The 530,262-nt window shown below is 43.6% G+C and overlaps 8 protein-coding genes, 1 long non-coding RNA gene and 4 pseudogenes across 25 annotated transcripts; 7 read left to right on the plus strand and 6 right to left on the minus strand.

Annotated features, from left to right (window-relative positions):
* Positions 1-260: 260 nt before the first annotated feature.
* LOC121491623 lies at positions 261-50,443 on the minus strand. The gene is made up of 3 exons (XR_005988013.1): positions 50,385-50,443; positions 40,569-40,695; positions 261-1,271 (listed from the first exon to the last, which is right to left on the minus strand). It is a non-coding gene; the product is annotated as an uncharacterized LOC121491623 (long non-coding RNA).
* On the plus strand, positions 19,551-19,812 carry LOC121491622 (annotated as a pseudogene).
* A 139,041-nt stretch (positions 50,444-189,484) lies between the features above and the next one.
* LOC121491989 lies at positions 189,485-189,863 on the plus strand (annotated as a pseudogene).
* A 2,823-nt stretch (positions 189,864-192,686) lies between these two features.
* CTTNBP2NL (CTTNBP2 N-terminal like) lies at positions 192,687-245,625 on the plus strand. The gene is made up of 6 exons (XM_041756480.1): positions 192,687-192,760; positions 205,222-205,355; positions 208,622-208,729; positions 236,205-236,435; positions 240,027-240,134; positions 241,528-245,625. Exons 3-6 carry the CDS (start codon positions 208,631-208,633, stop codon positions 243,007-243,009), a joined length of 1,920 nt encoding a protein of 639 aa, XP_041612414.1. The 5' UTR covers positions 192,687-192,760; positions 205,222-205,355; positions 208,622-208,630; the 3' UTR covers positions 243,010-245,625.
* Positions 245,626-261,678: 16,053 nt separating this feature from the next.
* On the minus strand, positions 261,679-375,688 carry ST7L (suppression of tumorigenicity 7 like). Of its 7 annotated transcripts, none has more exons than XM_041754681.1 (15): positions 375,389-375,684; positions 373,545-373,627; positions 369,528-369,690; positions 367,154-367,208; positions 363,298-363,413; positions 356,449-356,527; positions 347,472-347,626; positions 345,677-345,774; positions 345,318-345,432; positions 342,451-342,523; positions 341,236-341,338; positions 320,650-320,800; positions 315,738-315,830; positions 309,717-309,856; positions 261,679-261,711 (listed from the first exon to the last, which is right to left on the minus strand). In XM_041754681.1, exons 1-15 carry the CDS (start codon positions 375,594-375,596, stop codon positions 261,700-261,702), a joined length of 1,644 nt encoding a protein of 547 aa, XP_041610615.1. In that variant the 5' UTR covers positions 375,597-375,684; the 3' UTR covers positions 261,679-261,699. The 7 variants fall into 7 exon arrangements, with proteins under 7 accessions (XP_041610615.1, XP_041610613.1, XP_041610616.1 ...); XM_041754679.1 differs by lacking the exon at positions 261,679-261,711 and adding an exon at positions 290,738-290,985 and having other exon boundaries at positions 375,389-375,685; XM_041754682.1 differs by lacking the exons at positions 261,679-261,711; positions 369,528-369,690 and adding an exon at positions 290,738-290,985 and having other exon boundaries at positions 367,201-367,208; positions 375,389-375,688.
* Positions 270,958-293,224, plus strand: WNT2B (Wnt family member 2B). Of its 2 annotated transcripts, none has more exons than XM_041754688.1 (5): positions 270,958-271,047; positions 283,346-283,566; positions 284,585-284,862; positions 285,776-286,040; positions 289,003-293,224. In XM_041754688.1, the coding sequence occupies exons 2-5, from the start codon at positions 283,440-283,442 to the stop codon at positions 289,230-289,232; spliced, it is 900 nt and encodes a 299-aa protein (XP_041610622.1). In that variant the 5' UTR covers positions 270,958-271,047; positions 283,346-283,439; the 3' UTR covers positions 289,233-293,224. The 2 variants fall into 2 exon arrangements, with proteins under 2 accessions (XP_041610622.1, XP_041610621.1); XM_041754687.1 differs by lacking the exon at positions 270,958-271,047 and adding an exon at positions 276,852-277,683.
* LOC121490734 lies at positions 317,146-318,711 on the minus strand (annotated as a pseudogene).
* LOC121490736 lies at positions 352,578-353,006 on the minus strand (annotated as a pseudogene).
* CAPZA1 (capping actin protein of muscle Z-line subunit alpha 1) lies at positions 375,594-427,325 on the plus strand. 2 transcript variants are annotated; one of them, XM_041754689.1, is made up of 10 exons: positions 375,606-376,354; positions 401,219-401,282; positions 403,713-403,764; positions 406,962-407,025; positions 413,811-414,017; positions 416,864-416,943; positions 417,530-417,608; positions 423,157-423,228; positions 425,321-425,383; positions 425,758-427,325. In XM_041754689.1, the coding sequence occupies exons 1-10, from the start codon at positions 376,316-376,318 to the stop codon at positions 425,896-425,898; spliced, it is 861 nt and encodes a 286-aa protein (XP_041610623.1). In that variant the 5' UTR covers positions 375,606-376,315; the 3' UTR covers positions 425,899-427,325. The 2 variants fall into 2 exon arrangements, with proteins under 2 accessions (XP_041610624.1, XP_041610623.1); XM_041754690.1 differs by lacking the exons at positions 416,864-416,943; positions 417,530-417,608 and having other exon boundaries at positions 375,594-376,354.
* Positions 427,326-431,187: 3,862 nt separating this feature from the next.
* MOV10 (Mov10 RISC complex RNA helicase) lies at positions 431,188-455,115 on the plus strand. Of its 7 annotated transcripts, XM_041754676.1 has the most exons (23): positions 431,686-431,824; positions 442,878-443,022; positions 443,609-443,661; positions 444,123-444,338; positions 444,735-444,938; positions 445,124-445,359; positions 445,541-445,799; positions 446,973-447,107; positions 447,732-447,900; positions 448,610-448,764; positions 449,020-449,196; positions 449,310-449,457; positions 449,874-450,032; positions 450,280-450,383; positions 450,546-450,643; positions 450,743-450,959; positions 451,926-452,043; positions 452,229-452,420; positions 452,659-452,733; positions 453,552-453,677; positions 453,769-453,857; positions 454,143-454,264; positions 454,367-455,115. In XM_041754676.1, the coding sequence occupies exons 5-23, from the start codon at positions 444,766-444,768 to the stop codon at positions 454,795-454,797; spliced, it is 3,183 nt and encodes a 1,060-aa protein (XP_041610610.1). In that variant the 5' UTR covers positions 431,686-431,824; positions 442,878-443,022; positions 443,609-443,661; positions 444,123-444,338; positions 444,735-444,765; the 3' UTR covers positions 454,798-455,115. The 7 variants fall into 7 exon arrangements, with proteins under 7 accessions (XP_041610606.1, XP_041610605.1, XP_041610612.1 ...); XM_041754677.1 differs by lacking the exon at positions 444,123-444,338 and having other exon boundaries at positions 445,227-445,359; XM_041754673.1 differs by lacking the exon at positions 443,609-443,661.
* Positions 455,100-461,215, minus strand: RHOC (ras homolog family member C). 2 transcript variants are annotated; one of them, XM_041754692.1, is made up of 5 exons: positions 461,086-461,215; positions 457,862-458,025; positions 457,207-457,327; positions 456,740-456,870; positions 455,100-455,700 (listed from the first exon to the last, which is right to left on the minus strand). In XM_041754692.1, exons 2-5 carry the CDS (start codon positions 458,015-458,017, stop codon positions 455,527-455,529), a joined length of 582 nt encoding a protein of 193 aa, XP_041610626.1. In that variant the 5' UTR covers positions 458,018-458,025; positions 461,086-461,215; the 3' UTR covers positions 455,100-455,526. The 2 variants fall into 2 exon arrangements, with proteins under 2 accessions (XP_041610626.1, XP_041610625.1); XM_041754691.1 differs by lacking the exon at positions 461,086-461,215 and adding an exon at positions 460,779-461,079.
* A 115-nt stretch (positions 461,216-461,330) lies between these two features.
* Positions 461,331-468,881, minus strand: PPM1J (protein phosphatase, Mg2+/Mn2+ dependent 1J). 2 transcript variants are annotated; one of them, XR_005987671.1, is made up of 11 exons: positions 468,528-468,881; positions 467,086-467,200; positions 466,333-466,620; positions 465,939-466,051; positions 465,538-465,622; positions 464,845-464,963; positions 464,579-464,642; positions 464,319-464,426; positions 464,050-464,201; positions 463,233-463,368; positions 461,331-462,104 (listed from the first exon to the last, which is right to left on the minus strand). XR_005987671.1 is itself a non-coding variant. In XM_041754110.1 (10 exons), the coding sequence occupies exons 1-10, from the start codon at positions 468,851-468,853 to the stop codon at positions 463,757-463,759; spliced, it is 1,518 nt and encodes a 505-aa protein (XP_041610044.1). In that variant the 5' UTR covers positions 468,854-468,881; the 3' UTR covers positions 463,587-463,756. The 2 variants fall into 2 exon arrangements, 1 of the variants encoding a protein (XP_041610044.1); XM_041754110.1 differs by lacking the exons at positions 461,331-462,104; positions 463,233-463,368 and adding an exon at positions 463,587-463,904.
* Positions 468,882-472,619: 3,738 nt separating this feature from the next.
* TAFA3 (TAFA chemokine like family member 3) lies at positions 472,620-478,397 on the plus strand. The gene is made up of 5 exons (XM_041756325.1): positions 472,620-472,915; positions 475,385-475,486; positions 476,232-476,381; positions 477,207-477,330; positions 477,940-478,397. The coding sequence occupies exons 1-4, from the start codon at positions 472,774-472,776 to the stop codon at positions 477,317-477,319; spliced, it is 507 nt and encodes a 168-aa protein (XP_041612259.1). The 5' UTR covers positions 472,620-472,773; the 3' UTR covers positions 477,320-477,330; positions 477,940-478,397.
* Positions 478,398-530,262: the final 51,865 nt, after the last annotated feature.

A 530,262-nucleotide genomic window follows, 5' to 3' on the forward strand; every position in this document is an offset into this window, starting at 1 on the left:
GCTCCGACTATATTAGTCTTCTTCCCTCTCAGGTCTTTCCTTCGCTGGCTCTGTCTCTGGGAAGAAATAGACTGTATATGTTTCATACTCTCTTTTTCTCTGGTTTAAGGAGCTCAAGGGTATACAAATGCATGCATATACTCACACAGACACACACATCATGTTCCAACAGGTACAGTCACATGAGACCAATGGTCTCACAGACAGGCCCTTCTCCCTTTACCTGGTCACTTTGCATTGCAGTAGTATATCAAGGAACAGCAGCCTTCTCTCCACACAATGAGACAATACCACCAGGAATTCCCGTGCTGAAAATTCTACAATGGTGGTGCCAGTTGATTATTAAAATGCAGATACCACAAGGAAGAATTCTGCATCGGCTTCTCAATCACTCATACCTCAGGGTGAGGAGAGTGTAAGATCCTTTCCTGAGAGTAGGGAGTAGGAGACATGAAAATGTCAAGAGGGAAAGAGAGACACTAACTCCATGCAGAGACAAAGAATTCAGGCAAAGACATTCAGTTCAAAGCCCACCAACTATATTTTAGGCCAATGAATAAGACCCATATCCAGAGTAACTCACATCTTAGCAGCTGAGACCAAATAAGCAAACAAGTCATAAGTAAACAAAAAAGTAGTAAATGCTATCATTGAGGTAAAGATGCCCAGTGGAAAGGTACCTAAATCCAAGCTGAGAGGTTGAAATTAAGAAGAGCTTCTGGACATGGTGACACCAGACCTGGGTCTTCAAGCTTAGAACTAAGGGTTCACCCCACCAATGTTTTAAATAGAAATGGTCATGGCAGTTGAAATTTACAAGAATGGTCTCTAAGTATGGAAAATTTCCATTTCCTGGAAAGCAGGGTGATATAGCTAAAACACTGGATCTAGCCTTGTGTGCTCTGAGGTCATATACCAGCCTCAATGCTCTCCAGCCAGGTAACTTCAGGAGACGCACTTTGTTTCTCTCAGCCCCAGTGTCCTCACAGTGCTGTCTGCCCTGCTTGCCTCCTCAGGTTGTCCTGAAGACTTGGTGAGATAACAAGGCACAAGTGTTGTCAACTACATTACTGTATAGGTGAGTCACTGTTTGGCTCTATGTTGGCAGGTCCCTCCATCTCTGCCTCCCAGAGTGCAAGGATGAGTCTAACAAAGGGCCTTCTTTCCTGCCACACCAACTCCAGGCTTCCAGACATCTCCCTTGGGGGTGCAGTAAGGTCCCCAAGCATTTGTTTCCAGCTCCAGGTTCCAGACCCAGGAAGCAACAGTCTCTGTGGGAAGAAAAATAAAGTGGAAATTAGGAAATTAGTAGGAAATTAGTTGCCCAAGGTTTAGGTGTAATGAGCATATCAATCATGCAGTATTAATAACTGCACAATAGGGACGCCTAGGTGGCTCAGCAGTTAAGCGTCTGCCTTCAGCCCAGGGCATGATCCTGGAGACCAGGGATTGAGTCGGGCTCAATGCACGGAGCCTGCTTCTATCTCTGCCTCTGTCTATGTCTCTGCCTCTCTCTGTGTCTCTCATTAATAAATAAATTCTTAAAAAGAAAAATAACTGCACAATACAAACTCACATTGGTTTGGCTTAGTCCTCTCCCTGTAACTACCTAAGCATGTCTAAACAATAATCATAATAATAAATATTCCATATTTTACATAAAACAATAATACTTTTTCAACCTCTATAACTACTCATATTCCTTTTTTCTACTCTATTTATTCTCAAAATCTACTGACAAATGGAACATATATAGAAATTCAAAGATGGAAGGTCAAGACTAGGACAAGCTGAGCTGCCTTGATTTTGTCACTCACAGATCTGTCAATGTTCATGGCTTCAAGAGTCACAATCTCAGAAATATGATAGCATTTAATAGAAGAACTGAAGTTTTAAATCCCTGAAGGACTGGCCTTTGGAAGAGTGTGAAATAGGTGAGTTTTGCAGGGTGGCAAAAAGAACGCTTGAGTTCTGGCAGAGACCTGGTGACCTTCAGGGCATGAAAGTCTGAGAAGTTCAGTGTACTTGTTATAAAAGTAATCACTGTCTCAGCTCCCTCTTGAAGCCGTTATGAGGATAAAATGAAATAATGGAAGTAAAATTGATTTATGAATTATAAGTTATCATCATTGATGTCCATTATCTCATGGTTACCTCCTGTGTTGTTACCATTTTCTTTTTTGATCATAGTCTGCTGCCCAAGTATCATACTGGAGAATGCTCTTAAAGTCTGCCATTCTTTATCCATATTTATAAAAGGACAGTACCTCCTTCTATAAATATAACCCCAAATGCCTCATTTTCAAGAGTTATTACAAGGAACATGGCCATTTGCCTAGTAAACTAGTTTATTTTACACTGGTTTACTAGTTTATTAGGTAACTAATTCACATTAATTTACTAGTTTATGCTATACTAGCTTACTAGTTTATGCTAGGTTATTAGGTTACCCTAGCTAATTCAATAGTTTATGCTAGGTTACTATATTACTCTAAACTAGGTTACTAGTTTGTGCTATGTTACTAAGCCACCCTAAACTAGGTTACTAGTTTATGCTATGTTGCCAGGTTACACTAAACTAATTTACTATTTTACACTAGATTACATTAAACTAGGTTACTAGTTTACACAAGGTTACCTGTTTATGCTAAACTAGGTTACCAGTTTGCACTAGTTTAGTTTAAACTAAAGTGCAAATAAATACTTATGTTCAGGGGCTGTCCAACCCTCAGGACATGTTATTATGAATGTGTTCATCTCTAATGGGAAACTCGAGTTAAACTCTAATGGGCCAAAGGAAAGCATACAGGTGAATGGGACCTTTCCCATCTTCCTCAGATCAAACACTCTCAACCCAGTTGTAATAATCTCTGTGACCTGAAGCCTTTATTCAGAGCCCTTCATAATTTGACCCCAACATTTCTTTTCAACTTCCTCTTCCATTACCTCCATGAATTCTTCCCTTTAGTCAATGGAATCCCTTATTGTTCCATATTATATTAAATAGGCATGAATGACATGCAATAAGCTATACATATTTAATGTATACAACTGGATGAGCTTGGAGAAAAGCATAAACTCATGAAACTATCACCATGATCTATGCCATATACATATCCATCACCTTCAAAAGTTTCCTCCAGCCTTCTTTATTTATTTTGTGAAAAGAACATTTATTGTAAGATCTAACCTCTTACTAAATTTTTAAGAATATAGTGTTGTTACTGTAGGCACTGTACAATATGTCTCTAGAACTTATGAATCTGAATATTGGGTAACTGAACTTTGATACTATCTAATTAATACCTTCCCATTTCCCCCTCCTCCCATCCCCTGGTAACCACTATTCCAATCCCTGCTTCTATAAATTTGACTATTTAAGATTCCTTGAATGAGCAATATCATGTAGTATTTATCCTGCTTTGTCTTAGCATAATATCCCCCATTCATGTGGTCATAAATGGCAGGGTTTCCTTCATTTTTTAAGGCTGAATAATATTCTATTTTACATAACATTTTCTTTATTGATTCACCTGTTGATTTTTGTCAATAATCTGATCATCAAGATTTTGATTTCAAATTTTTTGTATATAAGCTAAGACTGAAAAGGACCTTTCTTTAGGTGAAATATTGCCTTTCCAGAAATTCCACTTTGGACACACACATATTCTTGAGAGTGAGTAGTTCAGTATGCTTCCAACACTGTCATAAATTAGTTTATCAGATGGTTTTCCTGGTGATAAGATAGGGAAGAAACACAGGGCCACTAGTATGTAAATGCTGGGTGTGTGGGTGAGTGATTCTTCCTTACATTTTTTACGCTAGGCACCATGCTTGCCTCATTGTACTCCTGGCCCCAGGATAGAGGATACAAAAAGGGACCAAAAAGCATCGAATATGGATAATGGAAAGAACAAAATCTTTTTTCACAATGATGTCAAGAACCAATCTTTAAAAAAAAAAAAAAAGAACCAATCTTTGATATGATCTATACTGCCTCTATTACCTTCTCTCTCCATTGCATTCCACAGTGGTGCAGAAAAAATTATTATACTGCCAAGCTAGCATCTAACTTCTTCTAGAGTGATCCAAAGCCTATAAGATTAAATGATCTGAAATCCCTTCCAATTTGAATGATGCCTGAAGTTGAAGGAGCTCAACTTTCCTATCTAACTCAGGCACAGCTTCCATGATGGGTTGGGTAATTACTTTCCCAACTCCAGCTCCTGTCCCATGCCCTATATTTGCCATAGCAATGCTATTTTGGGTGTTCATCATGGTAAATAATGCAGGGGAATAGCATGGAGACTAGAAGAAACTTTGGAAGGGAGTTTGTTTTCAATGTCTTTCAAATAGCTTTACTCTAGAATGAAGAGATACATTTTGGCATCTGTTCAAAGTGAAATGAAGTGAATTTATTTAAAATTTTTTTCCAACATCACTCCTGCTATGATTGAAATCTTAACTTCTTCAAATGACATCCAGTTTCTAAAACATTGATTAAAAGTGTCTCTGGGACTTAAGGGAAAAACAAATAAGACAGATGAAAGGCATTTTAGCTGTGTTGCTCCCAAAATGGCCCCAACCTGTCCTAATTCCTTCTAAGATACCATTTTATGGTGTCCTTAAAAATAGATGTAATCTGATAGGGTATTATAGGGCCTCAGAACTGGGTCATTTTATAAAACTCAGAGAAGAGACTAGGAGATGAAGTCCTGATTATTCTCATATATTAAACCTTCAACTGAGTCCACAGAAATCCCAAACTCTATTTTTGCAGAAATGCTACTAAGATGATTCATTCAATGTACCATATTAAGATACCTCTAAAACCAGACCACACTACAATGATGCCCACCTGCATAATTATTAATTTAAGAAGAAAAACATAATACTGCCTTAAGTTTCTAGAATACTTTACAGTTTATAAACCACAGCTGTACATACTATCTTTTCTTCTTTTCAGACTGTCCCACTATCTTCATCTACCATAAGAGATGCAGGGAGATAATATATTGAGAGCTCCCCATTCTCCCTACTCAAGATGGCTTAGAAAAGTTTCTGCTTCTTTTGTTTTCATGATTTCTATTCTACATGACTGTGACTCCCTGTGATTCCATCCAGAATCAGGAAATCAAGGAGGACAGTGGGGAGGGAAAATCAGAGACCAATCAAAATGTGATGGCCTCAACAAAGGGCTATAATATGACAGTGTTAATCTAAATAATGCCACAGGTTAGGTCTTATAATCAAAAGTAGTAAAACTCCACCTTTATATCAATGTTATGCAAATGTCTTTAGTATTCTCTTACTTCATATCAGTGAGATGTATTTGTGTGACTATGATGGCCTAGTTTGTCTTCAAGGAAACCCAGAAAGGCCTCAGGGCCCAGAAACATAGAACTGATAGCTAGAAGTCATAGTGTTGGGAGTTGTCATTTCCTATTGACTCAGCAGCTACCTCTATGTGTTCTCTAAAATTTTAAGGCAATGATCTAACACAGGCTATAAATTAGAATCACCTGTGTAAGTTTTAAATTTTTATTATTTTTTAAGTTGGCTCTAAGCCCAACATGGGGCTTGAACTCATGACCCTGAGATTGAGAGTTGCATGCTCTACTGACTGAGCCAACCAGGCACCCCACCTGTGGAAATTTTAAACACAGTAAAGCCTGAACATCATTCCCACAAAATCTGATTCAATTTTTGGAGGGTGGGAATGGGACCTGGCTTCAATATTTTACAAAGCTCCAGGTAATTCTAATGTGCAGCCAACTTTGAAAACCACTGGTCTAGATGCAGAGGTTCTGAAACTTTAGCAAGCACCAAAATTACCTGGAGGGTTTAAAACACAGATATTTGGGGCCCACTTCCAGAGTTTCTGGTTCAGTTGGTCTGGGGTAGGGACAGAGAATTTGCATTTATAGCTGGTTCCTAGGTAGTGTTGATGTCATTAATCCAGAGATCACACTTTAAGAATCATAAGAATCACTGTTCTAAAGTGTCACAAAGTGTCAGTTACATATCAAAATCAATTCAGCTAAACCCTTTAAATTTAGAGGAACGCTACTCACTGACTCTGATAATTCTGTTTACCTAGGTCTAATTATTTGCTTGACTCAGTGTGAAGCAACAAAGAAGCACCATGAAACACACTTTGGGGCTCTCACTCTCTTGTTCCCTCTCTCTTTCCTTTTCCTTCTTTGTATTGATGGAATAAGGAAAGCAGTTGATATTTTAGAAAGTGCAAGGAGGTTATTTCTGAAATTTTTCCCAGGAGCCCCAAATGTCTACCCAACAGTTAGGGTTGCTTCGTGCTGGGTCAGTCAGTACCTTGGAGAGCAGCCCCTGTGCCACACGCAGCCAGAGAACAAGACCATGTAACTGCAGTAATCATTCCCAGTGAAAAGGAAAGAATAAAAGATGCACCACAATTCCTCATCTGCAACAAATTCCTAAATCTTACTGGGCAAACACTGTGAAATCTCTTAATAGCACAAGTCCCTCAAAAACTTAGCAGGCTTCTCTGTTCTATTTGCTTCTAGTCCATTACTAGCCAGTTTTATGTGTCAATAATCACATGAAAAGTTTTCAACTCTGCGTTGCTTACTTACCTTCCTGCTCACATCCCTCTCTCTCCCTCCTTCCCTCTTCTTTTTCCTCCTGCCTACTGTCTCTCTCAACTTAATGATAGTTATCTTGAGTCTATCAGGCTCTGAGAAAACATATCCCTAGCATTAAGAATAGTACCTTGCACCTGGTAAGTGCTCAATAAATATTTATTGAATAAAGTATTTAAGAGGAAGTGTACCAATATCTCCAATTTATTTTGAAATGCATCAAAAAGTTTAAGTGGTTTTTAAATTTGAACAAGCATCAGAACCATCAGGTTTGTTACAATGTAGATTGTTGGGCCCACCTCTGGAGTTCCTGATTCACTTGGTCTGGGGGCTCGGGTAGGAACAAAAATGGTTTGATGAATAGATAGCAGAATGGAGAGATAGATAATTTGATGAGACAAGTATAGTACAGTGCTAAATATAGAATCTGAGCAGTGGATATATAGGTGTTCACTGTAAAATTCCTTCAATTTTAATTTATGTTTTAGATTTTCCATAATAAAATCATAAAATGTTGAAAAATATTATACTGTAACACCCAATGTTTGAATATTTTATTTTAAAGAGCACAAAGCAATTTATATTTCAGATATTTTCCCTCTCTCTCTCCCTCTCTCTCTCTCTCTCTCAACCACCAAGACAGGCTGAGGATTTTGAGTTTTGGACTTGCCATACTTTAACTAATCAATCATGCTGGGAGGAGTTCTCTGGCAGTCTGTCTTGCATAGGCCTGGAGAAGGTATAAGCTGCTTCATGGATGGAGAGGAACTCCAGAAACTGCCTTCCCCTGGGGCCAAATACTGGGGAGTTGATGCTCTAAAGGCAGGTGGGAAGGGAAGATTGGAAGGCAAGGAGTGGTCATTCTCTCCAGGAGGAGCCTTAGATTGAAAGAAAATACGTGAATGTCCTCAGCCACCAAGAGGCAGGATAACGTCTCCATGTCAGCTCTGAGGCCACACTCTCCCTGCCTCCAGATGTCCCAAAACAAGAACACAGGATCCAATACAGAGTTCTGCATTTATATGAGGTTGCAAAATAAACCATAAACTACTGTGAGACAAAGTCATATCAGGAATGGAGGATATTCTCAGGCTGGAGAAGCTCTCCAGAGTTGTTTCCAAGCAAGATCAATTAACATGATGCCATATATCTCATCCGTTCTTCCCCTCCAAGAGATCTATGGCCTTGAGCAACAAGAAGGATATGAACTAGATAGAAGAAAGACCTATCCGAATGCCCAGGTGCACACCATTCCTTGGTCAAGGAATCTATGCCATCCCCTTTTAGGAAGGTCCTGAAGCAGCAGCTCTACATGACCATGCTTCTCCAAAAGCACACCAGCAATTGAGACTGTAAGTTTTGTGGCTTACTAGGATATGGTGTGAAGAACGAGGAGGAGGAGGAGGAGGAGGAGGAGGAGTGTGGGGTTGTGGTGACTGCCATAGGGCCAGACAGTCTCGGCTTTAGCTCAGCTACTTGAGAAAGGTCTTCATTTCCCTTCCTGCTGCCTCTACACCACCCCTAACCTCTACCCTACAGTCACAGGACCAGAGGCAGCTCAGACAGGGAAAGGACAGCAGAGCCTGTGCATCCTCTGTGTCACTTAGGAAAGCCCAAGTGATTTTCTGTCATGCTTTTTCCCTTGTGCCTTTTTAATTAGCTTAATGAAGCCCTCCCATTTGTGGATACATAAACAAAGCAAAAGGGGGGGAAAAAACAAACAGAACATGAAGAACAAGCAGACAGAAGAAAATAATGTGAGACTGAACAACCCCTGTGACTCAAGCTTCAGGCATGGTCACCTTGTGTACCCCAGGAATGGGTGAGGGGCTGGTTCTAGAGAAGCAATACATCCTGGCCATCCTCTCACAAAGCCTCACCAAGGCAGCAGATGAAGGAGTGAGCTACACACCCCTGCTGTGCCAGTGCCCATGGCAGTGGGGTCTCTCTCAGAGCAAATCCAAGCCTGTCCCCTAAGAACAGTCCTGATATAGTGTCCAGTGTGCAACCTGACATACCACAGGAGTACAATAAATGCTGGATCCTTTTGTGTGTGAATGTATGACAGCCTCCACTTGTTCACTCTCTCCACTCATACCACTTGCCCCATCTGGAGGGTAGGGGCAAGCTCCTGCCAGGGAGATGGCATTAACATCAGTTCCTGAGTACTCAGTACTCTTGTCACGGAGCTGTCACACTGCCATCAACATGCTCTCCCTACAGAACAGACCCCACATAGACTTTTCTCCTCTGAATTCTCTGGGAAGATATATTGATCCAGTCCAAGTGACATCAATAGACCCAGGTAACCGAATAAAGCTTCTGGAGTTTGCTTTAAAATATGTATGATTTGGCTTCAAGATACCATCTGGTAGCTTCACCACCCTCCCCTCCCTGGCTCTATTCTATTGTGACTGTCAGACATCATCCTCATTTCAGCTCTGCCCTCCACCTCCCAACCGAAGCACTTCCGGTCCCAGGATGACATGAGGAAGCTGTGGGTAAACATTAAAGGTGAGGGTGACAGGAAATGAAGGAAACTTTGCAATTCCATCCCATATCCCAGAGCAGACATTGTCAACTCCCTGACACAAGGGTTTCCAGAGCTCTGACCATGACTGCTCAGTTTCTCAAAAGGAAATACCCAGAGACCTATTTCCTTCATAGGCTGAGGGGGTGCACTCTGCCCTCACCCCCTGAGAAGCATCTCTGCACCTATTCAGGAAGCATCTTCTTGGTTTCCTCCGGGAGCTGGAACTGATGATAGCAAAAGCTGAAGGGTGGTTTGTCTCTCCCCAGCTACTCTCCCATTTTGCTTCCTGAGGCACCCAGAGGATGTAGGTTCACACCAATTACTTTGCCTTCCATGAGTCCTGTGACCCAAAGCAGCATTCTATGCTACAGATCCCTCCCTGTAGAGTAGAAAGGATGATACCCACCTCATAGAAAGGTGCAATGATTAACTGAGCCAACATACATGACATGTTTAGCCTACTGCCTGGACCATAGGATTAGTAATAAAAATAATAGCTTCTCTCTGTGGAGCATTCATTTTGCATTAGGCAGTGCTTACATTAACCACCCCAATCCTGATAACCACCCTATGAGATAACTACAATTGTCAGAGTCATTTCACAGATGTGAAATCTGAGGTACATGCCCCAAACCCACAGCTAATAGTTGACAGAGCTGGAATTTGAACCCAGGTATGTTTGGCTCCAGGACTTATGTCCTGAACTACTATGCCAATGTCTCATCCAACAAATATCACTTCCCTTCTCCCTTCCTTCCCACCACTCCCCATCTATCATCTCACTGGAAAATTCTTTGTCAGAATATAAGACTTGAAGGACACCTGGGTGGCTCAGTGGTGGAACATCTGCCTTCAGCTCAGGTTGTGACCCCAGGGTCCCAGGATCAAGTCTCACATCGGGCTCCCTACAGGGAGCCTGCTTCTCCCTCTGTCTATGTCTCTGCCTCTCTCTCTCTTTTCTCTCATGAAGAAATAAATAAATTTAAAAAAAAAAAAAAAAAAACCTTGAAAGCAGACAGCAAATTTTTCTGTAAAAGGCAAAATCATAATTATTTTCCATTCTGCAGGCCATTCAGTCCTGGCCACTCCACCAGTGCAGTGTGAAAACAGGTATAAATAACAGGCAAATGAATGAGCATGACTGGATTTCAATAAAGCTTTATTAACAACATAGGTAGCTGGTTTAGGCCCAAGGGCTATAGTTTGCTAATCATGCTCTAGAGGAAAAAACAGCATAACCCTAGCAAAAGAAACTTATCGTGAAGAGTACTTGACAAATAATAGGTGCTCCTTAAGTAGTGTGGGTTAATTTCAAAGTCATCTCTTTGAATCCAGGCAATAACATGAATAAGTAAACAGTTCTCCAATTACAGTTTTGTAGGAAATATGATTCCACTCTTACCTGAATTGTCTGTTTTTATGTCTAATCTATGTCAGGAAGTTTCCCTCCTACCTTGGATCATCTGTGAATTGAGATTTTCTTTACCGAGAACTAACAGTTCATCTATTAACCCTAAACCTGCCTCCTCCCCCTCTCTGCACAACTTCACTCACCAAAGACTCTGCCACTGCATCTACGACTGAGGTTCTGTTCTAATGGAAATGAAAAGGATCTGCTACTTCCTTCCCAGGCAATTGAGCCACACGCTGCTGGAAGGGCAAACTCTACAACATTCTTGAGATAAGCCTAAGTCCCTGATATGGCAACAAAGACTGCAGCTTTCTGGCCTCCTCCCAGAAGTGAGAAAGCCACTTTGGGTGGAGGAGGTGCCTTCAAAAGAAGTGTCAGTGTAATTCAAGATGCCACTGTGTCAGGATCTTGGGGACAGCCAGTTGGGCAGCTGTGTGGGGGCCCCTTCACCTCCTCTGCAGCTGTTGCCACCAGGGCTCAGCCTGCAAGGGACAGAGAGAACATATTTTCAGCTGATTTGTTTTTATTTGTATTTATTGGTTTGTGGGCATGAGATGCCCATATGGTCCCCAATATAGATTACAGCAAAAAATCAAATCTTGGAGTTGAAATGAAGCCAGAATTAAACGGCTAGGTCTGTGAACCATGATATCTACAGTCTGAGAGCTTTGGGGAAGGCAGGAAGCAGAGAAAGCTTGGGTTCTAATGATGACGAGTCTAACCACTTGGGCCAACTCCTATTTACTTAGAGCTCCTTTGGCCCTCTCAATTCTTCTCTTTCTCCCTCATACTTCTTTCCAGATCCAGTCTCTGCTCCCCTATTGCCCCACAAGGGCTCTTCCCAAGGCCAGTGACTCCAGAGGGAGACCAAACCATTGCAACAATATGGCCTTTCCACCAGTTTTAAAAATAGAGAAAGGTGAGGCTGCAGATTACAGCTCAGCATCCATGATTTCCATTGCTTGGGGCATCTCTACCCCAGATCACACTCACCATTTGTGTATCTAACTCCATGACAAAGAGGATGTACCTATCCCTCCTACACTGACTGCCCCACCCCCTAATCCTCCACATTCTTTCTGAGTCTCACCACTTGGCACTTTGCTAGCCACCATCTTATATTCTCTAAATATTCTAGATGTTCCCTCAATAGTTATAAAGGAAACTCATTGAGGTAGGGATTGAGATTCAGATAATAACCATATCTAAAAATGTTGAGGACAAAACAATAATAAATCACTCTCATATTAGCAGTTCATAGTACTCTGTGAGTCATGTCGGATGGGGTTATGCTCAATCCTACTTTACAGCCTTTGCAAGCACATTCCCTTCTTCTGAAATACCTTCCCCCACCACCAACCTCTACATGACTGATACCTTCACATTAGAGGTCTTCAGAACCCGGCTTAAACACCATCTGCGGCAAGGTCTTTTCTTGTCACTCTGGCTAAAGTAATTTTAGAACTGTTCAATAAATATGTATTGTATGAATGAATGGTCTTCATTTTGCAGATGAAGAAACTAAAGCTCACTGTGATTAAAAATTATTCACCCAAGGTCAAAGAGCTGCTGAAAGGCACAAACTGAGGTCTGATGCTAGAATATCAGAATACTTATATATCCCCTGTACTATAAGTGCACTTACAAGTTATTTCTTATTCAATATCTATCTACTCTAAGCTTTATGAGGACAGGATCTATATCTGTCACTTTCATTTGTATAGCTCTGTTATCTAGTATAGGGTGTGGTACATCAATATAATTGTACTAATGATTATACAATAGACTAATCAATAAAATGCCATCTAGTTGGGTCTCAATAAATACTTGTTAATAGATTGAGCACAGGGGCACCTGGGTGGCTCAGTTGGTTAAGCATCTGCTTTTGGCTCAGGTCATGATGCCGGGGTTCTGGCATAGAGCCACACATGGGCTGAGCAGGGAGCCTGCTTCTCTCCCTCTCTCCTGCCACTCCCCCTGTTTGTTCTCCCTCTCTCAATCTCTGTTAAATAAATAAATAAAATATTTTTTTAAATAGACCAAGTGCAGTGTACCCAAGACATAGATGCAGATGATATGAGTTTTTAATTATTCCAATCTTCTTTCTTTGAATAGTAAAATAGCCTTTTCCTGGAATGTCCTCTGGATCCAGGAGCCACAAGGATACTAACGGAATTTCTTTGAAAACCTGGGGCAAGAGCAGGGAAAACAAATATCTAATATGAGCAGTTTTTGTGCCACGTTATAAATCTCAGCTAATTACAGGGCAGCTCTTCTCCTTTGGGGTCTTTCATCTAGCATGAATTTCCTTCACTCAGGAATCAAGGTTCATACAGCTCTCTTCCCCAACCCCTCCATTCTCAGGGTAGGCTTTGGTCTGGATCAGGGAAGTCAGGGGCTACTGGCTTTTCTCAAGATAGAGAGTTTCATGGCTGGGAGCAGAAACAGCAATAAAGGCAGAAATTATGAGCCTATAGCCAGCAGGGAAATAGAGTGGGAGGCTGCTAACACACCATATCCATCTCTAGAAATTTCATAAGATTTGATCCACTCTCATGTCATATACTAATCTACTTTTTTTCCTTCAGGTTAGATTCTCCTTCATTTTAGTCAACTACTTTTTTGCAAGATCAAGTGCATTTGTTCTCCTAGGCTCTTTCTCCCTCTCTCCATCTGTCCCTCCTCTGCCTTCCATCTAGTGTTTCTTTGTTTAAAAAGGTAGTATAGTAAGTACACACAGGCTTTGCAGTCACACCAATCTGGGTTTAAATCCTTACTCTATCAGTTATTTGTTATTTGTAAGGAAGTTACCTAAACCTCCTTGAGTCTCAGGGGTTTTTTTATCTGTAAAATGGAGATCATCCTTAAAGGGGTGGTTGTGAGGATTAAACAGTACAAATTGCCTGAAGGTCTTAGCATGTTGCATGACAAACAGTAAGACTTGAGTAAATAGTGGCCACTGTTATTCTCATTACCAGCTTCATTTCTCCCTACCCAGATCCATCTTTCCCTTCTTCTTTGCCTCTGTGTCTGCACACAAACACTGCCGGGCTTAAGGAAATACTGGTCATCTCATTTGGCCCAGTATCTCAAGTTGGTTAAGATGCTTAATTGGCAGCCCTGGTATTTGAGACTTTGTCTCTTTCTCCCTCTTTCATTTCCCCATATCCTTTTCTCATTAAGACACTTGACTTTCCCCAACTTTCCTGAAAATACCTGCTGAGACAGTGACCATCAGCATTGCCTTTCAGTCAGGAACCCCACCTGGATTCTGCTCAGAACAAGTGGCTAAGAGAGCAGGGATGTCTACCACTTAGAGTTTCTTTCACTTTGCCCACCATGTTTAATTCATGTGTGTTGCAGACCTTTTAAAGAGATTCAATGAGCTGTGAAGATCAAGATATGAGCCATACAGATTGTACATAATTGAATTAAGATACTAAATATGGAGCTTAAGTGATGTCAAGGAGGGAATAGTGAAAGTCTTAATGGTTTATAATGATGAAAATCAGGGTGGGTCAAGTCAGTAGCAAACTGAAAAGATGCATGATTTCAAGGAAAAGGCTATTTGTCATAGTAGAATCATCCTCAATTTCTCCCTCTCTCCCATCCGCAGTTCATCACTGAGACCTGTCACTTCTACCTCCAAATAAATCTTGTGCCCACTTCTCTTCATCCCTACTGCCATCACCCAAGGTCAAGCACCCATCTCTGCTTTAACTACTGCAATAGACTCACTTGTCTCTTTGGATCTATCTTTCCCTTCTCTAGTCCAATCTTCACTCTTTCTAAAATGTAAACCGAAGCATGCCACTCCTCTGTTTAAAAACTTCCAAAGGCTTCCTGTTGCTCTTATTATAAAATCTAAACCAATTATGGGTTTTGGAGCTCTTCGTGGCCAATCTTATTTCAGTCCATGCTCCTCCTTGCTAACTGTACTCTGGCCATCCTTGTCTCCCTTTCTGTCCCTTCAACATGCTAGGCCCATCCCCACCTTCAGGCTCTTGAATTTGCTGTTCCCTCTGTCTATGTTTTGCATGGCTAGTGCATTCTCAACACCCAGGCTTTGGTATAGAGCAGACTTTTTCAGCCACTTCTCAATGTAGTTTCCCTCATCATTCCTCAGCTCACCATCCTGCTTATGCTCTCAACAATCTTGCTCATTTTTGTTGACTTTTTTCTATCTGCTGCATTAGGGCAGAGACTGCTTCTATCTCATTCATGCTGTATGCTTGCACTTTTACAGTGCAAATCATATAGTACTTGATCAATAAACATTTGCTGCAAGATTAAACGAATGAAATTGTCACAGAAAGTTCCATTCAAGATCTGATCTTTCATTGAACAATGACAGACTAAAATCATTTCTCACACTCCTTCATTTTCTTGACTCTAGGCTGAAAATCCACAGTTACCAAGATTATTGAATGTAACATAAAGATACAGGCAGTTGGTCCTCAACAAAACAAAACAACAAAACTTCCACATTAGTAGAAATAAACCACTTGTTCATTCAATAAATATTCACTGAGTGCTTATGATGTGCCAGACACTGATCAAGCACCCATAATACACTGATGTTTATCACAGCCCAAGTGGAGTTTAGAGTCTGGGAAAGGCAAATGCCAAACATATAAATATATAATTATACCCTGGGTTAAGTGCTCTGAAGGAGAGGAAAAGCTTCATGTTGAGAATAATAATGGGGGAGGCAGGGTGGTCAGGAAATGTCTTTCTGAGAAGATAAAAACATTTAAGCTATAACCTGAAGGATGATGTGTGAATAATAAAAGGGATATGGTCCAAGGGAAAGCATTTGGCCATCTGGATGGCCTGTATCTTAAAGTGGCAGCAAGCAGCTTTGGTTAATACATCTTTGTGGATAAGGCAAAGTGAGGGGCCTTTACTCCAGGGACCAAGAGGACTCATGCATGGAGCTCTCTGCCACCCTCTCACACTCTTCTTTAGCCACAAGAGAAATAGATTTTTTAAAATCAATTCTTTTTTCTACAAAAATGACTTTTGCATCCCAAGTCTGGGCATTCTGAGCTCAGAAGGAGCCCGGATAAGTTCTTCCTTTGCCTCAACAGCTTTGATCTTTGTCTTCATTATGTGTCTTTGGCTCCTTGAAGGATTAGAGCTGATCTGACAAACTTCAGTACATCAATCTCTCCCTAGATGGCAAGGATTTGTCTCTCCCATCTCCAGAGAGGAAACCATTTACCTCTTCTGATTCTTCTGTGTGTGGCTGACTGATCTAAATTAGAGCAACACTTAGACATCTATGGCAAAAATTTTCTGGGCACACTTGTTTAGGAAAAACATCTAAATTATTTAATAGTCTATAATTCCTGTCATTATACAAACCTGGGCATGCAGACCAAGTAGGGAGGGAAGAAGAGATAAAAGATCAGTGACCTCTGTAGTTTTCTGGACAGGATCTTCAGTAAGCAACCATTCTATACCATTAGTCATGCCTACAATGAGGACATCCATGGCTTCTCCTCTTGAACCTGGAGGAATCTATAAGGGACATGGACAAAACACTGGACAAGGAGTCCATGTTCAGAGTTCTAGTTGTGCTTATTGCCTATAGAATTTGTCTCTACCTTGTCACGTGACTGTGAGCAAGTCTCTTTATTTTTCTGAATCTCAGGATCCTCTCTTCCTCTGGTAAAATGAAGTCATCAAACTAGATCAAATGTTTTTAATATTCTTTTAGCAGCATAACTCTTCCTTTAGAGGAAATCCTATGTGGAGGCCCAATATATAAAATGGGTAGAATCTACTTATATTTTGTCCCTGTAGAGGGGTCCCCAGAAGGTGCTATTTGAAATGTCTAGTTCTCCTTGAAATATAACTTGAAAATCACTGAATTAGAAGACTGCATGGTCTTTGATTCTAAAGGATGTGAGGGCTGATTTGCTCCATACTATGGACTGAATTATGTACCCCTAAAATTCATATTTTGAAGCCCTAAATTCCCAGTATGACTGTACTTGGAATTTGAACTTTTAGAAAGTACTTAAACTTAGATTAGGTTATATAGGGTCCTAGGATTGGCAGACTCTAAGAGAGACAGAGGTCTTTCTCCCTCCATGTACATGCACCAAGGAAAGACAGTATGAAGACACAGCAAGAAGTTGCTGTCTGCAAGCCAGGATGATCACCAGGAAGCAATCATTCAGCACCTTGATCTTGAACTTCCCAGCCTCCAGAATTGGGAGAAAGTAAGTTTCTGTTGTTTAAGCCACCCAGTTGGTGGTATTTTGTTATGGCAGCCTAAGCAGACTAATACAGCTGTGGAGTCCGTGCCCCTCAGTCTAAGGACAAGTGTGGCTATTGAACTTTGAGTTTGGTTCCTTTAATGTCAATGAATTACTGTCCCAGGTGGAAGGCAAAGGGATGTCCTACTTGCTCCACAAGGATTTCCCCATCCACTCTAACCATACAGGTATCTTTCTTCCCTGCACTCTTCCTGCCCCCGTGTTTTGTTTATCTTTTAGTTGAATAAGGAAAATCAACCTAACTTAAAATCACACAGCCAGTTAGGTCTTTCCAGTGCTCTCTCCTAATGCATATTTTATTATTCTGTCCAATAATCTTTGCTGACTCCCCATTAGGTATCAAATAAAGAACAAAATGAAAAAAAGGTCACACACCCCATCCTTGCCTTCCATAGCTTCCCTGCAGGTAAGGTAGGCTATAGACCACTCATGGATCTCATGACACACTTGTGTTTTTCTACTTCTGCATGTTATTTACTATATGTACAGTAAGTTTACTTCATCTGGGATGCCTCCTCTATCACCTTTGGTTATCTAATCCTGCCCATCTTTCAAGATCCAGCTCATATGCCACTTTCTCCATGAGAGATTTCTGGAAATCTTTAGTTGGAAGAATTATCTACCTTTTTTACACCTTTCTCAGTGGTGACTGACTATGCTGACCATGTGACAAAGCACGTATATTTCCACTATGACTATTGGGCAACTTCTTAAATCCTCTTCTAGGTGGCAAATGTCTTGAGGATAAGGACCATGTCTTATTCATCTTTCAATCTTATATACTAAAAAAAAAAAAAAAAAATCTTATATACTGCCTGGCATGATGCCTTGCAATTAGAAGGTGCTCAATAAATAATGGTTAAGTGTATGAATGGATGGATGGATATATGAATTTGAGAATAACTGTATCTGATTAGGTTGGGGATTATTTAAGTATAAATAGAGCTTTTAATATGCCCATAGATAAAAGAGGAAGCATGAACCTGGAATATGTGATGAGGTTAGGGGCAGATGTCAGAGATGAATGTATAGTAATTCATAACTCATTCAACAGCTACACATTTGTTAAGCACTAATGATATGCCAGGAACTATTATGCAGCTGTTGAGCAAAATAGACAAGATTCTTGCTTTCTTGAAACTTCTGATGTAGTGGAAGAAAGAGATATCAAATAAACACTTGAATATATATGAAATAATATAACTAGTGGCTTGGTATATAAAGGAAAAAAAGTTGCTCTAAGGAAGAATGAGAGAGAAACCTAATTGAGATTGAGGGGCTAGGAAAGGGCTCTCTAAGGAGGTAGCATCTCGGATAAAGATGAACTAGTTTAAGATCTGAAGGGTGATTTGGAGCCAGCCGGGCTTAAAGCCAGACAAAGGTCCTGAGGCAGAAAACTGATGCCTGGAATGAACTGCAAGGTGAGGAGGGTCAAACAGAACTGGTGGGGAATTGGTAAGAGAGGAAGAAAATGGGTAGCTGAGGGCCTGATAACACAGGACCCTCCAGGTGAGGAGTCTGATTTACTCTAAGTGTGGTGGAAAGTCACTGAAGGGTTTCAGCAATGGAAGGACATGGCCCTTCCTCACTTTGGCTGCTATACAGTAAAAAAGAATGGACCAGAACAGGCCTGGCAGACTATAGTCCTAACAGACTATAGTTAGGAAACTATTGCAAGCAAGAATCTAAAGTGGCTCAGGCTGAAGGGATGGTAGTGGATATGGAAAGAAGCAGCAGAACCAAAGAAACATTTTGGAAGTATAATATCTTAAGTCACTTATTGATACCTAATATGTCATATACCATACCCACTATATTCTCTTATTTATTGACCATGCCTCGCAACAACGTCTTATAAGTCCATGAGAGCAACAAGTCATCTTAAACATTGCTGAATCCCAATGCCCATAACACTGGTTGACATATAGTAAGTGCTGACTAAATATTTGGTGAGTAAACGTATAATGGAATGATTTATAAATAGAAGTAAAGTGAAAAATAAAGTGTAGAGAATGAATTCCAGGAGGACAGAGATGATATTTATTGAAAGGAGAAAAAAATGAGAAGCTGTTTGGGGGGAGATAAGATCAAAAATTTATTTTTTGACATGTGAAGTTTTATGGGTTTCTATGAGACATCCAAAGTGATATTGCAGTCTGGGGATAGAAATTTAGGCAATATCTACATAGCATTTGAAGCCATGGGATCATCTAGGACAGGATTTCTTGACCTAAAGTCCACAATGGCCAATGGGTTTGTGCATAAATACTCAGGGGATCCATGAACTTGTATGAGAAAAATATTATGTCTTCATTTTTTACTAAATTCTAACAAATTTAGCATTCAATTATGAATGTAGGCAACAAACTACAGCAGTATATACCTGTGAATTTGTCCATAATGAAGAGTACAGATGATTTCATACCACATTACAACTGTTAGAGACATCTTGCTATATAATTTGTGCTTAACACTACTTCAACGTTATGGAAGTCATTGGACTTACCATCAGATCTTATCATTTAACACACTGGCCAAAAAAGTACATATATTCCTACATCACAAATTTGGGTCTTTTATGTTTTGATAAATGTTTAAATGTTTTTCAAAATAATGGATTTCCTTTCTTGTTCTATGTATTTTGGTTAATACATTTAAAATCACTGGGGCTAGAGCTGGGGTTCCATCTAGCTGGGCTGATGGAATGGAACAGCATCAAGTACCTTCAGGAGAAACTTCAGTGGGACCTGGAGGCAGTATCCATGGAAGCAGAGGACACTACTCTCAACTGTTGCATGCCCCACTCCAAGTTCTGATGGTTCAGCCAAGTTCAAGGTGAAGACACTGCTTCAGAACCATGGGCTGGTGAACATGTGCTCAGCAGAAAGGCTCCTGCATATCCATGCCTTTGAGCAGAAAACCCTGACCCCAGAGCAGTGATCCTATAAGCAGCAGAAATAAGAGACCAAGACAAGCATGGCCATTAAATTATGAATCATAGCAAAAATTTAAAAAGTGAATAAAATAAAATAAAGTAGCATTACTGTGAGAAAGGATACATAGGCTTGACCAGCCCACCAGAGACTCTGTATCACAGAACAAGTTCAGAGGACCTGGAAGGGGCTAATGATCATGTCTAGGGAAGAAGTTCCTACTGAAAAGGCAGGGACTGACTGTCTGAGAAATGGGGATTGGAGGGGAAGCAGCCACGGGGTGAGGGAAGCTGACTAGAGAATCTAACTAGATCAAACTAAGGAGGACATGGTCAAGATCAAGAGAAGCAGGAAGCTATAGAAAGCTTACTAGTTGGAGAGCAGAGAAGAACAAGAGCTCCAGGAGCTGACCAGGGGACTTGACACCCAGAGGAGAGTAGAGAGAGAGAAGTCTGGAAATAAAATGCCAGGAAATACTAATACAGCCAGTGAAGGGCCTATCTTTAGCTGGAGACTATGGGACATGTCTTCCAGAAAGCAACTGGAGATTCTCAAGCTGGATGTGAGGATGCCTGGGGCAGGTGCATCAGTGAGAGGGTGACTGGGCTGGGAGGCCAGGGATCTAGGTCCTGTCTTTGACCAACTCTGTAACTTTGATCTAGTTGTTCCTTGGGTGGTACTGTTTCCCCCTAGCTGAGGGGGTTGAACTAGGAGATCTTTAAGATCAATACAGACAGTGCAGTATTCAAAACAGACAGTGCAGGATTTGGTCAATGCTCTGTTTTAGGCCTGCTGTGATACTGGCTAGCTGGTCACACTGAACAAATGCCTTTCTCCCTCTGGGCCTCCAACTCCTAAAATTGGGAGATTAACCAAATGTCTTCTTGGACCTTTCCAGCACTAATGACCTGTTATCAGGGGCTGTTTGTTAAACATAAACAAACAAACATAAAAGGCTGGGGAGCCTAGCCAAAACGGCCCTGCTTTTGACTGACAAAGTCAAAAGAGACTTTACCTGGGCTGCAGATGAACAAGAAAGGGGGAACCAGGAAGTGGACCCAGCCTCTCTGAGCCTCTCTCCTTCGTTCTCTCCTTGTCTACTTGTTGAGACTTCTTTCACAAACACCTCATGGTGCTTACCTGCTTCTAAATCTGTTGTTTCCCACCTTCTCCTCTAACTCATAAATTGTGAGCTCCTTAGACTAGGGATGTTGCCTTACGGATTCACTTTTTATCTCTACTGCCTGGCTTAATAAATATTTGCTGAATGAATGAACAATATAACAGTTTTGTGAATTAATGGCATAACAATTATATACCAAATTACTTTGAGAATAATTATTTGATTGGGGCAACAGTAAGTGAAATGCAAATAAAGGGTTTGATACAGCTATGTGCATACTACAAATGGGCTCAGGTTAATAGGTAGTGAGCATCAAATTTTATTAAGGGATTATGTTCCTCCACATTACCTACGAGTATGTCTCCACATCCTAAAGAAAAATAATTTTTATAAGTAATTCACTCTAATCATTCTATGGGAAGTAAGGTCTGCCAGCAGAAAATCAATTAAATGCTGATCTCACTGTCAGATTTTAAGCCTCTGGCTGATCCTCTCTTCTGCTTCCAGTTTCAGGAGTAGTAACTGAACCACTGCCTACTCAAGCTTGAAGACAGGTTGCAGATAGATTCTCCTTGAGCTGGAGCTTAAGCTTCAGGTTCCAATTGATTTTACCAAAAATTTCCTATGGTAAGGTATTAAGCCTTAGCCCAACCAATAACACAGGGGCTCATGGTTTTCCATTTGCTGTGTGTGCACAGCCACTTCATGAACATCAACAGAGATGTGGCTAAGGCTAGGAAGATTTGGATTTTCCTAGGTCTCCTGGGTCTTTGCCAGAGATATCTCCAGTCCTTTGGATGCTTGAAGAGAAGATACCCTGAATCAGATTACACCAGCTGTCATATAGAGGTCAGAGAGTTAAACTGAGGAAGTGAGAATGTTTTAGAAACTATTTATATATAAGGAACTGAAAGTCACTTCAGCTTACTTAAGAAAAGCATTTGTTGTGATGATACAGGGAAATTCAGAGAACCAAATTGTATCTTGGGGAAAGGAGAAGATAGATGGCACAGAGATATGGAGTTAGTGAAAAGGTTAAGGAAGTAGAGATAGCAACTGGATGGCTCTTTGAGAAAGTTCAGCAATAAAACAGAGAAATGAGTCAGTAACCCAAGGGAGTATTGGAGAAGAAAAGGTTCTTGGAATGTAAATTAAGAAATAACAGTCAGAAGAGGAGCAAATAGGGAACAGAGAGATGAGATAATTGATGCACAGTAGATGCTCAATAAATACATGCAAATTAATGGGAACCACCTGGGATAAAGAGCATTAAAGTTAAATCTGACTCAAGGGATGCTGAGCATATTTTCTACATTTTTATCCTCATGTTAGGTGACTACTCTCTGACTCTTTAAGCACTGCAGTGTGAGATTCAGGCATTACCCTAGAGGAAATTAATGGCCCTTCCAGAACTATAACCAGGGAGCAGGGAGACATTGCTGCATTCCTCAAAGCCATGGGCAATTCCTGATGCCAGCTGCCTTGTGAGACCAGACAAACATGAGGAGACCAGAACGTAAGCAGCAACAGCCACAGTCACATTTCCTAATTGACACCATGAATTATTATCAACCAGACACGAGTCCGAGTAGAAGCTGGTCTTTGTCTCACAAGGGACTCTTCCCAGCCAGTTTCTGAAGAAGGGGCCGGTAGTTCAGGCTAATTATTCCAGCCATCATACTGGAGTTAAAGAAGCTAAGTAAACCAGATGTGTTAGGGGCATTTTGGTTGCAAGAAAGAGACATTCATTTTAGCTAACTTGAATATATTGGAATTTATTTTAAGGACCCAGGGGAATATCACACAATAGAATTGTTTTTAAAAAATGACAATGGGCCTTATAGGAAATGGGGAGTTGATGTGTTCTCATTCTCCTTCTATCCTTTCTCCACCCCAAACCTCATGTCTCCCAAATCTTCCATGTTATTTTCTCCATCTTTCTCTCTATCCAGACCAGTTTCTGTACTCCTTCACCCCTTTTGCATGGTCTGTCCTGAATGCCCTGAAATGGTGGCCTTGTCCCACCACCACCACTAAGAGAAATCTTGCAGCTCGGCTCCCTTATATTAATGGTTCCATCTCTGTAGTCCATTCCATATTCCCTGCAAAGAGCTATTTATTAGCTCAGCTAGGGCCAGGTGACTACATTAGCACAACCAGATTATTATATATAGAGAGATACATGATAATTAGAGCCACCCTTTCCAGGCTGTGGATGGGCAGGTTTTCTGACAATAATATGGCATGGGGAGAAAATGACTGGCATATTTATATTCAGAGGTTCTGGCTGAATGCCACACTCTCAGCTAAACACAATTTGCCAGGTGCTTTGGGAAAAGTTGACTTAGTCTCTTACCTTTAAGGAAAACTTTTTGTTTCATTGGAAGCAAGGGGAGGAAAATGTTAGAGATTTGCCTATAGATTATAGCATCTCCCTATTGCTTCATGCCTTCACCTCAAGACAGGCTAGGGCCAACAACTTTTCCCTGTGGGGCTTTGCTTCTCTGAACACAATGATGAGTTCCTTAGTGCCTCCTGCCCACGCACAGAGACTGTTGGCTAGTTCACTTCTTGGGCAGGGTGAAGAACGTTCTCTGACCACAATGAGAATTAAAGTAGACATCAACAACAGAAAGATATGTGGAAAATAACCAAATATTTGGAAACTAAACAACTCACTTCTAAACAACCTATTAGCCAAAGAATAAATCACAAGGGAAATCAGAAAATACTTTCCCTGAGAAAAATGAAAACACAATATATCAAAATTTCTTTTTTTGAAACCAAAACAGGGCATGAAGGGTAATTCTTAGCATAGAAAACCTTGTATTAAAGAATAGGATGGTTTAAAATCAATGACCTAAGCTTCCACTTTAAGAAACTAGAAAAATAAAATCTAAAGTAAGCATTAAGAAATAAATAATAAAGATAACAGAAATCAATGAAATGCAAAACAGAAAAATATGAGAGAAAGGGGCACTTGGGTTGGTGCAGTTAGTTAAGTGTCCAACTCTTGGTTCTGCCTCAGGTCATGATCTTGGGGTCATAAGATTGAGCCCTATGATGGACTCTGCAGTCAGCACGGAGTCTGCTTAAGACTCTCTCTCCCTCTCCCTCTGCCCCTCCCTGCCTCAAATAAATAAATCTTCAAAAAAATGGAGAAAAACAACAAAACTAAAGGTTTATTTTAAAATATTAATAAAAGTGGGTGCCTGGGTGGCTCAGTCAGCTAAGCATCTGCCTTCAGTTCAGGTCATGATCCCAAGATCCTGGAATTTAGCCCCGTATCATGCTCTCTGCTCAGCAAGGAGTCTGCTTCTCCCTCTCCCTCTGCCCTCCCCCCACTCATACTCTTCCTCTCTCTCAAATAAATAAATAAAATATTTTTTAAGGATAAACATTTTTTAAAATATCAATAAAAGTGATAACCCAGGCAGACTGATGGGGGGAAGGGAAAGAGAGAACAAATTGCCCATATCAGGAATGAGAGAAGGGACATAACTACAGATCTTACAGACATTAAAAAGAAAATATTATGAAAAATTATGCCAATGACTACAACTTAGATAAAATGGGTAAATTCCTTTAAAGATACAGGTTATCAAAACTTGTTCAGGAATAAATAGCTTGAATAGTTCTGCCTATATGAAAGAAATTTGTTTGTAAAACCCTCTCCATAAAGAAAACTCTGGGCATGAATAATTTTACTGATGAAATCTTACAATAAATTTTTAAAAACTTATAATACCTATTTTGCATAAACTCTTGCACAAAATAAAAGTTGAGGGGACACTCTCAACTCATTCTGACTCCAGCATTACCCTCATCCCAAAACCAGTTAGTTATCCAAAGAAAACTAAAGTACAAACTACTTTCCAACATGAACATAAATGCAAAAATCCTTAACAAAATTTAAGCAAATTGAATCCAGCAATACATAAAAAGACCAATACATCATAACCAAGTGGAGTTTATCCCCAGAATTGTAAGATCAGTTTAGCATTAAAAATCAATCAGTTAAGAAAAAGAAAAACAATCAATCAGTAGGGGATCCCTGGTTGGCTAGCAGTTTAGCGTGTGATTGTGTCTCTCATGAATAAATAAACAAAATCTTGAAAAAATAAAAGAAATAAAAAAAATCAATCAGTATAATCACACCAACAGTCTATTTAAAAAATCATAGAATTATCTCAAAAGTTATAGAAACATCATTCGCCAAAATTTAAAATACCCCTTCATGATACAAAATTTATGTAAAATTAGAATAGAAGGGAACTTTCTCAGCCTCATAAAGAATGGGAATATATGGGAAGCCAAGAGCTAACATAATATTAAACATTGAAAAACTGAATGCTTTTCTCCTAAGATCAGGAACAAGGCCAGAATGTCTGCTCTCCTTACTCCTATTCAACATTGTACTGAAGCTAGTATCAAGGTGCAACTAGGAAAAATAAATAAGGGACGCCTGAGTGGCTCAGTGGTTGAGTATCTGCCTTCGGCCCAAGGCATAGCCCCAGAGTTCCAGGATCGAGTCCCACATCGGGCTCCCCTCGAGGAGCCTGCTTCTCCCTCTGCCTGTGTCTCTGCCTCTCTGTGTGTGTCTCTCATGAATAAATAAAATCATTTTTTAAAAAAGGAAAAATAAACAAAAAGGCATCCAGACTAGAAAGGAATAAATAAAACTATCCTAAAATTTACTTTCTCTAATTTCATAAGCTTATCATTCTGGCATGATGGAATTTGGAAAAGTCCCACTCATTTACTGTGTACTAGGTAATGCATCCTGTCCCTATGTCTACCATCCATCTTTTTAACACCAGAAGGAGGACTGCTTGGGACTGTACACAGTCAAGGACTTTCATTCTGATGTCATAGTCTAGGGTTCTGTTCAACCTTCTCTCTCTTCTCTTCTCTCTTCTGTTCTCTTTTCCTCCTCTTCCTCCTGCTCCTTTTCTCTCTCTCTCCACCCCCCACCCCAACCCTTCCTCCATCACCACCACTCTCTCTTCCCAGGAGACCAGATAGTTAAGGAGGTCAGTGCCAAGCTCTTGATTGAAAATGCTCATCCATTTCTCCCCTTTTTCCACACCCTCTCTCATTTCCAATAATCCCAGATTAATACATGGTCTCAGAATATACTTGGGCCTAAGAGTTCCCACATCCTGAAAGGGCAGAGGAGAAGAAAAGCTGTAAGCATGAGATGAATATCATATCAAGCTACTTTTTGCTGGCCAATATGCTCTCAATAAATTGATGGGGATATTTGAGTATGATTTCTGGAGGAAGAGTCTCAGAAGATCAATCTGCCTTTATTCTTGGTACTAAGCTACCTCCAGTCTAGGCAAAAGGAGTTGTCCATGTGACCAGAGGACCATACAGGGGTTTGGTACCAAAGCCTTGTAGTGATAAAACCGGGGTATTTGCTTAATTTTGCCCTCTCTATATCTTGCTTTCAGGAACACTGCAGAGTTATCAGTGGCTGGTACAGACGGTCAAGCATCCAAGACCCAGGTCCTTGTCATTTTTTGTTCAATATTCCCCTTCCCAAGTACTGTGATCACCCCACAGAGAATAAATATCCTTACACAAAATTCAGTTCTAGGTGTCAAGATGGATGATGCTATATACACACAGGCAAAAAGAATATAAAAAGTTTCATTGCTTACATAGTGAGACTCTCTGGGAAGACCAAGATAGCCTTCTAAAAGGCCAAAATGATTGAAAGAGAAAAATGAAGGACAAGGACAAGCAGGTTGGGGTTTTATGGTGATTATGAGATGGGACTGGGGTGAGGGCCCAGGCTTGAGGGGTTTTCTCATAAGCTTGTCCAGATATAGGACAGAAAGAGAAAGGGAAGCAGGCTTTAAGAAGTTGTCAGCAGTCAAGTATCAGAAATAAAGTCAGACTCTTTACTGCGATGGCACTATCCATAATTCTTCAAAGGGTTGCCTCTCAACATTCTGCTCCAGGGTGAGGAGCATCCACCAAGCCCTTATCCAGTAACATCTGTCTTTGGGAAGAACAGGTTGTCGGGTTGGGAGTATCACTCCCACACAAGGAGCAGCTGTATGTGTGGATGTGACAGGACCTAATGAGCTTGCTGAGAATATTTAAATTGCTAAACAGGATAGGATATTTACTACCGTGTTTATCCCTAAGCATTTGCAGTAAAAATCAAAGTGATGCCATTATGTGATCCCCTAGTGGCATGTACTTGGAAGCTCTTCTTTTTTAGCGAAAATTGATTTGGGGGTTGTATATAATTCTCCCTTTCAAACAACAATTGAAAATCTGAATGGTGGGGAATTAAGCCGAAAAATATGGACAAGCTTAAAGCTAGAGCAGGAAAGAATTTGCACAACTACCCCTGGGAGGTGGTTATGACAGCCTTATCCCTTTCTACTGTCCTATTGCAGGGACCATCCACAGCATGATATTGAGGAAAACACCTTGGCTTTGAAGCCAACTGACTCAAAATTTATCCCTGGCTGAATCATTTAACATGTGACCTTAGGAAATTAATTTTTTTACGACCTCACTTTCCCCTTCTGTACATTAGGGATAATAATACCTACCACAATAAGATTGTTATAAGGTAAAAAGGAGACAACAATTCATATAAGTTTCCAGCATAATGTATGCCACATATCCAATAGATACTCATTAGTTAGTATGTTTCTACCACTATTACCACCACCATTATCTGTTACCTACCACCATCAGGACTACTACCAGTATGAAAGAATTGTGAGTTTTAACATTTTTTATCTCTCCATTCTTCTGTCCATGGTACATAAATTGCTCTCCAAAATGACCAATTAAAGGATCATGTCTGTACTTTAAAACCTCCAGGGAACTTATCACCTCCTTGGCATACTCCATCTTATTGACATTCAAAAAGTTCCTCCTTAAACTGAACTAAAATCTAGCTTGCCAGAGCACAGCATCTGTCAACAGGAAAGTATTCTGGGGGATATTAGAAGTTGAGTAGGAAATAAAATGAAGACTCTGTTTTCTATTTATGGCAATATTTCAGATGAGATAACTTAAGGAACCATCAGCTACAAAGAAACCAAGAAGACTGTATGAAATATTTCTAAATATCTTTTTAAATGTATAATGCATAGCAGAAGTAGCATGACAATACAAAAAAAAATCCTCATAAGCCACAAAGGAGACAAAAACACCAACTCAGAGAGGTGAGTGTTAAGGAGCCACCTGCTCTGAGGACGCCTGGTTATCCCAGCTACCTGGAGCTTCCTTTATAATGAAGCTTCCCTGGAGAAAGATCTGGGCCTGCATAAAGTGTGAAGGTAAATCTGAGACCCTTGGATTAATTGGAGACCCTGACAAACTGATCCCCTCCTTGAAAAGTTAAACCAGGAAAAATAACCCCACAAAGGAAGACAAAAGGAAGTTTGCCTGTCAGAGTCTTGAGACTGACTAAAGAAAGAAATTCTTTTAAAAAGGTCTCCCTTGACACACCAACTCATGGAGAATAAGTGGAATTCACTCTATCTGAAAAGTCTTTTAAAAATCCAAAAATTTAAAGAGGTCTCTGATCAATCATAATCCCATATTGAGTATACCAAATGTAAATTCTCTCCAGAGTAATATGCATTAAACCTAGGCTCAGAGAACTTTCACAATTAAGCTCCAATGAGCATGATCTCACAATCTAACTACATAAATTAAACCTATAAAGAATTCAAATATTGGACAGAATATAAAATAACTGTTTATCAAAAATGAAAAAGAAAAAGAAAGCATGAAGTTACTAACATTGTACCTTGACAAAGTAAGGACACACATTATAATTTTAAGAATGATCATTCAGATAATAGAAGTAGAATGTATAATGTCCAAATTTGTGGAGATTGAAAATATAAAGTTTTTAAAAACCCAATCCAAAAGAAAGTAAAAAATGGAGAGAGAAAAAAACAATATTGGAGGAAAATAGGAAGCATAAAATAAATGGTAAGTTTGAATTAACATATGTCAGTAATAACATTAAGTGTAAATAAACTATATTGTCCAGTAAAAAGAGAAATATAAAGACTATTGGACTAGATGAAGAAATAAAATCTAATATGAGCACACAGAGAGATGGAAAGTGATGAAAACGACAACCAAAATAAAGCTGGCCGCTTTACTCTCCCGATCAAGATGGAGTAACAGGGACTAGATTTACCGTCTTACCAAAAACAACCCCAAAATGACAAACTGCAAGAAAAACAATGTTGCCAAGAGACTGCACATCATATAACAAAGGACAGGGACCTGAGACAAGGGAAACAAAGGAGACGAAGTCTACAATCACCTACGCTCACTGACTCGAGTTTCCATGCTGTATATAGCACAGGGAAAGAGCATCCAGGCCAACCCAAAGGATTAGCCCTGAGGTCAGAAGGTAAAGCTGGAAGGCCAAGCAGGTCAATGTAGATGGAATTAGTGGGACAGGGGACCAAAGAAGAGAATGCTACACAGAGAACTCCAGAGATCTACAGGCCTCCCTCTCTCCAGCATTCAAAAGAGCATCAGTATACACGGTGAGGAAGCTATCTAAAGCCAGGGAAAGAACCACCAGAAAGCTAGCTATTTCTGATGACACTGGAGAGCTTACACAAAGAAAATGATAAAGATTTAAATTTTCAGCATAAGCCATGGTCAGAGAACTAGAGAGTGTCTATGGCGGATCTAAAATTATCTCCTAATCCTTATAGCCACAGAGCAGATACGGCTGAAAATAAGATTCTAAATGTCATTGTGCCTGTTGCAGAATTACAATACAAGTTTAATTCATAGCTTTACCAGTTCTCCTATGTAAAAATCAGGACTTGACTATACAAAGGAGTAAAACCTGAGATTCTGAACAGAAACATTTTGGTGGGCTTGGAAGAATCTAAGAAATTAAACCACTTACATCCCCTGAGCCTCCCTTGCTTGCTTATTTCTTGCCCAAGGAGACCAGACAACCTTGCAATAACCTCACCTGAGACAGTTGCCTTTCAAGGGGTTCTTGTGCTCCTTAGAACTTACCCCACACATACTTCTTATTTCCAGATTCATAACTAGGAGTAGATCTCAATAAAAATTTCATGCAAGAGGTCATAGCTTATACACACCAGAGACTTGCATGTTTTGCTCATTTACAGGAAGCCGAGGAAATAATGTATGAGTGTGTATTCTGAGGACAGTATATGACTTTAAATAAGACAGAATTTATCAACACAAGCACGCTTAGCCGAGAATCTGTGTTTAATACATTTGCTTTAGTAGGTAGGAATGTCTCTAACAATTTGCTTGATTGACTGAAATCTGAACTCAACGACAGTTTATAATAAATGAATTTGATATGTCAAAATTTGCTGACATAAAATAGAGAAGAAATTGAGTTGTTGGAACTCCAGGGACAGCATTAGCTTTGCACATCCCTGGGCAGCAGTGGCCTGTGTAAACAGCAGTGATTCATAACCAGACAGGTCCTGTGGGGGTGAATCATTCTGTGCTTCCTACTGGTCTTTCCTGGCTTCTGGCCCTTTCCCTGAGCTTGGTCCTCCAGGCTTCCTGTATGAACTATGTTTGCTTTAATAGTCCACCCCCAAACTCCTTTTCCACTAAGTGGAATGTCTATAATGAAGAACTGTGAATTATATAATGTGTATCTTTACCTTTCAGTTACAAAGGCTATGTAATAACTCACAACACATGGACTTTAACCGTGATGGTACCTGTCTCCCAGGTCACGCGTGCATGTGAGAAGATTGGAATAGGGGGCATTTGAGTGGCAAATACAGGAAATGCAAATAAAACTAAAATAAGGTGTTTTACACCCACCAGATTGTAAACAAATAAAACTTCTGAAATACAAATGCTACTTAATATGTAAATAGCAGAGTGTAAATGGGTACAACCACTCTGGAAAAGAGTTTCTAGGAAAGTCAATGGCACACATTCCTCCTGTGACCTAGTAATACCCACCCTGAGGGACATATGCTAGAGAAACTTGCTCATACCCACAGGGGAAAGTAAGACAAAGGTCACAACAGTGTTGTTTTTAGTAACAAAAAAGAAAAAAAAATGGAAATACCCCCAAATGTTCTATGGAAATGGATACATAGCTTGTGAAATATTGCAGGACTATGAAAATGAATTAATTATAGAACACATCAGCATAGATTACAGAAGATTATAAAAAGAATGATTCCAAATTGGTGTGATATTTAAAACAGGTGAGACTAAAGGATATATTATTTGTGAATACATACAAAAGTGATCAAATTCTGGTTGGAGTTACTTCTGGATAAAGGAGAGGAAATATGAACCAGGAGGGGGACACGGCCATGCTTTAGAAGGATTGGTAATATTCTGTTTTGTAGGGTATTTTACCACTATTTTAAAGCCACCTGTATGCATTATATGCACTCTTTTAGAATTATAAGATAATCAGAATTTAAAAAAACAATTTTATGACTTAGCTGGCTGCTTCTAAATACTCATCAAATTGAAACAGGTAATTAAAAAGAGAAAAGAAAATGTCTTCTACATAGATTATCTTATTTATTTTCCTGCTAAACAGATTTTTGTTTTGTTTGTAATTATAGGACTCAGAACCTCTTTTTTTTTTTGAGCAGAGCAAAAATAATGTTATTTAATTTGCTAAGGTCTATAAAATGATACGGCACATCGTATAATGTACTAAAAGTGAAATGGTTAGATTTGTACCATTTCAGAAAATTTCAGATCATAGGGTGCTAGGATGGGGGGGGGGGGGCGCAACCATGGAAGGAGAGACACCCTTTGGCCACTCAGCTCAGAACCTTTAATATGGTAAAATGAATCATAAATCTCCAAAACAGAGATTTAGAATTCCATAATTCCCAAACTTTCTTAACCATGGACTATTTAGACTTGGAATACCTAGAATACAGATATGGTTTGAGAAAAAAAAATCTATCTGTCCTAGTTCCATGTCACACCTCCCACCCGCACCCCCAACCCAGAGCTATTCATTTCTGCACTCTTGGCTCAAACCTTCACTAAGTGTTGAGGACACTGCTTCTCTGTCTGCCGGTTTCTGAGTTCCTAGAGATCTTATAAGACCCACAAGCTTTGAAGAAAATATATTGTTGCTCCCACTCTGGCCTGAAGCAGGATCTTTCTGGGCCATCATCCTTAACATGGACTGGCTTTTCTGCAGCATCTATGTGGGCCTGTCTGCTTATCTCCTGCTGTCTCCTTAGCTCCAATGCAGCACACAGATGTGGTTCCTCATCACACCTCTCTTAGCCTTCTCTCTCCATGGCACTGGGCCAGATCATATGGTGTGACCTGAGAGAAGATCATGAGACTCAAAAATAATTTCCCTGGAGATGAGCAGACCTGGAGGGAAAAGAAGAAAAACCTAGGCTCCAGGATGAGATTGTCAATGGCACTTGACCATGAGGTCACCCCTGAGGGCATGGCCATTCCTGAGGTCCAAATTATAGCTCAGGACAGTAGCAGAAATAGCTAAATTTCCTCAAAGAGAAGAACCAGTCTGAATAGCTGCTTAGGGAACGTGGTTTGAGGAAGTCAGGCAGCTCAAAGACAGATGGGAATGGAAGGAAAAAGAATTGCAAGAGCCCCCAGAGGCCTCCAGGATAGACACAGAGGAGATGCAGGGCTGAGTGCCAGGCAGTGAGGAGCCTAGCATACATTGTGGAGGACCTTCTTGGAAGGAATGATTGGAGTTCTCCTACTACTGCACCTAAGGGTAGAACCAGGGAAACACTGGTACAATTTTATTTTCATGCCCTCCAACCCTCTTCCCCTCTCTCTCCCCCACTTATGTGGCCTGGGGAAGCAGAGGTAACAAATAACAGAAATTCAAATTAGTATGTTGCGAGGTACTAAGTAGCATTTAAGTCTTTAAGATAAAAATCCAATGGTGTAAGTTATGGTTCTTTGTTATAAGCAGTCTGGCTAATGTTAAGAGAAAATGAATTATTTTAAAAGAATATCATTACTCACAGAAGCAACAAAAGACTGGGGAACCAGGCTCCGTCAGATGTCCAGAACCCAGGATGGCCAGCAGAAATGACCCAGGTCACTCTGTAGACCTCTCCGGGCAGAACAGCATCTCTGCCACCACAGGCCACTGAAACCTAGGGATGCTCAAAACCAACATGGCTAAGTGCCAAATCTCAAAGTCTCTGCCAACACTATAACTAACGTCTGAACTGTTCCTAGATCCTTAGCATGGCTCCCTCAAGAGTAAACATGAAAGACAGTAGTACATAGCTGAGCCACTGAAGCAACATCATAGTCTGGCTCCCTGCCCATCCTTAGGCTGGGAAGGAGACAGTGGTCAGAGCCACTGAGTGGTCTGACCAGAGAAAGTGGTCTGCCAGTGGGGTGGGGGTGTGGGCTCTAAAACTGAAATGTGAGTATTGCTTGCTAAGCAGCCCAAAGAAATTGTAAATATCCACCACAACATGATAATACTGTGTGCTGTTTTAAATCTATATCTGTGGATAAAATGAGCATGAAATGAAGAAATTTTGTATGTATGTGAAGATTGCCAACTGTAAGCCAGGAAAAGCATTTCAGGAAATGGAAGGACACAGCTCCAGAGGCTAAAGTACAGAGGCCAGAGAAGCAGAACAAGCACAACATCACAGACCCTCAGGGAATCAGCTGAGGAAGAGACACCAGCTTCTTCTGGGCTGGGGCAGAGCTTGGACCAGAATGGTAAACCTCCCTTCCAACAGGTCCAGAGACGGCCAGAGCCACAGGGGCCTCCAGTAAAAGCCTGAATTTGACAGAGCAAGCAAGCCCCCACAAACAGAACTTTTGAAACTACAGCAGCAGGCTGACAATGTCATCTCTGGTGATGGGATTCACAAGAAGTGGTTATTTTATTTTATTTTATTTTTTTAGTTTCCATTGCATTTATTTTATTTATTTTTTTATTATTAGAGTTCAATTTGCCAACATATCACATAACACCCAATGCTCATCCTGCCAAGTGCCCACCTCAGTGCCCATCACCCAGTCACCCCAACCCCCGCCCACCTCCCTTTCCACTACTGCTTGTTCATTGCCCAGAGTTAGGAGTCTTTCATGTTTTGTCACCCTCACTGATATTTTCACTCATTCTCTCCTTTCCCTTTATTCCCTTTCACTAATTTTTATATTCCCCAAATGAATGAAACCATATAATCATTTAATCATTTTCCGATTGACTTATTTCACTCAGCATAATACCCTCCGGGTCCCTCCACATGGAAGCAAATGGTGGGTATTTGTCGTTTCTAATGGCTGAGGAATATTCCATTGTATACATAAACCACATCTTCTTTATCCATTCATCTTTCGATGGACACCGAGGCTCCTTCCACATTTTGGCTATTGTGGCCATTGCTGATAGAAACATCGGGGTGCAGGTGTCCCGGCGTTTCATTGCATCTGTATCTTTGGGGTAAATCCCCAGAAGTGCAATAGCTGGGTCCTAGGGCAGGTCTATTTTTAACTCTTTGAGGAACCTCCACACAGTTTTCCAGAGTGGCTGCACCAGTTCACATTCCCACCAACGTGCAAGAGGGTTCCCCTTTCTCCGCATCCTCTTCAACATTTGTGGTTTCCTGCCTTGTTGATTTTCCCCATTCTCACTGATGTGAGGTGGTATCTCATTGTGGTTTTGATTTGTATTTCCCTAATGGCCAGTGATGTGGAGCATTTTCTCATGTGCTTGTTGGCCATGTCTATGTCTTCCTCTGTGAGATTTCTGTTCATGTCTTTTGCCCATTTCATGATTGGATTGTTTGTTTCTTTGGTGTTGAGTTTAATAAGTTCTTTCTAGATCTTGGATACTAGCCCTTTATCTGATACGTCATTTGCAAATATCTTCTCCCATTCTGTAGGTTGTCTTTGAGTTTTGTTGACTGTTTCTTTTGCTGTGCAGAAGCTTCTTGAGTAAGTCCCAATAATTCATTTTTGCTTTTGTTTCTCTTGCCTCCGTGGATGTATCTTGCAAGAAGTTACTGTGGCCAAGTTCAAAAAGGGTGTTGCCTGTGTTCTCCTCTAGGATTTTGATGGAATCTTGTCTCCCATTTAGATCTTTCATCCATTTTGAGTATATCTTTGTGTCTGGTGCAAGGGAGTGGTCTAGTTTCATTCTACTGCATGTGGATGTCCAATTTCCCCAGCATCATTTATTGAAAAGACTGTCTTTCTTCCAGTGGATAGTCTTTCCTGCTTTGTCGAATATTAGTTGACCATAAAGTTGAGGGTCCACTTCTGGATTCTCTATTCTGTTCCATTGATCTATGTGTCTGTTTTTGTGCCAGTACCACACTGTCTTGATGACCACAGCTTTGTAGTACAACCTGAAATCTGGCATTGTGATGCCCCCAGCTATGGTTTTCTTTTTTAAAATTCCCCTGGCCATTCGGGGTCTTTTCTGATTCCACACAAATCTTAAGATGATTTGTTCCAACTCTCTGAAGAAAGTCCATGGTATTTTGATAGGGATTGCATTAAATGTGTAAATTGCCCTGGGTAACATTGACATTTTCACAATATTAATTCTGCGAATCCATGAGCATGGAATATTTTTCCATCTCTTTGTGTCTTCCTCAATTTCTTTCAGAAGTGTTCTATAGTTTTTAGGGTATAGATCCTTTACCTCTTTGGTTAGGTTTATTCCTAGATATCTTATGCTTTTGGGTGCAGTTGTAAGTGGGATTGACTCCTTAATTTCTCTTTCTTCAGTCTCGTTGTTAGTGTATAAAATGCCACTGATCTGGGGGCATTGATTTTGTATCCTGCCACATTGCGAATGGCTGTATGAGTTCTAGCAATCTTGGGATGGAGTCCTTTGGGTTTTCTAGGTACAGTATCATGTCATCTGCAGAGGGAGAGTTTGATTTCTTCTTTGCCAATTTGAATGCCTTTTATTTCTTTTTGTTGCCTGACTGCTGAGGCTAAGACTTCTAGTACTATGTTGGAATAGCAGTAGTGAGAGTGGACATCCCTGTCTTGTTCCTGATCTTAGGGGAAAGGCTCCCAGGGTTTCCCCATTGAGAATGATATTTGCTGTGGGCTTTTTGTAGATGGCTTTTAAGATGCTGTGGAATGTTCCCTCTATCCCTACACTCTGAAGACTTTTGATCAGGAATGGATGCTGTATTTTGTCAAATGCTTTCTCTGCATCTATTGAGAGGATCCTATGGTTCTTGGTTTTTCTCTTGCTGATATGATCAATCACATTGATTGCTTTACGAGTGTTGAATCAGCCTTGCATCCTGGGGATAAATCCCACTTGGTCATGGTGAATAATCTTAATGTATTGTTGGATCCTATTGGCTAGTAGCTTGTTGAGAATTTTTGCATCCATGTTCATCAGGGATATTGGTCTAGAATTCTCCTTTTTGATGGGGTCTTTGTCTGGTTTGGGAATTAAGGTGATGCTGGCCTCATAGAACGAGTTTGGAAGTACTCCATCTCTTTCTATCTTTCCAAACAGCTTTAGTAGAATAGGTATGGTTTCTTATTTAAACGTTTGATAGAATTCCCCTGGGAAGCCATCTGGCCCTGGACTTTTGTGTTTTGGGAGGTTTTTGATGACTGCTTCAGTTTCCTCCCTGGTTATTGGCCTGTTCAGGTTTTCTATTTCTTCCTGTTCCAGTTTTGGTAGTTTGTGGTTTTCCAGAAATGCGGCCATTTCTTATAGATTGCCTAATTTATTGGCGTATAGCTGCTCATAATAAGTTTTAAAAATCATTTGTATTTCCATGGTATTGGTGGTGATCTCTCCTTTCTCATTCATGATTTTATTAATTTGAGTCTTTTGTCTCTTCTTTTTAATAATGCTGGCTAATGGTTTATCTATCTTATTAAATCTTTCAAAAAACCAACTCCTGGTTTTGTTAATCTGTTCCACAGTTCTTCTGGTCTCTATTTCATTGAGTTCTGCTAGAATCTTTATTAATTCTTTTCTTCTGCTGGGTGTAGGATCTACATGCTGTTTTTCTCCAGCACCTTTAGGTGCAAGGTTAGCTTTTGTATTTGAGTTCTTTCCAGTGTTTGGATGGATGCTTGTATTGCGATGTATTCCCCCCTCAGGACTGCTTTTGCTGTATCCCAAAGATTTTGAATGGTTGTATCTTCATTCTCATTAGTTTCCATGAATCTTTTTAATTCTTCCTTAATTTCCTGGTTGACCCTTTCATCTTTTAGCAGGACGGTCCTTAACCTCCACATGTTTGAAATCCTTCCAAACTTCTTGTTGTGATTTAGTTCTAGTTTCAAAGCATTATGGTCTGAAAATATGCAGGGGACGATCCCAATCTTTTGGTATCAGTTAAGACCTGATTTGTGACCCAGTATGTGGTCTATTCTGCAGAAAGTTCCATGTGCACTTGAGAAGAATGTGTATTCAGTTGTGTTTGGACATAAAGCTCTGTAAGTACCTGTGAAATCCATCCGGTCCAGTGTATCATTTAAAGCTCTTGTTTCTTTGGAGATATTGTGCTTAGAAGACCTGTCAATTGTAGAAAGTGCTATATTCAGGTCACTAAGTATAAGTGTATTATTATCTAAGTATGTCTTAACTTTGGTTATTAATTGTTCGATACACTTGGCAGCTCCCACATTCAGGGCATAAATATTCATTATTGTTAGGTCCTCTTGTTGGATAGATCCTTTAAGTATGATATAGTGTCCCTCTTACTACAGTCTTTGGGATAAACTTTAATTTATCTGATATAAGGATGGCTACCCCTGCTTTCTTTTGAGGGCCATTTGAATGGTAAATGGTTCTCCAACCTTTTATTTTCAGTCTGTAGGTGTCCTTATGTCTAAAATGAGTCTCTTGTAAACAGCAAATAGATGGGTCTTGCTTTTTATCCAGTCTGAAACCCTGTGCCTTTTGATGGGGTCATTAAGCCCATTCACGTTCAGAGTTACTATTGAAAGATGAATTTAGTGTCATCATAATACCTATTCAGTCCCTGTTTTGTGGATTGTTTCCTTGGACTTCTTCTTTCTTTTACAGGGTCCCCCCTAATATTTCTTGCAGAGCCTGTTTGGTGGTCACATATTCTTTCAGTTTCTGACTATCTTGGAAGCTCTTTATCTCTCTTTCTATTTTGAATGAGAGCCTTGCTGGATAAAGTATTCTTGGCTGCAAGCTCTTCTCATTTAGGACCCTGAATATATCTTTCCAGCCCTTTCTGGCCTGCCAGGTCTCTGTGGAGAGGTCTGCTGTTATCCTTCTTCCCATAAAGGTTATGGATTTCTTGTCTCATGCTGCTTTAAGGATCTTCTCTTTATCTTTGGAATTTGCAAGTTTCACTATTAAATGTCGAGGTGTTTAGTGGTTTTTATTGATTTTAGGGGGAGATCTCTCTATATCCTGGATCTGAATGTCTGTTTCCCTCCCCAAGTTAGGGAAGTTCTCAGCTATGATTTGTTTAAATACACTTTCTGGACCTCTGTCCCTTTCGACGCCCTCGGAAACCCCAATTAAACGTAGATTTTTCCTTCTGAGGCTGTCATTTATTTCCCTTAACCTATCCTCATGATCTTTTCATTGTTTTTCTCTTTTTTCTCAGTTTCCTTCCTTGCCATCAACTTGTCTTCCATGTCACTCACTCATTCTTCTACCTCATTAACCCCTGTCATTAGGACATCCAGTTTGGATTGCATCTCATTTAATTGATTTTTAATTTCAGCCTGATTAGATCTAAATTCTGCAGTCATGAAGTCTCTTGAATCCTTTATGCTTTTTTCTAGAGCCACCAGTAGCTTTATAATTGTGCTTCTGAATTGGCTTTCTGACATTGAATTGTAATCAAACTTTTGTAACTCTGTGGGAGAGAGGACTTTTTCTGATTCTTTCTTTTGTGGTGAGTTTTCCTTCTAGTTATTTTGCTCAGCGCAGAGTGGCCAAAAACAAGTTGTACTGCAAAAAGGAATAAAAGAGAGAAAAAAAGGGGAGGGGGGGGAAGAGGTCGGGGAACAAACAGAAAACAAAAAACAAGGGGGAGCATCCTCTGAATCTATATACTGTAAATCCCTCGACTTCCCCTGGAACTTTCCAGTGCTGCTTGGTCAATAACTTCCTTTTCCCCTGTCCTTCTAGCTGGTCTTCTGGGGTAGGGACTTACTGTGCTGATTCTCAGGTGTGTGCACCTGGTGGAGCTGCCCAACCCCCTGCCAGGTGCAGGGCTCAGTGGGAGTTGTTTATCCTGTGAGGCCCCTGTTCATTCCCAGGTACAAGGTGACACAAGGAGGAACAACAGTGGCGGCAGCCAGCTCTCCAGCCCTGGAGTCAGCTCCCGCAGTAACTACTGCAGCTCCCAGTCTGCAGGGGCCTCCCTCCGGGGAGGGAGGTGCAGATCTGCACAGCTTGGGGCTGCCCGGCGGCAGGAGCGTCCTCGCTGCCCTTTGTCCTCCCGGCCTCCGCCTGTCCCGGGGGGAGCGCCGAATCCTTGGCTGTGTCCCCCAGCGCCCTGGGCTCCGGGGCATGCGCCTCTGGAATCCCACTCTCGGGCCGCGCAGCCCCCTCCGCGCGGAGCTGCTGCGGAGCTGCTCCCAGGCCCTGCAGGCCATCCGCTGAAGCCCTTTAGGGAGCTGGGCTGCGGGGTGTGGAGCGCTCTCCCCCGGGGCGCACCTCCCTCTGTTAGTGCCCCTGAGAGCCTGAGGGCATCCCCGCCCCTCCTGGGATCCTGCCCGAGCTCCCTGCGAGCGCCTCCGGGAAGGTTGGTGAAGCTCCTGCTTCTCCGGGCCTGGGCTTTCCTGTCCTGGGGGCTCTCGCCGCCCGGCTCCCCTTAGCCCAGCTCCTCGCGGGGGTCCCTCCCCACTGGATGCTTTTTTATTTCTTTATTTTTTTCTGTCTTCCTACCTTGATAGAAGCGCGAACTCTTCTCACCGTAGCATTCCAGCTGTTCTCTCTTTAAATCTCAGGCCGAATTCGTAGGTTTTCAGGATGATTTGAAAGTTATCTAGGTAAGTTGGTGGGGACTTACCCAAGGGTGACTTGGGGACCCTACTCTTCCGCCATCTTGTCCCACCTCGGAAGCGGTTATTTCTATCTGGAATATTCATTTCCTAAACTGTCTATAGTAAGCACATGTGGCTTTCATCACCAGGAAAGAAAGGGCCAAAGAAATAAAACAAAGGGACAGTGGAAGCTGTCCCTTCCTTTTTCTGTTCCTGCCAGAATAAAGGAACCATCTTGGGATAACAATTAGCAAGTGGGAACACATGTCCAGTAGGTAGGTAAAAGACAAAATTTAGAAAATTGCAAATCTGTGAGAAACCAGAACTTGATGCTCATGGATTGGTTTGGATTGGTTTGGGTTGGTTGTAAATGTAGTTGCTTCTAACTGGGCTCTCCCTTTGCAAACAAACAAAACAAAAACAAAGCAACAACTTCTTATTTCATGTGGCAAAGATCTCTCCCTTTAGGTTCCACATCCCTTCTCCAGCCTCCACTCCCTACCACACTGAGAGTTTTCTGGGGACCCCTCTGGTCCTCTCCAGAGAAGACCATTCAGCTCCCAGAGAATATACACAGATCATTCTACTGCTCTCAAGAAGGTCTCCTTGTAAAGTGTGGACACATCCCGAAGCAACGCCATCATGCAAAAGGTTGAGCACCATGAGGAACACACCTGCAGAAGGGTGGGCATCATGCACGACATGCAAGTCCCCACCTTGGGCAGAGTCCTTTCATGTTCCAGACATCAGGATGGGGTGGGGAGGAAATCCAATCCAAAGAAAGATGGTGGGTGGTGTGACCTGCGGAATGCAGAACAGGTCATTTCTAGGAAATCCATCTGAAACGTACCAAAGAAAAATCTCCAGGAAAGGGCCTAAGTGCCAAGGATCTAAGAGACCAAAATGGAGATGCACCTGGGCTCTGTTCTCAGGCACCACAAGTCCAGCCTGACCTGTCCTTCAAGGAGCTGTCCCCACACTGTCCACAGCCCACATATTCAGGACTTGTCTTCCTAAGCCATGCACCCAGCCCATTCCACACCTCACTCCGTGTTCCGGTCTCTCCATTTTCATTGTCCCTGCTTCCTTGGTACCATGCCAGCCCTGTAGACAAATGCCACTGCTGTATGGAGCACACCCGCCTTGCTAAAAGGGTGAGCCAGAGTAACTCATCACTTTTCTTTACCAGACACAGATCAGTGCTACTAGGTAGGAACAGAAGAGTTAACACCTTGGCAAGATTCTCTCCCTCTGCGGTCAGAGAAATTGAAAGAACACAGAGAACTCTAAAGCTAACCAGTGGCATACCAAAGAGGGGTATATGGTGGGACTGGTCCACCCCGGTGAGGAGGAGTACTTTATCACTGACATTACTTGGAATTGTCAGTGCATGGCAACCACAAAACTCAGATTAACTTCTCCTTGGTCTCGTTAATTGCCTTAAAATCCTCTGTAGACAATGTAGCTCCTTATTCCTCCCACCCAGGGAAGACCATTCCAACCTTCCTGGGCACCCCAGCTCTCTGAAACTCTCTGTTGTGAGCAAATTTGCACTTTTGTGGCCTATATTAATAGTCTCTCATTTCTCTATCCATAAAATGGCATCCTCAAGGGAGAGACCATTGAGAGTGGGGGAGGCTGAGATGTCATTCAACGTGACCCTCTCACTTCACAGTGAAGGAAACGGTGCAGAGATGATGTGACTCCCTAAGTTAGCAGCAGAGCTAGGTCTCCACCTCACGTGGTCTGGGCCTATGCCTCCAGGCTTGTATCTAGCACAAAAGGAAGCACAGCTAGTCAGGATGTTACAATTATTTATAGGTCCCTTTCTCAATTCAACCAAGAACTTTCTCTTAACTACTGAAGGTTCTAATGCAGTAATGTGCTCTCTGCCTGGGCCCCAAGGCAGCTTTCTCAGGGCAGGATCAAAACCCCTTCCTTTACAGCCACCTGAACATAGACTTGATGGCCCCCTGAATTCTACTCACAGAATACCTCTGCATTATCACAATACAAAGTGTGGAAAAAATCTCCCCTCCAGGTATGTGGTCTCAAGGTCAATGCTTCCTGTGTTGCTCTGACTTTTATAGCTTTTTCAATTGGCTGTTCCAGGCAGCTTGCAGCATTAATCACTTAGCACCCTCCCTTCCAAAGCCAGAGCTTTTCTAAGCTTCTCTCTGATCCAGCCATCCCAGCAATCTCAACCCCTGGAGGGACAGTGAACTCACTTCCACCCTTCCAGATCCCCATGGAGGTCCTAGCAATGAGGTAGTGGTGAACACCAGCATACGCAGGGCTCTATCTACTGTTAGCTAGAGGGAGTTTCTTCTCTCAGCCCCCTGTGATACTGAGACTGGCATAATGGCCACAGGTGCTCTCCAGAATGAGCAGATTTAACATAAGCCATCATAAGGGCTTTAAGGAATGAAGCAAATCAGCTGCTTCCCCCAGGGCAGCAAATCGTGACGTGGCGCCCTCCATAGCAGGCTGAGGTTCATGCTGTTGTCCATTATTTTTAGATCATCCATGCCATTTTTCTCCTCATTAGCCCAAGTCATTGAGAGTTCATGGTTGGTGTGGCTGAATCATTCCTGAAGTGACTCAGCCTCCTGATTAACAAGAGAACTAAGAGGCTTGTTAGGTCGCCCTTGCTTATAGAATGAAGTCTCAGCTCCCTAGCAGGGTGTTCAAGCACTTTTCATAAAGTGACCCCAACCAACCTTACCAGCTCTATCATCTGTTGTCATAAAGCCCATTTCTTTCTTCCCCACACCTCCACATTCCACGTCTGCCACATCCTCCAGGGCTCAGCAGTTCCCTTCTCTGAAAAGTCTTCCTTGACCTCTTCCAGGCCCCCCTCTGTTTCCATCCTAGACTCATCCTGCTTTGTAATCATGCCTCTTTGTTTCTTCTGCTGGACTGTAAGTGCCAGGAGCTCCACTGTGTGATAAATGTGTGGCCATGGACAAGTCCTTGAAACTCTCTCAGTTTCAATTTAATCATTTGTAAAGGAAATAAGAGTGGTGCCCACTCACACAACTGTTAGGAGGAATATGTAAGTTAATGCATAATAAGCATTCAAAAAATATCTGCTGTTATTATGATCAGTATTTGAGGCAAAGCTAACACTGATAATCTTGGTGCCCCCAATGTCTACCTGGCCCAGTGTTTGAAACAAAAAATATTCAATTATTACTTGTTGAATAAATTGATAAATGAATAGGTTCCACCTTAAACCTAGCTATTTGCATTTGCTAAACATTCCATGCTTTTGTAAGTCTTTGCCCCTCCCTATACATTGTTTGGAATTCCTGTTCCTCCCCACCCCACCCTACACCCATCTATTGTCTACCTGGCAAACTCCTAATTATACTTCAAGACCAAGATCAAATGTCATTCCCTCTTTTCTACCTTCCTAGGTTGCTTTGAAGAAAATTTATCTGAGCTTATGCAGAACTTTGTTCATACCGCTATTATCATACTCTTGACATTGTCTTACAATTGTTGGAATGTTTGTTCTTATGTCAGTTTCTCCCTCTTTACAGTGAGTGCCTGCAGAGCAATGGCTGATTTATATATCCCCCAGCCTGCAGTAGCATCATTCAGGCATATGGTAAGCACTTAATAGGCAAAGAAGAGGTTCTCCAACGAGTCCAGAGGTTGATTCCAGCATCACAGAGATGGTAAAAAAAAAAAAAAAAAAAAAAAAAAAAAAGCCTAAGGAACCCTCCCAGAGAGTCAGGGGATCTGGCTGTGTGCTTGGAGCAACATTGCCAATTTTTTTTGTTTCTGTCGCTTACTACAAGAAAAGATTCAAAAAGAAGCATCATCTACTATCCTATTAAACTAATACAGCAAGTGCTCTCATTTTTCTTTGGTGCCCTATGGTGCTTTATTTATATGCATGCATAATTCTACATAGTTCCACTTATAATGTAGACACAAGTTGGCATTCTGCTTTTTTTAACCGAATTGTCTCTCAGAGGCCTTTTTCTGGGTTACTATACTAGCTACAAAATCATTTATTCTGGCTGCATGATATTCCATTTGGTTGCTTCTATTAAATATAATACTATGCCAAATATTCTCTTCTAATTGGTGGTATTTTTCAAACATCTGCATATGACTTAAGAATTTTCTTTGGAAAAAAAAAAGAATTTTCTTTGGGGTTTGACAAAAGAGCTGACTTTAAGTCCCAGTAAACAAGAGTTAGTTAAAGTAGGAGCATAGAATTATAGTTCTTAACCTCCAGGTATGCTTTAGAATCCTCCAATGATCTTTCAAAACTACCCATGTCATAGGCACACCCTACACCAATTGAATCAGAATCTGGGAGTAGAGTAACAGAATGTCTTAAAAGGTCTCCAGACAATAGCAAAGCCAGAGAGAATCACAGATTCTACTAAGTCAGAGAAGTAGCCAAAGCATCATGGCAAACAGCTTGATGGGTCCTTGTTCTAAAGCAGAGACTCTGATGTCACCTGCTGGGGATGGTCTCTCTAGACCATGGAAAGTAGTGAGATCCAGAAGGCTATTAGAGGCTCATGGGAGAAACTTGATCAGTCTTACAGTCATCCACTCAACAGGCACTTATTGAGCACAAAACTGAACAAAACTGTACCCCTCACTGACCCTCATTATTCAGGTAAAAGCCAATAGTGTTCTTCGGTGGGTACCTACCACTCTCCCTGAAAGCTTCTCTTAACCTGCACATAGAGCAGGCCAGCTGCACTGGAATCATTGCCTCTGGGAACAGCTGTCAGCCAAGGCCAGTACCGCTGCTCCCTCTCCCTTTGGTGGGACAAGTCTGAGACATGTTCAAAACCATCTCCAACAGTCTCAGCGGACTGAGCCTGCTTGCCTACAGTGGTAACCTGCCCAATAACACCTGGCATCAGCTTCTTTCCTCTGTACCTGCCTGTGCTTCCCAGGCTCAGCACCCCTTAGTCTCACTGGCACTGACATTCTTGTCTCAGGATGCAGCCTAAGTTAGAAAAGAGTGCACCTGGTTCCCGGTGGCTCCTAAACTTTCACATGGAGGGTCTGCAGGAGCAATACACAAGGAGGGAGGCCTCTGCTGGGAGAAGCTATATGCCATGCGAGCTGTGGGCACAGGCAGTGAGGTGCTAAGCTGTCTAGGGGTGGCTTGTGACCCAGGTGTGTCACCCCACTACCCCCCTCACAATCAAGTGCAATATTCAAATCAGGTTGAAGTCCTGGAGGGAGAGGGTGAGGCACAGGCCTGGTGGTGAATTTACAGAAACATATTAACCTAATCTGCATACTAAGCAGCATGTAAATTATGTTATTTCAGCCCATAAGTTTAGACACGTCCATAGGAATAAAAATGTATGACAATGATAAGATATACGGTTGGCGTAAATAAGCTAGCCCAAGCAAAATATGCTAAAAGTGCTGTGGAAATTCTCCAAATTAAGTGAGTGATGTCAGCCCCAGCCTCTAGTTAGAAGGGGAAGCTGACTCCTGGCCCTTGAGGCACTTTTGCTGCCTCTGGTCTCTGCAGAAGAAGAGAGAGAATGGTCCTTGCTCACGTACAAGCATGGCAGCTACAAGCCTGGGGGGAGGGCCCTGCCTTTGGAGGGGGTCAACCTTAAAGATGAGAGGAGAAATCACTCCAGGATTCAGGCAAAATCTTTCCAAGAATAGCAAAATGCTAAATAATAATAATATAGCAGCTAATATTTCTGAAGACTTAGTATGTACCTAGAACTATATGTTCTACTCATTTAGTTCTTCACCCCATGAGGTAGGTACTATGATGATTCCCATTTTTGTTTTTATTTTTATTAAGATTTTATTTATTTATTTAGAGAGAGAGGGAGAGAGAGAGAGTGCACACCTGCACATACAAGCAGGGCGGGGAGGGGGGGCGTGGTAGAGATAGAAGGAAAGAGAATCTCAAGCAGACTCCAAGCTGAGTATGGAACCTGACACAGGGCTTGATCCCATGCCCTTGACACCATGACTTAAGCCAAAATCAAGAGTCCACCCAGGTATCCCTATTCCCATTTTAATGTGAGGCTCAGAGGTGAGGCATTACAGTAAGTAGAACTGAGTTCTACTAGTAAATAGAACTAATAAGTAGAACTCAGCTCTACTGACCTCAGGCAGTCTGACCCCAGAATCTGCATACTTAACCATAATGTTCTACTGCCCCCACTGAGGGTCATGCTGAAAGGAAATTTAAGAGGAATTTATTTCAACCTTCTCACTTTACAGATGGAAATGGAGGCCACAGGGACATGGAGACTTGCCCAAGGTAAATGGCAGAGCCAAGATTCTGGCCTAGGGTTTCAGATACCATGGTCAAAGCCATTTCAAGTGCCTAAGTCACCCCTTTCCTGATGCCACTTACAGTGATCTGAGGAGGTCTGGAATCAGGTGGGGACTACCAGTCTGAATCATCTTTCCCATATGGCCCTGAGTCCCAGGTAGACAAGGTCTGCTTCAGTAGGTCTGCAAGGGGCAGAGCAGGGGAAACACAACTCCTATGCTCAGATTTCTCTCCTAGTTGGAATACTGTGCCTTGCCTATCTGGCGGAGGGAACTCAGTAGAACAAACACCAGTATTCACCTCTATGACCAGCTCGCTATTCCACTTGGCCAAGTCAGCACAGTCCCCAGGAGCCAGACTTTCTTGTTCAGGGTTTGTTCTGTTGCAAATGATCAACCCTCTCTCAAACTAGCCAAGCCAAAGAGGAGGTTCCAGGGAACTGGGAAGCCCAGGCAGGAGTGGGCTGCATCTGGTGGAGACATGGCTGCATCCAAGGACTCAAATAGTGTCTTCAGGACTTGGTGTCTTCACCTCTGCCCTTTGTGCATGTGGGCCACACTCCCAGGGAGGTTCTCTCCACGTGGTGGGAGAGGGAACAGCACCAAGCCTGCATTCTAAGGGCCAACCATGCAGAGGGGGAGACACCCTCCTCCCAGGACCAATATATCAAGTCTATGTACTCATTTAACAGGGATTTTGTCAATGCCTATTACCATCAGGCTCAGGGGCATGGCCACAAACAAAACAAATGTAAATCTCATGCCCTTTGGAATAGATACTCTTTTGGAAGGAGGGTGGGGAGAAAAAAAAATGACAAGATAAGTAGGTGAAGTATATCGTTGTTATAGGGTGATAATTGCAGAGGAAATGGGAGGAGACTAGGAGCACCGGGTGGTATGTCATCAAGCTGGGAGGAGGGCCAGAGACGGCCTCACTGAGAATGTGGCCCTTGATCTGAAGGAGGCAGGACAGTGAGCAAGGCAAGTGCCTGAAGGGAGAGCATGTCAGCTGAGGTCCAGAGAAGAGGGGTGCATGGCACAGTGGAGAAACAGGAAAGGGGCCAGAATCACTAGGGCAGAGTGACAAAGGGGACAGTAGTGAGGCCTGGGTCCGATAAATAACAAGAGGAAGGGACATTTCATGGATGGCCTCGGAGAGAGAGAAATCGGTTGTCACTGAAGGGTTGGAGGGACACTTAATGTATGGCTTTATAGAGAGAAATAGGCTGTCACCGAAAGGCTTGGGACAGAGAAATGACAGTCTCTGACTTACACCTTAAAAGCCTAATTCTGGCTGCTGTGCTGAGGACTGGCTGCAGGAGGCGAGAGCTGCAACAAGCTACCAATGAGGAAACTGCGGTTAACACCGGGCAAGACCACAGGGGCTTGGGCTCGACTGGAGGCGCCGGTAGGACGTGGGATGTGTGTTGAAATGCCTTGGTGTATGTGGACTGACAGAGTGTCAAAAAGGACTCCAAAATCCCTTCTCCGAGCAGCCGGAAGGATGGAATTGTCACCGAAATGGAGAAAACTAAGGAGGGCAGGTTGGGGGGGGACCCACTGATCATCGTGGGGTTCCCGGCCCACCTGTAGACGAATCGCGGTGCGGGACGGATGGGGCGCCCCGATTGGTCAACCAAGGTCACTTGCCTGCAGGGAGGCGGGGCATCACCCCTGCCAGCTGCATTAGGAGCCGGTGGGCTGTGAAAGCCGTGACCCCTCAGAGGAAAGGTTGCTGGGTGTGCCTTCCACCCAGATAGAGAAATTTGAGGGAGACACGAGGTGGCTCGTCCACAGTAACAAGAGTTCCAGGAAATACGCCCCTCCCCCTATTTGTCCACATCACAAAATGTGGCAGGTGGCCAACGCGGCCCTCACCTGACAATGGAAGAGCTTGCCTGGAACGCACAGGACTGGAGCCAGGTGGGCAGACTGCACCATAGGTGCCAGCCAGCGACCCTGATGGTCACGAGCACTAGCCATCTCTGACTCCTAGCCCAGTGCCAGGCATGTAGCAGGGCCCCCGAAGAGCATTCACTGAATGAGCCAGAAGCAAGGCATTTGTGAGCCCGCTGAGCTGGCCGCAGGAGCGCAGGGGTCTTCTGCTCCCAGTCTGCTGTTAGGGCCGGGACCAGCCACACCAGCCTCAGGGCCACAGTCCTTACCCTGACTCCATCCTTAAAAAAATCTCGGAGCAAAGTGTAGACACACAGGACTGTCAGTTTCCCTGCTTCTCGCAGGGGACAGGCAGGGCCAGGATCCAGGGGGCAGGGCTGCACTGCTGGCTGCCTGCTTCCCAGAGAAGGTCTGGGGACTTGCTATGAGGGAATGGGAAACAAAGCCGCAGGGCCTGAGCGTGCAGTTACACTGCCTCCCTAGAGCGGCCTCCCACCTGGGCTCAGGGGCAGCCACTGGCTCTGGGCGGGCCTACCCAGCTGCTAAGGTTCTTCCAGCGGGAGGAAGGATGGAGTGGAGGGTGGGGAGGAGAAGGCAAGCAGTCCGGATGCCTAAAAGCAGCCAAGGACAAGTGGGGCCTCTACATGGAGAAAGAGAGAAAAGGAGTGAGATAGGAGAGGTGGAGGAAAGGAGGGGGAGCGAGCGGGAGCCAGAGCACAGTTGCGCCTCATCAGGTGCTTGGCTGTTCCTCCCACACAAGCATGTGGCTCCTGCAAGGGAGAAAGAAGCTAGTGGGCAGGGACAGGAAGGACCATGCTCTGCTCCACATGGTTTTCTGCTCTTCTGGGCCCCAGAAGGCTGGCCCCGGGACTGCAGACTGCATCGCCCAAGCTCCCTCTCTGCTCCCAGCAGGTGTGCCCATGGGAGGTGCTAGCGGACTTTGGAAGGAAAGAGGGAACTGAGAGCTGAGAGATGTGGGAGGCGTGTCCTCCCGGCTCCCTGCTGGCCTGAGGGCCGAGGGTCTAGCTCCAACCCCTGGCCTGACTGTGGCTCCACCAGGGTGGTCCCCTTCACACAGTTTCCCAGGGGGCACGGCTCCGTCCACCTGGTCTCTCCAGCCTTAGGCGGCCGCACCATTCTGTTTCTTCCCTTCGCCCTGCCCACACCTCTGTAAAATGTCCCCTTTAGAGCCACCTGGAATAAATTTGTTTTCTCTTGGGGACTCTCACTGACACAAGCCCCAGCCTCACTGAGAAATCCTGGACACCCCTCCCTGTAACCAGCACCAAACAATGGCCATGGTGCGGCTTTGCCCATCCAAACTGGAATTACTACTCTGCCCGGCGACAGATGCCAACCACATCTGGGCGAGCATTTCATAACGTATAGAATTGTCAAATCACCATGTTGTGCACTGAAACTAATGAAATATTATATGTCGATTGTACTCCAAATAAAGCTAAAAACCACCACCACCAAAATGCATTTCCTCAAGATCTACTTTGTGTCAGACACAAGGGGGGGAGCCAGAAATGATTTCGATTTGGAGCCCACCCTCTAGGAGCACAGTATCTGACCAGAGCTGGGGCTGTTTTCAGCAAAAGGCCTGAGGGTCATTATCTGGACTGTCCCACTGCTCTCCCCTTCCCACACCCCTTCTTGGCAGCCCTGGTGTGATGGCTTTTCCATCCAAGGCTTCTTGGAATCTTCAGTTGTCCTTGCCTCGTGGGTAAGGATGGAGTTGGGTGGAGGGTCGAACAGAGGGAGAGTTCCCCAGTGGGCTTTCTGTTGCTCCCACACTTCTCAGCACTTAGGCTGGTGCCAGCACAGAGTGTACAGCCAATATGCATTTATCAAATAAGCAAATGTTCCTCCTGAGTGGAGAAGCAAATATGCAAGATTCTTGCAAAATGCAGCACTGGGCCCCATGCAGCGAGAAGGAAAAACCAAGGCCTCCAGTGCTATGGAGCTCCATCAATGCATGAGCTGTCTCCGGGGAGAGACACTGAGGGCAGACCTCACATGACTCCTAGAGGCCCAGAGAACCAAGCAAGAGATCACAGCAGAAGTATCGCATGCAGCAGAGCACACTGCCAAAGGAAGAGTAAGGAATGTGTGCACTGAGCGATGCAAAACTGTGGAAGAGTCTATATGGGCATGATTAAAAGCAATTTCTGGAACCAGCCCTCCCAAGTTCAAATCCCACTTTTGCCTCTTACTTCCTGCATGTCCTTGAACAAGCTACCTGGCCACTCTGTGTTTGACATTCCTCATCTATAAAGTGGGGATGATATGCTTACCTCATATGCTTCTTGTAGAGGCCAAGTAAGCTCTGAAGCAAAGGCGCCTAGAAGAGTTCCTGACGCACTGTGAGTGCTACATGTGTTTGCTCTTATGATATTTGCTATTGTGAAAGAATAAGTCCCCATGGGCAGAAGGGCAGAGTGCCAACTGGGTAGATGTGCTAGTATTGAAGGTAATCTGCCAACTAACACCAAAACACTCTTTCTTCTTTGGATTTTCTAATTTGATGGAAGTTTTGAGATTTTTTTTTTTGTACTATCGCAAAACAATAGAACCATAACTCCACACTTCAAAGTCACATGGCCGATTTCATCTTCTTTTGAAGATGGTTCTGTAACATTTCTGATGTGATTTCCTTCCCTTCTAGGAAGCTAAGGGGCACCTGTGATGTGGGACTTCATGTGGAAGTCCAATTCAGGAAAGGAAGAATTCCAATTTTGCCTGGAGCTAGATCTAAAGGAAGCCCTTCCCTTCCAAATGGAGACCAAATGGCAGGTCTAAATAGCAAGTGGTAGCCCAGAATAAGTAAAAGAACACAGATTCTGGCACAGGGTCAGAGTTCCAATCCCTAGAAGATCACTTGTGAGTCATGCGGCCCCAGAAAAGTGGCAACCTCTGCACACCTCAGTCTCCCCACCTGTAAGACAGGTGTACCCTCTTCTGGTAATGTAACAGAGATACTTAAATCAGACCAGGTCCACAGAACACTGGCACCCAGCCTGCCTTGCAGGGTATGCCACTGTACCTCCCGCTTTCTTTTTTTCAATTGTTTCATGGTTTTAACTTTTTTATTATTGTGGTTGATAAACACTGTTACGTGATCTCCAGGTGTGCAGCATAGTGAATCATCTCTGTATGTTAGGCTGTGTTCACAAGTGTAGCTGCACACCTTCCACTGGTTGCAGCCGGCTGCAAGGGGGATGAGGAGACTGCAGCAGGCAGCCGTGCCCTCCCAGTGTGGTCTCCTGCCAGGGAGCTTGGCCCTGAGGACAAGCTATGGCTCCATCCCAGCTGCTCACAGGCCCCTTGGAGCTGGCCCCATTCCTAGGATTGGCTGAGGGCTTGTCAAAGAAGCAAAAGACCTCCAGCAGGGTGCAAGGAAGGCTCTCACAGAGTTTTGAAGCCCGCCATAATGCTGGGCCAGCTCCTCTCCGCGCCCCCTCCTTCAGGACGTCCTCTGAAGGGGAAGATCTGTGATGAGCAAATGACTGACAATGGAGAGCCCAGATTTGGATCAACAGCTTAATTCTCTACTTTCTTGTCAGCCCCCATGGCTGGCAGCTAGAATAATTTGAAACGAAGAATGTTTTTCAAGCAGGAGCAAGAGTCCTTCATCTGAAACTAATTTGTTGTCCAAAATTGTACTGCAGTAGTTGTTTGGAAGCTGCAGATTAAATTGTGCATAAAAATACAACCAACTCTTGATTATCCACACTCCTGGATAATCCAAAAACAACAGACACCTTGAATGATTTCTATTTGGTCTCATGATGCAGGATTCTTTTTCCTTCCACATTTTGAGTTCTCTGCACTTAATTGTCTTCAGGGGATCTGTAGCCAGAAAGCCAGGGGATCTGTAACCTTCTGCTCATTGCCAACCAAGATTCCAGCACCATGGCCTGCAATGCGGGAGCTGCCTGGGTGTTTCTTTCTTTTTTATTTTTAAGATTTTATTTATTTATTCATGAGATACAGAGAGAGCGAGGCAGAGACACAGGCAGAGGGAGAAGCAGGCTCCATGCAGGGAGCCCGACATGGGACTCAATCCCAGGTCTCCAGGATCATGCCCTGGGCTCAAGGCGGCGCTAAACTGCTGAGCCACCCGGGCTGCCCCTGCCTGGGTCTTTCTAAATAAAAATACAATGCGGGAGAATGGAGAAGAAAGTGGGAAAGAAGGAAAACCGTGTGTCCTTTCCACACACGGACCAGGGAGAGGCAGGGAAGAACCTAGGCTCTGGAGGCAGGCTGCCAGAATCCAAATCCTGGCTCTGGTTCCTCCTCAGTGTGACTTTGAGCGCTCTATTAACCTCCTACAGCCTTGGCTTTCTCATCTGCAAATTGGGATTCATAAGAGCAGTGACACTGTCAGGCTGTTGGGAGGACTAAATGTCATGTGCGTAGCGCAGACCCTGGTGCACAGGCAGCTGGTCTCCTGCAACCAGGGCTCCGTGACATCCAGCGGAATTACCTGAAGGCCCCGCCCAGGGGCTGTGGACGTTGCAGCCCATCCCAGAGTCTGGATGACCCAGGTGTCAGGGAAGGAGGCAGCTGAAGCTGTGGGTGGCACTGGGGGAGAGCCCGGGACAGCCACCAGCACCTCTGTGTATGCTGAGCAAACAGGCCCCCATCCAATCTTAATTATCCTGCCTAATGGGGTAAAGCGATTATGATTCATGGAAAATTAGCCATTAGCAGCTGGGTTTGGGAAAGCAAACAGCCTCTGATGGTGCAGTCCAAACACCAGGGCAGGAAAGAAGCCCTGGGTGTGGAGAGGGAAGCTCAAGGCCCAGGGACTCCATTCCTGGAGCTGCCCTTTGAGGCAAAGGCGGTCAGAAGACCTTTAGGCCTCTTAGGTAAGGGTCTGAGAAGAAGGGAAATGGAAGCAGCGGGGGCAGACACTGTCTACCATCTACTGGTAGATGGTGTGAGGACAGACACCAGCAGAGCTGTTCCGGAGCTTGAAACTGCAACATTCATGTTAGCCAATGCCCTGCCTCTGGAGGACCCCAACCAGGCCAGGAAATCTGGAGCAACTCAATCAGGTCAAGATGAAGTTTACGGATGACACCTGTCCTACAGTAAAGGTGAACTGGATTTTAGGCCTGGCTCTGACAGGAACTTTAATAGCCATAACAATGTAGTAGTAGTAGTAGTAACAGCAGCATGAACTAGGTGCTGTGCAAAGCTCCTTCTGTGGATGATCCCTTTAATCCTCACAGGCTTTATGAGGAAGATTTCTTTTGGCCCCCATTTAACAGAGGAAGAAAATGAGTCTCCAGCTTTAAGTCACTCTGCTAATAAGGAGATGATCTGGAATTTGCACCCAAGTCCATATTATTCCAAAGTTGCTCCTCTGGGCCAGCCATTCCAGCAGGACACATCCAGCTACTTGGCCTGTGAGGGGAGGAATTTCTAGCCAATGGTTTTGTGGGAAGCCCCTGAAAGAGAACTATCAGACATGGGGGCTGCTGTCTCTGCATCCTGCCTAATGAAGGCCAAGCTGGAAATGACAGCCATCAAGGTAGAAGGAATTATTTTTCTTTCTACATTTTTATAACAAGGACTCAAAAGTGTCTTGCTTTCTCACAGGAGCTCAGGGCCGTGCCCTCCCTTCCAGGTCCCGGGCAGAGAGAGCAGGCCTTCGGCTCATAGGCAGAGGCTTCAATGACACCGGGGTCCGGCGTCGCCTCCGACCCTCAGCCCCTCTCTGCCTTGGGCTGCCCGGCTGCTGTCACTCACTGGGCTGGGAGTCTGTGAGTCTGGAGCACACATGAAGGGAAAGACACTGAGATGGGTACTTCTGAAAGACTTTCTGGCTGCCCCCAGCCTCCTCCATCCTCAGCCCCTATGTGTGCCCAGGACCATGCGCTAAGCTGGCCAGGGTATTGGAGAACTGAGACTGGACTGCCAACTGGGCCTGGTTGTCTAGTTTGGGAGAAACCCAGCTGGGCTGAATCAGGCCCCCCACCACGGTCCTCGAAGCCCTCCACACTTCTCAGGAGCAGAGCCAGTGTTGCTTTGTCAGCAGACAAAGCTGTGCACCATCCTCCACCTGCCATCCATCATCCCTTCTGTGTCTAAACTACCTCCCTATGCTCCCTCTCCTCCTTTCCTCCCTGTATCCACCCTGCCTCTCACCCACCAGGCTGCACTTCATTGCCTCTCTTGCAACAGGGAGTCTGGGAGATGGGGGTGTAAGCTGGGGAGACCTTATAGATTGCATGGTCTGATTCCACAGGGGCTGAACTCAGGCCAGAGGGCTTGCTGCTCCAGTCACGGAGCTGGTGAGAGGTATAACTCTAGCCGGGCCCCTGTCAGGGTTCCTGACATCCTGGTCAGTGTTACTTCCTTCCAGGAGGAAGCTCATCAACACTTGGGAGAAAGCACCAGGCCCAGTGCCCAGAGCACAGCTGAGAATCTTGGAACCTCCGTGCAAGGGTGGCTAACCAGCAGGTGCTCCATCTTCCCACTTGACCTCACTCTGCCTGGCAGTAGGAAAATGGCCTAAGCCGTGACTGATGGCCTCCTTGAGCCCTGGGACCCAGTCATGTTTTCTGCTCAGCTTCCCCCAGTATGAAGAGAAGCTCCTGAGACTCAAGTGCAGATCAGGAGGTGGACTTTACAGCCAATGGAGAACTTCAGCCCAAAGAAACAGGTCATGTGTAACCCAGTAGCTGCCTGTCACTTCTACCCCTCCCAAGCCCCCAGCTCCCTGGCCTTGGCTTTCTGAGCCCTTGGATCTCTGAGTGAAGAAATTCCCTCATCAGAGAGTAATTGCCCCTGGCTCCCCTCACTTCTAATCAACAAGCCAAGGTATTAGTTCCTGGGAGCATGATTGATTTCCAGGGACTTGGAACTTAATTACATTTTTGCAAAGTCTGTTTGGAATCCTCAGAGAAGTGAGACACTTTCTGTTCTTTGAACTTACCATGTAGGAGGGCTTCCGGCATCTCAAAGATTCCATTCATACTTCCTCGGGCCAAGGGAGGGGCATCCTCTGCTGTCAGTTCTCATCTCTCCTTACCTAAGATGCCCAACCCCCGGAGTTTTACCAGAGGAACTCAGTTTCTCATGCAGAAGAATCCCTCACTCGGTCCTCTCCAGGCTAGCAGTCCCCGGATGATGCCCAGGGAAGCATGAGTCCTGCCTGGGATGTAGGTCCATGCACTCCATCCCTGCCACTGCAGGCCCCACAGCCGGCCTCACCCGTGGAGTCCAGCTGGACTAGGCCTCTGACTCCAAACTTCAACCTCAGGAGATATTCCTCTTACTGTAATCATCATCATCATCATCATGATTACTAAAAACTGCCACTTATGGGGCACTAACTATATGTCAAACGCTGTAAAATACTTTCCACACAAAAGCTCATTCCATCCTCACAGGAAATCTGAAGTAGACATGAATTTCCCCATTTGCCAAGGAGGGAAGGGCGGTTCCTAGAGGCTCAGCAGCTGACCCAGAATGACACAGCAGAAGTGGCCAAACTGGGCTTTATGCGGCCCAGTTCCTCTGGAAGATTGCCTCTGGGGCCACTTGAGCACATTTTCTGAGCTCTGTTGACTGGGTCTGTCCCCTATCTCTCCAGGGCCACCACACCTGTGGTTGCACGTCCTCTTAAGACTGGCACCCCTTCCCCAAGCTGGATGGCTACAGTGTTGCCTCCTGCTTTCAAAAGTACCTGATTGCAAAATAGAGCAAATGGGGCAAAAAGATAACAACTTTTCTGTAAGTGTGAAATTGTATCAAAATTAAGATTGCAGAAACGTAGAATTCTGGTTCGGCGTATCTATTTACAGGAGTTTTGCAGCCTTACTTTATATTGTTCATTTTACATCAATGATTGAAAGCTCAAGAATTATTTTAGTAGCATCCATACAATAAAGCCATATGAGATCGACTTTGAGATAAGAATATTATAAATAAATGCCATTAAAAAACAGTATGGAGAAAATGTACTTAATGACAACAGCACGCTTATCTGACCTCCAAGAATCACATGAGCTGGATTCCTTGCCTGACTGCTAAGCTCACCTGTCAGGATGCCCCTCATCAGACCTGCCTCCTCCCTGGTCCCATACTCTTACTCATGCTAACTGCTCCCTTGGGCCATGACTCCCTACTACTCAGGTACTTAGTCACAGCAACTCTTTCCTTCAGACCAGCCCTATCTGGTGGATAGGTCTAACCCAGGGTCTATCCAAGACTGAACTATTAAGAGTATCCCAGACCAAAGAGTGTCTGGGCCCAGTGGGATCCACTATTTTGCTCTATTGTAATCTGCCTTCCTTCATGGGCCCAGACAAGATGCAAGTTCATTGCAGGGTCTTGCTCACAGACTCAGATTTTTAATCCTGGATGGATTTTAGTTGAATTTCAAATTAAATTTTAGTGGAAGCTTCCTATGGGCCATGGCTCTAGTTAGATTAATACAAATTTTGAGGGCATGATGAAGAGAGGGGTCCAATATATTTAGAAATAGACTGATAACTTGGATCTTTCTAGAGTGGGATGGACTGACAGGTGAGTTCTCATCACTTGCTGAATATCTCTTGCAGTGAAATATGCAGCATTATAAAAAGACAAAGGATGTTAATGTATCTTGAGCAGCATGACATTGGGGGACTGTGGACACTGCCATGTAATGGGTCAGCCTGTGACTTACCACAACCATATCCATTGCCAATATAAATACAGCCCCAAACCTGACACCTCTGTCTTCAGTCATTCCCAGAGGACCAGTGCACCAGCTCCCTGGAACATGAGCCTTCAGCTTGCAAATATGTGGCTCCATCCAGCCCTTCAAGGGGCAACCCTGCCATTTCCCCTGACCCTGGCTGGCACCTGGGTCAAAACAATAGATCAGGGGTATCCTGGTTACTACATCTGTAGTAACCTGCAAGAGCACTGTCCAGAGCTCATAAGAAGCAAGTATCCTCCAGCTGCAGACATCCCTGAAGACAATTGATATTTTGAGAGCCACCCAGTCATTGCAGGAAGTAGAGGAGGAAAGAGGAAATGACTGTGAGAAAGGGAAGTTGAGGACCAAAATAGAAAAAGGAGAATTCATGTCTGCAGGAATCTCCAAGCCTTTCAGTGAGGGTGAGGAAATGGCCCTCTGTCTCCTCCCCACCTCCCCACCAGACATTTGCCACCCATATTTACACGGACCCATTCATTAAATGGCCTGAAAACGTCTGTAAGCAAACATATCCAATCTTCCCAGACAGTGGCGAAAGTCGGCCCTACTCAGAAGCAAAGATCAGCTCCAACCACCCCAGGAATAAAAGCAAAGAGGGGTATTGGGACAAAGGAGTGAGTCCTAAATCTGGGAGTCCTGCCCAGGAAATTGCATGAAGGGAGGGCAACCACTACCACCTTGAAGCCCCCAGTGTGAGAGAACAACAATGAGCCAGTGCCTGAGATCCTACAACGAGCCAGACACTAGGCAGGGCAAGTACTCTTGAAAATATTAGAGTATAAGGTAGATTTCTAATAAGGCATAAGTGAGGCGAATTCGTGACATGAGAAGCAGAACTGATTGGCACATGCTGGGGCTAGGGTGACATAGGGAGAAGAGGCTCTGATGTCAGGCCCAATGCTTCATGCTGGGCAGAAAGACAGGATACGACCAAGTTTTTATTTAAATTCCAGTATAGTTAAGATACAGCGTAATATCAGCTTCAGGTGTACAATTTAGTGATTCAGTACTTTTTTACATCACCTGGTGTGCATCACAGTAAGTGCCCTCCTTAATCTTCATCACCCATTTCACCCACCCCCCACCTACCACCCCTCTGGAAACCATCAGTTTATTCTCCATAGTTAAGAATCTGTTTCTTGGTTTGCCTCTCTCTATTTTTTTCTCCCTTTACTCATTTGGTTTGTTTATTAAATTCCACCATGAGTGAAATAATAGGTATTGGTCTTTTTACTAACTTGTTTCACTTAGCATTATACTCTCTAGTTCCATTCAAGTTGCTGCAGAGGGCAAGATTTCATTCTTTTTGATGGCTGAGTAATATTCCATTGAATATATACCACATCATCTTTACCCATTCACTGGTTGATGGACACTTGGGCTATTTCCATAATTGGCTAATGTTGATAATGAGGCTATAAACATCAGGTACATGCATCCCTTCAAATTAGTATTTTTGTATTCTTTGACTAAATACCTAGTAGTGCAATTGCTGGATTCAAGTTAACTGGAAAATACCATGTAGCATCCTAACTACTGCTCCCCCTCACTCCCTACCCCATACACACAGTAATTTCCAAAGGGTGGATCCTGGGCTTCTCCTTCCTTTTGATTAGATCAGCCCTTGCCCCTCACTTGCCATTGTTCACAGAGCTCATCTGTCCTCCCCCCTCTTCATCCCTGAGACCTTCTCCTTCTAACCTCTTTAGAGGGGTATCTCCCTGCATGTGGGAACTGGGAACACATAAGAGAGGAGCTGAGAGTGAAAACACAGGAAGAAATCTGTGGATTTGGGCTCAGAAGAGCCTTCCCTTCCCTTGAGAGGCCTAGGATGGCCAAGAGGACAGCCCAGCCCTAAAGCTGAGGGCCAGGCAAGGGACAAGTAAAAGGGAGTAGAGTAGGCCTGTGTAATAAAAATCTTTATAGGGCAGCCCCGGTGGCCCAGCAGTTTAGCACCGCCTTCCACCCAAGGTGTGATCCTGGAGACCTGGGATTGAGTCCCACGTCAGGCTCCCTGTATGGAGCCTGCTTCTCCCTCTGCCTGTGTCTCTGCCTCTGTGTGTGTGTGTGTCTGTCATGAATGAATAAATAAAAAATATTTTAAAAATTCTTTGTAGTCATAAATACTCTCAGTTGCGTATCTACTATGTGCCAAGCACATGGCTAAACTCCCCACCTCATTTAATCCTCAAGACAGCCTTTAGGCAGAAATTTTCTTCCTTTACAGGTAAGAAATCCAACTTTTAGATAGATTAAGTAATTTGCTTGAGGCCACAAAAACAAATGAGACCAAAATTCATTGAAATTCTGCTGTTGGTCCCAAGGAAAATATTCACTTCACTGCTCATCTTCTTCTCTCACTGGCAGGCAAGAGGAAGTACAGAGGATTGGGGGAGTTTAGCAGAAACCTCAGAGGGACCCCAGCCCCCCACTGTCACCAGCTGACATAAGGTGCCCTCAACAGTCTCGTGTCAAGAACCCAGTTTCTCACCTGATAGTACCTGAGACCACCCTGTATATATTTTTATCTTCTCCATAGACTCAGGTGACATCGAGGGCTGGGACTCAGGACCCCCAGCTCAACTTCGGGTTTTGCCCACTACCTCCAACTATGTCCTGGCCTCACTTTATTCACCATAAAGGAGCTGATGGTTACCTTTTAGTTCTACAGAAATACCTGGGGAAATATCAAAGATGAAAAAGGAAAAGATTGGTACATATAAGAGGAAAAATATTAGCCCTTGTTGATATTACCATTTTACCTGAACAACAGGAAGTTCCTAACCAGACCCACTGCCCCCTCAGTCATGGGAGCCATGGAGTAGCCTGAGAGTCAGTCAATAAGCTAAAAAAAAAAAAAAAAAAAAAGGAAAGTAAGCTAAGAAAGAGGGTCAGGTGCCCTGATAGTGTTTTTTTCCCTAGACCAGGCCAAGACCTCAAAGGTCTAGACATGGCTAGGTGCAGGGCAGAGGCCTTTCATTTGGCAGACAAAAATAAAGGATAAAATATGAAGGAGGAAGGGAGAAAAGATCCTGTTTTCTATATCTAGAAATTCACTCAAATGATCAAGCTATAAAAGCTGTCTGAGTTGTTCAAAACAGACAAGAGCTCTCCCTTGTCGTGTTGGGCTGGGCTGGGCTGAGAAGACACATTTATAAAACATCAAAAAATAAAAGATCCAATAGCTGCTCACAGTCCTCAGACTCAACTCCTCTAGGGACTTCTTTGCAAAGGGATATCTATGTTCTCATGCAGGGGAAAGCCAGGGCTGGAGATACAGTTAGTCAACCATTCCAGTCACTTCAATAATTGATAACTATCACCCCTGGGAGGAGGAGCAGGAGGTTGAGGCTTTCAGAGAACAGATGTTTTATTTATCTATCTATATGCTTTTGGACATATGCAATAATACACCCAATCTCTCAACTAATATTTATTGATGATTTTGTGCCAGATGTTGTGCTGTACTTGTGTGTGGATGGGCAATAATTAAGATTTTGCCCCTGTACCCCATGAATTATTGACTAATGGAAGAGACAGACATACAAACAACTTAACCACCAATACACATTATTATTTCAGGTGCAATAACGGAGATATGAAGAAAACGCTGGGGGCAGGGAACGGAGAGGTAGGATACAAGGTATCTTCACAAAAGATGTGACATTTCAGCTGGTTACCAAAGGAGCTGTAAGAATTCTCCAAGTAGAAAAGAGAGACAAGAACTCTTCAGGCAGAGGGAACAGCTCTAGCCAAGGCAAGATGATGTGAAAGAGCATGACTTATTTGGTTTGACTGGAATGGGGAATGCATGGAGCTTGGAACACTAACTGATGATTTAGCATCATAAACAACCATTTGCTGGTCAAAGAGGCACCAGGATGATGTATTTACATTTGACCTAAATGTCCCTAATCACAGTTAGCCCTTCTACAAAGCAGTAATTTTGGGAAAACTATTCAGTCTTTTACTAGATTCCTAAAAGAATCACTAGGATATTTTACCAAAGTTCTAGTTTCCTTCTTAAATTCATTCTAAAATCAGACATTTAACTAGAGTCTGAGTGAAATAGATCCTGGACTTTCCTTCCCCACACCTCAGTCCTGAGGCTGTGCTGGTACTACATCCATTTACCCATTTCTCACCCTTCCTCACCCTTCCTCCCCTCACCTTAGATTCATTCCTCACCCTTCTTTTGCTCTATTCTGTATAGGAAAGGAAAATTGGCCCCTTCAGGTTGCATCTTCTAAGCTTCTGGCTGGGTTCAGCCAATTGAGAGTGGAGGACAATAGGAAGGGAGAAGCCAAAGGATCTCTCCCTTCTCCTCTTTGCTTTCAGTAGTACCTCTGCCATAACTGTGACTCTTCCAGGACTCTAGCTCCCACTAGACACATCCACCCTGGTTCAAGCTCCTACTGAACATATTCACCATGGTTCCAGCTTCCTTCTAGTGTGACCCAATACCTGGGCTCTGGTAACATATCACACACCTTTTTCTCTCCAGCCTAGAACCAGTAGTATCTTCTAAGTGTTACTAATTTCTGTGTTGTCATACCATCTCCTGTTTGGCTTTTCCATTCTACTGTCATCAGTTTCTTATACTAAACTCTCTCTATTGTAAATATTTAAAGTGGTCTTTCTATTTTTCGGCTTGGACCCTAACTAATACAGAGACTGTATTTTATATGCCTTTGGGTCTCCCACAGCACCTGACACACTGATTTTCTGAGTGAGTACTGAGTATTTGTTGGATGGACAGAAGGATAGATGCCTGACTGGATAGATGAATGTTGGTATAACTTAATGAGGACTTTCTAATTTTGTGAAAATCAAGAAGTACATTTCGAGAAAACTACTTCCAAGAGACTCATAAGAATGACCAGGGGTTTAGAATAGCTGTATGGCCACAAGGCAAGCCAAAAAAGAACCAGCAGCTAGAAAAGCACACAAAGAGAGGGAGACTTTGTCAAGTTTATATCCGAATTAAGTCACCCATTCCTTCACTTTATTTTTAGATCTCTTCCTATATTAGCAGAGGTTAAGGGAAGAAGGTGTATTAGTAGAGATAGTCCTAATTTTCATCTGGCATGCATTTTCACCACATTTATTATGCCTGAGGCTCTGCAAAGTGAGGGAAATATAATGGAAGGGACCTCATCACCATTGATTCTCAGTCATGTATACTTGAAGAAGTAGCCTAATGGCTACAGTTCTGAACTGGAAAGAACCTGAGTGGCCAAACAACTATAGTGTGTGGGGTTCTTGGGGATTTTCAACAATTACATTCTCAGAATCCTGCGTCCTTCTGAGTATATTGCCTTGAATAATTAACAACACAGAGACAGAGTTCTTCCAAAGCCACTTTGTTCATCCCCCTGATAAGCAAGATTATACTGAAAGATGCTCAATAAGAGAGGTATTTCCATCTCAACTATTGACACTCTGGTGTAGGAGAGTACTGAGCATCCAAGTTCCTGGCTCCACCACTTAAGCATTGAGTGTCCACAGGAGAGTTGGCACCCTTCCATGAGCCTTAGATTCCTGGTCCTCTCCTGTCTTCTTCACAGATTTTTGTGAAAACCATGAAGCTCAATACCGCAATGTTATTTGTTTTATGGTCAATCAGTTGTCCACATCTGTAACCTAAAACCCTCTAACTGTACCCTAAACCTTGGTCATATTGCTGTAACATATGGGATGAACCTGCTTACTGACAAATCAGAATGCAATATGTCATATGAAGAGTAACAGAGTAACCAGAGTTCTCTTGAGGAAAGGGGGCTATCACTGACCTGGAATGATGAAAATTGCCAAAGTAGGGGCAGCCCTGGTGGCACAGAGGTTTAGCACCACCTGCGGCTCAGGGTGTGAGATCCTGGAGACCCGGGATTGAGTCCCACATCGGGCTTCCTGCATGGGGCCTGCTTCTCCCTCTGCCTGTGTCTCTGCCTCTCTCTCGCTCTTTCTGAATGAATAAATAAATAAATCTTAAAAAAAAAAAAAAGAAAATTGCCAAAGTAGATAGATGAAGCATCTCTTTAGTTCCTTCACCTCCTGGCACTCTTATCCTTATCCTCAAGAAAAAAAGAAATCCTCCTCTAAGATTTCCTCCAAAAACAAGTGCTCCAAGGCTACCAAATTTTGTCCATCCTTACCATTTCTCTGTATCAGCTTCATCCTCTTCTAATGTTGCTGATCTCACCTTATTGTCAGAATTTAAAAATTGGATCAATTCACACCAAGGTACAATATCACCTGGTAAGCCTCTAGTCATGAAGTGCTAACTTCCTAAAGCTGCACATTGGCCCTGCTGTTTTCAGATGTTATTTCAGGTGGAATAAAGGAAGAGCTATTTCCAGGGTGGAAATAGAAGTCTTCCTAAGTTATACTTCTAGGAATAAATTATTCAGACTCAAACTAAGGCCAAAATGCTCATGACAAGAGTCTTTCCTTCATTCTATTCTTCTTCCTCACAGCCCAATTCAAAGTTGGAGGCCAGAGGCAAATCTGCCTGGAGGATTTTTATCCCTTCATATCTCTGCAGGAGGAGGTGGAGGAGAGGGGAGGATACAGAAATAAGGTCTTTTTGTGGATAGCTCTTGGAATGGGAGAGATTCTCTCCCTATCCAGAGCCATTTTGCAGCCAACTCTCAGGTATTCTCAAGGACTTACCATTTTATAAAACTGCTCTGGCAAATGTTTCATACCAGGCTGGCCTCCCCTGCCACACTGACTGCTCTCTTGATTCTTCTCTGCACCATTTGTTGGTGAGTGTTCAGGGCATGAAATCTCCTTTTCAGATCAGCCTCAACAAAACATAAGGCAATGAGGAAGTCTGTTGGCACTGACTCATTGCAAAACCAATTTAAATGATCAAGTCAATCAATAGTTATTTATTGACCATCAACCAGCTTTGGTTATGCTCTGCTCAAAATACCCACCCCTCACTTCCTCCTCACAGCCTCTTTTCTGACCCCACTTACTGACCCCACCACCACCACCACCACCACCATCACTTTCACGAATAATCAAGTTGACAGCCACCCCCCAACAACCCGCCCCAGGGGAGCTGTCCAGAATTTCAGCACTACACGTCAAACCAAGGAGGCGGTTAACTGGCTTCCTTTTCCTCTCTTTGCCAGAAGCAGATGGGAAAGGTGGGAGGAAGGGGATTATTTATTTTCTAGTCTTGCCCAAAGCGATCTCTATTTTGAGGGTCAGTTCCCTCCACCCCCATCCCAAGCCCAACATTAGCTTGACTGACAGTGGCCCCCACCTCAGCCCAGCTCCAAGAGGCTCTAACTGACCCTGTTTACATTGCATGGGAGTGCCTCTGCACTGCAGAACTTTCAGTTACAGGATTTTGCACATTTTATGAGAATTTTCAGTGAATCTGATTTTTAGCTCCCCCTTTCCCCTCCAGCTAAAATCAGGATCTTTGATCCAGCTCTGATCTCAGAGGGACTTTTTTCTCAGCACTTGGGACATGATTAAATAAAAGGCACACGTGCACACAGCAGCCCCAAACCCTTTTATTTCCCAGATCTTTCTCCAGTAATGAAGCCTGAAGTGGAAAACTACTGTGCAGAGAAACTATAGCAGCCAGAGGAAGAGGAATAGACAATGTGCCAGCCTGGCTCCTTTTGGAGAGAGAGGTGAAGAAGTTTGCTCACGAAACAAGGGCAAACTAAATATATGTATCAAATGGACGCCTTTCCAAGAAGAACTTGGGAGGTTCAGTGGTTATCAGTTGAGGGTCCATTAGCTGTGGATAGAGGGGAGTCAGGAAACATCTAACTTTCTATATGCTCAAGAGAGCCTGAGAGGATAAAAAGGGGATTGGCTGCAAAGAGCATTCTTTTCTTCATCCAGTTGACATGATCATTAACTCTACCAATTTTGGCAATATAAAGAAATCATTAAAATGCAATTATTACAGCTGTATAAGTTTATAGCTGCATAACTACATCAAAAGGCTGCCTTTGTAGGTCTTTATGTGCTCCATAAACCTGAATAAATTGCAGTCAGAAAAAAAGATCACTTCACTATGAATCAAAAACAAATTTGAGATTTCTGTCCTACTCTATAGAGACAACAGCATGGAAAGGCCTGGGTCCTTCCACGACCCCTGGCCCGCTGGGTGTGTCAGCTAGAGCCTTCTCTTTTCTTTGGATGTGTATCCCCCATGGCCTGTCTTTGGTCAAATGGATGCATACCAATGAAATAAAAGCCAGCTAAGCAAGTTTAAAAAATGATCACAACCCCAACCATTTGTATAATGCCTCATGGTTCTTACATTCAACAGCCCTATGGCTAGGTAAGATAATTATCCTTATTTTACAAATTAAAAACTGAGAGTCAAAGAATCTTTAAGGGACTTATCTAAGGTTGCACGGTGGGCTGGATAGTGTCAGTTTGTTTCCCCACTCACCCCAGATCTACTCTTCACCTGGGGACTGCATCAGTAGGCTCCCTTGCCCTCTGGCTTTCTATTAGTTTGGGCCAATGAGAAGAAATGGTAAGAAAACAGAGGGTGGGAGAAGAAAGAAACTGGGATTTTATGAGCAAACCATATTCTGTTCATGGTTTGGCAGTGGCTATATTCCTCTGTCTTACAGCCATTGGCGCTACCCGGTAGCCCTCTCCCAGTAATAGTTACAGTCCTCTCCAGGTTCTGAGGCAGGTAGCAGTTTCCCTGCTGTTGCTGGCCTCGCAGTGCTTCATCCTCTCTGGTTGTTTTACCTTAAACCTGTACATACTCTTTCTTTAAACCTTGTTCATTGATTTTTGAATGTGCCTACTGTTTCTTGCCAGGACCCTGACTGAGACACACAACTAATGAGTTTGGGATCTGAACAAGAACCCAGATCATCAAAACCTTAGGAGTCCAGGCCTGAACAATTGAGAAAATTTAATTTGCTCCAGACAAAGACATGCTAATTGTCATCACCATCAAAGCTTTAAGTCCCATACTTCAGTTGGCACTGTGCTGGGCCACTTACAGAAAGAATTACAGGAATACAGGCTCTGCCTTCCAGGAACTTCCATGTTGCATCAAGCACACTGACATAAGCCACTCTGTGGAGTACATGCATCAGGCAGACATCCCAAACCAACACCTGGACAGACAATGGTGGGGGAAGGGTATCCTATAAGGCAAAAGTAAATGCATTTGGGAGTTGAGGGATGAACACCTAGAAAACCACATGCTCTATTTCCAAACTAAGTGGAGGAGAGGAATGGGTCAGATCATTCAAAATTGCTAATGATTCCAAAACATTTCTATTTGGCTTTGACATGCATGATTAGACAATACATCATTGTTTTGTTTGGGGATTTCTGCAGTAGATATGCCTCCCTAATTAATTTTCATTAGACTCCTAGAGAAGACTGAGAGTGTTCCTGGAGTTTATGCGTTCTTTTGCCACCTGGGAGGAAGAAACAGAAAAATCTGGCCTACAATGTTCCTGGCAATGAGTTGAAGAGCGAATTGGCCATACACAGCCCACCATAGTTCCTTACAGACTTTAGTCTAAGTCTAAATTTTCACTCTGTAAGATCTGAGATCATGGGTCTGTGTTTATGGAAAGTGATTAAGGTTCTCAGGATGCATCAGGCCCTTGCTGACCACTGTGGCAAGGAAGAGGATCCTTCCTTGGGGATCCAGATGTTTCAGAATTAGCAACATAGGTCTTAATGAATCAGAGACTGAGAGCAGCAGTAAAAACTAGATGTGGTTGAAGTCGGAAGACTCTGGTTCCAGTCCATCCAAGCTGAGTTTCCCTGAGAATATCCTTGAACCTCTCTGTATTTCAGTATTTCATGTTTGAAGATAGAGAACATAATAGTTATGTCAAGAATTAAAATGAGACACTGCTTGTTATATAAGGTTCTCTCAATGAATATTGGTGAAATCGAATCATGGATGAAGGAATACCGTGTAAATATTAAATTCTATATGTCTGCCTTGTTATTACAGACTTTTAGAGTTAGAAGAAGTCTCACCTCATGTGTAGATAAATTTTACTGAATTCCAAGCCATTGCAAAATAATATACATGTATATATGTTTTTTTTTTTCAAATAATGACAGTTAACATTTCCGTGGAACTTACTATGTACCGGACCATATTTCAGGTACTTGATCTAAATTAAGCCATTTAATCTTTGCAGTTATCCACAAAATAGGTATTAAAATTCTCTCCATTTTAGGTATGAAGGAATTGAGACTCAGAGAGTTGACATAAGTGGTAAGGAGCAAAGCTGGGATTCTATGCTCCTCACTTCCCTCCTGCCTCATGAATTGCTGAATGACAAGGTAAAAATGGACATGCCAGAAAGGAGGTATGAATAAAGTACTGTCAGAGTGTCGGGGTGGAAGAAGCTTACCAGAGGCAAGTGAAAGCTCTGACAATGGGTACCCCAGAATGGTAGGCTAAGCTGCGTGGATTTATTTTTCCCTGAAGGAAACGGGGAGCCACCATGAGTATTTGAGCAAGAGTTCAACAGGATCAGAACTGTGTCTGAGAAAGAGTTAATGAGACAGTTGTGCGTAGGATGGTGTGAGGGGGAGAAACTGCAGGCAAGGAGACCACATGTCCCAACCACCTAATAGGCAGCTCTGCACCCACTGAGATAAATAAAGACTTGTTGACTGACTGACTGACAGACTGGCTGATTGACACACTGCCTCCAAACCACAAACCCATCTCTATCCAAAGGCCCCTCCTTCAGAATTAACCACAATGGCAGCCCTGACTGAACGTGGGGACAAGCTCTGAGATGAACACGATGGGAAAGAGCCATAATCCTGTGTTTATAAATGGAGAAAGGCTGGAAAGTAGAAAGCCCCCTGCCACAAAAAGAACAAACCCCCAAGGGGGAGGATGCCAATGGAGAGAGAAACACCCTCTGTGAGCTGACTATACCCCCTATTCTTTTTTCCCTTTTTCTGAATCCCTCAATTGTGAAGGGAAAATGCATGGCAGCTGCATAAAAATGATGGTTTTATTTTCACATGTGAGGTTGTCAGGGAATTTGGCTATAACCTTTTATTAGACGTTAATAATTTAAAAAAGGGAGAAGCATTCCCCAGTCAAATCTAATCTCATACAAATAAATACTTTGCAGAGGAACGAGAGCATCACATTCATCCCAGGATGAACAGGCGATTATCAAGCCTTCACACGTCACTGGCATCCATCAGCTGGGCTATTCTCTCTGGTTAATGGCAATTACATTACTTTCCCTGGGTCTGTTTTCAGCAGTTAGACTCATAGCTCTGGGTGGTTCTCTCCTATACTGACTCTCCAGGGCTTCCCTCCATGTGTCTGTGAGGATCTATGTTCTCTCTTTGTGTTTGAGTGTGCACTGTAATAGCTATACATCGAAAATAGTCTGCAGTGCTTGATCTTAATGCCTGGTGTTAACTCAAGAGGCCCCCTATGACTTAATGTTCAGTTAAAGCCAAGACATTCACTTGAGGGTGCAGAAGTGACTTTCACCTCATGCTCATAAGGAGGGGCTTCATTCGGCTCAGGGAGTGGTCCTGGAGTCCTGGGATTGAGTCCTGCACTGGGCTCCCCACAAGGAGCCTGCTTCTGCCTCCGCCTCTCTCTGTGTGTCCCTCATGAATAAATAAATCTTTAAAAATAAAAAAAATAATAAATAAATAAAAAATAAAAATAAAAAAAAAAGGAGGGGCTTCAGCCAGCAAAAGGCCAGGCTGACCAGATGCGTTTGAGTATTTGCTCCATGCATTAGATATTTTCTTATTCTGGTTCACACTGATAACTGGACATGATTCAGCCCTTTGCAGCACTGTGCATGTTGGCAGGAGCTACACAGCTGTCAGCCTGCTGTTAAACAGTAGTCAAAACATGTTTAGACATATATATATTGGGGTTTGTGATTACAAAGCTACTCTTTGAGTTTGCAAAGAAAATGAGCATTAAGGAAGCAAAGATGTTAGTAAATTAGATAACCAAGAGAGGAATGTGCTGACTGCAAAGAATATGCAAACTAATTTTTTTTCACCGTGAAGAAACAAAGTCACTGAGATGCATTTGCCCACTGTCCTGGGTTCTGAACTAGATAAGAAACTCAGCCACAGCTCTGCCTCACTTGGCACAATGAAGTTTATTTTAATTTACTTTTCCTGACTGGATGACGGGCACTGATGAGGGCACTTGACAGGATGAGCACTGGGTGTCATACTATATGTTGGCAAATTGAACTTCCATAAAAATATATTAAAAAGCAAAAAAAAATTTTTAAAAGAAAAAAATTAATTCACTTTTCTGCTCCTCTTCTAATATCAGCCTCCCACCCCCAGGTGGAACAATTCTTCCCAACCAGATCAGAAATCTCTCCAGTCTGGCCAGAACCCTGGCAAAGCCAAAAGGATCTCACACAGCTGCCACCCTCCCTACAACGTGCCCCAAGCAAGGGTAACACAGTGGAGTGCCAGTAAACCAGTTCTCCCACAGAGGAGGAGGACCTACAACCCCAATTCATAGTGTCTGCCCATTTTGGAGGTGCAAATACTCCCACTGTGGCCAGTTTCAAGCAACCAACAATGTAACCAGCAGCTTGTAATATTCCTGGACATTTAACCATCCGCCAGTATGAGCAAACTTCGGCACAGCCCTGTAAGGTCCCCTTGACCCCAGCCACCCCAACAGCCTCCAGGCTTAGGCAACTGTTGGTGCCCTGACCCATGCACAGTCTTCACATTCACTGCTCAGCCTCTGGAGCTTGTGGAACAGTAAGAACCCAACGTGCTCCTTAATCAACATCTTGTTCAGAAAGTGTCACTTGCCATAAATACAGGCTTTTAACCTGTCTCCGTGGCAGCTACCTTTGGGAGTAGGGACAGGGAATTCATCATAAACTTCAGAGCTGGTGGATTTCAAGGGAGCAGGACAGGCTCTTGGTCCACAGGAGCTTTGGCGTGAGCACGTGTCTCGAGCCCCTTCGTAGAGGACTGGGCAACTATCCAGCTTCCTCCATGTCCACCACCATCTTGGGTACCCAGGCCAGGGAAAAACCAGCCTGGACTCTGTTTCCCTAAAGTACAGGAAGGAGGCTAAGAGAACATGAATCTCAGAGGTGTGGAGATTGGAGATGTGTTAGGGTTCAGAGTTGGAAACCCATCAGTAGTTATTAAGAGGATTACAGGAAATACTTTGTAGGCATTAAAGCTGCTGCCAGAGGCGAGAGAGGAAACAAACAAGACATGGAAACAGGGAGAAGGAAACTGTGACAGGGCAGAGACAGGTGGATGGAGATGGTACTGAACCAGGTTCCGCTAAGCCTAAAAGCCTGAAATGGTCATTATTTCTTTAGTGATTCCAAGCTCTTGGGTACAGTTCAAAATCCAGCCAGCCAATGTTCAACTACCCCATATCTCAAGTCACCATTTAATTTTTCGTGGTAGCTGACAACATACCCCCCAATTTGTTCAAGCTCACAGGCTCCAACAAGTGCTCTAACTTGACTCTGGCTTTGTCTAGGCCATTTCCTCTCATGAATGTTCTCCTCCCTTCTGGGTCACTTTCTCATTCTCCATAATCATTCCAGTCATCACCCCGCCCGGAAGGCATCCCTGGCTAACTGAGTTGGCTTGGAGCATTTTATTTCCATCTTGCTCCTGCAACTCCATCTGGAAATATGTTTATCTTGGTGATCTAATGATGATTCTGCAAGTACTCAGCAGTGTGACTGACCTTAGACAAAGTCATGGTCCTTCCCTGACCTTCATTTCTTCAACTCTACAAGGAGACCAGACTTTTCGTTTTCTTGCAGCTCTGACCCCCCATCGGTTCTGAGTGATGGTGGCCATGTAGAAAAAGATGAATGGATGGAGGAAAGCACTAAAGACAGAATGACAAATGGACGAACTGGCCAAATGCAGACTGAGAGCAATGGGTGATGACAGTGTAGCCACGATCCCTAGTTGTTCCAGTATCCCCTCTTCCATAGTGACAACTGGCTACGAAGAATAAAGGCTGTAGATACCAATGTATTTTGCACTTGACTGGATTCTGCCTAACAGACAGAAACAAAAGTGACATGTAGCAGCTTCGGGGAACCTCCCTTACAAGAGGGCTTGTAATCCTCCTTTGTTCCTCGTTCTTCTTTATTCTATCCTTCTCTATTCTACTCCTGCCTGGAATGCGGATGTGATGGCTGAAGCACTAACCTCCATCTTGGTCCACTGGAATGAGAACCACAGAGGGCTGGAAAGAACCCACATCACTGAGGACTTCATAGAAGAGAATCTCCCTACCAGACCTAAACTATATCCCTATGGACTCTTGCTAAGTAAGAAAGAAATAACTCATTTTTTAACCATAGTTATTTTGAATCTCTGCTACTTATAGCTAAACCTAATCCCAAATGAGACAAAGTTTTAAGGTTGAGGAGGAATTACCCTTAGGCCCAACAGTCTGATGGCAGAGGTGACTGATGGAGGGGAAAGGTGATAGAGGAAGAGTTGACAACAAGAGCATGCTTTCCTCAAGCCAACTCCCAAGTTGTTCACCACAGAACCGGCTTGGGACATCTCTGGGCAGTTTTTCAGGCCCATCCTTAAAACATGTCTTCTGGAAGCCTTCCCCTTTTTGACCAGCCCCACACATCCAGAATTTCCCTTTTCTCAAGTTTCTGGGGGCACTTCCTATTACTTACTTGGCCATGGTCAAAGTACCTGGTATTGTTTTTGGAAGTATTTCCATCTTCCCAATGTAATTGGACCAAATGCCCCTGGAGAAATAAAGGTTTTCCTCACTTTTCCCCCAAGATGCAATGACAACATCCCAGAATGTCTGGGACAAATCAGATTTCAAGCATTCTGTCCTGGTGACCCTTGAATTTTGAAAACTTTCATTTTTAAACTATATCAGCCGAACATCTTTTTCATGTGGGACCATAACAAAAAAAATCCCAATTTGGGATTCAGAAAATCTTATTCCCACACCCATAGAGCCTACCTAGGTGCCCAGTTAAAAAAAAAAAAAAAAACAATGTTTTTTCTTTTTTCTCTTTTCTTGATGGATTGGAAGTATCTTGACAAGGGCCCAAGGCCATTTAAGTGGAAAAAGTGACACAGAGGACTAGGGAAAATGATGAAGTACGACAAGTGGAAGGAAAGTGATTGATGGGGGCAGTATCAGGACGGGGAGAAGATGCTGGCCCTGGGACAGTGACCAATGGACCATCAAGACAGGGCCACGAGCAGCTCTTCTCTGCTAGCACGCAGCCTGCACCACACAACTGAAGCCTTGCCACCACAGGAAACTGAAAAGGTGTTTCTTTAAATTATAAAAGTAAATGGCCTGATTTTCCTGGCAAAAGTGGTAAACTGAGTGCACACATCTAATTTCACTTTCTCCCCACACCCCACTGAAAGTACCGCAACGGGATTGTTTACAGAGGCATAAACCCACAAGGGCAAGGCAGAATGGGAAAGGAGAAAACAACAATAAAATTTTGGAAGCGGCAAAGTGGATGGGCAAAGGATAATGAACTTGACAGACTCGAGACATCCAGTTTACACATCCTGTGTATCGTGAGGAAGCTGAAAACCAACCTGATTTATACCACAGGAGCTTCAAAATGCCCCAGAATCGGCAGTACTGGGGATTTGGGGGTGGCTAAAATAAGAGAGAAGGAAGACAGTGGTGTGAGTGGCCACAGCTTCTTTTTTTTTTTTCTTTTTTTAAGATTTTTTATTTATTTATTCATGAGAGACACAGAGACAGAGAGGCAGAAACAGGCAGAAGGAGAAGCAGGCTCCATGCAGGGGCTCCATGCAGGGTCTCCAGGATCAGGCCCTGGGCCAAAGGCAGCACTAAAGCGCTGAGCCACCCGGGCTGCCCGAGCAGCCACAGCTTCTGGAGCACCCCCACCCCGGGCACCTGGGTGGCGCCCATGCCCGCGCCGGCTGCCCCCAGGACACGCACTGCAGCAGGTACCCGCAATGGCACTTACACTCCTCCAAACCGGGGGGCCACCGCGGCCATCCCCGTCCCCATCCCTGTCTCTGTCCCCGGCACAGCAGACATCTGACAAGAGCCTTGGAAGAGCAAAACAGAGATTAAAAGCAAAAGACAAAAATTAACTACAAACAAACTGAAAGTGTGAAGGAAGAACATGTTATGACCCTGCTGGAAGGAGCCAGTTTTTCAGGCCCATGTCCTCGGCTCCCCAGAACCGTGGCTTGCCCGCCAGTGCCTAAGAAGGCCAGCTTCACAGCCCTAAACATCACAGGCCGTCACAGGCCGAGGAGGCTCACACAGTGTGTGCACAGAGGTTCTCCAGGCTGAGGAGCCCAGGCTTCCCCACCTGCAGGGGAAGAAAGGCAAAACAAAACAGCTCTGCTTCTTAAACTTGGGTTTGCTTGTTTTTCAAAAAAATTGTATTTATTTATTCATGAGAGACACAAAGAGAGAGACACAGGTAGAGGAGGGAGAAGCAGGCTCCATGCAGGGAGCCCCATGTGGGACTCCATCCCAGGACCTTAGGGTCACACCCTGGGCTGAAGGCAGACGCTCAACAGCTGAGCCACCCAGCTGCTCCCTTAAAGTTGTTTTTAAGACTGAGGTTCCTTATACAATTTTGTTTAAAAAGTAACTCATTCTCCCATTTTTTTAAAGATTTTATTTATTTATTTACTCATGAGAGGCAGAGAGAGAGAGAGAGAGAGGCAGAGACACAGGCAGAGGGAGAAGCAGGCTCCATGTAGGGAGCCCGACGCGAGACTCAATCCCGGGACTCCAGGATCACGCCCTGGGCCGAAGGCAGGCGCTAAACTCTCCCCTTTTTTTTTCTTTTTAAGGCTGCAGATCACAGATCATATCCACGCCCTTTTTCGGAGGCGAGGAATCCAGGAGCTTGTTTGCAGAGGGGCTCCCGCCCAGATCTGAGATGGCCATGCAGCAGCTCCAGCAGATGCTGCCATCCTCAGATTGCCAGGCAGGGGTCCCTGGGGTTCAGACAAGGGGTGCAGTCTCCCTGAAGACCCCTGACCTGTAGCCTTGCCACGCCAGTGGTCGCTCTGGGGTGGTCCCTCAGGCCCCACAGCCTGGCAGCTCCTGCTTCATCCCCTTGGCCTGAGACTCCCCCTGCCAGTCCCAAGCCACCTCATTGGGCTGCTGCTTGATGGTGAGGGGCTGGGCACACCGGCCCCCCTGAGAAGGTGGATGCGGGGAGCCAGACCCCGTAAGCCCACTTAGGGATGAGTCCTTTCTGACTCCATATCCGTGGCTCCATCAGCCTCCTCCCACCCCAGGGATAGGTGAAACCCCCTGCCCCCAGGCCCATCCTCCTGACCTCCCATCGTCTCCTCCCATTTCTGGGCAGCTTTCCCAGTCTGTCCCCTCAAGGCTGGGTGAGACTGGTCCCTGGCCCTCTCTAACAGATAAGGCAAATGCAGTCACCCTTATCCAGGAACTTGGTCTCAGAGCTCACTTGGCAGAGGATTCCACCTCTCTAATCCAACCAGAATCTTCCACATCTAGTGGGAACCTCAGACCAGAGAAAACAAATGCTAAAATAAAAAGGCTTCCCATTGCTCTGAAGGATCTGTCCCTGTCACACAGATAAAACACCCACACTCACATTTCCCTCCAGCCCTGGGTCCCCCTTTCCCTGTGACCTGCCAACACAGACAGGTGTAATTGCTCATGCTGCCTTCCAGCCTCATCCTCACCCAACTTCGAGTAGAGGAAAAAGTAGAGGTAAAGTGATAGACGGTTAGCAACATCCTCCAAGCCCGAGGCCACCCCTCGGAGAGGCAGGGGTGTCCAGTGATGAAGACTCCTATGTGTGGACACCCAGCGTGCAACCCCCTGCCTCACTCTCTGCCTCTGTTCAGCACAACTGTCTGGATCTGGCTGAAACTAGAACACAAGCACCTTGAGGGCAGATTCATGTGTATGTTGTTCAGGGCTATTCCCACATAGACAGAGCCCGTCCGAGGCATGTACTCAATAGAGAATGAGTAAACAAATGAACGCAGGACTGGTCGAGCCAGTCTTTCCCTCAGTCTGAACCTCCCAGCAAAAGCCTTGTCCACATGAGTCCTGGTCCCCTCTCAGAGCGAAATCCTCTTTGTGTCTCTCATGACGGAACAAGACAGGTCAAGGGCAAGAGAACCTGCATGAGGCGGAAGAGGCAAGGCGAGAAGAGCTCCCCGCAAGACCCTGCCAGGCTTCAGTGATTAATGGCTCCACCAAAGTGGCTCCCTTTAAGTCCCAGGACCATTTGCTCAAGGAGAAGGACAATCTGGTGATTTAGATATGAAATAAAATGACCAGAACCTTCCAGAGAGTCCAGAGGGAGTGGGAGTCAGGGAATTAAAGCCTCCCTCATAAAACATCCTCAACCTCAGACTGTGTGGCCTCAGAGCTGGAATCCGCCATGGTCCTGGCGGGTCACTGCCACCCTCAGCCACTTCCCCAGCATCCGCGGGTGGCGGGGTCCCTGGGGTACGCTGGTGGAGAGCACTCTGTGAGGATACACAGTCTCCAGCACTGGAGAGGACCGCTGGCTCTCCCCGGCCCTGTCATATGCTCAGCCACTCTGGCCAAACTCTTCGTGGGCCCACCTGAGGCCTCAGATCACCACTGCAGGGGAGACCACAGCATCCCGGGGGCACCCAGGGCAGTTCGGCTCACACAGGTGCCGCCGCTCTCACCATCTCACTTTCTGAACACAACCTCTCCTTCCCTTTCTTTGTTTTGTTTAAAAATGTAAAGAAGAGAGACTGGCTTAATTCTGCCAAATTCCCGGGATTTTGTCTTGCAGTAACAACAACAATAAAACACAATAACCCAACGAGGACAAAGAGTTTTCCTTCTACCCAATGATCCAGATCAGTTGGTGATTGGTAGGAATGGAGTTGAGATGGGGGAGGAAGCGGGGGCATAATACAGAGGGAGAGACAGCCAACCTAGACCGCCCTCTCCCAGGGGTGGCCTATGTCGTCCTTCCTACCTTCCATCTCTCTGTGCTTGGTTGAGCCAGTAGGTCACGCTTCCACCTACCCCCAATACACACACACACACACACACACACACACACACACTCCCTCAGCGTGAGGCTTGTGTACCTCATGAGTATGGATGACCCTGGAAAGAGCCTGGCCTCAAACCAGGAGCAGGGGGCAGCAAGGTTAGCCACTAACACACAGGCAGCAAGGTGTTCCGGGCAGGCATCTAAGTGTCCTTCCCTCCGGGGAGGACAAAGCTCTCATCGGAAGGGCAGGAGAGCACACAGAGGAGGGAGAGAAGGATCACAGGGATGAGCTGCCCCTCTCCAGAAGGCTAGCAGCAGTGGGAGCACCGCCGCCCTCCCTCACAGGACGCCACCACCGTTCGTCCATCTGACCTCCATGCGCACCTGCAAGTGTTTACGATGTCACCCTGCCGGGCATTATGGAGATGGAGATGTGGAGACCTGCCCATGGTCAAGGCTGGAGGGACAGGCTGGCTGGTACAATCGCTGAACCTCGAGAGGGAACGAAGGCAGTGCTGGGGCTGTGGAAGCACAGAAGGAAGTGGGGAATTTTTAATGAAGATTTGGGTGGGGGTGCTGGGTGGCTCAGCGGTGGAGCATCTGCCCTCAGCTAAGGTCACAATCCCGTGGTCCCGGGATCCAGTCCCGCATTGGGCTCCCCGCAGGGAGCCTGCTTCTCCCTCTGCATGTGTCTCTGCCTCTCTCTGTGTGTCTCTCATAAATAAATAAATAAATAAATAAATAAATAAATAAATAAATAAATGAATGAATGAATGAATGAATAAATAAATAAATAAATAAATAAATAAATGAAATTCAAAAAAAAAATTCAGGGAAGCTCACTAAGGATATGACATGGGAACTGAAACTGAGAGAGAAGAAAGTTTTGCGGGATATTATGCACCAAGGGCAAATGGCAAGGGACATTCAATAGGTTAAACATGGACTTCTTAGGGCCACCATCACAAATCACCTCCAACAAGGGGCTTAAAATAGCAGAAATTTCTTCACTCACAGTGTAGGAAGCCTGAGGTCCAAAAATCGAGATGCAAGCAGGTTTGGTTCCTCCTGGAGGCTTCAAAGGAGGACTGTTCTGTGCCTCTCTTTCAGATATGGATGGCTGCCAGCAATCCTTGACATCCCCTGACTTGCAGGCTCATCACTACAATCTCTGCTTCCAACTTGACACAGCCGTTTTCTGTCTCTTTGCGTCCCCCCTCTTCTAGTAAGGACACCAGTCACTGGATTTCACGCCCACCCTAACTCCAGCATGATTTCATCTGAAATGATTAGATACTTAATCCCTAATTATATCTGCGAAGATTCTATTTCCAAGTAAGGTCACATTATGAAGTTCTGGGTGAATATAAATTTTAGGAGCGGGTGGGGGTGGGGACATAGTTTAACTTACTAGAGGTGATAAACAGATGTAATGGGAAATGGTGTGGTTTCTGCTGTGGGGCCTCATATTCAATTATGCAGATCTCTGCCCCACGTGTTTAGGTGGCCCAGATGTGCATCTGCACCCCAGCTGGACATGGGCACGAAGGTGGTGGTCATTCAGTCCCTGTACCCCAGTGCCCAGCTTTTGGGAAGCGACTCATGGATTCCACCCTCAGGTGTAGGCTAGGCCAGAATCAAAGCTCCAGGCAATTAAAATTCCTCCTCAAGTCCTCAGGTTTCTGTTCACTCAAAGCTCAAACTTCAATTTCAACACTTCTCAGAGTTTGCTAAGAAAACAAGGGATGCTCTCTCAAGTCCCACACCCCCCCCAACTGGGTACAGCGCGTTCTGAACAGAGAGAAGCCTTCAGTGAGGTATGAAATGAAACAAATCCGCAGGCAAACAGCAAAGAACGCTGGTGTATTTTTAATATGCAGGCACCATTTCGGGGATTGTGGAGAAAGTTTTGCCTCTTCGTATTGAAAAATCAGTGCGCTGGAAAGGGAGCCAAAGGGAGGGGGTAGGAAATACACAGCACTCTGCCTTCACACAGCCACTTCTTAAAGAAGCAATTGATTAAAGAGAAAATGCAGGGAACCAACTGTTCACCCTTGCCAAATATTCCTAGAGGCTTCAAAATCACTCAAGGTAGTGGATTTTTTTCCTATACCATGTCTACAAAATCTGTCACCTCAACACCCAGTGTTCAAACAGGGCAGTGTCTTGAAAAATGACTTTGTTCCCTGGATCACTCACAGTACTGGCCTGACACTGCTTCTATTTTCTGCACCAGTGTAAACCTGCTGCAAACACAGCTGCAAGAGGGCTCAGCCTCACAGCTGCCAGGAGCCTGGGAGTGTGGCCTGTGGAGGCCAAGAAAAATCAAGGCCATTCCACCTCAAGTTTAGCATTAGCACAAGTATAGCCATCTTAAGATAGGCCCCTGTGAATAAGAACTGAACTTTATGGGAAAAACTGCAGAATGTCCTCAATGTCCTCGAGCAGGTAATCCCATATCAGAAAGACAACAGAGCCCACGCAGGTGGTATAAAGTCCCCTATTAGAATGAGAACAGAGCTCAATGCCCTTAAACCCCATATCAGAATGTAAACAGAACTTGAGAAATTCCTCCACCCCTTCTGAAAATCCCCTAGACCAGCCTATAAAAAAACCCAGCTGTAACCCACTTCGGGATCCAAGTCCCTGCTCCGCTGTGTCCAATACTTGGACCCAAACTCGAGCTTGCATCGGTGTTGGCTCCTTGATGGTTTCTCGGATTCGCAATCTTGGGCACAACATGGCCTTCACTTCCTCAGACAGCCTGTCTCAAGCCAACAACCCTCTGTCCCCACCCCCTCCCACCTGTGACTAGAGTAGTACAAGGACTCCTTGCCTTTCACTGGAACAGTCTGATCTGGGATTGCCTACTCCACAGAGGACAAAGGGGAATGTCCACGCCACAGAATGATAGATCCCGGAGCAACCTTTAGGACCATCTATGCCAAATCCTTTCTTCTACAGATGAAGAAACTGACACACACAGAAAGGAGTGACTCAGTGGGAGCTAAATGACATTTACCATTTGCTCGGGCTGTTTAGCAATCCAGTTCCTTCTTTTATTGGGGGAATTTCTGGCCCTCAGAGTCTAGGCAGGGTGTAGAGCCCATCTCCCACTATAGAAGTTAAAATGCCAGATAATTACTCCCTATGCTTCTTTTGTAGCCAAGGGCATAGGCACTTGACCTAATCTTTTGCCAACCAGACTCTCCTGCTCCATATCATGATATAATGATTGTGGGATAGTGATTCAATGGAAAGGGGACAGAAAAAGATTTTAGCCCTAAAGACATGATCTTGGACGTTGTTATAAAACTCCTGATTCAGTGAACTATCCAATATCCTTTTCATCAACCTTTTTTTTCCTCCCTGACTTATCCATGGTCTCTTTCTGTTGTTTGCAAGTAAAAACCTTGGCTAATGTCAAAAATGGTACCAAGAGTTGGGTAGAAACACACCCTTCAGAAATTAGCAGGAATCAGGGATGGTCTGGGGCATGCTCAGGATTGATTGTAGTGAAAATTTAGCTAGGATTAAGAGGTGTGACTCTCCCAAAACATGGTAAACAATAGAGAAAACTATTATGTTTTTTTCTGTAGTCACCTATACCTATTGAAGTCAAGGTTTAGGATATAAAAAGAACAATATAAGGAGCATGAAAAGGGCACCTGAGTGGCTCTGTGTTTCAGCGTCTACCTTTGGCTCAGGTCATGATTCCCGGGGTCCTGGAATCAAGGTCCACATCAGGCTCCCTGCATGGAGCCTGCTTCTCCCTCTGCCTATGTCTCTGCCCCTCCCTCTCTCTGTGTCTCTCATGAATAAATAAAATATTAAAAAAAAATAAAATTAGCAAGATGGTTCTTAACCTCCACGTGTTTGAAGTCCTTCCAAACTTCTTGTTGTGATTTAGTTCTAATTTCAAGGCATATGGTCTGAGAATACGCAGGGGACGATCGATCCCAATCTTTTGGTGTCGGTTCAGACACATCCGCGGTGCTCATCTGCCCACAGGATGGCATGGTAGCCATCCCCAACCCATTCATCCAGCAGCAGGACGCCTAGCTGGTGCAGAGACTGGGGCGGGGCTGTTGGAGGACTCAGAGCCCTTCCCCCCCCATGCCCACACTGCATGCCACCATAGGAACAGAACTCTCCTTTTTGTATGGGTTATGTTTTTGTTTTCTTAATAAAACTGCAAACCTCTAAATAAATAAATAAATAAATAAATAAATAAATAAATAAATAAATAAAATTAAAAATCAAAAGCATGAGAAATTCAAGATCTGAAGATGAAATGCTTACTTCTAATAGTGTTAGGTGGATTTTTTAAAGAAAGAACAAAAAAAAAAAAATTCCTAAGTTCTCAGTCCAAGACAAAAAAAATGAAAACCAAGGATTTTCTATGACTATACTAGAATAATCTCTTTTGTTCACAGCCACAATATTGAAATAGACAAAAATCAAGCTCAAAGTTTTATCCTGCAGGTTGTTGAATTACAAGATTAATTGAATTTGCAGCCTTGCATTATTGCTTTGGTGAAAATTAGAACATTGATCAGAAAGCAGGTAGACTTGGGAATTGAAACAGAGATTTATGGGAAGTTTCAGATAACTCAGAGAGCATTGAATTTCTAAACTTCATTGATTCTTATCTCTCTTGTCAGCCAAAGCAGCCCCTCCTTTTCTTCTCATCTATCTACTTCTTCCTTATTTAAAAATCCCAATGATCTAACATGAGGGTGTTACTTTGCAAGGGGAACCCAGTTAGTTCTCTCTATCCTCAACCCCCTCTTCCCCTCATTGTCTCCACACCAACAACTATAGTTAGATCTCAACATGTCCCTGGGACAGGGTAGGGGGAAGGCAGGGAAAGGGGATGAAGTCCACATCTAATATATGAAGGGAAAACACTACAGACAAAAGTATGTGTCTTTGATCATTGATATTAGCAGAAACCTGGAGAGTAGATTCTAAAAGTGCTACACCAACAAGGGAAAACTATCATTTTAGGTCAGCTGAGTTTACTGATATGGTGGCATCTGCCAGTGACTCTGCATTTGATGTACTAGCTTCAGCATCTAGGAGTCAGTTTAATTGTTTGCTGGGTAGGTTGACAGAAACCTGGACTCATTTGTGTTCCATACTAAATGTAGTTGAGATGCCAGAAATTACAAGGTATAACTTAGAGGGAGTAAATTTGAAGACCAAGGAAGATAGGAATGTTGGAGTATATTTATTATGAGTGTTTACTCATCTCCTAACTATGCCTCCCAAGAGAACTGAAAACACTCTTCTTTTGTCAAGACAATGGTAAATACATTGTTAAGGGAGTGCCAGCATCTTTATGAAAAGCCAGAGCAGTTGTTATGTCAGCTAAGGATACTGATGGAGAAAAGCTGTAGTTGGAAATGAGATGCACAATTTCAATTGGATTGGATGTCATAAGCAACACAGGCTTGGGAACAGCACTAATTGCCAGCCATAGTGAGTTTGGCTATCACAATAGGCAGCTGGTCAGCCCAATAATCAGAATAGTCTGACCCATAGGGATCATTATATGGCAGCTTATGGTATCCCAAAAGAAACAGAGATGGACACACCAATAAGGTCCTTATTTTGATTTGACAGACTTAATAAATGGAGGCTTGACTTATGCCATCATGATGAGAGTTGCACTCTATAGCAAAACTTGTTAATATCTCACCCAACACCCTTTTATGAATCACCCTGCTTCCTCCTTTCTAACAGAAGTCTGAGATTTCTGAAAGCAGATTCCTTACTCCAAAAAACAAATTATAAGGAAGGGTCCCTCTTCTCTTAAACATTACCTGATGTATATGGTTCTGGCAGCCAGGGTGGCAGACAACTTGCAGCCATGGAGGGAAATAAACCAATATGCTGAGAAGGGCAGAGCAAAGAAATGTAAAGAATCCAAGTCCTTAATGACATTTTGAGCTGTTGAATTAACCAACCATGCCTTCAGACTTCTCATTATATGAGATGTATCTTCTTATTGTTTAAGCCAGTCAAGATTTTCCATTACTGAAACCTAATATCCTAATGCTATGTGGTCCCTCACCCAATCCTCATACCTAAGTCAGTTCACAGATTCAGTTCTCCATGTATGAAGGGGAAGCTAAGTACCCTTGAGTAAGAAACCTGCAGTTATAATAACTATAAATCTTTTCCCCAGAAAAGATCCCAAACTGCCCTGCAACCAGTTACCAGAGGATCTGTATACTAGGGAAAGGGAAATACCTAGAGTTCCTCCCAAGATTACTAGACACTGGCTTGGCTCTATGAGAATAGCAAAATCTGAAGATTCAGAACACTATTGTGGTGTCAGAGCAGGTACCAATGGGTGACAGGCAATAAATGGAGTTTTACCTAAGTCTACCTCATGGTAGGCCTACTGGGACCTCAAGCCCAAACCCTTGGTCATTTACCTAGTTCCTGAGCAGATGGCTGGAATAGACATATTGAGTGACCAGCAGCACCCTCACACAGGTTCTTTTACTAGAGGCAAGGGAATGAAGGCTCCTGGTTGAGAAGAGTCAAATAGAATCACCTGGAGTTTCCTCCCACTGCCAAATGGTAAATAAAATGCAAGCTTTCCTCGATAAAAGATTCACAGAGATTTAGTATTAACCTTAAATATCTGAAAGATGCAGAGGTAGTGATTTCTCTTACATTCCAATTTAACTGGCCAGTTTATCAAATGGTAGTTCTAGTTATAATCAGACCTTCAGATGTAGTCTTTCTACTGAAACAAAACAACATACTATCCAGCAAATATTTTTTTCTCTCTTCTTAAGCATAGAACACCTGAAGTTCATCTGGTCAGGACAAGCCTCAACACAATCTGGCTGTAGGAGTTTGTTGACCCTCAGACATGTACCACAAATTAGTTTCCTGAGAACTTGATCATCATACATCCACAGGAATGTTGACATGACAGGATATGAACAGCAAGAAGTAATGGTTCACTAGATGCCCTAGTGAGATACATATATACCAGAGATATGAGGGGGGAAAATGTGAAATTATATGTGACTTCTATTATAGGGGAGAAGGCCAAAGGTGGACTACAGTTATTTCCTCTAAAATAAAAGACAAGCTTTCCTACCATGTTCCTCTTAAAATCAAGAAAACTGGCATAATATTTCAAATGTCTCTTTGCATTTTAGAAGCAACATATACTACATTTTGACTACTGCTCCAGTTCATTTGCCAGGAGACCAGAAGGCTACAAGCTTCTAATAGAATTCAGAGGAAGAAAACGTTCTCTAACTAGTTCAGGTTGCAATGTAAGCATCTCTTTAGTTGGACCCTATCATTTGCAAGATTTAATGCTAATTGGGGTGTCTTTGGAAGATCAAGATGTTGTATGGCATTTGAAGCAGGGCTAGAATTATGGAATAGGTCCTTGAGGTTTTGGAGAAAGCAAGGTCCTATTAGGAACTTTGTAAAGTTACTATTATCCTTTTAAGAAACATCTCTTAGCTTGCTACTAGGCCTTGGTTGAATGCATGGCCACTAGACACCAGATAATCATGCAACCTGAGCTACCAACCCTGAACTGGACTGGATGTTACCTAATCCACCCAACTATAAATCAGGCAGGCCCACCAACACACTGTTATCTATGGAAATGATATAAGCATGACCAGGCTCAAAAAAGTCTTAATGGTACAAGTGAGTTTTGTGAAGTTATATTCCTAATATGCCTGCTCCTAATGTATGCTACTCCTCACTCAACTCACTTGCATAGCTGAGGTGCCATGAAGTATACAGGATGAAGCAACATACTTCTTACATGCCTAGAAATCATAAGTCTAAAAACCAAGGGGGTGGACGTGGGGATGGCACTATCACACTAAATATGTTAGCTAAGTTTATGCTTCCAATCTTTATGACTCCAGGTATTGCAGACTTAGAAATTTTAGCATCCTAGAAAACCCAAAAGACTCCACCCCAAAATTGTTAAAACTCATATAGCAATTCAGCAATGTGGCAGGATACAAAATCAATGCCCAGAAATCAATGGCATTCCTATACACTAACAATGAGATTGAAGAAAGAGAAATTAAGGAAGCAATCCCATTTACCATTGTACCAAAAAACTATAAGATACCTAGGAATAAACCTAACCAAAGAGGTAAAGGATCTGTGTTCTAAAAGCTACAGAACACTCATGAAAGAAATTGAGGAAGATATGAAGAGATGGAAAAACATTCCATGCTCTTGGATTAGAAAAACAAATATTGTGAAAATGTCTCTGTTACTTAGAGCAATCTACACATTCAATGCAATACCTATCAAAATACTATAAACAATTTTCAGAGTTGGAACAAATAATCCTAAGATTTGAGCAGAACCAGAAAAGACCCCAAATAGCCAGGCAAATGTTGGGGGGGGGGATGGGGGCATCACAATGCCAGACTTCAAACTATATTACAAGGCTGTGATCATCAAGACAGTATGGTATTGGCACAAAAACAGACACACAGATCAATGGAACAGAATAGAGAACCCAGAAATGGACCCTCAACTCTATGGTCAACTAATCTTCAACAAAGCAGGAAAGAATATCCACAGGAAAAAGGACAGTCTCTTTAATAAATGTCATTGGGAAAATCAGACAGCCACATGCAAAAGAATGACACTAGACCATTCTCTTACACCAGACACAAAGATACACTCAAAATGGATGAAAGACCTAAATGTGAGACAGGAATCCATCAAAATCCTAGAGGAGGGGATCCCTGGGTGGCTCAGCAGTTTAGTGTCTGCCTTCGGCCCAGGGTGTGATGCTGGAGTCCCGGGATCGAGTCCCACATCGGGTTCCTTGCATGGAGCCTACTTCTCCCTCTGCCTGTGTTTCTGCCTCTCTCTCTGTCTCTCTCTCTCATGAATAAACAAAATAAAAATCTTTAAAAAAAAATCCTAGAGGAGAACACAGGCAGCAACCTTTTTGACCTCAGCTGCAGCAACTTCTTGCAAGATACATCTCTAAAGGCAAGAGAAACAAAAGCAAAAATGAACTCTTGGGACTTTATCAAGATGAAAAAAAAAAAAAAAAAAACTTCTGCACAGCAAAGTAAATAGTCAAGGAAACTAAAAGCAACCTACAGATGGGAGAAGATATTTGCAAATGACATATCAGATAAAGGGCTGGTACCCAAGATCTATAAAGAATTTATCAAACTCAACACCCAGAAAAACAAACAGTCCAGTCAAGAAATGGGCAGAAGACATGAACAGGCATTTCTCCAAAGAAGACATGCACATGACCAACAGACACATGAGAAAATGCTCTGCATCACTTGCCATCTGGGAAATACAAATCAAAACCACATGAGATGCCACTTTACACTGGTGAGAATGGCTAAGGTTAACAAGACAGGAAACAGCAAATGCTAGCAAGGATGTGGAGAAAGGGGAACCCTCTTACAATGTTGGTGGGAATACAAGCGGGTGCAGCCACTCTGGAAAACAGTGGCACACCCCAATGTTCACAGCAGCAACGTCCACAATAGCTAGACTGTGGAGGGAGCTGACATGCCCTTTAACAGATGACTGGATAAAGAAGATATGGTCCATATATACAATGGAATATTTCTCAGCCATCAGAAAGGATAAATATCGATCATTTACATTGATGTGGATGGAACTGGAGGGTATTATGCTGAGTGAAGTAAGTCAATCAAAGAAAGACATATGGTTTCACTCCTAGGTGGAATATAAAAAATAAGGCAAGGGACCATAAGGAAAGGAGGGGAAACTTAATGGGGAAAAATCAAGAGAAAGCAAACCATGAGAGATTCTTAATTCTGGGAAACAAACTGAGGGTTGCTGAAGGGGAGATAGGGGGGCATGGGGTGACAGGCATTAAGGAGGGCACGTGATATGATGAGCACTGGGTGTTATATGTTGACAAATTGAATTTAAATTTAAAAAAGAAAAAGAAATAAATTTTAGCATCCAAAGAAGAACATGCCTACCAGGAAACTACAAATAGCTCACTGAATTGAAATTTGAGGCTCTAACTTAGCCATTTGTGGTTCTTAATCCCTCTGAATGAACAGGCTAAAAAAAATGGGATTACTATGTTGCTTAGAGTACTTGCTCTAGATCATCAAAGGGAAATAATATTGCTGTAACACATTGAGTCTGGAAGAAGTATGAATTGAACACAAGGGATACCATAAGGCGACTTAACAGTACTTCTATTTGCAATAGTAATATAGATTGCTGGACAAATCATTGCAACTCAGTGCATATAAAAACCACTTAAAAAAACCATTTTAGGATAAAATCCCTCAAAAAAAAGAATATTTGCATCCCCTACCAATGTTTAAGAACTGGGACTGAGTACTGAATGAAAACAAAAAGAAACATGGGCAAGTTAATGCAGGAGGAAAATTTAAATACAATCCATAAAGAAACTGAATTTCAACTATAGTACAAGCAAGGCTAGAAGTATCTATGTGAATCATCTTCTATGTTGTATTATGCACATATTTATACATTTTAACTTATGTGACTTTCTTTTCTTCACCCTTCCCCCCCCCCCCACTTTTTCATACAGTGTATGTTTGTTGTGATCAGGTTCACAATTTATTCTGTAAATTACATAATATTAATGCAAATTCAGGCCAGTGCTAGTGGAGCAATAGATATCAAGCAAAACTAAAGTATGTTTTTATATTCCGTGTATAAGTGAAATCCTATGTCTTTCTTTGATTGACTTATTTCACTCAGCATAATACCCTCCAGTTCCATCCACATCAATGTAAATGGTCTATATTTATCCTTTCTGATGGCTGAGAAATATTCCATTGTATATATGGACCATATCTTCTTTATAGGGATCCTTAGCTTGAAGCTGGGCATACTATCTGATGAGAATTTGGGGAGGAAATAAGCTGTTTGGGGTAATGCAATAGCGGAATTACCTTAGGGTCTTTTTCTTTTAGAAGTACAAATATAGAAAGAAGAGTATACACTGATATGGAAAAGAGGTGAACTGTAAAGGACATAGGTCATTCTTTTTGGACCACTTCCTACATTTGGAAAAATCCACTATCTTATGAGTCTGCCTCCCATTGTAACAGCGGAAATAACAGACACTTAGTTTCCCAGACTCCCCATAGCCAGGATATAGATGCATGAGCTAGAGTTGATCTATCAGAAGCACCCACTCTGGACTTTGAATCAGGAGCTAATGATACAAAGAAACCAGCAGGTAGTAAGGGATGTTCCCTCTGGTATTACTGGTACAATTGACCTCCTGGCACAGCCATGTCAGGGATCCTGATGGAGAGTATCTAATTTAAGAGTACATTTCTGGCTGAGTAGCTTTGATCTTGATACTTCAGCCCTCCTGATGGCCCAATATCTTTTAGATAAATTATTATACAGATCAAATTAGCAAAAGCTAATTTTGCTTTACATGAAATAAAAAACTACAATTGATGCACAAGTCACATAACAAGCTGGTGATTGTATTTTCATGAATCAGATATCTATTTTTGCATAACAAACCATTCCCCAATCTAGTGACTTAATAACAATTCATCATTTCTCATAACTCTGTGAGTTAGTAGGTGGTTCTTCCGCCACTCACTGCAGCTTCATTCAGCTGGCAGGCTGGCCTGGGCTCTGCTGAGATGGCTGGGTTGGCTGAGCCTCTCTGTGCGTTTTCTCATACTCTAGGAACTAGACCAGGCTTATTCACAGCACAATAGTCTCAAGGTTTGAGAAGGTTGAGAGCTGAAGGTGCAGGGCCACTTAAGACCAAAGCTTGGAAAGCACTCTGCCACATTCCATTGGCCCAAACAAGCTACAAAGCCAACCCAGACTCAAAGAGAGGGCAAATAGACTCTATATGTCTATAACAGGAGACAACATCATGCTGCAAAGAAACATGCACACAGAGACGGAAGAGGTTGCTGGGTCTATCTTTGCAGAAAATCTGGTGTTCATGGAATCTCATAACAGAAATTTACAGAATCCAGCACAGCAGGATCCAGATGCTCAAGCATGATTGTCAGAATTCTTCTTTTTTTTTAAAGAATATTTATTTATTTGAGAGAAAGAGAGAGAGAGCTCAAGCAGATAGGAGGGGCAGAGGGATAGGGAGAAGCAGACTCTCCATTGAGCAGGGAGCCCGACATGGGACTCAGTCCCAGGATTCCAGAATCATGACCTGAGCCCAAAGCAGATACCCAACCAACTGAGCCACCCAGGTGCCCCTGTCAGAATTCTCTTTTCTTCTCTACACTTGATTGGAGAGACAGTCAGCAGCAGCTCCGAATTATAGGGACCCTTACAGGCAATGGCCATGGCACAGCTCCATAAAAGCCACTTAGTATGAATACCCTACAGGAAAGAGGGACTCCCTCAACCAGAAGAGAGAGGGAAAAGTGCAGCAGAGACAATGGCAGAGGCGAGCCTTGAGTTTAGATGTCATGTCTCCTGGACCTGGGCTCTCTCTACTATAATAATTGCCTATAATGCTTCACATTCCAGATGGAAGGAGAAGAAGGGGACTGGGATACTAATACCCTGGTAGCTCTGTCCCAGTCCTTCACCTTTGGGAGGATTTGTCCTAACTGTTGAGAGGAGTGTCCCATCTTAAGGGAGCCTGGAAGGCAAGAACTTAGAAGGTGATTCATACCTGCATATAATTCACAGCCTCCTGATAGTCTGTTTTTTTCTACATAGATTGGGAAATTAGAAGGAAGATATTACTCATATTACATCAATTATACTATATTACTTATATCAATATAAACTAGCTTCTTTAAACATTGAGATTTGAATTTTGAGCCCTCTCCATCCATTTATGTTTTTCCTCTGCAAACTCAAGCTTCAGAGACAGGCAATCCAAGTCTCTACTTACTTGGTTTGGTGACTATTGGCAAGTCACTTATTCTCTGTGAGACTCAGCATCCTCATCTATAAAGTAGGGTTGAAACTCTCTACCTTTTAGGGGAATTGTGAGGATTAAATGAGATAAGGTACACTTTATCAGTTTACCTCCCTGTTACCAAAAGAAAGCTCTGAACCTTCCATCTTGCCCACCTTAAACACACATTCAAGTCCTCTCTATCTATACACATCCCTTCCTTTCTTTATAATATTCACACAATTCCTGCCCATCAGAAAGGTCCTCCTTACCAGATTCTTCCTACTCCATGACTCCTGAACTCAGTGCCCCTATCACACTCGTGTTCTCAGTTTAGCCTTGTATTCAGTGTCCTTCCCTCTACATGGGTTCTTCCCCCTGGGAACCTCCATATGCTCACCCTGAACATAAGTTGGAAGGGGAGGGTGGGGATGAGCTCCCTCATGTCTCCAAGGAGGCGGCATCCTGCATGCAGGGAGAGCCCCAGACCCTCGGGCACAGTGGCAGCCTGACAGCAGGCACTCGCCGTGTCTTTCAGAGTTCAGTTGTCTCAAATGCTTCACAAAATCCCCAGCCAGTGAAACAAGATCTTTTGCCTACTTCTTCTCAGTAAGGCCTTATTCCATGTCTCCAGATGCTCCCTTTGATCTGAGCTGATGCTTTCCCCAGTCTATGGGTAATATTAGTCTCCATTAAATCCTGCTCCAGATCCCTCTAGAGCCATGTTAATTAAACACTGAGTTCTCACCATATTCTCAACCCAGCCTCCTTCACAAGAGCTCACTGACCCAAGAGCCCTTTCCATGTGCCAGCAAGTTTTGTTCTGTCCTACTTATACAATTTTAACTGCGTGTTGGCTGGGAACCAGACACAGCGAACTCCATCCCTCACTGTCCAAGGCAGAGAGAGTTCTCTCAATGCCCTTCAATCGTCACTTTATCGGGGACATTTGATGAAATGATAAGCAAACATTCAGCAACGTGCAAAGGATTCACTCATTCATCAACAAATGCTTCCTGAACAAGATCTTCAATGTGCCAGACACCTTTGTTGTTGCTGGGAACATAGCAGGAAATCAGAGAGACCAAGTCCTTGTTCTCATAAAAATTACATTCCAGCATGGCCTTAGTAAGACCAGGTTTTCGATCTTGGCCATACGCTAGAATACCTGGAGACTTTTAAAAATCCTAATACCTAAGCAGCATTATCAGACCAATTAAATAAGAGTTTCTAGTATTTTTTTAAAGATCTTCAAATGATTCCAGTGTGAAACTGCAAATACTTCCTCTGATGCCTGAGATTATCAGTCATAAGCCCTTTAAGTAGCCTGGGATGAAGTGACTCTCACCTGAAGCTTCTTTAATTGAATCTCTGCAAGGAGGGGAGGGACTACCCTGCTATGCTTTGTTCTTACCAGGCCGCATCTCAGTGATTCATTAACAGGAATGTGGACAAGCTATTGAGAGGCTAGGTTGGTCCTGAAGCTCTGTCATAGGAGAAAATGAGAAGGTGTCATGTGGGAAAGAGAAGATTCTGGGTATAGGTAGTGCTTTCTTCAAATTTTTAAAAGGTTGCTTGTGGTTGAGGGCCCAGATGTGTTCCACCAGCGAACAGGAGCCTCAGGAAGGCAGATGTCAGCCCCCATCCTCAACACACAATTGGATCACAATTATCCAAAGATGCAAAGAGCTGCTATGTGAGACAGTAAGGTCCCCATCACCGGAGACTGTTCAGCTTTGCCAGGGCCACTGCACAGTGTGGACTGGTGTGGAGGGAAACTAGCACTGAATTAGTCATGACCTATCTGCAAGTGAGAATGACCTGTATTTCATAGACTTTGGGGGAGGCAAGTGGGTGGCCAGTAGTAGTGGTCAAATCTCCTAGAAACAGCATAGTTGGGTGGTGGTTTGAGGATGTATCTAGGGCAGTCTTCTCCCTGACAGTCATCCCCAAATAGATACTGAGTTAACCGCACAGATTTCAGATTCTATAGCAGTAAGTATCAAAACAATTATTCAGACATGGGTCTTAAGAAGAAGTATCAAAAAAAGAAGAAAGAAAAGAAGAACAAGAAAGAAAAGTAGTAGTAGTAGTAGTAGTAGTAGTAGTAGTAGTAGTAGTAGTAGTAGTAATATCATATGACAGCTAAGAGGTAGGAAGGACCTGGAACCAAACAGCAGAGTTTAATTCCTGGTTCCACCTCTTGCCAGCAGTGTGACTTGGACAAGTTACCTAACCCCTCAGTGCCTTGGTTTCTTCATGATTCATACAATGAAGAAAACAAAATTACCTACCCAGAATCAATAGAAGGATTAAATGAGTGAATCCTTAGTGTGTGTAGGGCTTATAAGAATGCGTACCATTGAGTACTTGCCCAGTAACTGTGAGCTATAATCTTTTTCAGGAAGGATTGGATTTTGTCATTTTTCCCTCTAGTAAATCATTGTCATATTTGTTACTACAGTAAAGAGATACCCAGTTTGGCCCTCAAGTGGGGCTTAACACCATGCCTGAGAGATGCTCTATTTACCAAATACCCAGAATCTACCAGTGAGGATTAAACAAGGTATAGCTCTGGATATTGAAGGTTGCTGTTCATCCTGAGCCTGCCTTCGAGTAAGCACACACACACATGGCCACACACAGACACATACATGTGCACATGCATGCACACACACACAAAATGCACCAACTAAAATAGTTTCTTTTTTTAAAAAAGGTTTTCATTTATTTATTCATAAGAAACACACACAGAGAGAGAGAGAGGCGCAGAGACACAGGCAGAGGGAGAAGCAGGCTCCCGACATGGGACTCGATTCTAGGACTCCAAGATCACGCCCTGGGCCGAAGGCAGGTGCTAAACCTGCTAAGCCACCCAGGCATCCCTTTTTTTTTTTTTTTTAAGATTTTTATTCTAAAATAGTTCCAAAAGTCTTTTCTCTCTCCTTTTGATCATTCCTCCTTCCCCCTCTACCAAAAAAAAGAGAAAAATATCATACCACTCTCCAAAGAAGTAATAAAATCATTATTTCTTGAGCTGTGACATTGGCATTTCAAGTCCTGAAGAAACTCTACCTGAAAGAAAAGGGAAAAAGTTGATCAGCTCACATCTTCTCTCATCTGAAAGGGCTGTTGGCTCTGATAGGCAGGCAAAACTTCTGGCCTTGAATATATCACAACATCCCTGGATGACTAGAAGATCTCTAGGGGTCTGGACCACTGCTGTCATCACCCTGTCCATATAAAATTGTCCAGAGCACAAAGTCTACAAGCTGACAAGTGATCTAACCACCCCCACCACCACTACCACCCTGTCACCCAGTTCACTTCCTTTTGCTCTCTCCTGTAGTTTAGAGATGATGAGGGGTCTTCTGCTAACAGGATACTTGTTCTCAGGGCCAATCAGAGCCTGGAACTAGGGGCTTTGTAAATTGGTGATAAATCTCTAAGAAGCATGCATGTCCTTGGATCAAGTGATCCTTTCTTACCAAAGCCTGGGTCTGACTCTTGGACCCAAGATGTCCTTATCCAAGGACAAATGCTTTATGGAAGAGAGGTAAGTTCAAGAGTTATTCCTTACCCCTGGAGCTGACTTGAGAACAATTCTGACCCTTAGGGAAATTGACAGCAAGAGGGAAATCTGGCTCTGGGGTCTCAGCACATTCAGAAGGGTGAGGTTTGAGAAGCAACATAAGTGATGGCTCAAATGGCTTTGAGAGGTCTTAGTTCTGGCCCCAGTTCTGTTACATAATATCTGATTGACCTTGGGCAAGTCTCATCCCCTCTCTGGGCACAACTTCCTTTTCTATAAAATTAAAGGATGCACTAACAGATATTGGAGAAGCCTTATAGGTCAGTTGTCTATGAGGCTGAGAACAATTGCCCACCCAACTGGCCAAGTGCTCTTGGGAAGTAAGGCAGTTAGCCAGGTGAAGAGGTGAGAAGAGGATTAGATGAGACTGGTCCATAGCCCAGGACACCAGGAGGAAGGGGCTGGATGGAGTCCTCTCCAAGCAAAGATGTTTGTTCAGAGTCTGACTCCTTCTTACTCCCTGGCCAGGGTATATTAAGCAATTTGCCTGGTAAGCAGGTAAAGAGGGTGTAAGTGGCTAAATACTCATCTGCCCCTTACATGAGTCTACAAAGACACAGCAGAGCAATGTTCTCAGCCTCTGGGAATCCTGCCCTGGACCTAGAGGAGAGAGTGAAGCAAGTGAAGGATCTCATAGGCCCAAATACTGAGCTTGATTCCAACTTGAAGCTGTCAGAACTACAGCTTGAATTCTGAGCAGCCCTGGTCTCATGGGACCTGTGGCTCCTCCTGGCTGCCTGAGAAATTATTCACCTGGATAAACCCAAATTAGACTTAGGAAAGTAGCACATTTCTCTATAACCCGTCTCCCCAATTGTCTACAGAGTTTCTCTACGGCCCCACACTTCCAAAATACCTTTCTCTCCCTGACCCCCCTACCCCAAGCCCTTAAGTCATAGCCTTGGAAAATTCTCAGGACTCCAGATTCCTCAAATTTGTCAGACACTGAAGGACATACCAGAGTCTAAAGGTCCTAGAGCTGGTTGTGTGAGATCCATTCATGAGTGGAGATAGCAGGCGTGGAAAAAAAGAAACCCATGGCCCATGCAAATAAATACCAGACCTTTCCCATCCCAGTAAAGTGGATACATTAGGAAACCTTCCTAACTTTCCTACTTTGCTGCTGCACCTTCTCTTAGTGAAATGTCCTCCATCCCTATTTGCAGTAAACAAAACAAAACAAAAAACACAGAACTGAATGTAGGCATGGCAGGGTCAAGGTAAAATTGACCATGTCTACCCATCCTCCCCTTCCCTGCCCATGCCTGATTGGTCCAAAGGTAGAGACACCTGACCCAATCTGGCCAATCAGAGTTTCCCTCCCCTGAAGTTGAAGAGCAGCACGTGGAGACCTGGGGTTTGGAGCTTGTGGCATTCATTGTCATGCCAACAAGATTGAGGAGGCTGTGCTAGTGAGCACCCTGGAACCACCCTGGTTGTACAGGTTTTCCTTTGATTCTGTAAGAAACCATGATGGTCTTCATCTTGAGCTACCTGGAGTCAGTTCAGTTGTTTGCTCCAGAAACACTTATGTGATGAAAGCTTCCTTAAATACTGCCTTTCTCCCAATCCCAAGATTTACACACTATTCCAATTACCTCTTCTCTGTAGCCAACTTTTCTTCTAGACCAGCATCTGCTCCATAGTGCCCTGGACCATGGACTTGTCTCATCTGCATCTCTCTACTACCTGTTCACCTGACTGACTGACTCCCACACTTCCCTCAGGTCCCAAGTGAGAGAGACATCAAGATCTCTGCTAAGCCTTCCCTGACCACCACACCCTGCACCCTTTGTCTGGGTTAAGTGCTCACAGAATGTGTTCCCATAGCACAAGTTACTTCCCCCAAAGTGGTGTGTTAAGTACTTATATATCTTCCTTTCATGGAAGGAAGGAGCTCCTTGAGGCAGGAGCTGTTGCCTGTTTGCTGTTCTATGTCCTGTACATAGTGTGGTGCCTAGAACACGGTGAACACTCAGTAAATATCTGTGGGATGAATGAAGACATATACTAGCCTTCTCTCCTCCTTCCCATAATAAAATAATAGAAATTAAATTATCTGGTCCAAATTATCATTCATCTCAGAATGCAATCAGTCAGCAAATTAATACTAATCGATGTGCCAAAAACTATATTAGGTGGCAGACAACTGGGATAAAGATACAAATATAGGCAAATGAGAGGAGGCGGGTTTCTTGTGAGAAATGTAATCTATAATCTAAATTCCATTTTGTGGATGAAAGATCTAAATGGGAGACAAGATTCCATCAAAATCCTAGAGGAGAACACAGGCGATACCCTTTGGAACTCCGCCACAGTAACTTCTTGCAAGATACATCCACGAAGGCAAAAGAAACAAAAGCAAAAATGAACTATTGGGACTTCATCAAGATAAGAAGTTTTGCACAGCAAAGGATACAGTCAACAAAACTCAAAGACAACCTACAGAATGGGAGAAGATATTTGCAAATGACGTATCAGATAAAGGGCTAGTTTCCAAGATCTATAAAGAACTTATTAAACTCAACACCAAAGAAACAAACAATCCAATCATGAAACGGGCAAAAGACATCAACAGAAATCTCACAGAGGAAGACATAGACATGGCCAACACGCACATGAGAAAATGCTCTGCATCACTTGCCATCAGGGAAATACAAATCCAAACTACAATGAGATCCCACCTCACACCAGTGAGAATGGGGAAAATTAACAAGGCAGGAAACCACAAATGTTGAAGAGGATGTGAAGAAAGGGGATCCCTCCTGCACCAACAGGTGGGAATGTGAACTGGTACAGCCAGGATAACTGTGTGGAGATTCCTCAGAGTTAAAAATAGACCTGCCCTACGACCCAGCAATTGCACTGGGGGATTTACCCCAAATATACAGATGCAATGAAACGCCGGGACACCTGCACCCTGATGTTTCTAGCAGCAATGTCCACAATATCCAAACTGTGGAAGGAGCCTCGGTGCCCATCGAAAGATGAATGGATAAAGAAGATGTGGTTTATGTATACAATGGAATATTCCTCAGCCATTAGAAAGAACAAATCCCCACCATTTGCTTCAACGTGGATGGAACTGGAGGGTATTATGCTGAGTGAAGTAAGTCAATCGGAGAAAGACAAACATTATATGTTCTCATTCATTTGGGGAATATAAATAATAGTGAAAGGGAATAGAAGGGAAGGGAGAAGAAATGTGTGGGAAATATCAGAAAGGGAGACAGAACAAAGACTCCTAACTCTGGGAAACGAACTAGGGGTGGTGGAAGGGGAGGAGGGCAGGGGGTGGGGGTGACTGGGTGACGGGCACTGAGGGGGGCACTTGATGGGATGAGTACTGGGTGTTATTCTGTATGTTGGTAAATTGAACACCAATAAATAATAAATTTATTATAAAAAAATAAAAATCAAATAAATAAAAAAAATAAAAAATAAAAAAATAAATTCCATTTTGCCTGATCTGAAGCAATCTGTGCCTCCATTTTCTGGATCTTGCAAATGGATGTGTAAGAATGACCATTAATGATTTATCGGGTTTGCAACAGTCTTCTGAATCAATGGGCAAAGACTTCCAGAACAGTGGTAGATCCAAATGAGGTAGAAACATTTGGGCAAAATGCCACTTCCGGGCTGGCTAATGCTTGGGCCCCTAACTGCTTGCCTGTATGGAAGAGCCACCACACAAGATTGCTGGTTGAGGCTCCAGGCTGGTGGATAAGAGAGGGGGCTCTGAGTCTCCTTTTCCAAAAGGACCTATTGATGCTATCCGTGTTCCTCTGGCAGGTGTTGAGAGGTGAGAGGGACCTCTCTCCCTGCCTCCAGGCTAGCAATTACAGAGACCAAATTGTCCTCTGCGAGAGGTGTTGTCAGGATGTCATTTCAGCATAAAATAAATTGCACTGCCCATTAGCCTGCTGGAAGGCAGCGCTCACTGGCAGCTCCCACCAGCTCCCAGAAAGAGCCTACTCAGATGTGAAGACAAGTCAGCCAGCTGCAGCCAGCGCTAGCAGTGACCCTCCAGGCCCAGAGAGCAGGCTTCTGTCATGCAAGGGTGTGGCGCATGCCTGAAAGGGCACAGCTTCCATCTAGCACCAGCAACAGCCCTGCCAGTCTGGTCTCCTCTTTGTTGAGCCCCAGCAGAGAGCAGGATAAATGATTCAGAGATGTTTGGGCTCACCCTGCCATCATCACAGGGCCTGCTATGCTTGATGTGTGTTCATGGGTCCATGCAGCTGTGTATCTGCACGTAGAAACCTCCAACACCACCCGGTTCAGTCCTCCACGTCCTGCTTGGACTGTCTCAACAATTTCCACAGGTCTCATTCTCCGCATGCAGTGTGTTTCAGAATCATAGATCTGATCGTGTCAAACTGTGGGAAATAAAGTCTAGCATCTCTGGCCCCTCTCAGCCCCCATTGTAAAACTCACCTGTACTCCAGCCAAACTGGACACGTTTCCAGGGTAATGTGCATCCCCATTTCAAATGTTTTGGTCCCAGAACTTTAAGGCTCCACTCAAATGTCCCTCCTTTAGGGAACTCTCCCATGCACCCTCACTCTGCCATCCCAGAAGCTAGAAGGTACCTCTCCTCCTTCTGAAAAGTAAAAACCAGCCAGTGGTGACCAATGTCTATCCCATGCTTTACAGGCCTTGTCACATTTATCCAGCATGTCAATTCTACTCTTACCTCTTTTTTCCAAATGAGAAAGCTGGGTTGTAGGTGGTTTGCCCGAGGTCACAGAACTCCTCAACTGCAGGATCAGAACTTGAACCCAGAACCACCAACTCCAAAATGTGTACCCTTCATGACTGTTCAACACTTTCTCTCTTCAGTCCTGACAGGTAAGCAGGGAACGATTAATATTTCTAGCAATTTCCATCACTTTCCTAAATAAGTTAGTAATCTAAGCAGGGATAACTTTATGATAAAACAATGCAGCCTTATGTATCAAGGCCCTTCACTTCTTAGACCCCTAGAGGCTCCAGGAGAGACCCTGGCAATGTATTTACATGATCTTATGTTTTGATGAAACTTTCTAAAGTAATATATTTTAACTCAAATGTCAAACGCGTTATCTCTTTCCATTCCAGCCTCCCTCCATTACACAGCCCTTCACTGCAATGGTGCCAGAGTGGCCATGGCATCCAGCTCAGGCCGTATTGAACTAGGAAAGCTTTCAGTTGGGTTAGTTACATTTAACTAGTTCACAGTCTTACATTTAATTAAGTTACTGCTTAGAAAAGAGTCAGGGAGTATGCTTTCCAGCCACTGCACCAAGTCACAGCGCCATGACATGGGGGCAGAGCCAGATGGCCAAGGTGTGGTAAATGTGCCCGTGGCTCCTCACACTGAATTTATCCCAATTCCAAAGTTGTGTTGCACTGACCTGTAGCATTAACCCAGAAACAAGCACATGTGTGTGTGTGGCCTCGTGTTATGAATCCCAAGTAGCATTTATGACAAATTTTGATCCTCTGTGTCAGAAGAAAGACAGGATCCTCTCTTTATTCTCTCTTTTAAAAAACCACACTTGAAAACTGTTGTCATATGAAGGAGCATCAAAGACTATGCAACCAAAAAAAAAAAAATGTATGGAGAAAGTACTGTAAGAGGTATGCCAGGCAGCTAATCCATTTTTTTGACTCCGTTATTTTTCTGGGGCTTGTGGTGTTTGTGGTATTGTCAGCTTTTAAAATATACAATTTACTATGATCTATTTTCTTATTTGAAATAAATATTTGATTTTATGACTAATTCCTTATTCACGATTTTGTTTTGTTTTATTTTCCTTAAATAATCTTTCCATCACTAAAGGCTTCAAGCCCCTAAAAATCTAGGTCTGTCCCCGGAATCGCAGTAAAAACAGCACTCGTACTATACAAACACCTCTTCAGGTGCCCTCGCCCCTGCTTTCGTCCAGGTCTGCACCACAACCCTCCATGCCCTTCCAGGTGGCCATTCTGGGCCACAGCTGCAGTGTCGCATACCTCTCTCATGGTACCTCCTCTGTTTATTTATACTTATTTATGTTCCTGTTTTATCTCTTTCCAGCGACCACCTAGGGGCCTTACATGTACACACTCAATAAATGTTTCAAGATGCGAGTCAGGAAGTGAAGAGCAGACCAGGGACACATGGCAGGTGGGAGCCCTTAGGTCTACATGCAGGTGATGGCACAATATGTCTCTGATGTTTATCTTTTGTATCCTCAAATTGTGTGGGCAAAGGATGTCCTTCTCTCTTTTCCTGTGCCTCAGCCGCAAGTCTCTTTTTGTCTCTTTGATTCTCTCTCTCTTTTTCTCTCTGGCCCTGATGCTAACAGGAAACTGGAAACTGCAGAGACTATCACAGCCCCAAATCTTCCCATCCCCAGCAGAAATTCCAGGAGAGGCACTTGCAGACAGGGAGCATTCCAGGGAAAGGATAAATCTGGCCGGAGATGTCTCTCCATCAGCAGGGTTTAACACAGGAGTAAGCCACTAGGCCCAAGCTTCCTGACAGTAGGGGCCAGCGTCGCTAGGTGAGGTGACAGGTGAGGCGTGAGGGGTGAGGTGCTCTGTAGAGGGAAGCCCAGAAATGAAATTCATTTCAAAGATCATGGGGTTTGGACCCCACCCAGGAAATAAGTCTTCCTGCCAGCTAGATGGGAATGAAAAGGACGAGTATTCAAATCACACAATTACGGTCTGGCTAGTTAATTGTTGCATTCATTTAAGTGGATTAGACATTTTAATTAGCAGGGTCTGGTTGTTTGCCGAAATCGAATTTTTGGCATGTGGGTGTTAATATGCACATGTGTGTTTGTTCTAGCGGAGCCCAGCCTGGAGCAAATCTACAACGATTGCTTTCTCCCTAGACAAAAGCATCTGGCAGGTTGGAAGGCACCAGCCTTGTGTCCGTAGACCCCACCTCTGAGCTGGAAGGCGAGCCACGACTGTCTCACCTGGCTTCTGCAGGGGCTCGCGCTGGAGGAAACATCTGTGGGCTCAGAAGCAGCAGCAGGAGAAGGGGGGAGGGGTGTGGAGGGAGGCTAGGGACGTGTGTAAAGAATAACGTGGACTGCAGAGCCGGCCTTTGGTTTACCCTGGATGTGGAAACTCCAGGTCGCACAGGTTAGCCTGTGGCGTGCGCGCCCCCAGGGGGCAGCAGAGCACCAGCCCTTGGGAAGCCAGCGCCCACCCCACCCCCGCCCCGCCCAGCCCCACTCCATCAAGGCCCGCAGCGCACCCTGGCTCCACGGGGTCCTCAGTGGCAGGAAGAAGAGCAATCTGAACAGGACAACAAAGTTTAAACCTTCCTGGGAACCTGGGAGGCCAGGGCCAAGAGAGCAGGACAAGGATGGCTCTTCTTGGGTTCAGGGCATGGAAGAGGAGGGTCAGAACAAACCAGGGCTACAAACAGCTTGGCACTAGTCTGAGGAGGGAAGACGGGAGTCAGGGTCTACAATACAGGGGTTAGAATTCCTGAGCGGACCCAGCCAGGTGAAAAATCTGTGGTCTGAGCAGAATCAAGGGCGGGTTGGCCAGGCGCCCCCCTCCCCGCCCCCGAGACACTGACCATAAAGAGAATTAAAACATCTCTGGAGGTATAAGAAGGCAGGGAGGCCAGAACTCCCTAAGGGAGAGGACTGTAGGGGCTGCTGGAATATTTCACTGGCCTCGTTGGGCGGGGGTGGGAAGGGGGGACAAAATATGTGCTCAGGGATAAAGAAGGCTGAGGTAGGGCATACTCACCAGACCATCCTCCTTAACTGCGGGGCTTTTATCTCACAATGTAGGGGAGGCAAGTGTATACCTAGCCCTCAGTTAAGGGAGACAAGGGGAGAGGCAAACCTGCCACCAACAGTCCCATCCCCCAAAGCTCTCCGCTTTACGTATAAATAATGAGCCAACTGGAATGAGGTCCTGCAGCAGGCTGTGCCCGTACAGCCCCAGGACAGGCGGGAGCTTCCTCTGTGCTCGCCCCACTGACCCACTCGTGGTCTGGAGGAGCAGGGGCCATGGCAGGGCCTGATCCTTTTTTTCAAAAAGCTGAAGGAAACTTCTTCTGCCTTCCCCACCCTGGGTAGGGAATCAGCCTCCCACCCTGGAGGCAGCGGGAAAGAAGGCTTCGGTTCTGGAAATGTCTCACTGTCACATTTGCAACTGAGCCTGAACAGCAAACTCTTCACTCCTCCAGTAACATTGGTCTCCCATCCGTTTTAGAGAGATGGCGATGACACCGCTCGTGGCCACGAGGTCATCCCTGGGCAAGGGGAAGAACATCTCATTTGCTTCATCTTTTTGATCACGGGCGCAGGTAGGAGAGTGGAATGTCATGCAGCTTTGTGCTCCAGCTGACAATAACAGGTGTTTAACGTATCCCGAGTGCCAAAAACCTGCGAGGTACCTAGGAACCTCTCCCCAGCTTAGAAACTGGACTCAGACAAGCACAAAACAGTTTCAGGGGAAGGTAAACTCCCAGGATCATTTTATCCCAGCCTTGTGCCTCCGGATAGTCATACATAGAATATTCCAGAACGAGAGGAGTGTGGCCAAGTGTCCCATTTCTCCCTTTGGTCACTTTGGAATGAGGCTTGCACTCAGTGAATGGGATCTTATCAAACAAGAAAAATCTGATCACCTCTGCTGTTCCACCTCCCTACCCTTGCCACCACATCCCACTGAGATCCCCCAGGGATGGAAGGGGCTGACCCACCAAGAGCCCCTGAGTAAACGCTACCACTCTGCTCTCCATGTTCCATCTGAGGGATGACAGGGTGGACAAGGTCATGGTGACAGGCTTTCACGGCTGTGCCCTCAGGTGTCCCAAGGGAGACAGTCCAATTAGAAGGATTAAGACAGAACATGAGAGACCCCTAACTCTGAGAAACGAACAAGGGGTGGTGGAAAGGGAGGTGGATGGGGAGTGGGGGTGACTGGGTGACAGGCACTGGGGGCGGGGCACTTGATGGGATGAGCACTGGGTGTTATGCTATATGTTGGCAAATTGAACTCCAATTAAAAAAAAAAGAAGAAGAAGGGTTAAGTGAACCCCCAGCTACTGGATGCGGTCGCATTGAGGACGAGCCGGGGAGAGGCCTATTTCTCAGATTAAGAAGGGCAAGGGTGGCAAGAGGAGAGAAAGAGAGAGAGAGAGAGAGAGAGAGAGAGAGAGAGAGAGAGAGATTGAGAGAGGAGGCTGCTGGAACCCAGTTAAAAGGAGTCTCTAACCCGTGGGAGATTGTTTCCTCTGAGCCTTCAATTGAAAGCAATTGAAAATGGAAAGTCTGAGAGCCTCAGGCGGGGAAGCTACTAGATGGAAGTCTGTTGTCCACTGGGGACGGGGACCTCTGGGGAGCACAGCAGATCCCCAGCCTGGGAAGGGGTTCACAGGCCCGAGAGAGGGCAGAGGCTGCTCGAGCATGGCCCCTGAGGGCTGGAGACACCTGCTGGAGCCGTCCCATCAAGCCCAGGGTCCAGCTCAAGCCTGAGCCGTCCCAGGTGCTCTGGGAGCCTGAAGGGAGGTGCTGGGACTGTAGGGGTAGGAGGACCTTCCCCTTTGGTACCAGGAGACAGCAAGCCGATCCTGCAGGCTTGGGAAGCACAGAAGCCAGGCGACAGCACGGGGCAGTGGGGGCAGGGGGGCGGATGAAAGGCGGCATGTGGGAGGTTCTGTGGAGTGAGGGTAATAACCCCTCCAAGTCTAGAGCTTTCCAGTTTATAAAGACCTCTCACATCCTTTACATCATTTGAACCTCCCGGCAGTTCTAAGAGACAGCAAGGGTGGCTGTCGTCTTGTACAGGAAAGGAAGCTGCAGTGTACATGAGTCAAGTGACCTGCCCAAGGTCACAGAGGCCAATCGCAGCAGAGCAGGGCAATTCCAGCCACTCAGGAGGGAGCTGCAGCCTAGCAGGCAGATCCAACCTCGCTCCTGTCCTGCCATCCACCAGGCCCTCTGCTTTCCAGAGCCTTTTGTCCTTACCTGTAAACTTGGGGACTAACAGCTTGGGCAGTGGAGGCAGATGATACGTGTGTGGGGCCAAAACCCAAAGAGGCCACCAATGTAGCTACCCTTCTTGTTTCTTCTGCTGGTGTATAAGCAGCTGATCACTGCCGCCCCCTGCTTCCTGGCCGTGTGGCCCTGGAGCAAGCTACAGGGTCCGGTCCAGGGCAGGCTCCTTCTGGCTCAGGGGAGACTGCAATGCCTAAGGCCTCGTGGAGGTGTGCAAGTCAGGTGAGAAAGCGCAGAACACACCCAGCCCCGTGGCTGTCTTAATAAACGCAGCTTTCCCTCCCTTCCTCCCTTCCTCCCTTCCTCCCTTCCTCCCTTCCTCCCTTCCTCCCTCCCTCCCTCCCTTCCTCCCTCCCTCCTTCCTTCCTTCCTTCCTTCCTTCCTTTCTGCAGCGGGAGGTGGCTACCTTCCTGGACCTGCCAACAAACCCCAAGACCCTAGGTGCAGTTTCCAGGCCACCCCTGCCTCCTCCTCCGCGAAAGTAGCAACTGCTGTGGCTGTTGTTTTCACTTACCAAGTGCTTTCTTCCTCTGGCTCAAACACCGTTTTCATTGCTTTACCTGCATTCCCTGCTTTCATTCTTACACAATTTAAAGCTACAAGCCCCATCTTATGGATGAGATGAGTGAGCATGAATTCTGGAAACCCGCCCCGGCTTTATAGCTCATAATGGCAGAGCTGGGACTGAGCTCTAAAGTCAGAGCTCTACACCAGCTAACTTCTGGCCACCCTGTGCCTGCTACCACCAGCCTGGGGGCAAAGACCCGACCCTTCCCTGGGTCATAGCACCACTCCCCACAAGGAGGGGGCACAGAGCCAGAGGGAAGCACCCTGGCCCAATTTAAAAGGCCAGATTTAATCATTTATGCAAATTCCAGGATCCTATTTACCCAAGAGGGTCCAGGTCAAGTTTCATTTGAGAAGCTGGAGAATGTGGATGATCCTGGAAAGCCGATTAGCACACAAACGGATACTCTCCTCTGCCGGAAAAGCCAGGCAGGCACTGAAAATATTAAGAAAATTTACTCTGTGCGCAAACTATTCAATTAGAGAGTCAGCCAGTGGCTTTAGGAACAAGAATGAAGAGGAACGGGAACACCAACATTCCTACCTAGAGAGGAAAGATTTCAGTGCCAGACCTCCTTTCCTGGCAGCTGCTCAATGGGTCAGGGTAGATTAGGTGTCTCATGAAAGCCCAGATGCCCATTACCTGGCACAGAGCCCAGATCTTGTAAATGCTCAAAAATAGCTGAATGAATGAATGAGTGAATGAATAAATAGATGGATGAATCAGTCAATCAAACAATTCCCTTATCAAGAGGTAGCAAAGAATCTAGAATGCTTTCCAATACCCTATAATCTCAGGAGACACACAGAGAACCCCAGTCCTTAGGGTAGATTTGAGAAATAACTTCCTTGACAGTGTAAAACAAGAACCAAATGATGATGAATGAGGGAGGAAATTCCAACTCCAACAAAGAGATTCCTAAATCTCAAGCCAGGACCAGAGGACCACAGGGGAATAGATGGAATGACATGTACCATCTGAATCCTAAAACGATGAGAGAAGTTGAGTAGGAAAGGTTCAGTCCAAGGGGGATATAAGATGTTAGGGCTTGATTGTCAGCATACTTTTCTAGATGTTGAAGTATTGGGAAAATACTTCAGCAGGATATGTAATAAATAAAAAGCAATAAAGAAAATAAAAAGCAGGATGGCCCCCATCCCTGCTTCTACTGCCCCAGCCTGACTCCCCCCGCCCCCCAAATGTCTGGTACTCTCTACCAAGCAACAGTTCTTCAGGAGGAGCCTGGGGCATGGCCCGCATTGGCCACACCCACAGTCATTCTCATCAGGATACCGCCCATGTTTTTAAAAACACTTCTCAGAGCTGATGGTCAATTTATGAAACAGTGATAATAATCACGATTTATTTGTATTTGTTTTTAAGTTTTTATTTTAATTGCAGTTAATTGACATACTGTATTATATTAGTTTCAGGAGTACAGTATGGTGATTCCATACTTCCATACGTCACCTGGTGCTCATCACAAGTGCCCTCTTTAATCTTCATGGCCTATCTCACCTACCCTCTACCCACCTCACTCCTGATAACCATCAGCTTGTTCTCAATGGTTAAGTCTGTTCTATGGTTTACCTCTCTCTCTCTCTCTTTTCCCTTTGTTCATTTGTTTTGTTTCTTAAGTTCCACATATGAGTGAAATCATATGGTATTTGTTTCTTAAGTTCCACATATGAGTGAAATCATATGGTATTTGTCTTTCTGTGACTGACTTATTTCACTTAGCATTGTACTCTCTAGCTCCACCCATGTCGTTGCTGTTGGATATATATATATATATTACATGATATATACACATATATATGTAAATACATACATATATATCATACAATAGCTACAATTTAAAGGGTGCTTATTATGTTCCAGGAGCTGGGCTAGGGGCTCACATGGATTATTCTATTTTATCCTCAGAAATAACCCCATGGGATTGATATACAAGTAGTCTATTTACTTATTTGATGCAGGTAACATTTAATAAATGAAGGATCCAGAATTTAAAGGCCCAAGGCTCTGAAAAGATTATGACATTCCCTCAAAATATAATTCAGAAGAAAAACAAAACCAGAGGCACCTGGATGGCTCAGTGGTTGAGCATCTGCTTTCAGCTCGGCGTGATCCTGCGGTCCTGGGATCAAGTCCCACATAAGGCTCCCTGCATAGAGCCTGCTTCCCCCTCTGCCTGTGTCTCTTCCTCTCTCTGTGTGTCTTTCATGAATAAATAAATAAAATGTTTTTTTTTTTAAAAAAAACTAGACTATGAAATAAATGTAAAGAGATCCACATGGTTCTTAGATTGCCCGTGACTTTTTAAAATATAAATTTAAAAGATAATCATGAAAATACTCTACTAACAATTGGGCAACCAACCAGGATGCCAACCCTGCTCTGTCTCTGCCAGGCCTGAATTCTTTTTTTTTTTTTTTTTTTAAGATTTTATTTATTTATTCATGAGAGAGAGAGAGAGGCAGAGACACAGACAGAGGGAGAAGCAGGCTCCATACAGGGAGCCCGATGCAGGACTTGATCCTGGGACTCCAGGATTATGCCCTGGGCGGAAGGCAGGCACTAAACTGCTGAGCCACTCAGGGATCCCCTAGGCCTGAATTCTTAACCACAAAACTCCATTGCTAGGTGGACTTTGCTTTTTCCCAGCATCCAGTGCTTCCACAGCATCCAGAACCTGCCAAGAAGCCCAAACATTTGTCTCTTCTCAGAGGAGATCACAAAGTAGATATTGCAAGAGGTGGGGGGTGATGCAGAGGGTGATTGAAGTTGTTTAAGCTCAAATCTTAGGAAAGAGATTATAGGAATCTGCTGATCTGCCAGCCACTTGGGCTCCTTATCTGAACCAAAGTAATCATTTGCAGAAGGTCAAACTCATCCATCGCCACAGCCAGGGTGGGACGATGTCTCTCTTTATCTTCTCCAGGAGCTGAAGAGCTTTAGCCTGTGTAATCAGCTTCTGTGAAGGGGCTGCCACTCAGGCTTGGCTAGGATTATAAATCTCCCTTCCTGGGAGTAGACAGGAAATGAGGGCAGACACAGCAGACCTGGACCTAAAAGTCCTCCGGAGTGAAGCATCCAGGTGTGCTCTGGTGCTGCCTTTCTCACTTTGGATGAGCCACATCCGGCAACGATTTGGGGGCTCAGCTTCATGGAGTGGCCCCCAACTGAGACACACAAGTCCGAGGTAGTTGGCTGTGAGAGCTCAGGTTGATAGACATGGGTATATCAGATCTGACTTCATTCTTTCTCTCTTTCGTGCAAGAGATGTTTGGGCCCTATCTCCATCACCACCATCACCCCTCACCAACACATACCATCCCTTTGAGAAGCGCTCCTGTCACTCTGGAGGGAAGCATTTCTGTGCCTGTTTGTGGAATGTGATCCTGCTTCCGTCCACAGCCAAGGGGCCAGGGGGGCTTAACCTCACTGGGATGATCACATTCCTCTTCTACAAACACGAGCATGAAGGACTGGACCACAGGTTGGTGGCCCTGGAGCTTAAAGAGATGACTAATGCCAAGACAGGGTGGCCCTATCCTGCCATGTGTGCAGAAGGGCGGAGGAAACTCATCTCAGGGAAGGAGAACAGAATAGTGGCCCAGGGAGAGATGAGACCATCTAGATGGATGACCTTCACAGTTCTTCAGCTCCTGCTTCCTTGGCTCCAATGAAGCCCAGGTACATGTCTCACCCTTGCAAGGGTCTAGGATCATCTACACCCTGTAGAACCAGTCTCCTGGGCAGCCCAGGTGGCTCAGAGGTTTAGCGCTGCCTTCAGCCCAGGGCCTAGAGACCCAGGATCGAGTCCCACGTCAGGCTCCCTGCGTGGAGCCTGCTTCTCCCTCTGCCTGTGTCTCTGCCTCTCTCTCTCTCTCTCTCTCTCTGTCTCTCATTAATAAATAAATAAAAACTTTAAAAAAAAAAAAAAAAAGAACCAGTCTCCTTCTACCTTAAGCTCCTCTGAGTCTGTTTCCATTATTTGTATTCACAAAAGGAGTCTAGAGAAGCAATTAACATTATCATTCAGATTAAGAATCTACTAATGGTTATTGAATACCTATTATGTGCCAGGCATGGTTCCGGAAACATTGCCAGGACTCATCTTACTTATCACCCACATCAGCAACATCATGAAAAAAGTGTTTGCACTGCTGGGGATTTACCCCAAAGATACAGATGCAGTGAAACGCCGGGACACCTGCACCCCGATGTTTATAGCAGCAGTGTCCACAATAGCCAAAATGTGGAAGGAGCCTCAGTGTCCACCGAAAGATGAATGGATAAAGGAGATGTGGTCTATGTATCCAATGGAATATTCCTCAGCCATTAGAAACGACAAATACCCACCATTTGCTTCGATGTGGATGGAACTGGAAGGTATTATGCTGAGTGAAATAAGTCAATCGGAGAAGGACAAACATTATATGGTCTCACTAATTTGGGGAATATAAAAATTAGTGAAAGAGAATAAAGGGAAAGGAGAGAAAATGAGTGAAAATATCAGTGAGGGTGACAAAACATGAGAGACACCTAACTCCAGGAAATGAACAAGAAGTAGTGGAAGGGAAGGTAGCAGGGGGTTGGGGTGACTGGGTGATGGGCACTGAGGGGGGGCGCTTGGCGGGATGAGCACTGGGTGTTATGCTATATGTTGGCAAATTGAAGTCCAATAAAAAAAAATAAAAAAGAGAGAGAGATTCTTAATCCTAAAGGGGAAAAAAGTGTTTATGAGGAGCCTACTTTTGTATGACACTGGGTTGGACCGACAGAGGGTGACACCAGCCAGGGCCAAGTCTCCTGACAGTTCTCTAGACAGGCATTCTGATATGAGGACAAATGTACAGGGCGTTAAATGAAGGCACAAAGAGAAAGTGAGATATTTGCCTCACTATCAGGTTAGGAGGAAGGAGGGAGGCAAGAGCAGATAAGGGGACACAGGGCATTCTAAGGGGAGGAGGGACGGGCTGAGTCTCAGGGGTGGGAGATCCTTGGGCTTGCTCCATGTGGAAAGGGAAAACTTTGAAAAGGATACAAAAGAGACCAAAAGCTTGTCCGTGCTGGGGCCTGTTTCACCCATCAGCAGGTGCCTGCCTCCTCTCGGAATTCAGGCAGGAAGAACTGAGGGGAGACTGAATCAGGTGGCTGGACAGGCTGAGGGAGCAACCACAAGAAATCTGAGAAATCCACAATGTCACTCTTGACCCACCTGGAAGGTCCCAGATAGCATCCAGGATGGTGGAGAAAGTAAGTAAGTAGAGAATAGCAGTGAAGACAGGGAGAGCCAAAGGGATCTAAAGGCAGAGGAAGAAAAATCAAGAAGAGAAGGTGCTGGCTGGGGTCAGAGGCAGGGAGGAGCCAAAGACTAAAACTGTGAATGGAGACACAGAAACACCCAATTATAAAGAACCAGAGATAGGGCAGGAAGGGAAGACAGACAAAACTCTGGAGAGGTGCTGCAGGAAGCCAACAGGGCCCTAGAGAAAGTGCGGTGGGGGGGGCCTTGCCTGGCTTGCCTCGCCATTGCCTTAAGGGACAGTTTTCATTCCCTGAATCTTTCTGGCTGGAAACTTCAAGAGTTCTTTCCTCTCCTTCATTCTATGTCTGGAGAGCAGAGCCCTGAGCTTTGTCACTCTCTCTTCCAAATATCCCTGGCATTCTGTACCCCTCTCCCCGACATCACCCTGGATGGCTGGCACTGAGCCTCACCCCTGTCCCCACCCCTGCCCCTGACTCACAGCATGATCTTTATCCAGGTCCCAAATTACAATCATCTCTCCCGTTTATCTCCTGCTTTACAAAGAATTTATGAGACAACCTCTGACCCCCCTAATTGCTCTGCGAGTTAATGTTACTACCCCCATCTGACAAATCCATTCATTCATTAAGCCAGTATTTCTTCAGAACCATTCCCAGCTCCATGCTCGGAGCTAGGGATTCAACACTGAACACGACAGGCACAGCCCCTGTCCTGGACCCACAGACATTAGACAACTAATTAGAGTGGTGACAGGTGCCACAAGGGACAAATAGAGGTTGCCCCGAAAATCTGTGACAGAAGGCCTGACTTAATCAGAATATCAGGGAAGTAATGTGTCAGCTGAGCTCTGAAGGAGCAGAGAAGCTGAAGTTTGGAGCAGTTGTTAGAACTGCCCAAGGTCCAGAAGCTACAGACCTGGGCCCAGGCCATCATCTTGTAATTCGGTGAGGGACTCTGCCCTCCGTGCTGCTGCACACTTGGGTGGGCTGCGCTGCTGGGCGTGGAATATACAGAGCACAGCTCTCTTGCCTCCAGGGGAGATGCCCTTCTTCCAGAATGCAGTGGCTTTCTCTGGGCCTCTCACATCAAGCCAAACTCCTCTGCCTGACCCCCAGCCCTCTGTCCGTGACCTAACCACCCCACACCAGCTCACCCACCCTGCTCCCTCACTGTCCTGCCACCCGCACACATGTTGCACCCTAGTGAAACTTTCTCTAGTCCTGGCATTGCAGCAATAGATTTCCACTTGGCCATGACAACTGACTTTGCTGCTCCCCTCTCCATCGCCTCGCTGTCCCCACTTGTGGGGCATTCTTGAATTCATTTGTATGTTTATTCATTCATGTGACACCCTAAAGCCTCTGCTACGTGCCAAGCTTACTTCCTGCTCGCATTATTTCTCCTCCTTGAATTTTCATTTCCTTTACTCTTCACTAAGCTAGATTCTATTTACCTTGAGCCTTCTCCCCCACCTCTAAATCCTTGACAGAGTGTAATGAGAGGAGTAGAGAACCCGAAGCCAGAAGAGTGGTGTTCAAGTCACTTCATAGCTTAAATTTTCTCAGCCGCGATTGGCCCCACCTTTCATATGGGGAAATAATGATTGATGGCATAAACTTAAAATGCCAGGGGTGCCTGGGTGGATCAGTCGATTAAGCATCTGCCCTTAGTTCAAGTCATGATCTCGGGGTCCTGGGGTCAAGTCCTGCATCGGGATCTCCACTCAGCAGTGAGTTTGCTTCTCCTTCCCCCTCTCTCTCTCTGTGATCTCTCTCTCCCTCCCTCTCTCTCTCTCTCTCAATCTCTCTCAAATAAAATTTTTTAAAATTTTTTTAAAAGAGTTAAAATGCGAAAATGAGGTTAGTTTTTGTATACTTTGTAAATTGTTGTACCTACTTAAGGAAAGCGAGTTGACTGGTTGACTGCTTGCTCACCCAGAGCTCTCTCTTCTCCAAATCCCTGTTTGTGCATACTCAGCACATAGCCCCAGTCCTTGTGCTAGACTTCTCTCCTCAACTAGATGACAAGCAGTTTGAGGGGTGGGGACACACCATCCTCTTTTGTATCACCTACAGTACCAAAGGAAGAGCAAGGTGCTTAGTAAGCCAGGTTTGTGGATTGAGCTGTCAGTAAGCACAGTGTCAAGGGAGGGTTTGCCCCAGTCTCACAGGACGGGAAGAAAGCAAGCAGAAGAACTCCTATTTGGACCCCTGGCCGGCAACCACCCAGAGCAAAAATCTGCAGGGCTGTCAAAGAACAGCAGTTGCAGGGGCAGCCGGGTTCTTCATGCCATCTGACCTCAGGGTACCCAAGCCCCAGAGCTGCCAGGGGACCCAGCATTACCATACCTTGGAAGTAAGAACCATCAGCCAATAGGGTGACTGGGGATGTAGCTTATTTTTCGAGCAATTGTTGAAGCTCCTGTTCCCTTTGCCAGCCTTGCTGAAGCTTTTCTCTAGCCCTGGGATTATAGCAATAAATTCCCATTTAGCCATGACAAATGACTCTGCTGTTCCCCTCTCCCTCCGCCCAGCCCTGCCTCCTGGTTCTGACTGCTCCCTCTCAGAGGCAGTGCAAGGGCCTTTCCTCAGGTGACACTCACAGGTCCTGGCCTTTTCAGCACTCAGAAGCTGAGATCAGCCCAGAACAGGCTGATGGTGCCCCAGAGTGGGAAGAGGCAAGGGTCAGGGACAGATGTGGAGCAGAGGAAAAGAAGCACAGGCTTGCAATGTGGACCAGCCCTCCCTAGGTGAAGTCACTGAGGATGCAGGCAAAAGCAAGAAGAAGAAATGAATGTGAATAATAAGAGGCTGATGGGAGAAGGGGAGGGCAGACAGGAAAGGAGGAAGAGGCAAAGATGTTCATTAGTTGCATTGATTCAAGGGGAAAGGGGAGTGATTAAATAATTCGCCTCCAAGGAAGAGCTCCTGCTCCTGCCTTCCTTCCTTGGCAGGAAGCAGAGATAATTTCTTAGCCTAGTAGCTCTGCCTTGCTCCATGTAAGCCCGGGTTTGCAAGAGGAAGGGTGCTGGAGAGCGGGACTCCACAGCCAACTCTCTGCGATGCATGGTAATGAGGGGGCACGGCTGCAGGGACAGCATCCCAGAGTGGATGGCCCCCAACCGTCTCTCTAGGCCTTAGATTTTATACTTGGATCATAGGTATGCTCGGCTGCTAGGCCATCCCATGGCAGCACCCAGTCCCTGAGCACAGGCTGGGGGATTGCGTGGGCTGGCAGGAGCAGGTGAAAGCTGGCATGGGCTGAAAGGGCTCACATCTTCACATGAGCAATGTTTGTGCTCAAGGTCAAAAGCCAACCATGCCAATGTGCAGAATGGAAGGAAGCTGGGTTTGTGCTGTGCCTGCTACATGCCGGTACTCTTAATCTGATTAACTAAGCAACATTTATTGCACCCCTGAGACCTGCCAGGCACAGAAGCACAGAAGGGAGACAGGGCTCCTCAAGGACACCACCACCTAGACAGGGAGACAAGGTGCCAACAAGTCATTTCCATATAACTTGGTAAGGACTGAGATGGGGGATGTGTGGCTGTACAAGGCAGGGTGAGAGGGAGCCAAGCTAAGGGCTTCTGGAAGGCTTCCCAGAGAAGGGAAGCTTCTCTGGGGGCTGCAGCCTAGCCTTGGAGCTGACTATTCCTCTGGTTGGCTCAGAATGCACCCTGGGTCAGCTGCTCTAAATGCTCCAGCCCCAGCTCCCTTCGCCTACTCACAAATTTCTCGGATTTCACTGTCCTCCGTCTAACTTTTGCAGTCCTAGAGTCCCTGCAAAGGGCAAAAGGAAGGCTCGCACCCCAGGCCCCACCTGCTGGGACAAGGTGGACTCCAGACATGTGACAGAGCATCAGGATCCCAATGAGAGCCCCCCTCACAGACCTCCCCTGTGGGACTTTGCCCTGCCAACTCCTTAGCATGTTTACGGCAAGTGCAAGGCATCTCTTAAAAGCAGTCTCTTTCTATGCACCCTTTGAGATATATGGTCTTAGAAGGAAGTGCACATCCAGGCTGAGGAGGTAAGAGGGCCCAGCTGCCCCCCCAGCTACTCCTCCCCTCAAAGAAAAGTAGGAGGGTTCCCCCCACCCCTTCTCTTTCCATGTTCTTCTCTGACTCTTGGCCAGAGTATTCCACTCTCTTTTCAACCTCAGATTTAGTAGCAGCTAATTCAAAGAGTCAGAGCAGATCTCTTTTCTGTAAGAAGTATCTCCAGGAGAACTGAAAATCACTAATTCCCAAAGGAGCTGGAGGAGAAATTAGGTCACACAGTGTATCCCAAATTTCCAAGAAAGACTTGGAATGCCCTCCCTGTCCTGTCATGTGATTCCAACACCTGTCTTCTGGGTAAAGATTGCCCCTGAAGGGTCTCACAACTAATTCCTGGAGAGCTTTGCTTTGGCTCTGCTTCTTCTCTCTATGGCAACACATCTGAAGGGAAAGTCTAGGATGAAGAGTCCCCTCCACCCCTCTCACTTCAGCAACATCCCTTTCTGCCCTCAACTGTCTGGGATGAAGAGTCCCCTCCACCCCTCTCACCTCAGCAACATCCCTTTCTGCCCTGATTTTTCCACCCAACTTCCAGGACTGAGCTAGGCTGCATCCCTCGATTTGCCAAGACAAAGCATATAGTTTGACTGCTCCCGCCACCACTACCCCCACACACACACATATAGCAGGGTCCCAGCAAGACAATCCAACAAACTGATCAATTTTAAAACTTCAGTAAAGTTTAAATTAGAAGCCCTGAACAAACTGGTAGTGTCTTCCCTTCCAATAGTTGTAGCCAAAGGTCAATGGCCAACTCAGAAACAGACTTTTCCGTAAGTTCACACACAAATACACACATATATTCGCAGAATCCTTCCTTGACTTGGGCTGGGGTTACAAAAGGAAAGGGGTCATTGCTGAGTGCAGCCAGCACAGGCTCAGCCCTGGTTAGGAGTAGAGACATAACACATACAACAAATAGTTTCCTATATCCACTTCCACTACCTTCCAGCTGAAAACATATTAAAACAGAAGCCGAGCTCCAAAGTGAGATCCAAGTGCTAGAAGTTCAGCAGGATGGCAAGGTCTCCCCTCTTTTGCCACTCACCCTCCCTAGGAATCAAAGCATGTAAGGGACCTGAGATGTCCTCAAAGCCAACCTTCTGAGGCCCAAAGATGGAAGTAACCTAATCAGATCAAAGTTCATGTAGAACCTAACACAGACCCCCCCCCCAGGTCACCTGGGTCTCAGAACCAAGTTTCTGTCCCATCATGCACCCATTGGTTCTTCCAAAATCAAGTGCAGCAGAGAGGAAAAGAAAGACTGGTGAATAGGACATTCTCAATGACAGACAGAAGAGCTCTTTGGTGACCCGCCCCCAACCCATATGGCAGAAATCAATCAGAAAGCATTTACTGTTAAGCTGCTTTATGCCTAATACCTTTCAAGGCACCGTGGGGGTGCAGAAGAGGAATACACAGGGAGGCACCTAATACAATGTCTGGTCCAGAGACACATCATAGGTGTGCTCATTAAACATTTGCAGCATTGCATTGCATTGAGCCATAATAACAACACTCAGAACTTATTGGGTGCTTACTGTGTGCCAGGAACCCTGTTCTAAGCTCCCAACACACATTCGTCTCCTGCAATCCTCACCACAACTTTAGAAGTGAGTACTTCCACCTATCCCTGCTTGGATGATGAGACTGAAGTGCAGGAAGGCTAAGAGCCTGTCTCCCACCTGCTAAATGGTGGCCGGACTCTGCATTCAGCCACCAGACTATAAAAGATGCGGGACACCCATCTTCTATGTCCAGCTGTGGTATTCAAAAGCTATGTGATTTAAGCTCAGTCAGCAAGTTCCGAGCCAGCCCTGCAGACTAGCAGGAGCCAGGGAGACAGGATTTTGGCCTCCTTGTGGGCAGTGGGAGCATCTGTCCAGGCCTAGAAGAACTCACACTGCTTCCCCTTCAAACAGGGAGAAGTGGAATAGTAACAAAGGTCCTCAGTGGCCTGGCCTTGGGGCCACCAGTCCTGGGGAAGTGTCTGGCCTTCCAGAGAAGTGATCAGATCAGCAGGTCCTAGTTTCTCAGAGAACAAGATAACTGCTTCTCAGGAGCCTAGCAAGGCCACCCTCTCCACTGCACCCCTGAAAAGAGCATGATACCCTTCCCCTAGAAGCCCCCAAATGGGTCCAGAGCCCCACTTTCTCTCCTCTCCTCCACCTCCCCCAAGCCCTGGCCAAGCAGGCAACCATCACTGGCTGCATGTGGGATTTGTGTGGCTATTTGCGATGCTGGCTTATTATTCTTGAACCTGAAAGCTCTACTGGGTATTAAATCCCAGCATCGGGCTGCTGTTTTTGCTCCTTAGCGATGGTAGGAGAGAGAGAGCTTTAATGCTCTGCAAAAAGTGGGGCCTGAATCATTTATGAACAGGCATCACAGGAAGCCCAGAGCCAATGTTAGGATAAGGGCTGCTTCCAGAAGGAAAATGTTTGTTGTGGAAGGTCTGGCTCTGCCCTCATTCTACCAATCCATAGCCCTTGTTAGCAAGATCACATGGATTGTCCCCTTCGTCATTTAAGGACATCTTGGAGATGGAGGGATGTTTTAAGAGGCTGCTGCCCACTATATGAGTACAAAGTCAGGACAGACTATCATCTTTCTGTGAGAAGAGAAAAGCTATGTCCCAGCTGCTATGGCTTATTTAGCTTTAGCTTTATTCCTGTTGGAATGTTTTGAAATGACATGTGACTCTCCAGGGGCTGGCTGACCAGGCCTTGAGGGAGGCCTGCTGGCAGGTGGGCCACTTCAGTTGAAGAAACCCAAGTGGATCATGGATTCCAGCCACTCTCCTCCAACAGATGCAGAGTCAAACAGCTTCTATGATTTATTTTTTGCTTGGGGCCACTAGGTCAACCCCTTCATTAGAAAGGTTATTGGCAAACAGAATGTTTCATTTTAGAATAATGGAATTACAATGCCAAAAGGAACAGAAGAAAAACAGAACCAGACAAATATCAGGAGCACTGGGGGCAGGCCCTTTAGCCTTCCAAGCCACCCCCTTCCCTTCCTCATCCCCAAGCAACTTTATAGGCAGGCAAAAGAAAAAGCAACTTTCCTTTTCATAACTGAAAAAACTTTGTAATTTCTAGCCACTTTGGTATAACTGTCCACTTCTTATTCATACCCTTGTGGTAATGGAGATCCAGAAATACAGAAAGGGAAAGAGCTACCCCAGAAAGGTCATGGCAGTGCAGGTCCAGAGCCCAGATCACTGAGGCCAGTATCTGTCCAGTCCTTCAGCACCCCTCCAAGCAATACCACAACCCAAGTAGGACTGAGATGTCTGGTCTCAGAGCACTGTACAGGAATCTCCTCACCCCGGATAATGAGGTGATCTCCACTGACATCTGGGAGATGTTGGGAAACAATATGGATGTAATGCTGCCAATGACCCCTTATATCCTGGAGAGCAGAGGCCCTCACTTGTTCTCTGGCTGTATCGCCAACGAACTGCAGGACTTGGGGCGACCTCAGTTTCCTTATCTAGCTATGAAGGAATTGATAAGGTGTAAGGCCTCCCAACTCTGTGATTCTGGGCTGGCCCCAATCCCTGGGCCTGGGTGGACTTTGGAGGGACCTGATGTTGAAAGAGTAGGGAGAGGGTGAGCACCAGGATATCTGTCTAGCCTGCCCCAAGGGACACATCCCCACCCTTAGCTGGAGTCTGGTGCCAGCAGCTGAGTACTAAAGACAGTTACCCACAGACTCCTCCCAATCTGGGCCAGACAGTCTCTCCAGCAGCAAATGGAACATTCCAGCAGCAAGGAATTGCCATGTTTTTTTCCCTTGGACTCAGGGCTTAGGCTCAGAGGACAGTCAGGTAAACCAAAGTGCCACCCTTACCTGGCAGCTGGTTCCCCCCCCAGAGATGAATCTTCCTACTCTTCAAAGCTTGAAGCTCCCTCCCAAAAAAACTTGCAAGGAACATTTGCCAAATACCAAATCCAGGTCAATCTGGAACTCTGGCAGAGTTTGAGCAATGTCTCAGGCAGGTAGAGTGAGTGGGGAGAGAGGAGGGTGTCCCAGGGGCTGGGAGGGGCAAGAGCACAGAGCCCTCAGCCCAGAGTAGAAAGTAGGATCCTAGAGGAGATCTTAGAGGTTGTATCCTAGGACAGCCAGAGATCTGAAGCCAGAAGAACCCTGGAAGCACAAGAAACTAACATGCAGAGATCTAAGAGTCTGGGCAGAAAAATGAGGCTTGGGCAAGAAGATTCCTTTAGCAGAGAGCACAGTGATACATAGAAAACATTGTCATGGGAGCTAGAACTGAATGACCCTCTGCCACCTGGCCCCCATCCTGGGGCCTCGGTTTGTCATCTGAGTGTGAGCCTGTCAGGTGAATCCTCGGGAAACCAGGCCATGGGCAGCATGGCGAGCAGTGCTTCACAGCCCATGAGCCCAGAGGCAGTGGTTGCTTCACCACTTTGGGGAAAACATCTGCTAACGTCCCCTTTCTGGGCCTGAGTTTTCTCCCCCACCAAAGAAAGGGACAGGACAAGGTGGTTCCCAAAGCTTCTTCTAGTTCTGACATTTTGGGATTCTGTGATTTAATAAATAAATACATAAAACTGAAACAATAGGAAAAGACAGGAGAAGAGGAAGGGGAGAGAGATAAGCTTGAATAGGAAGAAAAAAGAACAGTCAGGCCAGCACAGGACAGGGAAGAGAATTGCCAACCTCTTATGGCATTTGAGCTTTGGACAGTGGGCTAGAACTTTTGGAGCTGGTGCCCTTGGTTGCATTAAGAGGAATTAACTTGTGGAGGCCTAGAACTTCTCTATAAATTTTCAGCCTATCACGGAGGCTGAGGGTCAATGGGAGCCCTTTGCCTATAAACCTAGAGATTGCTCTACAAGCCCCAGCAGACCCAGACCCCTACTCTAGAGAGCTCAGGCTCAAAGGAACAGAGGACACTCACTCCTCTAATTATATTTTCCACACAAGAGAAACCTGAGAGGTTCCTGTGCCTGTGGCTACAGCCAAAGTCTACAGCACAAGCCGAAGTGGGCCAGGGCCAGCCCAGCCAGGAGGATTAATGACAGTGATTGAATATTTTATAAGTGGAATATTGTGTATTTTCCAAAACCAAATGGAATGTCATTTTTTTTTTCAAGAGAGATGGGGAATGTCATTGTCCTCGTTTCCCATTCAAACCACATACACCATGGCAAGCAAGATGAATGGGACTGGGAGCTTCCTGGGGAGATGGGGAGAGGCAGAAAGGAAAAGAGAAGATCCTTCTTCACTTTGTCCCATCCTGCCAATCTGGCCCACATTGCTGCCTCCCTCATCCCCTAGCTCTTGAACTCACTATTCCCTGGACCACTCCCGTGGTTCACTGGGGATACGTCCCCTTCCCCAACCCCCATGTGGTCTCTGTACCACATGAAGATTCAACCACAAGGTCACCTAATCCATCCCTCTGTTTCCAAGAGACACAGAGTATCAGATGTGAAAATTTTGCTCCCAGATCTCCCTTCATGCTCTTAGTCTATAAGACTAAGGTCGTGTTTTCTCTAGGAACACCTTCCTTCGGTCTCACTGAAACCCATCTTACTGCAGATGAAGGGCATGTCCTCTAAATGTTGACTTTTGTGGATACTGAACCGTAACTGGCCTCCTCCCTGGGGCAGAAGCTCTGCCTGTGCTTGATGTGAACGTCTTTGGACTGAAGTGCTTCTGAAACCCTGGATCTAGCATTGCCTCCTAACTCATCCTCTTTAAATGCATTATTGGCCTGTGCGAATGGAACTATTTGGTTAGCGCTGGAATGGTGAGAGGCCCCTTCCTTTCTCAATACCCTATTACATGCTCCAAGGCCACCCACTTGCTCTGCTACTTTGCATTTGCCCTGCAATCTTTCATGCCAGTTGACTTTTCATCTCCAAATCCCTTTTCACATTAAACACAAACCCACACACTCTGGTCCCATTTTCCTTTGAAATAAATCATAAGCCCATGCCAGAAACGACTCAGGGTGTTCTCTGGAATTTGTAAACAGCATTAAAGTCTTGTGGGAAATGTCACAGAGTGTTGGTCTGAATTTATTAAGTAATTTCTCAGCTTAAAATATATCTTTCCAGCCTGCTGTCTGACAACATTTACCTCTAATGGAATTTTATCCACTCTTGATCACTAAGCACATTCCCATCCCTGAGTGCAGATTCCCAAGCTCCCCCTGTTTGGTTCTCCAGCTGGGTAGAGATTTCAGACATGCTACCCATGCCCTTCTCAGAAGGCAAGCACCAGAACTCTGATTGTTCTGTGTTTCTCAGGACACAAGGACACCATCACACTGCTCACTCACGGATATAGCTGAACTTGCTAACATGTTCAAAACAACTGCTTCCAGCTCACACCAGTGTCCCACTAGGGAATGGCTCAAGGGAAGAAATTTAGTCTCCCCAAATGTCCATCAACCCTCAAGCTACCCCAGACAGACCATCTTGAAGTAAAGCCAGGACTTGCTGCACAAAAATAGCTTCAAGACGAGTCCCCTAGTGTGCCTCCTCCTCTTCTACTGTCATCCCTCAGACCCTGCTTTATAGACATTTCCGCACTGTCCTGGGATTTTGAACTCTCATTTTAGTCAATCAAATTACACACATGGAAGAAGCAACTGCTATGGACAAAGTTAAAGCGAAGTGAAGGAATGAAGAGGCTGCCAGCTTGTATCCTTCCTAGATTGGCCCCAGGCACTGTCCTCCAGCTGTGGCCTCAAGCCTCCTTGGGTTTTAGGACCCAAGCTGGCCAGACAAGGAGTGTTTCAGCAGCAGCAGCCCAGCGTCCCTCAGGGCCTACATTGGTCACGGTGTCCTAAACCCAGCGTCCAAAGCGGTTAATCCCTGGCTTGTCACAACCTGAAGTCAGCTTCTCTGCTCTGCACTACACAGAAGAGAGTACAACATACTGGTCAAAAATCAGAGTTAGAATCTCAGTTATGCTATTTACTAGCTGTATGACCTTAGACATGCTACTTGCTATTATTTTATTATCTGTCTGGCAGTGTCCCCTTTGCTTCTCTTCTTCTGATTAGACATACAAGTTCCTCAGTGTCTGTAAACTGGTAATGACTGATGGTACAGAGATCAGTAGATGGCTGTTTGTGCTGAGGTGTGGTCAACACCTGGTTCCAAATGGGGGTCTTCAAGTAACCCTGCTTGGGGGGCACAAGGACATTTTCAGCTCTCAATATGTTTGCATTTCTGGAACTGAAAAAAAAAAAAAAGAAGAAGAAGCTGCCCACCCTGCCTTCTTGTCAAGAGACTCCAAGGAAGGTGTCTTCACATGGTGAGTGAGAAACAGAGAGAAGGCAGCTGAAGGTCTTAGGAGATACTGAAGTTCTACTTCTGAGGGCCCAAACTTCAGTGAGGTGCCATTAACAAATAAAGGTGTAATGTATTTAAAATGTATAACACAAAATATCAAAAAGGGAGACAGAACATAAAGACTCCTAACTCTGGGAAACGAACTAGGGGTGGTAGAAGGGGAGGAGGGCAGGGGATGGGGTGACTGGGTGACGGGCACTGAGGGGGGCACTTGACAGGATGAGCACTGGGTGTTATTCTGTATGTTGGTAAATTGAACACCAATAAAAAATAAATTTATTAATAAATAAATAAATAATAAATAAATAAATAAATAGTATAACACAATGATTGATGTGTATACATCGTGAAATGATTCTCACGACCAAGTTAATGAACACATCCACCACCTCCCATAGTTCCTTTTTTCCCTCTTTCCTGGTGAGAATGCTAAAGATCTATTCACACAGCAAATTTCAAGGATACAGCTGTAGTCACCATGCTCTACCTTAGATCCTCAGAATGTATTCATCTTCCAACTGGAAGTTGATACCCTTTGACCAACCTCTCCCTGTTTTCCCCACTTCCCAGCCCCTGGCAACCACCACGCCTCTACTCCCTATTTCTATGAATTCAACTTTTTAAGTTGAGACTAGTTTCAAAGGCCAGTCTCAGAAAAGAAGTTACTAGTAAGGAACAGGAAATCTGAGACAAAATATAAACCAATTAAGCCCCACCGGGCCAGGCTAAGAAGCCAAGGTTAGAACTGAAATTTGAAATTTTCTATTAGAAATGTTGTCCTATTCTGGAATATATGCTCTATTTGAATATATCCCTTCTCTATTCTAAGAACATGCCTACAAAGGAGATGGGATAGCAGGTGCAGGTGCTGAGAAAAGTTTTATTTGGGGTTCCTTCCTTTTTATCTGGACTCAAGACAGTACCCAACCTCCTGTTTGACAACATCATCTTAAACATGTTACAATTAATTATATGACTTTTCTTCACATCACATTTTAATTTGGGAAGACGTGGGAGACATCCTTGTTTCTTGAGATTTTCAGATTTGTCTAAACTCACTGGAAATACATTGACAAACTCAGAGCAGGTTAGTTATGTGTATTCTGAACTCATCCTCTTTTTTTCCCCTTTCAGAGGATGGCTTTCTAACCTTATCTCCAACATTTAAAGGCTATTTTAAGTCAATTGGGAGGCGGAATAAGCCATACAGTATTGGTTTACGTTATACTTTGGATTTTTAAATAACTGTAAGAATTATGATACCATTTAAAATGTTTAATTCTGCCTCTTATGCCCTGAATAAAGCAATAAGAGTGAGAGGATAGTCCTACATGTCAAGACAGGCACTCAGACAGCAGGAGGAAAGCAGGACAGGGTGCCAGAAGCCCAAAGTGAGGAAGCTTGACCCAGGGAGTCAGAGTGCCTTCCTCAGGACTGTAAAAATCCAAGTTAATGAGTGAAGCTATAGAAACAATAGAGATCTGGAAGACTGGTAGGAAGGTCAAATGCAAACAGACCAGAGCTGAAGATAAACCTAGGATTAACTATTAATGAATCAAGCCTACCAGCTCGAATTAAATAGCCAATTTTGCATTTGACATTTACAAGTATTTTTGTTAGTTACAACTGTTATTGGTACGTGTGTCTGTGGCTATGTTCTCAGAACGTAATTCATTTTTATTTTCTCAACATTCATTTGGAAACTTCTTTTTCTTAGAAAAGAAAAGAGAAACAATTTTTAAAAACTTATGTGGTATTTCCTGTCTCTGGACTCGGTTCTCCAAGTCATGGCCTGGGAGAGTTGTCTTCAATCTTGGGCTGTATCAGAATCCCCCGGGGGTGAACTTGAGGGACCCTGGAGCAATACAGCTGGGCATCTGCACTTTCTACAAGCTACTCCGTGAGTCTGAGGATCACTAAAGCTTGAGAACCATCACCCCAGAGACCGTCTCCCTCCACACCATGGAAGTGATATAAGTAACCACCACTTAGCTCTCTACCTCCCACGTCTCCTTCGTTCATACCTGGGAACCCATTAAAATAGAAGGAAAGTCACATGATTGGTGAGAACCCCTTGAGACGTTTTTCCTACCCTCAAGGTATTGATCTGGAGAACCTACTAGCAAGAAAGAATGTATTCATGGAAAGGTCATCACTAAACACCAGGCAACCAGGGATAGGGGTGCAGGTGGGTGACGTCATATTTGGGCACAGAACGGGAAAGTCAGAGAAGTGAGGCTAGGGATGGCTTTACAATGAAAATGAATCTTGAAGGGAGCCCTAAAAGATGGATACTTGGAGGCATGTTGCAGGGTAAGGGAAGGTCACAATGTGGGGTGCTGAGCAATTATCAGGGTTCCTCTCTCTGCAGTAGTAAGATGCTAATTAAAAGTGGCCTTTGGCTCCCACAGCACTGTCTAGTTAAAGCTCAAAAAGGAGAAACTTTTTTTTAAAGAGTCCATAAAATTTAGTACCAACTTAATTTTTATTCACTGTGAATCAATGCAGAAACTAGAATAGACCTAACACATTGTTGCTGAGTGTGTTTTGGAAACATGACACATTCTTGGCTGGAATCAGAAAGGTGATAAAAGAAAGTTTGCAGGTCTTCAATCCCACTTTGGTCAAGGTTCTGCCCCTGACTTCTCCCGACAGGCACGTCTCCCGGAATAGGAAGTCAGCAAACCCCAGAGTGATAGATGTAGGGTAAATCAAATTTCTGGGTTCAGTAGGAGGTATATACAGTCCCAGCCCTAAACCAGGATAACCAGGCCTCTGCCATTGGCCAGTTTAGAGCTCCCTGATGCCCACTTCTCCTCCTGGTGATGCCCATCCCCACAGGGTAAGGAATCCACAGGACTAAGATGCATGCCCACCAGGTGTCTACGACCATCCTTCTAGACAACTCTGGGTATCTATGCTCCATTGCAGACTCAAAGCCATCCTATGCACACAGTGACCTAGGTAACTCCAGAATGCCAATTCTGAGATGAACCATGGGGAGCTTCATGGTTAGGATAATAAGGAGTAAAAGAGAAGGAGAAAGGAAATTTCTTAGAAATCTAGAACAATGGATGAGGAGGCACAGAGAATACATTACAATGGGCCACCAGGAAGCTAACAACTGAAGAGAACAAGGGGGACAAGGGTTGGGGAACATGGCCCTGGGGGAATTTAACAGACACCATGGACATAGGGGAAAATGTCCAAGGGAATCTGAAAGGACTCCAGAAGGGCAGAAAACCTGCTTACGAGGAAAGACTTGGAATCCAGAAGGGCCCAGTGATTCCAAGGACCAAGGTTGGCCACAGGGTGTAAAGGTTTGTCTCTTCAGTTAAAGCGTGGTCAAGCTACATTTGATGCCTCAGCTGAGTGCTTGTGGTTTACTTATTTCTGCTTGCATGTACCTTGAAATCTGGAACTCCTCTCACTGGAAGGAAAGAGTTTGTGCAAAAGAGCAGCTGTTTGGACAGGACTGTACATTTGAAACATGAGGGACCCATAGTGGGGACCACGATCCCAAAGGTAAAGACTAACAATGAGAGTCACTCACCTGCTTCCTGGAGGTGGAGGCCCTGGAAGTGGCAGGAGGGGGCTGCCCCTTGCTACTGGACCCCCTGTGCTTTTACGCATACTTTCATTTATCTGAGTTAAAAGATGGTGTGGGGGTGAAAGAGGTGGGTTCATTTTGTTCTAGAGTCCCCTTCCTTCACCTTGTATTAACTAAAGACACCTGGGATGGCATAAAACTAACACTGAAATTCATACGACAGTACATGTGGAGAAGCTGTGTACCCAAAGCTGAGAGATGGATTAACAGACAAGTCACAGGCAATGTGAAAAATGAAGAACAAAGAGAAATAGTTAAAGACTGTCCTTGGAGAGAAGAAAAATTAGATGAAAAAAAAAAAAGACACAGAAATAGAAGCAGTTAGATTTGTTTTTAAAAAAACAAACATTAAAATGGAAGGAAAAAAGGAAGGGAGGGAAGGAAGGGAGAAGGTAGGGAGGGAAAGAAGAAGGAAAGGATAGAGGCAAGTAGGGAAGTAGGGAAGAAGAGAAATGAGCCTGTGGATAAATAGGGAAGAGAGCAAGGCAGAGGAAAAACAAATGTTCTCCAAGTAAAAATATCTTCATCCACATGAAAACAGGGTATTTTCTGCATTTCATTCAATCTCTTTGTTGGTTGTTTGGTTTGAAAAAGCAGCAGGGGATGTCAAACAGCTGTTTTTACAGCTTCTGTCACTTTGTCAAAGGAGGCCTGTGCAGCCTGACTGCCGGGCACACCCAGGCGGCAGACAGCAGCCTGGGGGGGGGGGTGGCCAAGACGCTGGAGCAGATGGGCCCCCGCATGTGCAGGCGGCGGGGCAAGAGCGGTGTGTGGCTCCCACCGCTGTAGGAGCCGGGCCCAGGACCCCTGGTAGCGCTGCTGGAGAGAGATAAGCAAACACTTGAGGCAGCATTTCTCTTTCCTGATTGAGAAGAAGAAGAAAAAAAAAGCACCAAGTTTCTGATGGAAAAAAATAAAAAATAAGAAAGCACCTAGGGATAATCCTCCTTCAGTGGAAACAGCACAGAAACAGAAAACTCAAAATCAAGTGCATGGACATAGGGCCCAACTCCACAGTTTGTGAGCTATGTGACCTTCTGCTGGCTGCTTCAATTTGGAAAGTCTCGGTTTTCCCCACTGATAAGATGGGGATAGGGCTTCACGGGGCTCTCAGGAGGAATAAATAAGGTGCTAGCACGGCATGCAGCCTAGAATACAGTAGGCCATGTATTACCTTTTAAATATATTAAATGTGTATTTAAATATGTTAAAACTCCATATCTGGCTCCAAAGAGAGACAGAGAGGTGAGACAGAGACAGAGAGCCATAAAGAGATAGGAGAGATGCAGAGAGAGATCGCCATCCAGAGAAGTCCTCTAAAGGAACATCTGGTCTCTGACAGAAGCAGAAAGGCCTTGTTGTGCTCCCTGCTCTCCTTCCCTGTTTGCCCACTGCGAGCCCCTTTGGAAATCACAGATGTGGACTCTCCTGCCTCCCTCATCTCCTAAATAAATCCTCCAGCAGCACGACTCTTAAGCCCACCAAGTCCAACAGAGGTCTCCGATGGCAGGGGACCCTCAGGATGGTGGCCTGTTCCCTCTGAACATCACCATGCTACTTATGGTACCAGTGCGACGGGTGGGTGTGGGGGCCACACAGGGGAGAATGAGGGGGACACAAAAGTACCAGATTATAAGGGAGGAGACTAGTGAGTCAAGAGCGAGGTCAAGGCCACAGTCGAAGGTCCAGGGATGGGGGTCATCCACTCAGCCCTTCCCTGGGCTCCTGGCAGCCTGCAAGCACCCTTGTCTTCATCACACTCATGAGATGATGAGCTCAGAGTGCTGTCCACAACCGCCCCATCCCTCATGCTATGTCTAGTGGCTGAAAGCAGTGCTCATCCTACTTCAGGGAGGCCTCCGGAGCCTGCTCCCATCACCACCTTGGCTTGGGCCCCTCTCACATTCCCAGGGCCGAGAGCAAGACTTAAACATTAGGAACCAAGCTGACAACTGTGAGATACAACATACTCCATCCTTGACAATGGCACCATCATGAACCTGGAAAGTTACCACTCAAATTCTCAGTCTCCTTGGAGTTCTGCTCTGGCCACGGAGCTATGGGGAGGGGTGACTTCTGGCCCCAGGCTGGTTCCACCTCAGCCCACACTGGGTCCTGTCTCACCCCTGAGGGGCCTCACACACACACACACACACACACACACACGGACCACCAGCCCACATGTCCAAGCCCTGTCCACACCCGCAATGACACAGGCCATCTTCAAAGGGTATCCTGGCATGGCCACCGGCCCTGGAAATCAGCTTGGGGCCGTTCGAACAGGAATTCCAGGTTCCCAGATCCCAGGAATCACACAGGACTCCTTGCCCTTTGGGAAGGGTTACCACTAGAAGAGGGCCAGAGTGGGACCCTCTGAAGTGCCAGATCTGGAGCCAAGGCCTATCTTGCTCAGAGGACCCTGCATCACCATCAACATCATGACCCACATCAAACAGCACGCCTGGGGATCCCTCGGTGGCGCAGCAGTTTAGCGCCTGCCTTTGGCCCAGGGCATGATCCTGGAGACCCGGGATCGAATCCCACGTCGGGCTCCTGGTGCATGGAGCCTGCTTTTCCCTCTGCCTGTGTCTCTGCCTCTCTCTCTCTATGTGTGACTATCATAAATAATAATAATAAAAAAAATTAAAAAAACAAACAAACAAACAGCACGCCTGGTTCCCCCGCTCCCCACTCCCCGGACTCTCACCACTGCCTCCCAGCCACACTCCTGCCAGCTGTAGCCGGAGTCCCCCAGGTGCTCAGGCCCAAAGCTCCTTTGGGAAGGCACTGCAGGGGTGGCAAGGGAGAGCCAGGCTGGAGACTAGGTCAGCTGGAGCAGAGCTAGGAATCCTGGGGCAGGTCCCATTGTTAAGCAGTCCCCCATCAGATTTAATGGGGCGTTTCTGCTGTGCTTTTCACAGTGTTGTGGCTCCTAATGGGCTCTCCCGGAGCTGCTACAGCCCACGCTACCTCTGAGCAGCTGCTGTGCTGAGCAGGGGCTCGGGAGGCTGTTGTCTGCACACCACGTGCCTGTTGCCTTCTCTGGAGGCCCTCACAGCCGTCCTGGAACAGGCTCGCAAGGAGGCATCACAGCTTAGTGTAATTCCTTGACTCCACAGCTGCTGCCAGGGAAGCTGGGGGCCTGGGGAAGAGAACACCAGGCTGCCCGGGGCTGGTGGAGGGCATGCCCAGGACCCCGGAGGGTGGGCCCAACAAGCCTCTGGCTCCAGCTTCAGCCTGCCTCTTGCCCGGCTTGCTGCTTGCCCTGAGGATGCTGACCCTGCAGAACTGGGGAGGGAGCCCACTCTTTGGAGTGGGTCACCCTGGAGTCAGGGCTGCCGCGTCATCCACAGGTCATAGGATCACACCTCCAAGCCTTTGTCTGCCCATCTGTAAAGGGAGGTGAGACTAATTCTCATCCCCCCACCCCACCCCAGGCCTGGTAGTTAGCTATAGCTGTGCTAGGTATTAAAATACTGAAATATTTGGGGGGCGCCTGGGGGGCTCAATGGTTGAATGTCAGCCTTCAGCTGAAGGCATGATCCTGGGATCTGGGCTCGAGTCCCACATCAGGCTCCCCACAGGGAGCCTTCTTCTCCCTCTGCCTCTCAATGTGTCTCTCATGCATAAATAAATAAAATCTTTTTAAAATAAATAAATAATAAATAAATAAATAAATAATTTTAAAATTTTTATATTTGGTAAAGATCAGTGGTTCTTAAAAGTGCAGTTTCTAGACGAGCAGCATCCGTGTCGCCTGGGCACTTATGAGAAACACATGTTCCCGGGCTCCCCTGCAGGCCTACTGAATCAGAAAATCCAGAGATGGGCCCTGGTAATCTACGTTTTCACAACCCTTCCAGGTGATTCCAAAGCAGGCTAAAGTTAGGAACCCCTGGTCGAGCCTCCACCCCAACTGCCCAAGTGTTCTCCCCACCATGATCTTGGCCCCTTCCCAGGATGGCCCAGACCTCCTCCCAATCCAGCAACTAAAGGCTCAGTGTCTAGCACACAGGGGCCTCCTGTCCCCGTTCCAGCCACTTCTATTCCGTTTGGGCAATGCCCATGTCATACCAGGTTTTGAATATCTTTTGTATCAGCGCTGACTACCACAAGGCTGTAAGTCCCAGATATGCAATATCTATATGGCATGTAGCAAAGCACCTGTCGCGAGGAAAGCCCTCCATTGGTAGCAAGGCACCCTGCTGTTATTCTAGGGGCTCCTTGCTAGTCTCTGCAATCTCATACAGCTCTGTCCTGGGCCAATCCCCCTTCCTGTCTTTCCACTCTCCCTCTGCAGGGAAGAAAGGCCCACCGCTCGCTGCCTGTGGTCACAGATCTCCCCCTGGGGGCCCCAACCCACCTGAGGACAGCACAGAACCTCTGCTTCCACCCCACACATCCCATCCCTTAGGAAAATATGCAGCCTTGAAAAGCTGCTCCCCTAATTCCTGGCCACCACTGATCTTTTCACTGTCTCTACAGCTTCGCCTTCCAGAATGTCATAGAGTTGGAATCACACAGTATGCAGCCTTTTCAGATTGGCTCTTTCACTTAGTAACAAGCACTTTAGTTTCCTCCATGCCTTCCCATGGCCTGGTAGCTTGCTTCTCCTTAGCCCCGAACAACATTCTGTTGCCTGGATGTGCCCCGGCCTATGTACCCACTCACCTCAGGGAGGACAGCTCGGTTGCTTCCAAGCTTCCGGCAGCTGTTCATAGAGCTGCTATAAACACCTGTGAGCAGGTTTCTGTGTGGACACGAGTTTTCGGTTCTTTTCGGCAAAGACCAAGGAGCACGATTGCTGGCCTGAATAGCAAGAGCATGTTTAATTCTGTAAGAAACTGTCAAAGCGTCTTCCAAAGTGTCTGTGGCATTTCGCCTTCTCACCAGCAATGAATGGGAGCTCCCGCTGCTCTTCGTCCTTGCCAGCATTTGGTGCTATCGGTGTCCTGAGTTTTGACCACTCTAATGGGGGTGAAGTCCTATCTCGCAGTTGTTTTCACTTGCACTTCCCTGAAGACGTGTGATGAGAAGCATCTTTTGTATGCTTGTTTGCCTCTGTATGTCTTTGGTAATTTATCTGTCCAGGTCTTTTACCTGTTTTTTTAATCAGGTTATTCATTTTCTGATCATTGAATTTTCCAATTTCTGTGTATATTTTGAGTAACAGTCCTTATCAAATGTGTTTTGGCCAGTGTTTTTCTCCCAGTCTGTGGCTTCTTTTCTCATTCTCTTGACGTGGACTGATTTTTTTTGTTTTGTTTTTGCAACAAACAGACAAAGGATAAAACTAATATACATTTAGGGAAAGGTGAGTGTCACAAGAACTCTCAGACACCCCATAGTGAAAGTTCTCCTGAGGCCCAGGGATATAAGCCAGATGGCTCTAACGAGTCCCCTGGCTTCTGTCCCTTATGTCCACTCATCTTCAATGACAACACTCTGTCCTTAGATAAGGAACTCCCCCAGCAAACTTCCCCAGAACAATTTTCTGCTTCAATGGACAAATAATCAGTGCTTCTTAACTCCATTAATACCACTTATGTCTCTGAAAATCTGACCACAGCTCAGGCCTCTCCCCAAGAAAATGCACAAACACCCAGAAGTACATGCTACGTGCCCACCCAGGAGTTCACTGACTTCTGAAGCCCATATGACGTCTAGTGACCTCCTACTGAGAGGCTCTGCTGGCAGCGGAGAACAGAGAGACCTAAGGAGCTAACAGTCAAGCTGTCAGGGCACCCAGGAGCAAAATAAAGTCATTTTCTTTTTCCAGCAAAACCCAAATTCATAGTCTCTATCTTCAAAGCCCCACTTCCCACTACAGGCTCTTCCTTTGCCAATGCATTGCTCTTTTGAGATCTAGGGAAGAATCAAAGAAGTAATAGTGGCCAGAACTTGGGGAGGTCAGCTGGCCCTGGTCACACTGACCTCATGCAACCCCAAACCAAAGCAAAAGAGCTGTCCGCCCTCCCCACTTGTGGCAGTCCTGCTCCACACGTCCCCATGGCCTTCCAGCTGCTCAGCTGGCATTTTGCTGCATGGTGCCTTCATTACGCAGGTTTACACAGGAGGAGACCTGGGATCAGGGTGAGGCAAGTGACACATTAAGGGTACAAAGTTTTTAAGAAGATCACAAGGGAGACATTTGGCCACTAGGCCTCCCTGTATGTGGAAACATTCGGCTGCCAGGAGAATGGACAAACTATGGCCCAACTATAATGAGTCAGTTTGCTCCCTGGCCCATTTTTGGTGACCTCTGAGAGTGAGGGTGGGTCAGCTCCCTGCAGAGAAGAGAGAGCAGGGGACCTTGTTAACAACTGATGCAGGGGACTGCAAGGACAGGGTGTTTCTCTGAGCCCCTACCTGGGGCGAGTGAGCAGGCACGTCTACAGTGGAGAGACGGAGGGCCTGTGCCTTCCAGGGTGCCAAGAGTGGGCGCAGGGGCCTGCGCCACATACTGGGGAATCCTCCCTGGGAGAGTTTCTCCCAGCGACATTCTCATGCAGCCTCCATGAGCTCACCCAAGCCCCTCCCTTGGGTGCTGAGCGTTCACACATTTTCACCTCTAGAAATAGATCCCACTGCCCTGCAAAACTGAGTTCTTCCCTTGGCAGCTTCCCTTGCCTCACCCTTCCCTGATCTGTCAGCTGCCTGAGGCTTCCCCAGTGTGCTCAGGCCCAGGAAATGCCAGCCTCTAGGGGAAGGGAGGGGCCTCCACCTCACTTTTCCTCCCTCTGGCTGTGATGGCTGAGGAGAGGGATGGGGGTATTGAACAGACAGCAACTGAGATGGCAGGGGGTGGGGAGACCATCACCAGCTACTAAGGTGTGAAGCTGGTGAGCCCCTGAATGCTAACTAGGGTGCAAAATCCATCATTTCACAAGTGGAAGTCCTCACCCAGAACCCCCAAGTCCAGACAATTCAAGAGGCAAAACAAGTGAGACAGCAAGCCCTCAGCGTAGTGTGAGGCTTCCCCTTCTTATACCACGCACCTCTCTGTTCTCTTTACCATGCCATTACCCAGACCTCATCCTACCTCCCTGTCGCCGTTACTGTGTCAGACCTTGGGAAAGCAGAGACACACATATACCACACAGAACACCCTAGAAGTGAAAGTTTTCTCCCTAGCCCTCGTCACTCAGGGAAGATGGTTTACATGGTTAGGAGAGTGAAGGTAATGAGCCTATAAAAAAATGTCCCAGAGAGAATGGTGAGACTGTAACTACTCCAAAGTCTTCGTGACAAGAACGTGTCATGCCACTGAAGACTTCCAGAAAGCAGGATGGAAGTCTGAGAGTCAGCCATGGGGCTTCATGATGCGGTGCCACTCCCACGTCACTCTGAGACATCACTCAAGATGTTTTTCCTTTTTGAGCCTCAGGTTCATGACCTAAATATGTATTGAGCAACTTCACTGTGCCAGACACTGGGATAAGCATTGGAGACCCCACTGATAATGGCTGCTTGTGTTGGGGCACTATTCTAAGCACTTTGCATACGTCATCTCATTTCATTCTCACAATAGCCCAGTGAGGTAGAGTGAGGTAGACGCTCTTATTAGCCTCGTTTTACAGATGAGACACTGAGGTACAGAGAAATTAAGCAACTTGCCCATGGTCATTCAGCTAGGAGGTAGCAGAGCAGAATTTGAACCCAGACTGTCTGATCCCAGACGATGCTCTTAAGCACGACAGTACAGTCCCTCTCAAGACAAAACAGATACACTCCCTGCTTTGTGGACCTTGCAGTCTAGAGTGAGATATGGCCCATGGATAAATCTGAATAAAGCTTTATGAGAACACAACCACACTCTTCTGTTTACCAATCACGTCTGCTTTCATGCTGCAATGGCACTACAATGGCAGAATTGAGTGGTCGTGACACACATCATGGCCTACACAACTTAAAATGTTTGCTATATGGTTCTTTACAGGAAAAGTTTGCCAACTCTTGGTCTCAGGAAATCGAACTTTCTTGCCTTTCCCTGGGCCATCAGGAGGACACATGGAAGCAACAGTAGAGGACAATGCTTTGAGCTCTTCAGTTTAAGAAATGTCCAACAGATCACAGCTAGAGTCTATCCAGCCTGTCATCCAGCTACTGCTCCATCTTCAGAATAATCAGCCTGGAGGATTTGGGAGCAGCCTGCTCCTACTTGTCCCACTGTCGATCCATGTTCTGGGCCCAGAGCACACAGGGAGGGCACCAATTGGCAAGAGTCATAGCTGGTTACAAGTAGAAAATCCACATAAAAGGAGGGAAGAGATCCATTCTCTAGGGCCCAGACAACACAGGCAGTGTGGGATATGGTGGTTCTGCCTCTACCCAGAGGGACTGCCTACTACTGATCCATCTAATCATTTGATATTTATTTAGTACCTACTGTGTACCAGGCCCCAGGGTGGGTGCTATACTCATAGGGAGTTCCACTAGAATACGGTTCAGACAAAATCACATACCAGACAAGGATCAAGCAAAGACCACCATACTGCCCCTTCTTGTTCTAGGATGCTACACTTCCATGGTCTCCAGGCTTTGCTCCCTTGCAAGGGAGGCCTCTGCATTCATAAGGTCTCAGGGGTACACAGGAGAGGATCAAATCTGAAGACAGCTGCCTCACTACTTGTCTTCCTTCCAGTTTTTTTCCAATTGTACCCCATTCTATGCCAGAGTAGCTTGCTCAGCAAATACATACAACAAATATATATATATTTATATATTATATAAATATATATTTACATATATAGATATATATATATTTGTTTTATATATATATATATATAAAACAAATATGCCCAAAGCCTTTTATTTAGCTTTGATTAAATGGCACTTAATGAAAAAAACCATCAAGTCCAGAAGCTATTGACTCGAGTGCTTTGTGGATGCAAAACTAGGGTTAGCATGAGCCTGGGCTTATGTGAAAAAGGTTAGAAAGTGTTTACATATCAGATACAAAATGTAGGTTAAATTTATACTTTCTGTGTATCTTGTCATTACAAAGTTGAATCTCCGTCTCAGTCTCTCTATGAAAAAAGGTGAAGAGCTTTCCTATAATATTGAACCATGTAAGAGTTCTAAGGACGGTTGACTTATAATCAGGAGCCTGTTAAAGTATGCTAAAGGACACAACGTGTGTTGCAACGTTTGCTGTTGAAAATTGTTCACTTAAAGTCGCTGAGCTGGGTTTATCAAAGGAGGTAGAATTTTCTCACCAGCCTCACTATAATTAATCCACGGACTATGACCTCACTGGTCTTGTTTTAATTCAACCGGTGAAAAAGACTCAGCAGAGCCTCTCAAAATTAGGGACAGAATTAAAGCCATTACTTTCTGTTCAAAAAGGGAGGGGATGGTATTTTGAAAGTAAAATAAACAAGTGGTTCTAACAGATTAACTTCAAAACACCATGAAGAATCTCAATTTTCCACAACAGGGGAATTCTCATGTAAGAAGGCTTAATGAGACTCTGCCTGAGGATTTTTTCCCTCTCTGATGTCAGCACCCAAGCTCATCTTCAGGTCACCACCTGAGACTCAGCCACTGCTCACTCCTACTTCACTCTGAGTCTGAGGAAAATACAGACAGTGCATCTTCGGGACACCCAGGGGGCTCAGTGGCTGAGCGTCTGCCTTGGGCTCAGGTCATGATCCCTGGGTCCTGGGATCGAGTCCTGCATTGGGCTCCCTGCAGGGAGCCTGCTTCTGTCTCTGCCTCTCTCTGTGTCTCTCATGAATAAATAAATAAATAATATTTTTAAAAAAGAAAGAAAGTGCATCTTCTCCACCAGCCACTAGTCAGAGCCTTCCTGGAACTGCCTTCCCTGGAACTCAGCCCCATGGATAGACTCTGGGAAAGCTGGCAGGGAGGCTGCTGCATGGGGAGCTGGGGAGGACTCCAGCTGTTCCCCCACCCAGCCCAGAGCTCCCCCAAGCCAAAGGCCTGCCACTGGAGAAGCAACCTGCTTTTGAATGCATTGATGCATTGTTACCTCCCAGTCAGGACCAAAGAAGTGGTGCTGGCTGCTGATGAGAGTTTGGGGTGTTAGATGCAAGTGTTAATGGAATGACAGGTGGAAAAAGACAAATAGAGTTTTATGCAGGGCATCGCTCAGGGCAGCGGTCTAAATGGCCCAGCAGAGATGCCAGAAACCACGTGGTAGTTTCCATCCGTAACCAGTCTCCCAGGTCAGGTGCATCTAGTGTGTTCTCCTTGACACATCCTGCACACACCCCAAGAAATAGGTTGGAGTCAAACGCATGGCTCGTGCAGCTCCCAGAGGGGACTCATTGGGGGCTAGGTTTTCTTTTTTTTTTTTTTTTTTTTTATTATTTATTTATGATAGTCATACAGAGAGAGAGAGAGAGAGGCAGAGACACAGGCAGAGGGAGAAGCAGGCTCCATGCACCGGGAGCCTGATGTGGGATTCGATCCCGGGTCTCCAGGATCGCGCCCTGGGCCAAAGGCAGGCGCCAAACCGCTGCGCCACCCAGGGATCCCGGGGGCTAGGTTTTCAATGATCAATTGCTCAACTGAAAATAGCCATACTGTTCTCAATGCCTGGGGCAGGCCAACCTGAGAACCAGATCGGTACTGAAGAAGTACCAAGTCCTCATAGACTGTCAGGCACTGAAAGACACCCAGACACCCCCGGGCAGTCTGCCACCCTCCCCCCACGATAAGAACACCCAACCCAAGATGAAAACCTGCAGGGAGGCCATCTCTACCTCCTTCCCTTTGCCCTTCCCTTCCTTTCCTTGGTTGCCTTTCTCAGCTTCTTCCTCCCCTCCTTTTCTTCCTCTCCCCTCACCCTTTCTCCCCTCCTTCCTCCCCAACACCCATCGTCCCCCTCCCCATTCCCTTTTCCTGGCAGCTTCTACCCATTGACCAGAAGCCTCACAAGCTCACAGAAAGGAGTTTCTCCCAATCTCAGGAGGCAGACATGCTAGTGAGAAGGGCCAACATCCTGAGGAAACCCAGAACAGAACCATGGGTCCCTTGTCTCAGCCCGACCTGGAAGACAGGACTGTACTCAACCCTGCTGGGAAGGCTGCAGGGAGCAGTGTCAAGGGCACAGCTCTGTCAGAGAGACTGGTGTTTGAATGCTGCCTCTAATAATTACTAGCTGTATGATCCTGGGAAGGTTACTCTACTTCCCTGTGCCTCAGTTTCTCCATCTGTAACAGAGGGAAAAATGATCCCTATCTCAGAGCTACTGTAAGGATTCAAAGAAGTAATGCAGATAAAGTATCTGTCCCAAGACTGGTAATCAATAAAGCGAGTCCTATCCCTTTCCCTTCCTTCTCCTTTCTGTAAGTCAGGAGTGTGGCTCCTTGATTATTCATGTCTTTCTTGCAGAAATAGCTCTGGAGACTGTCTGCTCCCATCCATATTACACCTCACTACACCTGCATAGATTATAGGACAAGTCAACATCTACAGAGTGTTCTGTGTCTTCTATCAGGCCTCTGCTGGGCCAGATTAGAAGACCATGGTTAAGAATCCAGTGGGAGTAGGCACGTAGGAAGGGAACAGGGTTCTGGGTGGCTCACGTGTTCAACAAGGTCTTCAGGAGCTTGTTGACAACGGACTCAATTCACCTCCTTTTTTTTAGCTCTGGAGTGCTCAGCCCTCAGGCAGCTAACACTCAGCCAGCTGGCCCCAGGCTCACATGACAGCCCTTGTGCTGGCCACTGCAGCCCAGAGTCTATTCTGAGATGGACCTGCTCCTCTAAGGGTGATAGTCGATCAGGACTCCCCTTCCAGGACAGAGTCTGGGCACCCAGGCATGCACACCAACATGCAGTTAGACCATTCGATATTTTCCAAGTGTCTCCCTTGGTCCCTCTCTATCCTTCAGAAGAGACAAGGACCATATAAAGCCTGGGGGGATGTCTCAAGCCATGTTTTCAAAAGCCTTTCTAGAATAAAAGCCATGATAACATTAGGTTTCTGCAGAACTTTGGTCAGTTTACACCTTGTCAAAAAGTACACTAACTGCCATAATGCATGATCCCAAAATTTCAGTGGCTTTAACATAATGAAAGTATTTCTCATTCTCATTACAGTTCCATGCAGATGGCAGAGAGGAGGGGAAACTCCCTCCTGCATAGACATTGGGGGCCCAGACCTCTTTCATCCTGTGGATTGCTAGGCCCTCAAACCTCCAAGCCCTTCACTTCTGGAGCTCAGACAGGGAAAAATAGTATGCATTATCATGCAAGAAGTTTCTGTGAGTCTGGCCTGCATGTGGAAATATTGGTTCCACCCACACCCAGGGTCAGAACTCAGTCAACATGGCCCCATATACTTCCAAGGGAGGAAAGAAGCTAAGGAGGAAAGGAGACAGGATTTGGTAAACAGCGCACCATTTTTGCTATGAAACCATGATGCAAGTAGATTTTTTTTCCCCAGAGCAGGACACAAAGGCTCAGAATGGCTGACATGGCCAATGCCACCATCAGTAAATGAACAGAAGTGGAATCTGAATCCAAGTCTTCTAGCTCCAGTCCATTATTCATCTCACGGAGAATCCCTCCCTCCTGTGGATGCATGTTGCTGAGAAAGTTACAGAGCCTTAAGCGTGACCCAGGGGGCTCCCATGCCACCTCCTCTCCTTACCTCCAGGTATTTGAAAAGTCAGAGAGACATTTACTGCTATCTCCTTCCCACTCACTCCCAACCCACCCTTCCTTCTGTACCACGGGAGTGGCATCAAGCCCTCCTCTCTGAGCCCTTTCAAACTCAACCATGAAAATGAAGACACTGAAGCAAACCTATGTTTTTGGCTCTGAGTCAGAAAATATGGCCCTTGACTTGTAAGAGCTCACAGTCTAATGAGAAAGACAGGAATGCAGGAAACAGCTGGAACTAGACTTGATCAGACAACAGCAGAGGCCCCTACAAAGCACTACAGGAACACAGAGTAGCAGGAGATTGCTTTTCTCAGACACTCAGAGCAAGTCACAAAGCATAAGCAGTGGCCATAGTGGGCCACAAGTCAGGAATATCCTAACAGACCAGGTGGACAATGCACCAAAGTCAGAGAGGAGTGTCTGCATAGATGTGAACAGGGAATGGAGATTTGGGGGCAAGACTCCCATGGAAGAGAGGGAGAATCCCATAAGGGGTGCAGAAGGTCTCCCCACACCTGGTTTACTTCTAGGGCCCCGGGAAAGATGGGAGACCCGGAAGACTGTCCTGGTCTGGAGAGGATCCCCAGATTTTTAGTCACCCTGTCACCTATCTCACTTCATGAGCCACCACTTGACACAACACTCTGCTATTGAGAGACATGGTTTACACATTTTCATTACACAGAGGAGGAAAACAGATATCTGAAAAGTGAAGCCCTTCACTGTTAAGCAGCAGGCTTAAAATGCAAGTCCAGAGCCTATGCTCTAAACCCAGGTGTTTCCACTGGGGCTTGTGTCTGTAGATGGGGGAGGGGTACCAGGGGGAGAGGCCTTCTCAGTGTCCCTATCAGAACAGAATAGGGGTGGATAACTTACTGCCGATTCTTTTTCCTTCCCATCCTCACATGTGGTTGAGAGCAAATTTTTAGAATCTATTCCTAGGAATAAAGGAGATCCATGGGGAGCATCTACCTTCCCCAGCACAAATCATCTATAGTTCCCTCCAGGAAGCTACTGGGAGCCAGAATAAGGGGTGGGGGTGGGGGGGCTGCCTGGGTGGCTCAGTTGGTTAAGTATCAGACTTCTGCTCAGGTCATGATCTCAGGGTCCTGGGATCAAGACCAGAGTCAGGTTCCCCGTTCAGCAAGGAGTTTACTTCTCCCTCTCCCTCTGCTCCTCCCCTGACTCATGCACATGCTCATTATCTCTCTCTCTCTCTCTCTTTCTCAGAAATAAAATCTTTAAAAAAAGAAAGAAGAAGACAGACTCAGTAGCAGAATCAGAGACAGATAATGCCAGAAGCCAACACAGAGGGGAACACCATTTCTTTTGCTCTGTGACCTTCATGAACCCACTTTGGACTTACACACGAAAACACAAGGGCAGCAGCCATCTTCTCTGCAGTGTCACCCCACAGTGTCACCCCACCTTCACCTCCTCCCTTCCTCCATCCCCAGGGCCTTTTGTTTCTCTTTCTCTGATCTTTCCTTCGGCCCAGAGTTGGATCAAGAAAGCAAAGACTGGTGTTTTCAGTAAGGTTCTCTGAAGGGAAGTGTGCCTTCTGGAGTTGACTAGGGCTCCTTCCTGCTCCTGTAGGAGGAACATTGATGAAAGAGAACACCCGGTGCTCTTCCCAAGGGGACCTGAAGTCCAGGCACTTTGGGAACTGCTAGATACAGCACGAGGCACAGATTCCTCAGAAGCAAGCTGATATCCAGGGTAGGGGCTACTTTCCACCCGTTGTTCCCTTAAAGAAGCAGCCATATTTTCCAAATTGGAAAGGAGGCTATAGTCTACTCAAGGGATTTTTTTTCTGATTTATTATATTTGTTTATAAGCAAAGCCCTATAAAGGTATGCAGGTTAAGTCACATGGAGTTATGCATTGGCCAAATCATATTTATTTGAAAAGATAATAATACATAAATGAAGGACTGTCCCTAAAATCTAACATGTAAGGCTGCCTTTGGTACAAGAGACAATAACTCCTTCTGCAATCTCTTCTCCCCTGCGATGCATGGCAAAGAAAATGTGGTGCCCCAAAACTGGAAAGGGAGATTTGGGGGCAGTTCTCCGCAGATGGCACTAGTAGAGGAAGGAATTTGGGGCTTCTTTAATTGTGTTGAAAAATCCCACCTGCTATGTCTTTCCAATATTGCATTTATCATGTTACATTGTAAAATATTTGGTGTTTGTATGTACCAAGAGTTCTTTGAGGCCAAAATCTGCACACTCTTCATTGAATGCCCTGTGCCCTGTGCAATGCCTCATAGGAGCCAAATAAATAGATGTTGGGTGATTCATCTCTGAACTGGGAGACTGTAAGTTGTGCCCACCAGGAAACCAATAGTCTCTAAACTTGTTATGGTCTATGTTCTTAAATTTACTTGTTTCCTTAATGTCAAAGCAAAATTTCTCGGGGAAAAAAACCCACAATCATTCTGGGTTGAACTACAGAGAGAAGGATTTGTCTACACCTGCGTGTAGTAATAGCAGTAGAGGCAAGATCAAGGTCCATTGTAAGGGGAGATGAAAGCTCTACATGAAGAAAACTGTCAAGCCTTATGCAAAAACTCAAGAAAACTGAGTTAAGAATGTGCATCTAAACCTCAGGCTAAAGAAATTCCAAGGGTCATTCAACACAGAAGAGCTGGAAAACCAGTCTGAAAGTGGAGGCACCCATCAAAAAAGAAAACAGTTCATCCAGGAAGGTCCAGCAACAAACATGCTGAGAATTTTCATCAAGAGTCCCAGGCTTCGACAAGGGGATCTTTTATAGGTGCAGCCATAGCATCCACCTCCGAGGTGTCTTCAGGGCAATGCAGAGGGAGTGGGAGACCATTATAAGCTGCCTTTGCATGACTACAGGGACACTTGCAAATTTTTTTCTGCCAATTCTTTTTTGCTTGCGCCTCAAGGGACAACACTTGACATGTTTGTCCCTGCTAAACCCAGACAGAGGGAATTTGATGATCTTGCAGACAGGAGCACTATCCAGGCAAATCAGGGAAGACAGCTGGTTCTGTTTAGTTAATTAATACAACTCTGTTCCACTTGCAGGAATAAACATCTCCCTCACCAGGGAGCTCAACAACAATAGATGCATCAAGCACTTTGTATACAGTAGACACAGTGGCTACAACCATGTATTAATTAGCTAGGCTACGCTTTGGTAACAACCCCCAAAGTTCAGTGATTGAAAACACAAGGAGCCAGCTTCCTTCTCATGTGACAGCCCAGGGAGGATGTTAGGGTCCTCCTCCACCATTCAGGGACCCAGGCTGCCAGCTTCCACAGCAGCCTCCAAGGTCACCAGGATATCACCATCCCCCTTGGGCCTGGTCACCATCTACAGCAAGTGGCAAAGGGAGAAAGGAAAATGCCCAGAGGAGACACTCTCTTCTCTGAGCCTGAAAGAGACCTTCCAGTGGGAAGGATATGGTCTCTTCTAATTGCCACCAAGGCTGAGAGAAGCAGAAAGCTAAATAGACTCCCTTTAGACTTCCTCACCCCTGATCAGTTGGGCTAGCCAAACACAAGCAGTCATAGTGGCAGGAAGCACACTCTAGGTTCCTGGAGGAAAGCCTCTCAGGCTGGTTCCTGGTCTCGTCCTACCCATCACTGCAGTTCCCAACGCTCCCGCAAGGCAGGGTATATTGCCCTCTCCAAAGTCACTTCTTCACTCACCCAGTCAATATATATTTATTGTCCATGTTATATGCCAGGCATGAGGCTGGGTGCTGGGGACACAGGGATAGATGAGTCACACATAGCTGACGTCTCTACAGAGCTGACCTTCTTGTGTGCTGGAGACACAAGACAGAAACCAACCAATCACTCAACACACAATTTCCTAGAACAATAAGAGTTTTAAAGGAAATAAAGCATAGTCATGGGAATGAAAGTGTAGGATCAGAGGGCTACTTTGCATGGAGAAGTCAGGGAAGTCCTCTCTGAGTCCTCGAGGAGAGAAGGAACAGCCATCCAGACAGCAGAGAAGGCTTGAGTCCAGGAGTAGGTCCCAAGGCCTGAGGCAGGAATGGGCTTGGCAAGTCTGAGGACCAAGGAGAAGGCCAGTGTGGCCAGTGCCCCACGGGGAGGAGAGTGGCCTAAAATGAGATCAGAAAGGTCAACAGGGCCACGTCACAAAGGGTAAGCCAAGATAAGACATCACTGAATCACTCAGCAAGTGATTATGGAGCTCCATTGAGCCAAGAGACTGAAGAGACTAAGGTGAAGACATACATTCCTGCTTTCATGGAGCTTGCCTGTGCCTGGGAGACGCAAAGTCAACAGACAAATGAATAAATAAACAACATCACACCAGATAATGGTCAGAGCTCTGGGGGAGATGAAGTGGGACGCAAGAATGGATTGATGGGGATGCTACAGTTACATGGAACAGAAAGGCAAGGTCTCTGGGAACGTGAGCAGGCCTGAAGGAATTATCTGATGGCGCAGCATTCCAGAGAGCTCCTAGGATTGCCCAATAAAGTACAAGATGCCCCGCCACATTTGAAATTCAGATAAACAAATTTCATGCAGGGCATACTTAACTAAAAATGATTCATTGTTTATCTGAAATTCAATGTTAACAGGGCACCCTGCATTCTCGGTTGCTAAATCTGGTAATCCTAAGAGAGAGGGAACAGAAACTGTGAAGACCCTGAGGCAGGAGCATGTTCACAGCACAGCATGGAGGCTGCTGTGGGCAGGAAGGCTGGAGCAAGGCAGAGGCCAAAGTATGCAGGGTCCTAGGGTTCATGGCAGGCACTTTAGATTTTCTTCTCAGTGGAAGAGGAGACCTGGAGGGATATGAGCAGCTATGTGAAGGACAGAAACAGAAAACACAGGGTTGCTACCCTACTTGTCCCACATCCAGGAGGTTCAAATGGAAGAGGTCAAAGATCAAGGTTATTCCAGGTCCAAACGTTCCTCTGTACTGTGTCTGCCTCAGTGTAGCCACAGAGATGGGAATGGGGGAGTTTGGGGACCCCTCATTCTCTGGGCAGGGATTAGGGGTACCCTCCCAACTCCCCTTCCCTCATTCTTCTCGAGGTTTCTCCAGTGGATGTGGACCAGAGGGTTCATCAGGGCGTCCAGGATGTAGACCATGCTATTTCCTCATCACTAGTGCCTAGAGAAAAGCACAATTCATGCCACGGCCCCTGGGCCCCCAGGCAGAGCCCCAGAACGCATGGGCACAGCCTCCATGCCACCACCTACCCCACTGCTTCTTTCTACTCAAAATGGAGCAGAGACCATCCTGGAAGAAATTTTCACTGGACAAATCCCCCTCCTCTTCTTTTGACTTAACTATTCTCCTGTCAAGTCTACACTGAGGGTGGAGGGAGGGGCAAGATGGCAGAAGAGTAGGGTCCCCAAGTCACCTGTCCCCACCAAATTACCTAGGTAACCTTCAAATCATCCTGAAAACCTACAAATTCGGCCTGATATTTAAAGAGAGAACAGCTGGAACGCTACAGTGAGAAGAGTTCGCGCTTGTATCAAGGTAGGAAGGGGGGGCGGGTGGAGAGAAGAAATAAAGAAACAAAAGGCCTCCAGGGGGGAGGGGCCCCGCGAGGAGCCGGGCTGAGGCCGGGGCGAGTGTCCCCAGGACAGGAGAGCCCCGTCCCGGAGGAGCAGGAGCTGCACCAACCTTCCCGGGGGGAAAGGGGCTCGCAGGGAGGTGGAGCAGGACCCAGGAGGGCGGGGATGTCCTCGGGCTCCCTGGGACACTAACAGGCACCTACGCCCGGGAGAGTGCGCCGAGCTCCCTAAGGGCTGCAGCGCGCACGGCGGGACCCGGAGCAGCTCGGAGGGGCTCGGGCAGCGGCTCCGCGGAGGGGGCTGCGCGGCTCCGGGAACAGCTCGGAGGGGCTCGGGCGGCTCCGCGGAGGGGCCTGCGGGGCGGGAGCGCAAATCCAACAGCGCAGGCCCCGGAGCACAGGGCGCCAGGACACAGCCCAGGATCCGGCCTCCCCCGGGACAGGCAGAGGCCGGGAGGGCCCAGGACAGCGAGGACGCTCCTGCCCCGAGCTGAGCAGATCAGCGGCCCCGCCCCAGAGCCCCCAGGCCCTGCAGACGGAGAGCTCCGTAGTTACTGCGGGGGCTGACTCCAGGGCTCCAGAGCTGGCCCCGCCACTGGGGTTGTTCCTCCTGGGGCCTCACGGGGTAAACACCCCCCACTGAGCCCTGCACCAGGCAGGGGGCAGAGCAGCTCCCCCAAGTGCTAACACCTGAAAATCAGCACAGCAGGCCCCTCCCCCAGAAGACCAGCTAGACGGACAGGGGAAAAACAAGTTATTGACCAAGCAGCACTGGAAAGTTCCAGGGGAAGTCCAGGGACTTACAGTATACAGAATCAGACGATACTCCCCCGTGTTTTGTGTGTGTGTGTGTGTGTGTGTGTGTGTGTTTTGTTTGTTTGTTTTTTGTTTTTATTTCTGTTTGCTTCCCCCACCCCTTTTTTTTCCTTTCTTTCTTTTTCTTTCTCTTTCTCTTCTCTCTTTTTTTTTTTCTTCCTTTTTTCTTTTTTTCTTTTTCTCTTTTCTTTCCTTCTTTCTCCCCTCTCTTTTTCTCCTTTTCCCAGTACAACTTATTTTTGGCCACTCTGCACTGAGCAAAATGACTAGAAGGAAAACCTCACCTCAAAAGAAAGAACCAGATACAGTCCTCTCTCCCACAGAGTTACAAAGTTTGGATTGCAATTCAATGTCAGAAAGCCAATTCAGAAGCACTATTATACAGCTACTGGTGGCTCTAGAAAAAAGCATAAAGGACTCAAGAGACTTCATGACTGCAGAATTTAGATCTAATCAGGCAGAAATTAAAAATCAATTGAACGAGATGCAATCCAAACTAGAAGTCCTAACGACAAAGGTTAACAAGGTGGAAGAACGAGTGAGTGACACAGAAGACAAGTTGATGGCAAAGAGGGAAACTGAGGAAAAAAGAGACAAACAATTAAAAGAACATGAGGATAGATTAAGGGAAATAAATGACAGTCTGAGGAAGAAAAACATACATTTAATTGGGGTTCCCGAGGGTGCTGAAAGGGACAGAGGGCCAGAACATGTATTTGAACAAATCATAGCTGAAAACTTTCCTAATCTGGGACGGGAAATAGGCATTCAGATCCAGGAAATACAGAGATCCCCCCTAAAATCAATAAAAACGGTTCAACACCTCGACATTTAATAGTTAAGCTTGCAAATTCCAAAGATAAAGAGAAGATCCTTAAAGCAGCAAGAGACAAGGAATCCCTGACTTTTATGGGGAGGAGTATTAGGGTAACAGCAGACCTCTCCACAGAGACCTGGCAGGCCAGAAAGGGCTGGTAGGATATATTCAGGGTCCTAAATGAGAAGAACATGCAACCAAGAATACTTTATCCAGCAAGGCTCTCATTCAGAATGGAAGGAGAGATAAAGAACTTCCAAGACAGGCAGGAACTGAAAGAATATGTGACCTCCAAACCAGCTCTGCAAGAAATTTTAAGGGGGGCTCTCAAAATTCCCCTTTAAGAAGTCCAATGGAACAATCCACAAAAACAGGGACTGAATAGATATCATGATGACACTAAACTCATATCTTTCAATAGTTTCAACTCTGAACGTGAATGGCCTTAATGACCCCATCAAAAGGCACAGGGTGTCAGAATGGATAAAAAAGCAGGACCCATCTATTTGCTGTCTACAAGAGGCTCATTTTAGAGAGAAGGACAGCTACAGCCTGAAAATAGAAGGTTGGAGAACCATTTACCATTCAAATGGTCCTTAAAAGACAGCAGGGGTAGCCATCCTTGTATCAGATAAACTAAAATTTACCCCGAAGACTGTAGTGAGAGATGAAGAGGGACACTATATCATACTTAAAGGATCTATCCAACAAGGGGACTTAACAATCATCAATATATATGCCCCAAATGTGGGAGCTGCAAATATATCAATTAATAACCAAAGTTAAGACATACTTAGATAATAATACACTTATACTTGGAGACTTCAATCTAGCACTTTCTACACTCGATAGGTCTTCTAAACACAACATCTCCAAAGAAATGAGAGCTTAAAATGATACACTGGACCAGATGGATTTCACAGATATCTACAGAACTTTACATCCAAACTCAACTGAATACACATTCTTCTCAAGTGCACATGGAACTTTCTCCAGAAGGGACCACACACTGGGTCACAAATCAGGTCTTAACCGATACCAAAAGATTAGGATTGTGCCCTGCATTATCTCAGGCCATAATGCCTTGAAATTAGAACTAAATCACAAGAAGTTTGGAAGGACTTCAAACACATGGAGGTTAAGGACCATCTTGCTAAAAGATGAAAGGGTCAACCAGGAAATTAAGGAAGAATTAAAAAGATTCATGGAAACTAATGAGAATGAAGATACAACCATTCAAAATCTTTGGGATGCAGCAAAAGCAATCCTGAGGGGGAAATACATCCCAATACAAGCATCCATCCAAAAACTGGAACGAATTCAAATACAAAAGCTAACCTTACACCTAAAGGAGCTAGAGAAAAAACAGCAAATATATCCTACACCCAGCAGAAGAAGAGAGTTAATAAAGATTCGAGCAGAACTCAACGAAATCGAGACCAAAAGAACTGTGGAACAGATCAACAGAACCAGGAGGTGGTTCTTTGAAAGAATTAGTAAGATAGATAAACCATTAGCCAGCCTTATTAAAAAGAAGAGAGAGAAGACTCAAATTAATAAAATCATGAATGAGAAAGGAGAGATCACTACCAACACCAAGGAAATACAAACAATTTTAAAAGCATATTATGAACGGCTATACGCCAATAAATTAGACAATCTAGAAGAAATGGATGCATTCCTGGAAAGCCACAAACTACCAAAACTGGAGCAGGAAGAAATAGAAAACCTGAACAGGCCAATAACCAGGGAGGAAATTGAAGCAGTCGTCAAAAACCTCCCAAGACACAAGAGTCCAGGGCCAGATGGCTTCCCAGGGGAATTCTATCAAACGTTTAAAGAAGAAATCATACCTATTCTACTAAAGCTGTTTGGAAAGATAGAAAGAGATGGAGTACTTCCAAATTCGTTCTATGAGGCCAACATCACCTTAATTCCGAAACCAGACAAAGACCCTACCAAAAAGGAGAATTACAGACCAATATCCCTGATGAACATGGATGCAAAAATTCTCAACAAGATACTAGCCAATAGGATCCAACAACACATTAAGAAAATTATTCACCATGACCAAGTAGGATTTATCCCCGGGACACAAGGCTGGTTCAACACTCGTAAAACAATCAATGTGATTGATCATATCAGCAAGAGAAAAACCAAGAACCATATGATCCTCTCATTAGATGCAGAGAAAGCATTTGACAAAATACAGCATCCATTCCTGATCAAAACCCTTCAGAGTGTTGGGATAGAGGGAACTTTCCTCGACATCTTAAAAGCCATCTACAAAAAGCCCACAGCAAATATCATTCTCAATGGGGAAGCACTGGGAGCCTTTCCCCTAAGATCAGGAACAAGACAGGGATGTCCTCTCTCACCACTGCTGTTCAACATAGTTCTGGAAGTCCTTGCCTCAGCAATCAGACAACAAAAAGACATTAAAGGCATTCAAATTGGCAAAGAAGAAGTCAAACTCTCCCTCTTCGCCGATGACATGATACTCTACATAGAAAACCCAAAAGCCTCCACCCCAAGATTGCTAGAACTCATACAGCAATTTGGTAGCGTGGTAGGATACAAAATCAATGCCCAGAAATCAATGGCATTTCTATACACTAACAATGAGACTGAAGAAAGAGAAATTAAGGAGTCAATCCCATTTACAATTGCACCCAAAAGCATAAGATACCTAGGAATAAACCTAACCAAAGAGGTAAAAGATCTATACCCTAAACACTATAGAACACTTCTGAAAGAAATTGAGGAAGACACAAAGAGATGGAAAAATATTCCATGCTCATGGATTGGCAGAATTAATATTGTAAAAATGTCAATGTTACCCAGGGCAATTTACACGTTTAATGCAATCCCTATCAAAATACCATGGACTTTCTTCAGAGAGTTAGAACAAATTATTTTAAGATTTGTGTGGAATCAGAAAAGACCCCGAATAGCCAGGGGAATTTTAAAAAAGAAAACCATAGCTGGGGGCATCACAATGCCAGATTTCAGGTTGTACTACAAAGCTGTGGTCATCAAGACAGTGTGGTACTGGCACAAAAACAGACACATAGATCAATGGAACAGAATAGAGAACCCAGAAGTGGACCCTGAAATGTATGGTCAACTAATATTCAATAAAGGAGGAAAGACTATCCACTGGAAGAAAGACAGTCTCTTCAATAAATGGTGCTGGGAAAATTGGACATCCACATGCAGAAGAATGAAACTGGACCACTCTCTTTCACCATACACAAAGATAAACTCAAAATGGATGAAAGATCTAAATGTGAGACAAGAGTCCATCAAAATCATAGAAGAGAACACAGGCAACACCCTTTTTGAACTCGGCCACAGTAACTTCTTGCAAAATACATCCACAAAGGCAAAAGAAACAAAAGCAAAAATGAACTATTGGGACTTCATCAAGATAAGAAGCTTTTGCACAGCAAAGGATACAGTCAACAAAACTAAAAGACAACCTACAGAATGGGAGAAGATATTTGCAAATGACCTGTCAGATAAAGGGCTAGTTTCCAAGATCTATAATATTAAACTCAACACCAAAGAAACAAACAATCCAATCATGAAATGGGCAAAAGACATGAACAGAAATCTCACAGAGGAAGACATAGACATGGCCAACATGCACATGAGAAAATGCTCCACATCACTGGCCATTAGGGAAATACAAATCAAAACCACAATGAGATACCACCTCACACCAGTGAGACTGGGGAAAATCAACAAGGCAGGAAACCACAAATGTTGAAGAGGATGTGGAGAAAGGGGAACCCTCTTGCACGTTGGTGGGAATGTGAACTGGTGCAGCCACTCTGGAAAACTGTGTGGAGGTTCCTCAAAGAGTTAAAAATAGATCTGCCCTAGGACCCAGCTATTGCACTTCTGGGGATTTACCCCAAAGATTCAGATGCAATGAAACGCCGGGACACCTGCACCCCGATGTTTCTAGCAGCAATGTCCACAATAGCCAAACTGTTGAAGGAGCCTCAGTGTCCATCGAAAGATGAATGGATAAAGAAGATGTGGTTTATGTATACAATGGAATATTACTCAGCCATTAGAAACGACAAATACCCACCATTTGCTTCAAGGTGGATGGAGCTGGAGGGTATTATGCTGAGTGAAATAAGTCAATCGGAGAAGGACAAACATTATATGGTCTCATTCATTTGGGGAATATAAATAATAGTGAGAGGGAATAGAAGGGAAGGGAGAAGAAATGTGTGGGAAATATCAGAAAGGGAGACAGAATATGAAGACTCCTAACTCTGGGAAACGAACTAGGGGTGGTGGAAGAGGAGGGTGGGGGTGAATGGGTGACGGGTACTGAGGGGGGGCACTTGATGGGATGAGCACTGAGTGTTATGCTATATGTTGGCAAATTGAACACCAATAAAAAATAAATTTATTATTTAAAAAAAAGTCTACACTGAGAGTAGGGAAGAAGGAGCTGGTTTCTTTGGGTTGAGTCACTGCTATTGATTCTCTTCCCTCTCGTCAGCCATCCTATGCCTACAATCTGGCTCCTGGTGCTCCAGCTGTCAGCTTTAATCACAGCAAGGGTAAATACAGGTAGATACTGTTTCCAGGATGCTCCAGAAAGCTGCTCACACTGAACTTGAAAAGGAACATGTTCTGGGATTGTTTTGGGACACGTGACTCTATAATAAGCAGACTCCAGCTGAGAGAGGACAAGGAAATTGCCAAGACAATGAGGGCCCTTCCTTTAAAGATGTGATGGAAGGAGGTTTCCTTATGACTTCTTAAGAAGCTCTAGACCTCAGTTTCCAATAGCAGTAACTGATTCCAATTTCAGTGATTGAACGATCCTAAACAAAGAGTATTGATTCAGGAATTGACATGAGAGTTATAGATCTACCTAGAAGAGATTCTCCAGTGATTTGTCTCTGTCCTTAGCTTTGTCCTGTAAACTTCAACAGCTTGAATAGAAACATATTGTTCAAATTTACAGAGGACCCAAAACACTGATGATCTAGGGGAAAAACCTGAACCAACTGGGTAACGTTGGGCAACCTGCCTAACCATTCTGAGCTGCATTTTCTGCATCTGTTAAAATGAATAATAAATCCCACATCTGTAGATTGTTCTGGAGATTACCTGAGATGCTCTATGCAAAGCAGCTATCCCAATGTCTGGCACAAAGGACACACTCGATAAGAATTATCTTCCCTCAATTTTGTCATCTGTAAAATGGGGATGATAAAATTATAAATGTCATTAGAACCCAAAACCCAGGCTTTTGAAAAGGATGACTTAGTTGTTAGGTAACTACCAGGGGAGACAACAATAGGCCTGAATCAAGAAAATGAACATCAATAAGCTGTGTAATTAAAAACTAATAATGGCACCGAGAATACAAGCTTGATAACAAGTCCAGTGAAAAATACCCAAGAGTTTTAATTAGGCACAAGCTCACTCTGAAACCAGAGTGGGACACATTTACCATGAGAAGCTTATGCAATCATAGATTACATAATAATAATGATGAGCATATATTGAGCACTTACTATGTCCCAAGTGATATTCCAAGTATCGTGCTTTACTCATTTAATGCCCTGAACAACCCTATGAGATGCTACTTTTATCACTAGTTTATGGATGACAACAAAACTGAAGCAGAGAGAGGTTAAAGAAATTGTCTATGATCGCATTAATTTGTTAATAGCAAAGCTGAGACAGAAATAGCAGAGTTGCACACAGTTCAGACCCCATCTGAAGTTGTTGGGTTGGTTCTGAGGACCATGTCACATATCACATGTCACATTATCCCTACCCTGATGTACCCCAGCTTTCAACTTCTCATCAGGTCGGGAAGGGAAGGTTAGGGGTCATATAGATTGAAATTAGACCATCGACTCAGACCCAGGCTCTAGAGTCCAAGCCATGAGATGAAGATACCCACATGGCTACGATCATCTCACTGCCTATCAGGCAAGTGCCTCAAGGAAGGGCCTTGGGAGCCCTATTGCCCCTGAATTTGTCACATCACTTCTCCCTCCCCTTCCTCAGCTCATTCAACTGATCCTCATAAATTAATGCCATCTGCCATAAAAATGGTGGTGCAGAAAAATGAGGCAAGCAGGACAATTCTTTGAAGTCTTGTAGCTTCTAAAAATCCATGCAAATGTTATACTCTCCTCCATGCTGTATCCGGGTTTGTTTTAATGTAAAAATAATATTTAAGTGATGTATCACTGAGTAAAAGCAATGCCCTAGAATGATGAACCACAGTTTTCCTGCGGCTTCCTAGAACCCCCAGCAGACTGCTACATGTCCCCAATTTGAGAAGCTCAAAACTGTGGATACATATTTCTTGACGTGGAAAGCTATCCAGGGCACATCATCAGGTGATAAAAACAAGTTGCCAACCAATGCACAGTATGGTTCTACTTTGGTACACCGACTGGGAGGCGACGTGCACACCAATATGCGAACCGAGGTCATCTCTGGGCTATAGGAATGTGGGCAATTTTTATTTTGCTCTTTTTGCTTCTTATATAATTTTTCTTCAACTAGCATATGTACCCTTTGTGGGGGTAGAGTATGGGGTTTTGCAGTGGTGGGCTTTCCAGGGGTTGGAGGTTAGTTTTGCTTTTTAAGATTTAAGAGTTTGCGGCTGCCTGAATCTTTCGGTCACTTGCTCTAGCAGGCTGTACCTGTCAGCCCCTCTGATGCAGAGGGTCCAAGCTGCAAAAACACTGTGCACATGACTTTAACCAACATCCTCCCTGGCGCCCCACTTTGTCAGCCTATTGACTTTGCCATCTGTGACCTCAAATGTCTGAGATACTCCCATAAGCCTTTGTCCCCATTGAGGTTTGCTGTGGGGCAAATCCCCAACTCTGCTCAGTCATTCAGGGAAAGGTTTCTGCATCCTGCCCACATCCTCCCAGGAACCAGCTCCAGGTGCCACCAAGGCCTTGCCTCTCACCTCCAGTCCTAATGCTGCTGTTTCACACATACTGTGCATGCCCAGGAGGAAAGCCTCCCACACTGAGCTGGTCTCCCCCACACCACATGCTGCCTGTATCTTGTCACCACTCCCTGGTCATTCGGAACCTTGACTCTCTTCTCTCGAGGTTGCCCCATTGCAAGCTCAGTTCCCCAATCTTCTCTCTCTCCCTGGTTCTCAGATTTCAGTCAGGTCCCCTTTTTCTGTCTCACTCATGACATCATTAATCATAAGTAATTATGTGTTGCCCAGTTATTATGCGGCAAGCACGTGCTAAATATTTTAAATCCATTGTCTTTCAATTCTCATGCTAATCCCCTAAGGTCAATTTCACGGTCCTCATTTCACAAATAAAGAAACTAAAGCCGAGGGAGATTGAATGAAGCTAAAGATCACCATTCTGCTTGTTGCCACATAATGAGTCACCCCTAAACTTAGTGTCTTCCAACAGTAATTTTATTCTGGGGGTTGACAGGGCTCACCTGGGTGACACTTGCTTGTGGACACTCATGAGGCTGCAGTCAGATGGTGGCTAGGGATGGATAGAGTCATCCTAAAGTCTCTTCCCAACAGGCACATGTCCAGTGGTTGATGCTGGCTATATATAGGCTGGGACTTCAACTGGGCTATTAGCCAAAATACTTGCATGTGGCCTCTCCACGTGGTCTTTCTACTTGGCTCAGTTGGAGCTTCTTCAGAGAATGGACTGAGTTCCAAAGAGAACAGATGAAAGTGCGTGGCATTTTAATGACCTAGCCTCCCAAGCCACACAGTGCCTTTCTACCATGTTGTACTGGTCATGGTGGTCACAGAGTTCTGCCCAGTTTCAAGGAGAAGGAGCATGGACACCACCACTCAATGAGAAGAGTGTTGTTGCATTGCCAGATGAACATGCGTATGGCACAACAAGCACCACATGTTGTGGCAACCACCTTTGGAAACTACAATCTGCCACAATCCCACAGCTGAGAAATGGGGCAGAGCCAGTGTTTGAACCTGGGGCAGCCTGACTGCAAAGCATGTGCTCTTAAATCAAAGCAGTACCTTGCCAAAAAGAGACTCATAATACCTAAAGTTCTGAGTCTGGGACATAGAATACAACACATCATGAAGACATTGACAACCAAGCATGTCCACAAGAGGAAAGCCAAGATGTTGAGATGCCCAGAAACAATGTCATATGATTTAACAAATAGTCGAAGATATTGAGCCTGAAGATGAAACTTAAAAATTAAATGACAGCTTTCTCTAATATATTAAAGGCAAACATGTGCAAGAGGAAAGACAGATTGTGTATTGCCTCCTCCAGCGACAAAAGAGACAGGCAGATCCAGGCCATTACAGCAGTTCCGTGCAGGTGGCGCAGCGCTGATTTTGAATGTAAGCAAACCAGGTTTACCTCCAGGCTGCACCACATAGCAAATCACTGCTCTAGGCCTCATTTTCCACATCTGTAAAATGCAGATAATAAAGCCTAATCTTCAGGGTTTCTGTAAAAATTAGAGATGATGTATGTATAGCAACCTGACATATGGTAAGACTCATAGTAAGTAAGACTCAATAGACGAAAGTTGCTATTATTGTGTTTTGTTGTTATTCATTAGAGCTCTTCAGCAATGAGGTGGGCTGCCTTGCAAAAACATGAGGTCCCTGGAAATGATTCCTATACTTAGCAAGGACAAGTGTATGGATGGAAAGATGGGCCGAAGACCAGAAAGCTCTTGGTCCTTGCCTGCCCCTGCGCCGTGAGAGACAAAAGCCAACTCAGGGAGACCCCACTGTCTCCTGGATGGACTTAGCCTTGGGGCCTGCTGGGAGCCTGGCAGCACTGGCTAGGAAAGAATGAAAGGAAACCAGGAACAGCCTCCAATCCTGAATAGAAGGATATGGTGAGACTGGGTCAGCTGCTTGGGCCCCAGACAAGAAGGGTGACTCCAAGAAGCACCCATTAGAGATCAGAAAACCAAGACACTAATCAGATCTTATAGCCTAGCAAACAACATGGAGACAGGAAGGAAGGGGGGAGGGGAGAGAAGGAGGGGGCTTGGTCAAAATAGACAATTTGTATTGTGCTTACTACATGCCAGGAGAACCTAATGTCTTGTGTCTGTCCACTCATCTAATTATCACAGGGATCCTAGAAGGGTGTGTTATCATCATCTCCATCTTACAGGGCAAGGAACTGAGGCAGAGAGAGCCTAAGGTACTTGATCTAGTTCCCACAGCTAGGAGTTGTTGGTCAGCTTTGACCCCAGGAAATCAGATTCCAAGCTGTGATCTTTACCACTCCTCTCGCCCGCCTCTCTAGGGTGCAGGAAGCATGCTCACCACGTGTATATGCCACTTCATTTCATTTTATTATTTTTTAAAGATTTTTTTATTTTATTTATTCATGAGAGACACAGAGAGAGAAGCAGAGACACAGGCAAAGGGAGAAGCAGGCTCCCTGCAGGAAGCCCGATGCGGGACCGGATCCCAGGACTCCATGCCCTGAGCCAAAAGCAGGCACTCAATCACTGAGCCACCCAGGCATCCCCATTTCATTTCCATTTTATTATGAAGGACAGTTATTGTTGCTCCTATTTTCAGATGAAAACCAGGGAGGGTCCTAGGAAGATATGCTTCCCCAGTATCAACCAGCTTGTATGAAAGAACTGAGGCAGGGCGTTGACACAGGCCTGTCGGCTCTTGGATTTACACCAAGTCCTCTTTAATGGCCACAAGGACTTAGGCCCCACCAGGGGATGTTAGCTACCAGCTTAGAGCAGCAGGACCAAGTGATCCCATTTGCTGTAACCAGAGGCCATGAGCCAAAAGTACCCTGGCCTGCCTTGGGCTGAGTGGGCCCCAGGGATGGAGAGCTGGTCAGATCTCAGGGTCATGGCAGGGTCTCAATGCTTTAACAGGACAATACCCCCAGAGCAGGACAGTGGTCCCCTACCCCCAGTCTGCCACTTCTCCCCCACAAATGCAGCCTTGCCTGGGCTTGGGGTCACGGTGATAAATTCCAGTCTCCAATGGCAAAACTCCCAGGCCCCATCCCTAACTGCCTGTTAAGCTGCAAGACCTTTTCCTGTCTCACCAGGGAAAACCTCCGAGAAAGAGAAAAAGACGGGGTTTCCAGAACATTAAACTCCCATTGCCACTACTGCCTGCCAATCTCCCTGCTAATCACTTGGAGCCAAGGCACCTTGGAGGGAGCTGGGGGTGGGGACGGCTCACTGCAGCACTGCTGGCTGCCAATCCGCATCTTTCCAGCAGGAAGGGACCTTGGAAGGTCAACTCGTCCCTTTTCCTGCCCTGGCTCAGACTCACCTCATGCGAGAAAGAAAGCTTGGTTGAGCCAAAGGGACAGGCCTCTCCACATTTTGTGACAAAAATATCAACCACAGTTTATTCAAGAGCCAGCAAATATTTAGTGAGCATTTTCCATGTGCCAGACACTGGGCTGATTAAATAGGCCTCCAGCCCTCTGTCTCCAAAGTTTATAATCAGGGGCTTAAGGAGCAAGGACCAAGGAGGGCAGTGGGCCTCCAATTTGAAGCTAGAAATGCTGACAATTGGGACGCCTGGATGGCTCAGTCGGTTAAGCAACTGCCTTCGGCTCAGGTCAGAATCCTGGGGTCCTGGGATGGAGCCCCATGTTGGGCTTTCCGCTTGGGGAGCCTGCTCCTCCCTCTCCTTTTGCCTGTCTGCCTGCTTGTGCACATGCACACACTCTCTCTCTCTCAAATAAGTAAAATCTTAAAAAAAAAAAAAAAAAGGAATGCTGACAATTTCTCTCCCCTAGCCCTACTCTGCTGTCTCCATGAGCACCCCACAAAGCACACATTCTTCCTGCCTTCTCTCCTAGCTTGATTGAACTCGGGAATACTTTTGTGCAAAGCACCAGACTGCTCCATGGAGTTGGACTGCCAGTGAGAGGTAGTAAAAGGATCACTGAACTGAGCATGTAGTCTGGAGCCTGGCTCACAGCATGAGCCTGCACAAGTCGCTCAACCTCACTGATTCTCAATTGCATTATCTATAAAATGGGATTACGTTTCCACCGACTTCATAAACTCTTCATCCCAATCCGATCTCATTAAAGACACTCAGATCACCATGCTGACATAGATAAGAGCGTATTTTTTAAAAAGGGCACAGAAAGTGGTGACCCTAGGGTGTGGGGAAATGGGCCCTTTATGCAAAGGCTGGTAGAAGTATAAGTTGGTGCACCCTTTTGCAGGGGAGTCAGGAGGAGTAATTGGCAAGAAGTTTCAAAGAAAACTTGCTGTACTCACCTTTTTCCTCAAAACCTCCTTTCCAGGAATTTGCCTTAAGGTGCATGAAAAGAGACATATTAGAACAATGGTCATCACAACATCATTTACAATTATTCCAAAACTTATGTATAATAGATATTTACATTTAAAGAATTATGATAAGGGGCCTGGGTGGTCAGCGGTTAAGCATCAGGGCATGATCCTGGGATCCAGGATAGAGTCTCACATTGGGCTCCTTGCGGGGAGCCTGCTTCTCCCTCCCTCAGCCTGTGTCTCTACCTTTCTCTCTCCATGTCTCTCATAAATAAATAAATAAAATATTTTTAAAAAATAAAGGATAACAAAAAATATACTGCCAAATATCCAACACCTATCTTAAGAAATGAAAGTCATATAATATGCCTGAAACCACTGTAACACCACATGTCAACAATACTCAAAGAAAAAAGTTTGTTGAAATAAATGTATGTAGTATTCTTAACTGCCTCCAAAAAAAAAAAGGGAAAAAAAGCAGTAGGATATTCACAACATCTTCAGAGCCTCCTACATGCCCTATCTAATCCACCTTCAGTAACCCACTATCCCAAATTTTGTGCTAATTATTCCTTTCCTTTCCTTTCTTTCATCATTTTATCACACATGTATGTATCCCTTAAATAAAGGGAAAGTTGCATTTTTCCTATTTTCAATTTCTATACACATATGATCAATTTGCACTCTTCTGTCCATTATTTTAGTTCTAACTTGATTTTTCACCCAAGTTAGATTGCTATTATTATTGTATATAATCAATATTTATTTATGCATTTTCCATTTTATGTTTCCACCATTCATTCTTGTGCTTCAAACCTACAGGGATCATTTTTCTTCTTCCTGATATATATCTGTGGAAGTTCCTTCAGTAAGTGTGTCTTGGTAGTCAGTTGTATCACTTTTGTTCTTAAGACAATTTTTTAATTGTCTTTATTTTGCCTTCAGGTTTAAGAGATCATTTCATTGGGGGTAGAACTATAGCATATTTCCACTTAGCCCTTCAAAGTTATCATTCCATAGTCTTCTGGCTTCTGTAGACGCTGTTGAAAAATAAGCCATGGGTCAAATGCTCATTACTATGTAGGTAATCTATCTTTTCTCTCTATTTTTAGGATTCTCTCTTTGTCGCCAGTGTTCTCCTATTTTTCTACAAAATGGGGGCTTCTTGGCCTTTATCCTGTTCTGGACTCACTGAGCTTGTTGAAACTAAGAAGTGGTGTGTCTCATCAGAACTGGAATTTTTTGGTCATTATCTTTTTTAATACTTCCATTCTCTCGGCCCATCCTTTGGGATTTCAACTAAATGCATGTTGTATTTCCTCACTCTGTCCTTTATATCTCCTATCTCTTTAATCTCTTTGTCTATTATATTCTAGGTCATTCTTCAGAGAAACTTCCAGATCACTAATTCTTGCTCCAGCTGTATCTAATTTATCACATCCATTGAGTTGTTCATTTTAATGATTACATATTTTTATTTTCTAAAAGTTGTAGTTTGTTCTCTTTTACATTGATTGGGTTATCCTGATAGCCTTTTGGTCCCTCATTATACTTCCAGTACTCTTATTTCATAAAATATTAAATATATGTACTTCATACTCTAAATTGAATATATACAGGTCATTATAGTCTTCAAGGAATTTGTTGTTTATACTGAGTCTCATTCAGGATAGTTTATTTCCTCATGTGTCTATTGAATGTTGATTGTGAATTCCATGCCCCTTGTAACTTTTTCTGTGGAATTCTCTGAAGCCAAGTTTTAAAATATGTTCTTTTCAAGCCCTGGGTATCTCACCAATCCAAGACACTTCAAATTTTCAACATGGGGCTCTGAATGAATTCAGGTTTCTCCAAGAAAACATTTATCTTCATTTTTTTTCTTTCTTTCCATTAGCATCAAGGATGACAAGCAAATTTCTTCACCAACCATCTTTTTCTGTGGAATGTGGGGGTTTTTTGTTTTGTTTTGTTTTGTTTTTATTTCACCTACTGGGAGTTTCACCCTTCTGGGATCCCAGCTTTGTGTGAGAATCCAGTCTGCTTGGGCTCTGGGCTCCAACTCCCATCTGTCATGTATATGGCCCATATTACCTATTAAATCCCAAATAAGCTTCAAGACAAAAACTAGTTCTATACTTCACTCTTTTAGAGTCAGGGGTCTTGGGGGTTTGGGTTTTAGGATTTTATGGGGTGGGGGTTTTTTTGTTATTTTTAATCTCTAAGAAATTCCCTTTATTTTGTGCCAATTCAGCCATGCATTCATGCATTTTTAAAGGGGGAGGATATATATATATATATATATATATATATATATATATATTCCATCACTTGGGGCATACTGTCCCTGAAGGAGTTTCATGGAACATCTAGTCCATTATATATGATGAAAAGATAAGTATAATTATATTTATTGGCAAGGGAAAATGTCAACATAAGGAATGGGTGTGAAAAATTAAGTTATATAACAGATTTCTCTCTGGATCAGGATTGTTGGGTGATGCTTGCTTTGTCTTTTGTGCATTTTCCTTATTGTTTTCATATTTTTGCAATGGGAATTTATTATTTTAACAAAAACAATTGTCTCCATTCTATTCACACTATCATCAAGATAAGCAAAACATTTGTAGCTCTATTTCCATATAATATGCTTAATTGTGCTTCTGGAGACTTTATCCTATTGGGAAGTGTAGAACTAAGGAACAGGAATCCAGTGTATTAGACCCAGTATATGAGTCTCCCCAGATTTGCTTGGCCCTACTTGCCTCCCCTACCCAGTCAATGCTCAATGGATAGTCCCAGCCATTGCTACCACTACCTCATCTCCTAACACTGCTAGCTATCTCAGCCTTCTCCAAAGTCAGGGCTTCAGCAGATGCTCCAGTGTGCCTACCATGGTAGGAACCACAACAGCTCTGGTGCCCAGATCCAATTCAATAAAACCTATGAAGATTCCTCTTACCCTTTCCAGACTCAGATAAAGGATATATTTTTATGTATTGCTTTGCAACAAATTACTTCAAAACTGGGGCTTAAAGCAACAAATATTTATTATCTTACAGTTTCTGTAGGTCAAAAAGCTAAAATGGCTTAGCTGGGTGATCTGCTTAATGGTCTTTTTTGAAATGGCAATCAAGATGTCGGCAGGAATTGCAGTCACTGAAGGCTTGACTGCATTTCAGTTTCACGTTGTAAATTGGAGATCTACTTCCAAGATGGCTCACTTTCATGACTATTGGCAGAAGGCTTCAGATCCTCACAACACAGACCTCTCCATAGACTACTTGAGTATGGTCACAACATGGAAGCTGGCTTGCTCTGAGAGAAGAGCAAGGAGAAAGACATAATGTCTTTTATGACCTACTCTCCGAAAACTCACACATCGTTATTTTCACTTTATTCCATTTGTTAGAAATAAGTCCCCAAGACCAGTCCTCACTCACATGGAGAGTAATTAGGCTCTACTTCCTAAGGAGAGTATGAAAGCATTTGTGGACATATTTTTAAACTACCACAAAGGACCACATCATAGGCACGGGATCTTCTCCTTCTTCAAGGTCTTCTCAGAGGGCCAGAGAGCACAACCTCATAGTGCAATAGAAGCAAATATTGACAATTAAAAGATAAATTTGTATTCCTTGTATATGAAACCTTACTTTTAAGACTATTTGGTCCTAATGGACTCAAAGACAGGAAGTTGTCACTGAGATTTAAAGCTAAACAATGACCTCTTTGTTCTAGGTGGTTCCTGCCCTTCCTGAAGCACTGAAACTCATTGCTTTCTTGGGTGGAGAGCTTAAGGAAAACAAAATTTTCAGGATATGGATATACATTCAAAATACATTTCAAACATGTTACTTATCCCCTTGAGCACTTTTTTCCTCAAAAAGTACCATCACTGTCATTGATTCATTATTGAGCCCACCTCCGCTTGCCTATTAAGGATACTCCTCTTGCTTCTTCCAGATCCCAGTCCCAAATACTCAATCTTTCCTTTCTGTAGACAGCTCAGTTTGGACCCATTTTTCTGGTTTTTAACTTAGCAGTCTTTCCGGGATGTGAATCCTGTACTTATCCTTCTGACCGGATAAGAAAGCTCTCTCCCCAGCCCCATTCCCTCACCTCACAGTTAGAAAAGAGAGGTTAAACACAGGGCTGTGTTAACACATGAAAAGAGAAGATGCACACGAAGTCACTTTGCAAACTATAAAGCATCATACAATTATCAAGTATTATCTCGTGAAAGAAGCCTTCCCAAACAGCTGAGAATGATACTTCTCCTAATGTCGCCTGTCTAGATATCTGTCTTTTGAATGCTAACACTTGTCCCGGAGGGCCAGGAAGGATAAAGTCAGTATCAGGAGGGAGGCTTCTTTTAAGTGTCTGAAGAAAAAGGATAGTACAAGAGGGAGCGCCTGTAGAAAGTCATTTGCAGATCCATCTTGTGTGCTTGGACAGTCACTGGCTTCAGGCATCTGCTAGTAGGGTGGTATAGAGAACCCAGCTTAGGGAAGGCATCCAGAAACATCAAATCATGATATTGAGATGGTAGTAAGCCAGAACCCCAAGCCTTCAGGCAAACCACTTCTGTGGCCATGGACAGAGATCCACCCAGACCGCTATCCAAATTCACTCTGCTGGGTAAAATAGGAGCTGATTTATGTCTCTAGCAGGTATGCTAGAGAAAATTCAAATTGATCAAAAATTAAATATTCATAGGACATTATTCATTAAGATTCATCTCACCGAGTGGATGAAATGAGGCAAGGGAAGAAATTAGCTTGCTTGAGAGTGTCAAAGTGATTATGTGATTAAATTGCAATTTATAATTTCTCCTTCAAAAAAAGCATTACTTCTTGATTTGTGTTTTCTCCTCCTTACTGTGCCCCCTTGTTGTCTAGGCCTGAGCCAAGGGCATTCAGGGTTAATTGGAGATGGGAAGGCTCCAAACACAGTGCCCAGTCTCACTGTCTCATCCTTCTCCCTCACCGGCTACTGACTCCAAGGGAGGCATCTTCCACCTGGCCGTGGGGGTTTTCCCCTCTTAATGCTGAGACCTCCAGAAACAAGTGGCAAACCCCACAGAGAAAACCAAACAAACCCCCACAGAGACACCTGAATGGATGGTTTCTGGCCTAAGGCCCTGGCCTCTCCTTCCTCAATGAGGGAAAAAAAAAATATGTATGAAGTACAATTTCCCAATTTCCCATCACCAGTCATCCCTACAGCGCATCCCTGAATGGCCTCTTGGGAAGTCCCCTCTGGCTGCCATCTGTATTCTTCTTGAGAAAGGAGGCATCCGTCTCATACTCTTGGTTCCCCTTCCTGAACTCCACATGGAGTTATACAGAGCCTCCCTGAGGCCAAATTGGGGTCAGGTAATGACTCACAAAGTTCATTCTACAAGCCAATTCCCCAGCTCCTGGCAACAAAGGTCCCTGGGGGAAAGGAAACATAGAGTTCAAGAACCCAACAGGTTCATGGGCAAGAGAGTAGAGGTCCCATTGGGTCACCCACCTCCTTCACCAGGTGGCTCCTCCCTGCCATACTGTCCGTTCTGGTGACTTCAAATCAGGCTAAACCTAAATCCAGTGAAGAACCAGGGACATTCCAGAGCTCTGCCACATAGAGGTTAAGGCAGCTTTAGTTTCCCAGAGGTCTCTCCAGAGTCCTGAGGGCCCTGTGGAGAGTAGAGGCAGGGGCAGCTAGAGGCCACAAACTCCAATGGCCTGCTCTGCTTTTAGCAGCTTTACAAATGGCACTTCTGTGGGTGACTTCATTTCAAAAAAGGGTTTTGCTGCTAAAAATAACTAAAACCACTGAATCAGATGACCGCTCATAAGCCCCTTCCAGCCCAGAAGCTTCTGATTTCTGACTTCGGTGGTCTAGAAACGAGATGTGCTCTGAGCTAGACAAAGGCTCTATTTTCTCCTCTTACCTCATACTTTAAGAAGAAATGCAGTGTTGTCTGCCTATCTTACTAGCTTCCAAAGTATAGCTAAGATGATCTATATGGGTACGGAGGCAGATGAATAACTGTACTTATCTTGCTCTGATTTTCTGTCCCCACGTCCATCTTGGTCTCTGTCTGTCTCTAGAACTCTCTGTGTCTCTCTCTTTCTACTGCCCAGTAAAGATTTAGAGGCTGGCTCCAGCAGCTGAGAAGGGCAGTATTAATTCCAAGCTTGTTTCCAAACACCACGGAGGCCTGCCCGGGTTAATTAGTTGTGCAGGTTTTTCTTCAAGTGAGCGAGCCGGCAGGGTTTCTTTACAGCTCTGTCACTGTGGTTATTTGTTCATTTTCTGTTTTATTTGGAGACACATTTCTCTGACAATAAATAACATCCACTGCAACCAGGGCCGATAAAGGCAGTGAGCAGCCCCTCTAGGGGCTGGGGGTCTCAATCAGAGGTTTCAGGACCGGGTCCCCCTACCTAAAGGGGTGCTTCCAGGCCCTGGGAGAGGCAGGGAGGATTAGGGTGAGGCCAGTGAGAGGAGGTTAGAATAGATAGGAGCAAGGGGCATGGACATGGCTAATGGGGAGGGAAGGAAAGACCCATGGTGAGCAGGGCCCACAACAAGAGGGCAGGAGCTCGAGGGCATTGATCCTTCCACCAAGGATCAACCTGCAGTGTGACAGAACCGACACAGAAGATTCACTTCCGGGTCCCAGTTTCAGCGCCTAGAAGCTGTGTAACCTCAGGCAAGCCTCTCACATCTGTGTCCCAGTTTTCTTGCCCATAAAATGAGGGTGATGATAATACCTTTCTATTCAGAGTGGTTACAAGCAGCCAGGAGACAACAGAAGAAAATGCGCTCTACAGACAACAGCGAGTCTCATTTTCCAGGTGGAAAGAAATGCTCAAGTGAACTCTCCTGGATATGTGACCAAGACCCCAGGCCTCCCCAGGAACAAATTAATCTACAAGTGTTCGAGGAGGACTGTGATGAAATGCTTCACCTTCTGACCATTCAGCAGGAATGCAGAGCTCAGCCTTCTTACGACTCAATCACAGCCTCCCCACAGCTGCTTCGGCTCTCAAACCAGCCCCACTGGGAGGATTCTGTTCGTCCAAACCAACTTACTCCAGAATTACTTCACACTGGTTTGCAAGTACTCACTTAGGGCTTTGGGGGTGAGGAAGGGTAAGGAAGGTGGAATGGTATCAAACCCAACAGGCAGAATGGAGTATCTAGAAGCTTGAGCTTGGAGTTTTGATTGCCTGTTGACATCACTTTCTGGCCATAAATCTTAGAGAAGCTATTTAACGTGTTTGTTGAGTCTTCTCATCTGTAAAGTGGGCACAATAACAGCACTAAACTCCTTGGATGGTGGCCTGATGGCTGAACAAGATAAAGGCTGGGACATGCCTGGAACAGGAAATGGCACATGTCAAGAGCTCAGTGAACACCGACTACCCCTGTGACACATGAAAACTGGTCAAGACATGAATTAAACCCCAGTGGCTCACATGTGTGTGAACTGGCCACCCACCCAGAGCCTGAGTGCTGAGGGAGGACTCAGGAGAGGCGTGGGATTTAACCAAGGAATCCTCCCAGGAGGAAGAACAACTTTGACAAAGTTTAGAGAAGAGACAAGATATTCTGGTACACAGTGGGGCAAATCCTCACGTGTCTTCCCACCTAGACTTGAAGATCCAGAGGAGAGGAGCCAGATCACCCCCGAGAGCGACCAGCAAGCCACCAGCAGGTGGAGCCAACCTCCTCCACGCACAGTTAAGGAGCCTCAAATCAACCAGAGGCTAGGCCTCCCTCCCACTGTGGAGAAGGCAGGCAGGGTGCCTACCTGCCCTGATGCAAGGGAAAGAGGGCACACTGACCCACAATGCCTCACAGGCACAGAGCCCTTGTCAAAGATCCTGGAAGCCTGGGACAGCCACTGAGCACCCGTTTCTGCCCCACACCCACCACAGTGGGAGAGAAAAGCAGAGCATTTGACATTTGTACCCGAGGTCTGGGATTATACTTGAACGGAAAGCCTAGTACCCTCCGCAGGCCTGGAGGTTCTGAAAGCGGGAGGCTTACAGAAGTGGCCCACCCAGCAGGGCTCCAAGGGACTTGGCACAGCACGAGTGGGGAAAACGGGGGCAGCTCTCCTGTTTCAGGTCTGTGTGACCCTCGAAGGCTTCAGCTACTCCAGCAGGCCCTGTGGCTCCACGTGAAGATGCACAGAAGTCTGCTCAAAGGTAGGAGCTGAAGCTCTGCCCAGGTTCCTGCTGAATGCAAATTGGGTGCCTAGGCCAGAGGATGGAGTCAGTGGAAACCTGTACCACTGGTGAGGCCAAAGGGAGGTATGGCTGGGAGGTGGCAGGCTCAGGGGAGGGTGGTCCTCAGCCTTGGAGGGAGCCAGGGGACCCCGCTGGCAGCTAACAGAATTTGGAAGAACCAGGAAGAGGTAAAGGACATGAGACCTCACAAGTCACACACAGAGGCCTCTTCTCCCCATCCCACCTCCCAGCCTCAAGCTGAGATGCTAAGTCCTCCAAGAAGAGGTGGGTGGACTGCCTTCAAGCCAGGCCCCTTCCCATCGATAATCCATTCAGCCCTGGCCCAGCACTAGCTGGAGGGGAGGGAGGTGAAGAGCTCTGAAGCAAGTGTGCAATGGAAGTTTTTAAAATGTAAAAGCTTGAGCCTTAATTACCGGAACGAGACTGTTGTAGTAACGGAAAGTGGCTGGAAAGTTATGGAAGCTGACCAAGACGTCGTTAAGGGAGCTGCTCCCCAGCAGGAAAGAGAGATCTGGCACAGCGTAGCCGGGGGCAGTTACTGGAAGACATAAAACTGCTCTGTGTTTATCCTCCAAAGAGTGGAGACTCCCCAGTAAACTGGGCCCAGTTAGAGACACATGGAAAGTAACCGGACCCGGAAGACCTGTGTCCCTAAAGTCAGGGTACCCCAATTAAGGGGAGCAGCCCGCCCAGAATAAGTCTTTCTCTTTCCCATGCAGACGCGGCCTCACCTCCCAGGTAGACGCCTTAAGTGAGGCAGGGGGAGCCTGTCCTCAGGCTTCTAACGAGGCACTTAGAAAGAGGAACACGATGGTTTCCTCTTACAGAATCCTCAGTAAAGTGCACTTGCGGATGGCTGGAAGAGATGGTGCAAAGTGCTTGCTTCTGGTGCATTCCAGGAAGCATTACCCCCACCTCATGCTAACATCATCCAGGGGTCCCCGCATGACAGAGCCCACAACCGTGGAGGTCTTTGAGTTTCCAGGCTGAGAAAGGCAGGAGAGGAATAAGGCCCTGGACACAGAGGCAGGGCGTCCAGAGTCAGGAAACTCACAGGGGCTTGATCTCCTAGTGGAAAATGATAAAAAACAAAGTTTATAAACCGCAGAGTGGGAACAGGTCCATGGAACAGGACATGCCCTTGGCTAGTTACCATCTGGGGGAGAGGGAGAGAACTTATGAAGTGCCCATACTGCATCAGGCACTCTGTTCACCCTTATATTCTTTAAACCTCCCACAACCCTGCAAGGGTGATGAGGAAATTGAGTCAGAGTGCTTGCCTGGGGGCACACATTGCTGGGATTTGAACCTCAGATCTGTATGTATGGCATACATGGATACTTACTGTCACCCCTTCAGTATAGGACTCCCTGCTCTGCTGCCCCCAAAAAGTGTTGGTTCTAGTTGCCTCCAGCAATTAATTCCTTCAGAGGGACCTGTCAGCTTTCGAGTCGCTGTTATGCTCTTCACGGCAGTGACCCCAGCCAATGGCTGAGCAAGATTGTGGGACACAGGCCTGGCCCTTTCCCACTGACATGAGCTGCTCTAACAAGCAATTTTGCTCCAGAGCACCATCTGGGACTAGCAGAGGTTTGGTCAGGTCTGTATGGTGGGTTAAGATCTCCTCCTGGCCAGGCTTGCTTCCTGCTCTTCCTTTCACAGATATTAATCTCCTTTTGTGCTCCTAATTTCATTCAGCATCTGGTCCCAAAAACCCAGCTGGGATGCTCTACAATCTGACTCCAAAGCTCCTTCTTATCCTGATCCTTTAATCCTCACTCTCACTCACCCTTGAAGCAACATTTACTGCCCAGAGAGTAACTTCCTTTTGGCAGCTGTCTCTTTACCCCTTCTGGAGGAAAGCTACTCAAGACTCAAGGATTAGAGGAATTCCTGAAGAGTTACTTTCCTGGAGTAGTAGGTGCTCAATGCTCAAAGTCAGTGGCTAACAGTCGCCCTCATTGTCTCATGTCAATTCTACTTGTTATACTGCTTTAACATGAAATCGAGATATAGGGTTTTGTTATATGTTGTCCTTAATGAGAATACTTGATGATTCATGTGTTTTGTTTAAAAAGTAAATGAATACAAACAAAAAGAGAAAAAATATATAAATTGTAATTCATCAAAATTAAAAACTTTGAAGTATATCCTCAAAAAAATATTAGCAAATCAAATCCAACAGTGTATTAAAAAAAATCACACACATGACCAAGTGGGATTTGTCCTAAGTATACAAACTTGGTTCAACATTTAAAAATCAATTAATGTAATCCATTACATCAATAGGCTGAAAAAGAAAAATCACATGATCATATCTATAGACACAGAAAAAGCATTTGACAAAATCCAACACTAATTCACAATGGAAATTCTTAGTAATCTATGAATAGAGGAACTTCCTCAACTTGTTAAAGAATATCTACACAACCTACAGCTAAGGTCATACTTAATGGTGAAAACCTCGACCTTCCCCACTAAGTGAAAAGACAATCTACAAAATGGGCTATTTACTAATCATATATGTCATAAGAGACCAGTATCCAGAAAAAAAAGAACACTTATAACTCAATAAAAATAATAGTAACCCAGGTGCCTTGGTGGCTCAGTCAATTGAATGTCTGCCTTTGGATCAGGTCATGATCCCAGGTTCCTGGGGTGGAGCCCTGTATCGGGCTCCCTGCTCAGCAGAGAGCTTGCCTCTCCCCCTCCCTCTGCCGTACCCCCACCTCTTGTACTCTCTTGCTTTCTGTCTGTGAAATAAATTAAAAAATCTTTTTAAAAAACCAATAAGCCAGTTAAAAATGGGCAAAGAATCTGAATAGAAATTTCTCTGAAAATAGTCAATATACACATGAAAAGATGTTCAAAAACATTAGTCATTAAGAAAATAAAAATCAAAGCCAAAATGACATACTACTTTACACCCACTAGGATGATTATACTTAAAAAAGAAAAAAGAACAACAACAACAATAACAAAGTATTGGAGAGGATGTGGAGAAATTAGAACTTTCATGCATTGCTGGTATGAATGTAAAATACCACAGCTGCCTTGGAAAACAGTCTCGCAGTTCCTCAGAAAGTTTAAACATAGAGTTACCATATAACTCAGTAATTCTACCCCCTAGGCTATATACCCAAGAGACTTGAAAACATATATCCATACAACACCTCATTCTCAAATGTTCATACCAGCATTATTCATAAGAGCCAAAAAATGTAAAGAATCCAAAAGTCCATCAATTGATGAATAGATAAACCAGATAGAGTATACCCATACAATGGAATATTACTCAACCACAAAATGGATTGAAGTATTAATAAATGCTTCCACCTGGATGAACTTTGAGAACATTATGCTAAATGAATAAGTTATACACAGAAGGCCATATATTCTATGATTCAGTTTATGTGAAATATCCAGAATAGACAAATCCGTCGAGACAGAAAGTAGAGCAGTGGTTGCCAGGGTTCGGAAGGAGGGAGAAATGGAGAATGGCTGCCTCCTGGGTACAGGGTTTTTTGAGGAGGTGATGAAAATGTTCCAGAATTAGATACTGGTGATGGTTGCATAACTGTGAATATTCTAAAAAACACTGAAATGTGCACTTTTAAAGAGTAGGCGAGCTATATCTCAATTAAAAAAAAAAAGACCTAAGACTTCTAAAAGAAAACATAGAAGACTTTTGTGAACTTGGGTTAAGCAAATGTTTCTTAGACATGGCACTAAAATCACAATCCATACAGGAAAACAAGTTGATAAATTGAACTTCATCAAAATTAGCGTTTTTGTTCTATGAAAGACACTGTTAAGAGAATGAAATAACAAGCCATACACTTGGAGAAACTCTTTGTGAAACATGTATCTGATAGAAGACTTGTGTCCAGAATACATAACAGATTCTAAAAACTCAACATTGCAGACAACCAATTTTTTAAGTGGGCTAATGATCTGAGCAGACATTTCAACAAAGAAAACAGATGGAAAATAAATAGTACATGAGAAGATCTCAACATAATTAGTCATTAGAGAAATGCAATTTTAAAACCACAATGAGGTACCACTACATGTCTATTAGAATTTATAAAATTCAAAAGATGGCCATACAAGTGTTGGTGAGGATGTGGAACAAGTGTAACTTTCATGGTTCAACCATTTAGGAAACTGGCAGGGTTTTTTGTTTGTTTTTTTTGTTTGTTTTTTGTTTTTTTTTTTAAGTAAACATATTCCTACCATATTACAAGATATTTGCCCAAAAGAAAAGATAGAATAAGTCCATAAAAGACTCATATAAAAATGCATAAGCAACTTAACTTGTAATAGTCAAAAACTGGAAACAACCCACACACCATTAGCAGAATGGAAAAATAAATGGTGAGACATCTGTATAATGGAGTATTTTTTTAAAGATTTTATTTATTTGAGAGAGTGAAAGCACAAAGTAGGGGAGGGGCAGAGGGAGAGGGAGAAGCAGACTCCCCACTGAGCAAGGAGCCCAATGCAGGCCTTGATCTCAGGACCTGGGATCACGACCTGAGCCAAAGGCAGATGCTTAACCATCTGAGCCCCCAGATGTCCCCATACAATGGAGTATTACATAAATGAATGAAGTCTTGTACAGACAATATAGATGAATCTCAAAGTAATTATGCTAAGTGAAAGAAGTGAAAGAACTACATGTAAAAAAAAAAGCACATTTTGGGATCCCTGGGTGGCGCAGCGGTTTGGCGCCTGCCTTTGGCCCAGGGCGCGATCCTGGAGACCCGGGATCGAATCCCACGTCGGGCTCCCGGTGCATGGAGCCTGCTTCTCCCTCTGCCTGTGTCTCTGCCTCTCTCTCTCTCTCTCTGTATGACTATCAAAAATAAATAATTAAAAAAAAAAAGCACATTTTGTATGATTTCATTTATAGAAAATTCTAGAAAATACAAACTGACTATAGTGACAGCAGATCAGTAGATGCTGAAGGCAGGGAGCAGAAGAGGCAAGAAAGGGTGGGAAAGAAGGAGTACAAAGAATCACAAGGAAACTTCTAGGAGTGATGGATATGTTCACTATCTTGACTGTGGCAAGGGCTTCACAAATATGTTTAAAACTTATAAAATTTGTAAACTTTATGTGTGGTTTATTGTATGCAAATTATACCTTAATAAAGCTTGAAAGAGAGAGAAAACACTCATGAGAGAAGGTACTTCTTATTACAATATTCCACAAAGTAGAAAAGTCCCACTTTGATTCTACCCTCAAGAAAAATCCTCAAAGGCCCAAATAGCTGACCCTTCCCCCCAGATCCTTGAAACTAACCCTTCCTTTATTTACTAGAATACCCTTCCTTGGCCAGCCTGATGAATGTCAATGCATCTCTCAAGCCCCACTCAACTCTGATTTACCCCTTGAGGCTTTCCTTGTCTTTTCCAAGCAGAATTAGGCTAACTCACTCTGCTAGCTCCTGGGACTCCAGTCAATATCCCCTGAGCACTCAAGGATGTAAGATTGGTAGTTTCAGCAGTTCCCAAAGGATCCCAAATGTACAAACTTGCAGTGATTTGTCATTTTCCTGAAGCATACACTTGATTCCACTTTCTGTGAGGTACCCACAGAAGAGTAGCTGAGACAATGAATGAGCTGAGCCCTCACGCACCTCCAAGCTTTCCTAAAGCAACCTGACTTGGTTGGCCTCTACTTGTTATAAAAACTTTTTTTTTTTTTGAAGAATGTACTGCCCAAAGAAAAGCTATCAGCTTGTGATATAAATGTTGAGTGAGTGAAGCAGTCCAAGAAAGGGATGGTTCTTAGCCAGAAAATAGCTTTATAAATTACTTTAATCTTTTATTAAGAATCTGGAAGCATCACTTAAAAACCTTAGTTGTACTTTACAGCATTTTATGGGGGAGAAGTTATATACTACAGTGGCATTAACAGGATTGGAAATCTGAAAAGGCTTTGGGCCTTGCCCTTCAATAATGTCAAAAGCTCCCAGTAGTTCTAAGGAGTACTCATCACATTGCATTATAATTATGTGTTTAGCTGTCTCTCCTCTAGTCTAAGAAGTACTGTCGTGTAGACTCTAGAGCTAGATTTGCCTGGGCTCTGATTTCACTTCATTTTATAGCTGGGTGACCTTGAGCAGGTTACTTAACCTCCATGTGCCTCAATTTCCTCAACTTTGAAATGACAAGTAAAATAGTACCTGCCTAATAGAGTTAATTTAAATGATTAAATATGGTAATACATAAAAAGCACTTAAATCAGTGTCTGACCCATCAAAAGTGCTTGATAAATGTTAGTAATTAGTTTGAGAGTTTCCTCTAAGGCAGTGTTTATATATTTAGGGAACTTTTCAAAAACTTCTAGTTCTCCAGTGGCTTACCTGGTGCTTGGCACAGGGAATGTGTTCAAGAGAGGTTAAAAGAATGAGTGAGCAAGTCAGTGAGTAAGTGATTTATGGCTCTGCCACTTTGTTCGTACAGTTGAAATCTCTTCATTTCCGGTATAATGGGGGCATTTGGCTTGGCCTACCCAGACACTACAAATGCAGTCAACATCCCCACCGCCACCATGTTCGCCACCACTATCAGATTGCAACTATTGGGAATTACAGTGTACGAATGGGAGGGGCAGGAGGAGCAGAAGAGGCTGATGGCAAAGGATTAGAGTCCGCTTGTGCTCCCCCCCTGCCCCAGCCAACATGGTAGATAGATGAGGACTGGAATCAGGCGAAATGTCCAAGAGATATGCAGAGCTGCCTTGGGATTCAGCTACCAATGTTGCCCCCCTAGAGTTCATTCAGTTAAGTGGCCAACTCTTGATTTGGGCTCAGGTTGTGATCTCAGGGTGATGAGATCAAGCCCCAAGTTGGGCTCCATACTCAGCACAGAATCTGCTTAAGATCCTCTCTCCCTCTCCCCTGCCCCTCCCCTCCCTCTTTTCTAAAATAAATAAATAAATCTGAAAATAAATAAATAAATAAATAAATAAATAAATAAATAAATAAATCTTAAAAGAAAAAAAGAATATGCATTTCAGCAAGTTCCCTGAGTGGTTCTTAAGTAACAAGCTTAGGACAGATCCTTAGAAAGGTTTTTGGAGGTTTAATCAAGGAGAAGTCCATACGTTACAGCAGGAAAGGCCTGGGGTTTAGAGCCAAACAGGCCTGGGTTCAAGTCCTGCCACTGCTTTTTATCAGGGTAACTCTCTGCTAGTACTTAACCTCCTACATTCTAAGGTTCCATTTCTAGGTATATAGGTAACTACACCTATCCTATCGAACTGTTGTGATGATTATATTAAACAACACATATAGGACACCTGGGTGGCTCAGTTGGTTAAGCATCTGCCTTCGGCTCAGGTCATGGGATCCCAGGGTCCGGGAATCCAGCCCTATGCTGGGCTCCCTGCTTAGTGAGGAGTCTGCCCATCTCCCCCGCCCCTCCCCCTGCTCATGTTCTCTCCTTCCCTCTTTCTCTCTCTCTTTTCCAGTCTCTCTCTCAAATAAGTAAATAAAATCTTTTTTTAAAATTAAGTAACCAAACAACACATGTAATGTGTCTGGAATATAGTAGACACTTAACAGATGGAAGTTTATTTTTGTGGTCTCTGTTTTCCGAGTGTTTGCACCCTACTCCAGTGTTCTGTGGCAAATTGGCATTCTTACCTCTCCGCTCTATGACCTTACAAAGATTAAAACATATAGTCAGAAAGTCAGCACTTCTGCAAATAGGAATGTCTTCTGCCCATACCTTCCCTAGAGTTCCTCTTTCCTCCTCTAGAATAGATCAAGGAATATATTTTTGCTAACTACCCATTAATCATTAATAATAAATACGTATTTGTACAGCCTTCAGCCTTCCAAGGCTTTCACCTATATTTCAGGACAAAAGCTTAAGAAGAAGGTGGGCAGACACCTTAATCACCCACTCAAAGAGGTCTGGAGGTACCTATGTGCACAGCTGGAATGTGGAGCCACTGGGACGTACAAACCACAAACCTTGTGCATTCCCCATTAGGTTACATCCCCACCATCAAGACCTCAGGACTCAGAGCTTGAGGACAAAGAGGTAAAAGAGGCAGAGAGTACCTCTCTCCTGTTGCTTTCTGCCCCTCTACCGAGGCAACATGGAGTGATTACTAGGAAATGAGAGGGTAGCAGAGCCATCTCCCAAGCTTGTGTGTGTAACCCCAAAACCCTCATCCCTCTGAAGAGCTGCTCCAGCCCGAGTCCAAATGAGAAGGTTGCAGCCACAAGGCATCTCTGCCTTCCTGGTCCACGCAAGACTGCCAGCCTTCTGTAACTCCACACCCCCACCTGCTGGAGGCTGCCTTGTGCAGAGCCTGGCCATCCACAGCCTGCATTGGACCCAGCTGCTCTCCAGGGGTCCGCCATGCACCTTTTTGGGGCTGCTTGGGGGGAGGGGGCAGGAACAGGCTGGAATGGGTTGCAGGGGAGGGGAGCACAGCTATTTCATTCCCTGTCTTACTGTAAATTTTAATCTTTAATAGTGGATGAACACTTTGCTCTCTGAACTCATTTCTTCCAAGTTGTAGCCCGAAGAAGATTCAACCCTGACTTTCCCTACCCTCCTAGGGTGAAATGGGATGGAATAATAAGACACCCACTCCGCCAGATGGAAAAGATTGGGGCTTTGGAGAGGGAACTGCTATAAACTTCAGAACTAGGGGAATAAAAGCAGCAGCATTCCCAGTAAACAAGGGGAGAAGCCAAGTCCCTGAGAACCAAAGTAAACAATGCAAAAAGAAAAAAAGAGAGACTTTATTTATTCATTAATTCAATTACTCAGATATATTAATTGAGCACTTCCTATGTGCCTACCATGTACTGTGATACAAGTATGACAATTCAGTTGTTGTATTTTGAGTCCCTTTCCTGGACCATTTAACACCCTCGTCCTCTCCCACTTCATGCCACTGTTTTCCTTTTGAAAGATTTCCACTATGCTCTTGGTAGCCCTCATTCCACTACAAACAAGTGCTACATTCACAACACCGTCCAAGAACTCTCACTATATCCTCCTCCTCACTGTAACTAAACCTTGGCCTTACCCCAAGGACACTGCTTTCCTTGCAGCCTTCTTGCAGGGAGGCAGCTCTTCCTCCCACGAGTTCCAGTTTCTTCCAGCCAAGAAGGGTACACCTGGAGTCAGCAGTCTCCCAGCATCCCTTGCCAGGGCCGTGCTATCACTTTTCTACTCTCAGTTAAAGCCCTGCTCAAGCTGCATGCCTCATTGCCCTCACCTGCTGCTATCATCGACCCCGGCCCCCACCAGCTGAGGCCTCTCCCTACTCACCGCTACATTAACTCCCACCACCATCCTGAAACAAATTGCTGAGGCCAAACCATCTGGCACCCAAGCCTCCCCCAACTTTGTCCTGATCACTTCAAATAACGTACTCTACTTTTCAAGGCTGCAACTGGACCATTACTAGCACAGCTCCACCTCTCCAAAATTAAACTTCAACATCCCACTTGGACCAGAATCTTGCCAACTCTTTTCTATTCCTCCTACTTCTTCCCTCCTTGACCTTACTGAGTTCCAGCCCTTTCATCCTGTTATGGCCTCAGGGTTTCTCTTCCCTCCCCCCTCAACACCAGGGCTTGATCCTCCTATATCCAAGCTTGACCTCCGGCCAATAACTTGGTTGATTTCTCTTTAGCCTCCTCAATACCCTTGCTCCTTTTTCCTTCCACGCACAATTTCTGGGAAGTTCTGACCCTGAGTCAGTTCTACAGTTGCCTGCCCTGCTTTTAAGGCTGGATTTTCGAGTCCTGGTAGAGAAAACTGTATACTCCAGCACAAATTAGTCTTTTGCAATTCATCAAGGGCTATTACAAACCTGCCTTATTCTCCTCAACCCCTCATCAGATAGCCTTCCTCCCACTTCACTGAGAAAATTGAAGCCAGGAACTCCCTCAGCTTCTCATCCCCCCTTTTCTCATAAATATAATCAGATTATCCATCATGAATCCCTCCTACGGTCTCCAGGCTTGAAGGATGTTGCACTCCTTGTTCAGAGTCAGCCTTTCCACCTGTGTCCTCTCCATCTCTGACATTTCTATTCCCTTCTTTTATTGGTGTATCAGTCAGTCTACTCAGGAGATGAAACCACGCCCTCATTTGAACAGGTAAATTTTAATGTAATTCTTAATTATGCCAGGGAATTGCCTTCCAAAAGGAAAGAGAGAACTCTATAAAAGACACATTGCCCGATATGGGGAGCAATCTCCACCTCTGTGGCTGAAACAGGGTATCCAGAAAAGAAATAAATCGGGGAAAGACCCCAGCCCCTAGGGGCCTAACCTATGTTCCAAAGGGATGACATATGGGCTGACTGAGATAGTGGGCCAATAGAACTCAGCAAGAAGCCCCCCTCTGGGAACCCAAAGAAGCCATCTACATAGAGAGTCTGTGCTGCAGAACTTGCTGAGGCCACCACACACCGCCCAGAAAGCTATTTGGGGTACCAAAGGGCATCCTCGGTCAGGTGCTTGCTGGGAAAACACCTGTAAGGAAGCCACAGTCTGGTATGCTGAGAGAAGCTGTCCCCAGAGAGGGGCATGTGCTGCTGGCCACCGTGTGTGGCTGGTTGCCACACTTGCAGCTGGCCACCATACACTGCTGTTGTTTAGCTGCAGGAGCCTGTCAAGAGAAGCACATGGAAACCAAGAAGAAAAGCTCTTTTCTCCCAGTGTCCCTTCAGCACCCTTTATTAACAAAGCTTAACATTATGCCAGTTGGCAAAAAAGAAATTTTGTGCAGGGTCTAGTTCTACTACCACAGAGCAGGCAGTGCAGGGTATATTTGGAGTAGAGAGGCAATACAGTAATATTGTATTGATATTACATATTGATATCTTCCATTCTCCTTTCTTTACCAGCCTCTTTCACTCAGCCTCTAAGCGTGTGCAAGTATTAGCAATTAAACACCTCACACATCTCCAGGTTCTATATTCCTCACTAGTTATGACAATATTTTCATCATTTCCTTTTAAGCTAAGTTTCTAGAAAATGTAGAAACTAATTGTTTTTTTTTTTTAAAGATTTTTATTTATTTATTCATGAGAGACACAGAGAGAGAGAGAGAGGCAGAGACACAGGAAGAGGGAGAAGCAGGCTCCATGCACCGGGAGCCCGACGTGGGATTCGATCCAGGGTCTCCAGGATCGCGCCCTGGGCCAAAGGCAGGAGCTAAACCGCTGCGCCACCCAGGGATCCCTAGAAACTAATTGTTCACTAATTGTTTTCTTTCTTCTATTTTCTTGTGACTTCTGTTTCTCTTTTAACCTGGCTCTGACTACCACTATTCACAAAAATGTCTATAACCAAACTAATCAATGAAATTCAAAGAATAATTAGTATTCTTATTTTTTTTATTTGACATTTAAGCACTTTACCCTGATAATTACTCTCTTTCCTTGGATTCTATGACATTCCTTCGGCAGAATGTATTATTTGCTCAAAAATTTCTTCTCTTCCTGCCTTGCCATGGGTCACTGTGGGCAGAGCATACTTCTCTTCCCCACTTTACTTTGGGCTTGGCTACAAGACTTGTATTGGTCAATGACACATAAATTGAACTAACAATGTGGTCAGTTCCAAAAAAAAAAAAAGACTTTTTCGCTGCCCTTTGCACTCCACCCCTCAGCCATGTGAAGTGGATGCCCATAGTCACCACTTCTCTACCAGCCTAAGCCCCAGAATAAAAAAACACATGGAGCAGACCTGAATACAATCCACAGCCCAGATCTGAGCTGTTAGAACCTGGTCACAAAGCCATAAACATGCAATAAATAAGTGGTGTAAGTCATTGAGTTTGTAGGACTTGGCAATGCAGCCAAAGCTAACTAATCTGTACATAGATAAAAACAAGAAAAAAGAGAAAAACACAAATTGCTAGAATCAAGAATAATAGAAGAAACCACTGCAAATTCTATTAATATTAAAAAGAGATTATTTAAATATCTTATTTTATTTGTCAATTACACTTCAATAAAGCTGGGGAGGAGGAGATATGAAGTATACAAATTCCTTGAAAGACAAATTACCAAGGCTGTCACATAAGAAACAGAAAATCTGAATAACCCTTTATTAAGTACATTGAATTTTTTAAAAGATTTTATTTATTTATTCATGAGAGACACAGACAGAGGCAGAAATATAAGCAAAGGGAGAAGCAGGCTCCCTGTGGGGAGCCTGATGCAGGACTCAATCCCAGGACTCCAGGATCACGACCTGAGCCAAAGGCAAATGCTCAACCACTGAGCCACCCAGGTACCCCAGTAGGTAGAGGTTTTTTTCGTTTTTTAAGATTTTATTTATTTATTCATGAGAGAATCCAGGATTGAGTCTGGCGTTGGGCTCCCTGCATGGAGCCTGCTTCTCCCTCTGCCTGTGTCTCTGCCTCTCTCTCTGTGTCTCTCATGAATAAATAAATAAAATCTTTAAAAAATATATTAGTAAATGGAATATATATATATTGAAACTTTTATGGGGATATAAATATGAAACTTTTAAGGGGATAATACATCATGATCAAGTAGAGTTTATCTCAGGACTGCAAGATTGATTTAGTGATAATTGATCACTGTAATTTACCACATTAAGAGAATAAAGGAGAAAAAGTTATCATCTCAACTGATGCAGAAAAATCATTTCATAAAATTCAATATCCATTCATTATGAGGCTCTTAGTAAACTAGGAATAGAAGAAAAATTTTGGGCCCAAAAAAACACCTACAAAGAGCTACCATTATACTTAATGATAAAAGACTGAGTTCTTTTCTTTCTCAAGATCAAGATCAAGGCAAGACAGTTTGCTTTTTCCAGCTCTACTTAAGATTATAATAGAGTTCCTAACACAATAAGGTAAGGGGAGGGGGTGTTGGGGGAAAGAGATAACACATATACAGGATGCAAAGGAAGAAAGAAAACTTTCTGTATTTACAGATGACATGATTGTGTATAACAGGGACAAAATTTACTCTCCTACCTGAAACAACTAAAACAACAGACAAAATATATGAAATAATAGTTTTCAGACCTTAGATATCAGGGAGCACAAGCAGTGATCCGTAACAGAGAGGAAACAAGCAAGAGGAGCCCTATGGCAACCCAGCCAGAGCCAAAAAGTCCCCCTTGGTTTAGAAGATCATGCTGGTAGTCCAAAGAGGCCAAGTCAGCTAGAGTTCACATGGAAGGGCATTAGAGATGAAAGAGTTGCACACAGAGAGAACTCTAGAGAGCTGCAGAGGCTCTCTCTCGAGTCTTCAACTTGAGTGCTGATCGCACATTGAAGTGAGGAAAATATCCAAAGCCGAAGGAAAAAAAATACCTGAAAGGAGTAAAGGGGAAGATCCTCAGTGTTTGCCTACCAACAAACCTTGAAAACCTCATAATTTATAGGTTATTAGGTAGAATATTCAGAAGGATATTCAAGTAGGGGCAATTGGCCTAAAACAATAAGCAGTTCTGGCCATGATTTAGAAAGCAAACCTCAAGAGGACCAGTTTCCAAGTAACTTAACTATGTCCAAGAACAATACTCAAGTATATTTATAGGAATACAAAAATATCCAGCATCCAAGGTAAAATGAATAATGTCTGGAATCCAGGCCAAAATCACAAGACAAAAAAGAACCACAAGACATGCAGATAAGCAGTAAAATATAATCTATAATGAAGAAAAAAATACAATCAATCAAAACTGACCTGGAAATGACATACATGATAGAATCAAAAAACAAAGATAAGTAATTAAAACTATATTCCAGGGGCACTTGGGTGGCTCAACTGGTTAAGCATCTAACTCTTGATTTTAGTCCAGGTCATGATCTCAGGGTCATGAGATCAAGCCCTGCACTCAGCAGGGAGTCTGCTTGGGATTCTCTCCCTCTCCCTCTGGCACTACTCCTGCCATACTCGCTCTCTGTTTCTCTCTAAAAAATAAATAAATCTTTGTTAAAAAATCTATATTCTATATAGTCAAGAAAGTAAAGGAAAGATTGAGCACCTGGGGAAAAAAAATGACCAGATCATTAATGAGCTGTGAGATAATTTCAAATAACCTATTATAATATGTACAAGTGGACCCTAAAGGAAAGAAGAGAAGTCATAAGAAATATTTGAAGAAATAGTGACAAAAATTTTTCCTAATTCTATGAAAACTTTAAGTTCACAGAAGAAACTCCAAGCAAGAAACATGAAAAACAAAGGCACATAATAAAAGTGCATCAAAATATAAAATACTTAGGAATAAATTTAACGAAATATGGAAAACATATGTGATAAAACTAGAAAACATTAGTGAGAGAATTTTTTTTAAGTAGGCTCCATGCCCAGTGTGGAGCTCAACTTGGCGCTTGTGTTCACAACCCAGGCTGAAATCAAGAGTCAGCCCCAACTGAGGGGGGCACTTGACGGGATGAGCACTGGGTATTATTCTGTATGTTGGCAAACTGAACACCAATAAAAAATAAATTTATTATTAAAAAAAAAAGAGTCAGCCCCTCAACCAACTAAGCCACCCAGGTTCCCCAAGGTGAGAGAAATGTTTAAACACCTTAAAAAAATAGATGGGAATATAGAATATTATTAAGATGATCTTCCCAAGAAGATTAAGATAACTCTTCCCAAAGTAACTCTTCCCAGCATAGTTATAGCAAAAATCCCAGCAGTCTATTTTGTACACATTGACGAGCTTAAATCTTAAAATTTATGTGGGGACACCTGGGAGTCTCAGTCAGTTAAGGTACGACTCTTGATGTCAGCTCAGGTCTTGATCTCAGGGTCTTAGGTTCAAGCCCCACATTAGGCTCCACACTGGGCATGGAGCCTACAATAAAAACAAAAAACAAAAAACAGGGGTGCATGGGTGGCTTAGTCAGTTAAGCATCTGCTTTTAGTTCAGGCCATGATCCTGGAATCCTAGAATCGAGCCCGATGTCAACCTCCCCACTCAGGGAGGAATCTGCTTCTCCCTCTCCCTCTGCTCCTTTCCCTCTGCTCCTCCCCCCACTCATGCTAGCACACTGTCTCTCTCTCTCAAATATATAAAATCTTAAAAAAAAAAAAAGACAAGAAAACAAAAATGTATGTGGAAGTTCAAGGGACCTTGAATGGTCAAAACCATTTGGAAAAAAAAATAACTTATGTAACTTAACTTAAAGATTTATTACATGATTACGACAAATACAATAATCAATACAATATGATATTGCAATAAGGATGGACATATACACAAATGGAACTAAATAGACTCAAAGAATGGCAACAAGTATGTAACAATATATTCAATCATCAGATTGAGTGGTGGAAGGGGAGGAGGGCGGGGGGTGGGGGTGAATGGGTGACAGGCACTGAGGGGGCACTTGACGGGATGAGCACTGGGTGTTATTCTGTATGTTGGTAAATTGAACACCAATAAAAAATTAATTTATTAAAAAAATCATCAGATTGATACAACAGATATGTGCAAATTAGAATTAGGGGGCACCTGGGTGGCTCAGTGGTTGAGCATCTGCCTTTGGCTCAGGTCATGATCCCCAGGTCCTGGGATGGAGTCTCATATCAGGCTCTCTGCAGGGAGCCTGCTTCTCCCTCTGCCTATGTCTCTGTGTCTCTCTGTGTGTCTCTCATGAATAAATAAAATCTTTTTTAAAAAATAAATAAATAAAATAAAACCAGAATTAGATACAACCACATGCCTACTAGAAAGACTGAAATTTTATTTTATTTTATTTTATTTTTAAATATTTTTTTCTTAATTTTTATTTATTTATGGTAGTCACAGAGAGAGAGAGAGAGGCAGAGACATAGGCAGAGGAAGAAGCAGGCTCCATGCACCAGGAGCCCGACGTGGGATTCGATCCCGGGTCTCCAGGATCGCGCCCTGGGCCAAAGGCAGGTGCCAAACCGCTGCGCCACCCAGGGATCCCAAGACTGAAATTTTAAAATGGTAATTATATCAAGTATGGTGAGAATATAGAGTATCTGGAAAACTCATATATTACTGATGAGAGTGTAAAATGATATAACCACTTTGGAAAGAGGTTAGGCAGTTTCTCTTAAATATACACTTAATATTTGACCAACCAATTCCACTCCTAGAAATTTACCAAGAAAAATGAAAAAAAACATATACACAAAATGTTCACAGAAGCTCCATTCATAATAGTCTTAAACTAGAAATAGCACATATGTCCATCAACAGATGAGTGAATAAACTACTTGTGGTATATTCATTCAGTGAAATTTTACCAAGAAATAAAAAGGAACAAGCTACTGAACCATGCAATGACATTGACAAAGCAAAATACGAAAGACTATGTACTGGGCAATTTCATTGATATGAAATTCTAGAATAAGTAAAACTAATCTATGGGGTTAGAAACAAGGTCAGTGGTGGCTTAGAGCAGGCAGTGCATGGGTATAACAGGGGAGGGGCATAAGGGAACTTTCATACGATGGAAATGTTCTATATCTAGACTGTGTATATTTGTATGTATTTTATATATTTGTCAAAACTTAACCATAACTGCCTGCCGGCTGCTGAGGTGGTAACATCTGATGATGGCATCTGTCTAAAAACTATACACTCAAAATGGGTGTGCCAGTTGTATGTAAATTACACCACAATAGGTTGATTTTTAAATAAGAAGTGGGAAAAAATCTAACTAAATTCATCACTCTTTCCCACTTCTCTGTCTATATGCCTGGACAGTCCTTCCTAACCTTCTCTATACTATAGACTCTTCATTTTGTTTGCCCTTTGAAACATAGGGGATTACCTGATATTCCATTCTTAATGTTCTTCTCTTTCATATAACCTGAATTATTTCACTCATTGCTAATGGTATAACCACCAACTATTTGACGATCAATCTCAAATCTAAATTTCTTTTTTCTTTTCTTTTTTTTAGAGAAAGAGAGTGGAGGGAGAAGCAGAGATGGAGAGAGAGAGAATCTCAAACAGACTCTACACAGAGTGCACAGCCAACAGCGGGGCTTGATCTCATGACCCCAAGATCATGACATGAGCTGAAATCATGAATTGAACACAACCAACTGAATCACCCAGGCACCCCTGATATCTACATTCCTTCCACATTTTCCCCAGACAGATATATATAAAGGCCTAATGAAAAACCTTATCTTAAATTCAACACATCCAAAACTGAGCTCAATTCCTGCACATAATGTCAAGTCTGGCTTTTCTACTACATTCTTCATATAAGTTGTTATTCTGTGCCTCACACTTAGTAAGCATTGTGTATATGTATATATTTTGTTCTTTTGAATGAACAAAAGATGGAATCACGACAAAAACTTCTTCAAATCTCCTTCCCTCTCCTATGTTAATTAAGAATATAACCAACATGTTTTGTCTGGCCCTGCTTCTCCCTCGCTTTGGGAGGCTAGAAAGACATAACCTGCTCATAGGCTGGCTGTGTGATACTGAGCAAATTCTCACCCCTCTCAGGACTTCAGAGACATAATATAAAAGACATGGGGTTTGGAATCATATAGAAGCAGATTCAAATTGCTGTCTACCACTGATATATCTTTAGTGCATTATTTTTACTCTTTGAATCCTACCTTTCTTATCTATGAACTAGAAAGACAAATATCTATATGCTAAGGTTATTCTGAGACTTAAATAAAAAAGGATACCACTGCCTGGCACATAGGAAGTACTGCTAAATTTTAGTTCATTCTCTTATCTTTTCCTTCTCCCCACTACCACCTCTGCTCCCACCCCAGAAGAAAAGGGCATGAGCAAGGAGATGGTACACATCTCTGAATGGCACCTTCCCAGACTGACAGGCTTCAGTATTTCACGATAAGGAATGATGCTTCTCCCACCCCTGGAGCACCCCTGGTCACCACCAGAACCTCCTGCCATTGGTATTCTAGGCAGATGCAACCAGCTGTAGAGGTGCTATTATCCAATGGCGCATCTGTCTGGGAAATCAGAAAAAGGAAAACTGTGTTTAGAAAGTATATTTTTCCCCTCCCCAGGTAAGCAAGAGAAATAATGGAATTCAAATTGGAATGACCATGAGATAAAACTCCTGCCCACCAGGTATTTATCCCAGTTCATAAAAACAACTACTTTAAGGTAATGAAAAAACACTCCCTGTTGGGGAAGCAAATGGAACCACATGTTTCTGAAACAATTTGAGAGAAAACAGCAAATTTCATGAGCAGACAGCAACTGCATGTCAAGGAGGATCCGCAGAGGCTGTGCTCACACATACTTCCCACGGACAAGGATCCAGGGAAGGCTGGACCCCTGGAAATCATACCACCTATAAGAAAACCACATGCACCTTCCATCTGTCAAGCCCACTGCTTCAGGGGGATATGGGAAGACTCCCCATTTTTCCTACACCCACCCACAGCCCAATTCATTTCTTTGATGCTGCCCTACCAACTCTATCCCTTATGACACAGCCTCCCCTATGCTTCCTTTTTCTCTGTCGTCCCTAAAGATAAGCACATAGGCTTTTATGGTTGGAAGACTTTATTGTTAAACTAGAAGAAAATGAACAAGAAAGGGGCACCTGGGTGGCTCAGTTGGTTAAGTGTCTGACTCTTGATTTTGGTTCAGGTCATGATCTCAAGATCGTGAGGCCATGCCCTGCATGGGGCTCCATGCTGGGCATGGAGCTCACTTAAGATTCTCTCTTTTCCTCTCCCTCTGCTCCTCTCTTGCTCTAAAAACAATGAACAGGAATAACAAAATCAACAAAGATGTAAAGATTACCTATTTACTTAATGAGTCCTTATATGTATGGTGACCATATGTCCCTGTTTGCCAAGGACAGGCTTTTACATCTCTTCCCTTGATGTAATTTTTTTTTTTTTTTTGAGATAGAGAGTAAGGGAAGGGTAGAGGGAAAGAATCTCAAGCAGACTCCACACTGTGTGTGGAATGAGACACAGAGCTTAATCTCATGATCCTGAGATCACAACCCAAGATGAAATCAAGACTTAGATGCTTGACGGACTGATTATCTATCTTTGGTCATAAAGTAGAATAAGTGGGACGCCTGAGTGGCTCAGTGGTTGAGCATCCGCCTTCAACTCAGGGCGTGATCCTGGGGCCCTGAGATCAAGTCCTGCATCAGCCTCCCCATGGGGAGCCTGCTTCTCCCTCTACCTATATCTCTGCCTCTCTCTGTGTCTCTAATAAATAAATAAATAAATAAATAAATAAATAAATAAATAAATCTTAAAAAGAAAAAACAAGAGTAGAATAAGTTATTCTGTTTATATGGCATTTACTCACCTGCTTTATGTCAGGTATATGAACATTAACTTACTTAACTTTCAAAGCAATCCTATGAGGCAAGAAACAGTTTTTAAATACTGTAATGAAATCAGGGCATAGAGAGGTTAAGTAGCTTGGACAAGGTCACACAGATAGTCAATGTCTGAGCCAGGATTTGAACTGAGGCAGTCTTCAGTGTTCTTATTCTTAATCTCTTTGGTAGTCTAGTTATGACAAAGCTTTAGGAAATCACTTGTTCTTTCATTTAACAAATATTCATGCCTACTGCATGCAGACACTATGTCACAGACTGTATACAACCATGAAGCAGGCAAAGAGTTTTTGTCTGGGAGAAACATAGATACAAGTAAAAAGAACAGAATGAGGAGAGGCAAGAGACCAACCAAAAGAGCAAGGTACCATCATAGCTACCAAGAAAAAGAGGAAGAAAAGGAGAACAGTGTTCAAATCTTTAGGGAGCACAAGTTAGGGCCCAGACACATCTGCATGATTCATGAATAAGACGGTCATTGGAAACCTTAGGAGAGCAGTTGCACAGTACAGGCAGGGATAAAAGCACAAAGAGATGAGGAGAGGGTGGAAGGCAAGGATGGGGGCCAGGAAGTAGTCTCCAAAAGCTTGACACTAAGGGAAGGGAGAAAATGGAAGGAGGTGGAAGTGGGCTCAGGTCCTGGAACAGACACCTAGTTCCCTGTTTTCTTACTGTATCTTCTCCCTCCCTGCTACCCCTGCCCCCGGTTCTACCAAGAAATACTACAGGAAAACAGATAGCAGTAATAGAAATAGTTAGGAAATCTTTCTGAGTTTATATTGTCATTTCCCTGTTTTATAGTACTAGGCACCTAGTAAAGCCCCTCATGAATTTTATCCCCAACAGGGCATCTTTTGGTAGGCCAGCAGCCACCAGGGCAGAATGAGAACTAGTGCCAGCTCCATGAACACCCATCCAAAAGACCATTTGTCCCAAGGGGATTATCAGTATTCTGGGAACTACCAGAACAGGTCAGTAGGTGGGTCAATTCCAAGATCATTTATCTGAGTTCACCAGGTCCCAGGCACTGTTCCAGTGAATCATAAGGGGAGTTTTCAGGAGGGCCACCTAAACTCTTTCAACTTCCCTGGCACCTCCAAGGGTATGACCCAGGGTTTCCCCCAGGAAGGCTTGCAGTAGATTGAAATAGGCCACTGAAGGTTCTGTCTCCCAAAACAGTGCTCACAATTATCACCACGGCTGGAGACTAGGAAAAATGATTTATAGAGCACCTTTTTTATACTGTGCACTTTCTTGTATTCTTTCATTCATTCTTTCAATAACAAACATTTATGGAACACCTACTATGTGCCAGGTACTGTGTTAAAGGGCTAGAGATAAGAATCATGAGCAAAACAGACACGATCTCTCTACCCTCAAGGAGCATACAAAAGGGTTATGCAGAGCCACGTTAATCAACATAATTACACAGACACATAATTACAAATCATAACCTATGCTAAGAAGGCAATATACTGGAACCTATGCATTCTACTGGGTTGAGGAAAGTCTCCTGAGAAAGTGACAAGGAAGGTGAGATCTGAGGGATGTGCAGGCTTTAGAGAGAGGGGAGAGAGAGCAGCCCAAGAAAACAGAAGAATATCAGCAAAGACTCCAAGGAACAGAGTCTAAAAGCAGCCAGCATTAAAGAAAAAATTATCCTGACACTTGTTGAAACAGCAAGGAAGATTTTATTCAGAACTATTGCCATGAGTGTGATGGCTGGAGCAATAGGGGAGAAAGATCAGGTTCAACTCCAAATTCAAATGGACAAATGGAGATTTGTAGCCAACAAGCAGAGTCAGTGGAAGGAAAATTTCTAAAAGGACACATTGAGGATAGGGGGATTCTTGCTAATATGACTTAACAGGATTCTTGCTAAAGGTAGACCAAGGAACCTTTACATCAAAGAAAGGGGATGAAGAACAGGATTAGATATCTTGCATGATATTATCCTAAACTGACGCAACAGGATTATTGTTAAAACTGGTCATGCAGGCCCAGCAAGCCTGGGAGGGAGGGAGAGGGTTCAGGGTAGCCTGACTAAAGTTTGTTCAAGTAGATATTTGATCTTTGTCACCAGTTGTCTGGGGGCATATCTTAAAATCTACTCAGCCTGCTATAGAGAATGGACTGGAGGGGCCAGAAATGAATGCTGGAAGATGACTTAGAAGACAGCTATTGTCATGGAGAGACAGGAAATTGGACAGAACCACAGTGGAGGTGATGGTAGAAGTAGACATAAAAGGATTTGAGGCATTCAGGAGGTAAAACTGACAGGACTTGGGGACAGATTGGTGGTAGAGAGAAAAAGGTATAAATAAATCTTCTAGGGTCTCATTTCATCTTCACTATAATCCTATAGTAAACACAGTATTATTCTCTCAATTTTGTGGATAAGGGATTGGAAACTCACGGTAGATGAGTGATGCTCTCAGGTCCCACAGCTAATAGGTCTGGAGGTAAAGTCACTCTCTTTCCGCTATGCTTAGACTGGAGTTGGACAGCCCTTCCTAGTAGATGCTACTCCCTTTCCCGTGCTTCTGAAGCTATGCCTAATGAATACCTCCAGCACCGTACTTCCCAACATTCCTGTTTGCCAATGCCACAGGCAAATAAATAAAATATTATCACAGAAGCTGGCTGCAGTTTGCATCAGTTGACCTCCACCAGAGAGTACAAATTGATTCTTTTGTTGAGGAAAGTGACTTCCTGGGCTTCTCTGGCAATGAAGAGTGAGGGCCCCCTGGATAGAACTGAGATGAGAAAAGTTTGGGCAACAAGGAATCAAATTGCTCTGCACTGCAAAGCTAGAGAAATTTTGGAGCAGGCCACCACTGTAGCCTCAGTGCCTAACACACAGGAACTCAACATATTTTTGTTTACACTCTGGAAGTGGGGTCCGGCAATCTCTGATTTAACAAGACTTCCAGGTTATTCTGATACACCCTCAAATCTGAGAATCTGCAATCTCTGAAAGCTTTTTATAACACTGCACATACCATCCCCCAGTCCCCAAATCCTCAGTGAAAAGCTGCTACACACAAAAAGTCTTTACTCAATAGAGCTTTGGGCAACAAAGGACAAAGACCAGCCATCCTAGAGTTTCTGACAATGACCAGCAGCAAAGAAGGTCCAGGTCAAGAGCTGGGGCAAGGTTAGAGAAGTAGGCTGCAGCTCAAATTGACCCAAGAGCAAATATGAGACAACTCCTCAAACATGTAGTAAGCGCTCACTTTTTGCTTCCCATCCCCCCCCCTTTTTTTTTTTGCTAATGAATGAATTTTCATTTGAAGTTATAGCTTTTCCCCTCACACTTAATCCAGATAGAGCATATAACCCAGATCCAGCCAATCAAAGCAACTCCTCCCCCTGACCACAATGATTGGTTCAGGGATAAACATAAGGTCCAAGTAAAGCCCAGAGAACAGAGTGGGATTTCTCTCAGATTTCTGGAGAGAGGGGGGTGAGTATGGCTGGGTATGAAGCTGGAGCTACTGTGCTTACTGCCAACTGAGGAAGGAAGCATGTCTGAAAACAGAACCAACACAGAAGTAGAGTTGAAAGTTACAGAAAGAGAAACCTGGTCCTAGGAACATTTTTGAGAAGCCAGATCAAGTCTTCTCTGAAGACAGCCAGGTCCTAGATGCTCTCAGTGCGATGATGAGTATCTTTGCTTTGGCCAGTTTAGATGGAGTCTCTGTCCCTTACATCTGGAGGAATCCCGACTGTGACATAAGACAGTGGGTTGAATGATGTTATTTGGAGGAGACCTGGATCAACAAGGCACACAAGTCCACCTCCCCCCAAGACTATGGGCAACCAAGGTCCTGAACTGTGTGTTATTCCTTGTGGTAATGATAATAAGCAGACAAAGGTTATTTTACAAAGAAAAGGAGCATAAAAATAAGCCAAGGTGGTGGAAAGAAAATGGGATGAGAAATGCACAGATTTTGTTCAACTTGGGCCCTCTGGTCACTTTGTTCAGAGCTGACTGGACCCTGCAGGGAACCAGCAGGAGCCATGAAGCAGGAAACGAGGGCATGGTAGCTTCTAGCACCAGCCTACTCCAAAGGGCCACTTACCATGAAATTGCCTAGAAATGATGGTACGGCTGTTACTGGGTCATTATTTCCCTACAAAAATGTCTCCCATTCATGAGCAACAAGGACCCATTCAACCCACTGTGTGGTGCCTCAGCTGAAAAAACAGGCCAGGAGAAGGGTGTAACTGGCTCTCATCAGATGGCAACCATAGGGCAGCTCAGCTGAGCTGAGACTCTGTCTCCAGCTGTAGCACAGAAATTACTTTCTGCTTAATGTCAGGCCATGTGTAGGGAAGAAGGGGGAATAAAGGGGAAAGAGAAAGAAGACCCACCTTTGGTCCCTGTCAGCCATTCTGGCAAAGTTGCTCTGCCCAGGAGGGGGTCTGGCTCTAGACTCTGGGGAAAGAAGGCCCCTGGGACAGAGGGGTGACAGAGGAGGGACAGGAAGAGAGACAGAAAGGGGAGAGGTTGGAAGAGATGGAAAGAGTTAACTTTTAATGAAATAAGTCCATTTATACACACACAAAAAAGTAGCTAACTGAAATCCTTTCCCATCTGTTTGCCTCTATGAAATTTATATTTGGAAATATAAACATAACATCAACTCATCATCTGGTATCCATCTCTCAATAATAATTTAATAATTCCAAAGGTTAGAATGAAAAGGCAAATTTGAGACTCATTCAAATGGGCAAGGAGTAGTCTTCCAGAGACCTGTGACTAATCCATGCTTTGGGAAGGAGGGGGCGAGTTAAAAATGACCCCAATCCTTGGGATCTTGGCTGGTGATTTTGGAATTTCATGGCTTATTTCATCTACTTTCAGGAATTTTGTATCTGGGCTAGACTGCTCCCCATCTGCTATCTCTTTTGCCCCTCTCTGAGCTTTGCATCCGTCATCCCGGCCCACCAACCTCAGAGGAGTGTGCAGCTAGGATGCTCCACAGATGATGAGGGAAACAGGACTCAGGGCCCTCTGGGTGCTCTCCCCATCGCCCCCTAGCAGGATATTGTAGTGAGATTCCCAGGATGCTGCCCTGTGACACATTCTCCCAGGAACCTGTAGACTTGGGCTTCGGCTTTTTCACTGCTGTCCTATCTCCCGTTTGGAGATCCAGAAAACCAACATGGCCTTAGTTTCCTGGTCCTGGGGAAGGGCCACCAGGCAGCCCCGTGAATGGAAAAGAACAGTGAGTCGCACAGACTCCGGGGGCTCCATCCCACTCCCTCCACCTGCGGGGTCCCTGAGGCAGTTGGTGCAAAAGAAACCATGGGATGGGAGTCAGGAGGACATCACTCTCTGACCTTAGTCAAGCTTCTCTGTTTTCCCTTTTCAGTGATCCCTTTCTTAAACTACCTACATCTCATTGACCTCCTGAGTAAAATGGAGATTACAATAACTATTTTAAAGGTTTGTGGTGAGAATTAAAAGAAATAACGCGCCTGCTGTGAAGTCGGCGCTAAGCAATTAGCCGATGTTGTTAGCATCATTGTTGTTTTAACCTCTGCACTTGCGTCGGTATCTGAAAGCTAGAAGTCCTAGTAATTACCTCTTAGGCTGATCACAAGGATTATATGTGTAAAGCATGATATGGGTAGAGATCGCAAGGATTACACACGTAGAGATCACAGGGATTACACACGTAATACAGGTAAAGCACGGGGCACAGGGCCGGATAGCAGGTGCGCCCTCGATGTTCCATTGCTTCCCCTTTCCTTCTCAACCTTCCCCTACCCAACCCAGGCCCGGAGTGTTCCTGCTCCCTCACGGCCAAGCTGGCCCCAGTATTTAGCATCTGCCCCTGAAGGTGGTCCCTGGACACCCACACCTGCTTGCTGGCTCGGCGCACCTCCGTAAAGGGAGCACCGTCTGGTGAGCAGCCTTCCCAGGAGCGGCGGCTGCAGGAGCGGCCTCTGGGCGCTAGAGGGAGGACTCGGCCCGGGAACCAGTGCGCGCCCCGCCCCCAGCCCTCCAAGTGCCCCGCGCCCCCCGCGCCCCCGCGCCCCCGCGCCCCCCGCGCTCCTGGGCGCCCCGGGCCCACCCAACGGAGAGGTCGCTTCAGGGTCGTCCCAGAGGCTTTCGTGGAGACCGATGGTGGGAGAAACCGCGCGGCTCCTCCCGCCTCAGCTCGGCACCGGCCTACAGAGCTGTCCTTGGCTCCCAGACTTCCCCCGCCGGGTCCCCCGCCGAGGAGCCCCGAGGGCCGGGGAGGGCACGAGCGACGTGGGGAGGACCAGCCGCCTTTGCCAGTCACTCCAGCGTCTACATCTAGCCCCCCAGCGTCTCAGCAAGGCCCAGGGGGCACAGCGGGAAGAGGTCTTACCGAGCCCCAGAGGCTCAGCCCTCCCCGCCACCCCCCCCTCCGCCCCCCGTGTTAGCTGGGGCTGGGGAGCTGGGGCCCAGAGAGGAGCAGGAGCTTGGGCAAGATCTCCCAGGCACTTGATACTAAGGACCCAGATACTTTCCTCTGGGGCCATCGTCTCTGTTGGATAGTCACACCCCCTCGGTTGTGTTGTCAGGAAGCTATGATTCCATTTTACAAATGGGGAAACAAAGGTTCAGGTAAGTGCCCTTTTTTTTTTTTTTTAAGATTTTATTTATTTATTCATAAGAGACACACAGAGAGAGGCAGAGACACAGGCAGAGGGAGAGGGATAAGTGGGCTCCCCAAGCAGAGCCTGATGCGGGACTTGATCTCCAGGACCCTGGGATCAGGCCCTGAGCCAAAGGCAGACGCTCAACCACTGAGCCACCCAGGTGCCCTGTGAATGTTACTTTGTGAAATAGGTTTGCATACTGGTTTGAATGGTGTTCCCTCCTTTCTAAAATTCATGTCCACCTGGAATCTCAGCATGTGAACTTGTTTGGAAACAAGGCTTTGGCTGATGTCATGAGTTAAGACAAGGTCATACTAGATTAGGGTGAGCTCTGAATCCAATATGACTGTTATCCTTACATATCTTTATAGGAAGAGAAGAGGACACAAGACACCTGGGTTAGAGGCCATGAAGACAGAGGCAGAGCCTGGGGTGATGCAGCTACAAGCCAAGGAATGCCAAGGATAGCTAGGAGGGAAGCAAGCAATCAATCCCGCCTCACAGCTCCCTCCCCCAAGGAACTAACCTGTCAACACCTGGATTTCAGACTTCTAAGCTCTAGAATGAAAGAGAATAAGTTTCTGTTGTTTTAAGCCATCTAGTTTGTGGTAATTTGCGGCAGCCCTAGGAAACTCATATGGTTTGTGGAGGGCGAACTCCAACAGAGCTCTAATTTTTTCTTTTTCTTTTTTTTTTTTTACACTTCTAGTCTAGCTCTTCTACTCTACTCCATCGTTATCTCCCCAAACCAACAAATAAATGTGTATGGAACACCTGCCTAAGAAATTTACCTATCTGGAGAAAAATGGACACAATCTATAATCTTTATCACTTCTTATGAGGTTGTTGCCTGAAACACAGTAGGCATTTAGTAAGTATTTACTGGTGAGTTGATAAAGTAATAAATATACAAATGTTACACAAATTTAAGACATTATCATTGGAACCAAGATGGCGGCTCCCGTGGATCTGGAGTTGAAGAAGGACTTCACAGAACTTCAAGCCACAGTTATTGACGACGCTCAACAGAAGGTGAAGCTTGCAGACATACAGATTGAACAGCTAAACAGAACGAAAACGCGCACATCTTACAGAGAGATTATGACTTTGGTAGATGAGACTAACATGTATGAAGGTGTAGGAAGAATGTTTATTCTTCAGTCCAAGGAGGTAATTCACAGTCAGCTGTTAGAGCTGTTAGAGAAACAGAAAATAGCAGAAGAAAAAATTGAAGAACTAGAACAGAAAAAATCCTACCTGGAGCGGAGTGTGAAGGAAGCTGAGGACAACATCCATCCGGGAGATGCTGATGGCACGAAGGGCACAGTAGGAAATCTCCAGCCGAAGCTTCCTGCCCCCTCCCATTCCTGGCAAGGGCAGGTGGGGGGCCCATGTGGAGAAACTTCTCTTCCGCCAGGGTGGACTTTTTATTTGGATGATCTCATAACCCTGTGTTTTCTACTTCACCAGGATACCCTTTCAGACCCCAGTTCTGTATTTTTTATCCTGGCTCTGTCTGCCACCCCTGTCCAGAACACTTTTCTCCCTGGGGGTGAGTCACAAACTCCCAGGAGAGGGAGATGGGAGCCATACAGATAGGGGAGCTCTGCCCAAGCCTATGAACTAGTTATGCTCCTTGGACCAATAAAAGGCATGTGTCCCCCACCCCCCCCAAAAAAAGACATCATCATGAGCCCACTTTCTACTGTGTATACCTTTGTACCAGACTCTAAATTTTTTTACACATTTTCTGTATTAGACTCACAAAATTTTGGAACTCTCTCACACTGAAGCGTAATGGTCACCCCTGCCTGTTGACTACCTCCAGAGGTGATGAATTAAAAGGAAAGCAATCTGAGCACCCTTAGGACTCTGATTCCTCCCAGACAGGGATGATGTCATCTTTGCTAGGTCCTCCCACACTCACTCAAGAATGGGCAGAGGGAGCCAGGGAGTCAGGGAGAGCTGCTGGTTGCCGCAAAGGAAGTAAACCACAGAGCACTGCCCTACCAGTCAGCCTGGGAGTAGAATGGGTGGTGGTGGGCTAATAGCTACAAAGGAAAGGAGGGGGAGGAGGGGGGAGCTGATTCACTAGAACAACTCTTAGGGTGACTCAGAAGCCAGCAGAAAATAGCCTGTTCTCTCATGTCTGTCTCTTTGTCAGGCAATGAGACACTTCCTCATTGCAAATATAGAGGCAGGGCAAAAGGGAGGAGGAGGAAATGGGATTTTTCAAACCTGTGGATCTATTCTAGCATCCCACACTCTGGGTTTTTAACCATTTCAGACATTTTGTTTCAAGTCAAGTCAGTATTCATCAAGCACCTATTATGTGCCTAGCCTTCATCCTGCCTTGCAGATTGTCCAGTCTCCTGAACACAGGGAGTGATGTCTTTCAGTTCTGAATTTCCTATTTCATGACTTCAAAAGCACCTTGGGCTGCTGCTGAGCACTTGAGTACAGTCTTGCTGTCCTTAAATAGGGATGACTCTCTCAGGTCTACAATCAACAGCAGGCAAACATGGGGACTTTTTCTGGTTCTGATGCTGGTTTTATTCTCATCCAGGCCCAATCTCTGGACCAGTCCTCCTTGTGAGAGTCAATGTGCAGGAAGCAGAATATGGCACAGGGCAGAACATGGCACAGGTTTAGAGTCATACATCCTTTTTTTTTTTTTTAAAGATTTTATTTATTCATTCATGAGAGACACAGAGAGAGGCAGGCTCCCTGCAGGGAGCCCAACACGGGACTCCATCCCAAGACCCCAGAATCATGACCCAAGTCAGAGGCAGATGCTCAACCAGAGCCACCCAGGTGCCCCTAGAGTCATACACCCTTGTTGGAAGTTCTTTCTTTACCATCTACTAGCTCTGTGACCTCATTAGATTTCTTTTCTATCTTCTCATCTGTAAAATGGGCAGGATGATGTCTGTCTTACAGGTTAGATTTATCATGTAATAGTGAAGATTAAATAAGATATCATATGGAAGTACCAGGTACGGTGATGACATGTCTTTCTAGATCAGTACTGTGCCCCTAACACTACCTTGCTTAGTAATAATTGTTATGATTCGGGATAAGGCATTAAAAGCAATACGTTATTACACATTATATTCAATTGTACATAAGTACTTAAAATAATGCGGTTGTTATTATTTTAACCAGCTAAATCGATCTGTGAACTGGAGTGCAGTCTATGGAAAAGGAATCCAGAAGCCCTAACCTCAGATGGAGATACAACTAGGGATGCATCCTCTTGCTCTCCGGACAGTTTGATCCTGGGAGGGCCTGCCGCTAACAGCAAGACCTGCATTCCCGCGTTCACAAGAAGGGACACACATTCCTTGCCTCCTCCGCACTGCCCTTTGCTCCGGCTTCACCGCAAACGCCATTGCCCCGCGGTATAAAGGGGCCAAGGACACAAAAACATCCCGTCATAGCACGGACACGCATAGCACGGAAAACCTTGACAGACTAATTTGCAACGATTCGACTTCTCCCTGGAAGGTAGGTCGGACTGGGTCTTGCGCTCCCCGGTGCTACCCGGAGTCCCCGCGCCCGGGCTCCAGGGCTGGTATTTCCCTCCCAGACGTAAAGGGAAGAGAGCAGGGGTGGGTGGGAGGCGTCGCCGGGCGGATCCCTTGGCGCTCTCGCTTCTAGCGCCGCACCCACAAGCGCGTCCAAGCGAAAGAGACAGCAGCAAAGCCACGTTACCAGGTTCTCAAACACCGGCTCTTAAGCAGACACCAAAGGGCATTTCACGTCACAACATTTCAGATGAAAGGAAACGTGAATGCGCCCAAAGCCCGCCATTCCTAGGCTTTCCGGGCCGGGAAGGGTGAGGTAGAGACACTCGCCACCTCGCCGCCGGGAAGTCGCAGACCCCGAGCCGCGAGCCGCGAGCCGCGAGCCGCGAGCCGCGAGCCGCGAGCCGCGAGCCGCGGCCGGGGGAGGGCGCTTCCTCCAGGAAGTGACGGAGCCCGATCCCAGCCCGGCTCTCCCCAAACAAAAGGGATCCTGGGGCCCCGGGAGGAGCCGGGCGGACCGCGAGAGGCCCCGCCCCCGGCCGGCGCGGATTGGGCCCGCGGCCGCAGAAGCGAGGCGGCGATTGGCTCTGGCGGCTGCCAGCGCGCCCGCCGGGCGGGCGAGGGGCGGGGCCCCGGGCTGCTGTGGATGCGGACGGGTGGCGGAGGCGGCGGGGAGCAGAGTCCGGGGCGCCGGGGAAAGGTAGGAGCAGCCAGCGCTGGGGGCTGGCGGGGGCTGGGGGGCCGGGTTCTCCAGAGAAAAGCAAGGGTAGCGCCACCGGCGTCCTCCCAGCCGCGTCCCAACCGCCGCGTGAGCCCATCCCCTGAGGGGGCGGGGCCGTCTCCTCCGCCTCCCGGTATTCCCCGAGGAGGCGGCTCCTCATCCTCCGACAGGGTCCTCGCAGCGGCTTATTGTCCCCCGTCAGCCCCAGCTCTGCAGGAGGCTCTTCCCTCCCGACACCCCTCGCTTAAGGACCGTGCTTGCCCCGAGTCTCAGCCTTGGGGAGGGCGCACAGGTTCCCTTTCTCTAGGCTGCTGCCCCCACCCCCATTCTGTATCCCGGGTGGCCACACGTCCCGCCCCACACTTGTCCCTGCTCGCTGGAGTGGGGTCAGAGGTAGTTTCACCCGTAAGATAAAATCAGTGTTTTTCCCAAAAGGAGATGGGCGAGGCAGAAATCAAGACCCGACCTAGACAGCCAGCTCCACAGAAGCAGCGGCCTTCCCTCCCTTCACTTCTTCCCATCCCCCATTCTCTGATACTTAGGCTTCCCCCCCCCCCCCGATCCCCGCCCCCACCCCCACCCCCAAGCTCCTCGGAACCTGGGTTCCCCTGGGCGGGGGAGGGGGAGTGGCGGAGGTCGAGAGCTCACCTGCTTCGGGACTATATTTTAGAGTCTGGAGGAAGGAGGAATAGTAACTCCGCTCTCCTCCTACACCTTTTGTACCTTCCCTTCACTCTCCCAACTTTCAAGGTTTTTTGTTGTTGTTTTTGCGTCTCATTTTTGCTTTCTATCCTATTTCTGCCCCGGGAACTTGAAAAACCATCCGTTTATGTTTCACAGATAGGTGGGTGTGTTGGATCTCTGCAGAATTGGCCTTCCGTGGGTACAATGCAGTGTATATTGTTTGACCGTCAGCAAATAATATGTTTTCAAATACAACAGTGTGGATAAGTAAAGAAAGAGCATTAGATTAGGAGTGAAGGTCTCCCAGTCTAGAGTGGGCTGGTCCCTTGCTCAGGGAGACTGCAGTTAACCTTGAAGACATAGTTCTGTTGAAACAAAAGGCAGGGAGTGTTTGAAGCAAATTCAGGTTCAGCCATCTGGGTTTATGATTAATCTGGTCCTGTGGCCTTTGGTTACTCTCTAGCTCCCTTTTTATGTTGGGTTTTTCTCTCCAGGGGAAACTGAAGCATACTTGATGTTGTTGATTGTTCTTACAAGGCCAGTATGGCCTACCAAAATTTAGGGGATGAAAAGTAAGAGCAAGTTTTAAGTGTCAGAGATCAGGATAGATAAAAGCAAGGGCAGCTCCAGCTGTTCACATACCTGTGCTCAGACCAAGAAGTGTCTCTGTACCTTTGTATTGTGCTCATAAAGGCTTTGTCAAGTTGACCTTCATTTCAGCAGGTGCAAAATATTGGTGATTTTGGCCTAATGTTAATAACATTGAGTCACCAGTAATCACCTATCAGTAGCATTTCTATGTATTAAATTTTGCCATATTTTTTAACATCGTTTCATATGCTTTCAATCTGAAGCCCATCTTACTACTGCTACCTGTAGCCAAGCTAATAGCAGTGAGATGCAAGGAGTTGGAATCACAGTGAACAGTTATAATGGCTGTCTTTTACCTTCATGATTAGATTTTTCTGAAGGTAGACTTCCTGAAGTTTATTATTTTTGAATAGTTAGCTTCGAAGTTTTCAGAGCCACGCTTAGGACTCACAAATCTGTTCAGTGATTGTTTCCAGATCTCCAATAAAAAAGCACAAAGAAAAAACTGTGTGGTAGGTCTCCCCAGCAAGCACAAAACTTACTGCAATAGGAGGGTAATACATGGGCCCCCAGCAATAGAGGCAGGAAAAAAAAAAAAAAACTAAAAGCAGAACAGGAAATCCCAAAAAGATATATCTTATTATATGAGCAGAAAACAGAAAATAAACTGAGGTACGAGACTAAGGAAACCAAAGCAGTGGTGATTGCCAGAGCCTTAATGAGCAGAGAGGAAAAAGCAAATAATGCTCCTTAATTATTTGGTACAATAAGTAAGACCTGTCTGATACACGTTCGGATCTTGGAAATCTTTCCTCTGACTTTTTCAACAACTGTTTGGTCATATTACATGAAGAAAAGCATTGAACACAGAAGACTTTTATGTATATGCCTAATCTATGTCACTAAGTTATAAATTCGTGAAGAGCAAGTAGTAGTAAGTTTTTATAAATCATTGTGTATTTCCCAATGCCTGGGACATAGTTTGACTTAACAAGTGTTTGTTGAACTTAGTTTGAAGCTGTCACCCTAGGGGAGACTAGAAAGATAAATTACTAATAAGATATGGCACAACTTAGTATAAACACTCCGTTTCTTTTTTGCCTTGATTTAACTGTATTTTCCCTATCTGATGTCTTAAGAAACTCCAGCATCTTAAATGACTCCAAAATATTGAGTTTCCGATAAGAAAATATCTGATGGGATCCCTGGGTGGCGCAGCGGTTTGGCGCCTGCCTTTGGCCCAGGGCGCGATCCTGGAGACCCGGGATCGAGTCCCACGTCGGGCTCCCGGTGCATGGAGCCTGCTTCTCCCTCCGCCTGTGTCTCTGCCTCTCTCTCTCTCTGTGACTATCATAAATAAATAAAAATTAAAAATTTATAAAAAAAAAAAGAAAATATCTGATGTTTTTATATATAATTTTGCTGTAATGAAATTTGAAGCGGACTTATTAATGTAATCACTGCTAGTCATTATAGGGTTTTATTTTTCTAAGAACCTGACCCTGAGTGGCACGAGGTGAATTTAAGAGAGCACACCAGGAACTGATTGCTGGTTTTTATTTTTATTTTTATTTTATTTTTATTTATGATAGGCACACAGTGAGAGAGAGAGAGGCAGAGACACAGGCAGAGGGAGAAGCAGGCTCCATGCACCGGGAGCCCGACGTGGGACTCGATCCCGGGTCTCCAGGATCGCGCCCTGGGCCAAAGGCAGGCGCTAAACCACTGCGCCACCCAGGGATCCCTGATTGCTGGTTTTTAAGAATGGTTTCTGAGTGTTTGATTTTGACAAGTTACTGATCTATCTTGGAATTTTTTTTAAGTGGATTTTTAGTTGATTTTGTGCTTTTCTGAACTAGCACTAAATACATGAATAGAGAGGGACACAGATAGTATCAGACCCCTGAATGGAATCATTTCAGACTGATTATGGCGGGCACATTGCACTCAGTCTATAATGGATTTGCGTCTTGACAGAATCAGGTTTGCAGTGCTACCGGTTAATTGGCAGAACAGGACTGGAATTCTTGGCTTTTCTGAGTGTAGCAGAACTGTGTTTCAAGGGGGTTGCCATTGGGGATCTCTGGGTGGCTCAGCGGTTTAGCGCCTGCCTTTGTCAAAGGCAGTTTAGCACCTGCCTTTGGCCCAGGACATGATCCTGGAGTCCCGGGATCCAGTCCCACATCAGGCTCCCGGCAGAGAGCCTTCTTCTCCCTCTGCCTGTATCTCTGCCTCTCTCTCTCTCTATGTCTATCATGAATAAATAAATAAAATCTTAAAAAAGGGGGGGGGTTGCCATCGAACTGGTGTTAGTGGCATGATATGCAAAACAGAGATTTATTTCTAGAGGAAATTTGCCCAATTTGTGGTGGTTGACCCTAGGAATGGTTTGTCAGCCTGTTCCTGAAGGCCATTTTTTCCTATTTCCTGCATGTTTACTGTAATAACTAAAAATCACATCTTCTAAGTTTTAGTTCAAAGCATTTCAGTGAGAAAACAGCTTATTTATTTTGAGGCTATAGAGCATGGGAATTGACAGAAACTCTAAAGGCAAACCTGGGTTTGAATCCCCAGTTCTGCTGCGCTTTTACTGTGTGACCCAGGCAAGGGCAGAGTTTGCTCTCTCACCATATCCCATTTTCCTTTGCTGTGACATAGAGGTAATTTTTAGAGTGTTTTTTTTTTTAAGGTATACCTGAAGCAATGTATACATAAATCACAGAGCAATGTCCCTGGCAAGTAGGAAGCACACAGTATTGGCAGGTATTATTGCTGTCACTATTTGACTTTGCATGTGAGTTACAGAATTTGGTATGAAATATTCTTTTATTCCTTTAGCATTTTAGCCAAGGTGAAGAATCAGTACATGATTTTAGTTATTGTTTGGTTGGTCTTAAATATTTCCACATATGGCTAAGATTCCTAAGTTGAAGGAAACAAAGCTGTATATGCATGATCTCAGACATTTGATACAGGGATTTTTTTTTAGGCGAGTATACATACGTGTCTGCCTCGTAAAGTGTGTGTTTCTTAATTTTGTCATGCAAATTATCTTTCTTAAATTTTTTGGCCCAAGAAAGAGAAAGGCAAAGGATTCAACCATTTGCCGTCTTCCTTGACTTAGTTGCTACACTCCAGACTCCAACATCTTAAGTACCTGCATTGTCAGTGTCATGTAAATGGTTTATGGACACTGGGATGAATGTATAGGGTTATGCCTTCTGTTAGATTTAAGGATTTTCAGTGGTCCTTTTGATCAAAAGTAGGTTTTGCCCTTTGAAGACAACTCCCCCAAGAGCCCCCGAAGTAAGCATTGATGGGAACAGGTGAGAAGAAGCGATAGACGGGAGTTAAGAGTGAAGGTGAGGGGAGTCAAGGATAGTGTTGTGTGGGTTGAGGAAAAGAGGCATACAAGCAGGCATTGAAGTAAAGAATGCAGTAATACGGTTCCTCCCTTGCCAAGTATTTCCAAAGTGTATTTCAGGTCCAAAGCCAGAGTTTCCCATCTAAATGTATCCTTTGCTGCTAAATGAAGCCTTTCTGACTTCTGGAGCCACAAAGAATGTTATCCTTAATTGTTACTGAGGTCAAGAGAAACTAGAAAAGAAAATAGGAGAGCACAGGATGATGGGGTTTACAGACAAAAAAAAACTTCTGACCCCCAGCCTTAGAGCATCTGCTTGGGTCCTTGGTACAGAGGAGGCTGCTGGGGCAGGTGAGGCTGGAGAGTTCTGTGGGTCTGCCTTAGCGCAGGACAGAAGGAGTAAAGCATGGAGAAGTGAGCAGGGATGAACTGTTTTAACAAGAGATAAGAACTGTAAGTTACAAAGAAGAAAAGAATGAAGGGTAAGTGACAGGTAAATTCCAGGAAAAAGAGAGAAGCACTAGCTTTGTTTTAGGACAGTATGCTGGCAAAGGGGGTGCCCCATCTCTCAGTTGCTGCTAACTAGTCCTTTCTGTTGGAGCGTGTGGTACAGGAGTAAAGACAGAACCAATCTGGTTCTTAAGTGACTTGATCGTTTTAGGCACAGAAAACAATCAGATCTAGTCCCCTGTATTGGCTCCTTCCAATTGTCCCTTATTAAGTTGAAGGCACAGAAGAAATTTTCTTAAAAGGCTCCACCCCCAAAGTCTTCTCTAACTTCTGAACCTTTAGCCTTCCCCACACTGACTGACTCTTAACACATTCGTTCTTGGGAGTCTGATGACTTCTCATTCAGCATGTCTCACATTAGTAACCATTTTCCCCCTAAAACCAGTTCCTTTTCTAACATCCCTGTTTCTGTTAATGACGTCATCATTCTAGTCCATCAGTCTAAAAGTTCAGCCGATCTGGGATTACTTCCCCTCTTGCTTCGTGGAACTGAACCAGTGCCAGGTTACTGTGAATTCTGCACAGTCTTCCGTATCTATCATTTCTCTTCCATCCTGATTGTCACCATCCTCATTCACACATTTTTGCCTCATACCTACGCTGTTAAAGATTTCTGCTAACTACTCTTTCTGCTTCTAATTTCTCTTTAGTCAAATCAGCTCTCTCCTAAAGCTGTGCTTTTGTTGTGATATTCACCTGGTTAAAAGTGTTTAGTGGCTTCTCATTTCCTAAAAAATAAAGTTCAGTCTTTTTAGCCACAATTCATGGTTTTATACTGTACATTTCTTTCGAACCAGCATCTTTTGAATACCCCCTTTGAACCACACTGCTGGGTGCTAAATTTGTTTTTTGTTGTTGTTGTTGTTGTTGTTTTGGGGTTTTTTTTTTTTTTTAGATTTTTATTTATTTATTCATGAGGGACACACAGAGAGAGGCAGAGACACAGGCAGAGGGAGAAGCAGGCTCCCTGCAGGGAGCCTGATGTGGGACTCCATCCCAGGACCCCGGGATCATGCCCTGAGCCGAAGGCAGACGCTCAACCACTGAGCCACCCAGGCATCCCTGGGTGCTAAGTTTAATCAAGTTGAGTGACACAGAGGATTTGTCTAGGAAAGCAAAGTCTTAGAGGACAGATACGTAAACAGAAGGTGATTGGGCAGCCCTGGTGGCTCAGCGGTTTAGCGCCACCTTCGGCCCAGGGTGTGATCCTAGAGACCTGGGATCAGTCCTGCGTTGCACTCCCTGCATGGAGCCTGCTTCTGCCTGTGTCTATGCCTCTGTGTGTGTGTGTCTCATGAATAAATAAATAAAATCTTTTTTTTTATTTTTATTTTTTTATGATAGTCACAGAGAGAGAGAGAGAGAGGCAGAGACACAGACAGAGGGAGAAGCAGGCTCTATGCACCGGGAGCCCGACGTGGGATTCGATCCCGGGTCTCCAGGATCGCGCCCTGGGCCAAAGGCAGGCGCCAAACCACTGCGCCACCCAGGGATCCCTGTCACTCGTTTTAATTGTTAGGTATCCTGTTAGAGTAGGTGATGAAGAGATCATCACTTTGATCTCTGTCCTGAGATCAAGCCCCACATTGGGCCCCGAAGTGGGCTCCACATGAGCATGGAGCCTGCTTAAGATTCTCTCTCTCCCTCCTCCCACAACCCCCACCACTTGTGTGCGTGTGTATGAGCACAGTGCACACAATCTCTCTTTAAAAAAAAAAAAAAGAGAGAGAGAATTTAAAAAGTAAAACACCACTATCAGTTATTATATTTGTTGTGGAGTTTTTTGCAGTTCAGGCAGGGTCAGGTTATGGGCATAGCTACAATGCAGATACTTCGACTGTTTTATGGTTCATCCTCCATACTGTACTTTCTATTTCTTCCCAGTTTGGAATCCTGATGGAGTCAATGACTTCCTTCTATGTTGACATTTGAAGGAGTTTTGTATTTCAGGCTGTTCCTAGAATTGTGGCCCACGAATCATTTTACTGGAAAGAAAATCAACCTAGATGTTATTTTTTTTTCTTTGTTGTGGAATTTTGCAACTCATGGTGGCATTATTTCAGAAAAACAAAAGTTCAAGGGAGTGATGGACAGATAGATGATACAGACAGATGCATATGTCAAGGAAATCATGTTATAATTTCATTTAAACTAAATAAAGTCATCTGATAAATATACTTAATGGTTCATACTTATGGTATTTTTCTAATGTTAAGAGACATTTTTAAATGAAAAATATTAATATGAAATCTGTTATTCATTTTCATTAACATAGATTCTAGTAGCTTAACTAATGTAGTTCTTCTGGTTTGGTCTTGTCTCAGATGAGAACACTTGAAAGGGTGTAAACAGATACCCAGGTAGACAGACCTGTTTTTAATAGCGTTGTGCTAAATGTCCTCATTTTGGGGGAGTGATGTTTCAATGTTTGTTAATGGCATGAGGCCACTTCCTTCTTTTCCTCAATACACATATAAATCTTTTTGGCAACAAATGAGAGAGAGAATGAGAGAAACAGACATATACAATAGTGAGAGAAAGAGTCGGACATTCACACACAGGAAGAGGTACACCAGAGATGCATGAGTCTTAGAACAGAGCTAAACAAAACAAAAATCTGATATCCATCATGGTGTCCCAGAAAGTGGATTAGACTGGATCTTCAAAAGATATATGTTAGACCTAGTTTTACTATTTAACTGCAATCTTCAGGAATTCACTGAACAACCCTGGCCTCAGTTTTCATCTGTAAAATGAAGAGTGCTGAATTAGATTATTTCTGAGGTCCCTTCCAGCTTTGTGAATCACGTTTTAGCTGAGGTTTTTCTTTTTTTTTTTTTAAGATTGTATTTATTTATTCATGAGAGACACACACACAGAGAGGCAGAGACAAGGCAGAGGGAGAAGCAGGCTCCATGCAGGGAGCCAGACGTGGAACTCGATTCTGGGTCTCCAGGATCACGCCCTAGGCTGAAGGCAGCACTAAACCACTGAGCCACCGGGCTGCCCCGCAGAGGCTTTTCTATCACACAGTTCCTAAAGCTGATAAAATAAGAAAATCAGATGTGAATATTGGTTACCAAGTAGCAGTGGGTATTAAGGAAGCTGCTGGAATTACTTAGGTTCAAATCCTCATTTCTGCCACATAATAGATCTGAGATTTTGAGCCAGTTAGCCCCTGTGCCTTACTTTTCTAATCTGTAAGATGGGGACATGATGGTGGCTGTAGCATCTGTCATCTGAGGATGTTGTGAGGATTGAGTTAATTCATGTCAAATACTTGGAACACCGCCTGGAACACATTAATGTTTATCATTTCTGTTTTGTTTTTATTTAGCTCAATAAATGTTTATCTTTTTTGTTATTACTAGTCCTGCTTGAGTTCTTCTTAGAAAACTATGCTATACAGCTCTGGGGTCCTGGTAATTAACATTGATAGGCTCAATGATATCATTATTCATTTATTTTACTTTTTTCATTATTCATTTCTTTACCAAACATAAATCCAGGAAATCTGGTATCCTAGAATCTGCTGTGAATAGAGTATGTTTGAATAGAATACTGGAAGTATTTTAAATGTTGCGCTTAATTAGCTTCATTACAGAACTGGTTTCTTATGGCCTACTTCAAAGTCTGTATTGACAGTATTGGGTACATAAGCATCTCGATCCCTTAGCACTGTGGCAATTTCTTTCCAAGTGCATTATTACTACATTTCAGGATCCTGAAATTTATAATCTCTGAAACTGTTTCAAAACCATTCTGTTTTATATAAAATACTATCTATCCTATGGCTCAAAAAACCAAAACTGATAGCAGTAAGACAAAGCAAGGCATTCTGAGAAATGTTAGAGCACTCTCCTGGTAAGGGAAGGCTTAGATCTAGTTGCTCTAATTGTCTTTTTTTTTTCCCTGTAATAGTCTTTAAAATCAATAAATGGTTAGCATGGTGTATTCATTTGCTAGGGTTGCCATAATGAGGTACCAACAGACCAGGTAGCTTAAACAACAAAAATTTATTTTCTCACAATCCTGGAGGCTAGAAATCAGCATGTCCGCAGGATTGGTTTCTTCTGAGGCCTCTCCTTCTGTCTCCTAATTGACCATCTTCCCTCTGTGTCTTCACACTTTCCCTGTGGCATATTTGTGTCCCAATTTTCTCCTCTGTCAAGGATATCAGACAGATTAGATTAGGGCCCACTCTAATAACCACATTTTAACTTAATTACCTCTTTAGAGACCCTGTCTCCAAATGCATCACATTTTGAGGTACTGGGGATCAAGACTTCAATATATGAATGGGGGCAGGTACCCAATTTAGTCCAAACACTTTTTTTTTTTTTCCAAAGAGAGAGAGTGCTCACAGGGGTGAGGGGCAGAGGGAGAGGGAGAATGTTAAGCAGGCTCCACACTCAGCGGGGCTTGATCTTACGACCCTGAAATCATAACCTGAGCTGAAATAAAGAGAGCTTAAATGAGTGAGCCACCCAGGCACCTAGTCCAGACACTTAATTATAACACATAGACACATAAGAATCCAAATAGTCTAATAATATCTTTTATTTTCAACTGAAAGATTGATTTAACATATGTAGTAAAGCTTATATTGTTTAGTATTGTAGAATTCAATAAAACATACTTGTTTTTATACCTGGTTTTAGAACATTTGTAAATAATAATAGCAAAAACAGCTCTCTTTAGTACATGTACAAAAGATCTGCTTTCTTGGTCAGAAAATCATTTTCTGATAGTATTTTGGCATGTTTTTCTTCTCTCACCTAACCATAAAGTTCCAAAAGTGGAATATGAAGTATAATTTGGAATGTTGTCACTCTCTTACCCCCAAATGCATAAATAACCCTTCTGAAAAACTAGAAGTGCCAGAGGGTGGGGAAACTTAAATCTTTTTGAGATAGTCAAGGTACTGTGTCAAGGCCTTCCACCCCTAGATAGTAGGTTGCTTTGGATGCATTTTTTTTTAAATGCAAAAAAAAAAAAATAGCAGTGCATTTTTGTCCGTATTTAGATTTAGTATTTATAAGTGTGACATGTTTATTTCATTTTTTAAGTTTCACATATTCTGGGTTTTTAAGGAAGTACATTATCTAGTGGAAAGCTATCAGAAACACCCATTTTGTATGTCAGTGTTAACTCTGAATTTTAAGAATTAGTTGACCTCCTATATTTTGGCTTAGCTGATATGTATGTGAAAATCCTTATATAATTGGAACAAATTTACTTTGTATATTATTGCTAATATTAAAATTAAGTTTGATGTCTGAGTACATACATATTAAAGAAGTGATTTTTATCTGGTTTTGCAAGCATGATTTTCTGGGTAAAACAACTGATTAGTTTTTTTATTCTAGCCAAGTTGACTTCAAAACAAAACAAAACAAATACCAGATCTGTGTAGATTTTTTGAAGTGTTTCTGTGTCCAGAAATATCTAAAACTCATCCAAAAATGTGTTTTCCCTCTTTCATGCCCCATACTACCCACTATTTAGAAATCAAGCCTACAATTCCACATAAAGACACACACACCCAGATACTAGATAGACAAACATCCTACTTGGACTCCACCCTGCCCTGCCCTGCCCTGCTGCTTACATAGCTATAGAAACTGGGGTGTTTCTTTTTCTACCAACCAGTCTCTCTGTGGGTAAAAAAAAAAAAAAAAAAAGCAACAACGCCTGCTGTCTTGTAGAATTAATTCAGCATTCCAAGGCAAAAGCTTCCTTCCTCAAGAATGAAAAGGAACCACCAGAACCAAAATGAATGGAGTTTGGATATTATCCAGAGAAGGGGAAAAGTCAGAATAAAATGAGCAGAACCCAAGCCACAGCAACATACCTCCTTGGCAAAATCAGCACTGCCATTTAGGAGGTTAAGTGGGGGGTGAGGGTGCCCTTCTTGATAGCCATAACCCTTATAACTGTTGGCACATAAAAGTTTGTGTAGAAGACACATGCTCTTTACTTTTGGCCCTGACTTGATAAGAAGTAGCATGTGAATAGACCTAATGGTGCGCTGGTCAAACTAATGTTTGAAATCATTTATTGATAACCTAAAAATAAGTTACATCCATATCCCATAGATAGGCTGATTTTTCCAGGGTATTAAAATATGTATAATTTATATTTTTTCTTATATATATTTATATTTATTTTTAAGTTGAGAAAACTTAAAAGCTTAGTATAGCTACAGTTAGCTGTACCGCAGTATATGATAGTATATCCAGACATCTTGTCCATGAGTGGTTTTTATTTCACATTTACAGACTGTAGCGTTCCTTAAACAGACATGTCTGCCTCTAAACTCTAAGGAAAGTTGCATCTTGGAGACATTCAAATGGAAGGAATGAGCTGAGCATCTGGTTGAAATGATCTTGTCATTAAAAGTTACTTAATAGATGATGACAGTGACAAGCAACAGCTCATTTAGAAAACAAGTAGAGAATGAGTCTGTAGACAACAATATGGCATGCCAAAAATCTGGCAGTCATATTTCTGACAATGTGGAGTTAGCAACAGCCTTTTTCTGAATATCTTGGGCCACATCATTTATATATTGGGCAAAAATTGGAGTCAAATTTAAGAGCTGGTACCTTAAAGTGGGAGACAGAAATTATATTTCATCAAATAAAATTTAAAGCCTAAATTTTTTTTTAAAAATTGCTGGGTCTGATATATTACTAGAAAACCATAAACACAGAATTTACATATAATCCAACACTTACTATTTGGAAAATAAATAAATAAAATATAGGAGCTGGGATGAGTAATTCGCCTTAAAGACAAAGCCTAGGTGGCGACAGGTTGCTTTGTTTGTTCATTGAGAGGCAAGAGGTAGGGGATAAGTGCAAACCTTAAATTTAGCAGTTTGAAAAGTTCGGTTGTAATTGTGTTATTTTTCCATCTGAACGTATTGTGCATCAGTCATGGTGATTTAAGCAAATAGGTGTTGTCAATTCAGGGAAATAAAGCCATTTTTCTCTTCTAGGACATTCTTAAGTTCGCCCTTGAAATGGCAGTGGACCTCTTAAAATGAAAAAGATTTTGAAAGCCATTACCTTCCCTAACTGTAATTGCCAAAAGGAAGTCAGATTCATGGTATTTTCCCTATATTACTCAGCTTCCACTTGAAGAAGTGACTATATTCTTTCTTGTCAGTGTCAACCCACACCTGTCAGGCCTTATCAGCTGTAATGACAGTTGATGACATTCACGGGATTTATCAAATCGTTTGTAGTATGGTCACATAGACAATAAATTTCTTATTATTTTGCAGCATCGGACACTTTTCCACCATGCTGATGGCATTTTAAATATATTTGTCAATTTTCCCAAATTTTAACTGAAGAAGACCTTAAGAATTCATACTCGAGGACAAAAGTGTGACTGCCGATTATCAGTCAGTATCAGGTCAGTATCCCCATCCCCACCCCCACCTCTACCCCTACTCTCAGGAATATCACTAGCACCCTGAAACATACAGCAGTTTTACTGTCTTTCATTTATATTAAACATATTGCAATGTCTTATATATATTGAAATTGGATTCAAATATAAGGAAGAGCAAAGAACTGCTGAATTTTAGTATTTCTAAAGAAGGGTTATAGGAATATGTGAAAACAGACCTATTGGTTTTTCAGTTACACAGCTGAAGCCCTTTTTTTCCCCTCCTGTGTCATATGTGTATTGTATTCACTTCATGTAGACACTAAGCTGGATGAATGGGTACATATTAGCAGAATGTTCCAGATTATTAAAATTTGTGTGCAGAAGTGATCTACAAATGTAGACAGTGGGACACTATAGTTGCTTTATGCCATTGACAAGGAGTGAAATTTTTTCTTGCCTGAGGCAAGAAGTGACTCTGGAGATTGTTTTCAATTTTTCTCTTTTGTGAGGATGTATACTTATCACCACAGACCCAGGACTTTGATTTAGGTACCATCTGTTTTAGTTCTTGTATATTCATTCTATTCTTATTTCATTGGATTCCTTAATTAATTCTTGATTTTTACCCTGGAAAGCTTAGAATGGAAACAAGAAGGACTTTAGGAGATTATGTAGTCTGTGTGATTTTACCTGTGAGGAGACTCAGTGTCAGAGCAACTGGGTACTTTTTTCCTCAAGGCCCTATAGCTGCTTAGTGGCAGAGCTCACACTATAATTCTGTACTTCTCACTCCCAGTCTGTTTTGCTTTACTCACTTTGCACTGCTTCCTTAAACCCCAGTATTAGGTCTCTAAATAAGGATATTGAAGAAAAAGAGAATATGTGTAAACACCATCATTATTACTTTAGTTCTTCTACGTCCAGATGATTTACTCAGTGTAGTTGGGATTCATAGGGTACTTTTACAAGTGCCCATTATTCTGCTTGCCATCGTGGGAGGGAAGGGGACAGGCAGAAAATGATAAGATTCTTCCTCTGCTTTTTAATCTCTGAGAGATTAAAACATGAAACCATCAGGGAGAGAGGGAAGGGTTTCATCTAAGCAACCAGTGTGACTCAATGGATGATTTAAATCCCTCACCGTTGTTCACTCCACGATGCTATCACCCCCTCTTCATTTGTGTTTCTCAACCACAAAAGGGCAGCTTGAAGGTATTTCTGAGGTCATTGATCTTGGGTGTCCCCCATTTTGGTAATGCCTTTCTTAGAATTCTTTGGAAAATGAGAGAGGATAGCAGTTATTTATAATTAAAGCATTGTTCAGCTTGTATCAGGAACTTGGCAAGATGTTTCACATTTATTAACCCAATCTTTACAGCAGCTCTGTGGTTAGATATCATCATCCCCCTTTCACAGATAAGAAAACTGAGAATTGGAAAACTTGCCCCAGATCACGCAACTGAGAAGATGCAGACCTGGCATCCCTCTGAATACAAAGCTACATGCTCTTTCCAACATACCATCTCAAATTAAGTGTGGCTTTATTAGGTTTGTGGGGTTTTGTTTTTGTTTTTTTAGTTATTTCTAAAATACCCATTGTGAGATGTCTCTATAACCCTGAGGTAAGGATCACTTACTAGCAGCTAAAACTCAGTAGTTCGAAAGTTAACAGTTAGAACTGAAGTCAGATGGAACGTATTTTGCCACGTGGCAAAAGATTTGCACAGCATGTTCTGGAACATAATCTAACAACACAGCAAAGTCCGCCTTTCTGCATGCTCTCCTGCAATTAGAGGCAATAGCTCTGGATGGAATCAATGACTCTTTTGTGTGCCTTCTAAACTTTCATGTGCTTGTAAGAGTGGGGAAGTACTAAAGGGTGTAGGAACTGGTCATGTTATAATTCACTTTAAAGAAAAGTATATGAGAGGGACAATTTGGAAGGAAAGAGTGGGAGAAGGAGGGTAGTATTTGCTCAGCTTTGGGAGTTATAAAATGTATCCTACCCACTGGTCAGAAGACCTTTGGAAAATTGTGTAGCAGTCTAACTTCTGTCTAGATGTGGTTTTGAGAAATCAGTCTTGTGAAAAGGATTGAGTTTATGCTCTGCAGTTTGCCATTTAATATATTTCAAAAGATGCTGGGATGCCTGGGTGACTCAGTGGTTGAGCATCTGCCATCAGCTCAGGTCGTGATCCCGGGGTCCTGGGATCGAGTCCTGCATCAGGCTCCCCATGGGGAGCCTGCTTCTCCCTCTGCCTATGTCTCTGCCTCTCTCTGCATCTCTCATGAATAAATAAAATCTTTAAAAAAAAAAAAAACACTTTTCAAAAGATGTTAAGACTTCATAGAAATGGGAACTTGCTGAATCAGATAAATTCAGTTTGCAGTAGTCTGTCCAATTAAGTTTAAACAACAGTATATTTTAAGAAATTATTTAAAAGCATATTTGTATGATGGTTGCATTGAAGTCTTATTTTACTCTATGAAATCTAAATACTGTGATAGGTGTTTTTTTTTTAAACTGTCTACTTTCACAAAGAATACTTATTATGCAAAAGTAAATGGTTTATTTTATTTTATTTTTTAAAGATTTTATTTATTTATTCATGAGAGACACAGAGAGAGAGAGAGGCAGAGACACAGGCAGAGGGAGAAGCAGGCTTCATGCAGGGAGCCCTATGTGGGACTTGATCCCAGGTCTCCAGGATCAGGCCCTGGGCTGAAGGCGGCATTAAACCGCTGAGCCACCTGGGCTGCCCCCAAAAGTAGATGGTTTAAAAGAAAAATCTCTCCCATACTGCCACTGGACATTCTCTTTGCCCAAATTTCATTTCAGCCAACTTCCGAGGGATGCCAGAATGTTTTATTTGGTTCTCTAAAACTGGGAAGTGTTTTCATGGTCTCACAACTTTCTGGTAAAATAGTATTCATGGTGACACGATTTTACCTATGCTTCTAGTGAACAAAACTCATGACTAACTCTTTCTGAGACCTCCCAGGATGTTCATAAATATGCCTGGAGGAAAAATGATGGAAAATTGATCTTTGTGAGTGGTGATGAAATCCATAATTAAGGTGAATTTTATTTTCTCTCACTGCTCAGTTTATGATTAACATCAGAAAGCTCTTCTTTTTTCCTACTTAATTATAATCGTTGGCCTTCTGAAAGCATTTTTTTACTGTAATTGTTACTCTTTTCTTGTCTGACTCACTTTATTTTTTCTTTAGTAATATCAAACTCACTCTGTCTACTGGAGATTGTCTGATTGCTATCTGTGTTTTAGGCTTTCAGGATGAATCTGGAAAAACTCAGCAAGCCTGAACTCCTAATGCTGTTTAGTATTCTTGAAGGAGAGCTTGAAGCAAGGGACCTTGTGATAGAGGCTTTAAAGGTATGTTAAAAGAAAAAAAGAGATCATCATATGTTTTGAAAGTCTGTTTCATTGGTTGTAATTACTTTAACTTGGGTATTTCTATAGCTCTGTTCAAGTTAAGAGGCCTGGGTATAACAGAGTGATATTTGCTCTGGCAGCTACCTATGTGGTATGCTGTTAGGGACACTGATAAAGTCTTTCTGACCCCAAAATAGTTCCTTTAGTTCCCTTACCTCATGTCTGGACCTTGAACTTCATTCTTTAGCTTAGAGGCCTTAACCATTTTTGAATGCCAACTGCTTCAGAATCCAATGAGCCCTGCTTCCTAAAAAAAAATGTATGTATATCCATATACTAAAATTCAGGAGATAGTTAGTATCAGGGAGATCAGGGACCCCATGAAGACCACCTCTGGATTCCCTAGACCCCAGATGAAGAATTCTTATTTTGTTTTCATATTTGGTATGTGTTAAGACAACAGGGGTAGGGAGGTAGGTATGTGATATATGGAAATTACTTTCCACTTAGTTTTTCTTTGAGCCAAACTGCTCTAAAAGGAGCATGTGGGTGGCTCAGTTGGTAGGGTGTCTGCCTTCAGCTCAGGTCATGATCCAGAGTCCTGGGATCAAGCCCAACATCGGGCTCCCTGCTCAGTGGAGCAGCTCAGAGGTGGGGATGGGGTGTCTGTTTCTCCTTCTGCCCCTCTCCCTGCTCATGTTTTCTCTCTATCTCAAAAAGATAGATAGATAGATAGTGAAAGGGAATATAAGGGAAGGGAGAAGAAATGTGTGGGAAATATCAGAAAGGGAGACAGAACATAAAGACTCTTAACTCTGGGAAATGAACTAGGGGTGGTGGAAGGGGAGGAGGGCGGGGAGTGGGGGTGAATGGGTGATGGGCACTGAGGAGGGCACTTGATGGGATGAGCACTGGGTGTTATTCTGTATGTTGGCAAATTGAACACCAATAAAAAATAAATTTATTATTAAAAAAAAGATAGATGATGATAGATAGATAGATAGATAGATAGATAGATAGATGATAGATAGATAGATAAAATCAATCTTTAAAAAAAGAAAAAAACCTTTTCTCTTCCTGCCCTGATATAGAGTAAGAGTATAGAGTATTCATTAAGTCATATCTGGATAGTCTTTTCTTGGATTACTCTAAAACTACAATTGTGATAAGAATATAATCTAAACCTATTATTTCTGTATGCTTTTTAAGTGACATGCTGATTTGTTTTTCAAGAATGATTGAAAAAGACTGACATTTCTGTCTAATAAATATGTCTTGGTTAGTTTATCACTGAAAACTATTGTTATGTTGTTTTCCCTGGTAGCTTTGTCATGTGTGATAAGTAATTTCCAGTGGTTTCATTCTCCAGGGTGCATGAGGCAATTCCATTCTGATTTGGAGGGAGGGGTGGGGACAGCATCTGTCTTATTTTCTTCCTTTCCTGGCTTCTTCAGTCTTGATCAGCATGGCTTCCCTGGGGATCACATGTTTATGGCTTTGGCACCTGCCTGGTCACATACGTTTAAGCTCATTGCCTGAGTCTTTGCCTACCACATCACCTAATTAGAACTGTATGACTTTGGTCATGTCATTCAATCTGTCCGGAGCAAAGTTTCCTTCTCTGTAATAAGAATAAATGATTAATAACTAGTATTTGTGTCATACTACAGTTTGCCAAGCATTGCAGATGCTGCAACAGTGTAGGATTCATTTTTCCCCTTTACGTATATATTCTTTCGGTGCTTACCATGTACCCCACATCCAATGAACAGTCAGTGGTCGCTAATACTGTGAATGGATGACTCTAATGTGCCCTCAGTGGTGTTTTTTAGTGACTCCCCTGCTGACATACATTATATATAAATATTCACTCTGGCTGGTGACTCATTTCTGCCACTTCCACAGGCCTTCCCTGTTTGTCAGCATTGGTGAATTTTCTTCCTCTCCCTGTTCATCCCGGAAACTATTCTATTTCTCATAACCCCATCCCATTGTTACCAGTAGTCCTAACCTGATTTAACCTGATTAAATGGGAGGACACCCTCCCATTTCTTATCCTATATTTATCTGCTCAATGAAGAGAAAAGAAAAAAAGTATTGGAGGAAGTGTGAGCTTGTTCCTAATCCTCACTCCTATTGCCTGTTTTCTCACTTCTTTCTCTTGGTTTTCATATGAGAGCCTGGCTCTCCTGTCCATAGGCGTCATCAGCTTAGAACCCAAAGAGTTCACTGCCTCAGCTGCACCGGCAAGTACTTTGTTCATGGTGATGACTCGTTTTAAAACCCAGAAAGCATTTTCCAAGAGCAATATTATTATAAATAGCAATCAGATTTTAGAAAACTGCAGTGGTTTGGCAACATGTGTTAAATAGACTCAGCTAAGGATCTACCTCTGTTAGCACTGGGACTCCGGGAAGCGGTTCCCCATAAATATTACCGTTGACTTTTACAAAAACGTGTGGGCCTCAACCCCTTCACAGTTGAGGTAGGAGATGGGAGGATGGCCACCTCTAATGGAAAAACCAGACCGATCTTATTTTCTCTTTGCTTTTCAGCCTTAGAAACCAAACAAACCCGTAAAGCTTTATGTGTCTATTTTGCTAATCATTATATATCCTCAGTCCCCAGCATCAGGCCTAGCATATAGACACGCAATAAATCTTTGTGGAACAGATGAAGCAATTGTGCCATTATGATGCATTGCATTAAAAGACTGCCGTAAAATTTCAGTGTGAATGTTGTGAATTATTAAATTGTACAGCTTGTTCTTTTGTGGCTGCAACATACTGCCTTCTGGTTTTAATGTTAACAGATGTGTAGGTGCTTGTTGCATGTGTTTTCCTAAAATACATTTTTTTCTGCATGAATCTGATTTTATTTATTTTAGGCAGCTTCTGACAAGTTGAAAGAGCAGCTTGAGAAGCAGGAACTATAATTAAGGGAGCATTTGGATATAAGATATCATTTAGAATTGGGCACAAGTGTTGTGTTTAGTCTGCATACAACTTGGAGGTGATAAAGCTATCTTCTGAGGCTTAAGCTAGATGCAGTTTAGGTTGAAATGAATAGCTTCGCCAGAAGTGAGATGTCTTTAAACAGTCTATTGTTAGATAAAATAAGCAGCAGCTAGGGTCAAAACTGTTTCAGTCCTTTGAGAAAAGCAACTGCCATACCAGATTCTTAAAAGGAAATCTCTTTTTATTTGTAGTTTTTTTATTTGTCTTTGGGTTTCTATAATATATAAAGATTTTGTTAGTATGTCTATAGTTCTTGCTTAACAACAAACACCTGTTGGACTTCTCTAATATGGCAGCTTACTAATTTCTTCCATTTAGTATTCTTTCTTAATTCATGCTTAGTGGGTTAAAAAGGTTTTGATAGTTATGATTGTTTTTTCCTTATGTTAAAGTGAAAAAAGCTTATCTTTTTTTCCCTCACCTTCAAAATAGGTTTTTTTTTTTCCTGGGCATAAAATCTATTCCTCAACCTTGCAACTTTGAATAAAACCATATGGGTTCACTCTTGCTGCTAGATAAATTGCAGGTCACATTGGCAAGGGTTGGGCTTTTCTAGGGATATATTTAATATAAAGGTCCCAGATCCTACATATAGAGCTATAATTATAAAAGAACTTTATTCATTTTCTAGAATTTCTGCAAAGTGCCAGATTGCAACTACACCCTTCTAGAAGAGCCCCCACCATAATTACTTTTCTCCCCAAAATATAAAAGCCTCCTCATTCTTCTATTGCAGCCAAGACATGTTTGGCATAGAACCAGGAAAGCCAGTATAAAATAGTGTAATACTCTATATTACACTATATTACGCTTTTCTATATTACACTATATTATATATTATATTACGCTTTTCTATACACTTTCTATATTACACTATATTATATATTATATTACGCTTTTCTATATTACACTATATTACGCTTTTCTATATTTAAAGTCTGATTGTTACAGAGGCCATTTATACTGTATTTGGTCCTAATTGAACTTTTATATAAAGTGATTTTCTGTTTTACAAGAGATTATGTCAGAGTAAAACATTCTTTGTGAAAGTCTTTCTCTTTGACCAGCTTATTTTCATGAATGAGAACACTATAGGAATCCCTTCCACAGTGAAAACAAATTACATTGCTCATGAACTAACTGTCCCAGGGAGGCTGGGGTGGAGTCACACAGTTCAAAAGAGAGCCTCAGCTCATTAAATCTAAGCAGATCTAGGAGATGGCTTCCCTGTGAAGTCTGACTACTCCAGAGAAAGGTGGAGGACCCTTAGTGGCCATTTTAAAAAATTAAAAAGTAAATTTGATTGTTTATAAAAGTTAGATCAAATTGTTTATTTTTGAGTCATCCACATTGGGTATGTTATATTTGCAAGTCTTAGATCTGAGTCATATCAGATTTTATTAATATTTTTAGATTTATATTCATAACCTTTATTATAAAACATCTTTGAGAAAGGAATTAATCAGTGGGCATTTTGGCCATATTTTAATTTTTTTATAGTTGGAAAGGCTAATATTTTTTATTCCTGCTCTCTCTGAGTGAAGTCCATATGTGAAATCCCAGCGGATTTCAAGAGGCATAACGAAAATTGCTAGGCACTCTACAAAACTATCGATTAGAATATTCAATTAAGTGCAGCTGTTAAAAGCATGGAGCTTTCAAATCAAGATTAGAGCAGTGCCATTTAATTGTGTGATCTTCAACCAGTTATTTACCTTGTAAACTTTATCAGTAAAATGATATAATTATTGTGAGGATTAAATGAAATAGCAAATGCTATTTGAGGTGCTCAGTGCTCATTTACTCTTAGTTATTATTATTAAAACATAAGTTTTACAGCCCATCCATTTTGAATAAAAGCATATTCCATAAAGCAAGACATACTGATAATATGCTATCTTCATAAGAAAGATGAATCTTTAGATTAAATCTTTGTTGTCAATAAGGCTTATACTTTAGCTTGTTTTTCTTATGGGAATTGATGATTTTGAGTTGATCCATCCCTTCCCCCACCACCAAAAGCATGTATTTTGAGACAGCTGACAAGGGTTAAGGGTGTGCTCTGGGGCATGAAACAGATGTTATGTTATATCCCCCTTCCCACCCATAATGCAAACAGGAAATACAGGGACAAAGTGGAAGCCTTTTTAGAATTGATTAATTTTCACATTGATTTCATTGTGTATTTCTCTATTGTTTGATTTGGCATACTTTATATTTTGTTTTTTTTAAACAGCTTTATTGAGGTATAATTGACACACAATAAGCTGCATATACTTAATGTGTATAAATTAATGTTTTGTTAGATGTATACCTTCATGCAATATTACTACAATTAAGAAAAGGAACATATCCACCCCTCCCCCATCTTCCTCTTGCCCCTCTGTAATCCTTTTACCTAATAACCTTCCCAACTCACCCAACCCACTAATCCACTAGAGATTAGTTTGCATTTCCTAGAATTTTATATAAGTGGAATCATAGAGAATGTACATTTTTTTTCTTGGTCTGGTATTTCATTCAAGTATGATTATCTTGAGACTCATCCATGTTGTTATTGTATTGATAGTTCATTCCTTTTATTACTGACTAGTGTTTTGTTTCCAGTTTTGAACTGCTGCAAATAAAACTACATATACAAGGCTTTGCATAGACCTATGCTTTCATTTCTTTTGGATAAATACCTAGGAATGGAATGGCTCTATTACCTGGTGGGTGTATGTTTGTTGTTATTACTTTAAGAAACTGCCAAACTTTTCCAAAGTGGTTATACTACTTTGCATTCCCACCAGCTATATATAAGTGTTCTAGTTGTTCCACATCCTTACCAACACTTGGTATGGCCAGTCTTTTTAATCTTAGCCTTTCTAATAGATGTGTAATATCTCATTGTAGTTTTAATTTGCATTTCCTTATTGACTAATGATGTTAAGCACCTTTTCATGTGCTTCTTCACCATCTGTATTGTTTTCTGATTTGTTCAAATTTTTTGGCTGTTTTTAAAATTGAATTGTTTTCTCATTTTGGGGTTTTGAGGATTTTTTTATATATCTACATGCAAGTCCTTTATTAGATCTTGATCTTGCAATTATTTTCTCCCAATTGGTGGCTTGTCATTTCATTCTCTTCGCTGCATCTTTTTAAGATTTCATTCATTTATTTGAGAGAGAAAGCATGGGGAGGGGGGGTGGGGGAGAGACGACAGAGGGACAAGCAGACTCCCTAGCGAGCAGGAAGCACAATGAGGGGCTCAATCCCAGGAGTATGAGATCATCACCTGAATCAACGTCAGACACTTAACTGACTCAGCCACCCAGGTACTCCTTAACTGTATCTTGTGAAGAGTAAAAGTTTTTCATTTTGATGAAGTCTAATTTCTCAATGTTTCTTTAATGGATTTTGCTTCTTTGCCTAAACCAAGGTCAGAAAGGTTTTCTCCTGTGTTTTTTTCTATAATTTTATAGTTTAAGTTTTACACTTAGGTCTATGATACAACTTCACTTAATTGATTTGTTATATAGTACAACGTATGGATCCAAGTCTTTTTTTTTTTTTCATATGGATGTCCAATTGTTCTAGCACCATTGGTCAAAAAGACTGACCTTTCTCTGTAGAATGGCCTTGACGTCTTTGTCACATCAGTTTTTCATATATTTATGGGTTTATTTCTAGACTCTTTTTTTGTTCCGTTGATCTATCTTGGTGCCAATACCACATTTTCTTTTTTTAAAGACTTTATTCATGAGAGACACGAGAGAGAGGCAGAGACATAGGCAGAGAGAGAAGCAGGCTCTGTGCAGGGAGCCTGATGCAGGACTCGATCCCAGGACCCCAGGATCACTACCTGAACCAAGGGCAGATGCTCAACCACTGAGCCACCCAAGTGCCCCACATTTTCTTGATTATAATGTAACCTTATAATGTAACTAAGTCTTAAAATCAGGTAGTGTTAATTTTCCAACTTGTGGTTTTTCCAAAGTTGTTTTGGTTATTCATGCTCCTTGGCATAGCCATATGAATCTTAGAATCCCCTAATCAATTTCTCTAAAAATCCTATTGGGATTTTGATTGAGATTGCATTGAGTCTATAGATCAATTTGGGGAGAATTGAAATCTAAAAAATCTTTTCTAATCCACGAACATGGTATTTCTCTCCATTTATTTAGGTCTCTCAGCAGCACTTTATAGTTTTCAGTGTATATAGGCCTTTCCCATCTTTTGTCAGATGTATCACTAAGTATTTACTATTTTTTATATTATAAATGGCATTTTTAAAATTTTTTTAAAGATTTTATTTATTTATTCACAAGAGACACAGAGAGAGAGGCAGAAACCCAGGCAGAGGGAGAAGCAGGCTCCATGCAGGAAGCCCGATGTGGGACTCAATCCCGGGACTCCAAGATCACACCCTGGGCCAAAGGCAGGCGCTCAACCACTAAGCCACCCAGGCTTGTTTTTTAAATGTTAGTTTCTGTTTATTATTCTACAAAAATAAAATTGATTTTATATATTGATTCTTTATTCTGCAACCTTGCTAAACTCACTTAATAGTTCTAATAGCCTTTTTATAAATTCCATTGGATTTTCTACAAGTAATCATGTCTGCAAATAAAGACAGTTTATTCATTTTTTTCTGATTTAAATTTTTAAAAAATTTTCTTGCCTTATTGCAAGAACCTCCAGTACACTGTCAAAAATAATGAAGGTATCTTTGTCTTGTTCCTGATCTTAGGGGAGAAACACTCCGTTTTTCATCATTAAATATGTTGACTGTAATTTTTTAACAAATGTTCTTTATCAAGTTGAGGCAGTTTCCTTCCACTTCTAATTTGCTCAGAGTTTTTATCAGGAGGGACTATTGGATTTTGTCCTGTGGTTTTGCTGTATAAATTGAGAAGATAATTAGTGGGCAGCCCCAGTGGCCCAGTGGTTTAGCGCTGCCTTCAGCCCGAGGTGTGATCCTGGAGATCTGGGATTGAGTCCCACATCGGGTTCCCTGCATGGAGCCTGCTTCTCCCTCTGCCTGTGTCTCTGCCTCTGTGTGTGTGTGTGTGTGTCTCTCATGAATAAATAAATAAACTATTTTTTAAAAAAACAACTAATTATCTTTTTTTAAGATTTTATTTATTTATTCATGACAGACACAGAGAGAGAGAGAGAGAGAGAGAGAGAGATGCAGAGACACAGGCAGAGGGAGAGGCAGGCTCCATGCAGGAAGCCCAATGCGGGACTTAATTCCCAGGTCTCCAGGATCATGCCCTGGGCTGAAGGCGGCGCTAAACTGCTGAGCCACCCAGGCTACCCAAGATAATTAGTTTTTATGTCCTAGCTTTTGTGTCTGAAATACTGTTTGAAAAAGAGCTTCCTCCCTTTCTTACTGACCTTCTCTTATTTGTTTTTTTTATCTTTATTGATGACTGCAAATTATATAAAGAGTAATTTATAAATTATCTTCTTTGTAATATATGAAGAATTGTCTTTCAATCATCCATATATAAGTACAAGCATACCCTATTTTATTATACTTCACAGATACTGAGTTGTTGTTGTTGTTTTACAAATTGAAATTTTTTAGCAACCCTGCATTAAGAAAGTCTATTGGTATCATTTGTCTTTTCCTTTTTTTTTTTTTGTTAATGTTTTTGAATTAGTGTTTGTTTTTTTCTTCCAAATTTTTATTTAAATTCTAATTAGTTAATATATAGTGAAATGTTGGTTTCTGGAATACAGTTTAGTGATTCATCAATTACATGTAACACCCAATGCTCATCATAACCAGTCCCCTCCTAAATACCCATCATCCATTTAACCCATTTCCCACTCACCTCCCTCCATCAATCCTCAGTTTGTTCTCTATCATTAAGAGTCTCTTATGATTTGCCTGCCCACCTTTTTTTTCTTCCCTTCCCACACGCTCATGTTTTGTTTCCTAAATTCCACATATGAGTGAAATCATGTTATTTCTCTTTCTCTGACTGACTTCTTTAACTTAGCATAATATACTCTACCCCCATCCATGTCATTGCAAATGTCCTGATTTCATTCTTTTTTGATGGCTGAGTAATATTCCTCTGTGTGTGTGTGTGTGTGTGTGTGTGTGCCACATCTCTATCCATCCATCAGTCAATGGACATTTGGACTCTTTCCATAGTTTCGGTATTGTTGATAATGTTGCTATAAATATCAGAGTGCATATACCCTTCAAATCTGTATTTTTGTATTCTTTGGGTAAATACCAAGTAGTACAACTGCTGGATCATAGAGTAGTTCAATTTTAATTTTTTGAGGAACATCCATACTCTTTTCCAGAGTGGCTGCATCAAATTGCATTCCCAACAGTGTAAAAGGGTTCCCCTTTCTTTGTATCCTCACCAACATCTGTGGTTTCCTCTGTTAATTTTAGCCATTCTGACAGGTGTGAGGTGGTATTTCATTGTGGTTTTGGTTTGTATTTCCTTGATGATGAGTGATGTTGAGCATCTTTTCATATGTCTGTTAGCCATCTGGATATCTTCTTTGGAAAAATGTCTGTTCTTGTCTCCTACCCATTTCTAAAATAGATTATTTGTTTTTTAGGTATTGAGTTTAATAAGTTCTTTGTAGATTTTGGATACTAACCCTTTATCAGATATATCATTTGCAGATATCTTCTCCCATTCCATAGCTTGCCTTTCAGTTTTGTTGATTGTTTCCTTCACTGTACAGAAACTTTATCTTCGTGAAGTCCCAATAGTTCATTTTTGCTTTTGTTTCCCTTGCCTCTGGCAACATTTATTGACCTTCTCTTAGATCAAATAGAGTGATGTGGAGTAGCTTTTTCAGCTTTGCTCTACTGCTTTTAAGAAACTAAAATTATATAATTTACTTTTTAAAATTTTGCTAAAGGGAGTTCAATAATTATTTTTCCAATGGTAAAACTTAATTGTAAAAATGAGACATCTCAAAAAAAGAAACTACTTCTGCTGCTTTAATGAACTCTCTTTAAAGCAATTTTTATCCTTTGTCTCTATTAGCTTTAATAGTTTACATCTTCTTACTTTTTTAAATATTTTATTTATTTATTTGGGAGAGAGAGAGACCGAATGAGTGGCAGGGAGGGGCAGAGAAAGAATCAGACTCCTGCTGAGCAGGGAACTGGATGCAGGGCTTGATCCCAGGACCCTGAGATCACAACCTGAGTGGAATGCAGAGACACTTAACTGACTGAGCCACTCAGGTGCCCCTCTATCTTCTTTTTTGTTTTTGATAAATAATTTTATTTATTATTTTGGATAAATAATTGTTCTAAAGAGAAAAAAACAAACTATTATATTTTTCACCTTCTGATAGAATATTACCTCTTTCCTAGAAGTAACAGAACTAATCTATCTAATTGAAGATTAAAGATTATCTTGTCATGTTAAATGATTTCAATTGTATTTATTATGTCATATCACTGGGCAATAAATAGATTTCAAAATATACTGTTTATTATTTCCTAGAAAGCATTTTTTTTCATTGTTAATTTGGACCACAGGAAGAAACTTTATTTTATTTTATTTTATTTTTAAGAAACTTTATTTTAAAGGGGATTTATTAAAAAAATAAAAAAATAAAAAAAAAATAAAGGGGATTTATTTATAGGCAACATCCCTATTCTTGAATGCTGTTCCAGAGAGTTATTACAGAATAAGTAGACCTAGGATTACTTCTCTATTATGCTTTTGAATTAAAAATTCAATGTTGGTTTCTTTTATTAAATATACTAATCTCAGGACTCCTATTTATTGAGGAGAGCTGCTATAGTCTAAATAGTTTTATGTAAAAATTTATTTACATAAAAATTTTCTATACGTTACTTCCAATTACCTCCTAAACAGCTCATGATAGCATAGTTATTTTGTTCTAGTTCCAATTAATTCTTTATAAAAAGCAGTCCTTGGCTAATGGCTATATGAATTAGGTAATACATACACATGGTGGACTATTATGTTGCTATTTTATATAGCTATTTTATAAAACATGGTGCATATGAAGAAGTTTTAATGGCATGGTAATGTACCTACAGTGTAATGTTAAATTTGCAAAGCAGGTCATAACATTAAATATATCCTTTAATCTTGATTATAAAAATAACATGTATGCGTGTGTATATACACAGGAAAATGACTCAAACAAATAGATTGAAATTTGTAGTTTTATTTAATTAATTTATTTTTTGAGAGAGAAACAGTGCACACAAGTGCACAAGTGAGGAGGGGGCGTGGCAGAGAGAGAGAGAAATCTTAAGCAGGCTCCATGCCCAGCACAGAGCCAAAGGGGAGGCTCGGTCTTACAACCCTGAGATTATTACCTGAGCTGAATTCAAGAGTCAGATGATTGACTGATTGAACCATCTAGGCACCTTTGAAATTTGTAATTTTGTATTAATAGTGCTTGTCACTGGGTAACAGAATCATAAGCACATTTTAATTTTTTTCTCCAAAACTTCTGAATTATATGTAAAAACTTTAAAATCAGAAACACTTGCTTTTAAATATAATAATCTTATACAATAGCTTCTTATTCAAATTTCTGTTTGTTAACAGTCATGCCCTAAGAAGATAATTTAGTTACATATTACTCTGTAGGAAAAGATATTAGAGCTAATTAGAATACAGTGAAATTCTTCCCTGTTTATTGTACCTGATATTGTTAATATTCTTCTTTTCCAACCCACCCTAAATAATTCAACTGTCTCTGCCTGGAAAACCAACGTAAATTCACAAGCTACGCAATAAAAAGATCATAGAGCTTAGGGGAAGAAGAAAGAAGGCTATGATAAAGATACTTCCTCTTTATCATACCAGAGTCTAAAGAGGTATCTTTCAAACATTTTTGAAATACATTCCATCATTCTGCCACAACCCAGGACACACATATACACCAATACACATATTACACATATATGTGTATTAAGTAAAACAAAAACTTCACTAAAATATATACTAATTTTATGTTTTACTATAATATTTATACCATACTATATTATACTATTTTTTTCTTTTGTACTTTATTTTTCATTAAATGCTGATTATGATCCTACTAACCTAGTTTCGTGATCCACTTTTAGAAATTTATCCTACACATGTACTTAGACCTATGCAATAAAATTTATGTGTAAGGATATTTATTGCAATTTTGGTCATAGCAGCAAAATACTGGAAACAATTTATGTGTCTGTTAGGGTTCTGGTTGAGTAAATTATGGTATGATTACACAATAGAATACTATGCAGCTATTAAAGAGAATGAGAGATAGGTTTTTATGTATAACACTCTATGAGATATAGTAAGTGAAAAAATAAGGTATGGAACAGTGGGCATAGGGGAAAAAAAGGAAGAAACAGTATTAAGTTGCAGCTGGTGAAGCCAGAAATACATCTCACAAAACCTCTTCTTTGTTTCCTCTTGGCTTGGTTCCTTTGAGAATGATAGGAGCTCCCAAAAAGTGTTTTGCCCTGAGAAGAGAATGAAATTGCTGAATGGGATGTACCAGTTCACTGGTGGGTACTCTGGCAGAAAAGAGCCAAAAGAAGCAGGAAAAGCTGGTCATATATATGGACTATTTCTAAATTGGGTATTTATAAAAATGAGGACTACATTCTTAAGTGATTGAGTGTCTTTGTTGCATTCAGAAAAACATTGAGCCCCAGAAAAAACAGCTGACTCTTAAGAGTGATTATCTGATATCAGCTACATGCTATACTGCGTTTTATCACATCATTGTTCATGTTAGAAATTATGGCCTTTAGGGGTTTAAGAGTGAAGATTCAAAAAAAAAAAAAACAAATTTCTCACTTAATCGATATCTTCCTGTGGTCTGTTTTTCATATGCCTTTGAGGCAAGAAAGGGGGAATTCAGCTTGTAGAACACTGCCTATTTAGAGAACACACAATACTCTAGCAGCTGGGGAGAGGCTTCCGAAAAGATTATATAGCAGTGGGGGATTTCATTGCATTTATTCAGCCTGAAACTAAAACAAATAAAAAAGGGAAACTGCTTATTCCTGTTATTTTGACTTCCTCTTATTGTGTCTTCCTTACATGTGTGAGCCTTGTGATTTGGGATTAATCAGTTCTTATTTCTGTTTGCTCCCCTTAAAGAGAAGAGAAAGGAAGGCAGAGAGGTTGCTTGCAAAATTAAAGCCCGTGGTCTGTCATTTAGAATTTCAGTTTAGCCAGTTATAGTAATAATTGGAAAGACAGGAGGAAACCATCTTGTATGTTTGCTGCAAATCTTTATGGCCAGGGAGCATATATCGAATGAAACAGGGAATTTTCTTATGTAGAAATTTATTTCCTTAGAAAAGCCGATTACTGTATCTATTCTACCAAACTAGTCACATCCATGCACAAGATTGCTCATTGAAGTATTGTTTAATGCAGTATTAGAAAACTATAAACAGCCTAAATGTCCATTAATAAGATATAACAACATCAACTGGTATATCCTTACTATGGCATATTATGTAATTGCTTTTTTTAATTAAAAAAAAAAGAACAAGCAATTACTGACTCATTAGAAAGATCTCTGACACATGATAGATTAAAAAGTACACATACACACATTTCTGGATATGCTTGGAGAAAGTCGTAGAGGATACCCATTATACTAAAAACTCTTGAGGAGGAAAGAGAAATTGAGTTGTGTTTAGAAGGACTTTGGCTTTGTCTATGAAATTAAAACTTTTATTAGAAATATTCATTTATATGACATTAAGATAAAAATTATATTTTTAAGAAATATAGTATGAAGGGCACATGGGTGGCTCAGTCAGTTAAGCATTTGCCTTCAGCTCAGGTCATGATCCTGGGGTCCAGGGATAGAGCCTCACATTGGGCTCTGTGCTCAGTGGGGAGCCTGCTTCTCCCTCTGCCTTTGTCTTTCCCCTCTTCTCTTGCACTCTCTCTCTCTCAAACAAATAAAATCTTTTTTTAAAAAAGAAATATATTATGAACTGGAACATTAAGGAGTTAAGAACAACATTTACTTCCTAACTGTCTTCATTTCTAAATAGTTTATACTCTCACATAAATCTGTATTAATTCTAAAATAGTTAAGGGGGTAGAGACAAGCCTAGCATGCCTAGGGAAAGCATGAGCTTGTTACCAGCACATCCTTAATTTTCTCCCAAAAAGAGCAAAGAGTAAACTTCCCAATCTTCTTCAAATTCTGCTTTTGAACAGAAAGGTTCAATATTTAAAGGTAAAGGAATACTGAAGGTTCTTGCAGAAATATTTGTCATATGAGAAGAATAAGTTCAGGCCTTTTAATCTAACTTGAATGTATTCAAGGCCCAAAATAGATTGTCACTTATTAATTCATATTTTTGAGAAGAGAGGCTTAACTGTAGAAATATAGTTTCATAACTTTTACTGTTGATATAATTCCCACTCAGTGATATTATTTACATTTCACCCTGACCTAAGAAGGAACCATTTGTTCTTCAGACAGGATATCATGATTTGTGTTTATTTCCATATTTGCAGTAAAGGATACCAAATAATTGGGATATGTACCCTTGTTCACTATGCCTGTGTCTTGATCTAAAAAAAAAAAAGAAAGACCATACTTTAGTTTTCAAATTATATTTTACCTCGGTGCCCTTGCCTGTCGGACTGAGATGTGGTCATCTGCGTTCCCTAACTGATCAGTAGTAGGAGCTTTGTGAACCTTTTTGAAAATAGTATATTATCCTTTTCTAAACAGTACAGTATTGCTTGTATTTCTTTATCTATCTAGATACCTACAAAAATATTGTTGCCCAGACACTTGAGCTAAGAGCCTCCATGGGCATCTCTCTAAATTATATATAGCCTCTCTCTTATCTCTCAGATCTCTCATTTCTCCAGTGGGTTTTTGGTTTTACTTTGGGCTCCCACCACATCTTCCTCATCCCCCCTTTCTCTGGTTGCTCTCCTAACGGATCACTTTTCCCTTTGAAATATTTTATTTTCCCTTTAAAACCTTTCTTCCTTTCTTTCCTGGGACAAATGAAGGTCTTCTCCACATGAGGCCAAGAAGTCATTAAGGAAGAGAGAGTGCTGAGACAGATGTAGAGGATGGGTGGAGCCAGTGGTGCTGTTCCTTTGGAGATGAAAATGGTCAAGACCTCTGGGGTATCCCATCCTTGGCCTTGGTGACATTTAAAGTTTCCTAAAGGTATTGCCACCCTTTAGAGTAAAAAGGAAGTGCTCTAAGACTGATGAATCACTGATCTCTACCTCTGAAACTTAATAATACATTATAGGCTAATTAATTGAATTTAAAATTTTTTTAAATGTAAAAAAAGAAAAAAAGAGTACGGGGATCCCTGAGTGGCGCAGCGGTTTGGCGCCTGCCTTTGGCCCAGGGCGCGATCCTGGAGACCCGGGATCGAGTCCCACATCGGGCTCCCGGTGCATGGAGCCTGCTTCTCCCTCTGCCTGTGTCTCTGCCTCTCTCTCTCTCTCTCTCTCTCTCTCTGTGTGTGACTATCATAAATAAATTTAAAAAAATAAAAATTAAAAAAAAAAAGAGTACAACAAACTGGAATTATCCCAATGGGATGAATAAACAGAAAATTGATGATCCCATAATTCCCTTGTTCCTTCAACAAAATAAATGTATATATTTTTCATACTGTTAAAAAACAACAAAAGGAAGTGCTCTCATATGTCCAAACAAAAGCTAATCTCTGTTCTTCCCATCCATACATATTCTAATCCATTTGCTATACTTTTATGGTGAAGATAAAGACGGGCTTGGTGAGGATTACTTGGACTTGGTAGGAGCAGGGGTTGACTTGAGTGTGCGTTTCACTGTATATTTACCCAATACTTGACTGTGGTGATGAATATTGCCAGTTAACATTTAAGAAGTTATTATGAAACGCCCCTGATGCACTTAGAGCCCACTTTTCCCATCTCAGTCTTGGCTGCTTTACTCCACTTCCTCTTCTGTTCTCTAAAGAAGAACAATCCATCCCTACTTTGGGTCCCCAGTCTTCCTGTCTGGCCGCTGGTCTAACCGCATTCCCTCTGCACGAGTCCACGTGACAGTAGAGGTTGCCACCTTCCCAGCCTCTGACTTGTGACAAGGGCTTGTTGTCGCTTATCATGGCATCACAGATACTCTGTTCTATGAGGTAGGCCCCTGCTCCTGCCTGCCCGGCCTGACAGCTTGCTTTCCCCAAGGTGTGGCTGTCAAACCCCATGAGTACCCTGTCCTCTGTTTCTCCTGCTCAGGCTCTACGCTCCCGCCACCCTCCTCAGCCCCCACCAACTCCTTAGTCCTGTTTCCTCACTACATTTCTCCATGTGAACATTGCCCCCTCCTCAGCTGTGCTAATAAGGACCCTCCCCATGACCTGAGCTCTCTGAGCAGCTGGGTTCTTGCCACACTGTCTTGTAGTATCAGACTGTGTGTGTAATTTAAGAGACTCACCTTGAAAAAGGTTCTAGAGTCAAGACTCATCCCATAATCATACACCTCCCTCTGTAGAATCCCCTATCTACAGCGAAAAGACTTGTCACTGAGCTCTTTTAAACAGTTTGCACGGGATCCCTGGGTGGCGCAGCGGTTTGGCGCCTGCCTTTGGCCCAGGGCGCGATCCTGGAGACCCGGGATCGAATCCCACGTCGGGCTCCCGGTGCATGGAGCCTGCTTCTCCCTCTGCCTATGTCTCTGCCTCTCTCTCTCTCTGTGACTATCATAAATAAATAAAAATTAAAAAAATAAAAATAAAAAAAAAATAAACAGTTTGCACTGGGAAGTTGTTTCTGCCCAGCTGATATGGGGTGACTGAAGGAGGCTGAGCACACCTCTCTTACAGAAGCTCTTCAAGGTCACAGTTTACATAAAGGATCACATGCAGGTTACCGGCTGTGGTCTGGGTCCCTTAGGCCACACTTCAGAGACATTTTTTGGATGATAGGTCCCCCCTCGACCTCATGGCGTTTCCTGTGATTCATTAAATTACTGATAGTCCCGTTTCTCTGCCAGAACCCGCCCACTTCCAGGGCCGGCCTTTTCCTTCCTATTCCTTCTGCGTGTAAGGTCTGAGTCTTAGAAAGTCCTGATCAAATAAACTGTACTTGGTGTTCCTCTAAATATGAATGATACTGTTTAGAAAACATTTAAACAAACTGAGGCAGTTTGTTTATTTCTGCCGTTAGGCCTTGAACTTGTCTGGCAAATTTTAAGCTCCTTAAGAGCAGGAGACTACATCTTGCTTTGACAAGTCTGTATCCCCGTTTTATTGCCCACATCACTCAGCAGTTGTCCCAGCCAGCAAACAGTAAGTGGTCAATAAAAGCATTCAAAGCATGTGCCCTTGTGAATCAGCTGTGCGTCCAGGAAATTCTCCCAGACTTCTCCAGGGCTGCTTTGGGTTCTCTAACCCTGATAACATGGAGATTTTTTTGTGTGTTGACATTTTTGTATATTTGATGTTAGGCCAAACATCTTGTGGTTTGTAGACATTTATAACATTCATAAGTTTAAAATAAAACAATAATACTGATTACTTATCACTTCTTTTAGAATTTATGTATTTACAATAGCTTAAACTGTTTAAAATCATAGATTCAGGAGTCAGACTAAGTGTTCTTCATTCTATTCTAGTGTTTTTCATACTTTTTTGACAGGGACACATAATGAAAAATAGACTGTATTGTGACTCAGGGGATACACAACACACACACACCCCTATATTCTTAGGTCAGAAGAAAAGGGTCTCAAAAAAACATTACTCACAATATTTAGTGTTCTGCAATGTTTTCTGCTCTATTTCATTTTTAAGCTACTGATGGGGACCTATTAAATTGAAATTAATTCCTACAAAGTTCTGGGCAATACCTGATATGTAGTACTCATTCAGCTAACGTATTCGGTACTTATACACCATTTACAGTTCTTCCACTACTTAACTGGCTTTGTGACCTTGGGAAAGTCCCATGTTAATGTTCAATTTCTTCTATAACATGAAGACACAAGTGATGTCTACCTTTGAACTATGCTGTGAGGAGTAGATGAAATGTGAAACGCTGAGCACACTGCCCGGCAGGTCATAATCACTACAGTATTAGCAGCTCCTTCATTCTTTTATTGTTATTAAAATTACTTTGTTGAGGGGCACCTGGGTGGCTCAGTCAGTTAAGCATTTGCCTTTCACTCATGTCATGATCCCGGGGTCCTGAGATCGCTCCTGCATCAGGAGCTTCTCCCTCTCCCTCTGCCGCTCCCCCTGCTTGTGCTCTCACTCTCTGTGTCAAATAAATAAAAAAATCTTCTAAAAAATTTTTTTGATTACTCTAGTTCGAGCTTCCCATGTTTCTGAAACACTATATATAAAGTATATATTTCATATAACTTCATTTTCCCTTAATTCTGATTATGTATTTTTATATTTTTGAACTAGAAGTATGATTTAGGTATAGTGAAATGTACAGACCTTAAGTATTGATGCCCAGATCAATAAGTTTTGACAAGTGCACATATCCATTTGATGTACATCCTCATCAAGATGTAAACATGCCTGTCACACCAAAAAGTCATCTTGTGTGTTGCCCTTCCTGGTGACCTATTCCCCTATATCCAGAGGCAACTGCTGTTATAAATTTTCTACCATAAATTGTAGGTAATCATTTTTAGTTTGGGGCTGTTTTGAATAAAGCTGCTTCAGACAGTTGTGTATAAGTCTTTTTGTGGATTTATGTTTTCTTTTCTTTTGGATAAATACTTAATTGAAAGAAGGCATTTTTCTAACTTTATGATTGATTTCCAGATTTATTTCCGAAGTAGTTTATACTGTTTAATACTCCCACCAGCAGTATAGTGAGGGTTTTAGTTGCTCCAAATCCTTTCCAACATTTGACGTTGTCAGTCTTTAATTTTAGCCTTTCAAGTGGCTTTCTAGTCTTGCCTTATTATTGTTTTAATTTACATCTCTTTGATCACTAATGAGTTGATTACTTTTTCATGTACTTTTTGGCCACTGGTATTTTATCTTTGGGTCTGTGATCCATCCTTGTTTTTTGTGTACGGTATGAGATAAATGTCAACTCTCATTACACAATCACCTGAATAAAAGAGATTAAGATCTAATGTACCATTAAAATTATACTAAAATTCTTAATTTATATTCAGAGGAGCATTAACTTGTTTGGTACTTTTGGATCTCTTTGCACATTTTCTTCCCCAGCTCAAAAAATTATTTAGGTAGACCCTAGCCCAGAATGTATGTGTAATTTGTTTCAACCATATACGTAGACCCCTCCCAATAGAACAAAGACAGCAAAACTGAATACGTTTATTTTAATTTCATTGGAAGTCTTCACAAGACTTTGGAATTTGAATGCTGAAGCAGCTACATTAAGCTGTTAACCCATAGTGTTTTTTTTATTATTTTATTTAAATTTTCGTTAACAGACAGTGAACTATTGGTTTTAGGAGTAAAATTCAGTGATTCACAACTTACATGCCATATCCAATGCTCATCACAAGTACCCTCCTTCATGCTCATCTCTCATCTTTCCCACACCCTCCCACTTCCCTCCATCAACCCTGTTTGTTCTCTACAGTTAAGAGTCTCTTATGGTTTGTTTCCCTCTCTCCTTTTTTCCACCTTCCCATATGTTCATCTGTTTTGTGTATTAAATTCCACGTCTGAGTGACATCACATGGTATTTGTCTTTCTCTGACTGATTTATTTCCCTTAGCATAGTACTCTCTAGCTCCATCCACATCACTTCAGATGGCAAGATTTAATTCTTTTTGATGGCTGAGTAATATTCTTCTCTCTCTGTGTGTGTGTGTGTGTGTGTGTGTGTGTGTGTGTGTGTACACACCACATCTTTATCTCTTCTGTCAGTGCCACAGGAATCCCTAAAATTTGAAGTTTTGAAATCCAGTCACGTGCCTGAGATAAAAGAGCTTGAACACAGGCAGGTTTAAGGCAGGGACTGGACAGGAGCCAGGGACACAGCAGTGGTGATTGATTGCTCTTCTGTGAGGGCTTCCTGAGTAGCGGAGGCCGTGAACTTTCAGCTGGGGGGCCACGGAGGAGCCATTGTCACCCTACCCCTCAGTGCTCCGTAGTGGAGGCCAGAGCTGCTTACACCGAGCCCCACCCTCCCGCGCCCTACAGGTGCATCACCACCAAGACAAGTCCACAGGCACCAGCACCACAGGCCCCTCCCCCAGAAAACCTGCACAAACACCTGCCTGGCTCTAAGGCTACTGATCATGCAGTGCTGCAGAGCTTCAGCTCTACAGGAAATAGGATCCAGCTTCCTTTATACCCATATTCTCATTCTATCAACAAGCAGCCTACCAGCTGCAAGTATCACACTTAAAGCTATTTGTCCTAAACTTACCATTTTTAGTCTTCAAAAGAATTTAGTGCACTTTAGTCAAATAAAAATAAATGGTTATCTATCTTTATGTAAATAATTGATTTTATAAACATCCGTGGCTGCAAACTGACTCCAAAAGGAATCTTTGAAGCTCATTCTACTTTAAAGTCAGTTTGCTAAATGTATAGGTTAATATTACCTTAAATGATTTTACTAAATGAATCATAGATTTTATTAACACTGAAATAAAATATTGACCTTACTAAAAATGGTGAGTTAGGAGAGGCTGAGACATCAGGAAAGAGCTAGAAACTGAACATCTGTTCAATGCTTTGAGCATAAGTAGAAATACAGGACATAGGAAGAAGAAAGTGTATGAGAAGCGCTTTTTCCTTTGCATCATTACAGTCTGGCAAGGAGAAAAAACGGAAAACTGGGAAATGTTTAATCATAATGCAGGAGATAAATACCACTTAATGATATCACAGAAAATGTCACAGAGCAGTTCAGGATTAATCGCTAAATAAATACTGTTAAACAGATTCCCGATATGTTTTTAGTGATGTATTTACTTTGGAGTTGTCTGTGGATTGGTAAGAATCTTAAATCTCAGGAGCAGGTTTTGTCACTGGGTCTAAAATGAAGGAAAACCTAGACTTTAAACTCGGTTGTTGAAAAATTAATTCCTATTTATAGTACTTCCTACGTACCAGGTACTTATAAGAACCATGTTGTATTTATTACTCATTTAATTTTTACAACAAACCTATAGGTAGATTGTTACCCTCATTTTACAGATGAGAGATCTGAGGTACAGAGAAGTTAAGGGAATTGCTGAGAGTATATAGATAGAAAGTCGTAGAGCCCAGATACAATCCCAGTTCTGGTAGACTCCAGAGCCAAAAATTATTAAAGAAAATAAATGTATAGAAAAGGCTGAATTTGAGGAAATAGCATTAATGGTTAAGTGGAAAGAAAACTGGATTTTCAATAATATGTGAGAAGTATTTTTTAAATTATGAAAATTTTCATGTCAAAGTTTGTACTATTTTCAAAAATTAAAGTTGAATTCAAATGTGGCTAAATCCTCTCTGATTAATATTGTCAAACATTGAAATTCAGTTTTCTTTGAGCAAGTAAAAGGAACTTCCAGAACAGAGGGCACACTTCTTATAATGTTGTTGTCATCTTTATCCAGAATGGTGGTTGCTTTATTTCTAGTTACTCAGGTAGCTACTTATAGTTTATCAGGGACTCCAGAGTATAAATTATTTGAGGATTAGTAGATTCAACTTGTGTTTGAAAAAGATAGCTTTTAACATGCTTTTGGTGCTGCATTAATTACAACCATCCTGGAATCGTGTTCTCTGGTCTTTCTGGTCTCTGGTATAGAGAGATATTTAGATATTTTTAAGGTACAAAATTTGTATTGCTGATTACTTTTTTTTTAATATGGTGAAAAAATTTATATTTAGATTTATAGGCGGCTGGACTCAGTTAAGATGATCCTAATTTTGTTGGCAACATCCAAAACATCATTGTCAGGAGCCAGTCGAACATAATTCTTTCTTCTCTCCATCAGGCCTGATCAAGGTGTTGACCTTGGCTACATCAGTGTCATAGAGCTTCTTCACAGCCTGTTTGATCTGGTGTTTATTGGCCTTGACATCCACAATGAACACAAGTGTGTTGTTGTTTTCTGTTTTCTTCGTGGCTGACTCGGTAGTCAGGGGGAACTTGATAATGGCATAGTGATCAAGCTTGTTTCTCCTGGAGGCGCTCTTTTGAGGATATTTGGGCTGCCTTCCTAGAGGCAGGGTCTTGGGTCGTGGGAATGTAGGTGACTGACGATTTATGGATCTTTTTTTTGGTGACTATGCACACCTTTCAGCACTGCTTTCTTAGCTTTCAAAGCCTTTGCTTTGGCTTCGGCTTTGGGAGGGGCAGGGGCTTCCTTCTTTGTCTTCCTTGCCATCTTTGTGAAAGGGATTTCCCTGATTACTTTTTAAAGTAGCACTTCAGAATTGGCAATAAATTGCAAATATGTATCCTAATCCCATTGTGGTACCAGTCTGAGTCTTGAAAATAAAACTTGTACTTGAATGCAAAGCCCCAGTTAAGTGGGCTTAAATTCTACACTTTTAGATTTGGAACCATTTTTCATATTGGTGATTATCATCCAAAGAATAAAGGGGTTGATTTCCACTTTTAAGATTGGAAAAAAAAATGCACAGATAGATAGATACACACATACACATTACTGTAATAGTATACTATTTTACTATACCATATATGTTGTACTGCTTTATGTATTATGTTATTATACTATATATATATATATATATATATATTATATGTGATATTTGTAAGAGTATAAATAATATTGGGGGAGGGAGAGGAGGTGACTTGTTTCATATTTTTGAAGTTTGTGATAGCAAAGCTGAAAATGTTGGAGAGCGAGCAAAGCAGACTCTGAAGACATTATATAATTTTATTTTAAGCTTTCAGTAGTGGTGGTGTTTCATTCAGTCTGTGACAGGAAAAATGAGTAATAGATGACTACTGTGTTTTGTCTGCTGTAACAATACCCTTTATCAGTGAATCTGTCTAACCAGCCAATTATATTCCCGTTGTCTGAAATTAAAGAACATGATGTTTTCTGATAATGTAGAAATTTCTGTTCAATTAAAATATATGTTGTCGGTGAAGTGAAAATAATGAAATTGCAAGAAATTGATTGATTTTAGCTGTAGTACTGAATTCCTCCCCAAAAAAGTCAAATCCATATCATTTAAAATTTTTTATAAAATAACTGAAATACCATTAAAGTATTAAAACTCAGCCTTGACCGTAGGGACTTGGTCTCTAAATTTTACTTAAGATGTAAACAGTGGTGGCATATCTAGTCATCCACCTTGTGGTAGCCAGCTGCCAAGACAGCCTCTACTGACACCCCACCCCCACCCCGCAGCTGATAGTCACGCCCTTGTGACCAAGAGAATACATCACAAGTGATGGTATGTCACTTCTGAGATTGTTACAGAAGACATTGGAAGGCCCATCTTAGTGGCAGTCTCTCTCTCTGCCCTCCCCCTTCTCTCGCCCTCCCCTCCCTTTCTTTCTCTCTCTCCCTCCCCTCCCCTTCTCTCTCCCTCTCTCTCTCTCTCTCTTCCCATCACTTGCTCTATGGGAAGCCAGTATATGCAAGGAACCAAAGCCTGTGCCAACATCCCAGTAAGCTGGGAACTGGATTCACCAGCCTTCGCTGTGTCTTCAGATGACTGCAGCTTAGCCAACAGCTCCACTGCTACCTCAGGAGACAGAGTCAGAACCACCCTGCTCAACCCCTTCCAGACTCCTGACCATCAGAAACTGTGGGAGAGGGGATCCCTGGGTGGCGCAGCGGTTTGGTGCCTGCCTTTGGCCCAGGGCGCGATCCTGGAGACCCGGGATCGAGTCCCACGTCGGGCTCCCGGTGCATGGAGCCTGCTTCTCCCTCTGCCTGTGTCTCTGCCTCTCTCTCTCTCTCTGTGTGTGTGTGACTACCATAAATTTAAAAAAAAAAAAAAATTTTTTTTTTAAAGAAACTGTGGGAGATTAAAAAAAAAAAGTTTACTCTGCACTGTTAAATCTGAGAGTGATTTGTTATGCAGGAATGGATAACCAATACACACCTCCCCTAAAGCTCTTTTCATTCAATTCTTAACATCTATTTTTGGTTGTTGTTATTATTCTGTTAAACCTGTCATCCCTACAATCCACCCAAGGCATTAAATTGGTTGAAAAGGGGGGCAGCCTGAGTGGCTTAGCAGTTTAGTGCCGCCTTCAGCCCAGGGCGTGATCCTGGGGACCTGGGATTGAATCCCATGTCGGGCTCCCTGCGTGGAGCCTGCTTCTCCCTCTGCCTGTGTTTCTCTCTCTCTCTCTCTCTCTCTCTCTCTCTGTGTGTGTGTGTGTGTGTGTCTCATGAATAAATAAATAAAATCTTTTTTAAAAATTGGTTGAAAAATACCATATTCCATCTCCCATTTTCCAATCCAGTGTTTGGTTATAATAAATACAGACTTTGAATTCACTTTTCCCATATCTGGGCTCCCTATTAGAATGTACTTAAAAGAATTGTTTTGTGACAAGGAGCTCTTTTTAGATTATTCCACAGATTCTTTTCATTTATGTGCAAAACCACCAATTTTGTATAACTTGTAATTACTATGCAAGTGATTATGGAATTACCGTGAACTACTTCAGGAGAAAACAGACAGCTTAACAACTGTTCTCAGAGAAGTCTGAGACCTCACCAAAGAAGCTCTTCATCTATTACACGTAACTCAGTGATACTTATTAATTATACAGTTATACAGGATAATAACAGCATGGGTTTTTAAAAGGCAGGTTTTTAAGGATTAGTTAACTATACTCCAACCTGAGAGACAGCATCTCAGCAGATCTGTCACAGTCATGAATTATACTCCTAGCTCCTGCTCCCCCAATACACTTCCTCTGTGTTGTTCTGAAAGGGAGAAGGCTGTAGAAATACTCAGGTTTCCGTTTCCTTTTCTGCCCTACTAAACCAAAGTCAGGACCAACAATCCTTCCTTTACATTCGCTGATCAGACAGAAATGAGAATCATGAATAAAGCAAGGTGACAGTAAGAAAAGCGGCATTTCAAAATGTTTTTCAAAGAGAGTCTTTTTTCCTCTTGCCTCATTTGCCTAAGCATTTTAATTTTTTTTAAGATTTTATTTATTCATGAGAGACACAGAGACAAGAGAGGCAGAGACACAGGCAGAGGGAGAAGCAGGCTCCATGCAGGGAGCCTCACTTGGGACTCCATCCCAGGTCTCCAGGATCACGCCCTGGGCTAAAGGCGGTGCTAAACCTTGAGCCACCTGGGCTGCCCACTAAGCATTTTTCTGAACCTGGATTTGCCTTTAGGACATTAATAGCTACAAACAAGGACTTTCATTGAATCCTGGGTTGTCAATCTCAAGGTTTTACACCTCAACTGAAAGAAACAGATGTTCTTGGCGAAAGGAAAATATTGATGAGTCTGTTATTTGACACTGTTCCTTTTTAAAGTGCAACTAAAAACTGGTTTTTTCTGTTTTAGTCTTGCCATGATTTTAAAAAAGAATTAAAATAGCTAATTCAGGAATTAGTCTATCTTTCTCCATCCTAAAATGGAATATATAGACTACTTTGAAATTTTACTGAGGATTTTCTCTTTAGTTGGGAGCTAAAAAAATAGAAGTCTGTCTTAGACTTTTTCAAATTCACATCCCCTTTAATTCACATGCTTACACACACACACACACACACGTGCATGTGCACACACTTGTAGTAAGGAAGATGGAAGATGGTTATTTTAAGATGGTAACTTGAAGGAACAAAACAGGTTGGGTCTTCATATTTCCAGTATATTGATTTTATCCAAATACCCCAAAAAAGTCATCATTCAAAATGGTTGTAATTAGGGGCCCCTGGCAGGCTCAGTCTGAGGAGTGACCGACTCTTGATCTCCAGGTCATGAGTTCAAGCCCCATGTTGGGTGTAGAAATTAGTTGAAAAAAAATCTTTAAAAAAATTTTTTTAATGATTGTAGTTAAACCAAAAATAAAACCCATGGCTTCTAATGCTGCTTTGAACACTTGCAAATTGATACCAAGACAAATTTATAGCATAAGGCAAAGTGATTCCTTGGTCTTGAACTTGGACAATCTAATGAAGGAAGCATCATCACATTTTTAGCACTGAAATATACTTCTGTGTTAAACCCCATGCTTTCTTTATTGTCTTGAGGGGGTTATTTTGTTTTCACTGAATTGTGAATTTCCCTTTCTTTTCAAATGTGCTCCCCTGTGGATGATGGTGGTAAAAAAACCTAGCTCTGCCCCCCCCCCAAAAAAAAAGTAGAAAAGAAAAAGAAAACCTAGCTTCAGATGAAATACTTTTTAAAAAATTGATAAACGACAGTAGTTTTCATGACTAGATTTCATTTGAAAGCTTTAAATTATACAGTACTTGGTTTTTGAGGAAGTTTCTTCAATGCTGTATTAACACTTCATTTTTGTTTTCATTGTAAAATGTCTCAGGAACCTTTTTAATGTCAGTGCAGTAAAGTGACTGTCAATGTCTTCACCTGCATGTAATATCTGATGCTCACATGAGCTACAACTTCAGGTCCCCCCAAGAAGAGCAGACCGAGTAGGGAAGCCAAAGAATAGCTTTCCACTCCCTTTCTGACCCTTGGCTCCAACTTGGCACCCAGGGCCAAAGCCCTAAAGCAGACTCCAACACCAACTGCATTCCCTGCTCACCCTCTCTCCCATCCCCAAAGCCCACCAGACCCTGATTGGGACAGAAAGGAAGACAGAGAGGAGGAGAAGGGGTGGGATTGGATTTGGCAGCAGGCAGAAGGGATCTGGTCTGCACTTCTGGTTGTACGTGCCTCCATCCTCTTGACTCGCCAATAACTAAATGCATTTCTGTATTTCAAATCACAGTCGGAGAATATAATGTGAAAACACGTTTAGCATCCATTACTTATCCATATCCACCTTGTTACACCCCTAAATATTTAAACTCATAAAATTATCATGTTTACCATATTTTAGAAATGCAAATGCCATAATACAGAGAGATGCATTCGTAAGCAGAGGCAGGTAAGCATAGTGGCTAAGGACAAAGACTGGAGCCAGGCTGCCTGGGCTTAAATCCTAATTCTGACTACTTGTTAAATGACTAACCTGGAACAGGTGTACTTGGCCACTCTATAATAGTTTTCTCATCTGCAATTTGAAAACGATAGCACTACCTTAATCGGCTTATAAAATTTAAGTAAGCTAATGTGAATATAAATGCTTATAACAATGTTTAACACATCGTTAGCTCTGCATAAGTATCTGTCCTCGTTAATATTATTATACTGTGCCCCTTCTCTGATGCTGTTTCTATATTGAGCTGGCCCAAAGACCAATCAGAGCTGTAGTCAAGCAGGTTCCACTCATACTGCCACCACCATCCTTGATGTGTAACTGCTAGCAAATCCCCCTCCACAGTAGGTTTAAAAAGCCAAATGCTTCTTGTTTCCTCTTTCCCAGGCCCAACACAGAGATACTTTCATTGAAGAACGCTATGGAAAATACAACATCAGTGATCCTCTAATGGCTCTGCAGAGAGACTTTGAAATACTGAAGGAGAAGAATGACGGTGAAAAGCAGCCGGTGTGCACAAACCCACTCTCCATTCTTAAGGTGGTAATGAAGCAGTGCAAGAACATGCAGGAGCGAATGCTGTCCCAGCTGGCCGCGGCCGAGAGCAGGCACCGAAAAGTAGGTTTGGCCAGTTGACCTGTGCCACAGAAACTCCTATGAAGACTTGTCCGCTGCCAGTTTCCACAGTGATGCAATCGGGAGGTCTCCCGGGTGCCAGAAGCCCCTCATCTTACCTAGGAGCCAAGAGATCAGAAAGAAAACACAAGTTACTCAAAACGTTTGATGTAGGGAGGATGCCAGACACATCACTTAAGACGGCATTCCTTCTTGATGTGACACTCCAAAACACTTGCTCTGTTTTTTCAGCTCTTGATTATCCAAACTTTGGCAACAAACTGGAGTTTGACCAAGCTCTTAGCTGAACAGAGCATTCCCTATTTGCCTACTTAAGTGATAAATAATGAGATTAATAGGTATTTGGGGAATGCTGCAAGAGAGAGAGAGAAAGAGAGAATTTACCTGGTTATAAACATGCAAGCCAATGGATTATTTTTATATATCTCTAGTTTTGAGATTTGTCGCATTTTACTTCTCAAAAAACCATAAACTGTCTCTAGGATTATTTACCTTAAAGCTATTCTACCCTATTAGAAAGTGTGCACGCATGTGTGTTTTTGGGTCCAGGCCTCGCAGCCCCTAGTTAGGAAGGCAAACCTATGCTTTCCTCTACCTCACCTCATCGAAATTCTAGTGCTTGTAATTTTATTCCCTGACCTGTCATTTGCCACTCAGATTTGGCCTGTAAAAGATGTTTGGCTAGAAGCTACATTTTCTAAACTATTGGTTTAGATTCATACCAGCAAGGGAGACATCAACGCATTTTGTAGGAAGCATTTTATTCTGCAAAATTGGCTCAGCAGCTGCAAATTGATTACTTTTATGATTACCTGCATTAGAGAGCCATCTGTTTAAAATGCACCTGACAGATTGCTTCAGCATGTGTCTTGCCCATGTATTTTTTTACTCTTCCCAGTGTCCAAATGAAAGGCCGGGGTAGAGATTCTTAACCACCAATGCGCCTCAGATGTTCCATGATCCCCCCCAGAAAATATACAGAATGCCAAAAGTTTACACATTTTTGTAGAATGTGAATTTTTTCCTCTGTCTTTAATTGAATTCTCAGAGTTTCCAAGACCTGAAGAGTTTAACTTCTAGTCTAGAATGAAGTAATCTAAAGACATTTATGCCCAATTTAAAATGTGTCCGTAGGTCTGAGTTGCCAAAATTTGGAGGCCTTTTATGTAATCCTCTAAGGAAGGATTCCTCTAAGGAAGGATTCACAGCAGGCTTGTTTGATAGGCAGGCCTTTCCCCTTCCTACATGAAGCAGCTGAGCTGCACTCAAGTGTTGGCTGGCTGTCATGGCCATGAAAGGTGTAGTGTTGGGATGATTTGTGGCTCTTGGTGATTAGGGAGAGGAAGAAATTAAAAATCAAAATTCTGTAATACTATATTTCCATATAAGATTTTTTGAGGGCAGCCCCAGTGGCTTAGCGGTTTAGCACCGCCTTGCGCCCAGGGCATGATCCTGGAGACCCGGGATTGAGTCCCACATCAGGCTCCCTGCATGGAGCCTGCTTCTCCTTCTGCCTGTTGCGCTCTCTCGCTCTCTCTCTCTCTCTCTCTCTCTCATAAATAAATAAAATATCTTTTTAAAAAATCAGATTATTTGAGTGTTAAATATTTTTAAACCAACTGCCAATCTATTTGTATGTGTTTTATTAAAGTAAAAACATTGACTTTGTTACAAATCAAATAGTACCTAGAGGCTTATAATTAGGGTGCTTACTGCCCCAGTTTGCCCAAGAGCGTCCCAGTTGATGTCGCTGGCCTTGGATCGTCATTAGGAATGCCCCCTTGACTCACAGTAGTGTTGTGGTCAGCATTGAAGATGACATGGTTACCCTGCTTACTATGAAACATAGTTCCCTAGTCCATCTCTCCCCTTTCCTTCTTCTCCTCCATATTCAGAAACAACCACTTTTTTCCTTTGACCATTTATTCTGGTAGCTAAGTCCCATATTTCTAAATGGTATACTATTCCCCCTCCCTGCCTTATCATTCTTGATCCTTGTATTTATACTTGATACTCGATACTTAAAATTCTTGACACTTACATTGCTTCCTCTTATTATAGATGCCGGTTACCTTCCACCCTACCACCTTCCCAACACAGACACAGTGCCTTTCCCTCACCCTCATTCTCCTATGTCATAGCTGGCATCCCCAAATCCTGAGCCTGCCACATTCTGTTTCGCCTTATGCCTGGGCAGGGCATGCCGAACATTTTATGTTCAGGAATTGGGTAGAGGGGACACATACCTTCTGGAAAATACAGATTTGGGGCAGAGCCCTTAGGTTCCATATCTCCTAGGGATCCTGCAGGGCCCTGTGGCTTTCTCCCCCCCCCCCCCCCCCCCCCGCCATGGCCCTGTGGGTGTTCAAAGTGGCTACCACACCTCCTGCCTCTTTCCCTCTTCAGGATGTTATTAACATTTCTTGTCTGCTACAGTCTCTCTGTCTTTATAGGTTTTTAGCTTTTCATTCCATTTCTGTAACTTTAGAGAGTTCTCCAAAAGAAAAGGAGATGATCAACCACCACTAGCCAAAACTTGTTCTATTAAATTGAAAAGTTAGGGTCTGAGGTTTTTATGGGTTTTTTTTAGGATTTCATTGAGTAATCTCTACACCCAACATGGGGCTCGAGCTCAACCCTGACATCGAGAGTCGCATGGTCTATTCACTGAGCCAGCCAGGAGCCCCAAGTTAGGTTGTTTTTTTTTTTAAACCGGAAATGAAGCACACCGAGACATTTTCATTTCCGCTAAATGAAAACATTTCGTGTTTCATGTCCCAGAGACTTTTCTCTCTCCATTCGCGAAAGTTGTTAGTGAAGAGAATGGCTGAGAAACAGTCATCGGGAGGACAGTGCTCTGCGCTTGAGGACTGGCCCAAGGGACGTGGGAAGTGGGCAGAGGCGGCTGAGAAATCCCTTTCCGCTCAGCAGCTGTAGGTGGGAGTATATAGGAAATATACCTCTAAATGTCTACAGTATTCACCTTAATTGGGCTTAATCCTTTGGTGCCAGGATAAGTGGAATAGGGGAGGCAGGTTAATTAAAAGGTCTTATGAAAAATCTCCACATAAAATCCCAAGTGTTGAGGCTTTTTGTGTGCAGGCTGAGCCTGAGAGTCTCCCCACATCTTAGCTAACTATATACTACATGCTATGACCAACTAAGCAGGGCACAGTGATCTGAGCTTGAGGCAGGAGCTCAGCTTTCTGCTCTCCACGGTCCTGTCATGCTTCATCACTGGCACCCACCCGCTTGTCGGAGTAAACTGCCTGCAGTGGCTACACTCATTAATAGAAGCTTCTCAACCTCTGGAGCTCATTAGTTGCTCTCTTCTATTCACTTGCCCTTTTGTGCACCCTGAAATAAAGCCTAGGTATTACGGTTTTCTAGCATGTAGCTCACCTGTCTTTCAGCCTGCTAGACAACATGATCCTTGGTAGCCGTAACCAGGATGGATGCATTGATCTCCAGAACTATCTTAGGTGCTTAGATCGGTGCCTAGTATTTAATTGTGTCGTGTTCTATATGGGTTTTCTTCATATTTGGATTTTTTTTTCCTTTAATTCTTTAAAGGTGATCCTGGACCTTGAGGAGGAAAGGCAGAGGCATGCACAGGACACAGCTGAAGGGGATGATGTCACCTACATGCTGGAGAAGGAGCGAGAGCGGCTGACCCAGCAGGTAGTTAAGGCGAAGGGGCTCAAGCACCGTTTGGCTATAATAGCATTTCTCAAAGACTGTTCTCCAGGCTGTAAATTAGTGTTGCTAAAAACAAAGGGCTTTGCAGTCCAATAAATCTGGGAATGACTGGATTAAACAAAATGAAATAGGTTTCTTTCTTTTTTTTTTTTTTTCTAAGATTCTGTTTATTCATGAGAGACATAGGGACAGAGAGATAGAGACAGAGACAGCGGGAGAAGCAGGCTCCTTGCGGGGAGCCTGATGGGGTACTCGATCCCAGCACCCTGGGATCACACCCTGAGCCAAACAAAGGCAGATGCTCTACCCCTGAGACACCCAGGTGCCTGGTGAAATAGGTTTCTAATTCATTAGGCCCTTTAGTATAGATAAGCACATCCTGAGTCTTAAGAATACGACAAGGTATTCTGAATTTGGCAAATCTACAATTTTACAGTCTTTGTTTGATATAGAGCATTCACTGCAGGACTGTCATTCCATAGAACATACTGTGGGAACACCAGCTTCAAACTCTTGAGCATTTTGACTTGGGAATCCCAGTAATAAATACTGTTTACATCACAACCCAGTATATACATTTGTGCACACACACACACACACACACACACAAAGAAACACATGCCTGAAACAAAAATCTCGTGAAATCATATATTACCCTTACTGCTTACAATAGCCATTCATTTTTTTAAAACTTTGATCGTAGCTCATGAGATTGGTTTCCTTGTCCATTAATGAGTCTCAGAGTTTGAAAAACACTGACTAATAGAGTTCTGTCAACCCTTTCCCTCTTGCACAGGGTTGCTGTGCCTTAAGTAGGGTGGGGAGGATAATTAAAATAGACTGCATTTATGTAAAAAGTACAATTTAAATGCATCTATTTGTTTTAAAGACCAAAAAGAAGGATTACTGAAGCTTCAGAAGTGTTGTCTTCTTACAGGGTACACTTACCAGGATGAGTACTATATCATACACCTGAAACAGAACACCACATTAACTCTACTGGAGTTAAATAAGTGAATAGCTCTGTTTCCATCAGCATTTATCACGAAACCTGGTGCATAGGGCTTGCTGTTACCCATACTGGTCGCTTTGACCCTCTGACCTAAAACACAGACAATGGCCCGTATTCCTATGGATACAATATGAGCACTTAGACGTGCCTCCTAAACCATCAGAGAAAGATTGAACCGTAGTGTGTACATTTCTGTGGCAGGTGCTCTGATGCTTCAGGCATATTTGAACTAAGCATGTAGCGTAGGTGGCAATCCATGTGCCCGACAAGCACTAGCCGGGATGCACTACCTGATAGGAGCTTTGCACCACATCTCTTTGCTTTCTTATCCTAATCAAGCTGTATGGTGGCCTTCTTTTCTAGTTGGAATTTGAGAAGTCCCAAGTGAAAAAGTTTGAAAAAGAGCAGAAGAAGCTGTCCAGCCAGCTGGAAGAGGAGCGCACCCGCCACAAGCAGCTGTCGTCCATGCTGGTGCTCGAGTGCAAGAAAGCCACCAGCAAGGCAGCCGAGGAGGGGCAGAAGGCGGGCGAGCTGAGCCTGAAACTGGAGAAGGAGAAGAGCCGGGTGAGCCAACTAGAGGAAGAGCTGGCAGCTGAGAGGAAACGAGGCTTGCAGACCGAAGCCCAGGTGGAGAAGCAGCTGTCTGAGTTCGACATCGAAAGAGAACAACTTAGAGCAAAACTGAACCGAGAAGAGAACCGGACCAAAACCCTGAAGGAAGAGATGGAAAGTCTGAAGAAGATAATGAAGGACCTGGAGGCTTCTCAACAGCATAGTGGCCCCACGGAGCAAGTGAGGAAACCAGTAACCGTGTCTAAAGGCACCCTGACTGAGCCTCCCATGCTGGTATCTGTGTTTTGCCAAACAGAAAGTTCGCAGGCAGAAAGAACCCATGGGAGCAACACAGCCAAGGTGACAGCCACCGGGCTGCCTGGTCCCACCACTCCTCCTTACTCGTATGCAAAAACCAATGGCCACTTTGAGCCAGAGACACAAACTGCCAAGGAGTCGATGATCGGTAGCAGTGCGGAGAGCCAAGTGCCTCCACGAGACAGATCTGTGGGGTTGGCCCAAGAGAAAGCTGTGGAGAATGGTGGGTGTCCTGCGGGAATTGAGACTCCCGTCCCAGCAACCAGTCACCTCCCGTCCAGTGGGGGCTCTCTGTCTCCCAGCAGTACCGCCTCCTCCTCCCTCACATCCTCTCCTTGTTCCTCCCCAGTGCTGACTAAGCGCTTGCTGGGGTCCTCAGCCAGCAGCCCCAGCTACCAGTCCTCCTACCAAGTAGGGATCAACCAGCGGTTCCATGCAGCTCGGCACAAATTTCAGTCCCAGGCAGATCAGGACCAACAGGCCAGTGGTCTGCAGAGTCCCCCATCCAGGGACCTGTCTCCCACCCTCCTAGACAACTCTGCTGCCAAACAGCTGGCCCGCAACACAGTCACTCAGGTGCTCTCCAGATTCACTAGCCAGCAAGGGTCCATCAAGCCCGTCTCCCCCAATAGCTCTCCCTTTGGCACAGACTATCGAAATCTGGCCAACACTGCCACCCCAAGAGGTGACACCAGCCATTCCCCTACTCCAGGGAAAGTGTCCAGCCCACTGAGCCCTTTGTCCCCAGGGATCAAGTCCCCCACCATCCCCAGAGCTGAGAGAGGAAATCCTCCACCCATCCCACCCAAAAAACCTGGCCTCACCCCTTCTCCATCCACTACCACTCCACTGACCAAAACTCATTCCCAGGCCTCTTCTGTGGCCACCACAGAAGACCTAGCCGTCAGCTGCTCTTCTACTGCCATCGTAGCTAACGGCAAGGACGTGGAGATACTCCTGCCCACCAGCAGCTAGTCCCTAGCGGGAGTCTCCACGGCTGACATTCCACCAGATTTCGTCCAAGAGCTCAGAGTCCAACCGTTGAGTCAGATCATGTTATTTATTTTGATAGGAGCTGAAACCATCTGTATAGTCCATTTAGTGTATTTCGCCTTTCTTTGTATTTTTTTAAGTAGAAAGTGAGTCATTTGGATTTGTATGCCTCACACCTTTGTACTAAAGCTAGAAGGGCACCTCAAAGATGTCTCAAGCTCAGCAGTCACTGTCTTGTGATGGAGAAAGCTAATTGAGGACAGGCAGTGATTTGCTGTCTAATTTTGGGACTAGAAATCACTCAACACTCATTTTGAATTATGCAGAAGTGGTTCATGCAGATTTTTATTCCAGATGAACATGTTTCAAAAGTGCCTGAAATAAGCCTGCAATACAAATATGGTCCTGCAGCAACAATACAAAATGGATCATGTAACTGCAGAAAACGAGATCCTTCATGAATCCTGAATGTTAAAAACCAACACTGCTTTTAATCTTTTACTGTTTTAATATAAGCTTTGTGTTCAGAAACAAGGCTGCATCAGTAGGACGGGAATCCTAAAGGTAGGTGTGACCTCACCACAAAGCTGAGCTCTTAGAGCCCTCAAGAATCCCTCCTGAGCAGGAAGCAGTAGGGGTGCTGATTTTCATGTACTTCTGAAATGAAGTCACTCCCCATTTCCCACATCAATTCTTGAATAGAAGGAAATCACATCTCCGTTCAAAAAATCTCTTCAGGCATCTACTGTTGTGTAAGGAACTTCTGATTCCAATTGCTGTTACTTGAATAGGAAATGGTTACTCATTCTGTATAAAAATTTTGCAACAGAATGAGATCTTTATTATGTACTCACGAAGCAATAACTTAAAATTCACTATCTTTGTAATATTATAAGTCAGAATTATACAGGTTTTACCAAATTGCCACACTTCTTGTCCGAGCTGCCAGAACTTGGTGTCTGTATCTGTGGAACCAAATTAACTTTTCCCTAAATGGAGGTATACATATATCTGTATAGATGCACAACCCTTTACATGTTTCACATACACACACCTAAACACATGAATATTAGTGTGATTATACCTTTGGAGTTTGCAATATAGCATAAAGGTGAGTAGAAATGCACATTAGGATTACCTAACAGAGCAACTAGACGTGGCTGGGACCCCATCTGTCAGAGAAAGGGCGTGGAATTCCAAACAAAGTCAGATCTTCAGGGTCATAAAGGGCCAGAGTCAAACCAACCCCAGCGTCACAGAACTCAACTGGCTGTGTAAATGAGTGAAACCGGTCAGTCGGGGGCTGTAAGAGCTAGGGTGGGGGAAGCTGTAGCTAACTGAAGTGCCCAAGCCCCCCTGTTCAGCTCCAGCTAATTGTCGCCATGCAGTAGTGCCCAACCAGGGTTACCAGCTCAAGTTTTTGTGAAATCCAAATTTTCATAGAAACGTCCTCACTTTGAAGTATCAAAATAGATTCAAAAACAATTTTAAACTGCTGTTTAAACGCTTCTGCAGCTGGGTTTAGCTCACCAGCTGCCAAGCTGCAACCTCTTTCATTCTAGAAACTTCTGTCATTTCCATTATTGTGAGTTTCTAAGGACAAACACCTCCACTCTTTCCAACATATAGGCTGGTACAGCTGACAGAGGCCACAGGATATAATGACTCTCCCCATCTTCCAAGTAAGACCTTGCAACCCAGCTGAGATGAGGTGGTTCTAGGACTTTTTGTCCTCAGGGATGGCAAGGTCCCGGTATCCTCACATACATTCTCCCTGGCCAGCATTACTCAGCAGCCCTGTCCTCCTGCGGTAATTTAAACCTATTTCCTCTTAATCCAGTATGAATTGATGGGAGACAGGCCAGTGATAGAAATCAATGTATAAATCACAATTTGGTGTCTCCAGGGCTTACGGTTTGATTAAGGCCGATACATCAAAAATTAAAATACCACTAATGACCCAGGGTGTCTACCAAGTGATGAATGGGGCATCTTATAAACTTCCCAAGGCAATCATGCATTAAACCTCATTCCCTCGCACGGCCTAGTGAAGTGATAAAATAGCTAAACTTTGTAAACAGGATGGGGGCTACAGTCTCAGAGTGTTATTACCTCTCTTGCTTTAAATGGTAATCTTAAAAGTTGCATTGTGCTCTTCCTTTGTTTTGGCATAGATCTATATAGAGAGAGATTCTATAAGGAAGTTTATTTCTTAGGAAGTGCACTGAATAATGTATTTCTTTTACAGTGTAATATGGGGGTGGGGAAATGCAAAAGAAATGTGTATTTTTGCTAGTTGCCTATCTTCTAAGATAAATAAGCACAATATTGCAATGAATCCAATAATCCAGCTAGGTATTATAGATTAGTATTTTAAGTTTGCTGTAGATCGTGTGTGTGCTAAGTAAAAGTTCCACAATCCACAGCTTGGGTCTTAACCCATGTTGTGGAAGCTAGATTGCTAGTCAGCAGATGCTAGTGGATGTGCAGCACAGACCACAGGCACTAACCAGGCATTCTCATTGTGAAGCCAAATGTACCATGCAGAAGTCTTCATCCATTTTTATAGCAGACTGCATTAAAACAAGTTAAATCATACTGTCTGGGCAAAATCTAGTCTTGTTTGTACAAAGTGAAGGATGTTGCACAACTGGGTCTGTTTTGTCAGGGAAGGAGCAGGTGGTGTAGAGGGAGCAGTCGCCTGTGGCTTCCAAAAACCAAGTGAGGTCAGTAACCCATCCGTGTTAGGCTCCACAAGGAGCTGGGATATTGGTTTTCTTTAGAACCTTAGAGCTAGAGGAAGCCTTGGCAGTAATCCAGCCTGCAATCCTTAAACCCTTGGGGGTTCCAGACCTGAGAATTTAAGAAAAGCTAGACTCTGTCCCCAGAAAAATGGGCATACCAAGAGGCATAATGTGGTCGAGAGCTTCAGAGGATCCAGAAACCCTGCAGCCATCCCTGATTCGTGCTCCCGACTGTAAGGATGCCTGCTCTTGGCCTGCCCGGGCATTTGACAAAATGACCAGTGTGCCCCGTGTCTCCTCATCCAGTGCTCCTGGGCTGCACCGTTAGCCAGGGCAGGCTGCAAGCGGCAGAAGCCCCTGAAGCTCCTGTGACAGCGGGGATAGTCACATGTGGTGAGTTGCCATCCTTCAAGCCAATGAATGAGTGTTTCAGCTAACACTGGGCGTGTCTGTGTTCCTGTACCAGCCGCTGGGCAGTGCCTCGTTTTCTCAGGGTCCCTTGAGCCTGGCGTGGGGCCTCCCCTCTGCCCTCTGTGCCCAGAGCCTCCCTTCCTCCCTCCCACAGACAGCGTCTCCGCCCTCCAACACTCTTGGATGTGGCCTCTTCTCTACACCCAGCTGTGGAGAACATTCTTCTAGGCTTTGGTTCATTTTCTGAGTTATTTCTACTGACGTGGGTGTCGCCGAGGCGTATCCATGGGACGGGTGAGCCTGGGTCCTCCTGCTCTGCCTGTCTTCCCCAGAAGTAGCAAGGCCACCTTGTCATTAATTTATAAAGTGCTCTTATGATGCTTGGTCCTTTAAACAGAACCTCAAATGTCTTGAAACGCTGGCTTCAAAGTAGTATCTATTCTCAGAATCCTAAGGCCAAAGTAGCCAGTGAGCAGTGTTCCAAAGGAGTTACTTACACCTAATCGCTGTAAAACAGGTTGAGAAAACTCTGGAGATCACCCATCTGCCAGCTGTCAATGGCCAGTTCATTGGTAAAAGCAGAGGAGGGGAAAGGAGACCGAGGTAGTGGTTCTCAAACTTCGCCATAACCTGGAAGCTTCTAAAATAAGACTCCTGAGGATTGGGCCTTGGGGCTGGCTGCTCAGGTGCTCTGCGGCTCGCATTTTGAGAAATGGTGCCTCATAACCTTCCCTGCTCTTTCACAAGAACTTGTCCTTTGCCTCTGACCTCAGGAGATAGTTTAAACTCTTGAATCTGGTTGGCCAGACTGTCAGTGATAGAACCAAGAGCGCCTACTTGGGTCCAAGCACCCTGTGTACTTGAGGCCCTTGGGGCCCAGAGGTTCACACAAGGGCCCTTAGTAAGTGCCACCTGGACTGAAGCCCCCAGTGCTTCCTGTTTTCCACTACCTGTGTTTCCTGGCTTCTCCTGAGGCAGCAGGTAGCCGTGCCCAGGCCCTACCCCGGGGATTCTGACTCCGTAGCCCCAGGTGGGGCTTTAGTAAATACCCAGGCTGATTCTTAGGATAGACCAGGTGTGAACCCTGCAGGACACCACACTGCTCCTTCCACTCATCCTAAAAAACCCCACCCCCAGGAGTGAATTTTCAGACCCAGCCAGTGCCAGGAGACCTTCACTGGATCACAGAAGTTGGACAAAAACAGGGATGCTGGGGCAGCTCAGCCATTGCCTGAATCTTGATTTTGGCTTTGGGTCACCATCTCCGATCTCCGGATCTCGAGATCAAGCCCCATGTAGGGTCCCGCCCTGGGCGTGGAGCCTGCTTGAGGTTCTCACCCCTCCCACCGTTCCTCCCCTGTGCCCCCCCCCCCAAAAAAAGTCAGTAATATCTTTCTTGTGATTCCCCTCAAGCAGCCAGATGTTTCCTAAGTTTAAGATGAGCCAGAAACCAAGGTAGGAATTATGGAAAACCAGTGTAACTGTTCCTTGCCCTCAAGATGCCCACATTCTAGTTGGGAGGAGCAGAACATTGACCCACAAAATCTTAACAGAGGCAACTAACCAACGGAATTGGGGTTTAGATGCCACGTGCGGTTAGTGAAGGTGATCCTGGCAAGAGCACTATGGCAGCAACAGAGTTCTTTGTGGGCAGGAGCCTGTTAACTAGAAAAGGGGCGAATGTCTCCTCTTTCCAAAGCAGTCTCGACCTGGTAGAAGGTATCTCCCTGTGTTTGCACTGTGTCCGTTGGCTTCCTTAGTCCTAGGACGTGGGCAGGGACACGTGAGTCCCCAGGAGCGGCATGCGGTTTCAGGGAGACCGACCAGACACTGTGTGCTGCGCTTTCTGCAGGGCTCTGAGCTGGTGGAAGGAGCTCGCAGGGCCCAGCCCTCTGCAACGTATTCCCCAGGAACTTGTAGGGAAGACCTCGGGAAAGGCAAATAGGGAAAGGACCTTCTGGCAAAAATGCTACATTCCTCATAAATGTTCCCTCCTACCCCCACAATCTCCACCAGCAAGAGAGAAATGAAGATCAAGCTTCGAAAGGAGTCACATGAATCATCCTGGGACACCTGCGAGTGACTTACTGCTCGGAGGCCTGTGAACACAGCTTCTCTTGTCCCGATAGTGTGAATGTTGGTGCTGCCATTAGGCCAGCGAGCACAGGGCTCTCTCCTGATGCCACCGTGAATGGTGACCTTGGAGAAATTACTGGGAGGCGTGGCAACAAGATTGGCCTTCTCCCTGGGGACTCCGGCACCTACTTAATTTGACAAGAGTACAGCAGACTGACGGGAGATACTCAAGTCCCTTCAGAGATGAAGGATTTAGGGGCGCCTGGAGGGATGTGTCAGGTAAGCGTCTGCCTTCGACTCAGGTCATGATATCAGGGTCCTGGGATGGAGCCCATGTGTGGTGGGCGGGGTCCCCTGCTCAGGGGGGCACCTGCGGGGCAGCGTCTGCTTCAGGGTCCCAGGACACAACCCCATAGTGGGCTCCCTGCTCAGTGGGGAGGCTGCTCCTCCCTCTCTTGCCCCTCACGTCCCCCCACCACCACATTCCTCGCTCTCTCATAAATGAATGAATGAATGAATGAATGAATGAATAAAATCTTAAAAAAAAAAAAAAGACCTGGCCTCCTGTCCCAGATCAAGAGGACTCTTGATCAAGCAGGTCATTACCTGCTTCAAAAGCCCCGTGGGGCTGCGGCCAGCTCGGCCTTCCCTCCCCCCCCCCCCCGCCCCGTCCCTTCCTGTGGATGCCGAGGGTACCCCTTGCTGAGCCCCTCACTTCCCGGGCTCCATCTCGGACTCTCCTCCGCTCCTTGGGTCCTGACCGAGGCCCCCCAAGGGGAGCAGGCGCCCTTCCTATGTGGTTTGGTGCCAGGGAACCTGCGTGGCTTCACTAACGCCGCCGCCAACGCCCGAACCCAGCGGTGACTGGCGCGCGCCGCGACGGAGCCGGGCCGAGTGCGGCCGGGGCGGCGCCGATTCGGGGGCACCGCTGGGATCCGGCGGCACCGCAGGCCTCCGGCCCGCTCCTCGCTCCGCCACGGCCGCCGGGAACAGTCACGCTGACGGACGCGGGCGGCCGGCGTGGGAGCTTGTCGGTCCCGGCGCGGCGCGAACCGGACGCCGAAGGCTCGAGGCTGCGGGTGAGGCGCCGCAGAAGGACGAGTCGCTGCACGCGCCCAGCCCTCGGACGCCAGGGCTGGCGGGCCCCACTGCAGGTCCGCGGACGCCGCCCGGAGGTCCGCGGGTGCTCACGTCAGCGGGTGTCGTGGGTGTGGGGCGCACCCGGGGTCGGCGCCTCCTCCGCGGACCCTCCGCCCTCCGAGGTCTGGGCCCGCGTCCCGGTCGCCGGGCCGCCCCGCCGTCCAAGCCCATCCTCCGGCCCTGGCTGGGCTGCCCGCCGCACCCGCCCTACGCTGCCGCGCAAGGCCCGTCCTCCGGCCCGCGAAGCGGGTTCCCAGCCAGGTGAGGCGGCGGGAGGCGGCAGCGCTGCTAGTCCAGGCCGCTTCCCGCTGCGCGGCTCGGGGCTGGAAGTCGGCCGAGGCTGGCCTCGCTCCCCGGCCGACGGGCCTCGCGCGCCGCGGGCACGGCCGCCCGCGCCCGGAGGCCCGAGCCGCCACGCGGCCCCCGGCGCCGCCCGCGCCCTCCCCGCCGCGCCGCCCTCGGCGCCGCCCGCGCCCTCCCCGCCGCGCCGCCCCCGGCGCCGCCCGCGCCCTCCCCGCCGCGCCGCCCCCGGCGCCGCCCGCGCCCTCCCCGCCGCGCCGCCCCCGGGAAGGGCTCTCTGCAGCCTCAAAGCCGTGCCGCCTCCCTCCCTGCACTGCCCACTCCCGCTGCCCCAGGGACTGGGACTCCCACCCGACCCAAGGCGAAGCCTTCCAGGGTGTCCTGCGGGGGGCGGGGCGGTTCGCCGCGAAAGGCCCCTCTTCATCCCCAGGGTTTTCCTTCTCCCGCCCCGGCGAGTCCGCCCCGGGGCCACACGCCAAGCTCCCATTCGGGGCTCACGTCCCTCTGCTCTCCTCGGATCTGGGCATCTCCCCCCGGCTCGCTCCCTCCCTGTCTCCGTGCGGGCCTCCTTCCCGCCGCGGGAAAGCGCTGCTCCCCGCTCGGGCGTCCCCCGCCCAACACCGCTGAGCCCGCCCCGCCTGCCCGCCGCCGCGCGCCCACATTCCTCCTCCCCGCCTTCCGCCTTCCGGGAGGCTGCGGTCCCAGCGGGGTGCAAACACGAGGGAGGTGGGACGAAGCGGACGTGTCGGCCTGTGAAATCTCAAGCGCATATTTCGGGCCGCTGTCTGCAGCTGCTGCCGGCCGCAGGCCCGGAGCCGTCTGGGCGCGCGCCGGGCATGCGGCCGTCTATTCCCGTGTCTATTAGGAGGCCGCTGCGGGCCGAGCCTCGCGCCAAGGGCTGGACTCGACACTCTGCCGGGAGAACGAGGGTCGCAGATGTGACCTCCCGGGCCGCGCAGGGAGGGACGCAGCAGGTGCCCCCGAGCGGGCGAGGCGGGGGAATCTGCGGGCCGCGGGCACCGGCTTTAAGTAGACCGAAGGGAGGACAGCGCAGCCGGTCTGTGCTGACGGGTCGTGCGCGCCGCGCGGGCGCAGGACACCGGGGGGAGCGACAGAGGCTCCCAACAGGGGCCGTGCCGCCGTCGGGGGCCGGGGGGCTGCTCGGGCGGGTCGAGGAGCCTCCGCTGGCCCCGGTCAGCACCCGACGGTGAAGCCCCGGACCCTCCCTCGGAGGGCTTTGCGCGCATCCGGCGCGACCACGTGGAGCGGGGCCCGGCCCACCGCGGGGACCCGGCGGAGCGGGGGTGAGGGAGGCGACCCCCGGGCGGCACGTGGGGAAGGGACGCGGGGGCTCCCGGCGGGGCTGGGCCGGAAAGCCGAGGCGCTGGCGCCCCCTGGCGCTTGGGTCGCGGCGACGGTCCGGGAGGGACCCGGACCCGAGTGCGGGCTGCGGGCGCGAGCGGGGCTGCGTCCCTCTGTCCCTCCGTCCCTCGGTCCTGCGCTCAGCCGCCTCCAGAATGGGGAGGCGCAGCCCCCGCCCGCGGCGCGGGTGGAAGCCGGAACTAGCTAAAGGGATGAGAACAAGGGGAGCCTCCTCGCAGGATGGGGGGGGGCTAAGTGAGCAAAGGCAGGACCTCACACTCGAGAGCGCACGCGCAAGCCCTCCGCCAGCGTGGCGGGTCGTCTGGTGCAGCCCCGGGAACAGTGAGCCGTGATTCTATCATAAAAACAGGAGGAGGCTGTGGCAACACAATTAATTCCCGGTGGAGTCAGCAATGGTCACACAGAGGCGGTGACACATGTCCCGGCCTTCAAGTAGGCAGAGATGCTCCCAGATGAAGAAAGGGATGAAGGACATTCCAAGAAATGACGACCTCTGTAATGCACGGAGTTGCCCGCGGGCATGGTGAAAAGCCCGGGGTGGGAGTGCTGATCTGGAGAAGGAAAGAACAGGAAAGGGGATAGTCTGCCCAGGGAAAGACTCTGGACTCTTGCTGGGAGAACCACTGGGATCCTGAACTGAGGCATCATGAGCAGAAACAGTTATACCATGAAGCTAATGAAGTTTAAGCTTCAAGAACCATGGCTGACATGACCCCTTCCCAACCCTAAAGAGGCCAAGGAATGTGTTCACATGGCCGTATGTTTTTATAAGATTTGCAAAAGTAAGATATCTTAACTGCAATCAGTTATGACTGCTGTCTCTCTTCATTCTGACTTCTCCTACATAATACTTTTCCCCATGTTGGGTAACCTTGGAATGGTGGCCACAATCATTTTTGGAATTCAGCTAAAGGGGACTACTTTTGAGTAGAATATGCTTATGTGATTTGCAGTCATTTCCATGTATACTTGAGTTTTTGCCAGCCATCCTGGTGTAGGAATGCTCCCATTCTTCATTATGCTGCCTCACTTTGCATGATATGAAGGAAAAGTGCCAACAGTTCTATTGCTATTGATATATCCTATAGCACCTAGCACTAGAAGTCAAGTGAGAAATGGAGGGCAACAAGGTTTGAAATGAATGGAGTCAGAAGCTGGTCTCTAAAAAATTTATCTAGTTATTGGATATGTAAAATCATAACGGGCAATTAATTTCTCATCAATGTCTAGTCAAAACAAAATTTCTCTGTCGGGAAAATATTCAATAATGCAATGTACACAATTATAAATACACCGTGAATATGAAGATGTAATCAATAAGTAGGGAGTCAAAAGACATGTTTGGATTTTTTTTTTTTAATTATAGAGTTCTACTTCTGACCAAGATGGAAAAACAGAGAGTGGTTTTATTCTCCCCCCTAAAACAACTAAGCACTGAGCAAAATATATTTAATAATTTTCAAGACATTGGACTTTAGGCAAAAATAAATAAATAAATAAATAAAAGGACTGAAATGGGAAATCAACCAAGTGGGTCCTATGATTGTCCCAGCAGTGAGGGGTAATGGAGTCATGGCCTGGCAATCTCCCTAAGTTGAGATAAAGCTGTGAGTTGGGAAGGAAGAGTATTGGAGACAAGAGAGCTGCAATAAGAGAAATCTCTAGAGATCTTCAGAGTGCCCCTCCCCAGAATCCTCAACTGAATACTAATCAACATATGCATTTGAGAAAACCACCCAAAAGGATTAGATGGAATATTACTCAGAGCTCTTGTGGGACTAGTAGTTTTCTGTTCTCAGCAGCCAGAATGACAAATCTCATAATTCACAGAACACTGGATAGAGTACCCAAAAGGTTTTTGTTTCTGTGGTGAGCCAAAATTAACCCTGGAGTAAGTGCTGCTCTTCTCCCACCTAAAAAAAAAAAAAAAAAAAAAAAAAGTTTAAAAGAGAAGACTCAAGTGCTTGACTCAATAGCACTATACTAAAGCAAAACTCAAAAGGATCAAACTATTTCCAAAAAACTGTATCCCAGAACAAAGCTTAAGGATTTGTATAGGAAAACAAAAATATGTGCACCTCAAAAGTTAAAATTCAGAATATCTAACATCAGTAAAAAATTGCTAGGTGTGCAAAGAAGCAGAAAAATATGGCACGTGATTAGGAGACAAATCAATCCACTGAAAATTAGCCCAAAATGACGCAATGGTAGCATTATTAGACAATGATATTAAAACAGCTATGTCAACTGCATTCCATATGCTGAAGGAGATAAAAGAAAGAATGAGTTTGTTAAAGATAAGAAAGACATAGAAAAAGTCCAAGTAAAACTTCTAGAGATGAAAACCATGGTATTAACAACAGATTATACATTATAAAATAAATGACCGTTAAACTTGAAAAACAGCAATAAAAACCATCCACAGTGAAACATAGAACATAAAAAGATTCTCAACAATAATAAAATACCAGTGAACTTTAAGACAAATTCAAGTGACCTAATATGAGTTGAATTAGAGTGCCTGAAAGAAAATATTTGAAAAAATAATGGACAAATTTTTCCAAATTTGATGAAAATGATGAGCCCACAGATAGAAAAATGTCAATGTGCCTTCAGCACAAGAAACATAAAGGAAAGCTCACCAAGGAACATCATGATCAAACTTTTTAAAACTAGTGATAAAGAGAAAAACTTCAAAATAACTGTAGAAAAGAAAACCCATCCCTCTGCCTGTGTCTCTGCCTCTCTCTGTGTCTCTCATGAATAAATAAATAAAATCTTTGAAAAAAAAGAAAACCCATATTATATGTAGATGAACATGAATAAAAATAACAGCAGACTTCTCAATAGTAACAATGTAAGCCTAAAGACAGTGGACCAACAGCTCTGGAGTACTGAGGAAAAAGCTGTCAACCTAGAATTCTATCCCTAGTGACAATACCTTTCAAAAGTGAAGGCAAAATAAAGACTTCTTGGACACACACAAGCCAAAAGAGTTCAACACTGTCAGACTTGTAGTATAAGAAATAATAAAGAGTGCTTAAGGCAAAAAAAAAAAATTCTGTATCTATACAAAGGAATGAAAAACACAAAAAATAGTACCTATGTGGGTAAATATAAAAGATTATTTTTCTTATTCTTTAAATGTCTTTAAAAATTCATTGTGGGGGTCACCTGGGTGACTCATTTGATTGTGTCTACCTTTGGCTCAGGCCATGATCAATGTCCTGGAATTGAGCCCTTTGGCAGGCTCCATGCTCAGCAAAGAGTCTGTTTGAGGATTTGTCTCCCCATATCCCTCTGCCCACCACCATCAACTTGTGCACTCCCACACACTCTCTCTAAAATAAATAAATAATTTTTTAATAAAAGAAAATAGAAAAAGTAAGCACAAGAAAGGAATGTATAAAAATCACAGCAGAAATTAGTGAAATGGAAAATAAAAACAACAGAGAAATATCAATGAAACCCACAGCTGGTAGAGCACCTGGAAGGCTCAGTGGTTGAGCATCTGCTGTTGGCTCAGGTCATGACCCCAGGGTCCTGGGATCAAGTCCTGTATCAGCTTCCCCACAGGGAGCCTGCTTCTCCCTCTGCCTGTGTCTCTGCCTCTCTCTGTGTGTCTCCCATGAATAAATAAATAAAATCTTAAAAAAAAAAAAAAAGAAACCCAAAGCTGGCTCTTTAAGATCAATACAATTGATAAGAGCCAGAATGATCAGAAATAAAAGAGAAAACACTCAGATGGCAAACCAAAGAAATTGACTTCCCACCAAGGAAACTATTAAGCCTATATGGTTTTATTGGTGAATCTTACAAACATTTAAAGAAAAATAAAATGAATTCTACAAAAACCCTTCCAGACTATTGAAGAGGTTGAAACACTACACAACTATTTGATAAGACCAAGAAGGAACATGACAAGAAAAGAAAGCTATAAACCAATATCCCTCATGAACAAAGATGCAAAAATCTTTTAAAAAAATATAAGAAACCAAATCTAATAATATATAAAAATACATAATGACCAATTGGAGTTATCTCAGGAATGCAAAATTGCTTTAACATTTGACAGCCAATCAATGTAGGGGCATCTGAGTGGCTCAGTGGTTGAATGTCTGCCTTTGGCTCAGGTTGTGATCTCAGAGTCCTGGGATCGAGTCCCCCATCAGGCTCCCCCCAGGGAGCCTGCTTCTCCCTCTGCCTATGTCTCTGCCTCTCTCTGTGTGTCTCTCATGAATAAATAAATAAAATCTTTAAAAAAAAAACAACAGAAAACCAATCAACGTAATGTACCATATTAACAATTCAAAAGGAAAACTATATGATCATTTCCATATTTCCAGGTGATAAAATTCTGGAGACTGGAGAATTAATTCCACAATGAAAGAATTTCTCATCAACATCACTGAAGATTACTTAAAAATTTCAAAGGCTCATGAGGCCTATATTACCATACTATGTTTTCTGGAAGAGTAACTTTCATGAAGTTCACTCTCAAGGAAAAGAATATTTTGGAATGTGGCTATGGTAATTATCCATAGAATACAATGTCTAATGTCATTGGGTTCTCATAATCATGTCCCAGTGTTTGTTTTGAAAAAAAAATAAATTCAGAATTTTTGAGTAAAAAAAAAAAGATTCAGGAAAAGCATTTTGACAAAATCCAACATCCATCTCAGGTAAAACAAACAAACAAACAACAACAACAAAAACAGTCATTAAACCAGGAATACGGAATCCCTGGGTGGCGCAGTGGTTTGGCACCTGCCTTTGGCCCAGGGCGCGATCCTGGAGACCTGGGATCGAATCCCACGTCGGGCTCCGGGTGCATGGAGCCTGCTTCTCCCTCTGCCTGTGTCTCTGCCTCTCTCTCTCTCTCTGTGACTATCATAAATAAATTAAAAATAAATAAAAAAAATAAACCAGGAATAGAAGGAACTTCCTCAACCTGATAGTGGACATCAGGGAGAAATCTACAGCTTACATAAAATTTAACTGTGAAAGAGTAAATGCTTTCCCCTAAATTAGGAATAAGGTAGTAATACCCATGTTCTATGAACATTAAATTGGAGATACTAGCCAGTACAATAAAACAAGAAAAAGGAACAAAAGATATCCAGATTGGAAAGGGAATTGTAAAACATCCTGTATTTGTAAACCTAATGTTCTAAGTATAAAATCTAATAGATTCTATTCTTTTCATTCTTTTTTTCAATTTTAAGTAATCTGTACACCCAATATGGGGCCCAAACTTACATCCCCAAGACCAGGAATCACATGTTCTACCAACTGAGCCAGATAGGCACCACTAATGGATTATATTTTTTAAAAAAAGAAAATGATACTAGAACTAATAAGTGAGTTTAGCATGGTTACAGAACAGAAGATATTCTTTATACTAGCAATGGAAATAGAAATTAATAAGCAATACCACTTAAAATAGCATCAAAATGTTAAAATATTTAAGGATAAATTCAACAAAACATGTGCAAGATTTGTACTCTGAGAACTACAAAACATTGCTGAGAGAATCTGAAGAAGACCTAATAAATGGAGAGATATACTGTGTTCATCAATCAGAAGACAATATTGCTAAAGTGTTAATTCTCCCCAAAATGCTCGACAGATTCACAATGCAATCCCAATCAAAATCTCAAAAAAAAAAAAAATCTCAATAGCCTTTTTTGTAGAAGTAGATCATTCTAACTTTTTTTTTAATGTGAAGAGTTTACATAGTCAAAACAACTTTGAATAATAAGAGCAAAAGTGGAAAATGTCACTACCTGATTTAGAGACTTCTTATAAAGCCACAGTAATTAAGACAGTATGGTACTGGCATGAAAATAAACAGATCAGTGGAACAGAAGACAGTCTAAAAAATAGATCCTCAAATATGCAGTCAAGTGATTTTTTTTTTTTTACAAATGTGTAAAAGAAATTCAGTGAAGCCAAGATAGTCTTTTCAACAAATGGTGCTGGAAAATTGGATATCTGTATGCAAAAACCAAACTTTGACCCATACTTCACATCATATACAAAAATGAGCTCAAGATACATATTGAACACCTAAATGTCAAACCTAAAACTACAAAACATCTAGAAGAAAACATAAGACAATGTCTTTGTGACCTTTGGTTAGGCTAAGATTTCTTATATGATGCCAAAAGCACTATCCATACAGAACAAACTGATAAATTGAACTTTATCAAAATGAAAAAGCTTCTGCTCTTTAAAAGACTCTTAAGAGAATGGAAAGAGGGCAGCCCAGGTGGCTCAATGGTTTAGCAAAATATGATGGTGAGTGATAATTGACTTAGTTGATAGCATGGGTAAAATTTTTTTTCAATTATTTAATCATGAATGTGATCCTATTCTGATATTTCTTTAATTTTCTCTTGTCATTCTTACTAGTCAGTATTTAGAATCCATGGATACAAGTTATATTATCTTTTTTATCGAGACTTTTGGAAGCAAAAGCCTGTAAGGAGGAACTTTTCTTCTGTAAAAATTTATTAATTTGTTTATTGAGCACTAATGTAAGTGGCTTGGAATACAATGCTGAACAAGAAGACATGGACTTGGGCCTAGTAGGATTTACAGTTTAATAAAGGAACATAGGGCAGCCCTGGTGGCTCAGCGGTTTAGCGCCGCCTTCAGCCCAGGGCGTGATCCTGGAGACCAAGGATTGAGTCCACATTGGGCTCCCTGCATGGAGCCTGCTTCTCCCTCTGCCTGTATCTCTGCCTCTTTCTCTCTGTGTGTCTCTCATAAATAAATAAAATCTTTAAAAGAGAGAGAGAGTATGGAAATATGTCATTGACTAGAAAATGGATTTTCAAGTCACATGTCTAACAAAGGGCTTATACCCAAAATATACAAAGAATTCTCAAAACCCAAAAGTAAGAAAACAAGCAACCCAATAAAAAGTGTGGAAAATATTTGACTAGAAACTTCAAAAAAGAAGATATACAAGACGCAAATAAGTAAATGAAAAAATGCTCAACATCAGTAGTCATTAGGAAGATGCAAATGAAAACCACAATGAGATAACACTACACACCTATTAGAATGGCTAAAGTTAAAGGGACTCTGCATAGTAAGTGTTGATAAGGATATAAGGCAACTGGAACTTCTGGTGGGACCATAAATAGTACAACTACTTTGGAAAATAGTTTGGTAGTTTCCTTAGGAGTTAAACATACACCTGCCTATCATACTATTCAGTCATCCCACTCCCAACATATTAACACAAAAGAAATGAAAGTAGATGCCTATACAGAGATTGTAAAAAAAAAAAAAAAATAGGAATTTTGTATAGTGACCAAAAATTATAAATTATCCAAATATCTATCAATAAATAAATGGATAAACGGTAGTATATCCATAAAATGAAATACTTCTCAGCAATTAAAAAGAATGATGTATCAATAAATGCAATAACATGGAAGATATAAAAAATAATTATGTTGTACAAAAGAAGACAGGTAAAAGGGGGGGAGATGGAGAGAGAGCGAGACCAAGTGGAAACAAGGTCTCAAAGGCTCTCAAGGCAAAGGAGGAGGAGCTTTTGAAGAAGTATGAGGCTGGCTTCAACTTATAATAAACTGTGGAAAGGTCAATCAAGGCAAATTGTGAAAATAGGCCATAAAACCCAGCAATTAGAGGTGTTTTGTGATGATACTGAGAACAATTCCAAATATACTTTTGGGTACCAAAACCAGATTATGGCACATTGAGAAATAAACAGAAGTTACAACAATTAAGTATGGAATTCTCCTTAATGGAGAGTGCAGACTGTGTTTTCATGAAGTTTAGTGGTTAAGGAAGGACAAAGAGCTTAGCTTTGAAAAAAAGTTTTTAAAAATATAGAGTTTACTTACAGACCAGGGCTAAGGGACAGACACAGTATGATTCATGATATGGACAAAAATAAAAGACCTTGAACCATGTATAAAATCCAATCTAAATGGAATTAAAACTGAAGTATAACATTAAACTATAATGCTATCTGAAGAAAATGTAAGAAAATATTTTTGTGATCCTTGGATAATGAAGACTTCTCAAGTAAAACCTAAGAAGTATAAAACCACGAGGTAAAAATGGATTAAGTTCAGACTTAATGGTGAGGAAGACCAAGAACCAGGACTGGAACCAGGAGATATCATCATCGTTTTATTTTTTTTTAATTTTTATTTATTTATGATAGGCACACAGTGAGAGAGAGAGAGGCAGAGACATAGGCAGAGGGAGAAGCAGGCTCCATGCACTGGGAGCCAGACGTGGGATTCGATCCTGGGTCTCCAGGATCGCGCCCTGGGCCAAAGGCAGGCGCCAAACCGCTGCGCCACCCAGGGATCCCTCATCATCGTTTTAGATCAGAAGGACCATGCTGTTTTTACTCGACAAGGAGAAGATCTTTTCATGTATATGGATATACAGCTGGTTGAAGCCCTGTGTGGCTTTCAAAAGCCAGTATCTACTCTTGACAACTGAACCATTGTCATCACCTCTCACCCAGATCAGATTGTCAAGCATGGGGATATCAAGTGTGTGTTAAATGAAGGCATGCCAATTTATCGTAGACCATATGAGAAGGGTCGCCTAATCATCGAATTTAAGGTAAACTTCCCCGAGAATGGCTTTCTCTCTCCTGATAAACTTTCTTTGCTGGAAAAACTCCTACCTGAGAGGAAGGAAGTAGAAGAGACTGATGAAATGGACCAGGTAGAACTGGTGGACTTTGATCCCAATCAGGAAAGATGACGCCATTACAATGGGGAAGGATATGAGAATGATGAACATCATCCTAGGGGTGGTGTTCAGTGTCAGATCTCTTAATGGGACCAGTAAATAACACTGCTGCTGGCATTTTATATGCAGTAGTGAATGAATGTATGACTATAATCATAGCTCACTACTTGTTATTGTTTTTGTTTTAATATTCAACTATAGTAGTGTTTTAAAAGTTAAATGAAGAATAAACTCAAATATAAAATCTCAAAAAAAAAAAAACCCAAAAAACAAAAACCATGACCATGTAGTCAGCTACATAAAAATTAAGGATTTCTGTTCAATTAAGAACACAATAGATAAAATTAACAGACAGTTACACTCAGAGGAGATAAATGCAACATCTAAAATTGTCATGGAGGGGCAGCCCGGGTGGCTCAGCGGTTTGGCATCTGCCTCCAGCCCAGGGTGTGATCCTGGAGACCGGGGATGGAGACCCGGGATCAAGTCCCATGTCGGGCTCCCTGCAGGGAGCCTGTTTCTCCCTCTGCCTGTGTCTCTGTCTCTCTCTCTCTCTCTCTCTGTCTCTCTCATGAATAAATAAAATCTTTAAAATAAATAAATAAATAAATAAATAAATAAATAAATAAATAAATAAATAAAATTGTCATGGAGATATTAAAATACACAAAAAGCCTAATAGAAAAATGGACAAATGGGCAGTTCACAGACTAATTATGTACAATTTTGCTGATAAAATATACACACATTAAAACTACAATGAGGGGCACCTGGGTAGCTTTGTAGGTTGAGCATCTGACTCTTGGTCTCAGCTTGGGTCTTGATCTCAGGGTCGTGAGTTCAAGCCCTGTGTTGGGCTCCATGCTGCATGTGGAGTCTACTAAAAAACAAAAAACAAAAAAACAAAAACAAAACAAAAAAAACCCACAACACTAAAATGAAATGCAACTTTATAAGATAATATCAAAAAGTTGAAAAATATCACCTATTGTCAAGAACAAGAGAAAATGGGAATTCTCATTCACCGCTTCAAAAGCATAAGCTGTGGAAGTTACAGTACATAGCTATAGTGAAAATTAAGCATCCTGAAACCCATCAATCTTAGATAAATATGCACACTTAAAGGTCAGGTATGAAGATGTTTGGGAAGGCAGTCATTGTGATAGCATGAGTTCAAGGTACTTTGAGGTCTATCATTGAGATAACAGATAAGTAAAATATGACAAATATTCATTATGGAATACAGTGCAATGCTTAGAAGCACTGAACTACACATATCTACACAGCAACAAGAATAGATATTTTTAACATAATAGTATGGGAAAAAATAAAAACCAAAGAGGTCTAAGATTAGTTGTATTTTAGTTGTATTATTGTTCTTCACAGGACTATACATCCCACCTATTGGATGAAACTTGCAATGCCATTGTTCCCAACAGGTATACTTCCTCATCCCATGGTTAGGATTAGATATGACTGGTGGGGGCAAATGCCAAGGCTAAACTGAAGTTTTAAGAAGCATTACAATGTCTTCCAATTCTTTTGCTATTTTCTTTTCAAGAGAATAGCATGTCCATCAGAAAGCTCTGATCTTTTTTTTTTTTTTTTTAATCTTGTAACCTGGATTCTAAAGTGAGAATATGGAGGTGGAGAACTTCAACCTCCAACCCACCATCACTATCATGTAATGTGAGCAAGAAATAAATGTCATAAGCCACCAAGATTTTAGTTGTTTGTTACTTCTGCAAACCTGACTCATATAAGGTCTATATCACAGTACAACCCATAAAAATTAAAAATAAGGAATACATACCTGAACAGCACATAAAGATACGTATATATCCAAGGGCATATATCAGCCACATTAGAGCAATGCCTATAAAACAGGGGAAGGGAATAGGAGTGGGGAATGGAGTAGAGGGGGGAAAGAAACAGATAAGAGAGAGCCTTTACACAGTTTGATGGTGGTCATGTGTTAAGAACTGAGGAAGAGGAGTAACCCAACTCTGTATACCTGAGGTCCAAAAGATAGTAACAGGCTCTGGAGCTGGGAGTAACTGTTGGAGGGAGGTTGGGAATTTAGAATCCAAGTAGAGAAAATCAGCCTTGGGATCACCAGCTCATTCTGAGAGAGAGAGACACTAATGAAGGCTTAGTAAAGGACTCAGTTTCCAATGTAATCTGTAGCAAAGATTTTCTACCATGTGCGAGTGAGGGGCTCAAATGGCTTCAAGAGAGAGATATAAGAATAATAAGTTCCTTTTCCTCAATTTATATTCTTTTTTTTAAAGATTTTATTTATTTATATGAGAAAGAGAGAGAGAGAATGAGCAGGAGGAGGGGCAGAGGGAGAGGGAAAAACATACTTCGCACTGAATGGGGAACCCAATGTGCAGCTCAATCCCAAGACTCCAAGATCATGATCAGCTGAAGTCAGACACTCAGCCAACTGAAGCATCAGTTGAGCCACCCCAATGCCCCAAAGAACTTGAAGCATCAGTTGAGCCATCCCAATGCCCCAAATCCTATCCATCTCCAAAGGCCTAGTGTTTCTTTCTCCCAGTAGACTAAAGGATCTTTAGGAGTCATACCATCTGGCAGGTAGAGTGCATTACACATGAAGGGTATTTCCAAAAAAAGGAAATCTAAATGAAAGTTAAAATGTCAGACAGCAAATTATAAGTGATAAATCAATGAGTCAAATAACAAATGCGATAGAATTTCAGAAGAGGCCAAAACATTTTGAGCTGGTCAAGAAAGGAAGGGTACATGGAGCAGGACCTGGAAAGATGAATAAGATTCTGCTAATTATGTAAACACAGGAAGAACATTCCAGGATAAGGGAAGTCTGTAAGCAAGGGTGAAGAGTTAGGAAGAATTGGGGGGGAAATTTAAGTTAGACTCCTACCTCATACTGCATACCAAAAATGAATTTCAGAGTATTAAAGGTTTAAGTGAAAGAACATATAATTTTAGAAAAAAATTGGAAGATTGGTTTTATAATTATAGGAGTGGAGGACACCTTCCTAAATAACACATTGAAGCATAAACATATTTTTATGACAAGTCTTCATAAATAAATTTAAGAGAAAAAGTAAAAGAATAGAGGAAACGTTTACAACACATATATGGCAAAGACTTGTTTTCCATAACACATAAAGAAACTTTTATAAATCAGTATGAAAAGAAACTCAAGACTTCTGATTTCTGGTCTGGCATAAGAAGCCTGGAAGTTGTCACTTGGTCCTAACAAGTAAAAAGTTGAACAGATGGAAAAATCAACAAATCTCCCTAAATCCCTCAGAAAAGTGAGGTCACAGGGCAAACCACTGCCCCCGAAATTGGAGAAAACAGGTGAATACAGAGAATCACAACTTACTGGAGCAGAAACCTCTGCAGGAAACAGTGCCAGGAAAACAAAGTAGGTAAGCTTACACTGTAATTGGCAAGTTGCCAGCAGCCGTCAGTATGACAAGTCTGAAAATTAAAAACTCCAGGAGAGGGATCCCTGGGTGGCGCAGCGGTTTGGTGCCTGCCTTTGGCCCAGGGCGCGATCCTGGAGACCCGGGATCGAATCCCACGTCGGGCTCCCGGTGCATGGAGCCTGCTTCTCCCTCTGCCTGTGTCTCTGCCTCTCTCTCTCTCTCTCTCTGTATGACTATCATAAAAAAAAAAAAAAAAAAAAAAAAAAAAAAAAACCTCCAGGAGAAACCAGTGATGAGGGACCCTCCCCCCCCCCACTTTTGTGAGTTTACCTTCAGGAGCATGACCTGATTCTCAGAGTGAATATTAGAGAAGGGTCCCCTCATGCTTCCAGCAGGGAGAATGGGCAAGTAATCATTTGGAAATACACCAGAGCATTTTGATCTTAACAAAGCCTTCCCTAGGGAGAAACTATTTAACCAGAGCCAAAACTATCTATGGTTTTTCAGAGCCTAACCAAATTGGTGAAAAGAAAATAATTCTAGCCCACTCTACTCTTCCATGTGGAAGAAGGGAAATTTCCCATTTCAGCCCACTCTATCTATCATTTGCCAACTAAGCAGAGGGGAGAAACTAGGAGAAACACTCGTAAAGTTCAGTCCAGAGGCAAATGTTCATTAAAAGACTACAAACTAGTCACAGGACCATCATGGGCTTATTTACTGAAGTTCCCATTACCTCAAGTCCAGCTATTAAGGAAAAAAATCACAACATAATAAAAGGGTTAAAAAACAGGAGTGGATCAGTCAGTTAAGTATCTGACTTTTGATTTTGGCTCAGATTATGATCTCATGGGTCATGAGATCAAGCCCTGCATTGGGCTCTGTGCTCAGCGGGAAGCCTGCTTGAACATTCTCTTCCTCTTCCTCTGTCCCTCCCCCAACTTAAGGGTGCATGCACTCTCTCTCTCTCTTTCTCTAATAGATAAATAAGGGGTGCCTGGGTAACTCAGTCAGTTAAGCATCTCACTCTTGATTTTGGCTTGGGTTGTGATCTCAGGGTTGTGGGAACAAGCCCCACATTGGGCTCTACATTCAGCATGGAGTCTCCTTGTCCCTCTCCCACTGCCCCTCCCTCCACTCACTCTTTCTTTCTCAAATAAATAAATAAAAATAAGAAATGAATAAATAAATCTTTAAAATATAAATAAAAGGATAAAAAACACAGTTTGAAGAGACAAAGATTCATCAAAAACAGACTCAGGCATGGTAGAGATGTTGACAGAGAATTTAAAACAATTATGATTAATATGCTAAAGGCTCTAACAGATAAAATAATAGGTAGGGAATGTAAGCACCTAGGTATATAATATTCCAATTGCAGAAAATCAACAATACAGAAAACATCTTGCAAGAAGCCAGAGGGAAAAACCACCTCACTGATAGAGGAGCAAAGATAAAAATAACATTTGACTTTTCTTCAGAAACAATTCAAGCAAAAAAAAAAAAAAAAAGAAAGAAAGAAAGAAGGAAAGAAACAATTCAAGCAAGAAGAAAATGAGTGAAATATTTAAAGCACTGAGAGAAAAAAAACCTACCAACACAGAATTCTATACCCTGTGAAATTATCTTTCAAAAAATGAAGGAGAAATAAAGACTTTCTCAGATAAACAAAAATGGAAAGAATTTGCTGCCAGCCAACTTGTCTTGCAGAAAATTGTAAAAGAAATTCCTCAGAGATGTGAAATGATATAGGTCAGAAACTCACATTCACATAAAGAAAAGAAAAATATCAGAAAAATATAGGTGAAAGTAAAACAGAAATTTATTATTCTTATGCTTAACTGATTGAACAGACAGGCTTGTTCAAAATAATAATAGCAATAATGTATTTTGAGTATGTATGCTTAAGTATATACATATGCTTATGTATGCTTAAATATAAGTGAAATGAATGACACAATGATACAAAAGACAGGAGAGAGGAATTAGGATTATTTTGTTATTATAAGATACTCATACTACCAGTGAAACCATATAGTGTTATTTGCAAGTGCACCTAGATTTGTTATAAATGTATATTGCAAACCCTAGGGTGACCATAAAAAAAGAAGTATAATTGATATTTAAGAAAGGACAGAAAATGAAATCATATAAAATGTTCAAGTAAAACCACAAAAGGCAGAAAAATAGTAGCACACAAAAAAATAGGAACAAAGAACAAAGGCAACAAATAGAACACAGAAACAAATATGGTAGACATCAATCCAATTATAGCAATAGTCACTTTAAATGTCAATGGTCTAAATACATGAATTAAAAGAGAAAGATTGTGGGGCACCTGAGTGATTTAGTTGGTTAAGTGTCTGCCTTCAGCTCAGGATCTCACAGTCCTGGGATCAAGCCCTGCATTGGGCTCCCTGCTCAGCAGGGAGTCTGCTTCTCCCTCTCTCTCTCCTTTTGCACCCTACCCCTGCTACTCACACATGCATGCACTCTCTCTCTCTCTCTCTCTCAAATAAATAAATAAAAGAAAAAATAAATAAAAGACAAAAGATTGTCAGAATGGATTAAAAAAGAAGACCCATCTGTATGTTGTCTACATGAAATCCATTTTAAATATAAAAACACATAGATTAAAAGTAAATAGATAAAGAAAGCTGTATTGTGCCAATGCTAATTCTAAAAAGCAGAAGTTGCTGCATTGATTTCAAAGCAGACATCAAAATAAGGAAAAAGAGGCATTATTTTTTTATAAATTTATCTTTTATTGGTGCTCAATTTGCCAACATATAGAATAATTACATAATAATAAGGGGTCAATTTTTCAAGATGACTTAGAAATCCTTAATATGTATGTGCCTAACAACACAGCATCAAACTACATGAGGGAAAAATGGATAGATCTGCAAGGAAAAATAGGTGAATCTGCTACCACAGTTGGAAATTTCAACTCTAGACTATCAGAAATAGATCCAGAAAGCAGAAAATCAGTAAAGACATAGTTGAATTCAACAGCACTATCAATCAACTGGTTATGATTGACATCTATTGACCACCTCATCAAACAACAGCAGAATATACATTCTTCTCAAGCTCATATGTAATGAGCTTGATATGTTTCCTGAGGTGGAGGAAACAAAATAAAAAACTATTGGAACTACATCAAAATAAAAATCTTTGCACAGTGAGGGAAATAATCAACAAAACTAAAAGGCAACCTACTGAATGGGAGAAGATATTTGCAAATGACATATCCAATAAAGGATTAGTATCCAAAATTTATAAAGAACTTATAAAACTCAACTCCCAAAAAACAAATAATACAATTAAAAAATTGGCAGAAGACATGAACAAGACATTTCTCCAAAGAATTCCAGATGACTAATACATACATCAAAAGATGTTCATCATCATTTACCATCAGGGCAATGGAAGTCAAAACCACAAGAGATATCACCTGTCAGAATGGGTAAGATCAACAACACAAGAAACAACAGATGTTGGTAAGGATGTTGAGAAATAGGAACACTCATGCATTGTTGGTGGGAATGCAAACTCAGGCAGCCACTACGGAAAACAGTATGGAAATTCCTCAAAAAGTTAAAAATAGGACTACCCTAGGACCCAGCAATCACAATATAGAGTATTTACCCCCAAAATACAAAAACACTAACTCAAAGGGATGCATGCACCCTTATTTTATAGTAGCATTACATACACACACATATATATACACACATATATATAACGGATTATTATTCAGCCATAAAAAAGAATGAAATCAAAAAAAAAAAAAAAAAAAAGAATGAAATCTTCCTATTTGCCACAACATGGATGGAGCTAGAGTATAATGCCAAGCAAATTCAGTCAGTCAGAGAAAGACAAATGCCATATGATTTCACTCATATGTAAAATTTAAGAAACAAAACAAATGAACATGGTGCGGGGGAAAGGAGAGGCAAACCAAGAAACAGACTCTCAACTATAAAGAACAAACTGATGGCTACCAGAGGGGAGGTGAGGGTAGGGGATGGGTTAAATGGGTGATGGGTATTAAGAAGGGTACTTGTGATGAGCACTGGGTGTTGTATATAAGTGATGAATCACTAAATTCTACATCTGAAACTAATATTACACTGTATGTTAACCAATTTGAATTTAAATAAAAATTTTAAAAAATTAAAAATAAACATAAGTGTAGATGCAAAAATACAAAAAAAAAAAAAAGAAAAAGAAAGAAAAAAAAAAGAAAACCCAAAACAAACAAAAAAACCCCACAACTCTATGCCCACAAATTTGATAGCCTGGATGAAATGAACCAATTCCTTGAAAGACACAATCTGCCAAAACTCACACTCAAAAAATAGATGATCTAAATGGCCTATGTTTATTAAAGAAATTGAATCAATAATTTATAACCCTCCAATATAGAAAGTACCAGGCTCTGTTGCATTCACTGGTGAATTGTACCAAACATTTAAGGACAAAATTATATCAACTCTACAATCTAACTGGAAAATTCACAGATATGTGGAAATTAAACAATATACTCCTGATGAATCAATGGATCAGAGAAGAAATCAAAAGGGAAATCAAAAAATATCATGAGACAAAAGAAAGCTGAAACACAACATACCTGGGGATCCCTGGGTGGCTCAGCGGTTTAGCACCGCTTTCAGCCCAGGGCCTGATCCTGGAGACCCAGGATGGAGTCCTGCATCAGGCTTTCTGCATGGGGACTTCTACTCCCTCTGCCTGTGTCTCTGCCCCTCAGTCTCTCTGTATCTCTCATGAATAAATAAATAAAATATTTTTTAAAAACAAGAAAGAAAGAAACACAACATACCAATATGGGACGAAGCAAAAGCAGTTCAAAGAGCAAAGCTTATCATAATAATTGCTTACATTAAGAAAAAAAGAAAGATCTCAAATAACCTAACTTTATACCTGAAAGACCTAGAAGAAAAAGAATAAACTAAGCCCAAGGTTAGCAGAAATAAATGGAATAGTCATTACAAACACAACAGAAAAGATCAGCAAAACTTAGAGCTGATTTTTTAAAAGATAAAGTTGACCAATCTTTAGCTAGAGTAATGGAAAAAGAAAAAGACTCAAATAAAAATAAAAAAGGACACATTACAGGGAATACCACAGAAACGCAAGGGTTCAGAAGAGACAACCATGAACAATCATACACTAAGAAATTGGATAATGTATAAACAATGGATAAATGCTTAGAAACATACATCCTACAAAGACTGAATCAGGAAGAAACAGAAAATCTGAATAGATCCATAACTGATAAGGAGGTTGAATAAGTAATTAAAAATCTCTCAATAAAGAAAAGCCCAGGACCAGACAGCTTCACTGGTGAATTCAATCAAACATTTAAAGAATTGGGCAGCCCCGGGGGGCTCAGCGGTTTAGTGCCATCTTCATTCCAGGGTGTGATCCAGGAGACCCGGGATCGAGTCCCCTGTCCAGCTCCCTGCATGGAACCTGCTTCTCCCTCTGCCTGTGTCTCTGCCTCTGTCTCTCTGTGTCTCTCATGAATAAATAAATAAAATCTAAAAAAAAAAAAAAAAAAAAAAAAAAGAAACATTTAAAGAATTAATGCCAATCAATCTTTGGGGTGCCTGGGTGGCTCAGTCAGTTAAGCATCTGCCTTCCACTCAGGTCATAATCTCAGGATCCTGGAATCCAGCCCCACATCAGGCTCCCTGCTCAGCAAGGAGTCTGCTTCTCCCTCTCCTTCTGGTCCTCCCCCTGCTTGGGCGCTCTGTGTCCAAATAAAATCTTTATAAATAATTAATACTAATCTTCAACTCTTCCACAAAAACTGGTGAGGAAAAAACACTTTCCAAACTCATTTTACAAGGTTACTATTACCCTGATGAAGGAAGGAAGGAAGGAAGGAAGGAAGGAAGGAAGGAAGGAAGAAGGAAGGAAGGAAGGAAGGAAGGAAGGAAGGAAGGAAGGAAAGGAGGGAGGGAGGGAGGGAGGGAAATTAATTACAGGCCAATATCCCTGATGAATATAGATGCAAAAATCCCCAACAAAATATCAGCAATCTGAATTCAACAGCATAATAAAAGGATCATACACCCGGGCACCTGCGTGGTTAATTCCGCTAAGCCTCTCTCTGCCTTTGGCTGAGGTCACGATCCTGGGTCCTGGGTTTGAGCCCTGCATCAGCATCATCAAATGGCATCAGACTCCCTGCCTGAGTCTGTTAGTCCCTCTCCCTCTGCACCCCACCCCTCTTGTGTATGTTCTCTCACTTTCTCAAGTAAACAAGTAAAACCTTTGGGAAAAAGAGGATCACATGCCGTGATCAAGCGGGATTTATCCCTGGGTTGCAAGGATGATTCAACAGGTATGAATCAATCTCATGATTACACGGAGGATGTGGAGAGGAGGACCAGAGGTAAATGTCTTCCTCATCACATCAGATCCAGGCTGCACACCATCAACATGACTTACCACCGCTGATGCTGACTTTGATCACCTGACTGAGGTTTGTCAGCTTGCTGCACCGTAAAATTACTCCCGACCCCTCCTCCACCCCTGCCTTTTACTGTTCTGGACCCTAGTCAGGAAATCCCAACCTGGAGCTCACACTTAGGGCGTAGCTACGTAAATTACCTGGAATTCTGCATGGATTTCCGTCTCTACCGCCGCCCCTCTTGTATTTGATTTACTCACGTATTGATGTCAGTACAGATCTATGCATATTTATTTATATTTTGGGTTATAATCCAAAACTATTTTGTTACTCCAACTGTGCAACTTTGTCCACGGGAAGCACTCCCAGCGGGCTCCTGTGTTCCTCGTAAATTTTAATATGGATAGCTGTCACGCTCATAAATAAGAGGTCTTTGGGATCCTCGGTAAGTTTTGTGTAAAGAGGATCTGAGACGGAAAAGTTCGAGAACTGGGGCTCTAAGGGACCCCTTACTTGACCCAACAGCACATGTGGGCGTGTGTCTGCAGGAGGGGGCTGCAGACCCGGTAGGAGCAGAGGAAGCCGCACGCTGCCCCCACGGGGACACCCACTTCTCCGTGCCACGCACTCTCGGTCCTCGGGGTCTGTCCCCGCCTGCGAACCACGCGCCCCACGCAGACCAGGCTCACGCTTCCGCGCCTTTTCGGGAGAGGCCACTGCGGGGCGCAAGGCCCACAGTCACCCAGCCGCCAGCGGTGGGGGGCGGGGGACGGCGGCGTCCGGGCGCCCCGGCACTTTCCTCCGCGGGCCAGGCCGGCCTCACTGTCCCTCAGGCTCAGCCGGCTCGCCCCGCCCCGCGCGTTGGGACAGGGGTGCTCCCGCGGCAGCAGGCAGCGGGCGCCCCCGAGGCCGCCGGGCTCTGCGGTCCTCCGAGGGGCGGGCCTCCACCTGCAGCGTCTGCCGACTGCGGCGGGACAGCTCCCGCCCCGCCCCGCTCCCCCCGCTCCTCCCGCCCCCCGCGCCCCCCCCGGCCCCCCGCCCCCCCCGCTCCTCCCGCACCCCCTCCCCGGCCCGCCCCACCCCTCCTCCCGCCCCCCGCCCCGCTCCTCCCGCACCCCCTCCCCGGCCCGCCCCGCTCCTCCCGCACCCCCTCCCCTCCCCGCCCCGCTCCTCCCGCACCCCCTCCCCGGCCCGCCCCACTCCTCCCGCCCCTCCCCGCTCCTCCCGCCCCGCCCCGCCCCGCAGGCGGGCAGCGCCCGGCCGGATCCTTCCTCTACGAGAGCGGCCCGGCCCGCAGCGATAACCGGCTGCAGCTGGAGACCCGGCTCATTGATACAATAAGGTCTGTAATTGCCTCGAAAATAAGGTAATGATTTGGCAGAGGGAATGCTTTGATCTTGTCGGCCAAGACCTCCCCAAATGAAACTTCCGAGGGGCTGAAGGCCTCCAATTCGGAGTGTGAAGCCGGGGACAGCCTACGCCCCCACTGCGTCCCTGCCCCGTCCCCTGCACCCCGCCTCACGCTCCAGGCTTTCCAGGCTTTCCAAGGAGGGACGGAAGCACCTTTTTCCTAGACTACAGAATAATATTCGCGTGTATGCCATTGGTTATGCATAGGGAAGGGGTGGGTTCTGGGAATGATTCCTCCAGCCCTGCGGACGCCGTAGAAACCGAGACGGAGGCGCGGGGTGGGGCAGGCCGGGATTCTGAGAACCCTGATTTGGCTCAAGCCTGATGAGGTTTCTGGTACAGTGAGGGCTGCTGATTTGGGCTCTTCAGGCAGGAAGGGGTACAGGAGGGAGGAGAACCTTGGTCTTGCCTTCTCTAAGAAGGCACACACACACACACACACACACACACACACACCCTCTGCGCTGTGGGTGTCCCTGCCTGGCAGAGGCCCCAACACAAAGAGGATTAGAGAGATGAGCTAATCTGGTTTGTATGCCAGACATGGCCCCAGAAAGGGATCTTGTCTACCCTGATGTTTAAGGAGGTGAAGGAGTGAAGAGTCTTCCTTGGGGGGCCCGCTGACTGGCAGTATCAAAGACTCCTTCCCACTGGAGTCCAAAGGATGCTGCTGTCCTGACTCCAGGGGGACATCTTCGTGAGCAGAGAAGCAGAGGCCTTGGAGATTAAATGGGTTGTGCTGTGAGAAACAAGAGAGGGATAAAGCCAGAAATGGTCCCCTCGCCCCCACCAGAGGGAACTAGATATCCATCCTTGTTTCGCCAGTGAGGAAACTGAGGCCAGGAGTGCAAAAGTGATCTTCAGAGCCACGGAAGGTTTGCATGGCTGAGGGGAGGGGGAGCTCTGGTTTTCTGATTTCTTCAGTCCAGTACACTCACTCTATACTGTGTCACAGGGCCAGCCAAGGCAAGTGTGGGATGTATGGGACAGAGAGCAGGAGAAAGAGAGGAACAGAGACAAACATAAACAAAGAGACACTGAGGGGGAAGAGACGGGGGCGGGGGGAGGGGGGGGACACATACGTGTACCCAGAGAGAGTCAGAAAAGACATGGAGAGTGAAAGAAAGATGAGAGAGACAGTCATATAGATTCATGGAGAGAGGAAAAGATGAAGGGAGAAAGATGAAGAAAGGTTCAGACGGAGGATAAAAGGTCAGGCAGACATAGACACAGAGACAAATGAAGACAGAGATGAACATAGAAAGACAGAAATGGACACAGCATGACAGAAATACAAGCCAGAGGCAGGCCTAGAGAGACACACAGAGGACAGGGAAGCCCAAGACGCAAAATGGACTGAGGGACACAGAGTGGGAGAGATGCAGATAGGATGGGCTTGGCAGACTTGTGTCCACTGAAAGCAAATCTCACTTCCAGAACATTCTAGGACCCAGGACAGGTGGCATGGAGAAAGAGAGTTCAATGTTTAGACTATTTGATACAGGCTGATTGGGAGAGGGTGACTGGGGGCAAAGTGGGAACCTCTCTCCTTTGGGGTTAGGCTGGTCAGTGACCACCCAGAATCCCAGCAGCACACCCACTGGCCTCACACAGAACCTGGGCCACCCGCCCAGGATGGCTGTGAGCCCGCCTACCGCCTGGCTCCAGTCTGATTACAGCCAAAGTGCTAAAAGGCTCCAGACCCCCTTGCCCCGCCCCCACGGTTGGGCCTCCCCAGGCGTCCCCAAGCCTCCCCTCTTGGTTCCCGTTCTCCCTTAGGGCCCTGTTTTCCTTTCGCCCAGTCCCCTTGGGGGAAGAATCTACTCTCCTGTTTGGCCACTAGCTGGGAGGAAGAGGGTCCCTGTCTTGGCTCTGCCCCATCAAGCCCCCTTCCCTGGTTTGGGCAGGATCCTCCTTCCCTCCAAAGCCCTCTTGGCCTGGCCTCTTTGACACACGTTCCATGCCTCGCCTGGGAGCTCATAAATACCAAGGAGAGGCCAGTCAGGCTGTGTACAAAGTATAGATTCCCTGCTCCACCCCCCTTAAAAGCCCCTGGGTTCTTCCCAAGCTCTCTCAGTCTTCCCTAGACACCTGCATGGGGTGGCTGGGGAGGGAGGGATGGGGTGGGGGCATGAGGGGCCTGTGTGAACCTGGCCCCATTTCAAATAAGACTTGCCTCGGTCTGCAAAGAAACCTCAGGAAAGGCGTCTCAGGGCCTCTTGTGCAAGCAGCAGGCTCAGGAATTCCTTGACTCCCATCCAAACCTCCCCCCAGCCCCTTCTCGGCCTTTCTCTCTGCTTATTACCATCCACACCACCTCCCACCCACCAGGAAAGAGAGAAGGTCATCACCAAAGGGGCCCCGGGAAGGGGGGCCTCCTGGGGGGGGTGTCAACCTGGGTAGAGTAAGAGCTGTTTACCCACACCACCCCAGCTCCCCTTAGCTCATCTCCACTCCCATCCAAGGGCCAGTAAAAACTCCAGATCATTCAGCCCCACAGAGTTGAGAGTGAAAGTAGTCCCCATGGGGAAGCAGAGTATGAGGTTAGACATCAAGGGTGGGGGGGGGCCCTCTTTGGGCAGTCTCATTTGCATAGGCAGGAGGCTATGGTGCCACCTTGAGGAAGAAGGGAGACTTGGCTCTGCTGGCTGGGTGGAAGGTGTCCTTGGGAAGGCCCCAGGGACTCTAGAGGACTCCAGGGGGAGGGGGTCTGGAATTCATCCTCAGCTCTTCCCTGATGCTGCCTGCTAAATCTGCAGTACGCAGCCCTGAAGAGCAGAGTCTAGTGTGCCACCCCTCAGGTGGCTTTATTGTGTTTGCCTGAAAACACCGGGGAGTAAGACCCTTTCTTTCCTTCTGAGTCATTTAGGATTCTCTGGCCAGTGCTGGGCATACAGCAGGTGCTCAATAAGTGCCAACCTGACTCCATGCAGCTCCCTCCAGACCAGTACTTGACTTCCCAGTCAGTAACTCCTCCCCTCGCGTGAGGAGCTGAGCTCTCCAATAGCGTCCAGGACCTTGAGACTGGAAGTTTATTTTGAGATCTGAAGTCCAAAGTGGCAGATCCCAGAAAACCTCTTCTCTGGTTCTGTATTTGTTCTCTTGTTAAGTGGTTGAGTGGAGCTCTTGCAGTCAGCTGGCTTCTGCAGCCTGGGGTTCCTCCTGGGGAACTGGGGGCTCAGAGGGGAAGGGGTAGGGAGGGGAAGATGAAGGAGCAGAGCCCCATCTTGGGTTGTCCACTCTAGAGCAGAGGTAGCCTAAAGCACTGGGGAGAAGTCTTGTCCCCTCACCCACTGCCCTTGCTCTTGGAGCTGCTGATGTTTCTGGGGGCCCCCTTAGCTCAGCAACATGCTTTAGTAGTTGAGCATCTATGTTGTGCCAAGACACGGTCCCACTTGACTGTGAAGACAGCTGAAGCCAAAGAAGGGGCCTCAGAAGTGAGTCTGGGGCCCATGTGGGTGAGTCCACCCACAGTTAGGGCTGATGTGATCATCACCAGCCCACCCCACAACCTTGGGCCCATATGTAGAAATAAACACAGGGCCAGCGTCACACCCAGGCCTAAGCACACAGGGGAGTCTGGGAGAGGCTGCCAGAGCTTGCAGACCTTGTAGACTGCTGCTCAGCATCAGGGTGGGGCTGAGTTGGGAGGAGGTGAGAGTGGCTCAAGGAGAGGGTCCCGGCCAGGAAAGAGCCTGGGCCCACTCCTCCCTCACCTGCCCCTCTCAGGGACACTCAGCAGAGAGTCCGCTTCTTTTTGAGAAAATACAAATGCAAGGGCCAGCTGGAGCCTCCCAGACTGAGTTGAAAGGAGAGAAGGGGAGAGAAGGGTCAGCAGGTTGGCAGGTAGGGATGTGGCTGCATGCTGGCCTTGCTTGGTCTTTGAACTCAATCCTCTCCGACTCCTATGCAACTCCAGGCCAGCCCGTACGCTCCATGGCTGTCCCCTACCCGGTAGGACAGTGGATCACCCTGGCACACCTAGCTGAACTCCTCTCCTCCCCAGCTCCTGGGCTCCATCTGGCTGGCCCCCGGGCTAGTTTTTTGCACACCAGCCCACACCCACCACAGGGTCTCTGTGTTAGCTATTCCCTCTGCTGGGGATGCTCTTCACTAAGAATCCACCTGGCTTGTTCCCTGGCCAACTCAAGTTTCTTGCCTGAACGTGGCCTTAATGAGCCTACCTTGATCATCCTAGTTACAACGAATGCTTTTTCCCACTGTACTTACCCTTTCTAACACAGTGTATGTTCTACTTAAGATGTTTACCATGTATTGTCCATCTTCCCTCAAGAGAAGGTAAACTCCATGAGGGCAGAAATTGTTTTGCTTGTTTGCTGATGTGCCCATTGTGCTCAGCACAGTCAGGAACGTGGTAGAGAGTAAATAAATATTTGTTTCATTAATGAATACACTCAGTCCCCTGCCACATAAAGTGAGGTAAAGGAGGGGGCCCCTGGGTGGCTCAGTGGCTGAGAGTCTGCCTTCAGCTCAGGTCCTGATCCTGGGGTCCTGGGATCAAGTCCTGCACCCCGCTCCCCACAGGGAGCCTGCTTCTCCCTCTTCTGAGGTCTCTGTGTATGAGACATAGGCACACAGAATGAATAAATAAATGAATTTATTCATGAATAAATAAATAAAAATATTTTTTAAAAAAAGTGAGGTAAAGGAATGAAAGGTGGGAGAGGAGATAAAGGTCCTGTGGAGCCCCCCTCCCCCCATCTGCCTCTGGATGTCTGCAGCATCTCTGAAGCCAGCTGTGCCCTGTCCACTCACACTCTGGCGTCTCTAACAACCCTCCTGCCCCCAAGCAAGATAGTGATTTTGGTGTTGAGGAGGGTGGGCAGTTTCCAGCGCATTGTTTACACCAAGGCTTTATAGTTTAGATAAATCAGGGGGAGAGGCACAAAAGACACCTGGGAATGAGGGGCTGGACAGGAGAAACTGAGGCTGAGGGCCTCAGGAGGAGGTCAGGGCCATTTCCCAGGCAAATTCTCCAAGTTGTAAGGCCAGGGTTTAAAAACAATTTTTTTTCTTTTGTACATCTCAGCGAGGGCCACTCTGACCCCAAAAGTTCTGCCTGACCCCAGGCAGCTGCCTGGTGGGTGCGGGCAGAGGAGTGTCACCAGCAGCCAGCACCTCCCCACCCCCTCCTGATTTACGTCGCCCCGAGGCGGTGTGCAGGGGGTGGGTGGCGGAGGGGCGCTGGAGCCGTGGGGAGGAGGAAGGGTGAAAAGGCGCAGGGGAGAAAGGGCTCCAGGGCTCGCACTCTCGCAGCAGGACCCCCCCGCCCCCCGGCCTCCGGTTCGGGAAAGCCGCCCAGCTGTTTCTGGTTCTCCCGTGCTCCTGGCCCCGCCGCGGGGTGAGGGACCGAGGCACCGGGGGAGCCGGGAAGAGGCCGCGATCCGCTCGGGACGGGGCCCGCCGTCAGGGCGGGGAGGCCTGGTCCGCCCGCAGGCGTGCGCCCTCCGCTCGGGCCGCCAGTCTCCGTGCACGGGCCCGGGCAGGCGGCTGGGAACCGCGTCTGAACCCTGCGCGGCTGCCGCGGCGGGGCGTCGGCGGACCCGGCAGCAGCAAGCCCCAGCGGGGAGAAGCCTCCCGCTGAAGCCGGCCGCCCAGGCGACCCCGTTGGCAGTGCGGAAAGGGAGTTGACAGGCTCCCGCCGCTCCCCGAGGCAGAGTTCGACCCATATCACAGAAGCGCAAGAAGCGAGGGGACAAAGAAAATGGGTGCGTCCTCCGCGGCTCAGCCGCGTCCCTGGGGCGGGAGGGCCGGGGCCGTGTCTGCAGCCCCCTCCGGGCTCCCGGCCAGCACCCACGCTGGTTGCGGTGGCTGCGTGAGGGCGCTAGGACCCGGTGGAGCGGCGTCGGCCGGGACTGGGCGCTGCGGGCTCCAAGGGCGCCCCCGCGCCCCGTGTCACCCCGCGGGAGCAGGTGGGGGCGCGGCGCGGGGCAGCGGGAGCGCGGGGGGTGCCGCGGGGCGCCGGGGAGCGGCGCGGGCGGAGCCGCCCACAGGGCCCGCGTGTCCCCGGCCTCGGCCCCGCCCCGCGCCGTCCAATGAGAGCCCGCGGCCGAGGGGCTGTCCGCGCACTCTGCCCGCAGCCCGCTCCGCGCCGCGACCCCCTGACACCGCGCCCCACGCCGGGCAGCGCGCCCCAGACCCCGAGCTTGGCGCGCCCGTGAGCTCGCGGGCCCCGTGCCTCGCGCCGCGCTCCGGGACCCTGCGCCCGGGCTTCGGGACTCCAGGTGCTCGGGGCCCCCGGCCGGCGGCGAGGCCGATGGCCCCCCAGGGGGCTGAGGAAGGCGCAGCCTGAGTACCCCGAGCCGGTGCCCCGTCCACGCCCCTCCGGGCCGCGCGGCGGGAGTCCTCGGGGAGCTATGCTGGAGCCGGGCGGTGCGGAGGACGCCGCGCAGCTGCCCCCCAGGCGCGCCCGCGCCCCTGTGCCCACGCTCGCGCCAGGCCCCGTGGCCCCCGACGGCGCCCGGGCTTCTTCCCGCCTCGGTCTTGCCTGCCTGCTGCTGCTGCTGCTGCTGCTGACGCTGCCGGCCCGTGTAGACACGTCCTGGTGGTGAGCGTGGCTGTGGGGTGGGGAGGGCGAGGCGCTGGGTCAGAGGCCGGGGGCACCCGGGGGGAATACGCAGCTCCTGGCACCCCAGGAGGTGGCTCAGGAGACCTGGCTTTGGCTTCGATGGAGCGGGAGGCGATCCCAGCAGGACTGTCACTTAAGTTGCGGAGTGTGTGGGGGAGGTGAGTGGAGAGGTGTGCGCTGGGCCGGGGGGGAGGGCCTGGGCACTTGGGGCGAGGACGCCCGGTGGTCGAGGCTTCCCGGACTCCCATGGCTGTGCCCCCTCCGAGTCAGCTCAGCCCTCTCAGGGGAAAGGCTATCCTCCAAGTTTCTCTCTGGGTGGACCCCAGGAACTCATCGCCCAACTGGGGCCTTGGGTGGCGGTCCAGAGGACCCGGTGAACGCGAAGGTCGCCCCCCGGGGGGGGGGGGGGGAGAAAAGGGCAGCTGGCCAGAGCGAGGAGCCTCCCGTTAGTCTACTCCACCCCGCACTGCAGTTCAGCTTTGGTGAGGCTGCAGCACCCAGTACAAGGTTTATAAGTGGAATCAAGGCACAAATACTCCATTAATTCCCACAATTAAAACAAACAAAACACTTGGGTTTGCATAATTTAGGCGTTTGTCTTCAGCCTCAGCGCGGAGGATGTTATTTCGAACCCTGATATCCTTCTCTTCTTCCTTTTTCTTCCCCAGATGACCACCCTATCTCTTCCAGCTCTCTCCCCTCCAAGAACTAGAGGCTTCTGAAGTCCCACAGTATTGAGACCCTCCCCTCAGATTTCTTGCAGGCCTTAGACTCCAGACACTGCACAAGAGGGCCGATGAGGCAAAAGGCATTAAAAACCCACTGGATGCCTGGTCTTTCCCCAATCTTCCTGCCCCCCACCCCCCCTCCAGACCTGGATGGCATTCATCTTTTTCTCTCAGGAGAAAGAGCCGCTCTCCCTCCTCCCCCACCTTCTGTTGATGGGGGCGAAGGGGGAGGTGGACAGAGAAAGGCAGTCTTCTCATCTTTTCTCTTCATGGACTCCCCCCCCCAATCAAACTGGCCTGACTGGGCTTTTGCCCCTCCCTACCCAGCAGTGCCCCTTCCTTTCCTGATTCTGCCCCTCCCCCCCACCCTCCCCACCACACAGAGTGGTCTCTCCTCCCCCTTGCACCCTGTGGCTTTTCTCCTCTAGACTTGGAATCTGGGCTAGAAGGGTTGAGGGGTGGCTGGTTGAGGGGGTAAGCGAGCTAGGGCTGCAGATTCCTATCATTTCAAGATGCGTTGCTCTCCATCTACAACACCCACCTCCCAGCCCCCATTTTCCTGTTTCAGAAAAATCTCTCTTTTGGATCTTTTTAATCTCTGCAGTGTTGGGGAAGGCAAGGGAGGGGGTTCTGGATGGGGGAGAAGGGAGGCTTGTATCTTACATCTGGCTTGAAACATTCTTCCTAAGGGAAAGAGAAGAGGGGATGAGGAGAAAAGCCTTTCAAAGTTCAGAGTGAGATCAAAGCCACCCTAAACTGTCAGGGGCTCATTTTGGCTGGGGATTTGTGTGTTCAGTGGCCTGATGGAGAGAGGATGAAGTGACCACTGTGCATCTTTATCCATCCCAGATGGCAGTTTGTTCTTGGGGACTCTTATTGCTTCTTACCAGTTTGGGAACCACTTGGTGTTTAGGTGAGCAAGTGTCACTCTGCTGATTTCAGCATCTTGGTAGTGCTTCTTGAAGACCCAACTAGGGTGCCTCCTGGCCCCCATTTTGCCCCCTTGGCTACTCCCACTCCTTTCCTTTCTCCCTTCTACTACTCTCACCCCACATGGTTCATATTAAATATCTTGGAAAAGCTCTGGGTAGAAGAGCTAGAGACAGGGCAAGCCACTGATACAGAGGGAGTCAGCAGTCCCTGTGAGAGGGAGGAAAGCAGCAATGGAGCCAGGATGGGGAATGAGTGCAGAGATCATTTCAATATCCTTGCATCACACCTGTCACAGCTGTAGGCTCCAGGTGCCTGCCTCAGTGGTCATCACTTCTGAGATAAAAGTGGAAAGCTGCTTTCTAAAGGCAGGTCACACGGGTCAGGTGATTATCTCTCTTTCCTTTAGGAAAAAACAAAAAACCAACAAGATTGATACCCTGTCCAAACCCTGGAAGAGATGCCCGTTGACTGTGTGTCCATGTTCCACTCTAGAGCAGAAGGTCACCACTATCGCCGGCTAACAGTCTGATCTTCCCCACAGCCCTTCCCTTACTCTCTGGTCACTCTTTCCCTCTCCCCACCTCTCACTGGAGGAGGAGATGGTCTCTTCTTATTCTGTGAAAAACAGAACAAGAAATAGGGGGCTCCTCGCATGGGCTGCCCTGTTCCATTTTGCATTCTGCAGGGAGCTGGATGTAGGGAATCCCAAGAGCAGGACAATGTCTGCAGATTCACGAAGGGAGAGGAGCAGAGCAGTATTATTAAATTGGCATTACTGTTACTGACAACGATTGCCATTTAATGAGCCTTTACTAAGCTCTGGACCCTACAGCTAAATACGTTAGGAGCATCATGAGGTAGATACTATCATTATCCCCATTTCACGCATAAAGACAATGGGGGCTAGGAGGGGAGTGGTAAGGAACTTGCCCAGGAGCACACCAGTTTTGGAGCTAGGTTGCCTCTATTCCTGGTTAAGCACTGTATGCTCTCTTGCTTGTGGGATGAACACAAGCTTGGGCTCTGGAGTCAGATGTCCTTGGTTCTCTGACTAGCCCTGATGGACAGAGCTGGGTGTGAACCTCAGTTTCTTCTGAAAAATGGAGATCTCTGTCTCGTAGGATTTTTGTTAAGGAAAACGTTTCAAGAACTGTAAAGTACCATATAAATGTTGTGGTGTAGAGAAATTTAGGGAGGGTAATAGTTTTATCCCTGCATTCAAAGCCCTGTGTGGGCTGGGCTGAATTGTGTACACCAGGGGACTGTAAGAGGGGAAATGAAAAGAGGATCCCTGGCCTCATTAAAAAGACACAAATATAAAACATCTGCAAATAGGCTGGCAAATCAACAGGAGTAAAGCTGTAATTGAAATGAAGTTTATGGCTGGCTATGGGGAAAAGAGAGTTGGCAGTAAATCAGAGTGGTTAGGTGTTTATTTAACAAAGTTACTAAGTATCTGCCATGTGCCAGACACTGTTCTAGGTTCTGGGGATACCAAAGTAAGCGGAACAGACAAAAATCCCTGCCTTCATGGATTAGGATGTCTGAATCACCTGGGGTTGTTGGTAAAAATGCAGATTCTGATTCCATAGGCCTGGAGTGGGGCCCAAGATCCCCAGATGATGCTGACACTGCTGTTCTAGGGACCACACTTTGAGAAGCAAGGGGCTAGAGTAGGGTATGAGTCACTCTGTCAAAGGAAGGCATGTGAATTGGTCAGAAGCAGGTGAAGAGAGCATTCTGGGGCAGGAAGCTGGGAAGGCAGTGAAAACAGAGCTGGAGTCAAGGGCATCTTGCCTCTTACCAGCCAATGAGCTGGGGGTGCCTTAAACATCTTTGTGCCCTAACAGGTGAGCTCAGTGCTTGGCACATGGTAGGCATTTTGCAGGCATGTGTTGAATTGAGAGGGGCCTCAGGCTCAGTTTTATTGGAGGCCCTCGCACCAACGGCAAGGGGCTGACAACTGGCCAGTAAGCAAGCACTCTGCTCTGCAGAATCTTAGTGGGGCACTTAATGCAGCTACTTAGTGGGGTATGGGTGGTAGTAGAGAAACCATTATTCTCCTGTCTTAGATACTGAACAGATGTTCCCACGCTCAGTGAGGATGTAACAAGAAGGACCAATGTGGGCTGCAGCAGAATGGATTTAAGTCAGACCACAGGAAGGACTTTTTGCCAGATTTTGGCCTGCCCTACTCCAGACTGTCTCATGAGGGCTGGATTACTGGTCTCCCATTCCCATCCAACCCCCCTTTTTCCAAGCCCCAGTAAAAAAAACAAACACCCATTGCTTAGACCAGTACTTGGGCTGAACTAGGGAAGCAGAACGGTGGTGAGACAGGGACCAGCTCCAATTCCAACGGTCTTGATTCTCCAAACAAAGCACCGCGGCAGTGGGTGTAACTCAGGCTGTGCGTCAGGCGGCCTTTTCCGGCCTGGCCCAGCCTGGGGTGTTTATTTTGTTTGTTCCTGGAAGCTATTGCTCTGATGGACAGTACTGCTGGGGACACTGATTCCATGGGATTTGTCAGTGGTGGGCCAGCCCTTTCCCCCTCCCCTGGGACAGATGGGCCCCATCAGCCATGAGCTCCAAAAGAGGCAAGCATCAGCCTCCTAGTGTTTGTTTGAGTTGGTGTCACCAGCGATGACCTAGTTTGTGGGTGAGGGCCGGGTGCGCAAATATGGGCGGGGGCGGTGGGGACATGGAACCCAGGGCAGTGCAGCTTTTCCCCTCTCCCCACTGGCTGCCTTCTGTTCTCCTCATCCACTTCTAGGCCCATTTTTGGAATTTTTCCCAAACCACAGGCTCATTCACAGTCCAAACCAAAATCTTTTCAGCCTTTAGCAGCAACTGTACTCCTTGACCCCCACCTGTTCAGCAAAGGGGAGAGAGGTATCCCTTTGATGTGCTAGGAGAGGAAAACAGAGAATCCCCAGCAAGCCAAGGAAGGCACTAGGTGTTGGGAGAGACAGAGAGGGAGTGAGAAGTAGATGAATGGGTCAGATCTCACTTGGTGGCCTTGTGGGGAGAAAAGGTGATGATGATACAGTCCTATCTTCTCTGAAATGTTCTTCTTGAGGCTTATGGTAGAGTCCAGGGCTAAGAGCGTTTGAGTGAGGAGAAAATATTGCCTTGAGAAATTTGAGATGATTCTAGCAATCCACCTAATTTTTAGTAACCCACTCCAATTAACCATTTTACAGTTGCTTGAATCAGGCAGACTAGGGATTGGAATATGTTGCTTTGGCTTCCCGCAGCCAATAGCCCTCTGCCCATGCAGGTTTACCAGGACATCAGGCCTTCTAAGTTGGGGAGGATGACTGTAAAAAAACATTCATTAATTAAGAAGGGCCCTGGGACCTGGAAATAAAGGGTATATGGAGGAGATCTGGAGGTGGGGTCTTTCTTCCCAGACCTCAGGACTGGGGGGTGAGGATTTTTTGCTACATGGGTCTGACTCGAGCTGTAAACATTCTCATAATTGCCCAGTATGTCTCTTTCCACTGGCCCCTCCTTGTCTCCATCCTCCTTTCCCCAAACCATGTCTTCATGGATCAGCCCCGCAGGACATGCCTCTTACATGTGGGTGTAAGAGTGTTGTCTCAGACTCTTGTTTTGTTAGTTTATTTTTCTCTGAGGCTCTTAATGTTTATTAAATAAACAAGCAATGGGTTTGTGTGACATGCCCATGGCTTCTATGTATGTGACACATGCCTGGCCCGTGTTCTGAGAGTGTGTGTCACTCTGGCCTTTAGCTGGGGAGCGGGTGATGGTGAGAGACCGCTCTGCAGCTGCGTAACCATTTCTCCAGAGCTTGTGGGGAAAGCTGTACCCATTGGCCTCGGGGAATGTGGGTTGGAGGAGGGGAAGGAACCTCTCTGAGTTCTGAATGCCAAACCTCTCCCCTCCTTATCCCCTTCCTGAGGCAGGAAAAGGACCAGGACACAGGGCCATTTGACAGGGCCTTCTCTACCTTGCAGGTACATCGGGGCACTGGGGGCCCGAGTGATCTGTGACAACATCCCTGGTCTGGTGAGTCGGCAGCGGCAGCTGTGCCAGCGTTACCCAGATATCATGCGCTCAGTGGGCGAGGGTGCCCGAGAATGGATCCGAGAGTGTCAGCACCAGTTCCGCCACCACCGCTGGAACTGCACCACGCTGGACCGGGACCACACTGTCTTTGGCCGAGTCATGCTTAGAAGTAGGAGCCTCTTCCACCCTGCCCCAACTGCTTCTCTTTCTGTGCCTGGGGTGGTGAGTTAGTAGGGTAGGCATGATCCTCCTCCCCTTTCCTACACATTGCCTCATAATCAGACGGTTGAGGGCAGAGCCCAGGATACAGTTGGGAACAGACCCTCAGTACCTGAGAGATGTAGGCAGGGGCCCCTCTAAACTCCAGTATTCTAGGACAGCACAAAGGTACAGGGTTTCCTAACACTTCCATCTTTCTTCTTCCTTCTCCCTTCCCTCCCCAAGCCCAGCCTGGGTGTTTCCATCCAGTGTAAGGCTGAGGACTAGGAATGGCTGCTCTCTTCTTACTGCCACCATCACTACCCTCATCCCAACACTCCAGTAATGGCAGCAAGGGATAAACAGAAAGGTGATATGTAAATATTTGGAGAGTTGGCGGCTTGGCAAAAACGCTAAGGGGAGCCAGACAATAAACTAGGAGAAAGGGAATAAGATGGGAATCTGGCAGTGTCTGGGGGCCAGGGGTGATGAGTCATCAATCCCCAAGAGTAGGATGGGAAGGAAGTAGGCCGGGGGAAGTAGCAGGTCTCCCCAAACAGGCTGACCCCTGGGCTGGGGTCTCCATTGTAGGGGAACTGTCCAGCAGAGCAGGCCTGAAAAGGCCTGGAATGTGGACTGAGGCAGGCTTAGCTGAGCCTGGATTGGCACTCAGTGGGAGGGGATGACTCACTGTCCAGCTTTTCAATGGATGGACCCAGAGAGTTTGGAAGAAAGCAAGAGTACAGGTCAGCCCAAGAGGTCAGATGTACAAAGAAGTGGACAGAGAGTAGTGAGGGTCGAGGGGGAGAGGTCAGATACTCTGGGGAATGCTCTTGAAAAGGAAGGGTGCCTTGAATAAAGGGGGTGCAGAAGTTGCTCTGTGAAAGACAAGAAGAGAGGAGGCTGCAGAGCCGGGAGTTGTGTGGGCTGAAGAAGGTGACAGACATGGGCCTCCCTTCTGAAACCTACTTCTACTTTTCTCTCTGCAGGTAGCCGGGAAGCAGCATTTGTATATGCCATCTCATCAGCAGGGGTGGTCCATGCTATCACCCGTGCCTGTAGCCAGGGTGAACTGAGTGTGTGCAGCTGTGACCCCTACACCCGTGGCCGACACCATGACCAACGTGGGGATTTTGACTGGGGTGGCTGCAGTGACAACATCCACTATGGTGTTCGTTTTGCCAAGGCCTTTGTGGACGCCAAGGAAAAGAGGCTTAAGGATGCCCGGGCCCTCATGAACTTACATAACAACCGCTGTGGTCGCACGGTCAGTACTTATGTCTATGCATGTACATTCATGTCTGCTGGGGGTGACCAGTATGTGTGATCATGGACTGAATGGGAAGGTGGAAGCACTAATGGCTTCTTCACTCCAAAGGTCCCAGCCCCTATGGGATAGAAACAGTACATACAAGGGAGCTTGGGAATGTCTAGATTCAACCAGGTGCATAATGTGTCTTCACAAAGGTGGAAAGAAGGAAAAGGTAGAGAAAAGAGGGGAAATAACTGTGTTTTTTTAAAGGTTTTATTATTTTATTTATTCATGAGAGACCTAGAAAGACAGGCAGAGACACAGGCAGAGGGAGAAGCAGCCTCCCTTCTGGAGCCAGATGCAGGACTCGATCCTGGGAATCCGGGGTTACGACCTAAGCTGAAGGCAGACGCTCAACCGCTGAGCCACCCAGGTATCCCAAGGGGAAATAACTTTTTAAGAAGGAAAAGAACCACCTCCATAAAGACTGAGGAGGATGAGATCTTGTTCTAGTCAGTTCACTGATTTCTGAGCACCTCCGATGTGCCTAGTATGTACTGTGCTGGGTAATGGCATGCCAAAGAGGTAGAAGGCATGGCACCTTGAACCCTAAAAACACGTGATAACTGGAGAATGTGACAGCATGCTGTAATTATGAGCATAATCCTGTGGCTCTGAAGTTCAAACAGGCTACCATGGAAAGGAAAGCACTGTTAGTCCAGGAAGGATCCCTGAAAGAAGAGGTTCTTGAATTTGATCAGGAAGAAAGGGTGGGATCTGACAGGGGGAGAGGAAACAACCGATGGCCCCCCTGTCCAGCCTAGGCCAGATCCAGCAGATGTCAGAGCGCTCATGGTTTCAGCCCTGGGGAGGACTGAAAAGTGCCCTGACTGGCTGCCTCTCCCTTACCTGCTTCCCCACCACCCAGGCTGTGCGGCGGTTTCTGAAGCTCGAGTGTAAGTGCCATGGCGTAAGTGGCTCCTGTACTCTACGCACCTGCTGGCGTGCGCTCTCAGACTTCCGCCGCACAGGTGACTACCTGCGGCGGCGCTATGATGGTGCTGTGCAGGTGACAGCAACCCAGGATGGTGCCAACTTCACAGCAGCCCGCCAAGGCTACCGCCGTGCCACCCGGACTGACCTTGTCTACTTTGACAACTCCCCAGATTACTGTGTCTTGGACAAGGCTGCAGGTGAGTAAGGAAAGGGACATGCATACAAGAGCCCTGCTCTTGGTGCAGGCACCCCTGGTTAATCATAATGTTAGGGGAGCAGTATTGTGGGAGGAGTCAGTCTCCTCCCTACATGAACACCTTATAATGAGATTGATGATGAATGCCTCAGGCCTCCGGTCCCAGGGCTGCCCATGCTGGGGAGAAGTCACCTGTCACTCCTTTAAATCCCCAGCATTTGAGGGTATAGTAGGTGCTATTCAGGGAATGTTTAAACGAGTCACCCATTTTCCACAGCCAACAATGAGTGGACTGAACAGGAAAAGCATGTGATGGAGCTCTAAGTCTCTGGCTCTTTATGATCTAGCTAAAAAACGAGATGCAACAGGGAGACAAAGGCAACTGCAAAAGACAGATGACTTGAGAAATCAAGAAAAGCTTATTTGAAAATGTGGAATAGAAGCTCTTTCTTGAAGTGTAGGGATGACCTGGACAGCCTACAGAGACCAGGCAGATAAGCAGAGTGGCAGGTGGGAAAGTACACAACTGTTCTGGGAACTAAGAACTCAGATTAATCTGAATGATGGTTTGGGATAGGGGAGACTGGAGATAAGAAGATGGGCTCTGGATTAGACCATTAGTGGCCTTGACAGGCTCTATCCAGTGTGCTGCCATTGAAGATTCAAAAATGGAGTTGGGGGAACACGGATAGAGGAGATCCCAGGAGGGCTAATCACTAGCAGCAACCTGTTTTTTATTCTGTTCCAGGTATTTGTGGTGGAATTCTTGGGGATGCTGGCAGTTGATATGCTATCACCCCCAAAGAGGAGAAGTTACCATCTTGGCTCTTATTTTAGTTCAGGCAGGTTAGACTAGGAACAACCTGCAGCACAAAAGAATTGTTCTTCCCCTGTTACTGTCACAGGCTCTCAGGCTCTTCTCTGTAGACTTGGCATTCAGGCCTTGGGTGAGAGAGAGCCAGAGACCTCAGTTGTCTTCAGGTCTGTTTGTTTTCACCCATCACTGTTCTTCCTGAGAGTCAAGTGGCTCAGAGCAAAACTGGGCACAGAAACAGGGTGGGCTCCACCCAAGTAACACAGAAAGTAGTTTGTGTCCTTTGGATGGTGCTAGGAGAAGGGTCAAAAGAGCCCTTCCAATTCTCCCAGTGACTTCCCGCCACTAGGTGTTTTCTCCCCACGTGACAGGATTCAGAGGACTACTCTCTGAATGCCTTGAAATAATTCCATAACATCCGAGGTGTAAGCCTATCCTGCCATCCTTAAAATGCACCTTTGGGAAGGATCTTTGGAGTTACAAGGGAGGATGGGTTCATATGTGTGTTAGTTTTTCTTAGAGACATAAAATTAAGTCTCATAAAACCCAAAGTGGAGCCTGGAATTCAAAGGGTGTAAGTCATCCCAAAAGGGAGTAGGGGGCCAGAAATTCCCTCCAAAGCAGTCCTATCCAATTGAATTTTTTGTGATGACAGAAATGTTCTATGTCTGTGCTTTCCAATACGGTAGCCACTTACTTACCCACATGGTATTATTGAGTATTTGAAATATAGCTAGTGTGACTGAGAAACTAAGTTTTAAATTGTATTTAATTTTAGTTAATTTAAATCTGGATGACCACATGTGGTCAGTGGCTATTAACACTGGACAGCTCAGCTCCAGAAAGTAGAAGAGCTTTGGCTACACAAGAGAAGGACTTAAGCCCAGTCCTTGGAGTTAGGAGACTAACAGAAAGAGTACAACTAGTTAGCCTATACACCAGAGAAGTGGCTTCCTAACATTTTGGATTTAAACTCCTATCGTTAAAAAATTCTTGGAGCGTGTACCTCCAAAATGTGGTTATTTGCTTATAACAGATAGATACTAATATGTACATTACAAAACATACAAAGTAGAGATTTTAAGTTTATGAGATAAAAAACAAATATAGAAGTTCTAAGTCCTAGCATTTTTCTTTGCATATCGCAGTAGAATGCACAGCCTACTGTGAGAAAATCAGTCATTCTGTTCCCCTTCCTCAATCCCCAGGTCAGTCCCTGACCCATCTCTGCGGAAGGGTTAGAGTAGGTACTTTCTAGGGTCTACCCCTTCCAAATTTCTATGATTTTATGATCTGTTGGCAGGATCTCTTTTGCTAAAATCAGTCAGAATGAAGTCCTGAGCATTCTCCATGCAGGGAGAGAACATCATCCTTTCCCTTCAAGGCTTCCTAACTGTAAGGGGCAAGGCATGGGATATTCTGTAGGAATTCCATAGGGATATGCTTCTGGGCAATAAAGCTAATCAGTTCACCTCCCTCAGTTGAACAGAGATTATAGTCATGGTATAACAATCCACTGAGTCAGATGCTACTATTATGCCTATTTTCATAGGAGAAGACTAAAGTCCAGAGAGATGAACTACCTTGGGAAATCACACAGCTAGGATGTGGCAGAGCTGGAATTTAAACTTGGACAATCTGACAATAAGGCCTATGCTTTTAATGGCCATACTGTACTACTTCCCTGAATAGTACAACTTAATAAAAGATCAACTACGGACCGAAATACTGACAAATGGTAGCTGGATCAGAGTTGTGGCAAGACTTCTTGGAAAATATAAATTATAGGCTAAGTTGTTTTTTGTTTGCTTGTTTGTTTTGTTTTTTTTTAACTTTTTAGTGTGGACAACTTCAAACAAAGCCCTTACCCAGCTTTAACAGGAACATTTTAAGGCCAGGTCTTGAAAGAGATATGGAGCTGTGTATTAGCAGGGGGGCTGTTGCAGGTGAACTCAATGGTCTTTGGGGAGCCTTAATGGTGGGAAGAAGCCAGGCTGGTGCAGAAGGAAGTAAGAAGATGGTTATTTTGGCTAGTTGGGCATATTTTCAGGAAAAGAGATTCTTTATGGCTTCCTCATGAGGATGTGGGTAAGGGAACCCAGAGCATAAGAGGTAACTTGGTTCTCACTCTCTCTTTTCTCCAACCCAGGTTCCCTAGGCACTGCGGGCCGAGTCTGCAGCAAGACATCTAAAGGGACAGATGGTTGTGAAATCATGTGCTGTGGCCGAGGATATGACACAACTCGAGTCACCCGTGTCACCCAGTGTGAATGCAAATTCCACTGGTGCTGTGCAGTGCGGTGCAAGGAGTGCAGAAACACTGTGGACGTCCATACTTGCAAGGCCCCCAAGAAGGCAGAGTGGCTGGACCAGACCTGAACATATTAATACCTCACTCATCCCTCTACTTCAAACCTCCTGACTCAAAAGCACAAGATCTTTGCATGCACACCTTCCTCTACCCTCAACTCTGGGCTGCTACAGTTTCTATTTAAGGACTTGGAGAATAATCCAGAAGGACTCTAGTGTCCTGACTGGTTCCTTAGCCCTAGGAAGGAGTTGACAGGGGATGTAAGAAATTGAATGGCTCCCTGACTGCCCCCTCCAGAGGTTAGAAGGGACAGTGGAAGAGGTAGGGGTCTTTGGAGTTATATAAGTTGCACTAAAGCACATGGTCAAGGCTCATTTTTCCTTTCTTTTGTACCAGCTTCCTGACACTTCTTGTGTGTGCAAGAGGAAGGGTACCTGGAGAGAGCTTCTTTGTGTTCCTACCTGACTGAGAGTAGACGGGACAGAGATGAAACCACATCTCTTCCCTGGGTCAATTTGAGCAGACTGCCTGGTACCCCAAAAGAAACTCTTAGGCTACGACCTTCCATTATCAAGAGCCTGGGATTGCTAGGTAAGAGTTAGCCATAGTGTACAAGGTTCCATTCACATCCTCATAGGTTTTATAAACTGCTGTATTTTGTAGGGGAAAAAGTTATATAACTATACACACATACATTTCTCTTCCAATCTCCCTCCTCTTTTCAACCTATATCAGACAGCACACGTTGCTCACTTCCCTTTTGCTCACTTGCTGCCTGTTCAAACCCAGGGGCATGGAGTGGTTCTTAGCCTAACATATCATTAGAATACCTTAGAACACTCCTAAGAAAGAATAATTTAGCAAACTTGCCTAGGCCTTGGGATTTATTTCTTTTTAAGTTTCTATGCATTATTCTGGAGGTCAGACAGGTTTGGGAAACCCTCAGTAAAAAGGTATGGGATTCATGGGGGGTGGGAGAGGGTAACCGGCCTGATCTCAAGGGCCCCACATGAGTCATCCGTGTATACTAAGCAGGTTGGGAACTCTGGCTCGGCCAGTTTTTAGGAGAGGATCCTGGTCTTTGAAGCTAGGAATGGAAGCCAGTGGCTACAGAGGAAAGAATTGCTGGGGCTTGGGGCCAAAGTGGTAAACAGCTTTGAAAGCAGCCTTTCCCCATTTATTCAACAAATTTTTATTTACTGACTCTCCAAGTCCTGGTGATTATTATTGTTCACTCCATCTTTGGCTTAATAGGGGAATTCCTTCTATGCTACTACCCACTGCCTAATTAAGCTTGCAGTAGTGGAGTCTCCAGAGATGGTAGGCTTAGTTAGTAAGCTAGAGGAGAGGATATAGAGTCCCAAAAACTATGATGTCCTATCTTTCTGTGACTTGGACAATGGCTGTCTCTGCCTGGTGATATTTTAAAAGACCAGAGTAGCAGAGAAATTTGCAGTTATGACAGACTTGGATTGAAATCACAGATGTGAGATTTACTGTTTTTGATATTTTGAGCAAGATACCCAAATTCTCTGAGCCTTTATCGTCTCATCTGTAAAACGAGGTTATAAGCTTATTCCACATATTCAGTTTTAATTATGAACCCAATTCCAGCCAACAGATGCTCTTACCAAAGTCCCTAACTGGTCTAGCCCATCGTGACTTCTCTTGGAATCTTCCATTGAGAACCGTAAAGTATTGACAGCAGGCTGCAGATTAAGGGGCCCACACACGGAATTCTGAATATAGGTGCACTCCTCCTTTCCAAGTTCCTCTCCAACATCCCTTGGGGTCCTCACGTGTTTGTGGAGCAGCTTCACTCTGCACAGGCAGCAGAAGGATGGGGGAGTCAAGCTCTGGGCCATGGGGGCAGATTTATTTGGATGATAGGACTAATATTTGTGTAACCTGCTGAGACCTGTGTGGGAGAGTTTAGGGTGGTTTTTCTTTTGGTGAGGGGTTTGCTCCGGTTTCACATCTATTAACACAAAACATGAGCTAGTCAGGGCCCTTGTGGTCTGCGGTGAGGGGATTCCTGTGGAGAAATGGGACTGAGTGAGTCAGGCCAGGGGAATGTCTTCTTTGCAGAGTAGAGTCAACTGGATAACTGATGAGCCAATGGTGGGATTAGGGAGGGGGAAACAGGAGGGGAAGAGAAGAGCTTCTGACATCTTGAGCTGGGATGAGGAGGAAGAAAGCCTTGGGGTAGTGGGAAGGTGAGAGGGTCATAGTAAGTCTGAATCAAGAATAGAGCTGATGGAATTTATATAAGGGTACTGTCTCTGGGTAGAGCCTCAGGTCTTGGTCAGCCCCTGCTCTCACAAGAATGCTCGGCTTACCACATCATTGAGAGGGAGGCATTTCTGGGACTTCAACCCAGGTTCAATCTGCCTATGTTCTGTCACCTATTCCTTTTCAGTTCCTTCCCTGTGGAAGGAGCTGGCATCTCATTATTGCTCTGTGCTTCTCCTAGCCTCCAATTCTAGTTTGTAGAGGTCCAAGTTTTACAATTTCCTATAAACGATTAAGAGAAGAACAAGCTGTCCAGAGAGTAAGATATTTGAACAGAAGAGTGGACAGTGAGAGAAAAGAGGTCCATGTTAGTCCCACTACAGAGGCTATGTGGTCCCAAGAAGGAATGATGGCCAAACAAGTGATTTTTCCTCTTATTTCTTAGCTTGCCTCTGCATTCTGATTGGCTTTAGACAACTGGCATCCATTCTGCAATAAACAAACTAATTTATTTGAAACAAGCAGCAAAAGGAGAGCTGCATTTGGTGCAATCAGGGCTCCGTTTGGTTCTGCTGTCACCCACTCACTGCCTCTAACCCCCTCTCCTACCCCTTCTCTGGGTCAATAGAGGTCTGTCCCTCTTGCAGCTGTCTCCTAGCCCCTCTCCTCTCGGACACTCTTTCGTGTCAGTCCTCATTTCTTCACACTTTTAATATTTAGTAGAATGCATTGCAGAAAGCGCTATTTGGATACAAAGTTAATTTCAAAGACATGATCTCCATCCTTTAAAAGTCTTAGACTCTTATAGAGAAGGCACATGGCTGAAGTACCTCGGCTGCACAGCCTGTGGCCAGTTTCCATCACGTACAAGTAAGAAAGCCAGCCTTAACCTAGTCGTGCAGATAAGAGCCAATGTCTGTTATTGCTAGCCTTGAATAATAGCACAAACCTATATGCTTTCTTAGAATGATGCTGGAAAAATGAAATCAGGGACTTGGGATTATTTTTTAAAAATTAAACACTGCCTGGCCCTGAACGTCTGTTTGTAGAAAATCTTGTAGGTCTGACTCATGACCACTCATGGCCTCATTTCTCTTCCTCTCTACTGCAGAGTGTAATTTCTTCTCCTTTTTCTCACCTCCCGTAGTAAGAACACCAACCCCTAAGTCTTTCACCAAATTCTCAGATCCACTCAGGACATTGGTTTCTACATGGCTTAACAGAAGAGAGATAATCAGGATTTTTTCCCTCTCAGTCTTTTCTGAGGTTTTTAAACACCCTCAGTGGTCATAGGGCAGAAGCCCAAGGGAGGACACCAGGGAGAGTATGTTTCTCATCCCTGGGAGGCCGTCAGCCTTGCTCCTGCAGCCAAATTACAGCACCAGAGAATAATGTGATGCATTCCTGGGCAGGTCCGTGGGACCCTGGGCTCCTGGGCCTTGTGGAGAGAGGTGCCAGACACAGAGCTCTCCGTAAGCAATCCTGCAGAGCCGCCCCCTGGGTGCAGAAATGAAATACGGGAAAGCTTCACATTACACGGAGACCTGTAGCTCACACCTGGTTATTGATGGCCTTGGCAGAGGCCTCTGCCCCCACTTTCCACTTAGGAAATGCTTGCTACTATGGGAGTTGGGCACCTTTGAAGCAATGTTGGAAAACAAGAAAGATGCTTCCTTTCCACTCTTTGCTCCTTCTGTGAGCCTGCACACAACGCTGAGGATATGCACACACATGAGGTGCGCTTCTGTGGACATACACTATCTTCTCCCAGGCCGCAGCAGAGTTCTAGTCCTCCTCCCTCTCCCCAACAATAAAATGAGCAACTGGATTTCGGTCAAATTCTTCAAAAATCATACCAACATCAGAGATTCAGCCATCACAAAGGAATATTAAGAAGGTCCATTATTAATATGCAAGCAGCTCTGTGGTTTGGGGACGGGTATTCCCCTGGGAGGTGGCAGGAAAAGGATGCAGAAAGGGCATAGAGAGGAGAAATCAACAGGAGACAATTGCCACCCAAGCAGAATGGCTAAAACCGTGGGACTTGTCATGGCTGGTTCATGCTGGAGGTGGTGCAATTCCTGCCCTGTGTGCTAAGACTGATGGGGCAGCCTCCTAGGACTACACGAGGTAGGATTACCAAGCCTACTGACCAAGACCTGTTATTTTTAACAAGGATAGCTTTGGGTACCCGAGATAATCTCCTCCGGAGAGAGGTACTGGAGGGGAGCAAGCAGTGGCTTTACTAAGGTAAATATGTCACAGTTGCTGCACTGAATGGAACTTTCCTAGAAGCTGTTATTCCCTTTGGGTGACTGGCAGGTTTCAGGCAATAGCCAGTGGTGTGTCAGTAATATGCCTGTCCCTGACCCAAAAGGTCAAAGGGAAAGAAGAGAAGGACAGGTTTTTTGTTTCTTTTTTTTTTTTTTTTTAAAGATTTTTAAAAATTTATTTATTCAGGAGAGACAGAGGCAGGGACACAGGCAGAGGGAGAAGCAGGCTCCATGTAGGGAGTCCAACGCGGGACTCGATCCCAGGTCCCCAGGATCATACTCCGGGCCGAAGGCGGCGCTAAACCGCTGAGCCACCCAGGCTGCTCAGAGAGGGACAGTTTTTAAGTATATGTTTTCACTTCCCATTCATGGCTTAAATTATCCCTGAGCAGCTTTGTGGCTCTTCCTCACGTAAGACATTTTAGTCATCCTAGAGTTGAAAAAAGCAAGTGAAGCTTTCTCCCCTGGGCCCCCTAACTCTGAACTACTGTGTGTTCACTTCCGTTAGGCCTATGAGTCTATGGGTGGAGCAGCTAGACACAGAAGTTCTCTTTCTTTGACCCAAAGGAGCTGAAATCCAGTGACTTTACTTCACCACCACCAGCCCCTGAAAGCAAGCCTGACCAGAAAGGCTGAGTGAATAAAAAGGGAAGACCATTTATTTTTTTTATTTTTTAAAGACTTTATTTATTCATTCATGAGAGACACAGAGAGAGGCAGAGACACAGGCAGAGGGAGAAGCAGGCTCCCTGTGGGGACCCGATGTGGGACATGGGGGTCACGCCCTGAACCTAAGGCAGACGCTCAACCATTGAGTCACGCAAGGGCCCCAGGGAAGAACATTTAATCCACATTGTCCTACTGACAACTTTCAAGGTGGAGTTTCCCCAAGAAAAACTGTGATGTTTGTAAGAAGCATTTTCAGGTACAAAATGCTTTACCATGGACATAATTTTCACAGCCACCCTGTAAGGCAAGAGACATTCTCGCTGTACAGGTGCTGTTTAGAAAGGTTCAGTGATTTGTCCAAGGTCATGTGATACTGAGTGGTGCAGACAGAACTCAAATCCAGGGCTTCTCACTTCAAATCTTGTGTGTTCTTCTCAAAGCCTGAGAACATGCCTCTGGCTGGAAGGGCCAGAGTCCCAGCCCCTTCAGAACAGACACTGATACAAAATATTGAGGAGAGTATATGTGAGCAGAATTTACAAAAGAAACAGCCTAGGCCTTCTCTAGCCACATCAAGGAATCCCCTGTCATTTCTGCCACTATTTCCACCACCACAAAATGATCACTACACTAAGCAGTCTGCATTTAATCAACTCTGGCTCCTAGTGCTTTCTCTCTTTTTTTTTCTTCTTCTTCTTCTTCAGATTAACACTTAAACATTTGTTTTAATTTTATCTAGTTCTTTTAAAGTGATGCTGAGTGTGCAGAGTACAAGTAGTCCTGAGAAGCCATGATAGAAAACTGTTAAGGTTTTGGGCCTCTGAAGTATTTCTTAGAATTTCCTTTGAGATTTCACTCTTTTTTTTTTTTAATGCTGTCAACTCCTGGGCTAGGAAAGTAAGAACAGGGAATGAGAGTGCTAAAAACCCATCCTATCCCAGGCAAGATGCCTACTCAAGGCCTGGTAAAAGTCCTAGGATCTCTAGCTGAGACAAGTAATTTATCTACACCATGGCAAGGAGAATTCACCCTGCAGAGAAACCTCTACAAGATGAGGCAGACAACAGATTCTTACTTGATCAAAAACTTTTGCTGCTCTCAACCCCTCCTCCCGCCCTCACTCAAAATCTGGACTTCTGTTTAGGTCCAAGACAGTGAGACAAAGCAGCTCCAAGAGAGGACGTGTGCAAGGGGAACCCTTCCCTGTTCAACCCTGGAATGCATTCCTTCAGAAACAGCCTGAGCCTGCACATATCCAACTTATCCCACTTGCGCACCCCAACTGTGAAGGCAGAAGGGAAAACTGCAGGAACACAGTGTTCATCCATCATAGACCCGGGCCCCCACTTGAGCTAGGGGAAGGACACCTCATGAAAACAGTCTACCTATAGTCAGGATCTGTCCCAGAGCAAACCTTACTTTTTGGTCCATCGATCTTGGCTCTCACTGCTCTCCCTGCTCCCCACCCCCACTGCCTCCGCATGTGGGCTCAGAAGTCATCATCTAAAGAATTCCACTGCTCACCTCCTGCATAGCAGCACAGCCCCATGAGGCCGCACACCAGATGGAGGGGATAAAAGTACGAGGTCATGGCTTCTAGCAAAAGGCTTTTTCTTAAACTAACCCTGACTCCTGGAAAAGAGGCAGAGCAGGAGAGTGTCGGGTGAGCTGCTGCCGACAGCAGCTGCATGGGTCTTGTGTAAAAAGGAAGGAAAAAGCCTTCATTAAAAATTTCCCTGCTCCTGTCTCCAGACCTATTTCTGATCCCATATCTACTTCTTGAAGGTGTCTGAGGAGAATGCAGAGGCTGCCAAGCCGAAGGGTTAAATCCTTCCCATTTGTTGGGACCTATTCAGCGGGCTGCCACACACATGCTGAGGTGGAGGCCGAGCCCTGAACACGTGCCCTGTTCCTCCAGGCAGTTAGCTATGATGTAAAGGGAAAGGGTGTGGAAGGAGGACTAGAACTCTGGGGAAACTAAGAAGGCTGTCAGTAGGCCTCCAAAATGTTTGTGTGTAATAGACAAGGGGAAACAGGAAAATCATCATTCCTAGGATAGTTATGCTTGTTGGGTGACAAGGTACACAAGCAACAATCACAAAGGAAAAACAGTTTGAAGAATGGGCTGAGAAACAGAAGTCTCTGAATACAGCAATCGGGTGGAGGCGATTAATCAGCCTTTCCACAGGGGTGACTTCTGAGATGGAGTTTTAAAAGACAAGGTATGGACTGGTGGAGGGGAGTTAGAGAAGGCGTGCTAAAGCGAAGGAACTGGTATGCGCTGAAACGTAAGAGCAAGAATGTGCAAGCAATATATAAGGAATTTCAAGCCAGTACATATTATATACACTGGGGACGACAGAGAAATGAGAACGCTGAGATAAGGGCTGAAATAATGTGAACTAGCTGCATGAGCCTCGACTGTCACATGGTGCAGAGCCCCTGCAGGGCCGCACAACATCTTGATCTATGTCCATCAATGCAGGGGCACTGATGGGAAAGCACAGGGACGAGTCCATTTGTTATATGCACAGGGTCGAAAAGAGAGCTTCACTGCAAACCCTAACAACTGCTAAGTGTTAACTACAACTCACTAGCATTTAAGGTTCTAGGCTAAATAAGAGATATGAAATTTTCTTTCTCCTTCCTTCCTTCCTTCCTTCCTTCCTTCCTTCCTTCCTTCATTTATTTATTCAGAGAGAGCGAAAGAGAGGCAGAGACACAGGCAGAGGGGGAAGCAGGCTCCATGCAGGGAGCCCAACGTGGGACTCAATCCCAGGTCTCCAGGATCACACCCGGGGGCTGCAGGCGGCGCTAAACCGCTGCGCCATCGGGGCTGCCCGAGATACGAAATTTTCTATCCAGAACTGTGATGCATTAGGGAGGCTTATAGGCCCAGAAATGGCACAAATCAAACCAAACTCTTAAGAAATTACAATGTAAAAGAAAAAAAACTAAAATTAAAAATATGTGGTTTTTTTCCCTTACTTCCCACCTTAGAATCTGACAGGCCTTGATGTCCCGTATGATATATGGGACTTTTGCAGTGAGTAGGTTCATCATGTATGAGGCCACAGTGAATGGGAGGAGAGCAATGAAAAAGCTTTAGGGATGACAAACCAGTTCACTGATAAGGGAGAAGACAGTTCTTGTGCACTACAAGCTGCTAGATAGAGTGGCTGCCAGGAACAAGAGATAAATGCCGATATCCTAACTTCAGTTAGGTCTCTGGCTTCTTGCATTTGTCAAGGTAAAAACCGAGCTATTTACCAGGCTCCTGTCATATTTCCTTACTGAGCTTTCTTAATTTTTGAGTACAAAAATCACAAACAACTTGTTCTTCCACGGTACTTTCCTTGTGCTTCTTTCAGAAAGAGTAAGTTGACCCTCAAACCACACAGGTTGGAAATACATAGGTCTACTTCTATGCAGATTTGTTTTATAGACACAGTGCAGGACTGTAAGTATATATTTTATTCTTCCTGATAATTTGCTTAATAACGTTTCCTTAATTATAAGTATATAATTAAGTATATAATATATACTTAATATATATTATGTAACAGTATATAATAAAGTATAGAATATGTAATATATACAACATACAATATGTGTCCAGTCAACAATAAATTGACAGTATATAATATATATGACATACAATATATGTGTCCAGTCAACAATAAATTTTTGGCAAGTCAAAAATAACAAGTGGATTTTCAACTGTGTTGTTCAAGGGTCAACTATATTAGAATACACACCCCTCCCCAGCACACACACACACACATATATACCATTGAATAAGCCAAAAGGTGAACAGTATCCTAATTGTTTGCTTTACTGAACTGGCACAATTTGGTGCTGGGAGGCAGCCACTCACACAGTGACAGTATTTGTTGGTATCATCTTAGTTTTTTCCTCCTTCCCTAGGCAGTTTATAAAAGGTGATTTCTGAAACCCTTCACAATAGGAAAGCTCAAGGGTTTACATTCTTTTTTTTTTTTTTTTCCAAGGGTTTACATTCAACTGTGAATGTAACTGTGATACCATTTTGAATTCATGAAGAAGCATGTTTCAGGTTGCACTATAATTTCCCTATGTAACATAAGCCCATGGAATCTGACATAAGCTGATTGCTCATACTGGTTTTTTTATTTACATTTTTTTAATTTTTATTTTATTTTATTTATTTATGATAGTCACAGAGAGAGAGAGAGGCAGAGACACAGGCGGAGGGAGAAGCAGGCTCCATGCACCAGGAGCCTGATGTGGGATTCGATCCCGGGTCTCCAGGATCGCGCCCTGAGCCAAAGGCAGGCGCCAAACCGCTGCGCCACCCAGGGATCCCCCTACATTTCTGAATGGAAGAGATTTTGATACTCATAAAATATCTAACTGACTTATTAGTTTTCAACTGTTCTCCCAGAGCAGATAGTATAAAATAGACATCAAGATAGAAGTCTCAACTTGTATGACTGGTTAAGCGACCAAAGAAAATTTATTGCTCAAAAGCAATTAAAAAAAAAATTCAGTATGGCGCTTGAGGCCAAACAACAGATATGGTTACTCTCAATGCCATCTGAAAGATAAAAGTTAAGTAACTGTGTTCCTTATCTTTGTCCAAGTCCTATGGGAGAAGGTGGTAGCCAGGAGCTCAGGGGGCCTGGAATTGACTTAACTCTTTCTCTAGAGACCTAATATTGGCAGACATGGTCTAGTCTAAACTAGAATACAGGTGAATGGATGAAAGTGGGCTTCTTACAACCCAGAATGTGCCTCCTTACTAGCATGTAACAAATTAGACTTCTGAATTGGAAGATGCTATCATGCATCTAATTCACTGTTTGGAGATATCTATTCTGTTAACTGACCCAAAGAATAATAATTTCTACTTATTCCAGCAGATGTAGCAAGCTCAGATGGATTGCTAGAGAACCAATGGTCACCAGTAAATTCCAAAGCCTGACCTGCAGTCTTCTGCCTCCAAGTCATTGTTCAAACTGTCTCACTTCCTTTCTTCTGCTACTACACTGGGTTAAATCAGTATACTCTTTGACCCCCTACTATAATCTCGGGCCTACTCTTCTACTCCATATACTTCCATCATTTCACTATATTTTATTGATTACATGCCTAATTAGTATAACCTCCCCAAGGATAGGTCCTATTCCTATTCTGAAATCTGTATTCCAAGGTCATATACCCAGTGATCCAATTAGCACATATACTTGCTTGATACAATAAAGAATGGAAATATTTTTTAGTTACTTAGAAAATCTTGGTGGTTCCCCTATAAAAAGGTAGAATCATCTAGGATGCAGAATTGATTAGCAAAATTCAGCTTGGAAGAGAAGGAAAAGGAACCTTATTTCAGTGCCTACCCCAATATCCTTTTATTATTATTATTATTTTTTAAATATTTTATTTATTAACTCATGAAATACAGAGAGAGAGAGAGAGACAGGCAGAGGGAGAAGCAGGCTCCACGCAGGAAGCCCGACATGGGACTCGATCCCGGGTCTTCAGGATCATGCCCTGGGCTGAAGGCGGCGCTAAACCGCTGAGCCACCCGGGCTGCCCTCCTTTTATTATTTTTAAAAAATTAACTGGTTTTCAGAATCAGTGACTACAGGACACAGCTTTGACATTAACAGTAGGCTCTGGGAAGTTCTGAATAGCTCTTTCTCGTCTCTCCCTCATGACCACAGACCCGAGTAATTTCAGTTCTAACTCTTGCTATCCCATTCTGCTTCACAATGACATCACGTTATTTCATTTTCTAAACCAGAATGCCCCATACCCCTTGTCAATCTGTCCTTATTAGGGAATGAGAGGATACAAAAGATGATGAAAATGAAGAAGTGACAGCTACTATGTGAATCTGAGGCGAGACATTTCTTACTTAAATTCTAAATTGTGGAACGCTTCATTTTTTGATAGTCTTAAACTATTCAGATAAATATAATAAATACCACTGTTTATAAAAACATGAATGGGGCCTTTGGGTGGCTCAGTAGGTTAGGTGTCTCCCTTTGGCTCAGGTCATGATCTCAGGGTCCTGGGATGGAGCCCCAAATTGGGCTCCCTGCTCAGCAGGGAGTCTGCTTCTCCCTTTTGCTTCCACCCTCTCACATGCATACATACATAAATAATCTCCAAAAAAAAAAAAATGAACTTTGTCAGTTAGGTGTTAAGATAAAAGTCCTACAAGTCTCATGTTTGAAAGATAATAGGGCTCCTCTTTCTATCTTCCTTGTGTGACTGAAAGGGCTCCTAACTAAACAGAGTCTTCTAAAAAGGAAAGTCTTCTCTGAGTTGAAGATGACTTTTTAGGTCACTACACCTCATGTGAGGCACGTGAAAGTAATTCCTCAGTCGCTTCCAATCAAATGAACAAACATGCAAGGGTGAGCTAATCTATTGCTGTGGTAGTAGCTTCTGTCTTATAACTAATACATCCCTTGCCTGTCTCAAACTCCCCGCTGCCAGACTACAAGGTACCTATGGACACACACTGTATTTTATACTTTGTAAACGTGCCCAACACATATCTGTCCATTGAATAAATGAAGGAAGCAACAAGTCCATCAACAGTAACATATTAATATAATGAATTTGAATGTCAAAAATGTGGAGTATATTACAGAATAATCATTATCATACTTTGGCATGCTATAGAACAAGAGTTCACATAGTTTGAAATGCAGACGCTCTTTAAAAACTACACTTTGAAAACAAACTAAGATAAGCCCTACTGGAGTCCTTCCAGTCAATAAGCCAATACTGAAAGAAGAATCTCTTCAGGGTCTCCAGGCCTCTGAACTGCATGTTCTTAGTGCAGCTGTTGTTGCTGTTGTTGTTTACGGCAGTCTGAACAATAACTAAAATACACTAAGAGCAAATTAATAAGAAAAGTCTACACAGCTAGGGCTTAGTTGAATTAGAATCCCTAGGCTCCCAATAAGGGCCAAATCCAAAGGGATCAGAGTCAAATAAATAAAAAATCCAGCTGAATTTTATCAGAGGGCAAAGTTTCAACTCCGAGTACCCCAGCAACCAAGGATGAATTATGCGTAAGATTAGTGAAGTGCCTTCATCTACAACCCAGCCAGAGAACATTCTTCTATCTCACTGTGACTGCAGGAAACACAGCAATGTATTTGCCTGCCAAGAATAGTTGTAGCTATACTCTAGATGGGAGTCTAACAAACACTAAGGGATTAAAATTTAATTGTAAAGCTGCTGCTAACCTGGGAGTCAAAGCTTGAACTCTGGCTTCACAAAGAAAGTGGGACTCTGGCATCTTGAATAGATGAAAACAAGAGCTGGCATGTTCCTAACAGAGGGTGTGAGAATATGCTCCCTTCTGAATTCTTCCCCAAACTGCTTCTCTCTGTATATCCTACTGGTAATTTGTAAGTGCTCAATAAGAATAGAACCCTCTGGGACACCTGGGTGGCTCAGCAGTTGACCGTCTGCCTTTGACTCGGGGCGTCAATCGTGGGGTCCCGGGATCGAGTCCTGCAACAGGCTTCCTGCATGGAGTATGCTTGTCCCTCTGCCTGTGTCTCTGCCCCTCTCTCTCTCTCTCTTTCTCTCTCAATCTCTGGGTCTCTCATGAATAAATAAAAATCTTAAAAAAAAAAAAAAAGAATAGAGCCCTCTCCGACCCTTTGAAGAATACATATACGTTTCATTTTCAGAATGCTTGAAATTATAGGATGAGGTGAGAGGGTGAATATGTGGTCTGAATTCTCTTGAATATCAGTTCTCTTAATTTTGTTGAGCAGCATCTGAAGCCCAAATAATTTCTTTTCTTGAAGATGGCTGTTAGAGATGGACATAAGGCAATCTTAATGTCATTATAGAACTAAGATAATTTTATTTTTTCCTCAAATTCAGAAAGAATATTAATAGCTAATCTTGTGTTGAGGCCTCATCAGCATTAGAGAACACACCTAAGTTTCCTACCTACTGACATAACTACTAGAAGTACATCTGCTACCTAAAACTCCCATGTTAGCCAGAAAATTCTCACAAGTTATATTTTAGACCAAAAGTTTATTTTGTTCTGTTAAACTTCCCCCGATAATCCTTCAAACTTACCCTCTGACTTTGAGAGAAGAGTGATATTAAAACATGGGGTATGCATTTTGCTTTATACTAAAAGTTTGTTTTGTTTTTAACATTTCAGAGAGTCAATCAAATTCCCTCTGATTCATTAAAAACCAGTACCTAGGGATCCCTGGGTGGCGCAGCGGTTTGGCGCCTGCCTTTGGCCCAGGGCGCGATCCTGGAGACCCGGGATCGAATCCCACATCAGGCTCCCGGTGCATGGAGCCTGCTTCTCCCTCCGCCTGTGTCTCTGCCTCTCTCTCTCTCTCTGTGACTATCATAAATAAATAAATAAAAATAAAAATAAAAATAAAAAAAAAAAAACCAGTACCTACTGTTTCTTTGGTATCACTGTACATTTCAGACAGTTAGAAAGGCTGAAGTACTTTATACCATTGTCTGAGTAGGTGATAGAAATCAAACAGTGTTCTTTGTTCTTAAGTGGCTTACTCGCAAGAATAGGAATGAAATTAAAGTGAACCCATTTAAAAGATAGAAAAGCAAATGGGCATTCTTTATCTTAAAGCATCACAGTTCATCAAATATTAGAGTTCATCAAATAGGCTTGTATTGTGAAGAGTGAAGAGTTTTTCAGCCAGTTTGTCTACTGATGTTTTTATTTTTCAGTAAGCATTTCTGCAACCTAAGTGTCCTATCTTCTGAAAATCCCTATCGGCTTTTCATTTAAAACTCTTCTCCAGGGGCACCTGGGTGGCTCAGTGGTTGAGCGTCTCTTTGCCTTTGGCTCAGGTCGCGATCCCGGGGTCCTGAGATGGAGTGGCACATAGGGCTCCCTGCTCAGCAGAGAGTCTGCTTCTCTCTCTCTCTCTACCCCTCCCCCTGCTGCTCATGCTCATTCTCTCTCTCAAATAAATAATCTCTTTAAAACATTTAAATAATAAAAATAAATAATTAAAACTCTTCTCCAAATTCATCTCCTGAAGGAAGACTTCCCTAGCAAAACTACTTTACTATCACCACTCCATCTTTCTACATCCCTTCATCATTACCATATTTAGTTTGAAATGTATTCTTTTGTACTTGTTATGGCCTGAGTTGTCACGTGACATATTACTGAAACCAAGAATCTATATCATGACTAATGGGCTATCTATTGTGTGATTTTAAGTAAATCACTAACTTGAATGTTTTAAACTTCTCTATCTAAAACACTGGAAAACCACAATCTGTCTTCCAATGGCTCAGGTAAGAATAAATGAGAGTCTAAGTATACACTCTTAAGAACAAAGATAATAACTAACTGAAATCTAAATGACCCATGGTTTAGAATCGTTAATATATTAAGTAGCCATACAAATTTAGTTCTCTGGAGCATTAGAAATTTAATTGGTGGGAGAAGGAGCAAAGTTCGACTCAAGAAAGAAGCCAATAAAAACTATTCCTCAAGATTATAATTTTATTCTGTATCCCATTATTCTCTCCATTTAGAGAACTTTGCTGGGTCTGCAAAAAACAAAGATGTTTTCTAAAAGACAAATCAGTAGATTTCCTAATGTGAATTCTAGTATCACTTGTGTAATGGGTTTGGAGTGAGCAACTGACATCAATATCTAAGCACTGCTCTTCTGAAAACTGTTATGCAGTCCATTTGCCTCAAGTGCTAATGATTAAGCAATCAATATATCAGTAGCAGTCAGTGACAGGATGTCCTAAACTTTGGCACTGAGACGTTAACTTTGAGGGGGAAACGATGATTAAATATACTGCCAAATAAATTCAGGGAGAGCTTTTGTGAACTTCAGATTTGACAGGCACATGTTAATAGGGAAAGAGGGTGCTTTCCACAAACTTCAAAACTGAACCAGACCCTGGGGAAGGGGTATAAACATATGCTAAAAAAAGTACATTGTCTTAACTTTTGTTCTTTATTCCCCTCCTCTTTGAAAAGAAGAGTCTAGTAATCAGAAAATAGGGATAAAGAAGAACATCAGCAATTTCACAAACTTTTCAGTCTGGTTCTTTTTTGAAGGAGAACAGTGAGAAAGAGGCATAGAGAAATGCCCTTAGTGGGAGGAGAGAACATCTTTTCTCTTGCTAGGAATATCCCAATTAAGAAAATCAAAATTGGAATATGGTAGACTGCCCACAGAAAGATTTCAGTGGTACTTGACGGGATGAGCACTGGGTGTTATTCTGTATGTTGGCGAATTGAACACCAATAAAAAATAAATTTATTATAAAAAAATAGACAATTAAAAAAAAAAGATTTCAGTGGTACTAACAAAGGAACATTTGTATGTATGTAAACATTTAGTTTTTTGACCTGTCACACAATGGGCTCCTTTTATTATCATTATAATCTCTGGAAAATACCTTGGATATCCTACTGTGGAAATAACATGGTTACAGAACAATATTTTATGGGGAATATAAGCTTGGTTACAATTCAAAATGTTTTTAAAACTATGTCAGTTCTTAGGAACTAAAGAAGCCTCACAGCTTGGAAAAGTAATCCATTTTCAAACAAAGTGAAGAAACTTGTTTTACTTGTTGGTTGAATTTCTGAATGTGGCCTATATATTTAATAAAGAGGGATACAACTATCATAGGTTTTTAGTATGAATGAAATCATATGGAGAATATAAAAAATTACTTTCACCTATGAACAGATTTCATGTCACTGGTTATGACAGTGGAAAAATTAGGAAACTTTAGAAATAATATATTTTTTTCTATTGGCATATATCAATATAGAGTTATAATTATCAACTCCCCTAGGTATGAAGATGATCTTTGCCCTGGAAAAAAATAATGAGAATAGTGTACAAACCTCAAAAGTTTTTATCACTATTCAGTAAAACACATGTGGCATTTATTTCTGCTTATTATTTTTTAAAATGTAATTTGGGGAGAAAAATGTTAATTATTTTTGGGAAGGGGCTGAAGAAATCCCAGTGAGACATTCTGTAGAAAGGTCTTTTGTTAGTATAACATCTGACCTTCTATATCTTTGGAAATCATACAACTTGGCTAATGTAGTCCTTAAAGAATTAATCAAGCAGATTGTTAGGCCCTAGTTACAGTGGAGCCAGCCAATTATGAGTTGCTCAGAAATTCATCACTGGCATGTCCAACCACATTTTCCCACATAAAGATTAGTAAAAATATGTGGAAACAGGGCCATTCCCACCTCAGCACAACTACAATATGTGTTCAGTGAAAAAGATTTCAATAAAGTTTTGCTTTAGTGAAACAAACTATTTATTTAGGAATCTTTCTGATTCCTGTCTTTACCCATGAACACCTTTTTCTGCCAAGTTGCTAAGGCTATCTATCCTATTTCAATTAAAACCCAACTAGTGATTTTTTATATTCAAACACACTTCTGAGTTCAAAATACTAAAGTCACATGCCACAAGCCTGAATTCATCAGTAAGTTACTAAAATCCCCAAAGACCATCTGTAGTCTTCACTGCTGTGATAACGCCCTCCCAAGGCTTACTAACAAGAAAGCTTTTCTTGCAGGACAGAAATGAAAGGGGCCAGGCTAAATGAAGATTGGTTCTCTAAGGAGAGGGCAGTGCAGCTCTTAAATAAAGAAGCTCCTTTCAGATAAGCAGAATCAGATTCCAGTTCATTTGGTTTGCTGGCTACCCTTACTTTGAACTCTCATATTTAACCCAGCAGGCTTCAAAGCAGGTGAGAAAATGACCTACCACTTAAAAGCAATTTTTCCTTTTTCAGGAATTCTGGCCTTGGAGTATCAGCTCTGATATCAGCACATTCCACATCTCCAGGGATTTATGCTTTTTTTTTTTTTTTATTGCTCTATGTTGAATGTCAGACTTGGTTTTCATCTCAGCCAGCAGAAAAAAAATCAAGAAAAAAGTCCTAACTTTCTGAAACTAAAGCCTTATTCCACGTAGCTTCATATCATACAAAAGATGAAGCATTAAAAAAACCACTAGCCATTCTAGTTTGTACCCTCCCATTTATCTCAATCTGATATACAGTCAGGATTATTAAAAATCATTAATCCCTAGACCTGACTTCACAAAAAAGCAATTTTGGGCAGCCCGGGTGGCTCAGCCGTTTAGTGCCGCCTTTGGCCCAGGGCCAGATCCCAGAGATCCGGGATCGAGTCCCACATCGGGCTCCCTGCATGGAGCCTGCTTCTCCCCCTGCCTGTGTCTCTGCCTCTCTCTCTCTCTCTGTCTCTCATGAATAAATAAATAAAATCTTAAAAAAAAAAGCAATTTTGTAACATATTTTAACAAATTCAAAATAAATTTACTCTAGCATATGAGCCAATACAAAAGAGTATTAGATGAGGAAGAAACCATGATAACAATGGAAAGAATTTAGGAAATTTTATTGAATTGCTTTGGTTTACAAAATAGAATGACTTCCACTATATTTGGCTATCAAATATCTGACCTAATTGAAAATCCTAACATAGGCAGTTTGCAATTTATCAGTGCTTTCTGTTCTACAAAGTGGTTTGCCAGCACTCAGAATCTGAAACATTTCTCCACTCTTATTAGTACAAATACACATATTATTTGTGATAATATTACCAGCAATATATTTAAATGATACTTAACCACCATTTATATTGCAATTTCTATGGGAAAATACATTTTAAGTTTACTATCAGGACACAGCTCCTCCCAACATGAAGGGGGTAGGATTTCTCAACACAGCTGCACTTTGGTGATAATGATGACAATGACAGGTGGCGACAACAGTAACACTTCCCTAGTTTCTACTATGGGCAGACATGGTTCTTAACACTTGTCATACCTTAAACTCATTTAGCCCTCACAAAGGCCTATGAGGTAGTACTGTTCTCATTTTACAGAGAAGGGGAGAAATGGTTAAGTAACTTACCTGAAGTTGTGCAGCCAGTAAGTGTCAGGGCTGGAACTCAGAGCAAAGCAGTGTGGCTCCAGAGCTTATGCTCATTACCATTCTGCAATGCTGCCCCTTCTCTAACTTAAAAAGGTGGCACTATCTAGACAGTCTAAATTCCTCATATTGCATAGAGGAGAGCAGGGCTTCTCAAGTTTTAAATCCGCAATATAGGATCACCTGGAGGTCTTGTTCAAAGGCAGAATCAGGAAGTTTGGAGTGGTGCCTGAGGTTCTGCCTTTCTAACAAGCTCCTGGGTACTGGTGAAGTTCCTACTGCATAGACCATTAAGTGGAGGAAAAAGAATTTGAGCCCCCAGCTCCCTAGTTGGCTGGCTGGCTGGCAGGCATTTATATGTTGTGTTTGTAAACTGGAGATGGCCTAGATGTAACCATTTTCCATAATTTCTTCAATGGAACCTGCCCTTGCTACTGCTGCATGCTAAATATTGGTCTTCAGGTACCTTGAGTAAATAGTTTGCTTTTAGGAATGAAAAATGTATGTGTAAAGGCCACTGGATACAATGTAGCTATAAAAGTTTGCTGTGAGACACATTTTTCACTCTATACCATCAACTTATACAAATATCAAAGGATGATAAATAAATGCCTATTTATTGTTCATTAACTAGAATCACAGGAAATTAATAACTTTTGGTCTATAAAAACAGCTTCCACTTAAAATGTATAATTGTTCACTCTCAGACTCTGCTAGAGGAGTGCTAAGGTGCTTGTGCTATGTAATCTTAAAGGCTCTCTGGTGCATCAGCCATGTCTCAGGTAAAGACAGACACCATATACTAACATCAATGGATAGAGTTGACAGTGAAAACACTGCATTAATTTTAGCCAGGACCTCATGAAAGTATACCACTAACAATCGCTACATATCGATTCCAGATTCTAAATCTTTCTCCTCACTCAATTTTTCTTCTTTGCCGATGCCCTGAGAGAATCCTAAGGACCATCTCTCCCACTGCTTGCCTGCAATCTCAAATACACAGCTGCATATATCTTTCCAGTTGTTAGATGGACAGGATTCCCCTTCCAGTCAATTTTTTTCCATGTCAGATTATACAGTTAGGTCATTTCAGTTTGAGATGCAATCACTCCCTGGTCAGCACCACTCTGAACAACAGGGTATGATCACTACACTTCCCTTTTACACTAAAACAGAATAGTCAGTTTCCAACCTAAATATCTATACTCCCTGAGCAACAGTGGAAAGTCATTCTTGAAGACTGACCCAGAATCAAGTGCAGTCTCAGACTCCTAGGCCTACAGCCAGTGGCAACTTAACACATTATCCAGTTGACCTTCAGGGAAAAAGGGAAACCAGTGCTTTTACTCCTAGTGCCAGAAGAAAACCAACTAATCTTTAAGGCACAAAATAAACTGTTCTTAAGGCAGAAAAAGAAATTTTGAGGAATAGGGAGTTAGAATGGAGACATATAGAAAAATTGTAGAAATTACAAAGGGCTAGTGTTTCTATGGTTCTCAGTGCTTTTTAATTTGAGACAGATGAATTAGCATTTTCCTTTTGGGCCTGAACTATTATTACCTGGTAAAAACGCAAAGATGTACAAGAAAGACACATTTCTTAAAGGCTTGGTGACTTGAAGGGACTTATTTTTGATCATTTTACTTTGAGCCAGTGACAGTAATTACTAAGTTTATGTAGAAGAGAAAATAAAAAAATTAAAAAATAAAAAAATAAATTAAAAATAAATTAAAAAAAAAGAAAAGAAAAGAATCATGGGATATTTTCTCTAACATCAGTCCTCAAGTACCTTTTGGACCTAGCTCAGGAAATGGGGAAGTAGTTCAAATTAAAGGATAAAAATAAAAATAAAGGTCACAGGGTTCTATACCCAAGGTTGGGGAAGGGCAATTAAGAACATGCAGATACAATAGGGAGAAGCTTTGAGTGAAACAGCACATTCTGTACCCAGGGCAAATGTTCCATCTGTCCCATCTTACCTACTTATTCTCCATCAGCAAACCTTACAATTAATGATTTCACTTAAATGAAAAAATCAAAATAGGGAATTATCTCCAAAATAGGGAATTTTTTTAAATGCCAAAAAGAAAGCATTTAAAAGAATTGGATTATTCCTTAGCTAGTAACAATTGCTATTTTTACCACCAAAAGTGATCTACAAAGACCAACTTTACCATGTTATATACTGTTGTATTCTTTAAGCAACAAAAATATAGCTCAAGTCACCAAAAACTTATGTTTGACATATTTATGGCAGCAACTTTACAAATCAATTCCTGTAATTCACTATAACAAACATCTTCCACTGATCAACTGGTTTAGCACAAATAGATCAGAGATGGTTTCTTGTGTGTTTTACAAATACTCTATACAAGTCCTTGAGATCATACTTACAGCTTTAGCAAAAACACCCATGATTTCAGGAAACTGGTGTGTGAGAAGAGCTATCATTGCTGTAGAAGAACACAGTCCTGCTGTGAAATGGATGAAGAAAGGAAGCTCCTTCTTTGGGTAAACAGAAACATGATGAAAGGCTGCAAGGGAGAAAAGGTAGAAATGTATTTTATTTAAGAATATAGCAAAAGCCAGTTTTAATGTGTTCAAAGTTTGAAACTCAAAAGGAAAACAGTTGCTTTAAAAAAGAACAAGGCATCTCTGGCTAAGCAAGGTAGAAGAAAGTCATCCATTAAATTTATTCCAGCATCAACAGTGTATCAACAGAGCCAGATAACTGCTGGGGACTGGGAATAGGATGGCATCGTGGGAAAGAACATTAATTGTAAAGTCATGCTGAGGTGGTTTTGAAAAAGAGCTTTGCCACTGATAAGCTGTGTGATCCTGAATAAGCTGCTAAACCCTCTCATAGTTGCTATGGAGTTGTTATGATGAACACTGTAAGTCCTTAAATGTGAATTGTTATAATTCTTGTTCTTTGGGAGCTCAGAGACAAGTATAGTGATCGAGAGACAGATGTATGGTTGCAGACTTCCCAGAACCACAATTTCATCCAGTTTTAATAAACGTTCTATGTGTAGCATTTCATAAAGCACCGTAAAAATTGAACTAGAACACCAAAGCGCTAGGATTGGGAACATAAGTAAAGTCCCTTGTCTTATCCTATTCACACATTAACTCAGGTATTATTTTTCTAATGATTGGATATTTCATTACTAATAGTATTCAAGTACTTATATCTCATTTGAAATTTGATTAAAAACACCTGAACAGCAATGCTGAGATGAGCCTATTATCATGCTTGGCCCACAGTAGGTGCTCAATAAATGTCTGTTAAACTGAGAGCTACTCTGGGACTTCATTAGTCCAGGAAGTTGACTACTCAGGGCTGACACAAACCCAGGAATTCCTGATGTAATATCCTGCATAAGTAAAGGATGACTAATTCAGTGCTGAATCAAGGTCAGCTATAAATTTTACTCTTTTCAACATAATGATTCACAGAGAAGATTACACCTAAGTTTCCTTTGGTAGCCATATTTTTTATACCTTATACTACACTCAAAAAGTATATGCCAAAAATGGAACTTATTAAAAATCTAGAAAATTTCCAGAGGGTTGAGTCACATTTAAAGTAAAAGCACATTGTATCTTAATTTTTTTAAAAGAAATTTAGAAACATTAGAAGCTATGGCTTGGATTGCTTTCTGTAGATTCATTTGTCAGTCAATGTTTGGCTAATACATCAGTATAATGGATGACTAGTACAGAAACACTCCCTTGGAAGTAAAGTTCAAATTTCATCACTGGCTTGTAGAGAAAAATTTATCAGGAGGCATAAAAGACAACTAAATAGCTATGTGAACTAAGGGAATAGTTCAAGTCTGAACTTAAGAGGTTCATAAGCAAATTCCAGAATGTTGTAAGTCCTATCAAGGTTGAAGGAGAATTGAAAACAAAAACATTAAGTACTCCTGGGTTTTAGAACTCCACATTATTAAAAATTTGTTCATTCTACATTGTCAGATACAGACAAATGCTCTCAGAACAAACAATATAATCAAACAAAATCCCAGCATATTCCTCCTCTCCTACCTCTTGGAATTTGCAAATGTGGAAGTACCCTGGAAATAATAAAGGCCTGTCAAAAAAGCAAACTCTCTGTTCTTGTAGCCTGTGACTCTGGCAATACATGATAATAACCCTGATTTTATTCATACCACTATGTAAAATTGGCCTTGTATCAGGCAACTTTTGCAGTAATTGGGGGGGGGGGAGGCATTATTTTAGGCTAACTGTATTAACCTAATATAATATACCCTTGCATATTGATGTTCCATAACTATTCATTAGTCTTAAATACCTGTGTTTCTGTTAAAATGGAAAAACAACAAGAACTACGACCAGCACCATCCTAGAAAAGAAAATTAAATTTCTTTCACTAATGACCTTTTAAATGCCAGAGTCAATGGATTCTTCATAGTAATCACCTTCCTTGATATCAGATACTCCTCCTCACTTGGAAATTTTTTGCTCCTTTTAGTTCCTAGCCTATCTAGTTCTGGTTCTTGTCCTGTCTCCTGACCACTCCTTCACTGAATCTTCCGAACTCCTTATCAGCCACCCATTCCTTCGACATTTTTGTTCTCCTGTGGTTCCACTCTCAGTTTATTTCTCACTCTGCACAATCTCCCTTTAGTGATCTCATCCATACCTAGAAAAATGAAGGCTCCCAAGTTGGTTTGGTGATAAAGAGATGTAGAGAGAAAGAGATGTTGGAACCCCTGGCAATTCTGTTTACACAACCTGAACCTGTCCCTAGGCCATGACTAACTGGACCAGGAATGAACACCTGGATAAATCAGATTCTCCCAGAAGTTTTATTTTTTTAAATTTTTTAAAAAAGATTTTTAATTTATTCGTTTGAGAGAGACAGACAGAGAAAGAGCACAAACAGGGGGAGAGGCAGATGGAGAGGAAGAAGCAGACTCCCTGCTGAGCTGGGAGCCTGACATAGCGCTCCATCCCAGGACCTGGAGATCATGACCTGAGCTGAAGTCAGACACTTAACCATCTGAGCCACTCAGGCGCCCTCCCAGAAGTTTCAGAAGCAGGGTTGAAATATTATTCATGCTATACTATTTGCTTGAACTGATAACATGTAAACTAGAGCAATGTAGGAGGCATCAAGTTTGGCTACATCACTGTCTAAGAAGGAAAAGCCAAACGACAAAGAGAAAGATATAAAAGTGAAGCAGACACACTGAGAGAAGCAGAAATGAGAGTTCATACAGAGAGGAGATGACATTGTGGAAGGAGAAAAAGTGAGAACAGGAGAATGGAAAAAGGCAGCCAGAGATAGAGATATACAGATAAGTGACTCCTGGAAATCCTGATAGCCTTCTAATTTCTGGTTCTAGTCCCTTCTGAGGTCCAACTGTAATTGCTGCCTTTGGATTCTTTGAGATAATCCTAGTCTTCTAACAAATTCCCTTTCAATTTAAAACAGCTATTCCTTGTACCCAAAGAATACCTACAACAATCACTATTTATATAATATATACATTTGATCTGCATCTTAAGCCCATATATTATTTAGAGATGTATGAAATGTGCTATGTGCTAAAATACATATGTGCTAAATAGATTATGTAATAAAGTATTTTTTATTACACACACACACACATGCACACACACAACTGAGTGTGTTACATATGCAACATACTCAAAGCCTGAATTTATTTACTTCCCCAACTCCTGTTCCCAAACCTCCTCCTCCTGCTGTATGATGGATTCACCATTTCTCAAGTTAATCAAGTCAGATTTGGAATCATCCCTGACCTTAGAGATATAGGCACTCCCCATTCCAGCTTCCTTATAATCTATTGTAGACATGCAGCACTTAACACATTATCAGTCTTTCTATTTTTTTAATTTATTTTTTATTATTGGAGTTCAATTTGCCAACATTTAGCATAATACCCAGTGCCTATCCTTCCAAGTGCCCCCCTCAGTGTCCATCACCCAGTCACCTCAACCCCCACCCCCCTGCCTCCCCTTCCACTACCCCTTGTTCATTTCCCAGAGTTAGGTGTCTCTCATGTTTTGTCACCCTCACTGATATTTTCACTCATTTTCTCTCCCTTCCCTTTATTCCCTTTCGCTAATTTTTATATTCCCCAAATGAACAAGACCATATAATGTTTGTCCTTTTTCGATTGTCAGTCTTTCTATTAACTCGTGAGCAGTTTGGGAGTTTGGAGTAGGATAAGGAGAAAAGGGAATAATATTTAATATTTTTGTTGGGTACTAACAATGCATTTGGCACGTTTATGGCACTAAGGAGGGCACTTGATGTAATAAGTGGTGGGTATTATATGCAACCAACGAATTGCTAAACTCTACCTCTGAAACTGAAAAAAAAGAATACATTAATACATTTGACTAATTAAAATATTTATTGAATTCAATTTTCATGGTGAACATTAGAGAGATACATGAGGGATGATAAAGAGAATGCTGGCCTTCAAGTTTACAATCTAGAAGGGAGGTTAAGAAGTACACAAAGTGCTTTGAGAGTTCAAAGGAAAAACAGATAACTTTTTTCAGAGGATGGAAGAAAATAAAAGACCCTGGGAGAAAAATAACAGCATACTTAACTTCTATAATCTCTCCTAAAATTTCATCTGTTTGAACTTTTCAGCTAACTACACTTGGTGGTTGTAAAACTGCAACTTTTCTTCTTAGACTTGAGTTCTAACGGCCCCAGAACTGTAAAAATTGTGGCACAGGTTTATATCACATAAGGAAACATGGTCCTAATGTTTATAATCTTCAGCATGCTTTCTAAATGGTTAAATCATAAAAAGAAAAGTTACACAGAAATTTACCAGTTCACAGAGAAGAAGAGTAAATGGATAAGGCAGCTGACACAAAGTACAGACCATTCTTTTGAGAAGTTTGACTTCTGAAAGCAAGGACTCAATGGGACTCTCAGAGATCAAAACACTACATACTTCTGGTTCTCCCCCTAAGTCCACAACGCTCCTTTTAGAACTGGAAACTTTAGTCCCTCCAATTTCATTCTTTGTAAAGACTGTTTTGGCTATTCTGAGTCTTTTACCTTTCCATATGAATTTTGGGATCGGCTTGTCAAGTTTTGCAAAATCCCTCCTGGGATTTTGATAGGGATTGTATTGAATCTATAGATCAGTTTGGAGAAAATTGCCATATAAATAAAATTGGGTCTTCCAATCAATAAATATGGAATGTCTCATTTACTTAGATTTTCTTTAATTTCTCCCAGCAAATTAAGTAGTTTTTAATATATAAGCCACGTATTTCTTTTGTTAAATTATTCCTAAATTGGTTGTTCTTTTCGATGTTACTGTGATTAGAAATGTTTTCTAAATTTCATTTTTGGACTGATTCTTCACTGCCAGTATATAAACATGCAACTGAGTTTTATTTATTTTTTATTTATTTATTTATTTTTGCAACTGAGTTTTATATGCTAATATCATATCCTGCAACCTTGCTGAACTTGTTTTTAGATCTAATAGTATTTTTTGAATTTCTTAAGATTTCCTATATTATGATGTCATCTGTGAATAAAGACAGTTTTTCTTCTTCCTTTCCAACATGAATGCCTTTTTTATCCTGGCTTGACTGCACTAAGATCTCTAGTACAACACTGAAGAGAAGTGGGGAGAGCAGATATCCTTGCCTTATTCTTTATCTTAGGGAGAAAGTATTCAGTGTTTAAATCATAAAATCATTATTAAGTATGCTGTTAGCTATGGGGTTTTAGTAGATGCTCTTTATCAGGTTAAGGAAATTCTCTTTTATTCCTACTTTGTTCAAAATTTTTACCATGAATGGGTGTTGGATTTTTGTCAGCTGCTTTTTCTGCATCCATTGTCATTTACTCTCTTAACATGATGCAATACCTTTTCAAAAGTTAAACCACTTGCATTTGTGAGGTAAGTCCCACTTGCTCATGGAGCATAATCCTTTTTATATGTATTTGGATTCAGTTGGCTAGTATTTTGTTGAACATGTTTGTGTCTATAGTCATGAGGGATATCATTCTACAGTTTTCTTGTAATGCCTTTGGTTTCGGTATCAGGATAATACTGGTCTCACAGAATAAGCTGAGAAGTGTTCATTTCTTTTTTGAAAAGAATTTGTGAAGGATTGGTATTATTTCTTCTTCAAATGTTTGTAAGATGACTGCTCTTTTTAATATCTTCAACTTTTGTGTTCTCATTGTATCTCACACAGCATTTTATCCCAAAAATGTAAGGAAATGAATGGAATTATGCAACTACATCCAAGAAATGACTAAAATAGTATTTTAAACAGTATCCTGAATTTCAACCAAAGGCAATTTTACTATGAGAAAATACTATGAAGCACCATCTTACTTTTAAGTTTAGGAAAACTAGAATATTTACTTACTAGGTAATAGCTCTCTATCAGCAGTCTCTGTGCAGCTCGGATAAGGGTAAAATAGATGGCCTTTTTCTAGTGGATATGGAATCATTCTAAAAGCTGAGGGAAAAAAATACATATGTTGACATTCCATTCAGACTGACTTTTATCCCATACTGTAGATCAAAGCTACTTTGGAGACATTTTTATAAAATTTTCACATAGCATTTATTAATTTTCTTAGAGATACCTTTCAGAGGAAAGAAACAAATTAAGCAAAAGAAGGAATAAGGGGAAGAATAAGATTTATTTAGAGAATAGTGAATGGTCTGGCTGAAATAAAACTAAAGGGAGTAGTGGGTAATAAGGCTGGCTGGGTCCTTTTTGCCTCCGTCTCCTCACTATAAACACAACAAACTTGACTCTGTGGGTATGTATTCCTTTTCTTCCAGGAATCTTTATAAAATTGCAACATGTATCACTGTTGTGACCATAATTCCTGACAACCTACAAGATTTCCCAATGGTTCCTAACTTTACCTGTTAGGTATCACCAAATTTTCTATGAGCAGAATTTAATTTAGATCAGAGGCCACCAAAGCATTGCCCTTTGGCCAGACCTAGACCACTATTTATATATGTATTTTTAAAGATTTTATTTTATTTGTTCATGAGAGACACACACACACAGAGAGAGAGAGAGAGAGAGAGGCAGAGACACAGGCAGAGGGAGAAGCAGGCTTCTTGCAAGGAGCCCAATGTGAGACTCAATCCGAGGATCCTGGGATCATGCCCCAAGCCAAAGGCAGATACTCAATCACTGAGCCACCCAGACATCCCATATGTTTATAAGTAAAATTTTATTAGAATACAGATATTAAAACCACTTCTTCATTATATTATGTAAGGCTACTTTCATGCTATAAGAGTCGGGTAGCTATAACAGAGACTATGGCTACAAAGGCTAAATACCATTTAGCTTTTTACAGAAAAAGTTTACCTATCTAGATTATCATCAGCTCTTGCAAATTTTTTTTTTTAATTTGAGTGGGCAAGTGAGAGAGAGAGAAATGAGTAGGGGTAGAGGGAGAAGTAGACTCCTTGCTGAGCAGGGAGCCCAACACGGCTTGATATGGGACATGATCCCAGGACTCTGGGATCATGACCTGAGCTGAAGGCAGCATCTTAACTGACTGAGCCACCCAGGCACCCCTCTTGCAGACTTCTTAAAGAAGGAATCTTTATTACCTACTCAACTAGCTAAGTATTCACCAAAATTGTGATAAGTTTTTTGTTTTTCCTTTAATGCTTAGCTCTATAAACTTTTGTAAAAATATGAACTTTGGGGCAGCCCAGGTGGCCCAGTGGATTAGCGCCGCCTTCGGCCCAGGGCCTGATCCTGGAGACCCGGAATTGAGTCTCGCGTCGAGCTCCCTGCACAAAACTTGCTTCTCCCTCTGCCTGTGTCTCTGCCTCTCTCTTTCTGTGTCTCTCATGGATAAATAAATAAAATCTTAAAAAAATATATGAACTTTTCTGCCACAGTAAAAAGTAGGGATTTGCCCAAAGTCACAGAGTAAATCAATGGTAACACTAGGAAATCATTCATAAAAAGATTATTGACAAAATACAGAGTAAGTCACATATTTATTGAAAACCTCCTATGTGCCAGGCAGAACCGTAGGCACTGAAGACACATAAAGGCAGTGAGATAGAGGACTTGCCTTTGAGGAGCTTATAGACTACTAGAGAAAAAGCAAAAGGAAGTCTAATTACCCAAAGACATTCTACTCCTCAGTGTTAGCAGTCCCAGTTTCATTAACCTGCATATTGTCGGTGACAAGCACACTGACCTCTAGCAAGTGGTTAATGCAGAGGTTCCCAAATTCTCTTGTTTCAAGGCTTCATGCCTCAAATTTTTTATGATGCCCCTAGGCTGAAAGAAATACCTAACAATTTTTTTTTTTTTTTTTTTTTTTTTACAATCCTGAGGTCTTTTATTTTCTTTACAGTTCTCATGCCATGAATTCATAGGGAATGGGTTCCAGCAGTTCAGGCTCCTTTCCATTGGTTCTCACAAAGTGTGCTTCTCTGGGTGGGGCAGGCTGGCGCTTCAGTTGGACCCAAGTACCTTTCTCTTTGGCTTCCTTTTTTTTCTGATCATTTTCCTTCACACGCTTCAGGAAGCTATCTCGGCTCTTTGACTGTTTAATATGCTCAATGCGGATATTCTCTTGGCAAGGATCTTGCCCTTAACTTGTTTGTTTACAACAATGCCAACAGCATGCTGAGTAACATTGTAGACTCTTCCAGTTTTGCCATGGTAACATTTGTGGGGCATTCCTTTTTGAACAGTGCCCATTCCCTTGATGTCCACAATATCACCTTTCTTATGGATTCACATGTATGTGGCCAAAGGAACAACTCCATGTTTTCTAAAAGGCCTAGAGAACATATAGCGGGTACCTCTCCTTTCCCTTTGTGTTGGTCATTTTGGCGAATTACTGGAAGATGGTGGTTCCCAAATACCTAACAATTCTATTTAAGTAGTGGGTCCAAACAACTTTAAAGGCTTATGTCCTAACAACTTAGCAGTGATTTGAAAAAACAAAAACAAAACATATAAATTAAAGGGAAAAATAATTATTTCATGTTTTTAAAGATTTTATTTTCTCAAGTAATCTTATATCCAATGTAGGGCTTGAACCCACAACCCCAAGATCAAGTCGCACACTTTACTGATCAAGCCAGCCAGGTACTTCTAATTATTTCATTTTTAAACAACCACCTTTTCTTACTAATGGGATGTATGTACCTGTTGGGTTATACATAACTTCTCAAACCTTGGAATTTGACACGACCATCCTCATTTCCTGATCCACACTGATTTTTGTTTTTCGGTGGTATTTCTTTTAATCATAGCAACTAGGGGATCCCTGGGTGGCTCAGTGGTTTAGTGCCTGCCTTTGGTCCAGGGCATGATCCTCGAGTCCCAGAACAGAGTCCCATGTTGGGCTCCCTGCTTCTCCTGCCTGTGTCTCTGCCTCTCTCTCTCTCTCTCTCTCTCTCTGTGTCACTCATGAATAAATAAATAAAATCTTAAAAAAAATAATCATAGCAACTAAGAAAAATCCAGCTTTGTAAAGCTATGACATCAAAAGAAATAGAAAATGGAGAGCCACCTAATAGTGAAACCTTGAACTATTCAGAACTAACAGTTTGAATGATGCCTGACTGACATTGAGTATTGCTGTGTTTCCACTGAAATTTTTAAATATCCCTTGGCACTCTTGTGAATTTGCTACAATGCCCCAAGGTGCCTCAGTATTAGGAACTGAGGGGGTTAAACCAATTCTAGTTAATGTGTATTGAATTTATTCTTGAATTTTTATTGACAGCAGAAGTGTACTTTCCAAGACAATCATAAAAATTCAACTGACAAAATATTTTGATTAAGCTTTTTCATTTTCTAAGTGATTTTAAGAGTGACAAATAAGAGATCTGTTATTGTTGAATAACAATATAGTTCTCCAAAGAAGATATACAAATGACCAATTAGTGCATAAAAAAATGTTCAACAACACTGATTATCAGGAAAATGCAAATCAAAACCACAATGAGATACCACTTCATATCCATTAGTATGGCTATTATTAAAAAAAAAAAGAGAACAAATGTTGCCAAGGATATAGAGAAAGTGAAACCCTTGTGCATTGTTGGTAGAATATAAAATGGTACAGCTGCCATAGAAAATACTGACAGTTCCTCAAAAAATTAAATGCAGAATTATATAATCTACTGGTTCCACTTCTAGGTATATACCCAAAAGAAATGAAAGCAGGAACTTGAACAAATACTTGTAATACCCATATTTACAGCAGGATTATTCATAATAGCCAAAAAGGTGGAAATAGCCCAAATGTCCATTGACAGATGTATAAACAAAGTATATTACATACAATGGGATATTATTCAACCCTAAAAAGGAATGATTTTCTAACACATGCTACAACATTAAGTGAAGTAAGACTGATTTAATGAGATAAATACTATATGATACCTACACTACCCAAACTCATAGAGACAGAAGATAAAATGGTTACCAGGGGCTGGAGAGAGGGGAAGCATGGGGAGTCATTGTCTAATGGATATAGAATTTCAGTTTGGGATGATGAAAGAGTTCTAGGGATAGATGATGGTGATGGTGGCACAACAATGTGAATGTACATACTACCACTGAACTGTAAATTTTAAAACTGTTAAAACAGCTTTAAACAGGAGGGCCTGGCTGATTCAGTTGGCAGAGTGTGAGACTTGATCTCGGGTTCTGAGTTTGAGCCCCACAGTGGGTGTGGAAATTACTTAAAAATAAAATCTTTAAAAAAAAAAAAATAATAAATAAATAAATAAATAAAATCTTTTAAAAGTAATAAAAAATTTTAAAAATTAAATGGTTAAAAAAATTAAATGGTTAAGATAGTAACTTTTATGTTATGTGTATATTACCACAATAAAAAATATATTAAAAAAAAAAAGAACAAGAGTTGATATTAGTTGTGAGGAAAATAGTTTCATGATGTATATATCTGAAAATAAAACAAAGTCCAATTTAAAAAATATTAGAATAACTCAACCACATTAAAAAGCTTATAAATTAAGGGATGTAAGTTTCATTTACTGTCCTTACAAACATGTCATTTAAATGAATACATGGCAAAATACTGTAATAGTTTCTCATTTTGCTTTTCCTAAATGTAGCATCAATAAGTACATGAAGTATTTCTCCTACCAATAAACCAAATAAACACCTCTGAGTTCACTTTGAAAAAAATATGAACAACAATACTTCGGGACACTCAGACAATCTCATTTAGAAAGGCTGCCTGGGAATGCAATAACAGTCCAAGACATTAGTGGTACATTTGGAAAAGAATACTTACTGCCTTCCCATGTACACTGTAACAGGTTAAGAGCACCTTCTATTCTCTTCCAGTGCTGAAGATGGAAGAAAGCATAGGCGATTGCTTCACTATCCCCTCGTTTCAGAATGTGTTCTGGAGGTAAAATTAGACTTTTCATCTCTAGTAAATACTAGAAAGATAACACACACAAAGACACACCACAAGAAAATGAAAAATTATGTTAAGCTCAAACATGCACAAAAATGTAGATATGAATTTTATAAAATCAGTTTGATTTAAAAAACAAACATTAAGCTAGTTGAGATGACAAAAGGGTCACACTGATAATGTGTATAAAATGCTTATATGCAAATTCCAAAGATCAGAATATTCCTAAAGGCAAAAATAAGGTGCTAAATAGTTTATGTATAACTCTGCTAAATACAAAATGGAAACTCAGCTGAGGAAATAATGTGAGAGTAAATATTATTTTTCCAAAAGAGGATTAAGTATAAAGATCTAAAATACAATTTTGGAACATTTTGTGGTGACATTCTTTTTCCTTATTCCCATTTTACAGGTGGAGGAACTCAATTGTGAATAAGTTCAATTAGACTAATATTTACTGAGTGCAAAGCACTATGCTTGTTAGGAAATGCCAGATTCTCTGGAGCTTCCTAACATAATGAGAAAGATTTCTTTTTTTTTTTTAAAGATTTTATTTTATTATTTGAGAGAGAACGCACAAGCAGGGGGTAGGAGCAGGAGAAGCAGGTTCTCTGCTGAACAGGGAGCCTGATGCAGGACTCAGGGCTCAATCCCAGGACCCTGAGATCATGATCTGAGCCAAAAGCAGATGCTTAACTGACTGAGCCGCCCAAGTACCCCGAGAAAGGCAGATTTCTTAAGTTACTAATTATAACAAGACTATGTTGAGTGCTTTATTAGAGGTATAAACAGTGTATATAAGAATTTGGATAGGGCAGCCCCGGTGGCACAGCAGTTTAGCACAGCCTGCAGCCCAGGGCATGATCCTGGAGTCCTGGGATCGAGTTCCGAGTCGGGTTCCCTGCATGGAACCTGCTTCTTCCTCTGCCTGTGTCTCTGCCTCTCTCTCTCGCTCTGTATCTCTCATGAGTAAATAAAATAAAATCTTAAAAAAAAAAAGAATTTGGATAAAAGATATAAATTTTTAAACTTTTTTATAACAGCTTTATTGAGATATAATTCATACTTTACAATTTACCCATTTAAAGTATACAACCAAAAAAAAACCAAAAAAAAACCAAAAAAAAAAAAATAATAAAGTATACAACCAAATAAATGTATATAACTCAATGGTTTTTATTTTTTTATTTTTATTTTTTTAATGGTTTATACAACCATCACCACAGTCAATTTTAGAACATTTTCATCACTGCAAAAAGAATCCCCATCCTCTTTAGTCATTACCCTCTAATTCCCATTCCCCCTAAGCAACCATTAATGTACTTTGCATTTCTACAGATTTGCCTGTTCTGGTTATTTCATGCAAAAAGAATCACATAAATTTTAAAAAATCATATAATATATGGTCTGGTTATTTCATGCAAAAAGAATCACATAAATTTTTAAAAATCATATAATATATGGTCTATTATAACTGGTTTCTTTCACTCAGCATAGTGTTTGAAGGTATGTCCATATTATATCATATACAAGTACCTCATTCCTCTTTGTAGCTGAATAATATTTCATTATATGGATATACCACATTTGTTTATCCATTCATTATTGGATGAACAATTGATTGTTTTCACTTTTGGCTATTGTGAATAATGCTGCGATAAAGATTCATGTACTTTTAATGTGAACATATGTTTTCATCTCTCTTGGTATAGATCCAGGAATAGAAGTGCTGGGTCATATGGTAACTATACATTTAGGAGGTATTAATTATGATATAGGAGCTGAAAATAAACCACTTGATGGAATTTGGTATTTGAACTGATCCATAAAGATGCATAAAATGTGGATGAACAGATTGGACAGTTGGGTGGGGACACAGAGGGCTGTTGTACACCAACTTGAACAAGGCTAAGAAACAATACATTCAAGGAATTAGTGAGTGTGCCTGTTAAAGAAGTTATAGCCTAGGACACCTGGGTGGCTCAGTGGCTGAACATCTGCCTTTGTCTGCCTTCAGCTCAGGGCATGATCCTGGATCCAGGGATCGAGTCTCATATTGGGCCTCCTGCATGGAGCCTGCTTTTCCCTCTGCCTGTGTTTCTGCCTCTCTTTCTGTGTCTCTTATGAATAAATAAATGTAGTATTTTTTAAAAAAAGAAGTTCTAGCCTATCAATTCTTATTCACATACAAAATTAAATAATATCTTAAATTCTTGAATACTTGCCTTAATATTATAATCCATAACAAAAGCAGTACAGTCAAATGTACTAATTACATAAAGATGCAGAATTAACCACTTGTACATCATCTTTACTATTAAAGTGGTAACTTAAAACTTTTCAGAAAATATTTAGTTAGCTAAATATTTCCTCCAAAGACTAAGACCAGAGTACACTTCCCCTACTTGACTGGTTTGAAACAACCTGTTTGGTTCTACATAATTTGATACCAAAGTATGTATCCTAAGGTCCAAACCACATTAACTTATGCTATAAAATATAGAAAGAGAGACTCCTGAGAAGTGTCGTAAATGATATATTCTCACACTTCCAAATTCTGAGTTCCTCAGGTTGTGACACAAACTAAGGAAATAAATAACATACATTGGAGCTTAAATTTGTGAAACACTTTGTCAAACTGCTACAAGCAGGAAGAAACAAAAAGGTGTAGTGGTTTCAAAATTGAGCCTCTGGTTATTAATCAATATATATGTGTGTACTGTATGAATATATCTAAAATAATATTTTCTTTTTTTTTTTTTTATAAAATGTGCCTTTCCAACACTCACTGAGCTTAATGCCTGTTTTTAATTGCTCTTACTCCTATGCCTCAAGAAAGCTGGGGAGAAAAAAGAATAGTTACTCTTAATCTTGATGTCTCTGGCTCTCTCCTCAAAGTGTAAGAATGCAGTTTGCTCATCAATTTATTTTAGTAGATGTCACAAGCTATGAGATTATTTACTAATCCAGTTTGGGGACTTAACATTTCCCATTCAGTTTCTTAAAGGAATGCAGCAGAGGTTGTGTCCTGGTCAAGCAAAGCCCATTTGCTGCCTGGTTGGGTTCTCTCCCCTTAGTGCCGTGGGCCTATATTCAGGAGGGTAATATTCTTTCTAATCCTCTCTAATCCTTGCCCATTTTTTTAAAACACAGTAAAAGATCACTCGCACCAGGCAGCTGTGGGAAAATGGACTCAAATAGCTGACCTCTGACATGACTCCTTATGTTCTTAGCAAGTGCACTAAGAGCTTCTTCAGTAGGAAGCAAAAAATAAAAAATAAAAATAAAAAATAATTTAAAAAACGCGGCCATCACAATGGAATCTCCATCATGAATTATCTCATTTTTACAAGAAAATTGTTTTAATCCATAAACCAAGCTCTTTCTATTAAAATTATGTTTCACTTTACAGGTAGAGGAGACAAAGTATCCCAAATTATCTTCAATGAGTTTTAGAACCCTGAAGCTTTAATCTAAACCTATCTTGGTAGTCACTTAGCAAACAATCAGCAAAAGATATTCAGTTAACAGTTATTCAGCAAAACTTAGAGAAAATATCAGCTTACTATGTCAAGAAAATACTCTTTTGAACATCAAGTATATATTTTCACTTTTTAATGATCTACGTGACAATTTATATACTAATCAAACAAATAGCATGCTTACTAGAAATTGATACTTCAGGCATTTATATTTTAAAATCTTTGCTATTTAATCATTAAAAAAATCTTCCTTATGTTATTTTTCATTATGTCTTACTTATAAGCAAATGTCCTTTTCAATTTGACCTTAAAACAAAGCAATTCTTATTTTTCAGTTTCTAATAAAACACTGAAATAAAGTTTCACCCTCAAAATACAAGGGAAAAATTTCAGTTTAAAGAAAGTATCTTTAAAATGGTTAATTATAGGATGGTTAATTTTTTTTTAAGATTTTATTTATTTATTCATGAGAGACACAGAGAGAGAGAGAGAGGCAGAGACACAAGCAGAGGGAGAAGCAGACTCCACACAGGGAGCCTGATGTGGGACTCAATCCAGGGACTCCAGGATCACGCCCTGGGCCAAAGGCAGGCGCTAAACCACTGTGCCACCCAGGGATCCCTATAGGATGGTTTATAACTTATTTTATCTCCTTCACAAACTACTACTCGTTTTCTGCTACCCACCATGAGCTATAAGTTACTACACAATAGAAACCACATCCTTCACGTTCTACTATAGCACCTGGCACACTACCATCCTTCTCATTCTACTACAGCACCTGGCATTTAAACACTTACTGACCTGATCTGATATATATAGCTAAAATGTCTTCAAATTCTTATTTATTTATTTAAAGATTTTATTTATTTATTCATGAGAGACACAGAGAGGCAGAGACATACGCAGAGGGAGAAGCAGGCTCCATGCAGGGAACCCGATGTTGGACTCAATCCCGGGACCTGGGGATCACACCTTGAGCCGAAGGCAGATGCTTAACCGCTGGGCAACCCAGGCATCCCCTCAAATTCATATTTATATTTCAGTTTTTACTTAAAGATAGTTTTTTAACTCTCTGGGCAACTAAAAACAAAACAAACTTCTGCTACGTAGACTTTGTTTCTGTAAGAATAGAAAAGGTTGAAAACTGAAGAGTGGCTGATTTTTTTTCTGCTTCTTTTTTTTAAATCTTTTTTTTTTTTTTAATTTTTATTTATTTATGATAGTCACAGAGAGAGAGAGAGAGAGAGGCAGAGATACAGGCAGAGGGAGAAGCAGGCTCCATGCACCGGGAGCCTGACGTGGGATTCGATCCCGGGTCTCCAGGATCGCGCCCTGGGCCAAAGGCAGGCGCCAAACCGCTGCGCCACCCAGGGATCCCTTTTTTCTGCTTCTTAAAGTACACGCTTACTGAAAAAAAAAGTACACGCTTACTGTACAAAAAATTCAAACATTACAGAATTACAGAGTAGAAATACTATATTAAAAGATTAGAGAATAGGGGCACCTGGAGGGCTGAGTTGGTTGAGTGTCTGACTCTTGGTTTCAGCTCAGGTTATGATCTCAGGGTTGTGAGATTGAGCCACATGTTAGGTTCCATGCTCAGCCCCACCTGCTTGAGATTCTCTCTCCCTCTCCTCTGCCCCTCCCCCCACTCAGGCTCTCATGCTCTTCTCTCGGTCACTCTCTAAAATAAGTTAAAATAGGGATGCCTGTGTGGCTCAGCAGTTGAGCACTCAGAGCGTGATCTCAGGGTGCCAGGATTGAGTCTGAGGATCAAGTCCCACATTGGGCTCCTCACCGGGAGCCTGTTTTTCCCTCTGCCTATGTCTCTGCCTCTTTCTGTGTCTTTCATGAATGAATGAATGAATGAATGAATGAATGAATGAATTTTTTAAAGATAAATTTAATTTTAAAAAACTCTTAAAAAAAAGATTAGAGGGATCCCTGGGTGGCGCAACGGTTTGGCGCCTGCCTTTGGCCCAGGGCGTGATCCTGGAGACCCGGGATCGAATCCCACATCAGGCTCCCGGTGCATGGAGCCTGCTTCTTCCTCAGCCTGTGTCTCTGCCTCTCTCTCTCTCTCTCTCTCTCTCTGTGACTATCATAAATAAATTAAAAAAAAAAAAAAAAAAAAAAAAAAAAAAGATTAGAGAATAAAAAAATAAAAAGGATAATCTAATTTATATTTGTCTGGATTTCTTTACACACAACATCCTTAAACATAGGATCAAACTTTTACATAACTCATTTTTTACTTCACAATATATCTTGTACATTTCTTGTCTCTAAATAGATTTAACTCATTATTTTTAATTGTTATATAGTGTTCCATTAAATGCTGAGTTATTTTATAAGAAATAACTTCATGCTGATATTGTACTACCATTCATAAAAGGTAAAAAAAAATAACATTAAGCAAAACTCATCAAAATATTAAGTAAAATGGCTTCAAATTCCAAAACATGATGGGATCTAAAATTTTACTTAACTTAGGTCTTTAAAGCAAATTAAGTCTAAAGTACAGACATGCCTATTTACTAAATGTTTATTGAATGCCTGTTATATACTAAGCAGAGTTTCAGATATAAAATGTTATGTTACACAAGAGTTCTGCTTTGGGAGAACTAAGGAAGAGATACATAAACAGACCAAAAAAACAAGCAGAACCAAACCAAACCCAAGATATGATTAAGGCACTAAAGGAACAGAGAAGAGAGAGCCATTATTTCTGCTTGGGAAAAATGGTAAAGATACCTCTACAAATGAGGCAACAGATGAGCAGGATTCTTGCCATGACTAGAGAAGAGATTAAGCATATATACAAAGCTAGGGAGACAGGATGAGATATGACCTATCTAGGGAATAATGAGATAAGGAGCAAAGCAAAAGTGGCAAGTAGTAAGGTTGGAGACAGATGCAGGGCCTAGACTATGAAGGTTTCTGTATATGCCATACTAAGAGGTTGGCCCTTATCTGATAGGTGACAGGGAACATGGAGAGAGATCTTTACGCAGAGTAGCTTTGCTGTTTTGAAGACAACTCTGGCAATGGCCAGTATGGAGATGGGATCATGGCAGGGAGACCATTGAGAAGTATTTTTTAATCATCTAAGCAAAAGATGGAAAGTATGAGATTACTTCTATAGTTTTATCTGTATGTTTAGAAATGCATAGAAAATGCCTGGTGGGCAGCCTGGGAGGCTCAGCAGTTTAGCGCCACCTTCAGCCCAGGGCCTGAGCCTGGGGACCCCGGATCAAGTCCCATGTCAGGCTCTCTGCATGGAGCCTGCTTCTCCCTCTGCCTGTGTCTCTGCCTCTCTGTATGTGTGTGTGTCTTTCATGAATAAATAAATAAAATCTTTTAAAAAAATGCCTGGCAATAATATAAACCAAACAGAAACAGTGGTTATGTGAGAGAAGTAGAATCGGGAGAGAAAGGATTGCATTTTTTATTTTATAAACTTTTGAAGGGTCTGATTTCTTTTTTAAGAAGTATTCATCACTCAAAATAACAATGATAATTTTTAAAATAGCAGGTAGTGAGGGTATACACTGGTCAGTGACAGAGGGGATAGAGTAGATGGCTAGATCTGAAAGACATTTCAAAGGCTATAATACGAGTTGGCAGTTTAGAAAGGGCAGAAGTAGAGATTAATGGTGAGAAGATGATAATGAAGCCATACATCAAAATACAGAAATAAGGAAGGACAGACAAATTGGAGAAGAAATTTAAAAATAAGATTTTAAAAATTCAGTTTGAGGGGCACCTTAGTGGCTCAGTCAGTTAAGCATCGGCTCAGGTCATGATCTCAGGGTCTTGAGATCAAGCCCTGAGTCAAGCTTCATGCTCAACATGGAGTCTGCTTGTCCTTCTCCCTCTGTTCCTCCACTTGCTTGCTCTCTCTCAAATAATAAATAAAATATTTTTTAAAAATTCAGTTTGAGACACACTGAAGTAGCTGAGGTACCTATCAGATATCCAGGTAAAAACTTCCACAACTGGATAGAAATATGAGTCTATAGACAAGGAAGGGAGCCAGAGTTATAACATACAGGTTTGGAAATTATCAGCAGCCAAGGCCGGTACCTAGTATACGCTGCAGGACTTTCCATTATTACCTCCAAATCACCCTACTTTATATCTGGGACAAATCACAAATCATTGAAACAGTTTGTATCCAACTGGGGACAACACCCTCAAACGACTACTCAAGTCTCTTGCTTTTCCCTAAAATTAAAGAAAACTAAAGCTATTTTAGAAGTTATAGTTTAAAAAAAAGACATAAATGATGTATGGTGTGAGGTCTTTTTTACTCTAAAATCATACCTATGCTTACACTCAAATTCACTTTAATTTTGAGTTGCTTTGATCTTTATAATTTTTCTTTAGATTACTTTGTTTCTATTACCTTGTAAATCTTACAACAGCTTTTGACCAAAAGCAATATAATTCTGACCTGAAGTAATGATAATACTTTATAATCTTCCTCTTAAAAGCAAAGGTTAAAGAAAAATCTCTCTGAAGGCATCTGAAATTAAGGTACTTTGCTCTTGATCAGTCATGCACATCAAGAACCAATTTATCTCTGCAATTAGTTTTCTCAGTGCACATTTTATGAGATTGGACAGGCAGGCTGAATGCAAAGAGTCTACATGGATGTGTATCGGGGTGGGCGGGGGGAGGACTAAAGACTGTTCCCAGATAGAAAGTAAACAGAATTGCAATCTGAATAAATTGAAAGAAAACATAATACTCCTGGCAGCCTCAGGAGCAAAGAGAAAGTGATATTATATTGAAAGGAAAAGGAAGGGAGACCAGAGAGTGCATTTGCCACAGGAAAACTCCTTTCCACATCATCTTACAGAACAGTACCTTAGGGGATAAGCATTTTATGTATCTACTCTTCCACCTAGGACAGCATAAGACAACAGAAAGGCAGAGCCCGCACTGTGCCCTGAGTTTGGGTCAGAGACTTCAAAACCACTTCCCATTTCTCCCTTGATTCCTGCTACATCACTTGGTCTCAATCAAGCGCGTGTTTCCCTCTTATCTTTCACATATGCTGCTATAATATAGGTAATCTGTCCAATAAAATGTAAGCTTGCTCTGAGACCTGTTATCTTCTATTAGCGGATGGGACTCAGAACATCATACACGCTTTAACTTCTGATCAACCAGAATGGGTTTTTCCTTTTTCTGTATCAATTTATTTTTAAAATTCCCCTTGCACTTAAAGAAAGTTCAAGACGTGGTCTGGTTTCTTGGCAACACAAACCAGCTTCTTTGTAAAATAGGAAATAATAATTTCTAAAAGCTACAGATAATATATTCTGAAACATGTACTCAAGTTGTTATTTGTTTTTATTTATTTTTTTTATTTTTTTTAAATTTTATTTATTTATGATAGTCACAGAGAGAGAGAGAGAGGGAGAGAGAGAGGCAGAGACACAGGCAGAGGGAGAAGCAGGCTCCATGCACCGGGAGCCCGACGTGGGATTCGATCCCAGGTCTCCAGGATCGTGCCCTGGGCCAAAGGCAGGCGCCAAACCACTGCGCCACCCAGGGATCCCCTGTTATTTGTTTTTAAATGTTCTACTTTACTCTTCCCTCAGGAGCTTCTCCTGCCAGACACAAATAAATTGTCTTCCGGGTATAATTAAAATTAGTTATTACCTGTCTCAAGAACTTCACCTTTACCTCATCTCAACAAAAGAATCCCCAAATCTGACACACACTAAGGCCATAAGCGCTAAAATAATATCCACAAGAAAAGAGTGCATATAGGACCAGCTTAAGCAGGAAGAGAAAATGGTAGCAGAAGTGTACTAAAGCAATAATCACCAAGATCAATACTCTTGCCTGACACACAGACATTGTTTTAAGTGCTTCATATATATCATTGCATTTAGTCAGAAGGCATGATACTGTGACAGTGCTTTCTATGCTGAGTCAGATTCATTTTTACTGAGGTATAATTTAAAAACAGTAAAATACACAGACCTTATGACCGCAACTTGATGAGTTTTGACAAATGTAGACAAGGAACACCCAAATGAAGACATAAAACACTTCCATTACCCCAGAAAGTTCTCCTTTCCAGTTAATACTCTACCTTGACCACCTGAGGCAACCACTGTTCTAATTTCTACCAGCACAGCTCACCTTTCAACGTCACGAGTGGAAACATTAATTTTGTACTCTTTTGTACAATACTATATTTTTTAGATTTACCCATATTTTACTTTAACAGTTCTTTCTTTTTATTGCTGAATAGCAACTCACTGAATAAATATGTTGCAATTTGTCCACTTATTTGTAATGCACATCTGGGTTTTTTCAGTTTGGGGCTATCATGAATAAAGTTGCTATGAACGTTCACATCCCTTTTGGAAAAACTCAGTTCATTTCTCTTGGGTTTATAACTTGGAGTGTAATTGCTGGGTCACAGAGTGAGATACAAATTTAACCTTATAAGAAATTGTCAAATAGTTTTCTAAGGTAATTGTATAACATTTTATACTTTTAGCAGCAAAGTGTCAGAGTTCTAATGGTTATACAATCTTACCAACATGTTATCAGCCTTATTAATTATAGCCATTGGGTAGGTGTGAAGCAATACCTTGCTGTGATTTTATATTGCATTTCTCTAATAATTAGTGGTGTTGAGCGCATCTGTATGTGTTTATTGAACATTCCAGTATCTTCTTTTATGAAGTATCTGTTGAAGACTTCTGGTCATTTTTCACACTTTTTATATTTATATACTCAGGATGGGAGCCCTTTGCCACACAAAATAGTTGCAATTTTTTTTCCTGTCTGTAGCTTGCCTTCTCATTTTTTTTAATGTTGTCTTCAATGCACAGAATTTTAAATTTTTGAGAAGTCCAATTTATAATTTTTTCCTTTTATAGTTCAATGCCTTTTGTGTCCTTGGAAATCTTTACCTACTTAAATTTCAATGATATTCTTAGATGTTTTCTAGATGTTGTATAGCTTTAGCTTTTAGATTTAGGTCAATGATCTGTCTTAATGTTTATGTATGCTAGGAGAAAAATTCATGTTTCCCCCCCCATTTAGACATCCAGATGTTCTACCACCATTTGTTGAAGAGTGTTTCCTTTCCCCATTGAATTGCATTGGTACTCCTGTAAAAAAAAGTCAATGGACAGTATACATGTGGATAGATTTCTGGACTTTCTATTCTGTGATTTTGTTTTTAAGATAATTATTTCAGGGGATCCCTGGGTGGCTAAGCAGTTTGGCACCTGCCTTTGGCCTGGGGCATGGTCCCAGGATCGAGTCCTGCATCGGGCTCCCTGCATGGATCCTGCTTCTCCCTTTGTCTGTGTCTCTGTCTCTCTGCCTCTCTCTCTGTGTCTCTCATGAATAAATAAATAAAATCTTTTAAAAAAAAAAAAGATGATTATTTCAGGGGTGCCAGGGTGGCTCAGTCAGTTAAGCGTCCAACTCTTGGTTTTAGCTCAGGTTGTGATCTCACAGGTTATGGGACCAAGCCCCACATTAGGCTCTGTGCTCAGTGGGGAGTCTCCTTGAGATTCTCTCTCTTCCTCTTCCTCTGGCCCTTCCCCCTTGCACTGAAGCTGTTGTGCGTGTTCTCCCTCTAAAATAAATAAATCTTTAAAAAAGGTAATTATTTCAAATTTAAATATAAAAATTATAAATTTAGAAGAATTTGGTGGTAGTATGCTTAGAAAACAAAGCTTCAATGAAATATTGCCGTAAGTTATTGCTAGATTCTAAATTAAAGCTGGACAATACTATTTTAACTGATATGTAAAGTGTCATAAGTCAACAATCACATCTACATAGATCACTGACGTTCATGGATATAATATTTACAATTTTAATCATCTATGGTATCTCTAAACATCCATAATTTATAAAGCCATCATTTTGCTAAGGTATAAATTTAAATCATGTGCTCTGAGGCTTGTGCATACATATAAGGAACTTATCTAATGATTAACCCTGACTCTTCAACATCCACATGTCAGCAAGGTTCATGACCTATCCTCATGTTTACATTTCCAGTGTGAAGTTATGTTATAGTGGTATTTTCAACTATCAAGATTCAAAATGGTTTTGGACCACATTAATCAAGAATGTCAATAGCTTACCCTAAGAATAATGTTATTGAGTACCTTCTATAAAAAGACAAATTTAAAAGTGTTCAAAGGATTTGAATAAATATTTACCACAAAGGATTTGAATAAATATTTATCAAAAGAAGTTATACAAACAACCAAAAAGCACCTTAAAAGATAGATGTTTGACATCATTAGTTATTGAGGAAATGCAAACCAAAACCACGAGACACAGTTCACACCTACTAGAATAACTATAATCAAAAGACAAATAACAATAGCATGGATGTTCAGGAGTTGAATGCTTCAAACATTGCTGGTGGGAATGTAAAATAGCACAGCTACTTTGGAAAATAGTTTGGAAGTCTCTCAAAAAGTTAAACATGGCATTACCATATGATCCAACAATTTTCCTAGATTTATAGCCAAGAAGTGAAACCACATGTTCACACAAAAATGTGCATCACTGCATCATTATTCATACTAGCCAAAGAGTGGGACCAACCCAAATGGCCATCAACTGATGAATGAACAAAATGCAGTATATCCATATAATGGAATATCATTCAGCCACAAAAAGGAACAAAGTATTGATACTGCTACATTATGCTAAGTGAAACAAGTCAGACAAAAGGCCACACATTCTATGATTCCAAATCCAAAGAGAGAGAGAGTAGATTAGTGGATGCCAGAGATTAGGGAGAAAAAAAGAATGGGGAGTGACTATTAATAGGTACGGGGTTTCATTCTGGGGCAATGAAGATGTTCTAGTATTAGTAATGATGATTACTGTACAGCTTTGTGAATATACTAAAACCCACGGAATTGTGTACTTTAAAAGGGTGAATTTTATGGCATGTGAATTATCTCAATTTTAAAAAAAGAATACCTTCTATAAAACTCTTTGATGGTTGGATAATAAAGGACATGAGGGTGCTGTGGAATAGTCAGAAGGTACGAAACATTTTCTACTTAAAAAAGAACCTGACAACCTATTTTTATAGTAGCTGAAAGATGCACAATCTTTTTCTTGTTTGGTGGCTAAAAAAAATTTGAACCAAAGCCATAGCTACATAATGAAGAATAAGTCAAAATCCATGAAAACATGCTGTTCTTAATTTTTTGCTATTACTATCATAGTTTATGTTGAAATTCATTCAATAAATTAAAAAAATCTATACAATCAATATTAATGAAATATCTAAAGCAAATTCATAGCCTGAAGAGATTTACGTGCTCTTTCTCTATTGCACTTCTAATAGTTTCCAGCTTAGCAAATCACACAGCTCTAGACCTGTAGCCATTTCTATTGTAGTTATGTGGAAAGTTGCCAAAAAATATTTCCTGCTAAAACAGCTTTGTCCTTTGTCATTTTAGTGGTAAGAGTCATACAACATTTGATAAATTTGCATAATAAATTTATAAAAACAAAGATTAAATTTATGTATGTATGAATGTGTGTGTGTATGTAAAAGTCACTGTTCATCAGATTAAATAAGTTATTACAACCCACAGTTGAAGTTTGAGGAAGAAAACTGCTAAAGCCCTTTATGTTTGCTTGGTTCCAGCTGAAAGGCAGGGATAGAGAGCATAAAGGGGGGAGGAGTAGGAATCTGAGTTAGTACATACTTCATCACTTGTAAGACCCCAGCAAAAACAGCCTTAAAGAGCAGAGCTCTCCCAGTTCATATAACACCAATGTTATTTAGGTGGGATATTATCCAAGTTGTTGGAGCTTAAAATTTCTCCCAAAAACCTTAATAATGATCCTGTTTGAAAATACCCAGCCTAGGGGATCCCTGGGTGGCGCAGCGGTTTGGCGCCTGCCTTTGGCCCAGGGTGCAATCCTGGAGACCCGGGATCGAATCCCACGTCGGGCTCCCTGCATGGAGCCTGCTTCTCTCTCTGCCTCTCTCTCTCTCTCTGTGTGACTATCATGAATAAATAAATAAAATCTTTAAAAAAAAAAAAAGAAAATACCCAGCCTAAATTGTGTATCCACAAACAATACTGTAAAGCTTATAGCACCATTCTACTTACCTAGATATTTTGAGAGTTAACTATCAATTGGCTCTGATGTTGAGTAGGGAGGAAATACTTAAGTTTCTACTTACAAATAAAAATGTTAAATACATACATGTTATATACTAGTTTTATATATATACTTATACATTATTTCACTGAGATATTTATTTTCATCACAAAATTCATCATATTGTAAGTATACAGTTCAATTATTTTGGCTAAATTTATATAGTTGTGCAACCACTAGCAAAAAAGTTCCCTCATGCCAGTCTGCAGTCAATCCATACTCCCACTCCAAGCTCCAGGGAACCACAGATCTGCTTTTTGTGCCTAAAGTTTTCCCTGCACAAGAAATTTCCTACTAATGAAATCATATGTTGTTTTTTGTGTCTGGTTTCTTCCATTTAACATAAAGTATTTGAGGTCCATCTATGTTGCTACAAGTACTTATAGTTTGTTCCTTTTTAGTATTAGGCAGTGTTCCATTGTATGGAGATACCATATTTATTTGTTCACTCACCTGTTTGTGGACTGTTCCAAGTTTTCTGCTACTATGAATACTACTACTATAAACACTTGCTTATAAGTCTCTGTATGGATATACATTTTCATTGCTCTTGGGTAGAATATATAGGAATATAATTGATGGGTCATATGGCAAGCATATGTTTAACTGCAAAATTGTTTCCAAAGTAGCTATACCATTTTATATGCCTAGCAGTGATGCGGTTTCTCCACATTCTTGCAAACATTTGATTTTGTCAGTCTGTGTGAATATAGCCATTTGAGTGAGTATAAAGCAGTATTATATTATGCTTTTAATTTGTATTTCCCCAATGACCAATGATGCTATCTCTCATGTGCTTATTAGCTATTCATATAACTTCTTTGGTGAAGTGACTATTCAATTTTTTACTAATTAATTTTTAATTAAGTGGTTTGTCCTCTTATTGTTGAGTTGCAAGAGTTCTTTTATAAGTTCTGGAGAGCGAACTCTAACAGTCTATGACTCGTAAATATTTTTCTCTAGTCTTTGGATTTCCATTTTTTTTTCAAAGATTTTATTTATTTATTCATGAGAGACAGACACAGAGGCAGAGACATAGGCAGAGGGAGAAGCAGACTCCCTGCGGGGAGCCTGATGTGGGACTCGATCCCAGAATCCCGGGATCATGACCTGAACAAAAGGCAGATACTACCCTCCATTTGCTTCGACGTGGATGGAACTGGAGGGTATTATGCTGAGTGAAGTAAGTCATTCAGAGAAGGACAATCAGTATATGGTTTTACTCATACAAGGAATACAAGAAATAGTGAAAGGGATTATGGTGGAAAGGAGGGAAAATGAGTGGGAAAAATTAGAGAGGGTAACAGAACATGAGACTCCTAACAAGCAAGGGGTGGGCAGGGGGATCAGGTGACTGGGTGACAGGCGCTGGGAGGGGCACTTGACAGGATGAGCACTGGGTGTTTACTATAGCTTTAAAAAGGTCTTGAGGGTAGCCTCAGTGGCTCAGTGGTTTAGCACCGCCTGCAGTCTGGGGTGTAATCCTGGAGACCACGGATTGAGTCCCACATCGGGCTTCCTGCATGGAGCCTGCTTCTCCCTCCAACGGTGTCTCTGCCTCTCTCTTCACTCTCTCTGAATGAATGAATAAATAAATCTTTAAAAAAAAAAAAAAGGTCTTGAAATTGAGTAAAGTTGCATAACTTCTAAATTTGTTCTTCTTTCTCAAAATTGTTTTGTTTATTCTATGTTCTTTGCATTTTCTTATCAACTTTAGGATGAGCTTGTGAATTTCTACAAATAAGCTTGATAGGATTTTAATAGGAATTAGATTGGGGCAGCCCGGGTGGCTCAGCAGTTTAGTGCCACCTTCAGCGGGTGTGATCCTGGAGACCGGGGATAGAGTCCCACATTGGGCTCCCTGCATGGAGCCTGCTTCTCCCTCTGCTTGTGTCTCTGCCTCTCTGCCTGCCTCTCTCTCTTTCTCTCTCATGAATGAATGAATGAATGAATGAATGAATAAATAAATAAATAAATAAATAAATAAATAAATAAATAAATAATTTTTTAAAAAAAGGAATTAGATTGAATCTACAGATCAGTTTGGGAAGAACTGTGGTCTTAATATCTTTTTAATGGAGTCTTCTAATCCATATACATGGTACCTATCTCCATTTATTTAGGTCTTCTTATCTTCTCATGTTTGTGTTTAAAGTAAAAAAAAGTATCTCTAAAAACAGTGTAGAATATCTAGAGCAGATTCAATCTGGAGATTAATGTATATTATCTATAGAACAATTTAATTCGGGCAATGTCTGGGATTTCTACTACCCTCCCTCTACCCAAGTACCTCCAGCAGTAGTTTTGAAGACCAATGCACAATGCACATAATCAGAATTGTTACTGCTGAGAATACATTTTGTATAAGAGCATTTTTGAAGCAGAAAACAAGTCCACAACTACAAGGCACAGATAGTCATTTTGTTGAGTGGGAATTAAATAAAAATTTTAGACATCTCAATGACGTATTTAATTTGAATAGTTTGATTAATTACTGCTGCTTATCTTATCACACGGGAACAGATTTCCAGCCCATCTTGGATAATGATAAAAATCACTTCTGAAATGTTTACTGGGTATCAGGCATTCTTTTAAGCACTTTAATGATAAAGTACTTTAATCTTAATAATTCTAAGGGATAAGGAATATTAGCCCTATTTTACACATAAGGTCACTCAAGTCCAAAGAAGTTGAGTAACTTGTCCAAGGTCATACAGCTAAGAAGTAGTGGAGCCAGAATTTAAACCTAGGCAGTTTAGTTGCAGAATTCATTTTCTCAACCACTCGGTAAGCAAGAGAGCAAAGCATTTCATATAGGATTTTCAGACCTCTGCTTCCAGTAATGGAAGACTGAGTAATTCTAATCAACTCTCTCAGACAACGAAATATTTTTTAAAAACTAATCAAATATATATTAAATTAACAAAGGGTAGGGAATTAACAGTCCATAAAAGGCAGAAATAAGAGAAGTAAGCCATACTTGAGGCTGCTTTTACCATACAGACATTTGCCAATTCTAGACAAGATGGCTAAGAGGCTGTTCAACCTTTTTACTAGTTTTATAAAGCTAAACAAACAAAAGTCAGGAGTTCATGGTGTGTCAAGAGCAAGAGCCCTGGTAAAATCCTCAGGATTGGAACCCAGAAAGGCTGAATCCTAGGAATAAGGGTGAACCAGAAATAAACCCAAACTTTCATGGACTGCAGCCCAGTTTCTAGTCATCTGGGTAGATCAGAAAATATCAATCCCTGAAACTGGATTAAGGGGATTCTGTCATGCTGGTTGCTTCTTCTAGGCATTTAAGAGCAAAGAAAATCCTCTCTGAAGAAAGATACTATTATCTGAAGTTTCAAGTTCTTTCTACAATTTTTTCCAATAAAATAGTGGTACATAGTCAAAGAAAATCAGGCATAAGAGAAAACAAGACAAGTAGAAATAATGTAGCAGGAAAAAACACATTAGAGAAATAGACATAGAAATTCCAGATAGGTGAATTATCAGACTTTAAGTTAACTACTTTAACCTATTTTCAAAGAGATAAAAGAGTATATTTTAAATTTTGGCAGGTAATTACAAACTATAAATAAAACAGGATATGTGAAAAATAAACAGAAATTCAAGAACTGAAAAATGTTTCAAAGGAGTGAAATCACAGAGTATATGTTCTCTAGCCACAATGCAATTATGCCAGAAATCACTGATAAAAAGAAAATCTTCACATGTTTGGAAATTAAGAAAGAGCTGAATGGGATAAATATATCTCTAAATCAAAATGGAAATCAAGATGGAAATTAGAAAATATGTTGAATTAAGTTAAACAAAAAACATTGCTATACAATGCAGTTAAAATTATACTTAGAGGTTTTTGGACTTGAATAAATATATTAGAAAGAAGAAAGGCTGAAAAATAATGTATTAATCTAAGTATGTATATAAAAAGATACAGGAAATAAAAAATAATAAAATAGAGCCAAAGGAAGTTGAAGAAAGGCCATAAAGAGCAGGAAAGAATGAACCAGGAAACAAATAGACCGGATTGAAAAAGCCAGAGCTGGGAATCCCTGGGTGGCGCAGCGGTTTGGCGCCTGCCTTTGGCCCAGGGCGCGATCCTGGAGACCTGGGATCGAGTCCCACGTCGGGCTCCCGGTACATGGAGCCTGCTTCTCCCTCTGCCTGTGTCTCTGCCTCTCTCTCTTTCTCTGTGTGTGTGTGTGTGTGTGTGTGTGTGACTATCATAAATAAATAAAAAAGAAAATTAAAAAAAAAAAAAAAAGCCAGAGCTTGGTTCTTTACAAACTAATAAAATTGATAGGTCCCTGCAGAATCTAGTTAAGAAAAAAAAAAAAAAAAGATAACTAGTATTAGGAACTAAACAGTGGATATTACAACTGATCCTACAAACATTAATAGGGTAACAAAAAGGATTTTATGAAATCTTTATGCCAATAAATTTCAAAATTTTGATGAAATAAATTCCTAGAAAAATACAACAAAACCCAACACAAGAAGAAAAAATTTGAATAGTTATAGGATAGTTAAGGAAACTAAACTTGTAATTAACCTATTAAACTAATCAGTGAGATGAAATTTGTAATGAAAATTCTCACAAAGAAAACTCCAGGGATCCCTGGGTGGCGCAGCGGTTTGGCGCCTGCCTTTGGCCCAGGGCGCGATCCTGGAGACCCGGGATCGAATCCCACATCAGGCTCCCGGTGCATGGAGCCTGCTTCTCCCTCTGCCTGTGTCTCTGCCTCTCTCTCTCTCTCTGTGACTATCATAAATTAAAAAAAAATTTAAAAAAAAAAAAAAAAAGAAAACTCCAGAATCAGGGATGTCTGGCTGGCTCAGTTGGTAGGTAGAGCATGTGACTCTTGATCTTAGGGTTGTAAGTTCGAGCCCACATTGGGTAAAGAGATTACTTTAAAAAAATAAAATCTTAAAAAAAAAAAAAAAAGAGGGATGCCTGGGTGGCTCAAGGGTTGTGCATCTCCCTTCCACCCAGGGTGTGATCCTGGAGTCCTGGGATCGAGTCTCACATCCGGCTCCCCTCATGGAGCCTGCTTCTCTCTCTGCCTGTGTCTCTGCCTCTCTCTATGTGTCTCTCATGAATAAATAAAGTCATAAATAAATAAATAACTCCAGATTCAGATAGCTTTATCAGCAAATTCTACTTATCATTTAAGGCAGAAATAAGTCTAATTTTTTTTATAAAGATTTTATTTATTCATGAGAGACACAGAGAGAAAGAGAGGCAGAGACATAGGCAGAGGGAGAAGCAGGCTCCATGCAGGGAGCCGGATGTGGGACTGGATCCCGAGACTCCAGGATCACGCCCTGGGCCGAAGGTAAGCGTTTAACCACTGAACCACCAAGGCGTCCCAAATAAATCTAATTTTACACAAATTATTCCAGAGAATTTAAAAAGAGAGAGAGAAACCACTCCTTATTTTATAAAGCCAACAATTAATAGTATAGACCAAAATTTAAGAACAAAAGAAAATGAACATAATTAACGTTAGAACACTGGTTATCTCTAGGCAGGAGGGAAAACATGTAACTGGGAAAGGGCAGGCAGGTGGACTTTTGAAGACTGGCAATGTGGTTTCTTGAGCTCAGTGGTAGTTTCCATTCATTTGCTTTATAATAAATTACTAAGACTCACATTTCTGCTTTTTACACTTCATTATAAAATTTGTATTTAAATTTTTGGGGCCAGTGTCACTTAATAAGAGAATGGTATGAATATTTGTTGACTGTCATTCTTAGATTTCAGTAATTTTCTTGACTCTATCTATACTTTAATAGACTTACAACTTCCACTTTTTGGAGATTATCTTTTAGAGATTAATCTCTTTAATGTTTACTTGCTTCCAAATTCCATTATACTGGAATCAATAGTGATAATTACATTTAGTAATAAAGGTACCTATTCTTGAATACTCTATACTTCTTAACATGGAGCATTACTTTCAAAACCCAAAATTTAATCTTGGGTGATAAGACACAATAATCTGCATGTCTGCAAGGTGTACAATATAAAGACAAATGAGAGGGTAGAGTTTCATCTGGGACTAAATAAACATTAACTAGGCAGTTTTTCTGGGAACTTCCACATCTGTCTCCTAACACTGATTATTTTAATCTATTTGTCTTCAGCCTTTGTCTATCTAGTCCTAGCTCAAAATCCATGCATCTGTCTAGATGTAAAAGGCTTTTACAGTAACAGGAAATTTGATTTAATGCTCTGAAGAATAACTGATCTTTTATTACGACTACGTCATTTTATTTCTTCTCTGTAACTAAAGTAAAAGGAACAGCTAAATGAACACATTTGAAATTTTATTTTGACAGCAATTACAGAGCCTACAGTGAACTACTGCTCCTATTCACTTCTCTGAATGTCTTTAATATCCCTTCATGGTCAATAAGTATCAAAATATAACAGACTTGGGGCGCCTGAGTGGTGTAGTCAGTTGAGCACCCAACTCTGGTTTCAGCCCAGATCATGATCTCATGGTTGCGAGATCAAGCCCTGCCTCAGGCTCTGAGCTCAGCATTGAGTCTGTTTGGGGCTCTCTCTCCCTCTGCCACATCCCCAACATGCATGCCCTTGCGTGCTTTCTCTCTCTCTTAAATAAATAAATACATATTTAAAAATATATATAACAGACTAAAACAATTCTGACTCGAATTATGGAGACCCAAACTTTGGTCTACATACTTTCAGGAATTTGATAAACTCAAATAAATGTATTTTTATCATAAAGTTTCTCACTTTTGGAACATGAGGATTAAACTCCACAGCTCTATGAATTGCTTCCACAGCATTAATTTCTGCTGTGCTTAATCCTCTTCTGGAGGCTGTTTCGGGGGAGAATCTGTAAGAAAACCACAAAATCAAGAAATGAATTTTAAAAATCCATGGATTTTGACCATAATCTAACTTCCTGAATCAAGGATTTCTGGTGACAGCCAAAGACAAAGCCAAATAACTAGTAAACATAAAGGTAAAGCCTTAGGTTCAACATATAAAGAAAAGCAATATAAGAAATGGAAATCCTCAAATTTAGGTAATGAAAACCTTCAGGAGAAGTCCACTGGCACTCTCTGGGAAAGGTGATACAATAAGAAACACTACATAGAGACATCCAGAGAATCTCATGAAGCAGAAATACATTCTTATCAAATTTTCACTGAGAGGAAACAGAGTGTGAATATTCCATTCAAATTCCTATTGAGGCACAGTAATATAAGGTAAAAGAATTGGCATGCCATTTGGTTTCTAAAAATCTCATCTGTGGAATAAATAGAAATTCATTAAGGACAGACAAAAAAACAAGGCAAATAGAATAACTTGGGAGTTATAATCCCAGAACAGAGAGGAGGAAACTATTTCCCTACATATACCTTATCATTATCATCATAGCTACTATGTACTCCATGTACTTTCTACCATTGCTTTAAGCCTTTAACACACACAATCCTGAAACAACTATGCTTCAGTATTATTATTCTCATTTTACAGAGAAGAAAAGACTCAAACTGATTAACATGCCCAAGTTCCACAGCTGGTATGCAGTAGACTTTGAATTGGAATCCACGTTTATTTAGTTCTAAAAACCATGCTCTTTCCACTACACTAGTAAGAAGCTTCAAAGCTCCATAAGAGCAAGGGTTATTCAAAAGGAAACAGGGAGGAAAAAGCATTGTTTAAAGTCAGTGTTGAAAAACATAATACAGTTTTCCCCTGCTATCTGCAAGTAGAGCATCCTATAAAATCTTTCCTAAGCAAGAACAGTGTAAAGGGAAAAAATAATTAACATTTCATAAAAGTGAGCATCCTGTTCAGATTTCTTTCAGTTAGTGAACACAGGTATTAATGTAGATCTCTTGTAAAAGCAAAGTGTAGTAAAATGAACTTTCAGATAGCAGAGGAAACCTGTATTGAGTTTAGGAGTCTTTCTAAATTACTGTAGTTTTCAATACTTACTTATCTGAGACAGTCCTTGTCTTCAATAGTGCTGCTGTATAACAGATTGCTGCTGACTTTGGAAGGCTTATATCTGTAATTTTAATTTTCAACTTAGGTAAGAATCACAAAAAATATCTTAAGATAATTTTAATAAGAATAATTCATGGTACAAATTCAACAGATAGAATATAGTAGTAGAAACAGACATGTAGCTGGAAAGACCTGAGTTTTAACCCTGATTCTCATGTTTACTAGCTAGGCATCCCAACTAGCAGCAACTTCTTTAACCTTTAACATTAGTTTTCTCTTCTCAAAATATAGAAATAATACTTTTCTAGCTGAGATTAAATTAAATTACGTCTGTGAAAGTCCTCAGCAAATGTTTATAGTCATCTGTTTACAATAATGGTATTCAGGGAAAAAGACAGTATAGCTAGAACTACTGAAAACTCTACCTATTCAGAGAGAAAAACTAAGATTCAAAAAAAAAAAAAAAAAGAAATATTTAGCAGGAGTTAAATCCAGGTAATACAACAGGTGATTTTAATTTTTTTCTTCTTCTAATATGTTTTTATATTTCATACATTATCTTAAAGGATTTTTTTAATAAAATATAAAAATAGTCAGGAATTATAATTAATTATACCAATCCTTTCTCAAAGAATGCCCAAAATAATGCTATCAGGAGAGTAGTACTAGTGGATTCTCCCAAAGTTTTAGATTACCAAGTTACACCAGCAAATCAAGAACTAAAGAAATAAATTTGCTTTTAATTTCTACAAGATTCTAGAATGGTAAAAATTGGGGAATCATAAAAACTGAAAACACAGGGGCACTTGGGTGGCTCAGTGGTTGAGCATTTATCTTTGGCTCAGGTCATGATCCCAGGGTCTTGTGATCGAGTCCCACAACAGGCTCCCCACAGGGACCCTGCTTCTCCCTCTGCCTATGCCTCTGCCTCTCTCTCATGAATAAATAAAACAAAATCTTAAAAAAAAAAATGAAAACACAGAAGCATATCTAAGTTGTTAGTTTTATTTTGTTTTGAATAAATCAAGTCCTATCTAATTATTGTATTTGGTTCCTAAGCTTGTTCATTGTATCATAAGCAAGCCATGTACCCGATAAGTTACATATGGAAAGAATTTCTCATAAATTTCTCCATGAGCCTACACTATTGTGAAGTACTTGTGAAGAATTCCAGATGTTTAAAAGAAATAAACTTCTCTTTCCAAGTGTGACACATTTCAAACTTTCCAAGTCATGGGGATTCCCAAGCTAATGGGTAGGAACTTACAAGAGAACAAGGGTGACTATGTGGCCTGTACATGCTATGTTATAGTAAAAGATATGACCAGAAACATTATGCTAGTTAGGATGTTTTCATCTCGAGGTTAAAAACTGATACATCGCTCAGAATGAGAATGGTCATGCTGCTTAAAAATTCTCCCAATTCCATTTGTGGTGAACTGGCACTGAACTGGCATAATAATAAAAATAGCCAACATGTATCGACTTCTTACTATTGGAAGGCTAGTAAACAAAGAAATGAAATACCGGGATTTTATCTTATTTTTTAAAAAAGATTTTATTTATTTATTCATGAGAGAGACACACACACAGAGAGAGAGACAGAGACAGACAGAGGGAGAAGCAGGCTCCATGCAGGGAGCCCGATGTGGGACTCAATCCCGGGTCTCCCGGATCACACCCTGGGCTGAAGGCGGCGCTAAACCGCTGAGCCACCAGGGCTGCCTGAATATCTGGATTTTAGTGTTGGCTTGCCACAGTTACTAGCTGGAGACCTTACCCAATTACTTAACCTTCTTCAACTCCAGTTTCCTTGCCTACTAACAAAAATTTCTCCCACCACCTCATAAGATTCTTGTACAGATTATATGAAATAGTAAATTACATTTTATAACCAAAAAATATTGCAAAAATGTTACTCTGAATTTCTTATATGCACCGTAAAGCAACTTCTGTTAATAGTCTCTGACACTCCAAAACAAATGAGGTACCATCCTATGTCTACAGCACCCGATACTTTTCTAATTATCTCATTTAATACACTATACTTCAATATATACTATTCATTTATCTATATGTTCCTTTATTTTATTTTTTTTTTTTTAAGTCAGGGTTGTCGAATTTTTTTTTTTTTAAGATTTTATTTATTCATGAAAGACACACAGAGAGAGAGAGACAGACACAGGAACAGAGGAGGAACTGACACAGACAGAGGGAGAAGCAGGCTCCATGCAGGGAGCCTGACATGGAATTCGATCCCAGGTCTCCAGGATCACACCCTGTGTGAAGGCGGCGCTAAACCGCTGAGCCACCAGGGCTGCCCTATGTTCCTTTATTAAACTGTAAATCCTACTAGGCCTACATGGCCTAAGTCCATGTCTTCTTGTTCAGCATTGTATTCCAAGCCACTTACATTAGTGCTCAATAAACAAATTAATAAATTTTTACATGGGATCCCTGGGTGGCGCAGCGGTTTGGCGCCTGCCTTTGGCCCAGGGCGCGATCCTGGAGACCCGGGATCGAATCCCACATCAGGCTCCCGGTGCATGGAGCCTGCTTCTCCCTCCGCCTGTGTCTCTGCCTCTCTCTCTCTCTCTGTGACTATCATAAATAAATAAAAAATTTAAAAAAATAAATAAATAAATTTTTACAGAAGAAAAGTTCCTTCTTATAGGCTTTTGCTTCCAAAAGTCTTGATAAAAAAGATAATATAACTTGTATCCATGGATTCTAAATACTGACTAGTAAGAATGACAAGAGAAAATTAAAGAAATATCAGAATAGGATCACATTCATGATTAAATAATTGAAAAAAAATTTTAACCATGATATCAACTAAGTCAATTATCACTCACCATCATATTTTGCTAGGACTGCCTGAACATCTGCATAGGCCTGTAATTCTAAAAGTGATTCTAGGAGATTCTCATGGATGTTCAACATGGTAAGAGGAGGAAATTCTTTCATCAACTGTACATTAAAAGGAAAAAATATTAATATTATAGCAAAGGAAATCAATAGAGCTGAATTCTTTAGTTTCTTAACAAAACTGTGAAGACTCAACTCTTAGAAATATGTATTAGTTAGTAAATACCCTGTTATAAAACCTACCAATTAAAAAACAATGACTCTGCATTAAAACAATTGGAACTTAAACCACATTTTCAGTTTCTGAAAGAAAAAATATAAACATCCAATCATCAAATTTACTTACATCTCTCATTATTTTTACTGCTTCTCTTATTCTTCCTAATTTTCTTGCACACATTGCTAATCTTCTTTTAATATATACCAGTACATTGGTATCTCTTCCTATTAAAAAAAAAATGACATGATTATCATGTCTATTATGTCTATTTCATTAACATATTATCCATTATTTATAAGTAATTATTTGTTTACCCAGAAGTTTCAAGGAAAATTAAATTGTGTCAGAATGGAAGACTATTACTGATTATTGAATTTGGGTGACAAACATTGAATGGAGGTTCATTATACTGTTACATTTTTGTATATGCTTGAAGTTTTTTATAGTAAAAGCTTAAAATCTATCTATCTATAGAATTACTTCTCTAACAGTAAGTAATCTGATTACATTACATATAAATTAATTAGTGTGGGCAGCCCCGGTGGCTCAGTGGTTTAATGCCACCTTCAGCCAAGGGCCTGATCCTGGAGACCCAGGATTGAGTCCCACGTCGGGCTCCCTGCATGGAGCCTGCTTCTCCCTCTGCCTGTGTCTCTGTCTCTGTCTCTCTCTCTCTGTGTCTCTCATGAATAAATAAAATCTTAAAAAAATTTAATTAGCATACCTGGACAAGTGTATTTTAATATTAACATAAAATAGATTAATGGGAAAAAATAATTCTATTGAGTTTCTGCATAAACAATCTATTATTTTAATATTCTCTATTGTTTTAACTGACAAAAGATATCTGGAACAAAATTTCTATGGCTAGTGTGAACTTTTGCTCAATAGCTACTAATTAACAAACTATAAAACTATTTCTAGAAAGAGCTAATAAATATTTCTGTAACTATCTCAGAATCATATTTGAGATTATACAAAGACAAATGGTATGGATTTTTCACAGATGTAGCTTCATCAGCTCCAGACTGCAAAATTATCTATTCCCACAGTTGTGTGGTTGTGTGCTATAACAACATACATAAATGAAACATACTGTATACATCAATATTTAGTTTGGAGAGAAAACATTATCCAAATTTTAGTTTCCACAAACAAAAGATTCAAAACTCAACTGCTAGCAGATAGATAATGCTTTATGTAAACATATTTCAATTTATTGCCCGATATCTGCCAAAATCATTAAACTAAAACCTCCTGGCCACAAAGAATTGCAGGAAGCAGCAGCACTACAGATTCTAACATCTTTGGTGGAAGTATCTCAATTCTAACTGAGAGAGTATCCCTAAGAGTACAAAGAATCTCAGTTGCTTTGGCCCATATGATCTCAAACATATAGAGAAAAGTCAAGGAAAGAAAGAATCAATGCCAAGTGTAGGGCTAGATGTTATTACACTAAAGGGGTCACTCCCTGGCACTATGTAGAGATAATATACAGTCTGAAGAGCACACCAAGTGATGTACTTCTACTATTGCTTGGTGTAAGGGTGAGGATAAAGGGGATAGCTGCTTATCATTACAAGAAGGCTCTCCTGAGTCTTGGATATTTTTGAGTTGTGTTTCTTTGATGATCAGCCCAATTCTCATATGAAATAAATTACCATTAAGTCTCAGAGTAGCACATCTCTCAATAACCAGAGCACATCTGTTCCCTTCCATAAGCATTCTCTAGCTAATGCCCATTTGTCTTGCTAGCTTGTAGACATTATGAATAAAGTAGTTATCTCTTATGAAAGGAAGCTAACTTCTAAGTCTTAAGAGTTTTTTAAAAAGATCATTGTTGTTTTATGTCTTCAACATGAAAGAGCCAATTTCATGAGCTAAACAAAAGTCAGGTAATAATCAGTTCAAATTTGCTTACTCAGTTGAGCTTCATGCTGAGGACTTTGGTGCTGGCACTGCTGTGACCGCCTGTAAATTGTTTCTCCTGCCTTGAGTGCCTGTTTAAATAACCTTTCAGCATCTACAATAGTTGTTGCTTCTTCCTCAGCCAGTAGAACATATGCAGTGGCACAGCTATGAAGAAAGCAAGCAAGGCAATTTTAAGCAAAATGGTAAAGAAGTATTTTCTCTTGGATATGTCCTTTGTTCTGCATCACATTTCCCTAACTTTACCTATATTTTCCATCTTTTAAAGAAGAAAAAAACCCTTCACTTAATATTCTAATTTATTAGGGGCATATTGGTATATTTTTGGTGTGTTTCCACAATTTTTCTCCTTTCCTACCTTCCTTTTCTTCACTTTATTTTCTATTTGCTCTACTTCTATATCCACTCCTTAATCATTTGTCCCATATTTTTCTTTTGTGAATGGGGGATGAAAATAAGATACACAAAGAACTATCTAAAAAGTAGTTCAAGGGACTATACACTCCAATGGTTATGCCTGCTCTTAGCCACCATATAGTTCATAATATTCATCTAACAGGGGCAAGTACAGGAGAGGGTGAAGGTTGAGAATAAAGATCCATGGCCAACAAGGAATCTTTAACATCTGACTTAGAATTGTATCTTTCCAGGACTAGCCCTATTTCCCAACTCTGAGCCTTCATTATGCGTGCTGCCCTGCCCTCTCTTGGACTTAGCCACAATTGTGTTGCAGCAAAACCTCCTTGGTCTGAATTCTAAGTCCTTCCTCCTATACTGCTGCTCTTACTCATCACACACATGCTCACTCCAAGTTTCCTTTCTTCACCCCACTAAAACACAAAGATTTCTCTTTGTATCAGTTAAATCAAAAGCTGGCCAATAAGATAAATTAACCTGGGCAAAAAAAGAGAAACAAAAGTTTCCTTTCCATTCCCAGATATAGCAAGTACATACTCTAGTTCTTCTGGAGAAAATATCCTAGTTCTGATTATCTAAGCCTGCATTGTCCAGTACTGAAGTCCTTGGCTACATATAGTCATTGAACACTTGAAATGTGCCTAGTCTGAATTGAGATGTGATGTCAGCGTAAAGTGTACATTGGATTTGGAAGACTTAAAAGAATGTAAAATAATTTAATAGTTTAAAAAACATATCAATTATATGTTAAAGTAATATTTTAATATTTTGAATATAGCTAAAATATATTAAATTAATTTCACTTATTTCTTTTTTTACTTTTTAAATCTGGTTACTAGAAAACTTAAAATTACAAATATGGTCATGTTATATTTCTATTGAACAGTGTTTAAGCAAAAGAAGAGAAATTGTAGGCAACAGTACGAGACCAGCATAAAACAAAAATGATGGCAAGGGGGGGCACCCATGTGGCTTAGCCAGTTATGCGTCTGACACTTGCTTTTAGCTCATAATCTCAGGGTTGTGAGATGGAACCTTGTGTTGGGTTCCACACTCAGCAGGGAGACTGCTTGGGATTCTGTCCCCCCCCGCCCCTCCTCCTCACCCACATTCTCGCTCTAAAATAAACAAACAAACAAACAAACAAACAAACATTTTTAAATGAAGGTAAGGTAGCTATCAAACAACTGGGGACAAGGAGCACCTTTTGAATATAGAAAATGCAAATCGGACCATTCCAGCATCCTTCAAATAATATATTAAATTGAACTATATGATAATTTCACTAATCAACAGAGATTTCTCCAGTACGTATATTGGATTTTGCTGAAACAGTAGATTATTGCTGCTTTAAACAGTAGCATCCTAAACTGCCATTCTAAACCCAACTCAAATTTTTTTTTTAAATGTTTTTAAATAACAAAATAAAAACCCTTTTAAAAGATCTAGATGGGGGATCCCTGGGTGGCACAGAGGTTTGGCGCCTGCCTTTGGCCCGGGGCGTGATCCTGGAGACCCGGGATCGAGTCCCATGTCGGGCTCCCTGCATGGAGCCTGCTTCTCCCTATGCCTGTGTCTCTGCCTCTCTGTCTCTGTGTGACTATCATGAATGAATAAATAAAATCTTTAAAAAAAAAAAAAAAGATCTAGATGGGTATAAATTGATGCAGTAGAATCAAAGTACAAATATTTTAAATTACAATATGCCTATGATAAAAAGAGGTTCTTTTCCCTGAGAGCTTTCTTGTATTTGTTCAAAAATATTTTTAATGGAGATGTTAATAAAGAAATTAATTTTATGAATGCTGAATCTCATTTTTAGGAATGTTGGGTTGTTTAAATTAAGGTAAAATTCATCGCTTCTCAGCCTTTTGGCTAAGATCAAGTGAAATTAAGATAAAATTCACATAATAAAATTAGCCATTTTAAAGTATGTCATTCAGGGACTTTTTTTTTTTTTAATTTATTTATTTATGATAGTCACACACAGAGAGAGAGAGAGAGAGGCAGAGACACAGGCAGAGGGAGAAGCAGGCTCCATGCACCGGAAGCCCGACGTGGGATTCGATCCCGGGTCTCCAGGATCGCGCCCTGGGCCAAAGGCAGGCGCCAAACCGCTGCGCCACCCAGGGATCCCGGTATTTTAACATTTTTGATGCTATTGTAAGTGGAATTGTTTTTTAAATTTCTTTTTCAGATTGTCCACTATTAGTGTATAGATGTACAACAGATACAAGGAAGGACTAGCTTCTGCCATTTTCCTATTTGTTTTCTATATGTCCTGTGGACAGTAACTTTGTTGAACTCTTCTGCTAGCTCTAACGGTTTTGTGTTCAGATTCAATGAGATTTTCTATACATAAGATCATGTAATATGTGAATAAAGACAGTTTTACTTTTTCCTTTCTGATTTGGAAGTCATTTCCCCCCCAATTCTTGCCAAATTGCACTGGATAGCACTTCCAGTATAATGTTAATAGAAGTGGCAAAAACAGATGCCCTTATCTTATTCTTGAGCTTTGAAAGAAACCTTTACAGTTTTTCATCTGTAAATATGTAGTTAGTTAAGGGTTTTTCACAGATGCCCTTTATCAATTTGAGAAAATTTCCTTCAATTCCTTTTTGACTTTTTAGTGTTTTTATCATAAAATAGTGTAGGATTTTGTCAAATAGCTTTTCTGTATCAATAGAGATGATCATGTGGTTCTTGTTCTTTTTCTATTAATGTGGTGGTATCTTACATTGACTGATTTTGATATATTAAACCACCCTTGCTTTCTTGGGACAAATCCCACTGTTCACGGTCCATAATTCTAATATGGTGCTGGATTTGCTATGCTGGTATTTTGTTGAGGATTACTAAATCTTTATTCATAATACATAAGACATTAGTCTATGATTTTTGTTTCTGGTGATGTCTTTGGTTTTGATATGAGCGTAATATTGCTTCACAGAATGAGTTCTCTGGAGAGCTTAAGAAGGACTGGTGTTAATTCTTCTAGTTCATTTACAAGTGAAGGGATCTTGTACTGGGTTTTCTTTGGATATTTTTAAATTACTGATTCCATCTCTTAGTATAGGTCTACTCATATTTTCTACTTTTTCTTGAGGCAGTTTTTGTAGTGTGTTGCTAGAAATTTGTCCATTTTATTTATCTAATTTGGAGAAATATAATTGTTCACTGTATTCTGCTTTTAAGGTCAGTAGTAATGCTCCCAGTTTCATTCTTAATTTCAGTAATCTGAGTCTTTTCTTTCTTTTAATTGGTGAATCTAGCTAAAAGTTTATCAGTTTTGTTGATCTTTTAAAAAACCAGCCTTTGGTCTCATTGATTCTATTGTTTTCTATTCTCTATTTTGTTTATTTCCCTCTAATCTCTATTACTGCCTTTCACTTATAGTATAGTTGGGTCTTCATTTTCTAGTTTCTTAAGGTATAAAGTTTAAGTTCCTGATTGAGATTTTTTTCCTTATTAACGTGTTTAGTTTCTTCTGAGCACTGCTTTCTCTATCTCAAAAGTTTTGGTATGTTGTACTTTCATTTTTACTCATCTCAAAGTATTTTCTAATTTTTCCTTATGATTTCTTCTTTGACTCATTAAGAGTCTTGTCTAACTTCCACATATCCCAATATTGTGAAATTTCCAGATTTCCTTCTGATTTCTAATATTATTCCACTTTGGTTGCAGTAAATAGTTTATATAATTTCCATCTTTTGAAATTTACTGAGAATTCTTTATATTGTAATATGTGATATATCCTAGAGAATGTTCCATGTACACTTGAGAAGAATGTATACTCTGTTGTTGGATAGAGTGCTATTATATGGATGTCTGTTAGGTCTAGTTTATAGTGTTGTTCAAATCTTCCACTTCACTGTGTATCTTTTGTCTGATTATTCTATCCATTATTCAAATGGTATGTTGAAGTTTCCAACTATTACCGTTGAACTATCTATTCCTACTTTCAATTGTCAGTTTTTGATTCATATATTTTGGGTCTCTGTTATTAAATGCATGTAAGTTTATAATTGTTGTATCTTCTTGATGAATTGAACCTCTTTTATCATTATATAATGTAATTGCATTACAAAAATTTTGTCAGGGTGTCTGGGTAGCTTAGTCAGTTGAGAGTCCAGCTCTTGATTTCAGCTCAGGTCATGATCAGGGTTGTGAGATTGAGCCCTGTGTTAGTCTCCATGCTCAGCAGAGAGCCTGCTTGTCCCTCTCCCTCTGGCCTTCCCTTGCCCTCTCTTTCCCAAATAAATAAATGTCAAATTTTTTTGTGTGTTTAAGTCTATTTTGTCTGATATTAGTTTAGCCACTGCATCTCTCTTTTGGTTACTATTTCCATGGAATATCTTTTTCTATACTTTTACTTCCTACTTCTTTGTCTCTAAGAGGAGTCTCTTATAGACAACATATAGTGGAACTGTTTTTTAAATCCACTCTGCCAATCAATGCCTTTATCTGTAGAGTTTAATCTACTTACATTTAAGTAATTAATAAGGAAGGATTTATTTCTGCTATTTTTCTATATGTCCTTTTTTGTCCTTATTTTCTGCAGTACTTGTGTTAGGTATTTTCTAGTATATCATTTTTTTTTAACATTCTTAGTTTATTAATTCTCTCATGAAAAATCTGCACAAGCACCACAGATAAAGCCACTGCAGAATCTTTACTCCTTCTGTTGTCCAATCTCCAGCTCACTTTTTGCCAGCACCAACGTTGGCTTTTGCAGTCCCCCTGACTTTCTTCATTCTGTTTTTACGTTCTTTGCGCTGTTTTCTTGAAGTCTTTTTCTTCTCATACAGGCCATGTCTTGCAAGTCTATGTTTGGGTTCATTTTTCTTTGCATAATCCAAGGAATCATAAATCATGCCAAAGCCAGTTGTCTTGCCACCACCAAAATGGGTTCTGAATCCAAATACAAATATGACATCTGGTGTGGTCTTGTACATTTTGGCTACTTTTTCCCGAATTTCTGTCTTAGGTACTGTTGCTTTCCCGGGGTGAAGAACATCAATGACCATCTGTTTCCGCTGAAGCAGTCGGTTGGTCATAACTTCCTGGTCCGGATAGTTACTGTGTCATTCATGATGGCGGCCGAGCCTCTAGTATATCATTTTGATTACCTTCTCACATCTTTTACTACATATTTTTTAGTTATTTCTTAGTGGTTAACAATTACCAATTATACTTAAAATCTTTTTTTAAAAAAATATTTTTATTTTTATTTTTATTTTTTTTTATTTATGATAGTCACAGAGAGAGAGAGAGGCAGAGACACAGGCGGAGGGAGAAGCAGGCTCCATGCACCGGGAGCCCGATGTGGGATTCGATCCCGGGTCTCCAGGATCGCGCCCTGGGCCAAAGGCAGGCGCCAAACCGCTGCGCCACCCAGGGATCCCTTAAAAAAATATTTTATTTATTTATTCATGAGAGACACAGAGAGAGAGAGAAAGAGGCAGAGACATAGGCAGAGGGAGAAGCAGGCTCCATGCAGGGAGCCCGACGTGCGACTCGATCCCGAGTCTCCAGGATCAGGCCCTGGGCTGAAGGCAGGCGCTAAACCCCTGAGCCACCCGGGCTGCCCCCAATTATACTTAAAATCTTAATTTACAGCAATCTAGTTCCAATTAATACTAACTTAGTTTCAATAGTATACAAAACTTTGCTCCTCTATAGCTCTTCCCTGTTCCCTACACCCCATGTTGTTGTCATAAATTACATTTTTATAAACTATATGTCCATCAATATAGATTTATAAGTATTGTTTTACATTGTTATCTTTTAAACTATATTGAAAAAAAGAATTGCAAACCCAAAATACATTAACTTTTATATTTGTATATGTAATTTTTTTTTACTGGTATTCTTTATTGCTTTGTGTGAAGTCAAGACTGTCTAGTATTCTTTTATTTCACCCTGAAAAATTCCTTTTAGCATTTCTTATAATATAGGTCTACTAACAATGAACTCTCTCAGTTTCTGTTTACCTGGGAATGCTTAATTTCTCCTTCATTTTTGAAGGAGAGGTTTGTTAGATAAGGAATCCTTAGTTGACAGTTCTCTTTTTTTTCAGAATTTTGACTTTGTCATCCCACTCTCCTCTGGCTTCTATGGTTTCTGATGAGAACTTAGTTGTTAATCTTATTGAGGATCCCTCATTCACCATGAGTCACTTTTCTCTTGCTGCTTTCAGGAGTCTCCACTTGTCCTTGGTTTTTGAAAGCTTGATTATACTGTGTCACATCGTGGATGTCTTTGATTATAACTTACTTGGGGTTCACAGAGCTTCTTGATCTTTATTTCTAGATTTATTTCTAAATTTTTTTTCCTAGATTTCTTTTTTAGAGCTTTACTGATATTCTCTAATGTCTTTGATTATATCTTACTTGGGGTTCACTGAGATTCTTGATCTTTATTTCTAGATTTCTAAATTTTTTCCCTAGATTTCTTTCTAGATGCTAGATCTTTAGTGATATTCTCTAAGGGTGAGATATTCTTCTCATGACTTCTTTTTGTTGTTTTTTGTAAATAGCTTCATCTTTTTGACCATATTTAAAATATTTGACTTAAAGTTTTTGTCTAGAAAGTCCAGTCTTGAGGACTTCCTTGAAAACAGTCTTCATCCATTTCCTTTTTTTTTCTGTGTATGGGGCATATTTTGTTTCTTTGTATGTCTCATAATTTTTTTTGCTTAAAAATGCAAATTTTGGGACGCCTGTGTGGCTCAGTGGTTTAGCGCCCACCTTTGGCCCAGGGCATAATCCTGGAGTCCCGGGATCGAGTCCCACATCGGGCTCCCTGCAAGGGCCTGCTTTCCCCCTCTGACTGTGTCTCTGCTTCTGCCTCTCTCTGTCTCTCATGAATAAATAAAATATTTTTTAAAAAATGCAAATTTTGAAGATTACAATGTAGTAACTCTAGCAATTAGATTCCCCCTCTCCTCCCCATGGCTTGTTTTAGTTACTTGTTTAATGACTTTCTGAACTAATTTTCTGAAGTTTATATTCATTATCATATGTAACTACTGAAGCCTCTAATCCATTAGCTTATGCATCAACCAGTGATTTGATAGAGATTGCCTTAAACACCTGGAACCAAAAACAAAACAAAAACACATGGCTTTGCAGATGAGCTGTATGTGTGTATTGGGGCACACCTTCAACAGTCAGGCAGTTTACAACTCTGCCTTAGCCTTTACTTTGTGGAGAAACTGAAATTTAGACAGACATAAGAGCTCAGGTCCTCTTAAGCTTCTTCTGAGCATGTGCCCAACCCTGGGTGTGTGTGGGACGACTCAGATTCCCAGAAATATGTGAATTTTTCAAACCCTTTTCCCCAAAGTATCTCATTCCTCAGCCTTTCCTCTCAAGCTTTCCGGTTTGTCTATTGTTTACCCCAGCTGTATCCCTTGCCCCAGGGCAGCAGAGACTAGTGCATTTGCCTTTCAATGTTTTCAACAATGCCCCCGGAGTGTAGCTGAGTCAATGCAGGGAAAATTCTGAATTAACCCAAATAAAGGCAGGCCCTTTGAGCTGGTCCTTCAGAGAGCCACCAGAAAGGTCAAAATAAACAAGCACAAATCTTTAAGAGTAAGATCCATTCCATTTCCTCTGGTAGCAGGAACCTATACCCACAATGCAGACTTTTGACTTCCAGGCTGCTACTGAGGAAAGGAGTGGGGATGGGACCAGTGTTAAGTTAAAACAAAAACAAAGCTCTCTTACAGAAATTTGGCTGTTTTTCAAATTGATTAAGCATTCTCTAGGATGCTATAATCTTTTAATTAGTTTCCAGAGTTTCAAGAAAGTTGATACACGGCTTTGGGAGTTCCCTACACTGCTCCACCTTAGGAAAATCTTCATAATAATGATAATATATCTTGGGGGGTGGTGTTGTTAAAGGATACAGGGGACAATGCTAAATTCACATCATTCAGGAAGTATTCCTTGATTAACCCCAACTGGGGCCATACTTTCACTCTTGGCATTTATTTAGTATCAGATTAATATTTATTGATCTGTTGTATTTAAATATTAACTTATGATTTTACATTTTGCCTTTTCAAAATATAGAATTGATACAAAGAGCTATGAAAAGTAAATGCTCAACAGTGAAAAAAAAGTTAGAGCTACATTCTACTTATTTTGAATCCTCTTCGCATGCCTCCGAACCCATTAGCAACTAAAGTTCTCAGGACTGAATAAATGCTTTAAATGAATGATTTAAATGAAAAACAAAATTTTAAAAAGGTGGCATAAGTATTTTAGTACTTTTTAACTCTCAAGAATTATCACCAATTAGATAAGCATTCTGAATTTTAAAAAGTATCTCTAGGATAAATTCTATTCAAAAGCATAGATAAGTTCATAATTTCAGGAGCAAAGTACAGATGTGCATGAATACTGCAAAATTTGTCTCAAGTATACAAAAAAAAGGGCCTGCTAATGACTCCAAGTGTCTTAGAAAGAGACAAAAGATAACATAAAATCATTTGTCTGAGTTTCCCTCAAAACAAACTTACTTTCCGTATATTTCAAACTTACTCATTGTTTAATTCTAAAGCTTGATAGGCTGCTTTGATTCGAGCTGGAGGATTTCTTTCCCTCCATGCCTTCTGCATAACTGTAGGAAAAATATTTCAAAAAGTAAATGAGATGGTAAACATAAATAATCTCACGCAAAACGAATGAAGAATGAGCTAGGAGAGTAAACAAAGATTTAAATAACATGTTCTTAAACATAAGAAACAAGAAATTGGAGTGTTAGTTCACATTAATCTTAGGAGAAATTTACATTAAATTTGTAAGCGTCTCACATAAGAAAAATATATTCTTTCTCTGATTTTTTTTAACATATAAGATATTTAATCCAGTTAATTGCACCATTATTATACTTGAACATTTATATTTCTAAATGCATATTAAAATTGGGTGACATCAAATTATAACCAATATGAAATATTCTAGTTCTTTTATCACTTTGAAAAGGGTCTATGGAACTGCTAAAAATATACAAAACACTTAAAAACAAAGTCTTTGTCTAATCAATGTTTCAATCCAAGAAGAATGTTTGAATTTGCATTCTGTATAAAATTATAGGTAGGAAAAGGAATTAATTTAGAATATAGTACACTTCTGGAAAATGTCAGTTTCTACCAAGATTCAACAAAAGCATGAATTAAGATCTCTCTAGAATAAGAATATTAGCTTTGCTACCAAGTACTGTACCAAAATGAAAATTTTATACTAATAAATTCTAAATAAAATTTCATACTAAATAATAAGTTTCTTAAAAATTAAACAAACAAAGTAGATTCATGAAACTATCTGGCCTATCTCAAGTTTGATAAGAAAAACAGACAATCTATGAATGTTGCTTTTGGAACAAAACCTACAACTGTCCAGCAAGAATAATGTGGAAAATGTTTGAGTTTTCCTTTGGAAACAAAATATTAGTCTTGGCTTAGAAAAGAAGACAATATATTCTACTTGTGTAACAAAAATACATTTCTCATATCAAACATGTCACCAGCTGTCTGACAGTAAATGCTTCCTGAACTTGACAAATTGATGCAAGTCAGCAACCATCTGATAATAACCAGGTAATGAATAGGGTTTTGCTCAAACATTAAAAGTTGCAGAAAACTAAAGAATAATATTAGACTTGCCAATTTTAATGATGGGGCTTTCTTCTTTAAGTTACATGATATTTAAAGTCAAATCTGGAGACTGAAATTTTCATCAACATTTTAAATATTTTTTTTGTTTAATTTTTTATTTATTTATGATAGTCACACAGAGAGAAAGAGAGAGAGAGAGAGAGAGAGGGGATCCCTGGGTGGCGCAGTGGTTCGGCGCTTGCCTTTGGCCCAGGGCGCGATCCTGGAGACCCCGGATCGAGTCCCACATCAGGCTCCGGGTGCATGGAGCCTGCTTCTCCCTCTGTCTGTGTCTCTGCCTCTCTCTCTCTCTCTCTCTCTCTGTGACTATCATAAATAAATTAAAAAATTTAAAAAAAAAAAAAAAAAAAGAGAGAGAGAGGCAGAGACACAGGCAGAGGGAGAAGCAGGCTCCATGCACCGGGAGCCCGACATGGGATTCGATCCCGGGTCTCCAGGATCGCACCCTGGGCCAAAGGCAGGCTCCAAACCGCCGCGCCACCCAGGGATCCCCCTCATCAACATTTTAAATGGTTATTTGGTATTCTAGTATATTAAGTATCTCTCAGAATTTATTTAAGCAATTCTCTTACATTATTAAGATACATCAAATTGTTTGCTAATTATAGGGATGCTATAATAACCATCTTTCAACATCTACTTTTGCATACTTGACCAAATAATTTCTTTCTAGAAGTAGAATGGTTGATTAGAATGTATGCATCTTTTAAAAGATTTTGGATAACCTCCCAAACTCTTCTTAATAAGACTATTAATTTACATTCTTTCAGGCAGTGGAGAAGAGTGACTATTTCCTTACTTAGCAACACTGAGTGGTATCAATCTTTACTTATTTAATGCATGGAAACTATAACACCTTCATTTCCATTTCTTTTATTTCTAGTAAGGTCATCTGATCCAGATTTATGTATTTTTTTCTTATTTATATTCTTTGGTTTTCAACTGCTCTATCCACACTTTCAAGATTAATCCTCAAAACCAATGCAGTTCCAAGCCAAAGGGGAAAGGGGAAATAAACTTCAAGAAGAAAAACTTATATTTCTTTCTAAAACAAGGCTTAGAAATAAGTTAAAGGAAAATGCTGATTTAGTATTCAACTGTCCTCTTTTTTCTGATGCAAAAAAGTGGTTTTATCAAAGACTCATGGGCAGAAAGAGCTGCTCAACTGTCCTCTTTATGAGCTCTTGATATGCTTAAAAAAATAACACAATTCAATCAAATCTATCTATTTTTTAAAGTTAAATAATATTCCAATATCCTGGGATGCCTGGGTGGCTCATTGGTTGAGAGTCTGCCTTGAGCTCAGGGCATGATCCCAGGGTCCTGGGATCAAGTCCCACATCAGGCTCCCTGCATGGAACCTGCCTCTCTCTGTCTCTCATGAATAAATAAATAAAATATTTTTAAAAAATTCCAATATGCTAATAAGCAGAAAAGAAAACAAGATCCCCAAGATCAGGGATTATAAATGTAGATGCCTACAAAGACCAAGCAGAAAACATAAATGTGTAAACTAAAAGTATGTGCACTATCTAAAGGAGGGAGTCACAGGTCTAACTGATTTTTGCAAGGTGTACACGCAGGTCCAGTTTTACCATATTTTCCAACTTTCAAAAAGTGTAAATCTAGGTTTTAATGTCAAATCTCCTGATTCTTACCTGTTGAAGAGAAAATACCATGAAAACAAATTATTCAAAAGTCACCACTGGCCAGGGGCGCCTGTCCAGCTCAGTTAATAGAGCATGAACCTCTTGATCTCAGGGTTGTGAGTTTGAGCCCCACACTGAGTATAGAAATTATTTAAAAATAAAATCTTAAGGAAAAAAAAAACATACAACAGAACACTGCTGGCTGGCCCTAAAGATATGTTTGTTTTCTGTCTTAAATAAATAAATCAGTAAGATGATAATAGAATCTATTAACTTAGTTACTAATGACAATCAAGAGAAATTTGTCACATCACACATATGTACACATTTTTTACTACAAAACTACAGATATAAATCATTAACCTTTATGTAAGTGTCTGAAAAGATCAATATGGATCAATTTACAGATAAAGTCTGTCCTTGAGCTCAGTATTTAGCTGGAATTATGCATACCTCTAGAAGTACATGAGACTTTGGAAGGACCAAAATAGTATGTGTGGTTTTAAGAGATCCAATTTATAAAGCCTCAACTTTTTTATTTGCTCTTTCCAAGGACTGATCTACTTGGAAGAATGTTCTTCTGATTGTTTTATGCAGTGTACTGGTTTCCCTTTCCTACTCAACATCTGCTTCCCCACCCCCCAAAATAGATTCCCTTCTTCTACTTTACAGAAAAAAACACTTCTCATCCATCCTGAATCTTTCCAAGGTGCATTCCCTAGAGTGTAAAAAGTCTCCAAATGCCAAAAGGGCAATTCAAAGTTTGGGTCTGGGGGCAGTCATTTTTTGTCAAGGCATCTACAATAGGAATTCCTTTTATTTAACTGTGACATCAGAAATAAGATTATTCTGGCCCCTGGATGCTTTGAATTCAAGTATATTGTAGTGTGGAAAGGGAGTGATAACAATTTTTATTAGTTCCATTTATCAGCATCCCTTCCCCCTTATATCAAAGAATGTGCTGCTCCTAACAGGAAGTCCCCTCATAGCAAGGCAAAGGGGGCACAAGTATAGAATAATAAAGGGGGTGGAATCTTCTTTTGGCCAAGTGATAGGCTCTAGGTAAAGCTCTAAGAGTTATCTATCTTTCTATCTTAGAATCTAAATTCAGAAGAGAAATGGTTGCCATAGGGATGCATGTTAACATGTTTGACCTGAAAACTGAAGCCAGACTTTTCTGTCAGAAAGTTGGTCTGAAAAAAAAAAAAAGAAAGAAAGAAAGAAAGAAAGTTGGTCTGATCTGGTTGACAGAATTAAATGAGAACTTACCCAGTCAATTATGTTATATGGAGGACATTTTCCACAGCTGAAATAGCCAAATACGTAGTTCCAAGGATTTGAGAAAAATATAATTAAAGTTTAAAGTACATGATACCATTTAGAACCTTATGATCAAAGGAAATTAAAATTCTAAAAAACTTATACCCCCAAAAAATTATTGTGGAAAAACATTGATAAAGGCTCTCAAGTATATAATAATTATAATAAAATCAAATAGGGGTGGGAAATGGATGAGTTCAAGAAGAAAAAAGACTTACATAAAATTTACTATGACTAAAGAGTATTAATTGATGTCTTTTTCAGTGGATAATGGGTGTATCAAGTCATTGGATTCCTTGAAATACATTCAAATATAAGGTATTCTAGTTTCATTTTTAATAGCCTTCAACATGTTAAAAATCATATTCTTTGCAATAATTTAATCTTATGATGTCAAGTTAAAAATATTTGAAAAGGATACATAGTTTTTCAAAATTCCTTTAGGAGGTATGTGAACACAAATGTTTTAAGAGTACAGCATTAGGGCAGCCTGGTGGCTCAATGGTTTAGTACCGCCTTCAGCCCAGGGAGTGATCCTGGAGACCTGGGATCCAGTCCCACGTCAGGCTCCCTGCATGGAGCCTGCTTCTCCCTCTGCCTGTTTTTCTGCCTCTCTCTCTCTCTCTCTCTCTCTCTCTCTGTCATAAATAAATAAATAAATAAATAAATAAATAAATAAATAAATAAAATCTTTAAAAAAGAAATAAGAGTACGGCATTAGTGGACAGCCATGGTTGCTATTTGAAAAGCTCACCAATATCTGCAATTCTGTTTGTGATAAGGAAGTGGTCCCTTAATTTCTAGGGTCACCTTTAGGGTCAACTTTAGTCCTTAAAGTTAACATAACATACTAATTTCCATTTCTGTTATTTCCCCAATCCAACAGTTTTGCCATTAATATAAACACTAAGCATATAAACATAAAACTATTCCTTTTTCTATTTGCAAGTAAACCCTTTATGTAACCATTCCAAAGATCCTTGGATTTCCTGCTATCACCCACACTTAGTATATTTAGTCCAATAGATACAGATCACAAAGAATTCACTTCAAAGCTGAAAAACAAGCTATTTTTCAGACCCCTAGTGGTGATTTTCTTTTGCCTATCACTATGGTGACTAAAGTAGTAGTAATGGTGAAGTAGTAGTAATATAGTGGAGTTAAAAGTCAGACCTGAATTTGAAATCCAGCTTTATCATTTATTAGCTAGGTTACTTAGGGCATGTTACTTGATTCCCTTTTGCCTCTATTTCTTTTCTTTTCTTTTCTTTTCTTTTCTTTTCTTTTCTTTTTTTTCTTTTCTTTCTTTTTCTCTTTCCCCTTTCTCTTTTTCTTCCTTTCTTCCTTTTTTCCATTCCTTTATTTCTGAGGCTGACAAAAGTACCTATCTCATAAAATGACTGGGAAGATTAAATCAGTACTTCATATAAATTGCTTAGAACAGTGCTTGGTGCATGGTAAGTCCTATAGAAGTGTTAGCTATTATTAGTGAAATTGCTTAAGACATCTGTGACACCAAGGTCATTCATTGATACTTTCACCAAAAAATAAATATTAATATTTACAGCATGCCAGGCAATGTGCTCTTAGATAATAACGATTCAAAGATGATGAGAATACAGTCCCTGCTTTCTTAAAGTTTCTCATCCTATTAGGGAAGATAAACATTAAAGCAACATGATAAAATTAACAAGTAAATGTTTGTGGTTGAATAAATTAACAAGAATTGTTTCAGTGAGCCTTGGACTAAGTACTGCAGTACTGCAGAGAAGAAAGTGTTTCACTCTGGAGTTCTGAGAGAAGGGTACCTACAGAATGTGACTTTAATTTGCATCTTTAAGGATAAAAGCAGGAAGCATGAAAGTAGGAGGATAGATAAGAAATGAGAAGGCATTCAAAGTAAAAGGATAGTGATAAAGATCCCTGTCTTTAATCATGTATTTAAGAGTCTCAATACTGTCTTCTACAGAGAAGACTTAAAGAGACCTAAGCATAGACAATTCTGTGATCTTCCACTACTTTATATGCACCTTTAGCTTATGACTGGGATAAAATATACTTCATTTTTTGTTATTAGTATCAGTAATATTTATTAGTACCTTTGTGTACATGGTACCCTAATAAACTCTGTACAGAATGAGCCTTGATTATTACAATATTCCATGTAGGAACTATGTACATTCTTTAACTATCCTCTTTTTTTTTTCTTTTCTTTTTTTTTAACTATGCTCTTTTTTTTTTGTTTGTTTTTTGTTTTTTTTTGTTTTGTTTTTTTTTTTAGCTATGCTCTTTAAGGCATGTGCACAGCTCTTGCCTTCCCAGGGTTTTCCATCTAAGCAGTGATAAAATATACTCCATTTTAATCTACATGCCATACTCCCATGTTTATACTTTGTTACTTTGTCTTCTTCTTTTATGTATAATTGCATGTGTTAATTTCCCAGGCCAAACTGGATATACTGTTTTCTGCATGAGCAATTGTACTTGATCTAAAAGGTTTTTTCAGTAATAAAAGTAACAATTTCATACATTCATAAAATAAACTTCTTATAAGAAGGATAGGTAGTGCAATAACATTCATAATTAGTTTCTTTTTTTTCCATAGTTAGTTTCAATCTAATCTGGGTCTCTTAACTATGATGTAAACAACTTCAAGCCAAATAACTTTGTATAAGTAACTATAAAAAAATTTTAAGGTAATTTTCATCACCACTGTTTACCCCATGAACAGATATGACACATACCTGTGTCTGAAGGACGTAAAAAGTCCGTGTCACACGTGAAAAAGGTCTGATGATCCTGAGCTGACAAATTCATGTCATAGTATGTAAGTGGCTCTTTACCAGTCACCCAAGTGTATCTTTACCAAAACACAGAAAATATGTATATTGAATATGAGAGAGCATCTACCTGCTATAACAGATACTAAAGTGCAAAAAGATACTGCTACAAATTCTATTTCAGGATTATCAGATTATAATTATCAATTTCAGCTTTTTATCAGAAAAACAGGAGATAACCTATATAAACTACTTAGAGCATGACAATAAAACATCAAAAATCAAAAGGGAAAAGGGCAGATTAGTGCTTCTAAATTAGATATGAAGGGATAAAACAATTTGACTTAGATACCTACCTTATTAAATAAATATACTTAAATTCTCAGTGAATTAGAATTATTAAAAGTAAAACTACAAGAAACTAGAAGAAAACATAGGTGGACTTTTACTAGATGTCAAAATGGTAAAGGGCTTTAAAAGCATGAAGCAAATAGAAACTTTTTCCTGATTTTACTAAATTAGAAACTTAAACTTTCATATCCCCCTCAAACCCACAAAAATTAACAGCAAGTTAACAAACTGACAAGTACATTTTAAAGGTCATTAATCAAAAAATAAAATAAAATAAAATAAAAAAATAAAGGTCATTAATCTCATTTGTAATTAACAAATAGTGAATTAAATTAACAAATTTTTACTTCTCATCTGTCAAATGGTAAATATATGTTGTTGAGGATGAGGTGGAATATGGACTCACATATAATGCTGGTATAAAGGTAAGTTGACATTTACATTTCTCTTTCCAAAAATCAATTAGATAATATATATTAGGAGTCTTAGAAATATCTAACTAGGGGATGGGTATGTGGAATTCTATTATACCATTCTCTCTACTTTTTAATTTTTGAAAATCTCCATAATAAAAAAATATATATTAAAGCACAGAGGAAAAATAAAAAAAACTAATCTCAGTACTACAAACCAGCCCTAAGGAAATAATCGTCATTTAATATCATAGGCTAAATATTTATATATAATGATACCCCTCTAGTGTAAATGTTGACTGTGAAACATAATCTGTGGAAAAAAAAAAAAAAAAAAGAAACATAATCTGTGACCCAGACAGGGAGCAGTAGGTAAGGTATGGTACCTCCAGGCAGCCCCGGTGGCTCAGCGGTTTAGCGCTGCCTTCAGCCCAGGGTGTGATCCTGGAGACCGGGGACTGAGTCCCACGTGGGGCTCCCTGCATGGAGCCTGCTTCTCCCTCTGCCTGTGTCTCTGCCTCTCTCTCTCACGAATAAATGAAATCTTAAAAAAAAAAAAAAAAAGGTATGGTACCTCCATATAACAGAATAGAGTACAACCATTAAAAATCATGTTTTTGAAGAAATTTCATGTATGAAGAGGCACCTGGGTGGCTCAGTTGGCTTTAAGCATCCGACTCTTGATTTGGTCTCAGGTCATAATCTCAGGGTCCTGGGACTGAACCCCCTGTCAGCATCCACACCCAGTGGAGCATCTGCTTATGATTCTCTCTCTCCCCCTCTCTTTGCCTCTCTGTTCCCCCTTCTAAAAAAAAAAAAAAAAAAGCAATTCATGTATGAAGAAATTCTGTGGAAAATTCATACTTTGGGTTAAAAAAAAAAAAGGATCTAAAATTATATACAGGGACACCTAGGTGACTCAGTGGTTGAGTGTCTGCCTTCAGCTCAGGGCGTGATCCCATACCCCAGGATCAAATCCCACATCGGGCTCCCTGCATGGAGGCTACTTCTCCCTCTGCTTGTGTCTCTGCCTCTCTCTCTGAGTCTCTCATGAATAAATAAATCTTTAAAAATAAATCAATAGGGGCACCTGGGTGGCTTAGCAGTTGAGTGTCTGCCTTTGGCTCAGGGCATGATTCTAGGGTCCTGGGATGGAGTCCCACATCAGGTTCCCTGCAGGGAGCCCGCTTCTCCCTCTGCCTATGTCTCTGTCTCTGTGTCTCTCCTGAATAAACAAAAATCTTAAATAAATAAATAAATAAATAAATAAATAAAATTATATATACATAATGATGCCCAGTTTTGTTTTTATACATGCATATAGAAGGGATACTGGATGAATATACTAATAGCAGATATCACTTGGTGCTAGGAAAGGTGATTTTTACTTTATTATTTTTTTTACCTTCTTTTTGATATATCTCTTCATTTTTCAATTTTCTACAATGAATATGCATACATTTTGAAGTCCAAAAAAAGCATTTTAAAAGCACATTGTAAGTATTTTATATGTATATGATAAAAGACTTTAATTTAATAGAATAAGTTGCATTGTTTAAGTTTTTAAGCTATTTTGTGAGAAATTATCATAAAGAAAAAGTAGATCCTTGTTCAATTAGCATAGTTTTGCTACATATTTCAAACTCGTAAAAAGCTATTTATTAACAATCTACATTATTCCCAAAATGATTTAAAGGAGTTAAAAAATATAATACACATTATTAATGAGCTTAATTAGAAGAAAATAAAAAAGACTCAGTAAAAGCAAAAATTGGGCCATAAAGTAGAGCCTGAAATGAATCTAACAAATGAAATTACATACCAGAGCTCTGTACAATTGCTAAAGGTTGATTGACTACAATAGGACTTCAAGCTTTCTAAAACCAAACATAGATTATCAATGCAATTGAGACTTTTATATTAAGAGAAACTAACCCTTCAAAAAGAAATATAAATTCCTGGTATTAAGATAGTTCTTTCATATATCTGTGTGAAGTAAACACTGTAATACAATAAGAAATAGCCTAAAAGATTTTTATTTCAACAAATGAAGTGACAAGTTCAAGGACTTGTTTCTTTCAGAATCCCTTAATACAGACTAAAGGTATTTCTCATAAAAACCTAACTGTCCCTTCCCAGGATATTACTATCCTACACTAGCAAGTCCTTAAGCACAGGGATTATTGCTCGATCCTGTATCCCCATCATTTTGCACAGTGGCTGTACATAGTAGACACCTAACGTTTCTTGTTCAGTGAATTAAATAACATGTCCCAATCTACCTCCAGGTAAAACACAGCCCTCATTAAGTATCCTTGGCTTAAATGTCAAAAGCTGTTTTCTCATCTAGGGTTAAAACCAGAAGAGAAATGGAAACAGTAATGTGGCTAGCAAAAGGCAATATAAAATACAAGGGGCACATCTAGGTGGCTCAGTTAGTTGAACAACCAACTCTTCATTTCAGCTCAGGTCATGATCTCAGGGTTGCCAGATCAAGCCCCACACTGGGCTCCACCCTCAGCATGGAGTCAGCTTAAGATTCTCTCCCCCTGCCTCTGCCTCTGCCCCTCCCCATGCACATGTGCGCACACTTGCTCTCTTAAAATGAATAAAAATCTTTTTTTAAAAAATAAAATACAATATAAAATTACTGTATCCTGTACTGTTGCACAAATGAGTTCATATTCACATTCAGATTGGTATTTTCTAGTGAGTCCTCAAATAAACTTTGAAATTGAGCATATATGCATAAGAATATGCTGACATTTGTACTTCTTAACCTCATGAATTCTCTGAAAAGGCTTTTTGCCAAAACCAGGAGCCAAATTTATACTTACTATTATGACAAACATATGGTTTGAAGCAATTTTTCTCAGGATTATAAAAGTAAATACAGTGAAGATATTGCCAACTAGAGCTTGGGCTAATCATTTCACCTTATTATATATCAGTTTCTCCAACTAGAAGGGTTGGATGTGTTTAAAAAAACAAATGTTTCCATAATACTTGTACTCCAAAACGAATGCTATAATTAAACTGAAAGTAAAATGTAATACCTCCTATATTCTGCTCCTCTGAAAAGATTTAGAGGGTTTCTCCATACCTTGCATTCTAAAACACAAAGGGGGAAAAAAGTGAAATGAGTTAGCTTAATCAACCGCAGTTAAATCTTAATTTCACCAACATTTATTATATAGTCACTGTATGCTATGCATAGTGCTAGCCAAATAACACAAAGATGACTAAGGTCTGGATCACTCCTGCTGTCACACAGCATACAACTAACCCTAATTATTCTCCTATTTCTATTTCTATAGCATTTAGTTCATAATTCACTTATAGCACTTAACATATCACAATGTGATTATCCATTTAGTTTTTAGTTTCTCCCTTTAAAATATGAGCCCTTGGGCAGCCCGGGTGGCTCAGTGGTTTAGCGCCACCTTCAGCCCGGGGTGTGATCCTGGAGACCTGGGATCGAGTCCCAAGTTGGGCTCCCTGCATGGAGCCTGCTTCTCCCTCTGCCTGTGTCTCTGCCTCTCTCTCTCTCTCTCTCTCTCTCTCTCTCTGTCTCATGAATAAATAAATAAAAATAAATAAATAAAATATGAGCTCTTACAACTTTGTTCATTTTTGTATCCTTGGATGGCTTCTCGGCCTTTTGGCTAAGATCAAGTGCATTTTTGTATTCTTGGAGCTTAGCACGGCATTTGGAACTAACTTGTTTAAATGAATGAAATGTTACATGAGAGTCAGTCATGTAAACTACCACCTATACTGTGTGATACGTGCTATAGTAGAGATATATTTTGTGGGCAGCCCAGGTGGCTCAGCGGTTTAGTGCTGCGTTCAGGCCAGGCCGTGATCCTGAAGACCCGGGATGAGTTCCACGTCAGGCTCCCTGCATGGAGCCTGCCTCTCCCTCTGCCTGTGTCTCTGCCTATCTCTCTCTCTCTGTGTCTCTCATGAATGAATGAATGAATGAATGAATGAATAAATAAAGAGATATATTTTGTTTCAAGAGAAGAAAAAAGAAAGTGATTAATTCTTCTCTGGGGAAATCAGAAAAGGCTTTAGAAAGGAGGTGACATTTAAACAAAATTGGTAAAATCATTATAAAATCATGAGTAAAAGGTTGTCAGATAAAGAACATTCTAAGGAGAGGAAGTGTCATAAAAATCACACAGTCCAGTTAGGCTAGAGTGCAGGATAAGGAGTGTCTTCACTCTCCGTATGCAATAATATACTCAATCTCACAATAGGGAATAAGACCATATAATGCATTATTGTCGTAATAATTATTTACATACTAAACTAGGTTGTTGAAGACAGATCTATGTCATATTCACCTTAATATGTCTTATTCTCAGGAGTTCTGTAATTATTTTATGAAAGAGGAGAAAAGAAAAGGGGTAGGAAAAGTACCATTATTCCTTTCTGTACTCTTGAATGGCTGCTAATTCCATCCCTACTATTATTGGTCAACAACCACTCATGCTTCAGGGCTCAGCTTAAATGGCATTTTCTTAGAGATTTTTCCCAACCACATCTAAAAAGATGTGGCAGTATTTTTCTACTAAACTAATAGAATTCTAGTGGTTAGGTTTACTGAACCAACAAGACATTATGGCACTCTATGTAATTAAGTCATTTGCATTATTACTATATGAATTTAGCTGATATTAAATTAATTAGTCCAAAAATATCACTTCTATCTGGCCTTCAAATTTTTACTTTCCTAATTGCACATCATTAATAATATCTACCTTGTATTACTGGATACATATAGAAGAAAAGCCTACAATTAAAGTGTGACAATGGAGTATTTATATATGAATAAGTGAGATTTTAATGGCTTTATAAATATGTTGAGAATAAAAAGTATATTTCCTACCTTTGTGATGTTGGCAGAAATGGCTGTCTCTATTCTCTCCTTTACCTAATAAGATCTCCCAGTTATTAGCTGAGCATATGTATGCTGAGAAAATAGTTACAATTTCTAGCTTCTCTTATAGGTACTTATGGCCATGTGGCAGAGGTCTGACCAGTAGGAAGCAAACTGAAATAGTATGTAACACACTGAGAAGTATCCTTGGCTGCTGTGGGGTTGAGAAAAGAGTATGTAACACACTGAGAAGTATCCTTGGCTGCTGTGGGAAAGAAAGACTACTGGCTAGTCTCCTTCCTGCTGATTGCAATGTGGATATGATGGCATAAACCAGAGCAACTATCTTGGACCACAAGGAAAAAATTCACTTGGGGATGGGAGGCTAACAAAATGAGAGACTGAGTCACTGATGATCATTGCTTTCTATATCAGCTGCAGATTACCTATATTTACATGAAACACAAACCTCTATGTTGTGAGTTTTCTATCTCCCCCACACAAACATAATCTTAACTATACAGCTCTGAAAACGTATTAGTCACCTGACAAATTCTGTCTGCTGGTTTCACTTTCTCTGTTGCTAGAAGGAGAACCTGGCTCTGAAATGCTGCTTTCTGTTCCTCCCATCAGTGGTCGTAAATGGCTCACAGATACTTGTTCGATAAAAGATGTGCCATGCTTATGGAAGTACCACCATTCAAATATCTATGACAAACAAAAAAAAAATGCTTAACTAGAAATAGAACTATCAGAAGATATATGAGATCAAATTAAAACATTCTTTCAAGATGTTCCCATTTAATTCAGTGTTTTAAATGTATTCGCCTTCCAAAAAAAAAAAAAAAAAAGAGAGAGAAACAAAAGATTTCCCCAATAACACATGCCAGGCAAAAATAAAATCATTTTTTATAGCTTTGCTATAAAATTTAGACAACCTTAGGCAAAAATAGAAGAAATATATCTGTAAATTAAACATTTAAACAACAACAAGAAACAGGGGAACCTGGCTGGCTCAGTCGGTAGAGAGCATGGGACTGCTGGTTTCTGGATTGTGAGTTTGAGCTCCACATTGGGTATAGAGATTACTTAAACAAAAAACCAGCAAGAGCATTTAATCTGTAAATAAGTGAACTCTGTTATGTTACATTGTCATTTTATTCCATCTGTAGCATAATTAGAAGAAAAACAGTTTTGAAACAACTAGCATGGTGGATTAACCACTGGACTAGAGTTAGAGAACCCACATTTGGCTCCCAGTCCACCTGTGTGCTCTGGGTTAAGTCACTCCATCTCTAGCCTCTCAGACCCCAAAGTCCTGTCTATCAAACATGGTTAAGAATCCTAAGTGCCTTTTTTTTTGGGGGGGGGGGGTTGTTTTTTTTAAGATTGTATTTATTTATTCATGAGAGACACAGAGAGAAGGAGGCAGAGACACAGGCAGAGAGAGAAGCAGGCTCCGTGCAGGGAGCTTGATGTGGGACTAGATCCCGGGACTCCAGGATCACGCCCTGGGCCGAAGGCAGGCGCTAAATTGCTGAGCCACCCAGGTATACCCTCTAAGTGTCTTCTGAATAATGAAGTATTACTCCAATATTTGGCAGTGTAATTAATGTAGGTTAAAAGGTTGATTCTCATATTGAAACATTTAAAAATCAGGATATTCACTCCTTTATGTTTTCATGGTTTATCACTGTTATGAAAGATGAATCAAAAGATGCTCTGTGGGAGTGTCTGGCTGGTTCAGTCAGTACAGTGTGCGACTCTTGATCTCCAGGTTTTACTACCCCCATGTTGGGAAAGAAAAAAAGAAAAAAAGGAAAGAAAGAAAAAAAGGAAAGAAAGAAAGAATGAAAAAGAAAGAAAGAAAGAAAAAGAAAGAAAGAAAGAGAGAAAGAAAGAAAGAAAGAAAGAAAGAAAGAAAGAAAGAAGAAAGAAAAGAAAGAAAGAAGGAAGGAAGGAAGGAAGGAAGGAAGGAAGGAAGGAAAGAAAGAAAGAAAGAAAGAAAGAAAGCTCTCTAGCCTATGAATGTTTCATATTTGGACAGTAGCATTCTCAACTACCTTTGCCTGGCTCTTCTGGGTTTCAGCTTAAATGACAGATACTTAGGGAATCTTTCCTGACTAAACAGAACAGAAAGCAGTATTATATGCATTCCCACTGGATCCTGAGTTTTCCTTTCAAAGTAATCTTTTCACTTGTAATAATTAGCTAAACAACTGGCTTCACTGCTTTTTTCAAGCTCCCAAGCACTCTGTCCCCTACCCCTTCAGATAGAAGTAACACAAAGAGTATAGCTAGCTTCCTTATTTCAGGGAGTAAAAAAAAATTATAAACATAATAACTTTTGCTAATAAAAACTCACCAATATTGTAAGGGCCATGACACAGTTTAACCTTTAAAACACTACTTGAATTTTCTAATTTTCTTTATAACAATTTTTATATTGTTATAACAACTCTATTTTATTATTGGCTACTGTTGTTAATCTCTTACTGAGCCTAATTTACTTTTTAAAAAGTTTTTTTGAGTATAGTTGATCCTCAATTACATTAGTTTCGGGTGTAAAATACAGTGATTTGACTTCTTTACACATTATGCTATGCTCACCACAAGTGTACGTACCATCACCATACAATGCTATTACAATATGAATTTCTTAATTTTTGTAAATTTAAAACTCTAGTTTAAAAACAGTAACAAATGTGAAGAACTATTTTATATATTACACATGCTGTGTTTTATACATATATATGTGTAAGCTTTTCTCCTTCTTACAAATGAGGAAATTAAGACTCAGAAAATTTATGTGACTTGCCCAAAGTTATCAGATCGTAAGGTGGCAGAGTCAAGACTCAAAACTACATCTTCTGGTTCTGAGACTAATGCTTTTTCCACTCATCAGTTATTTAAAGATAGATCATTCTCTTTATTTAGATTTCTACATGCTATTGACTAAATATATTAAAATATGCTTAACTATGAATGGGCTTTATAATCAGTAAATTTTAACTAATTGAACTATATTACCACATAGTTTTCATCCTAAATTCCTCAGTAATTCTTTCTAAGTCAAGAGAAAATCCCTATCTTGTCTAGTATTTCACTTTAACGAAATGGCCAAGTATTAGTCTCTATTAAAAAAAAAAAAAAAAGAAAAAAAACACAAACAAAAAACACTCTAATACAAATGCCATTATTTCTACTATAATAGAAGAGCACCATCTAGAGATGAGAAAAGAAGCGCACACACACACACACACACACACACACACAAACATTGGTCATGCAGGTCATACTTCCTAAGATTTTTATACTGTAGCAGCATACTAAGAAATACTAGTACTAGTTAATAGAGATATATTATATGTATATATATATTTTTTTAATTTCTTAATTGAAAATGATAGCTCACTCAATTAAGACAAGGAAAAGCTGAATTGAGGTTAAACAAATTTCATTGTAAGACTTCCAGAATAATAATGGCCAAAATTCATTAAGTGCTCTGAGCTAGCTACCATGTAAAGCTCTTATACACATTATCTCATTTGGTCTTCATAATCCTATGAAGCTCATACTGTCATACTGTCTCTTATAGAAGAGGAAATTAAAGCTCAGAAAAGTTAATTAACTTGCTCAAAGTCACACAAAGTGATGGTTCTGAAAACTAATACTGTATGTCAGCTATATTTCAATTAAAAAAAATTTCCTTCTCACAGTTAGAAAATAAATAAATAAAGTGATGGTTAGCTTGGCTCTAATACTCTGCTCTTAAACACTCCAGAGAAGATAACTGGCAACCTATTAGCTGAATTCAAGACACAAATTTTTAGTCTGCCCGATGTTGCCCAGATTAAAATGATGAGAGACTTTTATATAAAAGCTTCTTGCATCCAGATTCTTTCAAAATCATATAAAAAATTGGAAGATCTCATAACAGTGGTTTGCAAATCTATATGGCAACAACTAGCTTTATCCCTTTCCAGAAGGAGCATGCGTTATTCAGACTAGCCAGTCCTAAATGTAAAAAAGGAATTTAATTTTTACACTCTGCCTATTTTATTCACTTTCGTTACTAAACTGGGCCCTGCAAGCATTTAGTTGGGAACCCACCTCCAATCCTTACCCTTTCCAGGATGCAATAGTATTCCATATACAAATAAATACTGCCAGTCTCTCAAAGTGGAGAGGAAGATGCAGTGTTTTTTTCAAATTCTGAACACATATTGAGAATGCTAATCTTTAAGTATGTGTAATTATGGTAGCTATAAAGATATTTGATCTTTATTTTATTTAAAAAAATGTTTTTAAAGATTTTATTTATTAATGAAAGACAGAGAGACAGAGAGAGGGAGAGGGAGAGAGAGAGAGAGAGAGGCAGAGACACAGGCAGAGGAAGAAGCAGGCTCCATGAAGGGAGCCCGATGTGGGACTCAATCCCGGGACTCCAGGATCACGCCCTGGGCCGAAGGCAGATGCTAAACCACTGAGCCACCCAGGGATTCCCCGATATTTGATCTTTAGATAAATACCAAATCATGAAGGAAATGGAAACTACTTACAAATATTAGTCCTGATATCAAAGAAGATGTTCCTGTAAGTGCCACATAGAATTTGGGTGTCAATGAATTTAAAAATACTGTCACTGCAAAAGGGGGGAAAAAAAAAAGCAAAGTTTAAAAAAATCCAAATTCAAAATACTCAAGTTACAAATATGCAGGAGTCTTTATGAGTGGAGGGATATAAATAGTGTTAATATCCAGTATGAGATTCATTTGAGAAAGTTGTAACTTTTAAAAAGGCGCTTTAAATTCCCATTCTATCATATCTGAAAAATTACCTTCGAACCTGTAAGGGTAGCATTTTAAACTGATAATTTGTTAAATAAGCAAATAAAGATGAGATAATTTAGATTACTTTTGAGAATTAAGAAATTATAAACCGCAACTTTGATAAGAAGTTTTGCAAATCTCTAAGGATAAACTAAATAAACATTCTGCTACAAAGGAGGTTAAAAATCACTCCCTAATTATTTTGGTGGGATACAAACCAGCGTTTTAAATTAGAAGGAAATAGCATGTGTATGTATTTGGTATGTCAGCTAGGGAGGCAAAATAAACCAAAGAGAAGAGCAACAGACTGAGAGAGATCTTTGCATCTGACTCACTGAAAGCCTGGACCAGATTTTCCACTTCAAATAACTGTCTCATAAATACAACAGGTTTCAGAAATAAATAAAAATCAATCACAGTTAACTACTTTCATCTAAATGGTGTATCTAGTTAACACATGGAAAAATAAATGATAAAGTCAATGAATAATTTTTGCTGGGCATATGACTAGTAAGCACTTCATTAACATTACAGAGACACCAAATTAGCTCTTTCAGCCAATTTATTTAGTTTGTTTTGATATGTTACTTATATCTGAGCTTACATATAACCTATGTTCTAAAAAGTCCAAAATATTTCAGAACATTATTTTACAGTATTTCATGTCATCCTGTCAAACAGATAAGGGAACATTTGCCTTTTCTTGCGACAGAAAAATAAACCACAGGTAGTGACAGTCACAGCCATCACACAGCAGAAGTACTTTCATCTTGTTCAGAGCTTGAGTGGAAATATTGTAACGACATGGTAAGAGGCCCTGGCTCCCATTCACTTTGCCCTGGCTACAGGTAAGGGGCAGTATTTGCAGAATCCAGGGAATCATCACTTCTTACAGGTCCTTGTATCTTCAGCTCAGACTACAAAGCAAGCTCTTTACAAATGTTGAAAGAAGAACCCATCACTGTTTGTGGCTCTCTTTCCCTTTACTTCCTGTGCTGTCTTATTACTCCAGATAAAGCCTAAAGCAAAGAACAGACCAAAATACCACGAAAATCATTTCTTGACAGAACTATCTTAAAATGAGACAATGGTTGGCTAAGTTCATGGCATTTTTTTTCCTTTTTGGCCTTTGAATACATAAGCCCTCATCTTTGTTGTCTAGGTGTGGGAACTCTTAGCTAATCGGCGAGAGACTCAGAAGAATGATTTTCAAGGGATTCTACTGATGCTGGGGGTGTATGTAATTCTGCAGCCGATACGAAAATGCTCTCAACTGTTCTGCTACCTGAATCCTACAGCTTGTCAGGTGGCTCTTCCACGGGTAAACAAGGACAGAACCGAGAGGGCGGATCTTAAGAGCTCAAGGGAGGAGCCCATAGGGGAGGCTCAGGTTTGACAATCAGCTGCGGACTTGCGGCCCAGGAGGAGAGCCCACTAGATCCCGCACCGCCGACTCATTCTCCGAAGCCCTGCAGGGACTGCGGACAATCTCCGCCCTTTGCCCCTTGCCCCCAGCCACTCTCCTAGCACCCCCCCCCCCCCCCCCCGTCCCCAGGGAGGTCTGGGCCTCTCACCCGCAGCCAGATTCTCACACAGCCTCAGCGGAACCCTCAGAGCGTAAAGCAGTCCGAGCCCCGCCACGAACCACAGCGAGGGCCCAGTCCCCGCCAGCCCGGCCCGCAGTCGCTCCCTCCAGCCCAGCGACGGGCTCAGGCCGGGAGTAGGTGCAGGAGGAGAGGCCGCAGCGGTCGCTGCTTCGCCCAAGCCGTCGCCGTCCGCCATCTTGCCGCTCCCGCAGGCTCCGGGAGCTGGGAGGGGAGAAGGGCAGGAAACCGGGAGTCGGGAATCCTGGGATAGTGGCGGACCTGAAGGTGGCCTCTGTGAAAGCTAAGGCCCAAGGAACGCGGACCAAAGACATTTGGAAGGTGGAGGAGCGTCCCAGTCTACCTTTCCTTCGGAGGGCGGGAAGGGGTGGCTAGCGGCGCCGATTCTGGGGGAACTGGACTGAGATGTGACCTCGGACTGAAATGTTTTTGCTTCCATACGAGTGAGGGTCACCTTTAACCCTATTTATGGGGTTGGAATAGCCACCGACCGGTTCAGGGCCCGAGCAGCACTTAACCCTTTGGACTCGGCTGCCACGGAGATCACGGGTACTGGGAAAACCTATAGTAGCAATTGCTATTTTGTCGGAAGGAGCTCGGGCGTCAGTAGTCGAAAGTAGGCGCTCCCAGCGCCTCATAGATGAATGGGGACATGAATGTAACTCAGTGAGAAAGCTATTAGACTTAAAATCCTTTAAGGACCAGCCTTGAGGCAGAGCTACAGACTCCCCGAGGGCCGGCGCTCGGAGCCAGCACCCCCGCCAGTAACTGACATGGCGCCCTCTGGGCCGGCATTTCCGGGCGGGTCCTTCCGACGGCCCCCGCGGTGATTCCATCACTCAGCTTCCTTCCCGGCCTGCCTCGCGCCGGGGCCGGGCTGGGCCAGAGCAGCCCAAGATGGCCGACTTCGAGGATCGGGTGTCGGATGAGGAGAAGGTAAGGGGTCCGCCTCTCTCTTTTGCGTCCTCCCGCGACAGGGAACAGGGGCCTGACCTGGCTGCGGTGGAAACCCTGGCAGTGTCCCCAGGAAAAAGAACCTTGCTGGGCTGTGCTGGCATACCCGCTGCAGTTGGGACACTTCCGTCTCTAGGGGCATTCCTCTGCCTCACAGTGGCCCCAGTTCCCCATTCCTCAACTCTTTTTCTCCCTCTGGGCCTGAGTGACAACCCAGTGACCTTCCTGGAAGAGAAAAGACTTTCCTTTATTGAGTCGTGACTGTGGACTCTTTTCTGTAATTAAGAGAGGGGTGGATGGTGATGTCTCGGATCAAGAAGGAGTTATTTTACCGCCTTTAACTGTTGGGGCTCTCCCCAGCCCCCCATTTTTAGATATGATTGAGGCTAGTTTAGGGCGAGTCACTTCCTGGTCAGGGTGGCCTCTTAACTTCCCTTTTGCTCCTCCTTCCTCAGGAAGTGATTTTGCTGTCACGACTCCTCGACAGGGAGAGGTCCCCGTGTGTTGCCCGCCCGTCCACTTTTCTCATTATTGGCTGAACTAATTCTCAGTAATAAATGTGCAAGCCTTAGGATATTTACCTCAGGATTTGAACACCACTCTTACCTATAGACCCTCCCTTGATTGATTGCACGTATGTACACAATAAGCGATGAGTCCATCCCTTGCGTCTCACATACTATTAAGGGTAATTTTTGAAAAATAGTTTTCTCTTTCTTGTTCACAAATCAAGAATAGCCAGCGGATTTTTTTTTTTAACTCCATAAAGGTTTTATATAGCACATAAACTTCATGGTAACAGATTCGGTCTGGACAAAGCATCGTCTTTGATGCTCCACTGTGGTGTCATTGATTATAGTTAAATTTGTAAGTGTGTAATTTGCGTATTTACTTCCTTAAAAATGTTTTAAATACAAGCGCATACTCTACGTTAGGTGGAATAACTTTTTGCTGACAACTGTACAGCTTTCTTAATGCTTTGTCAGGGTTTTCAGTTAAATACTTGATTTTAGGGCCTGCAGAAATTAGAATGATTTCACTAGATGACTGGCTATAGGACAAGAATTATGTCTTTTATTTCCCACAGTGGCTGTTACAAAATGTGCAGTCTTGTGTGCTCTATAAATGCATCTGGGCTCTTTCTTTTTTAATACAAGAGAAGAGATGAACAAGGGAATGTTAATGATCCAAGAGCGTTCTGTACAGAGTAGTTTGATATGTCATATACCTATGTATGCCATGTCATTTTGAAACACTGAAGAATGTGCTAAATACAAGCCATTGAATAATACTCTGGCGTTAAATTTTCTCGTTCTTGAAAATTTTTGTGTGTAAAACTTAGGGGAGAAAAGGGTGTCATATATGAATTTATGCCAAACAGAATCTGCAATAAAATGTCTAGTCTAAGGCAAATAGTTATGCCGGTGAAATTAAATTATAGTAAAATCACAATAACGCTACATTTGTTAGCTGAACTAATGGTTCACTTGTTTTAAGGAAAAATATTGTTAAAATTTCACTAAATACTACAATTACCAATATCGTTGGGTTTTTGTCATTGACAAAACTAGATGACAAAATTAGAATGCCTTTTTTTTCTTTTTTTTAAAGATTTTATTTATTTATTCATGAGAAACACGGGGAGAGAGAGGCAGAAGCACAGGCAGAGGGAGAAGCAGGCTCCACCCAGGGAGCCCGATGTGGGACTCGATCCCAGGACTCCAGGATCACGCCCTGGGCCGAAGGCAGGCACTAAACCACTTGAGCCACCCAGGGATCCCTAGAATGCCTTTTTAATTAAACTTGAGAAAATGTATTTCAAGTGCAAATTGAGATGTCTTTGGACGTGACAATGTTCAACAACATTAGTAGTCTTGATTTTATAACAGCAGATTTGTGACCAGTTTCCTCTAATCTCTTAGCATACTTCTTTTGTTGCTTAATTTTAATAATGATACAGCAAACGTGTTAAAAAATATTTTTAAAAAATCTTTTAAAAAAAGAGAGATTCTTTTCCTATAAACTTTTCACAATGAAAGTACAATTACAGAAAAATTTTATTTATTTTTTAAGATTTTATTTATTTTATTCATGAGAGAGATACAGAGAGAGAGAGAGAGAGAGGCAGAGACACAGGCAGAGGGAGAAGCAGGCTCCATGTAGGGAGCCTGATGTGGGACTCCATCCTCAGTCTCCAGGTCACCCCCCTGGGCCGAAGGCAGGTATTAAACCGCTGAGCCACCCAGGGATCCCCCCCAAAAAATGTTAAAATCAGGATATTTTCAGACATAATTTGTATTGATTCCTCCTTGAAGGAACTCTGAAGTTTCCATTTTATCCTTTTTAAGATCTTAATTGCATTAGATTTCGAGTTTTTAAGGCATTTATGTCATGATGCTGAATATATTTTAATATTGCTTTTTATCTTTGTTGCATTTCCTAAAAGCAGTGAACCCAGAGTTAAATTTGGTGTCGATAGTCTTTGATTTCCTTGCAATTATTTCTATAAAAGCTGGTAAGATCAACCATTCTCTTAAGTAACTGCTTGGGGTTTTTATCACTTTACAAAGAGGAAGTTGGGTTTTTTAACTTCTACATTGTTACCTGAAATGGTCATGATGAGCTGCCTAAATAAAACAGGAAGCTGAAAGTGTAAAATAACTTGCAAAATAAATGCTTTTAGTTTTATTCTTGAGTTTAGTTTCTGAGAATAACAATGAGTGTATTCTTCTGTTCACTTAGAGTCTTCAGTTACTTGGTTCCAAATGCTTAACAAGACCAAAATGACAAGATACCGTAATTAGGAAACTTGAAGTATGAGACAAACTACTTGCTTGGGGTCCTTGCACTGTCTGTTTCCTTTATTTCATGATTCAGCATTTTTAAAACATAATTGCAGAGAGAATTTAAGGCCGGAAAAAAAAGTGCAATTAGCATATTTTCCCCTTCAGCTTAACTAGTAGAATATTTGTGAACCGCCTCAAAAATGCCATAACTGAGAAATGAGTCTGTATGCTTTAAGCTTAGACAATTATATCATCTCTAAGGCACTTTTTTGAGAAAGAGGTTTATCAAAATTATTTAGGAGAGATGTGGAAAATGTGAATAGATACAGAAATTTGAGGGCTCTCTCAGAGCTCATGAAAAAATACACATTTAAACTGGATTTTTAAAATGTATATTACCTCCTTAGTTAATAAACTAATAATCATCTAATAAGATGATTTATTACCGTCATAGGATAAACGCTAGAGCTTATTTGCAATAGGTATTTTCTGACAAGTGATCAATTAGTGTTAATACTGCTGTTCTTTTATCTTCCTTTTTTTCCAGTTGGTTTAGCTGAGTAGTATTCATAGAATCTGTTAAAAAATCCTTGGATGGGAGCATAAAGCCTAAGCAGGTACAAATTCAGATGCCCCATCTTTGGTTAAGAGTGTATTAACCAAAGAGTGTATAATAATTATTATAATTTCTCCCAGAACATCTATTTTATTAGGATTAGCCTTAATGCTAAGCAAAGTATTATAATTTGTCAGAAAATTCAGACTCAGGTTTGTCTGAATCAGAAGCCTTGCACTTTGCACTTTACTGTTTTTCCCATGTAACCATGGGCGAAAAAACAGAATAGAGTTGTCCCTTCAGAGAATTAGAAATGAAATATTGTGTTGTAGTGAGAAATAATGATTCTGAGTGTCAGGAGATTTGGACTCTCTCTGCTGGGCTTTTAGCCACGAGTGTGATTTTGGAAATTTCACAGTGGTGGTGTTAACCTGTGTGGGCCTCCGTTTTCTTGTAAAATAGATAAAGAATTGTATCAAAGTAACTCAACAAAGTTTATTGAACTTTTTTTAAAGATTTTTTTATTTATTCATGAGAGACACAGAGAGGCAGAGACACAGGCAGCTGAAATATTAAAATATTTCAAGAGTTTCTATCTGTCTGCTTTTGTACATTTGCCCTGATAACAAAACTGAATTCTTTGGTAACTGAAACTGTATCTTTTTATTTAGTGCCTAGCATAGCACCAGGTACATAGTTGAAGCACAACCTGTTGATACGAAGGAAACCAATCACACCTTCCTTCGTTCTTATATTTCCTCAGCTCATGCTTCCTCACCCCCAGTTATTTCTGGTAATCTCTAGATATTTCTTGGGTTCCGGAATGTGTCCCATGCTCTGGGTTCTTTGGGCATTTATAGTGCCTGAGCATCTGTTGCCATTACTAGTGATATGCCATGCCACTGCGGGGAATATTAGATTCCTCTTGGAGCATTTTACCTAGTGAATCCCATAAAGCTGCAAAGTCTTATACATACCAGAATGACTGAATATGTGCATCTAACCTTGAAGAACCCCCTCCTTCATCTGCTCTAAGTTCTGTCCTTTAGAGCTCAGAAAATACATGCTATATAAGATAATTTGTGCTTTTCTGTGTGCATGAATTTCTCTCATTTTCTCAGATGCTAAAAAAAAAAAAAAAAAAAAGTTCAAGTTCTTATACGGATTGGCTCTTAAAAATAAAAACCCTGGGTAGAGAAATCAGTCATGATACTAAAGACAGTTTAACTACTTGGGGATTTCTGAAGTACGTGATAATTTTAACATGCACTTAAGTGCATTGTTGTTTTCTCTTTTCCCTTCATCAGAACCTCCTGATACTCTTTACATTTCAGTTCATCCCACCATTGTTTCCCTTTAGTCATACAGACTCAAAACGTTGGCATCATCTTTTTCCTTCTTAGCTTCTTCTCTCGTGTTCAATTAGTATTCTAGTTCTGTATGTTCTTCCTTCCTATCATTAGATTCTGTTCCGCCATTTCCATTAGTATTTTTAAGAAAATTATTTTTGATGTGTAGAAACTATAATCATGTGCTTAGAATGTAGGACAGAGCATGAGTAAAAAGTCTCCCTCACCCCTGTTTTCCAGCCACCCAGTTCCTGAGAGGCAACCAATGTTACCAGTTTCTTCTGTACCTTTTCTATTTCGTGCATATACAGACAGGTGTACTTTTGACTTAACAATATGTCTGGCTCATCCACATTCCTTCTCCTGTTAGTCTTCATTCAGGACCTTTCCTGATGCTTGAATTATTCTTAACAACATTTAGTTCTCTTTGCCTTCAGCCTCTTTTATCGTACTATATTTTTATTGGTTTACCATAGTTCTTCACACTATTAAGTTTTGAGCTGTATGTAAAATTTATCATTCCTATGACTGCACATACATGTTGTTAGACCAGGGCTATGCGATAGAATACTCAGTTGAGTGGATCATATGATGCACTGTAGGTTGAATATAACATAAGCAAGAAGATAGCATAATGCCAAACTGCACCAAAGAAAGGTGGTAAGTTCATTGGAACATATGAGAACCTTGCCTTGACTTCTTTGTTTTGCATTGGAGTAACATTTAAGTGCTTATTATGTGGTTGTTATGTCATGTACTAATATGTATTCATTTCAAAACATCCCCCCACAGGATAGATACTTAGCCACATTTTATGGTTGAGTAAACTGGGGCACATTTGATGTTAAAAATGTATGAATCCAGTGTTCATAATTAGTAAGAGTAGTGTTGGTACTCTGCTTCCAGACCTGCAGTCTTACCCACTTTATTTTTTTTTAATAAATTAATTTTTATTGGTGTTCAATTTACCAACATACAGAATAACACCCAGTGCTCATCCCGTCAAGTGTCCCCCTCAGTGCCCGTCACCCATTCACCCCCACCCCCCGCCCTCCTCCCCTTCCACCACCCCTAGTTCGTTTCCCAGAGTTAGGAGTCTTTATGTTCTGTTTCCCTTTCTGATATTTCCCACACATTTCTTCTCAATTCCCTTATATTCCCTTTCACTATTATTTATATTCCCCAAATGAATGAGAACATACACTGTTTGTCCTTCTCCGACTGACTGACTTCACTCAGCATAATACCCTCCAGTTCCATCCACGTTGAAGCAAATGGTGGGTATTTGTCGTTTCTAATGGCTGAGTAACATTCCATTGTATACATAAACCACATCTTCTTTATCCATTCATCTTTCGATGGACACCGAGGCTCCTTCCACAGTTTGGCTATTGTGGACATTGCTGCTAGAAACATTGGGGTGCAGGTGTCCCGGCGTTTCATTGCATCTGAATCTTTGGGGTAAATCCCCAACGGGCAGGTCTATTTTTAACTCTTTGAGGAACCTCCACACAGTTATCCAGAGTGGCTGCACCAGTTCACATTCCCACCAACAGTGTAAGAGGGTTCCCTTTTCTCCGCATCCTCTCCAACATTTGTTGTTTCCTGCCTGGTTAATTTTCCCCATTCTCACTGGTGTGAGGTAGTATCTCATTGTGGTTTTGATTTGCATTTCCCTGATGGCAAGTGATGCAGAGCATTTTCTCATGTGCGTGTTGGCCATGTCTATGTCTTCCTCTATGAGATTTCTGTTCATGTCTTTTGCCCATTTCATGATTGGATTGTTTGTTTCTTTGGTGTTGAGTTTAATAAGTTCTTTATAGATCTTGGAAACTAGCCCTTTATCTGATATGTCATTTGCAAATATCTTCTCCCATTCTGTAGGTTGTCTTTTAGTTTTGTTGACTGTATCCTTTGCTGTGCAGAAGCTTCTTATCTTGATGAAGTCCCAGTAGTTCATTTTTGCTTTTGTTTCTTTTGCCTTCGTGGATATATCTTGCAAGAAGTTACTGTTGCCAAGTTCAAAAAGGGTGTTGCCTGTGTTCTCCTCTAGGATTTTGATGGAATCTTGTCTCCCATTTAGATCTTTCATCCATTTTGAGTTTATCTTTGTGTAAGTGGTCTAGTTTCATTCTTCTGCATGTGGATGTCCAATTTCCCCAGCACCATTTATTGAAGAGACTGTCTTTCTTCCAGTGGGTAGTCTTTCCTCCTTTATCGAATATTAGTTGACCATAAAGGTCAGGGTCCACTTCTGGGTTCTCTATTCTGTTCCATTGATCTATGTGTCTGTTTTTGTGCCAGTACCACACTGTCTTGATGACCGTAGCTTTGTAGTACAACCTGAAATCTGGCATTGTGATGCCCCCAGCTATGGTTTTCTTTTTTAAAATTCCCCTGGCTATTCGGGGTCTTTTCTGATTCCACACAAATCTTAAAATAATTTGTTCTAACTCTCTGAAGAAAGTCCATGGTATTTTGATAGGGATTGCATTAAACAATCCCCTATTGTGTAAATTGCCCTGGGTAACATTGACATTTTCACAATATTAATTCTGCCAATCCATGAGCATGGAATATTTTTCCATCTCTTTGTGTTTTCCTCAATTTCTTTCAGAAGTGTTCTGTAGTTTTTAGGGTATAGATCCTTTACCTCTTTAGTTAGGTTTATTCCCAGGTATCTTATGCTTTTGGGTGCAATTGTAAATGGGATTGACTACTTAATTTCTCTTTCTTCAGTCTCATTGTTAGTGTATAGAAATGCCATTGATTTCTGGGCCTTGATTTTGTTTCCTGCCACGCTACCAAATTGCTGTATGAGTTCTAGCAATCTTGGGGTGGAGGCTTTTGGGTTTTCTATGTAGAGTATCATGTCATCGGCGAAGAGGGAGAGTTTGGCTTCTTCTTTGCCAATTTGAATGCCTTTAATGTCTTTTTGTTGTCTGATTGCTGAGGCTAGGACTTCCAATACTATGTTGAATAGGAGTGGTGAGAGTGGACATCCCTGTCTTGTTCCTGATCTTAGGGGAAAGGCTCCCGGTGCTTCCCCATTGAGAATGATATTTGCTGTGGGCTTTTCGTAGATGGCTTTTAAGATGTTGAGGAAAGTTCCCTCTATCCCTACACTCTGAAGAGTTTTGATCAGGAATGGATGCTGTATTTTGTCAAATGCTTTCTCTGCATCTAATGAGAGGATCATTTGGTTCTTGGTTTTTCTTTTGCTGATATGATGAATCACATTGATTGTTTTACGAGTGTTGAACCAGCCTTGTGTCCCGGGGATAAATCCTACTTGGTCATGGTGAATAATTTTCTTAATGTGTTGTTGGATCCTATTGGCTAGTATCTTGTTGAGAATTTTTGCATCCATGTTCATCAGGGATATTGGTCTGTAATTCTCCTTTTTGGTGGGGTCTTTGTCTGGTTTTGGAATTAAGGTGATGCTGGCCTCATAGAATGAATTTGGAAGTACTCCATCTCTTTCTATCTTTCCAAACAGCTTTAGTAGAATAGGTATGATTTCTTCTTTAAACGTTTGGTAGAATTCCCCTGGGAAGCCATCTGGCCCTGGACTCTGTGTCTTGGGAGGTTTTTGACGACTGCTTCAATTTCCTCCCCGGTTATTGGCCTGTTCAGGTTTTCTATTTCTTCCCGTTCCAGTTTTGGTAGTTTGTGGCTTTCCAGGAATGCGTCTATTTCTTCTAGATTGCCTAATTTATTGGCGTAGAGATGTTCATAATACTTTTTTAAAATCGTTTGTATTTCCTTGTTGTTGGTAGTGATCTCTCCTTTCTCATTCATGATTTTATTAATTTGAGTCTTCTCTCTCTTTCTTTTTAATAAGGTTGGCTAATGGTTTATTCTTACCCACTTTAATCCCTTGGAGTAGATGGTAGGTCGTAAATTTAAGATAGCCAACAATTCCACTAAAACAATGACACAACTCTATACAGCAGTCAAGTTTAATGCTGTAGTGACATAGATAGTTCTATAGATACTGAAACATTGATGTTCTTTGGTTGTGACTACATTATAATTACTGCTAAATTAGCTTAGAACTCTTTTGAGTTTCTTCAGGTGTGCCATCTATAGTGTCTGAAACGTTTTATAACTCAGAGTACTGAGACACATGATATTGGAAATTTAATGGTCATAACAGTCCTCATGACAGGGCCAAGAGCACTGTCCTCTTAAGAATGTTACCATATAGCAGTACCTTGGAACATTATTGCCCACAGTAGAGTCACTATTGTGCTACTTTACTTTTTTTTTTTTTAAGATTTTATATTTATTCATGAGAGACACGCAGAGAGAGAGAGAGAGAGAGAGAGAGAGAGAGGCAGAGACATAGGCAGAGGGAGAAGCAGGCTCCATGCAGGGAGCCTGACGTGGGACTCCATCCTGGGACTCCGGGATTATGCCCTGGGCCAAAGGCAGACCCTAAACTGAGCCACCAAGGAATCCCCTGGTGTGCTACTTTCAAAAGCAGATTTCTGGGTTCTGTCCTAGACCAACTGAATCAGAATTTTAGAAGACCACTGCTGAGGAATCTATTTTTAGTAAACTTCGTAATTCCGTGCAACTTGAGAACCACTGTCCAAATCTTAGTCTTTTGCCTATTAGCTTGGAAACTTGATTGATTAGGAAATTAAAACCAAATCTCCCAGGGAAAAAAAAATTTTTTTAAGATTTTCATTCATGAGAGACACAGAAAGAAAGAGAGAAAGGCAGAGACACAGGCAGAGGGAGAAGCAAGCTCCATGCAGGGAGCCTGATGTGGAACTTTATCTCTGGTCTCCAGGATCACGCCCTGAGCTGAAGGCAGCACTGAACCACTGAGCCATCCAGGCTGCCCTCTCAGGGACAAACTTACAGTAGCTAGACAAATGAAGCTAACATATAAGTAACGTAACTGGGGCACATGGGTGATGCAGTTGGCTAAGCATCTGTCTTCAGCTCAGGTCATGATCTCAGAGTCCTGGGATTGAATCCCACATTGAAATGCCAGCTTGGTGGGGAGCCTGCATCTCCCTCTCCCTCTGCAGTTCCCCCTGATTGTGCTCTTGCTCTCTCTCTCTCTCTCTCTGTCAAATAAATCTTTTTTTTTTTTTTTTTAAGTAGCTTAACTAATTTAATAAATACAGAAAAGACTAGAAACATTTTTCAGGTAGGTCAGGAACGTGGGAAATCAAGTTACAATTTTTTCACACTTTAAGCATGGAGTTGGAAGCAGGGAAGTTAATTATATAGTCTAACATTTTAATGACATTTTCCTCCTTAAAAGAGATATATACGCAACACCAAGACCATGGCAGATTTTGGGGCAGGGCACCCTTTAACTTTTAACAGCAGTGAACATTGTTTTTACATAGCTGGAAGGAAGCCTTTACTTATCAAAATTTTATGTATTACAGCTTCTGTAGTCCTTTGCCTCTTAAGACATCTTCATTCTTTAGTTGCTCAGGCCAGAAAATTTAGTGTCATCTTTGATTCCTGTTTCTTTCACAATCCACATATAGTCTATTAGGAAATCCTGTAGGCTCTGCCGTCAGAATACACCCAGAATTTGACTGTTTCTCACCAAACCATTATTCCAAATACTCTGGAAGAAGCCACTGTGATTCCTCACCTAGTTATGGCAATAGTCTTCTCTGTGGTGTCCCTGCTGGTACTCTTGCTTCCTCCTCACCAGCCAGCAGGCTAGGCTGTTTTCAACACAGCACCCAGAATAATCTGGATAGGAAGTGTAAGTCAGAACATGTCACTTCTTTGCTCAAAATCATTGGCTTCTCATCTTCTTCAGAATAAAAGTTCTTACTCTGGCTACAAGTCTCTGTGTCTTTACCACTTACTTCTCTGACCTCATCTCCTACCTATTCTCTTTTGGTCTTCCCTGTTCTAGCCACACATTCTCACCCAAAAGGGTCTTTGCGTTTGCTCTGTACACTGGAGTTCTCTTCCTTCTATGTCCCTTCCTTCAACTCTTTAATCAGAAGTCGCCTTCCAGTGAAGTCTTCTCTGGTAACCCTGTATATTTCCAGATCCTAACATTTCATTGTCCACTGCCCTTCCTTTTTTTTTTTTTTTTTTTTTAAATTCCTTAGCATTTATCAAATGGCTATCATACCATGTAGCTTATTTAGTATTACCTGTTGTTTCTCCATTAGAACTTAAGCTCCACAAGTGTATGCACTGGTGAGTCTCCATTGCTTAAAACAGTGCCTGACACACAGTACACTGTTAGATATTTGTTGAATGAGTGAATGAAACTCACTATACTAGCATCTGTCTTGATTTCATAGCTAACTCTTGAAGGACAGACTAATTTCCAAGTTTCGTGAAGCTGTATTGAGGACTCCAGTACTTCCATATTACTAACAGTTTAATTTTATTAACAGAGCTTCCCACTCAGAAACCTTCAGCACTTCTCTGTTACCTACAGAATAAAATCTGACTTGATATTAGCATACCTACTACCATCTGACTCATCTCATTCTACTCTTATAATCTCCAGATAATACAAAACTGGTCTGCTTACAAAAGGCTGTTTTTTCTCCACCTTTGTCCTTCTTACTGCCCCCTCATTTGTAATGCCCTCTCCTTGTTCCCCCTACAATGTAAAGCACTTTGGAGAGCTCTGTTTAGACCCACTCTCCCCTTCCTTACAGTAGTCTTTCACTAACCCAGCGCATATCCACCTCCTCTTTCCTCTTTGGTTTTTTTACTCTGTATTTGCACTAGAAATTTGGCTTTGAATTACAGTTATTTTTAAATGATTGCTAGATATTTACTGAGAGCTATTATTTGTATAAATTATTTTGCCGACAGTGGTATACAAAAATTTGAAGTCAAGATGCTGACTGTATGTAATCTTTAAAAATAAACAGCTTGATGCCTAAGCCTTACCCTGTATCTGTTACCTCAGAATTTCTGTGAGTGAAACCCAGGCATCCGTTTTTTTTAAAGTTCTCCAGAGTGTCCTAACATATAGCAAAAGTTCAGAACCATCAGTTTAAGGGAAAAGGCGATTTATTGGCTTCTTTCACTATTCTTTTTGTCTTTATCTTTAGTACTCATTTCAGGGCCTGGGACCCAGTAAAGTGTTTTGTTGTTGTTTTGAGTGAATAAACTGGTAGACACAAAGATCTGAACTGTAAAGAAAATATGTTACTCAGAATTCAGTAACATCTAGGCATTTGCTTGGGGGGAGGGAAAACTTAAGTATCTATGTGTAAGTCTGTCTCATGTTACCTCTTTAGATTCTTAAAGCAGTCCTAGATTTGCGCACATATTTTACCCACAGATGAAGAAACTAAGACCCAAGCAATTAAATGATAAAATTGGCATGTGAAACCACGTCTGACTCCCAGAGGTTTTAAAGAAAAGATAAAATTGGTAAAAAGATGTACCTTTAACTTAGAATGCCATAACAGGCCAGATATGCATTAGGTCTTAAACTCCAAAGCTTCCTGTTTTCCACTGCTTTTGTTTCCATGCAGCAAAGGTTCTTACCACCAGACTCTGCCTTTTGAACTTTGGTCATTGCTCTCAGGCATCTGTATGTCACAGTGTTTGGTGTGGATTTTTCCTTAGTTTCTTAACTTGGTCTTCCTAATTCTAAAACAGTGCACTTTGTATATCTGGCACTTAGAATACTTTAGCTATCTGCCCAGTCACCTAGGATAGGGGGTGAAAGTGTGTATTATTTTAACACATGTAAGCTTCTAAGCAACAAGTTGCTCATGTGATCTTTTCAGTCATTTTTATCTTTTTTTCTCATTAGAACATATCTCAGACTTTTTTACTTCCTCAGTTCTTGATATAGACATTTAGATCCTCTAATTAAAACAAATAGGGTCTTCTACCTCCTTCCATATGAATATCTATCCTATTTTTGGTTTAAGGTAAGACTTTTTTTAATCTTCACTGAGGTTGAGCCAGTACTTAATTTTTTTTTCTGTTCAATAGTAGATGTCTTAAGGCTTACTACTGACTTTGAACTTCTAACACGTAAGATGTATTCTTGGAAATCTTTTTACCAACATGCTGAGATTTTGTATTAGGAGAATCTAGAATAAGAACAAAGAGATGATTTCCTTCTAACTTGGTGCATAGAGAAGTTAAAAGGAATAGTTGGGAAAGATTAACTAGAAAATAAAATAGACAAGAGCTGGGGCACCTGGGTAAGCTTAGTGGTTGAGCATCTGCCTCTGGCTCAGGTCATGTTCCTGGGATCGAGTTCCACATCAGGCTCCCCTCAGGGAGTCTGCTTCCCCTCTGCCTATGTCTCTGCCTTTCTGTCTCTCTCATGAATAAATAAGTAAAGTCTTTAAATAAATAATTAAACTAAATAGACAAGAGATGATTTTTTAGTTCTTGTTTTATGCTTAAGTATGTCATGTTTATATACTCTTATACTAGGTGACATACAATGATGACCTGTTAAAAAATTATTCTGACACTTGTTAAAATAAGACTTTATTCAATATTTTTTCATTAGGGGAGAGAGCTAGACCTCAGCTCCAAATGAGGCAAAGACAGCTGGGGATTTATAGCCATCAAGCAGAGTGAGGGGTTCAGTGGATAGAAAATTATTAAGAGGACACATCAAGGGTAGAGGGACTCTTGCTGAACAGATTTTTCTTTTTTTTTTTTTTTTTGCTAAACAGATCTAATAGGATTCTTACTAAAGGCAGATTGAGGACTTACAAATCAAAGGTGGGGGATAAGGAACTTGATCACATATCAAAAGTGGGAGAATTTTCACTAAACTAAGAATTCTTGTTAGGACTGGGTTAGGTAGGCCATAGATAGGATGGAGCCAAGATGGGCCTACCTAAGAGGGCTCAGAGGACCCTGACAAACATTTGGTCAAGGAGAGACTTTGGTACTCCATGTATGTTATATAATTACTATAATAAATTTTCAAGCAGTTATTCTCTAGAGTTGATTGAAGTTTTCAAAATGAAATTGCTGGGAGCATCTTTTTGCTAGATGAGATGCTGCCCAATTCATGAATCATTTAATAAAGCCAATTAGATCTTCCATGAATGAATGAGTGAATGAAATTGCTCTACTTAAAACAAACATGCCTGCTTTCCCTACCTATTGTCTATATCTCACAAAACTTATAATTGGTTGCTAATAAAGAAAACAGTTTCTAAGAACTACTTTAGCATGGCTTTTAGAAGAGTAAACAAAGCAAATTACTTGAAACTGCCATCATTTGTTTTTTGCGAAATTGATCCTAATTTAAGACATATGTTTTATGCTTTTAAGTGTTTGCCCTTACTGATAAGGATAATAAACTATATACAGCTAAATTTTTATTTTTGAGTGCATTCTGGGTCTCTACAATGTCTCTAGTTCTAAATTAGGAAAATAATATTTATTTGAAATTTTAAAAAACAGCTAACAGTAAGCTCTTTAATGAAACCAATATTCCATTTGGTCCTAGAGATCTCTGAAAACATTTTTTTTTTCCTAGAATTAGAACCCCAAATTAAACTCTGACTAGCCTTTCAGAACCCTCAGCTATAAGGGATTTTGTTTATTTGATAAAGGCACTGAAACTGGAATTCTAGAGCTTTGATACTATCATAAATACATGTCAACAGCTTGGAACTTGCCTATTAATTATTGCCCCAGACAGTTTATCGTTGATAGACCGAAAGCTTTAGAATGAGATGAAAAAATGAACCACATTGAGGCAAGGTACGTTTAAAAAAAAATTCATTCTTGTCAAAATAACATGATGAGGGGCGAGTTGCCCTGGGTGGCTCAGTTTGTTAAATGTCTACCTTCAGCTCAGGGCACCATCCTGGATTCCTAGGATCAAGGCTGAATCCATTGGGGATCCCTGCTCAGCAGGGAGTCTGCTTCTCCTTCTCCCTCTGGATGATATTTAAAATACAGTTTTTAATAGATGTAATGTTGAAATATGTGGAGTTATTAAAAGATTAATAAGCTAAAAACCTAAGTTTTATAGATTTTCTAAATGTCTTTTAATACATTTTCTAAAGTTTATTAAAATATAATATATGAAAATTAACAAAATTAAGCAGTTTCTGGGAAACAGTAAGGTATATTACTTTCTCAGTTTGATGTTTCAACTTTCAGTACACATATTAGTAACGTAATAATGAAATTTTGAACCTTGCAAGGATTAGGTATTTTTATTTCCCCCTTTTGGAGAGGTGAAAAGACAAGGAGAATGGGAGGAAACTGAAATCTAGGAATACTTTTATAGATTCTAAATTCCCCCTTTAGGGATCCCTGGGTGGCGCAGTGGTTTGGCACCTGCCTTTGGCCCAGGGCGCGATCCTGGAGACCTGGGATCGAATCCCACATCGGGCTCCCGGTGCATGGAGCCTGCTTCTCCCTCTGCCTGTGTCTCTGACTCTCTCTCTCTCTCTCTCTCTCTCTCTGTGACTATGATAAATAAATAAATAAATAGAAAAAAAAATTAAAAAAAATAAATTCCCCCTTTATAGGTTAGAAACATAATATAGAAGATTCCATGAACTTAACATTATTGGAGTATTTAAGCATATGAAGGACTGGAATTGTGTATAAGACTTGGGTATTTTCCGTTTAAAATATTTGTGCAGGCACCTGGCTGGCTCAGTCAGTGCATCTTGGGACTCTTGACTTTGTCCCAGGTCATGATCTTGGGGTTGTGAGATGGATCCTCATGTCAGGCACCATACTGGGCATGGACCCTGCTTAAGATTCTCTTTCTCGCTTTCCCTCTGCCCCTCCCTTCCTCTAAAAAATAAATAAAAATAAAAATGTGTTAAAAACTTAAACTATATACATGGTGGCATGCCCAGCTGGCTCAGCTGGTGGAGTGTGTGACTGTTGATCTCTGGGTTGCAGGTTCAAGCTCCCCGTTGGGTGTTGAGATTAGTTAAAAAATATATATTTTTAAAAATAAAACCTAGGTGGAATTATTATCTTTCACTGCAGATGAATGCTATGCGCAGTGAAACTTACTTTATGGAATAGGGATTTATTTTAAAAGCCTTGTTTTAAAAGCCTTGTTAACAGTTAAGTTTTTGTTCAACTAGAACCTCCATACCAGTGATTCTCAACTAGGCTGGGGATGACATGCCTCCCCTCTATGGGATATACCTGCTTTCAACTTTCTTCCCCCACCCCAGTCTTAAGAATGACTGACACAGGGACGCCTGGGTGTCTCAGTGCTTGGGTGTCTGCCTTCAGCTCAGGGCATGATCCCGAGGTCCAGGATCCAGTCCCACATTCAGCTCACTGCAAGGAGCCTACTTGTCCCCTCTGCCTGTGTCTCTGCCTCTCTCTGTGTGTCTCTCGTGAATAAATAAAATAAAATCTTTAAAAAGAATGACTGACTAAATCAGTTTTTAGAAGTATCATCCCTCATCTGTAGTGCAGCAAAAATATTTTTGCAGTCACTACTTAGCCATTTCTCTTTCCCCTTTTACTTCTGCCACTGATTTTGTTTACCTCTACCAAATGTCATCGTTTTCACCCAGTTTTGAAGCTAGATAATATTGATTTTTGAAGTTATTATTTCATTGTGTTTATCCCTTCCAACTTTTTTTTCAATTACAGCTTTTATAAGCAAAGTTTTGACTCAATTCCTGGTTTTAAAAAAGAAATTCTAAAAGGACTAGGCTAAATCCATGTGATACTATGCTAAAGATAATCCTCCTGAATTTTAATACTTGTTACTACTGCATAGTATAGGTGATTGTCCAGTTCCAGGTCCACCACTATACAAGTATGTGACCTTATACAAGGCACTTACACTCTCTGAACTTATTCCTTTTATAGTGGGGATAATAATAATTCCTTGCCTGTCTGCTTATACAAGCTGTTTTAAGATCAAAGAAAAACTGGTTATGAAAGAGTTTTGTAAACAATAAAATAGTAGTCATTCATTTACATTCCTAGCATGTGCCAGGTCTCAGTTCTGGGTATACAGCAAGGAACAAACATAATGAGTTCTTATGTTCTGTGCCAGGGTTTGGCAAATTCTGATCCACTGCATGTTTTACATAGACTATAAGCTAATGGTTTTTGAATGGTTGGGGGGGAAATCAGAAGAAAAATATTTCATGACTTCTGAAAGTTAACATGACATACAAATTAGAGTATTCAAAAAATGTTTTAATTACCTCAGTGTCAGAGAGGGTGTGGAGGGTGTGCCTGAGTGGCTCAGTTGGGTAAGCATCTGCCTTCTGCTCAGGTCATTATCCCACAGTCCCATAATCGAACCCTGAGCCCCTTGTCTGGCTTCTTGCTGGGTGAGGAATCTACTTTTCCTTCTCCCTCTGCCACTCCCCCTGCTTGTGCTGTTTCTCTGTAAAATAAATAAAATCTTTTAAAAAATAATTAGTTCAGTGAGGGTAATCTTTTCACAATGTATATGTTTATTAAATCACATCGTAGACTTAAAATGTTACAACATTATTTGCCAATAATACCTCAATTAAAAATAAGTACATAAATAAAACTTATTGGAACAAGTTTTGCTCATTTGTTTACATTTGGGACTGAGACCATGTGGCCCATGTAGCCCTAAAAAGTTCACTGTCTGGTGTTTTACATTAGCAGTTTGCTAACCTGTACTCTGTTCTTGGAATTCTTTTAGGAGTGTTGAGCAAGGAACATTATTAGTTTATTATTATTTTTTCTTTAGAAAGAGGGCAGAGGATGTGGGGGAGAGGGAGAGAAAATCTTAAGCAGGCTCCACGCCCAGCATTGAGCCCTATACGAGGCCTGAGATCATGACCTGAGCTGAGATCAAGAGTCCAGCACTTAACCAACTGAGCCACTCATGCATCCCTGTAGTTCAGTAGTGACAAGTTCCTTGAAGAAGCAAGTAAGTGGGGTAGAATTGTAAAGGGCGCAGAAAGTGTCATGGTTAATTTGTATATAGGAGTCAGGAAGTCAGAAGGTGACATTTGAACAGAGACTTGAAAGAAGAGAGATGCTCTGACAAAAGAGTTTCTGGCAAAAGGAACAAGAAATGCAATAGTCCTGAGGCAGGAGTATAGCTGTAAGGTCTAGCAACTAGATAGTAGAGGGTGAGGGAGCCAAAGTTTGAAGGGCCTTGGAGACCATGGAGCAGATTTTAGATTTTTTTTTTTTTTAAGATTTTATGTAATTATTTGAGAGAGCAAGAAGGCCTGAACTAGGGGGGAGGCAGCCTCCTCATTGAGCAGGGAGCCCAATATGGGGCTTGATCCCAAGACCCCGGGATCATGACGTGAGCTGAAGGAAGACAATCAACTGAGCCACTCAGGCGCTCCAGACTTTAGATTTTTATTGAGAATATATAAATGTAGCATTAAGATTTTAACTACTGTTTCAAGGTATTTTTATGGTATTGTTAGAGTGAGAGAGAAATCATCTTGCCACTTCAAAGTCTATTGTCAGACTGCCAAATACTAAGATTTATCTAATACTAAGTAGTCCACTGTTTTTAGTAACTCTTAGAAAATAACATGAGCATGGTTGACCATAACCGTGTTTTGAGATACACCTTTGGCATTTAATAATGACTACATTGTTTTTCACCATTCATTTAGAATTTCACCCTTGCCGATGCTTATGTCTTCAACTCTCACCAAGTTTCTGTTTTTTTTTTTTTTTTTTTCTCACCAAGTTTCATTTAAAAATTGAGGGATGGGGCAGCCCCGGTGGCGCAGTGGTTTAGCGCCGCCTGCAGCCCGGGGTGTGATCCTGGAGACCCGGGATCAAGTCCCACATCATCCGTGCATGGGTCCTGCTTCTTCCTCTGCCTGTGTCTCTGCCTCTCTCTCTCTCTCTCTCTCTCTCTCTCTCTCTCTCTCTGTGTGTCTCTCATGAATAAATAAAAAAATCTTAAAAAAAAATTGGGGGATGTTTTCGTTTTTTAGGACATTTTTCCTATTCTTGGTATTCTCAGATTTATGGGGATTAATTGTTTTTCTAGCACTTTAATTATGTCTTCAGCACTTAAAGCTGGATTTACACACTACTACTTGAGATTCTCCCCTCCTCTGACTTTTGTGCTCTTTGTAAGCATTTTTTCCTTTAGAAAATGGAAGCAAGCTTTTAGTTTACTTTTTTCTTTGAATATCTTCCCTTCATTTAACCAATTAACTATCCTGTACTTTCTAGCATAAGGCACAGTGCAGCTAGGAAGTTAATAAGGCTAATAAGCTCATGGTCAAAAAGCATATGCAAGTATAACTTTAAAAAGCCTTCCTTGTTGCTTTTAGCATTTTACTCACTTCACTTTATCCTGTCCTGTAGCTTCCTTGACCCATTGCTTTCAGTTTTGATGTCACTCCAAAGCTTTTATCTTGTTTATGTCCTCTTTCACCTTTTTTAAAAGACTTTTTAATTTTTAAGTAATCTCTGTACCCAGTGTGGGGCTCAAATCCACAACCCCAAGATCAAGAGTTGCATGCTCTGCTGACTGAGCCAGCCAGGTGCCCCTGTCCTTAAAAACTTAATTTATTGGATAAGAGATGTTGGCATGCTTCTTTTGATTTTTAAAAATTTAAAAATTATCTTGAACATACAAGTAAGGAAGTAATGGGTGAGCTAAATAAGGGAATTAAGAAGTACAAACTTCCAGGAAAAAAAATTTCTGTTTATCATACAAGTAATTTATATTCCTTGTATAACTTTTTGAACCTAGAGATAAGCCAATAAAGGAAAGAAAAATAACTTGTAATACCAGAGGAAGTCCTAATTAAAATTAGTAGTTATACTTGTATGTAAATATATTTACTTTTAATACAACAGGGATATATTATTGTGTGAACTTTTTTCACTTAACAGCATATGATAAACATCAAACCTACATTAGCAGAGAGAATGCTTCTCAGACTTTTTTGCTCTCAGGACCCCTTTATACTCTTAGGAATCAAGTTTTATTTACATAGCTTGTGTCTACTTAATAGATATTAAAACAAGAGATTTTTAAAGCATTAATTCATTTAAAACCATAATTAGTTAAAAAGACATAATTAGTATATGTTAACATAAATGATTGGTATTTTGTTTTTAAAACAAAAACTTTATTTTCGGGCAGCCTGGGTGGCTCAGCGCTTTAGCGCCACCTTTGGCCCAGGGTATGATCCTGGAGACCCAGGATCGAGTCCCATATCAGGCTCCCTGCATGGAACCTGCTTCTCCCTCTGCCTGTGTCTCTGCCTGTCTCTCTCTATTTCTCTCATGAATAAATAAATAAAATCTTAAAAACAACAACAACTTTATTTTCCAAAACAAAAAAAAAATTAGAAAAGTAGCACTATTTTACATTTTGCATATCTTTTAAATATCTGTATTCAGTTTCTTGTGCTGTGTTATCTTAGTTTGTACGTATTGTTTTCTCTGACTGGAATGCCGTCCTTAGTATTTACTCATCCTTCAGTCTGTCTCAAACCTCACCGTATCAAAGGCCATCCCATCAACCCTCCTTGTACACATATGTAGAGTTGATTACATTTTCTTGGTGCCTCACTGTGGCCTTTAATACTTGCTTGCTGTATTATGATCTATGTGTGAGGTCCTTGAGGACAGTGACAATCTTATTCAATCTTTAATCTTTATTTACTCTTAACTTCTCTTTCTAGATACTCAGGAAATGTTTGTTAAATGGATGAATTATTATTATTATTATTATTATTATTTTTAAAGATTTTATTTATTCATCCATGAGAGACACACAGAGAGAGGCAGAGACACAGGTAGAGGGAGAAGCAGGCTTCCATGCAGGGAGCCCGATGTGGGACTCGATCTCCGGTCTCCAGGATCACGTCCTGGCTGAAGGTGGCACTAAACTGCTGAGCCACCCGGGCTGCCCCTGAATTATTATTTTCTTTAACATGCATTGTTTAGTTCATTGATTATCCAGATGACTGTTCTTTTGATTAAGCTAAGTCCATCAGGTTTTATAACTTTCTTTTTTTTATTTTATTTTATTTTATTTTATTATTTTATTTATTTTATTTTATTTTATTTTTTATTTTTTTTTTTATTTTTTATTTATGATAGTCACAGAGAGAGAGAGAGACAGAGACACAGGCGGAGGGAGAAGCAGGCTCCATGCACCGGGAGCCCGATGTGGGATTCGATCCCGGGTCTCCAGGATTGCGCCCTGGGCCAAAGGCAGGCGCCAAACCGCTGCGCCACCCAGGGATCCCTATAACTTTCTTTTTAAGAGTGAGGGGGGAGAGAGAGAGAATCTTAAGCAGGTTCCATTCCCTGGAGCCTGACGTGGCCTCAGTCTCACAAACAAGAGATCATACATAGCATAAGCCAAAATCAAGAGTTAGAGATGCTTAACCAGATGAGCCACCCAGGAGCCCCAGATTTTGTAACTTTTGAAAATTTGGGGATAACTTCAAGAATAGTATCTTGAATTTTCAGTTTGATAACTTTTACCATTACCTATTCAAACAGTTTGTTACATATGTAGTTGTAAAATACGGCTGTAATTTTACTTTTCTTAGGGAATATTCTTTTTGAGTTACATATGAATATATTTTTGGACACTTAAATTTTCTTGACTGAAGGGAGTTTCGCGATTATGTAAGGGTTTATGGAAATGCACCTTGACAGAATGGGATACACTATAGCCACTCAGCAGATTTACCACAAATAGACTAAAAAATAGATTTACTCTCAGAGTAAGCTTACTAATTTCTTGAGTGATTGACAACAACAGTTGATGAGGACAGAAATATGATTAACTGAACATGCCAATGCAAATATCCACAGTTGGCTTTCCATATGGGAACTGCTGTAGTATGATTTTCATGAGTTGAGCAGCATTTCTTGTTTCCTAATTAGAACTGCTCTTTTTATTGTTGCTTCAGTTAATGTAGGAGCTTTATGGACTATTCTTCTTCATCCCTGCCAGTTTTCATCTCAGAAAAATAATACATTATCTGTAATTACCCTGTCATGGCAGGGTTCTCAAACTTTATGTACATAAGAATATTCTAAGGTTTTTGTGGTATGGTTTCCTCATCTCTGCTTCCACAGTCCACATACAGGTTTTGTTTCCTAAGTCTTAAAAAATCAGGTAGAGTTTTGTAGCTCAAAGAAATTTTGCGGATCTTCTCATTGTTTTTAGGAGTTGGATTATAATGAGGAAATTCAGGACCAAAAAAGATTAGTAATGTTTCTAGAATTATAAATCTGGTTAGTGGGCAGCCTGGGTGGCTCAGCAGTTTAGCGCTGCCTTCAGCCCAGGGCTTGAGCCTGGAGACCCGGGATCAAGTCCCACATCGGGCTCCCTGCTGAAGCCTGCTTTTCCCTCTGCCTGTGTCTCTGCCTCTTCTGTGTGTGTGTGTCTCATGAATAAATAAATAAAATATTTTTAAAAACTTAAAAAAAATAAAAATAAATAAATCTGGTTAGTTAATGGACTGACACAGCCAGTAATTAGAATCCAGGTTTTCCAGTCTACCTTGCTCCATCAGTCAGTAGGTCTTTCCTGACTAAAGAGATAAGTTTGTCCATGGAACAGCTTTTCTTTTATTTTTCTTAGAATAAGAGTGAAGTCATACAAGATCTGTATAAACCTAAAGTTGTAAAGTATTTTTCATCTTCTAATTCTCTTCTCAGTTTCCAGCCTTTTCTTTTATTTTTTTTTCAAAAAAAAATTTTTTTTTAAGATTTTATTTATTCATGAAAGACAGAGAGAGAGAGGAACAGACACAGGTAGTGAGAGAGGCAGAGAGAGAGAGAGAGAGGAACAAATACAGGTAGTGAGAGAAGCAGGCTCCATGCAAGGAGCCTGACATGGGACTTGATCCCCTCTGGGATCACAGCCTGGGCTGAAGGTGGCACTAAACCGCTGAGCCACCTGGGCTGCCCATCCAGCCTTATTTTCAAATGACTCTTGAGAGGGGTTTTTTTTGCTTAAGAATGGTTTGACTTTAGGGCACCTGGGTGGCTCAGTTGACTAAGTGTCCAACTCTTGGTTTTGACTCAGGCTGTGATCTCGCGGCTGTGGGATTGAGCCCTTCAGAGGGCTCTGCTAAGTGCAGTCTTTCAGGTTCTCTCTCCCTCTCACTCACTGTCTCTCAAATAAATAAAATCTAAAAAAAAAAGAATGGTTTAACTTTGATGGTAGCCTTATTTGATTGTGTCAGCCAGAACTTAAAACTGAAGGAAATGAAGGGGTCAACAGAGGATGCCTATTTGGAAAGCAGGGCTCAGTTTATTGGTAAATATATCATGTTCCTCTTTGCCCCTCATCAATGAGTTGAATAATCTTCATACTCATTATCACATCAAAAATTAGGGAATTTTCAACATTCTTTGTGTCACAGTGTGTTAGAATTATACTGCAAGACTCATTTGAGGTCAGACCTATTGCTAACAACATAATTATATATGTATATTGCTGAATGATACCCCAAATTATTTTTTCTTTTAAATAGGTTTGTATATTCTTTGTGGTTCACATTTGACTTGATGAGAGCTAAGAGAGTAAATTATATGGCAGACTGAGCACATGGTTTCACCTCACCTTTTGTGCCAAACCTTATTATGATGAAAAGAGTAGGGAAAAATAGAATAAGGGGAGAAATGAACTAGTGAGTGTTTAAAAAATTAGAGCACCATCATTGGACCAGAATTTTTTAGCAATTCTTCATAGAAAGAAAGCAGAATGATAATTATATGGGGGGCAAAAGTAAGATCAGAAAAAATCATAACCCAAAATACATCAAAGAAAACTGTTACAGAAGTAGGTGCCATTTGGAGGAACTCCATTTAAGGAGGAAGAAGGAAAGGACTCAGAACAATTTTGATGTAGATTGGGGAACTGTTCTGTAAGCTAACTGTACCACTTGGCTCCTCTTTTCTCTCCCATTTGGCCTAAACCACAGACAAAAATGCATTTGTCCTCAGAATACAGCATTGTGAATGAGCACTGAGAACAGAGTCAGAGCAATGTCCCAGGTAGCCTCTGGTCCTTATGAGGCTCCCTCAGAAATTAATCTGCTCATAACCACTCCTAATACCCAGCAGCAATTCTACTTTTTCTCTCCCCTGCAATCACTAGAGACAAACTGCAGGTAAACAGAACAGGCAAGCTAAATTAAATTCGAGTAGCAACACCAAATGTCTTCCATTTGGTGTTCCGTTTCCATTTGTGGAAAACCAGTACTAAAAAGCTCCAAACTCAAAAAGTAGATCTAAAGTCTTAGGAAACAGACTATTGAGCAAAACTTTAAAGTCAGTATATAGTTAATACCTTCAAGGAGACTCAAGAGATTATTATACACACAAAAATAAAAATCTTGGCAATTAAAAATAGAATGGTTACAATAATTATCTGAATAGCAAAGTAGACATAAATGAAGACATTTTAGTGAATTGAAAAAATGGGGCTCTGAGGCCTTCTTCCCAAATAAAGTATATAATGACAAAAGATAAAAATATAGAAGAAAAAATGAGATATGCAGGTTAGATCCTAAGATTTCAATACCCATCTCTAATTAGGAGATCCAGAAATGTAGAAGGCATTAGGGGTCAGGAGATGGAGTTAGAAGGAAAAACAGAAAAAATATTGTCTATAGTACCTTCAGGACCTTTAGTACAGTGTTTAATATTTTAGGTGATAGAAGTCATCGTTGTCTTGTTTTTAAGATTAGGGATACTGCTTGCATTATTGCATCATTACTAGGTATGCTGTAGAATTTGGGTAGATAAATCCAAAATTAGTGGTTTTGTTGCTTTATGATATTTGAGTGTTGAATTTTTTTTTCCAGCATGAGTTAAGAGAATCACAAGGGTTTGCTCCTTTATACTGATATATTAATATTGAACCATCATTGCATTGGGATAAACACTATAAATGCAACTTGGTATCCTACCAATTTACTGATATATTTGCTTAAATGCTTTCTTTTGTGACTAGTATATTTTGACCAAAAACTGATTATTCAACTTTTTAAAGAAAAATAAACTTAATCAGAGCAGCATGGCTATCCCTGAATCCTATATTGATGATAAAAGCTTTGAGATGTTTGTGAAAAACTCTGAAGGCTTCTAAACAGTAGAGATTTAAACAGGAAGTATTAAGGAATGTGATCAAATTTTTGTAATCTGTTAATTCCTTCTCCTTTTATATATTATTTTATTTATTTCTCTTTAGGTACGCATAGCTGCTAAATTCATCACTCATGCACCCCCAGGAGAATTTAATGAAGTGTTCAATGGTGAGTTAACATTAGTATTTTAAGCTCTCCTAAATTACATATAAGCTATCTCTTTTAACCTTACAGCACATTATAACTATAGCTAAGGAAATCACAATTCAAACAGGCTAAAATAACTTATCCAGTGTGACTTAGCTAGTTAAATGTCAGCAAGGATTCAAGGACTGAGTCAAAAGCAAATTCTTAACCCATAAACTATATACCTATCTTATGCGAGAAAAGATTTGAAGTAGTTTAATATGCATAAGTACAGAAGCAATACTAAATTGTTTCCATAGTTTTATATCTATCATTATAAACCATAGCTTAAGCTTCTTCAGTACTTTCACTCAAGACATATCCCTAGGATATATAGGACACTTTCTAGAGTCATGGGGCTAAACTGACTGCATCTGGGAACTTTGTTATATATACAGCTTCCAGCATTAACAACTTATTAAGATTTCTCATTTAGGGCAGCCTGGGTAGCTCAGCGTTTAGCGACGCCTGATTCAGCTCAGGGCATGATCCTGGAGACCTGGGATCGAGTCCCACTTCAGGCTGCTTGCATGGAGCCTGCTTCTCCCTCTGCTTGTGTCTCTGCTTCTCTCTGTCTCTGTCTCTCATGAACAAATGAATAAATCTTTAAAAAAAAAAGATTGGAGGTGAAGTTGGGTAATCTGTTTTTATCAAGTTCAATTCTGAGTCACAGCCAGTTTGGGAACCGCTATTCCAATACATTTTGTGACCTTCTGTGTTATTCACTGGCTTAACGTATAGAATGAAAAATGTATGAGGCATCTTGAACTTATGATAAAGTCAGTCATTACAATCCCATTTTAAGTTGTTAAACTCATCATAAAGGTTTTTGTGCATCTTGACTCATTTGAGTAAACACGTATTTTGAAATTCTAGTTTTACATTAAATGGCTACCTACTTAAGAGGAACTATGTGGGGACACCTGGGTGGCTCAGTGGTTGAGCATCTGTCTTCAGCTCCGGGTGTGATCCTGGGGTCCTGGGATCAAGTCCCACATCAGGCTCCCTGCATGGAGCCTGCTTCTCCCTTTGCCTATGTGTCTGCTCCTCTCTCTCTGTGTCTCTCATGAATGAATAGATAAAATCCTTTAAAAAAAAAAAAAGGCAATTATGTGATACTCATCTGTGCTTTGCCTAGAGCCCCATACATCATAGGATAATCAGTAATCTCCACTTACTAAAATTAATTATGTAGAGAAAAAGTAACCAGGAAAACATATAAATGTTTACTGTAAGGGGTAAATAATAGAATAGAAATAAATTCAGACATTCTTCCTTATAGACTTGTTTGTGGATTTTGAACACTAATATAATTGCAAGAGAAACAAATGCAGCCTTGTTTTCTCTAGTCTTTTTTCCATATCAACCAAATATAAATTTTCAACAACTAAGCCCTTAGGAAATTTTCCTTTGACTTGAACTTTATCCAGTTGATTAGCTCAGATAAATTCTTGTCTTAACAAAATTAATGGCCTTTGTAGTTAGAAGTCCCTTGTTTTATTTCTGACAACTGGATGTACTTTGCAGGAATATCATGAGAATAATTGATATGAAAGCATTAGATTAAGAATTGGCAAGCTACTAAAAAAAAATTGGCAAGCTACTTGTAGCATGAGGGTTGGTTTTTATTGGCATGCTACACATTGGCCTCTGTCGGTCTCCTTTTTTTTGGAAGCCCTGAGTCCGTGGCCTTTGGCTTTTAATTAGTCTTCCCTATCGGAGTTAGTGCTTGGTAGTTTCTTTTATAACAAGGACCCTATTCCAAAAGAAGAGTGACTAGACTCTTGACACACAGCTTTTTAAATGATATACTTTTATATTAGATTCTTCATAGAAAAATATATTCAGTAATTTCACTGCCACTGACTGATTTTTCACAGTTTTCTTGGTCTGGTGTTAAAAAAACTTCCCATTCTTAATCTCATTTCAAAAGATTCTTTAGGCCAGCCCGGGTGGCTCAGCGGTTTAGCACCGCCTTCCACCCAGGGCCTGATCCTGGAGACCCAGGATCGAGTCCCACGTCAGGCTCCCTGCATGGAGCCTGCTTCTCCCTCTGCCCGTCTCTCTGCCTCTCTCTCTCTCTCTCTCTGGGTCTCTCGTGAATAAATAAATAAATCTTAAAAAATAATAATAATAAAATAAAAGCTTCTTTAGATACAAAATTAGGAGTCCTAACTATAAGTCATGTTTTTCATTTGCTATGAAATTCTTTGAGAAGCTATTGTTATTGTGTCACAAATAATTACATGCAAATCTATTAGCATCTGTTCATTTGCATTTTTAGGATTTCTGTGTGTATATATATATCTGAAGACTAACTTTGCAAAACCTAATTTTTAAAAAACTTCTGAAGTTTGTCCTCTACTGAACATTTTAATTTTAACATCTTTTAACATTTTTTTTCCTTCTCAGATGTCCGGCTACTACTTAATAATGACAATCTCCTCAGGGAAGGGGCAGCACAGTAAGTATCTTTCAAAATCCACTTATATATTATTTTAATTTTGTATAAACTATGTTGATAATAAATTTGCATCCTGAAAATTAAGTTTGAAATACTTTAATAAAAGCAGTTGGTTTTAGCAGTTTTAGTTGTTTTAACTTGAGAAAGTATGCCCCCCCATGCTATTTTCATCCTTAAAGCTTATTATATATATGATCTTATTTTTCTTTTTGCCCAGATTTTCCCTGTTAAAGCAGAGTTTAATATGTGCTGTTAGGGTATCCACTACTCCTTTTGATGTTGAATTTTGTTTTAAACTGCTAATGATAGATTAGGCTGCTATTGAGGAATAATGTTTCTCAAATTGGCACAAAATAGTAGATATTCATAAAGTGCTGTAATAGATTAACCATAGAATAATAGCATGATTATTCAACTCAGTCATTGATTCCTTATCATTATCAGGCTAATTAATCTTTTTAAAATAGCACTTTCATTTTATCTTTGTCCTCAGAAACATAGTAATATATGTTTTTATTTTCTTCCAATCTAAATACTAGTTTTCAAGGTCCCTTGTTATCTGGATTTATCACTACTCTCCTTTACTCTACATATAAAATTCTATTTCAATGACTATCTATCTAATTGTCCCGGAGTTCCTTTGTAAAGAAGAAACCAAAAAAGGATGATGACTGGAAAAGGGTGGGTAGAGAGGTTGGGACAAGGATTTTGATGTAGAGCAACAGATAATTATCATAAAAGCATTTGGTATGATAAACAGCTGGTTTAGATTTTAGCTATAGAAAACTATCCTAAGAGCTTCTGCCTGGAAAACAAGCATCCTCTGCCCTGTCTATGGTGCTTTTTTGGAACTCATTCTGGGACCAGATTCTGCAAACCCTAACATTTATACAGCATCACTATAATTGTGATGAATGATATTCTCATTTTATATTGATTTAGACACACACCAAAGATACATTCTAATGCTGGTTTCTCTTAGATGCATAGAATGCCACAGAAAAAGGCATTCATGATTTGGTAGTTCAACCTGTCTATTCTCTGCCCTATCATTGAAAGAACCTCATCTATATTTTGTCAACAGATGATTATCCAATCTAAATGCTTCTAATAATAAGGAATTCACTATCTCACAAGGCAAGTTCCTTGCCTCCATTAATTTGTCTTAGTTTTATCCTTGAGAGCTACCCAAAATAAATCTCTGTATTTCATGTGATAAGCTAGTGCTAAAGAGGAGATGGGGAGTAGAATGCCAAGACCCAAGACTGATTGCATCCTAAGCCTACTGTCCCATTTCCAATTAGGAATGATAGTAGAATTTAGTGTTTAGTTCAGATGCTTTATTTGCCCCAACAACAAAGCTTTGTTTTTATAAATATTCTGGCTCTTACAGACTCTAGATTTTCAGAGAACACTCTTACTAAAGGAGAGCTGTCTTATGCCCAAATATGTGATTTTCCACAGGGATGAAAATTTTAGTTTTTTGTTTTTGTTTTTTCTGTAATGAGGTGCTTCAGTCCCTTGGCCATAGTCCTCATAGTAAGCATTCAGTAAATGTTTCAATAATCATCATCCTCATCATTATTGCTTTTTATGTAAAATGAAAGAAGCCTGAATGACTTAGGATTTACTCTCTTTCCTGGATTTTCACCTATGCTTTTGATCTCTAGAACCATTCGCTGGTAATTCCCAGCCCTTCCAGACTAAGTAGGGTATTGTCAGCCATGTTAAAGAGAGGATTTTATTCTGGAAGAGAGGGCAAATTATCAGTGTTTTGAGCAGAGAATGACTCGATTAGATTATATTTTAGAAAAATCACTGGCTGCTATGCAGGGGCGCAAAGATTGAAGTAAGATGAGTAAGAAGACTTACTGTAGTAGTGCATAGATAAATGGCAGTGGTTTAGACTAGAGTAGTAGTAGTATGGGTGATGGGAAGAAATCATATTCTGAGTATGTATTCAAGGTAGAACTTACAACATTTACTGATGGGATTGCATGTGAAATTTGAGAGAAAGAAGAATCAAGGATGATCTCAAGTTTTTGGCCCACACAACTGGTAGAATGGAAATACCATTTTCTTGAGATGGGATTAAATGTTAATAAAGTTTGGTATTGGTGTTTGTTATCTATAATCTTAGGATGTATCTTAGAATAGAATATGTATTTACTCCCTATTCCTTAAGCTTTTCTAAAAAAAAAAAAATCCACTTTCCACAAGCATTTAATTTATGTTCTTTTCTGAAGAACCACTGTGCTTAGGACTCATTTTGCTAATGGGGATGTGGTGTTAAGAGAAAATGATTACTTAAAAAACAACAATAACCTAAAAATGAAAAGATTGAAGATTAGCTTTAAATATCTGTTTCTTTGGTTTATCTTGAAGTCTAGGGAGAGTTTAATAGTCTGCTTAAAAACAGTGGTCTCGTAGGTGTTTTAGTAGGTTAAAATCGGGCTGTAGAGGTGTTTAATTCTTCCCTTGGCAAGTGAATTCTGAGAGAAGACTGATACTTTGTAAGTATATTATGCTTTCTTACACTCCATTTTTCTTTCACTTTACCTTTTTGCTTACTTTGTAAGATGTACCAGGGAGCCATTGAAAATGGCTATAAATGTAGTCCTATAAATGTAGCACTGGACAAGTAAACAGTAATATTAGGCATTCACTTTAATTATTCATATCCCCCTTTTCAGATAATCTCTTCTGCCTTAAGCTCTCGGCTGAGACTTGACTCACGCTCAGCCCTTATTCTCTTCCCCATGTCTGATGTCTTCCAGTACATTTAATTGTGGTCTGTACTACCTGCCCTATTTCAGAAAGCCCAGAATAAAGACAGCATTGCTAAAATAGTGCATCAATTGAAGATTTTTTTTTTTTTACTTACTGAAAGCTTCTGTCCAAATGATTAAAGCTGTTGGTAATTCACAAAAACTGAATTGCTTAAAATTTAGGAATAGTCAGCGGGGTGGGGGTACTGATGGAGCTTAGGAGTGGAGGGGAAAAGGTAATTTCAGAGTTAGGGCATGTCGGAGAAGAGGTCCTTCAGAAAGCTGGAAGGCATTTGGAAAACACCAGTTTCCTAGAGAGAAAGGGAAAGAGCACAGAGGGTGTTTTCACATTCTCTTTCACTATTACTTGAATTGCCTTTGTGTTTATATATAATTCTCCCCCCCCCCCCCCCGCCTTTTTTTAAACAGTGCATTTGCCCAGTATAACATGGATCAGTTCACGCCTGTGAAGATAGAAGGATATGAAGATCAGGTAATGATGGTTCTTTTAGTAGGCTGTGCCTGGATGGTAGTAGAAATTTTATAAACCAAAGCATGTGTCTGAAGATCAGATCCTGAATAAATTCATATCTTAGTTTTCGTAGCTTTCATAATACTAGGAGTTTCTTTGATAGGAAAAGAGAGCTGCCCCTAACAAGAATAGTGAAAATAAGACTTGAGTTTTACGCAGATTCTATAGCTGTGTGTAATTCTCCTTGATAAGAATAATGGGAGACACCAAATTTGACATTGTATAGGAAAAGAGGCATCCTTATTCAAATAGAGGAACAAAGGAAATAATTCCATTATTATTATAGTTATTAACATTATATAACAGGACTTTGCAAATTTAAAATGTACATCCCAAAGGCAATATGTCACTAAATACCAAATGCTTTTTAAAGTCTGAATCTTGGAACGCCTGGGTGGCTCAGTGGTTTGGCACCTGCCTTTGGCCCAGGGCGTGATCCTGGGGTCCCAGGATCGAGTCCCACATTGGGCTCCCTGCATGGAGCCTGCTTCTCCCTCTGCCTGTGTCTCTGCCTCTCTCTCTGTCTCTCTGTCTCTCATGAATAAATAAAATCTTTAAAAATAAAGTCTGAATCTTCTTTGAACCCACAAATCTGCAGAATTTATCCTAGGAAAATAAGTGTATAAATATATTAGAAACGTTTATAATAGTGAAAGATTGGGAACAATTTAAATGCCCAACATTAAATTAATTATCTGCAGACCAAAATACCATGTAGTCATTGAAAACTGATATAAATACTGATTTGGGAATGAGCTCCCAAGTATGGGAAGATGTTTGTGATATATTAAACTAAAACATAAAGGAGGATATGTAGAATTATGCTAGTTTATTTTTTTAAGTAGATACTTAAGTGAACTGTATTAGAAAACATGCATCTTAAATTCTGTGAAAATTACACCATTATTTTATGTATGAGTAAGAAAAAAAACACTGACAATTTAAACTATGACACAGTCCTAAGATGCCATCAAGTTTAAAATACATCCCATTTTATAAAATGGTAAGACATGGGAGGACATATGCATCTTAAGAATCATAGCTATAAAACCTATAGATGTGCATAGAAAAGGAAATGTGGGAAAATACAGACCAAAATCTTAACTCTATGTGTTAGAGTTACAGGATTACTAGAATTTGTTTTGCTTGTTGCTTGTTTTGGTTTATATTTTTGCCTATCTTAATTTTCTTAATGAAAATAGATTAATTACAAGTATAAAAGATAAATACTGGAAGGAAATTATAAATACTACTTACAGTTGATATTGTATAACTTAATAATAGGAATTATTGAAATAATAAGATCCGTATCCAGATACATAAGAACATTCGCATATACCATCCATCAGTAGCTAGCTTAAAAATATAGTCAAAAGGAGATTCCTGGGCAGCCTGGGTGGCTCAGAGGTTTAGCGCTGCCTTTAGCCCAGGGTGTGATCCTGAAGACCCGGGATCGAGTTCCGTGTCAGGCTCCCTGCACAGAGCCTGCTTCTCCCTCTGCCTGTGTCTCTGCCTCTCTCTCTCTTTCTCTCTCTCTCTCTCTTTCATGAATAGATAAAATCTTTAAAAAAAAAAAAAAAGATTCCCTTCTTAGCCATAACAACAACAAAAAGCCATTACGTGGACACTAAAACAAGGAAAGAGGGATCCCTGGGTGGCGCAGTGGTTTGGCGCCTGCCTTTGGCCCGGGGCGCGATCCTGGAGACCCGGGATCGAATCCCATGTCGGGCTCCCGGTGCATGGAGCCTGCTTCTCCCTCTGCCTATGTCTCTGCTTCTCTCTCTCTCTCACTGTGTGCCTGTCATAAATAAATAAAATTTAAAAAAAAAAAAAAAGATAAAAAGTAAAAAAAAAATAAATAAATAAAACAAGGAAAGATATATGAATTATTAAAATAGATGCCATAGGGGTGCCTGGGTGGCTCAGGGAGTAGAGCATGCAACTCTTGATCTCAGGGTTATAAGTTTGAGCACCATATTGGTTTATAGAGATTACTTAAAGATAAAATCTTAAAAAAAATAAAGTAGGTGCCATAAAACATACACACCCACAAAGGAAAAAAATAAACAAAAAAGATGGCAAGTCAACTACAGTAGGTTAGTTAAGTAGAGATTTTGTCATGTAAGAAATCCAGAGATTAATATTAGAACTGTTATGGTAGCTCCATGATGTCATCAGAGACTCTTGTTGCTTCCTTAGGTGTGGTTTTCATTATCATGCTCTTTAAGAGAGCTGCCATGTTTCAGAGCACTGAATCCATGTTCCAGGAACAAAGAAAGAAGTTGCAAATGAAGAATCTATGTTCTTGGATCAAAAATAGAACTTGCTATTGGCCTTTCCAGAAGCAACTTCCACTGATAAAGTTATTGCCAAAACTCATGTCATTTTTTTTTTTTTAGTTGTACACATGTTTTTAAACAGAAAACTTGGGATCCCTGGGTGGCGCAGTGGTTTGGCGCCTGCCTTTGGCCCAGGGCGCGATCCTGGAGACCTGGGATCGAATCCCACGTCGGGCTCCCAGTGCATGGAGCCTGCTTCTCCCTCTACCTGTGTCTCTGCCTCTCTCTCTGTGTGTGACTATCATAAATAAATAAATAAAAAATTAAAAAAAAAATAAACAGAAAACTTTTGTGGTTCTGTTAGTAAGGGAAAGGAGAGAATGGATATTGGATTGGAGACTAGCAAAAGTCTGCAATATAGTTCACACACTTTAATCAAGAAAATAAATGGAAAATTGAATAGATTTAAATGGTGTGTTTCTTTTTTTTAAGATTTTTTTTAATTTATTTTTTTAATTTATTTTTTTAATTTATTTTTTATTGGTGTTCAATTTGCCAACATATGGAATAACACCCAGTGCTTATCCCATCAAATGCCCCCCTCAGTGCCTGTCACCCAGCCACCCCCACTCCCCCGCCCACCTCCCCCTCCACCACCCCTTGTTCGTTTCCCGGAGTTAGGAGTCTCTCATGTTCTGTCTCCCTTTCTGATATTTCCCACTCATATTTTCTCCTTTCCCCTTTATTCCCTTTCCCTATTTTTTATATTCCCCAAATGAATGAGACCATATAATGTTTGTCCTTCTCCGATTGACTTATTTCACTCAGCATAATACCCTCCAGTTCCATCCACGTCGAAGCAAATGGTGGGTATTTGTCGTTTCTAATGGCTGAGTAATATTCCATTGTATACATAAACCACATCTTCTTTATCCATTCATCTTTCGATGGACACCGAGCGTCCTTCCACAGTTTGGCTATTATGGACATTGCTGCTATAAATATAAACATCGGGTTGCAGGTGTCCTGGTGTTTCACTGCATCTGTATCTTTGGGGTAAATCCCCAGCAGTGCAATTGCTGGGTCTTAGGGCAGATCTATTTTTAACTATTGAGGAACCTCCACACAGTTTTCCAGAGTGGCCGTACCAGTTCACATTCCCACCAACAGTGCAAGAGGGTTCCCCTTTCTCCACATCCTCTCCAACATTTGTTGTTTCTGCCTTGTTAATTTTACCCAATCTCACTTTAAGATTTCATTTATTTGAGAGTGAGAGAGCACCAGTGGGAGGCAGGGGGTGGCGAGGGGGCAAAAGAGAGAGAAGCAGATTCCTTGCTGAGCAGGGAGCCCGATGCAGGGCTCAATCCCAGGACTCTGAGATCATGACCTGAGCTTAAACCAGTTGAGCCACCCCGGTGCCCCAAATGCAATGTTTCTGAGTAAGAAGTATAAATAATATGGAAAGCTTATCTGAATAATAAACATAAATGATGTGGAAACTGTTTTTCAAATAGATTTCATACAATTCCTATTAAAAATAAACCATGCAGGATTATTCTGATCAATAACAACAAATGAGGGCAGCCCAAGTGGCTCAGAGGTTTAGCGCCACCTTCAGTCCAGGGTGTGACCCTGGAGACCTGGGATCGAGTCCCACATCGGGCTCCCTGCACGGAGCCTGCTTCTCCCTCTGCCTGTGTCTCTGTCTCTGTCTGTCTGTCTCTCATTAATAAATAAATAAAATCTTTAAAAACAACAACAACAACAAATGAAGGAAGACACAAGGCATTGATCAGAAAGCAAGCCCTACATATCATAAAAAGAAAGGAAAAGAAAATAATAGATAAAATTTATGTGATTAATGTAACTTTGATTTCCACTGCCAACTGTACACTTAGATTAACCAGGTGGAATTTAAAAGTTAAATTTAAAAAAAGTAAAATTTAATAGGAAATGGAGAGAGAATCATAAGTAATGATGAAAAGTTTATAAAAGGAGGCAGGTGCCTGACTTGGCTCAGTTGGAGCATGCAACTCTTGATCTCAGGGTTGTGAGTTTGAGCCCCACGTTGGGTTTAGAGAAATAAATAAAAAACTTTAAAAATAAAAGTTTATGAAAGAAAGTGACCTTTGCATAATAAAAAGGTTTAAAAGTAAGATTTCAAAAGGAATAAATTATGTTCCTCAAGCATAATAGATTAAGAGGTTATTCAGATGCTTAAGGATGATGCCAAGAGTTCAGTGAATAAACAAGCAACAGACATGAACCACTTGCACTCAAGGGGGAAATACAAATTTCGAGAAGTGTTAGATCACCAAGGAGGAGTAATTAAGGAAGTACAGATTAAAATTTTAATGTGAACATATTTACCTTTTAGTTATGAAAGTTGCAGAATTGTGATGAGAAAGCTTAATGAGGGTAAGACTAAGGAAATAGTTATATTCATTGGTCCTACTGTCATTATAAACAAATTTTTTAAATTTTAGTATGGTGATAAGAACAGTAATGTCAAAACTAGGAATTCTTTCCAAAGAATTTTTTTTAACCAGAAGACTTATTTATGGTTGAATTTATAGTGGCTTTCTATCAGAAACTGTAAGTAGCTTAAACCTCCTTTGATTCAGAAATGATTAAGTATATTATAATATGTAAATTTTGTAAAATTATATGTAATTATTAAAAATGGTAAATGTATTAGGGACACCTGGATAGCTAAGCGGTTGAGCATTTGCCTTCAGTTTAGGGCATGATTCCCGCTTTGGGGATCAAATCCCACATCAGGCTCCCTGTGAGGAGCTTCCTTCTTCCTCTGCCTGTGTTTCTGCCTCTTGCTCTGTGTGTCTCATGAATAAATAAATAAAATATTTAAGTAATACTAATAGTTTTTAAAAATGGTAAATGTGTCAAAAGATAAACGGGAAATTAGGGAAAAAATATGTGAAACTCAACACGTGCAAAGTTTTATCTGCCTACTTAATAAAAAGTTCAACTAGAAGAAGACTAAAGAACCAGTAGAAAAGTGGACAAAAGATACGAACAGACTGTTCACAGAAGGAGAAATACAAAAAATTACTTTTGGGGGTGTCTGGATGGCCCAGTCTGTTAAGCATCTGCCCTTCAGCTCAGGTCATGATCACGGGTCCTGGGATCGAGCCCCACATTGGGCTCTCTGCTCAACCAGGAGTTTGCTTCTCCCTCTCCCTCTGCCTGCTGTTCCCCCTGCTTGTATGTGCTCATATGCTCGCTCTCAAATAAATAATAAATAAAATTTCTAAAAAAAAAAAGAAAATGACTCTTTTTATAAGATGAAAAGAAATGCCAGTTAAAATTTATGCTGATGATGTGCTTGTTACTTGGTACAACACCCTGTGATTTGGAAAGTTTGACAATCTCAGTCAATATTATGAATACATTTTCCCTTTAACCCATTTGTCAGAGAATTTATCTCACATGGAACTTGGCACACGTACATAATTTCTACATAATGAACGTACAAGGATATTTGTTGCAGTATTGTTCATAATAGCAAGATATTGGCAGCAACCCAACTATCTATTAATAGAGGACTTGTTGAATAAATTTTTGTATGTCCATACAGTGGAGTAATATACAACTGTAACAAAAACAAAGTAGTTTTCCAAGTACTCACTGGGAAAGTTCTTCTAGATATATTAAGTCTTATTTATTTATTTATTTATTTTTAAAGATTTTATTTATTCATGAGAGACACAGAGAGGCACAGACATTGGCAGAAGGAGAGGCAATAAAAATGTAAAGGGGCACCTGGGTGGCTCATTTGGTTAATTGTATATGCCTTTGGCTCAGGTCATTATCTCAGTGTCCTGGATTAGAGAGCCCCACACTGGAGTGAGTTCAGCAGGGAGTCTGCGTCTCCCTGTCCCTCTGCCCATCTCCACCACTCATTCTCTCTCTCTCTCTCTCTCTCTCTCTCTCTCTCTTTCTCTCTCTCAAATAAATAAAATCTTTTTTATTTTTTAAATGAATAAAAATATGAGGAACACCTGAGTGGTGCAGTCAATTGAGTGTCCAACTCTTGGTTTCAGTTTAGGTCAAGATCTCTCAGGGTTGTGAGATTGAGCCCCAAGCCAGGCTCTGTGTGGAGTCTGCTTGAGTTTCTTTCTCCCTCTCTCTCTCACTCTGCCTCAAATAAATAAATCTTAAAAAAGAGAAAAAGAATAAAAATGTGACTTGAGGGGCACCTGGCTGTCTCAGTCAATAGAGTATGCTACTTTTGATCTTAGGGTCATGAGTTCATGCCCCACGTTGGGAGGTAGAGTTGACTTAAAAAATGAAATTTAAAAGAAATGTGACTTGATTGAAAAATCAGTATGGAAAAGAAACCTGAGTAAATGAAAGTTAACTGTCTTGTTCAGAATTTTTCTTTTGTAAAATTTGACAAGAGCTATCTTTTTAGAGTTACTCATATTTGTAATTATTCTTTGGAAGGTCTTAATTACAGAACACGGTGACCTGGGTAATAGCAGATTTTTAGATCCAAGAAACAAAATTTCCTTTAAGTTTGATCATTTACGGAAAGAAGCAAGTGACCCCCAGCCAGAGGACGTAGACGGAGGTCTGAAGTCTTGGAGAGAATCCTGTGACAGTGCTTTGAGGGCCTATGTGAAAGATCATTATTCCAACGGCTTCTGTACTGTTAAGTATCTGCCTGCTTCATTATTAATGTTTTATTTCTTAAATTTACCTTATCATTTGGGGGCTTTGGCGAGCCAAACATCGCTTCTTTCTTTTTAGAGTCTCCTCTGTATTTTATTCCCTAAGTAATTTTTAAAGGGTTTCTATAAATGAAGAGTTTTATATGGAAAATTCTTTTTAAAAATCCCAGTGCATAAAAATTTTAAATTTCATTGTATTCTATTTCACTCGTCTTATTTACTAATCAGAAATTGCTTTATACCCATTAAAACAAGTTTTTAAATATCTTTAGACATGGAGAAAAGGTAAATTAAGATTGTCAAGACAGCTTTTGCCACATTTATGACTTTTTGGTATAGGCATTTTTATAGAAAGCTACTTCTTACACAGTTTAGATGCCTTCATTGGGGAGTCCAGACTATTTGGAATTTTTTTTTAATCAGGTAATTTGACTTTTTTTTTTTTTTACTACTCCTTGATGTTTAAAAAAATGATAATTTGACTATCATGATTTTTCCTTCATAAAATTGTGGATATGATTAAGATAAATGTTTATTAGAATATTTTCAATATGTGATGAAGAGTTAAATGGCAATAATAGAATATCTATTAAGAGACCCTACTTTAAAGCCATATTAACTAGTTTAAATCCTAGTCTTGCCACTTAATTAGCTATGTGACCTTGGGCAAATTAGTTAACATCTCTGTGCCTTTTCACCTATAAAATGGAAATAATAGTTTTTACCTCATAGGATTGTTGTAAGGATTGAATGAGCTAATAATGCATATAAAATGCTTAGAAAATGCCTGGCACAAAGAAAGATCTGCCTAAATGTTGGATATTGTTACTATTACATATGCTTTTTAAATAATGGAGAAAACCCATTATTGGTAGATAAGTACAGTTCCGTTTTGCAACCAGTATTGTAAAGGAAGACGTGACTCATACTCTTTTTTAGAAATTGACTTTGCATTCCTAAATATACTTTCCACTTAACATTTCTTACCTATTTAAAATTTGGTACTATGCATTCTTGTTTTGGAGAACTTCTATACCAAGTAATCCTACCATGTCCTTTTCTCATCTTTTCTCACTTGTCTTAGCTAACAGATGAGCTACAAAAAGCCAGTGGAATTGTTCTAACAGTATTCACTATACCCAAGTGTTTTATATCCTCCAAGCTGTCCTGCTTAGTAATTCTTAATTTCATCTCAGTATTTCTGATGGTATTCCTATTTCTGATGGTATTCCTATGGTATTTTCTATTTAGCGTGTTCTAAACTATTCCCGTTGTCATCAAGCATCTGTCTGATCCCCCACATTGTAGTAAGACTGTTGTGAAATCTTTTTCTCCTCTTTCCACACTCCGGAATCTTCCCTCTTTCATTGTACTTGAATCTTAGGAAGAAGGATCCTTATTCTTGATTTTATATTATCTTATCTGATACATTTCTCTTTCCCTAGAAATATTTTTATTTCTTCTGTCCTTAAGGAGAACAAACTTTTCCTCATCATAATAATTTCTGTAAGTTACTTCTCTTTCTCCATTGCTGCTCCTTTCCTCTTCACTTCTTTCCTCCTTCTCTGTTTCTCTGCTACATAACCACACCTGGGAGCATTCTGCTCCTACCAGTGCCATTTCCTCATTACCTATCTACTTCTTAACCCTGTGAATTTTGGCTGTAGTCTTTACAGAAACTTCTCTCTGAGGTTACTAATAGTTCCTGAATTTCCTGACTCAGTATCCTTTTCTTCGTCGTTGATTCCTGTATGGTATTTCACACTGAGACCAACAAGCTACTTCCAGAAATTCTCTTTTGCTTAGACTGCTCTGTCATCACCCCTACTCATTCTAAGTCTGTCTCTACTTTTCTCCCCAACCTTTGAAAATGTAGGCATTCCCCATTGCTCCATATATGTGACTCTCTTGGAAACTCATAGTTTATTCAGTATAGGGAAAGTAAACATGACATTTTGTGGACTATAAAGCACTATTTATTTTTTTGCTTTTCCTTGGTATTGCATTTCTGTTCACCTCTTCCACATTAAGGAACAGTTGGGATTTCTAACTACTAGCTGGGCATCTCCATTTGAATTTCCCAAATTGTAAATGAGACTACCATCTTTCTCTGGTCATCTCAGCATGCAAGTAATTTTGACTTTTTTCCCCATTTTTTGCCCTTCACTTGCAGTATACAGCTAGACTTGATTATGCTTCTGCATCCTGATACCCACTGAAACTACCCTGACTTACTGCCTAGATTAATGTTGTGGTCTCCTAACCAACTTTAGCTGTTCCTCCATTTTATCTTGTATACCAATATTAATTATTCTCCCAAACAGTAGTTCTAGTATTATTTTTGTGGCTGTCCATTGCCTATAGAATAATGTCCAGACTTAATACCTTACATCTATGACTATAGGACTTAAATCTACTGAGATTATCACCCAGTAGTCTAGCTCATATGCACTCTCTAACCTAAAAGAACTAATTGCCATATTACTGAACAAGCCCCCAGTTTCCTGTTGGAACAGTTTACTCATCTTTCTTCTCAGTCTCTGCTTATGAGTATCTTACCTGTCTTGTAAGGCCCAACCCACCAGGAACCTCCCTAGTACCCCAAATCAGGAGTAGTATTTCCTTCTGCATTCATTATACCACTGTCTCTTGTGGAGCTAAACATGTTCCGCTCTGTGTTCACATCCCATGAAGTCTTGTGAGTTGTAATCTCATCCTGCCTGATTATTTGTCTCTCCTAAGGATTTAGCATACCACTTTTGTACAGTGTTTGTCACTTAGATTAAGTATGTTTTCAGAATCTAACTTTTTTTTTTTTAACGATAGGTTTATGCTAAAGCTATAGATGGGCAACAGACCATTATTGCATGTATTGAAAGCCACCAGTTTCAGCCTAAAAACTTCTGGTAAGAAAGTAGATGTTCTTTTCTATTTGTATCTAATTTATATTGGAAAGAAACCAAACCAGCAATTGAAACTTGGTTTTTAATCTAGTTTGCAATAAGTTATTTGACTGAGAGACTTCAGATCCCCATCTGTAAAACGAAGGATTTTGATGTGAACATTTAGATTCCTTTCAATTCCAAGACATTATAATCTGTCTTTTTAAAAAAGTGCTCTTATTTTTATTGAGAATAAGTGATTGATTAATAAAATGCAGAGTTGAAAATCTGAGTTTTACTTGGGTTTGGTTAATACTTGAGTTAATTGGAAAACTTAGCAGCCCATCCATCTGTGTGTGGAAGAGCCTTCCACGAACACTATAGATATGGTTTTCTATTCCAAGATTGAAAAATGAAAGTCAGTATAACTTAGAAAAGGCTTATGTTTAGGTACTTGGATACAGACTTATAGTTGAGTAGACAGAGCTTTGGATTTGTCAAACTAGAAATGACTTTTTTATTCCTCTTTCCCAAATTCTCTGCCTCAGTGGCAAATCATCTCTTTCACGGACTTACTGCTAACTCTGCAGTCTTGTGTGTGTTTTAATAGGAATGGTCGTTGGAGATCAGAGTGGAAGTTCACCATCACACCACCTACAGCCCAGGTGGTTGGAGTACTTAAGATTCAGGTGAGACCCCATATGTTAATAGGCCATGTTAAAATGTCATATCTTGAAAGCTAACATGGAAGTTGGTATTTGTTCTGGTATTAGAAGTAAGGCGCTCTATGTAGATGCAAAGTAAGTTGGATGGTAGTATATAGAAATAGGAGTCAGCCTCCTTTGTGGGGAAGTAGTTAAACAGCTATTCTGGATTGATAAAGAAGAATCATGAGGTGTATACTACTTGCTTATTATTTTTTCTCTTCCAAAAATAACAAGATTTTTCCAGGAATTATCAGATAGCAGTTTTAGGGGCACCTGGGTGGTTCATTCACTTGAATCCAACTCTTGATCTCAACTCAGGTCTTGATCTCAGGGTTGGTAAGTTCAAGCCCCCTATTGGCCTCCTCATTGTGCATGAGGCCTACTTAAAAAAATAATAGTAGTAATAATTTAAAAAAACAGGAGTTCTAGGAAAGAAGAAAGCAATTAAGAAGTGACTAAGTAGCAGCTGCTGTAACTTACTTAGGGTCTGTGGAGTGTATTACCTCAGTTAAGTGTGAACATAGACATATATATAAAACTTTTAGCTCTGCAAAAAGCTACATGAATGGGACTCTCTTTATAGTAATAAAATTCTTTTATAGAATAAAAGAAGTAAGAAAAGAAGTAATAATTTTATTTTTTAAAATCAAATAACACGGAGGAACTAGAGAGAATTGCCAAGTGTCATCATGTATAGAATATAAATAACCAAGCAGAGTAGATTTCTAATGCTGGTTTCAGAGCAGATAAGCAAGTGAATAAGGAGCTTGTTAATTCATTCGATGCCTGTCTGGGCTGAAGTCTTCTGATAACCTAGCAGAGATTTAACTTTCAAATTGAGGTTGATTTAATTCTTAAGCCCAACTAACTCTCAGGTTGGATTAAAAGTTACTGATAACTGAGAAGATCAGTACCTAATCGTACCACTATTATATCGTGTTGTCTTTTATAACAATTAGGAAGAGCCTCCTTTTTCACTGTTATAATTTAATCAGAGCATATATAGTAGATATCGTCTGTATCCACTGTTTTCAGGATAGCTTTCTGTTACAAGTAACTTTCCCTAGCCACAGGAGCATGTTCAACAACATGAGGCAAGCTAGAAATGTTAAGTTCACAGCTCTGGAGCAGCCCATAGTGCCATACAAGAGTTGGTAGATAAATAAATTTGCCAGCTTCCTCACCAGTCAGGTGGGACAACTCTGACGCATATTATACTTGTCTTCCAGAGTCCAGGGCCCACAGTTAGAACCCGTTCATTAATTCATCTATAACACTTCCTTCCCTTCTGTGTCTCAGTACACCTCAGTCCTTACTAGTCCTTCCTGAGATTACCTCCCAAATAAACTACTCCCTCTCAAATCTTTGTCTTGGGGTCTGCTTCTGGGATAGCCCAACTTAAGACAACATATATTATTCTGTTTCTGTTTAACTGTATATATGAGTAGCCTAATCTTTAGATCTCCCATAACTATGACATAAGCATTAACCTGGCAGCTTACTGCATACTTGTGTAAGTAATTTTATTTTTCTTCTAGAAGGAAATAGTTGCTTGTGTTTCACCTTTGCTAATGCAAACCTATAAATTAAGAATACATATCATAAAGAGTAATAATTTCTGATAAGACTTAAAACGAGGGACAGTACCCAGACCTCATTTACACCTTTTAACCAGATTGGCTGATCACACCTTGGGGAAAGTCTTGCTTCATTTACTTGTCTCTTAAAAATCAGAGTGAGAATTACGTAGCACAGTCAATAAAATATTTAGCCCTTTGGTTATTCTATAGGCAAAAGGGTAGTTCCGGTAAGTCAATAGTTTCTGAGGATTTATGTTGATAGTCATGTTGAAATTTTTATTAGCAGATGAGACCTAGAAAGGTTTCTTTGCTTTTGGCAACTTTGAAGCTGGAGAGATCTTATCCAAGGATCTCCTTGAGGATATCTGATGTCATTGTCCTCCCAGCCCTTTGATTCTTCCCATAAGCACCTCAGTAAAATGGTTTGTTCCCTCCACTGCACAAAAAAGAAAGTTTTGTTCTACAATAGAGTTTGGGATGCCTGGCTGGCTCTTGATCTCAGGGTTGTAAGTTCAATTGCCATGCTGGGTGTTTTTTTACTTAAAAAAAATCTTTATAAAAAATTTAAAGAGAGAGTTTAAGCTTAATTTATCATTGGTGTATTAGATAATGAAATAGATATTTTTAGAATTTTCTATTGAGTTTATAAGCAGCAAGACTTAGTGGCCTTATAGTGTATTCCTATTCATGTTACAGTTCTTAAGAAACATGATAAAAGTTCAAACTAGTTGCAGAGTCTTTATTGTTAGACAAAAAAGATATGCCCTGGGGCACCTCGGTGGCACAATGGTTAAGCATCTTCCTTTAGCTCAGGTCAAGATCCCAGGGTCCTGGGATCCAGCCACAAGTCCGGCTCCCCTTCCTGCTCAACAGGGAGCCTGCTTCTCCTGTCTTATCTCTTCTCTTCCTCCCCTCCCCACTGCCTAGGGTCTCTCTTTGGTGCATACACTCACTCTCTCAAATGAATGAATGAATGAATGAAATCTTAAAAAAGAAGAAGAAGATGTGCCCTGCATAAGTCCTTTCAGATGGGTTCTGAGATACCTGTCTCAAACATATAACTCCGTTTCTTCTCTGGACAGAGCTACATTTTTAAAATATCCCTTACTCCTGTTCCTAGTATTCTTTTTGACCTCTGGACTTTTCAGTTTCTTAGTTTAAAAATGATCAAACAAAACTAGTGTTTGAGCGTCACCCACCCTGTTTGAACATCCTGTCCTTGTAACATAGGCAGGCCAGATCTGAGGACCCAGCAGGGGCCCCACAGGACCAGCCAGGAGGGTCCTTGGCTTCACATAGGATAGAAATGAAACTCAAGCCCAGAGGAAGTGAGAGCAGAATTTATTGAATAGCATAAGTGAAGAGTATAATAGAGTGTCTGGGAGACTCAGAAAAGGAAAAGTGAGTCTCCCTATCACTTGGGGTTAGAGATTTATCCTGGAAAGGGATCCAGGGACATGTTCCTTCAGGAATTCAGGGAAGGATCCAATCAAAGGTGAGTGCCACATGAATAATGGGTGTATTCCATAAATCATCGAAGGTAGGGTATGTTATTTCCATTGTCAACCAAGGTTTGTTCGAAGTTAATGTCCTGGAACATGCTTGGGATCTGGTTCTTCTTAGATGTTATCAAGTATTTGGGGGCCTAGGATGAAACTTAGAAAATGATTAACTTTCTTGTCTCCCCTTGGAGTGGGAACATAGCTTCTTTGGTTTACTCAAATGCAAAGTATGAGAACTTAGCAGAGAAATAGAGCCTTTCTAGAATGGAGTCCATTCAGTTTTTCTATCTCACTTGTCTATTGGAATTTGAACCTTTATATGTCATCATTACTTAGCCCAATCTTTTTTGTCCAAATCTTTGCTGTTCTAATTCTTACATGTTGGTATTACAGGCATTTATCCACTCTCTGCTTTTCCAGTGTATTATTAAATTGTCTTTTTCTCTTTGAACTCCTTTAGAAAGCCAAAAGATGAAATTTAAGGATTTGGAGAGGGCATGGAAAGTCTAGTTTGTCTTGCCCATCTGGACAGAGCCAGCTATTTTTGTCCCCTTAAACAAGGCTCTGTGGTGGCTTCTATTGCTCAGGGAAGTCCTTTTGTTGCTAATAGGATCATGGTTTCTGCTTAGATGAAGGCATGGCTGTGTTAATCCCCTTCTAATGATATCTTACAAGAGTTAGGTCCCTAATGAGACACATTACTTATACCTGGATCAGGGAATTTCTAATTTTTTTACAGAGCTTAACAGTGAGAGGTATTATGCATGTTGGATATAGTTTTAGTTCTGGAATTTGACCTAATTCATATCCTGGCTCTTCTTCCTACTTGATATGTGAATGTGGATAAGATATTAAACTGCCTCAAGCCTCAGTTTTCTTATCTGTGAAATAGGAATAACAATGGTCCCTGTTTCAGAGTTTTGTAAAGATCGAATGAGATAAGTAATAACTATATGGTTTTGCACAGTGTTTAACATGTAGTAAGGACTCAATAAATAATAGCTGTAGTACTATAGTGTATAGTTCCTTTCTTCTTTTTTTCTGCTTTATCTCTACAAACATTCTTTTTGTGTGTCATCTCCTGGTAGCCTGGTCTAGATGAAGGAAACAGGCAGTACCTAGACTACCATTCCAGCATTATGCCCCCAGTTTCAGCTCCCTCCACTTGATTTTCTTAACACAAGTATAATCTTTCTAAAACATTCCCTTTCCCTGAGTCCCCATCACCTTTGATAGGATAAAGTCTGGATTCTTAACATGGTTCATAAAGCAGTTTGCTTTTCACAGACTGTATCTAGCTTGCATCATAGCACTATCTCCTGCCACAGTCCCTTCCACACTCCTTTCCGCAGTGAGTTCTTTATTCTTCTCTCTTTTAAACTAAACCATTCTTTTGTATTTTTTTTTTATCCCCTTGCTAGATGTTCTTCTCTACTTGTCCATTTAGGTGGTAACTCCTATTTGCAAGACCCTGTTCAAATGAACTTAACAAAATAGTACTCTCATCCTATTTTGTATAACCAGTTTGTAGCCATGTTAAAGTGACTGAACCTATCTTTTTTTTTTTTTTTTTTTTTTTTTTACTGAACCTATCTTGTAAGTTGCCAAAACTTCCTGATATGTCATTGATTAGTCTGTCTCTTGTGTATGACTCCTTCTTGCTAATTGGTCTCATAATTGTAGCACCCCATTTTATCATACATCCTCAGAACTTGTCATGCTTTTTTGTAGTTTAATTTGCCAGTGGCATATTTGTTTTTTCAATTTGTCTTTAACCCTCAGTTAAGTTTTTCCTGCCCTTGGTCAGATCTACTTACCAATATTGATGATTGTATATATGGAGAGATGGGTAAGGGATTAGGATCAATTAAAATCCCTTGGTTTTCACAGAGAAAAACTAATGTTTAGATTTTATGGTAATTATTTTAATGCTATTAAGAGTGGAATCTTATTTAAGGTCTTTGTATTCATAATACCTAGCACAATGCCTGGAGCAAATAATAAATATTTTGTTGAACTAACTTATTAATCAGCTTCCCCTGCTAAGAAAAGCAAGAATTCTGGGATCCCTGGGTGGCGCAGCGGTTTGGCGCCTGGCTTTGGCCCAGGGCGCGATCCTGGAGACCCGGGATCGAATCCCACGTCGGGCTCCCGGTGCATGGAGCCTGCTTCTCCCTCTGCCTGTGTCTCTGCCTCTCTCTCTCTCTCTCTGTGTGACTATCATAAATAAATAAATTTTAAAAAAGAAAAAGAAAAAAGAAAAGCGAGCATTCTTAAAATTTAAAGTGTTCTGTGAACTTAACCACCATTTTAAGTTACAATTGTTCATATTAATATTTTGTTCAGAGTTAGTAAAGATTGAGGATGGCTTAAGGCATGGATTTGTACCTTAGCGATGGGTTTCCATATGAGCTACACATAAACTTGCTCAACCACTGTCTCACACAGGTTCACTATTATGAAGATGGCAATGTTCAGTTGGTTAGTCATAAAGATGTACAGGACTCAGTAACTGTTTCGGTGAGTGTGGAATATTTAATATCTCATTTGTGCCTTGTTTTTCTTTGAAAAATTTGATTTTGATCCTGAGTATTGATTCTGTCTCTAGAAATTCAGTTTGTTTTCAGTGCTTTGATTTTGGCAGTTGATAAAAGTATGCAATCAACTGGCTATAATTAGTTCATGGTGTTTGATTAAATATAATAAATAATTATGTAATATAACATAATGTGGGGCACCTGGGTGGCTCAGTCAGTTAAGCATCTGCCTTCAGCTCAGGTCATGATCCCAGGAGCCTGGGATTGAGTCCTGCATTGGACTCCCTGCTCAGTGGGGAGCCTGCTTCTCCTACTCCCTCTGCCCCTCCCCCTGCTTGTGCTTTCTCTGTCTCTCTCTCTCTATGTCAAATAAATAAATACAATCTTTTAAAATACATATATATGTATATATATAACATAAAGTAACATAACATGATATATTGACAAATAGTGATAATAGCTTTAGAGAATCCAAACTTCTTTCTCTCTTTCTCAATTGTGGATTTGCTCAAGGACAGCAAAATCTTCAATCAGTAAATACCAGAAAGAAGGAAAGTTTTCCAACAAATCCTGTAGAGCTGCATTCGTTTCACTAAAGAAACTGAACATTTTTAGGAATATCCAATTTAAAAGTATTGTGCCTAATTTTTTTTTTTTACATTCGCAGTACTTTATATTGTAGAAGTTATTGAGCACCTTCAAATAGGTATTGTTTGGGGTGCTTGGCTGTCTCAGTTGGTAGAGCATGTGACTCTTGATCTCAGGGTCATGAGTTCAAGCCCCATATTGGTTGCAGAGTTTATATTTTGGGAAAGAAAATCTTAAAAAAAAAAAAAAGGACACCTGCATGGCTCAGTTGGTTAAGCATCCAACTCTTGATTTAGGCTCAGGTCGTGATCTATCTCAGGGTTGTGAGATCAAGCCCCACGTTGAGCTCTGCACTATGTGCCCCCCCCACTGCCAACCAGGAACATGCTCTTTTTCTCTCTAAAATCTTTAAAAAATAAAATAAAAGATAATTAAGAAAAACAAAATAACCAGATAGCTTTTGTTTATTTATATCTACAATATTTACCTTATTAGATGTTAAAACTGAGAAATGTTAAATGTATTTATTAATTTAAAAATACAATAACAAACCCATTACTTTTTAACCTAAATAACATTTTCATGAACAACAACCATATTTTCCAAACCAAAAAAAAATTATGCAAAAAATGGCAGTGGTTGACATTTTTACAAATTATATAGTGTCTGACTAAATAAAAGACCACAGGATTCTCATATGTGCCCACACATTCCATTAGCTGTCAGTGATGAAGCCATCGCACATGTAGCTTCTGAGACCTGCATTATGCACACTTGAGAAGGAGAGTGGAAAAGCAAATGACTTGTCTTAGTGTTATTGTAAAAACAAAAGATGGTTTTGACTATTTGAAAGAATATGGGGACTGCTGCTTTAGGTAGAAAATCTTACCTTTTACCTTTAATTGTGTTCTACTTTAATGATGAAAGGAAGAGAGAGAATGAAACGAAATAAACCAAAGTGAAAAGGATATGTTCAGTTAATATTGTACCTGAGTCACATAAAGCAAAATGTGATTGTTTGGCTTAACATAAGTAGCAAATAGAAGAGTATATAAGTTTAACATATATGGCTAATAGCAGTGAGGGCATTGTTTATATTATCTGAAAGCAGAGATATTTTCAAGGCATATACATTTCAAGATATTGTGATGATGTCTTTTTGGGCATACCATGGTAGGTGGAAAGAGCATGGGGTCTCCTGGCAAAGACTGGGATTCAGACCCCATCTTTATCTTTCAAGAACTATATAATTTTGGTCTAGTCACAAGGATTCTGTTTTCTCATCTGCAAAATGGAGGTGATGCTAATAACAGGTCTCCTTCACAGGGTTTTTCTAAGAATCAAAAAAGATAACATGCAAGGGAGCACTTGACAACTATAAATTGTTATACAAATATTCAGATTTCTTTAAGATAGTCTTTTCAATATCTTTTTATTCACTCCTTATCCTTTTTAAAAAATTCCTATTTCCCCCCTTCCTCCATTAGAATGAAGTCCAGACTGCCAAGGAATTTATTAAAATCATAGAGCATGCAGAAAATGAGTATCAGGTAAGATCTGGAACTAATTTTTCTAGATCTTTAGTACGTTATTTTGCTGTTAACACATTTCGTTAGACTTCTCTTTGTCCTTTTAACATAAATATACGTGTTACTCAGTGTTAGTAAGTGTGGAGACTATAGACCTTGTAATTTGGCATTGTGCTTACAAAGTTTCAACATTGGAAGGGATTATAGCTCTAGTTTTAGAAATACTGTAAGTGGGCTTCTTAACTCACTTCAGAAATGGGAGAGGAGCTTACTAGGAATATTACATCCTGTCTATCCTTACAAGACTCAGGCATGTCCTTTGACTACAGAGTTACTTTCCTAATCACAACCATCCTTTTCTGTTCAAGCAACTTATCTTCAATTATCTGTTACAGACAGCAATTAGTGAGAACTATCAAACCATGTCAGACACCACATTCAAGGCCTTGCGCCGGCAGCTTCCAGTTACCCGCACCAAAATCGACTGGAACAAGATACTCAGCTACAAGATTGGCAAAGAAATGCAGAATGCTTAAAAGCTGAATGTAGGATTCTTCAGTACATGGAAAGAAAGGATTCAACATGCGGTCATATGATAAATAAGTGATTTATAAACAAGAGTGATATTTTGCTAGGGCTTTCAGAGTTAACAGGTTTTCTAGCCTCATGGAATACTGTTGAACGGATAGCATTGTCTTGATTCTTTTGTGTTCTCTGCCTTGTAATTTTTTGTTTTCACTCTATCTACTTGTAAATTTTTTCTTTTTTTAATTCTGCCACATTCAATGATGGAGAGAGAGACAGGCAGACAGACCTATCCTGGAGTCATTTTACTGTTTAGAAAATTCTCCTAGCCATGAAGCCCTGTTACTGATATAGACAGGTAATATGCTCAGTACTTTTCTACCGCTATCCTTCAAAACACTTCTGGTACTTCAGCGGTTTTTACTGATCCACCAACAACAGCTAAAGAGGCTATGCTGCAAACTAGCTGAATGGAAGACACACTCATCCTTCTCCCTCTGACTGCTTTGATCATCATTTATAACATCTCATAATTGTAGTTTTGAAAGTTTAGATTGGGCTTTTCAGGTCCTTTTGTGAGGGCAAAGGAAGTTTTCTGGAAATTCCATTATAGCCAGCTTCTCTGGGGAAGTTGTTTTTAAATCCAAAGACTTGAACCACATTCCCTGCACATGAACATGTTTGCTTTTTTCTCTTCCCTCATTGTCTCCTTCCCATCTAATACCATTATAGTTAGAGACATCTGCATTTTTAGAAGAGTTTTACCTGTTTATTATTATTTTGTATTATTCAAAAACTGCTGACCTACTAGGGGTGTAGTAGAGTATAAAACTTAAAAAATGCAGATGTTGAAGGAATACTAGGTATCTTGCGCTTTAATACTTTGTGGCAGGATTATACTATAAGCAGATGAGTCAAACAACTATGTAAATCACAAACAAAAAAACTAAAAATGAACCAAAGTGAAAAGGATATGTTCCAGGCAGTATCTTTCTATTGTAACCTGTTATTTAAGGGAATACTAGTGATTCGTTCTAAATAGGATGTAAAACTTGTTCCAAATTACTCTTCCTCAGTCCTGCCTGCCAAGAGCTCAAATGTAACTGTGATATAGCAACCCTTCCCAGGTGTATTGGCAGGTAAATGTGTGATCTCAGAATACACAGGTGACATAGATATGATATGACAACTGGTAATGGTGGATTCATTTACATTGTTTACACTTCTATGACCAGGCCTTAAGGGAAGGTCAGTTTTTAAAAAACCAAGTAGTGTCTTCCTACCTATCTCCAAATAAATGTCAAAAAAGAAGGGTGTTTGTGCTTCAGCTTTGTTTTTGCTCAGTAATAACAGTCAAGCAAGTTTGTTTCCAAGTGACCTGTTGAGCTGTGTAAGCTTTTTGTTTATTTCAAATAAAATATATTTGTATTATGTGTCATTCATACTATATCCATTCATACCATACTATCCTCTGTATCAGGTAGTCCAATAGAAATATACCTGTTTTGTTCTTAAATTGTCTGAGTCTCTCCTTTTCAATTCATCTCTTCAGTTTTTGTTCTCAAGGTAAGATAGAACTGTGTGAAGTCTTATTTGATGAGGATGTTCAGGGTTTCTGAAATTGGTTCCTACCTATTACAGATTCGGTGATTATCCGAAGACTTGGAAAGAACAGCTTTTTTGTTTGTTTTTAAGTTTGAGCATTGTCTTTATGGATAATACTGTTCTTCACCTAAAGGCTATGGATGAATCAGAGGGTTTCTTGTGTGGTGTTTGTTTGTTTGTTTGTTCGTTTGTTTTTTTAAGATTTTATTTTTAAGTAATCTAATCTCCACTCAACATGGGGCTCAGACTCACAACCCTGAGTTCAAGAGCTGCATGCTCTATTGATTGAGCCAGCCGGGCACCCCAAAGTTTTTGTTTTGGTTATCCATTTCTAGTTATCTTCTGTGTTTGTCATTGAGAAAGCAAGGCCCAAGTACGGTTGTAATCACTAGGAAGTAGCAATGAAAGAATCCCTGTACCTTGAACTTGGATGAGATTTTACACTGACTTAACCTCTAAATGCAGCTTTCCTTCCAAATCTGACTTAGCTACAGACATGAGAGAAAGGCTTTTATCCTGGTTCCTGAGAAAACCAGAGGAGTTTCAGTGGTTCACATTCCATCTGAGGCCAGTTCAAATTCCCCACCTTTTGGGGGAACATTTGTTGTACTATACTCTGTACTTGTAGTGCAAACAGAATCAAATCTTCTTGCCTTTGCCTTTAACTTATTAACTCGGTCAGCCTGTCCCCAGCCTATCCCATTTCCCTAGCCCATATAGACTTTTGTAAAAACTCTTAATCGCTTGGCCATCTAAAGCCCTTGGTTACTTGTATAATTGGGAGGAGGTCAGCCCTCTTTACCAAGTCCTGCAGAGATCTGCCTTCCTTAACCTAACCTCCTTCAGTGGAATATTTGCTTGAATTGTATATTTTATCGTGCACTACTCCAATCAGCCTGTGAGATCTTAGGGCAGAGGTTTCTCAGCCAGATGGAAAGCAGTTTTCTGTGAGGCCTCATTCGTATATTTGGATTTGAAATTACACTGCTAAAAACCAATGTTTCATCTGAGCCTGGGCGGTTCTGCTGCTGTTGCTTGCCTAGTTCCGGTGCCTATTCTCTTTTATAATCTAGAACGTTGATGCTGGACTCATCTGGGTTCAGAGATACTGGGCAAACCATGGCACATTTTCTGCGAACTCACAAAAGAGACATATTTCAATGTCAGTTTATAAATTTACAATCATATATAGAATTACTAAGCTGCCTCCTGCTGCTTGGGACATCAAAGAAAGGACTGGTAAGTAGAACAAAACTGGATGGCCCCATAAGATAAGTTGAGCTAGCTAAAATTCTCTCTTGAACAGATTACGTATAACAAGATGGTAGATCTTAGCTCTCTGAGGGCAGAAACCAATCTCCTACCTCTTCAAGTCCAATATATCAAAGAAGCACTAATACACAGAATATACTGTTGATTCTCCTTATTCACAGTAAGTGTAAGAGTTGCCAGTAAACACTGAGTTGGCAAATACTGCTATTCTCGGAATACAGGGTTAGGTTCTTGGGAACCTCTGGCCACAACACTTTTGTCAATAGATCAATATATGCAGTGTTTTATATGTGTTTCTATTCAAGTCACCTTATTTAATATACATTGTTTATCCATTAAATTGAACTCAACAGTCAACATTGAACTCAATAGTAACTTGTGCCTGAATGAAGCTTATCTAACGTAATTTCCCCTGTAAAGCACATCACAGCCTTGTGCTTAGGACACCAGATAGCACTTAAGCACTACACAGGCATGGGGGCTATTTTAAGCAATAGCGTAACAAAAAAGGACAAAATGCAAAAATGTGACCCTAAGATAGGCCACGACAATGAAAAGGATGTTTATAATAGAAGCTGAAACAAGAAGGCAGAACATTACCATGTTCCATTTCAGCTAGGAACATGTCCATTGGGTAACTCGAATTTGTTTTGTCGTTCTGCACATGTGCACAAATACACAGATACTGCAAGTACTGATTTGGGGGTTATTAATAAACTTAGGTGACTTTGCAAATACACAATCTGCAAATAATTAGAATCAGCTGTAGCAACCTCCCACAGCCTGTCACCACTGTCAGCATTCAATTGAAGGGTGACTTACAGTTGCCGTAAGGACTACAGTCTACTTAGAATACATAAACAGAACATTCAAATACCAAATTGTAGAACCCAGGTGACTACAAAATAACGAGAAGTGATGAAGAAAATACAAAGCTCTTATTATTCTCCAAAGTAGTTGTCTTGGGAACTACTGTGCGTTTATTCACACACATTGTCATTGACCATGGTCGACTCTCAGATTGCCTTCAGTGTTATTTGGACCCATAATAAAATCAACCACTTTGAAGTCACACTCGTAATTATAAGTGCAGACAGATTTGGGGAAGTTTTTGAGGAAGTGAGACCTGAGCTGTATCTGAAACGTGGGAAGCAAGATCATCCTAGACATCTAGACAGCCATGTGTGAAAATAATTAAAATCCCATGTGTGAATTGTAGTTTTCTAGATGAGACTGGTTTAGAGAAGTTCCACTGTAAACACAGCCACATCACGTTTTTACTCAAGTTGGTTATGTACTATGGCTGTTGGCATTGTTGCTTATTTTGGTAATGTCTAGGACATGGGCCTCACCAGGAAGCGGAGGGGTGGGGGCGCATTCAGGATCCAGGAGTAATGAGGACTTAGATTTGTGTATCAGAATGGAGCTAGACATTCAGTGTGGGTGTGGTGGTTGGAAGGTTTTTGAAATAACTCCTGCTCAGACCCACCAGGTAATTGCAGACAAAAAGGGTAAAAATGGACTGTCTTCCTAGTGTTTTCCTCTACTTTGCACAATCAATTTCTAAGACATAAATTTTAAGAACTTCCCTATTAGCTTTGGTTCCTACTGACTTTGCATTTCCTGTTGCTAAAATCTGTTATTCCTGGCTTTGGTTGGTTGTTGGCCTGGGAGAAGGCACAAGAGTTGCCCAGCTGGAGCATGGCCTGGGTTCTGGACATTCCTCACCCTAGGTTAGGTTGAGTGTGTGGCCTCCCACCGCGCACTACTTTGGAGGACAACATTACCTTTGATATATTTGGAAGTCTGGTATATTTGTTTTTTAAAAAATTTTTATATAACTGTTATTATCTTTGCCCCATTCTAGTGTGTGTGTTTTTGTTATGAGGGAGCACACACAGATGCTGAGGTTTGTTTTGTGTTTCTGGTAGGAGCCCCACCCCCTTTAGTTTGCTTAATAGTCTGTCTTCTGAAGCGCGCTGCTCTTTCACTTCTCTTCCTGGTACTGATGCTGTAGGTATTAACCAGTTACTGCCTCACAGAAGAGCCTCTTGCTCTCAGGCTGGTATGATGACTGGGGCAACCCTTGCTAATATACTAGTAACAATTACAGAGCAACACCGACTGGAATGTAATTAGGTGCCCAAATATGTAGCTCAAGGGCAGGGATCAGCAGCCCTTCCACTGAAACGAAACCTGTGTGGCTGGCTGGGAAAAAGTAATAATGCCTGTCCGTGCCGGCGGAGCCCCCCGTCCTGCCTCCCACACGTACACACCTTTATCTCAGAGACACTGGATTCTCCCCCCCCCCCCCCAAGTTATCCGGCTCTCAAGCCTTCCTCCCCGCGTCTGAAAGCCCGAGGAGGGGGGAGGGGGGAGGGGGCGTGCCGCTCGCTTCCGCGCTGCTTCCCGTCCCCGGCTGTCTGGGGGAGGTGCTGCAGGACCTGCCCCGGCCGGGCCGCGGCCACCCTGGGTCCCGGCCCCTGCCCTTTGCTCTCCCGCTTTTGCAGAAGTACCGAGGCCCTGGGGGGTAGGCGTGGAAGCAGCCCCGGCGGAGGCTCCGAAGTCCTCCCGGGCGGCTCGGGGGGCCCCAGGCGGTGGCCACGTTCGGATTCTGGCCAGAAGCCAGGGGAGGGAGCTTGGGGTAAGGGGAGGGCCCTGAGGGAGGGGTCAGACTCCTTAGGAAAGAGTTAATACGGGGAGGGGGAGGGGATACGACGGAGAGACCGGAGGGAAGGCTCAGGTAGGAGGAGGACGGAGGGAGGGGAGCCCGCTGGGGAGAGGGGAGCCTGCGGGACGGGGGGTCAGTTAGGGGGCTTCCCCCTGCTGCACCCTCGTCCCAGGGCCCCAACTTACATCCGCGGCGGCGACTTTCAGTTTCATTTCCGCGGACCCTCCTGCCTGGGCCGCAGCCGCCGCCGCGATGCCCAGTAAGTTCAGCTGCCGGCAGCTCCGGGAGACGGGCCAGTGCTTCGAGAGTTTCCTGGTCGACCGGGGACTGGACATGGAGACAGATCGCGAGCGGCTGCGGACCGTTTATAACTGGGATTTCAAGATCAGGTACGGGCCAGCCCAGCCCCCGGCCCCGAGGCGCGGGCCCAGCTCACCGTCACCACCCCCTCCGCGGGGCCACCCTTCCCGCCCCGGCCCCGGGGCGCGGACGGACGCAGCTCCCCCGCGGCGCGAGCCGGCCCGGGGGCGGCGCAGATCTCGCTCCCGCGCTGTGCCCACGCCCCGCCCGCGCCGCCCGGCCGGGCCCCTGCGCCGTCTCCCCGCGCACAGCCGCCCGCGCCCCCCGGCGGCCCCGGGCCCGGGCGGGGACAGCGGGACCCCGCGCTCCCGCGCCGCTCGCGGTGGGGGGAGGGGGCCCGGGCATCGCGGGGCCGCGGGGCGAGCTGGCGGCCGGCCCGGCGCGCGGGCTCCGCGGGGACCCCCGCCCCGCCCCCGCCCCCGCCCCCTCCCCGCCCCGCCGGCGCGGCGCTGCGGCCGGGGGGCCGCTCCCCCGCGGAGCCGAGGGCCGCGGGGCCCGGGAGACGTCGGGCCGCTCCGCGAAGAGGAGCGGGGCGTCAGCTACGTGCGCGCCAGACCTCCATTAGCACCTGTGGCTTCTCCATGGAGACCCGGGCCAGCCCCCGGAGGCCCTTCTCGCCGGCGGCTGCAGGCTGTCGGGTCCCCCTTCCCTGCCAGCATCCAAGTGAAAATCAGACACTTCTCTCTGGCGAGCCACAGAAGAGTGGTTCGGGAATCACCTATCAACAGGCTGCGGCCGTGGGCCGAAAACCACGACACAATTTAGCAGGGATCGGTGTGAGGACTCACGCAGAATAAACGCGGGGCGGCGGGGATTTGGGCCTCGTACCAGACCCCTGGGAAAGGCTCCGGGTCTAAGCAGACCCAAGGGACGGTCTGGCTGCTAAAGAGTCAGAGAAGTGTTAGACTGGGTTAATGGAAGTGGCTTAGACAGAGTGACTCCACAGTGATCCGAGCATATCTGGCATTCTTTTTTTTTTTTTTTTTTTTTTTGGTAATGAGTGTCACATTTTAAGAGGGGCGTTAGCGGCTGGAGCAACATTGGAGGAAGGGGCAACGATTATAACCTGTTGGTGCCCTCACCCTGGGCTGGGCACCGTGGGGAATATGAAGAACACCACCGGGCCCGGGGGAGCAAGCGGCTCCAGGAGCATGGGGTCTGCTGCAGACCATATACTATCATAAATGGTAAAATAACAGGAATATGATAGAGGTAAGAAACCTGCTGAAGAAGAGTAAGGAAAGAGCAATTACTGTTGAGACACGTTATCAGCTCTACACATCCTTGAATTCACTTCTGTGCACAGGATGTAAGTCCTGCGGGCCTCTGAACGCAAGTCAGCTACTACTTCTGACTCTGAGAGAATGTGTTGTTTGGATGCTTGTTAGACCTGTGCAGAAGACTTGATTTAAGACTCTCGCTGTAGGGTTACTGTAGTAGAGGGGAGAGCTCTACTCCCAACACAGCAACACTGCTGAGAATTGATAGCCAACAGCAGAGTGAGGGGTCAGTGGATGGGAAGTTCCCAAGAGGACACATGAAGGGGTTGGGGGCAAGGTTGAGGCCTAATGGAGACAGGGGTTCAGAGGAGCCTGACTAAAGTTTGGCCAAGGAGAGAGTCTTATCATCTCTAAACTAAACTAAAGCTACACAATACGTACTATCCAGCCCTGGGGAAGAACAGGCTATATGGTCACTGCATACCCAAAACGAGATAAAATCTACATTATGGCTGAATTCAAGGGGTCTCAAAAGTTATTTTTACTGTATGCGCTTGTTTTTTATGCAAACAAGATACCACTTCCCCTCTTGATTATTATAGAATTTTATGTTTTCTTATGCTAATACCGTACCACCCCTCTGTAATTAGGGAATTCATGGAGAAGGTGGCACTGACCCGGGCTTTGGATTTGAAGACTTAAGGTAGTTTCAGCCCTCAGAGGAGAAGGAGGAGAAAAAGCTTACTTGTTGATTCATAGTCTGTCATGAGACCCAGTCAAAAAAAAACCTTAGAGGGGCACCTGGCTGGTTCAGTCGGTAGAGCGTGCCGCTCTTGATTTTCAGGGTCGTGAATACAAGCCCCGTGTTGAGTGTAGAGATTCTCTCTTTTTTTTTTTTAAGATTTTATTTATTTATTCATGAGAGACACACAGAGAGAGAGAGAGAGGCAGAGACATAGGCAGAGGGAGAAGCAGGCTCCATGCAGGGAGCCCAATGCAGGACTCAATCCCGGGACTCCAGGATCATGCCCTGGGCAGAAGGCAAGCGCTAAACCACTGAGTCACCCAAGTGTCCCGAGTGTAGAGATTCTTTAAAAAAAAAAAACAAAAAACCTGAGAAATTTTTGCCTTGAAAAAGAGGGAAATTGGAGAGAAACAAGATCATAATCCTTGAATATTTTGAAGACTCACAGTGGAGCGGATTATACTTCCCTGTCACTCCAGAAGGCAGAGCTAGTTTCATTCAATATGCCCCCCTCACACTCTCCATGCCCCCACGCCAGGCAAATGGAGCTTTCTTTTGTGATTACAGAGAACTTTATTTTTATTTTATTTTTTTAATTTATGATAGTCACAGAGAGAGAGAGGCAGAGACACAGGCGGAGGGAGAAGCAGGCTCCATGCACCGGGAGCCCGATGTGGGATTCGATCCCGGGTCTCCAGGATCGCGCCCTGGGCCAAAGGCAGGCGCCAAACCGCTGCGCCACCCAGGGATCCCTACAGAGAACTTTATTAACGCATCCTTTAAACCCAGGCTGCAATGCTGTGACATCAACCCTCATCCTCCCGGTGAGAATTCACTGCTCCTTCCTCTGGGCTCTCAGAGCTCATTCTTCACACCCAGGCTGTAGCTCAATGGTACTGCGTTGTTCCCGACCGGACTGTTGGATCCTCAGGAGGTGGGGACAGGCTTTTTTGTCAATATTGGCACCCTCCCTCCGTCCCCAGCCCAGAGCCTGGCAGGTAGTTGATGCTCGCTCTGTAATTGCTGGCAGGATGTAATTGAATTAAGTCAAGTTGATCTACAAGAGAGACAGCTGCTGCGGGAGGGCGATAGCAGGTCACCCCGCCCCCCCCCCCCCCCGCAGGAATTCTAGGGAGATTTCCCTACACTGGGGAGGGTGCATGCCTTCTAGCTAGGTTCTTTCAGAATGTTGTGGTGTTCTGCTGCCAACTTTTTGCCCTTTCCCATCGTTCATTATTTAACAAACATATTTAATGAGGCTCTGCTCCGGGCCTTGGTTCCTGCCTCCGTAGTCTGGGGCGGTAGCAGTGGCAGTGGCAGATGTGTAGACAAACACATAATAGAGTGCTGCTGGGGCTGGGATAGTGTCTGGATAGCCGGGGTTCAAATCCTGGCTCAGCCACTTAAATGAGTTGCATTGGATTTTGAACAACTATCTAAATTTTCCTGTTATGTGTATAGAATAATGCCCTCCTCTCAAGGTGGTGTGAGGCCAAAAGCCGCTACCCCAGTTAACCTCTTTACCACGCAGCGGCGTGGGCTCTGTATGGGGTAGCTGGCGTTAGTACAGTGGTGGCTGGGAGGCTGTTGGTTGTCTGGAGGAGTGGCCGGGGTCAGAAGTTTCCAGATAGGACTGCTCTTGCCTTGGGCAGGAGACTCCTTCAACCAGCTGCGGCCAACTGCTTGTGAGCAAAGCAAAACTGCGAGTTGCTGTAGATGCCCAGAAGGAGCCTAAGGAAGAGGCGGCAGTGAAACAACTATTTCATTACCGTCTCGATTAGTCCTCGGACAGAAGGTCCCTTCTGTCCCGGACGCGGTGGGCGAGTGTAACTCAGAGACCCGACCCTATAGAGGAGTCAGAGGTTTCTCCGCCAGAGTGATGTTGGAACCAAATCCTGAATGAGAAATGGGAGTGCACAGATGGAGGGGCAAGGGGACAGCATTTCAGGCCCAGAGGGAGTAGCACCCCTGCGAGCCAGGAGTGAAGTCCATGATGCTGACTGAGGCCTGAGGGAGGTGGGGCTAGATGGCCCAGGACCCTGCCAGCTGCCCAGAGGCCTGGTGTGTTTGCTTACTTTTAGTCTTAACAGGAATAAGAAAGCCCGGAAAGTTTCAGACTAGGAGCTGATGGATTCAGGGTTTTAGAGAGATTTTCTGCCTTCTGGCCTGGAGGACGGCCGGCTCAGGGAGACCGCTATCACAGTGAAGAATACATTTCACTCCGGAGCCTGGTGATACGCTGCTTTCAGAGAACAGTGTGTGTCCTTGAAACGGGACAGAGCCTCACTCCCTGCCCTCTGTTATTTTTTATTGTATTCTACTTCAGTGTTATGAAAATCCTGGTCTTGACCCACTAATGAGAGTTGCGACTCAGTTTGTAAAAACACAGAACTAGATGTCCCTTCAAGATCGCTGCCAAACTTGATGTTTGGTTCTGAAATGCCATTCCTCTAGTCCTGAGATCCTCCAGCACTGCATCTTAAAAAGATTTGTTGTTGTTCACCAAACACATGACAGGGACCCAGGGCAGGCCATCAAAGACTGAGGAGGCCCACAGGCACAGGGAGGTCTGCAGAGGGATACGAGTGGGTGAGAATGGCCCAGGTACCAGTTGAAGGATCCATGTGAGGACCTGAGCCTCAGTTTCTTCTTCTCTAAAATGGGACGATAATAGCTGCTATCTGATTGTGATGATTAAGTGAGATAATACATCGGGTACTTGTAGGGGCAAACAGGGAGTGTTCAATAAATGTTGCCTGTTGTTGATGGTGTTGCTGTGTTTGCATGAACGTTGTTATGCAGAGGATCCCAGATGTCGTTTTAAAAGGTGAGACTCTGTCTTTTAGGCCATGGAGTCATGAATGGGGGCCATGATCCCATATTCCGGGGGTAATTCCTGCTAGTTTAGGGGAAGAAACACAAAATACTAATAAACAGAAGGAAAGATCTTCGACTATGTCAGTTAACCAGCGAAATGAAGGTTTAAGCAAGATACCATTTTCTGAAGAAAAAAAAAGATAACCATTTTCTAGTTTGGCAGATTGTCAAAAAATTGAAAAGATTGAAGATTTCTGAGGTTAGGGTCTAGGAAAAGGGTATTCTCAAATTCTTGTCAGTAATAATGTTAAGTTCATACAACCTGTTTAGAGCACAATTCGGCAGAACTTCCCAAAGTTGTAAAGAGTCATTCTGTGTGACCCAAAAGTTCTCCTTGAAGGCATTTGTCCCATAAGTCTCCTGCTAGTACAGGCGTCTGTGTGCATGGATGGTTATTTATTATAACATTTGAAATAGCCAGCAGTTGTAGGTGCCTGACTGTCTATCACTGGACAAACAGCTAACACACCACGTACGTTCATACCACGCTGTCCTTTGTGGCCATCCAAAGAGTGGAGTGGCCTGGTACAATGTCCGGAAGGATGCCCATGGTAGTAAAAGAAGCCTGACAACATGAGAGTGTGTGCAGCACCTGGGCGGCTCAGTTGGTGGAGTGTTCGACTCTTGATCTCAGGTCTTGATCTCAGGGTTGTGAGTTCAAGCCCCATGTTGGGTGTGGAGCCTACTTTAAAAAAAAAAAAAGAAAGAGAGAGAGAGAGAGGAAGAGAGAGAGAGAGAGAGAGAGAGAAAAAGAAAGAAGAAAGAAAGAAAGAAAGAAAGAAAGAAAGAAAGAAAGAAAGAAAGAAAGAAAGAAAGAGAAAGAAAGAAAAAAAAATCTTTATGGAAAAATATACCCTGAACAGTTAAGCTGACAGTTGGGAGTGAGGGCCCCTAATGTTCTGTGTTAGATGTTTGTGTTGTTTAAAAGTTTTTTGATCCTTTGGATGTCCACCCCTTCATGTATCTCTTTACGTACCCATACTGTCATCACACCTCTGTCAGTTTGGCCCCCTGGGATCATTATAATATATATATATATCCTTGTTTATTGTGGGTCCCTCCCCATAGCAGTATCCCCCCTCCATTTCCACTGTCTGCCCCACGCTCAGGAAACTCCTACTGTCAACTAGGGTGTTCTTTGGGTTGTTTTATTTAAAAAGGATCAGGCTGGGGATGCCTGGGTGGCTCAGCAGTTGAGCTTCTGCCTTTGGCTCAGGGCCTGATCCTAGGGTCCTGGGATCGAGTCCTGCGTTGGGCTCCCCACAGGGAGCCTGCTCTCCCTCTGCCTATGTCTCTGCCTCTCTCTCTCTGCATAAAGTCTCTCATGCATAAAGTCTTTAAAATAAATAAATAAATAAATAAATAAATAAATAAATAAATAAATAAATAAATAGAAATAAAAAGGATCAGGCTGTATGCATTTCCCACATCCTGCTTTTCTTACTCAACGACACATTACAGAAATCATTCCTGATCATCTGGTGTAGACCTCAAATACATTTCGGATTCCCCCTGCCAACATTTTATTATGAAAAACTTCAAATACAAAGAAAGGTTGAAATAATTGTACAGCGAACACCACCCATATACCCTCACCTAGATTTCTTTTTTTTTTTTCCTCACCTAGATTTCTTAGTGTTTTTACACACCTGCCCACTGATCCATCTTCGTGTTTTCAGTGCATTTCTTTTTCTTTTTTTAAGATTTTATTTATTTATTCATGAGAAGCAGAAATAAAGGCAGAAGGAGAAGCAGGCTTCCTGCGGGGAGCCTGATGTGGGACTTGGGACTCGATCCCAGGACCCCGGGATCTCGACCTGAGCCAAAGGCAGATGCTCAACCGCTGAGCCACCCAGGGGCCCAGATGCAGACTTCAGTGCACCTCACCCCAAACAATTCAGTATGATTGTTATTAACTATAGGAGTTCAAATTTTAAATGAAACGTATAAACCATGAATTGGACACATTTTGACGATTCTATGGAGGTTTTTTTTAAGATTTTATTTATTTATTTGAGAAAGAGAAAGAGCAGGGGAGGGGCATAGGGGGAAGCAGACTCCCCTGCTGAGCAGGGAGATGTATGCAAGGCTTGATTCCCTAGGACTCCGGGGTCATGACCTGAGCCCCAAAGGCAGAAGCTTAACCAACCAACCCACCCTTGCACCTCCCCGTTCTATGAGTTTTAACAAATCCACACATTGTGTGTCTTCCCTATCAACATCTAGAAGATGACATCATCTCCGAAAGTTCCCTCACCTTTCCTGGTTGGTCCTCACCCATACCCGCCCAGAGAAAACCACAGCTCTGTTTTTTGTTTTTTTTTTCGAGATTGCGCTTATCTGGAACTTCATTTAATAGAATGGGGGGTGGGGCAGCCCGGGTGGCCCAACGGTTTAGTGCTGCCTTCAGCCCAGGTCATGATCCTAGAGACCCGGGACGGAGTCCCCACGTCAGACTCCCTGCATGGAGCCTGTTTCTCCTTCTGCCTGTCTCTCTCTCTCTCTCTCTCATGAATAAATAAATAAAATCTTTAAAAAAAATAGAATCGGGATATGCACTCGGGGGTTTTTTTGTTTTGCTCTTTTAAATATTTTATTTATTTTAGAGAGAGCGTGGGGCGGGGAGGAGCAGAGAGAGATAGAGCCCCCCCCCCCCCCCCCCCCCCCGCCCAGACTCCCGACTGAGCGTGGAGCCTGGACATGGGCTTGCTCTGGAGCCTGAGCTCAGCCATCTTTACCTCAGCATAACGTTTTGTTTGTTTTAAGTAAACTCTACCCCAAACGTGGGTTGCAAACTGGACCCCAAGGTAAGAGTTGCATGCTCTGTTAGCTGAGCCAGCTTGGCACCCTCCCCCCCATAACGTTTTTGAAATTCATCCATGTTGTGTGTCTCTGCAGCTTCTTTTTTTTTTTTTTTTTTTTTCTGCAGCTTCTTTTTATCACTGGGTACTGTACTTCACCCAGATACAAATCACAGTGCCTTTTATCCTGCGCTCACGGACGTTGTTCTCAGTTCTGGACTATTTTGAATAAAATTGCTGTGAAGAGTCTTGTATGTTTCATCAAGGGATACGCCTGGGAGGAGGATGGCTGCATCACAGGGTAGATAGGTGTTTATTCTTATTTTAAAATTTTAAGCAAATTGCTTAACCTCTTTTTTGGTGATTGGCAGCCAAGTCCACTCGTTGTGACCTTATCTAGGGTGAGGCTGTCTCAGCTTTGCCTAGTTCCTGCCGGTTTCCTGAGCCCATTTCTCAACTTCCCAGCAACTTGCTGATAAATAGGTCTTTTCACTTAAATCAGCCATAATTTTATTATTTTTGCTTATAACTAATAATTCAAAATGTACGTAGTTGTCTAAAAGTAATGTGACTGGGTCTTGGTCTTCATGTTTGTTTTTTTGTTTGTTTTAAGATTTTATTTATTTATTCACGAGAGACACAGAGATAGAGGGAGAAGCAGGCTCCCTTTGGGGAACCTGAATTAGGACTCAATCCCAGGACCCTGGGATCATGACCTGAGCCCAAGGCAGATGCTCAACACTGAGCCACCCAGGTGCCCCAGTCTTCAAGGATTTTACTTCCTTTCCACCACCTACCTTCCTTTATATATATTATATTTGTTTATATGTTTATTTATTATATGTGTATGTATATGTATTGTTATATCTGTGTCTAAGTTTGGACAAAATATGTAAAGGATTATATGGATCACATATTTATTATATTTATAATGGTATGTGATATTATATAAACATCCAAGTTTGGACGATATATGTATAACCTGACAGGTAACATCCCAACCACTGCACACACAGCAGTGCTTTGTGCCACCCGGTGGTTCATTTTGCACTGTCATCTGTATTATTTTTAAAAGAATAGTCTGAAATTATTTGATAAATTCTCTCTCATTCTCCCAGCAAGTATTGAATAAATACCAGTGCTAGGTCCATACTAGGTGTTATAGTTGTGTTTTCTAATGAATTTTTATTGTACATATAACATTCTTCCTGATTAAAAATCAGAACATTGCCACATATGCTTAGTTTTATATGAAACAGCAACTTTTTCCAAAGTGATTGTATCAGAGTGTACTCTGACTGACTATTCACGAGTGTTCCGGTGTGTCTGTGTCCTTGTCAACATTTGGTGTTGTCAGCCTTTTAGATTTTAGCCATCTGGGTGGGTGTGATGTGTTCTTTTTCATCGCTACCTAGTATTCCATGTTATGGGCATTGGCAATTTATTCAGTTGTCTCCCTGTTGATGGACATTTTTTGTTTCCAGTTCTCGGCTGCTGTGACTAAGTCTGTAGTGTGCATGCTCACTTTACTTACATTAATTTTACATTACTTTACGCTAATTATATTAATTTTACATCGTAAATATGATCAGATCCCATCAGATCCTCATGCACAGGCACTTTTCTTTCTGTGGGAAACCTTTCCAGGCTTGCGATGCCGGAGTTAAAGGATACCTATACTTCACATGTTAGGAGACATTGCCAGATTATTTGCGGAAAGCTTATCATACTTCACTTTCCTACCAGCCATGTATGAGAGCCCGCTTCCACACATATGCCTAAGAGTAATACATGCTCTATTTCCTCCTTTTGTCAGCCTAATGGAAGTAAAGTGGTGTCTCATTCTGACTGTAATTTGCATTTCTCTGCCTTAGGAACATCTTTTCATCTGGTCATCTGGATGTGTTCATCATTTTTTTTTTCTAGAAATCTGGGTGACTAGATGTAGAATACAAGAATTGGGACCTTTTCCCACAAGTATGTACTAGGTTTCTGATGAAAAAAGATTTTTTGTGTGTGTGATGGCTGTTGCTTTAGACCAGGGTTAGAAAATTTTGGGGTAGTGGTAACAGGCATGGGGAATAATTTGAGAAATACTTAGATCGTAGTATCCAAGGTAAAGGTTGCAAAATTTGCAAAGTTGAGGTCCTTCCTGCCTGTGTGCCCATGTGGAAGTTTCCAAAAATAGGAGATTTCACATTCAAATTATGATTTGGGCTTCTCTCTCTCTCTATCTCTCTCTTTAAAGATTCGTTTATTTGAGAGAGAGAGAGTACACAAATGGGGAGAGGGAGTGCAGAGGGGAAGCAGAGGAGTGGCACTGCCGAGAGCCTGACTAACTTAATGAGGCTCTGTCTCTAGAGCAGGAGATGAAGACCTGAGCTGAAACTGAGAGTCGATTGTGTAACCAACTGAGCAACCCAGACGCCCGATTTGGGCTTCTCTTAAAAGCCAGAAGATCTGGCCGCCCTGGGGCTCTCTTCCCCGCCAGCCACAGCCGTCTGGAGATGAGTAGCAAGCAGGTGGCCCCCCGTGAGCCCCTCTTGAGACAAGGCATTCACTCTCAGCTTTGTTGAGAGCCCTGTTTGCTCCCCAGCACTAAGCTGAGAGCTGGCCAGATCTCAAGGCACCTGCGCTGTTGTTTTCTTAAGTGGAATTAGGAGGAATGTGAGTCCTTCTTCCACTGATGGCTCAGAAATGGGACTCTCCGGGTGCCTGACGGGGCTCAGGTTATCGAAGATGCCCATGGAGCCTGTCTTCTGCTGGTATTTGAGGCTGTGCTCCATCTGTGGAACTTAAGCAAGGGGCCCTGGTAAATGACAGTGACTCCTGATTTTCAGCCCTTTGTGACCTCAGCAGCATCTGAACCTGATACCTGCTGCTGAGACTGCCTGCTGATTCCCCTCCCTCCCCCAGGGCTTCCCTCTCTTTTCCCCTCCTCCTCAGATTGTCTGTGTCTCCACTCTTATGCTGCTCACACTCCCTGGGGAAATCCTGAACACTTCCATGGTTATAACTACAACCTGAGGACTCCTGAGTGTTAGGCTAGACTCGGCTTGGCTTTGGCGTGAGTTCTCAGTTTCTGACTCATGGAACAGGCTGCCACTGGACCACACACAGGAACCTCCAACCGAACATTGCAAGTCCAAATGTCCTAGTCAGCCCTCCCACCTCCTCCACGTCCTCCTCCTTGTCCTTCTCCTGTCCTTACCTCCTATCTCAGGAGTGACCCCTGAAGCCGAGCCATTGATCTGAGTACTGTCCCAGACTCCTCCCTCTTCCCCTTCCTGTCAGTCACCAGGTTCTGCTAATTTTACACTCTAAATATTATCAGATCTGGCCCCCTCTTTTGTCCTCACCACCACCCTGTTCAGGCCCTTGTCATCTTTTAATTGGACTGTTGCAATGGCCCTTTGCTAACTGGTGTCCCTGCCTACAGTCTTGCCGCCAGCAAATCCATCCTCCAATCCTGATGCCAGAGTGATCTGAAATGCAAATATGATCTTGCCACTCCCCTGCTTAAAACCCACCAACCGAGGGGGTTCTGTAACCAGTGTAGCCTCTGCCTCTGCCGTGGGCTGAAAGTAAGTTGTTACTACTCCTACTACCACTGCTACTGTTAGTACTACTATTACTACTAATAAGAATACTAATAATAGTAGGTGACATTTACTGCTCATTTCTTACCATGCTTTCAAAAGATTTATTGTCTTCTTAAAACAAAACAGCTGATTCAAAGTTTTCCGAACATTTGCTTGGGGTGAGAAGGCAGAGGGGCAGAGCGACAGGCAGGGGGCACCAGGGAATTGTCTGCACCGTAAATGATTTTGGTAATATGCCAGTGAGTGACCGAGCTACTCTAGCCTTCATAGTTACCGTGGTTCTCCGGAACTAGGATTTCCTTTCATTCCCTGTCACGCACTGAGGGAGGGTGGTCAGCTGGCCAGACCCCGACTGTGTCACATGTGGGGATGTCCTCTGGCTCCCAGTTGCCAGGAACGAAGGGGAGTCGCTGGCCTTCACGGTCAAGTGTAGGCTCCGTGGCCCGGCATGCCGAACTCCAAGACCTGCTCCCTGCCCGCCTCTGCTGCCTCCCACCACGCCCTCCTGCACTTCTCACCATAGTGCAAGCAGACTGTGTGTGATTACTAATCCTAGCATACCTTACAGAGATCTGTGTGCCAGGCACTGGGCAGATGGATACCGCGGTGCCCGGCCCTCAGGTAGGCCTCATAACAACCCTGCAAGGTACCTTGGCATCATCCCTGTTCTGTGTGGGAGGAAAGTGATGCTCTTGAGGGAAGTCGTCTGAGGTAGCCCAGCTGGGAGCCAGGTGGCAGGCTGCCCCCAGCCCCAGCACTTGCTTTTGCACCCCCTCCACCTTGGCTTCCACTTGGCCCTCCCTCTTGTGCCTGGCTGACACCCCTTCGTTCTTCAGGACCCAGTCCTGGAGAAACCTCCATGGCTGTGCCCCTGGCGGCTTGCCGGAACCCACAGGTTGGGTCTGTGCTGGGCTTCTCCAGGCGGGCCTGGATCTCTTGTCTCATTGAAGCCCCCAGGCCCTAGCGCAGTGTCTGGCACATGACAGGTCTCTGTAAGAGTTGAGCTGACTAAACAATTCCAGGCACTAACCCGCAAGGTTTTTGTCCTTCTGACCAGTGTTCCCTGTCTTCACCTTCTCTAGGCACAAAACCAAGCTATTTGATCTCTGGAGAAGGATCCTTTCCCTTCCTGCTTGGGTCCCATCTGCACCCTTGACTTCGGGTGGAAACGCTGTCTCATCAGCCACCTGCCCACACACCCTGGACATCTGTGCTCTCTCTGACCCCTCTCCCTCCTCAGCGTGGGGCGGGACCCCAGATCCACCCTCTGCATCAGTTCCTTTGGCTTCTCCTTAGCCGTAGGCTTCCCCTTAGCCTTAGCTCTGGGTTGTTTGTATTTTCCTGTCCCGAACAGCTCCCGCCCCCCAAGTCTCCATTTCTTTCTCTCTCTTCCCTTAGTCCTCGGAATCACCAGCCCAGTACTATGTTTTCCTCCTCAGCAATGCACAGTCTGCAACCTGCCATTTTAAACAATCGGATTTTGTCTTAGGAAGTCCTATTGAATTCCCCTAAAATGTTAACAATTCCTGTGACACCCCCCTGCCTCCCACCCCTGCCCCCTGTCCTTGGTCTCCTTCCCTGGGCCCTGTCCTGTTCCGGCCTCCGGGCTAGACACTGCCCCCACCACCCCCCCGACCCCCACCCCCAGCCAGCCCTGCCTTCCCTCACTTCCCAGTCTCCTCTGCTTCTGGCAGCTTCGGGACCCCTGCCCCTGGCTTCTCATCCATGCTGTATGGAATGAAGATCGCAAATCTGGCCTACGTCACCAAGACTCGGGTCAGGTTCTTCAGACTCGACCGCTGGGCCAACGTGTGGTTCCCAGAAAAGAGGAGAGTGAGGCTGGGGTCAGACGTCAGCAAACACCGCAAGTCACTACTGGCCAAGATCTTCTACGACAGGTGGGTGGGAGTGGGTGTGGGGGGGGACGCCGAGTGGCGGAGGGAAGAGTGGGTCGCCTCAGGTTGGGGTAAGGCCCTGTTCTTCAGGGAGGGGGGAGGAGCGGGGAGGGGGGTTGTCCTTGAGCTCCGCTGGCACCGTGCCAGCCTCCCCGGCCCAGCCCCGCCTCGACTCCCACTCTCCCTAGGGCTGAGTATCTTCACGGGAAACATGGGGTGGACGTGGAGGTCCAGGGGCCCCATGAAGCCCGAGATGGGCAGCTCCTTATCCGCCTGGATTTGAACCGCAAGGAGGTGCTGACCTTGAGGCTTCGGAATGGAGGGACCCAGCCCGTCACCCTCACTCATCTTTTCCCGCTCTGCCGGACCCCCCAGTTCTCCTTCTACGATGGGGACCAGGAGCTGCCCTGCCCCCTGGGCCCCGGTGAGTGGGGCTTGGTGGGCAGGAACAACCGGGGGTTCGGGCTTGCCCATCCGGAAGGGTTGGGGCCTCCGGAAACACACCCCTGCAGCCACTCTGTTGCTGGCTCAGGGATGGGGTACGTATGGGCAGGTGCTACTGGGGGTCCCTCCCCTGCGCCCCCTCACTCCACCTCCTCTGTCAGGCGATTGCTATGAGCTGCACGTCCACTGCAAGACCAGCTTCGTGGGCTACTTCCCGGCCACGGTGCTCTGGGAGCTGCTGGGCCCCGGGGAGCCGGGTTCAGAAGGAGCTGGCACTTTCTACATCGCCCGCTTCTTGGCTGCCGTGGCCCACAGCCCCCTGGCCGCACAGCTGAAGCCCACGACTCCCTTCAAGCGGCCCCGGATCACTGGAAACCCTGTGGTGACCAGCCGGATAGAGGAAGGAGAGAGACCTGACCGGTAACGCCTTTCCCTCCCACCCGGTCTGGGCCGGGGTGCCCAGTGCAACAGTGGGGGCCCCCTTTCCAAGTGCCTTTGTAACTCTCCTAGGCCTCAGAGACCTTTTCTGGTGAGGACGGAAGTTGAAGGTGACTCAGAAAAAGTGCTAAATATTTTCGATCATATGACAGGTTGTCAGGCAGCCTGTGGTAGACCTCACTCTCTCCTTTTTACAACTCTGTTGAGTTAATTCACATACCATACAGTTCACTCATTTAAAGTATACACTGCAGGTTCTCAGTATATTCACAGAGAAGGGCACCTGCCATCACAATCCATTTTAGAGCACTTCACCAGAGGGACACCTGGGTGGCTCAGCGGGTGGAGCATCTGTCTTCAGCTTCAGGGCGTGACCCCGAGGTCCTGGGATCGAGTCCCCATCGGGCTCCCTGCAGGGAGCCTGCTTCTCCCTCTGCCTCTGTCTCTGCCTCCTATCTGTGTCTCTCATGAGTAAATAAATAATGAAATCTTGAAGAAAAACCACCAAGAAGTGAACCTATGCCCTTTAGCTATCATCACATTTGCTCCCCATTCTCCCAGCCCTAAGCAACCACTCATCTGCCTTCTGTCTCTATAGGTTTCCCTATTTGAACATTTCATATGAATGGAATCCTATAATTTGTGTAGACCTCTCTTTCTAATATGGCTAGAGGTTTACAGATTACTAATCTAGAAAAAAGCAAACTCGCAGCTGCACTCTTTTTGTTAAAACGGCACATGTGGAATACATACTGACAAAGAAGAGTCTAGAAGTTTACCTACCAAAAACTTAGGTGTTGGTTATCCCTGGATGATGAGAGTGTTATTTGCTCCTTTATTATCTATTTTCTGATTTTTTTTCTCTAAGGAACATAGATTATTTATATCCATATTATTTACATATATGTGTGTTGCTTGTGTGTTTTTTGAACATTTCCAATAATGGAGCTTTCCAAAAAGGAGAATGGAGCCTTGGGGCAAGTAGCCTCATGAGGGTAGTAAGCTCTGCCTCCTTGGGCAAAAGCTCCCTCCCCTCTCCAGCAATAGTTTTCTAGAAGGGCTTCTTGCATCTTCCGGGGACAGGCCGTCTCTGCCTCTCCGAAGCTGCAGGGATCTCTGAGTTTGTGGTTACTTTTCTTTTCCCTGTTCTTGCAGCGCTAAGGGCTATGACCTGGAGCTGAGTATGGCGCTGGGGACTTACTACCCACCCCCTCGCCTCCGGCAGTTGCTCCCAATCCTTCTTCAGGACACAAGTATCTTCACTGCCCCAAAGGAGATTGCTGAGATCAAGTAAGAGCCACACCCCCACACCCCCGCTGCTTTATGTCTCTTCAGACTGCCCCATAGCTCTGCCCCCAGCCTCCTGTGCTCTGTTCCTTCCTCTACTGAGCACATATCACATGCCAGGCACTGTTCAAGGTGAATCATTCACATGAGGGCCTTGCCCATTGCAGTGGGGAGAAGGGAACATGTATCTTACAGTTTCATGCGTGCTGAGTACTATGAGGTAAAGCCAGGCTTCCAGCGAAAGGGGACAGGACATGCAGTCTTGCGGAGGGCAGTTGTTAGTGTTGGCCTCTTTGAGATGCTGACATTGGGATAAGGCGAGGATGTTAAGTCTCAAGGGCATCTTGGGGGGAGAATGTTCCAGGCCCAAGGACCGGTAGTGCAGATGCCAGGTCTGGTCCAAGTGGGTGGGGGCAGCAGCGTTGGGAGGAAGGAATGGAGAGCCAGGGCTCCATGCTCTGAGGCCTCTGACCCCTACCCACTTCTCTGCCCTTCTAGTCTTCCCTGATCTCTTGGTGCTTTCAGAGCCCCAGAGCTGTGGGTGGGAGGGAGGACGCTCCCGGGCATGGGGGGTGCCTGACTAGTCCTGTTCCTGCCCCGTCCCATCTGCCCACCCGCCCCTGCCAGGGCCCAGCTGGAGACAGCCCTGCAGTGGAGAAGCTACGAAGTGAAGCTCCGGCTGCTGCTGCACCTGGAGGAGCTGCAGATGGAGCATGACATCCGGCACTATGACCTGGAGTCAGTGCCCATGACCTGGGACCCCGTAGACCAGAACCCCAGGCTTCTCACACTGGAGGTCAGGGCATCCCGATGTGGTATGGGGAGAGGAAAATGCTCTTCCTGATGGCAGGGCAAAATATGAGTAAGGATGAACTTGTTCCTGTGCCCAAAATGGGTGTCGGAGCAGGGCAGTGGGCAGGCAAGGCCCAGTTTGTAGTCCAGACAGGGCTGACACTGGGCGAGGGCTCTCTCTGGGCCTCTGTTCCCTTATCTGGAAAGTACAGAGCTGGGCTAGATACTTCATCCGCCCTTTGCTGGCTCTCAGATGTTGCGTGTTGTGCACTGGAGCCCAGAGTAACACATGAGTGTAGATTTCTGCATACAGGGGCGGCGGTGGCAGTGGGGCTGGGCCAGGGTGATCAGAGAAAGATTCCCGCAGGAACTGAATTTTGAGCAAGATTTCAAGGGCAGCACAGGAACTGAGTTGGCCAACAGGGCCAGTGGATGAGCTGGGAAGCCAGCTCTCAAGTTCTGAAAGTGTGCAGGAAGGGTTTCCAGGACTGCCCGGCTCAGCATCTCTGCAGTCTGGGCCAATTTGTTTCCTTGCTCATCCCCTGACTTTGGCCCTGGCAGGGTAGAGAGGAAAGAAACAAAGCTCCCTGGGTTTTGGGGTAGAAGGACAGCCTCAGTCCTTGTCCCTCAGAGGAGGTCTGGAGAGCCCAGGGGTTGGGACCCACAGTTAGCCATCCCTGGAATAGAAGCTTGCTTGCGTCCACACCCCATAGGTTCCCGGAGTGACCGAGAGCCGCCCCTCAGTGCTACGGGGTGACCACCTGTTCGCACTTCTGTCCTCTGAGACACATCAGGAGGACCCTGTCACCTACAAGGGCTTTGTACACAAGGTGGAATTGGATCGTGTCAAGCTGAGCTTTTCCACGAGGTAGGTGTTGGGGGACCCATGAGCTGCTACAAGGGTCTGCACATATTTCTCAGGCTAAAGGAGTGGATGTGTTTCTCCCTGAGAGAGAAGTGGGACCCCAGGACAGAGCTCATTCTTCAGGGGGACCCTGAGCTGCCTCAGCAGCAGCTTCTGGATGGATTGCATGGCTATCTTGAGAAGTGGGAATGGTATCAGGGTAGATGCAGAGCCACGGCCCCCTAACTGGAGCTCTTTCCCCCACCTTCTTTCCCAAAGCCTCCTGAGCCGCTTTGTGGATGGGCTGACCTTCAAGGTGAACTTCACCTTCAACCGCCAGCCCCTGCGCGTGCAGCACCGCGCCCTGGAGCTCACAGGCCGCTGGCCGCTGTGGCCCATGCTCTTTCCCGTGGCCTCCCGTGGGGTCCCGCTGCTGCCCTCGGATGTGAAGCTCAAGTGAGACCGGGCAGGGGTGCCTTAGGGCTGCTTGGAGTGTGGGGCACAGGGGATGGGAGTTGGGAAGGCCTCTGGTGCACAGGGCCACCTCATGTTTACGGCCCCTCTGCCAGGCTGTACGACCGCAGTCTGGAGTCGAACCCCGAGCAGCTGCAGGCCATGAAGTACATCGTTATGGGCACTACCCGCCCAGCCCCCTACATCATCTTTGGGCCTCCAGGCACTGGCAAGACTGTCACCCTAGTGGAAGCCATTAAGCAGGTAGGGCCTGAGCGTAGATCTGGGGCCTTTGCCAACACCCCACTCCCAGCCCCAGGGACCAAGTAGTTCTCAGATTCTGGGTGCCCCCAGCTCCCTGATCACCCGTGGGTTGGTGTTGAAGCCAGGGTCGCCGTTGAGCATTGTTTTGTAGGCTGGGTGGTGCACAACTCAGAGTGACTGATCATTCGGCCATCACAGACCCAAGTGTTTACTACAACAGTACTCCCACAGGAAAGTGTGTCCCTGGACTAGGGGGCTGGCAAGGGACCTTCAGAACTTGCCGTTTGTGTCACTGCTTCCCTCAGGTCTGGGAGATAAATGCCACCCTGTGCAACAGGGGTCACAACCAAGTCTGTCCCATACCCCTCCCTCTAGAACCAGAGAAGCCACTTCCCACACTACTTATCACCCCTCAGGTGGTAAAGCACTTGCCCAAAGCCCACATCTTGGCCTGCGCTCCATCCAACTCAGGAGCTGACCTTCTCTGTCAGCGGCTCCGGGTCCACCTGCCCAGCTCCATCTACCGCCTCCTGGCCCCTAGCAGGGACATTCGCATGGTGCCCGAAGACATAAAGGTACCTGGAGGAATGTGGAGGGCTGAGGGGTGGCAGGTGCTGGGAGGCTCCGGGTCAATGCCGAAGCCAGGAAACTCGAGGTTATGTGGATTCTGATACTCGCTGTGGGACCCTGGGTGGGTTGGGACCCATCTGTGGCCAGGGAAGCAAAGAGGGGTGAAGGAGATTGTCCAGGAGACCCCGAGCCAGAGTGAAGGTGAAGTTGGGTGGGCCTGGCTTATTCCTCCTCTCCCTTCACACCCCACAGCCCTGCTGTAACTGGGATGCAAAGAAAGGGGATTATGTGTTTCCCGCCAAGAAGAAGCTGCAGGAATATCGTGTCTTAATTACCACCCTCATCACGGCCAGCAGGTGGGTGTGTATGTCAACCATGTGTGTGAGGAAGGAGGTAGTGGGCCGGGGAGATGGGGCAAGAATGATGCCTGGCAGTGGGGTGAGGGGCCAGCTTCATGGGCATTCAGGCTTGTCGGTGGGTGCCCCAGTACGACCCCTCCTCCACCTGCCCCTTCCCAGATTGGTCTCCGCTCAATTCCCCATCGATCACTTCACACACATCTTCATTGATGAGGCTGGCCACTCCATGGAGCCCGAGAGTCTAGTAGCCATAGCAGGTGAGGGGTGAGGGGTGGGCTGCATGCGTGCCGCCCTGCATGGGGTTGGGGAGGCCCCGCTGCTTATTAACTTTCTCCCCATGGCACCCTGCCTCTCAGGGCTGATGGAAGTCAAGGAGACAGACAATCCAGGAGGGCAGCTGGTGCTGGCAGGAGACCCTAGGCAGCTGGGGCCCGTGCTGCGCTCCCCACTGACCCAGAAGCATGGCCTGGGGTACTCACTGCTGGAGCGGCTGCTGACCTACAATGCCCTGTACAAGAAGGGCTCCAATGGCTATAACCCCCAGTTCATAACCAAGCTGCTACGCAATTACAGGTACCCCCACCCTGCACTGCACCTGCCATCCGTGCTTTCACCCGCTCTGTGCAGCCCCCCGCCCCGTGCAGCCCCCCGTCCAGCGCTCCATCCTGCAGGCCTGTTGCTCAGAGTCGTGTGATGCCCGGAGCCAGTGATCTCCATTCCAACTCCATCGCTGCTGCTTGTGGGCTCTGACCTTGCAAGTGGCTTCACTCTGGAGCAGTGTGCTTATCCCTAAGGGTGTTGGGGGATTGTCTGGTTTCCAGGCAGTCCAAGGAGCGGCAGGAAAATCTGGGTTTTTTCTTCATTTGAATCACCTAATTGTTACTCAAATTAAAGAGCTGTAACTGGCCTTAATCAAGGAATTTCTGTACCTAAAATGCTCAGATGAAAAGACTACCAAGAGTTCGGTTGGCGTTTGCTGTTGTGTTTTGAATTTTGGCTTTAGATTGAACACGTTATTTCACCAAATAATGGCAGTAATTGTTTGGTTTTTTTTTTTTTAAGATTTTATTTATTTATTCATAGACTCAGAGAGAGAGGCAGAGACACAGGCAGAGAGAGAAGTAGGATCCCTGCAGGGAGCCCAATGTGGGACTCGATCCGGGGTCTCCAGGATCACACCCCAGGCTGCAGGCAGCGCCAAACCGCTGCGCCACCGGGGCTGCCCGATAATTGTTTTTCTACTGTCCTTCCTTGGCAAAATGGAAACCTGAGGACAGGTTCCCCCTTTCTTGGTTTATTTTACATTTGACTGGCCCATGAAATCCGTGGACCAGATGCTCTCGGGAACCACATTTGGTTCTGCTTTGTGCAGTTACCAGTGCCTAGCATCGCACTGTGGATCAGTGAGTCTGCTGTGCAGGGGGGCAGTAAGGAGGATGGTGTGTGTGCACCTCGAGCAGCGGTGGGGGGGGCGGGCACCAAGGGTGGGGTGAAAGTAATCTGGCCCCGGGGCTCCATCTTCCTCCTCCTACCTCACAGGTCCCACCCCACCATACTGGATATCCCTAACCAACTCTATTACGAAGGGGAGCTGCAGGCCTGTGCCGACATCGTGGACCGAGAGCGCTTCTGCCACTGGGAGGGTCTGCCGCGACAGGTGAGGCTGAGTGGGGCACCCCAGCTTCACTCCTACAGAAGGTGCAAGGCAGGAGGCAGCTGAGTGGAAGTCGCAGGTTCAGTCACCTTGGCCTGGGATCCCACATTCCCTGGATGAGTTTGGGGGTAGGAGGGGAAGGGAGATGGGCAGTCTGGCTTGAAGGTTCCCCTGACCACCATATCCAGGGCTTTCCCATCATCTTTCACGGCGTCATGGGCAAGGATGAGCGTGAGGGCAATAGCCCATCATTCTTCAACCCCGAAGAGGCTGCCACTGTGACCTCCTACCTGAAGCTGCTCCTGGCCCCCTCCTCCAAGAAGGGCAAAGCCCGCCTGAACCCCCGAAGTGTGGGCGTCATCTCTCCCTATCGGAAGCAGGTCAGGCCATGCGTTCCTGTGGAGGGTTGGATCCCTGCCTGCCCCAGATGGTACCTCTTTCATAGCCAGACCCTTAGTGGAGGTTCCAGAGCTCAGGCCTCTGCTGGCCCCTTATCTCAAAGGATCTCAGAGGTCAGCTGCCTTCCCTCTTTGCCCCCCAGCTCACTGGCCTCTTGCCTGGCTCCCTCTTGCACTGGGGTAATGGCATGAGAGAAAGGCACCTGTCCCCATCTTCCAGGTGGAAAAAATCCGTCATTGCATCACCAAACTTGACAAGGAGCTTCGAGGACTGGATGACATCAAAGACTTGAAGGTGATGCTTTCTCTGTTTTCAGGCCCCATACCTGTCGCACTTCAAGAAGCTCACCCCACCTCACTGCCTGAGCCACAGTGGGGGGCTCTCCCCAGGCCTCATTCCAGCAGATCCCAGGCTTGTGCGCCTGGGTCGGGACCAAGCAGAACTCCCCAGATCCTTGCTTCTCCCCGCCAGGCTGGTTGGAGGCCTCTGCCCTCAGGATAAAGTCCAAACTCCCAGCCTGCCTGGCCTGACCTGTCATGTGATAAGTGTCCCCGCTCCCATTTCCACCCTCTGAGTCAGTCTGTTCTTGGACTCCCAGGTGGTGGCTCTCAACACTGGTGGCAGATAAGAATCCCCTGGAAAGCTTTTAGCGCAGCCCATGCCAGAGCCCCACCCGGCTGGTTAGCACAGCTATCTGAGGGCAGAGCCAGGGCATCGCGGTTTCTTTATGGCTCCTCACTTGACCTAGCGCGCAGCCAGGGCTGGAAACCAGCACCTCAAGATTGAGAGGCCTCCTGGTTAGGAGGTCTGGGTTGTTTATCTTTAACAAGTACTTAGTGATTGTCTCTCAGGAAGTTTGGAAACCACTGCTCCGAGTTAGCGAGTCCTGGCCACTATGTTTTCTTAGCTTAGAACCCTTTCCAACCCGCACCCATTTCCCTGGATTCACCCATCAGGTCTGGCTTCCAGAGCGTCCTGCTCTTTCCTGCTCCCTCCCTGTGCCCTAGGACTTCTCTCCGAGAGACACCCCACCCACTCCTCCCCCACTCCCTCACCCCCCTCCCTGCTTCCCCTGTGAGCCTCCTGGTGGCAGGCCCTGTGTCCCCCTGCAGGTGGGCTCCGTGGAAGAGTTCCAAGGCCAGGAACGCAGCGTCATTCTCATCTCCACCGTGCGGAGCAGTCAGAGCTTTGTGCAGCTGGACCTGGACTTTAACCTGGGTTTCCTCAAGAACCCCAAGGTTCGAGAGCTGGCGGCTGGCGGCTGGCTTGAGGAGCACTTTTGTTCCTCAGGTCCTTCCCTCCCATGACCCTGCCCCTCCCTCCTTCCAGAGGTTCAACGTGGCAGTGACCCGCGCCAAGGCCTTGCTCATCGTGGTGGGCAACCCACTCCTCCTGGGCCACGACCCTGACTGGAAAGTGTGAGCATTCCCGGCCCCTAACCCCTCTCAGGAGCCGCAGCTCCCAGCCTGGGGCAGATGGAACGCTATTAGGCACATCCTGGTGGCCCAGCTAATGCACAGGTCTGTTCAGGTCTGTTCCTGGTCCCCACAAGGCCCCTTTTAAGTGACCTGACAGAGGGTAAGCAAGTGGCCCAAAGGCACAGGTAAAGGTAGTAGGACCAAGGCCTGGCCTCTAGCCTCCAGCATCTGATGTGCTCCTCAGCCAGCCTGCACAGCTCCGTGTGAATGTTCCTGTACCCACAGATTCCTGGAGTTCTGTAAAGAAAACGGGGGCTACACCGGCTGCCCCTTCCCGGCCAAACTGGACCTCCAGCAAGGACAGAACCTCCTGCAGGGTCTGAGCAAGCTCCGGCCCTCTACCTCAGGTATGGCCAGCCAAGCGGGGGACAGCACAAGGGGAGGAGGCATGGAAGACAGGCTCACCTCTTCTCTTTCTAGGGCCCCAAAGTCATGACTACCCCCCCCAGGAGCGGGAGGAAGAAGATGGCCTGTCCCTGCAAGTAGAGCCCGAGTGGAGGAACGAGCTCTAAAGACACAGCAGACCGCTTTCTCACACCAGCCAAGCCTTAACCACCCGCACACCCCTGCCCCAGAGCCCCGCCTGAACCCAAGCCCAGCGGCACTGCCCCTCCAAAGGACCGGAAGGCTGGGGGAGGGAGTTTACAACCCAAGCCATTCCACCCCCTCCCCCCTGCTGGGGAGAATGACACACCAAGCTGCTAACAATTGGGGGAAGAGGGAGGAAGAAAAACTGAAAACAAAATCTTGTTCTATGCAAAAGCCTCCTTGTCTCCTCTGCCTGGCCCCCTCTGGCCTTGTGGCCTTTCTGAGCTCCCAGATGGACCCCAGCCGGGAGGGTGGCACTGTCCCACTCTGCCTCTGGCCATACCCCTCCTAGCCAGAGAGGAACTCCCCCACCCCCCAAGGTCCAGGGGAGGAAACCCAGTGGGAGGTGGCAAGGAAACCACCCGCAGGCTTCTAAGTTTAGCCCCTGCTCCAGACCACTCCCCTCACCCGCCTCCAACTCCCAGAGCCAGGCATGACCTCATCCCTTGCTCTGACACTCCACCCTGCCTGCCCAGGAACCTTGCATTTGCAAACAGGGGGCCAGCCTGGCCAGCAACTTGGGAGAGATGGGACTCTTAGCTCATGGCCAAGACAGGGACCTGGAGAGAAAAACGGGAAGCTGCCACACACACGTTGGAACCTGTGGCCTTTATTCATACCTTCCACCAAGTACAGCCAGAGGCAAGGTCCCCAACCAAAGCATAAATGCCAGGGACCCGGGGCTCTGGGTGACATACACTCGCCAAGTCCCCTACCCCAGACACTCCTGTGAGCCCGAAGTATATAAAGTGCTGGTGTGTGATGATCCTCTGGGGAAGGCTGAGGGATCAAGAGCCTCACCCCCGGACCAAGGCAACAGGACAAGGGACTTTGCTCTGGAAGGGCAGGGAGGGCCAGCCTACCACCACCCTGGGGTCTGGTGGGGCAGGGGAAACTCAGATGCAGTCCTGGGCTGGAGGGAATGACAAGGAAGCCTTCCTTCAACAAGTGTGGGGCCAGGAAGGGGGGAGCTTCTGCACCCCCATGAAGGGGGCGGTGAACAGGGGAGGCCTCTGTGGTCTCAGAGAATGGGACAACCCCTCCGGCGCTTATTCTTGCGAACCTGGAGACCCGCCCGAGTGGCCATCTCGAATACCTCCCTCACCCCCTCCTTGGTCTTGGCTGAGCACTCCAGGTAGCCAAAGGCACTGATCCGGTTGGCCATGTCCCGGCCCTCTTCAGATCGCACGGGCTCCTGAGAAGATAGAAGGCCAGAGGTGAAAGGAAGCTGCTGGCTACTTGTAACTCTCCCCCACTTTACCCATAAGTGTAGTAATCAGAACAAATACCTCTTCCAGCTCTCACCTCACAAAGCACTCAAGCCCCAGCCACCCTGGGTGGTTTCTGGGCCAGGACCCAAAAGACTCAAACGCTTACATTAAAAATTGCCTCCACCAGCCCCATAGCCCATGGTATGCCCTCCTGCCAGAATGAGTATATGGCACCTCCTAACCCATCTCCCTTCTCATTTCTTTCCAGTCCATGCTGTGCCTGCCAAAATAATCCTAACACACATGTGTGACCCGGTTTAAGACTGTGCCATAATTATACTTGCAGGGTAGTCCATAGTCCTCATCCCCCTGGCAACTCTCCTTAATAGACATAGTCCTCTGGCTAGAGAGCCACTACCGGGGATCCCTGGGTGGCGCAGCGGTTTGGCGCCTGCCTTTGGCCCAGGGCGCGATCCTGGAGACCCGGGATTGAATCCCACATCAGGCTCCCGGTGCATGGAACCTGCTTCTCCCTCTGCCTGTGTCTCTGCCTCTCTCTCTCTCTCTGTGACTATCATAAATAAATAAATAAAAAATTAAAAAAAAAAAAAAAAGAGAGCCACTACCAGGTAAGCCAACTCCCTTGCTCTCCGGGCCTTCCAGCCATGTCCGATGCCTGCCCACCTGCACCTCCCCAGGTATACTCTGATGGCACGACTTTGGCTACCCCAAGCAAAACATCTAGAGTAAGAGCCTGTCTCTGAGGACAGGGATACTCACTCCTCTTAATCGTCCAACCCAAACAGAATGGACAACAGATGAAGAGACTAAAATGCCAGGTGACCTTGGATAAATCACTTCATTTGCTGATAATTTCACCAGGTGTGGGACCAGAGACTAAGAGCCCTTCTAGTTACCCCGCAGAAGGGAGCAGGAGGCAGACCTCCCCCAGGGAGGTCAGCAGGACAGCAGACCCTGAAGGGTCAGTCCTCCACCTCGCCCCCCCCTTGGAGCCCCACCCACCTGCTTCATCTTGGCCAGCTCTCTCCTGGTGTGCTCATCTTGCCTCAGGTCCTTCTTGTTCCCCACTAGGATGATGGGCACGTTGGGGCAGAAGTGCTTCACCTCTGGGGTCCATTTCTCAGGAATGTTTTCTGCACAGACGTGTCCCAACAGGTGTTGGTGCCTCCACTTAGGCCAGAAAGCCCTGCCCCCTCCAAGCCCCCTTTTCTCCCCGCAGCTGTCTTAGAGGCTCTTCAACATGACAGTCCCTTTCATGGCTCAAGAGCCCCTCTCCCTACCACAAAGACCCTCTGATCCTCCCCAGGGCCAGAGTCCCCACCCCATAGTGCAGGGGCAGGAGCCTAATGGCACCTCTCCCCACCCCATCTCTGAAGGTGGCTAAACTGAGCCAAGGAGATCTGCCCCCAGCGGGCTGGTCCCAAGAGCTTCTCAGTGCCCTTCTCCCAATGCCCTCACCCCCACCTCACCCAGGCTGTCGGGGCTGTCGATGGAGAAGCACATGAGGATGACATCAGTGTCCGGGTAGGAGAGAGGCCGTAGGCGATCATAGTCTTCCTGCCCAGCCGTGTCCCATAGAGCCAGTTCCACCTGATGCCAAGGGCCAGTGAGTAGCTGGCCTGAGGGTCCCAGGGCCCTCCCTTACCACCCAGAGGTCCTCTGAAACCACTGGTCATTTAGGTTCACTCAATATCCATTTACAAAAGCCCTGGCTATGTGCCCGGGACAACGCTCATCACTGTCACACAACATAAACTGGGTGAGTTTCTAGAGATGCTGAGCCACAGGTGCTTGATCTTCATGGAGGTCATGAGCCACCGCCTGAGCACCAGGTATGGACCGTAAGTCACAAGAACCTCCGAAGGAAGCCTTGTCATTACCCCCATTTTGTAGTCTGGAGTCGGAGGGGGCCCAGATTATGGATGGGATGCGGGGGCGCGGGGCAGAGAACCAGGAGGCATCTCTAGATGTCCTGAAACTACAGTTTCGCTTCCTGACTTACACTGAATCCAGCAGGGAGACTGCAGCAGGGAAGTGCATGGATGGTGAGGAGGGGCAGCCAAGGGCTGTAGGACTAGGGCGAGGTGGGTTCCCCGGGGGCACCAGGAGGGGCTCCATGGTCACCTGCTTGCCGTCCACCTCTATGTCCGCGATGTAGTTCTCAAAGACAGTAGGGACATAGACCTCTGGGAACTGATCCTTGCTGAACACGATGAGGAGGCAGGTCTTCCCACAGGCTCCATCTCCCACAATCACTAGCTTCTTTCTGATCGCAGCCATGGCTGGGGCTGGCAGGAGGGAAGCGGGGGCCGGGTGGGGGCAGGGGGAGAAGCCAGTAAATCCCAAGACATTTCTCTGGGGCCCCCAAGACCTCCTGGAAACTGAAGCCTCCACAAAGGGAGGTTGAGGGCCTTACTCAGGTGTGCGTTCTTGCCAAGGACCAATCAATCAAACAACTGAGCTTGAAGTTTCTAATCTCGGGGGCAGGGCCAGGTGTCCCTGGACAGATTAGAATACAGGGTTGGGAGGTGGAAGGACCACCCACCCATGGGACAGAAAACAGATTTCTGGTCCAATCCGCCAACTGTGAGATCCTGGACACCTAGAGGGGGGCTCCGGGGTTGGGGCCCCTTCTGGAAGAGCTGGCTTTCACCTGCTATATACCAGGGCTTCAAGTCACACTCTGTTACCAGGATTTTGATACTTTCAAAGTTTAGCAATCACAAGAGCCCTATCATGGACAGGAGTCGGCCCTGCTCTGAGTCGGCCCTGCTCTGAGTCGGCCCTGGCTCAGAGCAGGTCATGCCCGCCCCGTTGCAGTGAGGAGTCCCTCTCCAGACCACAGGCTGGCACAGCCAACTACCAGGGGACAGGTGGGTAAGAGCAAGTCTGCTGAGCATTTCGGTAAAAACCATCCCCCTCAGTCCCCAGAAGCCTGGGAAGGTAGAGGGTGCGCTTCCATTCTGACAAACCTAGGTGAGGTTAGGACTCGTGTCAAAAAAAAAAAAAAAGGACTCGTGTGTCAGAGTTGGGGGTGGGGGGCACACTGGAAGCCAGGCTCCATGACTCTAGGGTCTGTCACCTTTTCTACGTATCACCTCAGAGATGGGAAAGAGAGCTGAGGGAGGGGAAACCCAGGGAGGGCAGTGGCAGCAGCCAGCCAGCCTCCCCGGCCCACCCCACCCCACCCCATCCCAGTCCCCAAAGCTAGCCCCAGTCGCACAAAGGAGGCTCAGTCCCCGCGGTGCCCACAGCCCACATTTGGGCAGCCTGCCCTCCTCTCCCCATCCTCCTGGGCCCTGGCGGCAACACTGGGTCACTCAGCCCCAGGCAGGGGACAATGACCATACTGTGGGAGCAACACATCCACCATGGCCGAGTGACACAATAATCTACTAGGGAATCACCTCCACCCACTCCTGAAACAGCCCCTTCCTCCCCTCTGTCTAGCTCACCCCAAGGCCCTGCCCACCCCTCCCTGTGACTCAGGGCAAGGAGTCAGTTTGCCGAGGTTTCCGTAGGGTCCCAGCCCCAGCACAGCTGAGCGAGCATCATGCCTTCCCAGCCTCCTAGCCCCGGATCTGAGCCTCACTTCCTCCCTCCCTGGGGACAGAAGCTGCTCTCCAGCCAGCTGAGGCTCCCCCAGGTCTGCGGCCTCTGAGAAAGAGAGGGCGGACTTGGAGCCGGGAGGCGGCGAGGCCGTAGGGAAGAAGGAGGGGGCCAGAGGCGGAGCTGGGAGGAGCTCCCAAAACTGAGCAGAAAAGGGCCAGTCCCCAAACCAACCAGGCAGCCAGCAGTTAAGGGAGAAAGGGATGGTAACCTGATCTCTGCCCCAAACCGGGCTTTTTCTCTCGGACTCATATCCTGTCAAACTGGGCTGAGCTCCTGGACTCCTCACAGACCACCACCACCCCATAGCCCTGGCTTGTCTGCCTTTGAGGAAAGCAAGGAGTCTGAGCCCAAAGCTAGTTCTCTCCAACAGTAAGATCCTGGGTGGCCTCCCTCCCACACACACACACACACACACACACAAGTGGGATGAGAGGAAGTGGATGAGTCAAAGAGAATTTATAGGAATTCAGAGGATACCGCCACACTGTCCCCACCATAAAGGGGCTCTTCCCCCTAGTACCCCAAAAGATAGGCAAGGCACTCACTGTGCCAGCAGGTCCCCTCCAAAGATGGAAACCACCTTCAAAAAGGGAGTTCTCCCTGGAAATTCTGCCCAAGTGATTAACTCCCCCGTACCCGGTCCCACTAGTTCCATTGGCCCAGCTGGGCAAAAACAGGCTGGGGGCACCTGGGATGGGCAGTGCTGGTGAAGGGCAGTCACCTCCACAGTGAGAACCGGTTGCTTAGATGTGAGCAGGCCACTCACTGCCTCCCTGCAGCAGGGCATTTAGGTGGTACGAGATGGTGGGAGGCACAGAGGCCAGAAATCAGGGGCAAGGGCATGCATTAAGTGATCTGGAGCCCCCAGCTCAATCCAAAGACTTTCCCTTCACGCTCTCATTGGGCAAGAAAAGCAGCCGGCTAGGCCAAGCCAGGCCAGGCCAGTAGGCCCAAGGCCAACCTGGCAAAGGAAAACCGCTCCCTATGAAAGGCAGCCCCACAGGAACTGCCCTACTGACCCTCAGAGGGGCAACAGAACCCAACACAGAGGCTGGAATGCAGCCCACCAGCTCCCGGGCCTTCCCTAGGACAAGACGAACCCCTCTCTCCTCAATCACGCTCCAAATGTCCAGATGCCTGAGGGTGGGCTGCAGCCTGCACACCAGCCCTGAGGGCTGGGGAGGAAATCAGGTACCACCTCGACTTTCAAGCCAGAAGTGAGGACGGGACTCAGCCCCGGGTCCTCCGGGCCAAAGCCCCGCAGGGCTACGGGATAACCCTCCGCCAGGCTGGGGAGTGCAGGGGAGGGGGGTCTGGAAGAGAGGAGGTCCTTTTCCTAAAGGAGCTGCAGCCTGCCGGGCCTCCCCGACCTCGCCGTCCAGGGGGCGCCCCCGCGGGTCACGCCTCGGCCCACTCCCGGAGCTCCCACCTCTCTCCGGATCCGCGCCGCGACCCACACCGCAGCCCGGGGGCCGGAGCGTCGGGCCGGGGGCTCCGTCGCCGACCGAGACCGGAGTTGCCTCCTGGCTTCTCGCCCGGCGGGGCGGGTTCCGGGAAGCCGGGAAGGGGAGGCCAGAGGCCCGCGGGGCAGTGGCCGGGGCTGCGGGGGGGCCCTCGCCGCCGCCCAGCGAGGGGCCAGGCCGAGGCCCCCGCCCCGCCGCGCGCCCGCCCCGCGCTGAGCCGAGCGGACGGAGGCGGCAGTGCCCTCCCGGGGCCGCCCTCACCCGGCCCGGTACCTTCCGCTCCGCCGCCTCCAGCTGCGCGGCCAGGGCCAGAGGCTGAGACTGACCCGGGGAGGGGGCCCGCCCTCCTCTGGCGCCGGCGGGGCGGGGAGGGGCGAGGCGGGCGGGGGCGCGGGCGGGGGCGGGGCGGGGGCGGGGGCGCGGGGGCGCGGGCGGGGGCGGGGGCGGGGTCGGGGGCGGGGGCGCGGGCGGGGGCGCGGGGGCGCGGGCGGGGGCGCGGGGGCGCGGGCGGGGGCGCGGGGGCGCGGGCGGGGGCGGGAACGGGGGGGGCGGCCCTCGGCTCCGGCTGCGCACGGCCCGGCTGCGGCCGCCGCGGTTCGCGGGCTGCGGGGCCGGAGTCGTGGGGGCCGCGCGGCCGCTCACGGAGTGGGCGGGCCCCGAGGGGCCTCGGCTTCCGCCCCGCCCTGCAGCCCCGGGGGTCCGGCTTGGGGAAAGTTGCGGGGCGCGGGGGGCGCTGCTGCCCCCCCGTGGCCGAGCGGCCACGCGCGCCCACACCCCGGGCCCGGGACCTCGCGGCAGGCGGCGGCGGCGGACGGGCGCCCCCCGCTCGGGGAGTCCCGCGGGGTCGGTTCCGCCCGACACCCCGCCCCGGCCCCTAGGACTCTTCGGACCCTTTGAGGCCCAGGCCACCTCCCCACCTCGACGATTCCCTTGCTTCCCCCCGCTCGGCATTGCCTGGGGTCGCTGACTGTGTCCCCCGGGAGGGCACTCCTGGAAGCCTTTCCCGACCTCAGCTTCCGCCCCCCGGGCGCTGCCTCTGTGCCGCCGGGGACTCGGCCGGTCCGACACGTCGCACTGGGCCTGTATCTCCGCGTCTGTCTCTTTTCCTGTTCAGGTGGCTGAGGAGGATGAGGATGAGGAGCCTACCAGTGTTTTATTAGTTTGTGACCTGTTCGCTACATAGCTCAGCCCGCTGATTCCTCATCATGGATCTTTGGGTTAAGCATGTCCATCTCCTTTTGCTTGTAAGGATACTGAGGCTCAGAGAAGTGGCTTGCCCAAATTTTTGCGATCTGTATGAGACAAGTGGAGTTCAGTCAGGGCCATCTGGCTCTGGAGCTGGTGCTTTCTCCCTGCTTGTCCTCTACACCCTACCCACCTGTCCATCCCCACTGCCTGGCACACTGTGTAGCACATCTCACCGTTTTTCAAGAAATATTCTCTGAATGAACGAATGCCAGAAGTCATGTAGACTTAAAAGCTCTGAAGTGCAGACCACACTTTTGATATAAATGAGTAAGCCAAGGTCCAGAGAAGTTGGGTCCCCAAGCCTCTTCAGGTGCCCACCCCGATCCTCGGATAGAACACGCACTGAGTGTGGACTGGGAGCTATGAGCTCAGTTCAGATGGATTTCTGTCCTCAAAGACCCTACAGTCCAAATTCAAAAAACAACTTGATGATAGCAAGTTACTGAACCCTCATTACATGCAACTGACTCTACATGCATGCATAAACTACTTTAGTCCTTAAAACAACTGTATGAGGTAGCACTGTTACTTCCATTCTGCTGAGAAGCAAATTGAGGCTTGGAGGGGTTGCAGAGCTAGTGGACCTGGACAGCAGGGCTCTAGAGCTTCTACCCTTAACTGCTACTCCATACCCATTCCTGATGTAGACAGTTACATTACAGGAGGCGGTGGCTATACAGGGGGCATGCATGGGCTGTGGGATACCCAGGCCCGAAGGACAAGTGAAGTTTTCCAGATAAGGCGATGTGTAGATGTTAAATGGGTTGGAGGCACAATAGGCCCAAAGAGTTATGGAACCCCCTGGGAGGGTGGGGTTGGGGCTGAAAAATGGGGCTGGAAGAGGACGCAGTGGCCCAATCATGAATATCCTTGTATGCCACACTCAAGAGTTGAGTGTTGATTTTGGTCAAGGTGCAGTAGGGAGCCACTGAAATGTTCTCTCAAGGGAATAACCAGCTCAGATCCACACTGTAAAAAAGGTCATATTCGGGGATACGGGGTTGTGACCTGGAGACAAGAGTTTGGAGACTAATGTTGTAGTAATAGTAGGGGTGGGGACAGGTGGACAAGTATCAAATATATTTTGTAATATAGAGTCAACAGCACATAGGGACTGATTCACTTGCTGAGTAAGAGGCAGAAGTCAAAGGTGAGCAACTGCAAGCTTTTACCTTGGGCTGACAAGCTGGTGCTCACTGATGTGGTGAACCAGGAGGCTCAGGTTTGTAGGGAAGTGATGGCCTCTGAAGTATGTTGAGTTGAAGTGTCCATGGGATGTCTAGGAGATGTTCAGGAGACAACTAGGACCTGTGGGCCAAAAGCTCAGGATCTGGGCTGGAAATACCAACTTGGAGAACGCCAGCAGGTGTATGAAGCCACAGAAGCGGTTGAGAGTGCACTGAGTGGGACGAGGGTGGAGAGAAGGAAGGAACCTGGGAGCACTACATTTTTAGGGCTGCTCTGGTATACCTTCCACCCCCTGAAAGAGCCTTTTGGTTTCTAATCAAAGTAAATCAAGACACACATTTTTATTCATCCGGTTTATTTGCCACTAGCTATAATTTTGGATCTAACTGGTATCCCTTCTTCAGTTAAGTTGCCACTAAAGGTCAGGGGGACAACTGCAGAGTTTGGGTTGGCAGACAGTAGGCATGGAGAGGCTAGGATGGTGGTGGGAGGGTCGGGGCTGAGCGCCTCAGGAGTAACTGCCTGGCCCTCCCAGGGGGATGACGAAGACCGAGATGTCATCCCCGGAACCCAGCTTGTTGTTGGGGAGACGCCAGCCACGGTCCCGGGGGGTGCCCCGGGCCCCCAGGACCAGAGCTTGGGCCAGAGCTGTGTACCTGCCAGGAGCACACATGCACATTCATGTTCCAACATGTATATGGGAAGATCAATACACAGGCCCTCATGTGGGCCCCCCAAGCGTTGCTTCCCTTTGCCCCTACCTTCCCCACTGTCATCCCCCCATGGCCATGCAACCCTTACCTGCTGGGGTCATTGGGCTCATAGGCCGACAGCACCCTGTCCACAGTGGCAGCTACCTCACAGTCACTGGTGACATCCCACAGCCCATCGGTGCCCAGGACTAGCACATCATCTGGGCAGTGCTCGTACTGTGTCAGGTCATACACTCGCACCTGGTGGGGAGCAGAGAGTGGAGAAGGAGCCTGGGGACAAAGGGACCCTGGGAGAAAGCCAGCCTGGGGCCGCCAGAGGAGGGAAGGGATGGTTGAGGAAGCCCCCCTACGGCTCACCTCAGGGAAGCAGGAGAGGAAGGGCTTGATGGGTAGAGTGGAGCTGCAGACTTTGAGGTTGTGGTCTCCCAAGCCCCGGGTCACCCCAATGGTGGCCATCACTCGAGCCTGAAGGGAAGGAGTGTGGGTGCTGCCCCGGCCCTCTCCCAGGCTCTGAAGCTGTGGACCCTCCCACCCCGACCCTCGGATAGAACATCCACCTCCCTAGACAAGTTGTGGTGGGTCCTCCTGCCCTCTCCCTCCTCTACCATGGAGTTTACCTTTTTGCCCTCCCCACAGACCAGAGGAAACCTGAGATCTTCCAGCTCGATCTTTTTGTAGGCCCTGGGGGAAGGGGGGAGTAGAGGAGGAATCACCCAGGCATCCAAAGGCCCTCTCCCTGAGGACCTATGCTCCTCACACATGCCCCTAAAAAGGAACGCATCCCCCCAACCCCCAGTCTGGCCCAGTCTCCAGCTTCCTGTGGCTGGTAAGGGCCTGGCTGTGTTGCCATGGGAACGGGCCCCAGCTCAGAGGGAAGTGTTACCAGCCAGTCATGTTCTGGTCCCTGTACAGCATCCTCTGCCCCAGCTCCTTGGGCTGAATTCTGCGGGGAAACTCCAGGTGGGTGAACTCACCGCCTAGCAGCTCCGGTTTCAGGAAGCCCTGTGGTTGGGGGTGGCCAGACAGAGCAGAGGGCCGCGGGCATCAGGCTCCTGGCATGGCCTGGCCTAGAGACCGCATGAACTGCAGCAGGACCGCAAATGAGGGGCAGTGCCCTGCACTGTTCTCATGCTAATAAGGTACCGGAACTCATCCAACCTCATGGCCGCCCGTTAGGGAAGGGGCTGTGGATGTGAATTAGCAAAACATCTGAAGGCCAGACAATCAGCAAAGGACTCGGACCAGGATTCAACCCCAGACAGTGCAGCTCGGGAGTCAGCCCTACACAGCACTGAACCACGCTACCCCTCAGAGGCCTTTGCTACTTCCCTTCTCCACCTCTAACTCCAATTCCTTCCTTAGCTGGGGCCATGGTGGGAGCACCGGAGAGGGGCCCACACTCCTTCTTGCTCTGCACTCCACTGGCCCGGCTGGGCCATCATGTGGAGAGCAGAGCAGCCTTTCCAGTGAGCGGCCAGTAAGGAGCTGTGTGTGTGTGTGGAGGTGGGGACATAGGCTAAAGGGAACCACCAAGAGTCGATGAAGAATGGGCCTTGGGAGGTTAGTGCCTACTTACAAGCAGCTGAAGGCGCTGGCGCTCAGTCTCCGGGGTGAACTCCTGGGACATTGGAATGATTTCACCATTCCGGACAATGATGGCTCTGCCCAGAGGAAGAAAACGTTTGGGCCGGGCTCTCCTCAGACTCTTTGTGGAGAATTCCAGAAAGACCAGGCCTTCCCCATTAAGACTCTATCTTGGGGGTCCTCACTCAGACCTTGGGCTTTCTCATTCAAACCCTCATCTTGCCTCTCTGCCGTGGCTATTTCAGGCCCTTCTTTGTGTCTGTGACCCCTCCTGACACCCTCCCTCTGTCCAGTTTTTTTATTTTTTGACATCCACCACCTCATTCTCTTCTCCTCCCCCATCTCAGAGAGTGTGACCCCCTGTAGGCATTCTCACACACCTCCTCCCCATACCTGCTGTCACCTGCATTGGCCACATACACCTTGCCTAGCAAGTAGACCACTACCAGTGCACAGCAGCCCCCCTCTGCTTGGTGGCCACGCCGCTCCTGGGCCATCTGCTCATCCTGCATGTGAGGAAGGGTCAAAGGGGGGGGGAGTGGGGAAGAGGTTTTAGGCACACAACCTCCACCCCCATCTGCAGAAGTAAACTTGCCCAGCCAAGCCACACTGGAGGAGAGGAAGGAAGACATGAATCTGACTCCCCCTTCCTTCCCCTGGGAACCAATCTCTGCTCAGGCCCTCAAAGATGTGGGTTCTCAGGGCCCCTTAGGCCACTTGATTCCCATACAGAGTTGACCAGAGTATCTGCCTAGGAGGCCCTTGCTCCGGAGAGTCACCCACTCACCATGAACTGGAAGGCATTCTCAATGGCCCCCACTACCAGACTCTCATGAGTCACTTCCTTCTGTGAAGACCAGCAGGACTGGGGACCAACCAAGTGAGAAGAATCAGAGGAACCTGGGGCTCCTGGGGTAGATGGGAGGCAGAGGGGAGGTGGCGAGGCATCCTGGAGTATCTCTACCAGGTCCTTTAGCTGCTCCTGGATGTGGCGATGCAGGAGCTTGGAGGCCATTTCAGCAGCTCCGCCCCCTGCATGCCCATCAAACAGGCCCCAGTAGTAGAAGCAGAGTCCCTGGTGAAGGAAAAGTGGGAGATGAATGAGGGAGTATGTGTGTATGTGTGTGAGTGTGTGTTTTATGTAAGGAGAAAAGCAAGACTGGGCAACCATATAAACATCAGAGAGGAGGTCAGAGTTTGATATGAAAGGTGAATCAGATTTATTCACTCATTTATCAAGGGCCTATTATAAGTCAGAAAGTAAAGCATCAAAAACGCCAAGCTCCAAGGATAAAAGATACAAAAATCAACATTGGCAATTAATTAAGTCATCCATAAATACGGGACTACCTAAGTTCTAAGTGGCAAACTGAACATTTATACTGACAGTCTAAGCGGTCAATGCCATTTCCATGCCAGAAGTAGAAAGCCAGCGAGTTAGGGGTTAGGTTGGCTGCCTTAGTTTTCAAACTGAATGCCTACAATAGGGGGAATCGGTGTCCCCAGTCTCCGGAGGCTAGGGGAAGGGGTAGGGGCTTACCTGACCTCTGCTCGGCTCCCTAGGTGCCCCTGAAACACTCCTCCGACCTTCCACATACACCACTTCACAACAGGCCTGGTCCTCATTGTGCCGGCTTTTGCCAGCGTTGATGACCCTGCCAGGCCAGAGTGACCACATCAGGTTGGACACCAGACCAGGTCCTGGAATAACCCTCACCTTAGACACACACACCCTCTCTAGCCCGCCAGCCAAACTGAGAAAGGTCACAGCCACCTGGGATCCAGGCCAGGAAGAGGTGGAAAAGGGAGGCAGTCCAAGGCACAAGGAGTAACGTCTGGGTGTCTGGCCCCACCACCTCACAGGAAGGCCCACGGTGGCAGGTGCCTGCCTCCACTCCCCCATCCCTGGCAAAGGGTGCTCCCCGGGGCTGCTGGGGAAGGAGCTGGCTGGACAGGGACCTTGGAAGGTCTCACTGCCCTGCTTGCCAAGATCCTACATCCCACCCTGAAGCCTGCTAATCAACTTTTCTAGTGCCTGGTCCATGGTGCCCCACCCTCATGGGCACACCCACCTTTATCTTAAAATCATCCAGTGAAAGTTTCTGCTGCTTTGGCAGTGAGGAAGTGCTCCAGCCCATATAGGGAAACAGGAATTGAAATAGGGTAGGGGTGGAAGCCCACCTGGACTGCGCAGGAGCCGCATAACCACCAACTCTTCCCGAATAGCTCAAGGAGCTGGTGGTGGGGCCACGGGTCTACTGGCCGCCACTCAACGACCTCAGCGCCCCCGACTCCCTCAGTGCTCTGCTCTCCCAGTAGAGACATTAAAACTGTAGCCAGGCTGAGAGCCAGCCGGCTGCTCCCGCCGCTGCGGCCGGGGGTCCGCGCCGAGGCCCGGCCAGGGCAAGGCCCGCCCGCCGAGGGACATTCAAAAGGGGACCCATCTGCTTCCCCGGGCGGCCCCCTCCCCCGCCCCTGGGGAAGCCGGAGGCCGCCTGGTGTCGCGGGCTATTTCTGGGTGTGGAGGGGGAGGGGAACGGTAAGAGGGACAGAAACTGGGGCGCTAGGGTCGGGAAGCCCAGGAGCGAGTCTTTCCAGCCTCCATCTCCTCTATTAAAAGCGCACCCACCCCCCCTTGAACCCCGCCGGGCCCCGACTGAGAACTGGCCAACTCATCCTCCACGGGGCCCTCCGCCCTCCGGTCTCTGGAAGGGAACAAGGTCCGGGGGCGGCGCCGGTGAGGGTGGTCAACGAGCTGGAAGGTCCTAAGGAAAACCGCGCCGAGCGAGAAGGGGCTGGGAGGGGGTGCGGCCCGAAGCCCAGAGGATAGCAAAGGTCCCGGGAGAAGGGAGCTCCCCGCGCCGCGCGCCGCCAGGGGCACGCGTCCCCGCGCCGGGGATGCCCAGCTGGGGAAGAGGCTGGGGGCTGGGGGCTGGGGGCTGGGGGTCCCATCCTGCCTACGGTGTTCCCGGGGGCGCTCACTCGGCGTAGCCCGTGCTCCAGGGCAGGCGACGGCCGGTGTCCGGGGGGCTTTGCACAGCCCGGCCAGCGTGGTCGTCGGCGCGTCGCAGCCCCCCTGGGCTCAGCTGCAGAAAGGTCGGTCGGGAGAAGCTCGCTGGAGCCTCTACTGTCTTCGCCGGCGCCGCGCTCCCGCTCCCCGCCCTCGCCGGAGGGCTCCTGGGCGCTCCTGGAGGAGCGGCGGACTGCGCGGAGGGCGCGTTGGGCAGGTCTGGGGACTTGGGGCGCGGAGGCGGAGCGCCCCCGGAGCTCACCAGGTGCGCCACCGCCGAGCGCACCCGGTTTAGCATGCTGCCTCCCTGCCCCGCCCTCGGCCGTGGCCCCGCCCCGAGGACGGCCCCGCCCCCTGGGGCGCGCGGTGGGCGGGGCTCGCTCCCGCGGGCTCTCCCTGGCCATTGGCTCCGGGACGGCGGGGCGGGGCCCGGCGAAACTTCCTCCTGCTCCGGGCCGCCCCTGGCCCCGCCCCTCGGCTCCCCGCCTGCTCCGTCCCGGTTCCCACTTCGCTCCGCCTCAGTGTCTTTGGGGAAGCGGGGTGTGCGCTCGTGGGAAGGGGATGGAGGCCAGGACACCTATTTCGGCCGTGTACGAGACGACACATCAGCTGGAACTTCCCCTTTGTGACGGGGCAGGTGGCGTCTGCTCGCTCTCGGTTTGTGGCCGCCAGCCTGCCCGAGGGTGAGGAGCTGTTGACCTCGGAGCGAAACCGGTAGCCTCCGCGACCGCTGGGCGTGGAGCACCCGGTGTGACACCACCTCCGGCTGGGGCTGCTGGAGTGAGAGCGAAGGCGAGCGGGCAGGCGCTGGGCGTGTGGTGCGGCTGCTAACGACGCGGGCTGGAGCCGACCATCCGGAATTAGAGAGCTGGGGGTCCCCCGGGCTCCTGCCGGCGCTGTGCCCCATGACGGCCACCTCTAGGTCTGCGAGAGCGGTCGCCACTCTGACTCCACTTTCCTTCTCAGCACCCAAGTTCCCCCCACATTTAGACCTCCTCTGACCACAGCAATGACTTACCAGATAGTGGGTCCGCTACAAAGCACTTTCCATATATTAGACCATTTTGTATCAAACAGCAGCCCTTCAAGCTGGGTTTTATTAGGTTCTTTTTACCCATCACGCGTCTGTCATTTTACAGGACTCGCCTCAAGAGGTCACACAGTCGATGAGAGACTCACATCTGTGCCAGTCCCCGGACGCCCGAACTTGGTTGTGATGAACCAAGCTGATTTGCCGGGTTCGCGGAGAAAGGGCTAAAGGGAGGTGAATGGCAGCGTGGGGGGGGGGGGGGGGTTCTACTTCTTCCACCTTTCTCCTCCTCCTCCTCTTCAGGCAGAGGCTGAACAAAGATCTGTAGGGCACCGCCAGGGGGAGGCAGAGGCCAGACTAAGCGCCTGCGTGTAAGAGAAACGTGGTCCTCACTGAATGCCCAAGAGCCCTGATCAGAGAATTGATCAGTAGATCTCCAGAGACATCTCCTACCCCATGCACTGTCCAAATACAGACAAGGCCCTGTGGCCTTAAAGCAAGTCGGGGTAGCCCTCAAGAATCACTGGCATGGAGTCCATGGTCGGGACTCTGTCTCTGGGCTCTGTGGGCAGAATGCTTCCTGAACATAACCCTTTTGTTCCTGAGCTAAAGTATGCCCACAGAAGGGGTAGCTTTCCTAGCAGTTTCCAAATAAAAATCTCATAATGGTGGGACACCTGGGCGGCTCAGCAGTTCAGTGTCTGCCTTTGGCTCAGGATGTGATGCGGGGTCCTGCATCAGGCTCCCTGCGGGAAGTCTGCTTCTCCCTCTGTCTGTGTCTCTGCCTCTTTCTCTGTGTCTCTCATGAATAAATACATAGAATCTTTTTTAAAAAATCTCATAATGGTCATTCGGGTCTTTAAATTTGCTGTAATTATACCTACACTCTCGGCAGAGACAGCCAGAAAAATAGAAGTAACAAGAAAAGTGAAATCAGACGCAAATCATATAGAGTGGCAAAGGCAAATGGAAGTAAAGAACATGCTGCTGCTATGGGTATTTCCTTCTTATTTGTGAAAAACTGGAATCAGCTTTCAGATAAATGGCATAAACAACAGCAGCAAGCAAAGCCTGATTAAAAAAATATAACATCCTAGCTATTATTATTCACTGTTTCTGGGGCAGTTGGCTTGCCACTTCTGTGTCACCTTGCTCCCTAATACTTGCTCTTCACAGCACCCACCATGGTGTGGCTGCAAATAAGCCACAGAACCAGGACATAGAGAACCTTAGATCCAGCACCAGGTGGCCAGTGGGGATGTCATTGGTGCCCTTGAGCTCTGGAACACTGCCCCCCTACCTAAATCCTAAGGCTCTCCTGTCTCTGAACATCATACCTCTGATTCCTGGCATCGTCACACCTCCTCCATCCCCCGACTGCTCCAGAATCTGGTAAGAAAATCATCACTTTACTTATCCCTGAGGTAGCAGTAAGTGGGAAGGAAAAGGGGGTGTGGTAGGAAGTCACACTTGGGAGATAGTCTTCTCTGCTGAGAACTGAGACTGCTCTGTGCCTGACCCTGCCAGGGGTGTGTGTGGCCTTAGCCAGGGAGGGGTCAGAACAGACCCCTTTAACCTAGGCCACATTCAGTGGCTCAGAGTTCAGAAGCAGGCTTTTCACCCTTACCTCTACCCACCCCACTACTCCAATCCCAAAGCCCTCTTAACTAAGAGGAATGTCCTTCCCCCTGAGAGACAAATTCACAGGCCATCTCTCTCTCCCATTTTTCTAATGCTTCCACTTCCAAAATCTTACCCTGTAAAAATTATAAAATTGCAATTATATTGCAACTCATATAATGAAGATATTGGGTCTCAAGTTTGGTTCTCAGGTTGGGTTCACAGCCATCATCCACAGGGACCAGTCCTCAGCCTATCGGGGGTCCTCCTGCCTGCTTTGGCCTTTACCCTCATACTTCCTCTAGTCCTTCCTGCCCCTGGTGACACCACTCCTAGGGCAGAGATTCTTTGCTCTTTCCTCCTGGATTTTAACATTTTCACATCTAGAAGTGAATCTAGAAGTGCATTGTCTGATATAATTTTGTATGATGATGGGAATGTTCTATATCTTTTCAATATAGTAGTCCCTAGCTCCATGTGGCTATTGAGGAGCACTAGAAATGTGGCAAGTGCAAATAAGAAACAACCTTTAGATTTTAATTTAATTGATTAATTTTTTGAAAGGTTGTATTTATTTATTTGAGAGAGCACAGGGGTAGAGGGAGAGAGAGTAGCAGACCCCCTTTACAGAGAGGCAACCTGACGCCAGGCTCCATCCCAGGACTCCCAGGACCCTGGGATCATGACCTGAGCCACCCCAGATTTTATTTAATTTATGTTTAAATAACCACATATGATTAGTGGCTATCCTACTGGATAGTGCAATTCTAGAATCTTCAAGACTCAAAACCCCTTGGGGTCTTGGTCATTCCCCCTCACACACAAGCCCACTCCCACCCTGGAAGCCACGAGATGGGGAGTTTTGTTGTTGTTGTTTAAGATTTATTTATTTATTTATTTATTTATTTATTTATTTGAAAGAGAGAGAGAGAGAGAGGCAGAGACAGAGGAGGAGGGAGATGCAGGCTCCATGCCAGGAGCCTGTCGATTCCGGGACCCCAGGATCGTGCCCTGGGCCAAAGGCAGGCGCTAAACCGCTGAGCCACCCAGGGATCCCCGAGACGGGGAGTTTTGAGAGGGATGTCTTTGGGTTACCCCGGCCCGCACCAGGGAGAGGTTCACCTGGACGGGACCGCGGACAGCGCGGCGGGACAGGGAGGGACGGTGCGCGGAAGGGCGCGGGGAGGCGCGGCGGGGGGACGGGGAGGCGCGGGGAGGCGCGGGGAGGGACCGTGGGGGCGCGGAGAGGCGCGGGCTCCCCTCGCTGGTCTTGCCTCTGCCGCCAGGGGCCGCTGCGCGGGTCTGTGCCCGCCCGCCCAGCGGAGCGCTCTGCGCGGAGCCGGGAGCGGTCCGGGAGGGGGCGGCCGCGCGGGGCTGGCGGAGCGGGGGAGCGGGGGAGCGGGGGGGCGGGAGGCCCGGAGGCGGCGGCGGCGGCGGCGGCGGCGGCGGCTGCGCGCTCCCTGGGCTGCGGGCGGGAGCCTCGGAGGGACCCCGCTGAGCCTTGCGGAGCTGGCCTGGGGGACCCGGAGTCCGCCGCGCCGCGAGGAGCGGGCCCGGAAGGGACCGTGATGCGGGTTTGGCCGAGCCCCCGGGTCTCAGGGACGCCGCACCTCGGCGAGGGACCCGGGGCTCCTGACTCGACAGCACCCGAGCCCAGCGCTCCCGCCTGCGGTCCGCCTGGCGGAGTCTCTGCGCCGGACTCAGAGGCAGGTGGGCACCGCCGGGGCGGGATGGAGCCCGGCGCTCCGGGCTCTGAGTTCGGAGCGGAGCGGGCGCTGGGGCGAGCCGGGAGGAGGCAGGGGGACGTCAAGCTCCCAGCGGTCTGCGTCCTCAGCTCCACGCCGTGCGCTGGCTGCTGACCCGGCCTCCCCGTTCCTTGCATCTGCGTTTGGAGAAAACAGGCTGGGAAACTGAGGCAGGAGTGTGGAAACCCAGAACAAACCTCAGAAGCTTCCGTTTCCCCCTTATCCCTGAGGGAGGGAATAGCATTCCAGAGAGCTCAGCCCAAAAGCACATCCCCCGTCTTTTGGGTCTTGCGGTTCCTGGGAGAGTTGGGTTGGAGGATGTGGCAACTCAGGAAAGCGATGCGGATTGCCTGGAAGAAGACAAAGCTGTATGTGACATGATCAGAATGAAGGTTCCTGAAGGAGACAGGGCTCTCCTCTGCGATACGTACTTGGAAAAGAGATCCATTCAGAAGGCCTGGAAGGTCCTGCTGCTGAAACACATCTGTCTCTAGGGTATTGGCACCACTTCCTCCATAGGTCCCTCAGGGCCCCATCGTCCTTCCTACCTAGTCATCTCCACCTCCCCTTGGAGGCCGAGGGAGGGGAGGTTGTAGAGAGAAATGGAGAGGCTTGTGGGCTGGGGCTCCTGGGGCTAGAGCCTGGGAGGCACCCCATTCTAACCCTCTGGATTGGAAATGGGGGTGAGGGTGGTTGAGTTAACCCAGAGCTCCCCTCGAGTCCAGGATGCAGGTGCAGTGGGGAGAGGAAGTGGAGGCAAAAGAATTCAAGACCTTCAGGTAGTTTCCAGGGGCTTCTTGGAGCAGTAGTGTGTCAGATCCTGCTCAGGAGCCTTCCCAGGCCTTCCGCTCCCTCCCAAGGCCAGAGAAATGACAGCAGTTGATCCTAGACACCTCCCTACCATGGGGACAGGTGAACCCCCAGGCTCCTCTTCTCAGACTAGCTGCCCCCAGTGGTCCTGGAGTCTGAGGATCCCTGCGAATTCCCAAAGCAGAGGAGAGGCATTGCCCTGGGGCCCTGAATCTTGAGGAGTAGCTTTAGAATTGGGCTCTACTTCAGTGCCACTGCTTGTCCTCACCTCCTGCACAGCTATGGGCTCCCTCTGTCCCTTGCAAAGCCCCCAAAATCTTTCCTACTTGTTTAGGTGGAGTGAGTCTGAGGCCTGTGGATGAATGGATCAGGAGCTGAAAGATCCCCAAAAAAGGTGAACCAGGAGACAGTTGAAGTGGGGGATGGTGGAAGGGTGATGGTGGTGACAGAGATCAAGCACTCTATCCTAGGTCCCGGCATTTGGTTTGGCCTTTGGAGTCTCCAGGACTGTTCTGACACCTGTGAGGCCCCAGCAATGTCCCAGGGGGCCAGCAGTGCAACAGAGGGGTGGTCCAGACTTCTCTGCCCTGGCAGCCCCCTGCTGCTCTATGCCTCTGCTTCCCTGGGATCCCCTCCATTTCTCACTCGAGCTCTGGGAGATAAATGGGAAGCCCCACCCATCAAGGATAGGGGAAGAGAAAAGAGGAGAAGCCAAAGTGGTGCAGCAGGAATAGGACAGGCTTCTGGGCTCTAGGCTCGGCCACCCACGTGCTGCCTGGCCTGGTGCAGTCATCTGACTTCTATTAGCCCTGGTGTCATTTCTTCTTTTTTAAATTTAAATTTGTTGAATTCCCGCAGTCCCCACCCCCCCCCCCGCCCCCAATAAAAAAGCAATAGGGAGAAAGAGAGAGGGAGATAAGTCTTCCTTCTACCTCCATCTCTCAGCCAACCAGTTCTCCTTAGTGGCAATCAGTATTACTAGGTTTCTTTGGTACATTTTCCAGAGCTAGCTTATGTATATTTAAGCAACATATATAATCCCTCCCTTTTATGCATTTTATAGGCATCATCCTGCACTTTGGTTCCCCTCACCCCACGGTGAATTATCGTTGAGATCACTGTATGCCTCAGTACATAAAGTGTTTCCTCATTCTGTTTTACAGCTGCCTGGATGTAGCTGCATTCGTACAGATGCTCCACAAATGTATTTAGCCAGACCTGTACTGATGCTTGTTTAAGTTGTGTCCAGGCTTTTAGAGTATCAGTTTGCTCATCTGTCAAAGAGGTACAAGTAATCCTACTTTGTAGGACAGTTGTGAAGGCTGCAAGAGCATATACGTGAAGTACCTGGGGTCAAATGCTGAAAAAAATGGGAGTCAAGCCGTACTGTTCCTCCTGTGGCACAGCCCTCCCAGGAACCATGTCTGGTCCATCTGTCAAGACCTGTCTCCACAAAGCTGTCCATGCTTTTCCCAGTTGGACACTCTCCCTGCACCCTTTCCTACGACAGCAATTGTACGGAGTGAATGCCAGGCTAAGAGCGGCCTAGGGGTGAGGTGTGCATCCTGCAGGAGCTGAGAAGCTCCTGCTCAGAGGTGACCAGGGTGTGTGCTTCTGTCCACAGGATGCATGAGAGGACCTCTCGGAACAGGTGCTTTACTTGGCCTGGCTGTGGACCCTCCTCGCCTCAGCTTCCTTGCAGCCGCCAACTCCCACAGGTCCCCAGGTACCACAGGTCCCACAGGTGGCAGAGTGTGTGGCAGGTTTTCTCGGGATCCCCAAGACATGGGCACCACTGCACCCTATTCATTCCATAGTGGGCAGATCTTCAAGGCAGAGTAAATGCAGATTCTAGGGTGCCTGCCTCCTCTTTTTCTTTTTTCTTTTAAAGATTTTATTTATTTATTTGAGATAGAGTGCACAGGCAGGGAAGAGGGACAGAGGGCAAGGGAGAGGCGGATCCCCCGCTGAATGGGGAGCCTGATGATGATGCTGGGCTCAATCCCAGGACATGGAGATCACGATCTGAACCGCAGGCAGTGGCTTAACCCACTGAACCACCCAGGCATCCCCACCTGCTCTGTTTTTCACCCAGGAAAATCTGCTGTGATTTTCCTCCTGGGATGGCTAAAGCTTGTGTAAGCAGATAATCCATGTAAGCGCCCAGGACCCTTACCCTGACCCCGAGGAAGCCAGAGGAAGTGAGGGCTGGTGGAGAACCCTACCTTTCTTCTGCCCAAAGGCCAGGCTCTGCCAAAGACAGATGACCATGGCCTCACTGGGAGAGAGGACAGACAGGGATGTGGAAGGAGCAGGACGGTTTCACGTGTGTTTCCTTCTCCCCTGCAGCTGCAACTCTCTGAAACACCCTTGCCCTTGGCTGGGAGAGGTCCTGCCAACAAGCAGGGCAGGTAGGAGGGAGCAGGGTTGCGGTCCTGGGCCGGGCCTCTGATCTTGTTCGGCCTCCTCAGTCCTTGTGAAGCAGGACACCTGTGAGGTGATCACCACTCATCGCTGCTGCAACCAGAACCAGGTTGAGGAGCACTCCCAGACTGTCAAATGCTCCTGCTTTTCTGGCCAGGTGGCTGGCACCACGTGGGCAAAGCCATCCTGCATGGATGGTGAGCATGAGTGAGAGTCGGGGACCCAGTGGGGAGGGCCCTGTCACAGGGCTAAGGCCTATCTAACACCGCACCATCTGCTCCGGATGTGATCTCCTACCATCCCAGGGCTTTCGTGGTCAGTCTCATGCTGGGTGAGCTCTGCGGGGAGGACAGTGGATGGGGGCATCCCCACTTCACGGAGAAGGAGAGGCCCTGTTCCACGCCTGCCCTCCCCCTTGTTGGCATTCCATGCCCAGCGCTCCACAGATGCATCCCATCACTCACACCCACACTCCCAGACTTGCCATCAGATGTGACCTCTTCACCTGCCTCCCCAGGCCTCTCACACACACCCTCCTCTCCTTCTCCTAGGGCCTTGACAGAGACACACACTGTCACTCACACATACCTCACCCCCGCCCCAGATCCCGCCCATGCTCCCAAGCTTGAACTCACATGGCAGGGCTATCACTTGTGCTCACACGTGTGCCTGCTTCACACTCCTGTGTGGACCCCTGTGCGCTCGCTCTCCTACACCTAGTGGGTATGGTGAAGGCTGTGCCTCTCTGCTAGTGTGTGGCGGCTCAGCCCCAGGGTTCCTTGGAGGCCTTCCCCTGCCTTCGTCCTGTGCTGTCTTTGGTGACATGTATGGGTCAGTGGGATTGATCCTGGTATGGTGTGTGCCCCCACATCAGCCGAGTACTGCCTTCCTGGGCAGCCCCAAATGCGGGAAAATAGGGACACGCAGGGCTCAGAGCCAGCGATGTGCAAGCGTGCACTTCCTTCTGCACGGACTTGCCACCCTTGGCCGCATGCTGCCCTCACCACCTGCTGCTCCCACAGTCTTATCGTCCTGCAGAAGTGGTGGTGTCACATGGAGCCCTGCCTGCCAGGGGAGGACTGTAAGATGCTCCCAGATCTGTCAGGATGGAGCTGCAGCAATGGACACAGAGTAAAAACCACCAAGGTATTCAGCAATGACCTCCTCCCGCCCCACTCTTCCCCCTTCACGTGGGGTGGAACCTGGAGGGCCCAGGAGACCCGTGTCCCAGGGTGACATCCGTGAGCTCTGTGGGCACACCCTCTGGACTGTCTTGACTAGGGGCTGGAGGTAGGGCGTCGGGGTTTGGGAAGGAGAGAAGTAAAGATGAAAAGGAGGGATTGAGAAAACTCATTCAGAAGAACATCAAAATATCAAAGCATAGCACAAAATAATTAGAAGAAATTGGATGCCACACCCAAAACAGTTGTTTTTTGTCCTTTGTGGAGGAGATTGAATGTAGCCCCCCATCAACATTTGGAAGACCTGTGAAGCCAGTTTTGATGGCTTCTGGCTTCTTTAGATTCTAGCGTGAGGGTCTGCAAAAACGCCCAGGGGCTGAATCTGGCCCACTGACTGTTTTTGCAAATAAAGTTTTATTGGAACGTAACTGTACTCATTTGTTATTATCTATGCTACTTCCCTGCTGGGACAACAGCTGAGTCATTGCAAAGAGACCATATAGCCCACAAGGCCTAAAACATTTACCAGCAGACCTAGTGTTTGGAAAATGATAACTCTATGCTGTATTTCTAGGTTTGGGATTTCCTGGAGGCTGTGCCTGTGTCCCCTTTAATCCTTTCCAGTGCCACTGGTGAGACCTAACCACCAAGGAGATGAAGACATAAAGACTAAGAGGCCAAGAAAAAGACTTGAAGAAGAAGAATGCTTAATATGTTCTCACACCCCAGATCAGCTCAGTTCATATTTTCTAAGTTCATGGAACTCCTACTTTTAAGCACCAGGAAAGTGGGATGCCTGGGTGGCTCAGTTGGTTAAGCATCTGCCTTTGGCTCAGGTCATGATCCCAGGGTCCTGGGATGGGGCCTGGTATCATCAAACTCCCTGCTCAGTGGGGAGTCTGCCTCTCCCTCTCCCTCTGCCCCTCCTCCTCCCTCAGCTCATGCTCTCTCTCTCACTATCAAATAAATAAATAAAATATTTTTAAAAATAAACACAAGGAAAGTAACTGCGTGTGTACCCCTGAGTAAAGATGTAACTCTGTATACACATGTGTTCGTGTTTTTGTGCATCTGTGGATTTGAGTATCTCTATGCCCACAAACAAGGCAGATAGTCACAATGTATAAAAACTACATTAGCACAGAGGCTGACTAATTAAGACAGATGCCAGCCGGTAGGTCAGGCCAGTTGGCTACACGTGGCTCAGCAAATGACTGCACGCTCCCACTCCACTTGCTGTGGCTGAGATAAACTTTAGAACAGGATAGAGCTTATTTCTCTCTTCCCCCAGTGTGAACAGCTTAGCTGGTTCCTGACTTCCTTGGACTTGGGATTTGTCACTGAGTGTGGGTTGTGGATCTGGGTGTGTGCATGGGCACAGAAGCTACTGGGCTCTGATGGCTGTAAACATTCTATTAGGAATAAACATGTAGACATAATGCCTATGTATGAGGCCTATGTCATGTATGAGGGTACAAACTCCTTTTCAGTCTGGCTTAGGGAGAGAGGATTCCAACCATTTCAAAGGCCAGATTAATCTACATGTTTGGCAATCCACTATTACCTCTATTACTGAATATCTACCTGTGTCAAGCACAGTGCCAGGCTCTTTATACAGGTAATAGTATGTTAAATGGGACTTTTCCCAAAATTTGGGCAGAGGCCCCAAAGCTCAGGAAAAGAAAGATGGATATCAACTAAACTACTCCCAAATTCTAAATCAAGATGGTAGACTATTCTTGCAGATTGGTAAGCGGGGTGATCAATAGTTCATTACTCACGTCCAGACTGTATAAGAGAGTTCAAATAGAAAAACAGGTGGTAGTGAAGATCTGTCTGGAGAGGGCTGCCACTCCTCCTTCCCCCAGCCAAGGGGAAGGTCTAGGTGTTGATTCTTTCTTACTATACCCTCCGTAGCCGAATTGCAGAAAAGAATGCCAAGAGCTTGACTTGAATCAGTGGGACAGTGAGGTACAGAGGGACTCGGGCCTGAAAATGATCTGAAGGCCAGTGGCTATGGTCAGCTTGCTGGCCTGGATAGTGAGCCCAGAGAACTCTCTTGGGAGCAAGCTGCACATCCAGAGTTTAGCGGAGCACAGATGTTTGTATATTTTCTAAGGGTCTATGAAGACTGCCTGACAAGGCTGCCTGGAAGGGAGTGGTGGCCCCAGCTAGCGAAAGACTGCCACAAGTCCTAGGACTGAGAGGGAGTCATTAGATGGCCAGTGGGAAGAGGTAGTGTCCATGTCAAGAGACTTGTAAGTGGGACACACCCAGCAACAGGGCATCTTCCAGGAAACCCATAACAATGTTCCAGAAGACAATGCCCAAATCCTGAGACAGAAAAAAAGACTTAGAGAAACTCATACACATAAAACAATTTGCTCACTATCAGGCAGCTAATACATGGTATGTGGTGGTTTGTACCGTGTTGATTTGAGTAAGCTGAAATTATATTTCCCAGAATTCTCTTTCATGCAGGGTTCTAGATTAGAGTTGTTGAAGTTAGAAGGCAGAGAAGGGCATCAGTAGCAAATATTCTCTGAAGATTACCATGGTTAGAGGTGCCAGCAGGTCCCAAACTACACTCATTTTCCCTCATTCCATAGCAAGCTTTTCTTTTTTTCAAAGTAGGCTCCATGCCCAGCGTGGGGCCCAATGTGGGGCTTAAACTCATGACCCTGAGATCAAGGCCTGAGCTGAGATCAAGAGTTGAATGCTTAATAAAATGAGCCACCCAGGTGACCCCACATCAAGTTTTTCTTAGCAAATCTCAGCCCTTCTGACCAATAGCAACTGCAGGCCAATCCCCAGATACAGAGGCAACAGCCTTCCATGTAAACTTCTCTACCAACTCTCTAGATCCTGCTCTAACTGGACATGCTTGATTTCAGAAAGTTGATTAGTAACTTTTCTCTGATCCTCTAACTTCTCCATTCAGCTGCATATTTCTCCAGTTTCTCCAAAAATATCTAAGGCCTTATTCCTCTAATAAATCTCTTATTACACAATACTGTTGCTGTTTCTCCTTTCCTGATTGAGCCCTGATCAACGCTATTAGTATCATCATAAAATCAATATCAATTTTATAGGTAGTAGAAGTGATTCCAGGGGAATAGAACGTTAAGGATAGGAATCTTGAGTTAATACGATTAGATTTAAAGGCATTCATGACCCTATTGCTAAGGGCAAAGATGACCCTGCTAGACTACGGCCTGCAGTGGCAAGACAGGTACATTAATTATTATCTGAACTCACAGGGAATCAAATACCTACAGAAAGCAAAGCTTTGGCTGGCTCTGGGTGAGTAGTTGCTACCACTGAACAACGTAATGGAGATAAAGAACACAATAGGGTTAGTTGGTTGCTTCTAAGTGGACTCAAGAATGTGGAGAAAGAAAGCTATGAACTCAGTGCTTTCAAATTTCCAACTCAAGACATAGGTAAGAAAAAAAAAAAAAGACATAGGTAAGGGATCAGGATTGTTCTGTGATTGCCTTAAAATAAAGCTTTATTTCCTATAGCTGCAGGGTTGGGATTTCTTTTTCTTTTTTTTTTAAATTTCTGAAAACCAAACTCAAAGTAGCCAGGTGGCAGTCTCTACTTCCAATTTAGTAGAATCATTTTTGTGTCCCCTGGAGGAGACATTCTTATCTCGAGAACTAATACCTCTAAACCAGTAGTGCTCAAAGTTTTAGGAATGAGAAGTAGCATTTTGCTAGTGAATCATTAGAGATAGGTATGAGAAGAACCACTTCCACTTCTACTCCATACTGGTTCACTATCACATGCAATGAGAGCTACAGTGGTGGGAAATGTCAAGAAGAAGCCTCTGGAATGGCCTGCACCTACCAAAATGGTGAGCCCAAAGCAATATCATTCCTGGAGAGATTACAGAAATGAACACCACCATCAGAACTTGAACTATATAATAGTGGTGATTATCCTCTTCCAACTGGTCTGTTTGTCCTATGTAGATTACAGATGGATTTGGGGGAATAACAGTGGATTATCATAAACTTAATCAGGCTGACTCAATTTCAGCTTCTACTCCAGACATGGTTTCACTATTGGAGCAAAGATATCCATTGCACCTGTTATTCAGCTATTGATCTGGCAAATGCTTTTTCTTAATATCTTTTAGTGAAGATAACCAGAAGCAATTTACTTTCAACTGGCAGGACCAATAGTACACCTTACTCTCCTTCCTCAGGGTTTTGTCAACCACATGGATGCCATCATCCTGGATGAGCCTGGTGAGTAGGAAGTAGCAGGTTCTTTAGACACTTTGGTAAGAAAATGCATGCCAGATAGTGTGAGATAAATTCTACAGAAATTAGGGAGCTCGCCACCCTGGTAAATTTTCAAGGAGCCTGGTGATTGAAGACGTGTCAAAATATCCCTGCTCAGATGAAAGACAAGTTTCTGTCTTTGGCTGCTCCCACCAGTAAAGAAGAGGTACAATGCTTAGTGGATCTCTTTGGATTTCAAAAATAGTATGTTCTTCCTTTGGTCTTGCTGTTCTTACTATTTGCCAGAAAAGTCTACCAGTTTTGAGTAGGATCCAGAACAAGAGAAGGCTCTGCAAAAAGGTATAGGCTGCTGTGCAAACTTATCTACCCTTTGGGCCATACTAACTGTCACATCCAATGGTGCTTGAAGTGTCTGACACTGTATGTAGCCACAGACACTGTATAGAGCCTTTGGCAGCCTCTGAACTTAAATCAGAGTAAACCCTTAGGATTACAGATCAAACTATGCCATTCTCTTCATATAACTATTTTCCTTTTGGAAGATAGCTTCCAGCAATTATTGGACCCTACTGGAGACGGAATGTTTGACTGTGAATGTTACTATGACCTGAGCTACCCATAAATGTTACCTATAACCTGAGCTTTGGCCACAAAGCCATAAAGATAGCATTCACAGCAGTATTCCACTATCAGTGGAAGTGGTATGTAGACGTGATTGGACTTGAGGAAGTTGTGTGTGTGTGTGTTTTTAAGACTTATTTATTTACTTTAGAGAGAGAGCACACCCATGCATGAGCAGTAGGAGAAGCAGAGGGAGAGGAAAAGAATCTCAAGCAGACTCTCTGCTGAGCAGGGAGCCCCAAGTAGGGCTTGATCCCACGACTGAGATCATGACCTGAGCTGAAATCAAGAGTTAGATGCTTAACCAACTGATCCACCCCGATGCCTTTGGACTTGAGCAAGTCTTCACAGCATTAAGAAGTTGCATGAACAAGGGCCTCAGATTTCCGTGGCTTCTATTCCTACTAAACTGCCTACTAAACCCTTACTTATGGTTCAGAAGAAGGTCTCTATGGCTAGTTGACTGAGGCACAAAAAAAGTCTGACCTGCTTTACTGATGGTTCTGCATGGTTTGAGTTGGTTCCTCATGGTTTGAATTATTTTGGGTACTATCTGAAGGTGAAAAACTATACTACTACTGCCCCATTCAGAGAGGACCCTAAAGCCTTCCCAGTATGCAAAACTTTGAGTGGTATACATAGTTGCTCATTTTGCCTGGAAGGAGAGATGGCCAAGGGTACAGATAGACACTAACAAAAGGGTGTGTGTGTGCTATGGCTAAAGGTTTGACTTTTAGTTCAGAGTATTAGGGGGACTGTATTAGGTAAATTGGTAATAAAGATGATGGGGGAGAGGTATGTGGTTGAATCTTCCTAAATTGACACAAAGTGTGAAGATAGTCGTATCTCCTATGAGTGTTCACCAGAGTGCAACCTCATTAGAGAGGATCTTAATAGTCAAGACATCAAGATGTCATATTCTTTCCCCACCCATTTTCTCCAGTCATCCCGGGCTTTGCCTAATGGCTCATGACCAAAGTGCATATGATGGCAAAGACAGAAGTTATGCATGGCTCTGCAACATAGGCTCCCATTCATCAAGTCTGATATGGCTACTGCCACTGCTGAGCACTCACCCTGCCAACGGCAGAGACCAGCACTGAACCCTCAATGTTGGCACCATTTTCCAGGGTGAGCATCCAGCTGCCTGGTGATAGGTTGATTATATTGAAACATTTCCATAATGGAAGGGGCAGTGCTTCTTCTCACAGTAGATATTTACTCTGGACATGGATTTTCCTTCCTTGTTCACATGCTTCTGCCAAAACACCATCTACAGACTTACAGAATATCTTATTTGTTGTCATGGTATTCCATTAAGTATAGCTTCTGACCAAGGAACTCATTTAACAGCAAGTGAAGTATGGTAACAGGCTCATGATAATAGAACTCACAGGTCTTACAATGTGCCTGGTCACCTTGAACTGAATGGCTTGAAGGAAAGGTAGAACAATATTTTGGATACTCAGTGAAAACACAAGTTGAGTGCCAACACTGGGCAGGACAATGTCCTCCAGAATGCTGAATATTCCCCCAGTCAATGATCAATATATAGTGCTGTTTCTCCCATAGCTAGGATCATAGGCCTGAAAATCAAGGAGGTAAAATGGGAATGGCTCCTCTCATTATTACTCCTAGTGATCCACTAGGGAAATGTTTGCTTTTCGGACTCTCAACTTTGGGCTCTTCTGATTTTGAAAATAATTTGTCTGCCTAGGTTAAAATATGTTAAATATTAAATTATCTTACAGCCTTAAGTGACTGTATGAGGTGAAGTTATTTGCTAAAAGCAAGAAAGAATATGGAAAGAATAATAGAGAAGGAAGTTAAAAACACTAGCTCTGACAAATTATAGCAATGAAAACTGATATTTACAAGTATTTCTTCTTTACATTAATAAGGATGTATTGCTGTAAATATTAACCAATTATTTTCTTCTCTCTTCCCACTCATGAGTGTGACCAGGGCTATTTATGACCTGAAAGCAACCAGAAAAAGATACAGAAGTTGCCCAAGATTTCATCCAGAACCATAAAAATGAGTCCACAGTTGAGGTTAAAGGTGAAGGTATTATAAAGAATAAAAGTGTTTCCTACTGGGACACCTGGGTGGCTCAGTGGTTGAACGTGTGCCTTTGGCTCAGGCCATGATCCTGGCGTCCTGGGATTGAGTTCTGCATCGGGCTCCCCGCAGGGAGCCTGCTTATCCCTCTGCCGGTGTCTCTGCCTCTCTCTGTGTGTCTCTCACGAATAAATAAATACAATATTTTTTAAAAAAGTGTTTCCTACTCAGGGCACCTGAGTGGCTTGGTTGGTTAAACCTCCAGCTCTTCGTACCTGCCCAGGTTATGATCTGAAAGTTGTGAGATCAAGCCACATGTTGGGCTCACATGTTGGGTGTGGAACTGAGCATGGAATCTGCTTGGGGTTCTCTTTCTCTCTGTCCCTCCCCCAAAAGTGTTTCCTGCTTGAGCTCTACTATGTCGTCTTAATTCAATAAACTGGTTTCACATACCTTGAATCAACTAATCTCCATGAGACCCTGTGAGGTCAGTGTTACTGACAGCCATGTGCAGATGCAAAAGCTCAGAAAGGAAAAACATCCCAGGGCTTTCAAAATCATCTCACTGGCTGGGAGCTCAGGACCAGGAAGAAAGCACATACTAAGTAAGAATTGAGGCGCAGACATTTTTTATGTGAATTGTTTCATCTAATCCTCACAACCTTCCATAAGGTGGGTATTACTATTCTGATTGTATAGACAAGGAATCTAAAACTCAGAGAGGTTAAGTAATTTGCCAAAGATCACACAGGAACAAAAGGCCAAGTAGAGTTTGAACCCACATCTGCTAAGCTCTAAAGCTCATATTCTTTTTTAGATTTATTCCTTTATTTTAGAGAGAGAGTGTGAGTGAGCAGGAGGAGGAACAGGGGGAGAAAATCTTCAAGCAGACTCCCTGCTGAGCAGGATCCCTCGACCCATGAGATCACGACCTGAGCTGAAACAGAGAGTCAGTGGCTCAAAGGACTGAACCACCCAGGCGCCCTCTAAAGCTCATATTCTTCGGCGCATGTGGGCTGTGTTCTGGTCATCTCTTCCAGGACTGATCTGCTCAGAGTTCAAATGCTTTACAGTTAATGCTTAGAAAAGATGAGGGGGGTTGAAGGATGAAATGGGTAATAAGCGTCATGATAGACATTTGTTTTCTGTGCTGTAGTAGAACCTATTCAGAAAAGAAATGAAAAGAAAAGAGAAAAGAAACGAAAAGCAAAGAAACTAAATCCAGCATAAGGAAGGCATCCTGAGGACCAAGTCTTTAAAGATGAATGGGAATCAGGTAAAAAGTGTGTGTGTGTGTGTGTGTGTGTGTGTGTGTGTAGAAAGGAAAGAGAGAACAAAGACCAAGGGGAAAGCATTTGCAAAGGAGGAAAGCTTGAAACAAGTTTGAGTAAGTAGCAATCTGTGGCTGGAATATAAGAGGTAAGGAGAGACAGTGAAAGATGGGCCTGAAAGCTGACCAAGGCTGAGCTCAGAAGGAAGCTGGCTGCCATGCAGTTCTGTCTCAAAACAAGGGAAAATTCAAAAGGGCCTAGGCCATGGCAGAGGCAGGCTGCCACATTAGAGGCCGGGCTGTCAGGCCAGATGCTGGGGTGAACCTACAGACAGAGAAACCAGTTAGGAGTTTGGCAATAAACCATAAAAGAAGCAATAAGCCCTTGAGCTATAAGCAGTGGCTGCCTGGGGTGCAGAGAGGAGGGAGGAAGATGCGGTTGTTTCCAAGCTCAGCAATCTCCCTCCATTCCCTAATGGACGCTTGCCTTTTTCTCTCCCACCATCAGAGGAGTGGGTGCCTACACCCAGCCCAAGGACAAGACCGGTGAGTGTCTTCATGCTGTTGGAGAGCTGAACAGCCCAATGTGCCGCCCTCCCCAAGGCCTGTGACCTCTCCACTGGAGCCCCTTCTGGGCAGTATTCATACCAAAACATATATGTACTAAGCACTCATTGGTACTTTTGGTTACTGATGTTTTAAGGGGCTATCATTCAAAATTTGACTAATTGCAAGGAAAGGCTAGATGATGAGTTTGAAGATGGACCTATCAACTTCAGGGGACCAGATACATAAGAAAGGGTGGCAAACAGGGGAGGCCACACCGCCTAGGAGGGACAGGCTGCTGGCACGGGCCCTTGGGCTTGCAGCAGGTTTGGGACAGTTAGCTGGCTCCCTTTCACTCTGGCACAGGGTTATGTTTCTCTTTAGCTTCTTTTTATGCAGAGATTCCCAGACCCAGCCAAAGCCTGGACTGAGCCCCCCAAGGCACGTGATGGAGCATCTCTGTTTTTGATGAGGGCTGGGAAGTAGACACTGAAAAGCTGTTGGTGGCTGGCTGTCGGGCCCCTTAGAACTCCTGTCCATGGGATCCCTGGGTGGCACAGCGGTTTGGCGCCTGCCTTTGGCCCAGGGCGCGATCCTGGAGACCCGGGATCGAATCCCACATCGGGCTCCCGGTGCATGGAGCCTGCTTCTCCCTCTGCCTGTGTCTCTGCCTCTCTCTCTCTCTCTCTCTCTCTGTGACTATCATAAATAAAAAAAAAAAAAAAAAAAAAAAAGAACTCCTGTCCATGACAAAGAGGACGATGGGCCAAGTTTCAGGAGCAACATGAGCTGCCCCGAGTCCCACTTGGCACCCTCCCAGAGGGCTTCCTCTGTGCCATGAGACGTCGACCGACGGCCAGGGCCCTGAGGATGACAGCCCTGAATTCTTCTCTGTGGGAGTGATACCTGAGACAGTCAACGCGGCTGGAAGGTCGAGGTCGCTCCCACGCGGGGAGGTCTCTTTCTCCCTCCTCGCAGGCGCACAAGTGTGCGCTCGGACCACCAGCCGCCGGGATGTGCAAACGTTGTTTGCTTTCAGGGGCTAATTTTTAAACATGGAGCTGCCGGCAAACCTATTGAGCATCGCCAATCTTTACAGTTAAATCTTTTAGTGAAGTTTACATGGAAAGGGTTACAATTGTAGATATTAGTTAGAAGACGTTTGGGAGGGAGAAGGAGCAGGTGGGGGGGATGTGTGTGTGAAGTGGGGTGTCGGTGTGTGTGTGTGCGTGTGTTGGTTTGGGGGAGGCAGGGGGTGTGTGCGGATTGGGGCGGCCTGGGTACGACCCGCCTCGGCGCGCGACCACCGGGGTGCCACGTGCCCAAAGCTCGCTGCGACTCCGAGCCCGGCACCGGCACGGCCACCGCGGGCGGGGCGCTCCCACGGGGAGGCTCTTCCCTTCTGTCGCGGGTCTCGGGTCTCCAGTTGGCCTCGGCTGCTGGCATGAGTGTTGCTGCTAATTTGCTCCTGGAGGTCCCCCTCCACTCTTGCACCTGTCACCGTGTGCCTCCAACCTGAGTCCTGACCTCCCTCAGCCTCTACCAAGGGCTTCTAGAACAGCCAAGGTCTTAGGCTTCCAGAGGGGGGCTTTGCTTGACTTGCCTACATGGAGGAAGTAAACTTATGGCTCATCCAAGAGGCAGTGAGGCACAGTGGTTCAGGCTGTGGCCTTGGAGCCAGGCCATTGGGCTTTAAACCAGGTTCCATTACTTATTAACTGAATATCTTTAGGCAGGTTATTGAACCTCACTGTGTCTCAGTTTCTTGTCCCTGGACAGGGAGCCCTAAATTTCTCTGAAATGAATAGACAGATGAAGGACCTAAGAATGAGTTTCTTTTGAGGTAAAATGAATCTCTGGCAAATATTTTATTATAGGAATGAATGCCCAGCTGATTCCTCCTCGGGCTCCTCCTCCCTCCCTTGCCCTCTTGTATTCCCAAGTGGCTCCTCTGAAGCAAACCCTCATCTTCCTCCTACCTCTCACCCCCACCTCCAGGCCAATGTCCAGGGTTGATGCTGCCCTCCATCACCCCTGGCCCAATATCTACTCTACATGTTCCTGTGTGGCCTCTGGGTAATTATCCATGTGCCTGGAGGTGGGGACTTGTCCCCTATCAGACCGTAAGGACCCTGGGAGAAATGACAGCTTCTTGTTCCCCCTCCTCAAGGTCACTTACCTAGATGGGAGGGGTGCTCATGGAAGCGGAAGAATCATCTCCATTATTTTCCAGCTCACCACTCCATTCCCTGTTCTGGGCTTCTATGCGCTGGTCCTCCCTGGGGTTGTGGAGTGTGTGTGAGTGAGAGAGTGGGGCAGAGGGGGGAAAGAGGGAGAGAGAGCCTTTATGGCATTCTGACCCGGGCAGAGCAGGAGGGGAGGACAGGAGAGGGAGAGAGTGAGACAGTAGGAACATGTAGAAACACTCAAAACTGAAGCAAGTTATCAGGGGGGCTCAGCCTTCAAAATGTCACTGTGTCACTACAGGTAACAGAGGACCAACTGAGCTCCAGGCACCCCTGCTCTCTCTGGGCAGGGTGGCAGCCAGCTCTGGGCTCAGAGGAGGGCACTGGAAGCATGCAAACTCTCAAGCTAATGAGAAGCCCCCACATTGGTCTCTCTGCTCCCCACTGACAGGGACTCACTAATGCAGGATGGGGACCAGAGGTAGGTGTGGGGTGGGAGGCTAGGTTTGATCTCCACTGGTGACATTTACCAAGACTTGAACTTAATGAACATTGTACTTTGCTGATTAAAAAATAAATCTTTGTCTTAAGGTCAGAAAACCTCAGAGAATGTCAAACATTGGATGCAGAGAAGTTGACAGAAATTGCGGAGTGGGGGCTGGGGGTGGGTGGACAAGCCAGCTGCTTTAGTTGAGAGAGGAAGGTCGGTCAGGCTGCTGGGTATGGGGGCTGCAAAGGGTTGGGGGGAAGTGGGCGAGATGTCCTGTCTGGAGATGGGGTTGGGACACATACCCTCCTGAGGCAGTTGGGTGGGAGTGGACCCTCCCAGTCTGTTCCCGGGTGTGGGGAGCTAGAAAGACCTTGGACTTCAGAGTGAGGCTCACCCGGGCTGGCTAACCTCTGGTGGTGTGACCTTGGTGACAGGGTACCTGCCTAATACCGAATGATTACAGCACAGCTAACCGTTCTTTCAACCAAAGTGCAGGGCTGGAATGGAACTTTCCAGAAGCCTGAGCAAAAGAAAAGAAAAAGAAGGAGAGTAAGAAAAAGGAATCTCTATTCCTCCCCTTTTTTTCCCCTCCTTTCACCAGCTTCTCTTTTCCCTTTCCATCCCCATCTCCCAGGCTTGACTCCTATTTCAGAAAGAGCAGAAGGAAAGTCACCGTGGAGGGGCAGGACACTGGGGCAGAGAGCAAAAGAGGAAGGATAGATTTGGCAGATGGGATGGAAGTGAGAAGGCTGGTGAGCACTATGGCCACAGTCACCTCTCTCCTGTGTCTAATTGCAATCCCTCCCAGTGGATCCTTTGGCTCTCAGAGACAAACAGCGGTACCTGCCATGGCCTGTCTGGGACAATAGAATCAACCAAATATTCATACTGGCAGCAGAGTGACTCCCCAGGCACTGCCCTAAGCACCCACTCACTATTTTACCTGCACCAGCGCCCTTACCCTGAGAGGTATGCCTGTTACCCCCTTGCCCAGGAGAAGGCACTGGGGCACAGGGAGGTTTGGGGACTTGCCAAAAGACACAGGATGGGAAGCAGAGATTTGGGACCAGGCTGACTCCACTGCTTGTTAAAGCAGCCCTCAAAACACAGAGGAGAGTTGACCTTCAGTTGCCTTGGGTGGCACAGGTCATGATCCTAGGGTGCTGGGATTGGGCCCAGCTTCCAGCCCCCTGCGAAGCAGGGAGCCTGCTTCTCCCTCTTGCCCTGCTCCAGCTCTCTCTCTCTCTCTCAAATAAACAAATAAAGTCTTTTTTTTAAGGGTACCCTTATGTAAAAGAAACATAAACTTCTAGGAGAGAAGTTCATGGTTTGATGGGGAAGGGATGAGGGAGGGAAAGTTCATGTGGAGAGGATGCTGGGAGATGGCCTCACTGAACAGCTGGATCTTCTGGCTAGAAGTAGCAGGGAAGGAAAAGGGAATTAGCCGATCCTTGATGTCTGAGGGTCTATTCCTTCCTGGGTCCCTGGGTGTGTGCTTGCGTGGCGTGGGGGAGGGCCCCTGCGGGAGGGTGACTTGCAGGTGTCAGGGGAGCCCTGGGCGTCCCCGTGGCCCGCCTCTCTGTAGCTGTAGAGGGCTGCAGGCCAGGTGGGAGGAACCTGCCAGGGGCTTCTCCAAGGGGGGCTGGGGACGACGGGGTGCAAGCGCCTCTCTCCTAGCAGAAGAAAGTTCTATCTCCGTGCCCTGGGCATCACTTCCATGTCTTCATCAGTCCTGGGTGTCTTGTTAAGAGGCTACGGAGGAGAAACCCCACACCAGAAACCTCGCTTGCCATTCACATTTTTTAACATTGAAGATACAACCGTAAAGAACACGTCTGTGAAAGTTAATTGGCCTCGAGAAAGAGAGAGAAGAGAGACAGATGGACACGGAGCTGTGGAAGGCCAGAAAAGGTGCTTCAGGGACAGCAAGGGGAAGGGAGTTACTCCTTAGTTCTGGAAAACAATCGGGAGACACCGGCTTGCGGCTTGCGAAGATGAGACTCAGTATTGACAACAAAAGGCCCTGCCCCAAGGAGGAGTGGCGGCGCAGGGAGTTCCCTTCTCGGGGCTGCTGACGTGGGCCACGCTGCCCTCTGCACGTGCAGGGCAGGGACCACCCACCAGGGGGTCCAGTAGGATCTGGGAGTGTGGGTTTGAGCCAAGGGTGGCTGTCCAGACTCACACCCCCAGTCTTACCTCCTTGTGCCCACAAGCCCCCAGCCACTTGCTCTGAATTCTAACTTTAATAAGAAGCACCAAAAAAAAAAAAAAAAAAACCAACAACAAAAAACCTATTTAGCACCAGCTACATTTGTAAACATGATCTTATTTAATTCTAACAATATTCACATGAAGCAGATACTTAGGAAACACGATCTCCACTCTGTAGTTAAGGAAACTGAACGTAAGGTCGCTCCTGGCTCTGTCTCTTGATAGTAGGTCTCGTTGCTTTTATCCTTGAATTTGTTGCTATCAAATGATTTTGGTCTTCATTCCCAAAGACCATTCCCTCCTCCCATTACTGCAAAAACGCCTGCTGACTAAAAGGCATTTTAAAAAATCCTGAAAGTTGGGGCACCTGCGTGGCTCAGTGGTTAAGCCTCCCACTCCTGCTTTCAGCTCAGGTCACAATCTCAGGGTCATGGGACCGAGTGCTCCACACTCAGCAGAGTCTGCTAGAGATCCTCTCCCTCTTCCTCTCCCTGTACCCCTCACCCTACTTGTACTCTCTCTTTCTCAAATAAATAAATAAAATCTTTTAAAAAATAAAGTAAAAGTACTCGAAATTACAAAGAATATGTAGTTTGTAGTGACCTCATTATCCTTATGGCTTTGGTAATTATTGTAGCTAGTGAGATGCTCTATTAGGAATGCTTTCAAGTGTAAGAAACAGACAACTTGACCACCAATACAAAGATAAGATGAGTTTAAAAAATAAAGATTAATTTTTGTTGTATATCAGGAAGACTGGAGGTAGGCAGTTGCCACTGTTGATCTACTGGTCTGGCAATGCATCAACATCCTCAAAATGTTCCTAGCCTTTGCCTCATGGTTACAAAAGGGCTGCTGTGGCTCCAAAACTCACAGCCAGGTTCAAGGCAGTAAGAAGAGAAGGGGAGGGACTAGCGTCAGCTTTAGTTAACAGCCTGTGGGCCAGGCTTGGTTCACCTGCCCATTTCTGGAGCTGTGACAGTCTGTGCTTTCCCACAATCACATGAACTGAAACGGATGGAAAAGAAGTGGGTAGGGAGGTAAGAATGAGACATGCCCATTACATTAACATTTCCTATATAATGAATCACACCCAAACTTAGTGGCTGAAAACAAGCATCTGTGATTCCTCACAGTTGTGTGGGTCAGTTCAGCAGTGTGTTCTGACCTCTCAGGTCCCTTTCAACTCTCAAAAGTGAAATAATCATACTTTTGTTGACCATGTACCTACTATTTCTTAGTGACAGTAGTCTGCCTGATATGCTTCCTCACACTTTCCTTCTTTCCCTGGTGTTTGTTAGCAGACTTTGAAGGATCTGGAGCCAATTGAGGTAGATTCTATTCAGAGGTAAGTAATAATTTTGAGATTCAGCCTTTCCTGGGTTTGTACAGTCCTGACCATAACCCTGGAAGGTATCCATTGTATCCATTTACAGGTACGGAAACTGAGGCTCTAAGAAGTCAACTGACTTGCTCAAGGTCTCTGAGCTACTAATTCTGAACTTAGGGACTCCTTGTTCTGTATATAGTGCTCTTTGAGTCACACCTCTGTCTACTGATTCCTCAGAACAGACTGTGTCCAGCCCCATGACGTCCGGTCCCCACAGAAGTTACTGGAAAATGTCCTTTCCTCCCTGGAGGAGTAAATGAAGTGCCAGCTACTTTTGGACAAAGAGTGCCCGAGTCCTATCAAGGAGCAACCCTCCCCTCTGTGTCATTTGTGGTTATTCAGGAAGCCTTGCATGGTTCTGGAACTTGTTTTTTTTTTTTTTTTTTTTTTTAAGCTGGAGTCTCTACCAGACCTTAACCAACCCAATTCTCTGAAGTAAACAAGTGTATCAGGTAGCAGGGACACAGGCTGGCCAGGTTTTTGACAATCCTTGGGCCCTTGGGGCAGCGGTGCCCCCCTTAGCTGGGCAGAATGCAGGAGTCTCTGATCTGGGTGGGTTCCCTGGACCCCCGCCATCCAGGGCATGACAACTGAGCCGTTAGGAAGGGATACAAAGACCCACAGCGGTCAGAGGGCTCCTGCCTGGTCAGTGAGCAGTTCCAGGACGGCCCAGTGGGCAGAGGTATAACTGCCCCCACCTTCCTTCCAGTGCTTGAGTTAGGGATGTCTAGAGATGGCAGCAAGGGACATTTTCCCAATTCTCTCCTTTGGCAGAAAGATCTCTGAATAAAGCTTTTCTTGCCATGGCTGTGCAAGTTGAATTAAAACTTCTAAGTATGATTGATTAGGAAGCTTAAAACAAAACAAAACAAAACAAAAAAACAATCTAGGGACGCCTGGGTGGCTCAGTGGCTGAGCATCTGCCTTTGGCTCAGGTCGTGATCCCGAGGTCCTGGGATCAAGTCCCACATCGGGCTCCCTGCATGGAGCCTGCTTCTCCCTCTACGTGTGTCTCTGCCTCTCTCTCTCTCTCTGTGTCTCTCATGAAAAAATAAGTTAAATTAAAAAAAATAAAGTTGAGAAATAAACAAGATACATGAAATTACAACCATCATCCGATATCTCAATTTCAAATTTTTCTGTTCATCAAAGCAGCCTCTTAGTTATTATAGCATTGCCTTTAATAAGTTAGTATTATAAATCTTAACTTAAATACTACAATTCTTCATATAAAATGCCTTTTTGGGGCACCTGGAAGAGCATGCAACTCTTGATCTTGAGGTGGTGAGTCTGAGCCCTGTGTGGGGTGTAGAGATTACTTAAGTAAATAAAAACTAAGAAAAATAATAAATCATTATAAAATGCCATTTAATCTGTTTTGTGTATTGGGGCTCTGCAGGAAATTGAACTTTGGAGAGAGTTCCTCTGCTCTTCCATTATCTTGCTTGATCTCACAACGGGGGGGTAGTTGAGGTTTTATTATTATTTCCATTTTACAAATCAGGAAGTGGAGGCTTGGAGAGGTTAACTGACTTTCCCAAGGGAAATAAATCAACAAACAAATGGACAAATAAGCAAGGCGGAGGTGGAGCTGGGACTTGAAACCAGTTCCCCAAGCTGCAAATGCAAATTTTTTCCCATCATACCCCCACTGTACCACACTGCCCTCTCCACTCCTCCCAAGCTGCTGGGAATGCGTCTATCCAGGCTAGTGCTCACCAGAGGGCACTCAAGTCCAGGACAGACTGAAGATGATCAGTTTGGGTGAAGGGTAGGAAGAAGCAACACCCCGGATTTCTCCCCAAGGGCCCAGCAGGCTGTTTGGGGAGTGATAGCAAGTTCCTCCCCGCCCCCAGCCCCCAAACCTAGCAAACCCCATGCCCTCTCCAGGAGTCAAAGGAGTGACGGCATAGGGATTTCCACCTGCTTGGAGCTCAGAGGGAAGTAGAGGAGCCCAGTCACTCTAGAGCCATTCTTCAGACGCTGCTTGTCTTCACTCTGGCTGAGCAGAGAAGTCTGTACTTAGGCTGCTGGAGAGGAAAGGGAACACAAGCCTCTTTTCCAGACTGGGACCTTAAAGTTTCTTTTGGTTTCAGAGGCTTGAATTATGGAAGGAAAATAGACTTCTGGCCCTATCGGCTCTTTGAAATGTGCATAGCACTCCATCTTCCATAATGAAAGGGTCATTAGAAGAAGCATGATGAGCCCCCCTCCTTCACACTGTCAAGGTCAGGGTCTCCTTGATGGTTACACACTACACCTGATGCTTCCTGTTCCAGACCCAGAGGTGCTCTGTGGCAGTTGGAGTGAAAGAAGGTCCGCGACTGCTCCCTCACTAGTCACCCTGGTGTTGTGCCGGGGACACTGGGACACCCGAGGCTTCATCTCATCCTGCTCCTGTACTGCGTTCCGGTGAGTCTGATGTGGTCTGGGTGTGAAATGCACCTGGGAAGTTACACCTGCCCTCCCGATGTTTTGTCTGCGCAGCACTGTACTGTCCTTCTCCTGGGATTCCCATGGCTTGAACACTGCTTCCCCTGGGCTCCCCAGCCGCGTGCCTCTGGGGACAGCTGCCATGTTCTCACCCAAACGCACCCCCAGGTAGACCTGACTGTGCAGAGGCCGGCATTCCCTGCACAGCATGCATGGATCCTCACTCTCAGGGGTGTAATAATAGCTAACAAGCACTGGTATTAACTCACTTCATCTTTACCTTGATCGTATGAATTAGGCACTGTAAGTAGCCTGATTTGCAGATGAAGAAACAGGTAGAATGTAAGCAACTTGCTCAAGTTAAATCAGCTAGGATTCAAACTCAGGTAGTCTGGCATCCTCTCCTCCCATCACCCCTTCTCCCCCTCTCTTTCCCATTCTCCTCTCCTATCAGGTTTGAAACAGGCAAAAGAGGACCCTGGGTGGCTCAGCGTTTGAGCGTCTGCCTTCAGCTCAGGGCGTGATCCCAGGGTCCTGTGATGGAGTGCCCCATAGGGCTCACTGCATGGAGCCTGCTTCTGCCTCTGCCTGTGTCTCTGCCTCTCTTTCTCTCTGTCTGTCATGAAGAAATAAATAAATAAAATATTTTTTTAAAAAAGAAAGAAAGAAAAAAAAAAAGAAACAGGCAGAAAAGTAGGCACAATAGTATAATGAATTCCCAGACACCCATCCCCTGGATTTAACAGCCGTTAACATTTTGCCACATTTCTTTGTCTATTTTTTTAAGAATCTCTGATAAGGACCTAAAAAAATAACATTGCCACAATACCATAATGACATTCAACTAAAAAAAAAAACAGTAATTTCTTCATATTCTCTAATACTCAGTCCATGTTCAGTTTTTTTCTGATGATATCAAAAGTGTCTTTTTATGGTTCTTCTATGATAAGAATCCATATTTACACATTGCATTTGGTTGATACATCATCCAAGTCTCTATTATTCACCCTCCCTTTTTAAAAAAAGATTTATTTATTTATTTTGAGAGAGAAAGAGTATGAGCAGGAGGGGCAGAGAGGGAGAGAGAATCTCAAGCAGAGCGCAACGCAGGGCTCTGTCTCGTGACCTTGAGATCATAAGCTGAGCCAAAATCAAGAGTCAGAAACTCAGCTGACTGTGCCACCCAGGTGCCCCCGACCCCCACCCCTTTTATTCTAAAACCATTAATTTGTGAAAGAAATACGGGTCATTTCTCATGTAGTATGTTTCACGTTCTGGATTTGGCTGATTATATTTTCTGGGTACTGTTTTGCATGTTGCTCTAACTACTGTAAACTAGAAGTTAGATCGACAGTATTGATCATTCTAGCAAATACTATTAATGCCTCCCCATTCCCCTGAGCATTCATTTCTCTATGCCAAAGGTTGTCATCTCACTGCCTGAGGATTTTTTGCCTCACTGTGAAGCACACTCACCTACACTCTGGGCAAGTGGGTGCTGCAGAAGAATCAAACTTCGTAGGAGCAAACCTCAACCAATGGGCCGAGAGTTCATCCGACAGTTGCGTGACCCTGAAATTTGTTCTCCACTGCCGGAGTTCTGCAAGGAGGTTGAGTCATGGTCATTTACAGTACCTTTGTCACTTTCCCATTTCCCTACTGGGGTTTTCTGGGGTCGCCTCCCAAATAAACTACTTAAAGTGAATCCTAGTTTCGGGGTCTGCTTTTTTTTTAAATTTTTTTTTTTATTATTATTTATTCATGATAGTCAGAGAGAGAGAGAGAGAGAGAGGCAGAGACACAGGCAGAGGGAGAAGCAGGCTCCATGCACCGGGAGCCCGACGTGGGACTCGATCCCGGGTCTCCAGGATCGCGCCCTGGGCCAAAGGCAGGCGCCAAACCGCTGCGCCACCCAGGGATCCCATCGGGGTCTGCTTTTAGGGGCACACAAAGCAAGCTAATCAGAGTCTGGTTCTTATTTTTTGGAGTGCATGTGTCTATAGCTGTGTTGTGCCCTTCCTATTGTATCACATCAGAGGAAACATGATGTTTGGTTGTCCCACTTTTATGGCAGTGAAGATTGATCAGTGGGTTCAAGAAACATCAGCCTGAACCATTTATTACAAATTTCCCAAGAAGCCTAATGGTTGCCTAGAATCATTATTTTATCAGGAATTACAATGACAGTGGCTTTCTATTTCACTCATTCCTCCTGACATTATTTGCTGTGATTCTTCTTTTTTAAAGTTTTTTTTTTAATTTTTTTTTTAATTTTTATTTATTTATGATAGTCACAGAGAGAGAGAGAGAGAGAGAGGCAGAGACATAGGCAGAGGGAGAAGCAGGCTCCATGCACCGGGAGCCTGATGTGGGATTCGATCCCGGGTCTCCAGGATCGCGCCCTGGGCCAAAGGCAAGCGCCAAACCACTGCGCCACCCAGGGATCCCTGCTGTGATTCTTCTATTAAAAATAATGTCAGGGCAGCCCCGGTGGCACAGCGGTTTAGCGCCACCTGCAGCCCAGGGTGTGATCCTGGAGACCCTTGATCGAGTCCCACGTCGGGCTCTCTGCATGGTGCCTGCTTCTCCCTTTGCCTGTGTCTCTGCCTCTCTCTCTCTCTTTGTGTCTCTATGAATAAATAAATAAATAATCTTTAAAAAAAAGATTTTATAAAAAAAATGTCAACTACTTAGTTAGCCTGAATACAGTTTTTTTTTTTGTTTTGTTTTGTTTTGCTTTTTTACAAGAAAGGCAGGATAAATGCTTCATTGATCTTTTTTCTTTTTTTTAAATCAATTTTCAGAAAAAATAAGTTAGTGTCCCAGAAACCTCTAAAGGTGACGGACAATGAGTTTTTATTTTAAAGTGTAATTATAAACTCTTAGATGTTATATTTTTGACATGTCATAATCCTTTGCAGTCCTTATTTTTCTTGATGCTCACATTTTCCCAACTTGAGTTAGCAGGAACTCCCATAAGCTGAGTGCAGCATCCTATGACATAACCCCAGAAGTCTTTCAGAGTGTCACTGATTTCAGGCAAGGCAGGAAGACTCAGGCTTATTTTGTACATTTCCAGCTCCCGCTGGAACCAGCCATTTCTCCAGATAGCCTTGGTTCTTTCTAGTGGGAAACGATATTTGGGAACACAACATGAAAAGTAGCATTGCCCATTGCCGACAACTGGCCACTGTTTTTAGGTCTTTCTGGTGAACAGAGCTAAGAAATATATGTTTCTTAGGTAAGGAAAAATATAATTTTCCTTAAAAATTAAATTTAAAAATATTTAAATACATTTTTCTTATTATTATAAAAAATCCCAAGTTCATACTGTTATTTCCAACTCAAAATATATATGACAGAATTTACGCTTAGCTTCTTAGTTTTTTGTTTGTACATCTCATTTGATTTGTATCTCTTGTCTTTTATTCTGAAAATTACTTATCTTAAAAACACAAGTATAACGCTCATTTGCTTTATCCCGCTGTGTGCCCAGGCACAACACGTTTGGTAGATTGACTGCATTAATGGCTCAGATCTCCACTCTGTGTGGATCCACATACATATCTTTTGCCATGTGTCTTTTTCAGTGTCTCTCTAAAAAAGAGAAGTCTGTTTGCTCCCTCCCACCCTTGAATCTTTGTGCTTCTCTTTGTCCAACAGAATGAAGCAGAAGTGATGGTGCAGCAGTTCCAAGGCCCGGCACTACGCCTCCTTGGCTGTTGTGCTCACTCACTGCACCTTACAAAGGAAGGCCCAAGAACAGGCCCAGACAAGCCTGCTAGCAGCCTGTGCTATGAGGTTCCCCCTACCCCAGTCACTTCAGGCAGGCCAACCTGGAGCAGCCAACAGCTAGTTGATCCTTCATTATTTAGTTTTGAAAACACAAGCAATTACATAAATATATGCACATTCACATTCCCCTCTGTATTATTTTCCTAGGATTGCTGTAACAAGTTGTACCACAAACTGGTGGCTTGAAACAACAGAAATTCATCCTTTCACAATTCTGGAGACTAGAAATCTGAAATCTAGAGCCACACGCCCTCCAACTGCCTTAGGGAAGAAACCTTCCTCAATTCTTTTCACGTCTGGTGTTGCCAGCAATCCTGGCATTCCTTGGCTTGCCGCTGGATCACTCCAATCTCTGCCTCTGTCATCATGTGGCCGCCTTCTGAGTCTCTATGCCTCAACCGCCTCTTATCGGGACAGCGGTCATTGGATGAGGGCTCACCCTTATCTAGTTATTTTACGTTGATTAGATCTGCAAAGACTTGTTTTCAAATGAGGTCATATTCACAGGTGCCAGGGGTTAGGACTTGATCATATCTTTTGCGGGGACACGATTCAACCCGAAATACACCCTCCCGCTGTTTTAACACAGAATCATAGTTACACTATTCACATTCTTTAGTGCCCTGCAAAGCCACATGAATCTGGCCTGACTTACTTCTTGCTTCAGAGGATCACCTGGGCGGCAGTTGAGGTGGGTTGAGGTGAGGCCCTCAAGGAGGTCCACTAGGAGTAAACTGCACTTGCATCTGGCAAGATGAGGGCTGCCTGACTTAAGAAAGTCCAACATTTACGTAGACAACTTCTCCAACACTTTAAAGCCTCAGTCCTCCTCAGCTCAGTCCTGTGGCCGTTCCCGGGGCTCTCATCCCAGTGAATACTACTCCTCTGTTTGAGACAGAGCTTGCAGCCTCCCCCCTCAGATGGGCCCTATTCCTGTCACGTCCTCTACCTTGTAAACAGCACCACCATCCATCAGCAGCCAGGGTGGAAGGCTAATATCACCTTCAATGTTCACACGTGCAGCAACTGTTGCAGATGTGAATGTTACTAATGTTAGAAACCCTCTCCTCCTTCTTTGCCTCACAAACCTTACTCATCTTTCAAGACTCATACTCCCACTGCAAAGTCTTCATAGACATCCCTAAGGAGAATTGGCCATGGCCTCAATGTGTCCCCAACTGTGCAGAGATTTACAACATTCTATTGACTTGTTAGTTAACCTGTCTCCCCTCCAAAGCTGTGAGTCCCTTGATTACAAAGGCCGTGTCTCGTGGACCTTATTTCCTAGCACTGAGAACAGTGTCTGGTTCCTGGTCAGTGCTCAGTAGATATCTGGCCAGTGGATGAATGAACAAACAGGCTATTGAGCTTCTATAACCATGGACTTCAGCTGTCTGGGCAGAGGGTACCCAAAGTCCCTCTCCTGACCCTGGCCTGGGGTCTTCCCACTGCACTTGGGAACTTGTGGCTCTCATTTCTGGAAGGGAGGTTGCTAATTTCCTGTCACGACTGCTCACCTGCCCACCCCCCTCCACCGCCCTAGCAAGTGGCTCTGCCAGATGAAACATGGATTATCAATGACTCCCATTCAGCATGTTCAACTTAAAGCCACCTCCCATAGCTGTAGTATTTTATCAGAGGCATTTGCAACCATTCTTAATGGCCCCCAGAGCCATATTTGGAGGGGAGATTTCAGATCAGCAGCAACCTATCTGCAGGCTTGTTTTTATCCCCTTTCATCACCTTATTTCCCCATAAAGGAAGCAGATGGGAGCCATGGAAGGAGCTGGGATGACAAAGGGAATCCAAGGATGCATTTCTTCTCAGAACAGATTCATTCATGTGTGAGGATACATGAGTCAAGCTTTATGGAAGGGGTTGCTGGAAGTGGAAGGGATTTAATGTGAAAAATGAAGTCCCTCCTGGACTTAGGACCAGAGACTTCCAAGTCCAGTTGTCTATTCTCACCACCTCTGCTGCTTGGGGGTCACTGTAGGGACCCTTCTCTCATGCACTTCATGCCTTCTGGGATCTAGTGGGTCTCCTGTATTTCCTGACTCTGGTCAACTCAGGGATTGGCATAACGTTTGTCTGTGGAAACATGCTGACTTGGAGTTGAGGTGGGACTTCCTTGAGACTGCTGGCACCATCATGATCTGGTTGTGACTTTGAGCAGCACATCACTCACTTCTGGGCCTGTTTCCTGAATTAGAATCTCAGGGACACAGAATCTCAGCTGTTGTGAGGACGACATGTGTTTGTGGAAATTGCCCCTCCCACTCTGGCTCCACGGAGTGAAGTATGTCTCTCCTGTTCATTGTGTTCCCAGCACCTGGAAGGGTCCCTGGACTAGGAGCTCAATAAGAAAAATGCAGAATATATCATTGTAAAAGTGTCTGCTCAGCTGTCAAATGCCATTCTGCAGGATAATGCTTACTGCAGCTCGGTCTAAGTTCTGGCCCCTCCAACCACACTGGCTAATTTAGACAAGAGAGGGAAAAGGGAAATATGACCCCATGCATCCCATCTCCGACCACCATCTTCTTTCCCAGCAGAAGAGGTGGAGTAAGTGCCGCCAGGTCCCTGTTCAATCTTTCATATTTCTAAAACACTTTAGACTTGCACATTCACTATTGTATTTGATCTTATACCAAGTATTGAAGAAAGCAGGTCAAGTGGGCAAGCCAAGGCCCAACGTGCTGAAGTGACCTGTTCAGGAATGTACCATGTAGGGGATCCCTGGGTGGCTCAGCGGTTGAGCATCTACCATTGGCCCAGGGTGTGATCCTGGAGTCCCAGGATCGAATGTACCATGTAGAAGCAGCTTCGGGTCCCCCGTCTCCTGGCTTCTCTGCATTCCATATCTGTCATGTACTGTTCCCCCCCGCTATGGATGCCGTTCCCTTTACTAACTGCTCAGGGGGCAGCTCCTCCAGGGACCCCTGCCTGGCTTTCTAAGCCTGGGTGAGAAGCCTTTCCATGCGCTCCTTTTCACGCATCTTGAGTTTACTCCTCTAAGAGCACAGATCGAGTGAGGGTCTGTCCCTGTAGGCTGGGAGCCCCAGAGGGCAGCTCCCTCTCCGCATCTGTGCACTCAGCACTGTCTCTGGCACAGAGCTTTAGAAGTATCTGATGAATGAATGGATGGATGAGCAGTGCACAGAGTGTTTAGGTGGTTTGCCTGACACCACCTAGCTAGGATTATAAACTGAAATGCAAATACTTTAAAAAAAGTTGAGTGCATGCACAATGAGCTCAGGTTTCTGCTGAGTATGTTTCAGCATCTCATGCCAAGTGCTCCTGACTTCCAGTGACATGCTCTCCCCTTTACTTTCTCACGAGTGCCCATTGCCCATCTCATGCCATCTGGTAGTGGGATTTGCACCTCCTGGTGAGAGCAGCAGGTCATTCTACCTGGAACGACCTTGCAGACCCCAGCTGTGCTCCACTGGGGCTCCAGAGAAGCCCAGCAACTATTGCTGTTACAGCTGCCACCGCAGGGCCAGAAGTTAGGGCACCATGCATTGAAGTGACTTGTCTTGCTTTGGGTTCTCTCGAAGCAAGACCCAGAGACATGGATGTGAGTGCAAAAAAATTATTTTAGGAGATGATCCCAGGAAACGCCCCTAGGGGTGGGACAGGAAGGATGCTAAGAAAGGGATGTTATCTAGCCAGTTACCACTGTGGGCAGCTGGAGCCCCATCCTGCTGGGTGGACTTAGGGGTGGCATGGGATATGCTGTGGTGCCATCTCAACCAAGCGTGAGGAAGCTAGGTGCCTATGCCGTACCCTGTTGTCGTTTGCTGAGGGCTGTTCTTGGAGCCTCCAACCATCTGGTAGTTCTGGTTTACCTGGCACGCAGAAGTTCTAGATGGTGACCTTGGACGGGCGCAGATGAATGCCAAGGGCATGTGGGTGGGGTGGGCAGAGTGCACCACGGTCTCTTCAGGGATAGGGTTGCAGCCTGGCTCAGCACTGTTTGAGCCTCAGACTCATCTCCTATGACGGAGAGGTAATGGGGCGCTGAGGGGCTCAGCTGGTTAAGCATTTGCCTTCAGCTCGGGTCAGGACCTCAGGGTCCTGGGATCCTCAAGCTGTCTGTTCAGCGGGGACTCTGCTTCTCCCTCTCCCTCTTCCCCTCCCCTCTACTCGTGCATGCTCTCTCTATCAAATGAATAAATACAATCTTAAAAAAAAAAAGAAACAGAGAGAGAAAGAAAGAAAGAAAGAAAGAAGGAAGAAAGAAGAAAGAAAGAAGGAAGAAAGAAGAAAGAAAGAAAGAAAGAAAGAAAGAAAGAAAGAAAGAAAGAAAGAAAGAAAGAAAGAAAGAAATGTAACAACCCACATGGGCAGCTGGGTTGTGGTGAGGTTAGAGGAGATGAAATTAGGGGACCCCACTTGATAAGCCGGAGGGATGGTGACCGACAGTTATGACTAATGACAAGTTCCACTGTCCTGGCACATTGAAGAGAGATTTAGACCTGGAGTGCCAAGACCACCCCCAACCCGGTGGGGGAATGGCTTTAGCTTTAGATCTTGATTACATTTCTGAGTTGAGCAATAATGGAGCAGGACCTCCGCAGGCTACACCTAATTCTTGGTCCACTCAGCCCCAGCCCGAGCCCAGACCTCTGGGACAAAAATCGCTTTCAGCTCAGCTCCAATCTTTGGTTTAGTTATTACTCCCCAGCGGGCAGGAGCTGCCAGAGAGGAGAGACAAGGCTGCAGGGACAAGGAAGGGCTGTTTACCCTCTGGCAGGAGGGAAGGACAGGGAGGGATGTGGTCAGGAACAGATGCAATTCTGCCTCAATGGATGCAAGTCACTGAAGAAACAGCATGTGTGATTTACAAGCTCTCACCCTTAAAGATCTAGAAATTTCAGAGATGAAGTGAGGCGAGAATGTAGGAACAGACTAGGAAAGGGACAGAGGTCTCTGTTTTTTCTGCTCTTTCCTTGGCACTGGCCAACACTGGTGGCAGTAAAGTCAGCAAATTTATTTGATGCTAATCTTGTTGAAGGAATTTACTGTAATTTGGTTCACTGGGGGGATAATCAGATTTGTGAAAACTTTCACAAGAGTCTACAAAGGCTTCATATGTCTTGATAGATATGGTCTGTAAAATGCCTATGCTCTGCTCTTGGGGAAGGAAAGGCAAGACTGTGGGCTAATGGAGACCATGGTTCCAGGGCCCCCCGAGGTGTGCACACATGCTTTCCTGCCTGGACCTCACTCACAAGGCTTCCCTCCACCTGCTCCCCATGGTGGGGCTCTGATGTGGATGGGGCCCGGCAGACGGATGGCACTGATAGCTGCCTCGGTCGGGAGGCTGGGATACCTTAAGGATGACAGGGTAGTTACACCCCACTTCCCAAATCTAATTGTCCAATAATTCCTGACCCAACCAGCCAAAGGTATTGCCCTTGAAAATCTTCATTTTGCAGTCCCAGTAGTGGCAAATTTCTTACCAGTATTTTTCACAACTTTCCATCACCAACAGGATTATTTCTGTTTGTAGTTTAAAGCCATGGAAACACTTGTCCTATGCAATTTGTTGTGCCTGGAAAACTCACCATGAATTGCAAGTCTAATGAGTATAATAAGCCTAATAAACCATATGCTAGCCTTCTCAGAAACAGTAGGTAATTTGTTTGTTTGTTTATAACAGCGGAGCCAGGTTCTTGGAGCAAATGGTGGGAGACTGGCAACTACCATCTGGGAGCAGCCTGTGCTCCTTGTCACATGAGAAGTTCTGGAGGGCGTAAATTCATACCGATTTTTGACAATGTGAAAGTACCAACCTCCTTTCCTCAACAAAACACAGATCCAACTCCACTCTAACCCAAATGTAAACAAACCTATTATTTTATCATAAGATGCAGTTCTGTGTGGCCCCTCATCAGGCTCTATGACTTTGGGAATATGAGGCTAAGGCTGTGAGGAGCCAAGGGGAGACGTGTCCTCAGGGGTGTGCGCTGAGATTGGAAACTGTATTAGTCATCAGCCCAGGGGAGGAGGGCCAAGGCCAGAGTGGTCTCAGGGAGGTGGGAAGGTGGGCATCTAAGAACCGCTTCAAAGAGGAAAGTGATCAAACTCGGTATCAGATTAGATAAGGTGCCGCAGCAGATGAAGATGGGGTGGGGTGGCTGGGAACCATATGTATGACAGGTCTAGAGGACTGTGAATTTGGGGGCTGCAAGTGGTGGTATTGGAGTACAAATGGAACCACTGGGAAGGGGGGCTATTCAAATGGAGGAATGTTGAGCAGAAGTGGCCTTGGGACGACTAACTGAAATGTCTTGCGTCAACACTGAGAGGCTGAGGAATGAGCAGTTAAGGTGGAAGTTAGACACTTGAGAATTATTCACACAAGAAGTATTTATTGAGCCCCTGCTAAATGCCAGGAATTCAGGCAGGTGGCAAGTGTAGAGGCGCCAGGGAGCAGAGTCAGAAGTGCTGGGACCTCAGATCACGCAGACCTGTGTTCCAATTCCTACTCCGCCGCTTACGAGCTGTGTGATGTTGGGCAAGTCATTTAACGTCTTTAAACCACAATTTTCCCATCTAAAGAAAGGGAGTAAGAGTGTGTTTGGCACACAATTATCAAGCACCATGGCAATCGTTGCGAGAACTAACCAAACCAATGCATACAAAGTGCAGAGCATTATGTCTGGCGTACAGCAAGTGCTAAAAAAGTTGCCTCTTATTATCAAGAAAGACTCTTTTTGGGGCACCTGGGTGGCTCAGTCAGTTAAGCGTCTGCCTCCTGCTCACATCATGATCCCTGGGTCCTGGGGTCCCCCTGCATCCGGGCTCCCTGCTCGGCAGGGAGTCTGCACCCCCTTATTCCTCTGCCCCTCCCCCTACTTGTGTACACTCTCTTTCTCTCTCTCAAATAAAATCTCAAACAAAAAAAGGGGAAGAGTCTTTTGACCTTAAGGACATCCTAGTCTAATAAATATGACAATAGCAACAGAAGGTGTTAGGAGTTCAGCTGAGCTGTCAGGTGTTGAGTAGCTATTAAAAGCCACCAGTCATAAATGACTTAAGCCTTTAACCCCTTCCTGCGAAGGTAGAAGCCAGAAGCTCACACCGAGGAAATACCTTCTCTCTCTGTTCCTTATTCCCCACCAGTTGAGGATCAGGTGGGTCAACCCAGACGTGAGGTTATACCATTTATTTATTTATTTATTTATTTATTTATTTATTTATTTATTTATTACGATTTTATTTATTCATTCATAAGAGACACAGAGAGAGGCGCAGAAACACAGGCAGAGGGAGAAGCAGGCTCCACGCAGGGAGCCTGACGCGGGGCTTCACTCTGTTTCGTGTGGGGAGCAGAAGACAAGCCTGGGGAAGGTCAGGGGTTTCTCTGCTTCAGAAGACAGTTGGTAAATGAGTTTTCAAGTAGTTCTCGCCTCTTTGCCCTTTAATCCCAGGACATTAAGTAGGTGCTTACTGCCAGTCCTTGTAATTTGCATTTGAAAGTAATGTACACAAAAATAATACATTTCAGCACACGTTTCATTAGCACTTTTCATTAGCCAACAAATTGGCTTTGGGTCTTTGCCATTTACATCTTTCTCTTTCTTTTTTCCTTTTCTTTCTCTCTTATCGTTTATTTTGAATTAGTTTTGATTCCTTGAGTGAGAACTCAAGCTCTGTGATCTGACCTGAGAGACACTGGCCAAGCTTCACCAAGCTCTTTCTCTTTCTGACTCTGATGGATGCCCCTAATGCATTTAGGGAGAAAGGAAGAGGAGCACCTAAAAGGGAGGTGGGGAAGGAGCAGGGACCTTTTGGAGACAGGTGTGATTTTGTGTGTGTGTGTGTGTGTGTGCGTGCGCGTGTGCGCACGCACGTGCTCATGCTCCTGTGGTGGAAGGGGGGGAAGGCAAGTGTTGAGTACTGAAGGATTCACATGGTGGGGCGGCAGGGGGTGGGGGGTATAAGTAAAACTGCCCCTGTGAATAGAAGTTGGGTGGATGTCTAAACTTGTCACCAGCTGGACTCCACGACCTGACCTTTCCTGCCCACCTGCTGGTACCTACCAACCTTTGTCTCACATCTTCCCTTCTTTTTTTTCTTTTTTAAGATTTTTATTTATTTATCCATGAGAGACCCAGAGAGAGAGAGAGACAGACACAGGCAGAGGGAAAAGCAGGCTCCATGCAAGGAGCCTGATGTGGGACTTGATCCCCGGATCCCCAGGATCATGCCCTAAGCCAAAGGCAGCCGCTTAATTGCTGAGCCCCCCAGGCATCCCCCACATTTTCCTGTAAGCTTCTCTTTCCAGTTTATTTCCTAACTCAGGAAAAAGACCTGAGGTGCTAGCATCCCATAATAGAAACCAAAACTGCCCCTCAAACATTAACGACTGCCTGGAAGGGTGGCCCAGACCACCCTGACCAGTTTCAACTTAACCTCCAACTTACCCATGGAGTGCCTGACGGGGACTTTACCTCATCGTAATACCAAAGTCCCACCCAAGGAGGAGCACAAGCCCCATTTCGCAGAACCTGCAGCGTGGTCCATGCATTTTTCTTACGCTGTCCTCTACATACAATGACAAGCCTCCCTTTCTAAATATTCATCCTAATCCTAAACAAAAATAACCCACTCACCCTTACTTGGAGAGTCATGACTTTGGAACTGTGGTTTCTTTATTTGCTGCAAATAAAGCTTCCTTTGTGGGACAACTCACCTGGTATAGGTTGTGTGACTCACCAGGGAGCACACTTGAGTTAGTTCCCTTACAGGCCCATCCAATGATCCCTGGGATGACTGTATTTCTCCTTCACCTCCCCCGTCCCACAAGGGAGGAGGCAAAAAGGAGAGCTAGAGGAGGGAGCACCTGAGTCTCACAGCGGGTGATGTGGGCCACCCACAGACAGCTGCAGGTGTTTGGGGCCAGGTCCCCAGCAGCTTACTCATCACTGTGTGCCGATGCTCACATCTGTGGGACCCAGAGACTCCAGAGTGACACAATGCTATAAGATGAATTTGGGGAGACATGCCTTCTTCTAGGAAAATGACCGACAGAGACTACTTTTCTACTCCCACCCCCACCCCCATGCTCTATCACCTTCACCCAAATATCCTGCGGCCTCTGTCCCTGGTTTTGTTGGGATGATGTAGTTGTGTCTGGGGGAGTCTGAAAGGGCAGAGAAACGGCAGGTCAGGGAAGCTCCCTGTGTCAAAACACCGTCTTCACAAAGTGAAAACATGACTCTCATGGCAGTGTATCCTGAGCACCTCTTTAACTCATCAGTGAGGGATGAGCCGAATGATGAAGCCATTTCAAGGAACACCAGAGGTGGGGGAGTAGTAGCCAGGGACAGAGAGACGGCTAACTACAAAACTTGCTGGATATCCCATAGGGCTGCACACCTAGGGGCTGCACACCTAACTTTTCTACTGGACAGAAGTATTTGCACCTTGACTGGACAAAAAAAAAATCATTTGCAATTGATGGATTGTCTAAAAGTTAAGTGGGTAAATAACAAAACTTTTCAGGATGTAATTGGCTTTGGAGGGGGGTGCCTGGGTGGCTCAGTTAGTTGAGCAAAGGACTCTTGGTTGCTTGGGTCAGGATCTCAGGGTTGTGGGCCTTATGCTCTGCCCTGAGCGGGGAGCCTGGTTGGGATTCTGTCTCTCTCTGCTTCTGTCCTGCAGACATAGGCACACACACTCACAAGAGCTCTCTCTCGCTCTCAAATAAATAAATAAATAAATAAATAAATAAATCTTTAAAAAAAAGACGATGTAATTGGCTTTATTAATCATTGCATAAACCCAGCAGCACCCCAATTAACAAGCAGAGGGGAGCTCCGAAAGGCTACAGGAAGGGAGAGGCTTTTACAGCCTGGATGAGGGAGTCATAAACAGAAAAAAAGATTATTTCTGGGGACGTCTCACCTCCCTTTGTAGACAAAAAGGTCTTCTTAGGTGGCTCAGCTCATCTTTGGGGGTTAGAAGGAACCCATGTGGCAGATCACCTCATGGGGCCACGGAGAAAATACCTGACTGAGCGGTTAGGACTGCACTGGAGAAGGTTGAACCTGCACTTGGGTGAGGTATTCAGTCCCTGTTTGGTGACATGGTCTAGCATAAGTGATTCATTTTGGGGCTTGTGGTGGTTTGTTTTGTTTTGTTTTCCAACAGCATCTGACTTTATAGACTGTGGGTCCCAAATGAGAAGCTCATTGGAAATGCTCTAGTAAAAAATGTGAAAGCTAATACTGGAACATTGTTGCCCCATTTACAAGTTATGGTTTTTTTTATTTTTTAAAGATTTTATTTATTTATTCATGAAAGACACACAGAGAGAGGCAGAGACACAGGCAGAAGGAGAAGCAGGCTCCCTGTAGGGAGCCTGATGTGGGACTCATCCCAGGACCCCGGGATCACGCCCTGAGCCGGAGGCAGATGCTCAACTGATGAGCCACCCAGGTATCCCAGGAACTGCCTTAAAAAAAAAAAAAGATGTATTTATTTATTTTTGAGAGTGGGGGTAGTGGAGGAAGGGGCAGAGGGAGACTTCCCTTCCCTCAAGTTTGGAGCCTGACGGCGGGGGGGGGGGGGGGGGGGGGGGGGGGGCGGCTTGATCCCATGAGCAATGAGAGTTAGACCTGATCTGAAACCAAGAGTTGGATGCTTAAGTGATCAAACCACCCAGGCGCCCTGTTCCCTAGTTTTTGAACAAAGGGTGTACGTACAAGCTAGGCCTGATAGAGATGCTGAGTGCTGGGGAGGGAAGCCCAGGGAGGCACCAGAGCAACCTGCGGGAACAGGCAGGATGCAATGTACCAGTGACACTCTCCTGTGAGTAAAAAAGCCCAAAAACTGTTCCTAGGAAACAATTTTTCTAATTGACCCCTCACCCTGCTTGAGAGCAACATATTATGACCAAAAAAAAAAAAAGTTTTTAAATACGTCTAAAATGTTTTATATTGCTTTAGTATATAACTATATTTTATTTATAGTTTCTTTTTTTAAAGATTTTATTTATTTATTTATTTGAGAGAGAGAGAGAGAGAGAGAGAGAGAGCATGAGGGGGAGAGGCAGAGGGAGAGGGAGAAGCAGACTCCTAGATGAGCAGGGAGTCTGACACAGGGCTCCATCCCAGGACCCTGAGATCATGACCTCAGCAGAAGGCAGATCCTTAACTGACTGAGCCACCCAGGCACCCCTTCTTTGTAGTTTCTTAATTTAAACTAAATGAAATCTAAAAGTAAATTCAAATTAATTTAAATTAAATGAAATTTACAAGTAAATTAACATCAGCTTGACCAAAAAATAAGGAAAAGATAGAGGTAGACTGATTATTCTGCTGGGTCAACTGGATGAAGTTCCATGACTTACCCTTGGAGGCTCAGGGCTCAGCCTAGAGCCCACCTCTCCAACTCTGCACAATTTTATAAGCACCTAATTCTTTATTACATTTTTTTGTGTGTGTGCTAAAAAGAGCTAGAATGGGGGCACCTGGGTGGCTGAGCTGGCTAAGTATCTGCTTTTGGCTCAGGTCATGATCCCAGGGTCCTGGGTTCGAATCCCACATCGGGCTCCCTGCTCAGTCAGGAGCCTGCCTCTCCTCCATCTGCCTGCCGTTCCCCCTGCTTGTGCTCTCTCTCTGCCTCTCTCTTTCTCTGTGTCAAATAAATAAATAAAATCTTTAAGAAAAAAAAAAGCTAGAATGGTTTGCGTCTTGAGCAGACCCTGACCGATGAATGAGTTTGAGAGCATGGGCCAAGGGTGGCAGCATCGGAGACGTCGGAGCCACACCACGACGGGAACAGCAGCCCAGCACGAGGAAATAGAACTGCTCTTTGCTGTGAGTTTCTCTCTCATACCAACGCAATCCCTCTCTAATCAATTAAGCCCATTTACTTCTTTATTATCCTCTGTAGAAAACCAGAAGAGCTGGACATGGGGCTCCACTTCAGACATTGGGGTGTTAATATCTGCTGGAAGAAGGTGTGGCTCAGCCCCTCTGGTTTTGTCCAGGATAGGATGGCAAGACTCTTACTCACATGGTGGTTTAAAGGCTCTTCTGATGAGCCTTCCAGAAGATTTGTCAGAAGTCAGAGTGAGGTTGGAAAATGCAGCTAGGCCACACCTTCTCTCCATGCAAGATTTATCTCCTTAGGCAAAAAGTACCTAGGAGCCCAAAATCCTCCTACCTTGTTCCTTAAAGTGGATTTCCCTGTGGCTGACTCTCGGAAGCAAAATGTATTCCTACCCACGGTGGGAGATCAGCATTCAGTAAATAATGCCAGTCCTCCTAATGCACCTGGCATGAAATATTCAGAGCTATTAATGCGTTTCCGTTTAAAAAGTCACCGGGGCTTCCATCCAAATTGGTGGTGAGGTTAGGTTCTAACGTCTTTGTTTTTACACAGATCACATGTAGAATGAAGGCTGAGAGATCCAAGAAAGGCACTGAGTGGCAGGCCCTGTGCAGAAGTTGGGGAGCTATGCGGTACAAGATGTGCTGGCACAGTGGCCAGGTCCTTGGGGGCCAGGACTCTGGTCCTTAGCCTGGGACTGACTTGTGCAGTCATGGGAAGCCAGATGGGAGCATGTTAGGAGGTCTTCCCCCAGCCTTGACTGTACATATTTAAAATGTCTTCACTCTTGGGGCACCCAGCTGGCTCAGTTGGTGGAGCACATGACCCTTGATCTCTGGGTCCTGAGTTCAAGCCCTGTATTAGGTGTAGAGTTACTAAAGGTCAAATTAAATTTTAAAAAATGCCTTCAGTCTCTTGAGGCCATAAAAGGAACATGGGAGACTGAGGGGAAGCTACATGACCATAGGGATTGGGTGTGGGATTCAAATCCCACACTTTCCCAGGAAACCCTGGGGTGCCAGAAATTAGAGAAGGCTAAGCTCAGAGAACCCATCCTTATAGAGAAGGCGGAGAGGTTTTTAATCCCAGGAGCCATGATCCTAACCGGCCTATGGCGAGCACAGGAAGCATCTGAAGGGGTTGCTGACAGAAGTGAGTCTGTCTGGACCTCATGGGGCAGCAGTACTTCCTACCTTTTTTGTTAGTTTTTAGGAGATTAAATTACATTAAACAATTGTTGGCGGGGCCCCTGGGTGGCTCAGCAATTGAGCACCTTCCTTTGGCCCAGGGTGTGATCCCAGGGTCCTGGGATCAAGTCCCACAACTGGCTCCTTGCAGGGAGCCTGCTTCTCCCTCTGCCAGTGTCTCTGCCTCTCTCTGTGTGTGTCTCTCATGAATGAATAAATAAAATCTTTTAAAAAAAGACAAGAATTGTTGGCATGGGGGAAGCCCTCCAGACAGACAACTTGAATTGCCTGGGCTCTCTCTGTCCCCCAGGGTCCCCACCCCTTCACGGATCTCAGAAGTCTCCCCACCCTGCTCCGTCCCAGCTGAAGTCTGCTAAGAGCCTAATCCAAAGAGATTTGAAAGGAAAGACTAAGTCTTCTGTGACCTTCTCTGCCTTGACCAGAGATGCATGTGGGGGAAGAGGCTTCAGAGATGGAATTAGCTTTCTGAGCTTTACTGTCTGAATCGAAGCTGAAAGCCCAAATGTTTCCTCATCCTATTCCCAGGGAAGGCTGCCCTCCCTTCCTCTTGCCTCTCCCCGCATCCTCCTGTCAGTGCTTTCTCTGTGGTTTCTTGTGCTGCAGCTCCTTGCTGCTCTGTTCTGATCTCAGTGCTCATGGATGATCTACTTCCCCCCTTATGGCAGCTCTCAGCTGATGGCTTGCTCCCCTAATCTTTGCTCTACTCCACTGCCTCTTAGCTCTCAGGGGCCTGGAGGAAGTCAGGGTGAAAGCCACGTCCAGACTGGCCTGTGTATGCCCATCATTTAGCTCTCATCTCTCAGCCCCAAACCTATCCTTCTATCTATCCTCTGCTTCATGACGCTAGGGCTAGAGCTTTGAAAATCCACATTCTGACCGACTATTTAGCACCCTGTTCTCTCCTGTGAACAGAGATCGCTAGGAGTGAACCAGAAGCTGAAGGAGGAAGAAGGGACACCCTTGTCCCTTGGCTTCTACTCCTATCAGCATCATCTACTGCTGCTTCACATGGGCAGGGGCAGCAGTTGCAATGTGCACCTGCTCCTCTTCTGCTCAGCCTCTCAACCTTGGGTGCCCTGAGCTCTGGGGCCAGTCCTGCACGCCCATTATTTCTCACGTTCACCCTAAGTGAGTTCAGCCAGTTTATGGATTTATGTACATTTGGTGCCTCTCAAATCCCTATCTCTGGTGCTGACCCTTCCCTAGATCCCACATTGAAGGATGTCTGTAATGGGGATCTTCCATTTAACATGGCCTAACACCATTTTTTTTTTTTAGTTCCCATCTTGCAAACAAGCTTCTCCTCAGATCATCTTCATCTCAGGAAGTACCACCACCAGCCAGCCAGCTGCTCAGGCCAGACACTCCCCATCACCTGAGATTCTTGTCTCCCCCACACTTCCCTCTACCCTCCATCAGCAAACCTGACCAGAAACCTGGCAGTTTCTTCCACCTTTGTGGCTTTGCCTTCTGCTCAATAACTACCAGCCCAGAAGGAGCTGGGGGAATTAGGAAAGCTCATTAGGTAAGGGTTTAGGGGTACTGGGTTATAGAATCTCAGAGCATGGTGACTTTTCTCCCTGAACAAAAGGAAACTCGGAATAACAAGTCTGTTGAGGGTGAAACGAGAACTACAAAATGAAGGAACAGGGTGGAGACACTTGTAAGAAGGGGGCTAGAAGGGAACTAACTAAATATGGAAGGTTACCCTTTTGCTGACCTCACGGGGGACACAGGCTCCCCACCATTACCTGTACACAAGTGGGACTGTGCGCTATGTGAGGCCACAGCCCATAATTACCCATAATGGCTTCATGGGTCTCAGCCCAGGTAGGAGCCCAGACATATCAAGATAATGGCTTTTCTTCCCTTTTTATTCTGAGTGTGTTAGCTCCCTGCGTGAACTGAAAGGCACTTATTATTAACACAAGTGCCTTTGATAATAACTGGGTCGATCCTGGCTTCATTAAGCACTGATAAGCTTCCTGTTTCTGGGTCCAGACAAGAAAGTGAGCCAAAAACTGGATTCTCCCTTAAATGAGTCTCTGGGATGCAGACAGGGTAGGGGGTGCTATCCTCTAGTACTCCCAGGTTGAGCTATGGGAGGAGGAAGGCGGGAGGTGGGTTCCTGTGAGGCAAGAGAAAGAGAGGCTTTTCTCCCAACTGTGCTACCCACAAACCAAGCCTCAATTATCTTATCTGTTACATGGGGCTTGGGACAGAGAATGTCGGAGCTAGAAGTGATCTTGGGTACATCAATGCTGAATCCTTTATCCTACAGAGACGATAGAGCTATGGAGGCCCAGAGAGGGAATGGAACTTGCCTGAGGTCACACAGCTTGGCTGTGCCGAAGCCATGCTCAGAAGCCAGGCCTTTTCTGGTTGCTCCAGGCTCAGTGATCCCCAACCTACCTCGCAGGATCATCGCAAGGACCAGAAAGTGGAAGATAGAAGAGAGAATGGTGTGAAAAGTGAGACCCACCATGCACCCTGCCTGGGAGTGGGGATGGGGACAGAAGAGCAGGCTCTGGAGGTCCCGGGCTCCAGCCTCACACACAAGGCCTTTGAGTTTCCTGGGTCTCATCATGGGCCCTGGGGAGGCAGGAACGAGGTGAGAGAGCTTGTCAGAAGTATCTTGAGAAGCAAAGACTGGTAAGCCGCACTTTGGTGCCTTTTGCCACCTTCCCCCTCAATGTCCCCCCAACATCACTGCCCAGGAGGGGAGGGACCTGCCTGGGTCCCAGGGGGCACCTGCCACCATCTGTACCTACAGGTCACTCAGCTTGCTCACTTGTTTCTGAACAATTTAGCCCTCCTGTTCCCAAGCCACTCCCAGACCTGGGACAACAGTAACCCCTGAGATAGGCCTGGCCTCGGCTTGGGAACATTTCCTCACTGGCCCTGCCACCCCCTCCACAATTCAGGGCCCAGAGCACCACAGAGAAGGCACATCTGTGCATAGATTTTCCCCTTGACTGTGGCCTCTGGCAACTGAGCCCACTTGGCCAAGCCCTGTACTCTGGCCCCTGCTGAGGGCCCATCCGTGTCCCCCTACTGATCACGTGCTGCACGTCAGCGTCCAGTACCCAATGGCTCCTGGGGCAGACGGATGGCAGCTCCCCAACTGCAGCTCAGCCCACCCGAACCCCCAATTCCTGCCCAGGGATTAAAGCGCAGAGTGTTAATGCACTGGTTGCCCCACCACACCCGTAGACACTAGGTGTGGACTACCTGGAGGGCGCTGGCTGTCCTAGATGCCCCAGAGGGACAGTCTAGGGAGAGAGCTGGGGGGCAGCTGTCAGGAGAGGGAAATCCTCAGGTGCTGGGCCCCGGGGGCTGAAGCCTTCTACTGCAGGGGCTCAGGAGAGTCCTGCTGAGACCAGGGGATCTGCCTCCTTTTCTCCATCTTGATGGTTGGTGAGCCTGCAGCCTCCCCCTCTCTGCCTGGTCCAGCTTCAGCTGGGCACTCTCCCGACAGCCTCCTGCTCTCCTCCTGCCCCTCTGGATGTCTTCCTAACCCCTCCACGCCCCTCGAGGGGCAATTTCCTGCCTGTGGCCAGAGGCCCTGTGTTCTCTCCCTCCTGGCACAGCCAATCCTGGTTGGTCAGCCCCTGTCCTGAGCTCCTGGGAGCTGTGGATCCCCCCCTTGATTCCTGAGCTAAGAGCCAGAGGAAAGCTGTGAAGCTGCCCAGTGATGCCATCCAGGCCCTTTCACACTCACCACTCTCAGCCTGCATGTTCCTCCACAGTCCGCCTTGAATCTCTCCTGATGCAATTTATTTATTTTTAAAGATTTTATTTCTTTATTTGAGAGAGAGAGAGAGAGAGAGAGAAAACAAGCAGGGGGAGGGAGAGGGAGAGGGAGAGGCAGGCTCCTCCCTGCTGAACCCAGTGCAAGACTCCTTTCCAGGACTCGGGGTCATGACCTGGGCCACAGTCAGTAGCTTAACCACTGAGCCCCCCAGGTGCCCCTCTCCTGATGTAGTTTAAAGCTGCACCCTCCTTGCTGCCTCCCGGGGAATTGGAGGACTTTCTCACATGGAGACACAGCTTCCTTCCTTTGCTCTGAGACTCGAGATTAAATGATTTGCCCCAATTCACAGGGCTTTGTCACCACTGGTGGCCTGGGATCCAGGTCCTCTCCCTCTCACCGCCTCCCAGAAGAAGACAGGGTCCATATGCATGTGCCACGTGTCCTGCATTCCCGTGACGGCACATCCAGGACTTCACCACCTGGGAAGCTGGCGAGACCTATGGGGATCCCTGTGCCAGCTACAGCCAAAACCTGAGAAGATGCTGAGCTGGTTGTCCGCTTTGCCCTCTAGGCCCTGTCGGGGCTCCCTGGCCTCTGTGTGCTCCTGTGCGAGCTAAGGACATGGGTGCAGAGATGTGAATCCGGAGCCCTGTGCCCAGACACACAGGTTAGGGCTCATCTCGGCATGGCCTGTGGGGCGGGATTTCTCGCTGGGGGCCCAATCCTGTCCGTGTCTGGGCTGTCCCTCACCCACCGTGCCAGGAATGGAGGGCATTGGGCCTTCAGCCCCAGAACCTCAAGGAGAGCTCCTTCCGCCCCCCAATCTGCTGGGACCCCTTCCCACTACCACCTCTGCCTGGTGAACTCTGACCCTTCCTTCTAGTCTTAGCTGAGCTAGTCCCTAGCCTGGGGGTGGGGGCAGGCTATGCTGCTGAAATAGAGTTCCAAGGTTAGGCTGGGGATGCTTTTAGAGGGACAAGCCTAATCAGAAACACCTGGAAATGTTGGACATAAATCTGTTGGTGATCAGACGCTTACAGAGGCAGTGTCCAGACTGTTGGGTGCCTGTCCTACAGGTGCCTATGCTCTGTTGTCTGGGGGTGGTACAGAGCTCCAGATATGCATGTTCTCAGGACTGCTGGGGGGCTGGAGACCAGGGCACTGCCCACATCTAGACTTGGTCTGTTCTGAAGGCTCGCATGGGACCTGCACCATCCCATATTCCTCACAGCCTGGCAAGGGACCTGCATCCACATAGACCCTTGTTTGCTCTGGGGTTCTGCAGGAGCTGACCAGTATCAGAGCCTTCCAGCAGTCTGAGCTGAGAAAGCGAAAGGGCCACCGCATGAGATGACAAGCCCCTGTCACTGTCAGCAGTCTAGCTGATGCCCCATACACAGGGTCAGATGCTAAGCATGTGGCTGTATTGGGAGGGCAGCCAGACTAGATCAGATGCCTTCTGAGATTCCCTTGATTTGATGATTCTATAAAATGTAAATTTTAAAAAAGATGTATTTATTTCTCGTAGAGAGAGGGGAGGGGCAGAGGGAGAGGGAGAGAGAATCTCAAGCACACTCTGTGTGGAGCACAGAGCTCTATCCCATGAATTAAAATCAAAGTTGGATACTTAACCAACTGAGCCACCCAGGCACCTCTAAATGTAAAATTTTAACGCTGCTTAATTTCACTCTCTGTGTCAGGTTGGGATGTCCCAAGAAGCAAGCTCTGAGATGGAGATGAGTGTGTAGGACATATGTAAGGGAGTCCCCTTGGGATTAGCACCTGTAGAAGAGACAGGTTGGAGGCGGGACTCTGGGTGGAGGGGAGCTGCACTGCAGTTTGAATCCTGGCCATCCCACCAGGAGTACAGGAGGCCATGACCTTCAGGGTTGACCCAAATTGAGGTGAGCGTTGGGCCTTTATTTCATGTTGATTGTTGGGTGCAGGCTGGCCTGGAAAGGCAGTGTGACTTCGTGAAAGTGTCTGGAAGGGGCTGGCACCCGAGGCTGAGTGCTGGCAGCAATCCCAGTGGTTGGGGAGTGTGTCCTGCATGGGGTGTGTGGGGGTCTGGGCCACAGCACATCCCAGCATCTAACACCATTCCTCCATTGACATTGCTCAGCATTGAGCAGGGCAAGAAAGGTGGACCCTGTCCTGTGTTTCTACATCCCTGCTCTTGAGCAGCTCCCTGAGGAGTGATGGCCAGAGTCCTGGAAGGAGTGGTCTGCCCCTCCATGCTCTGCATCCTTTAAGAGAAGGTCTGGCTGGAGTTCTGTGCAGGAAGCAGTAGGAACAGGAAGCTGTTCAGGGATCAGAGGCTCTCACTTCACTGCCAACAATTAGATCCCAGAGAAACCAGCTCATTCCCATTCCCACCATGCAGGGGCCCTAATTAAAATTGAAACTCATATTTCCTTTTTTTCCTTTTTAAAATTTCCATGGCAGGGGATCCCTGGGTGGCTCAGCGGTTTAGCGCCTGCCTTTGGCCCAGGGCACTATCCTGGAGAACCCGGGATCGAATCCCACGTCAGACTCCCAGCATGGAGCCTGCTTCTTCCTCCTCCTGTGTTTCTGCCTCTCTCTCTCTCTCTCTCTCTCTCTCTCTGTCTATCATAAATAAATAAATAAATAAATAAATAAATAAATAAATAAATCAATCTTAAAAAAAAATTCCATGGCAGGTAATTAACGTCTCCTTTCTGTGGGTAAGCAATTAAGTAATGCTTTGTTGATAATCATGGAGTTCAGAGCAATGTGGTTTTCTTGGGAGTTTGTTTCTTTTATTTACTTCACTTTCCAAAGGAGTGATGCATTGCGGGGTGGGGTGGGGGGTGGGCAAGGCGAAGAAAGGAAAAATGTAATAGTGAGTGTCCACTGTGCAATGGGTTATTTGTTAAGATTCTCATGAAGTCCTTATAAAGAAATTCTTACAAGAAGGGTATAAATGGTTTTTCCTGGATCAACAGAGGCACCTGGGCAAGGCTTCCTTAGATGAGGCCAGAGAAATGGCTTGGTTTCTGGACCCAATTCCAATGCATGTGCATGGCAAGTTTCCCCACACCAACAAGCATTTTTCCAATACCAGCTGGGTGTCTACAATTTGACTCACTCCTGTCCCTATCTACCCAGAGATAGCATCAGATTCCACAGGTTAAAGGATCAGTCTGCTAAAAAGAAACAACATGTCGAAAATTGAGTCACTTTGGCTAACCCCTTCATGCCTTGATACCTAACCTAGTTACAGTGGACTCAGCTTCCTCCAGGAATGGACTTTGAAGCCAATCAGCCTGGAATGTCCTGGTCCGTACTAGGGAGGTCATCTGTTGAGAAAACCCTGTCTTCCCCAAAGGCAAGGTAATCTTGCCTGAAGTAATCCACCTTTAACTTCTTGTCCTCCTTTCCTTCTGCCTAGAAAAGCTCCAGAGCTCCTGAGAGGTTCCTTCTACTTGAGGTTGGGATGCTGCCCAATTCATAAAGTGTTGAGTAAAGCCAATTTGATCTTCACATTTATTTAGTTGATTTTGCTTTTTAACAAGTCCTACAAGACTGCCTTCCCCCCCCCGCCCCCCCCCCCCCCCACTGCCCTTCAGATACCAGTTGAAAGTCCAGGTTGTCATCTGTACTTCTGGCTGATAGGCTGTAAATCAGAGGTTCACCCAATCTCCTCTTCAGGCTCCATTCATTTGCTAGAGGGCCTTACAGAACTTGGAGAAACATCTTAACTTACTGGATCACCAGTTTATTATAAAAGGATTTAACTCAAACTGCCAGATGGAGGAATGGCAAAGGGTGAGGTATGCGGGAAGGGTGCAGAGCTTCCCTGCCTTCCCGTGTGCCACTCTGCTGTAATCTTTACATGTCCCCAACCCTGACGCTCTCAGAAACCAGTTCCTTTGGGTTTTTACAGAGTCTTCACTGCCCAGTCATGACTGATTAAATCATTACCCACTGAGATTGACTGAACCAACAGCCCTTCTTTCCCTCTCCGGAGGCCGGGGTGGTACTGAAAATTCCAATCCTCTAATCCCATGCTCATGCTGGCTTCTCTGGGAACCAGCCTCCATCCTTAGGTGGAGGCCAAAAGTCACCTCGTTGACCTAAAAAAAAAGACACTTTGGTCTGCTGTTCTTGCTTTGGAAATTCTCAGGCTTCTAGGAGCTATGTGCCAGAAACAGAGAGGAAGAGCAAATGTATTTATGAAACACAACATTACCGGTCCAGACCTCCCCTGGCTGACCTGGGCTGTGGTCCCTGGGCGTGTGGGCTCCCCCAGTGCCAGTCTGTACCCCTCAGCCTCCCTCCTCCACCAGGCCCCTGAGTCCACCTCCACCACACACACCTCAGCACCAACAGAACTGTGTACAAATTGTAGGTGACAGGTGAATCGATGTGCCCACGGTGGAGAAGAATGTGGACTTAACTTGTGAAATGGAAGGTTTGCAGATGGTGGGACCCAGCACCTTGCACTTAGGCCTGCGTGTGCAAAACTTGTGCATGCATACCAGGACACCTGTCCCTAAGGGACTTAGCCCCACATTGGGATGGCAAAGGAGTGGAAACAGCCCAAAAGGCCATCACAGGGGAACGGGTAAATAAGGAACTTAGAGGTAACCCAGAAGTAAGACAGGGCAGAGCTACCTGCTCCTGAGCCGGTTTCCGCTGCACTGTAAATGCTTATAAATACTGGAGGCTTGAATTACACGCGGGCCTCAAAGTTTGTGGGAGAGAGGGGGGCTTTCTAGGAACTCCATTTCTGTCCGGTGGGCACCAGCCCAGGCTGCGCCGCCAGAAGTACGAATTGTGCTCTCTCAGCCCGGTGACTTGTTGCCCCCTCCTGGGCTGGCGCTGGGAGGGGGGGGTGCTTCAGGCTCCGGCCCTGTCTTGTCTCTCTCCTGGGGCCTGGCCAGGGCTGGCACCCAGCAGCCTGGTAGCAGATTTTATTTATCCATTTGAGAGAGAGACAGCGAGTGTAATTAGGGGCAGAGGAGTTGGAGAAGCAGGCTCCCAGCTGAGCAGGGAGCTGGATGCGGGGCTCGATCCCAAGACCCTGAGATAATGACCTGAGGAGAAGACAGATGCTTAACCCACTGAGCCCCCCATTTTATTCTCAATAACTTTAGATGTGCTGCTCCAGCCTCTGGTCGCCTCTTCTATAATCAGGGTTTGAGTTCTGGGGGAGTGGGCCTCAGGACACTCACTTCCTGCTCATTGCTAACCCACATTAGCCAAACCGGCAGGGAAGGAGGAAGGGAGGGAGTGGGAGGTGGGGAATCTGCCAGTAGAGTGGAACACAGATGCTTCCTCAGTCATTTCTCCAGGCAGCCCGGGAGCCTACAGAGATGCCCTCTATTTCTGCCCTCATCAGACCTGGGCTTAAAAACGCTTTGCCCTTGCTTCATTCTCGAGTCCCGAAGTTCCGCCTCCAGACCTTAATGGTCCTCATACACTGTGATGTGAGCACTGATTTCCTTTTATTGCTCCCAATACACAGAAAACCTAGTTAGCATTCTTCCTCTTTGCCTATCCCAAGGCCTGGTGCCTACTCTGTTTACACATGCTGCTCCAGTAAGATTGTACAGTTTCAAAGGCAAGCTGTTTCTACTGATGGTCTCTATACCCATCTCTGGTTTTTGTTTGTTTGTTTGTTTTTTTATTTTCCAGAAGCAATGCCATTCTTTTCTTTGTCTACCCAATCCGAATCCAGCATTTCATGGCCCAGCTAAAATGTCACCTCTTCCAGGAAGCCTTCCTAGCTCCTCTAGGCAGAAGGGATGTCTCTTTGCTCATTGTCTCGAGAAGTTCACAATCTGGTGTGTGTGTGTATGTGTGTGTGTGTGTGTGTGTGTGTGTGTGTGTGTGTGGTGATGGTGGTTCAGAAAAGCAAGGCAATGTGCTAAGTGCCATTTCTGATAGAGGTAATGCTAATAGTGAATATTTACTGAGTATTTACAGTAGGTCAGAGACAATCTTAAGGATTTTACTGCTATTAACTTATTTAATCCCCATAGCAACCTTCTAAGGGAGTTTTATTATTATTCCCATTTTACAGAGGTAGAAACTTAGAGAAACTAAATAAAGTTATTTAGTTATTTAGCCTGGAGACTCAAAGCTGGAAAGAGCCTGAGCTAGAATTTAATATCAAGGCCCATTCTCTTAATATCTGTTGCACAATAGCCACAAGAAGACAAAAGAACCCAAAGGGGCTGCTGAAAAAAGTTGGGGGGTTTATCAGCCATGATTGTGCAGAGAATAGACCCTCTAAGCATGAAATAAAATAAGCAATTTATTATAGGAAGTAGACCTTGTGTAATTGTGGGAATGACAAATCTTGTGAATAGCAGTTGTCTGTGCAGGTGGTGTGGGCCTGGGATTACTGCAGACCTGCAGGGGCACGAGTTGGGAATAAAAACTGGAGAGGTGGGGAAGAGCAATCATCAACCCCAGAGGACAAAGGAGAACTCAAGTATACCCCTCATGACCCCCGTTCCTGATGGGCCGGATGATCAGCAGGGGAAGTTGATGCCTTCGGTGTGGAGCTACAAATGTAGCTGGCCCAGGACTTGCAGGAGATATGGTGGAAACTGGCCATTATGAGTTTGGACGTCACATTGTGCCATGCCTACAAGATTGTCCCCCAGTTCTGTGACAGTGTTGCAATAGGACCTCATTTTGGCAGTGTTACGTAAAATTATCTAAAAGTTAGAAAATAGGGCAAAGAATGATTATGTGTCCTTTCAAAGTCCTCCTGGAGGAAGCCATGTCTAATGGACCCACCCACAGATTATTTAATTCTCTAGGTTTTAGAATCTAGAATAAAAGGAGAATAAACCTTTACTGTCTATTTGCTATTGTGTAGAGCCCAGACCTAGGATGTTATGTGTCCACATGTGTAAAGTAAAAAAAATCTAACTCTATTGGGAGCTCAGCTGAGCTATAGGAGAGAGAGCTAAACTGTCAGAGTAGTGGATTAAAGCAACCAGCCATAAATGTAAGAGTTAATCCTTTTACCAGTTACCACAGTGGTAAAATCAAGAGGCTGAACTTGAGGTGGTGCCCACACTCCCTGTTACATTCTCTGGAGGATCAAGTGGATCAGTGCAGACTCAGGGGGTCCTCTTACAGTTGAGGGAGTCCCAAACAGATGGACCAGCAGTTTGGTGGACTTGGGTTGGGGATGGAAGAGAGGGAAGGGCTAGTTGTGGAAAACCTGGGGAGTGAGGAGTAAGGGAAGTGTCTTCATGATGTCCCCACCTCCCCTGTAGGGATGCCTGGGTGGAAGTGTCCAATAGGACCTCTGCCCAAGGCCTCAGAAAAAGACCCAAGAATGAAGGCCTTGGGTGAGGAATCTAAATGTGTGCAAAAGCAACAATTAGTTTTATTGGACCTGAAAGCTTGTGACTTTATTTCAGCATTCTGGTTTTCATCAAATGTAGTTTCTTGAATCTTCCTTTGAACTAGATTTACCATTCTGCCAGTTTCTTCATGAATGAGTTAATCTTTATCAAATACTCATTCTATTTTTATATGAGTCCTATTTTAACCCTTTAATGGCTATGCTTTGACAACTGGCAGTATTAAGGATGGGTTGGAAATGACAAGTGAGACCCAAGGCTGGGGGTCCTTAGAAAGCCATTTCAAGAACCCCAATGAGGCACTATGAGTGCCTGACACAGGGCTGTGGCCTGGGAAAATGGGTGAGGAGGGGTTGAAGGGGGGTGGGGCATGAGGCAGAACGACCTGTGAGTGTTGGTGATGAGATATACGAGGAATGCCTACCCTCATAAGAAGTTTAGTAGCATTCCAGAGCTTCTAGCCCAGAAAACTAACCCTCTGCAGGCCCACATCTTCCTTGCTTGTGCTTATCTGTAGCATCTGAGAAAATGGATCATGCTTGGAATTTACCCACTTCTAGGACTGAGGCAACGGGTATTACCAAATGTTTTGACAGCCTCAAATGTGGGAAGCATTCAGAATTATAGTCAGACAAGCATCAGGCCCTTTTCTTTGCTTTCTAAATCGAAGAGAAAAAGTTGGGGCGCCTGGGTGGCTCAGTTGGTTAAGTGTCTGCCTTTGGCTCAGGCAAAGGCGTGATCTTGGGGTCCTAGTATTGAACCCCGATGTTGAGCTCCCTGCTCAGCGGGGAGGCTGCCTCCCTCTCCCCTGCCCCAGCTCATGCTCTCTCTCACTAGCTCTCTCTCTCTCTCCAATAAATAAAATTGCAAAAAAAAAAAAAAAATCTTAGAAAAAGTAGGGGTGGAAGGGCACAGAGAGAGAATAAAACACAGCAACAAGAAGACAACGAGAGAGAAACATCCCAGGGTGGACATGTATAGATTACACACATATAGATTGTTAGCACACCGAGTGGGACCACTTAATCCCAGCCCACATCCCCTGCAGCACTTCCTCCTGTGACACAGCTGAAGTCAGTCCAGCAAATGCAAGCTCTTTTAAGGCCTTGAAACAGCAAAGAATATTAGGAAAAGAAATCCACAAGCAAAGAAAACACATTATGAATTCCAATGCCAAGAAAAAGGATTATAAGTCAGATTGTGAATTCTTTGGAGAACAGAAATTTTCTTAATCTTTTTGGTGTAGGATCCAAACGATGAGTTTGCCATTATTCACCCTTCAGGACTACCCAGGACTCAGCCTCTTCTGTTCTTGTTTCCAGAGCTTCCACTCAGCACCATCTTCAGCTCTAGTCTCTGAGCTCTAATGCTCTTGCTTTGCCCTGTTCTGATAGTAGATGACCTGCCAGGATGAAAGCCCAGCAAGAGGGTCAGTGTTGTGATTTTTTTTTTTTTTTTACTTTTCATTTTGGAATTTTAGATTTATAGAAAAATTAGTACAGAGTTCCTATATACTCTTCACCCCAGCTTCCTCTGATGTGAATTTCTTTCATTATCTTGGTTTATTTGTCAAAACTAAGAGATAAACATTGGACGATCCTGATAACTAAACTACAGACCAGTTTTTCCATTAATGTTCTCTTTTAGTTCCAGGACCCAATTCAGAATACCACAGCGAACTTATAGAAGAATCATTGTTTCTGACTATACCTACCTCCTTGGGTTTTGGCATGGACTGGATGATAAACAGTAGGTAAAAGGGCTTTGTAGGAATAGAATAGAGAGCCCAGAAATAAAACCATGATAATATGGTCAATTAATCTTCGACAAAGTGGCAAAAATATCCAGTGGGGAAAAGACAGTCTCTTCAACAAATGCTTGAACAACCACAAATGAAACTTTATCGCTTTCTTACACGGTGCACAAAAATAAACTCAAAATGGATTAAAGACCTAAATGTGAGACCCAAAACCATAAAAATCCTAGAAGAGAGCACAGGCAGTAATTTCTCTGACATCAGTTATAACAACATTTTACTAGGCATGTCTCCTGAGGCAAGAGAAACAAAAGCAAAAACAAACTACTAGGACTACATCAAAATAAAAAGCTTCTGCACAGAAAAAGAAACTATCAACAAAACAAAAAACCAACATCCTGAATGGTAGAAAATATTTGCCAATGGTATTTCCAATAAAGGGCTAGTATCCCAAATATATAAAGAACTTATACAACTCAACACCAAAAAACCCAAATAATCTAATTAAAAACTCGACGGAAGGCATGAACAGACATTTCTCCAAAGAGGATACACAGATGGCCAACAGACACATAAAAAGATATTCAACAATACTAATCACCAGCCAAATGCAAATCAAAACCTCAGTGAGAGATTACTTCACACCTGTCAGAATGGCTAAAATCAAAAACACAAGAAAGAAGTATTGGCATGCATGGATTTAGAGAAAAAGGAACTCTCGTTCACTGTTGGGAATGCAAACTGGTGTAGTCACTATGGAAAATAGTGTGAAGCTTCCTCCAAAAAAATTAAAAAAAAAATTTTTTTTTAAAGATTTTATTTATTTATTCATGAGAGACACAGACTGAGAGGCAGAGACACAGGCAGAGGGAGAAGCAGGCTCCCTGCAGGGAGCCCGACGTGGGACTTGATCCTGGGACTCCAGGATCACACCCTGGGCTGAAGGCAGGTGCTAAACCGCTGAGCCACCCAGGGATCCCTGGTTCCTCAAAAAATTAAAAATAGAATTACCATATGATCCAGTAATCCCGCTAGTATGGAGAGAGAGCTAAAGGTATTTAAAGTAGGTATTTATCCAAAGAATATGAAAACACTAATTCAAAAAGATATATGCACCTCTATGTTTATTGCAGCATTATTTTTGATAGCCAGATTAGGGAAGCAGTGCAAGTATCCACTGATAGATGGATGCATAAAGAAAATGAATAGATAAGGAATGTCATTGCAAATGACAAGATTTCATTCTTGCTGATGACTGAGTAATATTCCATTGCATATATGTACTACATCTTTTTAAAAAGATTTTATTTATTTATTTGTCAGAGGGAGAAGCAGGCTCCCCACTGAGCAAGGAGCCTGATGTGGGACTAGATTCCAGGACCTGGGGTTGTGATCTGAGCTGAAGGTAGGTGCTTAACCAACTGAGCCACCCAGGCTTCCTTGTACCACATTTTCTTTATCCATTCATCAGTTGATGGACATTTGGGCTCTTTCCATAGTTTGACTGTTGTTGATAATGCTGCCATAAACATCAGGGGCACGTGCCCCTTCAAATTTGTATTTGTGTATCCTACTACAAAAAACAATTATTTTTTGGGTCATAGGGGACTTCTATTTTTAACTTTTGGAGGAACCTCCATACTGTTTTCCAGAGTGTATGAACCAGTTTGCATTCCCACCAACAGTATAAGAGGGTTCTTTCTCCACATCCTTGCCAACAACTGTGGTCTCCTGTGTTGTTAGTTTTAGCCATTCTGAGAGATGCAAGGTGGTATCTCCTCATGGTTTTGATTTTGATTTCCCTGATGATGAGTGATGTTGAGCAGATTCTTTTCATGTTAGCCATCTGGATATCTTTGGAAAAAAGTCTATTCATGTCTCCTGCCATTTCTTAATGGAATTTTTTGCTTTTCTGGGGGTGTTGAGTTTGATAAGTTCTTTATAGATTTTGGATACTAACCCCTTATTAGATATATCATTTGCAAATATCTTTTCTTATTCTATAGGCTGCCTTTTAGTTTTGTCAATTGCTTTCTTTTCTGAGCAGAAGCTTTTTATCTTGATGCAGTTACAATAGCCCATTTTTGGTTTTGTTTCTGTTGCCTCTGGAGATGTGTCTAGCAAGAAGTTGCTGCTGCTGAGGTCAGAGAGGTTGCTGCCTGTGTTCTCCGCTAGGATTTTGATGGTTTCCTGTCTCACATTTAGGTCTTTCATCCATTTTGAATTTATTTTTGTGTATGGTATAAGAAAGTGGTCCAGTTTCTTTGTTCTGCATGTTGCTGTACAGTTTTCCCAACACTATTTGTTAAAGAGATTGTCTTTTTTCATTGGATATTCTTTCCTGTGTTGTAAAGATTAGTTGACCGTATAGTTGTGTGTCCGTTTCTGTTTTTTTTTTTTATTCTGTTCCATTGATCTATGTGTATATTTTTGTGCTAGTACTATGCTGTCTTGATGATCACAGCTTCGTAATAGAGCTTGAAGTCTATTACAAATTGTGATGCCTCCAGCTTTGCATTTCCTTTTTAGGATTGCTTTGGCTATTGGAGGTCTTCTGTGGTTCCATACAAATTTTAGAATTGCTTGTTCTAGCTATGCAAAGAACGCTGGTGGTATTTTTTTATTTTTAAATATTTTATTTTTAAGTAATCTCTACACCCAATGTACTCTACACTCAAACACACACCCCTGAGATCGAGTCTTATGTTCTACTGACTGAACCACCCAGGTACCTACTGGTGGTATTTTGATAGGGATTGCATTAAGTTTATAGATTGGTTTGGGTAGTATAGACATTTTAACAATATTTCTTCTTCTAATCCATGAGCATGGAAGGTTTTTCCATTTCTGTGTGTCTTTTTCAGTTTCTTTCATAAGTGTTTTATATTTCTTAGAGTACAGATCTTTTACTTCTTTGCTTAGGTTTATTCCTAGATATCTTATTTTGTGTGTGTGTGTGTGTGTGCACTTGTAGATGGGATTGATTCCTTGATTTCTTTTTCTGCTGCTTCATTGTGTATAGAAATGCAACAGATTTCTGTACATTGATTTTATACCCTGTGACTTTGCTGAATTCATGTATTAGTCCTGGCAATTTTTTGGTGGAATCTTTTGGATTTTCTTTTTTTTTTTTTTTTTAAGATTTTATTTACTTATTCATGAGAGACACACAGAGAGAGGCAGAGACATAGGCAGAGGGAGAAGCAGGCTCCATGCAGGGACCCCAATGTGGGACTTGATCCTGGGACTCCAGGATCACGCCCTGGGCAAAAGGCAGACGCTCAACTACTGAGCCACCCAGGTATCCCTGGATTTTCTATATAGAGTATCATATTGTCTACAAAGTGTGAAAGGTTGACTCCTTCCCTGATGATTTGAATGCCTTTTATTTTTGTTGTTGTTGTCGTCTGATTGCTGAAGCCAGACAAAAAGCTTGTTCCTGACCATAGAGGAAAAGCTCTCAGTTTTTCCCTCTTGAGGTTGATATTAGCTGTGGGCCTTTTATAAATATGGCCTTTATGGAGTTGAGATATGTCCCATCTATATTATGTTGAGGGTTTTATCAAGAATAGATACTATATTTTGTCAAATGCTTTTTCTGCATCCATTGAGAGGATCACACGATTCATCCCTTCTGTTATTAATATGGTGTATCATGTTGATTAATTTGAAGATTTTGAACCACCCCTGCAGCTTGCAATAAATTCCACTTGATCGTGGTGAATAATTCTTTTAATATAATGTTGGCTTCTATTTGCTGGTATCTTGTTAAGAATTTTTGCATTCATGTTCATCAGGGATATTGGCCTGTAATTCTCCTTTTAAGTGGGATCTTTGTCTGGTTTTGGAATCAAGTTAATGCTGGCCTCAGGGAATGAATTTGGAAGTTTTCCTTCCATTTATATTTTTTTGGAACAGAATAATAGGTATTAACTCTTCTTTAAATGTCTTGTAGGATTCCCCTGAGAAGCCATCTGGCTCTGGACTTTTGTTGTTGGGAGATTTTTGGTTACTGATTCAAGTTCTTTGCTGGTTATGAGTCTGCAAAAATTCTCTATTTCTTCCTGTTTCAGTTTTGGTAGTTTGAATGTTAATAGGAATTTATCCATTTCTTCCAGATTGCCCAGTTTGTTGGCATTTAATTTTTCATAATATTCTCTTATGATTGTTTGTATTCATGTGGTGTCAGTTCATTCCTGATTTATTTATTTGGGTTCTCTCTCTCTTCTTTTTGATAAGCCTGGCTAGGGATTTATCAATTTTATTAATTCTTTCAAAGAACCAGTTCTTAGTTTCATTAATCTGTTCTACTGTTTTTGTTTGTTTCTGTATCATTTATTTCTGCTCTAATCTTTATTATTTCCCTTTGGTGGCTTTAGGCTTCATTTGCTGCTCCTTTTCTTGCTCCTTTGGGTATAAAGTTAGGTTGTGTATTTGACACTTTACTTACTTTTTGACATAGGTCTGTATTGCAATATGCTTCCCTCTTAGGACCACCTTTGCTGCATCCCAAAGGTTTTGGACTGTCATGTTTTCATTTTCATTTGCTTCCATGTATTTTAAAAAATGTGTCCTCTGATTTCCTGATTAGCCCTTCATTCTTGAGTAGGGTGTTCTTTAACCTCCATGTATTTGTGGTCTTTTGACATTTTTTTCTTGTGGTTGACTTCAAGCTCATACATAGCATTGTGGTCTGAAAATATGCATGGTATGATTGCAATTGTTTTGTACTTGTGTACGGCTGATATGTGACCCAGTGTGTGATCTATTCTGGAGAATGTTCCACATGCACTCAAGAATGTGTATTCTGAAAAAAAAAAAAAAAAAGAATGTGTATTCTGCTGCTTTAGGATGAAATGTTCTTAATATATCTGTTAAGTCCCTCTGGTCCAGTGTGTTATTCAAAGCCTTTGCTTCCTTGTTGATCTTCCCCTTAGATGATCTATCCATTGCTGTATGTGGGGCATTAAAGTCCCCTACTATTATTGTATTATTATCAATGAATTTCTTTACATTTGTTATTAATTGATTTATATATTTGGGTGCTCCCATGTTGGGGTCATAGATATTTACCATCATAGATATCTATCCATCAAGACCCCTTAATTATGATATAGTCATCTTCTTCATCTCTTGTTACAGTCTTTATTTTTTTTTTTTACATTATTTTTGTTTAATTTTTTTATTTATTTATGATAGTCACAGAAAGAGAGAGAGAGGCAGAGACACAGGCGGAGGGAGAAGCAGGCTCCATGCACCGGGAGCCTGATATGGGATTCGATCCCGGGTCTCCAGGATCGCGCCCTGGGCCAAAGGGAGGCGCCAAACCGCTGCGCCACCCAGGGATCCCTTGTTACAGTCTTTAGTTTAAAATCTAGTTTATCTGATATAAGTATGGCCACTCCTGCTTTTTTTTAATGCCCATTAGCATGATAAATGGTACTCCATCCCCTCACTTTCAATCTGCAGGTGTCTTTAGGTCTACACTGAGTCTCTTGTAGGCAGCATATAGACAGTTCTGGCTTTTTAATCCATTCTGGTATCCTGCCTTTTGACTGGAGCATTTAGTCTATTAACATTCAGAGTGATTATTAATAGATATGAATTTAGTGCCATTGTGTCACCTGGAAATTTGGTGTTTCTGATGATGTTCTCTGTTCCTGTCTATTTTGTGGTTTTTTTGTGGTCTTTCTTTTCCATTCAAAGAAGCAGTCCCCT

Source organism: Vulpes lagopus, chromosome 5 (genome assembly GCF_018345385.1).
Source record: "Vulpes lagopus strain Blue_001 chromosome 5, ASM1834538v1, whole genome shotgun sequence".
Classification (NCBI taxonomy): domain Eukaryota; kingdom Metazoa; phylum Chordata; class Mammalia; order Carnivora; family Canidae; genus Vulpes; species Vulpes lagopus.

Excerpts from the sequence above, each read along its gene's own strand:
- CTTNBP2NL (XM_041756480.1), top strand. The coding sequence starts at position 208,631 with ATGAATCTGGAAAAACTCAGCAAGCCTGAACTCCTAATGCTGTTTAGT. Across the intron at positions 208,730-236,204 it reads TTGTGATAGAGGCTTTAAAG|GCCCAACACAGAGATACTTT; the intron begins GTATGTTAAAAG and ends CCTCTTTCCCAG. Across the intron at positions 240,135-241,527 it reads GAGAGCGGCTGACCCAGCAG|TTGGAATTTGAGAAGTCCCA; the intron begins GTAGTTAAGGCG and ends CTTCTTTTCTAG.
- WNT2B (XM_041754687.1), top strand. The coding sequence starts at position 277,493 with ATGCTGGAGCCGGGCGGTGCGGAGGACGCCGCGCAGCTGCCCCCCAGG. Across the intron at positions 284,863-285,775 it reads ACAACCGCTGTGGTCGCACG|GCTGTGCGGCGGTTTCTGAA; the intron begins GTCAGTACTTAT and ends CCCACCACCCAG. Across the intron at positions 286,041-289,002 it reads TGTCTTGGACAAGGCTGCAG|GTTCCCTAGGCACTGCGGGC; the intron begins GTGAGTAAGGAA and ends TCTCCAACCCAG.
- RHOC (XM_041754692.1), bottom strand. The coding sequence starts at position 458,017 with ATGGCTGCGATCAGAAAGAAGCTAGTGATTGTGGGAGATGGAGCCTGT. Across the intron at positions 457,328-457,861 it reads TAGAGGTGGACGGCAAGCAG|GTGGAACTGGCTCTATGGGA; the intron begins GTGACCATGGAG and ends CCTTGGCATCAG. Across the intron at positions 455,701-456,739 it reads AGCTGGCCAAGATGAAGCAG|GAGCCCGTGCGATCTGAAGA; the intron begins GTGGGTGGGGCT and ends CTATCTTCTCAG.
- ST7L (XM_041754679.1), bottom strand. The coding sequence starts at position 375,596 with ATGGCGGACGGCGACGGCTTGGGCGAAGCAGCGACCGCTGCGGCCTCT. Across the intron at positions 363,414-367,153 it reads AGAGGAGCAGAATATAGGAG|ATACACTTGGGTGACTGGTA; the intron begins GTATTACATTTT and ends GTTTTGGTAAAG. Across the intron at positions 345,775-347,471 it reads TCAGCATGAAGCTCAACTGA|GAAGAGATACCAATGTACTG; the intron begins GTAAGCAAATTT and ends TTTTTTTAATAG.
- PPM1J (XM_041754110.1), bottom strand. The coding sequence starts at position 468,853 with ATGCTAAACCGGGTGCGCTCGGCGGTGGCGCACCTGGTGAGCTCCGGG. Across the intron at positions 466,052-466,332 it reads AGAATGCCTTCCAGTTCATG|GATGAGCAGATGGCCCAGGA; the intron begins GTGAGTGGGTGA and ends CCTCACATGCAG. Across the intron at positions 465,623-465,938 it reads GCCAATGCAGGTGACAGCAG|AGCCATCATTGTCCGGAATG; the intron begins GTATGGGGAGGA and ends TCCTCTGGGCAG.
- CAPZA1 (XM_041754689.1), top strand. The coding sequence starts at position 376,316 with ATGGCCGACTTCGAGGATCGGGTGTCGGATGAGGAGAAG. Across the intron at positions 403,765-406,961 it reads CTCAGGGAAGGGGCAGCACA|TGCATTTGCCCAGTATAACA; the intron begins GTAAGTATCTTT and ends TTTTTTAAACAG. Across the intron at positions 417,609-423,156 it reads TTGGAGTACTTAAGATTCAG|GTTCACTATTATGAAGATGG; the intron begins GTGAGACCCCAT and ends TGTCTCACACAG.
- MOV10 (XM_041754672.1), top strand. The coding sequence starts at position 431,688 with ATGCCCAGTAAGTTCAGCTGCCGGCAGCTCCGGGAGACGGGCCAGTGC. Across the intron at positions 444,939-445,123 it reads GCCAAGATCTTCTACGACAG|GGCTGAGTATCTTCACGGGA; the intron begins GTGGGTGGGAGT and ends CACTCTCCCTAG. Across the intron at positions 448,765-449,019 it reads AAGCTGAGCTTTTCCACGAG|CCTCCTGAGCCGCTTTGTGG; the intron begins GTAGGTGTTGGG and ends TCTTTCCCAAAG.
- TAFA3 (XM_041756325.1), top strand. The coding sequence starts at position 472,774 with ATGCGGGTTTGGCCGAGCCCCCGGGTCTCAGGGACGCCGCACCTCGGC. Across the intron at positions 472,916-475,384 it reads TGCGCCGGACTCAGAGGCAG|GATGCATGAGAGGACCTCTC; the intron begins GTGGGCACCGCC and ends TTCTGTCCACAG. Across the intron at positions 475,487-476,231 it reads CAACTCCCACAGGTCCCCAG|TCCTTGTGAAGCAGGACACC; the intron begins GTACCACAGGTC and ends CGGCCTCCTCAG.